This window comes from Cloeon dipterum, chromosome X (genome assembly GCF_949628265.1).
Source record: "Cloeon dipterum chromosome X, ieCloDipt1.1, whole genome shotgun sequence".
Taxonomy (NCBI): domain Eukaryota; kingdom Metazoa; phylum Arthropoda; class Insecta; order Ephemeroptera; family Baetidae; genus Cloeon; species Cloeon dipterum.
In genome coordinates, this window is record NC_088790.1 from 17,570,234 (window position 1) to 18,142,113 (window position 571,880).

The 571,880-nt window shown below is 40.2% G+C and overlaps 28 protein-coding genes and 3 long non-coding RNA genes across 106 annotated transcripts; 15 read left to right on the forward strand and 16 right to left on the reverse strand.

The window, feature by feature from the left end:
• Nucleotides 1-8,440: 8,440 nt before the first annotated feature.
• On the forward strand, nt 8,441-10,378 carry LOC135945355 (zinc finger protein 433-like). The gene is made up of 2 exons (XM_065492986.1): nt 8,441-8,841; nt 9,078-10,378. The coding sequence occupies exons 1-2, from the start codon at nt 8,727-8,729 to the stop codon at nt 10,376-10,378; spliced, it is 1,416 nt and encodes a 471-aa protein (XP_065349058.1). The 5' UTR covers nt 8,441-8,726.
• Nucleotides 10,379-19,851: 9,473 nt separating this feature from the next.
• LOC135947526 (dopamine receptor 1-like) lies at nt 19,852-74,794 on the forward strand. 2 transcript variants are annotated; one of them, XM_065496467.1, is made up of 9 exons: nt 19,852-19,931; nt 20,256-20,306; nt 32,609-32,675; nt 63,168-63,242; nt 70,129-70,254; nt 70,481-70,779; nt 70,919-71,158; nt 71,489-71,731; nt 72,709-74,794. In XM_065496467.1, exons 5-9 carry the CDS (start codon nt 70,143-70,145, stop codon nt 73,078-73,080), a joined length of 1,266 nt encoding a protein of 421 aa, XP_065352539.1. In that variant the 5' UTR covers nt 19,852-19,931; nt 20,256-20,306; nt 32,609-32,675; nt 63,168-63,242; nt 70,129-70,142; the 3' UTR covers nt 73,081-74,794. The 2 variants fall into 2 exon arrangements, with proteins under 2 accessions (XP_065352539.1, XP_065352540.1); XM_065496468.1 differs by lacking the exon at nt 32,609-32,675 and having other exon boundaries at nt 19,865-19,931.
• LOC135945870 (WD repeat domain phosphoinositide-interacting protein 2-like) lies at nt 52,251-54,666 on the reverse strand. The gene is made up of 6 exons (XM_065493793.1): nt 54,480-54,666; nt 54,108-54,190; nt 53,868-54,040; nt 53,298-53,474; nt 52,667-52,941; nt 52,251-52,414 (listed from the first exon to the last, which is right to left on the reverse strand). Exons 1-6 carry the CDS (start codon nt 54,545-54,547, stop codon nt 52,273-52,275), a joined length of 918 nt encoding a protein of 305 aa, XP_065349865.1. The 5' UTR covers nt 54,548-54,666; the 3' UTR covers nt 52,251-52,272.
• On the reverse strand, nt 55,812-57,023 carry LOC135947256 (uncharacterized). Its single transcript, XR_010575611.1, has 3 exons — nt 56,916-57,023; nt 56,286-56,421; nt 55,812-56,221 (listed from the first exon to the last, which is right to left on the reverse strand). It is a non-coding gene; the product is annotated as an uncharacterized LOC135947256 (long non-coding RNA).
• Nucleotides 74,795-74,829: 35 nt separating the features above from the next.
• On the reverse strand, nt 74,830-79,636 carry LOC135947524 (TBC1 domain family member 14-like). Its single transcript, XM_065496465.1, has 11 exons — nt 79,394-79,636; nt 78,826-79,134; nt 78,119-78,396; nt 77,899-78,001; nt 77,660-77,846; nt 77,403-77,520; nt 77,216-77,347; nt 77,028-77,163; nt 76,665-76,825; nt 76,353-76,606; nt 74,830-75,590 (listed from the first exon to the last, which is right to left on the reverse strand). Exons 1-11 carry the CDS (start codon nt 79,523-79,525, stop codon nt 75,394-75,396), a joined length of 2,007 nt encoding a protein of 668 aa, XP_065352537.1. The 5' UTR covers nt 79,526-79,636; the 3' UTR covers nt 74,830-75,393.
• Nucleotides 79,637-81,202: 1,566 nt separating this feature from the next.
• On the forward strand, nt 81,203-84,972 carry LOC135947525 (nuclear receptor coactivator 5-like). Its single transcript, XM_065496466.1, has 8 exons — nt 81,203-81,351; nt 81,450-81,594; nt 81,657-81,764; nt 82,506-82,719; nt 82,860-83,033; nt 83,091-83,290; nt 83,450-83,734; nt 84,340-84,972. The coding sequence occupies exons 2-8, from the start codon at nt 81,471-81,473 to the stop codon at nt 84,585-84,587; spliced, it is 1,353 nt and encodes a 450-aa protein (XP_065352538.1). The 5' UTR covers nt 81,203-81,351; nt 81,450-81,470; the 3' UTR covers nt 84,588-84,972.
• A 966-nt stretch (nt 84,973-85,938) lies between these two features.
• Nucleotides 85,939-92,037, forward strand: Taf3 (TBP-associated factor 3). Of its 4 annotated transcripts, none has more exons than XM_065496461.1 (13): nt 85,939-86,126; nt 86,446-86,854; nt 87,048-87,195; nt 87,255-87,552; nt 87,755-88,105; nt 88,843-89,328; nt 89,381-89,545; nt 89,774-89,809; nt 90,167-90,270; nt 90,460-90,625; nt 91,009-91,077; nt 91,195-91,295; nt 91,427-92,037. In XM_065496461.1, exons 1-13 carry the CDS (start codon nt 86,124-86,126, stop codon nt 91,548-91,550), a joined length of 2,460 nt encoding a protein of 819 aa, XP_065352533.1. In that variant the 5' UTR covers nt 85,939-86,123; the 3' UTR covers nt 91,551-92,037. The 4 variants fall into 4 exon arrangements, with proteins under 4 accessions (XP_065352533.1, XP_065352534.1, XP_065352536.1 ...); XM_065496462.1 differs by having other exon boundaries at nt 88,843-89,319; XM_065496464.1 differs by lacking the exon at nt 91,009-91,077.
• An 824-nt stretch (nt 92,038-92,861) lies between these two features.
• Nucleotides 92,862-104,999, forward strand: Liprin-alpha (liprin-alpha). 10 transcript variants are annotated; one of them, XM_065492225.1, is made up of 21 exons: nt 92,862-93,381; nt 94,777-94,878; nt 94,944-95,183; nt 95,243-95,344; nt 95,538-95,603; nt 95,834-96,001; nt 96,354-96,473; nt 96,530-96,667; nt 97,268-97,424; nt 97,481-97,715; nt 97,961-98,090; nt 98,145-98,359; nt 98,581-98,779; nt 99,264-99,353; nt 100,418-100,710; nt 101,059-101,322; nt 101,404-101,610; nt 101,863-102,126; nt 102,233-102,389; nt 102,452-102,568; nt 103,018-104,999. In XM_065492225.1, the coding sequence occupies exons 1-21, from the start codon at nt 93,124-93,126 to the stop codon at nt 103,108-103,110; spliced, it is 3,615 nt and encodes a 1,204-aa protein (XP_065348297.1). In that variant the 5' UTR covers nt 92,862-93,123; the 3' UTR covers nt 103,111-104,999. The 10 variants fall into 10 exon arrangements, with proteins under 10 accessions (XP_065348297.1, XP_065348299.1, XP_065348298.1 ...); XM_065492227.1 differs by having other exon boundaries at nt 100,436-100,710; XM_065492226.1 differs by having other exon boundaries at nt 96,530-96,655.
• A 395-nt stretch (nt 105,000-105,394) lies between these two features.
• Acsl (Acyl-CoA synthetase long-chain) lies at nt 105,395-112,985 on the reverse strand. Its single transcript, XM_065493347.1, has 9 exons — nt 112,811-112,985; nt 110,978-111,155; nt 110,188-110,403; nt 109,546-109,723; nt 108,904-109,235; nt 107,805-108,107; nt 106,786-107,323; nt 106,118-106,393; nt 105,395-106,008 (listed from the first exon to the last, which is right to left on the reverse strand). The coding sequence occupies exons 2-9, from the start codon at nt 111,110-111,112 to the stop codon at nt 105,854-105,856; spliced, it is 2,133 nt and encodes a 710-aa protein (XP_065349419.1). The 5' UTR covers nt 111,113-111,155; nt 112,811-112,985; the 3' UTR covers nt 105,395-105,853.
• A 603-nt stretch (nt 112,986-113,588) lies between these two features.
• On the reverse strand, nt 113,589-118,511 carry Sap130 (Sin3A-associated protein 130). 2 transcript variants are annotated; one of them, XM_065494366.1, is made up of 13 exons: nt 118,317-118,510; nt 118,172-118,253; nt 117,983-118,114; nt 117,825-117,927; nt 116,928-117,276; nt 116,094-116,298; nt 115,673-115,838; nt 115,468-115,620; nt 114,821-114,951; nt 114,450-114,573; nt 114,124-114,394; nt 113,951-114,058; nt 113,589-113,863 (listed from the first exon to the last, which is right to left on the reverse strand). In XM_065494366.1, the coding sequence occupies exons 1-13, from the start codon at nt 118,422-118,424 to the stop codon at nt 113,717-113,719; spliced, it is 2,079 nt and encodes a 692-aa protein (XP_065350438.1). In that variant the 5' UTR covers nt 118,425-118,510; the 3' UTR covers nt 113,589-113,716. The 2 variants fall into 2 exon arrangements, with proteins under 2 accessions (XP_065350438.1, XP_065350437.1); XM_065494365.1 differs by having other exon boundaries at nt 117,983-118,253; nt 118,317-118,511.
• A 1,682-nt stretch (nt 118,512-120,193) lies between these two features.
• Nucleotides 120,194-124,919, forward strand: LOC135946619 (glucose dehydrogenase [FAD, quinone]-like). Its single transcript, XM_065494911.1, has 3 exons — nt 120,194-120,770; nt 121,620-122,239; nt 123,459-124,919. Exons 1-3 carry the CDS (start codon nt 120,759-120,761, stop codon nt 124,693-124,695), a joined length of 1,869 nt encoding a protein of 622 aa, XP_065350983.1. The 5' UTR covers nt 120,194-120,758; the 3' UTR covers nt 124,696-124,919.
• Nucleotides 124,920-126,837: 1,918 nt separating this feature from the next.
• FoxP (forkhead box P) lies at nt 126,838-341,900 on the forward strand. 24 transcript variants are annotated; one of them, XM_065495758.1, is made up of 20 exons: nt 126,838-127,040; nt 153,353-153,455; nt 181,473-181,512; nt 243,442-243,503; nt 273,070-273,112; nt 292,623-292,730; nt 304,479-304,592; nt 328,870-329,256; nt 330,799-331,054; nt 332,170-332,410; nt 332,669-332,852; nt 332,969-333,263; nt 333,631-333,675; nt 333,768-333,844; nt 333,900-334,001; nt 335,787-335,962; nt 337,961-338,036; nt 338,095-338,118; nt 338,175-338,275; nt 339,077-341,900. In XM_065495758.1, the coding sequence occupies exons 5-20, from the start codon at nt 273,083-273,085 to the stop codon at nt 339,393-339,395; spliced, it is 2,535 nt and encodes an 844-aa protein (XP_065351830.1). In that variant the 5' UTR covers nt 126,838-127,040; nt 153,353-153,455; nt 181,473-181,512; nt 243,442-243,503; nt 273,070-273,082; the 3' UTR covers nt 339,396-341,900. The 24 variants fall into 24 exon arrangements, 22 of the variants coding, with proteins under 22 accessions (XP_065351830.1, XP_065351846.1, XP_065351831.1 ...); XM_065495774.1 differs by lacking the exon at nt 273,070-273,112; XM_065495759.1 differs by lacking the exons at nt 126,838-127,040; nt 153,353-153,455 and adding an exon at nt 155,364-155,558.
• Nucleotides 184,853-187,366, reverse strand: LOC135946589 (tubulin beta chain-like). The gene is made up of 5 exons (XM_065494873.1): nt 187,124-187,366; nt 186,438-186,773; nt 185,838-186,174; nt 185,265-185,625; nt 184,853-185,210 (listed from the first exon to the last, which is right to left on the reverse strand). The coding sequence occupies exons 1-5, from the start codon at nt 187,181-187,183 to the stop codon at nt 184,961-184,963; spliced, it is 1,344 nt and encodes a 447-aa protein (XP_065350945.1). The 5' UTR covers nt 187,184-187,366; the 3' UTR covers nt 184,853-184,960.
• On the reverse strand, nt 215,949-217,375 carry LOC135946217 (uncharacterized). 2 transcript variants are annotated; one of them, XM_065494343.1, is made up of 8 exons: nt 217,307-217,375; nt 216,844-216,868; nt 216,731-216,781; nt 216,581-216,682; nt 216,447-216,524; nt 216,348-216,383; nt 216,246-216,293; nt 215,949-216,194 (listed from the first exon to the last, which is right to left on the reverse strand). In XM_065494343.1, exons 1-8 carry the CDS (start codon nt 217,346-217,348, stop codon nt 216,148-216,150), a joined length of 429 nt encoding a protein of 142 aa, XP_065350415.1. In that variant the 5' UTR covers nt 217,349-217,375; the 3' UTR covers nt 215,949-216,147. The 2 variants fall into 2 exon arrangements, with proteins under 2 accessions (XP_065350415.1, XP_065350414.1); XM_065494342.1 differs by having other exon boundaries at nt 216,348-216,392.
• Nucleotides 218,518-220,011, reverse strand: LOC135946413 (uncharacterized). Its single transcript, XM_065494622.1, has 8 exons — nt 219,906-220,011; nt 219,402-219,426; nt 219,301-219,351; nt 219,151-219,252; nt 219,017-219,094; nt 218,920-218,964; nt 218,818-218,865; nt 218,518-218,766 (listed from the first exon to the last, which is right to left on the reverse strand). The coding sequence occupies exons 1-8, from the start codon at nt 219,951-219,953 to the stop codon at nt 218,720-218,722; spliced, it is 444 nt and encodes a 147-aa protein (XP_065350694.1). The 5' UTR covers nt 219,954-220,011; the 3' UTR covers nt 218,518-218,719.
• Nucleotides 220,502-221,695, reverse strand: LOC135946630 (uncharacterized). Its single transcript, XM_065494932.1, has 5 exons — nt 221,628-221,695; nt 221,054-221,075; nt 220,949-220,996; nt 220,753-220,896; nt 220,502-220,691 (listed from the first exon to the last, which is right to left on the reverse strand). The coding sequence occupies exons 1-5, from the start codon at nt 221,673-221,675 to the stop codon at nt 220,651-220,653; spliced, it is 303 nt and encodes a 100-aa protein (XP_065351004.1). The 5' UTR covers nt 221,676-221,695; the 3' UTR covers nt 220,502-220,650.
• LOC135945356 (biotinidase-like) lies at nt 228,535-230,781 on the forward strand. Its single transcript, XM_065492989.1, has 8 exons — nt 228,535-228,651; nt 228,705-228,836; nt 228,898-229,053; nt 229,108-229,271; nt 229,331-229,542; nt 229,841-230,229; nt 230,284-230,552; nt 230,616-230,781. Exons 1-8 carry the CDS (start codon nt 228,535-228,537, stop codon nt 230,779-230,781), a joined length of 1,605 nt encoding a protein of 534 aa, XP_065349061.1.
• An 87-nt stretch (nt 341,901-341,987) lies between the features above and the next one.
• Nucleotides 341,988-347,093, reverse strand: Cndp2 (Cytosolic non-specific dipeptidase 2). The gene is made up of 11 exons (XM_065495780.1): nt 346,963-347,093; nt 346,839-346,900; nt 344,938-345,112; nt 344,557-344,676; nt 344,342-344,497; nt 343,921-344,150; nt 343,591-343,789; nt 342,899-343,120; nt 342,398-342,547; nt 342,238-342,339; nt 341,988-342,179 (listed from the first exon to the last, which is right to left on the reverse strand). Exons 2-11 carry the CDS (start codon nt 346,871-346,873, stop codon nt 342,129-342,131), a joined length of 1,440 nt encoding a protein of 479 aa, XP_065351852.1. The 5' UTR covers nt 346,874-346,900; nt 346,963-347,093; the 3' UTR covers nt 341,988-342,128.
• A 32,421-nt stretch (nt 347,094-379,514) lies between these two features.
• On the reverse strand, nt 379,515-386,323 carry SH3PX1 (sorting nexin 33-like protein SH3PX1). Its single transcript, XM_065492472.1, has 11 exons — nt 386,275-386,323; nt 385,821-385,979; nt 385,078-385,360; nt 384,891-385,021; nt 384,089-384,214; nt 383,918-384,032; nt 382,173-382,407; nt 381,931-382,112; nt 381,712-381,872; nt 380,614-380,802; nt 379,515-380,555 (listed from the first exon to the last, which is right to left on the reverse strand). The coding sequence occupies exons 1-11, from the start codon at nt 386,284-386,286 to the stop codon at nt 380,511-380,513; spliced, it is 1,638 nt and encodes a 545-aa protein (XP_065348544.1). The 5' UTR covers nt 386,287-386,323; the 3' UTR covers nt 379,515-380,510.
• Nucleotides 386,324-387,300: 977 nt separating this feature from the next.
• LOC135945068 (facilitated trehalose transporter Tret1-2 homolog) lies at nt 387,301-403,478 on the reverse strand. Of its 3 annotated transcripts, none has more exons than XM_065492471.1 (7): nt 403,421-403,478; nt 390,032-390,221; nt 389,807-389,942; nt 389,521-389,744; nt 388,703-389,170; nt 388,227-388,480; nt 387,301-388,121 (listed from the first exon to the last, which is right to left on the reverse strand). In XM_065492471.1, the coding sequence occupies exons 3-7, from the start codon at nt 389,895-389,897 to the stop codon at nt 387,773-387,775; spliced, it is 1,386 nt and encodes a 461-aa protein (XP_065348543.1). In that variant the 5' UTR covers nt 389,898-389,942; nt 390,032-390,221; nt 403,421-403,478; the 3' UTR covers nt 387,301-387,772. The 3 variants fall into 3 exon arrangements, with proteins under 3 accessions (XP_065348543.1, XP_065348540.1, XP_065348542.1); XM_065492468.1 differs by lacking the exon at nt 403,421-403,478 and adding an exon at nt 398,851-398,996; XM_065492470.1 differs by lacking the exon at nt 403,421-403,478 and adding an exon at nt 391,438-391,663.
• Nucleotides 403,479-405,152: 1,674 nt separating this feature from the next.
• On the forward strand, nt 405,153-414,529 carry Sesn (Sestrin). Of its 3 annotated transcripts, none has more exons than XM_065494277.1 (7): nt 405,153-405,487; nt 409,199-409,740; nt 410,098-410,291; nt 410,490-410,752; nt 411,485-411,675; nt 411,735-411,879; nt 413,337-414,529. In XM_065494277.1, exons 2-7 carry the CDS (start codon nt 409,358-409,360, stop codon nt 413,421-413,423), a joined length of 1,263 nt encoding a protein of 420 aa, XP_065350349.1. In that variant the 5' UTR covers nt 405,153-405,487; nt 409,199-409,357; the 3' UTR covers nt 413,424-414,529. The 3 variants fall into 3 exon arrangements, with proteins under 3 accessions (XP_065350349.1, XP_065350350.1, XP_065350351.1); XM_065494278.1 differs by having other exon boundaries at nt 405,154-405,487; nt 410,098-410,270; XM_065494279.1 differs by having other exon boundaries at nt 405,154-405,487; nt 409,434-409,740.
• Nucleotides 414,530-414,595: 66 nt separating this feature from the next.
• Nucleotides 414,596-452,416, reverse strand: LOC135946185 (ecdysone-inducible protein E75-like). 7 transcript variants are annotated; one of them, XM_065494269.1, is made up of 8 exons: nt 452,222-452,416; nt 450,172-450,477; nt 427,748-427,836; nt 421,786-421,930; nt 420,116-420,354; nt 418,402-418,620; nt 417,732-418,286; nt 414,596-417,609 (listed from the first exon to the last, which is right to left on the reverse strand). In XM_065494269.1, the coding sequence occupies exons 2-8, from the start codon at nt 450,347-450,349 to the stop codon at nt 416,950-416,952; spliced, it is 2,085 nt and encodes a 694-aa protein (XP_065350341.1). In that variant the 5' UTR covers nt 450,350-450,477; nt 452,222-452,416; the 3' UTR covers nt 414,596-416,949. The 7 variants fall into 7 exon arrangements, with proteins under 7 accessions (XP_065350341.1, XP_065350342.1, XP_065350346.1 ...); XM_065494270.1 differs by lacking the exons at nt 450,172-450,477; nt 452,222-452,416 and adding an exon at nt 432,481-432,780; XM_065494274.1 differs by lacking the exons at nt 450,172-450,477; nt 452,222-452,416 and adding an exon at nt 428,928-428,952.
• Nucleotides 452,417-452,574: 158 nt separating this feature from the next.
• On the forward strand, nt 452,575-458,445 carry LOC135946187 (uncharacterized). 2 transcript variants are annotated; one of them, XM_065494280.1, is made up of 4 exons: nt 452,575-452,667; nt 456,524-456,780; nt 456,838-457,021; nt 457,200-458,445. In XM_065494280.1, the coding sequence occupies exons 1-4, from the start codon at nt 452,603-452,605 to the stop codon at nt 457,297-457,299; spliced, it is 606 nt and encodes a 201-aa protein (XP_065350352.1). In that variant the 5' UTR covers nt 452,575-452,602; the 3' UTR covers nt 457,300-458,445. The 2 variants fall into 2 exon arrangements, 1 of the variants encoding a protein (XP_065350352.1); XR_010575496.1 differs by lacking the exon at nt 452,575-452,667 and adding an exon at nt 455,300-455,703 and having other exon boundaries at nt 457,200-458,432.
• An 885-nt stretch (nt 458,446-459,330) lies between these two features.
• On the forward strand, nt 459,331-462,406 carry LOC135946350 (B-cell receptor-associated protein 31). The gene is made up of 6 exons (XM_065494561.1): nt 459,331-459,402; nt 460,032-460,135; nt 460,209-460,309; nt 460,557-460,701; nt 460,759-460,928; nt 461,964-462,406. The coding sequence occupies exons 2-6, from the start codon at nt 460,044-460,046 to the stop codon at nt 462,104-462,106; spliced, it is 651 nt and encodes a 216-aa protein (XP_065350633.1). The 5' UTR covers nt 459,331-459,402; nt 460,032-460,043; the 3' UTR covers nt 462,107-462,406.
• A 159-nt stretch (nt 462,407-462,565) lies between these two features.
• LOC135946351 (uncharacterized) lies at nt 462,566-462,763 on the forward strand. The gene is made up of 2 exons (XR_010575510.1): nt 462,566-462,613; nt 462,672-462,763. It is a non-coding gene; the product is annotated as an uncharacterized LOC135946351 (long non-coding RNA).
• Nucleotides 462,764-463,103: 340 nt separating this feature from the next.
• LOC135946349 (dynein regulatory complex protein 11) lies at nt 463,104-467,385 on the forward strand. Its single transcript, XM_065494559.1, has 10 exons — nt 463,104-463,231; nt 463,473-463,736; nt 464,198-464,397; nt 464,795-465,078; nt 465,131-465,279; nt 465,333-465,642; nt 466,004-466,203; nt 466,259-466,456; nt 466,874-467,056; nt 467,116-467,385. Exons 1-10 carry the CDS (start codon nt 463,223-463,225, stop codon nt 467,332-467,334), a joined length of 2,016 nt encoding a protein of 671 aa, XP_065350631.1. The 5' UTR covers nt 463,104-463,222; the 3' UTR covers nt 467,335-467,385.
• Nucleotides 467,386-467,652: 267 nt separating this feature from the next.
• On the reverse strand, nt 467,653-474,626 carry LOC135946571 (muscle M-line assembly protein unc-89-like). Of its 3 annotated transcripts, none has more exons than XM_065494848.1 (9): nt 474,505-474,626; nt 472,458-472,630; nt 472,213-472,401; nt 471,764-472,159; nt 471,145-471,601; nt 470,699-471,082; nt 470,094-470,435; nt 468,359-468,727; nt 467,653-467,961 (listed from the first exon to the last, which is right to left on the reverse strand). In XM_065494848.1, the coding sequence occupies exons 1-9, from the start codon at nt 474,508-474,510 to the stop codon at nt 467,824-467,826; spliced, it is 2,454 nt and encodes an 817-aa protein (XP_065350920.1). In that variant the 5' UTR covers nt 474,511-474,626; the 3' UTR covers nt 467,653-467,823. The 3 variants fall into 3 exon arrangements, with proteins under 3 accessions (XP_065350920.1, XP_065350921.1, XP_065350919.1); XM_065494849.1 differs by having other exon boundaries at nt 467,653-467,954; nt 472,213-472,407; XM_065494847.1 differs by having other exon boundaries at nt 472,213-472,407.
• Nucleotides 474,627-476,311: 1,685 nt separating this feature from the next.
• On the reverse strand, nt 476,312-482,023 carry LOC135946428 (nonsense-mediated mRNA decay factor SMG8). Its single transcript, XM_065494635.1, has 15 exons — nt 481,865-482,023; nt 481,490-481,649; nt 481,315-481,431; nt 481,109-481,260; nt 480,839-481,054; nt 480,606-480,772; nt 479,614-479,714; nt 479,333-479,560; nt 479,078-479,283; nt 478,207-478,493; nt 478,040-478,147; nt 477,381-477,734; nt 476,864-477,047; nt 476,632-476,811; nt 476,312-476,431 (listed from the first exon to the last, which is right to left on the reverse strand). The coding sequence occupies exons 1-15, from the start codon at nt 481,903-481,905 to the stop codon at nt 476,314-476,316; spliced, it is 2,619 nt and encodes an 872-aa protein (XP_065350707.1). The 5' UTR covers nt 481,906-482,023; the 3' UTR covers nt 476,312-476,313.
• Nucleotides 482,024-482,307: 284 nt separating this feature from the next.
• On the forward strand, nt 482,308-483,069 carry LOC135945527 (uncharacterized). The gene is made up of 2 exons (XR_010575434.1): nt 482,308-482,482; nt 482,629-483,069. It is a non-coding gene; the product is annotated as an uncharacterized LOC135945527 (long non-coding RNA).
• Nucleotides 483,070-485,061: 1,992 nt separating this feature from the next.
• LOC135946802 (uncharacterized) lies at nt 485,062-542,137 on the forward strand. Of its 16 annotated transcripts, none has more exons than XM_065495178.1 (30): nt 485,062-485,481; nt 508,275-508,488; nt 518,335-518,417; nt 521,151-521,548; nt 522,110-522,447; nt 522,848-523,057; nt 525,321-525,421; nt 525,797-526,021; nt 526,374-526,605; nt 530,507-530,697; nt 530,917-531,032; nt 532,434-532,599; nt 532,954-533,106; nt 533,308-533,578; nt 533,630-533,844; nt 533,900-534,127; nt 534,185-534,309; nt 534,363-534,603; nt 534,667-534,825; nt 535,047-535,271; nt 535,398-535,595; nt 535,816-536,019; nt 536,301-536,446; nt 536,497-536,616; nt 536,724-536,977; nt 537,265-537,428; nt 537,848-539,210; nt 539,886-539,982; nt 540,312-540,436; nt 540,704-542,137. In XM_065495178.1, the coding sequence occupies exons 1-30, from the start codon at nt 485,253-485,255 to the stop codon at nt 540,999-541,001; spliced, it is 7,089 nt and encodes a 2,362-aa protein (XP_065351250.1). In that variant the 5' UTR covers nt 485,062-485,252; the 3' UTR covers nt 541,002-542,137. The 16 variants fall into 16 exon arrangements, with proteins under 16 accessions (XP_065351250.1, XP_065351253.1, XP_065351251.1 ...); XM_065495181.1 differs by having other exon boundaries at nt 540,720-542,137; XM_065495179.1 differs by having other exon boundaries at nt 539,886-539,976.
• A 57-nt stretch (nt 542,138-542,194) lies between these two features.
• On the reverse strand, nt 542,195-568,263 carry LOC135946804 (serine-rich adhesin for platelets-like). 10 transcript variants are annotated; one of them, XM_065495196.1, is made up of 23 exons: nt 567,493-568,263; nt 564,006-564,558; nt 563,498-563,561; nt 562,480-563,434; nt 561,175-561,289; nt 561,052-561,124; nt 559,635-560,903; nt 559,284-559,410; nt 558,390-558,859; nt 558,116-558,203; nt 557,860-558,064; nt 557,636-557,799; nt 557,024-557,250; nt 556,251-556,399; nt 555,891-556,059; nt 555,027-555,241; nt 549,856-550,063; nt 547,638-548,091; nt 543,990-544,237; nt 543,276-543,366; nt 543,066-543,191; nt 542,899-543,007; nt 542,195-542,842 (listed from the first exon to the last, which is right to left on the reverse strand). In XM_065495196.1, exons 1-23 carry the CDS (start codon nt 568,028-568,030, stop codon nt 542,710-542,712), a joined length of 6,750 nt encoding a protein of 2,249 aa, XP_065351268.1. In that variant the 5' UTR covers nt 568,031-568,263; the 3' UTR covers nt 542,195-542,709. The 10 variants fall into 10 exon arrangements, with proteins under 10 accessions (XP_065351268.1, XP_065351271.1, XP_065351270.1 ...); XM_065495199.1 differs by having other exon boundaries at nt 556,251-556,381; nt 559,635-560,906; XM_065495198.1 differs by having other exon boundaries at nt 549,868-550,063; nt 559,635-560,906; nt 567,493-568,262.
• Between the last annotated feature and the right edge of the window lie 3,617 nt (nt 568,264-571,880).

Sequence of the window (571,880 nt, forward strand, 5' to 3'; positions counted from 1 at the left end):
TGTTCAGAATAACCTGAACTTAAAATAAAATCATTCCTCTCGCGACTCTTACGCCACCTTGTCGCTTTTTTATTGTACCCGGATCAGTTGCTTGGTTCAGTCATTTTGCTGCTAGGGTGCAGCAGTAGCGAGGCTCACTGTGTCGCTTTTGATAGCACATCCATGAAAGCAAAAGGGTTGGGGTTGGGAGAAGGGCTAGTGGGCTATCATTTTGCGGGAAGCGGGAATGTGTTAGTGTGCTCTCATTAAAGTATAATAAAATATGGCTATAGCACTACAAACAAGAGACTTCGCTCAAAGACCGTGTTAAACTTTTCAAACTTTTCACATATACTGTTTGGTACTTTATTAATTTCAATCCATTTACTAAAGCAGCCATACTGCCTGACTCTAAAAAATATAACGAATAAATATTTATTAATAGTTATTCTATTACTGATATAGCAGTTGTGTTATCTGTCATTATGTATGTTTAATTTTTAATTAAAATTTCGATACCTTGTTTATTTTTTGTCACTCGTCTTCTTATAAGATAACTAAGATAATTGTTTTCGTACTTTTTTCCAATCATGGCTGGATTTTATTTTTTCAGTGACAAAATATGCGCCTGCATCAGTATGGCCATGTTGGTGGCACATGATCCTCCCGCCTACAAGATGTGGATAGGAATTTTTCAAAATAGCCAAAACAAATGTATATCACTTACAGCAAAAAGAAGTTGGTAGTTAACAGGAAACAGACCCCACGCTGTAAACTGTGGAGGTTTTCTCGAGTAGACTTCATTCGCAAAACTCACAGCCTAAAACATTATCATGAAAACAAGAGCGCAAGGGTGTAAAAAATCAGCCATAATAATTGAATGAAATGATGAATAAAATGAAAAATTACTCCATCAGGGAAATTTAATGATGTAATATAATAAATCCCTCGCAAGTGCCAGCATCCAAATTGTATTTTTATACGAACAATTACTCTGCTGATTTGAAAACCAAAATTGAGCCGGCTAAATGTAAACCATTGCAAAAAAGAATTCACACGCCCTCGTACTGCGCACAGCATGCTGTTCCAGGCAGTCAGGATTCATTAGCAGTATTTTTGCTTTATGCCAATAAAACTTAAGGGGCCAATACGAGAACCCTGCCATTTTTTTAACAGCATTTCCTTATTTTTCAAACCGCGTGCAGAGTATAGAAGCCAGCCATAATTAAAGTCATATATATATTAAATTATTTGGGATATGATGGGTAGAATGATGTGATAGAGAGATATCTACTCACAAGCTTCCTTATATTTGATTCATGAGGTAATGAATTTGCAATTTTGCTCAGCAATGGACCTGTCTTGTTCACCTGAAATCAAATTTAAATATTTGGAAACCAAAATATTTTCAAAGACAAGGTGTAAATTATTGAAAAGAGTAAAGTTAAGAGCCTGCAAATTTAATCTCACCTCTATTTCAAGGTCACTGCTCAGTTTAACAATATATAAAATAATGAAGAGGTTTAAATAGGTCCAACACAAATTGTTATATATGTAGCTTGTCTGCTCTGATGAGCAGGCCTTCAAAAAATAGCAGGTGATCAACCTTTCCGTGATTCCGCACGCGACCGTCATGAAATAAAGCGCATAGTCGAGTATCAAGATTAATGCCAGAAACCCAAACAAGCGATGAAATTCTTCCCATAGTTCGTGCAAATTTTCCAAGTAGATGTTAAGGTGGCGCAGCGTTTTTATGTTCATTCTCTTAACACACAGTTTCTCGTTTATTTCCTTATAAAGATCAGCGAACAAAGTGACGAAAAAGCAGATCTGGAAGAAGAACGAGGAGACAAAAAACGAGACTGCCGTGTACGAAATTATCAAGGAAAATTCGCCCCAGTAGGTGTAAGTCTCCGTCCAGACGAGCACGGCGAAGTAAACGCTGGCCGCGAAGATGAAATTCCGGTCCGAGTTTTCTGGCGACTGGAGCTTCCGTCGCAGCTCGGCTAGCTGGTTGAGGAGAGCGGCCACCCTGGGTGTCGACCTGACGACGAAGTGCAACAGCAGTGGCACCATCACCTGGTACAGCACCTTTGTGAGCCAGCTGACCAGGTGCCTGGGCAGAAATCCGTTGCGAGACCTCAGCAGATCAAAATAAATGCGATGCACGTAGGGCCAGTTGCAGCACGCGAAGAAGGTGGCAATCAGGACGCGCGTCTGCACCCTGCACTCGCTGAATTGGCCGATCCGCAGGCCCACGACTAGCAAGCTGCCGGTGCACTTGAGCAGCAGCACACAGCGCAGCAGATGCATCACCGCCCGGGGAGAGACGCTTAAACAATTTTCAAGAGTGTCCTTTCAAGAGTGCCGCCGTTGCCGCACCAAACAAAGTGTAGGAGGTGTCGTGCGAGTGACAGCTTAATTAATCTTGGGGAGAGCCAACACGATCGAAGTCGCTTTTTGTTGAGCAACTGTGACACTTGTTACAGCCGAAACCGCGGGCCAAGTTAATGCTAAAACTTTTCTGGTGTGCTGCCTGAACTCGGTTGATGTTATAATATATTATTAAATTAATAGCCATATTTTGAGGAACGCGGCGGGGGTTAAATTCTACAGTCAACCAGGTCAAGTTTTTCAGTTTATGCTATTTCTGGCAGAACAGAAGGGACAACCTTTTTATTTTGTTAGAGGTTTACAGGTCTCCGATATATGTAAATGGAAGCATTTTTTATTTACTTTTAAGTCAATATTAATTCCGACGCAGAATTGGTCATTCAAATTATTGGCAATAATAATGTGTTTAAGGCGCCTGGCTAAACATTAAATAATATGTCGAATAAGTCGGGCTGGGTCAAAAAAGAGATAAAGCCAACCGTTGCCGACCGCGACGCTAAAACAAAACGACACTAAAAAATCATGCAGAGTATAATGTATAATATATGAATACAAGGCTACATAAATTACTTCAACCGGAATGCCAAAGCAAAAGTTTACTTCGCCACATCAATTTTGAATGTTCGGTTAATATTTTTATGCGTGTTATGATGATGTCAATGCGTAGCGAGCAGAAACATCAGAGAAATGAAACATAAACATTGTGTGGGAATTGCTGTGCGCGCGGATAGAAGAGAAATATTGTACTGAAATTAATGACTGTGCGCCCTAGGCGGCTAGTGATGCGACGAGCGCCTGCTGCTGAAGAAAACAGCGGATTTAGCATGGAATAAAAAGGACTATCAGCAGAATAACGCTTTTGGTGGTTGGCACATTTCAATTGTGTTAAGAAACGTATGTGTTGTGAAACACTAATGCAATGAGGTAGCTTTGTTATAAGCGTGGTGGTGTCATTCGGAGAAGGGGGAGAGGATAAATAAGGGTACGCGGAGGAATTCGGGGCTTGAGTTGGTTTAGGCCGTTTAGGGGAGTCGAGTTTTAGGAGTGGAGCTGTGCGGTGCAAGTGGCATGCAGTGCACGAGACAGTTGATGAATTGGATTTTCAGGGTTACGAAGCGAGGACATACATCGTGCGAGAGGGGAAGGGGAACGGGATTAGTATTCTATCTTTTCCTTCGAGCTACCTGCATCCACGGCCGTAATTTACAAGAAGGAATTTTATAGGTCAGTTTTATGTCGTGTGTTTAATTGTTTGCCTTTTCCCGATTCCACGATTAGTAGGGCCCTTTGGAAAATTCGAGTTCAAGGCAGAAAGGGCTTATGTTTCTGGGTGGTTAGTTAAGAAATTGGGCGAAGTAGAGATCATCCACCACCAAGCTAGGAGCCACATGGAAGTTGCAGCAGCGTGGGAACACACCGGAGAGAACCACCGTCTCACAGTGCAGGTAAATGCAGCTGTTGAGCCAAACTCAACTAAATCCTCTACTACTTTAAATCCAGCGGTTTGGGCACTAAATTTTCGAAATAAGTCCAAAGCATAATGCGAGCTAATTGTAAGCAAAAAAATTATTCTTTCGATGAATAGTCTTGACCGAAAACTAAACGGCGTATACTTCCCAATTTTTAAGTGAATGAGCAGCGCTCCAGAGTATTTAAAATTCGGCAGCAGCAGATGCGAATGCATGGCTTAGCCTCTGCTTTCTAATGCACAACTGGCTAGTAACCAAGTTACTTCAAGTGATGCCAAGTATTTTTGGAATAATCATTAGAGTAGAAAATCGATTTATCATTAGCAAAATAGGCTAAAACCCCTTTTATTTTCCTTGTAAAATAATCAATACGTGAGAGTTCATTTTCTTCCAAGTTGTTTGGAATAACTAGAAAAATGGGGGTTTTTTAACCTCTGCTCAGCACATCCCGTGGGTTAGAAGCTCCCCCAATTACACTGCTGAGCGAATAACATGGGGCTCGAGTGGCCGCAGAGGAGCTTGGGCCCAATGTGGCAATCTTTTCGCCTTCTCACCGATGTCTTTAATTGAAAGGCCAGACATTATTTACATATCCCTGATATCCCTAAAGCCACTGGAAAGTAGGGAGTCGGCGCCGGTGCGCCTCCCAGCGCGTTGAGCTATTTGAGTATTTCAATTCACTTAACAGTATTAGATCCCCCAACTGCTCAAATACAATCTCACATTGCTCTCCAATAATGCCTTAGCAATGCGACCCAACGGCATGATTGAATTTTTTTCATGGGCGCAAGAATGCGGTATTCGGCAGAAGTTAATTGTGAGGTAAGGCCCCACATGGAGCTAGTTCATCCCCAAATAGAAAGTTTGTGTTAGTTGTCGCGCATACATGCAGGATCTCTTTCATAGAGGCCTAGCGCTCAACAATGCACGCAAACACAATTGCACTGCTTCTAAAAAAAATGGAACCGCCTGACACGCTGAAATTAAAGCAGTGGGAATTTTACACGCTTTATATTTGTTTTGCAGCCTTGAATAGAAGACACATACTGTGAGGGTACAAGAATTATCTTTGGACCGGGGGGCTCATTGTCAGAAAGCAGCCTAGTTGGAGGTTGGAGGCGTTACTGCGGCCATTCCAAACTGGCAGATGTGGATCAGCAAGCACAAGGGCCAGTATTGAGAGACACCTCGAACTAGATGTCACGAATAGTAGCAGAAGGCGCGGGCACCGATTCATCACAAAGCACCTCAGCAATTCTCAATGAACCGTAAGTACAAAGCAGTGAATTACTCGCAAACCGAAATAAGAAATAAAAGAATCGGGAAATTCATGAACAATTACTATTTATACATAATTCCTTTATCTGTATAATGTGAATCATATATGGTCAATTATTATCAGGTGTTTTATAGAGTTGAAATAATGCTAGTTTTCAGTTTTTGGTATCGCGGTTTGATCATTTGCTGACCATTTAGGGCATAAAAACACCGCCGTACTCGGCGCGTTCATTCTAACGCAGTTAACTGGTAGGGTAAATTTTTATTTATTATTTTGTTGATATTATACATCTCTTACAAATTTACTAGAAGGTATAATCAGTGGGTGTTATTGTTGTTTAATATTTTTTTACGCTTCACGAGATCATTGAAACGTTAGTTAAATTTTTGTTATTCATCAATTTATTTTTACTGTCTTGGAAATAATTAATTTTGACACGAGTGTTGCCTCACTCGGGTCTTGGTGAGCGAGACACACACACAAGTTTTTAGTTAAAACTGGGGTTATCTGGAAGGGCTGGCAAACACGAGAGAAATTCAGCAACTCACCGTTAGTATTATAGGCTTGCGCGGAGCTGGGCGCTGGGTTTCCCACTCGTTGGCTCTCCTGCAGCTCCTCCGCAGAGAAACTATCGCGAGCCATCTTCTCGCTTCCACAGGAGGGTTTACCCCTGGCAATTTCGCTTGGACCGAGCTTGTGGATCGTCTCAAGCTTTTTTTAAAATTTCCTCAATATTTCTCTCAGTTCAGATAAGTCTCAGCACGAAATTGCGCCTGTGTGTTATGTTTAAGCGTGACAATTTTTTTTAAATTGAGAGCAAGTAAACTTGCTGTCGGTATAAATTATCGGGATTTGGGATTGGCTACTTAACGTTTAGTGTATAGAAGTCAAAACAGAAAAGCCCATTTGGTTTGGCTCTTTTGCATACATTCTTACACGCTCCTTAAAAGAAAATTGCCGGTATGCAATGCACTAGGCTTAAGTGTTGTCCCGTGTTTTCTATTTTCAGATGCACATAGCAAAGCTCTTTTTGTCTCGTTTAGGCCAGCTGTTATAATTTATCTGAGTTTTGAATGTTGGTTCACACGTAAAATTTTATGATTGAAATATAATGAAAAAAATTCGTGTCATTTTCTGATTTTACGTGTGATTGTGAACCAATGAGATGTGAAGAAATTTAGTCAGTTGTGAAGTAATATTATAATTTGAATGTTAAAAAGTCAAGCGTTTAAGTGAGGTCTCAAGCGAAGCGAGATACAAAAATGTGTGCCGTCAACAGGATTTATGTGCAACGCGCGAGAAGCATTGGATTCGTTTAGTGCGTGCTCAAATAACACCCGAGGCGAAACTAGGGAGCAACGAGCGTGGGGCGCGTCGGTGGGACTCAGAGAGAGACGCCGACTCAGCGTAAGGCGAAGAACGCGCATTTGGTGTCAGCGTCAGCATATGGAGAGTGTTATAATTATGATGCATTGAAAATCTGAAAAATGGTGCTGAGTTAGGCGTGGTGATTGCTCGGAAGTGAGAGAGGGGTCAGCGGGAGAGATTCGGGGAATATTTTTGCTGGGGTTAAGTGGAGCATAAAGAAGTGGCGAACGAACTGGTCCGAGTGTCTAATCTCTCTCTCTCTCTCTCTCTCTCTCTCTCTCTCTCTCTCTCTCTCTCTCTCTCTCTCTCTCTCCCGCACCCTTGGTTTCCCAAGCGATCGTCATACCACCCTTGCTGTGTACTATGCTGAAACGATCATTTAGAAGTCAGTTTTATTTCATTCCCTTGGTCTGGATGACACTTTACCCGTAGATGAAATTAAGGAAGGCATTGAGTATTTTATTTAGCGCTAGTTCTCAGGCAGAGACAAGTCTCGAGTCGCAGGAGGATTTGGGAGTAGTATGGACTACAGAGGCTAAGCGCGGAGCCAACGAGCAACGAGGGGTTTCATGTCCCGCCGAAACGCCGAGACCACCGCAGAAGTAGCGGCAGCACCTTATCGTTAGAGTACTTGTGGTACCTCAGACAGCCGATCTCTGCGACGTCCGCACGAGGAAACCGTTCTTATGGTCGTGCACTCTTGCAGCTTTTTTTTTGCTCTTTTTATCCCTGTCCGAGGACCGGGATGCATAATAGTGTGGGGTCAACGAGCCGTGACAGAAATGCGTCTGTTGTTGAAATCGTCTTTTATTTAGAGTTCAAGATCAGGAATCAAGACTAGGACAGTAGTGGTGAGAATAAGGCGCCACACTACTCCCCCTTTTTAAGATGGAGTCTTATGAAAATTAAAAACAATCGTTCGGTGAAAGATTTTAGTGGTCGATGCGTCCAGACGGTGGTCAATTCTTTATAGCTGTTTATTTTTCACAATTTGTCAGTACATTCATGTTATCAGAGGTCAGTTTACAAATAGGAAAAAAGCATGTTAGAAAGGGCGACACTTCTGGAAAACAAGTTTCTAAGACTTTGTCCAGGAGGACATAGCCGAAGTGAGCCCAGACTAGTGAGCCAATGCAAACTTTGGTTTGCAAATAAAGGATAGTGTATCTGGCAACCAGTCGTCTGCACAGACTACAACTGTAGGAAGGGAAGTGAGCAACCACCGGCGTTGGACTCTTGAGTCGGAACGTTACTCGTTGTAAAGATGGGACTGGGGGGCCTGCTTTTGGACCGCGCGCTCAGCCCTCGGCATCTCCGGGAGTTTCAGAACTTCATCGCGGTCGTCTTGAGTCTGAGTTAGTTACTTGAGATATCCAAATGGACGACATCTGACTCTCGGACGGGTTCCGTACTTGGAACGCCATAGGGCAATCATTAATTGTTGACTGGTTGTCGAACGGAAATTATTCTCGCGGCATGCACAGCATGTGCAGGCGACGATCACATACAATTGCTTTTTACATATTAAACTCAAATACCGACATCTGGGAATTTGTTAAAAGATTTTGACTTAGAATCAATCATAAATACTTGTTAAAGAGTTTAGCAATTCAACCACGTATTTCGAGAATAAACTGTCACTAGACTACAACAACTCAAAGTTTACCACTGTTTGTTCTTCTTAACAATCGCAGGAATTCATTTTCTGCTGAAATTGGAGTCTCGTATATTTGACATATCTTAGTAAATATTTGAGGCTCGGCTGGCATCTCAAAATTTCCGTTTATTTTTGTTCTTCGACTTTCTCGCGCGGGCTGCTGACCACTCGCGGGTCACGAAGGCAGATCACCACTTGTGGGGTCGAGGAGCCGTGACAGAAATGCTTATTTTGTAGGAACCGTCTTTTATTTAGGGTTCAAGATCAGGAATCAAGACTAGGACAGTAGTGGCGAGAAGGCGCCACAATAGATGCCACTTTCACATTAGTTGACTTGTATGTTTGAATGTGATATCAACACTTTTAAATCAACTTAAATTAAGGTGTGGTTACTGATCAACTTCACAACATTAAACCGTAAAATTAGTTAAATCAAAATAAAATGCATATGATTAGAGCGATTTTGCGCAGTGTGGTGTAAGAAAATTAGGGCTCATAGCCTCGGGAAATTGCTGAGTACAAGTCAAAAATGTTTTCATAATGCTATTTATCTATAATTGTAAAAATATTAAAAATATTTATGTACTATTTTCTATTTGATTTCAGATCTGGTTTAAATGAACGCTGCAAAGTCAAGATGGATCTTTCTTTGACTTTCCATGGAAATGAGAAGTCAGGCCCATCCCTTTTACAGGGTCAGTAATAATGTTTCATTTTTCTGGAATCATATATATCTACAGCGGCAAAATTCTAACAAAAAAGGATTTAAGACTTAAAAGAGTAAAAGAAACTAATTAATCTCAAAACTTTAACAAAATGGGTTGGCAGCTCTTTGAATTTAAGATTTCAACTAACAGGTTCAATTTTTCACAAGTTCCATGGGCAAAAGATAAGCATAATTATAGTGTGCATTGTCATTTTGTATTTCCAGAATCCTCTGTTTGCGATGACAGTGCAACACCAAACAGCGGCTCAAAACACCAAATGAGATCTTCATTACCTGCCCAACTTACGGAACTTGGAAATTGCTTGGACCCCGAAGGGCGCTACAAATGCCAGTTCTGCCTGAAACGGTTCAGTCAGGATAAATTGAGGACTTTTATGCATCATATGAGAAACTACCGATGCAAGCAATGCAAAAAGCAATTTAACTGCTGGTCAAAACTAATGTTACATAGGAATTCAACCAACTGCGACTCTAAGAAATTTGTTCAAGAACACGACAACGATGCTGGATGCTCGGAAATAGTCGAGGGGAAGAGCTTCACTGACATTTTGAGTGCCCAAAAGTATGAGTGCAAGCAGTGTAACAATTTGTTCAATAGCGCCAGGGGTTTGAACTTACATGTCGCTTTAACTCATAAGGCTATCGTCAAGCGGAGTCGAGAAAAAAAGTGCACGAAATGCAAAATTGTTTTCAACTCAGAACATCAAGTAAAGAAACATAAGTGTAAGAGTAAGAAGCAATGGGAAAAATGCAAGTTTTGTTCAATGATGTTTTTTTCGAGTGAAAATCACCTTAAAATGGCTCGGTACCGAAAATGCCCTTCATGCTATCAGTTATTCGTTTGTCGCGGTGTGTGCCAAGCTCATATGAAGAGTTGCAGCCCAGAAAAACAAAATAAGGCAACGGAAGAGCCATCACCGGCCGAATTTCAAGAGCCATCACCGGCCGAATTTCAAGAGCCAGCATTGTCCACTCAATGGAAATGCGTCCACTGCGAGACACTCTGCCCGTCCGAAGAGATGCTGCGCAACCACTCGCGTCCCACCAATTGTCCAAGGTGCGGCTTCGTGCAGGCGTGCAGCAAGATGCTGGCGAATCACCTCGACTGCTGTCGCTTCGAGCGTGGCGCAGCTCCGGCGGCGATGCTCATATGCCCCCTGTGCTACAGTGGCTTCGAGGACGCCACCCGCTTGGGGATGCACGTCCTCGGCTGCTCTCCCACCCAATCGCCGAGTTTGAAGTTTCCCTGCACCTTCTGCACCAAGGTTTGCCACACGGAAAGCAAACTGCAGTCGCACGAGCATCGCCGCCACGCGAACCAAATCGCTCAGGCCCAGCTTATCAACGACTTGACCCAGGAGAACCAGAAGATGAAAGCTCTCACAGCCGATTTCGTTAAGAATAGGGTTGTCAAAAAGGAGCCGGTTGAGTATATCACGCTTGATGACTCAGACGATGAGGATAGTTTTGCAGCCAGGATCAAAAGAGAAAGCGATAGCTTATAATTGATGTACTCTAATTAGCTTATGATATAATCAAACCTTATATAAATAAAATTTTGTATACATTCTAGTTTGCATTTTTTAATCTGATTTAACCAAAATAATCTGTTTAATTTTATATACGCCTGATTTTATATCGAGTTGATTTATCAATAATTTTCAAACTGCCTTTCTAAATAAAAAACAAATTAATTAAAAAGAATATATTTTTAACAAACAGATGGTATAAATTTTTATGACCCTAGCTGAATGATATCTACCTCTATATATATTAAACCAATAAACTAAACTCACTATTTGAAACACGTATTCCCTCGTCTTTTTCAAGAAAACATAATACGTGGGCGTCTTTTTTCCTGCGTGGTTTGACAGGAATTTCGTTTCGGTTTTGTCTACAGCCATTTAAAAATAAATTTAAAGTAAGACAATTTATTGCCGCAGCGAGGTTTGAAGCCACCCGGCTGCCTCCGCGAGAGAACGAACGAACATGTGCCCGAACTTCCAGTCTGAGGAGTATGGAAAATGGTCCGCGGGCTATTTATTAATTGGTTCAGTGAAATTTGATTTCTTCTGTGTAGAAGCCCTAGCAGTTACTCCCCCCCCCCCACACACACTCTTCAATTACTGGCTCGTTAACACCTCAAGGGAGGCTGCACGAGAAATACGAAAAGAATTTAACAGTTATAGACACCAGCCACGTCAGGGTTCTACTAACTATTTGTGTTTATTTAATAACCATTACGGGAATGACCAACATCAGTGACAAGTTTGTAACAAATCTAACAACATTGTGTCGCGTTTGCCATCACTGTTTAATAGTTATTGTCAATGTGATTATATTTTTCGGACTACGCACACCTTCCTTTTAAAATATCTGGAGTCCAAACAATCTGTAAACATTATTTGTGTGAATCCCTTACTTTATACCAGCAGTGGAATTTTCCAAACGCTCTATTTCCAAGAATATTTCACATTCCACATTAAGTAATCCCTCAGCGTACAAAAATGGATAACAATGGAACCTGCACAAATAAGTCATATCCTCAGGGACGAAATGTCTTTCATAGGCCGCGCGGTCAAAATTTTAAACACAATAGCACCGCTTCTATGAAAAATGGAACCACCTGACAAGCTAAAATTAAAGCAGTAGGAATTTTAGACCCTTTAATATTTGTTTTGCAGCCTTGAATAGACGACAAACATACTGTGAGGGTATAAGCGTCTTTTGACCGAGGGGCTCATTGTCAGAAAGCATAATAGTTGGAGGTTGGAGGTTGGAGGCGTTACTGCGGCTATTCGAAAGAGGTAGATGTGGATCAGAAAGCAAAATAGTCAGTATTGAGAGACACCTCGAACTAGATGTCGCGGAGTGTAGCAGAAGGCGCGGGCATCGCTGAAAAGCAAAATGCGGACTTCACCGATTCATCACACAGAATCTCAACAAGTATCAATAAGTCGTAAGTAAAGCAGAGAATTACTCGCAAATCGAATCAAAAATAAGAGAGCTCTGTAAATTAATGAACGTGTATTTATAATTTCTTGTTCCGTAACTCATAAATCAAAATTAGATTGTGAAGAATCGGGAAATCCGTGAACACTTATTTGTTTTTTTAATTGAAGTGCAGCCAATTCAGCGATATGTTTTCTTGTGTGCACCTATCAAGTACATTACGAAAAAATCAAATATAAAAATAACAGAGAGACCACAACACTGCATATTTATACTTTTCAATTTTAAAATGTGCTGATTTGCTTTTAAAACTTTTCCGCATGAATTTCAATAGGTTCAGCCTTAAAATTAAATAATTATTTCACACATGGAAAGACAAAAAATTATAGGAGAGTAGAGAAACGGGATGCTGGTTGCTGATTGAAACGCTCCACACCACGGACACCCCCGCACATTGATGAAGCCGGAATCGGGATTGCCATCTAGCGTGCGCAGACTGAGCTATTACAGACACTTTCCTTAATTTTAAAACAGGTATATTCTTTAAAACATTTACTGCTGATCTAAAACTATCAGCATGGGTGAAAATTACAACGATTAAATTTGCTTTTCCTCGTTTTTCTTAAAATCTGTATTCAGCAAACAAAAATATTTTAGCCTGGAGTTGAAAGCTAATGCCATTACCAAATTTTCAACAGCAATAATTGTTTGTTTTAATTCAAACGGTATTATGTAATTAAAATATTATATAGCCCTTTATTGATATTAATGAGCTGATCTATCAGAGTGTAACATCCCGCTTGAGTTAGACCTGTTTCTTCGCTCTACCAGGAGATGGCGGAGAGACACTGTCCGTACAAAAGCATCGTCGGTCAATGCTGAGAGACACAGGCAAGAAGGAGCATCAATCTATCTCAAAATAATGAAATAAAAAAACGCTTTGTTGATATCTTAAAATAACCGAGAAACAGAAATGAACATTATTTTTCTCATTGTACACAGATTCAGATCAAAATATGACAGCATTTTTGCAAATTCGGACACATGAAATTATAAACTTGACGCGATATATTTTTGAAATAATAAAGATCATGGGGATTTTATTGGCGTGGGAGTAACGCAACAGTTGTGGCATTGACGTCAAGCCGGTTGCGTCTCTGTGCAATGACAGAAATCCAATTAATTTATTTGATGTGTGACATACTACATTTTAGCAACACAGATTTATTTGGGTCCAGTCCATTATGATAAGTTAAATTGGTTGTTTGCAGAGCAGACGACTATATCCGCCCTAATATAGATGTATATATCATTTATCATGAGGGTTTTAAATGGGGAAAATAGCTTCGTGACCGGGAGCAATTATACAAGCTTGCATGATGTGTAAATCTGTCCAAAAATGTATGTGTAATTTATGTTGTTTTATTACTAGAAACAGTAAAAAGATTATCACAGCAAGCACTGAAAATAAATTTTTAATTGATCAAATCTTCGGTCGTTTTACACTGCACTTGACATTTTCTGCTATGAGGAATGCCTCATAAGTCAAAGGACATAAAAAGTCGCAAATTGCCTCTGCAAATTGTAAAAGAGAAGGAATTGAGTATAAAAAGATTGTAATATTCTGTAACAATTGCTGCAAATAAATTACGCTATAAAAATCATTTTGCGATATTTGCTTGTAAGACTAGATTGTACATTAATGTTATTATTATCTCAGCTGGCATCTTTTAGTTCCAGCTTCATGTAATCATTCGTTTCATTTCACAAAGTTGTCTTTAACATAAAAAATTTTCTGTTTTGTAAAGACAAACGTTTTCATTTAGATGTTTCTGCTAATTGTGTTTGCCAATTCTGCGATGAAGTCTGTATAGACATGTATCATTTCCTCGATTGTAAAAATAATACAACTATATATACTGTATGGAGAGTCAAGATTGCTAGAATTTAATCGGGAGCTGAGAGCAATGTAAATTGTCACGAGACTCGGGACTAGTCTCTCTACATTTGTTCCAATCTTGCAAAACAATGAAGATACAATGGGTCGTGGCTTAAAAATAGAGATTTTGTGCATCTTTTATTGTTCACTCTTATGGCTGTGTCTTCCGGGTGCGTCGGAAGCCAGGCCAGGACAAAAGCGACCCTTGTCCTGCAGTACAGAATAATACTTCTCTCTTTTGTCTTTCTGCTTAGCTTTTTTTCCTTTTTGCGCGAACAAACAGCAAAGTTTCCACTGGCCCTTGAATTCAGTATTCATTCGTACTCTCACAAATGGAGCTTGTAAAAAATTGAGAATCTGTAAAAGTATAATTTTATTTAATTAAACTGATAAAATTTATGCGTTCATTTCAATGCATATTAATGCTGTATTATACTTTATAAAACAGGCGCATTTTATCTCGTTTATATACGCAACGTAGAACGAATTCACAGCTGGAATGATGGTAAAACAGAGGGTGCAAATAACTTTCTGGCTGCATTCCCGCGAAGATGCCAATCCATGGCATGGAATACCTAACATTTATACTCGTGGAATTTTCCATTTCGAGGCTCATAATGATATTGACGAAATGAAATGGAAATCGTGCAAACTATTGCGTTGTATAAACTTGCCCATAATAATTGTACTTACGAGTATTTGAAATATTTTGCAGATAATTGGAGCTTTCACTGGTCAATAATTGGGTGTTTGAAACACTCCCTTGTGACTTTCTAAATGAGCTTTTATTTCATTTAGTGAGCAATTTATTGCATCAATTTAAGACTTATTCGGGGCAATATGGCCGAGTAAATGTTGTTTTGAGGTTTTTCGGCAAACCACATACATCTAAATATTTCAGCGTGGGGTAATGAATTCCTCCGCACATCGCAGTCTCCAGCAGCACGAGCTCTTCTCAATTTTCGCCAGCAGCACCCGTGATCGATGTTGTGCGCATTATTTCCTCGATTCAGGGGCGTCAACGAAAAGGCCACAGATCCATCAAATTTGGTTGACGTACGCGGCCTCGCATCCGCAGTGAAAATAGTCAGGGCAAGAGGCGAATGTATTATGTGGCGACCATTATAAACGCGCGAATCGATTTTCTTTTGTCAAAACCTCGCCTCAATTATGGTGACTCTCATTGTTTGTTTACTCTCGTTGCACAGCATTCCGTTTAGTGTGCCCAAAAATTAAAATAAACGCCAAAACGCGAAAAACACACACGCTGGACGCTTTTCATGTTTTAATAATTGGTTGAATTTACAGAATGAGCGATGTATATTTTGGGTTCATGACAGAAAAATCAAACATATACTATTATTGATGCTTTAATATTTTTTGGTTCAGACCAAGACAATCTTCTCAATCTGTGTCCTTCTTGCAGTGGGAGGAGGAAAATATGAAATAAACTTGGTTCGCAATCTATTATTGTTTTAATATAGCAAACCCCCTAATTCATTTTCCATATCTTAAAACAGCTTTAAATATAGTTAACTACTTATTCAAGGATTCAACATCGAACTTGACTTTAATACGTTTATTTCCATCTTTTTGTGTGCACCTTCCCTTCTGTTAAACCACCCAAACGAATAAAATGATTTTTTCCTGAACGCCCAAAGTAGATTAAAAATTTAATATTAACTAACCTTTGGCTAATATTGATTTCACTTGTGCAATGTTCTGTAATTGAAACATAAACCAAGAACAAACTCAAATTAATAAAATTGCTCCGTGGAAAGTGGTTCGCTTTTTACAGATTTTTTTATTAAGTTCCTCGTAAAAGTAAGAAAGTTTTTCAGCTCATACTATAATGGTGAAATGAATCAATTAGGTCAGATCATGAAGTAGTGGAAGCAAAACCACTTTGGGAAAAACTCAAAATTTAATCGCGTTTAATCACCTATCGAACGTAATTGATATTTATGATATTCAGCTTGTGCCCATAGGAGAGGAAAATGAAATCGTTCCTGAAAAGCATGATACATCATGCGCGCACATTGATATCAATCAAATGATTTTTTCAAGCGCTCTAAATTCATATGAATGGAAGCTTACGTGCAATACTGAGTATGAAAGAGCGATGAATAAATGAGAGCTGTGTTCACTCATTTTTTAATGAAAATCAACAAAGAAGTTGTATAACTCATTAAATCGTTTATTAAATTTCAGTTTTTTTAACCTACACAAGCGACCTATTTTCATCTAAAATTGATCTGATACACAAATAAAAATCTAAATGATCCTTGCTGTCTATAATTCGTTGAAAATTATTCTTCTATTCTCCCTGGCATATTTCCGATCCAAATGGTTCCCGAATCGTAAGGGGCTACTCCAGTTGATAACTCTCATGTAAAAAAATTCTGCTGAGGGCAGAAAAATGGAAATTAATTCAATGAAACGTGCATTTTAATTTTTGGTATATGTATGTATATGATAGTGAAAGCAAATGCCAGATGCACCCGGGATCGGGTTTCCCACTGAAATTAAATTAAGCGTGAGCAGGAAGTTTAGTTGAACAGAAAAATAGCAGCTCCACCATACATGGAGGCAGCTGCTTTCATCTAACTTAACAAAAATTCTTAATATTTTGCTATTTATTATAGTTAAAATTTATGCCTGTATAGATAACTAATGATGAAATGGCAGCCTCTGCTGCTCAACTTCCGTTCGAAATCTAATTGAGAGGGTTCATAATTGAATTCTAAAGAGATTAGTTAGCAGAACCACTTGGCATTCTACCACGTATGCCATCGAAATTTTCAATAGCCTCACATTCCAGCTAACAATAAACTCTTTTTGCCCGCTGGAGCTCGCCAGTCGGCTGCTCGCCCGACCTATCTGCTGGATCATGGAAAATAGAACTTTATTATGGTATGGTGCGTTGCGTTGTTCTGTTCCAAATATATTTAAAGGTTTCCCAAAATGAAAACAAGCTCGATTGTTTAAAAAATCCATTGTTTTTCTTTTATAGATCCAAACTTTTTCCAAAAGCTATAAAAGTCGGGAAAAATGCTTTTAGATTTTCACATGAATAAGACAGAGAATGTCATTTTCATTGAAGCAAATCCCTGCTCATCATTGAAGCCAACACATCTAAACGGATAAACAGAATAATCTATCGTGCGACGACTGCAGTTGCAAAGTATAAATAGAGCACGCAAAACGTGTTTTGCACTTACATATAGGCACACGCAAAGAGATTAACTTAATTAGATTATTAATTAATCCACACTGATCTCCTTTTCAATTTATTATTGGTTTCTAGACGCTGAATACAAAAAGAGCTTTAATAAATTTATAACTCTTAATAAAAGCGTTTTGAAAATAGTATATAGCTGGTAAACTTTCTTTTATGCATTTTGAATTTTGTATTGCAGTAACTGAATTATATTGCATTCCAAACAGTACTTTCTCATCCTTGATAATAAATTTTTATTGAGATCCTTACAGCCTCTATATAACTAATGTCATGATTTTGGAAGTACGAGAGTTTGATTTCACTCGCTTCCTGCTGATGTATATATATCGTAGCTCATCAAATTCATAAGAGCAATGGCGTGGAGCAAACATATTTAGATTCATACGAGTGCTTAAGAGAGCACTAAAATGTTTTATTGGCACGAAACTTTTGCTGTCAAAATGAGCAATTTCAAATTTTAAGACCTATATATACCTATGAATAAAATGATTTGTACTGCCAGCACTAAAACCTTGAATAATTTTTTACTTCAGCTTTTCCAGAGCAAAATTGAACAAATGGGTATTCTGAGAGATATGATACTCATTGTGAAATGCACATGCCACTAACTGTATTTAATAACTTATCTTAGCAAATAAACTTTTAACTGTTGAATAGTTGATAAGCGATACCTTTATTACAACTCACAACAACTATACATCACATTTCTTCAACATAACTTTATGAGGAAAACCACCAAGAAATGGCATAAAACATAGAGTGTGGGTGAGTTGCATACACACATTTGCGCTGCCACCAGTTTGCCAACTACTTGCAGGTACGCTTTTTGCTTGGTCAAAGCCAGCAGAATTTGAATTTCAAATCGCAAGAGGCTTTTCCTCGCAGCAAGGAGCAAAAGTTGCTGTGCGGAGTGGGTAACAAAGTTTTGCGTCAGTTGTGTTCGGGGCGAAATTTTAAGCTCCGAGTTCTTCTGATCGATTCCCACGTACCATTAGAACTTTTGATTTCCTTCTGAGGATTATTTCACGTCACACGCGAGCAGACAGAGAAATTTCAGAACGGCGTAGAGTGTGACTAATATGCTAAATTGAATCTAGCTGCGTGTAGCTCGCAATGAAGCTTCTTGAGATTTAATTAAGACACGAACAGTGATTGATGCACACATTTCTCAACGTTAGCTGGTTTCAAACTACAAAATTTCTCATCTCATTCATTTGATTTAGGATTGCTCATTTATTTTGGATTTATTCTTATTTTTAAATTATCACTGCAACATCTTAATGTATCATGTTTCAAGGTTAAATTATGTTTGGCATACTATATCAAGACAAAAGTTAAGGTAAAGAGCACGAACATATTGTTGATGTTAACCAACTTGTTTCCTAATTAATATTATCGATTTTAACCCATTTAAATTAATTTCTGGTTAATGCCCATAATATTTTAGTAAAAACAAGATCTTGAATTTTTTACCAGATAATAACTATGGTGAAATACAACTGTCAGGGTAGGTTTACCCTGACGGTAGCTATCGAACAATTTTACTGTAACAGAAAACTGAATGTATCGAAGTGGTGGCGCTCAGGGTGCAAGAGGGGGAGGAGAGTGAACAGTCGAGGAGAGACTGCGGAAGAGACAAGATTCGAAGATGGACCAGCGGCGCAAGCAGTCGAGCCATCTCTCTCCCATCTCGCAGCCCTGAGCAGCCGACATGTAGCAGCACCCGAATAAACATTAGAAAGGTAATATCAAGCTGTTTCCCTGCTCGCTCCCCTTGCCCAAAAAGAAGCATAATAAATGGACAAGCAGTAACCATAGTTTAGGAGTCCTATAGCCAGAACGAATTAGTACACGGGGGAGTCTCGCCCCCGTTTCTAGGGCTGGCCGAGGGCTCCGCGAGCTTGCCTCTCGCGCGCGGTGCAGCCGCGCGTTTCCCTGACAACTAAGAGAGTTTAACAATGATCAGCGAAAGTAAATCTGGTTTAACTGAAAAATCTGCTTTAATTTTGTCTCTAATTCCACAAAGCTCGTTTATATTACTCTCAATTTGTTGTAATGCGCACTTTTGCTAATTGGATTGAAAATGTAGAGCAGTCATCAAACACTGCTTCAAAGATTCGTAGAAAAACAACCATGATACTGTAGCCTTGAACAACCATTCGGCTCTCCGTGCAGTTTGTTTTTAATTAATGACCTCTGTTAAGCCGGCAATGTTTGTCTAATAGCTAAATGATCAGAGGCCTCTGATTGCACTGCTGCAAGTTGCTAACGAACACCGGAATACATTCGAATTGCGGAAGGGAATCATTTATCAACTCGTTAAAATGCCAAAGGCTTTAATTTTTTCTGCTTGAAATTGCAGATTTAGTCTGCACAGGGAAGGTTGACGCTCTCGCTATTTCAACAGAAGTCTTGATTGAAAACGACAGGAATAGGTTATAATCAAGAAGGAAACCTAATGCTATAAAAAAATCAATTGAATTTTACCCTCCAGTAAATTACCATGTTGCAAAAACTTAGGAATATAACAGTGGAAGCTGCAATGCACAACTTATTTATTTTTACAGTCAATATTTTAGGACCGGCTTATCAGAACGAGAGATTTTAGAGACAGTTACCAGCTTAACTCATGACTAATAAAATCTGCGAGTACTTGGTAAGAGGAAAACGTACAATTGCCACATAGCTTTGAGGATGAGACGTGCCAAGCGTGAAATGAAGCTGCTGTCCGTTGGCCTGAAAGACGTTTGGTGTGTGGCACGCGTGCCAGCTTGCTCACCGTTTGCGCGCACGGACGGGAGAGTGAGAGTGCGCGGCCCTCGCTGCTCTCTCAGTCAGCAGCCCCTCTTGATTCGTTCGCTCTCTGCTCTGGCAGTCGTCGCCTCTCGTCCTGCTGGAGCACACTTGCATTGCTGCACCTCGGCCAGTGAGTTCTCCTTTCATCCCTTCATCAATTCAATCGATTTTTTTTCTTTGATCCAAAAGGCAGCGAATTCTCTCGAGACCTCATAACGAAAAATCATGCTGTTAAATTATAAAGTGACAACGTATAAATAACAGTGTTTCGTCACATAAAAAGGTAGTAATTTGAGACAAATATCTCCTCCATGCCACAAGTTTCTGACTCATTTTTGTCCTTCTATATATTAAAATAGTTAAAAAAATATATCTTCAATGTTTTATTTAAAAAAATTATGCTCTAAGTATGGAAGAAAGATCTGTTGATGTTTCCTTTGTGTTTTTGTTTCAGAGTTATCGCATTTATAGTCTCGCTGAAAGTGTTTCTTCTGCATCCTCGGAGGTAGGCAACTTTTACCCTTCTCTTGCGAGTGTTATAGCTTCTGTCGCCTCAGGAAACAGGCTCCCGCGCGTCTTATTGGCTCGTCACTCCAGCAAAAATATGTTATAATCGAGTTTGCCGTGGCGAATTCGCGAAAATTGAATTTGCCTTCGTTGACGTCGCCGTACTCAGCGTTAGCAAATAAGAACTCGAGAGACACGATTCTCACGCGTTCATTTATTCACGTTGGATTCTCGCTCGACGACACCTTGATTTTTCTACATTTATTTAAGGAAACGCGTCTGCAAACAATAGGGATGTGCTGAAAACTGAAGTGCTTTTCAACTGGAATCGTTTGCTTTCAACCGCCATTTTATTCCCTTTTACGTTCACTCTATTCGCACTGTGCAGTTAAATAATCATATAAAATGAGAGATTTTCAATCGTCCTCTGGGTTGGTAGTTTGATTTCGAACTCAACTTTACCGGTGATTTGCATTTGCATAGACTCGTCCGGCTCTTTACTTGTGTGTTCCTGTGTATGCTCGGCTGACCGACAAAGTGCTCCCTCTCGCGCGTTCTGTATCTCATCGCTGAATAATTTTCACGCCAGCTGAGATCTGAGAGGACCAAACTCAACCGTTGGGAGCGACGGCGAGAATTGAGTGAGAGAAGCTTTTTTTCCGCTTTGTCGCTTGCGCTCAGCGACCAAAGGCGATTATTGCGATTTGCATTTTACCTATACTACTGCTATAAAAATTAGACTGTAATTAGAGTCAAAGGTAAAAAATTGAGATTTTGCGGATCGCACTATAATAATCAGAACAGGTTTTTTACGATGCGAAATGATTTGATAGCGTGATTTAGGGCGACAAATTGAAAGGATTAGCAGCAAAAATGAACTTAAATTTGATTGCATTTTTTATCGTTTTGTTGTCAGACAAACCCCTTAAAAAACATGTTCTATACAAATCTGCTCGACTTTGAAACTCGTTTTTTTATATAAAACAATATTTCACTCATTACATTTTTAGCTTGGCTAAGCGATATATTTCTGTTGTTTATTTATCCGTATTCAGCTTTCTCACAACTCCCATATTTGCTTTTTCATGCTCTGTGTATTTTTTATCGCATGACTATTGGCAAGAATAAATATTGGTCTATGGACGGCCACAATTTCGTATCCTGCGTAAATAGTTCCAATACCGGTGCAAAAGTCAGCTTTGCAGCGATATTTTGGCCGGCCAACACACGGTTTCGCGTGACATTCCAGAGGCCGACTGTTGCGTTTGGTGTGTCGTGTTGTTGCTTCCGAGTGGCCGAAAACGAGCCACTCGACTCTCCATGGCTAATCCGCTGAATGGGCGTTTCGGTGGAGGAAATCCCTGAAGGACGGCGGAAAAGGCTTGTTTCTCGTTTCGACAGCCAAATACGACGGCTTAATACGACAGCAAACTGACGCGGGATCAAAGTTTGTTTTCCCTAAACGAGTATCATATGAAATTTTTAATGTCACAATTTTTCTTGGAAAAAAATGAACAGATCAAAAGCAAATCGTAGAACTATTAAATAATACAACCTCATTTCAGCTAACGGTGTGAAAACTGATTGTGAGTTGCAATAGATAAACACTTAACGTTTGATTTTTTTCAATCCTGCATCATTTGTCTTTGGCAAGCGTTGAGTGCAGAGTAAAAAAGCAGCACTTTCTAGCTTTAAATCTTGGTTTCCAGTCCATAAAACCTAAAATGAGCAGAGGAGCAAGTAAGGTCGCAGTTTAATTAAAGTAGATTGCATGCGCGTGACCTCAAGTGCATACTTTCCACAATCTTCCGCAGTATGACACATACTCTCGTTGGTGATAAACGGAAGTGTTTTTATTGATCGTTTGCACACGTGTAACAGCTTCATCAAAAAAGCATTGAACTTTTTGTCGTTGATGTTGTCTCAGTTCTTGATCTCACTTGCCGCAATTAGCACTAAAAGCTTCGCTTTGAGGAAATGACGGAGCATTAAGCGCGAGGCCATGGGAAAGTGCTACGTCCAGTTCGATGGAAAAGCTGATCTTTTGTGGCACTTGTGCATTCTTAGCAGCCACTAGCGCAGTTTCGTTCGCCTCATCTCCTTTTGCTCACAGATCATCTCTGCGCCTTTTTGAAATGGAATCAGGAAAAGGAATTAAAGAGGAGAAGAGGTTTAGCGAAGCCTTTCCAATGCTAATTGTTCGTGCGTTCAGTTCGGTGAACAAAGGCGGCGGACCACTGACAATCCTCATTATTTTCTGACGGTCGCAGAAAAGGAGGGGCTCAGCCTCCCTTGGAACAGATGCAAAAACGTGACATTTGACGTGCCGGAAATTCTCTACTCTTTTTTTTTGTATCTTGCGATTGAAACTGAGTTGCATTACAAATACTTAGGAAAGGGATATTTTACTTCCAGGTTCCAGGCCATTCTTAATTGACTCTTTCTTCGGAAACCAGGAAACCAGAATTTTCGACGTTTCTGTCTAATTGGTTATAGTCTTGAACCTATGAAAGTGGATTGATTTAAAATTAACGAGGCATTTGTACACAAGAAATTTTTTAATCAAGATACTCATGGACCAGGAAAATTTTTTTATCAAAGAATAATGATGTTTTCAATGCCCGCATTGCATGAATTAAATCATTTTTATTCAAAAAATTATTCATTTGGTTTAAGTTAAAATCAGTTAAATGTTTACCTCTTCTCAATTTTAGCATTGTTAATTTTAAAAATTGAGGCCTACCTAAAAGCGTCTTTCTTAAATATTCCCTTTCGGGCAGAAAATTGAAATGACAAAATTCGAGGTTTAAATGATTCCTGATCCACATTGAAGCTGTCAATTTGAACGCGTACTCAGTAGCTCATTTTGAATGCGATTCCATGGTGAATATTTCCCTAGGGGTCCGTATGAAATGCTCGCCTTGAACGGAGATGAATGAATTTGCACGCTCCTAATGCTAATTTCTTGTTCGTTCCCTGCTCATTCCTAAGGGACCTGCTGCCGACAAGACTAAGAGAGGAGGCAAACAAAAATTATATCCAACGCCCAAGCCAGCTCAATATTATTTCTCACCCGGGCCGCATAAAGAAACAAAAAAGCCCGCATAAGGTTTTAAATTAATGAAAATGGCTAGCCAAAACTCCCCGCAGAATTCCAGTTTCCTAAAGTAATAAATTTTGCTCGTAAAAAGCTCAAAAACGTAGGAGTTGAAAGGCAAGCAGCAAAAATTTTATGTGAAACAACATGTGGCTGCAATCCCGGCCTCTTCAAAAAGCTCGCATCACCGCGTTTGCACACCAAAAAGTGCGCACTTTAACTCTCTCGCAGCTTAAATATAGCCCTTGCCGAGCGGCACCAAATGAAATAGTGTTGCAGGCTGGGGCGGTCGAAATCCAATCTTTCTGTCGCCATCATACATACACTCTCAGCGAATTTTTTTTCGTGCGTCCACACAACCTTCAAAGTGCTTCAACTGCTCAAAACGAAAGCCAGGAGAAAAAGGGGAAAGGACACTCGACCGCTCTGGTAACACGGCCCGAAAGGCATGAAAGCACTCAGAGCATCGAATTTCCAAATCGACACTCTGAGATTATATAACGATCGAATTATAAAACAATATTCCCAAGTGTAAAAATGATGATAGTAAAAATTCTCGCGCGGAATGCAATAAAATGTTTTCTGTTTTTACAAATGGAAGAATGGAACAACAAGAGGTTTTACGAATAAGAGCTCTTAAAGGGGGTGCTCCACTCTCCCACAGGGACCGTTTTATTACTGGTCGTAAATGCCGCTCTGCACTCATACCTGACAACAGGAGAAAGACGCGAGAAAGCTGAAAACGCAAACTTTGCGTTTTAAGGCTGCGAGAAAAGTTCAAAACAGCCTATTAATTTCTACCTAGGCCCATTTCAAACAGAAGGTCATAAATAATGGCTGGGACTTGATGTCCCACAACGCACACACCTGCGCTCATGCCTTTTCTCAGGAGCAAAATATGCAACCGGGTGGCCATGCTCGTTCAACCGGTTGCCTACCACGGTTTTGCCTGTTTGCACAGAGCAGCAAATTCATGTTTGCCTTGGGAGTTTTCATGCAGTTTGTGTATTTGGAACTCCCACAAGCATAAAATATGTATTTATGAATAGTTCACCAGGCATATTCCAAATTATGTAACGTTAGATACTTATTATACTAACTTATATTTTCAACGAAATGAATTATATTTTCAACTGATTGTTTGAAGAGTGATTTTTAAGGTATTTAAGGATACAAAAGGATTCAGAAAAGATTTCCAGATTTTTCTTCACCAAAAATACAGTGTTGTAAAATTGAAAATCAGCGAACAAGTTGAGATAGTTTTCTGCTTGACTTACAAAAGAGAGCGATGGCGCAGACAGTCTTTGACTTAATGAAAAGCAGTAGATTCAAATTAAAAGCTCAGATAGCCAATTAAAGTAAGCATTACACAAGCAGATCGGTTTCTGCAAGAAACACAGCTAAGCAAGTAGCAAACATTCAGCTTGAATTGCCTTTCTAGTCGTAATTAATTGTCTCTCCAATATGTTTGAAGACGAACTTTCCTTGTTATCTATTAATGAAAATCGACAGCAACTTTTGTGTAAGCCAGACAAGACTTTCCCATTCGTTTCATTCGAATTTAAAAGGGTGTGCACGGCTGTCTGTCTGTCTGTCTTGAGAGCACTTTATGCGGAATTCTCGGCGTCCTCTCAAACTCGATTTGCTGCCGAAAAGCAGGGCAAGTTTTGGCAAGAAAGAGTGTTTCCTTTATCCTCGTCTTGGCAACCAATGTTTCACTTTATTTTCCTCTCCGCTCGGCGCCTGGATTGTTTGCATGACAAAATGGAATAACACGCGAATTCTCGCCTTTTTCCCTTCGCCCGAGGCAGCAGGTGCAGCGTGTCGCGATTCCAGGACACGTCGGTCAGCGAATTTCATTGTTGGCGGCCTTTTTGTGCTCGATTTACCGCCGTCACAATATGTGCTGCCAGGCCGAGCACGCGTTTGATTACTTTTCCCAACAATAAGTCAAAGGGTGGCAAAAAGTAGTAAATTCCACCCTTTTTTTCTTCCTTCTTCTTTCTTCTGCGGCAAAGTGTCAGATCGGATGAAATGTGAGATTCGCACCGCTTGATTTACCAAACTTTCCTGATGAAGCAGCGAAAATGTTGACAGGGAAAAATGCAAAAGTTGTTTTGCGGCTTACAAACTTCTCTTCTGTGTTCTGTGTGATTTCTTGCCTGATGAAATTTTTTAGACAAAAGATAACCGATAACTTTGCTGGAATCTCCTCGGACACGCAACTGCCGATATTGGTAGCGATATATTGGTCATCGTTATGAAATTCCAGCCGGCGCTGTTCAGTCCAGCGGATGCGTCACATCTAATAATAAACGACGTTGCCAGCTAATCGGGGAACGACGGTCGTGGTCGGCAACGTCACTTCTCGTCACACATAGCGGATGGAAAGAGTTTGCTTAGCGGCCTGGCAAAGGGTCCCGCTTGTCAGTCAGCGAAATTTGATACACACACCCACATACAGCTCGCGGATGGGCAAACGGCGCTGCTCTTTATCTGTCTAGACGCGGCCCGTCGCATCAGCTGAGGCGTGACGAGAATTGCGAGCGACCACCACCACGTTCGACCTGACAATAAATTTCGGCAACGACGTGCTTCTCTAATGTTCTCTCGGCCAACTTGGGCCTGCGATTATCTCGAATGATGCGCCATTTCTTTTGCAAGGAAATACAACTTAAAAATTATTGGCAAATGAAATTGGAGAATGCCTTCTCTTCTAACGCTTTACGATGCATCTGGCCGAAAATGGTCTCAAAATGAATTTTAGATAGTTTTGAGGCCTATCTTTAGACTGTTCTAGAGCGAGGATTTAAAGTCGATTTAGATGGTTTTACACAGCTTTTTGCGCATTGTTTTAAATGTAATTAAAATATAATCGATGCTATGAATGGCATTTTTCACCATATTTGTAAGAGGTTTTATTTTCTTGAAGAAGTTTAAGTTAAAAATTTGTCTGGCTGTGTAAAATTCACTGCACGTTCTTTATAATGTTTGGTACATCAATGAACGATTTTAAATATTTCCATTTGGGTACATTATTAAAAATATGCATTTTTCAATCTTTGAATTGTTAAATTAATAGTTGAATGTGAAATCTCCGTATCGTTCTATATGTTCTAGAAATAATATCACAAAGTTGTTTGTTAAAATATGCACAATGTTTTGTTAGAGTTTCAAACCACTTCCCTAAATTGATCACCAGAAGGCAAATTTCGCTCCCCGAAGAGCATCTTCTTTGAAGGCTGTATATAGAGCTCAGAAATCATTTCAGCTACATAATTATTTATGTGCGTAGCAAAACCACAACATTGGATCCGTGTTTTTGCTTGATGTTTACCCAGAACCGTCGAGAGGTAAAAGTTTTCTCCGCTCGCAAAACAGAAGATTAAATTCACCGAGGAGCACCATACCACCCTTGCTGTTTGGTCAGGCCCTTAAAATTTTCCTCCTTCAAGGTGTGCTCATTTATGTAACCAATTAGCATTCTGCAGGGTCTCATTTAATTTCAATTCAACGCTTGGCACATACTAGAGATTGCGTGGGAAGTGCAGAGTTTCAATGAAAATAACATAAAACTCATATCCATTTTGGTCCATTAGCCGGAATTCGCTCTCTCCTCCGAGTGGAACAAGCTGTGAGGCGTGAGACTGACTCAATTAGACCTAATTAGTCCCCTTTGCGCGCGTGCGGGTGAAATGCAGAGTAGGATTTTGTCAACGCTTTGCCGAGTGCGAGACACAAAAAGCAGCTAGGCTGCTCACCTTAATCTCATCCATACTAATTGTGTCAGTGCACTGACGTTGAAAAGTCGGCACACCTTGGTTTAAAAAAGAAAAAGCGTTGGCGGAAGCTTAGCGGATTCTCTCTCTGTGAAAAGTTGCTTTGTCTTCACTCTGAGGAATTAAAATGAAAAACTTTTATGCAATTTCCAGCGGAATCTGCAGACAGTGTTTCGACTATCATGCTGCGGATTAATCTGACGTTGACAGTGACGAGGAAATTAAATGCAGAGAAGGAGCAGTGCTCCGGCCCGCTCGGGCCTTTGCTGACACGATGTATGCCACTCGCACAACCACAGCTTTCCACTCAAAGAACCGATCCTGCACTTAATTAATTAGCAGAATCTTTGCAGGCAGGCAACGGCAGTTCCTTCACAGAGATTTCCATACAACATAATTTCTAAAAGCTTTTTTTCTAAATTCATGTCAAAATTATGTATACATTGCTTCTAATACTCTTTCAAAAAATTTCAACTGGGTTGTCATTAATATTTCCATATTATTTGATTCCCTTTCGTGATTCACTTGTTAATTTCTGTGGGTTTTCAGCATCCCTTTTTTGGCTGTGCGCTTTATTATTTCCCGAAAGAGAGAAACAATTGCATATCAAACTCCACGCATTCGGAATGTATTTATTTTCCTCTGTTTCTGCGCTTTATAAATAAACGCCGATGCTGATACAAATTGCAATCCTACGGCGTTGCCAATAATAAATTTTCCACTCACGCATTGGTTGACAAAACACAATCGAAAGCGAATTCCACGAACAGTTGCAGCGGTGCCCTGCAGACTCGTTATTTTTTTTCTCAATCAGCCAAAACCAAAGGCTCCTCTGTTTGTTCGTTTTCTTGTGGAAAGCGCGAACAAAGGCTTTGGATAAAGCGATTTTTCGCTTCGCTTGTTTTTTAGCCTGAGAGTTGCCTTAGGCAGAATCAAAGACGAATTAATTAATTAGAAAGTTTCTATCATCGTGTTCTCTTTTACTTTAGCCCTTCTGTTGACCCTTGCCTCTGAAAATCTCTTTGATGCCTTAGCAGCCATCCAAATAAATGCACATCACTACGAAAACTCCCATAAGCTGCATGGTCAGCAAAAGCGGATGGCAAATACAATTTTGGAATTAACGTTATCCAGCAGATTTCGGCCACCACAAAAGCACGCATTCACTGTCAGGCAACTCGGTCAGGAAGACGGGATGTTATTTTGCTTGAAAGGATGTTGTTGCGTGGTGAAAATTCAACGCTTAATTTCCTTTCTCGCTCGTGACCTGTTTTCGCTCGCAACTTATTGAATCCTCTTGATGGCACTTCATCTCCTCTCTCTCTCTCTCTCTTCATGATTCGCTGGATGGAGAAGCACCGGAAAATAATATCTTCTTCGGTTGTTATTAGAAGCATTTCCCAGTGGAGCGGTTGAGCAGCAGAAACAGAAAATATTGTCCACGCGCGCACAACAGTGGGAAGATTCAAGTTTTATGAGTTGAGCGCCTCCCCAGGGGCTCAAAGGGCAGCTAGCATGCGTCTGGACCGCAAAAAGCGGAAAACGTCAAATGTGGGCTGCCTCGATAGCACAACAGCAGGGGAAACTTTTCTAGTGGCACGCGATACCATCTCCAAAAAGCACTCTATGCAACTTTTTGGTGTCTCTGGGTTTGCTCTCTGTTTAGGCGGAAAAAGCGTATGTCTTCTTCTTATTTGCAGCCCGTTTATGTTGTATTGTTTATTTTTTGTTTGAACTCGATTGTACGTTTCTTGAGAAACATCAAGATATGAAAATAGCCGATTCCGACCTACAAGTTGAACGTATAGAAATCACTCACAATAAAAGAAGGGTCACAAAACTTAAGACATAAAGCCGCAAAATCTGCTCCCGAGGAGGAGGATAAGGAGGAGGAATCAGGTCAAGTAACTTTTTAGATGTGCAGACAACTTTTAGGTCAGTATAATCCGAACACCCTAAACGCCGCAGAACAATGAGCCACTTCACAGTATAGGAGGAATGAATGGGATTCGAAAATTAGTCAATGAGTGCTGGGATGGTTAGAAATGTCGGAGCGCAGGCTCGAAATCCCCGTCTGCCCAATTAAGCCTCATTTTTCACGCACCCTCGTGCTTTCCGCTTGTACGTTGGTCTCGTCCTGCCCGTCGTTTTTCTTCATCACCGTTGGTCCGGGTCTCTCTCGCACCCACTCGCTCATCTCTGGCTGATGATGTTATTAATCACACGAGTGCATGGAGAGAGCGGCCGAGAATTCAATTTCTACGCCGCTTCCTCTCACTGCCTAATTTGCAAATTGCAATCAGCGCCGACAACCCACACCTCGCGCGCTCAAACTTGTTTGCCCCGCCGCGACCCCTTTCGTCAACAGATGCAAATCGACCATCGACCCTTCATGGCAGGCTAATCCTCCCTGTGCGACCTGCGTTGTTTTTCCCCACTCCGTTGGAAATATTTGCACGTTATTCATTGTCTAGTCTGTACGGCTGAGTGAGTGAGGTAAAGGGTGCATCCGAAACTCTTCCAAATTACAAAAAAATATGATACTGATCCTTTCATGAAATTTTTTCTTGCAGTTAGAAAACCTTTTTTCATTTTAATTTTACGATTTTCCCCTTATTTAGTCATATTTTTAATGTTCAGGACTATAATGATAACTTTTAAATTGTATTCGCACATTTTAAATAACTTTCTTACACTTTTTTAATTTACAAAACGCAATAAATATCAATTTTTCAATAGCTTGTATATTTCATGGTAATTGAGCAAGCATTACAGTTAGCTCGTGTCTCTTGAGACTGGTGAGAGCTCGAGCAAACTTACTACTTGTCCGCTCGCGAAGAGAAACAACCTCTAGAGAAAGCCGCCAACGTTCTACCACGGCAGCTGTTGAGACTAATAGCAAAATACACGCCAGGCACTCTTCACTTGACACATTGAACAATCTGAGAGAGCTTAAAGAGACAGTACAAACTGCCTCACAATCAGATTCCTTTTTGTTCCTCCGACCATTAAAATTGTGTCACATTTTAATGAATAAAACAAGTTTCATAATGTGCTGCAGAGCTTGACCAATCGAATATGCTGTTGGAAATGTATTTAATGAATTGTGTCTGTACATGCCAGTGGATTAATGAACTGTATTGCTCGAATTGAAACGTGTTTGTATTGCTTGGTTAATGCTGCGAGTAAATTACTAGAGGGAAAACAGTTAACGTGCTGAACCATAACAAACCGTTTTTTGTTCAGCCTCTGTTGTAAAAACAAACAATCAAATCTATTAAACAGTATTTAGCTGGAGGTTAGTTAATAAATGAAAACATGAAGCATTCTGCCTATGTTTTCGAAGTGTTATGATTGGATTGAATTCAATTACGAAAAACCTGGAATGGCTCTATTAATTTGAGTTGGAAAATGCAGTTGACGAATTTCGCTCGAGAGAGCTCTGTAGACAAATGTCCTGCCGCTGGTGTAATTGGGCCATTTGAGCTTGTAAAAACCTCTTCCTGCTCCTCTAACTAAAAGCTTTTTACTCGACTGCCTGCCAGAGTAATTTGGCGCACGCATGCATTCAGCCAGCCAGCAGACACAACAGCAACGACTGATTATCATGGGCTTTTCTTCTGGACGAGCGGGCTTTCTCTCTCGACAAAGTTAAATTGCGGCTAATTTTTTATTGTTCCCTGCGTGCGCATCGAAACGAGCAAATTTGGCTTTTGAAGTCCATTACACGGAAACGGTGTATTCCTTTCTCACTATACTGTATGGCTGTTATTTAAACTGCAAACAGTGAGCGAAATTGATTATTCTTTTGATTAGGCGTTGGGGCCAAATTAACTAAAGCCTGTACTACAAAGAGCTTTAAAGATTTTTGCTGGCACCATCGACTCATATTTTACGATTTAATAAAAATTCATAATAGTTTTAGAGCGAATAATTTTGATCAGCTTAAAGGCTTCTTGAAATTGAGAAAAAAGCCCTTTAAGCTTTAATGTTATTTTACCTTAAAAGACGCAAATTTTCAGTTTATTTTTTTCCATACCAAAATTACTAAACTTTTTCCTTTAATTTTTGAGTTGGATGTTTTCCTATTTACTCGTTTTGCTAATCAGCATCGAAATTTGCTTGCCAACCTGTACCAACTCGCATACTTTGAAATTTAAGAGACGGAATAGTTAAACAGACCTAAAATTTGCCACACTGAACAAGATTGTAGCGTGTTAGTGGTGCAAACTTTGCTTCTAGATTTTAATCCTCTCTACTGTGTCGTCGCGTCGACTCGTGCCAAGGGACGCGTGCATAGCATGTGTGCAAACATTCCGCGGGAGCGAGATAAATGCAAACATCACGTCGTGGGTTAGTTTGAGTGCGAGGGTGTTTACGCCGCGGAATCCGCAGTTGGGTGGTTGAAAGCGGCTTTGGCTCTTAATGCACGTAGAATGAGCTCGTTTTCCGCAAACCAAAATGCTTTCAACCTGTATGCAAGGTGCCTCAGAAGCAGGGCATGTCGGGACTCAGCGTCGATTCAGTTTTCCTGGATTTATCGCATCTGTTGCGAAGCGTGACCATGATAATAGGACATGACATCAGCGCTAAACTCTTGCTTTCCATCCAGAATTGTTGTTAGGGGCTTTATCGGTTGTTTCTCCGCTGTTTCTCCTCATCACTACTGTTTGGTTAAACTTTTAAAATAAAAATATATCAAATTTTTTATGTGAGATCGAATGATTACATAAGATCATCGAATTTTAAAAATCTTACAAAAATATTTACCTCCCTTGAAATTTAAAACATAAAATTTAAAATTAAACTCAAAAATTCGAAATAGATCGTACTATAAGGGAATCTTCATAGCAATCTCAACCTCCGTGAACCTAAAAAATTAAGGCACAATTAAAATATCAAATTCATTTCCAACAAAATAAATAAATAAATAAATGCCCTCCCTAAAGTTTAATTCAATTTCTTAAGTACTGGAGAAATTCTTTTTATCTGCTTTCCGCGCCCTTGAAAAAGAGGTGCGCGACTGTCTGAGCACAGCAAAGTTCAACTGTCATTGAAATGATTATCCAAAACAACAGTTTGGATAAATGTGGAAGGCCTACTTCCTCTCTATTTTAACTTAGAAAGTTGAAACATATGAGACTAAAATATTATTTCTGCAGATAGGAATTTAATTGATATTTGAGTTAAGCAGCACTCACTCATCGTAGAAATGAATTAATGCATGGCAACGAGCGCGTACAACACGAGCAAACTCTTGTTTAAACAAGTATTACCAGCCAATGCAAACTCTATACGTATGGGTCCCTTGTTTCCCCGTCAACAACGCGTGCAAGCACGTGGTGAACAAACAGACCGACGCGCAAATCAAATTTTCTGCCCGACGGGCGAGCATTAATTTTGCCCTTTGTGAATTTGTTTTAGGCAAGTCAGTCCAGTCCACCGGCCGACCGACCGAAAATTTGCACGTTTCGCTGCTCGCACACAGCAGGTGAGTCTCGATTGGTTTTTGGAAACGTGCGCTGGAAAATAATCGCGTTTCAAGGCATTTTCATCCGTTGCTCCCCGGTTCAATGCAATTTCATGTTCAACCAATTCACAAATGATAATTGAATTTTCATTTATTAAGCCCGGCTTCATTATCAATTCTACCTGCTGTATTTCCCAAATTAATGCTCCCATCCCGTTGCGAATTAAACAGTCTATAGCGTTCATTGTCAGTGATTATACATATATAATGCAAACAAGCGACTCTCTGATGTAAATTTAGAATCAGCTGGTTAATTTTCTACACAAATCAAAAGCTATAATGAGAGAAATAATTGTAGAAGAAACTTGCATTTAAATTTTCTGCCATCAGCAACCATCACTTTTAAGTATGAGTTGATCACTAAAATTTTTTAGGAGCCACTGATTTGGCAATATGCGATTATCGTTCCCTCCTGGGTGTATTTCCTCTCGTTTAATTAACCTGAAAATGAAACTCTTTATGCTGTCATTTCTATCGGAAGCTGAAATCGCGCCTTTTCTTAGCACCGCTTTTCATTCCCCGCAAGCTATCCTCCCTTGAGGCCTGAAGTTCGTTTCCAGCCTTCGTTGCTGTGAGATGCAAAAATTACCGACATTCTGCAGATGACTCCCTCCCTATTGACAGACTCTAATTAAACTTTGAACTCTTGACGCTCGCTATGCAGCTCGTAACTCCGGGGAGGTTCCTCTCTCGAACATAGAGCACGGCTTAACAACTTTTCATTCTTCATACGCTTTTTGCGCTTTTTCTTTCAGACTTATTATGTTCCCTGTCTCTTCTCCGTAAATATATACGTTCTTTGATAAAAACGAAGTGTAGTTTCTGGATAATTTTATAATGTTCTTTACTCTCTTAATTATACGTGTTTTTTTTAAATAAGCACAATGTGTTTTTTTCCTGAAACGTAGTTAAAATTTAAAAATAAATCTTTCTTCACGTATGACCACAGAATTGAGCACATTCTATTGAATAAATCAAACTCAGTTTGAGACCTCAAAAAACGTTCAATCAAATAAAAATCTAAATGTCCACTGTGGATTGTAACAACTTTGCCCCCCTGCCCTTTTTAGCAATTAAATTTCATTTTTCATCTCCGCCATCACTGCCAATCTAATCGATCTGCATGTTTGTTGAACGTGACGTAACATACATCACGACACAAACATGCCAACCACCTTCCAGGTCGATTTTGGCGGCGTTTTGTTTTTCGTGTCGCATCACTCGCGGAAATTATCGATCAGTGTGACGCAGAGGAGCAAGCCTTTCCTTTTCCCTTATTTTCATTTAATATACTTCGCAGGTGCTGTGCACGCGACGCAGGATATATTAAAAAGTGCTGACACAAGCTCAAATTAATGAAAAATATCATAATAAATTCATGGGGGTGTTTCCCATGTAAAGGTGAGAGAACATCATGCAGAGCAGATTCACCATTAAAATTTTAATTCTTTTCTCACTAAAGAATTCATGGAAAATTCGATTAATTCTCAATTTTCATCTCATCCTTTGGCGACTTTTTTGGCTTCTTTCCTGGATTTTGACATTGATTAGGGACATTATTGTGTTCGTTCCGCAGCAGGATTTGACGACACAAGCGATTTGGGCACGCTCAAACGGGCACTGACGTCGCTCTTTTTCTGTTCCCCTTCAAAGGGTGCGTTGCTCGACGGAGTAATTCAGTCAGTCCGTTCCGGTGCATTGCGCTCGAGCAAACTGAATATTGAATAACGGTCGCCTATGATACTTTAATTTAATCATTCCGCTCCGCAGAACAAAGGATTATCTGAAAAGGCCTCGCAGGCGAAATGAGAGCAGCTTGAATTTTGGGATGATCAGGTTAAAGGTTTTCCTTATGGTGTAATACAATTATTCATTTATATTTCCCGAACGATTTGAATAATTGTTTTACCTTTCATCAATGGTTAATTAAAGGGGGTTCCAAATAAAAAACAATTTGATGTATTTTTATGTATTAACCACCACAAATCATCATCTATGGTTCAAAACCTAGAAAACAATTGAAAGACTTCCACTCCTTTTAATTTTTTCTCTTTTTTAAATATTGGAAGAATTTAAAGGGATGCGGAACTAACAAAAGTAGCCATTTTACCAAAAAAATATTTCAGTTATTATTTAACCCTTGTATTAGTTAGCATTAGTGTTGTTATCTGGTTCAGACACGTTTCATAAACAACAGGACGTGGTCTGTTTTAGAGTGTTCTGTTTGGGAGCGCGTTATGTGTGGGATGTGTTTATTTCATTATTTTGCCCATTTGCGTGGAGGGAAGATAACACGCCGTGCGTAAATAATGCGAGGCTTTTCCGACGCGCGGCTGAAATACTGCTGTGTAGATATAATATTTGGTGAAACAACGCGCCGCAATTTTTAAGCTTAGCCCTCATATCAAAAGTTATTTTTCAAAATACGCCATAAATGCTTAAGCACCGATTTTTCGCCTGATAGGAATTCGGTAAAGCAATGAAAACTCGGGCGTAAGTACAACTTCCTGATGGCGGAAAGGTGCACGAGCAGAGCATGCACATAAATATGCGGTAGAAGGGAAGTGCACACCCCATATAGCTCTTATTTTATAACACAATATCAAGTCGCCTGTGTATCAATAACGATAAATGTAAAAAAGAAACACGCTTGCTTGCTTTTACCGCACTTGCATATGGCGTGGAACACGCAAAATGTCTGTGTCACAAGGCGCCTTTTGTGTTTCAGGTTCAATATTGGCCAACACACAACAGGTTGAGTGGAAATATAATTCAATTGCGAATGCCCGACACAATAGCAAATGAATAAAACCAAGGAAATGGGGAAATTGCACGATGGTAAAAGTTGTATTGAAAATTGACAGGGAAATATGGGGAAAAAGGTTATAACATATACATTTGAAAATACACATTTTCAGTGCGGAATTTTAATTGTAAGACTCTGTAAACGTAATTCTTATTTGAATTAGTTTTAAATTCATTGTGACGTGTTCTGAATGGTAAATTTATTTATTCCACGACGAAAGGACAAATTTTAATGGAATTGAATATTCTGAGTATTTGTTTAGATCTGAAATTACTACGACGCAGTTAGTTGCAGCGAGATTCAGACGAGTGATTTCAACTCAATTACTCAGGCTCAACTAATTCAGACACCCTGATCATGGCAGACAGAATGAGCGAGGAAGCTTGGTAAACTGTCAGGAACAAGTCATGAATTAGCAAAATTTCCATCAGCGTGATTGGCCTCGTGAATGCACGGCTGAGCTTTGTTTACATTGAAGCGACGTCAATTAGTCTGAGTTTGAGGCTTATGAACTTGATCTGGATGTTCAGTATTGAATTACATTCATTAAATTGCTATGAAAAACCGTATGCCTTCAGTACACAATACACATCTCCTCAAACTGTAAATTTTGTATGTTAAGAAACGAGTCTGCGCCTTCAACTGCATCCCAAAATTAGAGGTGTTAAAATTAAAAAAGGTGTTAAATTCATTCCATTGATTAACCTTGCAAAATTGTGCGGATTAATTTTTCACATTTATGTTCGACTCCTAAATATTTTTGCCCGTCTGTAAGGGTTCCTCATATTTTACTTGTTTATCCCAAGCAAAATTTTGTCTTAACTGTCCCATACTCTGGGAATGGATTTTGCTGCGTAAATTTCGCGCAGTCTGCACTTCTGCAGCTTTGATTCTGGTCGCTTCGTCGTGTTTTCCGAGGCAGTTAATTAATGGAGTTATTCGCGCGTGGCCCATTCGTGTCTGTGCCAGTGTATGTTTGGCCCTTTTTGGCCTCACTTAATCGTGTGTGCAGTCGGCAGCTGGGCTGAAAGGAAATCACTTGATTAATCATTCAAGCTGATTACTTTTGTCTCTTCTTTCGTGGCCAAAAATTGATTCCTTCCCTCCCTCCTCCAAAGAAAATTAATTTTCCTCCATTCCAGGCATTCCAGCAAGTCCCGAACGGGAAAGAAATCGATCGGTTTCACAACAAAGGAATCTGCTCACAATGGCTTGCCTTCAATTCACTCATGTTATATAGGTAAACATATTTTTCAAACTCCAACACGGAGCATATCATTAAAGCCTTGAGATCGTTATTATTATCGTGACATGACTCGGCCTTATTGGTCCCAACATGTGTCTGCAGATCGAAGGCGCGGCGCGCGGCCGCCGGCCGCTACCCAAGAACCACACCTTTATATTTATAAAATTGGCCTTTCTTTATTTTGCCTCAAACGTTCAAGCGAGCACTGTTTAACGTAAAGTAACTTTCACGCCCCAAAATGTATTTTTCCAATCACTGATTGGCACGTGACACCCATCGCCAGGCGTGCCCCCCTAAATTGCTGTATACACAGAATTTCCCCGAGAGCAGATCCCGGTGCGCCCTTCGGCTCTCTACACCAAGTAGACCTTTCATTCGCAACGGTTAACTATATGTAAATCTCATTAGGTACATTTTCGGTGTGAAACGTGGGCCCATTGTATAAAAAATGCCAAATAATATCATACTCAATGTTAATGATAGACGAAAACTACATGTCGTCCTGGCCCCGGTAAAATTGCGCAACTTTCAACAACCAAACGCGAATTTCATTGCTACAAGAAAAGGTCAACAATCAATTCGACAATGAATTTGGGTGTTTGTTGAAAGTTGCGCAACAACAGTCCTGAATATTTGCGTAGATTTGTAATGACAATGCATGATGTCGATTTGTTGGGCAGGTCGCGGGTGCATGGAATGCGACTTCTGGCCCCCTTTGTAAGTGTAACAGTGCTTCCAAGTCATGTGCTATCGCCTGTGGAACAACTTGTCGCCGAATCTGTGTATGAACGAGAACTCATTCAAACAAAATGTTAGCCAAATATTTTTTGCTGAATACTGAACTGATTGACTGATTTCCCCCTGTTTTCAAAACAAAACAAAAATGTTTTGAATCTAAATCCTCATGAAAGGAATAAATATTTCAGATTTAATTTTGACGTCAGTTTTCAAGTACTTCGAATAATATATCCGAGAAGCGCTGCTTATATTTTTGATTCAAATTGGGACAAAAATTTACTCTTGGAACCGTATCAATTGATCAAGTTTGTTATTTCTTGCTGGTTTTAATCGCCACCCCCGACCCCGACAGCATTGGATTGAATTTTTTGCTCGACATTTGCTTCTCTAATCAGATTTAGACTGTGCAAAAACGCTTGCTCAGCATCGACTCTCTCGACGCACTTAAGGTCTTCTCAGGACGACTCCTTTGGCCTCGCATTAATTTCTTGCCTACGCATTCCTCTTGCCGGCACAAAGGCAACAAACGGAAAGCCGCAGCTAAAGACAAGGGGAGGACGGAAGAGGGCGACGAGATTAAACTCTCGTTGCGGAACTCGAGACTGCAAGGAAAATTAGCCCCGATTAGTGGAGCGCACGAATTCCATTGTGGCCCAAGATGAGAATTTCGCTTCCACAAAGGTCAACGACGGGATGGGCTTTAAAATGATTAAGATTGCTAAGTTTCCTTCAAACGCCCATTAGTGCGGGACTGGAATCGGACACTTTCAGCCCTTCAGTTGATTTTCAAATGGTCCATCACAATTGCAAGAGCTCAAAAGGGATGTTGAAATGTACAATATTATTTTTTTGCTGTAAATTCTCATAATCATTCTTCAATATTTTTAATACATTTAAATTTCATTAAATGTAATTTTTCCATGTGTACACATATAGTTGTACGCCGTTGGCGTTTAATAAATAAATATATTTTATTAAATATAAAATAATACATAGATGAGAAGAAGCAACAAAGCCAGCGTAATAACGACGGTTTTACAGACTGAATCAAAGGCATTGAGCAAAATGTGCATTGCAACAGTCAAATTTTTAAAAATTGCAAAAATTGCTAGACATGAGTTCAAAATGATCTCAGGGTTATAACTTGAAAATAACCACAAAATTAAAATAATTATTTGTTTTAGTTAAAAATCTATATCAAGATTAGGAAAATTGAATAGGAAAAAAATCAATGTTGAAATTTGCAGAGTGCTGTATCCAGTTGATTAATTTCTAAATGAAATATTCACGTTCTTGATTGGTGGAATGATAATTAATGGGTCTTTCTTTGGAGAAAATTGGGTTCGGCATTTTCCGTGAAAAAAATAAGCACTTACTTTGACAACAAGTGGTACAAAAAGTGCAAACTCATTCTGTGGTGACTGGAGGGCCACGTGAATTGCCCCATTGACACAACTCTGCCGCCATTTTTCGCACGAGCGACAGGTGCGAAAATCATTAGCGAGGCATGGGTGCTGACTGCTGGCTTTTTTAATTGGGTCGCGCGTTGCGGTCTGCTGCCCCAGTAAAATCGAGTGGGCATTAAAATGTCGGTGGCAGCTCGGAAAATAGCAATGGAATCACGACTTGTGGAGAGCAATCTCATCATTCATCAAAACAAGCGACGAGAGGGCAAAAAAGATTCTGGCCCAGCGGAGCAGCTGCTCGTTTGTTTGCATCATTTCATCAAAAAGCAGTCGGATGCTAAAATATATATTGCTTGTTCCCGACTGATCGAAACAAACAAACCTTTGTTGATTTGAAAGCAGCACTCACAGTCGTCTCTCTGACCTCTCAGACGAAAAAGCATATGGGACATAGTGAGCAGCATTTTTGCTTACATAATCCTTTTTTATTTGGAAATGAAGAGAATAAGAGACTTGAAAAACAGATTGTTATGATTGATATGTTTGCAATCCAAATCGTATCATAACATTATGTAAATCCAACTGGTCCAGCTTGCAATTTTCTTCCATTGTGGTAGGAAAGCTATTCATGTTTTTAAAACCTTGCCTTGCTATTGCTACATCGTCGTACTCGTACTTGAACCATTTTTACGACTTATTATTGTTGATCAGTAATCACTCATTTTTATGATAATGTTGGATTAGAAAAGACATGTAGTTTTTTAACCTCTGCTCATAGTGCTCATAGCGTTCATAGCGTGGGCTTAGATTAGCTCACTGGGTCCCAGATCAGATAACATAGGTCCCGAGAGTACCTTGGGCCTAATATGACCTTCTATTCGCCTCCTTGCACCAAGGTCTTTGATTGAAAAGCTCGACCGTTTTCCAAAAACCTGCTGGAAAGGCGTGAAAAGCGAGTCGGCACCAGTGCACCTCCTAGCCCATTGAGCTATTTGTGCATTTCGAATCACTAAATTATCCACCGCTTTTTGTCCTCTCTGATATTGAGCAGCCAGTAATTAAACCCGTAATTTTTAGTTCCATAACAATAAATCTAGTGCATCCTGATTGGTAAACACAGATCGACTCCATTATCGAGGATTCTTATTGATTGTTGAACAATGTGCTCTGTAGGTAACTGTTTGTAATGCTTGGTGTGAGGATGGAGACAGATATAGAGTGTACCAAAAGCTGCATATCTCCATTGAAAAAAGAATAAACGATTGGCTTTGATTCTTGAGTTTTGCTGTAAGAGACGCATGAGGATAATCTGTGCCTGGCTGAGACCTCGATAAACGAACAAAATAATTACAGATATTTACTGCCAAGAGCATTACCCTCTTTTTATCAATAGCAACATTTTAATTTACTATTTGTGGACAGAAATACCAAAGACCCAGTCTATAGCATGTTTACCGCATGTCATTTTACTGTTTGACGTTGTGCAGTGGCAGCTTCTGCATTATCTCTTTAAAAACAGGTCAGGCTATAATTTTATTCCAATTAAAAAAGATACTCATACTATACTAAGGGATGCTACTCAATGCAATAATTTTATTATTGCGTATAGTTTCTCATAATATTTTCATTGAAAATACATAAGAAGTTTGTTAACATAAAGATTATAAATAGACGCTTGATTTGTGATGCATTTTATGAAACTCAAGCAATGTTAAATGGGAACTGGAGGGTGCCTAATTTTGAGGATAGACATATATTTACTCGATTTGCATGCCATGGACATCACTATTTGTTCTGTTCAACTCAGATGTACCATTATGAACCCCAGGAGATTTGTAAATGTAGATTTTGTGGAGCACAGTGTGAAAAATATCATATTTTGAAATGTTTAGTAAAAGAATTAGTTTAAGAGAAGCAGCAAAGACTTGTAAGAATTGATTGTATACTGTAGGATTCGTGTCGCACGCATATATGCGTTTAATAATAAATTCATTCATTGGAAATACATATATGCAACTCCAATTGATAAATCGGGAATAAAGCCGAACAGAACATTTCACGCAGGCGGCGAACAAAGTTCTTTTGGCGTTGGTGCGGGCGGGTGAAGCAGTGGTGCGCGTCGGCTGATTCCACTCGCAACACGATATTCCACGCGCTATCTTTGTGCCCGTTCAGCCTGGTGTGCGTGTGTTTGTTGCCTTTCCTCCCCTGCGCGCACGTTTAATATTCAGGGGCGGCACACGTGGCTGAACCTGCGAGATAATGAATTACTTAGGCCCTCTCCCGCCGGCCGTAAATAATGATTGCGCCCAATATTTTAGCCAAAGTGCCCGCTCGCACGTGTAATAACATGCATGCCGCCCGCCGCTTATTAAACCGAGAGCAGCTGCAAAAAAGAGCACGGCTAATCCGCTCTCGTGAACTCGCTCTTCTCTCTGATTTTGTGTTTGTTTTTCGCCAGACGAACTCTCTTTATCCTCTTCCACGAGTAGAGAGCGACGGGTTCATCAAAATTGTGTTTGACTTTCAGGCAAACGGGTTTAGCGTTTCAATTTGCAGTGGATTACAGCTATGCTTGCGTTGTTTTCTGTCACAACTTGTGTTGGCGCTTTGTCATTACTTTTGAACAGGCTACTAGCACTGAAAAATTGTTTGAAACTAGGCAAGTTAAGGGTGTTATCCCTTTTCCAAAGCAATTTCCGATCCATTTTTAGATTTATAAGCGAATGCGCCAAAAACCACTTTAATCCCTCATACGATTCATGTTACCCGAAAAGGTCGTCCATAAACTTGGCAATCTAAGTTAGATTTTTGGAAACGTTATTGTCATCACTGGCCATTTGCTGAGTTTTTATGACACAACTTTTGCAATGATATCGGTTTCACTCGTTTTAGCTCTTTCCGCCTGTTGATGTGTATACTGTATCCGGAAATTAGTTAAGCTTATTACGGCAATTTTGGGAAAATTACACATCAATCGTTCATCTTTCATTTCAGACAGGATCAATATTTTGGCGTGTAAGGGTTCTCAACCGTTTCTGATAAAAGAATTTACGGGAAAGTTGCGCATAAATGGGAAATGCGTGTTTTCCGTATTTTCAAAAAGGAGAAGCAGCTCGTTCGAGCTGCCACTAAAAAAACTCTGCTTTTGTGCACATACGAGACGGGGCTCCGTGGTAAAATAAAAAATAGTCGATTTCGCGCAGCACTTTGCTAGCTCCGCAAACCCTTTCATTTCTAAAGAGGGGGCGGTGAAAGTGCATACATATAAAAATGATGAAAGGCTATACCGCTGTTGCTTTTTATTGTTATATGCATTTGCCAATATAAGCCCTCACTTGGCAGACGCCACATTTCTTTCCAAAACATGCTCTTCAGCCGGCGAAACTCTAGCCACGTTTTTTTTCACACCCCTCGTGTCTTGGCCGTCGACGCGAGTTTGTGTCACGTTTGTAATAAATAGGAGCAAATATATTCCGAGAGCAGCGCAAGTAAGGAGAAAATTTATCTCGCTCTCTTCTGCCAGCAAATGCAAATTTCACACTCACTCGCAGAGAGGCAACACTCGTTTGAAGAACTGCCGGAATTAATGTGTGAATACTTTTGCGTCTTGCTGTCGCAACTTTTTGAGCGTTTGCGGTCGTTGGGGCGACAAGCTCGTTCTCTCCACCCGGAAGGGTTGTTTGCCCGCCTAATTAGGACTGCAACACCTGGCTTGGCAGGAGCAGCCGCCGTGAATCGCAAGAGGGTTGCGCGTGATGCGGCACCTGCTGCGTGCAGTTCAACAGATTGCCTGCCGTGAGCATGGCCTAGATGAATTTTGCATGCCTGCTCACTGATGAAAATTAGGCTGAGTTTCTGAGAGTAGTCAGTGTTTCTCTAATTGGACTGCCAGATTGCTCTTAATTAATTTCAAGTTTTCTATATGAATTTAAATAAACAAACCCCTTATAGCGTGCAAAGAGAGCGTTTAATAGGCTGGTTATTACATTAAATGATTTTAGCGTTTCCGAGCAATTGATAATTTTACTACCAAGGGTTGATACCGCTTGACTGGAAAAGAGCACTTATTTTGTGCAGATACTGGGGGATTTTTTTATATTATTATACCTTATGACACATATAGGAAATACCTTTTCCCCCTATTTTAATTAGCAAACACTTCTCACTTCAACAAATCAAAAATTTATCTTGTGAAAATTTTGCCACTTTCTCCAAAAAACTTTTTCTAAATTTTCTAATGTCACCAGGAAATGTGACTGAATTGATAAAAAAGCAATCTGCATTCGATTCGTCACTTGTCCCGCAGAGTTTGCCCGACTTTTGGAGATGACATTTGCATCTGCTGACGCGAAGTATGCGCACGAAAGTGGCAGATTCCTATCAATAATTGATTCCGTGCCCAAGTCGCAGCTCTTACCGACGACGCAATCGTTACTTGACGTGTGTTTGGCATAAAAAAGCGCAATAGGAGTGCTGGAGGGATTTGTATTTTTCATTAACGATGAAAAAGCCGTGAGAGTTTCCATTTATTACAAAACGCAATAGCAAAAAATTTTACTTAGGATATCTAAAAAAATGCCAGCGTCTCGACATGAACATTTTAAAATCACATCCCATCATATCGTCTCACACTTCGCATGCGTTGCAAAACCGACTGCGACAGGTGTCACCTCTCACCTGTTCGCACGACAGTTTCTGCGAAATAGCAATTTGCATTTCGGTACTCACGTGCTGCTTCTTTCCACGCAGTATCCATCATAAAAGCGACGTCAATCATCGCAGTCATTAATTTGTGCTGATCAAAAAGCGAGGTGCTCGTTAACTTTGTGCGCACTTTCATTGGATTGCTAAGCTCCAAAGGAGTGCAATTTCATGAGAGCAAGCTTGCCTGTATTCATGAGCTTAATTGGAAATTGCGTCTCACACAAGGCATTCGTAAGAGCTCATAAATGCCGTTTGCTTTTTGCACGCTCGCACACGCATTCCTTGGAAATGGTATACGGCACACTTTTCTGAATTCAATTTTCCCGCAATCAACTACACATTAACCACTAGTTGTAACTGATCAGCGTTAATGGTAATGGGTAATGATTGCCACACACCAATTAACTACCGTTGACACAGGCGTTCGCGATCTGCTCGATGTTTGCTCGGTCATTAAAGTTGGAAACCAGGTCAATCATGATAACTTCGAGCTGACATCATCAGAGCCATCGAAGCGTTCGCAAAAATCTGCAAACAACAATATCGCATTTTTCGTCCCCATCGGCATCAGCTGTGATGCTGTAGCGAGATCTTCTCGTTAATGGCAAGTTGCGAGAACGTCTCTCTCCAAATGAGCGAGAAGCGCGGCGCTATTAAATGGGTGAGGATTAAATTGGCACCGTTTTTTCTGCTGGGAAACGTGATTCGGCGTTTGATTGCTCCGTTCTCCTAGTGTTTCTTTGAGAAATGTTTTCCCAGCGCGAGGAAGGAGCAAAAAGGTATTAAAGTCTTAACCCGAGGTATTTGCTCAGCAATCGTGATCAATCGATTTTTCAAGGGAAAAAATTGCGTTGCGTGAAACAATCCCTCTCCAACTGGAGATGAATGAAAATAGTGTAAGATTTTAAATAATTCAAATTCACTACACTAAAAAATTAGATGATGCATTTTTTATCTGCACAAAAATAGGATTGGAAGCAGTTACCTATTTGTTATTTGTTGCAAAATTTGAAAGTCGATAACATTCACAAGGACGTGTAAAAATGTGTGTCAGGAGCGAGTCTAGTGCCGTCACTCTGCATGCAAATTTAATCCTCTGCTAAAGGCTTTTAAAGTTGAATAACATATTTTGGGGCAACATGAACGGGAAAATCCGAGCACCGAAAACCATCAAGCTTTTAGACAGGAAAATACGTTGTTTAAGGCCAGAATTGAGGGCACCCCTGTTCTTCTCACGGGTTACGGTGAGGGAAATTTTTCACCGTGAGCTGGCGGGGAGTTAGCAATCAAGTAAGCTGGGTTTCCTTCATGTCCGCTACGAAAGTAAGCTGCTTTTCATTCCACCGCCAGCCGCGTATTGTCAGACCAGCTTCGAAAAAACGAATCCTGCATTATTCATCAGCTAATCTTTTACTGCCGCTCTAAATGATATTTCTTTCTTCTTTCTGCGAAAACATAACCGTTGCGCAGCTTCATAAATTTTTATGCCGCGCTCTGACTGTGACAAGATAGCATTGGGACTTGGGCTCGACCAACCCATAAATTATTTATCCCTAGCATGCATTCTGCAAGAGCTCAATCTGCCTCAAGGAAATTAAAACTTTGCTCTGACAATGAGCCAACAAGAAAAGTAATTAAATTCACAAGTGCTAATGCCTTAATTAATATTATTACACTCTTTTCATTTGTAAACGAAGTTAAATCGTCGACTAACACTACTTTGCCAATTCCTAAACATTTTTCTAGAATGCAATTTGATTATGTTTCTGCATAATTTATTTCTTTAGGAAAACTTTACAGAGACAACTGCTTTAAAAAATCATTATAAATTTATGATAAATGAATTTTACACATTGTCCAGATATGCAAAGTCAAGATAGAAAAAAATGAGACTCATTCCACGAAGTGGAATGAGAGTGGACGTGCCGACCTTTCTCGTATTTAAAATTTCTCGCTCGAGAAGAAGAATAGTTAACGAGTTGTTAAATTTTTCGATTCAAAATTTTCCTGCTAACTCTCCTTGTTGAGTAGGCAAGAAGGGTGCAATTTTAATTTATGCCACCAAGCCACTGGAGAAAAATGAACAAACCCTGTGAGTTCTCTCTTTTCCTCTTTTCCTCCTCCACTCTCATTCTGCCGGGCGCGTGAATTATGAATAACGCAATTTCCCAGCACAGTGCCAGTAGAAGCCGAGCGAGAAATTTAAACGTTGGCGTGTCACATGCGCTGGCTGAAAAAATTTTGTTTGCTCTGCTCCACTGCACGCAGCGGCTGGCAATTTGACGATTTTTTCATGCCTCCGGGAGTACGCAAGAGCACAGCTGCTGATGATCGCTGTTTAATTGCAATTCGACCGGAAAGTTAAAACCCCATCCTGTGCTTAACGCGCATCAATTTTTCCCACCCACCATTGCGGTGTTTGAATGTTATGGAAATAAAGGTAGTTCCAACTGTTGAATCGAGGTCGCGAGAGCCCCTATGAAAAATGCTTGGCAGATTTAATTAATTTTTGCACGGAAGAATTCTAGTCGCACTGAGATAAGAGAAGAAAAACGGTGCGAATCATTCTGCGCTACTCGGTATACTATTTAATTTAGATTGCAATCTTCCTCTTCTGCTTGTGCAAGCGCAATTGCAATTTAATCTCACTTTCGAAGCAGCACTTTTCCACGAAAAGGGATTTCGAAATGCGTAGGGAGGTAGAGTGACAATCTGATTTATTTTCCCCGCCACTGACATGAATGGAGCAACATCTTAGCTTTCCTCGTATATACGCACGCGAGATCTGGAGTGAATTTTTAGCACAATTGGCGCGTAAAAATGACTCGAGAAATTGGAAATTGGCTCTGGCACTCTGCGATCCATTCAGGCAAACGGCTTTTCAATGCAGAGGCAAAGAAAACAGAGTGCGAGTGAAAGGAACACACGCGTTCACACCGACCACAAGCCTAACCCCGAGGACCTTTCGGTTCAAACTCGTGTCGCTGGGGACTAATGGAAAAGCAATCAAACCTCGCGGCGCAACGTTTCTTCTCCGCTTGTTTTCATAGGACAGAACGCCGTGTTTGTTTGTTCTACGAAGTAAGGGGAAACTTTTTGCAAATCGTCCTGTTAGCCAAGCCAGGCAAGTTTGGCGAGCTCATTTTGTTCAAAATTATTGAAATATGCTGGGTACTGATCTGATCTCTCATTTAAATAACCAATTTTCTAAAAAAAAGAATCCAGAAATTTCATGCTTAATTTTTGTTGGTTTGAACGTGTTGAGCTTTATGCTACTGTTTGAGTTTTATGTAATCAATAATTAGCTCTCGTTGGCTTGGTGCTGGTTCAGTCAATTATTAATCAATTTTAGAGCCCGAGAGATGTTAATAAATAAATGAACTTGTGAGGTAATTATTCCACCGCCACTTGGGGCTTGCTCGTGCTTGCACAATAGCAATAATGGTTTCTTCTTGACTGCGATATTACGTCTTGTTGGCGCACTTAAAACAAACGAGCGTGCGCCACAGTAGTTGATATAACACGATTCTCCTCCCTCTGCAGCGAGAATTCCTCTGCGGGCATGATATTCGGCGGATGTAATCGCGAAAACAAAGCTGTACGTTGAGGCCAAGCCGCTAATAATAAATGTTCTGGGTGCGCAATAGAGTGCGAGAATGTGCAGGAGGTGCGGGAGCTGCTTCGCAGATAATAAACGAGCGTGCCCCTTGTCTTGTGGGAAAATAATTTCCCGTAGCTCAGCAGCCTCAGCTGGGAGCCCCACAAGCACAAGCACTCGTGCAGTTATGAGAAAAAGTCGGTATTCCTAAAACTCGATACACGACGGATGTAATTAATACGGTGAAACTTTCCTGGCGAGAACTATGCATGCCCTTTCCCATTCTAGGAAAAACGCGAGTTGCGGAGGCCGGTATGTGCTTTGTTTTCGATGCACGGCCTTTCTCCTGTTTTCTAGTCTGCTTGTTTAGCCATTTTCTTGCAGCACGTTAATTAAGGAGCAGGATTACCGCCTTAACACATTGTTTACTGATGAAAATCCAAACACATCCGCAAGAGTCAACAAAGGCATATTGTTCTCTGTAGACGCATCGACTTTTTCGAGGGATTTCGTTAATATTTTTGCTTTTTTTCAACGGAAAATCCTCATGATTGCTTTGCAAATTCAAATTTCTTTACTCAAACCAGTTCACTCCAGCAAACCATTCCATTTGCACATTAAATATACCCTTTTAGTAATTTTTCATAATTATTTAATTCAACTCAACCAGTTTTGGCAAATCCAGTCCACCCTATGTTATAAAAAAATACAAAGTTTAGTTCAATATCGCCGAAATCAACGAAAATTAAAGAGGAATGATACTGGAAAAGCCTGTAAATTACTTGTTGCCAATGCATAAACTCATCCCTTAGGATTCAGTTCAAGCCTAAATTGACCTAGGAAGCACTGTAATTTTTCGAGAAAATTGGCTGGAAAGTTACCGTGCTTTTCAAATGGCAATGGCTGTCTCCTTACTTGAAATCCGATTTAATTTCAAAACCAATAGTTTCCCCAATAAGTGGCATACACCGTTGGACAGATCTCGACTAGAGGAATCGAAATATGCCAAGAAAATATGTTCGAGCACTGTAAATTTTGGAGAAAATTGGCAAAATTTGAATTTTTGTTGTAGGAAGGTCATTTTTTTATTATTGCAAATTGTTGAACAAATTGTTTATCGATCAATTGTTTAAGGCATCCAACAATTTAAATAATTTTCAATTGTTGCCCAGTATCATTCCACTTTAAGTAGTCTTGTTACTCATTTACCTTTAAAGAATACAAACCACGATGAAAATTTGTTATCAGTGAGTATTTTTTATTTCATTGTTTACCCTGAACAATGGATATGTTGGAATAGGAGTGAAACTTTGGAATTAAAACCTGTTTTCCTAGGCTTCAAATGTGAATGAAAGGTCAAGCTTAGTTCTCACAACTACATTTAAAAAAAACGAAAATGTTTTTTAAATGGAATAAAGTGAAGGTATGGTTTTTTAAATCTTATTACCTTGCCATAAAATAGTTTGTAAATTAACTTTGGTCATTGAAATGATTGGAAATTAGGAAGTCTAGAAATAAGTTGTTCAAACAATTCCAAACATTAGTCTATTTCAACGCAATCGCTAATTTCGTTCTTTAAAATAAATCTTTGTAAAGACTTTTGATCATGTGTTTTTAACATAACATGTTTGCCCAAGCGAGAATAAATATAAGCATATAAGAAATTACAATGCGTGATATTTGGGAGCCACGCATGAAAAAGGGCGTCAGGGCGTAGACACTGGAATCAGTTCTGGGATACAAATTATTACATAGCAGGAATGAAATCATGATTTTAATTTCCATGATAAAATTTTCCTGACGTCATAAAAATGAAAAACAGTTAAGACAAAACCATTTCATAAAAAAATTCTTAATCTTTTCTAATAGTTTATTTTATAATTATTTATTAGGCACTAATTTAAACAAAAGAAAAACTAAATTTAAAATTTCACAAAAATAGGGATAAGAGATGACCATTTCTTGAAGAGTATAAGAAGCACAGCAATTTCTATAGATAAAAACACACTAGGTACAAAGTTTAGCCAATGCGTTTCGCAATTGATAGATATATGCTCTATGAATCGGATGCTTGCTAGAGCGTAGGAGTGATCTCGATGCGCAAACGCCATTTGCAAACCGTCAGCAGTTTTTGCGGCCGAAAGCTACGCTCGGTCGGTCTGATGGCCATGCCATTGCAATGCAAAATGCAAATTGACGGTGGCCGGCCAGGCCAGGGGTAAAACAAACAAACTCGTCAAGTTGCCGGTGAACCAGTCGTGAAAGCCGGATTTTCATATGAGGTGCGCGCACGGAATTGCGACTTTGGCACGCTCACTCGCAGGCTAACGGGCCATATGAATCAATACTCGATTATTCGGCCAGGCAAGACCGTGCTTTGATCATCCCGCCGCTGATTATGCGCCAGAAAAACAGCTTACACGCACTAGATTAAATAGAAACCAGAACCGACATCAAACGAAGAAATAAATTCCACTCTGACGCTATATCAAATCTCAGTGTGAATTTCTCCTGTTTTCGAAAGCTGACGAGAATCTTGTTTTCCTAGTGAGTTGTTTTCTTGTAAGCTTTCCTTTGTTTGAGTTATGCAACCCGCCTGTGCGACATGATGCGCGCTTTGCATACACAAGCCGTGCCTGGAGCAGGTATTACATCAAGCAATGAGTAAATAATATCCGCGAGTAAACCTTGTTTTGACGTTGTGTCTAAAATAAGCAAATATTTTTGTGTGCTCAAATATAAAAATGTATACGCTTGCTGTTGTTTTACGACATCATTATTTTTACTTGACTTGAGCAGGCAAACTGGCAATCTTCCTTTAAACTCCGTCGCTGCCAAGAAATCGTAACAAGGAACCAAATTTGCCAGCAAATTGAATAAAGCATTTTCATAACCGATTTTATACGAGCAAGAGGAATCAAATATGTAGGGTGCAAAATGGAAATTTTCAGCAAAAAGCAGGATATTATTCAGAATTAATTCAACCACGCCGCCATTTCTGCCGGCGTACGTACGTACATCGCCGGTCGCATTATGCAAATCAAAAGGTGCGCACAAAAAGCCGCAGAATCGAGTTACGCGCGAGTGCTCCCTTGATTTTGTGTTTCAATGAAATGTTCCATTTACTTTCTCCCTTTGCTAACGTGCAACAGACGTGTCAATTAGTTTTAATTAGCTCTCAAGTGGTGTAGATCAGAAGGAAAAATACGTTGTTGTTCATGCAGTTGGAAAACATAACTTAACGGTAGCTTCATTAATTAGCCAAACAACTTGGCTGCATACAAACTTGAATTTTTTCCATGAGCAGAGGGAATAAGCGTAATATTCATTTCGCTTTTCAAAGAGTTTTCTTTCATATCCAGTTCCATTTGGCCTTGAATAATGCGATGAAAAAAGGTCTGATCGGCGGCACAGGCTGGAGAGGCGGATTCAATTTCGCCGAGCAAACAGCTTGCTGAGCAGGCGTGGATTGCGAGAGAGCAGAAAGAATTAATAGAGGCTCAGGCTTGCTTCGGGGTCTGTGTTTAGATTTCGGGGCTCATCCGCCTCCCGCTGCTGATTCTGATGAGGCAGACGATGTTTGGACGAGGCGTTTGCTTCCTTTGCCGTGTTTATCTACATCCGCCAGACCGGAGATATGCCAGGTGCGTCGTCGACGGCGGTGGCGGCAGCGCATTAACCAAAAAGTGGCGTGTCTCTCGCTCTGCTAGAGTTCAAATGATAATGACTAGAGATGGAAAGGGGCTGGAAGCTGCATGGCAGCCCACTTTCTTTGCGCCGCCTTCGATCGGTTTTTTTTCAGCTGTCAGATGATAAGCGTTCCAATTTAGTCATGTCCACGGAGACATTTTTGCACTCCCGTAAAGGGGAAAAGGAAGATCGATTCGTCTGATTTCCGTGCCTCATTTTATCAAATAGGGGCGTCCAATTAGTGGAATTGGATGTCACGGGGCTAATCAGGGCTAGATTTATTAGCGACGGCTCCTATCGAAATGGTATCGACCTTGTCAGCAAGAGTTAATTTTTAGATTGAAGGGCAAAGCTTTCCGATAGGAATTGATTAATAATGGCTCGATAATAGCTACACACAATATTATGGCTGTGGTAAATTGGATTGGAAAAGACCATAAATCATTATTCAGGCCAGGATCAGGACCAGAACAAAGTCTTGATAGTTATCAAACTTCCCTGAACTTTGCTCTACGCTTGAGCCCCATAAAGAAAATATTAATTAATTTTTTTTAAGATTCTCTTCCGTATATTTGCTGGTTTTACTATGTTGGTTTCAACAGTTCTTGCCTTCTGGCTAAAGGATAACACTTTTAAGATTATGCATTTTGAATGAAGTGGTTAGAGCGACGCAAATATAAATTACCTTTACTGTCTTAATTAAAACTCAGAATTTTTTCAAGCTTTCGTACTTTATTTAAACGTTTGTTACAACCTTTTTCGTTGTCATAGTACATATATCGTGTTCTGCTACCACCACCATGGTGTTCTATTGAGATGATATATTTTCCGAAAGATCACACCAATCTTAAGATGATTCAACAATGTCTTCCTCCCAACGCTAAAGCGAATAAATAAGATAGTTTTTGTTTTAAACATCCTACCAATGCACTTTTCATTGTTTTACTTACAATTGTGGACAGGAGCTTGCATTCACCGCCAGCAGTAGGGTCGATTTCGTAAATGAATATATCCCCCTTGTCGGTTGCGACGAACAACTTGTATAGAACAGTCTTCAAGCCGCTCGTTTCATTTTCCACCGTAATACTGTGTAAAAAATATATATGTGCTTGGTTAATTGATAATTATTTAGTCTGCGTAGAAGTTGCCAAGCAAACAATGATATAATACATCATGAAATGAATCTTGTCATTTTTAATCACAAATAAACTAGAAAACTAGTTTAAAAACTAAAGTTGCAGGCAATTGGATTAATCTTTTCCGCACCTACGAAAAATACAAATTTAAATCTTTACATTCTGTCAGTTCACGCAACATGTGTCAAAATTTTTCTCCCCTTCAATAGAAATATAAAGGGTAAATGGGTTTTACCATTTTATGCAGCAAGTAGTGCGGTCACATTTGGTGAGGAGGCGAGCCATCGCGAATGACCGATCTTCAGGGTAGAAACTGGGTAGAAAACTCGAAGCCCAGGAGAGCCAGCCAACTTCTGCGTTAGTCTCTGAGTCTCTACAAGGAAAAAATCAATTAATTTGATAGAACACGGCAAGCTAATGGTTTTCATTTTTTGTCATATCTTGAATTTTAACCAAATACGAAGTATAGCGCTCAATATAACACCATTTTGAAAGACTTTTTGGTTTAAAATAAATTGGAATAACATGAAAATAAAACTCGAGGGTGTGTGCGGCTGAGTTTTGAGACGAAGCAAAACGCCTTTCAAATTCAAACAGTGTAGCTGTCGCTAAACATCCCACTCACCCTCCTGACGGATGTGGTTGCAATTGGAACACGTGCACTGTTTCAGTGTTGCTAGAGCAGCAGAGGAACTTGTTGTCCTGACTGAATGATAGGCTGTAAACGCTGGCGCATCTCATCGCTCCACGTCTGAATTGCCAGAGCATCTCTCCACTGTTGGTTTCATACACCCAGATGAGTGTGCCTTTCTCTGAGGCTGTTGCCAAATAATCGCCCTTAGAACTGAACTCAATGACGACCAAGGGCCCATCAGGGACTGATATCTTTCTATTGACTGTCTGAAAAAAATATTTTTTGATAATTTAGAATATTGTTCTAAAATATCACCAAATTAATGATGAACTTTTTTGAAAACCGAAGGCTCGAGCTACGCTTCTTTTTACGTCCTGTGTTATGAGATATAATGTTTTTCACCTATCATTCTTGCTTACATTGCATTTGGTGTCTTAATGGTGTATTTTGAGTTAGTCATGAAAATGAATTTTAACTTAATTGAATTTGATTCGTTTTCCTGGTGGATTACAAAAGTGCAATTTTACAGCTTCCGCTCGTAACACTTTCGTATCACAATAGTTTATAACCAATAGCAAATTCATAGTCAACGAAAATATGAAAATCAACTAACGATTATTACCTGCTCATCTATATCAAACAGGTGCAGTTCTCCATAGGACGAGCTGGGATAGGCTAAGTATTTGCCCAAGGCGCACACTCCGTTGTAGTTTTGCCAAAGGTCGGTAATTTTATATTGCTTTCGCAGATTCTCCATTGGTTGTATCACTATTGATTCCTCAAGACAAATTACCATGATCTGCAATCAAAAAGAGTTAAACAAAAGCCATATCAAAATCTAACTTGCATATTTTCATTTAAACATAAAGTAAATAAGCTGAATCAAAAGTAGCACTGGTTTGTATTGCTATCCCGGCTAGTCTTTCTCCCGCCACATTTTAGGGGTTAGATAATATATTACACGAAAATAATTTTACTGTCTTGGCAAGAGTCAGCTGGTGGATCTCCGCCAATATTATCTTGTTTTTTTCTTCGGGTAAACTTTAACTAATAAAGCTTCAATTTAACACCCTGCTAATTATATTATGCTTTTTTGATTTGATGTTTGTCTTAACCTATTATGAATAGTAAAGATACTTCAACAATAACGAAAAATTATTACAGTGAATATGAAACTGATCAGAATTCTTACCTTGCTGTTGAGCTTAACATCTAGAACTACGGTTTCAAATTCAAATGAGTATAATGGCTCATCCTCTCTTGTGATTTCGAAGAGGTCGACTTGTTTTGGGTTTGAGACCCGGACAATTGCTAGCAGATTGCTAGTATTGAGACGCTCCAGACACACAGCATCGGTACAGCTTGCTAAAATCAAACGTTATCATCCATTCTAACTTCAAAGTACCACGCCTGATTATCAATAATTACATACCGTTTTCATAAATAAGTTTTACGTTATTAATTCCCAACACATTATACACCTTGGAAGCTTTGTCGGAAGACACAGCAAGAGTTCTGAAATAGATCAGAAGTTAATAAGTCTAAAAATAGAACAATGGATGTAATATGCGAGTCTTTAAAATCAGATTAGGTTAAAAAAAGAGTGATGTAATCTTCAGACGACTGAGTCTGTTTGATGAACTTTAAAAAATGCTTTAGGTTACAATTACCATCCACATTAAGCATAACTTAAATAGTAACGAACGGTATCATTTGAATTTTGCCCATACTTCTGTAATTATTCTCTTTAGTTGAGATGAGAGAATATTTAAAACAGCGCAAAACTCGATATTTCAATATTTACCTTGAACCCCCGCTAAATCGGACAAAGGCCAAATTGTTGGGACGTTTTGTGGAGTTAAAATAAGTCATCTTATCAGCTTCAAATAAAGCTTTTCTCCTGTTACCTCGCACTATATATAGCAAGCGTCTCGAATCAATGTGTTCAAAAGGACTACTACTGTCAAATAAATCGTGTTATGTCTTATCAAGTTTAAAGCAGCACTGAAAAACACAAAACATAGATGACGTTACATAAATTGGTAGTTCCAGAATAATAACAGAGGAAACCTTACTGTTTTTAACTATCACCAGGTGCTATTCCAAAATATTTTTGCCAGAACACGCATATCATGTGATGACTCTTCATTTTCAAAACAAGTGATCTGCATAATATCGAAATACTGAAAATATCATGGCAGGCGTCGACAATATTTTACATTCAGCGTCGCTCTTGCTTATTGTTAATACAAACATTTCCCTGGGGTGTACTTGTACATGCAGCGAGGGAGTGAATGGGAGAAAATATAGTAGTTCAACCCTTTCACTATGCACGTTTATGGAAGCAGCAAGGGCAGAAAAAGGTCTTGCTCACCGAAGGGAAGGCCTTTCTTGCGAAGCAGAACTCAGGCCTCTTGCAAAATTTACTTTAGATGAAAACCTCTAATATGCGGCTCTTCACGTGAAATGAGACATTTATTTCGTCTGACTTTCCAAGTTTGCACTACTTTTCCTCTTTGCATAGGATGGATAAAAGCTGCTAATAATCCGTAGCAGAAAGTTGCCTTTGAAATTACGCCCTGTTATTGCGCCGCGGTGAGTAATTAAAAAACAAGTCTGCCGTCACAGTGAGGAGCGTGGTGCGTTGCTTTTCTTGTAGGAAATTTCCATCTTGTCGCCTCAGCTTTTGCGGCGCGTCACTCCTGCTTTTATTCCGCTGGCGCAATTTCTATGCAAATCCCCGGCACAGGACCCGGCTACTTTTTGACTCTCGCTCCAGCCGAGAGCTGTTCAAGCCGAAACAAGTGTGTCGAAAATGGGCTCAGAGTAAGGGATAAGTCGATTTGAAACCGTTTCGTCCGGAATTCCATCAACCGACGTTTTGAGAGGAGATGAAAACAACCCACCAAAGTAATCCATCCGCTTTAAGCTCGACGTAAAGAGTAGCCAACTGGCAACACGCGAAACAGTCGCAATTCCTCGTCGCATTATTAATGAAGAGCAGCTCCATTCATAAATTTCAATCTTTCGCTCTTTATTTTTTCAACATGCCTCTAGATGGACTTTTGGACCATAAATTACGCCCCAGTCTTAAAATTTTCATGTAACGTATGTCTTGTGCGCAGAATAAAAAATTAATGCAATTTTGCAATAAAAAGTTTATTTTCTCACTTCACTTGGAAGTGTCTGCCTGGTTCAGCGGATTTCCCCAAGCAGAAGTGGCAATCAAGGCAAACATGCAAATTACCACCAACCTGCTGAAGCTGAAAAGCCTTTCCTCGCCTCATTTGCCACCTTTGTCCTCATTTTCCGGCTGCGAAATTCTCTTTCTCTCACTCAGCGGAAAGGTAGCTTGCACATTCCCCCAAATGAATGTGGATACTCTCGGTCTATTGGAAGCAGCAGGTCATCCCTCTTTAAAAACAGGCAGAGATTTTATTCTGAAAATGGAAATTTTTTAAATTTTTAGATATTTGGTTATTCACTGCGGGCTTGGTCCCACACAGCCACCATCCACTAGGAGCCGCGACTGATATGAATTTCATCCTAAAATGCATTTTTTATTGTTTTAACCTCTGCTGAGCACATCCTGTGGGCTATATGAGCTCACCGGGTTCCAAGAACACCACCGAGCGGAAAACATGGAGCCCCAGTGACCGCAGTGGAGCTTGGGCCTAATGTGGCCATCTTTTCACCTTCGCACCGAGGTCTTTGATTAACACGACAGACATTTGTCCCTAACGCCGCTGGAAAGGTGCGAAAATCAGCAAGTGGCGAGTCGGCGCCAGCGCGCCTCCCAGCCTGCTGAGCTATTTGAGCATTTGGGGTCACTAAATTAAACACCTTTTACCATCTCTGACATTGGGCAGTCAGTATTAGATCCCTGAACTCCACAAATATCTCCCATTGAATTTGTCCAGCATTGTGTGAATGTAAAATTAATGTAACAAGAAGTATTATATTGCAAAAGAAATTGTTCGAAAAAAACCAACCAGGGAGTCGATGGTTTCAACTTGTCATTAATAATGTTAAAAATGTAGAGCTATTTTTCCAATGAAATCAATAGTAATCATAATATATTTCAAAATGAAAAATACCTCAAAATACAGTGTACAATTTTTTTAATAAATAACAGAAAATTTGATACTTTGCCAGCCCACATGTCTTGCAGTATAAGAAATCCCAGTTAATTTGCTAACGTTGTGAAATCCTAGACTTTAGAGAACCGTGCAAGACTTACGGGGCAGCTTGCGGAGCAATAAAAAAGACATTGCAGTCCACAAAGAGAGATAGCGGTGCTGAAAACGCGTGCTCCATTCCATATCTGGTGTTGATGAAACGACTTCCACCGTCGGCAATTTAGAATGACGCGCTGGCAATTTTTCAGCTGCATCCATCGCTGGCTGCGAGCAGCAAGCCGCGAGCTCTAATTTAGGCAGTGATTAAACGACTTCCTTCCTCTCGTCTGCGCTCGCAGCCGGACACGCAATTTGGCGAAATTGCGCTTGGCGCGCGCGTCTCTACTGCGATCGACGGCGCTGCGAGGTTATCGAGCTCTCGCCGCGCTTAACCGGCCGTAGCGGGGGATGGCAGAGGCAGTTTGCCGTCAGGAGCGACCCTATTCCCAGCACGTGCACACGCAAAAACCGGCGCCTAATTTGACAAAATGGGCCTTTAGCAGCGCGATCGTGATGATCATCTCCGTGTGAGCAGAACAAATAGCCCCGCACTTGGTGCTCTGTCTTTCATGACCTCTCTGTTGAAATTGATTTTCAAGACTGACGGTGGAACCAATAAACGTCGAGCTGACGATTCTCAGAATTACATCGAAAACGCCTTTTGATCTTTTCAAATAATGTTTGTCATAGCCATATGGCGAAAATAAATCATATATTTATTTTAATAAAATCAGAAATGTCCCTGTTTTGAACCAAAAATAAGGCAATTCTGGAGTACGGAAAATAATTTGGTAAACTTTGGGTCTTGAAACATTGCATTTTCGTGAGAAAATATAGTTATAAGTTTTAAGTTATTTTAAACAAAACAAAATTTTAGTGCCAGATTGCCAAAAATTGGTTGTTCTAAAATTCTGTGAAATGACTTTTAAGCAGTGAAAATAATTAGCCTTAATTACCTCAAAGTATACAGCTAGATGCCAAATAATGGTTTGAATTTATTTCGTTCTCAATAGAGACACTCTACTTGTATGTATTGTATTATATTTACTATACACAAAATTATTCTTTTTGCTGAATCTTTCTTCTTATGTATAGTTGTCACAGTGGCGAAAAAATCAACTTTTTTTCTATAAACGGCTATTTTAGGTTTTAGGAAGTAAATATAAATGCGATTAAATGCTTAAATATATGTAACAATAATTTTCAACTTTTTGGCATAAAAAACCAATTCCTTTAATAAAGTCTCGCGCGAATTTCTATCCCATCTTGGCTGCAACGAACACTTTCCCTAGCAACCTTTGTCAATTATACTCGCTAGACTAATTTGGGGGGGGGGCGCAGTGTTCCATGAACCGAGTGCTCTCAACATTCAGCATTACAATTTCTAGCAAGAGACAAGAAACAATTTACGTACAGTTCTTATTGGAGAAGATTCTACCGTCTTTGTAAGCAGAGCAGAGTTTGAGCGTCGGAGTACGAATTCCATCTTTGATCAGCCATTCTGTTTGATGATTCAGGCGCGCAGAGTGCAAATTATTTGTTGAGCCACCCCATATTCCACCCGCTAACACCAATTGTCAGCAATTTCGCCCAGTCGAGACGCGTGTGCGAGCGCAGCAGCTTTTGACTGGGCTCCTTTCGTGCGGAACTGCTTGCCGTCTTTGTTTTGTTTCAATAGCTTCGTATTCGTGAGACTTACCATAATTTCCATTTTCGCTGGAAGGCAAGAGGAAAACGAATTGCTTCTGCATCTCTGCAAATTAAAATCAATCCACACGAGTCAGGAGCAAACAAATATTATACATGCGGGATTAGATCTTTTTGCTGAGGTCGATTTTAGCTCCCACGGGCGCGGCGAAGGAGCTCTTTAATTAAGTCATAATGGAACACGACTCTGCCTTTTACGACCAAGCAAAATCTCATCCCCCGTATCGTTGGCCAAATCCCGTCGGGGGGTGATGAGCGCTTTTCATCGCCTGCAGAAAGTGAATTAGTGACGGTATCTCCAGACAGCCATTTTTATTTCTGCTACTAAACAAGCTCTAAATTTTAAATTGTTGCTGATTTCAAATAGCCAGCCGTCTTTTTTAAATGAAATGTGCATCACCGTGAGATGTTTTCTCTTGTGTAAATTTTGTTGCGAAGAGTAAAACTGGTGAGGAATTAACAAAATTTATCCTTGCGTGGCTGTGCACTCTCTCTTTGTTTACTGAGTTGCCTCAAAAGGGGCTTGTTTAATTAAGTTCTGTGTGCACATGTGCGTTCGCGCTCCAGCACACATGAAATCTGCAGAGCTCTGGCCCGCGCACGCTGGCCAATGACCGCGATTATGGGTTAACCACATTCAGGAGCAGCCTAGTAACTAACAAACAATTCTGTTCTCTGGCCCACTACAAGATCTTAATTACGACTTTAAGAATTAATCAGCATGTGATGACATACTAGCTCATTAAACTAATTATTGGCTTAAAAATTTATTCGTAATTTGCGTAATTTTGCGTATTCCATAGTAAAATCATTAAAATATCTTGACAAAAAAGCTCTCATTGGAAAGCTCCATAAATTTCATCTAAATGCTTTGAGCTTTGACATTGTACGACCCATCATATTTAATAATTATTGAGATTTTAAACGTATTAAAAATGTGCAAAAGTTAGCAAAACCCCTTGTTATTCAAAGCTCAAATTTGCTGTCCAAACTATTTAAAAAATGTGATAATTAAGCACAAGTCCTAGAACCGATTATTATTTATTTTGTAACTGGACTGCTCATTTTGTGGTAAATTAATTCAAGAGCACGTACATTTATTTACATTTTACGCATTCATCAAGTTGCTCTTCCTATTCAGAACGGAAAGTAATTTTCTGATGAAGGCTTGGAATGAGCTGTGTTTCACTGAGAGCGACTGTGAGCGAACATGATATTATAGAACACCAGCAGCTCTGTTTGGATTTTACGTTTGAGCAGCTTACAACTAGTGGCGTAGTTGCATTTGCTGTAGGAAAAGTGGGTTTGCATTAATGTGTATGGGATTCAAGTTGCAAGTGTTGTGGCGGTTCATCCCCGATGCGATTAATTAATCCAACGCAAGCCGCTCAGCGATAATGAATGGTCGCTCACTGTAGTGGTATTATCGTTGATATAGACACGTGCGCACTTAAAAGCCGGCATTTTGCTGCGCAAATTTGAAATTCGAGCAAATTCGAGTTTGCATACGAGGATTAATGTAGTGTTCAGAATTTGATACTTTCCGCCTGTGGGGTAAACAGACCCTGCCATAATTAATGCTCATATCATCCTGGAAAATAAAACAAAGTGTCGGATTTTAAATTAAAGTATATCATTGTTTCTAAATAAGACAGTCTTCCTACACATGTTAAAGAGAAATGAAAACCATATATACATCAGGATATATTCCAAATCAACAACACTACGTACTATTTTTAACAGTGCGCATACTTTAAATTTATTACGATTCAAAAAAGTTAAGTAACATGAAAAACTATGAATTTGGGTCTTGGTCTGACGCAAACTGAAATAATCTAGGGATGGGAAAAATATTTTTTAATGGTATGTACATTTTTATAACAAAAAATTTCTGACTTTTGAAGATGAAGATTATACTGGGAAATAAATTTCCTTCAGGAACGGTGATAAAAAATTATATATAAAAACTAATGTAGCCTTCATGAAAACCTCCCGTCCATAATCCTGATATACTAATTCAACACTCTATCTTCATAGATGCACTTGAGCCGTGTTTGCAACTTTATTAAAGTAATATTTTTCTCGTTTATGAAAGAGACACTGACAAAACACACACTTCACTGAACTTTACCTGAATGCACGGCTTTGTAGTTTTCTTGTTGCTTCCAAGTTGCGGATGCGGGTGAATGAAAGCATCCAAAGTTTTCTCCTTCTCTAAAGGTGCGGGTCCTTTAATCCAACGACGAATGCGTCAAAGAGTGTTAGTGCCCCGCCGTCCGTCTATTCTTTGCAGACTTGAACTTCAAATAAGCTTAGTTCGGGCTTATGTACTTATCTAGACTCTTAAATAGAGAGAAAACCGGATTCGCTACGAAACACTGATATTTTTAATTTCAATCCCCAATTTAGCGGGCAACCATTAGAAAGTTTTTTGTATCTAGAAAAATAGCAAAAATTGGGATTACTTGATTAAGGAGCAAAATTGTAATTGATAAATTTTGTGTAAAACATTTTAAATAAGTTAATAGCGCACAAAGCAAGTCACCATTTTTTTATTTTATCTCGTTTTACTTTCGATAATCGCTGACACATTTGACCCTTGGCATCATTGAGCGACGTGACTCCCAAACGAAATAGCGACGAAGTCAAAGTTATTTCCTGTGCAGTAAAAAGTCCTATTGCATCAAGCCTACTCGCCTCGCTGAATGTGATCTATTTTAAGAAACGCAGAGTAGATCAATGATTTCGCCCGGCGTTGGACCTTATCTCTAAATGGAAAAAGGCTTATGTGCCGCAGGTAATCCTTCCGTTAGCTCTATACTGTTGCCGGGATTGAAATTGCGTTTGTTTTCTGCAAAAAATTCGGCAGAGCCACTGCCGCATCGTGCGTGTCGCAATTTCAAGCAGATTATCCCTGGATTAACAGAGCCAATCACGATTCCCCGCCGGAATTATGTGAAACGATCGCCGTGGTGGGATAAAAGCTGATTGAATGCTATTCTATAAGAGCGAGCAGGAAGTAAGAAATCACATTTAGTTATGCGAGAATTTGAAGTTGTTTTTGTAGAAATGCAAAGTGACCGCGAACTGGGACATTATAACAAAATTAAATTTCATTTTTAAAATTTGGCGAGTCGTCTGACCTATCTGCACAGTGCTCAATGCAAATTTCCCGTGCATATCATTACAACAATGCACACATTTCATTGCTTGCAAGTGCATAGACTATGGAGATTGCATTGATTATTGCACCAGTTCTCCAGTCGACTCGAATAATTGTTTTGGACTGAAAACACCACGGAGAAGATGAGACGTCCCTTTGTTTCGCCCTCGCCCGCTGCCTCGGTATATGCAACCAGGTCAAACAGATGAGCAGCTATAGCAGGCTTCTGCTCGGCTGCATTCCGCTCGGCTCAGGGCCCACAACAACACACTGAAATCGATTTCCTTCATCAACTCGCTTTTTATTCCTTTTTGGTCTCTGCATTCCATGCTTAACAAATCAAGCTGATCCTAGCCAGTCCGTTAACTCTTCTGCCAACAAGCAAATTATACGCTTCGCGAGGCTTGCAATTCGGAGAAAAAATAAACAATCAAGTATTTGAAACTCAATGAAAAAGAAACAAATTTGATTGAAAAATCTATTATTCATTTAATTTTAGTTACGATAAGGTACGATGTTAGGAGGAATTATTTCGAAAAAGTTTGAGAATTTCATTTTCACCTTTTATTTGCCTCTTACGGACGAAAAGCAGGTAGGGCCTATTTTCGCTTTACTGATTTCCACCGCTCATCTTTGGCGGGCGAAACGTTCCGCCCAAGAGCACTTCGTGACAAGCGGCAAGGGTCCTCAAGTGCGGGGGAAAACTTTGAAACTGCCATCCGCGTGGGAGAAACAATAACCATTTGTTTTTTCCTAATGACGACGCAATTACATGCGCGTAAAACGCTCGTGATGGCTGCAACGCTGAATCAAAGCAGCGTTTCTGCGTTCTACTGGAAATTGCACACCTGAGAACAATTGAGTACTTGAGAACGCAGTTATCAAGGCGCAGATTAACGTTCAGCTCAATTTCTAGGCATTAGACGAAGAGTTGTCTTGTGCTACAACTCGTCTCATATTATTTAAACAAGTTGGAAAATGTTTAACACATTTAAATTTCTAAGAAGGAAAAATGCTTTACAGTACAATTTTTAACTAGAAAAAGTTTAAAAATGTACATTGAATTTTTATCATCGAATCTTTTTGCGTGGGCAATTTAAATAGTGAAAAATTAGGCATTCCCATCCACATGCTATAGGTAAAATCACCCAAGCAGAAAACCTTTGAATAAAGTTTCTCTGCTAAATCGTACTTAATTTTTTTACACAAGGCTGTTCAGATTCAATACCTCATCGTTTACATCTGATTCATTTAACGAGGAAACTATTTTTAGAAATAGAGTGAAGACGCAAAGGCTAAATTTAATGTGTCTCATTTGATTTTAACATCACTAACCAATCTAATTTTCCAAGAAGAGAAGATGTTGTGTAGGCAAATTTCTACTGAAAAATCACACAAATTTTGCTTAACATGACGTTTTCAATTTGAATTTGCTTTGTTTCAGCATTTACAAACAAATTGAAGGAGCTCAGCGCGGATATGTGTCGGTGTCCTGCGGCGTCGCTTTGAAAGTTCAAAGGTGAGTGAGGTACATCTCGCTCTTGTCAGCTCTATCTAAGACTTGTTGGTTTGACTCCAATTTTCTCGCGCCGCCTGCTCTTCTCCACTCTCGCTTTCCCAACAATCGAGTTTGCCGCCTTGAATTCGATTTGCCGCTGGTGGCGAGACCATTTTTTTGGAGCAATTTCGCTCTTTTCCGTGTAAGTGACGCTTAATGCGAACCTTAAACCTCTTTGTAAAATTAAAATATTGTGTTGCAATTTCAGTGCAGAGTGGAAATAGTTGAGTGCTAAAAAGAAAAAAGGAATACAGAACAAACTTTTGCTTCCATATTGAAATTAAGGTGCTCTCGAGAAACTATGTTAAACCAGTCTACCGAAAGCGAATCAATCATTCTTTTTTTTATGTCAAGTGTCAGCCCAAGAGTCAAAAAGCTGGGAAACGCTCGTCATTACAAGTTTTCTCGGCGGAAACTTTCATATCGCAGCAAGCGGTGGGAGTTCGAAGAAAACGGGGAGCAGGTGTATCCAGGATAAATTGATTTCTGATGTCGCCCAAATAGTCGAGATGCGAAATGGGGGTGACGAACAAGGTGGTTATGCAAGTTGATCCGACGTGGGGCAAAAGCTATTTACCGCCCGGCGCGCGAGATGGCTGCCTAAGAGGATTGCTCGTAATAGCAAGAAAATCGCTAGAGAAATTGAACTGCGTCTCCCCTCTTTGCATAATGGAGGAAATAGATTTTTTCCTGCTTCAAACTAATTGTGAAAGAAAGCGTCTATTGCGCACTACTTCAACATTGTTGCAGGAAGCTGCATGAAGTTAAATTATTATAAGCATACATGAAAGCAAGCTGAAGCTTAAAAATTGTTTTGCAAGGATGATTGCTTCCATGGCAACACGGCAGGCAAAACTGATGTAGCCGCAAGAAAATCCTGCTTACAAACTTGCCAAAACTTACTTGCCGGTTCTGTTGAATTGATTCGATGGAGGGTATCAACGTGAACCCACAGTTAAATCTTAATATTTATTAATTAGAATCACAAACAAAATGCGGAAACTAATATAATAGGGAATCTCAGAAAAAAACTTTACTTAGAGAAAACTTAAAATTTCCCTAACAACCAATTAAAATGGTGACAAAGTGTGATTAAAAAAATTAAATTTTAATAAATAGTGCTCTCTTCTTTGTTTAAACACACTTTGAAAGTAAATCCATCCATTTGCTTAAGGATAAAAATACTCGTATATTCTATTAAAATCGATCAAAGCAATGAATATCGTGCTCCTCAAGTGATTTTTTATCGTGGCAGTGCTAAATTTCCCTCTCAAAAGGAGTTGGGCGACTCTCAAGTGCACCGAGCGAAAGGAGACAAATTTTTCACCGTAGCAACGGTCGCAATTGCTTGGGCGTGGATTGCAAAATCCAAGGGAATCCAATCTGTCGCTACGTGAGGCCGGTCACTCTTGATCCAGAGGCAAACTCGATTTTTGCCGCCCCGAGTGCTTTCAATTTCCCCTGTGGAGCAAATGCAACCGAGCCTGCTGGCGATCTGCTGACCACGCCACATTTCTTCAAAGGCGGGCAACCCTCCAGGAAAAAATGGAGCGATCTCTCACTGTCCAGCTTTCTACTTCGGGTTCCAGTGCCGACGAACAGGAATATGCCGACCTGGACATTTTCCATACTGCATCCATTTTTCTGTCGCGTCGCAATCACATCTCCTCTTTTCTCGGATTACGAGCTATAGTCATTGAGCCGGACAAATCGAGCTGAATCCAAGCTTTCTCGACTACTGTGCTTATAATTTACGAGTTTTTGGTATGAATTATTATCTGCCTACAGGAATTACATCAAATACTTCAATAAATACCTGGGATGTAGCAGGAATAAAGGGCTTTACAGTAATAAAAAGCTTCATGTTAGGGCATTGCTTAGGGACTCAAAGTTATCATAATAATTATCAAGCCCTATTCTATTGTTAATGGTTAACGCACTTTTAATTATAATCCGTCCCCAAAATAGTTAGGTCTATGATTGGCCACTTTTTTGACATACAGTCAACCCAGCATAATCCCTTTTTGGGGCTTACTAGTTATAGTTAATCAATCGTTTCTCATGTTTAATGCTACAGTTAAGTTTTATCACTTCACTCTGCTATTAAGGAGCATTTTGAAAATCCCTTATCTTGAGAGCAAAAATGAGGATATATATATTATTATTGCTGCTGCTGCTATAAAAGCAACGGCCTTATTTCAAGCAATTAAAACCACGCCACCCGATCGTAACTTTCTCGAAGTAGCGAAAATAAAACACCATATATATAAGAAAATCGTTTGGTTTCTGCCGTCGAGCATGCTTTGTAAAGAGAGTAATAAAAAGGCGGTTAGCGGAGCCGCTGGCGTGATGTTGAGCATTTCCCAACTAAAGCAAACCACACTGACTGATATAAGAGTTTTTGCACCAAAATGCCACGGCTCTAGTATCAAGACGAGTGAGAAAAAGCGCTTTCGGTCTGCTCAGCCGGAAAACGACTGTGTGCGTGCCAATGCCGAGATATGCAACCGGTTGGGCCGACGTGTTGTGCCGGCTGCATAGCTCCGCCGCTGGCAGGGGCTCTATCATTTCTCTCCCTCCCCTCGCGGCTGGAATGTCGCGGCAGTTGCCGACTGCCGACGCTCGACAGACGACGCAAAATGAGGATGAGAGGGAAAATCATCGTTTCGTCGTTAGGCGCCCGCCCGCCCGCAGGTGGCCTCCAAATGGTGCAAAAAGTTGATCCGCTCGCTCGTAGCTCACAACGTCAACACGCGTGCGACTGTCTTTTTTGGCTCGTTTTTGATGAAAAAGGGTTCATCTCATTTCTTGCCGCGAGTCCCCTCAAAATTGATTCACAAAAGAGATCTCTATTTACAGTTGGATGTCACTCTCAGAAAGCAATTTTCTTGAAATAATCCTCCTCAATAAAAATTCCAGGGTAGGGGTAGTACCAAGATGCCCCTAACCTGAGAATAGCTGGCCTTTAAGGTGATCAAACAATGTTACAGTAGCATAATTTGTAAATTTATTTGTTAGTATGAATAGTTAAAAATATTTATTAAACCAATTTTTTCATTTGTAAATTTAATATAAATTTTAGAACGTTCTAGGAACCAGTAGCTTTTTTAAATATCAAATAAATCATGTAACTTCTAGAAACGATTTAAAATGATTGGAAGTTGCAAAAACGGTTTGCATAGTGTTGACTTAAATTAAGAACGATTATTCAGGTTCACAGCGACATTATTTGCATTCGCTGTTTGCCTGATGAAAAGCAAACAAAGAGCCAGATAAGAGGAATCGATTATTTTGCCATTGCCAGTCGATATCCAGCAAAATAAACAGTTTTTCGAGAGTGGAGTACTCAAAGGTGTTGCCTCAGGCGGCGAGTGTGTGTCTTCAGCTGCGTGTTTCGCACCTTTGCGCTCGCCACCACTGCGGGCCTTGTTTGCATTGCTCCAGAAACGCAAGCCCACGTACAACCTCAACGGCTCCTTTCAACTTTCCTCAAGGCGAGCACACGCTTCAGGTGCGAAAAAAGAAAAGCGCCCACTTTAGATTCCATGGCACACTGGCGGAACGTGTCTCCGATTGTGATTTCCCTGGCATTGTTGCAGTCCTTTTTAAAAACACCGCCCAGTCCACCGATTCGATATTGCGAGTCTCAATGCGATCGTAAGAACTCGCTCATTCTCCCTCCGGCCTGGTGATTACTTTCTGCCGACGAGCAATAAAACTTGTTTATTCCGCGCGAAGCAATCGTAAAAAAGTCACATTCGTGCACGCTGCAATTGAAAGATGGGCGTGCTGTCGGGAAAACAGATGAGGGAACTTCCATTATCAGCCTGTGAGATGCTGCTTTTTGCTTCGTTCAAATTACTTAGATTCTATTTTCGTTTGGAGTCTACAGAAAATTTTACCAAACTCAATTAGGGTCTTTTCAAATATAAGAGTAATTTTATTTATTTACTCTTTGAGTCAAATATGATTATTTTATTCTTTTCTGCCTCGTATCCATTTCGTCTCCGGCAAATAATTTATGAGTAAATAAGAGTTGGCAGCATCAATTTTGCTCAGCCCGACACACATTCATCCTGTCTGCTTTTATGGTACTGCGCTGCTCTCAAGCCGTTCGGTCTTCCTCTCGGCGTTTACGCGAAACGAGATGGGATGGATGGATGGATTGCTGCTTGAGAGAGCGAGAGTCTCGTCCTGAAAGCGGTCGCGCACGAAATCCCCCAAAGACCCACGTGGACATAGACTCGCGTTCGTTTGACATGGGGAAAAAGCAATTTGCGTCTCAAAATTCGCTCGTTCGTTTTCATTCGCACTTTCCCCCAAATATAAATCGGTTGGGCACAACAATATAACACCCAATTTATTGTGTGCACGGGAAGAAAAGCAGCTCGTTTGATCGTCCATTGGTGAATATACGCCTTTCAAATTTCCCGCTATTTTTTTCTACTACAGTGGGATTTTGAATAAAAGTTTCCGAACGAATTCAAAGTGATCGCTTTTGAAAGGGCTCGTTTTTTTCAAATGAAACTCATTTGCCGATCTGTCAGCATATATGGGCGCAATAGAGAAAAAGCAGGAAAGCCTGCGTCCTCCCATAACGCTCATAATGCCTGGGCCCGAGGCTTTGATGCCAAAGTCTACCTTGATTGATGGCATTGGACGCCAACAGCTAATCCTCTGTGTCCTCTTTTTTGCCACCAACAGACCGATTTTGATCAATTTTCCAGGAATATGGACAATATTATTCAGTGATATGTTATTGGATAATGGTCTGATCCGAAAATCGAAATGAAAGTAAGCCTTCTCTACATGTTAACATCCGCTTAGAAACTAAACCCTAGCATTTTTTTAATATGGAATAGCATTACAATAATAAATGGAGAGCATAAGCATGCCTATAAGTAATTATTTTATTTGTTGAATTAATTGTGGATTTTATTGAGGTTTAGCTAAAGGGAGGGATTTTACAATAAAAAATGGCTTTAGGAAATAATATATCGAATCTAAAGAGCCTTCTTGTTATTTTTTTTTTATTTTTTTTTTATTTTTTTTGTAATTTGTCATTCACTTCAAATTCTTTTTAACGCTATACGTGATAAAGGTCTGGCCGCATCCGCCGCGGTCACCGCCCGGTGCCTCGCTTTACGCCAGCTCGCAGCCGACCATCAATCAACGGCCCAAATTATAGGAAATTTAAATAATGTTGTTGTTTATGACTAAGGCTTAATTGGATTCATTTATAGAAGTAAAAAAGCTTTGAATTGTACCTGTCATTTTAACTTTTACCAAAAAAATCTAACTCAGCGTTAGCAAAAAATTCTCAAAGTTCCGATTTGTGTCACTTAATTTGCTGCTTTATTCATCTACCATGGAAAATTATAATTGAAAACTGCAAAGCAAACCCAACTGATGTTTTTGGGGCAACGGTAAACTTTTATGGAAATAAATTGCCTTAGCTGAATGCGCATATAGCAAAGCAAACCACGCAAAAAATCAGACTCGTGTAGCAGGGAGAAGGGGAGCGATTGATTTTCAATGCATAGAACGAGGGTGAAAAACGACTGCGGTTCTGTGTGAAAGGTTTTTTGTCACTGCCGGTCGTCCCTTTTCTACTCTCTGTCCAGTTTCTTATTCAGGAAATAAATGTACGAAAAACGTGAAGGAAACTGAGAGTTGTCCTTGATTTATTTGCTGGATGCATGTCTCCAGCTGAGCAGGGAAAAAATCAGAGAATGCATTTATTTATTACAACCTATCGCGTTCAAAATTTGCTTAGTTTTGTGAGCTCAACATGAAATGAAATATGTTTAATGAATCACCAGTGGATTTTAAATATGATTTGTAAAACGTGTGGGAACTGCATCAAAAAATCCAAGCCATTAAGGGACCTCTCATCTTTATTTCACGTTTTCAGGAAACTATGGCAGCAGGCAGTAACGATAAACCGAGAGTACGTTTCGCTCTCTCTTCGAACATCTCAATTTTATGGATAGCGGAAAAATTTAACGAATCACATTGGCGTCGTCGTTTGCAGGGCTGATTTTTGATCTCGAATTTCAGGCTTGCTGATAAGGGTGCTCGTTAGTAATGTGTATCGTGTGGCAGTAAAACGCTGCGCGAGTCGTTACAGTTGGGCAAATTGCTGCGCGGCCGTAAACCACAGCAGTACCGCATCCCCTTTAACTGAGCTGGTGACCCGGCTGTTGTTTATTATTACGATTTCTTCCACACTCCTAGTCGGTTGGTGGGGCCGCTTTTATTATTTATATATACAGCGCGCACAGGGCCGAGTGCAAACGGTATTCCGAAGCAGGCGATCGATCGCCGAGAATCAGACTTTTAATTACGGCCGAAGCGAAGCATAATAATTACATGAAGCCGGGTGTCATTAATCAAATTCGTGGGCACGTCTCGTCAATTGAGCCATGCAGACTTGAAAGGCGGTCCAACTCTTCTTGCATGTTGTGTATCGATCGATCCATCCGTTTTATCGCGGCTGCTGCAGCTGGAGCCAAAGTTCCGACTATAATTAGCCCCTGAGCGAGATTGTATTAATCGTGTCACTCCACTTGCCAATTAAAGGGTCGCAGCATTTCCCCACGGTGACAGAGTTGAGCTTCTCACGGTGAAAAAATTTGTTGGAAATTCTATCGTGAATCAGGGGTAATTTAACTATAGCTTTTTAGAGAGCCATGTCAACCCAAGCATTCCAATTAAAAATTTAAAAAGTGTGTACAAACAATTAATGCTGAAATAATGAAAATTTTGATGAGATCCCAAGATGAAACTTTTGGGGGTACTTATTGCTTGCGGCTTTTTAAAATATTAACGTGTGCATATGTTTAAGGAAAGAGTGATTTGATGGAAGGCGAAGGCGCCAGTAGCAACAACAATACAACGCTCACGGACGGCAGCGAAACGGCACAGGACCCCGATGCCGACCCCTTCTCACTGCTGTTCCTCATTTTCATCGGTGAGTTAATGAACATTCTGCCAGGGAAACGAATTTTTCATCTCGTTTGAGAGAGAAAGTGAAACAAATTTGATGATTTAACAGCACGACAATTTTCACCACCGATTTAATTTTATGGAGCCCTTAAAAAAGCATTAAATTTTATCATTCCTGTTAAAAAGGCCTGGGTTCAGGCAAAAGCATTTTCAGGAAATTTACTGTCAGTTTTCTATGGTTTTGCTCACAGGCACTTTGATAGTTCTGCTGATCACCCTTTCGATCGCGGGCAATGCACTCGTGTGCGCGGCTATCTTCACTGACCGCGGCCTACGCAAGATTGGCAACCTTTTCCTCGCTTCGTTGGCCATCGCCGATGCTTTCGTGGCCGCCCTCGTGATGACATTCGCCGGGGTAAACGACCTGCTTGGCTACTGGCCCTTCGGCGCCCAGTTCTGCGACACGTGGGTCGCCTTTGACGTCATGTGCTCGACGGCGTCCATCCTAAACCTGTGCGCCATCTCCCTCGATCGCTACATTCATATTAAGGTTGGCCCCATTTCAATCAAAGTGTTAAAATTACTTGATGCATTTATATAAATAGATTACTCAAGTGGAAAAGCCTCTTTCAATGAGAAAATGAAAAATATATATTCACATTTTTTTCTCACTTATTTCTCGCCCACAGGATCCACTGCGTTACGGCCGATGGGTGACCAGGCGGGTGGTGTGTGCATTGATCGCCGGCGTGTGGCTATTGGCCGCCCTTATCAGCTTTGTGCCCATCTCGTTCAACCTGCACAGGCCACCGCTCAGCGAGCTTGCTCCCGTCACCGCCGGCGGCCTTCCAACGTGCGCCCTCGACCTCACACCGACCTACGCCATTGTCTCGTCGTGCATCAGCTTCATTGTCCCGTGCGTTGTCATGGTACGTTTCAAACACATGTTGCCTGAGTTATCTTTACAATTCAATTTTCTCCGAAATTATTTTAAGTGATTAAAAAAAAATCTTTGAGAGTCTGCTGTATCCATTAAAATAATTAGTGGTAATATGTAATTTATGCCAATGAAGACAACTCAAGGTTGTCATAATTTCCAATTGAAATTAGATGCAGCTTCTTCGGTTAATAGCGTATTTTTCTACATTTCTAATTAACAGCCTTCGCTATACACTGAGGAAGCCGCTTCTAATTTTAACTGTAAAAATCATTTTAATTTTATACTTCAGCTGCAATAATATTTTGTTGGCATCCTCCAGGTTGGGATCTACTGTCGGCTGTATTTGTATGCGCAACGCCACGTCAAGAGCATCAGAGCGGTGACGAGACCGATGCATGTGAACGGCGCCGCGGTTCCAACGCCGTGCCACGTGTCTGACCACAAGGCGGCTATCACGGTCGGCGTCATCATGGGCGTCTTCCTTGTCTGCTGGGTTCCTTTCTTCGTGGTCAACATCGTGGCCGCTTTCTGCAAAACCTGCATTCCTGACATTGCTTTTAAGGTACTAGCTCTGTTCCTCATTTGGTGTAATTATTTCTTTCAATATAGAGCAGAAGTATAGCTTTTTTGTTAGGCACAAAATTTTACCCTTTGTATATTCCTTTCATTTGTCAGATGAACGTTTGATGTTTAACAAAAGCAAATAACTAAGAAATTTGGAAACGTGCTTCTACAAATTGTGCTAGTGCGAGTTGCGTTGGTTGCTGCGAGTGATTGAGATATTGGACGTGGTTCAATTAGAGCAAAGTGCATAGAAGCTCCACGCGGGCAGAAGGAATTGCAATCTTGTTACTGTCAAGTGCAACAGTGTCATGGTAACAAATAAACGCTATTTTGCACTTTCTCGATTGAACAAATTCCTAGCTAAGCTAGGCTCTTTGTAAATTATGTGCTGGGGAAGGTGAAACTTTTGCGCTCATGGAACTCACTTAGGAACTAATTTAGGTCGTTCATAGTTACTCTATAGAGTTAAAACTTATAAACTTTGGTTTTAAGTTCGTATCGAGGATGCATGTATATTGTAGCAATAAATATATCTGCTCTCAAGAAAATTGGTATTCGATCTTTGGACAAAAATGATGCCTTATTTGAATTGATCTATATTAATATTATTTTTGCTTTTAAAAATAAAAGACTTCATAAAAACGAGCAACCCGATGACGGGTGCTGCAATTACATATCAACAGTTTGCACTTCATTCTACCGTTTTGGGAACGTCAAATGAGCACGAACCAATCATGTCAAATATTATAATAACTATTTTATTGTGATGTATGGTTTTTATCCTATATTATATTCAGAGAGTTTAGATTTAGACATATAGGAAAAACATGTTTAGCACTCTACATTTTGAAAAAAGGGAATTATTCTTCATCCCAATGAGCTAATTAATGAACAGCCAAACTACAAATGATTCGTCATTTTGCTTTATGCCATCTAAAGTCGGCTTTTAATAACCATATTTTTGTATGCGTGTAGGTGCTTACCTGGCTGGGCTACTCAAACAGCGCATTCAACCCTGTCATCTACTCAATCTTCAACACCGAGTTTCGCGACGCCTTCCGCCGCATCCTAGTCTCGCACGCGGGTCCGCTGTGCTGCTGCTGCTGCAACCAATACGAGGCCGTGGGCGGTCGTCGACTCGGCGCCGCCAGCGGTGCCGCTTCTCGCCGGTCCGATGGCACCACGCCGCGTGGTCCACCGAGTGGCGGTGCCGTCGAGCATACCACCTTTGAGCCGGTGCCACAATCGGCAAGCAAATCGCCGATTGCCGCCCCCGCATGCCGCGTTACTCGAGTCAATTCGTCCGAGCTGGCCAGCCTCGACGACCAAAAGCCGGTAGACATTTGACCTCAGACTGTCGTCAACGACGACCAAGAACTGTGCACTACAAAGGTGTAAATCGGACTACTATATTATTATATGTCTCTTGGTCGTTTTACTCAAATTACTTAATTTGTGTTCCAAAGATTTCTTCTGGCCGCTTCTGGCAGTCAATGAGGTGAAACACTTTCTTTTGCACACATGTTGAGGGAGGATTGTATTTTCTTGAGGGAAATATTGCTCATCCATTGCATTTTCGCTATTTTTATTTTTCAGCATATTTTTAATAGGTTTAAGTAACACGAGATCTGGAGCTAGCCAGCAGAGAAAATACCTCCCTAAATTATGTGAACTAAAATATTAAGAAACAATTAAAAAATCTAGAATTGATCTCTTTAGCTCTTTTTCAAGAAACTGCAGGCTAGTCAACGAGCGAGCTAGCTTTATTCTTTTCATAAAGGGGTGGGGAAATCTCTCACATTTATTTATTTCTTGCAAAGATAAATAATTTTTTATGAATTATAACTTTCATATTTTTTTAAGAAAAAAAAACTAATATAATATTTTCGTCATTGATTTTCTTGCATGTAGGCGCACAATATTTATTAATCATCTGCTCAAATTATTTGTCTGCGGTTGATTTTCGAATGCTTATATATTAATTTACTACAATCATGCAAATCAGCCAGATGGAAGTGTACAAATCTCCAGAAGTTTGGAGAGATGGCGGAATCATTTTATAATTAAAACAAAACTGGGAAATCGGGCAGGAATGAAAAATTTAAAGCCCTTTGAATATAATATTCTTTGGAAGTGTGTGTGATGAAAAATGAAAATTTTACTCCACAGTGACTGTAATAAATTATAAATTCTGACAGACAAAATTGACGTCTATTTCCCAAAATTGATGTAATGATCTTTGTTGACTGATTGTTCCTCTGGTTTTCTCCATGATAAATGTGATAATATAATAGATATCTAGTCCACGACTATCTTACTCCATTTTAAATGTGCCAAATTTTTATGCTAGTCTATCAGAGAAAAAAATATATATTTTGCCCTGAAAAAGAGATGTTTAAACACACATTTGATGTTCAAAAGAAAAAAGGCACCTGTCTGTTCATATCATGCAAATAACCATGCAGGGTATTAGAAAATGCGGTTATTTGGATAAAAAAATATATTGATTTGACAGCCAAAAGATGTTTCTTTGTGGATTGTCAAAGGAAATGAAGGGGAAACGAAAACTACTTAATGTTTCAGTGTTATAAAATAAATAGATATGAAAGGAAACTTGTTGCATTCCTTGCGTGAATGAGAGTTAAGAGGTGAAAAGTAGTATTCATGTTCAAAAACATTTGTTAGATGAATATTGATGTTAAAGAATGGAAAATTCTTGGGTGTCGTTGTAGTTGTTAAAATGAGATATAAATTTCAATGTAGTTCCTTTTTCTTCAAAGCGATTTCAGCCAAAGTGTCAAACCAACCAGGATATTATTGATATATTGGATCTTATGAGTAACATAGTAGCGAGGGTAATAGGCAGGTATGGAAGTCGCTGAGAATATAGTAAATTATTAAGTGCAATGTGAACCGGAGACTGGATTGCTCAAGAGAGTTTTACTTGACCAAACGTTGAGAAAAATGTATCAAGTCATTTTAAAACACGATGGTTGTAGAAATGCGAGTGTATATAGGAAGATAATAATAAATGCAAATAATTTTCTTTTTCGGAATTGTGTCTTGTGTCTTTCAATGAATGAAACATTATACAAGTAATATATATATGCTGAGATTCCTTTTAAAAATATAATATTTATTTTGAGATTGCTAGAAATATCTTGTTGTGACACTAAATTATGCGAAAACAGTAGAAATAAGTTATACAAAGAGAGACATTCTTGGCACCATTGCCACGTCATAGAAATTTCAACAATTTAAAATTAACGGGACGATTCAGACGATTTATTTTAAATCTGATTTAAATGAGTGGCTGTTAATATCAAATTCTTAAAACAGATATATAAAAATTGGTAGATTTCAGATCTTTAACATTACTTTTAAAAAATAACTTCACATATATGTAAATATCACAATTTTAGAATCTCTCATTCCTTCTCCGCATTTTTCCATTCACCAGAACAGTCAAGCTAGTGACTAGTTGCTACGCATATTTTCTCTAGAACAATGAGTAACGGAAAACCACTAAATTTCAAACAGGATGTTCAACACTAAAATGTATCCAAAATGTGATAATTTCTCACACTGCAACTGGTTTTCTGCTACTCCTTCTTATTTCCTCTCCATAGTCTTAAAAATGTGAAAAGCGAAAAAGTCAGATCACTGATTTGCATTATTTGTGCATTTGTGGTTGGCCAGCACACAGTCAAAATTGAGTTTGCCGACGGTCGTGTGGATTGCATCGATGGAGCGGAAGAGTGCCTCGACATCAATATCTTTGGGCAATTTGGTAAGAAATTGCAACAACTGCTCAAATTCCATTTTCTTCAAGGTTTCCTGGTATAAATGAAGTACTCCTACAAACAGAATTAAATCCTTTTACATTTTTAAGAAGATCAGGGTTCACAAAAACCAGCATTTTTCTTCAAAATCAGCAAAAATTTTTTTTAGATATTTAGCGCATTTTCCTAAACACATGAATATGTTAAATTGATCAGAATTAAATGACCAAAAATTGTAGCTAAAATATCAATTCTTTGACTGAGTTCACAAAACTATAGATGTTAAATATATACTATAGTAAAGTTCAAACTTCCTGTCTTACATGACGCAATATGTGAGAAGTCAAATAAAAACAAATGCTGTAAATCCAAAATTGGAGGGATTTTCCCGCTGTTTGTTTTGCAGAAACATCTTGCTGCAATTTTACGCATTGCAAAATTGGCTAACCCTAACTAACACTTAGTTGAATGGCCCACAAACAAATTTCTAGCCCTCAAGCAAATATAGTACAAGTGGTAGACATAATGATGCTCTATGTAAGATTTCAAAGTCACAAAAATGTACAGTAGAAAGCAGCTTGTTTGAGTGCTCTTATTAATTTATATATTTTAAGTTTTAATTTATTTCAAAACAAAGAATTGACACACTAACAGCAAGATTTCATAAGAATTAGAATTTTCGGACTCTATAATCTCACATGTTTGTTTATTATCACTTTGGCTTATACATGATAGCTCCATGAAAAATCAACAAAAACAAAAGCATTTCATTCAAAGACTTTCTAGGATTCTATTAAAAAAAAAAAAAAAAAAAAAAAATGGAAATTTAAGTCTTACCAAGGGCTGTTCTGAGGAGAAACTCTTCTCCATCGCGAAAATACAGGTCCCACACCCTGCAGGCAATGTCATAGTGCAGCGCATTCGAGAACATGGTGTAAATCCATTGGACAAAATACATGTCTGGCGCCAGTTGCTCTTCAGCAAAGTGCTTGCTGAGTTGAGGCATATTTTCGGTCAAGAGGTCGTTGTATGTATTGTAATAGGCTTTCATGGCCGCCTCGTTCATGCCAAAGAAGGCTTGCTGGCATGGCCTAAGAGCAGATTAGGAGTCATCCTTACGCAATTGGAATGAGAGGTGACAAATTGTACCTATTGAGGATGTTAGCAAAGCAGACAAACGCTTCTGCAGGATCAAGGTTGAGAATAAGGACGGCTGCAATGAAGGACATGCCTTGCATGTAGCCCAGGTCAGGCTCATAGCACACATAAGCAGCGAGAACGTTCAGTAAAGAGTCGTAGTTTGGTCCACCCTGACGTAAACAAATTTGTAAAACGTTTAAATCATTTTTGTCATATTATGAAAGTTAAATTAATATTTTAGTTGCACAAAAGGATAATTCCACCTCATCAAAGATTTGACGCATTCAGTATAAATATAAGTTCTATTTTTAGTTACTTTTCTTTTTCCTCTTTTTCAAAGTAGCAGGAAAATCATGTCTTTAAAACACAAACCTCTTTAAATATGCTGAGATAAGGAAATGTGCGTGAAATGTCAAGCTTGATTTGTTTAATTGCTGCATCCATTAGACAAGGGACTAAATTGCCATCTTGGCTGCTCATTTTTTCCGTTAGAAGTCTTTCTTGGACTCTGCAAACGAGGGATCCTTAGATAATATTTCACTTGGAATTTTAATAATTACCTTGAATGGTAGGTGTAGTAATCCTGTGGTGTCAAGTTTAGTTTGTTAGTAACAGCAAGCTGCCACACATTGCATCTGACGCAGGATGGAATGCCATGCCACCACAAGTCCCTCACCTTTTTTGAGTTTTTGCTATCCGTGAAAAAAATTTATAATTTGATTTTGTAGAATTCAATGTGTTACTTACACAGACTCCCACTTAGGAAGAATATCTGTTTTCCAGATTGATGTCGCTTTAGCCACGCTGTCCTCTGCTTTGAGCTGCTCTTGAATTTGTTTCTTCTTTAATTTTGCCTCTTTCAACTCTGTAAACAGAATTAATTTGATTCCAAACTCAAATTAGACCAATTTGTATCTTAAATAATCATTCCATTCTTCACATTAACTTATAGATATAGAAACAAGTAGTAATGTGATTGAACTACAATAATAATGAAAAAGCACCTTTCTTTTTAGCGGCCTCCAAAATCTGTTGGTATTGCTGTCGATGCCTCTCCTCCTCCTCTGGACTTTTGGCTGGTAGATTTGATGGTCTTGCCTCCAGGATCAACGATCCACTGCTTGCTTCCCTGCCAGAGAAAACTAAACTGCTGTTGCTACTGCTGCCACTCATAGAATTCATTGAGCAAGCCTTTCACAAAGTGCATTAGCCACTGAAACTCTCTACTTCTTTTTATAACCACCTCGTCCAAACTAAGTCCACTGGAGACTCTGTTGCTACTTTTTTTGCCAAACAATTTCCAGTCTCCTGATTCCTTGCTGCTTGACTTCCAACTGAAAATACTCCTGCAAACCATGAGAACATATTTATTCTTCAATCTTTTTGAAAAAGTGTATATAGAAAAAATTACCACAGTTTACTGCAACAGAAAATAACATAATTTTAATGTAAATTCAACGTACTTGGAAAATAAGTTCGAAAATGCGCTCGTCTGTTTGTTTTTAGCCAAATCGTTGGTGGCGGTAGTGGTTATGTACTGATTTGGAAGAAAGGCATCTCTGAGGGAGGCTGTGCTGCAAGCATCTTCATCAAATGATGGATTTAAGGTGATTTCACGGCTGATGTTAGATAACGATGAGAAAGAGTCGCTAGTGCTGAGCAAACAATCTTTTTCTTCTTTTTGGTGCTCCTCTTCCATCTTTGGAATCTTTTTTAAATCTTCCTGTTCACTCTGTTCCACCTGAAAAATATTTATGTTCATTTTCTTCATCAGTTTTTTCATGGATATTTATTTGAATTTTCATCAACAAACATAACGGTAATATATAAGCAGTTTTATATGCCTAAAAGGCTTGAGCTTTAATTAGTTTAAATTTCTTATAAGACCCCACCAAATTTTGTATGTGATGGAGATAACTGGATCTGTTGTTCCACTTTAAATAAGCCTGATAACACATCATAATGCCAGCGCTCATTCATCTCGCAGAGCGCCTTCTTACCATCATAATTCAATATTAAAAAAGCTAGGGCCATTTTTTGGAAGATTTAAACATTTATGTAACCGCAACACAACACGTCTCAAACATTAAATAGAATGTCCAGATAGAGAATAATCCGAATATGCAATAGCTAGCTACTTGTTCTGAGCCAAGAACTGAATGATTATCACCTTTGGAAGGACATGCAGTTGTTTGGTGACAGGGCTGTATGCGAGGGGCATTGCCTTCAGAAGCTGATCAAGAGGGATAGTCGCCCTAACGCGGTTGTTTGGGCTTCCATTTACTACGCCGTCCTTTTTATTCTCAGGCCATGTACGGAACCACTCTTCTTTGCTTGGATCATCAATCGTCGTTTTGAGTTCGTTTGAGGGTTGCAACTCTTTCTGCAGACCTAGTGCGTCCATCTTTGGTAGACTGCGCGAGTTTTGACGCCGATGCGTCTTCTTAAATACCAATGAGGACGAGTCATCCTCAGCGTCCTAAAACGGTAAACATCACAATATGATATGAGCTGATTAAGACAAGTAAATTTTGTCTTGGTATGTATGTGTAAAGTATGTCAACTTGTATGTATCTTCATAAGGAATTAATAAATTATCATACATATGTATATGATACAAACATCAGCTTGGCCTTTTAGTTTAAATCATATGAACTGACATTTTACTAATAAAAAATTTCCAAATTGCCTGCTTTTGAAAAATGCGTTTGAGATTTAAATTCTGTTATTGTATGTACATTGTTTATTGTGATCTTCATGACAAGCCCCAAGTCCTCGTCATCGTCTTCAGCCGGCTCCACCTCCTGCACTTTGTTGGCGACATCGCCATCACCTGCCTTGGCTCTACTCCTTGACCGTAGTTTAAACATTCAGCTAAAAATCAAACCGAATCGGTCTCACAGAGCCCTGAAAAACGGGTCAAATTACTTGCACCAACTCATCGACAAAAACAAAATAAAAGAAATTAAAGATGGCGTCACAATACATACCATCTGGTTTGTTTTCTTAATGATACAGCACAGCAGCCAGCATGATAGGAACGTTATTAAATTTTAGTCATGTTCTTGTATACTTTCCAAAATCACGGATCTTATTATGTTAAAGGAATAAACTCGCATTTTTATTTAATTTTATTAAATTTAACAATCTTAATGCACCAGTTGTTATTTTTTCATTTTAAAAATCATAATTTTTATTGTATTAGGTTACCTGCTTTGTTAAAGCATAGCAAAATCGCAAAATCAACTACATAGCGGATTGGATCTGATTCGTCGCAGGCAAAAGAAGGGCGAAAGGGGCGAAAGCTTGTGTTACCACGCCCACTAATCTCATACAGTACAACAATAGTGATGGGAATCTTTGAGAAAGTACCTATCGAGAACCGATAGGTAGTTTTTTTTCACTACCGAAAAAATATCGATAGGTTAACCGAAAAACTATCGATAGTCAATTAATCGATAGTTTTTAAAAAACCTTTAAAAATGCGTGTTTTTAATCCCGGAAGTAAAAAAACCGGTTAAATTTGGGCGCACCGGTTTCAGCTGGTAAAATGGGCGCGCCAGTTGCAGCTGTTTAAATGGGTGTGCCGGTTGCAGCTGGTAAAATGGGCGTGCCGGCTGCAGCTGGTAAAATGGGCGTGCCGGTTGCAGTAAATTTAAAGTTCGCGCCTAAAATTGTGGAAAACTGTTTATTTCATTTATTTATTAAAGGTGGCAGCACTCGAGCACTCATGATTGCTCCCTCTACCCTTATTTAGAAAATAAACAAAACAACTATGACGTCATGCCATTTCTTTTGTCTTATTAATGATGACTTTTAATTGATCAATTACTTTCAATTTGTAATTATAGAGATAAATTGCTCAACAGGAAACTCATATAACAATATTAATTTATAGTATGTATAATTGATCAGGATTTTAAGTGCATGCAATTAGCCGCCTTTCCAGAGTTGGTGTGACTTGTTTACCGCATTAGTGTCAACCACCTGTCTCGGCTGTCTCTAGCTGTGTTGTGATTGAGTTTATTATTGCTTGATTTGTTATTATTTATTTTGTTACTGTTGTGTTTGTTTTAAGTATGTGCAATGTGGGAGTGACGAGTGAGCGAACGACAGCTGTTAAAATGGGCGCGCCGGTTCCAGCTGTTGAAATGGGCGCGCCGGTAGCAGCTGGTAATATGGGCGGGCCAGTTCCAGCTGTTAAAATGGGCGGGCCAGTTCCAGCTGTTAAAATGGGTGGGCCAGTTCCAGCTGATAAAATGGGCGGGCCAGTTCCTCCTGTTAAAATGGGCGCGGCGGTTCCAGCTGATAAAATGGGCGCGCTGGTTGCAGCTGTTAAAATGGGTGTGGCGGCTCAAAAATCATGAGATATTTTTTCCGATAGGTTTTGACCAAAAATATCTAAAATCGATAGGTGATTGAGAAAAAATACCTATCGAAATATCGATATTTTCACCGAAAAATATCGATAGTTCAAACTATCGATAGGAAAATTCCCATCACTATACAACAACATACATAGTTCTTCATCATCTGCACTCGTGCTCTCGCTCACCGCTCACTCTTTTTCTGGCACCTGGTACAAACCAAAACAACTCTCTTATCAACATTGCGAAATAGCAAATCTATAAAAAAACAAAACTATTTCCATTAAAATAAAAAAAAACCGATCGAGTTGTTGAGGCACACCGATTAAGTAATTTCCCTTTATTTTCATAAACAATATATTAAGCGTTAAATATATGTATGTTCTTCAAAATCATAATATAAATTATTATATGTATGTGTATGTAGGTAGATTTTTAGAGTCGAAGCATGTTTTACGATCCTTCAACAACGTCGCATCGAATCTGCATTAAAAACCTTGCACCTGGTGCCAACACATACCAATTAAAAGAAGATCTAACCGCTCATTTTGAGAAGTATGGAAAAATACTCGGTACGGATTTCTTTTGAAATTTTTTCGCACATTTAATTTGATTAACTTTCGTTAATTTGTAGGTGTTATGTGCCAACCATCCTACACATTAATTCAATATGAGAAGGAAGAAGCTGCATCATGCGCTGTTCAGATGGAAAACAACACAACTTTTCAAGACAGAATCATAAGTATCTATATATATCATGTGTTTACTTTTCGAATTTATTCATTTCATTTTTATTAGATCTCGCCTAATTAAGCTGATGCCAGCACAGGAAATTGATTATTTAGTTTTGGCTTAATTATTGGGAACATTTTCAACATCTTCTGAATTCTTAGAATATTATTGAAAATCAAACATCCAGAATTACAATAAAATGTGATAAAATGCATCAGTTTAATTATAAATGACTTCTCAACAAATCAAAGATCATGTTGGTTAGTTCAATGCCACATTCATTCTTAACGAAGTGACTTGTACATAACAATCAGATCTGTTGGTACAACCATCCAAATTCCAATCCGCGTCTGCTCAACACCAGAATCAGAGTAGTCGTTGATTAGGTGAGCTGCACAGCCATTCTGCCAGGTTCAAAAATTGGTTATGATTGACAATCATTTATAATGGTTCAAATCCGCAAAATATAATGCGCGACCCTTCTCGTCTTGGCCCATCATGGCCAAGCCACCTTTGGCAGACGAGATAATGCTGCACTCGGCCAGCTACGCTCTCCTTATGCCGAGCTGAGCATAAAGCCCCTGCCGGCTTACAAAACTCTCAAAAATTCACATATGCACAGACACAAATATTACACCATCATTCAGATATATGGCGGAAACGATATATGTCTCAAATAAATTCATTGAGTATTCCAAATACACGTTATAATCTTGTCAAGGCTGTTATTACACAACTCATTTCTTTCCAGGGGTTATACCTGCGAGACCACCACCACCTCATATTGAGGAACAGCAGAGAGACAGGTCTCCTGTGATCAGAAACCGTTCGCCAGTCAGAAGGGGAAGATCACCTCCGCGTGGTAGATCGCCTCCAAGAGGCAGATCACCCTCCAGAGGACGATCACCTCCCCGTGGAAGGTCTCCTCCTAAGAGAGGACGCTCACCGCCTCAAAACAACTGGAGGTGCATATTTATTTTAACCAGTTCTATTTCAAAACATGAAATCAGAACTCTCAGAATCTGAATTTGTTAGTATTAGCACAAAACCTTCTGAGAATTTATATCTACAAAAACAAGAACTTAAAACATTTGTTTGGTCACAGGCCACAGCGCTTCCATGACGATTATCCAGACCCGTACTTCAAGTCTCCGAGATATGGTTCAGGGCCTCCTGACCCTCCGATGGATCCATTGCCCGCAGTGCAACCGCCCAAAGCTTCCATTGCTGCCGAGAGAACCAATGATGTAGAAATCCTGGTATTTGACCAAGAACAAACGTCAGTTTGCCCATTTACTTTTTGTTGTCATAAGTCCTAACAATATTGAATCTGTAGAAAATATGGTGAGTTGATTGAGCGGAGACTGAAGAACATTGGTTTGTCTGCCGACATCTTGTTTCCTAATCCAGCCATTCCGAAGGGTCGGTTGCTAGCAAATATCGCTTCAAAGGGCACACTGTACGCCATCACTGTGCAGGAAATAAACCAAGTCAAAGACAGCTTCACTGTACACATCCTACAAGGCGACTCTGAAGGCAAGTAGTGTACAATTTGATTCATGAATGATCTTTGTGGTGAACGTCTGAAGTGATTTATTTTTTGTGTGTGAAATGTGCTATCATAGGAAACACAGAAGGTATTTCTTGAAAGCTTTCAAGGGCGCTCGGTAACCGTTTTATTCTTGTGCTTTGCAGAACACAAGAACATCCCGTTTGACCAGGGAATCAAGCTAATCACCATCAACTTTGACAAGTATATCCAGAGCGGAGGAAACAGAACAGCGCCTGCTGTTGTGCCCATGTCTGGAGGCAACAGTTCCAGTATTCATCCTGAGGCAATACAGACAATGATCAACCTCTTGCTGCAGAAAAGGCCACTCACCGTAATACAGTACGACGCCATCGTCAAGTACCTCGACAATTTGAAAAATAAGCAAGCCAAACTTGAACTTGGGGATGCACTGGATGTTACTTATGATCGTAAGTTTCTATGAAACCACTAGAATTCACTTCAGTAATTACACATACTAAAAACAGTGGGGTGAAGGGTTCACAAATTTTTAATCGGCAATGTTTTTTGCGAATTTTCCTCGTTTTTTTTTTTTTTTCAAAATTGTCCGCCAAAAAGATCATCTTTTGCTCAAAAAAATAGTAAGACAATAGCATTGAATTCTAATAAATGTATTTGTTGTAAAATCAGTATGGCACTTAAATTGATTTCTTTAATTTAGATTAGCATCGCGTTTGGTTTTTACGATAACAGGCGGGTTTTTGTGAACCCTGGGATAAAATCGATAAAATGCTAATAAAATCAGTTCAATTTTATCAATTTTACCTTTTCATGTTCTACTAGAACATTGAAATGATGATGATGAATTAAAGTAGCCTCTTTGCGAGGTTCAAATTTTTAATTGTATGGTTGATTTCTCTCACTTAGTGTGAGCAAGCAGGTTTCATTTTTGTATATTTCCTTAAATATTTAAAGAATATATAGAAACGCAAAAAAGCATTGAACGAATACAAATTTTGCAATGTGCTAAGAGAAGGGATTCACGTCTAATATTAAAAATATTCAACATTTTTAGTTGGAAAGAAGGAAGAAACAGGTGACACAGAGAATCTTCTCAAGAGCCGTATTATGAGCATCATGGACAAAACTATAAACAAGCCAGCAGCTCAAAGTCCCCTGGCCCCCACCCCACTGCCACAGCCAGTCCTCCTACAATCAGCAGCTGACTTAGCTGCGACGGCCAAACCAATGTTGCAGGACCCAAACATACAGAGGGCTTTGGACACTCTCCTTAGTGGCGGAAGTTTGAACTTTTTTAAATAATAGTGGCTGACACTGTGCTCAAATTTATCAAACCATCAGACAGTAAATGTCTAACACTTTTGTTGTAAGTGCGCTCTGTTGTGTGTACTCTCCTTCTGCGTTGAAAAAGAGTCCAGAGTGGATACTTGACATTTAAAAAAATTTCCTTTCATTTCTTTGATGCGAATCTATACTTTCTCATTCATTATAAGTATAAGTACCATATTAATAAATATTAAAATATTTCACTTTGCAAGAGCGATGTTTGACTAGTGGCGAAGATTCTCGACATGTGCTTGACATTACTTTAACTGGAAAATCAATTTCAGAAATTTTTAGTTTTTTTTTGTGAACCCCGGGATAAAATCGTTAAAATGCTAATAAGTTCAGTTAAATTTTATCTTTATTTATTTCTTTCTTCAATTTTATGCTTCTCTTTCCACGTCACAAAATTTGTAATTTGTTCAATGCTTTATTTGTGTTTTCATTATTTTAATATTTCATGAACAAAACCGAACAAAACGAAGGATTATCACACTGAGTGAGAAATAAGCTATAAAATAAAATTTTGAACTTCTCAGATATAATGTTTGTCAAAATGGCCATTTACTTTATATATAGCCTTTAATGTAGATATTAACATTTTTTGGTAATTTAATTCCAATTAGTTTGTAAAATGATAAAAACAAGTTATTTTGGTGGATATTGGAATTATAACCAAATTTATTATATTTCACCATATAGAAAGCCGAGAGCTTTAAAGGACAGTTAACGAAAATATATAGAGAGCTGCATTCGGTCTAAGTGATATGCTGCTATTTAGAAATTGGAACTCAAGAGTGTCAGAACTTCATTTTTTTAATTTACCTTTTTTTAAACTTAATTCAACCAATTAAATGTGAATCTAGTGCAAGCAATTTTCGCAATCAGAGGCCTAGATTTAAAACTGAAAGGTCCCATTGGAGGCCAATAAGGCCTAAACAATAACACAAATGATTCTATAAATTTCTTTTTAAAGCTTCTAGGTTCTGTTCTTATGACTTCTGTAATAGATTTCATATTAAATAATAATCCCCCTTAGATTAAGCACTTTAAATATGTATTAATTTTAATTTCTAGCGTACAATTTCGAGCTACTACTAAACCAAAAAGTACATAGTGTCTGATAAAATGAGTTAGAGTAGAGTGGCTACTGCGGCTGCCGGCTACTCTACTCTGCTAGGCGTGGAACCGCGAAAGCGCGTAAGGTCCCCATTCCCTCTCCTTACGTTTCCTTAACAACCCAGTTGAACGCTTGATGGCGCCACCGGCTCCACCGTTCCTAACAGAGAATAAACTGGAATAAACCCAGCCACATAACATCAACAACACAAAAGTAGATCGCAGATCACGCACAACATGGCGAAGATCAGCCTCTCCCTGTGATGTGAAGATCTGTTAGAATGATTTTTCCGATTTTTCACAAACATTGGACTGTTTCTAAATTGGATTAAATTAAAAATGCATTCAGAAGTATCTCACTTCTTGTATTTAAAACGTGTATCGCTTTAACTTGATATGGTAAGAAAAGCACATTCAGTTAAACGAGTTTAACGTTCATTTTTTCATTTCGGTGAAATAAAATTTTGATTCACTGGATTCACCATTCAAAACATTTCGTTCAATGACTGAAAGTAAGAAAGCAGTAAAAAGCGCAAAATTTATGTTAAAGCGGTTTAAGCATCAATTCTTAACTCTTCGTTACTCGATTCTAATCTTTCTTTAAAACTTTAAGACCAATATTATGGTAAATTTAAAAAATAACCAAATAACCTTTCGCGAAATTTAAATTTCTTGTTATAAAGCTCAATTTTAATGTGTACGTATATATGTATTTCAGAAAATGGATGAATACACCCGTAAAATTCTTGTACGCGTTGTGGGACAAGTATGCAGCCAACTAGGATGGCACTCAATCCACCAAACGCCGCTGGACATAATGGTGGATCTGCTGCACCGGCAATTGCAGCAGATCTGCGTGCAGACCCACCGTTACTCTGAACAATTTAACCAGTCACAACCGAATCTGGATCATCTAGGCTTGGCCATGCAGGATCTTGGCATTCGTCTGTCCGAGTTGGAGGACTTTGTGCGGAACGTGGAGAGTAGCCCGCTGCCAAACCAAGTGCCAAAGTATCCGCTCCCTAAGGAGAGCCACCTCAACTTCTTAAAGCCTGGCAGCAATGAAGTTGTGCATCGACCAGTGCATGTCCACGAGCATCTACCACCCATGCACCCTGACCTGGAGGGTGAGCGTACTTTCAGAACTAACCGATTATTGTGTAAATCTCACAACAAGTCATAAAACCCCCCAAATTTTAAGCTATCGATATTTTAATTGGGATTTTTAGAATTAATGCTAGCAGAGTTGTTGTTTATAATACGCAAGGATATATTCAAACATCTTAGGAATTTCAAAGCAATAATAATTTTGTCTAGCAGAAAACAACCAGGCTGTGGCTTTGACTGGAGATGCGTCTGCAGCTGGCGATGCAAACAATGGGGCTCCCTCATCTCCTTCCAACCCTAACTCTCCTGCCTTCAAAAGGCCAACTGACCTGCTAGAGACCCCTGCTATGAAGAGAGTCAGGTGCTTAGTCTGAGTCATGTATCTCTCCTACAGCAAACTGAAAATGATTTCCTCTTCAGGATGGCCATGGAGGAGGAAGGTGGCCGAACTCTTCGGGAGATTAGCAGCGTCATTATGACAACCTCTGGGTTCCTTTCACCTGCCATTGAAGGCAAGCTACCCGAATCAAAGCCACCATCAATACCTAGCGAGTTCTTGGACCAGCCAAAGCCCGTTCCGCCTCCTGTGGTGCCTGCCACGTCTTCATCAAAGGATAAAAAGAAGCTTGCTGCAAACAAAACTCCACCGATTGCTGCAAAGAAAAAGGATACGGCATCCAAAAGGAAGCTAGAAACACCTAAACCGCCTATACCCAAGGTTCACTTCTATTCAACTCTAATAGTGTCATAATGCATGACTTGGAAAACAATCAAAATTAGGCTTTTTTCAACTTGTGTTTCTTGAGCATAAAATAAAATATCAATCATTTCAGATTTGGATTAGATCACAATGCATAGTAAATCATATTAACCTTCACCAAGAAAGCTATTTGAGCCCTCACATATTTGTTTTGTAATAGGTGGAGAAAAAAGAGGAACATCTGCCTCCTCCTCCTAAAAAGAAGAAGCAGGTTCCGCCGACCATGAAGGAGTTGGATAAGCTGAAGGCGCTTAAGCAGATTACAGTGCGGAAGCTTCCTCCAGCGCCAATGCCCATGGAAAAACTTCCCGTTGATCCTGACAAGCAGAAACTCAACATCTTCAAAAAGATTCCCAAGGTGAAAGAGGATATGCTCAAGAGCTCAAGGGAGAGCTCACCCAACCTTACCATCACAGAGGTGCCTCAGCCTCCCCCTCAACCCAGACATGAAGAGGCACGGCGGTTAGCCAACATTGACAGCGTCATTGACTCAGTGATCTCAGAGCCAAAGGTATGGTGAACGATGATTTAAAAAAACTATTATAATCCTGTGGATTAGGTATTATTTGCCCTGTTCTGAGCATACCATTCCATGTTCTAGGTACTTAAATGAGTCTATCTGATTTTAATTTTAATTTTTCAATATTAACTCAAAACATTCTCAAGCTTTTCATGGAATATTGATTTATTTTATCAGCATTTCTGATGATTAGTCCTCATCAGAACTAATAATCAGCAAGTTTTATGAAAAGATCACAGTCATCTCTGAATGTGAATCAAAATCTTTTAGATTCCACGTTTTTTGGCTCCAGATATTTCTCCTTGGACATTGCTTTTGTTTATTGTTAAAATTGTAGCCTAAGATTTTTGTAAGCATCTCTAAAGAGTTTAATTTGGAATTTCAACTGAAGAGCACTTTACATTTTTAAATAACGCTGTAAATTATCATTAATGACAAACTAGAGCCATATTGGTGTTCATTGACAACTTTTACTTGTTTTATAAATCAAGTCATAAAACAGGTTGCTAACTGCAATTAACGCTTGTGTAAAATTTCGTTCATTGAAGATTTTTCTCCCATCCATCAAGTCTGTGTGAAATACTGTATATCCCACCACCCATATTTTATAAAACGAGGCCAAATTATTTTTCACAAGGTCTGTGACATATAAATTAATCTGGTTTTATTTTTAAACACGGGATGGGCTGACAATCAACCTTTTATCCTAAATTCTTCTATGGTTTCAGATTGAGATGATAGTGGAAGAGGAGGTAATCTTTTCTGATACATTCTCCCCACCGAGCACCCCATCAGCTCCAAAAACGCCTGAAATCCTGTCTAAGGCTGACCGCTTGGCGGAGAAGCGGCGGAAGCGGGAGAAGCAGAAGCAAAAGAGCAAAGCGACACCGATTATGGTTGAGGATCCCTTGGACGATGACATCATTGAGGAGCCAATTGAGCGGCCCAGAACGCCCCAAGCGCTCATTCCGCCCTCAGTCTTCCCATTCATGTCTCGCTTCCCTGCACCAGGGTTGATTCCACCTCCCCCTATGACGTCGCCCTTGCTCGCGGGGCTCCCTTTCCCTGGCAAGGAGGGACCGCCGGTGCACCCTGCGATGCCGAACTTGCCACTGCCGCCGCCCATGTTTATGCAGCAGAAGAATGAGTTGGATATCCTTGAGCCCTCCACCTCAGCAGTGACGGAGGAGGTTGTGGAAGTTGAGGTTGAGAAAGTATGCTTGCTAAATATGCTCGATAAATGCGATATTAACTCCTGTTGTGCAGGTAAAGGAGCATAAAAAGGAGAAGAAGGAGGAAAAGAAGGTAAAAAAGAAGAAGGACAAAAAGGATAAAAACAAGAGCAAAGAGAAGGGCGAGAAAAAGAGGGAGGAGAAAAAGGAAAAGATTAAGGAGAAGAAGGACAAGAAAGAGAAGAAGAAAGATCGCGAGGTAAGGCGGTTGCTGGCCGTCTGTTGATCTTGCATATTGCTTGAAAATTGGGACACTTCAGAAATCATACAACCCTAGTCATAACTTGCCTCATACCAAACTTTTTTAAAGAGAACTTAAAAGAACTAGTCATTTATTAAAGTGTACTATAGCTAACTCCTTCAAATTATATGATTGTATTAACCTATTTTGAATATTACGTCAAATAAACAAATATCATTTTTCTAGAAAATAGTGCTCAAAATTTCGAAGCTAAAGCAAAAAGTAAGCATAAGTCTTAAATGTTTGATTTACTATGCACTGGTCAATCACAAATTAGGAGCTACCAAACAATGTTTTGTGTAGCCGATTTCCACACAGGCTCACTCATCACTACTTGTTGTGAAATGTGCTTTGGTCTCTCGGCTCAGGTACTAAGTACAGGATCTTACTACAAAATTTTGTGTGCAGTGGTAGACTTAGCTGAGATCTGTATTTTGTAAATTCTATTATCGCTCACCATCACACTTCCCATCTTCATCTCTTCAATCTCACTGTTTTAACATGGAGTTTTGCATTTAAAATTTTAGAAGTAGTGACAATATTGGCATAAACTATAATTAATTTGAGATATCTTTCCAGAGGGACGAAAGAGCAGAGACTAGCTCACCAGCTGTTCCTAAAATTACACTCAAATTTGGGCCACCGTCGCCTAGACCACCAACGCCAGATGCTCCGCGGAAATTGTGAGTTGCATTTTTTTTCTGCTATTACAAGAGGTCTCGGTCAGCCAATTTTGGGGTCTGTGGTGAATGAACAATCACATCAGCAGTAGGAAATTTAAATTATAAATGTAGCTCTGGCTGAGACCTTTAGCAATTTAATGTTCTCATCGTATGTAAAAGCATATACTATGAATTTTTAACATTTTTCAGGGTAATTAAGCCGGTTGTGGAGCCAGAGCCAGAAAATCCGCCTGAGCTGGCTAAATTCGCTGCACTAATAACGCGACCGCCAAAGCCCAAGATCAAAGAGCCAGAGCCAGTGAAGAGGCCGGCGCCAGTAGCACCTGTGGCGGCCGAGACGGTCGCCTTCTATCACGTAAGTTATCCTCTCATCAGATCAGACTACTCGCATTATCTCAAAAGCGCTGGCTAATTTTTTAAAAGCGGCCCGTGCCCTATGTAGATAGAACAATTTCATTTCCTCTGACTGAGCTCTCGAATTGTGATGGTTTCCCTCACGCCACTCTTTCTGTTTGCACTTCTCGACTTCTCATAACTAGCGCATGGCCTAGGTCTCAGATCTCTTTGCATTTCTACAGAGATATCACTACTGGCTCTGACAATGAATTCAGTAGCCTAATTTCTGCTTTCTACTTTTCCTGTTTTTGCCGTTTTATTTTTGCACTCAATCACGTTTTACACTGCATGGCTTAAATCCTGAATTGAGTTTTGAAAACGCGTCTTTGCCCTGGAACCTAGCATGACGGCGGCCAGAAAAAGTCAAGCGCGAGCAAGTCATCTTCGGGCGACATATCGAAGTTTCTCATGGTGAGTCTCGAAACATTCGAGAGCTCTCAGAGTCTCATCTTCATCGCCGCGCTATACGCTGTTTCTCGTTTATATTAAGCTCATTGAGTTTTTATTAATCATCACCCACACTTTTAGGATGCTACAGGGAACAAAGTGTGGATATGTCCTGCGTGCGTAGGTCCTGATGATGGCACTCCAATGATAGGATGCGATGGCTGTGACGCTTGGTACCACTGGTAAGCACTGTATTTTGTATGGCTTAGATTTAAGTTTTCTGCCAATTAATTCCATGGCAATCACATTGTGTTAAGTGTAGATCGTGATCTTAATATTTTGCTTCTCTCTATTAATGCAACGTTCTTGGCAGGGCATGCGTGGGAATTCAGGTTCCGCCTGATGAGGATGTTGACTGGTACTGTCAGAAGTGCATTGCCAGGAAGATGAGTAGTATGTCTGATAAGAAAAAGAAGAAAAACAAGAAAAAGGCGTAAAATGTTTGAAAACGTCGCTTGGTGTGTATATTTTCATGATTTGACAGTATACTCAATGTTATCAGCAGAAATGTTTCCTCACTGTGTTTGATTGTTATTGCAATTTTAAACTTTTGACTTTTTGATTATCGATATACCAATAGTTGGACTCGCTTTTAAAATGTTCACGAATCATTTTAAAGTATTTAGTTCTCGCAGCCAGAAAAATGCCATCACCATCGGTTCCAGTGCTAAATTTTGCTATGCGATAAAATTGTATGGCTAGTATGCTCGTAGTCGAAGGGTCTGGTTTCCTTTTATATCCGGTTCGACAATGTTTTGTTGGCTAGTAATGGTTGTTGCAGGCGTGGAAATAACTGTTCAATAGAACTCCTTTCTCTGACAATTACAAAAATTTATAACTTATAAGTTTCTATGACCTTCAGCATCTGAAAAATGATTTTAAATGTTTACAATAAATTGCAATTTGTCACATTCCCAAATGAAACTGTTTTTGTTCACTATCCTCAGTAGGGGTTCCAGCTAGTTACCAGATCAGTAAACTGTAAGATCCCCTATTCGTCCCAAATCGCTCAATTCAAATTGGATATTTATGTCATTCCTGTGTTAAATTTTGACCCATAGATAAATTTCGAGAACCAAAAGCCCTGATTAATCCAGGCAAAACCCGGAGTTTGGCAGCCCTACTCCTTAGTGTTTCTTTAGGTTTAAAACAATTTAACATGGACCGATCGTAATAACATGCAATAATAGCACGTACATATAAATCAGCCTGAAATATCAACCTAATAAAATTAGTTCATGGGGAAGAGTCCAACTCTTTTGAAACCAACTTTTCCTCCTTTCCTAAATAAATGCATTTTTGTCTTTGATTACTCAGAATTTTAAATCAATATAATTAAATTAATTAATTATTATACTGAATTTACAATTAAAATTCCCGTGTTACACACACACCTACCTTGGTGGTAAAAAATTAAATTTCTTTACAAGCTGTATAAAGTTTTTAGAATAATATAGAGCCGCAGCCGCACCACTCAAAAGTGACATAAATTCTCCATCTAAAAATGCGTTTTGGAATTTCCGATAATGAAATAATGGGCTACTGTTTCAACCTGTTTTATTTTGTAATATAATAGACTAATCCAAAAACCTGATATATATATTTCAAAAATGGTTAGTATTACACTTTTTGCTTCCAAAATCAGTGAAATCTGTAACAAAACGATCGAGGGTTGCTGTGTGAGTGAATTTCGCGCTGCCAGCGCTGGCGTAGCAAGGGCGGGTCACGTGACCGATAAGCATGACGTCACTGGAGTGCGATCGCAGTATGGCCGCCGGGGCCTGGAGGAGGATCAGACTGTCGGCGAGTCGGCACTGGAAAAGCTGAGGGAGAGATTGTCGAGAAGGGCCGGACGGTTGGGCCGGCCGTAGCGATGACGGCGGCCGAGGCGCCAACCGGGTCGAGTTGGCCGAACGCACGGGCTGTGAGCAGGGCAGCGTGAGACCGACCCGCGAGTGACAGGAACGAGAACTTGTGCGAAGCGCGAGAGCGTCCGGGCGCTCGGACAAGATGTGGAACATGATGTGCGACGTGATGCCGACCATCTCGGAGGACACGATCAGCCAGCGGGGTGGGGGCCAGTTCGGCGGGGCCGCCGAGGACCCCAACTTCGAGCAGCTGATGGTGTCGATGCTGGACGAGCGCGACAAGCTGATGGACAGTCTGCGCGAGACGCAGGAGCGGCTCGCGGACAACGAGGGCAAGCTGCACGAGACAGAGAAAGAGAGAGACTCTCTGCAGCGGCAGATCGCGGCCAACCTGCCCCAGGTAAGACTCCCTGGCCGCCCCCGGGCCGCCCCCGAGAGGCAGCTGCCGGCCCCCGCCCACCCCGACCAAATATCGATCGGCCGCCATCTTCGACCCGCGGCCGCCGCCGACGGCCTCCGTCGCCCTGCCCGTGCTCACCTGTGGGGGCCGCGGCCTCCTCCAACGGCCGGTCCCCCACAAGGAGGCACCGGTGCCCCCTGAGGGCCCAAATCCCGCTAAATCTGCTCGTTTGGGAGCCAACTCCTATAACCCTTTCATGTCAAAATTAGTCCTTCAGTTTCCTGACAATGAATTGATTTCATCATTCTCCAGTTAATTATCGGTCCCAGTCGGCGTTTCATAACTGGATTGTGATTATTGGTTCGAAAACAGTGAAACACCATTAACATTTTTCTTCACACTGCATTTATCTGAGTTTAAATTATCATTGAGAGTAGCAGCGTAGGCCAATTGAATTTTTGCCAACAGGTTCTGACGTTTGTTACTTTTTATGAATGAAACTCGAGGCTTTTGGCCTGTTTGTCTGAAGGCACTAAATGATAAAAGTAGCAAAGATAACAGGATCCGTGAGAAAAAGTGTAATTGAAGACAATAGGCCTTTAAAATTGAAAGACTCGATGCAGTGCATTAATTTAGCATTTAAGATTTTTAAACAATACATCCTGCCTATTCCTTTTGATAAGTGATTTAAAGAAAGAATGACGTTGAGAGGGCGGATGTGCCTTGGCGTCTGCCGCTCCAAAAATGGCAACAATCGAGATAGCGACGATTCCGGACGATTCGCAGAAACGTACTTCTTCTTGCCATTCATATCAATAGCCTTTCTAAATCAGCTGATTGCGAGACGCTGTCAGTTCTGGTGTCAAAGTAATATTATATATTAGGTATGTATTATTTTTATTGACAACGAGGATGAAGCCTGGTTTTAATTATAATATATTCAACATGAAAACAACCTCGAGTGGTCGCATTTTTCAAATATGTATTATAGATTTATCGATTGCACTTAAAAAAATCGCACGGGCAACAAACGTCATAAACCTGACGCTGAAAATAACGGTTTTATTTTTTTCTAAAAATTCCGTAATTTGCGAAAGAAGTATTTAAGGTTTTGCTGTTTGAATTCTAAAATGCAGAAACTATTCTATATTTCCTATCTACCATAAAAACGACGTGATGTAAATAAAATATTAAGCGCATTTGTGATAGTTTTCTGATTTTTTTTAATGATAGAGAGGCTTCAGGCTTAAGCCACAGCATGAAACGAGTCATAACATCGCGAACTAATATAATAAAATGTAATGATCCTATCAGGGTGAGCATGTTCCCCCGCTCTGTTTGAAACGTTTTTTAATTTTAATTCAAATGCTGACGCGTGGTTCTGTCAATATCTAGGAATTCGCCACGCTGACCAAAGAACTGAACCAATCGAGGGAGCGACTTTTGGAGAAGGAGGAGGAAATATCTGAACTGAAGGCTGAGCGCAACAACACTAGGGTAAGATACTACAATTTCACCATTATTATGCCTCCCTAAACCTATTGTATGTGTGTGCGGTACAGCTGCTATTGGAGCACCTGGAATGTCTGGTGTCAAGACACGAGCGCTCCCTCAGGATGACCGTGGTGAAGCGGCAGGCGGCGTCGCAGTCCGGCGTCTCAAGCGAGGTGGAGGTGCTCAAGGCGCTCAAGTCACTTTTTGAGCACCACAAAGCACTTGATGAGAAGGTCAGGGAGCGGCTCAGGGTCGCCTTGGAACGCGTCAACACCCTTGAGGAGGAACTCAATGCTACCAAAGATGAGGTGAGAGGTTTCTTATTTGGAAAATTTTTGTCTCTAAAAACATTATCTGATTTTAACAGCTGCAACAGTACAAGTCTGGCGAGGTGACAAGGATGGAAAATGGTCACGAGCCCAGCAAAGAGCAAAACGCTCAGCAGCTGTCGGCAACGGTCGCGTCCAAAGTGAGTGGGCGTCCTCTGCCAAAAATTAGAATTGAAATTGCTGTACTGTATTCTGGCATGTTACTTAATTTGCCTGATAACAAATCATGTACAAAACAAACCGCTATTGATTTTGTGATTTTTTTTTAACTTGTCTCGTCATTGTGTTGTTGATTTTGATTTTATTTGGTTTGTTCTCTTTTCTGTGTCCAAGCAGCAACTGCCAAATGGCTCTGATACCGACGCTGTAGTTGACCTCCCAAGTTTAGTTGGTGACCAGGTGAGACGCCTCTTTGCTGCTGCCATTTCTGCGAGCTCCAGATTTTACCATCATCAAATCTTGACCGCGTATTACGAACTATTTTGATGGCAAAATCTGTGAACTCTGCTTTTCGCCAATCTTCTTTGTTTCGCTTCTCCAGCCCATACTCGTCAATATGCACGCACTCATATTGCACACCAATGTGATCGTTTGCCATGCTAACATAGCCATTCCTGACCATTTTACAGAGCGCTGAACTAACCGCTGCGCAGCGAAGAGTGGCTGAGCTGACGTCACGGGTTGCAGAACTCGAGGAGACGCTTTCCAAAGCACAGAAAGAGGTCATCAAGCTGCAGGACCAGAGCGCCAAGCTGCAGCAAGACCTCATGGAAAATGTGGCGCAGAAAGAGGACCAGGTTAGACTGGTTTAATATTCTTATTACAGGGAAATGCTTTCTGGCGTTTCTTTTTAAAGTAATGATATATGCAACAGGTAAAGAGAGGACAAGATTTTAGATTAAAATATTTTTTATTACGGATCAGCAGGGTAACTTTATTCCATGTATCCACACATCCAAAGAGAAACTACAAAATAACAAAAAGGTCAATTGGAAACAAGGAAAATCATCCATTTCATTGTTAAGTCCAAAGACCTGAATTATCTCGCAATCAGTTACACAATTAAACTAGCCATTGCTATTATTTGGCTAATTTTGAATGTGAAATAAAATAATTACATTAAATAATTTTATTATTGTTCGCTCACAGGAGGAGAGAATAGCGACTTTGGAGAAGCGGTACTTGCATGCCCAACGTGAGTCCACTTCGCTGCACGACTTGAACAGTAAGCTCGAACAGGAGCTGAAGCACAAGGAAGCCCAGCTAAAGGTGTGTTAACTTATTTTCACATTTTTCAGCACTATTTTTACTTTTGTTTCTCGCAGCTGCAAGATGAGAAGTGCCAGGCAATCCAGGAGAAGCTTGAACTGTCTGAACAGAAGCTAGCGCAATACGCAAAGCTGCCTGAGATGGAAGAGGAGCTGAAGCAACGCATGGAAGCCCTTACTCAGGTAAGGGCTCAGGTAGGCACCTCATCGAAACGGTCGTCCGTGCTGCACACTGCCTGCCTGAGAATTGAAATCGACTTTCCTTTGGTTTTACTTGAATCTCTTTGCACACCAACTAACGAAAAGTCTCAGCAAATGGATGAACTTTCAAATCTATCTTTTAGTCTGCATGAAATGCAAACACAAAGTCGATTTAAAGCAGATAGGAACTAATCTCATTTGGAAATTTGCACTTGAGAATTAACTTTCTTGAAATCATTAAAACTCTTTCTGCGCATTTAATTTTACTGTGCTCGCAAAAGCACGTTTACATAGCACAGTCTAGGATGTTGCTTTGGTATTTTGTTGTTGGTAGACTTAGCTTACTGTATAAAAAGTTGTGAATAAAAAAGATTCTTTCAAAATTTAAGTTTTGCCAGTTTGTTGTTCCTAGCTGCCTTAACTCAAAAAATTAATGTTGTGGACAATAATCAAAAGTTTGTTCAGTGGCATGAAGTAATAATTGTTTCGGCCAGCTCAAAGTCATCCAAGTGCTAAAACCGATTTGGATGCTCACTGACACAAATAAACCCGCTCTCCCACTCTAATTAACACTGCGAAACTCTTCAAATTCAGGCTCAGGAGAGACACGGCTCTGCTGAAGACCGAATTCAAAGGCTGGAGAACAATCTTGAAGAGAAGAATGCGGAGCACATAAGAGTGTCGCAGCGGCTTAAAATGAACGAGGAACACAACGCAAGACTATCTGCCACAGTAGACAAACTACTCTCAGGTAATTTTAGCTTTAATTAATCAAAATTCAGTTACATCAAACTAAAAAATTTGCAGAGAGCAATGAGCGTCTTCAGGTGCACCTGCAGGAGCGGATGCATGCCCTGGAGGAGAAAAATGCGTTGGCGCAGGAACTTGAACAGACTCGCAAGTTTTTGGAGGACACGCAATGCGAGAAAGGAGAAATAATGAAGGAGCTGGGCAAAACGCGACTCGAGTGTGAGAATGCTAAGCGCCAGATCATTCAACAGGAGATCGCTTTCAATATCCAGCAGACTGATGCCCTAACTAGGTATGATTAGATAAATTTAACTTTCTTAATGCACCAAACACATTGATATTTTTTTGTGGTTCGAATAAGAAACTATATTGTTGATACACTGAAGAACAAACCTAAAGACATATATAGTTAAATAATATTCTTTGAAATTTTAATCATACAAAACTTTTCAAGGTTAGCAATTTTCTTTGGTGCTCAATTTGCAGTTTTTCTTTTGGATCACTTAAAATTTGTTTCATCTTGATTAATTTTTGCAGGAGTCTGTCTCCATCAACCGGAGAACCCAGCTTTGTCCGCAGCTCAAGCCACTCTAGTTTTGACGCACACTCACTGCCGCGAAGAGCACAAAAGGGACGTCTCTCTGCCTTGGACGACGACCCAACCAAAGTAAGCTTTGTAACAGACCCAATTGTAAATATCTACATTGTGAACCTGAAACAGGTCCGCACCCTAGCCGAGCAAGAGTGGGAAAAGCTGCAGCAAGCGCATGTTTTGGCAAACGTGCAGCAGGCGTTTGATGTCAGCGACGCTGAGGCGGATGACTCGGAGAGTCTTTTCTCTGCCGCGGACATGTTGTCCCCATCTGGACACACGGATGCGCAAACCTTAGCTATGATGCTGCAGGAACAGCTCGACGCCATCAACAATGAAATCAGGTGAGTTTTTTTTCTTGAAATCGGACAATCTCGGTATTAAAAAAATTGCCAAATCTTTTTTCTCGGCTTTAAATTTGATTAAAAGGACATAGGTGAATCTTCATCTGTTTGAATCTTGTAAATGAATTTAGTCTGCTAATTATTTTTTTGCAACAATTCTGTTAATAAAAGAATATGACGCAGCCTTCTAATCCAAATTGGTTTTTCTGCTTGGCTATCAGGCTAATACAGGAAGAGAAGCAGAGCACTGAGGCACGAGCAGAGGAGCTGGAGTCGCGAGTAGGCAGCCTTGAGCACATGAACCTGCTAGTGCGCGGTCGCAGCTTTGAGCGGCCATCGGCATCTCCTCCTCAGTCGGGGCGCTCAACCCCTCGCTCGCATCACTCTCCCCAACGAGATTACTTGCACAAGTATCATACGGTAAGAATCACAAACCACAAATGCGCCTCTCTTGCGTCTAACATATTTTTTATCTTAGCATTCTAAGAATTTGTTAGTAGTTGTGTCGGCAGCATTGAGCTGTTGTTTTCAATATTTCGTGGTAGGCTGAGAATATAATTTTTATTATTAATGTTAGTGGCAGTTTTTTGTTTAGAAAAGTTTACATCGACTCATATGAAAACTTCGCTGATGAAATTATTGCGATTGCCGGATATTTAGTAATATTAATCTTGATGATTTATAAATTTTTAATTACTAACGAAATTTTTTCCAAGAACACAATGTTATGTTTCCTTGAAGTCTCACAAAATCATAACAATAAAAATTGCTACCTGAAAGCTAGAAATTTGCTTTTGGAAAAGCGTTAGTTTCGATCCGCAAGCCACATTTCCTCCTCTTAAGTCCCAATTCACACACTTGACCCCCTGCGGCAAGCGGAGTGCTGAGGCGGAGAGTGTTTCAGGCGCCAGCCGCCATGTCACCCGCGCACTCACACCAGTACGCGGCCACCATCAGTCCTGGCCAAATGTCGGAATCGTTGCCCGCGAGTCAGGTGAGACGGCGCACACTCGCTGTAGTCGCTCGCTCTCGCCTACACGCTTCTTTTGCTGGCTCAACCCTTGTACCAACCCCCTGACACCTTTGTGCTCTTCCTTGTAAACTATGGCTCATAAAATTTTGTACACACATACACACAATGAAAATAACACCCCATCAAAAGTCAGTAGGGTAGGAATTGCTGGTAGGACCCTAGTGGTTAGATCATAGAACGTCACACAAATTTTGAAAATTACTTACTGTGACACAGAGTCAGATTTTACCCTTGTTCTAGTGTTTGATGCTTGCAGCCTCCGTTTATGGCACCAATAATAAATTTTTCAATGGTTTCTGAATTTACTAATTCATTTTTCAAAGATGCTCAATTTTTCCACTTTTTTATCAACATGCTGTCATTTGAGGTCTGCTCTCACCACTGACTAGGGCGAAGAATGTATGAATCGATGGTGGAAATAGGTTATAGCCTTCCAATGAATGAAAATTAAACTAAAGTGACTCTCTTGTTATGGATGTTTCTATTAGTAGGACAAACACTGATTGCAAAGGACTAGAGGTCCAATCCGTTATCGTGCCAGTTATGATTTTATTTGGTCTAGTTGCACTTTTTTAAACGGTATTGTGAACTTTTACTCTTATAATGTTATTGGCTACCCAATCTGTAAAATACGCGTGTAGGCAGTTAGTTAATTAGAATCGGTTTACAAAGATTGCTTCAAGATAAAAAAATTCTTCAACTCAATTCAACTGTACAAACTGTAGATTAGCAATAAAAAATTATGCAATGCACTAAAAACAGCAGTTTTCAAACTGCATAATTTTTAAGACGTTTCTCCCTATTTAACCAAGTGGGCTGTGAGTGACTTAAAGTTCCATGTAAAAAATTCAAACAATGTTCTTTTCACTGTAATTCTTTCACCCCTGTGTAAAACTGTCCACTTGCAACGTGCAAAGCTATGATTTCCTTCTCTTTGATTTGCCGCCGTAGCTTATTGTCGCTGGTCCAGCTGAAGCGTCGGCTGGGCCAGCCAATTTAGCGGTAATTCGCCACGCCTGAAGTAGTGGGGCTCTCAGTTACAGTTGTCGGGTGCCGGGGAGCTTTCCAAGGAGGACATGCGCTCGCTCAAGGACAACTCGCCACCGATGATGGGTGCCGGCGCCATGACCTTGCCTGCCGGCGCCAGCTCCAACTCGCTCGCGGGCCTCTCATCCATCGGTGGCTCTTCCCTGGTCGGTGCCCCGCCCTATGGTGGCCTTGGGCCCAACGCGGCCCGCTCCCTGCGCCTCGAAAGGGTGGCTCAGGCCCTCGCACATAGCACTGAAGAACTCAGAAGGTCCGAACACTTGCTGATGTCGTAAGATTCCAAAATCCATACCATCTCTCAATGTTGTATAAGAACAATAATTAGAAATTAATTCGTCGTTTATTTAAATTAAAAAATTATCAGCTGTATGTTTTACATACAAGCACAATCTCCTTTATGGAGAGTGATAAAATTCCAGATGCAAACCAACTTTTCATTTCATATTGAATTTTTTAACTCATTGGCATGTTAATTTTTTTTCTCACATTTAAGATCCATAGCATGATTTTATTTTGAAACAAAGCTTGAAAGTATCATTTCTAATTTGGTGCCTCTTCTAAAAGGAGCAATAACGGAAACAACCACTTGAGTTAATGAAAATTTTATCTGCTATAACAGTCAAGACTCGCTGCACAAGAGCAACGTTCCGCCGAAGAAGTCAAAGGGGATCAAGTCGTCGCTGGGACGGTTCTTCAGCAAGAAAGACAAGGGGAAGCCGCCGTCGAACAGCAAAGACTCGCCCATGATGACCTCATCGACCGACGGCATGCCCACCTCGCACAGTCTCTACGCGGACAGCGACATCATGTGCTCGAGCGACACCCTATCGCTAGCGGGTGGCTTAGGCCAGAAGGGAGACTTTGATCGTAGAAAGAAGAAAAAGTAAGATCCATTGTTTGATTTATTTATTTCATAATATTTACCATTAAGCATTTTTTCTAACCGGGTTCTTTGGTGTTACAGTAATTTCTCAAGACACGAATTGCTAGCGGAGGCGATGAAGGCAGGCACTCCGTTTGCATTATGGAATGGGCCGACGATTGTTGCGTGGCTTGAGCTTTGGGTTGGCATGCCAGCTTGGTATGTGGCCGCCTGCCGCGCCAACGTCAAGTCTGGTGCTATCATGAGTGCCCTCAGCGATACAGAAATCCAGCGGGAAATCGGAATCAGGTAAACATAATATATCTAAAAATTTTGTACTCAACCAAAGCCGATTCCTTAGAATATATTCATGATTGATGTCAGATATTTAAAAATATTAATTATATTTCCATTCTATGAACAACATGTTAAAAATCTTCATAGATTTGATAGAGACATTTCACATTTGAACATTAAAACTTAAATTATCTATAGATATACAAGCTATGTAATAAATATATTCATACTTGTGTGATGTCTTTCTAATTTCGCTTTTTTTAGCAACCCATTGCATCGACTGAAACTCCGGTTAGCTATCCAGGAAATGGTTTCGCTGACAAGTCCGTCGGCCCCCAAGACTTCGCGCACCACGCTTGCGTTTGGCGACATGAACCACGAGTGGATCGGCAATGCGTGGTTGCCTTCCCTCGGCCTGCCGCAGTATCGCACCACCTTTATGGAGTGCCTAGTCGACGCTCGCATGCTCGACCACCTCAACAAGAAGGACCTCAGGGGACAACTCAAAATGGTCGACAGCTTCCATAGGTATGCTTTTTATCACAAAATAATTCTAACAAATCAATAAAGAACAAATAAAATGGTTTTTAAAAATACAAGTTATCTTTAATTTGGGTGCAATACTTTTTTACAGAACGAGCCTTCAGTTTGGAATTTCGTGTCTAAAACGGCTGAACTATGATAGAAGGCAGCTGGAAGAGCGGCGGAAATCGTGCGAGAATGAACTCGCCGACGTACTAGTCTGGTCCAATGAGCGTGTCATTAAATGGGTCACTAGCATGGGACTAAAAGTGAGTCTTACACCTTATCTTTTAATTGCATTTCACACGTAATTTCAATTTTTTTCCATCAGGAGTATGCTAATAATCTGGTCGAGTCTGGCGTGCATGGTGCATTGATCGCTTTGGACGACGCCTTTGACGCCATCAGCCTTGCACTGGCACTAAAAATTCCGACACAAAACACTCAGGTAAATTTCAAAGTTTCATAATTGTGATCATCACCTCAACATTTATTCATGAGAAATTTTAATAGAGTTACTTCAACTTTTTCTGCATTGCTAAAAAAGCGTTTCTGATTATAATATATTTCAAACAAGATAAAGTAGAATGTACGTAATAGCTCTATGTTTGAATTATAAACCTATCACGGAAATTTTTCCGGCTGTCTCTATTGCCTTTATTACAATTGATTGTAACAAACCATTGGGACTGTCTAAAGATGGACAAGAAAATAGTCAATTAGAAGGTAAAGAAAGTCAAAGAAGGGTATTCATGAATAAATTCTGAATGAAATCATGATCATCCTGTTTTCGAAAATGAAATCGTGTTGGGGGACGGAAAGAAAAAAATTGATGATTAGAGGAAACCAAAATATGGATCACCAAATTTTGATAAATCCGTATTTTTTTCTTTGCAGGCGCGTCAGATCCTCGAGATCGAGTTTAACAACCTGTTGGCGGCGGCGACGGACCGTCAGGTGCTGCCCGAGTCAGAAATGCCCAAGTCCTGACAGCTGGGGCCGCGCAATCCGGACGCCTCACCGTCAGACTAGCTCAAACCACCACCACCAGCCCTCACGCAAACGATGGACACACACTCACTTATAAGCCCACCCCACCCACCCACCCCACAGCATAACCGCGACGGCGGTACATGAGCTCGCGCCGTCACAGCCCGCGCGTAGATGTTGTTTCTCTCTCTCTCGCTTCCAATCCGAGCAGTCAGTAGGTTAACCAACCAAGGATAAGCGTAGAGACGTAATTCCCATGAAGCTGTGAAGGGAGTTTGATGGCAAATCATTGTTGTGTTGAAAATTTTTATTTTCTGGACATTCTCACGGGTTTGTTGTTTGGCGTTTGAGTCAATTTTGTACATACACTTTGTCACTCTCGCAAACACGTTATTTTATCTTGCTTGGTGCCCCTCGAATCATTATCATCGACTAGCGCGTTTTTACGTGAAAACATTTCAGCCACTTCCCCACCCGCCCACCGATTCGGTTTCTTTCTGACTTGCAATTTTTGTGTGAAAATTTTAAGTTTAACCCGACTGAATGGTTTTGAGCCGGTTTTCATCTTGGCCTTGCTTATAGGAGGAGGGTTGGAGGTGGCTCGGAACGCATTTTTCTTTAATTCGATTTAGAACCAGCATTGGTGCTAGTCACGTAATTATTCTTTTGGTGAAATTTCCCCCACTAAGCGCGTTAATTTTCACCTCCTGCGTTGACGACCCGTGTGTTAAAAATGGAGAAATAATCACGCAAGCGAAACTGCCAGTATATATTGAGATATGAAGTTCATTTTTGTAACTGTTCAGTGTGCCATACGCGAGCAAATTAACGCGCGAGGAAAACACCCTCCACTACAGATTACACACCCACACTCACACACATGCATATATCGATGTTGATATGAAGAAAAACAGGGCTAAATGTTTTAGATTCAGCAGCAGCAGCAGGAAAAACAAAACGAGGCGGAAACGCGCAAAATGGAAACTAAACTCTTAATGAAAAATATCCCAAAAGTTAACAGAAACGTAAAAGGATAAATTAAACGCAAAAGCAAGCAAAATACTCCGCTCTTTCTATCTCTTGATTAACCGAGCATTCGTGGAAAGACAGCAGCAAAACCGGCGGCTTTTCTTCTCGATAGGAATTTTCTCAAGAGGCCACCGCGCCATATCACTCCTCTCGATTTTTCCGAGGGGACATAACAATGGTTTGAACGCGTGCCTCCGCCCCCTAAAATCGCTTTTTCCGACCGACATTCCTTCAGCATTCACAACACGCACTTTCCACTTATTTTCGCAAAGATAGGCCCAATGAGAGGTACTTATTTATTAACTGATTTTGTTGCAAATCAAAACGATTTTTGTCGACGTAAGTTATATTTCATTTGCATGTATAGCAACTAGTCCACCATTAAGTTTGACGGAACCGACGGCAAGTGGAAATTTCTGTATTGATTTAATTACGCTTGTCAATCGCAGTACAACATTATTATTGTATTATTACGCCCTTTGGAGGTGCAGCTATTTTGGATTTTACTTTCCACGCAGCCACCCACACTCTCATACACTCAAACGACACAGGCAGTTACAGCAAGAATCACAACCAAAGCATTTTTTTGTTTAATTTAAATTGAGTCATTGTGTCGGCAGGAAGATTTCATTTCTTTCTGGTCAGACACGAGAGCGTTTTGTGTTGAAAACTGCAGCGAAATTTCAACAGAAACACTATTACTTGAGACATCATGGAGGAAGACAAAAATGAAGATATAATAATAAAACTATACATACTGAAAAATAAAACAGAAAATTATGCGATTACTGTAATCTTTGTACAATGTATCATAGTTGAATCTCATATCTTACAATAAAAAATACTAATCTATCAATAAATGTTGTTTTGATGTATTTTCCTGTTACTGTTAAAGTTAAGGATATTATTTACTATATTTTTAAAAAACCAATCGCTCAAGTATATTTTTGTACATTGACGCTTTCCCAGTGAGATCTGATGTTCACATCTGTGCAAACTTCTCGATTTTGATTTAATTTGTAATATTTTGTTATGGATGTAGGTCGGTATGGGGCAGGTGCTCTGCTGGCCCGTAACAATAAATAAGGTAAAATTCCAGCCTTTCAATTAGACCATGCGATTAAGCTTCTCTTTTGCCTACATGTCAATAAGCTTTGTGCAAGAACTTGACAGAGGAAGTGAAATATCCTAATTTGTTTCAGATCCTTAAATTAATCATTGAAATTATGTTCATATCAGAAATTAAAATCGAAAATTCAGGATTCAATGTTTTTATTTTCCTTCATTCATATGGATTCAGAACTTGAATGTTCTCAATGAAAAAATTTGTTTTACATTGCGGTGCAACAAATTATGCGATGAGACAGTGAAGATTTTAACAATATAAGAAGAATACCCAACGCAGACTTCCATGCAAAGACCCATTTTCGCTCCCAATTAAAAAATACAGCCTATGAGATTATACGCCCTTGAGACATGAGAAAATGAGAAATGAGTAAAAATATCTACAAAACTATATACAACACAAATATCAGTGTAATATCAGGCTATTGCAACGAAGAATCAATAATATTCTTCAAAATACACCAGAGATTTAACGCCTGAAGGCGACAAACTATATTTAACCTCACAATATAAACAATAGCAGTCCTTTCAAGAAAAATAAATTACTAAGGCGTACGAAAAGGAGTATTGTGATCAATCAGTGTTTCGGTCACGAGGCGTACATTCGGTTAATTTCGTGTTGGTACCTCTCCTGAATGTCTTTCCTCTTGAGCTTGAAGGCGGCTGTGACCAGACCCATGTCTGGTGACCAGACCTCTGTGCACAACTTGACAGCAGCCGGAATTTCAAATCGAGCCAGTTTGCCTGGAAACGAAAAGTGACTTAGTTGAGCACCGATATTATAATTTTGTGTAGAATGGCAGGGATTTCATAATTTTTTTTTAAATTGATAATTATTTAATTCTGGACTTACTCTTCTTGCCATGTTCTTCGAGTTCCTTGAGAACTGCCTGCTCAACTTGCGGATCTTGACACAGCAATTCAAAGTCGATATCGTTCTTGCCAAGTCTGCTAGCTAAGCCAGCCAAGTGACCAGGGTTGGGCACAACCAGAGCTACCGTGAAGTGCTTCGTTGGGTCGCCGTAAACGCAAACATTCTCGACTAGGGGACAAGTCTTCAGTTGAGCTTCGACCTTGCCAAGGGACACGTACTCGCCGGCTTGCAGCTTGACCAAGTCCTTCTTGCGATCTGAAAATTGAAAACGGCACTATATAGATTTGCGCTAATGAAAAGGTGTCCCACATCAAAATGTTTTATTTTTAAATAGTGATGATGCTCTCAAAAGTGATATGAATTCGATTAATTCATGTCACATATTTTAATGATAATCGTAACTAATAGAATTTTCCGAGAGGTCAGTGAAATGAATTCAGGTCATTTCAACGTGATTTAAAAGTTTCTTTTAAAGAATGCAAATTTATGAATTGTTATTTCAGTCTGATAAAATAAATTAATCGTTAAATATTTCCAATAAATCAAATTGATAAAATTCCACATCTGATTCAACATATGACTATCACGTTAAATAATCTTGATTTTCAAAATGTCGTGGGCCAAAGAAATTAAATTGCAAGGCTTACCAATAATCTTAATGGAGCCATCTCCGTGGATTTCGCCAATATCCCCAGTCTTGAACCACCTACGTCCGGTCTCATCAAAGAATTCCTCCTTGGTCTTCTCAGGGTTTTTGTAGTAGCCAGGTGAGACGTTGGTGCCGCCGACGCAGATCTCGCCACGAGGGTGTGGCCGGTCTGTGACGCGGTAGTGGCCCTCCTCCCAGTTGACTAGGCGAATGTCCACGTTGGTGGCGGGGGCGCCCACCCTGCCGAGGGAGTCGTCGTGCATGTCCATGACGGTGGCGGCCGAGCAAGTTTCGGTCAGGCCGTAACCCTGGATCACCTGAACGCACAGGCACATCTTGATCAGCTCGTGCGTCTCGGGAGAGAGGGGCGCGCCGCCGGACATGATCATACGCACGCGGCCACCCATCAGTTGTCGCGCGGCACCGAACACCACTCGGTTGAGCAGCGGCGTCGAGAAACCACGCTTGTTCCACTTGAGCTTGTACTGGTAGGCGAAGTCGAACAGCGCCCGCTTAAGCCACGATCCCTTCGAAACCTGGGAAAAATGAGTAAGATGTTAATCAAAGTTTTACCGATAAATTTTTTTAAAGGTAAAAAGGATTTTAAGTTAAAGTGAAAGCGGTTTTTGTTATTGTTTGACAGTATCAAATCTTCGCTTTTGAATTAATTAATGCTGATTTAATCTAAGAGAATATTTTAGCTAAAAATTATGTTTTAGTTGAGCTTAAATTCCAAGTATAGAAATAAATGGGACAGAAACTCAATTGGAAGAAGTTTTTAGCATGCTCAACAGGCTAAACAGTAAAATTAATCTACAGTTAGAATAATAATTTTTTTACAATGCTGTTTTGACAGTGTAAGAATAATAAATGTTAAAAAATCTTTATGTTCATGAAATAAGACTCCAGGCAGATGAAGAGAGTAGAGAAATAAAAATAAAGTTTCATCGTTTTGAGAGAATGTCCAGATTTTCAATTCTTTATATATAAAGAACCTTATCAAAAAATAAAATATACCTTCTCATTGATGCCCTTGAAGATGCGGTCAAGAATTAGCGGCACAGCTGTGAGACACGTGGGATGAAGAACAGAGACGTCGCCCTTGGTGCCACGCTTAATCTTGCTGGACGAGTCAACCATGGTGAGTGGTGTGCTGTAGCCGATGGGTACGCCCATCAGCAGACACACAGACTCAGCGAGCAGCTCAAATACATGCGCTAGCGGCAGGTAGCCCATGAAGACGTCATCGTGGTAGATGCAGATGGCGTCCGAGAAGGCCTTTACTGTGGTCAGCATGTTCCTATGTGTCAGCAACACACCCTGTTCCAACAGAAGTAACATATATTAGTGACAAAAGTAACATACCTAACCCACCAGGGGAGCTCATATGCATTAAATGTTAAGTTGTATACTTTATGTCCATATCAAGAGTGTTGGAAATGAAAATCTAGATCGCACAAAATTTCATTTGTTTAAGGTGATTTACATAAAAAATAATTTGATTTGTTCAATATAAAAGTGGTAAAATAACCACTATTTAAAAGCGGATTAAAATAATCTAAACAAATCTCTCAAAATTGGTCGGTTTTGAGAGTAAACCAATTTAACGAAATACACCATTCTCATATTAATTAAAATTATTTATGGATCATTCAAATGATAACGATGACAGACCATCATTTGAACTTTGAGCTGAAGACAAAAAAATATTAAAGGCCAAGTATATTCCAGAACACGTTATTTAAAAGCAGTTTATAGAGGAAACAGCCAGAGCCTAAAATTTTAGTAGAGGAAATTTCTAGACGATAAATACTTTATGATGAGTTAGTTTTCTTCCAAACTAGAATTTCGAATTTATTTTTGTCGAAACACCTTGCTAGCAAATTTCTTAGTTAATGAACCAAAATAACTTCAAAATGTACAATCTTAATTTATAATTGACATAAATGAACTCCTAAATTTAATCAACAAGCGATAAATTGCAGTTAGCATTTTGATTGGAGCAAAGAGGTCAAAGAGGGCAATGTGGTATAGCAAAGTGCATTTCATTCTGATTAGTATCGGCTGACTTTGATATGGGCAAAGTCTTTTAAAGTCAGCAAAAAGCACAACGCACCTTTGGAACGCCAGTAGACCCGGACGTGTACATAATGATGGCAATGTCGTCTGGGCTGGGGGAGCACGAGGGTCCGTTGGGTCCAAGTTCCTCGCCACGCTGCACAACTTTATTGAAGGGAATCACGTCAACGTTTGCAGCAGGTGAAGGGGCTGGGGTCTTGACCCCCAACTGGTCCTGCATGTAGATGATGCGCTTGATGCGTGGACAAGACTGAATGATGGCCTTGAATTTTGGCAGGAGATCCTGCGTCGTGACCACAATTGTAGCTTCGGTTTCGTTGATGCCGTGCGCGATCGCGTCATCGCCCAGAGTAGCATAAAGTGTGACGACTGAAACAAGTTTTTGGGCATTTGTAAATTGATGTCGATTTGTAAAGCAAACTATTTGAACAAACGAGCTCAAGTAAATTAATGTAACCTTGATGTGCTGGAAACACCTAAGAGAAAATGTACAGTTGTGGAAGAATTTCCAAATAGGTGTTGAGATTTGAAGAAATATTATTAGCAATTTATAGACTAGTTGTTCATTTATTTATTTATGTTGAGAGTTTAATTTAAGTGACTGAAGACACTTAATTCATCTTCATTATGAAAAATCATGATATCAAACACTGGCCTGTGAAACCAAAGCATTACTCACCAGGGATGTTTTGTTTGAAGCAGCCGTGAGCAGCGATCATCCATTCTGCGCGGGTTTCTGCAAAAATGACGATATTTTGCTTGGGTTCGTGTCCAAGAGCGCGGAGCCCGCGTCCAAAGTTAGCTGCCTGCTCTTCTACTTGCGTTGCGGTCAGCCATCTGTACTCGCCAAGTACATACTGCGAATTTGATCAATAGGTGTGCGTGTCAAAGTGAGCAATGAACAATTGGAAAAATTACTCTGCGATTGATTTGCTGGGAAAATGCGTCGGAGGTTTGAAACAAAGGCGAAAAGAATTGACCCTCGACGCCATTGATGCAAAAGCAATGATATCATAGCCAATCAAAGTTAAATGCGCCTCTACGCTCTACGATTACTTTCTCCTTTCTATTAGGGGCGAATTTGTTCAAGTCGTTAGCATTCAAGCAGTGTTCTGGAATTTTCCGGACTGACGCGAGTGAACAATGCATTAGCGCGTGTACGTAATATTCTAGGGCAACGAGCAGCTCGCAATCACCAATGCCAACTGCTAGAGGCTTTTTGAAAGGCCAGATAATTATTTTCGGCGCCCCGCTAATGAGCAACCTGGTGTCTGATTAGCGCTGCCAAATGGAACAAATTATGCTAAAGAAGGCGACTTACCTTCTTGAAAACGCGGCCGTTCGACTGGACTTCGTCTTCCTCGGCAAGAATGTCCCTGGTGCCGAGACACTTTTTGTGGGTGTACCGCTGTGCAGTGTAGTTAAGCAGCTTCTCCATCGTGTCGACATTGTTACGCACCAGCTCAACGTGCAGTTCTTTCGGCTCGGAAACAGACCTGAAGGTCAAAGTGTCATCGTTCTTTTGCACTGGCTTGGCCTAAAACACACATACAAGAGATTAGAGGCGTTAAAGCAGGTTACAAAAGCCTGTTGCTGACATTGAAACAATTGGATTATGAGTTGCTGGCAGTTTTCTCGCCGCAAAGACCAACAATTTTGTTGTTATATTGCCGTTCAGGTACATTTAATGGGCACATTAACAGCGTCGCGGAATTTCAAATAAACTCAAAGTCGTTCTGGCAGAGATATTGCAAATCCAATTTTAACGACGCATTTTTTCCTAAAAGTGACGCGTCCAAACTCGACGCGCAGTTTGCACACTTGGCACAACCTCAGCACACTGCTTTAGATGTATGCATTCACCAAATTCTCAAAATACTTCTTTATGCAACCAGATTCCTTGGATTTCGCGAAAATAATTTACCACAAACGAAACGCTGTCTATGATTATAACAAAAAAAAGGCATATCATATAATTTACTACCCATAATTCGGTTTGTGGCATAAGACGCAACCACAATATTTTAAGCAAAAAAAGGTGGAAAACAATACAATTCCAACAACCAGTGATGCCGTTGAGCAAAAAGACGAGTAATTTGTTCTGTTCTCACCTTGATCCGGTTGGAGAGCTGCTTTTGGCGCCACGGCTGCTGCAGCACCAGGTACAGCGGGTATGTGAGGATGTCACACACCAAAGAGAGGCACTTGAAGGTAACGACGGCTCCGCAGAGTAGGACGCTCTCCATCCTCCTGATGGAGATTTCAGATTCTTTGTCGTTTAAGCAAGATCTGGGAAAAACAAAGAGAACAATATTTTAATCGCAACTCGTTAAGAGCGGCGTGATATAACTTTGTAATGGATCGTTTTAGCTTTATTTCGCGCTTTTCTAAGTAATGTTCGCGATTTCTAGCTTGAAATTTGCCTATTTAAAATATTTACTGTATGGATATAGACCCTAGCAAGAATATATATTATCTTGCTTATAACAGCGAATAATAGAATTATTTCGTCCTGGTCCTGTTGAACGTTGCGCAATTCTGCCGGGACCAGGAAATTTTCCTCATTTAATGACGGGGTATCTTGCAAGTTTTTGACAAAATCAATAAATATGCAATAGTTACGTAATTTTAACACTTAAGCTGCAAGATATATAAATCAAGAAGTTTCGAAACTTTTGTTTACTGCAACTATAGCATGCTCTTCCTTAATATTTTTGATTTGTATTGGAAAAAGCGGGATTTCACCAGCAAGTTAAAGGTAAATAGTCTTCACACGAAGTTATTCACGTCATTAAATAGTAGCTGAATGAATTTCAATGAGCCAGGTGATAATTCTGTGTGATAATTCTGGAAAAGAAACAACTTATCACAAAGCTCCATTCAACAAGAGAATTTAAGGATAAATCCAGACTCTCTAAAAATCCCTTTTAAGCTTTCTGTTAAAACTGCGGTTCTTGCGAAAGGAAATTTTAACAGTACTTTTAGGCAAGTGATTGCAGTACATAAACGCAAGGATTTCTCAAGTTAATTGCTCGACGCGGCACCAAAACTGGCTAGCAACTTTCGCTCGACTTGCTCCGCCGAAGGCAAAAGGAGTGTCGAGCATTTTTTCCGCGCATCATTCATAACAGAGCGACTTTATTGTTTTCTGTCGTGCATAAGACAAAACGCTCGTTGGCGCGTGCAAACGCGTCCAAGAACAGGAAGAGCGCTATTTCAAGAGGCGTGCTACCGAATTAGCCTTATGACGTCCGATCGAAGAAGTGTAACTTTATTTGCGCAAGTTGAAACGGTTTACCCACTTGGCGTGATCCGTTCATTGCGACGACTAATCATAATAATAAATACATCGAGGTGTCTGTGCGCGACTCTCGTTATTTTCGGCCCGTTTGTGGGTCACACGGACAATTCGATCGGCGAAAGAAGGGAGATCACGAGAGAGCACCGCCGGCTTTTGAGTTCGCTCACGGGCCGCGTGCCAGAAATTCCAAGGACACGCCCCGTTTTTGTCACGAGGCCTTCTCCAGCCCCCAGAATTGCAGATTTAGTAGCGAATCTTGGCAATTTGTCCGAGTTGGACAGACTCTCTAATTAACATCAGCCGAGACACCCGGCCCAAATTCAATTATAAACAATAAACACGGCACGGCAGCTCAATGTTTTATAATTTGTTGTTAATACATTATATTCATTTAGAAGAACAGAAACATACATAAATAATGTAATTAAGCACACCTTAAGTTGTTAAGCTTTGATATATCTAAGATGCTGAAAGGTTTTAACTGAGGAAATGCCACGCAAAAAGGACGTCCAATTCAGGGGCCGACACTACCGCAATAATATTTTGATGCTCTCACGCGACGGGTCAGGTTAGCCTTGGCCCGGGCTAATGCAAGGTCCTCTAGTGGGCCCGCTTTATTCTGGACTTAAAAATTAAGTGTTACCTAAATCTCGGTAGGAGAGTGATTGACACGGTGTGTTGACGGACTCGAAGAGGGCAAGTTCGGGAGCGCTGGTACTCTCGCCGACACTGACAAAAGAAAATCCAGATGAATCGTCCAAGTGTTGCGGCTACGACGGAGCTGCTGTGCTGTTCGAGAAAGACCCTCGTCCGATTTAGAACCAATAGGCGCGGAGGGGCTCGGCCAATCAGCGCGCATCAGTCGGTGGCGTGATCCTATGCTTACGTCACACAGATGGGTGGAGGGGGAGGAAGACGGGCCCTTGATTGGTTGGCAGCAGTCGCACCACAGCACTATGTAAACGGTTTTCCCTTTTATCGATCTAGCAAGAGTTCACCGGTTCTTGTCAATGTCCTGCTTGGTGGGGTGTTTAAAACAGAGTTTAGAGAGTGACTCGTTTTTGTTTGCTCTCACTGCAGTTGATACTTGCATGGTTGCTAAGGTTACTGCATAATTATTCATCTCCTTTGCTTTTCCCTACTAAAGTCGATCTACGCAAAATTGAATCTAGATGCCAGCGGGAAATTTAAAAATTGGGTAACCGGTTCCCTTTGCATATGATCAACACCTTTCTTGAGATATTATGCCACGTTATTTGGCTAGGGATCACAACAGCGTCCATTGACTGAGATATGAGACCTGTCTTCCACCTTTCCATTGACGTGTCTCGATGAAAATCCCTTCTTTTTTTACCTACTAACGTGATAACCAGGTCTCTACATCCATGCATGCATTTCTTAACCAAAATAACAACAACGTGTTTAGTTCAGGACTTATGAATTTATACTGCACAAGAATCCAATAAACATTAATGAACAATCTGAGTGAAAAATTAATATTTGACACATTTTTCACACGTGAACAAAAAAAATAAGCTGCTGCATTCAGTCAGTTTTTTATTTTCTTGGCTTGGCGTTTGTTCGCGTTTTTCGTGATAATATCTAGCACAGGTGAGCTGTGATCGAGCAGCTTGAGCAGTTGGCTGCGACTATCTTCTAGCTGGCCACGTACAACCTTGCTGCGCTGCATGTTTGTCTGAAATAGCCACAGATTAATAAATATTCAAAATTAATCACGTGGTTGACCATGATATTCCAATGAAAGTTGATTTTAGACCCATACCTTGATCATTTCAGAGGTTCTACCCGTGTCCACTGATGACACGGAGCTGCTCTCCACAGCATCCAGCATGCTGCTGAGTCTTCCCAAGATTTCAGATTCTCTCTCGCTCTGTTGAAATCAAGTAATTAATGTTTCCTTGTTACTCATCACTAGTGTAATCATTCAATTATTACCATGATTTCCATCTGTGTGCTAAGATGATACAGCTTCCAGCCACGTGCTTTCTCGGTGACTCCGCGCTGACTAGACAGCTCACCCACAGTTGGCCGGCGCTCCTCACGCACTCTGACGTCTGTAGGCCGATGGAAATGATTGTGGCATAACTTTGTGTTGGTCCTGTAGTTTGGAAGCAAAATCGCGCTACGCCGTCTCACACCGATCGCCTTGGGCTTCTTTTCCTCGCGCTCCTCAGGGGAAACAACCTCTTGAAGTTCATTGCCAGTTCTACAATCATTTACAAGAAGTGACGAAGATATTCCTGAAAAAAAATAATACATACAGTTGCTGTTTTCTTGGCTTCTTCCTGGGAGACACAGGCTCAGGGGCATCTGGGGTGTCCAATATCTCTGTTTTTACGCTTGCCATATTATTTTCAATATCGAGCAGACCTGGGCTGGATGTTGCTGTAAAAATGAATAGAATGCTATGTGGGAAATGTTGATAAGAATTCAAGGAATTTAAGTATTGGTACGCGAATCACGCTGATATAACACAGCGCAGAGTAAAAAAGGCTGTCTAGGGTTTGATGTTGAATAAGAGTTAATATAAAAGTACATTCTCTTCAGTAAAGATGGGGAAACTGGGGCAATTTCTTATGTCTCAATTCTCTCAAGTGTCATGAGTGAGGTAAGAAATTGAAATTGTATTAACCTGAAATAGTTGATGATCCGCCAGAAGAATTATCTTTTCCATCATCCGACTCTGGTTTGCTGTGGTGAGGAGGGGATGCAGGTGGCGAATTGAGAGCTTGAACTGCGCTCTTCAAATTTTTCACAGGAGATCTGAAATTAAATGATCATTCATACAGATAGGAACTTAAACTCAGAGACTGCTCAGAACCTAAGCATCAATTTATTGAGCACATGAGAATCATTCAAGGGGTATTTAACTGATTTGCAACACGTTTTTTTAATCATTTGGGCATGCTGATGATTTCTAGTTGTGTATGCCTACATTTGATTCACTAGCATTACCATATTTATAGAGATCTCGTCCATCAGGATTTAGAATTAATGCAAACGTTTTCAAGTTTCAGACTCGTTCCTATGCGGCGTTCTTGAGTCAAATCACAGATCAAATGACAGATGTGTGGGGTTTCAATAAAGACATCTCGTGGGGATGGGCTTTTCCCTTGTGTCATGCGTTGTCACATGTTAGTTGTTTGTGATGTAATTACGCGCACATGATTCCTTGCTGACAGTGCTGACTGTGGCTCAAGCAGGGGTGCCTTACTCACTTTGCTTAATGACAATGTAAGGGGCATTGTCATTCCACAAATTCAAATGATCATCACTCACCCTTCGTGATCCCGTTTTCTAAGTATGCTAGGACGTGGCGAGGCACAAAGTTTGGTAGGGGAGCCCAGTGGAGTGGTTGCTCCACTTTCTTCTGAGGGCTCATCCTGAATCTCGGCCTTGACAGGCGCACACACTTCAGTCAACATAGGGGCTCTAAGACAAAAATTGAGTAATAGAAAAAGCTGGCAAAACAGTCACGACTCACGAAGGCACAGTTTTCTTTTCCTCAAACTTAATGGGCAATGCAGTGGTTGTAGTCACTGGTGTCATTACAATCCGACTCGCCTGGCCTGGGGTAACAAGTTGCTGTCCTGGTTCGTAGAAATAGCTGGCCGGCAGTGTGTAGTTTGGTCCAGTTGTAGTTCGCTCTCCTGGTGCCCAGAACATAAATCAAAGTTGCGATTGGATATTTTGATAGCACTTGACATTATTTTTGTGACAAATTAAAAAGAAACAAGCCAAAGGATTTCTCATACTATTAAGAAAAATTATATCTTGATCTCAGAATGCAAAATAAAAGTGCGAGTCTCATTCTCTCTTCCTGAGATATGGGCCCTAAGAAAATTAATGAAAATTATGGGAAAAGTTAAGCATTATAAATTATACATTAAAAAATGCTAACTTACCGGTTATTGTGTTGTGAATAAGCAGACTTCCTGATGAGATTACTGTAGCGGGGGCAGTGTTGGGTAAAGTGGAGTCAGCTGGGCCTAATACCTTGACCTGAGTGGGCGTTGGAGTGAAGGTATTGATGGGAGTTCGAGCCGCTCCAGTGGCACCTTTGATGTTTGTTAAATGAGCAATTTGGATGGCAGGTCCTGTTGTTGGCCCCTAGGGAAGAATAATTTTTTTAATTCTACCATAGCTGCATTGATGCCAATATTTAATGAAGAGAGTAACTTTTAATGGCAACATACGGTGATAGATTATTATCTATAGAAGACAATGTAAATTAAATCTGATTAAGGGCTTATATCAGTAAATAATTAAAATACATCACTAGCCTGTTCATTAGAGTTCATTATCAGAAGTCTTAGTTTTTATATATAAAAACTCTCTTTAATAGTGGATATATAAAAACCAAGATGTTTTGTTTAATTTTCTAAACCAATTGGGAAAATAATTTTTTAAGCATTTTTAAAACATCAGTTTAAAATTACTGCTAAATTTTCTTTACTCCTGCTTTAATTGATATTATAAATTTCTTTTGTCACAGAAACCATCACTGTAACGAAAGAAAAAAAGCAAGTAGTTGTGTTACTGTTCATTTCAGTGGTTTAGTACAGGAATATTATGAAGCTTAATTTATTTATTTAAAATTATATCTACACTTGCTTTCAATTTTTAGTCAACAGTGTCTTGAGATAAAAAATTTTGCAACTTAATTTTTGCCAACAAAATCTAGAGTAAAGGTTCTGGCTCATCGCTTGCTAATGGAACTCCTATGCCAATCTTATTACCTTTGGAAGTGAAGTGGCAACAACCGTTTTTGCCGAAGTCACCACAACTGGTGCCATGTGAGCAACCTCTGTGGCTTTGGTGAGGGGCAGAGTGCCTGCCGTCACACCAGTTATCGCTGTGGGACGCGCTTTTGTCTTGTCTACCTGTGTGAGTGTACGGATTGTCGACAGGTCCTGCTTGGCCAGGGTTGCTACCAGTGGCCGGCTACCAGTTGGTCTGATTGCCGCCTGGCCAAGGGGGTAAGTGGTGATGCGCGCTTGTTGTGCGATTGGCGTACCACTTGGGCCTTTGCTGATCCAGTTGGTTCCCGCAGTCACCTGAACTCCTGATGGAGCTCTAACTCTGGCACTGCAACGATATTGAAATGGAAAATGAAACGTTTAAAGAAAGTAAAAAAAGATAAATTGGTGCCCAATACCATTAGGCATAAAAATTCATTTAGTTGCAAATAAAAATGCAGGTACTATTTTTAGCAATACCTTGCTTAGAAACAATTTGTTCCAAGAAATTTTTATTGATTTGTCTGATGATTTACCCAGTATCTTAAATTCAGGTGTTAAAGAAATAGTAGCACTACTTGGATGAAGTCTAATATTGTTCACAAAACAGCTCTTTTGCTCAGAATTTGAAAAATAATTTAGCAACTTGATTTCTTGTGTGATTTAATTACGTCACGAAAATATGGAACTAAGACCAAATAATGAAAAATTCTTGAAGCAGAAGTTTCTCTCCAATCTTTGATAGAAAAACTTCATGCTTCAGTGTCAAAATAAAAATAACTTTTAGATTGAAACCCCGTTGTTTTGTGCGCGGATTAGAGCATGAATGAGTTCCAAATATACATATATTATATCACTGACTCAAAACTATTTTGTTCTTATACATATATAGCTTACGGTTGGGTGGGGATAGCCGTTGCAGTAATCAGCGGTCCTGGAGTAAATCCCGTCACGATAGGACCGGTCACAACACTGCGACTTGAAGGAGCAACCGTTACCGCTGCGGAAAAAAATAATTTCATAGCACCGACAACCTTAATTTTTAATACTCGCACCTTTCGAGATGTGAAAGCTGGTGACAGAGGCAGTGGCCACAGGTCGAATGAGTCCTGGGCTATGTCCTGAGCCAATAAGAGTTAATGTGGTGGCTGCAGGGTGAGGGTGCGTGACAATGCGAGCCGTAGGAACTGAAAAACTCGGGCTTGTTAGCTCGGCTTTCTTCAACGCGCTTTCTAAAAACCCACTTGTCTTGCCAGGTTGCACGCCACCTGAGGCCAAGCCAGGGGCGGCGGCCACGAGTTTGGTTTGGCCGGCAGGCCTGACGCACTGAAAATAAGATTTGCGCTGTTGAAATTATATGGTTCAAAACATTGGTGATTTGGTCCTCACGCTGACAGACGATGCTGGCGTCGTCTCTAGCGGCTTTGGGGCCACTTTAGTCTCTTCAGGCCTCGCTGCTACTGCCGGCGGCACATTTGGCTTCACCGGAGTCGCCATAACCCTGTCTGATGATTTTCCACAAAAATATTCCAGTCTGCTATGCCAGACTAGGCGTCTAATTTTGAAAGTTTCCCTAATATCGACTCTAGCCAGAGCCAACTATGATGTTGTATGTATCTGATGTATCAACACAACATTTAGAGCAGAAACAGGGAAGGGGCGGTGGTGGGATGGGCGGCAGCAAAATGTGCTGCTTGCGCCACACAGTCCCTGTGCACCATTCCTATGGAGCAGCTGTGAGCAAGATAAGAAGTAGTACAGAACGGTAGGAGAGGAGCAGGCACTGGTAGCACGCACGTTGGTCACGGTTTCGCTCTCTTTCCATTTCCACACACTTTTTGGGAGGAAGGGGAGGACACACAGTACCCCCACCCCACTTCAATATTGGTGTAGCAGAGACTGAGGCGCTCCCAATGAGTTTTTACAGTACTTCTCAGCTTGCTTAAGCCGCTCCATAGAAGTGAACAGTGGCTGGCGCCACATGTGGTGAAAATGTGAGGTTTTTGTGCTAATGCTCGTTACGTTTTGATGCGTTCTGGCGGGAAGTTAAAGCATGTTTGTAGTTTTCTTACTGTATGATATGTATAATACTATAAAAGCTATAAGAGACACGGTGCTCAATGCACTACATGCTTAAAGGCTTGAATCCCCACTTTGTTATTATTGTTGTTTATTCTTGCCAAAGTCATAACATAAGACACAAAATATAAAAATTACAGCAAGAAATTGCATGCATTGAGCTTTGCATAATGTTACTCTCGATTAATTTTACTTGCCAGACTTGTCAGTGGGTTCAATAATCTCATCTCCCGACCCCATCAATTTACCGCAAGATGATGCGCATAACCATAATAATAATATCGTGTACGGTAATCACATGGGTCAAGGGTGGTGGCTACACATTCGTTTCACATCAGGTGTTTCCGTATACTGATTGTGAGCAGCGTGCACCTCTTGGGAGAGGTGGGGGTAAATCTCTGGGTTTCATTTCATAACATTGGCTATCTGGCACCCCTATATTATACCGATATACCTACACTTAACACCAAAAAATTTTAAGAAAACTGTTAGTTGCACACAGTGATAAAATATAAATATGATATAGAAAAAAAATCTAAAAAAATCGATAATTTCGTGTACTAGTATTTTTTTATACTTCAAGCTATTCACAACAATCTTTTAAATTTATGATTTTAATTTGTGTGGAGCACTAGACTTCGGTTGTTATCCTGTCATCCTGTCATCCTTCTAAAAGCCCTTAAATCCCCACTTCTGCAAATATTAACTTAAGGTCAAGATCACCAAAAACAAGTTTCTGCGAACAAAAATCACGACTACTCTCCTGAGCGCCGACCATCTGGCTTCCTATTTAAAAAATGTCTGCTTGAATATGATAATAAAATACACGATTAGTTTGGCGTGGTTAATAGCACCAATTTTCCTGCTTCCCACTTATCTTGCCCATATTTTTTTCGACTTGACAGTGATTGACTCGCTCACGAATTCTATACCTGAAACGAAACAAAATCTGTGACTTAAAATAAATTTTCAAACCACGTAAAAGCAAAGGCTGTATTAGATGCAATGCTGTTCATGTGCAAACTTTGATAATATAAATCATAATTTATTAATTGTATTTTAGTGCTGTAACAATAAATTAAACAACGAATAATCGTTTAAGGGCCCTGTAATTACAGCAGTCAAGAAGCATGAAAAATATAATTTTAATTCAAGAAATATCATGGTAATTTTTTTAAACTGAGTTTTCTCCTGCTTGCCAAGAAGTGATTCCTTGAAATCGTAAGCGTTCACCGCATCGTGCATTTAATCAGTGGTATCATTAATGCATCATTAAAATACTAGCATGCAGGACTCATCGCCTCGCCTTAAGTGTCAAGCGTTCAAGGGGAGGCAACGCACCTGCACAAGGTCACTGAAAGCGAGTTTATTGTTTCTGCCTATAAATAATACGCTAAGGGACGACAAAATATTCCAAGGAGAGTGATGTGTGACAGTGAAAACTATGAAGATTGTTTATTTTGTTTTTTATATACCCAGAGTTAAGCTTGTACATTTTTTTTGCAATCACACAATAATTGATTTTAATATTTCTCCTGACATCTCACTCAAAGAAAGCCACTAAATATAGCATTATACTTTACCTTGAATCAACGTCTTCTCGTTAGCTCTGCAGGCGAGGTGTCTGAAGTGGGGACTCCTCCCATCTAGCAGCAATTTGCTCGCGAAAATGATTTAGTAATATAACTGAGGAGAGCCGCAACTGTTGGGTGCTCGCGTTGACTCAACGGTGAAGCAACTCAAGCAAAAGAGATGGGTCAAAAGGTAATTCAATTTTTTAAATTTCTTTGCAAAAGTTAAATAATTAAAAATAACCAAAAGGGAAATATTTGTAAATATTACTTCTTAGAACTATAACTTATAATGATGTATCACAACTTAGTATACTGTTTCAATATTAAGATTATAACCTACAAAATTTAATTTAAAAATTGAAAATAAAACAAGCGGGGATATTTGATGAAAACTTTTTTAAAAAATAAGGATAATAACGAATTAGTTCTGCGTGAAATATGCAATGGATGGTGGGTGGTTATTAATGCATTTTGGAAATGTAAGAATTAAATTTCTCGTTCTCGCAATATACAAACTGTGCGGCTCGCTGTTTCAGCCCTACAAAAAGGTAACGGCTGTTGTTGAAGTTTTTAGGTCTGAAACATCCAATTATTTATACAGTACAAGAACGTGTATTTTATTTTTTAAATTTCACTCATAGCCTCCCATCCTTAGTCAATTCCATGCGCAGAGTATAGAGCTGTTTTTATTTATTTTTTATTAAAATAATTTTCAAAAGCGGAAAAATGATACACTCAATATTTGAAATTTTGACAGTAAAGTGGTTTCAATGCCAAATTTCATGAACATTTTAAATAAATAGAGCCAGCCAGTTGACATTGCTAAAAGGCATTTCCCTCAGTGTCAAGGCATTGGGAGATATTTGATATTTTGGGGATTTGTGACTGCGGCTGCCCAATGTCAGAGATGGCAAAATGTGGTTAATTGAGTAACTTGGAATGCTAAAAAAATTGCTCAATATGCTTGCCACTCTCTGGTTTTTAAGGTTCGAGAAAAAACCCTTTGCGATTGTTAATTTTTTTATTTTTAACATTTCAGACGAACCTTCCCTTATTGGGAGTGTTGATTTTATTCTGCTTCATTCACTTTTGCTGCGGCCTCAACTTCGGCCTATTTTCCTCCACCCTGACGCGGTACCAGCGGCTTCTGCAAAATCCTGAGGGGCTGTCATACGATATGCCCACTAACTTGCTCAGCGCCGAGTACGACTTCATCGTGATCGGTGCCGGTGCCGCCGGCGCGGTGGTTGCGAACCGGCTCACTGAGGTGCCGGGTTGGAAGGTGCTTCTGCTCGAGGCGGGCAAGGACGAGATCTTGCTCACCGACATGCCCGTCTTTGCTGCCCACTTTCAGCTGACGGACTTCAACTGGGGCTACAGGGCGCAGCCACAGGACGGGGCGTGCTTGGGGCTGAAGGACAAACGGTGCCCGTGGCCCCGCGGCAAAGGCATGGGAGGCTCCAGCATTCTTAACTACATGATATACACGAGAGGCCACCGAGGTGATTACGATGGATGGGAACAGATGGGCAACCCTGGATGGGGCTGGAAGGACGTCTTCAAGTATTTCCTCAAGTCGGAAAATGCCAAGGATGACCTCGTGGACTCGCAGTTTCATTCTACTGGCGGCTATATGGACGTTGAACGCGTCAGACACAGGTGAGGAACACATATTTTGAGGGTCATTTATTTTTGTTTTGTTTTCAATATTTCTTGAAATTGATTATGAAAACTGTAAAAGTGGCTTATTTTTTATTTTAACATAACTAGAGAACTTGAAACATCTCTAAACGCAACCAATTACACGTATATGTGCTCCTCAAATAAATTTAACTGTGCATTTTCAAAGAAAACGATAATTAAATATTCCCTCGAGAGGAAAATATTCAGTTTTTATGTAGATAAAAATGTTCTTGACACATTCCTACATGAAATGACTTTATTTTGTTTTTTTCGTTATGCGCATAAGCAGCATAAAACTTGACGTTAAAACTTTAATAGAAAGGAATGCTTGAAAAAGCTTTACAAGAACAAAAAAATTCTGTATAATTCTGTTATCCAAGACATTTTGTGGACGCAATTTAAAAGAAAAATAAAAGTTGTAATTATTTTTATCTCTCTCAATGTCAAGTCGATAATATTCTCGACTGCTTTTAAATTATATTTTTATTTTATGTGCGGCACTCAGCTTCGGTTTTAATATACTTAAAAAATATTCTTTCCTGCGAAGGTGAACTAATTATATAGGCTTGTGTTGACTCAGGGTCAAGATAACAGAACAAGTTTTTTTTCGAGAAAAAAATTCTGAATCCTGACAACTGGTTCCCCATTTCCTATTAGATAGTGACTATGCGGCCTTAAATCAAGACCACTAGTCTAGCCAAATGAATTTTAATTACTTGCGGCAGTTCCATAATATGAAAAATTAGTTTGGTGTGGTGATTTCATTATTTTTGCAGTGAAAATTCACGCTGAGTACAATCTATTTGATAGAAATCCATAATTCTCTTATGCGTAATGTGTTTCGAACTGCATAATAGCTTAAATCTTGAGTAAAAATTGAATAAATGCTTTTATAGTCGTAGGTAAATTAGAATACAAAAGCTGAAAAATTTGGCTTGATGATGCCACGATCTTGAATTGGCATCATGCTGACCTAAAATTATTGCAAATGTTAATTGATATATTTAAAAATTATTTTAAATGTGAAATCATAAATTACGCGCAAGCACGTAGGTAATTTAATTTAACCAAATGAGTGTTCAAAAGGTGCAACAATAAATCTTATAGAGTTATTCTTACACAGTTCAATTTTAATTCGCGAGTTACATTTTTGTAGCAAAAACCGAAAAGCCTAATTGAAAGCATATTATTTCAGAACACCCCTGGTTGACGCGTTCATGGACAGTGCTGCTGAGTTGGGCTACAATTCGGTGGACTACAACTCGGGAGACCTGCTCGGGTTTTCGCGCCTACAAGTAAATCAACGCCGCGGAATGCGGTGCAGCGCCAACAAGGCTTTCATCCGTCCCATCCGTCACCGCAGCAACCTGCACGTCGCTAAAGAGGCCTTCGTGAGCCGAATCCTGATCGACCCGAACACCAAGAGAGCGATGGGCGTCGAATTCCTCAGAAATAATCGCTGGTACTCGGTCAGAGCACGCAAGGAAATTATTCTCTCCGCAGGTGCCGTTAATTCTGCCAAAATCCTAATGCTGTCGGGAGTTGGTCCCAGGGTGCACCTCGAGTCCCTCGGCATCCCTGTGCTTGTTGACGCGCCTGGAGTTGGGCAGAATCTGCAGGACCACGCTTCCACCTGTGCAGCCCTTTACACTGTAAACGACACGGTGTCCCTAAAAGAGGAACGGATTGCTCAGGTAGGCCCATTCCTCGACTGGGTTACCAACGGCAACGGTCCCATCACCATTGCTGGCGGAGTCGAGGCATTGGGCTACATAAGGACGCCCAACGCCGTCACCGCGCCGGACTATCCTGACATTGAACTGATGTTCATCTCGTCGTCATTAAACGCGGACCCTGGCACCGTTGTCAGACAGGGACTAGGCGTCACCGATGACATTTTCAACAGCGTTTACAAACCGATTCTCAACAGGGACGCGTGGACCATCTGGCCCATGCAGATGAAGCCGAACAGCAGAGGTTATGTCAAGCTGAAAAGCCGGAATCCCCTCTCCTGGCCCTTGATGTACGCCAACTACTTCGAAGATCCTCAGGACTTGGAGATTATTGTGCACGGCATTAAATTCGCCATAGAAATGAGCAAAACACAGGCTTTCCAAAAATTCAACAGCACTTTGCACCCGATCCCAGTCCCAGGTTGCGCGAATCACGAGTTTGGAAGCGACGACTATTGGCGGTGTGCCGTGCGCCACCTGACCACCACGCTGAATCACCAATGTGGCACTGCAAAAATGGGGCCGTCTACCGACCCTGACGCAGTTGTCGACGCAGAACTCAGGGTCTACGGAGTCAAAGGGCTGAGGGTGGCGGATGCTTCTATTATACCCAGAATCACGGCAGCGCACACAAACGCTGTTTGCAATATGATTGGGGAAAAGGTGGCTGACATGATAAAAAGTGCTTATGGAAAATGAGTATTAAATACTCATTTTTGAGACTGAACTTAAAAGTTTGGTTTAATGTCCGCTATTCAGAGTTTACAATTAAAATAGCTGGCTCCTCGTGATATTTTACGCCCTTACTGCTTTGAGCAAGATATTATATCGATTTGTTGATTGTCAAAAAGTCACTTATAATTTATTCAGCTAGAATTATTTTGAGGGTTAATAAAGATCATCTTTTAAGATATTGTGTCATATATTGTGTATATATACTATATGTCTTCCACAGTTATTTCCGCTCACCCCATTAATACAAAATCACTGAAAGCTGTCCTCACTTAACTTAATTCGCACAGGGTTCAGCCGTTTGTAACTTATTATAGATTAGTTTTGTGTATTTTTTTAGGTGCACGAAATATTTATAAGTTTCTCGTGTCAAAAGAAGCAAAATTTACAGAAATTTCTTGCAAAACTGTCTTGTCTGCGGCGTGAATTACTGTTGGCGCCTGAGGGACCGGAAGTATATAATAAGAGATAATTTTTCTTTTAAAAATTCATTCATTTTTAGCAGTCAATAATCGATACTTAAATTTCTTGAGCGCAACAAGGAAACGTGTTGTGGTTTCTCAGATGCTCTACAGTAAAAAATTACAATTTGTTCAATATGGCAACATTTCAACTGTAAATTTACACAATTTATTCTTCCATTAAGTGCATAATGATTAATGATTTGAAATAAAAAAATCCAACTGCATACTTTGCAAGATATCACATAGCAAAGCTTTTGTCGACATGTTATACTTATTATTGAGATACGAGAAATAAGCAACAATGCACAAAGTGGTAACGCAATTCAGAACTACTGACGCAAGAAGCAACCCTTTGGCCTCACTGCTCCTTCAAGAATATAATAATAATGTTAAACACGCAATATGGGGGTGCATTGTGCTGAGAGGGAAGGAATGGCCAGCGCTTATCTTCTCCTTTCAGACCGAGACCCATGCTTGAGTGCACATTTTATTGTGTTTGTTGGCGCCGACAATAAGTTTCGGCTGGCCTGTGCAAGGGATAGGGTCGGCACATTAATTATAATTGCACAAGCAAGGCTTCCAATGCAATAACATCTCTCTCGCATTCATTGAATATTTAAATGAGAGCACCTCTCCGACGCCGTCTGACATCGAATAATGGGGGCCGTGTGTTTTGTGCGACATTGTGTGTTGATATGCGCTCTCCAACCCTTTCACGTCGCGTTCGACGCTCACGAGTCATCATTTGCGATTGCAATTAATCCGCCAACACTGCCTCTTGATTGGATTTTTATTTTTAATGAACAGGTGGGTACTTGCCTCGATGGTATGTATGAAATCAACAAGTTTACCCGCCCGTCGCGAAACTGTCGTTAAACACAAGCAGCTTTTTGATCCCTTTCACGAGAAATAATGATTAAATGACATGAGGTGAACGTGTTTTAATAAATCTGTTGCGCACACTAATGAACCCATTCCACCGATCTCTGCATATCATCATTTTCCACACCCTAACGCACAATTATAATTATTATCGATTAATCAGCATTGGAAAATACGGAAAATACAGACGCAAATGGATGAAATTGGGATACAAATGTAAAAATTTCATTCCGAATTAAATTTGATAGTTTATTTTTAGTACTTTCATCCTATAAATCGAGATAATGAGACTGGCCGGCAATTAATAAATACATTTATAGGAGAGATTATAGATTATATTGGGTATTCCATCTTAATTATTGAATTTCAAGGAATGCCAGAAGAATAAAATAAAAAAATTTAGATATTATTGAATAAAACTGACCTCTTGTGCTGATAAAGTCAATTTTAATAAGTTAATGTGTCTTTTATTCTACTATTCCAATACGCGAGGTGTGCAAAGATTTTTGCAATCAATTAAGTCTTTAATAGAACTGTCAGTAAGTAAAATAAATAAGTTAAAATTTGAAATTTACACGCAGACAATTTAAAGGTGGGACTGAAACATGTGCGCCAAAGAACGAATGCTTACTAATAGTGCGGTGCTCGAGCACCAAGATGGCACTAGAATCCACTCTGCAGGCACTGGAGGCACCGGCTTCTATAATAAGACTGCGCTGCACAGAAGAAAAGAAAGCCGAGAAGAAGCGTCCAGATATTAAAAGTATTTTGCCGAGAATATTTAATGCAAGGGTTGTTTGCCGCCAGCCGGATGAGACAGTGCTGTTGCTGTGTTGTTAGTTGACCGCTCGGAATTCGCAGTGGTCCCAATGTTCCAATGGGTGTTCAGCATTTACTGGACTTGAGCGCCTCCTACTGAAACCTCAACCAGAAACGTGGATTACGCAACTAGAAGAAAATCGCAAGGTTCGTAGCTCACAACATTGTTAGGAACTCTTCTCACTTTTTCCCTGCCCCATTAAAAACCCAATAATGAATCAAATTTCAAATAAAATTTTGCATCCAATCCTACAAGTTAGATTGACTAAATGACATGAATTGAGGTATTTTAATATATTTTTGGTATTTTTGATACCATAATGATTAAATGAAGAGGAATTTTTGTTTGAAACTGAAGGTAAAGTGTGATTGGAGTCTAATTTTGTCACGTCAAATTTCAGATTTAAAAACATTAAATTAAAAATTAAATACTGTCCGACAGCTAAAAATGCGCTACATGTATTGAAAAGGGCTTCCTATCATTTTTATCGAATGAGATTTAACTCATTTAAACTTTTCAATAAATGAAAAAAAATTGCAAGCATTACCAGGCAAAAATTCCTACCGTAGTGCATATTAATTGTGAGTTATAACTTGTCCATTTGCTTGTTTAGTTTCTTTAGGAGCCTCTACCATATTTTTCAGGCGGGATAATAATTATGGACTTTATTTCACAGCTGCACGTTCAAATACTAACTTTCAAATCTAAATATTATAACAAAAATGCGTACTTGCATAATTAATTGTAAGCTGTAGCTTAATAGGTAGGGTGTATTTTTCCTTTAAATTCATTCTTCGCAAACAGATTAAAAAAATCGCGAAATTTGCACTTTTGCTATAAATACATATAACATTTTTTACGATGAATAAGTTGCAAATTGAATCAATAAATAATACAAAAGGCAATATGTTATTCACATTTTAATCCCAATTTATATTTTGGAAATGCCAAACCACCAATTTTCCCCTTGGCGGAAAGGCAAGTGCCGTCTCGTTTTAATAAATGTATATTTAGTCGGCAAAGTGCTTGTTAGTATTTACTTAGCACTCGAGTGATGTGCCGGTCTTATAGCGAGCGTGTGTGCATGCGGCTGGCTATATTGTAGCCGGCGCAAAAGCAGCGTCTAGTGTATAAACATTTAATTTCCATTTTAGAGAAGTCCATCAATAAGTAAACAAAAAGCACCGACCGACCGACCAGCGAGCACTCTCGGCTCCTGTCTGCTTCTCTTTGCTTGGAAATTATTATTTTATGTAAATTCAGACGCCGACGGATTGCTTGGGAGCTGTTTTGTGCGCAAATAACTCGCCAAGCGAAATTTGATTTGTCGAGTGTGGCAAACAAATGTGAAGCGGCGTTGGCGGGCCGAATAACCGGTTGGTAGAAACAAATTTTCGCTCATAAGAATCAATTTACACTGCACCGTTAAGTTGCTGCCAGCTTATAGGTTGGACTGAATATGGAGAGAAACAGATCAAAAAGTGATTGTTTTTTATTAGTTGAAACGGTAGTCAGAAGTAATATTTTTTTACTCGGCTAAATTTTAAACCTCGGTCTCTTAATAAATGGAGAAGAATTAATTTAAATTAAATCACAAACATGCAGCTTGATCTTTTTTCAAAGCCCTTCTGTCTTGACTCTAACTATTTCAATTAACAAATTTTGATTTACATGCATTTGTTAATTGCTTAGACAAATTTGTTTAGCTACCAGAATTAGGTACCTCTTTATTAAATATATTGTTTGCTTGAAAGACGGTCAGGTAAATGGAACAAAATTGCAGAAATATGACGCAGTATGTAGTTAGTAATAATCAAAATGTATTTTGTGTATTTTGCCATATTATATTCATTACTCGTCTTCAAGTTTTATTTCTGAAGGAGGACATAAAATATACAATTGAAATATATAATAGATAGAAAAATAATTTCTGAAATAAAGAATACTTTTGGCAACGATAAACCAATTTTAAATTTTAAAATCAGTTTGATTTTTGTGTATTCAACGACATTGATAAAAGTACAGCGCATTCAAAAAGTTGCAAGCAAATTTTGCAATCACGAATAGCGCAGAGTCCTAATTGGAATGGCAGGTCCGATCTTTCGAACTGACGAAAAGGAACGCGGATTGTCGCGAAATAAATTATTTTGGCCGCTTATCGCCATCCGCAGAGCCAAGTGGCTGTCGTTTGTCCCGGCACAGCAAAACTGCCATCAGTCCCGCGTGTCTCTCTCTCTGCCACGGGGAAAGGACGCCAGCTCGGAATTATTTACTATGTTTAATCTTGCAGGCGGGGCGGTGTAAGGGAGCGCAAGTGTCATCGCCACTCTCATTTCTGCTGCTGCCTTAATACCCATACTGTCACGGGAAATGGTTGACTGAATCCATTTTACCTTTGCATAAAAGGGAAGTAATTTACGGAGAAAAAATTGTTTCATTAAAAGCCTGGAATGCGTCCAATCGAAAACATAATATTTATGTTATTTTTAATTAATTCAATCAAAATTAATGAGACACGTCTTTCAACAAGCAATTCAAACAACACGTGTTGAATAATTTATGTGTCAGCTCCATTTTCACACACACCATGCTCGCTTACGCTTACTTAGCGAGGATTTGCGCGAAAGGGATGCTGCGTGTGTATCAGCAGATCGGCGCCACGTTTGTCAAGGATGCTGCTGACGAGAGCTAGGTGCGAGTCGGGGTATTTGTGCGATAAGGGGCTTCGAAGGAACAAAATAACACGCGACGCGTGTACAGAATTAGTTACTCTCATCAAGGGGAGTTTTAATGTGCAATTTAATAGGATTACGCGATTCCAAACGCTTTGAGTGTAAATCACTGAACGGAGTGCTGAAACTTTTGCATGGAAACAAATATAAGAAAAGAACAAACAGGAAATAATTGATTCGACGTGCTCAAGGAGTCAAATTGATATTATTTAGTGAAAAGCTTACATTGAAAATTTTGAAGCGCGAAAATCTGGGAATAAAAACAAAATGTAAACGCGGTTTTTCCGTTTGGACACACACACAGTTCATGGTATTCCGGTAAAAATCAAGGCCACGGCTTCGTCAGCATGTCAGCCCTCCTCCCATTACTATTTTTCACCCCTTAAACTCGTACTCCTTCATTTGACTCAAAGTCTACTTTAGTAAAACGCGTAAAAACGTTTAAAAAATTTACTGGTTATTTATTTGAGCTATAGGCAGCCTTAAAGTGTTTTTGGAAATTACTGGAATGTGAAACGTGATCTTTGCATGGTTTGTAATCATCTTCATCAACGAATCATCAGACTGAAAAATTCTTTACCTGCGTAATTCTCTCCAAAGTCATTCGCAAGGAGCGCAGCAGAAAAATCTCAAGTTAGTACATAATAAAATAATATACCCACGGTCATTCCTCGTCGTCTCTCCGCCAAGAAGGATGGGTGTATTTATATTTATCGATTACGCTTGGGAGGAGATGGAGTTGTCAGATGTTGTTTGCATTTTAAGCTTCGGCCCGAGAAGTGTGTGTACTTGTGCGTATTTACATAAATAGCTGCGGCAGCGGCAGTTGGCGGAAAACAAGTTTCTCTGGGTAAATCGAATCGTCAAAAGTTGCCAGCGCAATTTATGGAGTCGCCGGACGAAATCGTCCGATTGTTATCTGCGGCGAGAGAAATTCGTCCGATTGCGCGTTCGCTATACACTCGTAGAAAATTAACAAAATTTATGACGCAGCCCCGGTTGACACTTGAAAAGGCTCTTATCTTTGCTCGCAAATCCGGCTGCGATTTGCGAAATAATTATCAAAATTTGGCCAGCAGATTTTTCACATTTCTGCTTTTATGACGCACGTTGAGCAAAGCTGGTTTTGTGTGTATGCTGTTTATTTGTGAAGCCGCCGGTTTTTATGAGCCGCGCGTCTTGGGAATGAGAGGAATTTGCCTTGATTATTTAGAATTAAATGCGAGTCCAGAAAGCATTTTGCATCAAGGATGAAAATTCCACGTTGATATTTTGGGTATAATTGACAAGAGTTCTTGGACGAAATTTTTAATCATGCTTACAGGCGTTGCAAATTAATATCTCAAAGCAAGTGTACTCTTTTTTTCAGTCAGACGCGTTTTCATTTTAAGTATCACTTCTGATGAATAAAAGAGTGGCAAAGAAAGCTGCTGCGGCGTCGCGTGTGTTTTGAAAGGCGGTTTTGCTCACCACCCTTGTCTGCGTGCGATATTTATCAAGGACGGCTGACGAGACACACTCAAAGGGAAAACATGCACAGATATACTGATGCGTATACCCCCCAATTTTATGGATTGACTGCGAAAGCGGCGGAAAAACAAAAAAGAAAGCGGAGGGCAGACGCAACTGCTTTCTTCTCGAGCGGCATTTTTAATGGCGAGACAATCGATCATATAAATAAAGCAAACACCATCGTCAGAGGGAGATCAAAAAACATCAGCCGACGCCACAGCACGGACTGACAGTTGGATTCAGTTGAAACTTGAAAAGAATTGCCTTTTTTTTAAATTTTAAAGAAAAGAAAAAAAAATTGCCTCGCATTTAATTTATATTTTAAGAAAATTGAAATTTCCAAAATGGATTGAAAATGAAGATTAATTTTTTTAATCCCTCTGGTACATACACAAATTTTCAGATCTTTGTCAACTCACTAATATACTGTGCAAAATTTTGAAATTGTTAATTTTTTATTTATAATATTGCTCTAGATTTTTTAGCTTTGTGTACAGTCCAATGATCAATCACACAAATTGTTCCTTACAAAACTCTTGAGAAGATGGTACAGTCCGACCCTAACACACAGGGAAAATAATAACAAGGCAACGGCGCATAATGAGACGTGCCATTAAAATATTTATATTGGCCGCGTCACCAGGAAGAAATTCGCGCGGCTCTGTTTTCCTTTCCCGTCGTCTACGCTGCTTTTATTTTTCGTTATTTGCTCTCCGTCTCGGAACGAGCGTTGTGTGCGTAAAAAGAAAATAATGCCGTTTGAGGCCGCGCTTCGCGACCGGGCATAAAATTTTCATACAAATTCGCGTGTATTTTTCCAGCACTGCTGCTGGCTGCCTCGGAATTGCCGCTAAATGAGTAAACGAGCGGCATGCAAATGGTGCTGTTTGATTTTACGAGAGTGCACGCGTGCCCGCGCCTGCAATTTGCATCTCGTTGCTGATGTTATTTATTTTGTTGCGAATTAAGCAACTCAACGCCGGGAAGCATCTAATTTGGTTATCCTTGACGAACGTCGTTTCGACGAATGGGGTCGAATTTGTGAACGCTGGGAAAGGACAGCGAACTTTTTTTGAATTTTATTTGAGATTTTCTAGAATTTCTGCCCCAAAAATACAGCATGATACATACGCTAACGTTTTAATTTTCAGCTCAAACGCAAGTATTTTCATAAGGTGGCTATTTTTTTAAAAAAATATTAATATAAACATTTTGCTATTATCTAAAAAATCAAATTAAATTTTTGAATGGAGAGGAAAGGGATATAAGGAAGTAAAAGAAAATTTTCCCGAAGATGAAGTTTATGGCAAAATAAGTTGATGGATGTTTGGAGAGTTTTCTTCTAGTTTTTATACATTTCTGGTGAGAAGTAATTATTGCTACAAATAGTATATGACTAATTAAGTTCACTCTTTTGGCTTCAGTTGTTTCACTATAAAAAGAATATTATATAAATTTGGCCATTGGCAATAATCAACCATTCCTCTCGTCGTTTACTTAGTATTTAACTTAGATTTTTCATATCTAAACAGAAGTAATATTTACCTACTGGCCACGTCCTCTGCAAGTTAGCTGTTAAATATGGCCGAATTGTTGAAAACTTTGCATTCAACCACGACATGGCAGCCATGTAAGTTATTAAGCTCAAGCGAACTCAAAATAGTTGCGTATTTTCTTTGTCGGAAGTTTCCGCTTCTTGGTTACTTCCCTCGCGCATTTCAAGGTATAACATGGACCTCTCCCGCGGGACCGCTGCAACGCAAATTCCTGCCACCCCCCAGCCGAAGAAGCACACGCTTCAATGGGTTAAATTATCCCCAAACACGCCGTAAAACAGTCTTAACAATAAGACAACAATGCCCTCCGCGCGTGTATGTACACACACATAAGTTGTGCGACGACTGACTCGCGCTGTGTATGTACAATCCTTTCGAGCCAGAGCACACACAGCACACACACGCGGATTTATGGCGAATGTAAACTGTAATATAATTAAATTGCCGGTACGCAGAACACACAATGCCGCCGCGGCGAGCAGGTTCTCTCAGGAACATGCACTTTCAGACGCACAACGGCCAAATAATAACTAAACGATCTCTACCCTAAAATCCGCGTCCTGATTATGCGGATACGATAACAAGTCACGATTTCAGTGGATATGCTCAAAAATTACAATCCACGTGTTACAACAAAAATAAATATTTTCTATCAGTACATTTGCATTCATGATTATTTTATATACGATATAAATCGAGTATTTCAAAATCCGCATCAGTTGTGAAGCATAGGATATAGTTTCATATCTATCTAATAATCTTATGTAGTTTTGCATTTATAAGGAATGTACATTGATACCTGGCAACAGTAATAATAATTATTTGTACTGAGGCTTCAGCACCCCTAAGTGGGCTATTGAGTTTATTACTGGAACAAACTCTTCAATGTGCAATAAGCTATAAAAATAAAAATTTGCCGAAAATTCACAGTGCTTGAAAATTTTTATCAGCTCTTGAAAAAAATCTATGCAACGGATATATGATAAAATTAGATTTAGAGGTAGTGGAAGACATAACTCACAAACTTTGCATCTAGTTTTTTCGAAATTTTAACAGTTATACGTAAATTAATTTTAGCTATAATGTAATCCTCATAGATCTGTACATGCAATTAAACCAGTATTGTTTTTTAGTTTTCACTTTAAGATTTTTCTTTAAGGAGACATAGAAAGGAAACTATGCAGGAAAGTCAATAAAAGAGGTGAAGACATTATGCTCCTATTTTTAATCATGCCGTAGAGGACTTTATGATCCATACTCAATTTTGTCCCAAATTTTGGTGTTGTGATAGTTAAATTGAAAAAATAACTTTTTTCATCATAAATCATAAGCGTGTAAAATATTTAAGACCAAAGGAATATATGCATCATTTTACAGTAAATTTAACTTTTTGGTTTTTCGTTCGCGTCAATTTGGTCTATTATACAAAATGCTATGAATTCTAGCAGTGAAAATATTGTCTCATGCTGGCTTCTTTATTCCAATATCGAATATCTGCTTCCTCGAGGTCGTCCCCAAAAGTTCAGCTATAAACAATTTTTCGCCCTTGGCATGCGTGAATTGCTCTCTCTCTGCAAATAAATTTTCGCCGCAATATCTAATTTTGGATGTTTACACATTCGCACTCCAAGAGCCAGGCGAGGCAAGCGCGAAGAAGTTTTTTGAGATCAACAGTTTGTTTATCTTCCACTCTCTCTTGTGGCTGTGACCGCCGAGTCTTGGCGCATTCCGCAACTGTCACCGCGCGTCCACTCGCGGGGCAAGCGAGCAGCGTGTCTTTATATAAAGTGGAGAACGAGACATTGATATTTTCGGTGCCACTTGCTCGTCGGATGTGTAATTAGAGTGGCGAGCAAGAAGAAAGATCAAGCGCGGTGACACCTTCCTCTCGCTTACCCCTTCGGGCCCACGCGTGCTGCTTTTGATTTATGGTGGACGCGGCCAACGCGAGTGCGGGCTACTCGGTCCTCATCTTTCTTCCTTTCGTTTCAACGCCTGCTGCTTTGATTGGGGGAACAGCGGAGCCGCCAGGTGAAACTCAACGCTCATTTGACTTTTTCAGTCATGGTTGAAGATACATAAAAACTGTAAATTATATTTATTTACAAAATTAGTTGAAAAATTATAATTTAAAGATAACCACTTTCCTGATATGATTATAAGAAGCCCAAGAATGGCTTACAACGGATGCAAGCTGCTGAGTCAAGAGAAAACAAATAAGACCAAAAGGCTAAAATTTAAATTTACCAAACATGACGAATGATTTTAATTTTTTGACTTGGTTAGCTCTGCTGCACTCTTGGATTTAGAGATAAATTTTTAAGAGCAGTGTCTATGAAATAATAGCTTAATTTCGGTTTGAGGCAGGATCATTTTTACAAAATGAAGATTGAGAGCAAAAGTGAACAAGACAATTTTGTTCTCCTGCAGATAAAAAAACGAATGATCTCTCTTAGGCTTAAACGGTTTCAAAATTAAAATTTTTATTATTCCTATCATTTCTAATTAGCTCTACTGAAAATTAAGCAGACGAAGCAGTTTGAAAAATCCTATACCAGATTTTTACCAGTTGTAATTAAAGGAGATGATGCAACAACTCAAATTTCAGCAATTTACAATATTGTGGTGTTCAGTAAATATTTTTTTACGTCTCTTTCAATTTCTTTCACTTTCTTTCACATGACACATCAGCAGCTCGTCACAAATGGAGTTGAAGCCAAAACAATGACTTTCAGTTTTCCACCGCTATTCCATAACACATAGAAAAGCAACTCAAAAACCGAAATGTTATTGCGCTCAAGGGGATGATGCTTTACATTTGGAACAACAAACTATTTCTGCGCACTCAAACCAACCCTTTGTTCACTTACTTGCGTGTTGTTTGGTTGCAACTAACGTTAATTAAGAAAACGCTGGCGGCTGTTAGTTTCTTGGCAGCTAGTTGCCGTTATTTAATTGAGCCCCCGCGCAACTGCTCGTGAGCTATACTGACACGTCAGCAGCAAGCAATTAGCAATATCTGCACGCATGATTACCATTCTAGTTTGTGTCTTGGAAGCGATCTCAGAAAGCAAATTTTGGATGCCTCAATTTAATAATATGTTCTCTCACGAATTAACTATATCCTCTTTTTTTGTAAGAGCTGCGTGAGACATTAATCTGTTGGCGTTGAAAATTCGCACGTTCTATTTCTAGCTCACTTGAAAATAAACCACGCGTGCTCCATTCATAACTCTACCTTACAAATTCGTCACATTTTTGCCGCGTGCTGTTTAGAAAGAGCGTCGGCGGAGAGAAGAAAGGTGTGTGTGTCTTCTTAAGCAGCAAACAATATTATCGATTTGGATATAAATAAGTGGAACGCGCGCGCGGGGGTGAAAATTATGCATTGAGGTGTGTGCATGCGTGCCTGTCAATTATTTATCCTCTTCGTGTTAGTGCAGAGGCGAATATTATTGCGCGATCCGGCTGTTTTGATAAAGGTGAATTTGTTGCTAAAATTGTTTGTTGCGTGCTCGAAGGCTGTGATCAGCACGAGCTGTAATTAAGCAGCAAGCTCAGCGGTAGAAGGTGTATTTGCGGCCGGCGCATGTTGTGTGATATTTTATTTAGAACAGCCCCGCCGCCCGGAATACGCTTGGCCCCAAGAAAAGGGTTGCTTCGCCTGCTTGTTATTCAAATGCGATTGCCGGGGCAGTGTGGAAAGTAAATAAAATCAATGTAACTATGAACGTAGATCATTAAGCAATTAAATGATATTGAAATATTAATTCAATCCGATTGCTAAAAGACATTTTATTTAATTTAAGAATGGTACTTTTGATTATTTTTAAAAATGGAGGAAGGAAATTAATTAAAAATTTCATTTCGGCAGTTGAATACCGAGCATAATTCTGCTGATATTGGTAATTTGATATAAATTTAAAAAAAGAATTATCAGGAAAAGTTTATCAGTGACATAAATTAATTTCAAATTTTGCTCACATCTTGGATTAAATTTTATTATTAAAAAATGTAATCACTTTTTAACCCGTCATCCAGTAGAGGTATATAGCAGTAGCGAAATTAATTTTTTTCATTAAAGATGATCATATCCAAAGGTTAAATTAACTGTTTATGTATTCATAACTGTTAATCAAGTACTGAAATTTAGATTGCTTGTCACGTCCCCTCAAAAAACCTCCTCTTCGCACCTTTTGGCAAAGCAACTGGGAAGACCATCAACCTTAATTCAACCCACTACAACAGTTCCATCCAAAAAAATTCAATGCATAGATTGGTTCAACGATTTCACCAAAATAAATAACTCTTTTACACAGACAAAATCACTCGTCACTGCCCTTATTTTTCGGTTACTGTGTTGTGTTTTCTTGCGAGAGCTGCTCGCGTGATCACCACTGAAAATAATAAAATACGCCGTCCATCAGGCCTCTCTCTCCCTCTCATTTGGAGATATACGTATACATAATAAATGAATAAGAAATAAGCAAGCGCGAGAGTCGCATTCAACAATAACAAATTGGAGCGCGAGGAAATAACAAAACAGGAGTGCTGCTTTTAACTCGGTCTGGCCACTCCAGCGGCGAATACATAATATTTCGCTCTCTCGCTCCTCTTTTTCTGATTGACGCCACACCTTCAACTTTTTTTGTTGAGATAAGCTCTTTTTCGTGACTGGGAGCTGCTTGCGACTAAATAATAATTTCAATCCTGTAAATAACCACGCGCGTCCAACTCGGAGGGAAATTTATTGCCACATCATGCTAATTTGTGTGTTTGCTTTTTATGCCTCGTTTTCCACTGAAGGAAAATCATTTGAGCCGGTCAGATAAGCAAATATTATATGTTGAGAATAGTACCTAAGCGTGCTCTCTTAAATAATAAATATTTTCAAACATCCCGTTCAATCATTCATTGTCAGGTTAATTTTTAAATCCTACAAGGATCAAATGCAAATAAGAATTTCACGAGCGCCTGCACTGCGAGAAAAATATGTATTTCACGCCGAATTTTCTCATGTAGCAGCTATTTTCAATCCCGAAAAGGCGATAGCATTTTTACGAGCTGCTCTAAAAAGCATGGATCCGAAGTATGTTAATTTCGCTGCGTTCGCTCGGCAGCATAGCATACTGTGCTTATTTATCAATTTATCTCAGGCTGCGAAGCAATAAAGTCCCAACATGTTTACTCTTTTTCGTCTCATCTATTAAGCCGAGCTCCGAGAAAAGCAGCTGATTAAGCAGTTACTACCACACTTGATTAAATTTTTCGGCGCTGCCCGTGCGTAATTTGAATAAAACTGCTATCTGACTGCCAAACTGTATTATTACGGCCGCTCTCCATATCTTAATTTGCCGCCGCTTTTGCCTGCCAACACCGACTGACGGGAAAGGAGGCAAAGAAAACGACAGTCTCGCTTGCTGAGTCGCTGCCCGCGAGAGCTGCCGTTTTTATGCTTCGGATGATCGCTTTTTGTTTATCGCGCAGCATAATTAGACCTTCGAAAATATGTATACTCCGAGCAGTGAGTTGCATGCAAACGGCGTCTGAGCTTAAAGGAGAGTTTTGGTAATTTATCTGTAGTCGAACATGACATCAAATGAAAAAAACTTCAGACATGGGGAAAACGAAATGGAATTCTAAAATAATAAAAAACATGTTTCTTCATAAAGTTTCAATATTTTTTTATTAGGTTGTATATAGAGCGAAACAATTTCAAATTTATTGTATTGCTAGTTAAGCGTAGTTAAGCAGATGATCAAGTAAATAGTTTGATCACTTCAAGAAAAAAGATAAAACAACCGCGAGAAGATTTCTTATTAAAAACCAAAACTAAATTGATTTGTATCTGAAATTGTGAAGTTCTGAATTCCACTTTATTTTATTTCTAAATACAATATTTCAAATTTGTTGAATTTCTCAAATATTTGAAGTACCTGACCATTACTTCTCCTTTTGTAACGAAACAAAATTTAAGATACCGAGAAAGAACTCAGTGATCCCCAAAATTTGTAAAAGACACAAATTGTGTAGCCAGAAAACCCTTGAAATTTTTCAGCCCATAATGTCTAGCTAACGAAATCAAATATTTTCTTCTTTCCTTTTAAAACTAATTTGCATCAGGATGATATTTCCAGCTTAACAATCGAAGTAGTAGTGAAGAAGAAGAAAATAAAATTGCTTATGTGGTTATGAGCAATTCAGTTGGTCATTTAGCCGCGTGCCCACTCGCTAACCGCGGTATTTTCCGTAATTAATTACCAAACACGAGAAACAACATCTTCTCTCGGTGTAAAAGGGGGAAAGAAGTGGTGCCAATATATCATGCGAGCGCAGATAGCAGATTCCGAGGGTGTGGCCGCCGTCGTCTGACTCGCATGCTTGTTTGTTGCTTGCCCCAGTATTGGTGAGTGTTATTGTTGTTGCGTGAGTGACTCGCCGCGGCTGCCTGCTTATCTCTTAACCGGCACATCTTATATTTCTTTCGCCGAACACGGATTGCAGTATATAAACCGCACACACGCGTTTATCCGTATACATATGCAATTATTTATTGTGAGCACACGGCGTGTCGAGTTTGTTACACTCGCAAAGCTCACGCAGATTGCCATCGCGTATGAGAACACGAGGATGGCGGGGTGAAAATTTCTCAGGACGAAATATTTGACCATTCTTGGTCAATTTAAATGTTTCAAGGGCAGATTGTCATGGACTGATATCTCTTGATTTTTTGCCCATTCCTGCTATCGAGAAGTCTCAAATTAGCATATTTATTAAAAAAGATTAGGCATCTAAAAGTAACAGAAACAAGAAACAAATAACGGATATTTTATTCCATGGTTTCAAGAAGCAAATCATTGATTACTAATGTTTTCCTTCATATTGCTTTGATAAGGCGTAATTATTGGTATTAAATAAAATTAATTAAAAAATATACATCAAGGCAATCCTGGTGTATTCTTGCACGCGGTCGATAATTTTTTGGGTCAGACCAAGAAAGAGTTTTGTCAGTCTGTGCCCTTACAGAAGGCACTGCTCAATTTGTTTTTTAATCATATCAATGCGTATAATGCATATATTATATGAAAAAGCAATTCAATTTTATTTGTCTCTGAGCATGGAAGTACATGTGTAATGCTATTCAGATTTCAAATCTAACTGCGGCCTATTTTTAATCAAGACTATTATTTCAGAAAAAAATGAACATGCGATTTTAATTTTACTTGCGATAAGTTTTTAGTAAAATTTGTGGTCATGGGACTTTAGTGTAAAGTTTCCATAGAATTTATAAATTGTTGATTAAATTGGCCTCACTGTCAGTATATTGCTGCAGAGTACTGAATTCATTTAGCAGTATAAGTACTGTCGATGGAACGTCTTTAGGGGCTAAAAAGCTGCTTTTCCTTACAAGAAAAATACAATTTTATACTTGCTTTCCGCTTCTCTCACGTCCATAATTTGAAATTTTAGAATGACGATTTTATCGACGCTGTACACATCTCCATTATTGATCGAAAAAAGCGAAACTGTTGGTTAAAAATTCTAGTGTTGGAAATCTGCTGTAGAGTTCACATAAATCAGACTTGAAGTAGATTTCAAGGTGCGTTCTTCGGGAAACATTTCGCCTACTTATCCACATTAATGTCCAGATTAGTTTCGTTTTACACGTGCAATAAATATCAATTTTATTTACACTGCGTGCGCTCGAGTGTTGACAGCAGGAGGCGACCGGGTTGTCACTGCTCCGCTGAATGAATCTAATTTAATAATGAAACGCTGCAACAAACGCGTCGTAAGGCTGATACTATTCTATACACTCACACAGGGCCGAGCGCGTGTTGTTTTTCCCCTCTTCGAAAAACAAGGCAGCGATGAGAGCAATTTGGCTGGCGAGGGCCGTTTTGATTAAAATGTTTCAGCCCGTCCTGGAGGATGTGGGGCAAGTTAGATGGAAAAGTAAGAGCGTGCGTATCACGGCTTTTGCTTTCCGCTCGCACATATCGCGTCGAGCGTGAATTATTGTCTGGACCTCCTGCGCCCGATTACCGTAAAAAGGGGCAAGACTGCTTTATGCTAACTTAATTCATTGAAAACCAAACGAGTTTTATTCTGCACACCTGATCTTTCATTCAGGTTATATTTTATATACTGCAATCACATCTATTGATCAACTTCATTAAAGTTTTATTGAAATTTGTGAAAAATGCTGGGCTCCGAATTAATGTACAAAAATGCGGTAAAATATAAAGTGTTAATCTTTTGTTGTTGCTCTATTTATTTTATTTTCCCGAAGAAACAATAAAAAGTGAAATTTTATGTTCTAAATTATTTAAAAATGTAATTCAATTAAATTTTTTCAAGTAGCAAAAATGTGTCAAAATTGATCAATTATTGATTTAGTGTTGCTAATGCATATTGCGTTTAATGAACCATTTATAAACTAAAAAAAATTTATATTTTTATTTCTTTCAAAATAAGACAAGTCTTATTCTTGTGATTTATGAATGCAGCAATACGCGACAAGAAAATATAAAGATTAATGATGGCATTCATTTTCCGAGCATTATGATAAAGGTTTAATCAGGGTTTGGTTAGCTGCTATGAAAAAATGTTAAGTTTATTTTTACTCCAATTTCCGTAGCAACTAAATCTTTCAGCTTTAACAGAAAATTTAATGACGCCCCAATCATTAAAAGGTTGTTTTAAAGGATAAAGTTGAATTCTTACCCCGTTTCGACTACCACACGAAATTCTTTTCCGAAATTGGCTATGAAACCTACCCGTGGCTACGGCGCTCACCCCTTTTTGCGGGTTGGAAAACGAATGCATGTAAAGTAATATGAATATTGTCATTAATTTTATTGCTCCGCATGCCAAAGTTGTTGCGCGAAAATTTACGCCTTGTGTCAAACAGAGAGCAGCCACGGCGACGACGAGGGTGTTAGGAAAGGGTGCGCAATTTATTGGCACGCAGAAAAAGGGACGAAATTTACACCTCATAGATTCGCGCGTACACGAAAAGAGGAGCGCAGGAAAAAAACAAATTTACAGTCAGGGGAAAATAATCGAAATATATGAATTCTGGCTGTTTGTACGATGAAACATTTCTCTGCTGCGAGACAAAAAAAAGAATTTCAGGATTTTTTCTGTTATTTTGTTTTTGGCTGCGTAAAATCTAAAACACTTTGCGGTAGATAAGGTAAACGTTTTAATGGCGATAATTTTAGTTGATGTTTTTGAAGTCTTGATTTTCGATTTTTGCATTTCAACGAAATTTAATAGAAAATCATGCAGCGTGATATTATTTGTTTTACCAGCAGGCTCAGTTTATTTACTTGATATGCTTCTGCATTTATATGTACGCATGTAGCTTTGTGTCTACGCCTTCTCATGCAGCAGACAGTTGATCCAAACAATATTATTATTCAGCAAATACGAATAATTAAACAAATATCAGAGAGGAGAGCGAGAGAGAGAGAGAGAGAGAGAGAGAGAGAGAGAGAGAGAGAGAGAGAGAGAGAGAGAAACTCGTAGCTGGCTCTCGCTAACTAATCTAATATGGAGTGCAGTATATAGCTTTTAGCATAAACAAACGGCGTGAAGTGTGCTTCTGTATAACACACATTACGCGAATTGAAAACTTTTCGCTCGTGTGCGTTTTTTGTTTCTGAAGCACCAACATTTCAATTGCCTCCATTTCAGACATATTGCTAACTGATTTTTTTCTCTCATAACTTTTGCAAAGAATATAATTCAATCTCCAAACAGTGTTATCCACACAGAAATTCACACCGTCAATCAGGTTTTGTCTTGTTATGCAACTCAATTAGCCAAATTAGCCCCCTTGCTGGCGAGTTGATTAAGACAGCTGTTATGATGCAGGAGTAAGCAAACAAGGCTGCAGCTCATCGTGGATGAGTGAGTATGCATCCCGCAGCACTCCCCTCGCTCTTCACCTGCGCGATGACTGGCTCATTTTCGAGCTGACAGAGATGAGATGTTCTTTCCCTCCCGCTCTAGTCCATATTTTTGATCTGGGAAAAATGATTTAATTAACACTTCCAGCATGCATGATCGTGTGTGATATTGAAATGGAAAAAGCAATTGAAAACAGAAAAATAATTACTATATTAGGCGTTATTTACATTTCAATTTCAAAGCAAGAGCACTTTAAAAATACAACTCAATTTTTTAATAACTGTTTCAGCGAGTGGAACATAATCATCTTATTAATTATGAAGATAATTATTATTTTATTTGAATCATGAATAACCTGCTAAAACCATGTTAAATCACTTTAAAAATGATAGTGTGCAGATGAGGATTAACAAATGAACTTAATATTATTGCTCCTTTGAAGTGACGTTTTAAAAGGACAAAAAACTAGCGGTTAATGGCACACAACCATAATTACAGGTCGCTACCTGAGGGCACATTGCGTTCGTAGGTGTTTTCTTTTCGCTTTTCAGATTATTTATCCACCAGGCGTCGCACTCAGAATTTATTATTATTGTTTGTTGGCTCGCCGGCTGAGATCTATCATTATTATTGCTGCTGCTTTTCTTTAGGCTGGATGCAGCGCGATCGGAATTATATTATTATTACGCGCGCGAGAGTCAGTATCTTTTTGAGTTATGACGCCAATAAAACTTCGCGGGACCGTGTTATTATTGTAACAGCAGCTACTTTTTCACGAGATAAAGACAGAAAGAGAGAGAAGAGTAATGCAGATGCAAAAATCCGCTCGATACAAACACACACTACGCGGGATAAAAGAGAGATAATGCTGTTGAAGGGCGTTATTGCCGGCTGAACTTGCTTACTTGAGCAGAGCAGCATCGAAAAAAATAACAATACGTGCGCACAGCGGGAATGGAGAGCGTATTATACACTTCTCGAATTTATCGCATCTGCTGCGGATCGCGCTGCGAAATTTATGCCGATTTTGAACCGCGCTCCGCTCTCACGGGGAATTTATTAAGTCAATCAAACGATTTAAAAAGCTCTTCGAATTGAAATGCAATTAAAAACACCGGCTTCCACGTGGCTTCTTGAAATTAAATGCTCGTAAATAAAACTAACATAATAAAATAGACTAAAAAATCAACAGTTAAAGACTTAACCTAGATCTAGCTCTGCTACAGCGCTTTTCTAGGAGCAAAATTAATGAATAAAGTAGTAATTAAATAATATAAATTTTACTTGATGGTTTCATAAGATGAGTGGGAATTTAAGTTGGAGTTTTGGCGAAAAAATTAGCTCGGTCCTTTAAACAAAATTAAATGGGGATTCTATTGCTGAAAAAAATACTTACATGAATACAAAATGTAGTGAAAAAGATTTTAAAAATTCCCAAGTTGGATGTGGAAATTTCCCTGTTGTTTGTACGACCAGGACGAGAAATATGAAAATTGAGCAAGGAGAACTTTCATCTTGAAAATGTTTTCCAATTTACAAATATTTTTCATACTTAATTGACCAAGGCAAATTTTCATTAGCTCCCACACGAACAGATAAAATTGGAAAGTTAACATCAATTTGTCTTATTGGTATTAAATTTGAAAATATAAATAGAACCAATTCAAACTTTATGTTTTTCATAAAGTTGTAAAGTGTCACGTTCTCATTTTGAAAAGGTGTTCTGTTAGAAAATGAATTATAATTGATTCAACTTGAACTCGTTAAAATTTGAACCGACCTTGTTTTTAGTTTCAATCAAATCAAGTCGTTTCATAGTAGAATTTCGGAAATGAAATCACCTGAATTCCACCTCTCAATTATGAGGCCCAAAATGCGAGTGAATCTGGAATTTACCCGTAGGAGACAGAGATAATTGCACAAGAATGAAAGCAATTAACATAAACTTGGCAGAAGACAAAACGCGGACGCCTTTCTCTGAGTCTGAGGCTGGCTGCGTGCCGGCATGTTAGTTTTGCCTGGTGTTTCGCTCATTGTTTGGAGGATTGTTTCAGCTCTCGAGCAAATTTAATTTCGTCTAATAATTTATTATCGCGCAGTGGCTGGCGCGCGCTTCGCCAGCTCTCTATGTTTAGATATGGGCTTTAACAACAAGCTTCGGCGGCGGAGACGCACAAAAGAATGGATGGCTGGCAACTTAAAGGAGCGCGCAGGCATTGTTTCAGCGCCCCGAGAATGTGTGTTTGCGGTTTCGCAGACGAGCCGAACACATTAACACGTTATTACCGGCAACTTGCATTATTTCAGCACAGAGACTTACTCGCTCGCCCAGGCACAGATGGCTGCATGGAATGATATTTTCCTCCCAAAAGGCACAAACACCCGCCGACCCCGGTGAACTCGCAGCAACTTCCCTACCACCTACCATGCTCTCTTCTCCGCAAGCGAAGTTTTGTTTTCGAAATGTGCGAAAGAATTGCCTACAGAACTTTGCTTTTATTTTACGCGATCCTTTTTACATATAATATAGAATTCTTAAAAACAAATTTATGTTAATTTTATAGCGAACCAAATAAAAATAGAAAAAAATAGTTTGTGTCTTGGGTAATATCTTGATCAAATTTTTGGAGTAAAAATAATAAATTTTCTACTAAAAATTTTAAATTAAGTTTTTTGTCTCTCCAAGCATACAAATATTGATAGTGCTATATATCATTTGCAAGCCCTACAATATGGTTGAAAAATAATTTAGAAATGATTTGCCAAAATAAACCACAAAGTTAATACGATAAATATTCTAACCTAACTCCAACGAAAATGCTAGAAAATATTCAATGGGGCACATTGAGGTGAAGATTTTTTCTATTTCGTTTTCCCTGGCTTTCCCCAGCCAGACACAAAGACTCTTAAAAAAGCTATTCCGCTGGTATCGGCCCATAAAAGCCTGGTGAAATCACCCCTTTATCATTTGGCTTTCGTTCGCATTTATTGATCAATACCAACAATAAAAGATTTTCTTCCACTGCGTTGGCAGTCCGGTTTATGATTTACAATACACTCAAGAGAGCGACACTTTAAAACTTTTTGAAAACGCGTCGCTGCTCTATTTCACGGAACAGGCAAAAAGGAACAAGTCAGCGACTTTTATTGCTCCCCTTTGAGCAAAAGTAACGTTCATTTCCGATCAATGTTGCTGCAAATTGTCCTTATTTATAATGGCGAGGGAGCGAGCGAGAGCGGCGGAAGGAGCTCTTTCTCTCCTGCTATTATTTGATTTTGAGATACGTGATGGTAAATATAATAAAGGGCACTGGAAATTTATACAGGCTTACGGGGCGATATTCGAGCCGAGCCGCCAAATCCCAATAACAGATTCCGCAGCTCTTCTCAGACAAATCTCCTCTCGGCCATCGCTAATGCCGATTTGTGTTCCTTTTGCGACAAAAGTAAATCGCGCGCACACTCTATGTCGAGTAACATGAATTCGCTGGAATTCTCCACTTCAAACGTTCTTGGAATTCATCATAACTGGTTGAATTTGCATTTGAATTTGAAAAATTTGTGCATGTTAACAAATACTTTATGGTTGCTAAAATAATAACGTAACGTAATCAAAATTCTTCTCTCTGGCATGTAGAAAAATGTGATAAGCATGCAGTGTTAGTTCGTTTCCTCGGTTTGAATCTGATTCCAAGCGCCGTTAACTTTCATTATTTCCGCTGATGAGATTTTCGTGTTTGCCGCTCATCAACGTGAAAACTCAATAATTAACGCCGAATTTTTATCTCCTTCCACATCACTAAGCCGGCATAAAAAGTACGTGCTTGTTGCGAGATGATACAAATTTCTTTCTCGCGACAGAATCGCGTTATTAATCACTCGTTCGCCTTGCATTTAAAACTGCTGATTGGAATCTGCCGCGAGATTCAATTAACGTCGACGTGGAAACAAGAAGTCGGTCTTTTACCGATTAATGACAGGGAGGAGGACAAAATAAAGCGCGCCCTTTCATCATCAGCGTCATCACTGATTGGAATAAATTTAGGGAAAATATACACGCCAACGGAGACGCAACAACAGCCCCTGTCGAGGGTGGAAATGACATACTGCTGGAGGGAGAATATTTCTCGAGAAATTCATTAGTGATGCTTTTGACGAATCGATTGATTAATTAATAAATACACGCCATAAAGTGATTTAAAACAAAAGGACATTCGGTTTTCCTAATAATTGCTTCCGTAAACATTTTTGATTGTTTTCTTGAGTGGAGAATGATCTAAATAACTATCTTTTGTTCTGGAAATATTTGGAAAACATACCAGTATTTGATTCGTGACACTAATTGCAGTCTGATTTCATTTGTTGTAGAACAAAGGAAAGTATTATCCATTTCCCGAGAGGCTCACAAAAGAATTTGCGCTGCAAATGAGCATCCAACAAATTCCAAGCTGAACACTTTAAGCACTACAACTGCACTTGAAGCCGCCACTTTATCATTCCAATTTTCATGAAACCGAGTACAAATAACTGCTGCAGCGCGCAAGGAGGAAAAAATGCGAAATTGTTGGCAATAAATCTCTCGCACTGACCGTCAAGCTAAATGACACCAGATTAAGGCGAGTGAAAAACAAAAAGATGCCTCTGCGCGCGTTTTTTACCAGCCAGCAGGTAGAGCCAGTCTAAAAGGAATTCCACTTGTCAAAAGCAGAGTATGGCCCTGCCGGCTGTTTATCTTTTTGTCTGCAAATATTTTCGTTCCACATGATAATGGGATAAACAAAAATTAAGGCGGAATGCCACCGCCGCTCGGAATAAAAGCAGCAGCATTTTTATCCATAATATTATGTAAGTGCGCGGCGCAAAGAAATAAAAGCAAGGGAGCTGCTGCTGTTGCTCATCAAGGCCAAATGGGATAAAACGAAATACGTGTAGTCGATTCGCAGTATGTGGGTTGTGCAGATAAAAAGGAGCACTCATTTTTTCTTATCCGCGCAGAGCGCGAGATGCTGAAAGCGCCGTCATCTTCGCGACTCGTCCGCGTATTTGCTTAGCATCCGCAATTTGCATGATTAGCCCATTGTCGCTTTTTAACGCCTTAAGTCTTCTTGTACTGAAATGAACTTTACAAATTAAGAAAAACTCAAGGCAAATATTGCCCATGGTGAATAGAATGGGTGATTTTGCCCTTAAATTGTCTTCTCCACAAATCGAGATTTTTTTTCTTGTAAACGAGCTTAAGAATTAAAAAACTTAAAGCTGGAAGGTAGAACAAAATATTTTAGAGACCAAAATTTAAAATGGAAAAAATTTAACCAGATACTCTTTGTTGTAGTTAAGTTGTAAAAAGGCAAATACTCAGGTTCAATGTCAAAAAGGCCAATTTATGGATAATATGGATTTAAAGTCAGGTTTCCTGTTTCCATCTTTACAGCTATAATTTAATTGGTGCATCTTGTGTTGTAATTTTGACAAAGAAAATAAAGCTCCTTTGAATAATGACAAAAGAGTTTTCCTGAAAATTTATATTTATAATAAATTTAAATAAATATACATAATGATAAAATTCGAAATTACAAAAGATACATAAAAACAGTATAAATAGTTTATCATGGAGACAAAACAACCGTCTAAAAGTCACAGCCATGTGTAAGATGAAGTAATATTTCTGCCAGTATAGCTTGTGGGCTAAATTTAAAATAGTTGTGAATAATATAAAATAACATCTTTCAGTATTCCGAAATAGTGTTTTTATTATCAATGCCTTTCAGGAAAAGTTGATTTAACGAATTTTTCAACATTTCCTCAACTGACTACTCAACCCCTAACTTTCCCCCAGAACTTTGTATTTGTAAAATTGCCTCTCGTGGCTGGAAACGGGTAGCCCCGCAGAACCACTAGCTTTACAGAAATTATATTTCAATTATTATTAGGTATAAATATATTATATCTGATTTTTTACTGGTTGCAAATCGGTGACGACGTTTCCCATTATCAGTTTTTACAGCCATCTCTTATGTGTATTCTCTTGGCGCAGTTTCTTTCCAAACCCCTTTCGAAAAACAATAAGGCTGTGGGTGGTGAAGCACCCCCAATGAAAGGATTAGGGCGTTAAATTAGGGAGTGCGCGCCGGCGGTCGACCGTTATTACGCCTCTAATCACATTAACCGAGCCGCATTAAAAAGTGAGAATGACAAAGAAGACGCCGCGTGTGCGGAGGAAAAGCTTTTTGGCTTTGCGAGAGAGCGGCGCGGATCAAAGATTAATTAAAGAGGACGGCGGGCAGGCACATCATCCTTATAAAGCAGGCGTCGTGTTTAAAAGCGTCAATAAAGTTTGCGACTTTATAATAATGCAAAACCATGCCTGCACGCCGATGGCTTTCGGGAGGTAGGTGTGAATTAGTTCGAGCAGCGGCGAAAGCGGTTCAAACCTTATTTGTCAATAATTGCCACCAGTTTCATTAGGCTGTATTCAAATTAAATATTTTATTCAAATTGTCCGCCGATTAGCATTTCAATGTGTGCCGAAAGTCGATAATTTTTATTGCAGTAGCCTAATAGAGCTTAAATAAAAAGCGGCTACTGCACCCCAGTTTTTTTAAAAATAGTCCCAGAATATGGTAATAAACTCGTCATGAGTGACCGAAAAACTGTATCACAGCAAGATGCATGAAGAATTCTGATTCTACTCAACGACTATTCACATGCAAATCTCACAATACTGTGTTCCATATTGACTCAAAAGTCCAATTATGACCCCATATTTAAATTTCATTTGAAATATATTTTAAAAGAAGTTACAGCATTTGTGTGTCGAGATAGGCAGCAATGAATTGAAACATAAATCATTTCCTTCTTCGTTGTGAACACGCACGCTTTAAATTTGATAACGAGGCGGCGAGTTGACGAATTTAAATTGTTTTCTGCTGATAAAAGCAGACATAAATCAATTCTCCAAATTGCTGACACAATTTATTGTCCACTCTCGTGGACACTGCGAAGCATGTTGAATTACGTTCAAAATTGTTCTTTTATCCCGCGGAATGGTTTAGAAAAATGAGTTTGTTACAAAAAAGAGTAGCTTCAACTAAAATCCTGTGTTAAACTGATCATATTTTTAGTATTACTGACTCATATCAAAGTCTTATTGCTAGTTCTCGTATCCTTTTTACAAAAATTAATTGAAACTTGTGAAACATGCTCGAGTTTTTTTAGGTCAGCTGTCAGATGAAATGTACATCCCCTTGCTCTGCCACTTGATTCGCACCGCTGCCGTCCATAAAAATAAAAACACGGCCTCATTTTTGGCAGAAAGTGGCAAAAGTTTTGAAAACAAGCCGGGGAGAAAAGGAGCCACCGCCGTCGTCGTCGGCGTTCATTTTTACTACCGAATGAACAAAAGATGAGAGAATGCAGGCTGCTAGGGAAGGAAGGAGCAGAAGCAGAAAAGCATACATAAAAATAATAATTTCAGCTGCCGCCGCGCGCTATTCGTCTCTTCTCTCTCTATATATTTTATTTCGCGCGCGCCGGCTCCTTATTTTTCTGCTCCTTTTCGCTAAAGGGCAATATATACGCACGGTCAGTTGGCGTAATAATACCTCGGCCCCACTATATCACGTGCATGCATACATACATCTCGCCAGCTAGCTACAATAGGGGAAATATTATATTATGTATGATGATGTGATGAGGAATAGCTAGCTGCAGCGGAGGGAAATATTTTCCTTTCCTTCGCCCGCGCCTGTGTGTTTTGTGTGCTTTTCCTCTTTTCCCGGCCTCTCGGCTTGGGCCATAAAACAAATTGGAAAAGTTGCTTATGAGATGGAATAATTAATGAAAGCGGACGCGAGAGCTTGACAAACAAACAACAATCATCGTTCTTGTATCCTGGAGCAAAATTTGTGTCTCATTTAATTCCTGAAAATTTTCCCCACTAAAAAACCATGGCTTTTAATTTATTTGATATCTAAAATTTTAAATAAATAAGGGTGATTTGAGGGGGGTGTAACCAAACGTAAAATATTTCAATCAATCCAATATCATCAATTGATTTCAGTCAAGTGCATTCAATAAAAAAGTTAGCCAAATGTTACTGAACTGATGGACTGATTTTACTTTCCCTCTGTTATCAAAACAAAAAAATGCTTTGTTATGTATTTCTGTTGTGTTCTGGATGTGGATGTATGGGGCACAGTTGCCCTGCTGATCTACAATAAATAATTTCTGAATCTAAACGCTAAGTAAAAATATGTGAAATTAAAGTGCAGTTTGCATTTTTGCAATGGTTGAAAGTTTTACAATTAAGATTAATAATGATGCAGTCACATATAAGAATTTTTACTTCTTTGCCAAGTGTCAATTTATCTCGGGAGTACGGCGTGATTGAATATCTATGAAAAGTAACGATTGCAACATTCTTTTGCATCCAGGAGTCTGGTTGTTCATCAATGCCAAGATCATTCATTTCAATCATGATTCCTTGCCTCCACTCGGTTGTGTTTGTTTCGGCAAAGCGAACTGATTGGTGAGGCCGCCAAATATAGTCCGAAAGCATTATGCAAAACGGGCACGTCCGCGCGCGGTCTGAATTTTCGAGTGAGGTGGAGCAACAGCAGCGAGTACATGCGAATGCATATGGCGAGAGTATTTAGAGAGGAGGCTGAATGCGGTGGTGGTGTTATTGATACCTCCTGCGTTTATTACACTTAAAGCAACAATGATTTGCAACATCCTGCGTCCATTCATTCGTTCATTCGTCTGCTGCTACATTTAAATAATGCTCATTATTTATTACACAGCAGCGGCAGCGTCGTCGGCATTATTATGCGTGATTATTGTTATGCCATCCGCGCAAGCAAGCAAGGGCGGCTTCGCTTGCTGATTATTTTTATTTTTATTATTATTGTGAGCAGAGAGTGCAGACTGCGGGTCTCTGCGCTGATTGTGCTGCGGTGACAAATGTTGTGTGTGTATTATGTACCGTCGGCACTTGAGATAGTATCTCGCTCGGCAGAAAAGATGATTTATTGAGCTACTCGCTGAATATTTTATCTTCTGCGCTGCCAATTTATTTGAAAGCTGCAAAATAATCGTTTGCTTTAATGGTAGTTAAGTCAGTTTCTCACCCAGGAATTGAAATGAGTTTAAAATTTTCTTACGCCCACATTAAGTAAAATTATTGAAGAAATTTTTCAATTCTCACAAACTAAATATTTTTCTGATATTTAATCAAACCGACGAGTGATTGAAAGTTACTTTTTAACAAGTAGTGCTTTAATATATAAATTCACATGAAACAGCTCTTTAGCACTTGTAGTAACAATGGTCGACTACGTCATTCAAAATATACCGACTGTCGCATGATGATTCATAGCTGGTCGTCTAATAAATATGATAGGCCAATATCAAATTTATATAAGCTTTAAGCAAATCAATAACAATTTTAAGACATCAACAAGTTGTTCCAATAAAAAATATTAAGTTTTTTATCAAATATGAAAGAAAATGGATGGAGCAACTTATGTACATTTGATAATCTAGATTCTCATTCTTTGACAATTTTTGCGAATATTTTGAGTTTATCGTGCTAACTTTGGTTATAATTTATTTTTTCCACGTTCAAATAAAATCGCACTGTTAATAATAAAGAGATAAAATTCGTACAGTGTAATATCTCGGCTTCGCACCTTTCTTTTCTGATAGCTGCTCTATTTCTCAACTTGAAGTTAAGGAAAAATCATAAAATTGCTGACAAACGAGGCATTAAGACCGCGTTTGAAGCCTTTATTGGCTCACATTCCCCGCAATGGTCAACAAGTACGTAATTCAGTCCTCCCTCGACTTTCCGCGACGGGACTCGATAAAACCGATTTGGAATTGCAGCCGCCGTGCGATTTGAAATACTCGCTCGACATTGTCGAGACTTTCACCGCAGCCAGAAGTCGAGTGGCGTGTCAGTCAAAGAGCGCGATAAATAAATACAAAAGCGCGGCGCGTGTATGACGGCAGCGGCATAAATAAATTCGGGCGCAGCTCCTTGGCGTCTAAAAGCAGTTCATAAAACGAAATTATGAGCTGCGCGCAGATGCAAAAACAACTTTTCAGAACCAGTGTCACTCACTTATTGCTGGGCGAAAATGTTGTTGTTGCTAGACATTTATGCGACTCACACAATATTTTATTTTATTGGTTATGCCCAATTCTTCTCTGAGTAAAAGGTGCGGCTGAGTGAGAAGAGTGAGTACTTTGAAACAAACAAGACTACTTCTTTCGCAAATGTGGGCACGCGTAGAAAAATCGGTAAATTGCTGATAACTCTGGTGCAACTACAGGATCCAAATAAAAAGAGATCTACAATTATTTTTAGAAACATAACGACACAATAATTAATATCTGACTGTAGGAAATAATCATTTTAAAAAAATATCTAGGGTAAAAAACCTATAAGGGCGTAAAGTTTCAATTTCATCATTGCAAGTGACGGCCAAAAAATAGTTACCCAATGCCATATGTATATGAATCTGCCGGAAATATTAAAAGGGATTATATCATAATATCATATTATCAATTAAAAATAAAAGTTAGTTTAGAATAAAATAATCATGTAGGACAGACGTGACTGAAATTATATTTTTTGTTGATCGTTGCTTATCAGATTTAAAAACTTGAATGATAAACTCCACCCATTGCTCGGTTCCTCGACTGCTGCTGAAATTTACGTCTCTCTTCTCGTTTTAGGACTCGCATTATGCAAAGGAGCAGTCAATTGCTAATTGCGGAGGCGGCCGCCAAGTACTTTATTAGTCGCAGCTGTTGAGTTCCAGGCGGGTTGCAGAAAAAGGTGAGACGCAAAAGTTTCATTTTGAATTTTAGGGGTGGTCGGTATCTTTTTGCGTCAGTTCGCCAATTCGAATCACGTTCTTTGCAAAAATGGTCGAACGCGCTTGTTTGTGTGTGTCTTTCTGCTCGGCGAAATGACAGACAGACGGACGTTGAGTGACGCGCTGACTCGATTCTTGATGTCTCAATTGTGTTTTCTCAGCAAGCAGACGTTGTCGAGGTCGGTCATTAGACTTCGCCACTCGCACCATCGATTCACCTCTTTGAAAATCGGAAAGCAGTGATACTAGCTGAGGGCAGTGCAAAACGCAGAAATCAAGTGGCAAAATAAGTGGTTCTAATTTTTTTAAAAAAAATTAGTGCATGTAATTAAAGTTGTATATAAGTAATATTAAAAGCTGGACATTTGTAGTAACAGCTGGTCGCTATATATTTTTGGTAAATTTAATGCTGCTGAATATGGCAGACTTTTTAAACATAAATTTGAACGAACTTTTAGATAAATAATACGAAAAAACAAAATTGCTTAGCATATCCTGGAAACATGCATCTCAACAAATTTAAATCAGATTAAAAAATTAAATAAATCGATCAACTCACATGTACAAATTATTTACTACTTACAAACATATCAGCTTGGCTTAATTTTTGTTAAATGTTTTGTAGCTTTTCATGAAATGCTCTCCTCTTTAACACTCCCCAACGGAACATTATTCAGTGGCTGCTGCTTCACTCGTTGATAAGCGTATTTGAGAATTTTAAGTACATCATATTTCTTGGCCCCTGAGTTCAGTTGATATGCAATATGCTATGTGTGTGCACATTTACGTGGAAGAGACGAGCATTGAGAGGCCGCGTCAGCATTATCTTCAAGGAACATCGTTCAGTTTCGCTGATTGAAGGAGATGCTCCGCCGCGGCGCGCAGCCACAGCAGCAGTCAACAACAAACAACGCGCGACGGCGGGCGGCGGGTGCGGCTGCTTATTCTGCAGCCTCTTTCATTATCTATCTCGTCATTATGCGCAAATCAACACTCGCCCGCTCACTCTCAGACAGACAGTGGCACTCCACTCGCTAAAAGGCCAATTACTCTTGGCCTGACGGGCTTCCGTTTGCTCAAGAACGCTCCGAATGAGTTGCATATTTGATTTTTGACCGCGCACAGATTTGTTACCTCAAACGTGTGACACAATACGTCACACAACTTTGTTTTATTTGAGTTTTGATACAGCCTCAGTAGTTGGTAATGCTTACTTAATTTAGATTATCTGGCTTTTCCAAATATCCTGTTGACTGAAGCGTTGCAAAATAAAATATTTAAAAATGCTTCCGTGTTCATGCGAATATTTTAACTTGAACCTGAATGCGGCGTTTCTCACAGTTGGAAAAATGCAGCGTCGAGGCGGCGGAGAAATTCCGAATCACGCAGGAGATCGGTTAGGATGCGAAATTGCAACAAGCAAAACCAGCCGCTGCTAATTTATGCAGAAATAATTTTCTGCGCGCAACGAGTCGGTACTTTCCCAGCGCAAAAGAGCGTTTTATTGCACACGGAGATGGACGGATCTCGTGTGGAGTGCGAGCCGAATTGAAGGCGTGCGTGCCAAAAAGCAAGTGATTCACCCGGCCGAGCGAAAAAAGTGGCCGCGCCGCGTTTGATTCAATATTATAAAACCACGCCCCGCGTACTTTAGATTCTCTCCCGACTCTCGCATCTTTTATTATAAATATTAAACAGCGGATTGAGTAGTGAGAGAGCCTCTCTCTCTCTCTCTCTCTCTCTCTCTCTCTCTCTCTCTTTCTCCGTCTCTCCCGTGGCCCAAGTATAGTGTGTGTGTGTGTGTAGTAGTTTTTATTTTATCCGTTTGCTCTCTGCTCAGGTGGTTTTTAACTCGGCTCTCCAGTCATAGCAAGTGCCGCCGCTCGCGCCGGACACTGCCGAGGACAGGTTCCTGCTTTGTTCTGTTCGCGCGACGATATTATTTCTCTGCTCGCTTACATTCAATTTCGCGGCCCCGTTTTTGGTTCTTTGTGCACGTTTGTTTTGTTGGTGCCCCTGCTGACCTTTGGAGGCCGTTGCCGTTCCCGCCACGGGTAACTGGGGTGAGTCACCCTCTCATTTTTTCCTTCCAGTCTCGTTGAGAGCTAATTCATAGAACAATTAATTTTGATAATTGTCATAATTATAATTTTAGTTATTTTATTTGCCAATCTTGAGTTGGGTTGTATACTCGCCAATAAAATAGATTAATTATTCTAACAAAATGCGTTTTTCCTTAACAAGGGAAAAAATTAAACATCGAAGGCAAGGTATCGACAGTTAGCTTAATTCATGAAAGTAGTGAACTCTTCAATATTAATATTATATTCTGAAGTCCTTAATAGTTTTGAGGAAAAGATGTCGCTTTGCTGCTAATTCTTTCCGGCAATTGCTGACATGTAATTAACTACTTTAAGTTATTAAACCGATCGCTTTTAAAAATTTAATAGACATCGCGTTAAAGATAATCTTAAAATTTAACCTCACAGATTTGTTACGCCAGACTTAATCAAAACATGCCGCGCTAACTTGTTCAGAATATGATTTTTTATCTTATGTCAGATTTAGTTTGACTAATTAGATTATTTATTTACAAAGCAATATCAACTTTCAAGCAGTTAGACTCATCTTTCTAACAATGGTTTTTTTTTTGCTAAATTGAATCTCTTTGGACGGATTTTCTGTACGCCTGGCCATGCCGCAGCACGGATTCCCAAGTTACTCTTGAGTCATTAACCACGGCAAGAGAACAGTGCACGCCACCAGCTAAAACGCGGCAGCCACGCGAAAATTTATTTTCCGCAGATTCGTCCAAATGAGAGCAATCTGCGAGAGGGAGCCACCGAATCAAGCGCACGCGGGGGATGATTATTATTTTTTATTATGGTAACAAGAGCGAAAGAAAGAGCGCGAGAGAGAGAGAGAGAGAGAGAGAGAGAGAGAGAGAGAAGGAAAAAATAAACGTTATTGCTGTTGAGAGGCAGGCAAAGTGGAGTGGAAAAAAGAGCGGGCATAAAATAATTTATTTTTCTTTGTTATGGTAAAGAAAAAATCCTTAATTGCTTCTTTCCCTGCTCTGCTTCTTGAAAACCTCTTTCTTTCGCTGTCTTTGCAGGCCGCGCGCGTTTAATATAAAAATAATGCCTCCGACGACGACGCAGCTTTTCGCGCTCCAACGAGCGCCGAGAAATAATAATAATGAATATGAGTTGCCTTTCTGCACCCCGCCGCCAAGCTTTCCCTTTATTATGTGCCAAACAATTTAAGAAACACGCCCGAGAGTGGATTGTTAATGTTGCCAAAGCATCCCCTGTTGAAGGGTTGAAGGGAGGAAAAGGGTTGCCGGGCCATTAATGAAACATGCTGGATTAAGCAGTGCTTTTCCAATTTGCACTCTTTTTTCCGAATCAAGTAAACAGAGATTTGAAAAAAGTTCACAAGCATGACAAACTTAAAAAAATTTTATTTTCCCTTTCGGGAAAGAAATGGAACATTCTGAAATATATATCTAGAAAAAACGATGGTCCTCAATTTGTTTAACATAATTTAAATCGAAATTTTTCGACAAATTTATATCCATTTTGTGAACTACAAACTAAAAATCATATTATAATAAAACGTATGGTGTTGAAGCTTCCACCTTAATTCAAATACGAACGCAGGTCGGGATTCAACATTATTTAATTTTTAACTAACTATTACAGCTGTAAACATTTTTACGCTCTGGGAAAAACGTGAGAGTTCAAATCAATCAACCGTGTAAGTCAACTTTCTGATGCGGCAAATTGAATAATAAGAGAAATTTTTCTTAGTAAAATATCCGATCATTATTTAAATGCTCTGATTATTTGTGACTGTTTCAATTTTGTGCAATGTGCGCCCTCAGCTCTCGTTTCCATTCCGAGGAGAACTGCTTGACTTGATTTATTTCCGCGTCTTATTGACTTGGACTCTCCTTTCCGCGGGATAACGACTCGCGCGCGGTGTATTTAAATTGGAAACAGCAGAGCAATTTCAAAATCGTCTCTTTTGCCATGAAAATGGACGACCGCAACTCTTTTCTTCTCGGCTTGATTTATTATTCGCCTCGACGACTGAGTACATTATTTTAAACCCTATTAAAACACCAAGATGCATTAATGTAATTCGCGAATGTACTCCCCGTTGGCAAAAGGCGCTTACAGAGAGGTCGCAGAACAATAAAATTATTTAGTCTGAGCAGAGGCAGCTGAAAAAATGGCTTTTCCTGCTTTTTTCTGCCCCTTGCTCTAAAGAGGATAGTCTGATGGCGTGTCTAGACTGTTTTGTTGTTGGCCCTTGCGCTCTGCTGTTTTATTTTGTTTCCCCCTTTAGGACAGAGCAAAAGCTTTGGAGGCACAACAAAAATAACAACAAGTGGCTGCTGCCCCAACCAGACGCAACAAACGACGAATAGACTAAACAAGAAAAAAATCTGTTCTTGGCAGGAAGTAAAAAAATCAAAACTTTTGTGAAAGAAATAATCAATGAATGAATGCATTTTTGGTAAAAATTCATATTATCCAAATTTCAAATAATATGTCCATCATTAGGATTGTTTTAAGTATACATTAATGAATTATTTATTGGACACTAAAAGTGAACGGTTTGATAAGCTTTTACTGTGCAGGCTAGAAATAAAAATTCGTAAAATGCAGTCAAATCGTTCATTTAATTCAATTATTATTGTTCAAACTTTATTAAAGGTTATGACATTTTTTATTGAACATAAAGGAGGTCCAGTAGTGTCATGTTCTATAACTGCTCTGATATATTCAATTGAAGTTTGATATAAAATTAAAATGAAAGTATATTAATCAGTGTCTTAAATCTTCAAAAGCTGGGAACGTCGTCAGCTCTGACTATTAAAAATGGCAAAGTACAAGTTATACTCTGACCACTCGTCTGCAACTCACTAAGCCGAATTTCTCGGCAAACGTGACGTTTTAATGAGAAAGAGGGCTGGATTAGTTGAGAAAGAAGGCAAACAAAATAAAGTCGCCTGCCTGTCGACCCGACTGAGGGATAGCTCATTTTTCGAAGGCATACACATAAATTGTTGCAAGAGCACAACTCGCTCGCTCTCTTCATGTTGCAAAGAAAAGTAGACGCAAAAAATGTATCATATTTGCCAAGGGATAAAAACTGGTTTGCCTGCAAAATAAAAGGCCGCACCTGGTTATGCTGGGCTCTCTTTCTCCGGCGCGCTGAATTGTCCCTTCGAGCGAGTGTGTGTTTCTCTATCCGACCGATATTACATAAAAGTTTCGGCCTGCTGTTGGTCTGCTGCAGCTTATCGCAGAGGAGCCATCGTGAATCTAGAAATTGAGGGAATGATGGCTTAATCACCAGGAAGAGCATGGATTGCCACGCTGAGGTGAACTTAATTCGTTGCATTTTAAGACTTCGCAATTTTACTCTGCAAATTGTTAAATAGCTAACCCTCACGAGTTTTCATTTTGGGATAAAAGTAGTTTATTGCATGGTTTTTATGTGAAATGTCTTTGAAATAATCGCTTTTAAAACATTCTCTTTGCGCTGATGATTTTTACTGCCGTCGAGAAAATGATTACTCCTCTTCATGCGGTGTTAATTCGCGCAGATTTAGTTGGCAACTTTTATTACTGTTGTGTCAGTAAATTGTTGCCGAGCAATTTTTAATACATGTTTTTATTATGGAGGCGCACGTCTTTTAAAACTGTACACGCGGTTGAAAGTGAGCACATTGGAGCTAGGGGCAGACCGAAAACTAGCGGCGAGAGGGACGAGACGCGGCGGCATTCCTCGTGCCAAGTGGTGTGTCCAAAAACAAGTGCTGCTTTTTCTGCACGCAACAAAATGAATGCACGAAAAAAGTTGTCGTTCCAACTGCAAATGAGAACCCCAAAGTCGTTTAGATTTGTCACAACGCGTACTGTGTGACGTGGACGCGTACTTTGTCCAAATGGAATTTGTTTGAAATAGTTGTTTTGGAATTTGTCAGGAATTTGTTCTAAATTGGACTTTGCCGGAAAGTAAAAATCTCTGGAATATCCCGAAATCAAAATTAGATTAAGAGGATATTTTTATTTCGGCCTAAATTTGAAGAAGGATCGAATAAGCTACATTGTTGGCTTCATCATTTGATCTTTTGTAAAATCCTTACCATGCAATTGTAAAAAATAGTTGCAAGAAATTCCCAAAACAAATATGATCTGTTTGAAAATTTACATCACTTGACAGTGATTTCGTTGCTCATCTCATTTCAGTTTGAATTTTCGATATCCATCTAACCGAATTTGGCGTCAGTTCGACATTTGGCTCGATATAAATCACAATTTTAAGTGAAAGACAAAAATTGACAAATAGATCGGACTGCTTAACATAGATTTCGAACGTATTTGAAAACAACTCTTCCACTCCTTAACATAGAGGCATCACTTTTTTATTGTTCTTAAATTTGGCAGTTCCAGGCGTGTTCTCTTAAAATTAAATCAAAATCTTGAAAATCAAGAAAAAGTTGATTAAAATCACGTGGGCCAAATTATGAAAAAGCCTTTTCGAAAATTCACACTTTCAGACAGTGTTTCCGCTTGTTTCACGAGCGCAACTTGAATCCATCACGGCCTTCAGCTCCGCACCCCAACCCGTCGGCGGGGAACAACAACAAGAGACGCGCAGACAGGCTGGATTAAAGGTGGATAATAAATTTCGCGTCATGTCTCGCCGCCCGCTCTCGCAGGGCATCAGTCCAAATTGCCGCGTAATGCCGAAACCACCCCTAAAGTAGTGGCGGGTTGCTGCTGACTCGCGCAAACAAACAAACATCAACACACAAGAAAGGGCGCAGGAAATAAACAGCCCTTGCAGTGGGATAAAAAATTGCGGAGAGAGTGAAGCGGCGATGTAAACAAACGAGGCGGCAGCCCCCGACGCCGCCCCGTGCAGACTGCAACAACAACATCGGCATGCTTCCGGTTGGTGGTGGACAAATCGTACTTTCGGAACTTGGTGGTTTTGCAGACAGAAATTCACACTGTTCAGGACGAAACTTTCTAATGAGAATTTTAAGTCGATTTTGCAAACGGATAATGACTTAGCATTCTGGGTCGTATTTATATGCTAAAGGAACTGTCGAAATCTCACCAAGAATAATAATTTCGGATTTAAATAGGATATTTCAATATTCATCGTTCAAAAGAAGAATTTTTTATTAATTTAATAATTTTTGCATATTTTAATTGTGTTTTTTAATAAAATAGTTAAACTACCCAATAAAATGATATGAGATTGGCAATCTCAAAGATGCATCATTTTACTGTCAGTGCAGTTGTTATTTTTCTTTGAACACATTTTTAAGCTATGCAACCCAACTTCTATAAAAAATATTTCGTTAAAATTTAACATTTTTAAGAGAATTTGTGTTTTGAGAATCATAAACCTATTAAATATCAGCTTTGAAAAGAGTGTAAATCTGCATCAACTTTATTGAACAATTTTTTTTCTGTCGAAATATATTTGGACCACGACTACAATGAAAATGATTCAATAGTATAGCGAAAGCTGCTGTATGATCTTTAATAATTGCGATTTTCATGCTAACAGGCCGGTTGATGTCGAAAAAGAGGCAAACTGGTGCAAAATGCTGCACAAATTACAAGTCGGGGGCAGAGCGCGCAATATTCGCTACCTGCGCCCGAGGCCGATCAATAAATCTCATTGCCCGATAATTACGCGCGCCGATAAATTGCCGCGAAATGCGGTAATGAGGCCAAGTAGCCTCTCTTAACTGATCTCCATTGTTGTCGGAAAACACAGCCGCGACTGCCGTTTCCCCCGAAAATACGCACATAAATGTTCTCGTTTGCCTGATTAATCGCTTACCAGCAATATGGGTTGCAAACGCCGCCGGCTTGAAACGTACAACACAATACAGCGTGCCTCTGCAAAAACGCGCGCAGATACCAATTTAAGTACCGGGCGATGTTTCGTTGCAGCCTCAATATTTTGGGCAATTTCATCCATTTCTTTTTCCTCGTAGAGCTGATTGATCGACTCAGATTGTGGTTTACAACTGCTGTAACTAATTGCAAAATTTTTGATTTGGCACGAGCAAGAACAAAATTTAGAGAATAGAACGGTGCATGTTAAGAAATGAAAGCTGGTTTTTGACACCAAAAATTTAATATTTAATGTTGTAAGTTTTAGCATTCGCAGCATTTCTAAATTGTTCCGTTGTGCATCATCATTCCCGCACAAATAAGTAGGTGTCTGACACACGCTACTCCTATATGAACAGCATGCCCCATTGTTATATAAACGAGATTTAACAGCACAAAACAAAATCGGTTTGTTTTGCGGTGAACCGCATTCATTTCACAGCCGCCTACAAAAAGGGGCTAACCAACCCTTTTTCCCGTGGTGCCGCGCGTGATAAAACCACGCGCGCATTGTTTTTGCCACTTTTTGCCGCGCGACATTTATCACGTTATACTTGGCTTGCGAGGGCGACCATCACCGGTTTGTTGGTTCGTCTCTGGTAGGGCGCGGCAAAACATTATATCATCAGGCTCTGGATATGTAATCTAGAGCATTGCTCCCGACACAAATATTCCTTGTGTCTTCAATTAGCTCCCAAAAACGAATTTAACTGTTTGTATCATGTTGATGATAAAATTATTTTTTTTAAAAGCTTTGTTTTAAATTCAATTCAAATCACCACTTTTTGCTATAGCCATTAGTGCTCGAAGCCGCCAAAGGATGGCGCCACCATACTCTTCCGATTTTAAGGAATTCCCGTCGTGATGTAAGACTCAGTCCTGCTGCTATGCATTCAGCCTGCAACATTGTTTCTTTTGTGCTGGAAACCAGTTTTTTAATCTTTACCGACGTTTCGACAGCGATTGGCTGGATTAATTTTTGTTTCCAGCTGCACATAAAAAATAAATCAATTTAAGAGCAGAATGCAAAGCAGCAGGATTGAGTCTGAAATCGCAATGGGGCTTTAAACACTAAAGGCTTTCACATTTGGGGAATTTTTGTTTCACAACTGCTTGATACGGGAAGAATTTTGTTATTTAAAAAGGAATTTAATGCAAAACATTTCATCAGCCTTTAGAATCAAATTGCAGTTTTTCTCTATTTTGTCAGCTGCTACAGAGAAAAGTCCAAATCATTTTTAAAAATCTTCGAGTTTTGTTTGGCGGATTTGGAATTTAAAAAATGATAGTCATGTGTTCTAAGAGAAAATCTTAAAAATTTTCAGAAAATGGGCAAATATTAATATTTTTGTTAAATATAAAGTTTGATCGCATAAATTGACGGACCACAAACGGATTCATAACGTGAGCTTATGCGTCACATCGCGACAGCCTACAGGAATTAATTTATTTTTGAGTAAAATAAAGGGGTATCGCCGTGAAACCTATAAACTCGTTTTTTGCAACCTGGATTAGCCTTTTATGACTGCTCGTTTTGAAATAAAAAAAAAATTGTCGAAACCGATGGTAAAAAATAACACTTAATTATTTGGAAATTTAATTATATTTGTATGCCTCTTCGACTTGGAACATGGTTTACGTAACAATTTATCTTGCCGTCTCATAAATTCATGGTTAGAAACTGCAACGGAAAGATGGAAAGTATGAAAGCCGATGGAGCTAAAACTTCGCAATCTTGCACGGGCCGAAATCGGCCAATAAAATTTGCATGACGCGTATGTTTCCTTCTTCTTTCGCAATATATTTGAGGCGAAAGCACAGGGTGGATAATGAATGGGTCGCGGGGGTGGCGGCGGCGGCAGCAATTTCAATATTGCTCGAGACGGGGGCTGAAATCCGAGCGCATAAAGAAGAGATGCCGTCGCCACCCAACTGCCATAATACGGTATTGAAAAATTCTGCGGCGTAACATATTGAAGACCATTAAGCTCGAGTGGAGCGGGCTGGCGAGAGGAGCGAACGACATCCTCACTCGCGGAAATCGACATATTTTCCCCGATGTACACCTCTATTTCCTTTATAAATAAGCCGGCGACGCCGGTGGAGCACAATCCGCGCCGCTCTTCGGCTGTTGCGCCGAGGCGGAGGTGGCAGCGCCGGGAAGAGGAGTTCTGCCATGAGCTGATGCCCGGATTTTTCCCCAGCCATAAACATCGACGGGAAACGCAGGTGAAAAGCAATTTTCTGCGTGAGCCGTTCGCCCGACTGCCTTGTGTTTTTATAAGCGATCGAGTGCTCTTTTCGACGGAAAAATCAGATTTGCGCCGACCGACTTGATGCCAAAACCATCCTAAGCTCGCAGACAAGCTTTCAGCCTGCTCAAAATGCGTGGCGCCTTGAGCGAGTTATGCCTTTTAATCTGGTTGATTTCCACTGAACACTGCTAATTTGAGGAACTAAATCCTTACTTCCTTTCTGGAGAAGAATGTTGCTGCATAGGTTTTACTTAAAGCACTTGTAACAATTTTCATTAGCTGATACCTTAATTCATTATAGGCACGCACAGTGGAATAATTTTAAAATCTATATGAATCAATAGATATTGGAGAAGGTACAAAATTACATTTTTAAATTTATTTTAGGGAATATCGATAAATTTAAACCTTTTTAAAAAAAGGTGGTGTATTTTGAATTTAAGATCACGGTTTGACGTCATTTCAGCCTTACATAAAAGGTTTAGCAACTCATCAGAAGTATGATCCCTGAACATGTTAATTCCTTTAAAAAGGAAACCGCATTTTGCCTTTTCTCTCAACTTTTTTTTCTGAAGCGAGGGGTGGAAACTTCGTGTTTGTTCGTTTGCAGGCTTAAGCCCCGCGGAAAGTGAAAATTCACGGGTCGAGCAAGCGACGTAACGAAGTTTCCAAAGTGCAATATAAAACAGCTGGAGGAAATTCGCGCGCGAAAAAAGGCTCAACAAAACAAAAAGGCGCGAGGTTTTCATTAAACAGACAGCCGGCGGGCATTAGTTATTCATAATTTATATTAGAATGACGTAATTTGTTTTCCTTTGAGCTGAGGGCGCGCGCGTAAAAGGTGTTCTTTTAAAAACTGCCCCTCCGCCCCGGCGGCTATTGTTCAAGGAGGAGCAGAGCGAGAGCAGAGCATCTTGGCTGCTTTTTCGAGAAATAAATTGAAAATAAAACTGAGAATTCCGCATTAATTCCAGGCCGTTTGCTCCTTGCCTGCTTATTACGCCCGCTAAATAATAAATTACTCGCCCTTTGCGGTAAAACGCGCGCGCCGCGTTCTCGTGTTGTTTCCACAGAGAGGAAAACTTTTGCGCAGACCCGCCGGAGAGAAAGAGAGAGAGAGAGAGAGAGAACACACTCTAGCTTCTGGATCGAAAAATAATGCCCGCGTGCGCGCTTTATAAAGCAACTTTTGCTTTCTTGCTGCTTATCTCTGCTTACACGGTAGAAAGGTTAAAGTCATAAGTAGTTAAAATAACATTTTATTGCTTTTTTCGCCTGCGCTGCTCCCTCCGTTTTCCTCATTTCGCGCGCGGCGCACCCGACCGCAAACAAAACAGCTCTCACAGCCCTGCCGGAGCGAGCGAGCGCGCGCGTGCAAGACAATTACAAACGACCAGACGATATCTCCGCCCCGGTGTTTAGCGACTTTCTGTAAATGGAGCAAACGGACGGAATATTCATGCATATAAAGGGCTGTTACAACTTATTGTTGGCACGGTCCGCCTCCGTTTTGTAACTCCACTGCGCCGAAAGGAAAATTCAGTTTTTCAGAATGCAATATCGACAAAAATAAAAGACAGAAAACTTAAATTAGATAAAAATATGGGATTGTGGCTTTAAAAAAGGTAATATTGCTTTTGACCAGCTTGTGTAAAATATTATTAATTTCGTCAATAACAATACAATGTGTCAATAAAACCTTTTATAAATTTAGTACCGAACCCTTTATCTCATTTAGTCTTAATTTGTAATCTTTAAGTTTATCCCTTCGATTTTTGAGGACATTTTCAAAGATGTTGTCGGTCCGTTGATCATGCAGTTTAGAGGACATTTTTTATTTTATAAACTATTGACGCGGTAGAGTTCTTTATTGAAAATGAAAAGCATTAATCGTTAGCATTATACAACACCATCACCCTAGATCAGCTTGTCAGTACTTTCATCCGAGTAAACTGTTGCAGTTAAATTCCGTTTTATAATAGTCCATTTAAAGTCAAGAATCCCGTCTTTAAATCGGAAAAATCTTGAACTGCTCAACAATCAATGACGTGTCAGTTAATATCTTGATTTAAATGTGCATATTAATATTTTTGCAATGGTAATTAAAGGTGCTGATTTAATTATTTTTAATCAAAGAATCTACAAGTATTTCACAATACAAAAATTGTTAGGGTAAATTTTAAAATGTCACCATCTGATGCAAATAATCTTTTTTACTAAGCATTACATGTTTTTATATTCGGGAATTTATCTTTATATCGACTCAAGGTGCACAGGTGCAGTACTCAATTCCAAATGAGACTCGTCTGGCAGTAAAATAACCGAGGCGTTTGTCATCCTGCCACAATAGCAGTTTATCGAATTGTTTGAGGCTCCTCTGAGCAAGCCAGCCAACGCATTCAACATACACGGTGAGGGAAAATTGCACATTAACAACGCAATAAACGGCATGGTGCAGGGAACAGCACACACGCCGACTGAAACAACAATAAAAGTGGCACGTTGGGAAGAATGACGCGAAATGTTATAATTCAAATTAAAATGCACGCGCGGCTGCAGGCGGACTAAGTCGCGCATGTATAAGAATAACACCTTGGGGAAGTGCTCTTTAATTTCGCAGGAAATTGGTAGGAATCAAGCCGGCTGCTGTGTGTATGCGCACTGCTAGCAGCAGCAATTAAGCGAACACACACGGCATGTTTATCGTTCGTGAAAATGGATATATATTTTGCGCAAGATGAGTCTCTCGTTAATTGTGAGGCGAAGAGTGCGCTTTAATGAGAGCGAAATGCGTGCGTGAGCGAAAATTCGCGAGAGGCCTTTAGGGTGCCGGGGAATTAAATCGAAGGGAAGTGGATTTTTACTACAGAATTGAAAAAATAAAAATGATTTTAAGGAAGTGATAAAAAAATAGTCTTATAATCAGAAGAAACTAAATGCAGCTTCCTTGGTGAGCAGGACTTTTCTGTAGGAATATGCACAAATAAACAGCTTGCTTCACACCGAGGAAGCTGCATTTTATATCTTCACACAAATATGACAACCTTGCGTGCTCCTGCCTTCATTGGCTTCTACTTAAGAATATTCATATACCTTATTTAGGATGTCAATGATCCACACTAAATACGAATTATTCTCTTTTCGCCAGAGCTTTCCAAGCAACGCAGAAATATTTCATATTATATCTGCTATGTACTCGCACTCGCACATAAACGTAATTCTTAATTTTGTGCAGCATTAAAGCAAAATTATTTGCACACGATCTCACCACGATGCACAACAGAAGAGAATCAAATAATGCCCATGCAGCACTTGCGTATTTTTTTTAAGATTTTCATTATTTCCTTCGTAACAATGCTCATTGTTTAAGCAATATTCGCGCAGCCGGCCGCGTGTATTTATAGTGAAATGGTTTAATTGTTATTCGCGTCCTCATTTGCGAGAAAACAATGAAGGCACAGCGAGAGAGACTCTTTTGCGTATGTTGATCCGCTTAATATCTCTTCTTATAGTTGCATTTGTATAAATTTAACACCTTCCAGGAACCTGATTTGAATGCAGTAATCCAGCATGTGTACGTACAATCTTGTCGGTAAAGTAGTGAAGAAAATGCGAAATGCACCTGCGCTCTTGCTGTATGCGCAGCGATAAGGAAATCAAGGTACAAGCGACCGCTGTCAAAGATTAAGAGCCTTGGCAAAGAGAACTGGAATTAAAAATCGATTTTTAAGCTTCCCAACAAATAATTTACTAAATTTTGCAAAAATCAATCTATAAATTTGGTTGATAAGATTTCCAAAGAACATCTAGGGAAAAGCTGATAAAAACCGTCTTTACTCTTAACGCTCTGATTATGGATTAAGCTCTGCTGCTGTACAAACTGGACATGGAAATAATTTATTTGATGGACTGAAAAACTAAACCGGTTCAGCCAATCGCAGTGAACCGCAGTAAAAATGAAAACTAATTCGTATCTAATATCTAGAGCGATTGCATTTGGATTAAATCAGATTCAATCAGGACAGGTTGGTTACAGCTCAAACACGTATCAAACTGTTTATGTTTAATGGTGTCTCTCTATCAGCGGATTCAAACATGATCAAATTACCAAATCAGAGATTATTTTGTGCAAAAAAGAAAATTTCGCGGTTAAAAGCATTAATTTTTTACTGCATAACTGTCCGTTTTAAGTCAAAGCACAGTAATTTTGCCTTAATAGAAAATCATTTACAAATTTTCTGCTCTATTATGAACAATTAACTACTCATGTTGTTAATCCATCATTGAGATAAAGATCATCTTTGTGTCTGTGTGCGTTGTATTGAACAAGACACTTAAAATTTGATTCACCCACTCGGTGCGCATCAAGAGCAGAGTTGACGCTTGTAAAAGTGAGCCAAATAAGCATAAATCAAGTTAATATCAGCGAGCGGCTGCGGCTGCTCGTGCTCGGGTAAATAACACGCACTTTGCCGCACATTTTCTGTCGGCCAGAAATGCTTTTTACTCTCCACCCACGGGCTCAGTGGCAGGCCGAAAAGGTTAAAGTCCTGCCTGGTGTGATGGCCGCGCGGCAAAAAATCATTAATGTGTGTGATTTTGTTGGGCTGGTCGGTCGCTTGTGGAGAAAACGAAAAAAGACGAGAGCCCTCATGACGATGATTCCAGCCGATGATGTGCTCAAGCATGAAGCTAACAGAGAAGAAGTGTCACCGCGTGTTTATATTTGTCTCGGCAACATTTTCACCTCCTTCTTGATAAATTTCGCTCCTCTCGCCGTCCACGCGCAACGCAAAAGCAGGTTTGTAGGCGGACGCAGATTTTCGCTTCCATCTAAAAAAAGACGCTCATATTAGCTATTGAAGTGGAGTTCCTAGCTTGAAAGTGCTATGTTTTAATTAGAGGGGGAGGCGCTTTTCCTATCGGCTATTTATTGCTTGGAGTATTTTTAGTCGATTTTTAATCTCTTTGAGAATGTATTTGTGGCAATCAGGAAGATATATAGTAAAAATACACAGGAAATTGTGTGAAAAATACAGTCAATCTTATTAATCTGTCTTGAAAATATCTTTTTTGCATTACAATTTACTCTTCTTAATTAGGAGCGATTTTAAGGTAGATTGATAGAGCAACAATCGTGAAATTATTAGAGTTAGTGGCGGTTTAGTAATAATTTGTTCTACCAATGTGCAATAATCAAAAGCAGAAGAGCCTTGTTAGTTGCTACAGTTAATATTAAAATATTGCCAATTATCAAAAAATAAATACAGCACCACCCATACCTTGGGAGATTTCGATTCCTCTCGATGAGATCTGTCCAACGGTGTTTGGAACGTGTTGGAAAATCTTTGTTCTGAAATTTAAAATATAAGGCCAGTCAATCACTATTTCCGAAAAGCAGCCTAATTTTGCAGGCACTTTTCTAAAATTCAATTTTGGTTTAAATTAAATCTATAACAGGGATTTTAGCAGCGGGGGCCAGATGTGCGATAAACTTGGTTCCTACTGCGCAGATCCAAGATAGCGTCTGAATGTGGGAAACAAAAAGCTCTCTTTAGATTGCCGCACGAGTGTCAAGAATTTGTTTTTACGATCTACAAGACACAAATTAGTACAAGTAATGCATATTATGACATATCACAATATTGTCGAAAGCTTGTTTCTTTTCGGGAATTTTCACGTGACCGTTTTTTCGCGCCATACTCCACCAGACGCCATGTCTGCGCGTCGCACGAATCTGGCTCCCGCTGAATTTTAGTTTAAATGCATTGGCCACAAGGATTTTCCAGAGTTTTTCAGTATCAATCCTTTTTAAATTGAAAAATAAATGTTTAAAATGCTAGCTTAAGAACAGCAATCACTCACTTAAATAATGAATCGCATGATTATTTAATAAAAAACATTTAAAAATTAGTTTTATCAACTTTGTAGGTCTATTCATTGCTATCCCTAAGCACAAAAGTTCAAACTATAATGGTTACAATTTGATGTGGACCTATCCGGCTCATCAAAATCGTCCATTATACCACAAAAAGATCAGTGCTAATGATAAACCTCTTATGGATATCACCTTAATTGAGTCAGCTGATTTTGTGCGGAGCATGTTACTTTTCAGGCTGTGTGTTCGGTAACAGGTGTAATTCACCTGAAAAACACACAAAGACACGCAGCAGGCTGGGCGTGGCGCGATTTGCATAAAATTCGCAGGCATGAGTGTGCGCCCGCAAGAGAATGAAATGAAATGCAAGACGAGCTGGCTGCCGGTGTGTAATTCGCGGCGAGCACCACCCTTTGGCATAATAAAGTAAAGTAACGAATCAATTAATGAGAGGCAAAAAGCGGCGATATCATCTGGCTGGACCGGCATCTCGCTGCCCTACCACACGCAAACACGCCTGCCGGAGACACTTCTCCTTGTTCCTTTTATTTATTCTTTATGGGCAGAGTGAGAGGTGCGTCCACTTTAGCATGCATGCTGAGGGGTGTGTGTTTTCTTGGAAAAAAATGCGTGAATATATACGAGAACGTTTCAAACGTGTCACTTGTGCCAAAACTTTATGGCACATTTATGCAAAATAAGAGTTGAATCCACCACTACATTGATTGGTATTAAGGGAACAGAAATAATAAGATCTTTGGGTACACAAAACATGATGTTGCCTGCTATTCAGACAGACATATATAGCCATATAAAATCTTGACCAAATAGATTGTTTGACTGATATCTATGCTTGGTCAAATTTAAAAGCTACACCTCTCTGCCATTTAAATATATAAAAAATGGACCAAAATAGCCAGTCTTAGGATATTGAATGTAAGTGAAACTTGGAGGTCTACAAACACTGGATGACCAATTAAATTAAATTTCATTATTCTCAGATTATTAGGCAGTTTGGTTTTGGTCCTTCTAGTTTTCTGGGGGAAGTTAAGATGAGACTAAAACTGCATGTGGTTAATTGGAAATTTGACGCTTAAAATACAAGATTAGGTTGTCACAATACTTTTAAAAAATAAAAAAGGCATACTACCCCTTTTCTTATTATAAATATTTAAAAATCTAATCCAGCAAAATGCATTTCCAAATTAAATTTCTTTCCTATTATTTTGCGCCATACCAATGGTATAAATATGAGACAGAAATTAATTAATTTTCATTTTTAATTTAAAAAACTATTCATCACCTGGACCTAAGTTCTACCACTATTAGGCATCAGCAGGAAATATATGTTGCGCTTGACGAGACGAGTTTTTGTTCTATGACCAACCCAAATGAATTATTTAGAAAAAAAATCCTTAACCTTTCCTGTGTAAAAAATTTTCCCGTTAATGACGTCAATATATGGTAAAGTAGGTTTTCCCCTGGAGTGCTGTTGTCATTTAACCAAAACTCTATAATATGTGAATTTCAATCAATTTAGACCTATATCTAGATAAATACTGTGCAGCCAAAAATAATTTTTAATTTTCTCTTTTTATCAATAAAAAAATTGAAAAGATTTCAAAATTTTAGTCTGGAATATTCTGTCCAGAAAACTTGCTCTCCGCTCTAGAGCTGATGCTTTTTGGGTAATATCTCCGCTGAGTTGCTGGACCACAGCATCTGAGCCGCTTGAGGCAAATCCATTTTTATCGACAATAAAATCGGCAAAAATTCTGGGCAGCGAATGCGCGTGCATGATCTGACCGCTTTTATTGCCGCTGCTTTATTATTTGCTGTTTTTATTTAGATATTAGACGCAAAATCGCGCGCGAGACTATGATGCCCGCCCGGCACCGCCTTGGCTCGGAGGCAAACACAAGGCTCGCGATATTATTTTCGTCCGACGAGATACATACACACACACACACACACACACACACACACACACACACACACACACACACACACACACACACACAGGGTCTGCATGTTTGATTATTTTTATTATTGCATTCCCGCTTATTTATTACTCATTTGCCCGGCCATTATAGTTGCCTCTCCATTTGACGCTAACAAGTAGCATAAATAATTTAAAACCTCTGAGGAAGAAATTACTCTCCTCCGCATTAGCGGCCACTTTTTCTCGCAAGGAATTTTTCCACCCGACCGACATGCTGCACTGCTGCATTTATTTATCATTGCATTGAAATGTAAATCACGTTCATCTGATAATCGCCGACTGCCTTCTGATAAAGCAAATGTACCGACACATGTACCGCGAGACTCGGCGGCGAAGTGTGCGTTTTTGTCTCGGCTCTCGGGGAAAAGACACAAGCTGCTGTTAGTAAATCGATGTTGAGTAATTTATTCGACTCTAATGGACGCGACCCGTGATTTATTTTTCAATTTGAGCGGTGCGGGGACAAAACGATCGCAGCGGTAACTGTAGCTCGACGCGCATTAATCACGAAATGGAACTGCATTTGTCAAATTTCATTTATTTACTCTCCTGACTATATGAGTTGCGCGCGGCTAATGAACGCAGTTCTTGTTCGTGTAATTATCCAATGAATTTTCCTAAGAAAGAAACTTAGCTGGTAATATAACGGAACTGTTTCAAATCAATTAAATCACGCTTAGATTGTGCATTTGCTTAATGAAGAAAGACGGAAGTCGCAAAATACTTTATTTATTTATTCAATAAAATGTTTAGAATTCAGATTATTGCGTTTGGAAAATTTTGAGACAATTATGACAACCAATTCAGTGAGACGTATAATCCTGTTTCCGAAGAGCAGCAACAATAATGATGCGTCAAATTTTGCCGATAACCATCACTAACGTTTTTTATAGGTCTGTGATTTTAAGAGTTGTTGATAAAAAAAAACCCAGCAAAAATTCCTTTGACAGTTTTTTAGCACATTTTTAAATTGTTTGTAGAACAAAAATTTTAGAATGCTATATGGCATTCTTTTGTCTTTAGTTTCAGTTTCATGAAGAAACCTCTTTGAAGCAGACAAAAATATTTTGCAAAAACTGAAGCAAGAATTTAATCGAAATTATTTTTTCAAGTAAGTGTTAATTAAATTATAAACAGTTTAACGAAACCAAATTTTTATTTGATATGTTATCATTCAATAGAGGCGATTTTGGAAGTCTTAGAAAGGGTTTATTCTACATTATTTTGGGCATGATCCCTTGATAATGTACAAAATAGAACCAAACGTGTAAAACTCCGAACCCTAACTATTTTCAGTGAAGTTGGTAGCTAGTTAAAAAGAAAATGTGAGAGAACGATATCTTGTTGCCACAGCATGTCGTGTTGCAAACTGTCATGGATTCCGCGAGGACAAACACACTTGCTAATTAGAATAATTTGGACGGATCTTGTCGAAATTCTTCATTATGACGCGAGTGCGAAATTGTTATTAAAAAAATTTGAGCATGAAGTGCCATCAACATATTTGCAGACGCAGGAAAGTGGAGCGCGGCTGCCTTTGAAAAGCAGCGCGTGCATTGCGCAAACGAGTCCAATTAAAATAATCCAAATTTGATCCGCGCGGCGGTCATCGAGCGGCGGCGTGTACACAAATAGTCTCATGTAAAACAAGCACCGTGAGAATGACATCAGAAGCCGCGGCGAGAATTCCAGACGATTTCGCGCGGCCCCTTGAAAAAGTATAATATTCGTATGTCAAATGCCCGTTCTCGTTGAATGTTGTTATTGCAGCATTAAAATCAAGAAAGAGCAACAGCCGCTTATTCTAGCGTACATATTTGTCCTGCGGGCACGCCGAAATACTTTGAATTGCGTGCTGTTTGTTTAATAATAAAATAAAAATTTCGCCGGCGTAATCAAGATGAAAAAAGCAGCAGTTTTTCCTCTCTCTCTCTCTCTCTCTCTCTCTCTCTCTCTCTCCATCTCTGGCCCCAGTGTGTTGTAATAATTTCTGCTTGTTGTCGAGCCACAAGAGATGCGTGCAAAAATCAAGTCGGCCCGGTGAAAATATTTCCGTCTGACTCGCACACTAACCAAATGAAACTATTTCCCTGCTTTGCTCAGGTGGTTAACGAGAAGCTGGCAGAACAATGCTATAAATTATGTGTTATTGCGCTCTGAAATTTCTGTTTAATTCTGAAAAATTTCTTGCCTTGCCGACTTGATTAACGATTTCACCATTAAAATCCTAGAAATGTTTTGGAAGAATCTAGAAAAACCAGACGTGCAAACACTGCTACTATATTTGGTATTTCTTTGTAGAAATCTTTTCAAGGGATGTTTCATGTCTCAAATATTCAATATTGCTCCTGTATTTACTAACAATAAGGGCCATTGATTGAAGTCACTCACTGAAATTCCTCCACGCAATTTTAGATTTTGTTTGATATTTTCTTTATTTAATTGATTTTTACGTAGCTTTTGACGTATCGTTTCTTCAATAATCGTTCGTAAACTGTATAATTTTCAAAGTTAAGATCCTCTCATAAGACTCACGGATTGAGCACAAAGATTTTAATTCGTAGATGTCATCATTATTTTTAATCGATGTTTTTCTTGGTAAATTTAAAACATGGTCTGCCTCTTAAAGTTTGTTTTATTAATTATTCACAAATTTTAGGGTACTTGGCTTTTTAATCTTTCAAATGTGCACATTGATCGAGTTATTCTTTTTTCAATTGGAATTCGATCTCTGCGAAATTAAACTTGGTCGTATTCTCGACTTGACAGATTTTATTGCTCTGTTTAATTTATTACTTACTTGATGTGAGTACATAAAAATTTCCTGAAAACTATCTTATCACGGACCACGCGCGGCTGGACTGAAAAGATACGTGAAAGTGATTATGTGCAGGAGTAAAAATAGCGTACATAGACACACGCGTGCGGCGAGAAGCGCTGTATTTGTGATATATTTTTCATATATCACCGAAAGCGCCCGTTTCTTCTCCTCTGACTCTCTTACTGGTTTGGGTCACGCAAGCTATATTTTTATTTTCAGTATTGTGTGCTGGCATTTATTGCAACTTTTATTGGCTTTTCCTTCTGTAAACGGAGCATCTCGGGGAATCAGTTAGATTGCGTTGTAGATGGCGTCTTTCTATACGCTGTTTACCTATTGGAGCCTTCTCATAATTAATAACAATATCAGGATAAGTTTTCTTATTTAATTTAATTAAAACTCTTCTCTATTTAAAATTAATTTTTGTGTTTTAAATAACATCAATTAATGGAGCAGATTTTCAAATGTTTGGTATAAGGCAGTAATGTATGGAATTTTGCTCAGTCCCTGAAATTTATGCTTTAATTTTGCTATGTTGTATGAAACAGAAAAATATTTGTTGAATAGCATTAAAATGATAAAGTTCTTAAAAATGAAGAATTTTAAATACAGGAATGCTCGTAGTAAAATATGTGGTTTTTAAGTTTTGTTTAGCAGGTTAGGCTGGAGGAATAAACGATTTACAAATTTTCTTTTTGAATTTGATGTCCAGGATTTTTCAAACGTATGGATTATCCATTTTCGAATAATTTAAAATATTACAAAAAAGCAGAAATTATTGATTAGTTTGAAATAAATGACAAATAATCCAGTTCATTGAAAAGCCTAAAATTTCAAGTATCTTTTCACTCCTCATTAACAGCTGAAAATTATTTTCGTTTATGGAATCCGAGATGGAAGTTTTGCGGAGCCAGCTTGGCATTCCTCAAAATCACGCACTAAATTCCGTTTTTTTTTGCACCGAGGACCACGAGAAGCCGAGAAGCCGCCGTCTCTGACGGTCCGCCAGTCTTTTTCTCTCCCGCGAATAAATAACACACGCAGCTCACTCAGACGGCCGTAAAAAAAGTTCCTGCGATGTGTGTGTGTACGAACATGTACAGTACAACAAACACATCCCGCGGCTCCGACAATGCGGCCGGTAATCTTATTGTCTCTGGCGTCGTGTTGGTGGAACATGCTTGCTTGCTTGCGCGGTGATTTTTGGCAGGTGTATAAACAGGTGGCGTTCTCTCGTCCAATCTAATTGTCAGCAGACGCACCGGCCACTTATACCATCCTCTTTTCGCAGAACAAAAGAAGCAGTGAAGGGATTTGAGCCGAGGCATAAAGTTAAATTAAATCCCTTTGAGATCCATTATCACGAAACTTCTAATCTCATTTTTTGCCTCGCATTACAATTTACTTTTAGAAATATGTAATTTTAATTCAACTGTTGATTTGGTGCCAATGAATGCTGATGCACGCAAGGTTGTCCTAATTTGTTAAAAAAACAGCTTCCTTCGCATGATTTTGTAAATTTAATCTTTTTACTGCTCTTGGGTCGTTTGTTTAAGAAATTAAGATCATTGAAATATATTTTTGTCTATAGAAATCAAGTGCAGCTAGCTTCCTTGGTGTGTAGCGAGCTATTTCTGTAGAAAATATTCGCGTGCCACAATAGAACAGTAGTTGGTGCTTGGCTCACAATTAATTTAATCGCACTATCAACGGCCAGTTGATTGGAACATGATGACAGGAATAAAATTTAAAACACGAAAACATGGTCACGCTTTGCAAATTTTGGAGAAAGAGACAAAATTTGGATTTCTATTGTTGGCTGGTCTCTTTTGATTATTAAAAATAAAACTGGCTGTAAACGATTTTTGACCTGATTTTGAACCTTCTCGTTGCGATCTATCCAACTGTGTGTGAATTATTTAGTAAATTAGAGACACAGAGCTCACCTATTACATAGCATGCAATCTTTGCAGCTGATTTTCTCGCAAATTTTAACAGCAACAATTTTCAAAGAGTATTTCTAGTAAAGAATATTTCACAATTATTCTGCGCAGCTTTACTTCAAGCGTCCAAGACCGAGAGCATATTTAGCAGGCAACAATACTCTGCATTGTTGGCGTTGGGCGGCAGCGTGCGTTCCACGAGGTACCAGCTGCTGTTGTTGTTGTGTACGCCGCCGCCGCTGCGTCGTCGGCCTACGTTGCCATTGACGGCGCAGCATTTCGCGAATCAATATTTCATTCATGTTTAGCGCATACACACTACAGGTAAACAAGCAGCAAGCAACACAACACGGCGCACAGCAGCCAGAGCCGAGCGGGGCCTCGGAGAGAGCGGAGCTGCTTCTCACGCGCCGCTCTCGCCCGCGCTGACGACCCTCGACTCGCGTAAAAGCGGCGCAGGCAAAAGAGGATGTCCAAAATTGATCTTTAAAATATTTTAGTTTAAATTCTGATTAAATGCGACTTTTGATAGTTGAGCCCCAATTAGGTTTTGACTTCTGCGCCATAACTTTGATTTGAAAATTTATTCATCCTCCTTCGTGTTTCTATGTATTTATTTTAAAAACTTTAAATTGCATTGTGATCAAGCTTACTTGAAAAAGATATAGATAAATAACCAAACAAAACTCCCAACATTTTTCTACGCACACAATAAAATCATGATTTGCATGTATAAATAAGTGGATTTGAAAGCGCGTGTTGGTGCTGAACAAACGCAGCCTCGGACCTTGGAGTGGATCTCGCTCTGCTTTAATTACACGCAGCCGATTTCCAAAAAGCAGATCCTCTCTCACACACTCTCTCTCACTCATTTACTTAACTAGATCTGCCGGCGCGCGTTCATACATAAATATTTCGGCCTCACATGGTTGGAGCTGCTGGGGTGGAGGGCTGATATATTGCACAGACTCACCTCTCATCCCTTTCTCAACGCCACCGACACGGGGGCTGTTTATGAAATGACGTGTGCGCTCGTGGGGGTGGCTGCACGCGGATAAAAATGTTTGATACCGCTTTAATGACGTTTTTAGCTCTCGACGCCGAAAGTTTGATTAATTTGCTTGAGGACGTTGAACTCGGCTTTGCTTGATGCTATCGATCACTCCAACTTCCATATCATTTCACATAGATGCAAACATATTGGCAGGGATGCGACTCCCGGATTTTTTAAAGATAAAATTATAACAGAATGAAAATAATTTTTTGTGGAAATCTAGAAATTATAAATTTGAATTGGCTCAAAGGATGATGTTTTTTTAATTTAAATGATTAAGAAATTTGTCATTAAAACAATTTTTTTTGTTAAAGCGATTAAAAAATTAAAACGAAATATTAACTAATAAATGTATGATCAAACTAGTCCTCAATTTAGCTGTCTCGCCGACATAACAAAAAAAAAACTAAGAATTTCTTGGCTTGCAGCTAATTGAATTTTTGATTAGGTTTTCATTGTTGCTAACGCTCGCTCTGTTAATAAGGATTATTTACTCGGCTGTGCCGTCCCCTTTATTGATACTCTGGCGGCGATAAAGCTGCTACGCACAAGCAATTATTTTGTCTCCAACTGCACACAATTCTGTACCTGGCTCCCTTTTTCGAGTGGCCGGCAAAATAATCGGCTGGTAATTAAAGCGGCGAATATTAATTATGTCAAAACGTAAAGGACCAAATGAAGCGGCTTAAAACTGGCCCTTCTTTCTCGGCTTTGCCGAAACAATAATAATAACAAAAGTAAAGGACGGTACGAGGGTGTTTCCCTATATGTATTCGCGCACCCACCATACCGCCGCGCGTATATAAACACACACTCGCTCTCAGAATTGATAATTAATTTAATTTGCTGCTTGTTTGTATTTAAATGCCGTGTGTGCACGTTCGCAAAGATAATAAGCCTCACAGGCTTTCCTTTTCTGCGCCTTTGTTCCTCTCTCCACTGATTCGTAAATGAAAATAACATTTAACGTTGTGTGGCTACAGCAGAACTCTTTCATTTCGGCATTTCACCAGAGTTGCTGCAAATCCACCCGCGGATATAGAAACGGATCCGCTTGAAATGCTAATTAAATATAAGAGAGCCTGTTATGTTTCATTTCAACAATTATCAATAATCGGGAAATCGTTTAGGTGGTCCATTGTATGATTGGTTTTATTTTGTATTTCTATGGAGGAAAACGAATTCCAGCCTGCGGAAAGGTGAAGAAATTCATCAGAATTGTTTTATTCTCGCTTAAATTTCCTTCCCCCTGTCACTTTATTTATCAGATTATAGGGTAAAGAAGGGAAGGAAAATAATACAGGCCCGCCACCCCCTCCTTCCTTTGTGCGTTATTGGCGGAGATTTAGATCGGCTGCAGGAGAAAACAATTTCCGATTTAATCACAATAAAGCGAAGTTGGCTCCGCAGTGTTGATGTTTATTCGATTCGACCGTGGCGGAGTCTGATTCAGGGAGAAAAAAATACAATCAAGCCAGGCAGTCGTTAGCGAAAGCAGTTTCGACGGGTGAATGTTAAAATCGCAGTTTAATTCATCCTGATATTCGTCGAATGCGGACGCGGAGGAAAGGGAATTTTTATCTTTTGCCAAAACAAGTGGAGATGGGACAGATTGATAGGGGCAATAAGACGACACTGCTTTACTGCTCGCTGCCTTTTTGTTCTGTTTGACAAACAACTTACTTACTTTTAATACCGGAGACCTTTTACCGAAATAAGCTCGCATACACAGCCCTTGCTTGCTTCCTTTATGTGTTGCGCGCCCCTTTGGCCCCGCCGCCACTGCCCCAATCATCTTAAAAGTTATAATAATATGATCTCCTTTTGTCCTCCTCTCGATCGTCTCCGGTTTTGTATCCCAGGAGGCAATATCGCGCCGACAGCAAAAGGACCCCAGCACAAAATAAAAATGTATCAGACGCGGTGCCAAAACACACAGTCCAAGAGGCGAAGGTCAACCGACAGATTTATTATTTGATTTGAGATGCTGCTGCTTATCCCGGGACCTCTTGCTCGCCAATCGACTTCGCTCGTGGGGGAGTCTGCAGCGTTTCCAGCTTTGTTTCTCACTGTTTACAGCCGCACTCGGGTAAAAACTGTGCCTTCAATATCGGGATAAGCACTTGAAAACTTTATTGGACCAGAAGCACTTTGTGTTCATTTCATTTGCTTCGGGGATTGTTTGCTGAAGACAATCGCGGTCAAAAGAAGAATTAAATAAACAGAAATCGAAAAAATTGAAATACTTTTTTAATGCCCTAATTACTTTCTGAACTTCAAGGGTTGAATACAGTCTGAGCATAGAGGATCTGGAATGGCTCCGGTGTAGCAATTCAAATTCAACCTTCAAATTTTTAATTATTCTTGAATGAAAGTGAAATCTATTATAGAAATGACTTTATTCAGCGCGGATAGATTAAGGATGGGCAGTAACTAGAGGAAATTGTAAGAAATAAGTTATGTCTTGCACGGTCTGGTGCTGAAATTTGCCGTTTGCCGTTTCCTCATTTCTCATCAACAGTTGCAAAACAAAAATTCGACACCGCAGCAACATGAAATTTTAAATCTTCGCTTTCATTGCTAATGATTAAGTCCCGTGCACTCGTTTGAAGATGTTTCATTGAGAGATATAGAAATAACAATTCTTTGTTTGGTTCCATGATATTAATGATCAGATTTATAAAAATGAAGAAGCTATTTAGATCAGCGAGTCGTTATCAATCCCCTTTTTTCAAATTTTACATCTGGAATTTATAAATAAAAAATTATCTATATGCGTTTAGAAATGAACGAAGTGAGCAATTTTTCATCCAGAGTAAAAATGATCTGATTTAGGACCAGGAATTGAAATCGACATTTGAATGTATGCTGGTGATTCTGTTCTTGCAGGATGTAATTGCAATTAAAAGCGACTTTTTTACGATGAAAATGTCTCATTCATGAGCTGCAAAAGCTCGGAGGTTGTGTAGTGCAATCGAAGTCGGGCAGGTTGTGCGCGCATTAATAAAATAACGACGACTCCGCCTTATTTACCGGCCGACTATATTTGAATAAAAAGCTCCGATGTAGGTACTGCTTGTTGTTGTCCCCGAACAAAATGCCACACAGCTCCGCGATACTGCCGCTTCTTTTTTGCAGGCAGTAATAATGCTAAATAGATGCACATAATTGCTCTGCTCGTCGTTTGAATTGGAAAAGCAGTTTTTCAATCTGCTCCGCTGTGGCACACACACAAAAAGACCAAGCAAGAGTCGATTCCAGCAGCCAGCGGAGAAAAAAGAGCACAGCAGCTTTCTCATGCACTGACGGCCAATTTATTCATTGCTTTTTATTATTCCCCCGTCTCTCTCTTTCTCTGTGTGTGTATTCGTGACAACTCCCATACGCCGTGCGGTAAAAAGACAGGCGAAAACACACAAACAGACCTACCTGCCTGCTCTGCTTGCTTACTCTTGACCGGATTATAATTTATTTACCACCGCACCCGCCGCTGATTCCTGCGAAAACAGCCGACACACGTTTTTATTAACTTGCTTTTGCGTAATCGCCTCACTCGCGTCCATTCAGTCACTCTTGTACTCGTATGACCGGAAAAAACTGATTAATCTATGCCAGTGCAGAGCTGTGATAAATCTTGTTAAATTAATTTATTAAATTTATTTCGGAACAATCTCTTGTGTGACCCCTTTTTTTGGTTGACGCTGCAAAGGAGTGATTTTTATAGGCAATTTGTCATTGTAAGGCTTAAATTAAAGGATATGGCTGAGCGATTCTCTTCATTTTAATTTTGTCAATTAAAAATTCTAGAACTAGACTAAATTTAAATTTATGTATTTGAAATTTTTCTAATTTGAAGCACAAGCTATTGCCTCGTTATCAATTTGTTGATTGAGAATTATATTTTGTTATAGTTGCTTTAAAAAAATATTTACCGTAAATATCTTAAGACTTCTTGTGTAAAAATAATCTGCTTTAAACACGAAATTATCAACATATTGAAATGACATGGTACTACAAAATTCACCGCAGGAGAGAAGAAGAAAAAGTTTGCATCTTAATTCTAAAAAATGTCTTGCTCGTGTTTTAGGCCTGTGAATCGGACCGCGGAAAATCCTGCAGCAAACAAGGTAGGGAGCGAAACTTTTTCTTTTATTCTTTCCCGTGGGCCGGCGTCGGCGGAAGCCTATTTACAAAACACTCGGCTGCAAGGAGGGAGCATTTTCGTCGCGTATGCCGAAAACTTGGCCAGCCCCGTAATAACAATAAAAAGCACTAGCCGCGGCTCTAATGCCAAAAGAGCAGAAACTTTGCCGAGAGTGTGTACGTCGCCAGGCGCTTTTTGTTTGGCAAATACCTGCACTGCATTTCTAATGGAGTGAGTGCGCCCGGCCGGATTTCAGCGCGAGGGCCCTCTTTAGGTGAGATGGATGCTGCACTCGTTCGTTCGTTCGTTCCTTCTTTGTGCTCCGCTGCTATTGATTCGCGCCGGCAGAAGCAACACCTCGCCAGCCGACGCGCGCTTCAAGTACCGCTCCCAGCATGCACACGTGATTTTGCCTGAGTCGGGGAAATTTCGGGCATCGATCGGCCCAAATCTCAAGAGCTATGTTAAAGAGAACGCTGCCGTTTGAGCACGTTTTACCTTAAAAATGGCGTTACAGTCCACACGTCTTGATTAACACAATGCATATTTAATTTTGTTAAGCAATGCAGTAAAATAACTTAAATTAAAAACAAAATTACCGTAGTTAATATGTCATAAATATTTTCATATAAATAATATTTTTAACAGGATACTTAATTATTAACTCTTGTAATGTAAAAATTGTACCCTCAGATATAAATAAGGGTTTCATAGAATTCACTAAAGCCCATTATAATGCAGATGGCGTTATAAACTTTGCTGCAGAATTTTAAAATAAAATTTTAATAAGCAACTTGGACATTTTCTTAGGGAGACAAATTATTTAATTTTTATTTAGGACATTAGTGGATCTCCACGACTATCATGTATTAAGAGTCAAGTTTGAGTTCATTAAATTTTGGTTTTATCATCCCGTAATCGCAGCTTGGCCATTAACGACTTGTCGGCACCCGTAAATCGTGCGCGCTGGCTGTAACTTGGAATAACAAATCGAGAAACCACGAAAACGAATTAAAACGGGCTGTCGTCACTTCTGGGCGTGTACGTTTATTCAGCGAAGGCAGAGAGAAAGGAGCGTTTCCCCGCTGCTTATCAGCGCCAATAAAATAGGGTAAATATAGGAAATTATTTCTGGCAATAAACCGGGTTTTATTGCGATAAAAGAACGCATGCATGACCGGCGATGCTTGCCCGCTCTCTCATTAATTCACTAATAAAAAATTAGGTATTCTAATAAATACACAAGAAAATAATAACGCCACCGCCGTGTGTGTGACTCGCGTGTTTTTATTATTAATATATAATTATGACGAAAGGGATTAATACGCCCCCTGGACTTATCTTATCTGCGCCGAGAGTATTAAAAAGCAATGAATACATTATTCCGTACACATCAGCGCCGGCCAGGCAGAAAACACTCGCTCTTTTTTCTATTTGGCCGGGCCGAACCAACCTGTATGCTAATTAGCCGGCATCCGAACGAATGGAGTCATTTAACTGTTGTATTGCCTTTATCAGCCGCGGCGCGCATTTATTTCCCTTTACCTGCTGCTGATAGACAGGTCGCCTATTTTCGGAGCAAATAGGCAGCCTGCGTGACGCGGCGGACCGACGGGTTGCATAGTCTCGAACACTCGCGTATTTTCTAGGACTGCGGGACCGTGCCATGATGTGAGCTGTCGAAGGCGTGATGAATGGCCGATCGATTTGGCCGTCTGCGATATGAATTCGGTTTATTAAACGAGCCAGTAGAGTGCTTCTTGCATTTTGTATATTTTTTCTACTAAGAAAGATTAGGAATAAACGAATCACTTTTTATTTGAATTTGTTTCAGTTTTACGTAAATAATTTGTATGTCAAGATGCGGGCGCATAGCAATGATAACAGTCTGATTTCTCGGTTTTCCACTTGCTTTGTAGTCATTTCTCATCTTAATTCAAATGTATCACTATTTCTCGTATCATTGCTTTACTTGTAACTTGGAGGAGAATAAGAACAATGAGAACAATAAATAAATAATGAGAGAGGTAATATTTGAAGCTGTCTTGTCAATATTATAAGAAAAATTTCAAATCGTGGAAAAATACATTTTGAAAATTACATTTCTCTGGAAATCTTGATAGCTAAAGTTCAATGCAACGCTATGACTCGATTTTATGCCTTAGCGGTTAGTAGGGGAGGTTTGATATTTTTCCCCTGGCATGCAATGAAAAATTTTAACAATATAATCAAACTTAAAAGAATGTGAAAAAATTATCTGTCCATTAATTTAAATCGTTTGAATTATAGCTGATACAGCACAATTAATTTTATAATCAAGATTGTAAAAATAGTATCTTTAGAATTGATGTGCTTTACATGCTTACGAGTTAAATTTTTTAGAAGTAATGTGTTTTGTAAAAGAAATTAATTTGCCAGTGATTTCCTCCATTAAATCATTCCATTGAAAAACGGTATTGACGTAAAATTTAAATAAGCCCCCAATTAAATACTATTTGCAATGGGATCCACAGATTAAGGCTGCGAGGACCAGTGAAATTTACTGCTCAAGCATCAATTTGCATGCGGATCTCTCTCTCTCTCTCTCTCTCTCTCTCTCTCTTTCGTGCAGATCAAGAGGAACAACAAAGGGGCCAAGGGGCGACGCCGGCGGCCGCATCTCTCTTCTCTCTCTCGCAGGGTCCAGAGAGATGAGGCGAGCGCGGCGTGCACCCCGGCGCTGCGAAGGGGTTGATGTGTGTGGTGCTCCCACCCCGTTCGCCAGCCACCCACCGGGCTAGCCAAGCAAGCCACCCACCCGGCCACCCACCAACAGCCACCCCCACCTTTGGAAAGGCGGTGCCGGCGCGAGCGCCAATCGCGTCCCAAGGAGCCGACCTCTCCATTGGATGCTGCGAGCCGCCTGCTGATATTTATAATGCAACACTGATGAATGATTTTTCGCCGCCGCCGCTACACCACTCGCCCAACTCACGCTGCAAGAGTGCCCTGGTTGCCTGTTTTGCAAACTGCTGCCTCGGCGGAAGGAAGCAGCACCAGCGCGGATCGCTTTTTAATTTGGCCTGTCCAAATTGCTTTCGCTCCGCAATCCGGCTGACGGCCTGCATCCGTCGATTTGCCAGCGCATGTTGGTGACTGTCTACAAAAGGCGGATATTTCTATTTGCTAGGATCTACAAACATTCATAGGTCAATTATTGCAGCAGCATCAAAATATAAATAAAAATAATCGTTGATCTTATTTAAGTTTTATTTTCTGATTAAAGGGACCTTAATCCTCGTTGCTTTTAAATCTTCCTCCTTGAAGAGTGTCGAAATTTTAACCAATTTTAGTTATTTATGACTTTAATTCATTTCACACTGGCAAGCAAAATATAGTAAAAAAACGTTATGGTTCAATGCTGTCATTTAAAAGACAGTTTTACATTCAACTCATTCTATTGTCTCCTCCTCCACAATTCCGTTGTCAACACAGTCATCAAAGTCCATTTCCCCTCTTTGCTGGTACTCGGACACCAGGTCTTGGACATTTTTGGCTGCCTCCACAAACTCCTGCACGTCCATGCCCTCCCCGGTGAACCAGTGCAGGTAGGCCTTTTTGGCGAACATCGCCTCAAACTGTTGCAGCAGGCGCCGAAAAACCTCCGCCACGGCCGAGTTGTTTCCGATCACAGTGGCAGATCTGCGAATTCAATTTTCCATCAATCTAATCCAAATATATTTTCAAGAAGCAAACCTTGCATGGCCAATCGGTGGTATGGAACACGAGGAAATGGTCACGTTGTTTGGCACCCACGGGACAAAGGCGGCGCTGTTCTTCAACTGCATGGACGAAAATTCCGTCTCGACCTCATGCATGGAGAAGTCGCCCCTGATCATGGCCGCCATCGTTAGGTAGCGACCGTGGTTTGGATCGCAGTCGACCAGAAAGTTGCGGCCCACGGTCAGCTGGTGCATCAGCTCACGCACTGAGCACCGCGACCTGAACTCTTCTTCCTCTGCACGGATCAGCGGTGCAAAGCCGGACACGTAAAAGTGCAAGCGTGGAAACGGCACTAGATTAATGGCAAGTTTCCGCAAGTCTGAATTCAGCTGGCCTGAAATTAAAAACAATTATTTTTTGTTGGAGAGTGAATTTACGAAGCTTATAATTTGAATTTGTAAATGTTTTATTATTCAAACTTTTATTTAAAGTGAATTGCGGTCAAAGGAAACGTGACCACAATCTCGCTTATTTATATTTTCAAACAGCCGGGAGAGTGGTTTGAAAATAATAAAATATATAAGAATTACGCGCATATTATCTAACCTGGAAATCTGAGCGATGCGGTGATTCCAGCCATCGTTTGAGCTACAAGGCCGTTGAGGTCCGCGTAAGAGGGGTTGATTCTGTCGTACGTGCGGTGGCAGATGTTGTAAAGAGCGTCATTGTCAACCAAAAAGGTGCCGTCCGAGTTCTCGATCAGCTCGGACAGGGTGAATATAGCGTTATATGGCTCGACCACGATGTCGGACACTTTAGCCGATGGAGAAACGGAGAAACTGTTGAAGATTCGGTCAGGGTATTCTTCCTTCAGCTTCGAGATCAACAGGGTGCCTAAGCCAGAGCCGGTGCCACCGCCCAACGAGTGCACCAACTGGAAACCCTGATTGAACAGATTCGAAATTTGTTTTCTAAATCAAATTAGCAGAAAGAAAAAATTGGTTTAACCACAAATCCATAAATAATATAGAAAACAACTCCGGCGAAAAATGTTTAAACTCACAGACAATGAGCTCAGGTGCCCTCAAAATCAAAATTTTGTAATTCATTCATATTAAAAAAGGCGCATGAAGAGCATTAAATTCAATCCATATCCCTTGCTTATTAGAATAGTAATTCACATGAAAACAGTTGAACGAAACAAACCTGCAACACATCGCAGTCATCAGCCTCGTGCCTGGCAGCATCGAGCACGCTTTCGACGAGTTCAGCGCCCTCGGTGTAGTGCCCCCTGGCCCAGTTGTTGCCGGCACCGCTCTGCCCATTGACGATGTTAGCCGGCTGGAAGAGCTGTCCTGCCGCCCCCGACCGCACCGCCTCCACCACCCCCGGCTCCAGGTCGACCAGGATGGCTCGCGCGATGTGCCGCTCCACGTCAGGCGCCAACCTGAACACGGAGGCACCGTTGCCCAGTTGCTCCACGCTACCCACTTGCTTGCCGTGAAGGTCGATGCCATGTTCGGCGGCAATCTGCTTCCAGTACTGAGAGCACAAATTTGTCTGTTCTTAGACTACTAGATTGTAAAATTGTTTTATAGGTTTTGACATTTTAAGAGTCTTATGGGACTAAACAGCTGCTGTCCATACTGTAACATTCAGCACAATTTTAATCTTAAATTTTTCACTTTTAGCCGCTCTGGTTAAGACCTTCAGGGAGCAGAGTCATTAGGTTAATTTTCTTCGTTAAATTTAATTCCTTGTAAATTGTTACATTTTGTTAACAGTTAGCTCCTGTTAGAATTGCACGTTTGATCACATAATATGGATTAACTACGCAGCTAAAAATTAAAAAAATAAAAATGTTTGAATTGTAGTATAAGATTTGATTTTACCTCGGCGCCAATAGAGTTGCCGCACTGGCCAGCCATAATTTGCACGATGCCACGCTTCATCTCCGTTTCGTACGTCGTCAGAAGGCAAACTGGCGTCTTCGAAAAAAGCCACTGCCAAAATATGTTTTGGGAGGGCACATGTTGCAAAATAAATATTGGTTTCTTGGCAGCGAAATGCAGTACATTATTTGCACATTTCTGCGGCTCAAGAGAGGGTGCGACTTTTCAAAAATAGTTTTAGCGCATTCGTGAGATCGCCTTGGCATTTTTAATATCTCCGGATTAGGCAGCAGAAAACAGTTTTTAAAACCCTCTCTTTGGACGCTGTTCTTTTCATTTGTAGCGAAACATGCACAGTAAAAATTGACTGAAGTTTTGAAGAGAATCCCAAATACTTGAAGAAGAAAATAAATTCAAATTTTCACTATCATGGAAGTACTTCTATCTAAGAATGCCACTGGACCAAAGTGCCTGGTGAATCTTTTCCTCCGTTTCGGCGAAAGCCATCAGAGGCAATTTTTCACGGAGAGAGAGCCGTGCAAAAGCCCTCGTGTAATTTGTTTAAAAATAACCACGCGTATGCCGAGCTGCTTTATCTTCCTTTTGGAGTGTGTTTTTTTCTTTTTCCCCGGTGTAGAGGGGAATTATCCATCTGATAGCCGCAGATTTGTCCTCTTTTAAGCCAGTGGCGCGTTCGATCTTGGAATAATATCGACTTCGGCGGTGTTATCCCGCTCTGTCGTTATTTTTCTTAGCTCTGCTGCAGAAAGAAGGGAGCTCCGCAGGGGATGTGTGTGTAAATTATTGTTGAGATAGAGAAAAGCTGAGCGGCAGTTTATTCCGGAGCGAAGGTGTGTGACACTTGATATTCGTTCTGAAAAAAGAAATGCTTGCAAATGAGACGTGCAGGCGCGGTGCGTGCTTGCAGCCTCATGAATCAAGCGGAACAGGCCAAATCTGTTCCGCGCTTGCCCAAGGGAGCAGGAATTTCTCGAGCTAAATAGGCTCAAGTGAAAAAGGCAAAGAAGCGCGCTGCTCAGAATACCTTTGAATCGGGAAAATGAGAGCATATTTGGATGCAAAAGCCTCAGGATTAAATTGGAAGAAATTTTCTTAATGACTATAAAGGTGATGAATGTTTTTCTGTTTAATATACATATTATCCTCTTTATATATATTGCGATGTGAAATTTTTACCATTTTTAATTTGTCTTTATGAATTTAGTGTGGGTACAAAAATCAACAGCTTAAACAGAGCTACAAGAGAGCAGATGGTTTCCTTGCTGAAAATTCATCTATGTGTGGAAGGTGCTCTAATTCGGTGCGAGATATTCTCTTTAGTCCGTCGCAAGTGCTTTTTCTCCCTTTTGTAAAACGTACTTGGTCTTATTTGGAAATCGATATTAGTAATATGGTGCGAGAGAGAGAGAGAGAGAGAGACCTCGGCGGATGGAGAGTCGAGGGGGCTGCGCGCCGCGGAAGAGGGTGCAGCGCGAGAGGGCTGAATCCTTTATCATCAGCTGACATTCGCTCAATTCCGGCACCTACTCACTCACTTATCGCACTGCTGGCCGACTTTAATATAAAAATTCATATTTTAAGCTTTCATTGATTGCATTGTTAGCTTCTTTTAAAAGAAGTGAAAAACCATCAATTTAAAAGCAAATTTACACTATCAATGGATTTGTTATATATACAAATATTTCCTAGAAAACCTTTTTATAAATTAAGTTTTGGCTAATACAGTTTACTTAAGTTACAACCTGAAAAATCACAATTTTGATGAGTAAAATGTTGATTTAAATATAAAACTTCTCATGGCTATGTCTTAGATTCTAGTTTGTTTATTTTTATGGGTGAGCAAAGCAACTAATTGGACTTGGAAGCACTGCTTCGTCACTGAGACACTTACAGAAGCGCCAGGAGTCAGGAGTCGCATCCGATGGGCTGGTCTGGACTATCTATTTTAAGCCAGAATTTTCTATAAATCTCCCTGATAAAAATGCAAGTTTCATATCTGTAATTCCTGCATTTCCTGGTGGTTCGGTACTATGATATTTAATTTAACAGCGGTTTAACATAAATTTCGAACGGACTGGAGGAATTGCGAGTGCAGAGACCCAAACAAGGGGTGGAAGGCAGCATGCAGCATCCAGCGCGGCCCACCTGCTTCTCGGCGCGGGCAATCGGCTTAAGCACCTTTTCCCGTGCATAATTTGGACTGAGGCAACGTCGGCGGAGGGGTGGTTTGGGGCCACTTTATCAACAAAACATGCCCAATAGACTACACAATTAACCCCTTTTGTCCCCTCGGTCGCGATTGCGCTGCGAGATTAAATGGAAGAGCAGAGAGAGAGGAGCCGGCGACTATTGAATTAGCCGCGCCGCGCTCTTGTAAGGAGAGTAAGGTACGTTTGCATAGTAATGGAGGCGGCTCGAAGGAACGGCGCGGCTACACGAAAGGGGTACGCACGGGTCATCTCGAGCCTCGATTCATCTCCCAGCGAATTTATATCTATCTCTGTGCGCGCGCGTGTGTGCAGCAGCAGCTTTGTCCGCCGCCGCCGCCGCACACATACACTCACAAGAGAGTAAGAAAACCAATTAACCAAGTACACATATTGTGTGTACGACATTGGCAAGTGGCCAGATTGTCTGGCTGTAAAAGAGGAAGAGGGAGCCCGGGCCCCGTCTCTGTGAGTGCATAGAAATCGAGCACCTTTTGTTTTTGTGCACTCGCTTCTCTTGTGGACCAACGACTGGCATTTTCTAATTTGCGTCAAAATTGAGAGAAATTGGAGAGTTATAAATTTATGAGGTTTAAAATATAAAAAATTCAATTTTTGCTCTTAAAAAACTTGAAATGAAGAACATTCGAATATATTATTTTTTTCATTTAATTAAAAGTATTTAATGCAGATGATCAAAATTTATGTGTATTTTTTAAAGTTGCACATTTAGGTTGCGTATTTGTCTTAATAAGTTAATTTTTAAAATATTTAATGAGCTTGCTAATCGTTGGAGGTCAGAATGTATTTTTAAAGAATGATATGATTTTAGAATTTTGTGTTTTTTAGAGATGATACTATATTGCAATTAACAAAAGCTGTATAATGCAGTAAAATGCATTAAATAAAACAAACCAACGAAATTACATAAATTCAAATATTTTTTGTCCTATACATTATAATAAAAATGGTCACCGCATTCCTCCCCTGTGTTCTGTACAAAATATTAGCAATCAACTGTGATTGCAGATTCAAATCGAACTTAGTTGCTGCAGAGGTTGTTTCGATCGACGCAAAACTTTTCGTTGCTAATATCAAACTAACGCTCTAATTGCGTGCAATTAGTGTTTCGCTCGTTGCTCCGCGGAAACGGACACACATTCGGCCAATTGGAGACATCTGCTGGTCGGCCGTGCAAGACGGTCATCAAATCTGCTCCCGCTCGCTATCTGCAAGGCCGCGCCGTTAAAAGTCACCCTCCTGCCGCTGCAGCTGCGTCCAAAGAGCCACAAGTCGCCGCGCGCGAGCTGCAAAGGCAGCAAGCAGCACATTAAAGGCCGGCTAAAGACATTTGAATTGTCTCCCGCCTGAATGACCACCGGGCCGGGCTATCTCCTCTTCAAGAGGATTTCGCCTTGTCCGCCGCCCCTGCTGCTCCTGACGTATAAAGCAAGTTGTAATTGCCAGCATTCAAGCGGGCATGTGTGGCTTGGGAGTCTCGCCATTCAATATTTTATGGCGGAAATTCACACAGAAGAAAATGAAAATATCATAACTATTCTTAATCATTCATAATGTCAAGCTGCAAAATACCTAATTAAAGAATGCGTAAACCATGCTTAATTTTCATCTATTTAATGATGAAAAATGAAAAACATTCTTCTTCTTGAGCCGAAGATAATTATCAATAGACTGGTCTTGATGAGTTATTACATGCATTTGTTGCTGGTGCTATTTTCGATTGTTTCTTGCAAAAGGGCGTTGTCTGTTTTCACGTTGCTTGATACCAATCTGCCGCTCGAAATGGCGCGCTTAAGAGAGTGCGGGAGAGAGAAAAAGGTGTTTCATTTCCGTTTCCGCACCATTAAGTGAAATAAAAGTAAAAGGCGCCGCAACTGACACTGTTCCTCACTTTTTGCCACTCCGTTCGGAAAAGCTGGACATTTCCTTCCTTCATCTCGGGTCTAAAAACAAAAAATCCAGATTTTCGATGTTTTTTTCTATATTTTTCAGAGTAAAATCCAATAAATTTTAGCACCAGATATTGCCACCCCAACCTGAATGAATTTGCATCAAACTTGAACTTGATTTTTATCATCAATTAAGGAATAAGTTTAGAGACATTTCAAAGGAGAAATTTCTCATTTCCGGCAGCAAAGACGAAGCACACTCTCCGCAGGCGAGATCTTGACTAATGGTGGTGGCCGTGTTTATGCTCCTTGATCCCAAGAGCAAACCCGCCCCGAAGGGGTGCGTAAACACCCTTTGCCCGATAAGACGAAACTACTCCTCCTGCTTGTTGTGGCTGCCAACACAAGCACAATCAATCCCTGCCCGGCCGATATAGCTGCACATACGAGAATGTGTTTGTTAAGCCGCAAACACGGCTGGAGCGGAATTTTCGTCAAGGATTATAGCGACTTTGGGATTAAAATCAAGCTCGAGGAAAAAATTATTTTTGCAAACCTTAATATTGGTGCAACACACCCCAGATTGGTAGAAATAACTATCTCAAGTTTTGGTCCAGCCTCTTTTCGGGTTTTACCAAAAGCTAATTTCTCTCTCTTAAGACGACAGGAGAGCAGCTTTTGTGCGGCGGTAACAGGAATCTCTTGCTCTCACTCTCACCTTTTAGAGGTCGCAGCTGAGCAGTATCGATTGGTGTGGGTGATCAGTCAAAGCTGCAACACCGAAGAATGAATTCGCACGTGGAGGAAATTTTTTCTACTGTAATTGAAAGATCCATCGAGTCTGACACCATCTAGAGAGCAAGCAAACGATATGAAAAATCTCATTTTGCACAGTATTCGGTCGAATGCTCTTCTGATAGAAACACAAAGTATGTGCGATGTAGTTGTCTGCGAGATTCTTGCTAAAGAAGCGTGAAAAATTCGTGGTGACATTAATTTTTGCTGAAAGCGAAGCGCCTTTTCACCGCCTCTTGCTATCCACGTGCGCTCGCGATTAGATCAAAAGTCTACAAAGTTTCAGGGGAATAGGGATATAACATACAAAGTATTTAACTTAAAGCGTTCTACTGAAACGTATTGGCATCGCTCAAAATTCTCTGTTGAAATGATGTAGAATGATTTATGATGTTAAGACTTCAATGAAGAGAAAGAAAACAAATGTTTGCTATTGAACAATATCTTCGTAATCTGTCTAATTTGGTCAAACCACTAACAAACTTGTTGGAATTTTTTTGATCTGAAAATAGGAAGTTTTCGTCTGGATCGATGTTGATTTCAAAAGTTTAAATTAACTTCTCAAGTCTGAAGGGATATAAATCATTACAGAAAAAGTTTCAAATATTGGCAGCTAGTTAAAATAAATTTATTCCGGTAATCTCATTTATTTTTTTGCTTTTTTACCAACTCTGCGGATTAAAAAAATGATTGTTTTAATAGACCAAAAATAGAAAAATTATAATTTGAAAGTACTGATGGTGTTGATTAAATCCAACATTTTATTTTTTCAGTTATTTTCTCAGAAAAGTACTGAGCAATGAGCAGAGAAGAGATATTTTGCCGGCAAAAAGAAAACAGCGTTGGGACGAATGCCCACACCTGTTCCAGCTTGTTTCGGTCAGCACTTTTGCTGTTCCACAGAGAACAAAGCGCCGTGTCGCTCTTGGGACAAAGGCACCTCTAACATATGTACGCACGCGAAAGAGAGAAAGACTGGCGCTCGCCATATGAACACATGCGCACACTTTTAAGCCGCTTTTAAGTGCCTATTGTTTTCTTGCATCAGGTCAAATCACCCTTTTCCCGCTTTTTTAAAACACACCGGTTATTTTTTCATTCGAGTTATAAAGCGAGAGAGCGGAAAGAGCGCCGGGGATTAACTGCCGCGCGTGCTGGAACTTTTCAGCCTGTTAAAAAGCGTTTTGGAAAAAGCAGAAATAATAAATGCTGCCGAGTCGAGAGCAGCGGAGAGAATGCTAACGTTCTCTGCCTTAATTATACGCCGACTGCGTCACTGAGCCGAATGAAAAAGTATATTACGCGAATCATTGTTATGTGTACGATCGAGCCGAGCAACAATAAACGCTATTATAACCGTTGTGGATTTTAAATACCACTTTTCAAATCGCGTTCTTTTCTGAAGTACCGGTACTGATGCTAAAGAACATTAATTAAATTTTAACTCAGATTTGAGCAGGAAAAATTGCTATTTAAAGCGTATAGGCTAAGTAATTTATTCTTAGGAAATTTAAGTAAGAAATAGTTTAACTCTCTTTTGGTAACTGTTTGGACAGATATTGATACAAAAAGGGGCAAAATTGTATATTAATTGTAGTGTGCAGTTTCTTATTTACTTTTGATAAAAAATAAATATCAGCATCCATTTTTGATCGAGTAAATCCTAGACTCTTGTGAGCATAACATTCAAACCATAAAGATAACTATTCAAATATTGTTTGATAATTACGATAATTATAAAAAATACTCCGACATTTTCTTAAATTATCGTATCTTTTATCTGGGGTATAAAATCGAAGTTTGTAAAAAATGATACTAAATGTATTCCTTTATTTTAAACTTAAATATTGTATCTATTAACCTATTATACTAGCGATCTGGAACTAAATTAAACTAAAAATTTTCTCTCTTAAGACAAGAAATTATTTCAAAAATATAAACGAGCAAGTCCTGACAATTTTACTCTTTTCCAAACCAACGGTTCAGTATAAGGGAGGAAGCACGTCACCAATTTGACACGCATAAAATAAAAGCAATAGCAGCGAAAGGAGCCGCAACTTGTCAAATATTTTGTCGCGCGCACAAATTTCGCCCCCGGAGGCATCGGCACGAACGCCGGCTGCTCCGCCGCCAACCGCACACACACTCACCAATAATATTGAAATACATAAGAGAGGGCGAGAGCGCGCGGAAATATTGGAAATTAAAATTTTAGATAGCAAATATTTTTAACTTATTCAGCAGCCCTGCCGGCGAAATGCGGAAAGACGACGCTGCTGTTTGGTTTGGTGGTGGCTCCGAAAATTTAATTTCCCCCTCGCTTGTTCGCTGCCTGCCTGCGCCGCACAGGATGGAAAAGTTGCAGCACAAATTGGCTGCCAATAATATTATTTCATTCTCGTGTGCGTCGAGCGGGAGAAAAAAAACCGAGTACACCGACGCGGAATTGCCGCTAATTTCTCTACAATATCACATTAAGTACCCGCGCAGGGGCATTTTCCCTTGCACCCCCGCGACGAAATTTTTTTCTCGGCACGCGAAATCGATTCCATCGGCTGCTGCGGCGAATTATTCGCTGGCACCTTTGTTCACGCGCACTTTGTCAGGCAAATTAAAGGCGACGCGAGGGAGACAAATCGAATTAGCCGCTGCCAGATGGAGCCGCTTTTCTTTTTATTTACCTAAAACCAGCAGACCAAACATTTCAATATTTATTGCAAACGTTCGTCAATTCAAGCCTCTAAACCACTTTTCGGAAAGCAAATTTCCAAAAAACTTGAGTGTGTATTATTTTTTTTAATAATAGTTTAGTTATTTGTTTGTAAATTGTCTAAGGAAGAAAATAAGGCTATATTACATATGAAAATTTCGTTGCCTAAAAAGATTTGGAAAAATGCACGTTGTGGAGGATCTTTCTGAGAGTGGAACAAAGTTTACATCTAACTCAATTATTGAATTTCAAAATGCTATGCTAATTTGGTCACGAAAATCAAATATACAAAATTACCTCAATTTTTTAATTGCTCAGATAAAAGTTGATTTCTGTTAATATCAAGTTTCCGCGCAATTTAGATTTTTTACTTTTGGGAATGTAGCTTTATTGTTTTTAACCCGATTAAACATATATTTTATTTCTGTAAACTCAATAATTTATTCCTGACGATATTATGCCTTTTCCCGGCTTTCTAAACATACTTCTCAATTTCTCTTATCAGCACTGTTGAATGCAGCTTGTGAGAGTTATTAGAACGGGAAATTCGGTGCTGCATTTTTCGGGCGACAGATTCAATTCAAGCAGCAGCAGCACAGGCCGATCAGCCAACTAATCGTTATTCTTTTGCATGAGCTGCCGCCTGAAGAGCACGAAAGCGTCGCCTTTTCTCTTTTCCTCTCGGGTGATAGGTGCAAATTGAAAAATGAAGCCAAGTGTGAGAGAGACTCAAGCGCGAGCTCAAGGAATTTGCCTTGATTTTCTTCGCAAAACGCTACATCACTCGATTTCAATAGAGAACATTTTCTTTAGTTACAGTAGTTACATAAGAAATGCACAAAACATTTTCAAAGATGTTTAGATGAAACTTAATTACTGACGTGAAAAGTTAGAAATTACTTTTCTACGGCAAAGTAGAATTTAGTTTATTTCTTTTACAAGAAAGAAAATCGATTATTTTCCAACATATCTATAAATCATGTGAATCAATTAGTTAATAGGCTTACACAGGAAATATTTTATTTCTTTTCCTCGTTGTCAGAAAAGCGAGTAATTTTCCTCTGAGATAATTAGCGCCAAATTCCGCAAATTATTCCACGTGAAAGCGCCGGCGACGCCGACTCTTTCCCTCGCTCCGACGTTTCATCGCGTATAGCGGAGTGCCATATGTGAGTGTCACATCCCTTGAGATGCGCAAAGCCAATCTGTCATTATTATTTATAACCCGGGCCGCGGGGTGCGAAACAAGCAAGCAACCCCTTTTGCACGTGCCTCTGCTCCTGTGCGAAAGGGCAAAACAAATCAATCAATTTCTCTGTCTCTCGCTTTCAGCGGGAAAAAGATGAATTGCGTAAAGAAGAGAGACACACACATCAAAAAATGCGCCACGCGTAAAAAAATTCACCCACACTCTAAATGATAAATATGGGGAAATTATAAAAAAGCGGCTGGGAAAATGATGAAGCCGCCGTCGTCGGTGAAAAATCGTTTCGGAAGCAACTGCCGTTTTTTTCCAGCGTGGATGTAACAATTTTCAAGAATAAATGCGACACGAGCCGACCATTTCTGTCACGGTGACAAAATTTTTTCCCTGTCGATGAAACTCTTTGAAATATTCATAACAAAACCCGTTGGTTATTTAGATTTAGATAATTTTATCTGATTTATGAATAGGGCTGTGAATTTTCGTCGTTTTCATTGTTTTTAGACTGTTTATTTAATGAAAAATAATTGGTAACATATCTGATGTTTTATGCTGTCATGTCAACCTTAAGCAAAGAATGCCAGGTAAAATTGATTGAAAATTTGTTTTAGCCGGTTGAGATGAATTTAGACTTTTTTGATCAGTTCATCTCTTTTGAGATGGGCGACCCCTGATAGCGAACAAGTCGCGAAAAATCCGTGTCCCAATAACATCGTAAACAAATAACATGGGCGCACGGGCCTCATTGAAAGAAGACCATTCCAGAAAAGGACCAACTCTTGTTACTGCCCCCGCACCAGGGTCTTTTATTGAAACGCTAGACATTCGTCCCGTGAAATTAATTCACGCAAGCTGGAAAGGTGCAGAATATTTTTGAACCTTATTTTCGAGATTTATAAATTATGCCATGTTTAAAATGTGGCATTCTTTAAATATAAGTGACATTATGAGATGCTTTTTGTCCTAATTGTATAGGAAGTGATGTAATTTTTAATACGATGTCGGCAAGTCAAATCACGGTAAATAATTTCTTGAGTAACGCCAGACTTGCAACAAAATCTCATTTACATTCAATCCACAGAGAGATAAATCTCGAGTTATAACGAGAGCCAGCATCGTCAATTCATAAATATTAATGCAAAATTTAGCTTACATATCCTGAGCTAGTTAGTTAGAGTCGGTTATGTTTGTTTACGGTTTGGCTCAGAGCGCTTCACGTGTGGGTTCGGCGAAATAATTAATCGCACTAATTAAATCTGCATGCAATACAATTCAACGGACAAGGCCGTCTGCCGCAAATTGAATCGATAAATCGGCAAGAGTGCTGAGAAAAAGGCGTTGCTGCTTATGCGCGCCCGAGTGAGACATCAAAAAAGCGGCGACACGACCCGAAACATCTATTATGTGCACTCGTCGCTTAAAAGCAGCAGTAGCATTCTGCACTGCTTAATTCTTCTTCTGTCGGTGCACGCTGAGGGAAATAATGCGCGTTAATACACTCGGCTCGCTTAAGTGTGTAGTGTGTGTGCAGCGGATTTTAATTAAGTCGTCCTCGCCCGTTCTCTCTCTCTCTCTCTCTCGCTCTCCAGCATGCACTTATTCGCCGTTCATTAATATGCAAGAAGCGGAGCTGCTGCTGTTCTGCCGCTGCTGTGGGAGGTAATGCCGGCAACAATAAATTCAGCCAGGGTGGCCAGCGCAATAATAACATCGGTGAACGCCCAGCAGCAGCAGCCTCCGAACCTGCATCCCTAATGAACACACTCAAGAGGCTTTCTCTCTCTCTCGCACACACTGATCTGCATCGCTAAACATCATCACGAGAGCCAAACAAGACGCTGATATTTATTCGCGTCCGTTTAGTACCGCGCGCGCTCTGGGTAATTGAATCATAAATTTTCATCCGCGGGAGGTACTCGATGATGCCGTCGCGCGGAATAATTTTTCTTTCAATTCTAGTAAATCGCCACTGCTCATTGTGTTGAATATGAGTTATGCTTGGTTTATCTTTGAATGCAATGCTTTAATACAGTATGAAAAACTGACTTCAAGTTTTGAGTCAAAGTCAAAACCCACGCAAAATTTAACTTCATACAGTGGGACAGTGGTTTTTGCTTTATTAATTAAGCTCCTTTTACGGCATGTACTCTGGCAAATATTATTAAATTAAAACCATGACAACTCTGTTTCATGAAAGAAACTGTTTATTGATTTTTTCTAATGCTATCACAATACATTCAATGAATGAATTATTCCGATTATTCTTAATTTTATTATTACCTAAGCTTCATATAAAATTGTCAGGCAACCTACTTTTTCCTTAAATTCACAAACTCCAGTTCAGATCAGACATTTAAGTGCCCCCAAACTGCAATATTGTTTATATCAATATTTTTATCGAAATAAAAATTTACGAATAGATTGTAAGCTTTGCGCCGATTTATTAAAGATAGATAACCACTTTCAATTAGGTACCTAGATAACTCAGATACCTATCTGTTTATCAGGGTGGTTTACTGGAGAATAATCAATATCTGGATGGTACCAAAATTTCCTATTGAAAACAAAACTCTCGCTTTCCATTTCGAGAATCGATTTCTTCCCCGAAATATATATCAATCACAGAAGTGAGTGGACAAGCGCATTCCTTGTCGTGGTATATCGTATTATTTATTGGGCAAGTTTCGCCAAGAGATAACTGGCTCGATCGGGTCTGTCTCGTATCCGGACGGGGGTGGGGGATATTTTATTGTGGTGGACGAGGCAGCAGCAGTAGCATTTATTTTTTTCCTGAGGATCGCGGCGCTCAGGCGGCATTATGGCGAAAACAATTCCAATATATAAAATTTATTGCTTCCAGCAAATTGCTTTTTGGTAAACACAGACACGGCGATGTGCACGGGATAAAAGGAAAGTAGTGTTTATTCCTATCTCAGCAGCAGCAGCAGCTTCCAAGATGCTTGGTCAGCAGTCAAAAGAGAAACAAACAAGATCGGCAGCTGCAGAGAGAGTGCTGCATGGTATCTCACATGCCGAGCGAGAGTAATACAAAAAAACGAACACATACGTTGAAGATTGTGACCCTACTTAAGTGAATTAAAAATATGGAGACCATTAAATAGCTATTTGATTGCAAATTGCAAATTGCAAAAATCATATATAGCACAGCTTGGTCACAAACAATTTTCAAAATGAACATAAGATTTTGCCTTAAAAATTTTCTCTTCATATTGTATTTCGTGAAATAATATTTTCAAAATACATTTTATATTTAGGATCAAAATAAAATATAAATCTTGCTTTCTCCAAAAAATTCATGGGGTCTACCAAAACTTCATACATCCCTAGTAAATATTGAAAAATTCCTGCAAGCCACTCAATAGAAAGTTAATCTAATTTAATTCCTCTGAAGTAGCAGAGAATTTATCCTGTATACAAAAAAATAAACCTAATGAGTTATTGCTCGAATAATCTCAATTATGCACGGAGCAGTATCAGCTTTTAAAATTCCTGGCCGTCACAGCAGTAATAATTACCACACATGCAGCAAGCGACACAAACAAAAGCGATTCCGACTCCATTAGCAGCGGCCGAGATAAGAAAATTTCCTCTCCACATCCTCTTTTCTTGACCCTTTTCGCCCAGCAGCAATGAATTATTATTTGTCCGCGCGGTGTGGCCAGAGCCCGAGATAGCAGGAAAGAAATAATAAAAATAATAACACATTTCAAAGTTTTATTTATATAGGAAAGTAATGTGGGAGCGAGGGGCCAACGCCGAAAGAAAGAAATAGAAACACCCCGGCGACGAGGCGGAAAGTAGGCGAGCGTAGTTTTTATTTGGCCGCTAAACTGAGGCAAAACACGCATTCGTTTTCTATCCAGGGCTAATGGGTAGTGGAATCTAGAAGAATGACATTGGACACACTCAAAAAAAGAAAAGGCTGAGAGTGAAGTGAACATTTATAATTTTAAAAAACTGCTGGTTTCTGAATTTTAGATATTAACTTTTGAAAATCCTAGTCAAACCATGCCAATAATCGTTTTGAATTAATTTTTTTAAATGTCATTTTTAGTCTTAATTTTTGAACCAACGGAGAAAAACTGCAACCCAATTTTTTTTGTAATAATCGGGGCTGTGTTTCAAATACGCGGCCCGCATCTCCTGTGCTGGCTTTCTTGCCTGCGACGAGATATATATGCGGCAGCTTTATGAACGCTCGCCGCCTTTGTTTGCGTGATAACTGCCCATACAAATAAAATAATTTTAAGAACCACACACAAAACTAATTTCTAACACCACAAGCCGCAGCGACAAATCGCCGTGTGCTCTCGCTTTTTGTTATATTTATTGCTTCTGATATTGCCCGAACGCAAACACCGCTCGCACGCCGTGCTCTGTAATTTTCCTGCAAATGGGAAAACTTTCAAACACTTCTGTTTCTCGTTATTAGTTTATCGCATTACGCAGAAAATTGCAAGGCGTGGCAAGGTGAATGGTTTAAATAAATTTTGGCCCCGTTCAAATCATTGAATTGAATTTATATTGCTTTCTGATAATATCTAAGTCGTACACCGATGGTGCCCAATAAATAAATAAAAAATAAATCTATACATACATCAACATAAAAATGATGTAAATTAAAATTTCTTGTTTTAGAAAATTTGGCCCCTGGCGTCAGTTTAAAAGTGGCGAGATATCTTTTGATGGCTTTATAAGTACTATTTGATTCCCACCAGATAAACATTGACCAATAGTCAGTATCTTCTATGAGACATAGAAAAATTTCCATTCAAATGTAGGGTTATCCTTATTGGCCCGGAACTCAACAATTAAATTTATCTTCATTGGCCGGGATCTCAATAATAATGTTAAATGTTAAATTTTGATTTGAAATAAATACGAAACACTCTGCGACTGAGGTACAAGAGTTGAAGAACAGTGCACAACACGGATCAAGCAAAAGCCGGAGACACGCAGCCTTCCTTTCTCAACAAACACCAATTATTTAGAAGGCCTACTCTTATAATCCTGCTGACTCCCATACAAATATCAATAGATTTATTGCAAGTGTCAAGTATAAATTTCATATAGCATAATAATCTAACTTTGAACAAAAAATGGTTTAATTTTAATATTTCAAAAATAAATTGTTTTCTTACTGTGTAAATATAAAAAACTTTTTTATTTGAAACTTGCTTGCATTAGGTTAAAGAAATTTACAGTTTATTGTAGTCTGATTTTTCCAGCTAAATGTCGATAGAAAAGTTTTTCCAGCATCCGCCAGCTTTAATCCTGAAGAGCGTTGTGCTATCAAAACAATTAAAAGAGCGCGGGCGTATCGAACAAACAGGCCTGCTTAATAAAACGGGGCAGCATTGTGTAATCTTAAATACCGGAACCGGGACTGCTGCTCTGTCTGTTTATGAGAGTTGGAAAAGTTTGTTTTATCGATCGACGCGCGTTTTTCGGCCACATTTGCAGCCTTCCGCGCGCTCTTCACTCTGTATTTTCCCTTCGATACGCGCGCATTTGATCATTTAACGGACGGCCCCTCTCTCCGCAACACACACATAAAACTCATTCCAATACTGATTAAAAGTTGCCCAAGAAAAACAAACAAGAGGAATTAAAGGCTTATTATAAAAAGCAGGAGAGCGAGCGAAGGGACTTAACATGCGCGCTCCAGACTTGTTGGCGCGCGGACCCTTTGATTTTGTATCAAGCCAGCAATTTTCATCGCCCACACACATAAGTGAGCACAAACAATTTTCTCGCGACCAAGAGGGGACCAAATTAAAAGAAACTGCCGAATTTTTCAGTCAAGCGGAAAAAAGGGAAAAAGTGGCTCAAATTTGTTTGCACTTCTGCTTGTGGGGAAATAAATGCAGAGGAATTCATCAAACGCGATCAAAATTTCTACTTTATTTACAAACGAATTGGAAGTATAGAAGAAATATCAGCCAAAAATGAAATTTATATTTCTGGACACATCCCTGTAGAGTTCCTTTTTGCAAACCTTGTCTAGTCAATTGAAGTTTTTCCGTGTCAATGTGCCCAGGAAATATTTGATGAAATAAGGAAACTGCACATTTATAAATGTTTTAAATTGTACTTTATGAAAAATTTGGCGGTGAAAATGTCATATATATTGTACGTCTTCCATAAATATTCTTGAATAACTTAAGAGCCAAGATTTGATTCTTCTGCTCGCTTACAAATATAAAAACGAAGAATAAAATTATGGAGGGAGGGGGAGAAAGAATATAAATTTATCAGTAAAAAATTGATTGTATTCATTTTTTGTTGTATTTTAAACTTAATTTAAAATCTGATGTAATTACAGCGATTTTTTCATCTGGGACTTGCTCTATATCCAAGTATATAAAAACGATTGCTTCTGCATTTTAGGAAAAGAGATAGGCCTTATATTACCTTACATTGAGTCAGAATTGCCAATCTTCTCATGCTGTGTGTCTTCTCCAGAGAGAAGCAGCGTGCGTGCGTGCATTAATTATTGATAGCGCTCTGCTGATGAATTATAAGGAGCTTGCTGACTTAAAATCCCAATTCTGAATGCTACGAAGACGCGAACACACACGCGTGTATAAGTAGCAAGTTGTCATGCAGCAGAGTTACAAGCCCCAGAAGGAAAGAAGATGAGCCTTTCCTCTTGCGCGCGCGGAGCAGCCAACTTTTCCTTAATTTGCTAAACACGTCACTTGAATAATACAAAAGCAGGCAGCGTTGTCGTCTCTGTTCTCTTCCTTCTCGCCGGGCGCGTGTGAGAGTTCGTTCCTTAGCTGCTCGCGGATAGGTGAGTCTGAGATGTCGCCGAGAAACAAACGCCGCGCTGCTGTTTGACATCTTATTTTGCGTTATAATATCGTCAGATGATGCGCCGAGCAGTAATCTTCTTTAGTCAATCAAGCCGCAGCCGCGTAAATTAATCATCCCTGCGCGCATCTGGCAGTATTAATAACAAAGTTTCCCACTAACGAACTAAATAACTCGGCGGGCGAATGAAATATTTCGCTCAAGTGATGAGAGGACGATTTTGCATAGTGGCAGTGGAGCCGAGATTTTCTTTCTAGAAAGTTTTAAGAGCAAGAATACAATATCATATAATTATGAAGTTTGTGATCTTCAAGATAAAATTTATGGCACGTGAGAATCATAATTGGAATATATTTTAAATCAGATAATACCATTTTTTAAACATAATTACAATTTTATGCGGTTTGCTGATAAATACTTGTTTGTGCAATGCCTAGAGGCTAATAGCTCCCAAGAATCATTTTTTAATTTCCCATTTTTCAAAATATGTTGGACTCTTTATAATTGAGTGGAAACTTCCCTTCCCTCTTTAATTTCTCTATTTTAAAAATTCTAGTTTTTTTAAAAAAAAATTCCCATCTGTTTCTACCAGTGGAACGACAATAAACAATAAAATCAATTTCTTCTGACAACTATTTCACAAGTGTTAAAAAATCCTCGATGGATGATTTTAGGTGTCTAGTTATTAAAAATGGAATTCAGGTATAGGACAAAATAAATGGCCACGTAAGGGAATATTGAAGCAAAGTAATGGCTGGTGGTATAGAATCCACGATCCTGATTGTAGCGATTGTTTCTGTTCGCTGCAGCCGTCGTTGCGATGCGAAAATCGAAGGCCATTATTCAGCGTCGCATTCTCGCCGCTTTTTTCCAATTTCCAAAGCAGTCTCGCAGGTGTCATCGGCGCTTTTATTAAACACACCACGAGAGAGAGAGGCGTGTGTTATTCAGGGGGAATTTTTCACCCGCCCCACTTTCAATCAGTATAACGGGCAATTTGTCACTTATTATACAGAGCAAAAAGCGAGCGAGGGAGCTGCTGGGGTGAAGGGTTGCGGCGTAAATCCCTTATTTTGCCTGCGTGCACCGCACTCTCCGAGCTATTTAAATTCAATAAGGCCCTGGCTGCCGCGTGCAAAAATAGCTGTGGCACGTTTTATTAGGGCACATTCCAAAGATTGTCCGGCCCGGACGTACTACGGCCTCGCCAAATTTGTTATTTCTCGCCTCAGGCCTTTGTCAGAGCCTAGGTACACATCCCACTTCGTGTATTGGAACCCGTCCTGACGCAGCTGGCCAAAGATTGAAAGCGTGCATGCATAATTTTTTTGGGAGGGTGGCTCTCATCAGTTTTTTCTGCTTAATTTGCGAATTCCAGATTCATATATCAAGAGCATTAAAACGAGTAAAATATAATTTTGTTTCAGAGAAGGATTTGCAAAGATATTGAAACTCTAAACACATTTATCATTTCGATCTACTAATTGTAAGAAATTAGTTTTATGCTATCCTTTAATCTTCAAACAAAGAAATATTACGTTAAAAAGCATGTGTAAAAAATTGGCTTTAAAAATCGCATGAAAATATAAGCAAAAAAGGTGAGCAAATTATATTTGTTGATGCTTTTATCCTCATTCGAGTGCACAACAAAAACCAACTTGATATTTCAACTACTTTAAACGAGACGTATATTTTAATATCTTTTTAAGGAGGAAACCACCAAAATTATCGCATTGGCTGGAGTGTGTTTCAAACTTTGCGTATGAATACAGCGCTCACTCCGCTTCAAAGAACAGATTCAATGTGGCTTTTTATATAATTGTTTTAGAAACAAGATATTGTACACAATTACGCTTTGTTGGGAGTTACGTCGTTTTGCAAGAAAAATGCTTTTCTGTCCGCCCCCTTTTTTCTTCTCGTTTGTGCGTGTTGACATTTCGGCCAATGTGTACATGACAGTTTTGAAAAGGGTTTCTCGCGCGCGCAGTTTACATCTTTTCACAGCAGCAGCCAGTGAAATCCTCCTCGTGCTCCATTCCTTTTCTCCACTCGTCCGGGCGCGCACAATGGACACGCAGCACTGAGTAGCGGCAAAAAGAGAAAACGGCGCAGCGAGGAGAGGGATAAATTATTTTGTCATGTGTTTCAACAAGATAACCCTTCTTTTCCGAAATGCTTTTTAAAACGGTCAGCAGAGGCAGAATAATAAATATTACGCAATCTGATGAGCACGATAACATCCGAGGCCGAAAAAGCAGCCAACGGAAAAGATAGCGCCAACGCGGAAAGGAAAAAGGATAAAGCGGCGGTGGAGTGTGCCCTGTGCCGTTCGTATGAGAGTGTGTGTGTGTGCATAAACATATATCAGAAGGGCAAAAAATGAGTTTTTCTTGCTGCTCTCCGATGCGGCAGCGGTGGCGGCGTGTGTTTTTCGGGGCGAACAACATCTAATTTAATTAATTCGTCTCTCCACTGCTGGAAATTATGATGTTCTTGCGCCAACTTTTTCGTATTTCCGCACGGAAAACAAGCCCATTAACGAAATTGAATGCGTGTGTGCGAGTTAAATTTTACTCCGCACTCTAGTGTTTTAATTAAAATATCACCCAAACTACACACATATCAACTTATATACACAGAAGAAAAATCCTATAATTTTAATGAGAGCAAAAAACTACAACAAAAACCTCCAGTGGAGTTTAATTTTTTTAATAATCCACTTATAGCTCGTGGAGGTATAAATTTATTTCACACAAAGTTTTTAAAATTTAATTTTGATAGTTTGTACTATCGAACAAAAATATGGATGTACTTAAGTCTTTCCCTTCTATTTATATTTTTTTACACACATTAAGAGACGTTAGATGCCAGAAAGTTAAGGGTAGAAAAATGTACGCATAAATGGTCGGTACATCCTAATTTATGGAGTAAACTATATTTCGTAAAATAATTAGCACACATTATACCGTTCAATTATGTTTATCAAGTGAAGAGCTCGATTTTGATTGTGAAGCAAAAAACAAGTGCAAAATGTGCCACAGCAGCCGCTTTGATATGCTCTCAATTATGCAGATGCTTGACTGAGTTACCCACATCTTGGTCCTGCCATCGGCCGCAGTGAGGGAAAAATAATGTATCATCATTTCGTTGTCGAATAGCGCTGAGCGAGCGCTAATTTCGAGTATCCGACTCGCTCTCTCTCTCTCTCTCTCTCTCTCTCTCTCTCTCTCTCTCTCTCTCTCTCTCTCTCTCTCTCTCTCTCTCTCTCTTGCCTGCGTGTGTGTACAACATTTTTTGCCAGCACGTCGGCACTCAAATTTCGCCGTTGCTTTGTGCTGTCTGGCACATTTTTTTAATGAGTCGAGTCAGTTGTGCACGTGTGTATTCAATATTTCACGCTTGGAGCCACACATCATCAGCACATTTCAGGCGTGTACTAATTAATGCGGAAAATTGAGTTGGAGGGGAATAATCGGCGCAAAGTGCGAAGGATAGCTTCTATTTCATATTTTTTACTGTCTATAGTAGTTCAATTTTATAATAAAATGCTAGAGAAAGAATGCTTGCACATTGCCTAAGTGTAAAATTCTAATTGTTTTCCAATATTAATTTAAAATACAATTAAAATTAAATCATTTATGTACAATTTTGCAGATGTTGGTCATTGTATATTAGTAACAAGTTTTTAAACTTATTTTTTAAAACTATTGTACATTTCTTAAAAATTTCTTAAACTATTTAACAAACAGGTCGAAAAACTAGAGCTAAATAATAATTAAATCCCCATCTAAAACCTCTCTTCTATTTTAAGCATTAACTAATTTTTAGTGTTTTTTATCAAACGTAATAGCAAGTTAATAAAACATCCATTATTTAAATTTACTTTGACTCAAATTCAGCAACAAAATCCACGAGATGCTGCAACCCCCTGATCGATTGACGTTTCAGCCCAATTGGGACCACCCCTCGCAGCCCCCGGACGTAATGAAGCTGGGGCTGTTGGAAGGCCGGCCGAGTGAAACACGTCCGTCTCGTCGGAGGTGGATATGCAACCCGCTAGGCAGGCGCGCTCAACAAATTGCCTAGCGCGCGCCTTTTTATTAGCCGTCGACGCGCACTGTCGTCGTGTTTGAGAATTTTATTTCATTATCGCGCGCGCCTTTGGCATGATTAGCGCGCGCGGGGCTAATCACCCCTCCCGACAAGCAACCCGCACACATGCAAAACGCGCGTGTGTGCGTGAAAATGAAACCACCCGAGCAGCGTTTTCCTGCCACCGTATGTGTGTGTGACTTGGTTGGGATGAGATTTCCAGCACTCGCTCACAGCTCGCAGTAAATACGATTTTAAAATTTTTCCTACCTGTAGAAAAATTTATCATCCTCAATGCAATATTTATTTTGCTATTGACGCAATTGGATTAAATTTTAAACAACACCCTGATTTATTAAATTAAATTTATCCTCTAAATATGTTGTTTTGGTTTATTATATTAAATTGCTAAAATATTGGTGGGCTGTTCAAATATGATTCGCTACATGCACTAAATAATTACAAACATTCGTAATTAAATTTCGAGGTTGTGGAAAAGTTTCACGAGCAATTTTTCTAAAACTGATATGAAAGATTGTTGTTTTATACCAAATAATTATTTTCCGCTATTCTATTTCTTTCTATTTTAAATTTTTAGGTGCCATTTTCATAAATATTTAAATGTAGAAAAGCTTGCAACTCGGTTGTGAATCCCACCCCTTGCGGTGGGTGGGTGGTTGTCGCTGTGAGGGCGAGAGAGACGTCCTGCCATTTATCTTGGGGTGTGCCGTGGTACACAGAAAAGGAAACGACATATCATAAATTAAGGCGCGTATCAAGCCCTAATAGAATGTAGTCGGGCCGAAATTGCGTTACTCTGGCCCCCCACCACGCGTTGCTCCCGCGCCCCTAATTTTGGCCGCAGGAGGAATTTTTGGCGAACGAGATTTCGCGCACTCAAAGAGCTAATGCATAAGTAATTCGGTCTGTTTTGTCGGCTTTTGCATGGAAAAAAGCAGGTGTTTAGGGGGATGGAGGGCGAGGGGTGGGTTTTGCATGCGCGCTCGGAGATAATCTACGGCGGCAGCCACTTTTTATTTTAGAATGCGCGTGTGTAACAACTTTTTAACCTGGAAAAAATTCATCATTCTTTTGTTGCTGCCGCAGCCGGAGAGGAAAGAAAGGAAAAGTAACTTTTTACGCGGCGCGCGTAAATATTTTTATAAAAGGAAGTTTTTGTAAAGAGCTCTCCGCGCGCGCACCGGGTTTTATCTTGTGAGAAAAAAGAGAAAAGTTGGGAAAGCGCTCTGCCTGCTCTCTGCACCCATGCGTGCATAACATTTGCACCCCCCAAAATAACATCATAATCAGACCTCCACCGGCAGGAAGTGTAGTACATATTTCTCGAATTATGCACCGCCAACTCGTCCCAATTCTTTTGTTCATCACGCCACGAAACGGATTCAACGATATTGTCCTTTTTTGTTTGAATTTTTTTAAGAAACTGCTTAAAATGAGGGAAAGATGTAAATTTAGTGCAGGTGCTTCCTTCAAATATTTTTCCCGCATAAAAGGAACATACGACAAGTTGGATTTCATAATGAGGACATCAATTAATGATAATATTAAATAATCAATTAAAATAATTTAGCAACGTGAAATGATCGAAAGTAGATTGACCAAAAAACTATTAAGCTTGCAATTTTTCTTTTGCTTTTATTTGACTCTCCTCGTCCCGATTTATCCAATGGTGTACGGCTTGAGGAAAATTCTATCAAATGTAAAAATACGTAGGCAAATTCTCTAACATGATTTAAAATCTTAAATCTTCCAACTCTTAGATTCACAATTAAAAATCCTTTAAATAGTATCCCTTTGGCTCTTTTTGTCTATTTGCCCTTAAAATTTCCATAGGTTTGAAAAAAATCATATTTCTGCTGAGCTCTGCTCGCAGTACTTGCCGGGAAACACATTTTTTCAGATGCAGAATATTACAGATACTCGGCCGGTGATTTTTCCCTGGTGGCTCTCGGGATTCCGCTCGCTTTGGCGGAGATTTCGCTTGCGCCCATTGTTTTGTTCCACTTACTTGATTCCCGACAACAGCTGCCGCATTAAAAGCGGCGGTCCAGCCGGCTTATCTTCCATTTTTAATCCCGACACCTCGGCTTCCTTTTGCCGCGCGCTGTGAAACAGTTTTTTAATAGCGCTCTCCTCTTAACTACACACGTAATAAAGGGGGTGTTGAAAACAGGCAGCGCGTAAACGCGCTCTCTCGCGCTCGATGCTTTTGTATTTATTCTGCGGGTACGTAAACGCTTTTTCGCATTTGACGCCGGTCTGTAATTTAGCTGTAATTCACGGCGAAAAAGGAGAGAAAAGCCCGCGGCCTTAAACGACCCGGCGGTCCACTTTTTTCCAGCGAGGGTTGCGCTTTCCCCGATACACCCGCATAACATTAAAGCGCGCGCGGCCTGATTTGATCGTCAGCCCTCGCTTAAATAAAAACAAGCGAGATTTCGCTCGCTCGCCGCCTTTCTCGCCCGCTCTCTCGGGTGGGTGCGTGCGTGTGCTGCACTCAGAACACCGCCGAAGCTGCGGCAGCCACTTTACTCCCGATTTATTGATCTCGCGGCAGCACCTCGCCGCCTCATAGGAAGAGCTGAGGCCGGTGCACCATCAACGCCAGCACCGGAATCCCCCAAAGCGGGCCCACTGCATAACATATCACAAAGCAGGAGACAATTCCTTTTAGTCAACCTCTGTTTCGGACGAATTCCTTTCAGAAAATTCCGTCCACCCAAAAATATGGACGGGATGACATCAATTTTTCTATTAGATCTGTATCTAATCCAGAATCTCTGAAAGCAACAAGGCTCTGCCCTGGCAATCCATGGTGCTTTACAACATTTTTTGTAACATATTCAAAATCAGGATCTGGACTGGAGTCACATCCTTCTCAGACAAACTTGTGTTTTTTCTTTGCGTTCCGCGGCTAATCTAGAGCTTTCCAGCCGGCCAGGAAGCGCAAATAGCATAATCCGACCTTCCATCAACTTGATAGCCGCTGCAACAATGTCACGAGTACGCGAAAGCCGCAGCATTTTGCGAAATTACCCGCGAGTATTATTTGTGAGCAAGAAGGCGTGCAGCTCGTCGTCGTTTCTCGTCGGCATTTCATGTGGTTCTTGCGGTTCCAGACCGCACGGCGGATTTAATATTTATCAGGCCAAAAGGCCAGTCTCAATCTGCGTGCTGTACATTAATATTAATCACCGGCACTCGGCGCCGGGCACGGTTGGATCAACAAAAGGAGATTAATGCTGGCCGCCGGAGTCACCGTCATTATGCAATAATGAGCAAACCACCTCGCTCTGCTCCTCTCCCCAGATTTCGCTCTGTATTGTTTTATTTCAATTAGCGAGGCGCAAAATATGTATCTCGGTTGCAGGCTGAGATACGAGAGGAGCAGAGAAACGCTCCCAGCGGACCTTTGTGGCTTGCACGCGGGACCCACACGCACTTTGAGCCCTTCGTCGCTCGTCCGCGGTCACGCACACATAGAAATACACACGCATTGTCGTTTGCACCGCAGCTTATCTCTTCGTCTTTGCGAAATTGCGCAGAATCTAGATGATAACTGTCTGTAGACCGAATTGATTGAGGGGGCAATACCGAGTTTAACGTAATTATTAGTTTTAATGTATTGGTGTTCAATAAAGTTCATAAATATTATTTAGTTTTGAAAATGGGAAAATTTCCGAAAGCAGATATAGTAAAATAATTAAAACTGTCACATAATGATATTTTATTCAATGGCTTGAACAAGTTTTATTTATTAAAATCTGTAAATGACTCACAGTAACACAAGTATCATTTGGTTGAGTTTAAAAATTGCTATACAGGGAATTTAAATAAAAATAGGGACACCATGCACACTCCAGACGTTTATGTAACTATAGAATTTTATCACATTAAAAAGTTTTTTATTTAAATTTGGGGTTTTGTGAGACGCGTTTTCGTATAAAATGAGGCTCAAAAGGTGGCACAAAAACATTATTTTGCCGGAAAGCAGTCAATAGAGGGTGTAATGTATTCAGGCAGGGCTGAGAGTGACTGGTGGCGAGAGCGTGCGAGATAAGCTGCGTCGTTATTCAAATTGTTTTCGAGAAACAAACAGCCGACACAGGCGTTTCATTCCGAATCCACCATGCACGGTTGGATTTAAGTTCATTTCTCGCGTTTACCTACAGTCAGCGTGGGGCGCGCGCGTTTTATTAGTATTTTACTTTTTCGTGTGATAAGGCCAAGGTGTCTATTAAAGCTTGATGATTCTTTTGCATGTTTGTGCCGTGTGCTCGTTCCGAATGGCCAACGCGAGAGCAGGAAGGCGTCTTTAAATGAATAGCAGTCTGCCGACGTTAAATTAGGAAGTTTTCTTGTTAGTGGAGGAAGTCGTTTTTTAAATGCGCCGATCAATCACGCACCAAGTGTGCTCTGAATTCCAACCAGCCGGACTATGTTTTCTGACTTTTAAATGGTATTCCCGCTCTTATCTTGATATCCATAATACTGTATATTTTTAGAAACGACTACTCTACAGCTTTCTGATGCACTAAAATATCTCTAAGGTGCCAATCCTTAACCTAAACAACTACGGATTTCTAAAAACCTAGGAGGGATTATTTTCAATCTTTAGAAAACAATTTCAACCAAGGTTGGATGCGTTCAATGATATCAACGAGGATGAAGTCTTGTTATTCATTGTCCTCTCTAGAGTGAATATTTTAATCAGATATGAGTTAAAATTTGAATGAAAGTATTAAAGCCTTGCTGGACATTTTGAAGCATTGTTTATAAAATCCCACGAACATAACGACGTTAATTCTAACATTAATCAGTTTTCTTTCTCTCTTTGTTTCAGGTAAGAACCAGCTGCATCTTACTTCCGCGAATTCCTTACAGCGCTTATAGCAAAGGTAAGCCACGTTCCCCGTTCTGATTGTCTCGCTTGCCACCGAATCGCTTGACTGGCCGTGGTTGCTCTTGGCAGCGGTCCAGAATACGTATAGAAACGAGCGCAAAAAGTGCTCTCTCACTCAACCAAATTCGAGCCAGTACACACACTCACTCTCTCTCGCGCGCGCGCCTATTTAAATAATGCGATATGGGGGCTGGGCGCAACCCTTTTTCTTCTGCTCGCACGTTCACCGTTTTGTGCACCGAACGTAATCGGCGGAATTGTGCTCTCTGTATGTTTTGCAGAGCAAAATACAGCAGCAGTAACGGCGGCGGCAGGCGCATAGGGGTTTGCCAAAGCTTACATCCGCGGTATTTTCTCTGTGCGCGCGCCATCATCCCCTTTGCATGACAAATGACTGGCCGCTTTCCTCTATCTCGTAAATATAGATGGAGGAGCAGCCGGTCGATCGCGCTTTTGCACACACATACACACACGCACGCACACTCGCCCGTCGATGCGTAAATGAAAGCAAGAGAGAGCCGGTCAGTCGCCGGAAACCACCCCGAGTGGATCGAATCGGTCAGAGAAATTTCTGTATTTGCTGGCTGCTTCTGTTACATTGTATTATTATGCAAGAAATAAAAATAGGATTTGTCGCGGCACCCGACGTGGAAATTGAAAGGAGAAGGGAAATTATTACATAATTTGTTTACGCGGAAAGCTGGGAAGTGGGTAAAAATTTACAAACCAATTCAATAATTTATATATTAATTACCGAGACTTTTATCTTCATAAAGCCTGCTGTTTTATTTCAAATAAAAAATTAAAAATTTCCTGTGTGGTGTGTGGTCCCAATCCATTCCATGCTAAATGTTTTGTTTCAATGATCCGAAATATTTACAAGTGTGATTTGAAATTCAACTGTTTATTCAATCATCATTTATATGTTTTTATGATGCTTTACTCAAAATGCCAAGCATAAAAAGTCGGAAAAAATAATTGAGACCAACTGTAATATTTTTGTTCAAGTTACGATATTTATATTCAATTAGGCCCAGAAGATACTACTGAACTTTTGACAGACATTTTACCTTGGGGAATTGGAGCAACAACTAGATTCCTTTTTTGGAATATGTATTGAAAGAGTACCCTGAAAGTCCGTAAAAGCGCCAGCTGACAATTTATGGAGATTTGCTGTCTTTCAAAGAATTAAAAAAAACTCTTAGGGCTTAAAATAGTATTTTTGGTTGATAAGTGCTTTAAAAATTAGATTTAAATTAAATTTAAAAAATCTCCCTGTACATTTTATTCAAAACTCAAAAGTGCAAGTTAAATTGGATAAAATACTCGGAGCTTGTATTTAGGGGTTGAAAAAAGATAAATGATTATGTAACAGATTTGAATTAAGAGAAAGAAAATAAAAATCAATTTAACATCCAGGACCTCAACAAAAATTGATGAAACACTGTTATTCTTTTTACGTGATGCCGAAGTTGTGAATGAACGAGACACACACGTCTGGTCCATGAATGGACGTGCGCGTGTGTGTGCTTGTTTAGGGGTGGGCGCGCTTGTTTTTGCCGGGGGTGGTGCTCAATGGTGCTCATCCCTGGCGGTGCCGCGCGGCAGCTGGCATGCGGCGCGCGTGTTGTGTGCTGTGTTGTTGTTTCGACCTGCCCCAACGCGTGTTGCGCTCGGCCGCGCGGTGCTGTTTGTGCGCAGGCAGGGTGTGTGTTGCCGGTTGCCTGCCTGCCTGCCTGCCTCCCGCTCAATGGGGGCTGTTGTGAGAATGTGTGTGCGTATACAACCGGCACAACAGTAAACTCGACGCTTCCTTCCTTCCTCCCTCCCTGCCCGCCTGCTCTCGCAACAAGCTGCGTCTGCCAGACACGTCTGCCGCTCCCATGGGATCTCTTATCCGACTTACGAAATTATCTGGTGGAATGCCGAATTCTAATTAGATTAACCATGTAAAATTTGGAATTTTATAATGAGGAGAACTTTATACGACGAAAAGACCATGCACCTTAGTGTACACAAAAACTCAATATGTTTTTGCTAGGTGACACGCAATTTTGCGAATATTTCTGAAAGCATTGCTATGCCACACTAAACCGTCAATACGTTTGTTTTGACAAAACTAAAATATACAATTCACAAATTTTATTTTAGAGATTTGACTAAATATTTATTTTAGAGTTTCAGTTTATTAAAATCTGCATCCTTTAATCGAAAACGAACTGAAAATATTGCAGAAAGCCCAAAAATTTGTTTATTCTTCGACAAACACTATGTGGGGTGTGTTTTGTGCAGGGAAAAATTGATGAACCCTGCCAGAAACGCTTATTAAATACGAAATATTCAGTTGGAAAATTCATATGGCATCAAAGAGAAACTTTTCTCCACAAAATTAATTTATTTTAAATGCAATGGTGGTTGATTAAAGCATCTGTAAAGCGACCAGCCTAAAACTCTGATATAATTCGTATCGAATAATTTAACATTAGAATTTAAAAGTTAAATATGTTTAAACCATTTAAAATTTGAACTTAACTAACCAATCAATCAAGGTTTCCATTATTCTAGACATAACATGATATGAGTTTGTGGAAAAAAATTACAAAATAATGAAAAGGTCGTCTGCTTGAAAACATTAAAAATATTAAGACGTTTTAATCTAATAGATTCTATCAACTACAATGAAGGGATTATCATATTTACTTTCATTAATATTAATCAGTGAACAAGCAGCATTATTTCTAAACCATCTCCAATTTCATGCATACATATTTGACAATGTTAGTGAGAGCAATTTTTGTGTATTTTCTTGCTCTCTCCACAACCCACTCGTTTCGCTGATGCCGACATCTATTTTGGATGCATTAGTCTTGTAAACAAGCGCGTTTCGACCGCTTTTTTCGAGTATGTTTATCAAGAAACAAAATACCTGTTTACTTAAATGCGGTCCGCGCGTAATGGATTTCTGATGCTGCAGCTTCCTCGATTCTGACAGTGAGTTTGTTTAGCGATGGAAACTCTTTTTTCGTACAACACAAGCTTGTGAAAACCCATTAATTCTGCGCCTTGCTTTTCAAATCCTGTGTATTATGCCGTTCAAGAGCGGGGTTCAATATATGATTTGATGCTGGAGGTGAGACAGGATCTATATTTATTTTTAAATCCAAAGAATGAAATATGTCAGAAATAAATTTGGTAAAGACTGTTTGGACTTAAAAATGATGTTTCACTTTCTTTTAGAGGCTTTATTGATTTGAACAACACTGGATTTAATTTAATTTTAGGAAAGATTTGAATTAAATCCTCACCCTTCCCGCTTTCAGAGTAGAAGCCATTTATTTGTTGATGTTTTTTAACTCTGCTAGTACATATTGTGTATAACTTAATTTTTTGTTTCAATTAATGCCTTTTTTGCAGAAAAATTAAAATATAAATACACTCTTTCAAAGAGACTGATAAATGCAGCTAATGGCTATTTTCGAGGCTGCAGCTCTAAAATTCCTGTGCAAACTAAACGTGCTCTTTGCGCAAACAAACTTTTAATTATCAGCAGCGCGAATCGTCATTCCCCGGCTGCAAGATGGACGTGTTTTTAATTAATCCAGAAGCCTGTGTGGCTCTGTTTTGTCCCGAAATTAATTTCACGCGCAAAGAGATCGCGCGCTTGTTTTAGTTTGCTCTTGCGGCCCCGGCAGATTGACAATTTGACAGGACACGGCCCTCTCGTTCTTGTTGTTCAGCCGCCGCTGCTGCTGTGTATATTTTACAGGCAAGAAGGGGTTTTTGATAAACTGCCTGCCATTCAGTCATTTTCCCTGCGCGCGTCCGGGGAGTGCCTGTTTTGATTGTTTTTGGCCCGCCACGCGTTGACAGCCGACGAACCCTCAAATTGAGTTTGCGGATCAACCTGAGCGAGCCACCGAGATTTATTAGCCACATGCGACGAGTTGACGGCTGAGAATCGAATTTCAAATTTCCGAAATTAAAAAAGAAACTTTGCTCTTCTTTTCATTTATGGTCATAGTTCCTTTTTTATCTGATCTTTTCATCATTTAATAAGTTAATTTTAAATGAAAATTGTGTGCTTTCATTTTAGGTCACTAGGAAGAAAAGTATGATATTAAAATTCCAAATAATATATTTTTTCAAGCATGTTTAAGAATTTATATACTGATTAAGGTTTAAAGTATTCATTTGCCCCATATCCAAGTAGAGGAACAATCAAGATTGACATATTCATTTTTACATTTTACAATTTTTTATTCCAATTTTTTAGAAATCCTTGCAGCACTTCAAGAAAACTTAAATCAACTAGCTTCTTCAAAGCTTATTCCGGATTCTTTCCCGTGCCTTGTACTTCAACGCCTCCGCCTCCTGCAGCTCGTAGATTACAAAATATATTTTTTAATTTTTAAAATTCATTACTAGACTGTCTGCCAGTTCCACCTCCTTCAACGCCTCCACCGCCTTGAGCTTATATATTTGTTAAATTTCAAATTTGAATTAAAAAATGCAAAATAAGCTTACCTTCAAAGCTACCAGTGCCTCCAGTGCCAACTACACCTTTCAAAGCTACAATATATTTCTATGCTAGACAGTTTACAGCATAAAGTTAATATGCTATACCTGCTTTTTCTGTGCCAGGGATTCCTCCACTGCGTTTTAATAGTTGCTTTTTATCGGTTGGGTTTAATTTAGAACCACCTGAAAAGCAAAAACAACATGCTCCCTATACCTAAAACTCTAGATGATCAACAAACCTTTTTTGACCTTTGATTTCCTCTTTTTTGGATTCTCTTTAACAAATGGATTTTTGGTAGTGCAACCTTCATCCGTTGCGGGGTCACACTTTATTTCCCTTTCTAGAATGGGGGGCTAACTTAAAAAAGTTTAGGAAATATATTTTTTACTTTGACGCTCCTCGGATATTTCCACATTTAAATCATCATAACCATCGAGTTCTTCGAACATAGGGCATATGATTTGTAATTAAGAATACTATTGACTGACTATTTGTGCTCACCATTAATGGAGGCTGCTTGAGAAATCTGCAGAGTGAAGAAATCATTGAGTCTTATCAATTTTTGGATATTAAAAGTGCTACAAAAACACGTTTCCCAATTGTGCATATTACTTAAGTTTGATTTCGTGGTTGTTTTTTTAAAACCTAAAATCGTTCAAGGATCTATTCCAGCTAGGAAATGTTTTTTACAGAACTTGACATAATATTGCTCAAAAGCTGGTGTGAAAATTTCAGTAGTACGTGAACTCAGATTAAAAAAGATGTAAGTAAAATAAATATATATTTTCGGAGGGTAGTGAGTTGACCCTCGTTGTTCAAATAATCTTGGAAGTTAAATTTCGACTCAAATTTAATTTAAGCTCCCAAAATTTATCCTCAAGCGAAAACATTTTCCAGAAAACATGATATGAAAAAATTCAAGTCATTGCCAAATTTATTCAAATTCACAGATTCAAAGTCTCACCGCTAAAACCAGCAAACTGACGGACAACAACACCTGCAGCATGATAATGATGACGTCTGAATGCAGCTGGAAAGGATCACTTGCCTTTTATAGGCAGTACCTACGTGTATATTTTACAGGAAGTTGAGAGTCCTTGTTGCATTTTCCCAGCGCTTCCAAAACAAATAATATATTTTGCTGAAACCTGTCACCGCGCAAACTAATGAGCGTTTCGCAACTTTTAAGTGCACCAATGCCCGTCACGTAGTGGCTTAGAATGTAGTTTGATGAAATTCCCGCAACGACGGGTGTCAGGGTAACTTTTATGATTATAGCGTATTACCTTCACTAACCCTGTAGCCTGCACAACAACGGTCATGTCACCTCTCGCACTCCAGCCAGGAGACTTTTGCGAAAGAATAATCTTGAAGCCTCAGTTGACACACTTATATTCACTGTCGATTTTTTTTTTTTTATTAGAAATACAGATATTTGATGAATTTATTGTTGATTGTATCATTATCATGTGTCTTGATATTCCAATCCCGATTCCAGGTAGTTTTTTGATAGTGCATCCTTCATTATTTGCAGGGTCACTCTTAATTTACTTTTCTGGAAATAAGGGGTGCAGTGAAGAATTTGAGAAAAATTTAAAAATACTTTTACGCTTCTCAAAGACTTCACATTTGCAAAAAAATCTTTAAACTCATTAAATTTTTGCATTTAAATTAAATATATATGCATGTTCACCAACGGGAGCTGCTTCAAAAGCTCAAAGGGTGAACATATCTTCAATAAAACATGTGCATATTTTACAGGCAAGAAGGGGTTTTTGATAAACTGCCTGCCATTTAGTCATTTTCCCTGCGTGCGTCCTGGGAGTACCTGTTTTGATTGTTTTTGGCCAGCAACGCGTTGACAGCCGACGAGCCCTCAAATTGAGATTGCGGATCAACCTGAGATTTATTAGCAATATGCGATGAGTTAACGGCTGAGAATCGAATTTCAAATTTCCGAAATTAAAAAAATAAACTTTGCTCTTGTTTTCGTGTGTGGTCATAGTTCCTTTTTTTATCTCATCTGTTCATCATTTAATAAATTAATTTTAGCTGAAATTTGTGTGCTTTCATTTTAGTTTGAACACTTTTATGAACAAATTAAAAATTATATTAAACTGATTTATAATTTTTGAACATTGAAATTATCAGGTCAAGAGGAGAAAAAATATGAAATTAGAATTCCAAATAATTTTTTTATTTCAAGCATGTTTAAGAATTTCAATTCTGATTAAGATTTAAAGTATTCATTTGCCATATATTCAAGTAGTGAAACAATTAAGGTGGACACATTTGTTTTTCATCTACAATTTTTTTTAAATTCTGATTTTTTAGAAATCCTTGCAGACTTTCTGTAAACGACCAGCTGTTTCAAAGTTTATGCCAGTTTGCTTCCTGTACCTCCTACTTCAACGCCTCCGCCTCCTGCAGCTCGTGGATTACAATATCAATTTTTTAATATTTAAAATTCATTACTAGACTTTCTGCCAGTTCCACCTCCGTGAACACCTCCACCGTTTTGAGCTTATATATTTGTATAATTTCAAATTTGTATTAGAAAATGGAAAATAAGCTTACCTTCAAAGCTACCAGTGCCTCCAGTTCCAACTCCACCTTTCAAAGCTACAATACTTATACACTAGACAGTGTATAGCATAAAGTTAATATGCTATACCTGTTTTTCCTGTGCCAGAGATTCCTCCACCGCTTTTTAACTGTTGCTTTTTATCATTTGGGTTTAATTTAGAACCACCTGAAAAGCAAAAACAACTTTCTTCTTATTGCTTAAGCTCTAAATCATCAACAAACCTTTTTTAACCTTTGATTTCCTCTTTTTTGGATTCTCTTTAACAAATGGATTTTTGGTAGTGCAACCTTCATCCGTTGCGGGGTCACATTTTATTTCCCTTTCTAGAATGGGGGGCTAACTTAAAAAAGTTTAGGAAATATATTTTTTACTTTGACGCTCCTCGGATATTTCCACATTTGCATCATCATAATCATCGAGTTCTTTTAATATAAGGAATTGAAATTTAATACTATTGATTATTTCTGCTTACCATTAATGGGGGCTACTTCAGAAATCTGCAGGGTGAAGAAATCATTGAGCCGTATAATTTTTTTTTAATATTAAAAGTGCTACAAATATACGTATATATATTGTATATTACTTAATTTTTATTTCGTGATTAGTTTTTTAACCTAAAATCGTTCAAAGTTTTATTTCAACTAGAAAATCTTTGTTAGAGAGTTTGACATAATATAGCTCAAAAGCTAGTGTGAAAATTTCAGGAGTGAGCTAGCATTAAATAAAAAGATAATGACATAATGAGTAAAATAAATATATGTTTTCGGTAGGTAATGAGTTGACCCTCGTTATTCGAATAATCTTGGATGTTAAATTTCGACCCAAATATAATTAGAGCTCCTAAAATTTACCCTCAAGCTCATTAACTCATTAACTGACCTTCTTTTTTGACCTTAAAATATTTTCCAGAAAACAAGATATGAAAAAATTCAAATCCTTGCCAAAATTATTCAAATTCACAGAGTCAAAGTCTCACCGCTAAAACCAGCAAACTGACGGACAACAACACCTGCAGCATGATCATGATGACGTCTGAATGCAGCTGGGAAAGATCACTTGTCTTTTATAGGCAGTATCTACGTGTATATTTTACAGGAAGTTGAGAGTCCTTTTTGCAGTTTCCCATCGCTTCTGAAACAAATCATAAATTTTGTTGAAACCTGTCACCACGCAAACTAATGAGCGTTTCGCAACTTTTAAGTGCACCTATGCCCGTCACGTGGTGGCTTAGAATATAGTTTGATAAAATCCCCGCAGCGACGGATGTCAGGGTAACTTTTATGATTATGGCGTATTACCTTCACTAACCCTGTAGCCATGCACAACAACGGTCATGTCACCTCTTGCTCTCGAGACAGGAGATTTTTGCGTGAAAATTTTACTGTTTCACTAGGCTTTGAATCAAATCATTAATTTCATATGGCACATTGAAACCGGAATAAGCAGTCTTAATTTGCGTTTCAAAACTTGAATCAAATTATAATTCTATAGGGTTTAAAAAGAAAATATTCCAATTTTAATGTATACAATTTGGAATTATTTCGATTAAAATTCAAAACACTCACAGAAACATAGATTAAAAGCAGTTTTATTCATTTCACAGTTATAAAAATTTAATACTAAGTACATAATATAATTTGTGTTAAATGTCCCAGTTTAAAAGTAATCTATGCGTCTACATCATCTGCAACTGGCTATTTCCTGCATCCACTGCATCCACATTATTTCTGCTTATTATCACCTGTCCTTTGTTTGCGGCCACCTGGAAAGTAAAATACCAAAAAAGTCATGACTAACTAAAATTCTTCAACTCGTTAGCGGACCTTCTTGTTTGACCTTAGAATTCTTCTTCATTGGTCTTCCTTGGCCATCAGGCGCTGGAACTCGTTTTTTGGGGTCTTCCTTACCAGCTGGTTTTTCAGAAGTGCATCCTTCATCCGTTGAAGGTTTGCATGTAACTTCCCTTTCTGGAAGTGTGAGGAGCTTAGAAGTATTTGAGATTAATAATATTTAATTTACTTTGACGGTCCTCAAATACTTCTACATTTCCATCAGAATCATTCCGTTCTTATAATCATAGTAGTTTTAATTAAGTTTGGCTCTTTTGAATTTCTGTTTACTCACCTATGGGAGCTGCGCCAGAGGTCTGCACAGAGTGAAAAAAACCAGTTCAAGTCAGTTAGTCTTTGGACATCAAAAGTGTTATCATGGCAAAATTAGGCAATACAAATTTAATTTATATAAAATGCAATTTTGACTGCTGAACACTTTTTAATTTTGCAACCTTTATTTCATGAAACGTTCAGAAGTCTCCTATAAAATTTATAATATTTGTTTAGAATAGTGGAGATGAAATTTACAGAAGCCATAAATTAAAACAATTGGTTAAATAGCATCATATCGGACATGTGCCTCGACTCCAAAAATGTCGCTTTTCTGGGGAAACAATTGCTATATGTACTGTCAGTAAAATTTAGAACTGAAGTTTGGAAACGTTTCATCATGAGAAATTTAACCTATTAGCTATAGCATTTAACCATACACGCTTGATAGTGTTGCGAACCAAAAACGTGAAACCCTCTCCGCCAATGTTCCAGGGTCTTAGAATAAACTGAAGACGTAATTTTGAATGGTACTTTAAAGTGCGAGGAAATGGCTTCAGGAGCTTTGAAGTTTTAGCGAAATTTGGAGACCTCACCGCTAAAATCAGTAAGCTGACAGTCAACAGCACCTGCATCCCTGTCATGTTGGTGTTTGAATGTCGTTGGAAGGAATCCCTGGTCTTTAATAGGCAAAACTACGTGCTGTTCCAGGAAGGTGAATGAACCTGTGTTCCTGTTTCCCAACGCTTTTCTGCAATCATATATTTTTGCAGACACCTGTCACCGGAAAACTAGACTAGATGTGCGCATCACTATTTCACAATCTATTGCGTACAAAAATTAAATGCGCAATGTCCTTTATTAACCTTTAAATGAAAAGAGACATCATTCGAATTGTCTTATTAAACTTCATCTAAAAGTCATTTCGTTATGAAATTTGAAATAAATTTTTAATTGATGTAAATTCAACACAGCAGATTTTATCCACGTATAGTGAGTATGATTAAGTAATGATAAATCATTTCAGTTTTGTGCACTAGGTTCTTTAGAAAAAAATCTGCCCTGGACCGGCAGTTAAATGTCACAAAAATGACACGTGGCCACCCTCGGCTTGCGTCTGACAGACAGCTGGATTCAATGAACCGACACAATTTTGACAACTTAAAATAAATATTAAAAATGTGCCTTAATTGATATTTTTAATCTGCACGACGAGGGCTGGACGGGAATTGAAGCGCGTAGGGGCTGTTTTCCAGGGGGCGGCTGAATTGAATGTGACGATGGACCGCGAATGGAACTTAATCATAACTCTTGTGCTGGCGGAATTTTTTTCCACCCACGCCGTCCTCATCTGTATTCTGGGCGTCGGTATGTCATGTTGTCAATAAAGAATGTGCGCCGCCATTGCAGCGGCGGAGAGCGATATTATTATTTCCATACATACACTGCGGCTGTGTGCAACTCTCGGCGTGTGTGTGTGTACACGAGAGCCAGCCCGAGTGATGAGACGGATTTTAATTGGGAAAACTCATTTGGACCTTTTTGTGCGCCACACAGCTCGACACAAAGAGATTAATATTTTTGCACGCCGCGTGTCCTTTTGCCTCTGTGAGCTTCATCATATTCCGGTTAGTCGCGACCGATGATGTGTACACCGGCTGCGATTTAGTATAAAAAAGGTATTAGCAACGGTGCGTGGGAACAGCAACACTCAATCGCGAAATATCTGGCGTGATATGACGCATTGAACATGTAAACTAAAGAATATTAAAACAATTTCTTCTCGGTTTAATTTTAAACAGTAGTAAGTAATCGCACTTTAATTATCCTTTGTATTCTGTGCATCAATGAAAAACTGCTTAAATGTTTTATTAGATTTTAATTTTATAGCACATTTATATCATTGATCGTTTGTGAACAAATTTTTTACTCAAAATACTGCCAAAAAATCCTTATAGAAATTAATGATTGCAAAATGAGTAATCCAATCTAAAAGAATCCCCATGTAAGCCTCGAATAATACTCCCCATCTGTTGGAAAAATAATCATTATTGCTGCTGCATTCAAGCGCAATATACAGTGGGAAGGCGCACGCAGAAAAATAATAAGTGCCTGTGCCGGCCAAGCAGCGGAAAATCTCTTTTACGAATATATTAGTTTCCCGATATAAAAATCCGCAGTTGCGATTACTTAGGCGGTGGTAGGAGGAAAATATATATTTTTTTCGAAGGGCCTGGGTAAATACGCACGAGGCGTGTAATACTCTGGAGATTATTATTTGGCGGTTTCCGCTCCCCCGCCGCACTAATCCCGCACATTAATGGCCTGCGATGCTTCTTTAAGCTGACCACTTAAAATTATTGCCGCCCACTGTAATGCAACAAAAATAGAGCCACGAGCCAGTTGCGTTTCCAAATGCATAAAATGGAAAAAATCTTTTAGATTTATTTTCATACAGGTCTTAATTTTTTTATCAGTGACAATTCGAAACCTGTTGGAAAATATTGAAGTCATTGTTTCTCGTGCAATTAATATTTCCAATTTTGTGCAGTTTTTTTCTAAATAACAAATAATTTAAAAATTTATGTAGCTTGGATTTTGTGAATAATTTCAAGACTTCATTTTCATGCGAGCAATAAGTACATCCATCAAACATAGTTCCACATTCTCTTTCATCGATGCGAAATAAATTCATAATTAAATTTTCCTGATTTCTTTCAGTTATCTTTTATCTTGAATCTCTTGATGCGGCGTGAAAGTGCAAAAATCTGGTTCGTTGAGGTGGTTGGTGCGCTGCTGCTCCGGGTCGGAAGCTGCTCGATGATCGTCTCTCGTGTGACTTGATAGCCATTTAGGGAGAGACGACGGCGCGAGTCTTATTAACACTCGAATGGACCTGAATGTGTCTTTAAAAAGGTATAATGGCAGCAGGCGGCGGGGTGGCGCAGAGAGAAAGAAAGACGAGGGCATCTGCTCTGCGGCGAGATGGAAATGGCTTAATAGCTCATTATGCGAAAAATTTGGGGAAGCCAAACGCGCCACCGCCGCCGCCACCGCTGTCTCGAGATCATTGATCAGGAAGCTGGAAAAGTGTCAGAGGCTAATCGATATCAAAGATAAACGGAGGAAACAGTTCGGAAGAGATAAAAACCTCACTTTTGAGATAATGTCTTCCGCTTATTTTTCTCTCTAATTTGTCTTTCAAACGGTTAATTTTTTTCATTTTTAGAGAGCACAACAAACAGACTTTTTACATATAAAAACATGATGCGAGCTGCACAGAGCGAGCGTCGCTCCTCTGCTTGACAACAACGCAAAAATGTCCCACGAGAGAATTGTTTTCAGAACAATGCAAATATTGTTCTTCAACAGAGCGGCGCAGTCATTGCGTCGGTGCTCTTGGAGAGTTCACAAAAACTTCTTGCTTCATTTCTTTTGACATTTTTTCAGCAAAATAAAAAGTATAAAAAGTGTCTAAAATAATAATGTTTTCATTTATAGGTCAATTTAAATTAATTCAAGGAAAAACTAGCAAATATAAAGTTTCAAAAATTTTAAAAACTAATTTATTTAAGGACAATGACGACGTTAGTATCCAAGCTATACACGTATACTGTTGTTAACGTTGAATAAGACGAGTAAAAAGAAATTCTATGCTACGCAATTATATAAAAATATAAACGTATACTTTTGCTTCAAATCCAGTCTCCGTAAAATCCATAAAAAGCTTTGCAAAACATTTCGACCTTTTTTGTTGTTCAATTACAATTCTTACAAAATATTCATTAATAATGGCAACCAGCCCGTTATCGCAAAATGATTTTGTTTAAAAATTTCAGCAATATAAACTTGCAAAATCTGAAAATCAATTTGATACAAAATTAGAATAAATTTAAAAATGACGATCAGATCAATAGAATGATTGCAAAGTTTGCTAATTTCCCAATTTGAACTCGTTATAACTTGGAACTTGGTCAGTGAGCAAGAATCAACAAATAACCGTGACTCATAATGCACAAAGATGACGCTTTTATTCATTGCCGTTTCTGTGCTCTCGCCGGCGGCTATTTTATTTGCATGTCCATCTGGCAGCAGAAAAAGACGAGTTGTCGTCGTCTCGTGTACAAAAAGAGCGAGTTACCCCAGCGAGCCATCGGAGCCACCCCCGCCGCGCCTCTCGCACATCTCTGTTCCTTTCTCTCCGCGCCTGATATCTGTACATTACACCGAGGCGGGTGGGCGGACGCGTCTTCTTTTCATTACGTCTGATGGCCGCTGGCTGTTTTTCTTGTTTTAAAACAAACTGCTGGGAAAATAGCTGGAGAGCTGTCTGCTGCCGCTGCGAGGAGCAGAGAAAAATGCAAAGTCGTCGGCTGGATGCCACACTGTCCCTTTTCTTTTCTCTATTCTTCTTATTGTTTTAATATCGCGGCTGCGGATATGGCGCTTTTGCTTAGCTTTGAAATGTTGTTCGCAACGGCTGCGTCACAAATTTCAATCCTTATCGCGTTGAAGATTTTGAGCGTAAATAATGTTGTATCACCATTTCTTGCATAATGGGAAAATGGATAGTAAATTAATAAGAAAAATTTTTTTCTCTAATTATGAATCTGTCAGTTTTAAGCAGTCGAGCCAAAATATTTGAAACGACGCATTATCTCTTGGTGTAGCAACACCCGGTGACGAATTCTCAGCAATGCAAGCGAAGATTAAGTTACGAAAAATAATAGAATTTAAAGCAGTATAGTATAGTTGCTCTTAAAAAGTGATACATCGATCGATGCAGTTGTGTTGAATTTGAGTATTGCAGCACTGTGCTTGACTCATGATTGTAAACAACATTATAAATTTTTAAGTAAATTATTTAATTATTTGTCTAGATATGGCAAATTATTGGGCAGAGTTGCCCTGCAGAGCCATAATGACGATTAATTGGAAAACAAATTAAAAGGCTTCCAGTAAGGTTTCAAAAGTAAAAAACCGCAGGAAACAAATTGTTTGTATTCAATTTTCAGGGCAGTATTGAGTTATGAATAAGACAAGATGTGAAAGGGCAAACAAGCCAAAATCTTTCACATGCCGATGGATTAGTCACGTGATGGTAATGTTTGCGTAGGGCAGGTTCGGACTGATAGCATGAAATTGGGTTGCACGAGAAATTGATTGCTTTTATCTGACTCGGGTATTTGTATTTCGGACTCATTACACGACTTTTATCTTAATGAAATGCGCGTGATTATTTTTCTCATTTCCCTATACACAGAGCCATGCAGCAAATTATACAGTTTTGACAAACAGATCATGAAAACGACATTTTCACTACTTTTCGGTCTCGTAAAGTAAACTAGCCGCGGACAAGATACAATCTAGCAGGTGCACACTCATTACAATAAGTATTAAAACGCGAGCACGATCTCTCACGAAAATTGGACTCTGCTAATAATACGCGGCGGCGGCGGCAGCGGCGGCGGTTCACCCTTTCCCTCCCTCCCTGTCTCTCTCCCTTTTGCTGATAAGATATTGCTCGCGGTTGTGTATGCATGAGCAGAGCATACATACCAAATTAGAGCGCACCGAGTTTGCTTGCGTGCCAAACTATTGTTTTTCTTTTAATGGGCAATATAAATATGAAATATGCATCGCGCTGAAATATGCATGAGAGTATCTGCTCTGTTTGGCCATCACTGTGTCATAACTTGACCACCGCAGACCTCATAAATTGGCTCCTACGACAAAACAGGGGCACGCCTGCCGCGCATTCTTTCTCTTTTTTATACTTCTTTCACTCTAGGATCATTTTCAAGAAGTAATTTAGCCGAAATTGTCAACCACATGCATACTGATAGAAATTTCAGTTTACTCAATGATATACCGAAAGGAAAAATCCACTGCTGACTTATTTTATTTCATTCTTGCAAGATGCGTACAAGTTTTATTTACGATTTTTTAAAATGTGTACACAATATACGGATGTACAGTAGATTTTTATCTTTTGATTGCGCGAAAATGTTTAAAAAAATAAAATTATTTTTGTATCGTTTTTAAGAGGGCTAAAATTGTATTCTGACTTTTTTCTCAGAGTATTTTTAATTGCGCCGTTTATTACCATTTTTGGAATTTCTACATTACCTCTTGTTCTACTCACGCCCCTATTCCCGTCATGCCTCTCTGCGTGTTTGTGCAATTGTCACGCCGTTTGCAATAATTTGTCTATACCTCTCTAAGACAGAAGCCAAACACCGATCACGAAACGACAATCATAATGCTATAGCGTAGCAAACATTGGCTGATCTACGGGTGTGTGTCAATATTTCATTGTTGCGTATACGGTTTAATTATTATTTGCCAGCGCGACGTTTCAAAACATTCGTTGTGGAGGCGGTCGAGCAATTATTCATGACACGATCATGTCGGACAGTATGATGGCCCTCCACCGCATGTAATTGCCATCAACATGCCATGATGGCGGTGCATTCATTGAATAAACACTACTCGACCAACGAGCTGTACTTTTATTCCATGCGGTTTTATAATATTGATCCAAATCTACAGTGTATCAGTGGTGTTTAGTTTAATAGGATTTTATATAAATTGCTAAATTAATCGATTTTAAAATGAAAACCTTTTCTTGCAGCTTTTTGTGTTTATTTGGGCATGTGGGCAACGTTACATGCATCAATGATACACAGGTTGCATTAAACTATTTTATTCAGACAACATGATTTCATCCCTACTTTAGTGCATTTTTGTAAATATATCCTTAGTTATTAATAAAAATATTGACTACAAGTACCACAGCACCCTGTTTTTCTATGGAAATCAAATTCAGCTTCCACGGTTTAAAGCAAGATCTTTATTTTCCCATATTTATACAGAAATTTCCTGCTCAACTATATTAAGCTTCTTCATGTATGCAGTACTATGTATTTCATGAGCTTCCTGCCACTGGCTGAAGTTAACAAATATACAAGGGCTTGTGTGAATTTAAGAAATTTTCAGTTGAGCACCTATAGCTGTAAAAACAGATATTTTACCTTGCTTAAACTCCTTAAACACAAAAATTGACAAAAGTTAATCGATTTTTCAACGTTATTGGTTTATAAAAAATATATTCAATATTTTATAATGTTGAATGAAATATATTTTTTCAAAGCTAAGATAAATTTTAAGTCGGGATACTCAATTGATAAAATTAGCCCTGGATTTCACTTCGAACCTATAACCTTTTAATATTTCATGCCATCTCATTCTGATTAGCGAAACTCGTGACAACAATTGACGCACCAAACATAAATTTTCTGCCATCTCACAGATGATTCATCTTGATGTTTGATTGAGGAATGAGATTATAGTATCGTCATTGTAGAGAAAAGTTATTCAACGGTACTTGACTAGCGCAGAATGAAGATTACGATAACAGCGTCAGAGGGTTGATAAAGATTTCGTATAATAAGCAGTGTTTCTAGCTTTTGGTTATCAAAAACAGGGCAGTTTTCCAACACAATGATATCCTCAACCGCAACTTCCCGCGCATGCTTATGTTTTCTTGTTGGCTTTGGTCTCAGTTCTGCAGTTGTCTTTGAGAGCCGTAATATTTCTCCGAAGCAGTCGTCAAAACTGGTTTGTACCCTTCCATTTTCTAATATATTAAATTTCATTAAGAGATTTTGCAGAAAAGCGAATATGATATACATTTTTACTTATACACTGCTAAAGGATGGGACTATGAAACCATAGATGAATCAATCTTAGAGATTAATCTCGATTACTTGGAAGAAAATGGGTACAAGCCTGACAACTCATCGGTAACTTCCAAATCCATTCATTATTGCGAATTTCATATTTGATTCGCTATTTACTTACTAGGCTAGGGACACCATATTTTTATATCCCGACTTTGCTTTTACCACGACTGAGGTCATCAACAATAGGAGTTTGGCTGCGTTGCTGTCGCAAAGAGTTCCCGCCGTTGGCAATGAAACTGTTCCTTGCATCATTGCCAGTTCTGACCCAAAGGATTTGGTAAGTTTAAATAATATCGGCTGACGCTTTTTAACCAGTATTTCATACCACCAGGTTGTAAAAAGGCTTTCCTGTTTAGCAAGGAGCAAGTACATTTACCTTGTGGCGGGTTTATTAGAGGGTGTGCCATGTTCCGAAGGCGAACCATGCAGAGATGATGGACTCAAGATTTACAGCACAGCCGTCGTGTTCGACAAACAGGGCTTTTTAATCGCAAAGTACGAACGCAAAGTCCAAATATTCTGTTATTTTCTATGAATTCCGCAAATGGTTTCAGGTATCGAAAGTACAACTTGATTTATGAGGAAGCTTTCGATAAACCGTCAACTCTGGAGCCTGCCACGTTTAAAACTGAAAGCGGCATAACACAGGGGATTTTCATGAGCAATGATTTGCTTTTTGCAGAACCAACCAGAATTTATCTTGCGAATGGTGTGCGCCGTTTTGTTAACCTTGGAGCAATGGTTAATACCATGCCGTTTGGATTTTGTAAGTTATTTGTAACCAAATTATATTATATTAATTTTCCCGGTACCATTCATAGTCCTAAATATTTATTCAAATATATAATTTAATGATGACATTATGCAGAAAGGAAAATCACTTTTGATTTAATTTATTTTAACAATATTACACAAATGTGCAATATAATTTCATACAAAAAGCAGCTATTTTAAATTAATTTAATTTTTACTTTTCAATAACTAGCGCGATTTTTCAAAAAGTAGTGAATCAAACTGAAATTCTGTTGAAATTTGGAAAGTAAAATTTAATTAATATTTTACAGGCCTAACAGTACAATGGGGTTGGCATTTCGCAAATTTGGACAAAGAAATCACGTTAGTTTCCGCCAACTACTTTAACTCGATGATTGGCTATACAGGAAAAGGTATTATAAGTTCGTCAGGGGGTTATAGTATGAGCTACAGCTATGGCGCTGGTCATCTCGACATCTCGCGAGCCTTTGTGGGTCAATATGGAAAAGCCGTCCAAGAGGAGTCCAAAGCTGAACCTCCAATCATTTCTGAAGAAACCGACTTTACGAATTACACCTCTGTGCCAGTTCCACACAGTAGTGTGGTCGTCAATGAGGTTTCGGTGTGTCACGGCGAGAACGGATTTTGCTGCACCCTCACTTACAGAATGATTAGAAGCGCGGACGAAATGTTTTACCAGGTAACTTCTTCACTATCAGCTATTTTTTTCGGAGTTTGACACAATAATTTTTAGTTAGTTGCCTTTGATGGAAACAGAACAGCTCGAGATGGCTCACTTCTGTTCCCAGAACAAATCTGCGGTCTGGTGGCATGCTCCTCCACGGACAAAATGTCTTGCAGTGCCTCTTTGGACGCGACGAATTACACCGAAGAGGTCAGCTTTTCAGTGCTCGCACTTAAAGGCAGTTTCTCATCAGACAAAGTCATGCCTATCACATTGGAGGGCAGTAGTTATTTTCCAATGACCTATATAAACATGACTGTGCTTCCAAAAGGAAACAGGTTTGGAGAAAAATTTAATTTTGTCTTCACTATGCATGAGTAAAAAATATTATTTTAATGCAGGTACGAAGTGAATATGGTCTCAGACGGAGGAATGCAACAAATGAAAACGTTTGCGATATCATCAACTGACTTCACTGCGAAAAGTGGTGCAAATCTTTCTTCTACATCCGTGATTTTTGCTGTGATACCGCTTTCACTTTACGTTTTATCTTCATTGCTCTTATAAAAGCAAACTTATTGTAACAGTATGCATGTATTCTTTGGTTGACCTTTTTTTCTTGAGATATACTTGAAGAAATCATTTAAGAGTTCTATTGGAAAAATTAAAAATAAATCATGAATAAACATTGGAAAAATTAATAGTTATCAATATAACCCAATGCGTATACCCTACTTTTTCAAATGGCACTATCGTTGAAGCTTCTTGATGTCACAGCTAGAGTTAAAATGTCAATACCGAATCTTAAAACTGTTGCCTACACGTACTCACGGTTGATTCACATTATGTTATGTATATGCGCTTAACCATTGTTTTGGCAGATAGATATTATTCCTGCCATGTCATTGATAAAAAATATTATTGGTGCACCTGGCGTAAATTAAGAAGTGCCTTCAAGCCGATATCGCGACAGCAGGTTGATAAAGCATTTATTTTGTATGAAACGGTGAGACACAAGACTTAGCTAACAAGAACGGTATGGTCAGTTTTTACAACACAATATGGCACCCATAATAGCATCCCTCTACGTATGCCTATATATTTTGGACAAGCTTGTCAGGATCGTTAAAGCTGGTATATACTAACAAGCAAGTTCTAGAGCTTTAGTTGCTTTAATATGGAAATTCTCGCAGCTTAATGGATATATTAAACATCTGTACGCACATAGCAAAAGGGCAGGATCATGAAACAATAAGTGACACGATCATAGATTTATATATCGATTTCTTGGAATGCTATGGTGTACCAGAAACTCATCAGTTATGTAATTACACACTTTCGTTTTTTAAAAAAAAATATACATACGGTGGCACTAGGGACACACTCCATATGTGTCATGATTTTTCTTTCCCCACGACGTAAGTAACGAACAACATGAGCTTGACTCTTGACTGCATTGCTGTCTCAAATAGTTCCCCGCAGTGAGGAATGAAACGGTGCCTTGCATTAATGCTAGTACTGATCTGGTATGCTCAAGTCACTTCTTACGAATTTTTTCTATTCAACTGCAGGTGGATGAAAGGCTTTCTTGTTTCGGAAAGAGCTCATAAGTTTACCTGGTGGCCGGTTTATTAGAAGCTGAGCCATGGTCTGAAGGCGAACCCTCCAGAAATGATGTTCTCGATGTTTACTGCACAGCCGTCATGCTGGACAAACAAGGCCTTTTAAATGCGACGTAAAGAGCATACTGATTTTTTATTTCTCATATTTTTTTCGAATTAAGATATCGTAAGTACAACTACAGCCTTTGATGAACCGTATCACACGTAGAATTTCATTTCGATTAATACTTTATCCTTTCTTCCCTAAAGTAACGATTTCTCATCGAAATTATCAAATAAATTAAATATTTTAACAATTCAGTGAGAAACGCGTTTCATTATTACGTTTTTGCATGTTAAAAATGAGGTATGCATTTCAAATAATTCACTAACATTTTTAGCACGAAACGTAAATCTAAATTAAAATTTATTCCTAAATATACATTCATAAAGATCTATAGACCGTGAAATTGACGCCATCTGCTGACTTCAATCCCTTCTCTCGTTTACCTGAAGGAAAGCTAAACAAAGAAAAAATAGTCGGCAACTCGTCCAAGGTTGGCTGTGCATAAATTCATCACGACGAGAGATATTAAATTTTATAAGAAAATAGAGGCGAATATACGTGTGAAACGCTTTTTCGTTGTAATGTGTCATTTAAGATATTATTGACAGCACGGTCGAGCGACGTACACAACCAGTTTGAGGCCGGTTTTTCAAGCCGCCGCCGCACAAGATGTGACTGTGTGTTTCGCGTACGATTTTTTCCCGTTCACTTGACGAGGCTGATACTTTGTTGCGTGATTGCAGTGTATACACACATACAATGTAGCAAAATATGAAATGGGTAACATGATGCCTCCATATTGGGTTTCACAACCACTGACTGACGGCATCAAAACCAGTCAACTAACGCCAGCAAAACAACCAAAACAAGTAAGGAAATCTGCTCGGTACACGAGAGGCAGGCATGGGTCGCATGCATCTCATTTAACGCTCTTGTGTGTGTGCTTCTTGCCTGATGAGACAAACTCGGCAGATTTATTTTTTCCATCCTCCGCTGATTGGCTCACCTCATGCAGAAGTGAACGCGAAAAATAACGAGTAGACTCTTATTCACACTGAAGTTTTCCCGGCCAATGTCGGCTCAGATAGCGTTTCGCTGCGATTGTGCGCACACAATTCAATGAGCGCCAGCAACATTGCTGACTGCAGTTGCTTACCACCTTACAAGATGCTGTTAAATAAATCATCTTCGGATCAATAAAGGCGTGGCAGAGATAAAAAAGAAAAATGAGAACACACTTACGTGGTTAAATCAAAGCTATTTTTGATAAATTAAAAAATAAACAAGTGATTATAAAAAATGCAGACACTGGTTTAAATGGTTTTTTATTTAGATCCAATCATATCTCTACAATAGATTAGTTATTTGTTGACTGCGATATCAAAGCTTGGCATTCCTTATTTATCTAGATAATGTGTCAAGTTGTTGATAAAATATCAATCTCATATCTGCACTCATGATTTCAACAAAGTTATCAAGTTCCTTTCATTTTGCAAATTTTGGACCACATAATATGCCTTAGAGAAATAAAAGTGAAGGTGTGCGCGAGCACCCACCCACACACAAAGACCATCGGCGTTAAGAGAGTAATAGTCGAGGGTCAAGGTTACTACCGCTCTACTGTATGATTTGATGATGATAGAGAATGAATGAGCCGTCGCCGGGTGCCGCCGACGAGAGAAAAAGAGAGCATCCCGACCTACTCCTATCTCCTACCTCACTCTCGCGCCTCACTTTTCGTCCGTCTCGTCCCTCTCTTCCACTTTTATTTGAGACTGTGCTCACTTCCACATCTAATAGCTTCATTGCACTAGTGATTTCAAACTCTCACCAACAACTGTGGATTTGAAGTTGTCTCCAGAAAATCAGGTCTGTTTGATCCACAGATCTCTTTTGGTAAAGACAGTTTTTATATAGAATTTTTCGAATGCTATTAAAGGTCAAAAGAAGACAATTTTTGAACTAAACAAAACTCCCAGATCCATAAATTAGTCATAAAAGTAAACAACGATAAAGTTGACATTTCAAATGAAAAACCAAAAAGTTGTGATTGAAATAATGGACTGTAATTACGTAATGTGCACCACAATGAGCTTTATATTCAAAGCCTAAACATTTGATAACATTTTTTAATATTTCAGTTCATGGACAATTTATTTGTACAATGAAATCAAAACAACAGATTAAATAGTCTCTAAATAACATGGGATGCCATCAATACTAACTTGAAACAATTTAGAGTTAAAATTTTTCTGGAAATTGTAAAGTTAAAAGAGGGAATTAACCTTTATAGATGTCTATACAATTGGAGAAACAGCAGAGCATCCTAGTCTAATTTGCTCTATAATTAATAAAAGTTAAAAAAATCTTTTAAATCGTTCAGTAGGAAATAATGCACATTGTGAGTTAGACGACACAAATTCATGATGTCACCGCTTCCTAATAAATTCCGAACACGTGCACGACGTGTGCTTCTTAAATTTGCGCCCGCTAGTCACCTTAATTTGCATGTCGCGGTAAACAAGTCGTAAATAATAAACAAGCCCACAATTGTGGCTAATTATCGTCTGCGCGCTGGCGCGCGCACAAAGTGTAACAAATAAAGTGCTATTTATTCAGCATTTATGCTGCTCGTGCCTACAGACATTGTGTGATATTTGTTGTTCGGACTGCCTCTCTCTCTCTCTGTCTTATCAGAATATATGTTGCTTGCTTGTTTTTAGTCTATATAGCAACGCATTTTCTGTCAACAAGAGAGTTGCTACTCGATTCAAATTAGCGCTAATGAATGGCGCGGCCCTTAAATGGAAGGTCATTTGCGCCGCTTTCTTGTTTGCCTTTTGCTTTTGTTTTTCTATTGTGGCACGGCTCTGTGCGTACTTCTCTGTAAACACTCTACTGCCCAAGTAGAGGACTTTCGTGACACAAGGAAAGTGCAGTAAAATCGATCCCACAAGCTTTCCTGCTGAGTTTCATTTTTCTAAATATGTTAACTAGAATGCAACCCCAAGCTAAAAAAGTTAAAATAAACTTTCACAAAAAATTTCATAAGATAACAAAAATAATCTGTTGAATTTGTCACCTCACGTTAGATAACAATTATTTGCTAAAATAATATTTTTACATTATATCATGGGGATTTTTTACGGTCCAATAAATTTAAAAAAAACATAATGATTCTGTAGTCACTAATAGGAATCAGGTGGCGACTGTTAAAATCCTATAAATCTAACACCCGATTGAAAATAAAAATTTAATCACGTCCTTGTTATGTCTAAAAATCAATAAGGATAAAACATCAAGAAATGAGTCTAAACATTATTATAATTAATTTTTTCATGCCACAAATTAATCAGGATGAAAAGATATGCGCATTTTATTTATTTAATCAATTTTATTTTGAAGTCATCAACTACCTCATTGCGCTGTTTTTAAATCAAATTTATTTGGCTCTTACCTTTGACATTAAAAATATTAATGCTGTTCCATTCTGCAAGTCATAATTTATTGCACATTCGTAAGGGGACAAGTCACATGGTGTTCTCGGGCAGCGCAATCTCGCAAATTATTCACACTCTTTTGCCACGCATTAAGCGTTCATCTTTTGTGTGCGTAAGCTCCTCTTTGCTCTCCTGTGCTGTGTTCACGGGGTGCGCAGGGAAAGGACCAGAGAATTATTACAGGGAGGCTGCCGCTGATACTTTATGAGCGTCGCGATAATCTTATCTGCCGCGGCGGAGGCATTATTATTGCATGCCAGCATTTTTCAGGCACAAAGCGTGCGCGCTCGGCGGCTGCCACCGTGTTGTTTTAAGGACATATCTCACGTATTCATTCATTAGAACGCGCCATGGCAGCAAAATAAAATAAATGTTTCCCCGAAGGAGCTGCGGAATAAAGAAAATGAGCTGGCACATAGAGGCACGCGGGGGCACATGCAAATTACTTCTTTTTATTCTCGGCCGTGTTTATTTATCATTAGAATCGGATCTCCTGCTTTGAGGGAAAACTGCAACAGCTTTCGGCTCAACTTCCTCGAGAAAGATTACCGACTATTTTTCTTTTTCCAATGTAAAACCAAGGTTAAAATTTTTATTCTATTCAAATTTCCTCGAATTTGTTGGTAAAATAGCTCATTTTATGTGACAGCACGGATTTTAATTTTATATATTATTTTTATTTTTTGCTTTAATTTGTCTCTGGAGCGTTTTTTAAATTAAATTAAAACTTCCTTTTGGTTTCTTTTACAATCAGAAAATCACTCATTATCGAGGGGTTTTTGCTATTTGAGTTATTAGATTAGATTTAAATTGATCTAAATAATTTTCGTGACGCACAGAATAGACTAATAATATGTAAATAAGATGCAAACTCAAAATATTCATTATTATGTTTTATGTTATTATTATTTTATTTTTTCTAAGAATGACTTATTAAAATCATACTTGGCCAATGTTTCAGAGAATGGATCTTTTCGTTCGACTGGTCAGCTAATTAAAAAATATCTAAAATTACTATATTTTTATCGCTTTTAATTGTACAGATTAACATTTTATCGTTTTTATCTCCTCCTCTTTTGATATTTCATGCTTAATTGATTTAGATTTTAGTTTGTAAATTTATTACAAAAATCGGAACACATTGACTGCATTTAATTTTAGACAGCAGGCTTTTCACTTCCCTTTCCCCTCTTAAAAAGGTCGTTATCGTCTATGGTGGGCAGAATAATGCACTTGAGCGTCAAGTCTTCGGCAGCGGTTTCGGAAATAATTTATGCTGGGAGGTAGGGACATTAGCACTCGCGACTGCCGCGAAACGTGACTCGACCTCCACCGTGTTTGCTGATTGTTGATGTAATTCAAAGCAAAACAATGACATCAGCATCGACAGCTAGCCGCGCTACGGGACATAAAGAAAATTACGCACGCACTTGTAAAGAAAATAAAGAGAGAGAAAAAATAGCATATTCCTCGCCGCCTCTCATTACTTTAAATATAAATAAAGCACAGCAGCTCATTTTAATAATAATAATAAAAAGGCTGGAGAGGAGTGTAAACAGGATGTTTGTCAGTGCAAGAGTTGACTTGTTTACTATTTATCGCAGCGGTGGCGGCATAGGCGCGCATTATGTATGTGTGTGCCTACTCTATATACTGTACACATCTCTCTCACACACACTCAATTTTACATAGCCGACTGTTGTTGTGTGGCTGGCTGGCTGGCGCAGGCAGACAAATAACCAACACAACACATTAAAGATAGCAAGCAAGTCGCGATGTGAACTGTGCAGTGTTGTCTCTCCGCGCGCACAATGCTTGTGGTTCGTTTTTTTCCGCAGCTCGCAGGCCGGTGACTTGAAAGTGAGTGTGATTTCGGCACTTTTGCAACGAATCTGCGAATGGATACACGATCACAAGGTAAACCCATCCTGCTGTAGGCTCAAATCAGCGCTGTCGCTAACTGTATAATAATCTATTCGCATTTAATGATAAGAACCAGTTGCAGTTGCAGACGTGGACTGACGTACATATTTTTCCGCTTTGAGCGTATTTTCCTTATCAGGATTAAATACATACACATTTGAAAATGACAAATCAGTTTTTGGCACTGCTTTGTAATATGCAGGATGAAAATTAAGTGGAAACATTGTATTTAAATAACAAGTATAGTTATAGTTGAAGATATCCTTAAGATACTCTAAGAAATGGTTGGGGGCACAGTGGGTTTATAAAATAAGCTGGGCATGCATTTTTATATAAATATTAAAAACATTCAACAGTAATTAAATATAAAAATACTAAATATTTGAAAATAAATTAAATATCAAAAACAATTTTCAATTTTAGTTTTTGTGTTTGGGTTAAAATTTAATAAGATTTTATTTGTTTTTAAATCTAGGCCTTTGTATGTTTACCTTTTAGCTTTTTGCACAAAAACTTTGACCTATCTCCACAACTAAAATAGCATATAAAATTGCATTTAGTGAAGAGATAGAATCTCGAAATAGAGATCTAATTTTGAGACAAAATTGATATGAAATGGAAAATTATTTTATCTGATAAAAAACTCATTTCAAATGTTATTTTCAAATTTTTATTGGATATTTTCAAATATTTTATTACGTAGTCATTTGTCTGTGATGTCTCTGGTTTCCTCTTAAGGGTTGTTTTTTGGGTATATTGATAAAATAGCTCCAACTTTTTTACCGTAATTTTATTATTAAATTATTATGGGTTCCCCTCTGAAAGTTGATGAGAGCGTATAGCAACATTTCGGACGCTTTTCACTGCCATTATTTCCATCATTGCTGCATTTCATGCATCCTCTGTTTCAGTTATAAAGTATTCTGACCTCAATTCTGTCACAAAAGCTCAATTCGCACGCAGCCGGAAAGCGATTCTGCTGCTGCCTAGGCAAAAAGCGTTTCATCTGCTCTTTGTGCGCGCGGCGAGCAATGCGAGAGGGTTGCATTTGCGTGGCGTGCCTCGTGCTCACTCAAGAGTAATTGCCGCTGTTTAATGAATTATTTCAAGCTCTCAATCAAAGTCAAGATTAAGAAATGATTCATGCTCCGGCTCTGTGTGTGTGTTTGTCTGTCTGTCGGCGTGTGTACATGCTGGCTGCGAAACTAACTTGCAACAAGGGTCGAGAATGCGTCTCAAGGAACGCTTCTTGCGGTCGTCTTTCCATCTTGAGCCGACTCGAGGAAATTGCTGTGAAACGGGTCCGCACAAATTTTCACATAGCAATTCGAAGTGCATTTAGAATTAAATTTGACTCTTGCATTGTTCTAGCTCTTTAGTTCTAATCAAATTTAAATCTTTAAATTTTTGATACAAATAATTGCAGCACAAACCAGTGCAAAACCTGGCAAACGGTCAAAATTACAATATTAATTTCAATTTAACATAAAGAGAGCTGTTACTATCGTAATTTCATCTTGAAATAAAAATATAGATCCTTTATTTGAAACTGCCTACTGAAGTCAAGTTTTATTTACTATTTTTATCCGTTAAGCTAGTTTAAATTTAAAATGGTTGATTTATTTTTTTAAAAAATCGTTTTCGCAGTTCCAACTTTACGTTGATCCACTTCTGTCTTCGGCTATTTGTTGAAACATTGGCAGGCAAACCAAGAGAGTCAGAATGGTGTTTGGAACTTCAGTTTGGCGCTTGTTTTGCGACGAAACAGAGACGCATCGAGCTGTCAGACCGAGCTCCAGGGAAGGAGAGAGGTGTCGCTCTAATCCCGCGCTTGAATGATTAATTTAGTTGTCTGCTGCGAATTAAGCTGAAGCCCACACGTAATACTCGAGTGAAGTGACGAAACGCAGCTTTGATGGATTGCCACAACTTCGATTTTGAGTTGGCCACCCCTGTTTGATGCAATTGACTCTATTCCACTTTGAAATTTTGCCAGCTTTGGTGTTAATAGGACATAAAAATTATGAAGGCACTAGAAAAATTGACACAATCCTTTTTATTATTAAAAATATCTCTCCAATTGCACTTCAATTTAATTGTGATAAATATAAATAAGACATTTCATTATAAATATTTATTCACCGGAGAAGGTGACAAGTGATAAAGATTTTCTTGGAATTTTAAAAAAAGTTAAAAATGAAAAAATGTTTTAAATTGGTACTTTCAAATTGTTATTCTTGATTGGGCAGCTGGAGCAGTCTTCAGTGAGGTCCACGGAAGTTTTCTGCATGGATTTTTCATGATATTAGCTTCAAATAATAGGATGTAATTTTGTCCTTGATTTTTTGGAAGAGGGAGTTTGATCGCAGGGAGGGCGAGTGGTGTCGTTTGTCAAATTTTCATCTATTTTCATCCTTTTTGACCGTGCTTAAAATAAGTCCTGTGAACCATTCTCACTGACTAATGATTCAAAATAACCTGTAGCAGATGCTGTAGCATGAATTTTGTTTTATAGAAGATAAAAGTACTATTATGCTGATCCGAGAGAATTGAGGGCTCAAAACAGTCGCTAACCCAGATACAAGAACGTGCATTCAAGATAATTTTTCTTTTTAATTTTTTTCTGCTCTTAGCTGGTCATCCTTAGTAAAATTAACATTTTTTGTAATTTAATATTTTTGAAGTTTTAAAATCACTCCACTTTGCAATCATCTATGTTTTTTTTTCTTGAAGGTTTTTTTAATCACTTGAGCAGACAGTGTGTTTGTATGTTTATTGTACATAAAACCACATCCACAGCCGTTTGTTATTAGATATTCTCACGCAATACGTTGAGTGGAAAACAAAAATATTATCCCGCAATTTATGAATAAAAACGATGCGTAAGAAAATAACCGAGAGCTGCACTTTGTAAGCGGCGACTCTACTGAGATAAACAACAGCAATCATTATTGCGCTCGGAAACAGCGCTGTCGGCGATGAATGGAGGCGCTTGTGCTTTGTGTTTATGAAAAGCACACTCGGTAAATTAAAAAAACCACCAAGCAAGTGGATTCGAGCAGAGACAAAAGCCAACGAGTCGCATGGGAAGAATGAACTCCGCCGACTTGTATTCAAAGAAACACACCTTTGGTCTCGCGATTTTTGTTTTTCTTTCGAGAGTGCTTCTGAAATAAATACAGCTCACTCAGATTCCAGCCGCCCGAGAGGGAAGGAATTACGTTGAGTGGTCCAAAAGAAGGGGCGAAAGTCTGTCATGTTGGATTATGCTGGTTCTACAGGTGCCTTAATTTTGAATTTTGCTCTCAGGTATAAAATATAAAGGTGTCGGGTTCTCGAAAATAAGACAGCAAATTCTTTCGACCGTTTAAAATATATTTTCATTTAACTCATCATTAATTCTCCAAATTTCACCAGCAATTTTGAGCAGATTGTGGATTTCATTTTTTAAAAATTAACAGGAATTCAATATATCATATAATCACATTTACTTTAGTGAAAAATTAAATATTTATCTTTGATTTTGCTATAAAGATAATTCTCTAATTACATGGGGAATTTAAAAAAAATCTTACATTTTCGGATTAAAATTTTTGCACTTGTCTTTGAAATCGCTCCAATAAAAATTTCAATTCAATGTCTTGGTCAGGTATAAATAACGTGACGAGGATTCGTTGTTGAAGAGGAATATTTTTATCCCTTTTTCTATCGTGGAAATAATACCTCCCAGACGAGAGAAGCGCCACTGCTTTAGTCGCTTGCTCTTCAAGACACAAAAAGTGTATAAAGCAGCACACACGCACACACATATCCTGACACAGTCGCTTCTTTTTGCAACCATGTGAGTGCATGTCACGCTGGAAGTGACACCCAAGAGCGTGCGACGCACATAATAAATAACACACAACCGACTTTCTGGTGCAGCCCCTCAGATAAAGAGCTCGCCTCTTGTACACGCTGAGACAAAAAGGGTGCTTTTGCTCCACTCTCGCGCGCGAGGCTCGAGTATGTATATGCATGCATATACACATAGGGATGAATAACACACACATGCGAGCGCGACTGCGAATGCATCTTGTTTTACTAAAAAGCAGAGTGTGAATTCGCCAGCCATTGTCATTGGCAAGAACTTTGAGAGATGACACAATTTATATTGCACTTCTGCAGACGATGGCACTCGAGCAAAAAGGGCTTGATGAAGGGCATCAATTTGATATGATTATGCTTGCTATACGTATACCATACATTTTTTGTCACTATGTTATCTTATTGATTAAAAATCATAATTTGTGCTGAAAATATTACACGAGCCTATTTTTATTTATAAATTATTTTTTCGAAATATATAGTAAAATTACCCGTCAAATTAAGTGTGCAGAGGAGGTGAAAATAGAAAATATGGATACTGAAAGAGTATGAAAATAAAAATATGACAAGATATTTTTCCCTACCTGAATTTTTTTCTGAAAATTTGACTATGCGGCTATGACTGCAGCAGTCGTTTTCGCGAAACGCAGCATATGACACGCAGAGCAAAGCTGTGCTAATCCGGCACGCAATTCCACTGGGTCCATTTATTCCACTCAACGGAGAGCGAGTGGAGGGCCATTGCTGGACATCGCTGCTGCCGCCGCTCCGTAAATAGCAGCTCACAATTTTATTAATTAGCCCAATGTGAGAGGGGTGGCTTCACAATTATATTTCGTTTACGACAAGCTGCAGCGTCTTGAGAACCGAGTAAATCGCTTCTGCAGAGGGATTTGTTGCTCGGCACGCGCTCCCCCTCGGCGCACACGTTAATGAGCCGGACCTGACCGAAATTGCGAATTAAAGCGTCCGCTTTTTGACCCAGCAAATTGTAATCCCGAAACTATGCGTGCAATACGTTGCTCCCTCTCTGTTATTGTGCGAGCGGAATGCTTAACTCTCTGCTAACACCTTGGGCGCGTGTGCTTTGCAATATTGCTAAGGAGGCAGCAGCCGTTTGTGTATGCAAACAATATCTCGCTCCTTGGGAGAGAGAACCGCCGACGCCGACGCCGCTGCACCTTCCAATAAATATCAAAGTTATATTGCCCGCCTTCCGAGTTATGCGCCCGTTCGATAATGGAATTAGACTCTGCTGCTCGACTGTTATTTCTTGCCGGCATTATTCACGGCGTAATCGCTGTTTGCCATTGTCCGGAGACCTTCAAGATATTGCTCATATCGCCTCCAATATGCATTATTTACTGTCCCTGCACCCGCGCCTTGCCCACGAGAAAAGGGGATTCAAGCGTCAGTGCTATATTGGAATGCTAAATTGGGTCATTCCTTTCAATGCCGTGCTCGATATTGGCGATTGAGATGTGAAAAATTCATACCTGTAAACGCATTATGCATCCGGACGTTTTTTAAGTTTCATCATCGTCGAGAGCCTGCACAAACGTGCTTTGCCAAAGAGTATTAATTTCAGACTTCATAATCAGAATTATCGTATTAAGAATTTGTTGTCTAATTTTGCGTATGCGTTTCATAAAACCATGTTTTTTCTTAAAAAAATCGCGACATGTAGAACTGAAATATAACAAATCTAAAGGTTTTTTCTTGTACAATAGATAGTTCAAAGTGATGAAGGAAAATTAGCTGATCGATGTAAAAAAGTTGAGTTGAACAAAGGCAATTATTTGATTGTTTTTACTTCATTTTCTTGGCTCGATATTGGATCACGGAATCAAAGTGACTATTTGAGCTATTGTGTCGTGGGGAAAAAACTTTTTAATGGTCCCATAATGGCCGGAAAAGTCTCAATGTCGCACGTAAAATTTTTGTAAATATTAAGAGGGAGGCTGCGATTTATATCATGATAGCTAATTGCTATATATTATTAATATTAAATAAACTAAATGCGTTATGTTCTTACAAATACTCAAAATTGGGCTTGCTGCATGCTTTGTTTACAATGCTAAAAGACTCCGCAAAAATTAAAGGTTTAGAGAACATTGCATGAATATTTTGTCCAGGCGGGATGCAATTATTCTGACCAAAGAAATGAATAGCCTCCTTTGAAATAAGCAAACCCTCTTTGCTCCATTTTCACCGTCAGTTTTTAATTACTCTGCGTATTCCGCTTTTGATGCCCACACGCATGTTTCAGATGGCGAGCGCACAATGACACGGCAAACAACTTTGCTCGCAGCATCCGAATGAGAGTTTCTGGTGAGTACCCGCACAACTTTTCTTCTCGGCGGCGCAATCAGAGCGGTCCGCGTCTGCAAAACAAGCCGGGAGCGAAGTGCATGATGTCGCGGCGGCGGCGGAGGAGGAAAAAACCGGGCATTGTCCTGTCGGGCCGGACAAGCAGAGGGAAGAAAGAGAACGTCCCAAACGGTGTAGCCTGTCCCCCTACTTATTTGTCATGCCTTTATTTTCTTCTTGCACATTAAAGGCGCAGTTGTCGACCTGCTGGGCCGCCAAGAGCCGGGCTCGCTGCTGGACAGAAAAGGGCGGAGTGACAAAAGGGCTATACAAGCCAACAGGGCGGGCTCGCGCATGCCTCGGCGCCGGGCCGCCGCAGCTGTGCCAGCCTCGCAAATAAAACACGACACACTCGCGAGACGAGCCTGCGAAAATAACAGCAACCATGCAAAAGAGCGAAACGCGCGAAAAGCGGCTCCTTTCGCTGCGGGTCACACCGCTGGTCTTTTTAAAGGGCGAGCGCGTGCAGCCCCCGACGCCGTGTGAGTCGCGGGCATGAATGGCCACTTGAAGCGAGCCGCCGATTGATTTTCCACTCGTGTGCAGCTGATGAAAGCGAGTGGCCCGAAAAACTTTCGCAAACTTCTCTGGCTTGCGTCTTCTTCCCCGTTCTGACCTCTATTCCCTCTGTCTGACGCTCCTGCTTATTTGCCACTATCGCTCTGTTGCCCACCCGCAATTCGCTTCTCGGAGGCGAGAACCAAGAAAAATTAATTTCGCTCGGACTACTGGGGCGTCATATACCCTGCACAGCAACAAAAAATCTTATTCTTTCCTATCATACAAGGTCTTAAAATTAGTTTCGTTGAGCGTGAAATCATCCACATAGGTGTTTATGCGTAGTCGATCTACCTAATTTTAAAATGTGCCGTCTATATTTACAATTAATGTGTATATTGTTGCGATATTTTTTATCTTTACATACATTATATACTTGAATTATTGCTCATTATTTGTTGTAAAAAATGGTACTGTTCTTTTGAAAGAATTTGCAAAATTGAAAGATAAATAACAAATTGCCCAATGACTGTAGCCAAACTGTTAAAGAAAAAATAAGACAGCAAGAAATTGAAAATGTTAAAGAAATTTCAACATTGATTAAGAATAGTTAGCATATTGAAATTAAATGGGATACAAAGTGGAAGGATCCCAAGAAGATATTTTTGAATGCTTAAGTTAGGGTTTACGAGGTCGATGGTTTAAAATCTGAATTCATTAGAAAAGATGCGCCGGTCCCTTGACAATTCGGCCAACTTGGAAGAGATTTTTAATACGATAAACCCTCTAAACGCATCGAGCAGCAAACTCATTTTTCCGCATCCTGCTCTTCTTCTTGTGTCCGAGAGAAAGAGCGAGCGAGCGAGTGAGACTCCCGGCAACTCTTGCAAATGTAATCTCCATAAATTCCGAGGCGCGCATTTCAGCGCCAGCGGCACATCAAAACCCGCTCTCTCGCTCGAGTTTGTCTATTTCGGCACGCCAGCAGGGCTCATTGTTATTAACTACCACACTGTAGTTATTTCATCCTTTACAAAGCGCAATTTGCATTTCATGGCAACTTAACGATCTTAATTAGCAGCAAGCAAGAGGTGAAGGAAGCCAAGTGCGCTGGATTGTAGTGTGTCTACGCACATTATCCTTTCTTCGAGAAACGCCTCCCGTCTTGCTAGCAGCTTTATGCCGCCGGCGGAATCGAATATCGAAGCAACGCACGTCAGCAGCACTCTTCTCATTTCATACGACACACAACACAAGTCAGATTGAAGGATTAGTTCAATTAAGATAAAAGCCGATGTTAATTAAGTTAGAAATCGAAGTGCGTAAAATAATGTTTTATTCATCTAGTTCTCTATTTAAAATATTGTGTTTCAAACGTAAGATAGAAAACGCGTAGTTAAGACATTTAATTTTTTAAATTAAGAGGAGTAAAAAAAGGTAAAGAATGTATTTTTTAATGTTAAAATCAACCAAAAATTATCATAGCTGATTTCTATGAACCATAGGGGCTCAAATTAAATTCAACCTTTCAAAAATGCAATTCGCAGTGCTCCCAAATCCGAATGAACTCGTCATTGCGTCATTTTTGTCTGATAATGTTTCAATTTGTTCCTGTAAACCTAATTCAAATAAATATATATTTCTTGTCATTAACTTTTAAAGTCTCATTTGAATATAAAGAGCATTTCATTATTGTGTTCCTCTGTCGAGAGTCTCTTAAAAATAATTTCCAACAACTGTGAGTGTACATCAGGCAATTAAGTCTGAGCTAATGGCAAAAGCATCTTATTCCTTGTGTCGCAGCTCTCAAATTCGGCTGCCTACATAATTCAGCTCGACTCTCCAACGGTGGCGGCTAATGTTGCGTTCAAGAAAAGCGGCAGCAGGGTGGATAAAAAGGGTTGAAGAAGAAGAAGGTGCGCACACACAAGGGGTGTCACTCTCGCTCTCCACCCTCGAAAGTGTACAGACCGCAATCTTTTATACGAGAAGCGCTGCAGACGAGCCCCTGGAGAATAGTCAGTCGCCTTCTCTCGCTTTGAATTGATCGCCTTTAACGCTATTAGAAGAAATTATGGAGTCGAGCACCGCTGACTCTGAGAGTGAAATTATGGATTCGCCGCGACTCGCTCAGCACTGCGTGTCCTAACCCTTTGTCTCAGTGCGACGGCTATGCGAGTTGGGTTTCACAGCTGCCAATTATTGATTGAATCTCGCTTATTGTAAATCCACTTCTTTTTGGTGTGTCCAAGACCTTAAAATATCAAAATCTACATGAGATTTTATATTTCAAATGCACTCGAAATTGAAGAAGGTGGAGTACTGAGATTTATATTGATTGAATTACGTAAAAACACTAGAATTTCTAAATTTAAGAATCATTAAGGGGGCTAAATGAAGGGTTGCCGATTTTAATTTGTTTTTATGTTCACAGATTAAAAAGGGGAATGGTGGGGGAAGGTAAAATAAATAATTTAGAGACAGGGCACTAGCCAAGTTGTAAAATTTTCAAATTTACAACGATGGGTAAGAGTTAGCTCATTGCTGTCAATTTGAATATATTCGAGAAAAATTTAAGATAATTCCAAATGTGCAACATAGCCGGCTTCACACTTCATACGTCCAATTTGTTTAGGCCATCTTCATTTCGTTCATCCTTGCGGCAAATCTCCCTCAACATTTCTCTTTATCCTCCTTACCTTATATATTTTTCCTAATATTTTAAAGAATTTAGAATAGGCTAGCGTGGATGATTTCTTTAAAATCTTCGTTTTAAAATAATTTTGTTGTTGTTTATTCTTGCCAAAGTCATACAGATAAAACAAATATAAAAATTACAGCAAGAAATGGCATGCAATGCTGGCGATAAGCTGGCATTCACTTTATTTAAACTCACTGAGAACTAATTAATTAAGATTTTCCAACAAGTTCGTTTCACAACAATCACAACACATATGTGTGTGACCGTTGTATTTATTTATTACATTTTAAATGTTTTAGTCCGAGGGAATTGTGACACATAAAAAGCTAAAATTTTAATTGCTTCATAAATATTCTTCAATTTGATTAGGTATACCTGTAAACCTTTTTTGTCATGAGTGCGTTAATGCATTTTGAGGGCAGGTTGGCTGATGTGCCCTCTTTGCACTTTCCGGCGCTGATCTCGGCTCTCCCCCAGCATCCAGCGGCAAGAATTTTTTCACTTGAATGCTCCCACGCGCTTTATAATAATGCGCGAGTTGCTTGCTGTGTGTGTGCGAGTGTGCGGGAGGAGTATCGAAAAAGCAGCTCCTCACATTTTCCGCCGCGCCTTACGCCGGCAGCAACCTCCGCGCGTAATGTTATATCATTGCACCAAAAGGGGAAAGACGCGTATAATGCCGAAATTTATTGTTTTAATTTATTTTTATGGGGGGTGACTTTAAAAATTCTTATGGTCCACTTAGCTCTCTCCTGCTTATTCTTACTTTTTAATGCGCCTCTTCGGAGTGCCGGCCATTAGAATTATTATTTTGGCGTCTGCTTGCAAAAAGCGGCCCATAAATTTCACCGCACAGGCCCCCCTATTATGGTTTTAATAAGTTCATAAATTGTTATGACCACAACAAAAAGATCAAAAAGGAGCAGAATCGCTTGTTCGCGTGCTTTTCCCGAAAGGTCAGCGGGATATTTATTAAAATTTTACGGCCGCCGCTCGAAGCAAGGAATTTTAATTGGTGCGTTTAATTATTTTGAGATATATCGGCGACGCGAAATTGCAAATTGTATGCGAATTTGCATTGAAAAGGAGGGCCAGCGCATTCTTGCACGCAGATTTCCGAAAAGAGACAGATGGATGCTTACATACCTACGCTGTCCGCATTGCATTGCTGCCAGGCGGGATGCATAAATTAAAGCTTTAAACAAGAAAAGAAACAAACTCGAGTTGTTTATCCAAACTTGAGCTAAATCAATAGAATCTCGAAAGTTATTTTATTTGTTTTGATATGATCAGATCATGATCTAATGAATATGATGTAATAAAAAACAAGACTTGAATATTTTTTATCGTTATAATCTGTCTAATATCGTGAATCTCTTTATTTGATTTATTTACCAACATTTTTAAACGTTCCACTAAAATATTATGCAGTTGTTGGACAGTTACCATTATGTTTCCGAAAGAAAATAAAATAGTATAATTTTTCTCTCTTTCAACGAAATTTTAAAATTTCAGTCCTTTCCTTCCACTTATAAATAAATTCTAGCTCTCTAGATTAATCAGCGTGAATCACTCAAGGTCTGCTGAAATTAGAGGCAAAAAGCGTACTAATTAAAATCCAGTGATTAATCTGCGGCGGCAACATAATCTACCGAAACACAAATAATAATCCGTCGCGGCGTGAAAAATGGCCAAGTGGCGAATCTTACACGCTCGCTGATTAATTCGCTCTCCTCCCGAAATAATCCTAAGAGCCTGAAATATTTTCCAAATAAAGAGCGTGAGGCATCATCTGCCTGCCGACCAGCACGCCCGCACCCCTTTTTTGCTGCCACCGCCACGCGCTGATACAAACATCGGAGGGCGCGAATAAAAATGGCACACGTTTTTCCATGATGGATTTGCAGAGGAATTAGTCGCCTGGGACTTCTCGACGCGCGCGATATTTCGTATGTAAAACGCGCACCACCGCCCGACCACTTCATCTTATATGGGGCTGCAAAATAACGGGTTTGTCTGAATTGGCGCAGAAAATGGCTCTGCACGCCGATCTGGCTGTAAAATTTTATACTCATAACATCGTGGGGAAAATTGAGAGTGCAGGTGAGTGTGAACCGTGTCTAAAGAGGATATGGCCACCGGAAATTTTTGAAATTCAAAAATAAAGATCGAAAACAGGTTAACTAAAAGTGGAAGATTGCAGCTTTTATTTTCTTTTGCTTGATTTTTCATGGCTTACATAATATAGAAAAATTATCAGATGTGAAACTGTAACACGCACATAAAAATGAAGCGATTTTCAGACCTCCAATATTTAACTTTCCATTTAAATTTTTCATGATAATAAAATATGATGTGAATTGGGACCAGCTTTAATATTTTTCGGCTTAACATGCAATAGCTTTCTTTTCGAAGGTATGCAGCCAGTGCAACACCAATGCAGACAGTTCCATATAGTTCCAGTGTCACAAATTACGCTCTTTTAGTCATAAAATATGGGCCGCTGCATGAGACAAATTGTGTGTACAGCCATAAATACTTCGGCAGGATGAAAGCATCTTGGTGTCACTCAAAATTCTGTACACTTTTTATCCGTGTCGAGTGCTTTCGCTGTCAAGACCTCGCGCTCTCATTCAGTCTCACCCTTGAGGAAAAAGAAGAGCCGCAATAAAAGTGGCGAAATTAATGGCTTCTCACACCGCATCCCTGCACACTTCCCCGCGCGCGCCTGGGGCTGCAGCATTGTTTGATAATTTTTTCTCAATATTAATCGTGTGTCAATCATTTTCTAATATGCCGCAAGAAGAAAACTCGTGCGCGCCCCTCCTCGTACAGATCTTTCATTCTCATATTGCATTATAAACTCGGAGCTCTCTTTAAATTTGATACGCCTCAAGAAATTTATATAAAAAAGTTGCCGCCGGGGGTGCGTGGGGGTGGATTTGCAGCCGAAACTTTCTTTTACCGAGCGGCGGTGGTGGCGCCGCTGCCTCGCTAGATATAAATATTTCTTCATAAATTTCGCAGCTAGAGAAACTGTTACTCTCGGGCACACGCACCTTTTTATTGTTGGCGATAAATATCCCGGCTTTTAAATGGTGTTTTCTTGTACACACTCGGAAGAAAAGTCGCTGGGGCCGAGTTATGGCCGCGGACCACTGGTCACAGCTGAACAGAGAAAACGGCGATGATTTACCTCACGCCGAGGAAATTTCTATATATTTTTCGACTGCCAGCGAGAAATTGGCTCGTTTTAACCATTTCTCAGCAACACAGTAAAAAATGAGTTTTGGGTAACAACAATGCATGGGCTCAAATTTAATTTCTGTAAATTATTTCGCATGTTGGATGTAGTGAGAAATTTCCAAATTAGGCTTAGGCGATGCGAGAAAAAGAGCAAAATGGTTAATTGGAAGAAAAGTCAGAAAGTGGAGGAACAATAGCCCATCAACTGCGCGCGGACCTCATTTGTCGCTGAGAGAAAAACGGCTGCTGTATTTCCCTCTCATTTGCTTGATGACGATAAACTTTTTTTCCCCCGGCCGAATATTGAATATTCATGATAAATTTGCCTCTTTCAACAGCCACCCGTTTTAATATAAACAAAAAGAAAAAGTCGCAGGCAGCGGAAAGCGGAAAGCTCTTTGCTGCAGGAATTCGGTCCGAACGAAGAGGAGAGAAAGAAAAGAGAGCGATTAATTCCATCTATACACACGAGCGCGGCGCAGAGACAGTCAAAAAGCAAGCACACCCCCTAAAATTATTGATTAAAACACACTGCGTTTAATTAGCTAAAAACGACGAGCGCGGCAGAGAAGAGGGAGAGCAGAAGCTATACAGCACAAAAATAACAATAATTGTGTGAGCTGCACTTTTCTTCAGCCCTTGCCAAGAAGAAGGGCTGATGAAAACGGTCGTTAATTGCATTCGCAGCCATTCTTTTGTGTTTCGATCACTTTAAGTATTCACTCTCTCGACGCTGCAAGAATTGAGTGGAAAAATTATGAAACTCACAAATTCATTGATTGTCTCAAAGAAAATGTCCTACATTATGTGTGTTCATAGTTCATATACATGGTCAGTGAAATAACTGATACAAATTAGGTCTGGTTTAATGGATGTCACAATTTTAAAGACCAAGTTGTGGATTTTAATTACTAATAGTTCTTGGGCCCTTTTATAATTTGCTTATTATTTTTGGTATCAATGAGTAATTGACCTAGGTCAACGGCAAAAGGACAATATCATTTATGTTATATTCCAGTCAACCTTACTCAGACAAAAGTTAAAAATTTCCTTCTAGCTTTGTAGGTCTACGCATTCTACGAATTGGGATTATTATATTGCAACAGGAATTTAATATTTTTTTCTTGCAAATCGCTCGACACAGAGGTGTGGCGCTCATATATATATTTCACGCCACCCGCCGAAAGGGGTGAATATCAATTACTTTGCCGGCGCAAAGATGTGCCACAAAACACACTTTGCCGGAAAGCAACTCCGGTAATTTAATTCTTTGTCGTCCCGACGCGCGCGCGTGTTGCACAAAAGACGGCTCTTCTTCGCTTGAGCTGAAGTTTATGCCAGCTGCGACGCGCGGATGAAAATATATTTTAATATAAAATGAGTCTCTCTCGCAGGCAAATACGATTATTTTGCGGTGTCACTCTCGTCTCATCGTCTGATTCAAGAAGTCGTAATAATCGGAATAAGGACGTGAAATATTAATTAAGAAGAAATGAGAGACAGAGCTGACTCGGATGACGGCGCATTGTTGCAGCAGGCGAATAAAGAAGCTCTGTTTTCTGCTGATAACACGTTAGCTGAAATGGAAAATCGTGACAAAAGAAGAAACACATCATAACGAGTTTCACGCTTAAAAGCAGAATAAACTTCCTTTGGATAAAGTGAGCTAATCATTGTTATCCATGTTGTTAATTAATTTTTAAGCATGCTGAAACGTCATTAATTATATTTATTTTGAATTTAATTTTACTTCAGTTTAAAAATATTTAATTACAGGCCTCTAGTAAAGAGATTTATATTACTCTAGCGATGAACGCTGTATAGCTAAAATGAATTTGCAATGATTCTTAGTTGTAATTAACACATTTGAAAGTTTGACTTTTAGCACGATTCAACTTAGTCATGGAACAGAATTAAATTGTGTTTAAATTTTACTGCAGGATTGTGAATTATATGCATCTACGAAATTTAAGGAGTACAAAATACTTAATTTAAACAGATTATCCTAATAGCTTCGATTTTTGCCAAAATTTTACAAAACGAATATCTTTGAACGGCATCAGTTGGTCGAGCATTACACAGCAGGACCAAATCACATCATCTATATTTATAAAGTTTGTTTGTGCTGCTTTGGAGAGCGAGCAGGCGAGAGAACTCGCCGCGCGAGTTTTCATTATTTTGTGAGTAAACACCAGCGAGCTCTAGCTTACTCAAAGTTTCTTGGAAATAACATCACGATGGTTTTCTGTCCACACCCAAACCATAAACACCATCAACAATGTTGAGACTTGTGTCTGGCAGCCCCTGCGTGCACTTGTGTCAGCCTAAAGGCCGCAGACCTTGAGCCAAAGAAATCTGTTCTCTTTCATGAGTAATTGAATGTTGGCATGTTACATTTCTTAACTATTCTTGTGTAGTGCATAAGTTTAAAAAAATAAATTGGACGCCTTTGAAGTTAAAGTACCAGGTTTTTGGACTTAAAGAATTTAAATTCTAACACTCTGGACTTACCCGTATAGGTGGCACTTGACTAAATTATTGTTGCATTTAAAACATTTATGCCAAGTATGTCATCAGTGATTTTTATGAAGCATGACTGCCTTTAAAATTTCCAAAAAGGTCTTGGTCAAATGTTAACTGAATTCCGAAAATGGATGTTCAAAATAACTGGACTGGATTATCTAACCTAAAATGAATGAGTTTTGCAACTACTCCGCAGGTGATTTGTTCTGCTGTATAGGAACGCACACAAATATTAAATTTCCAACGGCTCTAAAGGAAACATAGCCTGCGGGCTGATTACAGGAAAGGCGCGCGGAATGATTGTAGAACTGAAATGAAAAAGCTATTGGAAGTGCAAATAATGATATGTATATCCACTTTCTGTTCTCGTGCTCGCGTTTGTGTTTGCACATTGTTCCGCCGCCACGGGAAAATTGCTGTCAATGAAAATGCTCGAACAGCGGCTGCGGATTTTTGTGATGTGCAAAACAATATGATGAGTTGCAGACCAGCGGATGAAATAATAAATTTCTCCGCTGCTGCCGATGGCTCCGGGCTTGAAAGCACACACACACACACACAGCTCAGAGAATGGAAGAGTTTACAATCAAACACATGCGGAGCTAAAGCAAGCCAGACACACTCGCACGCTTTATTCGCAAAGGCTGAAGGGCGAAACAGCGTCTGCAATATATATGCATAATTGTTTAGGGTGGAAACGCCGAGAAATTGATGTTTTCACAACGAAAGAGGCGGAGATTGATATTCAGTTTGAGGGGAAAGAAATGTATTGCACTGGATAGAAATATTTCCTCACATATTAAGTATTCATCGAGAGCAAGAGGGAATGCTTAAGACCTTTTATAATTATTAAAAATAAAAATCTGTTTTGTACAGATACTTTAATAAAATAATGTAGCTTATACTTTCTTTGCTAATTTGGCTAATTTGAAAAAAACATTGTAGAGTCTATCAATTTTGCCCAATCAGAATAGAAAAAAACTCTGATCTTGTAATCAAATCTTCACAGCACGTGTCATAAATTTTGCAAATTTCTGTTGATGTCGGCGATATTTGATTTCCATTTGCACAAGGGTCAGCACGTGTAAGAGCGTATCATTGAAGCTAAGCGGCGCTCGAGATGTTTTTCATTTCAGAGGCGCTGTTTTCTATTCAAAAAGTGCTACTGAGTCGCCGCCTGAAATAACAGAACACACTCCCATATTCCACTTCGTCAGCAAATTACTCGACAATAACAAAAATATTAACAAAGTGCCGCTTTTATTTTATGCGGCGTCTTTATTATGAGAGGAAAATTAGCATCTCGTGTGTCGGCGAGTTGGATCATGGTTATGGCGCCTTGTGCTCTAGAGTTTCGTCTCAAATATATGGGATCTATCTCTCTTTTTTCGAAAACTGCAGCAGTTTTTCCCTAATCCTACATTAAAATAATTATAGTATTAAGTAAGCATGCATATAAAACAAATTTCATTGCTTTTAAACGACTTTCCGTCTTAAACCAAAATAATTATGATGATAAGTATGTTCGTGTATGGTTGAGATTTCAGTTTTTTTTATCTATAGTAGTTTAATCATTTCGCAACGCATCTTCTTCTTGTTTTAAATCTAAATAAAACAAATAATTTATTGTCATAGGAAACCTAGTCAAAGATACTCTGAAAACAATTCACAATTTACATTTATGCAATCTTTTATAGTCTCGAGCACCAACTAATATATTCCAAAAGGTTTTTCAAACCACTCGTGTATAAATTTAATAAAAGGAAAAATTTAATGAAATATTATTAGGACATACTAATTATTGTTCTTGTATGATAATTACAATACCTACATTATAAGAAAAATCTGAAAAATTTTGTTGAAACAGAATTAAAGTTGCAAAATAATTTCATGGCAATATGCATAATTATATATGGCTTATAGAATAAATCTGAATTCCAATCGCCTTAGCAATTTATATTTTACTTTATTCATCCGCTGAAAATTTCCCTCATCCTATGTAATGAAGTCAAAAAGTTATACTGCTGCTTATCGCGAGAATTACGAGATATGCGAATGAGAGGTGCATCCAAATGAGTGCATCTCACCCCCAAATAATAATAAAATACACACGCGCAGGAGCGCTGCGAGAGAGCGCTTGTCATATAAAAATAAAAGGCTGATTTATTTTTCTATTTTCCTCCTCCCTGCTTCTTCTCATCTTAATAATTCTGGTCGTTCTTTTCGGATCGTTATTCATACACGCGCTACTTTTTGGGATGCTGCGAAAGAGAGAGCAGGGCTAGGTGTTATCTTTCCGCTCAGTGCATCTGATGAGAGCAAAAAAGAATAGCTTCCCCGCGAGTCAACGCGCTAGCAGGATTTTATAATTTATCCTGTGCGTTTTTGTGTACAATCAGCTTTTGAAATTATTTCCAGACTGAGCGTGAAAGTCGACTTTCCCTTTTAATTTTGAAGGACTCGAAAAGGTGTGTAGAATTATTTTGTCAATTAAAAAAGTGTTCAAAATTACACCACGGAATTGCGCCTATTTCAATAAAAATATCATTTTAAAATTACAATCTACCTAATACATTTTAGGCATAAAAGAAGTAGTTGAAATTTGTATAGAAAAGAGCCATTTTTTTCTTACAAAATTAATAATATTGCAGTTTATTTTTTTTTATTCTTTTGCATTTTTGGTTAATACTTCCTCGCACAAATAATGCACTAACCCGGGATAAAAAGATTTCCTGACTTCTCAAGACAGAGACAAAAGTTTTCTTTATGCATTTACTCTCAGTTTCCTAAATTCCTTTCACTTTGGGCAATTAATTAATTATGCGCGCGAAGCACGATAGAAGAAGCCAGGAAAAACCGCACCCTCATTCCGGCAATAAAATATATCAGACCCTTGCTATGGCTCAAATCAAAAATATCCCCACGCGCGTGCATTTATAAGAAAAAGGCGAGATTTATTTCAGATGCAGCCGCGAAGAACACAAAGAGAGAGAGCGAAGGCCCTTTCAAAGCCGTTCCTTTATTATTTCTCTAAGATATTCATTCATTCGGTCGCTCGCTCATCCATTCTCTCGCCCTGTCTTTTTTAATTTCGTCCCCCGGACTCCTCTCTCTTATAGATTTATACACACACATATATTGAACTGCGCGACGAGCTAGCAGGGCTGTTTCACCACCACCACCAGTGCAAGCAACCCTCTCTCTCTTTCTCTCGCTCGCTTCTTTATGAAGTTCTTCGCTTCGTCCGTCGCCGAGATTAACTTTCTTTCGGTCGTTCGCATGGCGCGTGGTCATTTCTCATTTATCCGCACTCCACACCTCGCGCGTCCTATTTTTGTTCGCAGGCAATGTACTTAATCAAATGTTGCGCGCTCTTTTCCCTGGGGAGAGCGACACTGCCTTGCAACAATTGCGTATAATGCCCACAAAGCAGAGCTCTTGATAATGCAAGGTGTTTTACTATCCCTCAACCTGGTTTAGATTTTCTGCAAACAGAATCCGGATATTCTTTTGAATGATTTACAGATGTAAAAATTAAACTGTTTGGAATGATGGAAAATAATTTTACATTATTAACTGATGAAAATACCAATTATTAAAAAAAATCGAGGGTTTCCTCATTAAAATAGTGCCCATTGAGCAAGGGTAATGTATCTGATCGTTTTTGCAGTATTCTGCTAGCATTGTATGCCATTTCTTGCTGTAATTTTTGTATTTTTTGTGTCTTATGTTATGACTTTGGCAAGAATAAACAATAATAAATAAACAATAATAAAATTTATCTTAAATATGATTTGGAGTTTCAAGGAAAGTTCATTTCTAATCAATGCCTCTGATATCAACCACGTTATATATAGATAAAAACGTTTACTTCCTGCTTGAAAGTGCTACATAGAATATAGCATACTATTTTCACAGATGTAACAACAGGAAATCTCAAGCCTTAGTGGATATCAGCGCAAAGGAATTTTTTAGACAGATGAAGTCAACAATATTAGCAAAGGAAAGTTGCGAGTTGTTTCACTGTTTCAGCAAAATCAAGTGACAAGAATATTATTACTATGTGCATTGGTTTCAATATATTTTAATTGGTTAACAATTTTTGTTTGTTTGTGTTTGTAATTATCATCTTCTTGACTTGTAATTTTAAATAGTTTAATGTTGGAATTGATAAATACCACAGTGAAATATTTCGATTGAATAAAATTTGTGACACAAATAAAGTGTAATCTACATGTTAAAAACCAGAAGAGATTGAGGGTAAAAAATCTGCAACAAACAGCCCACACAATTTTGTTCACATTATTTATTTAAAAAAATATAATTCAAATATTTGATTCACCGGTTATTTCTGAAGATTGCGCATCATAGCCACAATTTCCATTTCCACTCCCGAGTTTCAGCATTTTATTTTCCATATACGCACACCAAAAGGAGCGATCGCGTCCACTATCAACGCAGAGGAAGAGAGAGCGAGAGAGAGAGAGAGAAAAAAAAAGAGAGAGAGAGAGCCAGGAGGGGCTTGCTTGCTTGTGTGGTGTATCTGCAAAGTGCGCGGCTCGTACACACAGCACGGCAGCGGCGGCGGCGGCGGTGGCACACTAGCACAGCGCCGAAGCTCGGCCGAGAATTCTCGACCCTTAACGATACTAAAACATCAGCAGGGGTAATCAAGGGCGGGGTAGGCGGCAGGGAGGGACTACTTTCCGCGTGTAGCCAGCGCGCGCGAGCCTGCGAGCAAAGCAGTATGTACACACTCCATCACCAGCATTCATCAGCAACATAACACAGCACACAACAAGCAGCCGCTCCGCAGCTCGCTCTCGCCAGCCAGCCAGCCATCCAGCCAGTCAGCCAGCCACCCTTGTTCTTGGGCACTCGTAACCCCCGAGGCGGCAAGCAGCTCCCCGCGCCTGAGAGGACACCTAACATGCTCGAGCCCCGCTGGAGACCAGTCCAGGTAGGACCCGACCTTCTTCGTCTCGGACACCTGAGGGCGGTTGGGGCGGGGGTGGGGGGCGCCACGCTCTGGGGGCCGCGGGGGTGGCGGAGGGTGGGCGGGGGTCACCACCCCACCCCCCGCGATGAGCACCGCTGCTGACGTCAGCCCATCTCGCGGTGTCCAGACGCCTTTTTTGCTCCACGGCCCGGATTAATATTCCACCCCCTGATAAAAGCCACCGATGCTTCTTATATGGTGCTGAGACTCGGACACCTTTCAAGCGGGAACAGGGTTCGATTTCAATTTTAAAAATTCAGGGATATTTTTATATTCTTATTTATTTTTGACCGGGAAAATATGAGTTTGTTTCCCATGCCCGTCATAATTTTTTAAAAAATACTTGACTCATTAAAATCGTGAATCCCTAAACTTTTTATCTCTTTCAGAAGACTACCGCTTATTTCCGCAAAAAAATCAGGACTCGTTAGTTTAGTTCGCATAGACCAGGATTTTTTGTTCGACTTGGGGACTACCGTAATTTTATTTGAAGATGTCGGGAATAAAATCAAATAAAAAATTATTCGAAACTGACTCGAAACAGTGCTTGCCGTGTTACAAAACCACACCTGGGTATATGGATTTTCCACGGGCGATTAAATTTGCAAAGCAGCCGGCAGGCGCGTCACTCTCTTGTCAGCAGCGAGGTATGCGAGCTGGCAGTTTGTTGTTGTTTGTTTAGCGGACCGGCTGGCTTGTTTACGTGTTTTGCTGTTTATTTGCTCAGCGGTGTGCGCCGACAATAGCAGCAGAGTCCGCCGCTCGGCTCTGCTCACGCGAGCAGCAGTCGACGGCGAGAACGCGGGGGTTGCTGCCGTGCTGCATTCCCGGGCGGCGACGCGCTCGCGACTGACTCTGTTTACGTCCACGTGCTTTTGATACACAGCACAACAGCCAGAAACACAACACGGCAGGGGAAATACGCGGCCCGAGTGCGCCCCAAACAGCCGGCACACTCCCCCGCCACGCGCTCTCGCTCTCGCACCCGAGACTCTCCCGTCGTCTCTGCTCCCGATTTTCCCGACTCCCGCGGCAAGGGAAAGCTGAGTTTTTCAGGACTTTGTAAGTAGCTTCAGTCACACTTAATTAAAGTTGAATTAAGTTTATAAAAACCTTTAATGTTGTAATAGGTTTATAATGTCCCTGAAATTCTTATTGAACTCTGCTGAATAGCAATACAATTTCATTCAAAGAAATTTACACCGGCTCGTTCTTGGCATTACATATACGTGGAAAAGATATCATTTCCGTTTTCCAGCTATAGGCCCCTCGCGTCAGCCAGTGTGTCGTGAACTTGACAATCAGTACAAAAAACATTAAAGGTGCGATAAGGAAGCGACTCATTCACCTTTTCGTTTCCGTTTTGCACCAAAATAGCTTGGTTGTCGTTTCCTTTGTTTTCCACAATGTTATCAAAATGATTCCTTATAAAAAAAACCTTGAAGGTGACAATTAACAGCCATATTCTCATTATTTTAAATTTTATTTTAACTCTTCTTTCGTGCTATTACGAAAATCGATTACGCATGCAGACACCTATAGTAACTTTTCCTTTCGTCTCTAAAGATCGCGCATTTTAAGTTTGCAAGGCAGCAGCCGCTCGTGTGAAATTCCACCCGTTTGAGACAGATGTTCCTTCTTTAAGGACGCGCGTTTTCCTCCGAAAAGCCGCTCTAGCTGCGGCAATGCAAATTCCGCGCGGAAATAATCCTAATCTATTTGCTCCTGATTACTTATCCTCTCCCTCTGTCTCCTGTAATTTATGCAACACACGTAAATAGCAGTGTGTGTGTGCTCATACGTGTACGTTGTAAGGAGGAAGAAGCTAAGACGTGATTAATCGGTTTTCTCCGAGATTCTCAGCCGCCGGACTCGCTCTTATTGTTTGCACCGTCACCCCTTGTGTTGTGTTTTCGTAATTAATATTTGGCTTTAAACCATCTTCGCCCCTTAAACATTCAAATCCTCTGCTGACTTTTACCGTGGCATTTTTGGTAAATTCCGCCATTAGCGGTCAATGCAGCGCAGCGCAGTCAGATCAGCAGCGATTAATTAAAAATGAGCCTGCGTCCAACGCTGCTTCATTGTTCGCCGCGTTTTTGCAATATTTCTCCCGTGCCTTTTCATCCGCTCTAATTAGAAAAGCGTTTTGTATTTTGTGTGTTTTATCATCGTCCGCGCGCGTGGCGCGTGATTGACAGTTATTATTTTAAACGCGCGGTATGTATATACATATATGTGTGCACGCATTGGTGCCGAGTTACGTACACCAAATCATCAAATTGATGCGTCGACCGACTGGCATTTGATTATGCGCGTTTCATTCTCTCCTTTTGTTTCACTACATATGTGTTTGCTAAAAAAAAACTATCCAATTACCATCTGGTTTTGCGTTCGTGCGAGTCGAATATATAACTTTGGAGGCAGCGGCAAAAGTGGAGGCGCTTTTGACGCGGAGAACAGCTTCGTCCACCGTCAAGTGGGGCGCGTCTTGCTGCCTGAGCGAAGCAACAACGACACTGAATCGAATCAGCACCATCAGCCGGTGCCAGTTGCTCGGATATATATTATTTTTTAATGATAATTTTATAGAAACCAGTTTGAAAAAGGTCTTAGTATACAGCAGGATTTTTTCTATCCACTGATATATCAGCCCTTTTAAAAATTACGAAAAAGAACAAACAAGGCAACTTGTCGATAATTTTAATAGTCCTTTCGGCAAAGGCTCATGTTCAATTAATATTTTGGTGTAAAAATTGTCTTGCCTTAAAAACTTGACCATATACAAACAATTCAAAACTTTGTCTTATAAAAATTTTCATTTTTTTATTAAAAAACATAATTTGAAAATCATGTTCAATGGAGAAGATGAAAATATTTTTTTTTCGCAAAGCGCAATATTAATTGTAGATTATTTTTGCTGGGATAACAATATTTTTCTTGAAGCGAATCAAATTTCGCTTGCAAATATGTTAAACTTCTCCTCTGATTTCTGCACACCTCATCGACAAGCGCAGAATACGAAATTTGGTTTCTCCGCGTCCTCTTGCAGAGACTTTTGCGAGTTAGGCGACGAAAAATATTAAAATGTAAACAGAATTTCCTCCTTATTTCCCTAAACACGGCGTCGTGTAACACGGAATTGCCAGCGCGCCGCGTGTGCGAAATACGCGAGTTGAGATGAGAGATGGCAGGAAAACACAGCGGGGGGATGGAAACGTATGGCTCGCAGCCTTTGGTTTGATAAGGTGACGACGAAGTATAAGATTTGAATTGGAAAATCAGCCACCGCGAGAGAGAAAGAAAAAGAAAACGCGCAGAGTTCATAACGAAGATTATACAGCGGAGTTGCGTCGAGGGCTGCTCTGATTTTGTTCTTTTTGCCTGCATATGTGTGTGTGTGCAAGCGACGAAATTGGAAATTTTGATGCATAACTTATTTTGCGCCGTGTTTGCTTTTATTGTAAGAATTACTTGAAATTCAATAACCCCGGACGAGAACCAGAATTTTGAGGATTCGGTCTGTGAAATTATTTGTGTTTAATTAAATTTTTCCTCTGCGACGAATAATAATATTTGCGTTCATTGCTCCAAGGTTTCGGTGCTAATACGAACTAACATATGCGTATTATTGTTTTATAACGCAGATTCGGCAAAGGTCCGTTTTCGACAAAAACATACATACGTGCGCAGGTGGTGTGTGTCTTTGTGTATGTTAAAACGATGAATTCGGGTATAGAGGTCGTGCTCCCTCGTTGCAAAATAAGCAAATGTGGGCGCAAGCTGGAAGACGAGCTGGCTTAAATTAATTGGAAAAGTACCTCTGCGTGTTGAAAACTCGAGTTTTCTTTACAGAATAAATAAACATTGATTGTGAGAAAAGTGCATGATGACCATATATAAACAATATTATTTTGTAGAATGAGCTGGAGTCTTAAAAATTTTTAGTGCTGAAAAATAATGTTGGGTTTATTTAATCCATTTTTAGAATCTCAGATTGAATAGATTTTGCGTAGAATTTGATTTATTTAGCAGTCGACGTTTGGCATCCTAAACTGTTAAAACATACAATTATTCTTTTCATGAAATTCCCACCAAATGAAACCATTCTCTTCATTGCAGAAAATGCACAAATTGCGCAGGTTTGCATTTTTGCGGAACAATTATTTTCCATTTTGGAGGATAAATGAATTCCGCCGGTTCATTTGTGGCCCAAGCGTCGCCACTTCACCCGGACAGTCGTCAATAATTGCTGCGAAAAAGTATAATAACAGCAGCAGTGGCAGCAGCCTTTCTCGTAATTACTACAAAAAATCTCCAGAGTGCATTCCTGCCCCGCCGGCGCTATTCTGCCCATTGAAAATAATAACTCGCAGATTTTTTAAGAGACCACTTAAAACTTTTTGCCGTCGCAAAATCACTCATTCATCCGCGAACGGCAAAAGTGCGCGCGTGGCGCACTCTCCTTAATCTTAATTATGATCTTTTATATGAATTTGCTTCGAAAGAAATATTATAAAGAAAAAGCGCTGAGAGGGCGAGAGAAGAAATAAAGAAAGAAAGGTTCGAGTTCTTTCATTTTCCACCTGACCTGCTCTGGTTATTTTCAGCAGTTAATCTTTTCGGGTTGTGATTTTGGAGTTGGCGAAAGGGGTGAGACACGCCGGAAAATAAATTTCTGATTAAGAAAAGCAACCCCTTGAAGAAATTGGAAAGAGGGCTGGGGATGCATAAACTGCAATATGTTTGCGCATGCAAACTCTGATAACACGCTTGTTCCGCTGAGCGAGCGAAAATCGATAACAAACAAATCCTATAAAATACATATATTCGTTACTTTATAGCACTTTTTATTCGCTCTTCCGAGAGTGGCGAGAATTAACCACAAATTCAAGAGCTCCGTTCATTTGGAGGCGGAAAGTGCAGGTTCACCCCCGGCGTGCGTGGAGAGGGAAGAAAAGGCACCCCCGTCTGAAGCACGCAAACACTATTTCCTGTTGTCTTGTTGTCTGACAGATGAGCTTGTTTTGTTACTGTGAAAAAGCAGCTGACAGCGTCTGCTGAAAAATCTGTTCTCGCAGATGGTTGGGGTCAAAGGTGAATCCGCAACTTCCGTGACTCAGAAGAGGGAATTATTACAAAATCGTGGGTAAAAATATGCCCCGTCGAATCAGCTCACAGAAGCATTTTTTTAACTTCATTATAATCTTTATACCCTATTTTTACTTCCTTCTCTCTTAAATAAAATAAAACAATATTTGTAAAAAAAGTTAAAATATGTCACATCCTATAGTCAAATCATTATTGATGAGAGTATTAAAAATCATACATATAATAATAGGGTTTGAGTTTTGTGTTGTAGGCATATATCGAGTTTAAAAAAATTTTCAACTATAATATTCAATGGGTTGAACGGGTTGAATTGAATAAATGAATAATTAAAAATTGCAATGCCTCAACTCTTTGAATTAGGCGATATATGAGGTGGCAAATTTTAAATATTGAAACCAGGATTACTATACCTTATGCCTTTTATTTTTATTCAATTTTGCTACTCGCCCTGCTTTTTCAAGTAGTCTTTCCCAATGATTAAATTATTTAAAATGTATTTGTAACTATTTATTCCATTTAAGGTTTTGTTGCCTTGATGACAGTTTGCAAGAAGGGCAAGATGTTGGTCTCGGCAACATTTGCCGGCTCTGTATATGGCGATCCCCTTCTTAAATAGCCACTCGAGCTTAAGCACTCGAAATAAGAGCCCATCAAGCAAGCAAGAGCCAAAGAGAGACACGACTCCGGGGGTTGGCGGTGAATTCAGTAAACATTGGGCAAAATCGGAGCTCTCGGCGTCTCGTATATTCACGCACAAAACACACGCGCGCTGCTCTCGGATGCTCCGGCGGAGCACTTTCGAAAATAAACTCGGACAGGGGAAATGTCATATCGGCGCGCGGAAAACACGACGCAGCTGCAAATAATTCACATTGAATTATTTTGAATTGATGAAACAATTACTCGAGTGGTGGCGTGAAAAATTCTGCTGTCGCCGCTCGGTAAATATTAGTCCCGGCGCGGTGCCATTTTTGCCGTCGAAAAGTGGTCATTCGAGATGTCCGCTCGGGGACAAATAAACTTTCGAGCGAAGGAAGGAATTCTCAGATAAACTTATGCGTGTTGTGCGCGGCGGCTGGAAATAGGCTCCGCGTGTAAATACATGTCAGGCCGACTTGCGAAATTGACCAAATCTATTTACCGGCGTAAACATGTTCCAATCAACGCCGAAGTTTTCGCTCAGCTGCTTTTATTTCGATTTTCCCTCGGCTCTCCGCGCCGACCAACTTCATGCTCTCGCCCCCTGGAAGCGGCCAAAATTTATTTCCGTTGTTGCCGCGAATTACTCGTGCAATATATCTCACCGCCCCCGTGTGAGCGCAACTTTTCGTTTGCCGGCTAATGAGATAATTCTCTTTCCACTCATTAGCTTGTTTACGCCGTTACTCTCCCGCTTTTGTGTACAGCGCCGAGATGAAAACAACAAGACTGCCGCTTGTTTACCGTGCTGTTTACAACGGCCGGCGTCGCCCTGCCACTGAAGTGCGTATATTTATTGTTGTGCTTTGCAGAGAGGGTTAAAAAGCAAAGGCAGTGTGTGAGCCTTATTTTTAATACCGTCTCTTCATCGGGTTTTGTACTTTAATTTTCAAGTGAACCATATGTGGGTTAAGAAGAGGAGAGATAACTCTGTTCATTCTCTTTTCAAGGGTTTGCTAAATTCTAAAATTTTAACTTTTATTACTTTGGAAGACATTCAAAATATGTTTTACTATTTCATCAGGGGTGAAAAAAAAATTAAAAATTCTTATCTTTGAACAAAACATATTGCCAGCCACTGATAAAAAAATGTATGAAGCATCAGAAAATAAAACTGACTTTTCAAATTAAAATTTACAATTAATTTTTTATATACCATAATATATAGGCATTGGAAAATCCACGGTAAATGGGGAAAGTAATTTATCTTTTATTTAATTTCCATTTTGAAATTATTTTCCACAACCCGTCGTTCGCATGTGTCTCGAGTCGTCGTCATAGCTCTTCTCTCTCGCAGTTGCCCTCTGCCGCGCGGATAAAACGAGATTGTTTTTATTTACGCCCTATATTTCAGCGTCGTCGCTATTTTTCTCTTTAGGCCAAACGTAAACAAAACAGCCTCCTCTCATTCCTGCAGCCGCTCTCACACCCAAAGTTGCTCTCTGTAAACTTTTCCCTTTGATGCTTCTCTCTCGCGAGAAAGAAGAAGTGTTTGTGCAGAATTTTGGTCCGCGCACATGCACACGTACATCTCGCTGCGCTGCTTTCTCGCAAAACGCTCTATTTTTTCCCCGCCGACTCAAAGGCGGTGAAAAGAAACAGGATGAAATATTTGTTAGTCTTAAATTGCATACGCCACGTACCAACGTATTCAAGCACCTGTTTATTATTTCTCAAATTTACACACACGCCAGACAGTTTCTTCACGAATTAGGTTTTTGGTGCGAATAATTAATTATATGGAATTAGCAAGTCATTTATGGTATTTCATAAGCTGTCTACAACTACTACTAAATAATACAACTACCTTATTTCAAGCTGCTAAATATAAGAAATTGCAGTTAAATAATATCGTTATATAATGTACTCTGTGTTGTACACCGTTGGTGTCTAATATAATATAATAAATAATAATAAGCTGTCTACAATCAGAAAAAAAAATTTGTTGACTGTTTTTCACATGCCCAAGACACAAAATCAGTACAATAAAATTATTAAATAATTCATGATTTGAAAATAAATTATCAACATGGTCAATTGAAATCTCTTATCTTTGCACACGAAAAGGAAGGAAAAAGATTATTAATGATTTTTAATGAAAATGAATAAAAGAGCTGCATATATTCATTAAATTATGTTTCTAATCTCTGATGTGTTTTCAATTTGTGATTTGGGTGTCTACATCAAATCATGCACACTTCAATATAATAATAAATGTAAGCAATTTACTCTAAATTAAATTGTTGCTAAATTAAAATTGAGAGTAAATATAACCAACACATGGTTATTTCTGGAAAATTTATCTTTGAAGCTATTTAGATCAGCTAGATTTAAAAAAATAAATCGATTTTCATTTCTTGTGGCACAAACGGTCCAATTCATTGAGACCGTGCAATCAGCAATTATAATTTTGATCAGGTTGGCTCAATTCGTGCCGACCGCTGTCGAAAAATCAGTTTTGGGAATAAAGTATCCCCAGACGCGAGTTGCAGCAGCCGGCTGGTCATTATATGCGTGCGTGCGCGGTGGGTGGCATTCGCAAGTAGTATCTGCTCTCGTTCGCTGGCTGGCTCACTCGATTATGCCGTTTCACTTGGTTTTCGGGGGATATGCCGAGTGGCTGGCCGAAAGTGAAAGCAAGCACAGCTACCTGATTTCCCGGGGGTACACTCTCTTTGACCTAACATCACGACTATTTCGCGCCTCATTTTTCCGCACACAACACGAGTGTAAACTGGCGGAAAAGCGGTCGAGATGTGCGCACGCGGTGTTTTAATTTTCTAATAAAAAGGAATTGCCTGGCAACGCGTGTATAAACGCGGAACAAGCCGTTGTTGTGCGCGGAAACGAACGCGAGCATTTTTATTTTTATATGCTTACCGCGGAGCAGCCTTGTTTATCAGTGTGTATGACAATGTGCCGCGGCTCGGCGCAAAAAACTGACAACGGGGAGAGTGGTTCCGCTCAAAATGAATAAAAAGGTAGTTAGCGGCGACACTTGATTTCTTCAAAAAAAAAAAAAAAAAACCTTTTAAAATATGATTTTCCAAGAGGTCTTTGCTAATATCTTTAATTGCCTTTTTTAACATTGAATTCCCTCATAGCTAAATTTAAATCGTATTCAAGAATGCTTTTTCTCAGTCAATAGAGAGATTTCAAATAAAAACTTTAGATTTTATACGCTGAAATTAGAAAATAAGTCCGGTCCATTTTTTAAAATAAAAATTATTATATTATATGAATCACACAGAGTGATGTAATAAAACCGCCGGAAATAAACATAATTGAGATCTGATCGCGTATGATAAGTTTATTTGCATTTTGATTCTAGTACATACCGATCTCAATTACCATCTCGGTTGATTATTCAGAATTATGAAGTCATTATTATGTGCGGTTTTACAGTATTTTCACTATTCACCCCTTTCGATTCCGCAAACGACCCCCTTTCACGAAACCAAACCGTGACGATTGCATGCACACTCGCAAAAAAATGTTGCCAAGCAACACGCACACACGCACTGTGAGCGAACGATTGCGAGCCAGCGCATACACACGCACAAAATAATCTTGTTGAGTTAGCACTTTTGTTTGTTATTTTATTTATGGCAGATGCTGCTGCCGCTGCTGGTTGTGTGTATGTAGAGAAAAGCGAGCGGACCCAGAGAGAATGTTTACACGATTTTTCAGCAAAAAATAAAATGTCTGATGCTATTTTTTGTGTTGTTGATGCCTCGGCCGCCCGACCGACCAGCTCACTCACTCACTCGCCGCTCTGTAGCTTGCTTGCTTGCTTTCTCTGCCGATGTTTGTGAAATGCCCCCGTGTGTGCCTATCGACGCACTTCCACCAGCACTTTTCGATTTGCATATGCTAAGCCGTCTTCTAATGTACTGAGCATGAAAGCCCCCGAGTGGCTCAAAAACGGCGATCCGCGTGCATTAAACGTAACGAGTCGAGAACAGGGGGCTGGGATTTGATCGACTGTGTATGCGTAAAAAGCGATTGAATTCTCTGTAAATAAAAATAAACATTGTTGTCCACGTTCTTCAAGGATTTAAATTTTTACAACTTGCTTATAGAACTGATCAAATTAAACAAAATCGATTCTGTTTGGTTGGTAACAAAATGGTGGTACCCAGCGACAGCAAATAGGGCTGCGCGTGGGCCAGTTTTACCAACAGAATAAATGTTAATTATTTCAAAGCTAACGTAATCACACACACACATACAAATAATTTTCTATTATTATCTAGGCCAAGAACTCGAGGCAATTTAAATAGTAATGTCTTGACTCTAACGTTAGTTGAACGACTAGAACAGTAGTTTCCAGTGCAAAAAGGTGTAGATGCGTTGGTGGTGGGGCTCCTTCCTTTTCTCAACTGCGAAAAAGGGCGGTCAACAAATAAATCAGCGCGCGTGCGAGTGACCACACACGCGCGGTTTGGTATCATCTTCACGGACCATTAGCTCCGACGCGATGACCATTTGGCCGGTACATTATTGTGCGGCATCATGCAAGGAACACAATAATAAACGCGCGCCGCACAATACGCGCGAGAAGAAGTGACCGTCAACCCCTTGCTCTGAGATAAATGTCGACGGGCTCGTCGCTTCTGGTCGGGGCGAATTTATCACTTTATACTTTCGCGTCCACCGCTGCCGCCTGCAAATAACAATTGCGGGCTGTTGACATTCTGGATGCTTTTGCGAGCGGCAAAAAGCATCGGCGGGAATAAATAGATTGCTTCGGTTTATAGCTCGGGCCGGACGTTTTCGGGAACAAATCGGCTGCGGTTAGCAAACAACGCAGACAATTGGCACTTCCATTAGATAGACTCGCAGGCCGTTTGTTTCTGACCAACATAGAATCGACTTCACAATCCGGGAAAAGCACTTTCATTTTTACTCAGATTATATGAGGAAATGTATCGAACGGTTTTTTAGAATTAATTTTCAATTGAATATAAACAAATCAATAAAAAAAAAATCATGCTAAATGTTTAAGATCTTGGACATGTCCTTGGTCTGCAGTAAATGGGGAAATTTCATGTATAATTAATATCTGCAGATACAGACAACTGCTGATCTCCGGTGTGATGTCAAAATATTGCTTCACTTTTTTAATTAGTGAAAATAAACCAGCTGCGAATATAAACGGTTTCATCCGATTATTCAAAATTAAATCAACAAAACATGCAACACATCAATTTTGATCCAATTTCCCCCATGAATAAATATTTGCGCTATATGCCATACCTGTTCCGCATTAATATCAGAATCAGTCATCGAAACAATCGCCAATAGAAAATTAATGGCAAACGTCGGTTGCGGGAAACACGACGTGCATGAAATAAAACGAGTGCACGAAACGAACAATTGCCGTTCTGCTGTTGATTCAGCGAATAAAAATGCTTGCTTGCTTGCCGTGTATAAAAATTTGCGGCTGAGTAAATATGCGCTTTTTCACATTTATTCCCATAGGAGACAACATCGCAGTACAGTCTCGTCTGTATGGAAAAGCTTTTGTTTTTGCGCATCGCGATTTTGCAGGCTGCGTGCAATACCCAAGGGGTGTTTATTGTGGGTGCAATTAGGATAATCAAGCCGGCCACTTTTCGATCTAAATAATAAGCCAACAAAACCAACGCGCGAAGGCAAATTAGCTGATTAGGTGCGCAAATCCATATACGTATGCAGGTAGATAATTCGAAAAGAATTTTTGGTAAGAGGTTTTTTTAGCGATGCAGAAGGGTTGTTTTGTAATTACTTTCGAGTCTTTCGCGCAGCATTCTGGATTAAAAAAAAGAAGCGCTTCACCCCGGCTGATGTTTACTTTTATTCGCAGACAAAAAATAGAGTGCAATTTCAAAATGAATTAAAAGCGTTGCGACGCAAATAGCGAGAGAAGAAAGAGTTAGAAGGCCGCCCCCGCCGCCGCCGCCACCCCCACTTAACTCATCTCGCAGTAAAACGCGCCCGGCCGGCTCTCAAACACCCCCAGCAACCCCTTCGGCCCTTCTGAATAATGTCTTGAAGTATAAGAGTAACCTAATAAATCCTTTAGTGCCACGCGTTGCTCTTCTTACTACCATTAAAGAGGGGTGCTGAAAGGGGTTAACAAGTACACTGCCGAGGTTGCACAGACCTTATCACCAAATTCGTTTTCACAAATCGATTTCTTAGCTGTGAATTATCCATCACAGGGTGGATTTCAAAATGCAAACTTCATAAATAAGTTTTACTTTATTATTTGCAACTAGTGACAATTATTTTTCTATAAAAATTGCATTTTCAGTGAAAATCAAGCCATAGAATTTCTTCAAATTTACATTCCAAAAGAGAACACGTTTATATCAAAACTGGTATATTGTGAATAATGATGTGAAAACGAATTTTGGACTGCACAGCTGCAATTGTGAAAATAGGTGGAATAACAAGGAAAATTTTATGACAGGGAAAAGACGAAATAATAGAGCTGCTGGTTGACTTCATTTTATGGCGCACTGACGTGTTGTCTCACCCTATTTCGCCTGAAAACTTGATAAAAAAACGGACTAGTATAGAAGGACTCGTCTGCAAAGAAACGTGTTTAGATCCTTGCCGGTGCGGATTTCGTTTGAAGTGCGGCAAAAATCCCGGGAAAATCCGTCGCGAGTGACCACACATAAGGGTCGGGGAAAAAGGGAGAGTTGGACAATTTACAGAGGGATGACAGCTCGGATTGTTGAATAAACCAATTTGCGTGTGCGTCGACACCCGCGCTGTATTGGGAGTGATTTGCGTCGATTCATGCCGGATCAAAAGTGATGAGAAATCGACTCGACTGGCCGAGCACGGATTTCTTACTTATTTCACGCATGCCGGCCGTAATTGAGTGGTCGGCACTTTATTTCGTCCGACTGTCACCAGCAAGACGAGAGGGAATTTATGGAAATTTCTGTTTTGTATTTGCATAGTGGATTGAAAGCCGTCGGCCCATCGCATGAAGAGAATACCAATATGTCCCATGAAAATAGAATATTTTGGTTCTGCCTATTTGATTAGTTTTTTTTTATCAGGCAGCTTCTGGCTTCAAACTTTGTGCTCGCAAAAAAATTATCGTATTGATAAATTTTATCTAAATTTACATATTGTTTTAATCCGTGAGACTTTTCGTGGTAAATCAACAGCTTTTGGATCAGTTTTGATATCTTGAAACTTGATAGTAAATTGATTTTTGGTCCAATTCGAAGGGGTACCACAAAAACAAAATTTCCTGTCAGATTTTAAAAGTAATTATAACCATTTGACGTTTACACATACATTCTTATTTTTGAATATTGATTATTATTTAAGGGATACATCGTATAATTTAAACTGGCCCAAGAAACAAATTATTTTGATGAATTTCCTCGATTCCCTTGCAGCAACCCCTTGAGTCTCAGCCTGTACGGCCTATACTCAAAAGGAAATGTTAGGTAGCGAGTAGATCTTATGGTGTCATACAAGGGCAGAAATTGAGCAATAGCGGGTCGGAAATGGACCACCGAGAAACCAGTTTGCCGACCAGCACATCATTTGTTTAAGAAACGAGCTCGCTGCTTTCTCGGACAGCGCAGCGGAATGAACGGAAATGAGAGTCGCGACGGCTTCAAAGCTGCTCATTATTCATGGCGGGTGCGTCGAAGAAATTGCCCCACGCGTCGTGTCTTGGACACTCTCGCAACTCCATCCAAGAAGTCGGGTCTGTGGTCCCAAGCGTGAAATCGAGATGACACACCGCGCGAAATTCAATCCGGAGAGCGAGCTGTTTTGATCTATTGTTGCACTTTACAGCCGCCTCGCTCGTATGTAAAAAGCGGGAGGGGGTGGGACGGGGTGGGAGATGGCAATCCGAATGTTTGCATTCGAAATCGCACGCATTTATCACCGCCGCCGCCACTGCGGAATCAATTCGATATTTACGCGGCATAAAATAATGTTATGGCTTATGGCACGAGAAGCTCAATGGCTGGAGAAGCATTCGAAGAAGAGAGACGCAAAGGGAGGTCTTGTACCAAATGGCCGAACAGAGTGGAATAATTTTCATCTGGTCCAACGCTGTAATTTAATAGGTAGTTTAGAAAATCATTTCTGTTTATTTTATTATTTTGAAAACAAGTCATCACATATCAAGTTTAAAATAAAGTAATTTTCATCATAGGAGAACTATGCACATGTAGAATTAGTGAACAACTTGCTGAAACTCACGATTGAATATAATATTAGCAAAATTTATCACTAATCTAACTAACAGACACTTAACATGAGTCTTTAATAACTAATTGTTTAGTTTGTGGTGTAAAAATAACTCTCAGACTTTCTTGCACTCTTTGTGCCTCTCTTCCGCCTGAAGCAAATAGAGTTACTGCCTAGAAAATCTATCAGAAGTGTGTTTGCGATGGTCGAGACTTAAGATACATATATAGACAGCGTGCGATCCGGCAAGTGCGAGAATTTCACGATAGTAAAATATAGGTGCACAATTGTGCTGACTATGGCGATATTTTCCTAAGAAAAAAGAATGCCTGCGCGAGCGTTATTGCAATGTATAAAATACAATTTTAAAAGGGATAAAAAATAAAACGATTCTCAATCCCCTATTTGCTGAGATGATATAACAATCGCAAATTTATGTTGTGTAAAATTTGCTGCCGGAGCAGCAAACAGAGACACATGGAGAGAAGAGCAGAGAGAGAGGAACGATCCGCCCGCGGGCCGCTGCTGCTGATGGTGCCTGCATGTTTTATATCATTGCTTTGAAAGGATTTGCTTTTTATAGATCCGCGGAATGGATTTGCGGCGCTTTGACTCCGCAGACAAATAAATTGTTTCGAAAATAACGTCACAATTGTGGGAAGAGCGGAAATAAACAGTGAAACTGAATTTTCCAAGCAAAAGATATAACAATAGCTCCAGTCCAAATTGCTATCAGAACTCGATTCTGTTTTTTATCAACTGTTGTTTATTTTGATGAGACAATTTTTCCATGTGCATCTCTATATTTAGAGATTTTCAGAGTTTTTGCTTTGAGATTTGAGCATAGTTACAATTTACCCCATGCGCATTAATGTATAGCTGAAGAGCGGAAACTCTGAAGAGAGTGTGTCCCCACCGCCAAAGGGCTAAGCGTAGAAACTTTTAATTCACACAGCAGCGAATGTCTGCGTGACACGCGGAATATGACACACACAGAAGCACTCGTTTTACACGAGCGGTTGCGGCGAATAACTTTTTATTGTCAATTATGATAATTTCACTTTGCTCCGGCGCTGCCTCTTAATTAGCCTCGGCAGTTATTATTATTATTTTAGCGAGATAACGCGCCGTGTGTGTATGCGCGGCCGTAAAATCCAAGAGGCGCCGCATTTATTGTTATTGCGGTTATCATTAGGCCGCGCTGCCGAGCGGGAAAAACCGAAATCTCGCCGCCGCTGCCGAATTTCAAAGTGGTTTGTTTGAATCTTTCCTAGCAGCCGCGTGTTGTAATTCCAAGTCGCGGCTCTCACTTCCCTTTTATCTGCAGCCTTGTTTGTGTTATTTAAAAGGGAAATTATTCTTTTCGTCAGAGGAACCAGCCGCAGCAGCTTTTTGTTTATCAATGTCAGTCCGTTCTGCCTCTCATGTTGAGAGGCGGAACAAACCCTTCTCATTCCGAGGAAAAATTGAAAGAGACATATGCAATGGAAGTTCTGTATGTTCCTAATTCCAATGTTGATATGTTTCAGGTGAGTGTCCTAAATGAACCACATGAAATTTGAGGGATTTAAGGTAGGTAAGCACAAATCTGTGTAAAAATTGATGTTTTTAGGACTCTCATTTTTTTAATATTTGATACGCCAATTGTGCAGGGGAAGCAGGGGAATCCTAATCCTCCGTTAAGATATTTTTCCAATAGTTTCACATTCGAAATATTATTGTGATTTTAAATATAATTCCCTTGGTCAAATTTAAATTTTCTAATTAGGGATAAAAGTTTATTGACGATTCAGAGAAAGCAACGTCTATTTTTACTCGGTCAAAAAGCATCCCTTTTTTCAAGCGCATTATTATATTTCGACTCCCCCGCACGCCGAATGCACCCTCTTTCTCTTTCTGGCGCTGGCCCGGTTCAAAACTAAACAAATGAGTCATTATTGTTTGTCGAACGCATGCATCTTTTTCCCCGCGCCGCATCCTCTTGTTTCAGAAACGTGTATATGTTATTATTGTTTGGATGCCGCTGACTCACCCCCTTCCCTTGCATTACGCTGCACCCTCGGATCTTTTTTAATATATATAGGGCCGCGCGGGCGTACGCGGGTGCGACTTATTTACAAAAGTCGCAGCGAAAAAACAGAAGAGCTAGTGCGCCGTGGAAACAGAACAGAAAAAAGAATAAGCAAGGTTTCCAGTCTTATTGAGTAAACATCGGCGGTCTGCATCTCTCGGGGGTGCAAATAAGGGAGGGAGCATAGCACACAGTATGGGAGATAACGCGTTTAATGCTTTGCAGAGTGAAAATTTTTGAGCTGCAGTTGGAGACGAGGAAACGCGCAAAATGCATCCCTCACCCACCCTTTGTTGCAAAGTCGACGTTAAATAATTTAAAAACTGAAAACAAGAGGGTTTCGTCTCAAAAGACACAAAAGGTGAAATCTCTGTTCAAAAATTCTCACCAGGGGAGAAATGAAACGCGTGTTTTAATTTAAATTCTGAAAATTAGTATTTACAAGCAATTAACTTTAAGGGTTTGGAAAATAATTGCAATCTGACAGCCCAATAATTTCGAAAGGGTTGAGCGAGCGTAAGACCACCCCTCCATCTGAGGAGCTCCCTTGGTGCGATTGTGAAGGAGCACGTCGTTCTAATTCCTGCACTCAGCACATTACACGCCGCCTTTACAGCAAGTTAGTTAATTTAAGAGAACGCCTCTCCGAAGACCAATAAAGTGTCAACCTAATCCTCTGCAGAGTTGCTTTGTTTTTATGTGTTGTATTTGGCGGTGGCAGCGGCGGAGGTGAGCGGTGGAGGGCGCGATAATAAAAGAAGATGACGCCAGCGACACTTAACGCCGCGCGCACATTGTAAGGAGAGCGTGGCACGCTCGCGCCGAACGCTATGTGTGTAATGAAAATTTATCGTAATGCTTTTTATATCCGCAATTGGGCCGTAAAATATTATTCACAAATTGTGCGTGCGCGCGGTGCCAAATCGCTTTTTGATACCCGGGAACTAATTAAAAAAGCCCCGCGGTGCTTAATTGCGGAGTAAAATTCAGCCCCTTGAGAAAAATGTGTGACAACAGCTTTTGACTTAAAAGGTGTGACCATAAAATTGCAGAATCGTGCGTAAGCGTCGCCGAAATTTTTGTTTTTAAAATGATTTACAAAAAAGGAAATAAATTAATCTAATACAATTCTTGAAAAATCGATGCTTGGTGAACTGTTATGATATACTCAAGCACTTTAAAGGCTCCTTTATTAAAATAAAGTGATTCAGATCTATCGAACGTGCTGCTTGAAAATTTTTAATCCCAGTCATGTGCTTGCTGGACTTTAATACTCGATGTGATTTTCCCCTCTCCAATGATATGTGCTTTGTAAATGAGCGGATTGAGTGGGAGGAGAGGCGGCGTTTTCAATTCCGCCAGAGCGAAGATGCGAAGTGGGCAGACACGATCCTTTCTGGCTGCTCCTGCAGTGCCACCTGCACCTGTGGTCACTCGTCAGATTGCGTCTCTCTGCCGCTGAAACTAATCACCCACTTCGATAATAAAATGCAAAACAAGCCGAACGCGCAACGAGTGCGCATGCATTATTTAAATTAAATAAATTCAGATGGAGCGGCGTCCACCGGCGCTGCTCGGACGCCAAGATCGCTGCATAAATTACAGGGGCGGGCAGCTGCGATTATTATTTCAGCGGAGTGAGCTGCCGGCTCTCACGCAGTTTTAATCCTCCCCTTGCTCGCTCTCTCTTTCTCTCTCTCTCGCTCTCTCTGATGTTTACTGTTTGTCCCCTGCACGCAGCAGCGGCGTCTGCTGTTGTTCCACAATAACTCAAATGACAACTGCACGCGAGTATGAAAATTTTTCCGATTCAGTTGCGTCGTCGGCAGTTGATGCTCTGAATAAATAAGTGAAAAAGAGCGCAAAAATGTGGCGCGGCGCGGAGAAAATGAAGTAAATGCATGAATGCCCTTAAGGGTTTTTGCCTGCTGCTGGACGCGACGCTGATTTCATGCGCGAAAATAAAAATATTTTGTTTGCCACTGTCAGAATTTCCATTTCGTTATTGTCCATCGTAGAATCAGTCTCCTCATTTGTAAAATTTGATTTTAGCAGCTGCTTGTTTAGAGTTTCTCTGTGCTTTCGTGATTTTTCCACGCCTGATTAAAATCTGCATTAACTGGAAATATTATTTCACTTAACTATCAATACATGGAAAAAATCAAAAGTTGATATTTGGACAGCATACGCGCAATTTTCTAGCAAAATCAACTCTTTCTGTTTTCGTTTTGTTGCTATGAAACCCTTTCATTTTAATTAAAAAGTTAGAAGATAATTTTTTTACAGTGATAAGTGAAGTCACATGGCCCCTTTGCAAAAAATATAACTCACTCAGGTGTGAATCTAATAAACGCGCGGCAGTCCAACAATGCAGGACGCTTCCATTTGAATATGAAGAGCTGCTTTACTTTTCACAATCGTTTTGCTCCGCGTTTAGAATGTGAAAAGCACCCTTTACCGGGCGGCGGGATATAGTGTTGTACAAGGTGGGCACAACAAAGGCCCGCGTTTATTGAATGCATAAAAGAAGCAATAGTGTGTGTTTCATAGTAGAAGGGGAGGAGTTTGAGTTACTTTGTCTATTTTCAGGCCTCCAAGCTGGTAAGACTGGCAAAGAGGTTCCCAGTGCTCGTGTTGACGTTGTGTGCTTTGGGTGCTCATTTCTACCTTGCTTCGCATTTTTGTGTTCTTTGGCGGACAAATCGTCTCGTGTGCATGGAGTCGGTACGTCAATTTAAGTTTTTTTCTTGACAGGCTATCAGATTTTCATCCCTAATTACTTTTGAGGGTTGTTTTCAATACGGCTCTATGTGCAGTTATCAGAAGTTTCACCAGGCAGTCTTTTATATAAATAAAACAGTTCAAAATATAAGTTTTTTCGCACAATTTTTAAGAATATTTTAAAGCAGTTTGTCAAGTCGCCAGACAATTAAAATGACATTAAATTATTTTTCGTTCTTTCCCATAGTGATATTTTTTCTTGGCTTAAACAACATGTACAAAAAATACTGCTATCTATGTGAAACAAAGGAAAACAACAAGGGTACAATGGAGATAAGTGGGTTTGATGTAGCCGTAGACTTTCTTGTTAGCACAAGAGAAAGAAAGTGGAGGTGTATGGCGAGCGTTGGCTTCTGACAATATAAATACTAGCTTTTAATTTCCTCCTCTGCGCCTGTACACGCAGCAGCAACAAATAAAGCAAAGGCAGTTGGCTGCTGCCAACACGATTTTCATTTACTGGCGTGTTTACTGATTAAATAATTTATTATTTAAAACACCGCCAAGGAATCCAAAGGGGAGCACAGCCTTCGCGGAAAAAGCGGCGAGAGGAACTGAGAGGAGGAAAAAAACAGAGAGCGCTTGCTGTTGTTTCAGAAAGGAAGAGGCATCTTTTTCTTGTTTTGGCAACATGATGAACCACGAAAATGATATTATATCGTCGCTCGCTATTTATCTTGCCGCAGCTTGGAAAATATTTTGGCTCCGCTCCTCTCCTTCTCGCCCTGATAATAAAGTAGTCGTGGATGCCGCAAAAACACACAGCACGCAAAGATGGGCCTTCTATGGAGAAAGAGCGAGAGAGAGAGAGAGAGAGAGAGAGAGAGAGAGAGAGAGAGAGAGAGAGAGAGAGAGAGAGAGAGAGAGAGAGAGAGAACAACAAAACCGGCAGCAGCTTCCCTTATAGACACCAGGATGATGAAGAGTGCGCGTCTCGCTTATTTTGCCTGCTTGACGCAAGAAACATGAGACACTTGTTTGAGGCTGCACGCAGGCCTCTTGATTTCGGGCCTTGAGAGCAATAAAACCATTTTATGGCGCATCAGGGCGAAAAACGGAACGGTGACACAGAGAAAATGATGGAGAATGGCGTGGACTATAATTTAAGCTATGAATTTTACCTGTGGAAAAACAATTTGCAATTTGGAAGTTTAAAAAAAAATGTCAATTGTGATGGAATTTTGCTGCATTTACCCCATTTGCGACACGCGTTTTAAACAAAAATATAACATTTTCCATTCAGTGATTAACTGCGCGAAGTTTCTTTGCAAATAGCTTTAGTTCAACTTCATTTATACATTTTTAAATGAAATTTAGTCCCAAAAATAGCAAATGATTGAAATCAAAGTCGTTACAATTAGTAACGGATTTAACCACAAATCCAATTTTGTAACGTATCTAAACCGGAAATATTATTTTAGAACACTATTTCCCACATCCTGTAATGTAAACATAATTGCAGCCAATATCTTATGTTAAAAACCGAGATACATGCTTTAAATTTTGTTCCAAATTGTGTTTATCAGCAACACTCACCACAATTGATCACACCAAGCAATTATATTTTATTACATTTTTTACGGATGTGGAACTACTTCCACTTTGATTTTTTTTTTACTTTCAAGAAATACCCGCTAAGCAAAGTACGTATATGCATAAATATTTAGTATTCCAGCGAGAGAGACAAATTTGATAAGCTTGCAGGCATGCCTGCCATTTATTTCCCATGATACTATTGTTTGGCGGCGAAACTACACTTTCTGGCACAAAACACAATAACTCATGACAGTTGCACCCACACGAACACGTTTATATGAATGTACGTAGTTAACACGTCGGGAGAGAGAGAGACACAGAGCGTGTTTTTTATTATATTGGTCGCGCACTCGGTTTATAATCTTTACGAGCGCGAAAATTATACAAAAAAGTCAGCAAGGAGGAAAACAGCATCAGCAGACAATAAAACAAACGGCAATAGGAAATATCGTGTCATCTCTCATACACTGGCTGTTTTATTTTTGTGTGTGTGCGAGCACACACACAAAAAAGCACCAACTCGCTCTCTCGCCATCGTTATTTTGCATCTCTGCGCCCGCCCCGCGCAAATCTGCAGCTTTTCCGCTGGAAAGTTCGAAATATTAATCTGCGCGCTTACGTAGAGACGTGCACGCTTATATTTTATTTTTTTTATTGGGGGCTTTTTACACACTCGGCACGCTCCGCTAAATGAGTTAGTCAATTTCTCTAGACGCGAAATCCGCGTGTAAATCCTGATCACCCCGAAACACGCGCGTTGTATTTTTTAATGCGTCGAGAGTGAGGAGAAAGGGTGAGTCTGGCTGCAAAAATGATACTCGGGCCCTTTGTATGGAAACCGAGAGCGGCAATATGGATTTCTCAACCCCATTACACGCACAATAAACATGGCTAAATTGCATCATGGCGTGGTTAAACTGTGCATTTTGCTATTGTTTAGCTGTAATCGAGTTTTGTTAAAATAAAACGCACGTTTTACGCACAAAAAAGTGGAGATAAAAATATACTTAAAGTTTTAAGAAGTCTGCACTTTCTTAATACTAGACGGCTCCTATCATAAGCGCCACCGTCAATATTTATGAGGCCAAAACTTTAACGCAGTGGCGCATTAAGTTCATATTTGGCAAATCAAACAATTAGTAAGCACAAACATTTTAAGCAATACAAACACACGGAGCAGATAGGCAGTTTCCGAACATTGAGATAAGATAAACAGTTTGTATATCAATGCATCCCGTACGTGAGTGATCTGCTCAAATTGGACATTTGTATAAAAGCTTATTTTCATTTAATCGTATTAGACATCACGTATAGAGCCTCGATTCCTCCCGCTGGATGCCGTTTTCTATTTGGAAATCTGTGCATCCTGTAAATAAAAAATAAACATTGCGTTCGTCTCAACGCCTATTTTGTTGCTGGCCCAGCTGAGAAAATATTACACCAAGGTTATGGCAGTGCGCGTCCAAATAGCTCGAATACACACACTCTGTGTACAGCACAACACAGCAGACGTTTAATGCTCTTCTACCTTGCTCAAAAAACCCACCGAACCCCTCCCATTCGAAAAATACATATGCTCGAAGATAAACATTGGCGAGGTAAAAAAATTCCTGGAAGCGTAAATAAAACAGCTTCTCTTGCGCTCTCTGTAAATAAAACGTCATCGTATTTGTGTCGCGCCGGTCAAAATGCAATACAAATAATGCGCGCTTGTGTGCGCCTCTCGGTACACGGGAAACAAAAATCCTATGGCGCTGAACGCAGCGTTAGAGTGCAAGCTGAAGGTGTGTTGACATAAATTATTTGTGTCAATTTAAGAAAACCGATTTTAAATTGAACAAATACATTGTTATATTCCCAAACCATATTATGCAAAAGAACTGTTGAGATTAATATTTTATCAAACTTGGAAGAAAGGCCAATTGAAGCAACCGTAAAAATTTGCATTCATTCCTCATCACATTTTTCCGTCTGAGAAAATTGAACGCAGACAATAATATTCCTGCCCTCCTTACTTCGCTAACAGGCGGTGACTAAATTTCACTAGAGTGGCAATGTTCACTCAATTGTGCTCGGCGTGGTTAGCGTCAAATTTGTTTCAGATGACGGCGGTGCTCTCCCCTAATTTTCCTCAGGGACAACGCGCGGCACCATCAAATTAAAAAAGCAGCGAAAAAAGACCAAAGAAAAATAAAAACTTTCCTGCCGCTTCTTAAAACTCGATTACACTCGGGCCCTGCTCTGCTTTTTAACAGTCTCTCTATTTCGGAATTAATTTACATAATAATAACAATAACAGCGCGACACACTCTTTTTATTATTTCGAGTAGGGAGCATCACGGTCTGCGTGAATTTCTAAACAGCCGAGTCGAGCGAATTTCCAACTAGGCAATCATGCGGGATTAAGACGTTATGGGAGCAGCGACTTTTGCACCATCGCTTTTTGCCCTGTACTCTTTTGAACCGCTCGGACCAATTAATTTTAAACCTTTGGCTGCATAGTTGCCGGTTTTGTTTATCTGTCGGGCGGTGGTTTGATTTGAAGAGGAGGGCCGGCTGGAAGTAGATGCATCCCGCGCGCTTATCAAAATACAGGAAATGACAAATGCACAAAATTGTTGACAGAGGTATCGAACTCGCGCACAACAAATACCTGATAACCGTGGGTAAACAGCTGAAAAAGTCAAACGCTCGCAACCAGAATTAGGCAATGCGACAAGTATATATAGTGCTAAAGATAATTCACAACGTTTCGTTCAAAAAATTGTATTTTTTAAGCTCGAGTTGTAGAATATTTTATTCATTCTAGACCGTTTAGAGGATTTCATGAGCATCAAAATTAGTCGGAATTAGATATGGCAGTCTTTTTGGCTGATGGCGGCGCAGAAGAGCGGAATTAGTTCTAATGCCGGCCATAAGTTGAGCCCTTTTTGTGCAAAAACAATAAAGTCCAGTTAACCTGGTGGCCGGAGCAGCAAAACACATAATGCCGCACACTCGGCGCCAGGCACTAATAAACTTATGCCTTTTTAATTTATCCAACAGCAGCAGTTTTATAATCTGACTTGCTCTTTCCAATTAATATGCATGCAAATAGTGTGGTTTCCAGATTGTACATTCGAGCCAATAAATACGCCGGCCGAGTTCATTTCGGCGCGGCAAGAACCGTGCAGATAAAATTTTATTTCCACACCGCATCGCAGCCAAATCGCTGCAGAAGAGAGCGAAAAAACGGCCGGCCCGTGGTTTTCCTTCCGCCTATTTTTGATTATATTACACGTTCAGTAATACGCAATAATAATTATTTTTAAACAAATCGTGGTTGAAAGTGAGATATAGGCGTGCGCAATATCAATGCGTTTTGTGGTGCGTGGCCGCAGCTGCTTTCGAAAATATTCCCTCTCGCCGCTGTTTTTCAAAAACATCATGCTGTGCAGACTGGAAATTGAAACAGCAAAACTAAATCATCCATAGACAGCAAGTAAATTAAACATCTGTGTATATAAAAAGGATGTCACGTTTTATTGATTCGTGACCTACATTTGAAAATTTATTTTTCAATGAAAAAAATGTGTGCAAGTAAAATCTATTTTATTTTTTGTCAAATATATTTGCCATTATAAATCCGACCCATAAATGATAGTAGAGTTGGGGAAATATTTTTTCCAACCGAAGAACCAGAGCACTTAAACACCCCTCCTTAATCAGGATTCGCGTCCGGTTTGGCGCTGCGGATTAAAAATACGAACGCTTCCAAAATCGAGCGGAGCAGTGTCCCTTATTGTTATTGATACTGCATGGTGGCGTAGCAGCGAGTTTGTGCCGAGATAAATGCACTTATAAGCTCAGAGATGAGGCTTTAGAGAAAATATCGGAGTGAGAGAGAGAGGCGTATTAGAATATAATGCTGGCTGCCGTCGAGTAATGTGTGCGCTGCTTTTTGTTTTTAATTGGATTATAGAGCAGCAGCAGCGGCAGCGGAGGCACAAAAAGGAAGGGTTGTGCGCGCCGATCGACTTGCTTTATGATTAAAGATGGCTCCTGCATCCGACCGAATATCTGTATTATTCTATACTTTCTGAAAATATATTGGCTGCGCGCACAACAACGCGTTTTGGCCGGTCCCGTGAAGGGTTGCTTATTGCTGGATTTATTTCCAGAGGTGGAGCTGCCAAGAGTCGAGTGGCCAACGAATAAACAGAGCGGTGGGAATATCGTAAAAATTTGCTGCGTGTGACAGAAATATATTTTTAGTTCAAATCATTTTGAAAAAACGTCAAGGGGGTTGAATTTGAATCACAAGTTAAAAACTTCCTTTTTGCGGTCAACTTATCGTTCTAAATTCATTAATAAAATTGCTTACAATTAGTTTCATGTAATATTGTGATTTGGTGAAAAATGTGACAAAATGTTATGTTAATTGAAATCTCATATTTTGTCAATTTTACATGATGTGCTTTCTGCTGTTAAAAATATTTATGAATTTTGCAAAGACTTGGCGAATGACAGCAGAGATATGCGATCTAGTCCCTCTCTCGTGCGGCATGATATCATCTCGTTGAAACAAGGCGCGGCGGCGGTAGCGGCGGCGTGTGGAGCGGAGACCATTAACGCGCGAGCAAAGTTTCAAAGATTCCTCATCGGCGCGAGGGAAGTTTGGGTTAATAGCCCATCGCGAAAGTAAAACCCCCGGCGGGCCTGTTCGCGGAGTGTACACGCGCGTGTTTCTCTCTCGGCGAACAAAAGCTGGTTATTATTATTGCGCTCTCTCGCTCGCTCTCAGACGTTGCATCCGAGATTAGCGAGAGAGCGGCCGACCCCCTTGCAGGAATTAAAATTCTTGTCTCAACCCGCTCTCTTTTGACGGCAATAAGCCGTGCCTAATTTCTTTATTGTTGTTTTAATTGGCGCCATTACCAAACTCACTCTGCGCCAAATCACAGATAAGCGTCGCGGCTTTTTTAGGGGTGAGTTTGGGAACTGTTGCAATCGACGAAATAGAAATTTTTATTTTAATTGCAATTGTTAGAAGCAAAATCAGTTTTAATCAAGCTCGTCTATTTAAGTTAACTGTGAGAATTTTTAACCGAGCTGAATGATTTCATGTTAGATCAGAAGTTTCAAAACAAATTAAAAAAATCACGTCCCTTTTTCTTTGAACCGTAAAAATTCTGTACAACGTCATTAGGTTAGTCTGGGTGAACGAAACGATTTTTTTCTCTTGCGCAAATTTTATGTCGCATTCCATTGAAAATAAACGAACACGTGCCCCGTCTGTGTCTGTGCAGAATCGTGCCAATTGGCTTTCGGGTTTCGTCAGTCGGTCTCGCAAAAACAAGGCGTTTCCAACGACTCCGTCATCGCCGCCAGAGTGAATCCATCTCTGTGAATTAGTTTTGTCTGTATATGTTTGCCTGTTTACTTTATTTCCTCGGCGTCTGTTGGCTGCGTTTGTGTACTGTTTTTTTCCTCTGCTGCCCTCCCTCGGCTCCCTCCCGCGACCCACACACGAACTGAATATGTACACAGGACGCCGCGGAATGAGAGAGAGAGATGGATGCATTCCCCTCAACTTGGTTGTATACACAAAATATGATGATGATGCACGCACGAGAAGGAAAGAAAATCTCAGTCGGTGACACGGTTTTGTCACGCTCGCAAATCACTCGCCCACCGAGTCAAAAATAAAAATCGACAATTGTGCAGATTTTCTGGTGGCCGCGCGGTGTTGTTTTTCATCTAGACAGGATGTGATTGTTTCTGTTGCGTGCGCGGGTAATCAGAAATTGCATTGCATGGGCAATATTGCTCACGAAGAAAGTGTGTGCAAGTGAACCGGAGATGTGCTTAGTTTGTTGGATCGCCAATTAGACAGTCCGCGAGGAGGTAAGAAAGAGTGCTCTGTACTTGACATGCCCGTAGCGCAATAATTTTTGGCGTGTTTATTAAAAAGGCTAATATCACGCGTCAAATTCTTCGAACTCGCACATTTAACTGGGACGTCATGCTATTCTTGCTGGTGTTTGAAAGATAAATATTGATTAGTTGTGAAACGTTAAGGTATGCAGCAGTTTTTTACGCAGGGGTTGATTGTTTTTTGCTACTAAAAATTTGATCCATTAAAAATTTTAAATATTTCACTTTGATGATTCTTCAGGGGAAGGAGATGCATATGAATGAAAATTTGTGTAATCCATACTTCTGATAACGGGAGTCTTTTCAGATAACCAAAACTTTCATGCGATAGGTAATTGCAATCTTTATTTTCTTGATATCAGGATGTTCCAATTTTAATTTTACAGGTCAGAAAGGCTTGTACTTAATTCAGTAATAAACAGCTACACATATTATTGAGTTTTTCTAGATGAAATATATATAGAAAAATTCGAAGATAAGAAAAAATTCATATGAATCTGTTTTCTTAATTTAAGTTTCTAAATGACTAGTACAAGTATATAGTAGCAATTCATTAATCTCAGTATATTTACGACCCTCTTCGCCGCATTAATTAATCAGTTTTCCTACTTCAAATATCGAAATAAATCTCCGAAAAATAGAAAAGGGACCACTGATTAGATTCTGGCCAGTTCAAACCACGTATTATTATTTGTATTTGAACGTTCGCCTTCGCCTCCAAATTCTGCGGAAGCAGTCGAAAATCTGAGCCCGCAAAGACGCGGCGTCTATTACCACGTTTCGGCGCATTAATCACGCTGACAGGCGTAAACGTGTTCATTCTCTCATTTGCGACAGAGAAAGAGAGAAATTACACACACTGCACGCACGCATCTCCACCGGTATGCAAATTCGGCGAATTCCCCTCTGCGTATGTGGGAGAGCGAAATTCGTACACAGCAGCGCGTGCGGCATTCATTTCGCTGCTGCTGAGGCAGCACGCGCTCGACGGAGGTGCAGGCAAAAGTAATAAAGCATCTCGCAGCAAGCAGTAAAATTGTACCAGGTGTCACTTCTTCCAACTTATTTGGCTATGAAAATACACAGGCGTGTGTGTGTGTGTGTTCCTGCCGCGTCGCATTCACCCGCCTGCTTCTCTGCTACACGTATAAATAACTTTTGATTAAAGCTAAGGCGAAGTTTGACGCTGCGACGCGACTCTGATCGCACGTTTTCACCGCGCGCAAGGGGTGAGAACTGTGTATTCTGTGCAGCCAAGATTCCGTTTTGGGATTTGACTTATAGGAGGCCAATTTGTAAACGTTTCAATCGCTTGTTAAGAAATTTTTCTATTTAAAATGACATGTTGATTAATTTTTTTTCTTTTTTAAGGTTGTTTTGAAATAAAATGAACTAAACCAGCAAGAGGATTAATGTCAAACGACCTCTTTTTGGATTTGAGCCTCTCTATGTTGATTAAAATTTATGTTATTCATCCTTCTTTAATAAGTAATTGACTGGTATTCTGTTAAAAGAGCCAAGACAATCATATTGGCAGCGCAAATAGTCAGATTAATCGGGAATTCGTTATGAATATTCAAATAACCCACGCCTGCAAATATGACGTATAATCAATTTGGTTCGTCACTGGTTGTAATATTTCTAAATTTCTAATTTGCATTGAAAAACCTCAAATTCGTCTTTGAATGGAAAGTTACACGAATTTTTCCCCTATAGTGCTATTTAATTGAAAGGCCTTGAATATTGAATTCTTCTATTTGTCCAACTTGCGTTGCAAGTTTGTTAAAAAAATGAGGACCACGCACCATTTCATTTTTTTTCAAACCAATAGCCTTGTTCTTGTTACCGATTCTCATGAATTTCGTATGTGAATTTGAAAATGTGACAATGAGAGGCACTCATTTGAAGCCTTCTTGCCTTGAACAGCACTGCGTGCGTCAGCGCGGTGTCGTGTGTAATCACACGCATTCCAGCATCGTCGTCAAGTTGCGAATTAGTGCGAGCGTGGAATAAAAATTCTAGCGCCGGCTGACTGAGCACTCGATTCGCATTAATTACGCCGGGCGGAGGTATGCAGGGTGTGTGTTGGAAATTGCACTCGCCTAGGGGGCGGAAGGCAAATAAACAAGCGGCCAAATGATCCACCCGGCTTCATTTAGCGCGAAACTCGCGCGCACGACGACACCTTAAGATATGAGCTGCCTGTGTGTATCTTCTCGATATTGCACCGCATTCCCGGCTTAACCCCGGCAATGTTCGTCTCTCTGCAATATGATGGCTCCTTAAGGATTACTCTCTGCACGCTCATATGTCGCCCGGTAAATATATTTATACGCCTGTCGGGCTCGGGCGCATATTGCCGTTGCGAAATTGCAAATAAAACACGTGAGAATGGCGGTGCCAAAGTAAGGAAGGATTGCAGTCGTTAGTCTTTTCTGATGTTTGAGACAAGTAATGAAACTGAAAATTTAATTCTTGTTACCTTATTTCAACGTGCTTCTCTTGGTACTTTTTCAGTAATTTACACCCCAAAATTTTGATTTTTTTGTTTCAAAGTACTACAAAAAACTTACGAATGAACAGAACTAATGATTTTTGGAAACTCAATAATGCGTGTGTACTACAGAATCGTGTTTGGTATATTCAATGAAGTTACAGAATATAGGCTAGAAATCTTGAAAATAAAAACAATTTACGAGGAATATTCAATGACGTTTTCACTTGCAAAATTTAATATTTTAAGCTACATAGTACATTAACGCTTATTTGATTGTTACGCATGTATTCTCCGCAACCTGAACCATGATAAAATTTTCCATTTTTTTAACCAAATTATCTGATGGACTAAAATTGTTTGGCTGCATTATTTTCTTTGAATTCTTTTCAGTAATTTGATATCTGATTCGTTAAACTAAATTAAATTTTGAAAAATTCGGGAAATTTTTATTAAAAAGCTTCATGCTTGTACGTCAACTTTCATCTTATTTGGATTTGATCTAGGTGGAATTCAGCCCTTCGATACGAAGCAGCAGTCAAGCAATTTGCCTTTTGCCATCCCAAGAGTTTTCTCCTCTCGGAAAAATTCATTTGTTAGTGCAATTGTCATTTGCTCGACTGCTGCTGCCTCGTCATCAAGAGTCGGCTTTCCTTTTTTTTCTCGCCACCCTCTCTTCTTTTATTTTTATCTCGGCTGTCATTTGGAAAACACAATTAAGAAGTAAGCAATTTGTAGCATCACAGCAGTGAATAAATCCCTTATCGTCTGCTGTGCTCCGTCTCTCTTTTACTTTCAGATTCGCCACCGCTAATTCGCTTTAGTGGTTGGGGGATTGGTTTATACTTTTTCCCGCTTCTTTCTCCTTGACGAGAAGGGCTTGTTTCTCTACTTGATTGCATCTCCCCGCGTGCTGCGTTGCACCGTTTTTTGCCCGCTTTTCTCACACCCTAGCTCGCGCCGGAAGATGCTCCCGCTCACGAAATAATGCTGACACAAGACGTTCGACTTCCATAAACACGTACTATGGTGACAACGACCGACTTATTTGAAAAATTTCTACCCAGAACCTCGTCATCCTTTTTACATCTGACATCTGTGATAAACATACTGATACTGATTGATATGCATATTTATAAAAATATTTCATTGGTTGATATTTACATTTTGTTACATTCAAATTTTTCTGTGTAAACAGTTGGCGTTAAATTCGTGCTTTCAATTATATATTTTCATCTCTTTCCATCGACCTGTAAATGAAATGGGGTATCGCTGTTAACTCCATGGAAAAATCTGAGAGAGAGCGAGGGCGGATTTTCCGACCCTCTCGTAACGAAAATGACACTGAAAATAATACAATTTCATCCTTGCCCGGCTCACGAATTCAAAATCAGCAGCGACGCTGGCACCCACTGCCCGTGGAATATTAAATTATTAATGTTTTCATAAGCACGAACAACAAAACGCGCGCGGACCGGCTTTACTCAAGTGTACGTAAAACATCCAGCAGCTGCAAAAAAATTTTCCCTTAGCGCGTTTTCCGTCGTATTGCCACTATATTTACAGAACACGTCCACACGAACGGAAGAAGGCGGGCAGGCAAATTTATCGTATGCACAACGACGGACACGGGCTTATTCAAGTGAAAACTGAAATCAAGCGCCGCTGGAGTGGACAGCGAGAGTTGGTCGCTTGCTCGGCACGATGGATTCGGAATACAAATAGCATGAGAGCGAGCTAGCAAATAGAGGAGAGAAACGCGTCAGATGCCACTGAATATATTAGAACTTGTCAATAAAAAAAAAAATTGAGCTGCAGACCGTTTGATCGTGAGCGAGGTAGAGAGCTACCGGAAAATGGCGTTCCTAATTCAAGGATTGCTCTGTCAAAGAAATGCTTCGTGCTTTACCGAGTTTAAAATGCTTCGGGTTCAGATGTATGCCACCTGCAGCGTACATGAGTCAGGCCGGTTGCATACTCAATTCCAGAATGTATGTTTGTGCCATCACTATAGTTCAAAAATTTTTGGGAGTAATCGTTGGGACGAAACTTTAATGAAAATATTTTACAAAATATTTATAATTGACCTGAAGTTAAGTTTATCCATTTTCTATTGACCTGCTGAACAAAAATCCAAGTTCTTGAAAACTTTCATAATGGATTCAGCCCAACTTTGACCGGAACTCACGCTGATAAGTGCCGAAGCAACCCCTTTTTGCCTGAAGTTCCTGTGGCCGTGCAGAAACGAAACTCTTCCCTCCACCGAACGGCCAACTACTTCCTTCCGTCCAAAATCGAACTACTGGCGCACACACGCGCGTGCCTTGCCACGAATTATTATCCTTGGCGGCTGCTTTCGCTCTGACTCACCCAAGAAGATATTGTTTATCTGCACTCACCACAAAAATCTCCAGTTTCGCTATTAAATTCCTGCCCGAGGAGGCCGAGAGTGAGTGGTTAGTGCAGGGGTTATGATGAGATGGTGTTTTAGCTTACGTAAATAAACATCCATCTGGCTCAACGACTTAAAACCATCAACAATGCCCAAGATTTCCGAGAGCGCGACGAGAAGGCGCTCCCCGCATTATCCACGCTCGCACATGCACGTATTTTTTATTCTCGTCGCGAGCGCAATATTACCACCGGTGATAAATTCGACGTAATTTTTCAGACTTTTTAAAATTCAGCGCCGCGTTTTTCGCCGCGTATTTACCTTAAAAATCAGCCGCACCCTGCTGCCGCGCGGCAATAATAAATACACGCGGGGGAGACGATCTTTCTTTTACATATGTATATAGCCAGGCTTCCGTGTCTCATCAGAGCACAATGGCATCATGTTCTGATTTCCAACACGTCAACTCGAATGCCGCGACTTCATCAAGTTGACTAAATTGTATTATGTATATTTTAAGTCAGGGGCTGGAGGCAGAAAGGCGGAGAGAAGAATCTTCTTACTCCGCGAGAGAAAGACGGATTTGCCATCCAACCGCGCAATTTAATTCTCCCAAATAAAGCTGCTGCTGTTGCTTAGAGAGTGGAGCAAGGGAAGGCACAAATGAGACCAACATTTTTCAGATTTTGACAGGGAGGAAATTCGTAATTTAACTGTCTCTTAGATGAAATATACTAAAATAAATCGTGTTTTTTCCAGAGATTTTAAATATTTTTCATATTGGAGGTTTTTAATGCCGGACTGGGTGTAATTCTAGGATTCCATTTTTGTTTTTGAACTTGAAAATATAAAGAATTTACTGTTGGTTTTTTTTTTAAATTTTTTACTGTGCGGCCAAGAATGAAAGACTGTTTGTAATAGAGATAAATTGCACCAAAAAAGCAAACCATTCCATTTCTTCCCAATCAAATAACTCGGAAAAGAGAGTTAAAGCGTTAAATATTAAATATTTAGGCCGTTCAAAATAAATATTTCGGAAAGATATTTCTTGCGACTTCAACAAAAGGGCAGATTGCCTTTCCATCCCAAAAGTTAGCTGCCATCCCTTCCAGAACCTTGACAGGCTGAATTTTCTGGCGTTGGCTTGCTAATAAACGACATTTTCTCCCTCTCTGCGCTGTTTTCGCGTCTCTTGTTTAAGACGGATTACCCGGCGCCGACAAATTTCAAGACAAACGAACTCTAAAAGAATAATAATTTGTCGCCGCGGCTGCGGGAACACAAAAGGTGTCTGTGGATATACAAATTTATTAAAATGCGTCGCGAAAGGGTTGCGTGCGGCGGAGCGGACGTAAATACACAGGAAAAAGGTCTCGTCTGCCCGGAGATGTGGAAATTAAAAGGCGAAATAAAATGCCAAACCGCATACGAAAGTTCATTTGCCTTATTTGTATTGGGCACGGTAGAAATGTCACGGCGCTTGTAATTACCAAAATTGGCCGTCGCCACGGACGCTCGCTCGCGTATTTATTATTCCTTTGCACACTCGGCTGGCGGGAGAGAGCGAGCTAGAACCCTTTCGCTGTCGCAACCCCCGAAATTTATTTGGCCAGAAACATTATCCACCGCGGGCCACGCGCCCTCTAATTGAATCGGTCTACATACGCAATGAAAGCGAGCGGGCGACCGGCTTGAATTTGGAAAACGGAATTGACAGCTTGAATAAATTATCAACGATTGGGGAAAGAGTGGAAATTTTAAAATGTTGGTCGCAAATTGACTGACTGAGGGTGTAATAAACCTTTCAAAAGCTTGATCCTTTAATTTAGAAATAGTGTTTATTTTTAACTGTCATGAAAGCTACTGCCTGCATATGTAAAATTCTGTAAAAAAACTTACTTCCCTATTTAAGAGAAGATAGAGTTTCGATGTTTGACTTTTACAGTTATTTTTTTGACCTTAAACTTACTCAGGCTTTACTGCTTTTACAGATTTTACTGTCTAAAAATGTAGACATCCTCGCTCTAAACAACGTTCTGAGCATGATGTTAAATTTATTCCAGCTTTTAGTCCTAGCTCACGAAACCATCACAGATCCCAAGCCACGAATTTGCTTTTCGTCAGCCATCAAATTAGGCAAAGTTAAGCCGCCGTTTGTTTCTATTGTGTCCCGCCACTTTGGCTTCTTGTTTGCGTCGGCCTTGAGTCGCTCCTCAAGCTCAGCTCCGCTGTTTTATAGCGTGCAAATTATTGATTGTATTTAATAATGTCTCTCGTGCTGTAGGCACGGGTAGTTAAGAGGAAGGAACACGGGGTTTGTTTAGATGGAGGGCGGCTGGGTTGTATAATAATAAAGCTTATACACAAGCGAGCAAAGAAAAACAACATCAGCGCGGCGGCGGCGGCAGCAGCAGCAGATTTCAATCTCGCGTTCGTGAGAATTAGGCATTAAAGCAGCGGAATAAGGCTGGGAGATGTACATATAATTTTCCTCCTGCCTAACTATATACACCAAAAGTAAATGAGAACGCTAGCTGTGCAGCTCGGCTGTTGTTTCATTTGTTGTGTTTTTCCGTCAATCAGATTAGTCGAACCTTCGGAGAAAACGTCAGAAAGGCGCCGAATTTGATGATTAAACTGTGAATAATTGCTACCTACGTGTGTTGTTGGTTGTTATTTTGTGTACGAGAATGCACACGAGTTGCTTGACATGAAACGTGCGATATCGGTTGAAGTTAATCGGCACAGTGCATGAAAATTGATTTATATCACAGTAAGCAAACGTTTAGAAATAAGAAATGGAGGAAAAAGGATTCGATGAGTCACGAGATTAAACTGCTTTTTTGGGGTGCAAAAGCAACTGAAAAAGCTTACATAGAGGAAGTTTGCATATTGATCTACACGTTAAAAACAACTCAATTTTATTCAGCAAAACAAATGCAATTATTATTTATCATATTAAGATCGTCTTCATTTCATAATTTGTGTAATTAAATAATATCTCCCCGAGGACTGGGACGACATGCAAGTGATTGTAGCTTTGGCGCATCTGTTCTCCCGTGATTAATAGTTGCATGGCATTAGGGGCTGTCATTAACCGAAACAGCACACTCATTAAGGAGCGATCGCCGAGGAAAGAGTTGGAGGAAGTGCTCGCCCGCATCGTCTCGGGGGTGAGACGACCATCTGCCACTGGCTCACCTTGCGCACAAGCGGCGATTAAGCTCTCTGATGTGTTTACGCCGCTGCGTGTTTAATTGCACTTGGCGCTTATCGCTCCGAATGCGCCTCGCCAACCGCGTTCGGCAATTTGGCGCGCGCTGATGATGATGATGACTTGGGTACTTTGCTTCTTCCCCATGCACTTGAGTTTAAAATCCGAAATAAAGTGTATGACTTTAAATTATCCCTGTAGTCTCCATTGAGTTGATTTTTATTATTTAAAAATTTCGATCAATGGTACGTTAAAGAGGAATGAGACTACGAAACCCAGCTATTGCACTAAACAATCCTTAAGGAATTCGACCTAAGAAGTACCTGGAACTACCTAAACTTTTTAATTTGTAAAAGTGACCGCCAAAGTTCTTACTTTCAAATTTCGAGCTCTACCTCTCTTCCAGCTTAATTTATTTCATATTCAGGACCCCTCAATCATATAAGGCGTATTATACAACACGAGATTTGAATTGAATTATGCCATAAAAAATAGTCAAGCTGGCTGTAGAGAAACTAACAAAATCTGAATATGTATTTGTCGCCATGACTTTGTAGAGTTGAATTGTTAAAATCAATAAATTCAAATTACTGATAACTGTAGCGGACAGTGCATATAACATTTTCAATAGTTGCCCTTTTAATCAATCGATTCTGATGGGAAATTTCTTTGTTGCAGGGAAATTGTTTAGGCGAAGGACCTCTCGAAGTCAGCCCTTGGACGAAAAGTCAGTTTTCAACTCAACCTCTTGCCTGGCCGCCCATTCTTCGTGAGGGCAGGAGACGCGTAAGTACAAAAACAATGATAAAATCCATGTCTTTTTTCATAAACTTAGTTTGATACATTTTGGTGATTAAATAAATTCATTCATTAACAATTCATCGAATAGAATATAAAATTTACAAGAAATTTTTTGCCGGAACCTGTTAGAAACTGCGTGTTTAATGAAAATATAAATCGACTCGTGCAATTACCCTGTACTCTATCCATTCTCGTAGTTGTGCAGATTCGCAACATGATAAGCAACATCCAAACCTCGCTCGGCCTGAATAATTTGCGTCGCGGAAGCGTTTAATGTGCTCTGTTTACTAAATGCTGCCGCTGTGTGTGTAATCATAACCGCGTGCCGGCCGCTCTGCACACAATAAGCGGCCATAAGTGCCGGACTGAGGCAATTACAGCGTCGTTTTTGTCGCTCGGCCGTTGCCTGTCCAGCAACAATTTATGCGTGTTTGTTTTTACTAGCCGCAACTAATTGGGTTTAATTAATTTGTAAACACAACACAAGTGGAGGATGGCAGAGAATACTCATGAGGCTGGAACACTGTGTGTATTACCAAGAAATAGAAATTGTATAGTGTGCGTTTTCACAGGGAGAACCTTTCTTAAATTTCGTAGTAGTGTCAGGTCATCAGTAAAACAGATCAATATTTTTGTAGCAACTTAAATGTTCTAAAAAATTAATATTTTAAAAACTCATTCCGCAAACTCAACAATTTTGCTTGGGGCAAAATGTTCTCTGATCTTATAATTTATACTTATAATTTAGCACTTTCTTTTCAAATCTAATCTTTATTTTAAACTATATTATTAATTTTCAACTCAAGTTTATCACTAGTTGACAAAAGCATAGCATGAAAAGCGAATAAAATCTAAATAAACTTTTATGTTTAAAAAGCAGCAGCAATCGCGTCCCACTCTCGGAAAAGAACTGCGTAGGCGTCACCTGTCGGCCCCGCGCTGTTATCTCGCTGGCACTTCCGCTCTTTCTAATTAGCGCGGCCACCTCCGCCTAAAAAATGAGTGAAAATTAAAAATGCTCGTCGCAAGATTGATGAGGCAGCGGCGGCGAAAAGCAAACCTCCTTTTCTACCCTCAGCCACCCTCTTTTTTCTATTAAAAAACTGGCAATGCTAATTTCCGCCCCCGGCAATTGCACAACAAGAGAACGGAGCGCGCGAGAGAGCGAAAATGACGATTTTTAACGCGAACGCGCGGCGAGCAGCAGTAAAAATACCGAAGCGTTTACTCATTCATTTCCCCACTGCAAAAGAGGAAGGGTTGAGAAAGCGAGTGTGTTTGCACGTAGATAATGAGCAGAAAGAAGCACACAGGAGATGATCTCTGCCGGCTGTATACACAGCACAGTATAGCTGGGGATAACCCCTTCTTTTCTTCTTTTCCGCGCAGGCGGAAAAAGTCAAATTCCTGCCGGGCAGATTATATTTACGACGAAGAGAGCACAGCGCCTCGCGCGCAGCCCAAGGGACGTGAAAAAAGGTTGATTTACCACGAATGTGAAGTAGTTTTTTATTTGCTTTTGTGGCTTTCGTTTAACTTATTCCTTGTAAAAAAAGTAACAAAACGTTAATTCCCTCACATAAATTTTTATTGATATTATAATGTACTCCTGAGTTTCTACGGACAAAAGTTTTAGACTCAAATATAACGTAAATTTAAAGTGATTTGTCTTTGATCACAAAATCAACCTTTTAATCAAATTAGTCTGCTTTTAAATTGATTTAGGCAACAAAATAGTCATTTAAAACTCAATGCATTTTTGTGACAAATTTTAAAATTTTTTTTTTTTCAAAACAAAATAGTGTAACCTGCATTTTGATGTAATATTTACCGTCTTATATAAGGTATAGTGAATAAAACTTAACTTTTTTTTAATAACTGCCAAATGATAAAAAGTTGGTATTCAATAATTTGTGCGAACGTAATAATGCTGTTTTATACATATTTTTCTATTTCCGCTATTGGCTGAATTGGTGTTTTTTGTCCATGTTACAACTTTCACGGCCCCAGTGGAGAGGAGGCATCGCTCGGTTTGATAATAAAACAGCAGAGCAGCATTTCGTGACTTGAAAGAGCGGCTGAATTAAAAAATAAAACGCGCGCGCGGAAGGGTTAGCGGCAGAAAAATTGGCCCTTAATGCAGTCGGTGCCGCTTGAATTTTTAATTTGCACAGCCAGTGAGACGCCCTTCTCGCTCTAATGGGCGTCATAAGTTATGCTTATTGTTGAGCTTCGCCGACATGCCAGTTGCATACACATTAAGGAGCTTTTATTCGGCCGTGTCTTCTCCGCATTTTTACGGCTGGTATCAAAAGGATGGAAAAATACAGTCAAACCTGTTTGTACAAAAACGAGCTGTATGTGTGTAAAATATTTAAAAGCCACTTTTCTTCCTGCCACGCCGCAGACGCCACCCATTTTTTGTTTATCTTCGATGCCGGAGCAACGAGCGGACACGCCCAAAGAAACACAAAAGAAACGGAATTAATCTTCCTGAATCATATTATTTTACGCGGCTGGCGAATGCAGAGCGGCACACAAAACACTGCCTTCGTCTTTCCTGTTACACAATGCACACACACGCCGCGCGCGCGGACTTTCTTCCCAGTCGCGTGACCGCCTTTATTATTTGCCGGCAGATCCATTCGCCGTTGATAACAATTACAAGAAAGTGCATGCAGTTACACGCCAGCGCCATTAAGTGTGTGTTTGCCGCTAATTTATCGTAATTTGGTGAGCTAATTCCGGCCGCCATGCGATTGGAAAGTGAATACACTTGAAGTAACACGAGGCACACGCACGCGCCATTGACTTATTCATTTTTGCCTTTTTGTAATTTCTTAGACGGTCAGAAAATGGAAATAACCGAAGAAATCGCATGTTATCCAAGCTTTTGACGAATCGCAGTAACCGATCATGGGAGTGCTTAAAAGAGTTAATTCAAAACAGAAGGATTGACCCCTTTTTTATTTTAAGCATATCATCCCCTTTTAAGTTGTAGCTCATTGCCACTCAACATTATTGTCCTTTCTTGGGTACGGCTGTCTTGCTGAATCATACAAGATTGCATATTTTATTTAAATGAAAGAATTAATTAAATTTGCGAATTGAAATAAATTAGAGAATTTAACATAAATAATGTAAATATTAATTTAATATCTACCTCAAGCACTTACACCATTTAGAAAACATTAGATTGATGCGAACAAAATTGCCTTTGGAAACAAAATGCAGCGAAATGAGTAAAAAATGGCCCTCAAGATTCAGGCGTAAGCTAGGTAGGTCGGTGATACTGTTATTACACGACATTTTTCACAAATAACTCTTGTCTCGGGGCGGGGCTGCCGGCACTCACTCACTACACACGAGAGTGGGAGCAGGAAAAGGAAGTTAAAAAACCGTAAAGCTAAGAAAGGACGTGACTGGAATACGCGTGCAATATACGACGCGCTGCAAACAGTATAAAAATGGACGAAAACGCGGCTCTCTTCCTTTGAGGCAGGAAATAAGGAGCAGCGTGGCGGCGGCATCCACCTGATTCGACGAGATGAAAATTCATCACCACCGCAACATGAATACATAGCAGCAATTTAATTGCCTCTGATACCCTCGGCCCCCATTTTTTGCCCGTCTGTGAAGGGAATTCTTAATTACGAGCTATTCTCATGGGCTTTTCTTAAAAATTAAACCTGATTGCAGCACGGTGCTTGTGTTTTAAGCGCCGCGTGCATAAAAATGGCTTGGCAAGCGTCTGAATATACAAGGCCGAGAAGAGCTCGAAGCCGCAACCTGCGCGCAAATATCACTCGCTTTTTGAATCAAATTTCCAGATAAATTCGATGCTTCTTTAAATATTGAAATTACGGCTCAAAATTGATTCGACGCTCTCTATGCTTTCGGCGACTCTCTGATTCCTATGCGCGATATTTATATATTGTGATACTTATCTCGGAGTATTACGAATCAGGTAGCTGCTGCTGCTGCTGCTGTTTGCTCGGAAAGATTGTGTTGACTCGCACAGTACATATACTCCGAGAGAGAGGGTACATAATGCGGTTGTTCGGGGAGGACATTGTCGCCGCGACGCTTCTTACTTTACCCCCAAGGGAGAAAAAGCAAGTCTCTACTGAAAGTGGAAACGGATCAAGCGCACACAGCTCTACAGAAAATGAAGCGAATATCGGATTTGAACAATGTTAAATCAATCAATATTATGAAAAATACCGTTACAAGATTTTAATATTTTGACAAAATGAGGTGCAACTTAATGTTTATAGCCAATTTAAGAAATAATAAAGTGTCCTAAAAGATTTCAAACGGAAATAATATGCGCAAAATATTATTTAAAAAAGAATTTAAATCTTTCAAAAACACAAATTTGACTTGCTAAGTATTAATAATCAGAACTTCATTTTTTCATGAAAAGACGCAGTCAAATGTGTTTTGCAAAAACTTTAATGATTGTTGTTTACAGGAAAAATTAACTAGTCAAGCATTAAGATCAGGAAAATATGACACTCCAGCTCTTCGAATAAAGATAATCATGAGCTTTTTTGTTGTTTAGTAAAACTTAACAGGGATGATAAGAGAACACTAACGTGCAACTCATATTATGACAGGGGTGAGGTCACTGAGGATAATAACAAATCATAAAACAATAATTCACATACACTATCTAGTTAATAAAAAACCTTCATTGAAAAAAGGATGCAATTTTTATTTTAATGTTTTACAAAAAAAAAACCGAGCGCTTTGCAACAGTGCTCTCTCCCTCTTCTAAATACCTTAATCAAGTGTAAAGAAATCCTTAAAAAATCCTCTCTTTGGATTGTATCTCGCCGAGGGCTGTCACTCAAAGGAATCTCTCTGGAAGAGCAGGTGGCAAAACCAACATGCAAATAGAGGACCGAGTCGAGAAAGTATAGCAAGCAAATTTCCCGCGGCCAAATTGGCGGCAAGCATAGCACACACGCTCGCTTTGCCGAATAATTTCCTTGGAACAATGCTTGCGAGTGGAGCAGGGTTTGCACAAAAACACACACGCACGCATGGGACATGTGGGATGGGACTCAAAAGCAGCACGACGTCTGCCTTCGGGCGCCGGTTTGACAAAAGATGTTACATGCGCCGTGTATGTGTGTGTTTTGATGTTTTAAAAGCGGCGTGCTGACGAGCGCAAGAGTGTGTTTGTAGTCGTTTGTATCACTTTGGGGTTTGGCAAAAATAACATTTAAAAGGCCGACCGTCTGTCTGTAAGTGACAAAATTGAGTTGTGACTGCGAGGCACGTCAAAGGGTGCTCTCGCGCGCGCACTGGAATTTGAAAAAGCCTCATTTCTGTATTTTAATATCTGCAGCACCGTCCCTGCAGGCTGTGTTGCTGCTGATTTGATATAGAGCAAATGATGTGACGGAAATTCGGAGGGATCTCTTTTTAAAACAATTTTGAACATTTTGTGAATCTCAAAATCCTTCATATTTTCGGCAAGGACAAGATACAACTCCAAAACCCGGTTGAATCCTTGTAACCAATTCATTAAAAACTCAATTCAAATTAAAAAATAGCTCACAATTGTTTTAGGAAAGTGTGGCTGCAAAGTTTGCATATTTTTTTCAATGGTACAGCACAAAGAGCTTCTCCGAAACAAGGCATAATATATTGTTCTAATGGTTTAAAACAATCAACTTGAATAACCGCTTCCTAACCAAACAAACCAAATCTATCAATTAATTTAACATTTATTCCGCTACAGAAAGCAAATAATGGCATTCATAAATATTGTAATTTTTCAAAGCAATGGGGTGGAAAATAGGTCACACTGCAAATTCGAGGATGCGCCGTAAAATCTATCAAAACAAATTTGTTGCCAGTGTAGGAAAATGGGCGTCTGAATTTTCTGCAGCGTCATTGCGTCAAAAATTTCGCAATAAAGACGAGCGCCCCGCTGCGAATTGGGCAGGCAAGCGCGGCAGCGATCGATTTTATCACCAGATGATCCATTTCTTTCTCTCGCTCCTCGGCTGCGCGCACCCGTTCGCAGGGCAATCGGAAAAGCAGGCAAACTAACCGACTGCTAAGGTCATTGCCATCCATCTAGCGATGCGAATTTCGCACCCCCAGAAGAAGAAGCCTCTGCAGAGCCCGGCCGCCCGGCAATTTTTCATCCCGCTTTCCTCCGCTCGCAGGGCAAGAAAATGCTGCCTCTCCACTCACTCTAGCTGCTTGTGTGTGTGTGTGTGTGTTGTATACAGCTAGCGAGCTGCTGCTGTGTATTGGGCGTGGTTGATACGACCCAACCAGGTACGCTATCTTGTTGGGCTGCGACACGCCCCTATTTATATAAAAAATCGGTCCGTCGAAAGACACGCCCTGTTTTGTGTACCACCTGCATCGGGGCAACATCTCTGCCGCTCTCCGAGTTGGAGAACCCCGCTCCTCGCGCTCTATCTCGCTCTGGAGACTCGTTAATTGATGCATGCGCGCGCGAGAGAGAGCTAGAGGACGAGCGCGCCGATTGCGATTCGTGAGAGGCATTATTTGCTTGCATCGTTAGCGTAATTGCAATTGCACTCTGCATTTGCAATCGCAATTGCAATTTTCCCTTGTCCATGCTAGCTTTTGTGCGCAAGCACTGTTTGTGGAGAAAATTGTAATTGAAACGGATTGATTTTGTTAAATAGGCAGGCGCTTTGATTGACGCAGGGAGTCTGTAAATTCGTTTCCTCTCCACTGTCAACATTAGTATTTTATGTGAGCTGCAGCGGTTGTCGATTTATGGGTTCCAGTACTCTTCATAACGTTTCGAAGGACAATTACGCTGATCATAATTCAAACTCGTGACACAGGGTTCAATTTGCTCTGAAATTAATGCTCATCGTAAATATTCAAATTTTTGTATCAACCTGCTGCAACGAGATTCATCGGTAACATAATCATAAAAATATATTTTGGTCAATCCAGAAAAATGGTTAAAATCTTCGTTGAAAATGAGTTAATTTATAATTATTTTAAATATGTAAATTTTATTTAAGTAAGTTTTTTAGTAGGACTATGAATTTGTATTTTCCCTTTAAGATTTGAAATATATGTCGGTTGTAAACTTTAAAATTGAATACATTTTTTCGGTTCACTTAAATTTTAAACCTTATTCTCGTAGATCTTTGCTCTACCCAGGGTGAAATTTATACGTAAATAGAAGGTTAGATGGCGGAGCTGCAAAACGAAATCGATACCAAGACGAGCACATTCAGATGAGCAGTCTCTCTCTCTCTCTCTCTCTCTCGCTCTCTCTCGCCGAAGACAGTCTTGTGTGTTTCTCTCAGGCTCCACTCACTCTGAAGGAAGCACACACATGCATTCGTGATGAGTATTATCGTGCCGTGGAGTATCCTTTAATCTTCTACATACAAATGAAGAGCGAGCGGTGCATCATCAATCGAAAATTGCTCGCTCTGCGACTGATAAGCAAACGAGCCGCCGCTTATATTTCCGTCTTTGTGTTCCAAATCTCCCAATTTGCATCGAGCCGCCGTGGATCGGCTTCCTCTTCGCGTAGGTGCTTCTCAAAGCGATTCTTGTTACGTTTCAGAAAATTTAAATAATGGAAAACGCACTTTCAAGTACATTTTTGTACAGGATATTTAAAAAGAAATACGAGCTAATCGTCTTCTTAAAGAAACTATCAAAATTTGTTTGTCTTAGTAATTCAACTACATTTTAAATATAAAAATTGTAAACAGCCTTCTTAAATGACTTTGAGCCGTCTGGAAAAGAGTTTTTAAAATTCAAAATGGTTTTCCAATCGGTCCCCTCGCAGTCGCCTGGGAATAAAATGCGAGAAGCCCGACAAAGGCAGAAAATTCTAATAAAACGATCAAGCAGCAATTTTCCCCTCGCCGCCTTGAGGATCAGAAGCAGCCGACTGATTGCTTCCTCGCATTTCGCCCTTCTTATTGTGCGTAATCTGCTTATTTAAAAGGTGTCAATAATAATGCAGAGCAGTTTAAGGGCCGCGGCTTTCCTCTCGACGAGAGAGACACTCGACTCCTCCTCTGCCGCCACCGCCGCCGCTTTTTTCCGCTACGACGGTATTCAAATTATCATTTATTTACCCGGCTGCAGCTTTTTTCGTCTCGCGGCCCGTTTTATCTCGAGTAATTTATACAATAAAAGAGAGCACATCTATCTATCCATCTCCCGCGCGTCTCTCTCAAATAAAGAATGCATACATAAAAGAGTCATTATTGCGGCCGCTTTTTTCTCTCTGTTCTTCTCTAAAGGGATTTCTCCGCCGCGAGTCGTTATTTGTTCCCTGAAAATCCCTCCGCACGCCAGGAGAGTGTAAGACATTTTATCTAATTACGATTCCAACGGCCGCTTGTCGCGCGTCTTCTCAATCAAGAATCGGAAGGAAGCGCGAGACGTGCTCTCCGAAGCGATTTTTCACAACAGGATTAACGGAAGCGGCGAGCTGCGTGCTCGGGATTAAACTGAAGCGTCCAAATTTAAGAAGGAAAGCGCCAATTCATCTCTTGGGATTAATTTAGAAGCATCCACAATCTAAAGCTGCCACGAGAATGTAAATCTCCGCCACTTAAAAGCATTAAAATCGATTTTTTACATTAGTTATTTTTTCAAAGATGGGGTGAAATTAAAAATATTCTTTATGATTGGGCTGGTTTGGAATTATTTGAACTGGAAAATCTCCCAATTAGAAACAGAGTTTGCTGAATATCCAATGAAGTGGTCAAAACTGTCAGTCTGTGCCGGCTCTCTCTCATCGCACCGACTTAAATAAAGTATGAGATGGGCAAAACAGCCGGCATGACTCAGCAGTTATCCGTCCGCAAAGTTCACACGGCGCCATATGGAGAGCGGTGCATCTATCTCTCTTTCTCGAAAAATAGACACGTTCACCATCGTCCACAGCTCTTTCCAAGTCTATTCATTTGCTTCGGCTAATGGAGCGTAGGAGTGCAAATGGATCCATTTTTCACCAGCATCATGATTTTCAGAAAAAAATGTACATATCTGTAGAAATGAGAGGACAAACAATTTCTAGATTTAACTGAAAAAGGTCGTTTGGGATGAATTTATTTCTACTGATTTTACAACGGCGCTACTCTCACAAGCAAAATATCAGATATGGAAGGCTAATAAGTCGAGAAATTGTAATATAAATTAAATATCCCACTTTCTCGTATCGTACAGCGGTTGTTTCGGACCCGTTAGGCCTCGTCAGCATATTGCTTTACCTCCAAAACAACAGGAATTTTTCGACGTGTTAGCCTTCCACACCTGGTTTTTTGCTTTTAGGAGTGGCTATTGTAAAATCAGTAGAATTATAAGATAAACTGTGTTTTTAACATATACTGTTTAATTTTTTGTCATAGAGCTAAAATATTGGATGGTTTTCGTACATTTCACATCAACTTTCTGGCAACACTTAAAAAATGAGAACATACTGGAAATTTCAGTTGATTTGAAGTGAATCGAGTCAATCGGTTGATTTCTTTTCTCTGCTCGCAGGGGAGAAATAATTCTTACCTCCCCCACCCGCTGATTTTGTCTTCCTGCTTTTTTACATTTTATTGCATTTCATGATGATGGTCTGTGAATAATCAAGGCAGGCATCGGGAGGAAAAAGCAAGCAGGCAAACTTGAAATCAAAAAGGGGGTGGGCGGGCATATTTTACTCAAGCGAAAGACAAAAGAGGAGTGCGGCAAGAAAAATAAAGCAGCGCGAGGAATTTGTTTGAGCAAAAGAATGAGAGAGGAGGAAAAGAAAGAAGGGACGCCGAGAGAGCAAAAGAAAGAAAGAGAGGAGCCTCCAATTATCACGAGCCGTCAAACAGATGAACTTTGACGATTTTGTGCTTCTCCTTTTCTTGTGTTGGTAAATTGTGTGCCCAAGTCGTGGAATGAAAGAGAGTAAAGTCGGTTGACAGTCGAATTAGACATTGCTACAATTCTTTTTGGTTTGCTCAGAAACATTTCTTTCCAAATTTTTTATCAGCCGACATTCCTTTTGGTGTCATTAATACAATTGAAAGGTTTGTCAATCGATTTAATAAGCAGTATTTTTCTTTTGAATGTGCACACTATAATTTATGAAGGATAAAATTATTTACCGCGAAACTTGGCATGTGAGCTATTTTTGCTCCAACATAAATTAATTAACCTAACCAAATTTTCTTTGAGATAAGTTAATTAATTGATTCAATGGAATCAGTAACAATTTTTGGGATTTGATTAGTGTATGACAATTTTATGTACATATATTTTAAGTTTCTATCAACAATCTCCGCAATGTGTCTTTACGTTTATTAGTCCTCTCCGGTCTTCTCCCCAAGTCAATCGCGCGTTTGTTGCCAAACAACGGCTTTGCGAGAGGTCAAGCGGGGACAGCAGCCGGAAATAATCACGCCCTTGTCGTGAAACAAAGACGTGCTTGCTGTTTAAGATTAAGTGGCGTCGGCAAAGCGGCCGACGCAGCTCTCGCAGGGGGTTGAGAGAGAATAAGGAGATGTGATCGGAACAAAAAAGCAAGCAGGACATCGCTGATCGAGTGAACGAGCAAAGCTGCGCAATCTGCGGAGTAAAATAGCCTTTTCAGAGGGAGGAGGGAAGGTGTCACTTAATTCTCGCCCCTGTCCAGTGGCTACTCTTGCTTTGCTTTCTTTCGCTCCTTCTTTCATTCCTTCCTTTCCCGCGCCTGATAACATCCGGTTTCGTCGACGTTATTAGTCACAGGCTCTTTTTAAGATTAAACTCACTTAGCTGGCGTCGAGCTACGCATGATTAGCCAGCCACCAGGCAGCGTTCAGGATTTCTCCTTTTTTTCGCACCCCCTATAAATAAAAAGCAAAAAAAGCGGTGGACAAAGGCGCAGATAAAAAGCAGCCGGGGCAGTTATAAATGGCGCCGCATCTTTTTAAACAAATCCATCGGGTGGCCGGAGCACACCACCCCCCGAGTGATTGGTAACTTTCGCCACCCCCGCGTGCTGCGACCCCTCATCGCTCCGTCCGTCCACGTGCGCAGCGCACACAAAAGCCGCTGTTTGATTGGGATGATAATTTATTAAAAGTTTTTATTTTCGGCAAACACGGCTCGCTGCGCGACCAGCGCAAATAACGATCTTTTCAGCCTCACTTTTCCAGGTCAATATTATTTTTACGCGATCGAAACGACTCTTTTGTTTTGCCTGCCTGAATAATTGGCTCCAATGAATGGTCTTTCAATCGTTTTTGTTTGTCGGCCGCATGCAGTGTTTTAATTTGTTTTTGTTGGTTTTTATCGTATGATGCGCGTGGTAAAACAAGAGCGACAGGTTCGGCATATGTCAACTGGCCGCAATAACAAGTCGAAAAAGTCTCTTTCAATGGAGCAGCCGATCAAACATGCATTTACACACTCATGCCTTTTATGAGTTAACAAATTGAATTAATTTGTTCCTTTTTTTAAAATGCTGAGTTTAAATTAATTTAACATTTCCGTGAGTTAGGTTAATTTAAGAAAGTATTATATCTAAGGATTTCAAATGAAAACATTGTTAAAAATTTTGAGCTACATTCCACTTTCAAATTTCGTTTGATTTTATTGGCACTATATGCCCATTCCCGTTTTTATCTCTTTTAAAATAACGTCAAGAAAATAAAAATTGTAGGAAAACATGCAGTTGTGGAAAACCTATGAAAACTTAAATTGACAAGAATGCGCAATTTGCTTCAGGAGGATGGAATAATGGATCATGACAACGATGGTGCAATCAATTTGTCTACCTCTCAGAGACCATCAGCGTGCACAACCCCGAACGGCTCCCCCGACTTCGACGACGCTGACCAGGTAGGAATTATCCCCCCTCTTGATTTCGTTTAGGAAAAACGCAACCGGCGCGGCTGGAACACCAAGCCGGTTGCATACGCTGCCGATTTGCATTGTTTAAATTCAGAGAGGGAGGAAAAATGTTCGATTGGACGCGAAATGAAGCTCGACAGAAGACACCTCCCTTTCATTTCGCTTAATTGAAAGCAGAGCCAGATGTTGAGCAGATAAAAAGAAGAAATTGAGAAACTCTCCTGATGATGATTGTTCCTATTTTGTTGTTGGCGAAAGTTTCGGCAAATAAAAAATTCTGCCGCCCGAGGGTGCCGCGCGCTGCTTTTCCCGTACCGTGCAGCTGCGTGTATTAACTTTTGAGACTTTTCATTATTAGTGATAGATGATCCCGAACGGAGAACTCGTTCCTTCGCTCACACTCCACCACTCAACGGCGCGGGCGAGGGAAATTAAGATATGCTCGTTTGCCCGCCCTTTCGTTATAATTAGAAATGAAGCTAATTTTTCATCTTTCGCCCGATGTTTTTTTCATAAAACTTCTTCTGCTGCTGCTCCGTCTTTTCACTCCGCCCGCCTTCTTTTTTAATATTAATTAGAGGGTGACAAATGCCAGGTGCTGAAGAAGTCGTAAGAAAATTATTTGACGCGCGCGAGAAGGGCCTTGAATTAAAAAAAGAAAGAAGGAAAGGCGAGAATGAGAGAGAGAGAGAGAGAGAGAGAGAGAGAGAGAGAGAGAGAGAGAGAGAGAGAGAGAGAGAACGACGGCACGAGACTCACTAACTGGCATAATTTATTTGATATCAAACACCCTTCCCAGCCAATTTGTCCAGCGCCTCGTAAAGTCATTACTTTATAAGCCATGAATTTGCCTTCGCACCTCCCAATTTTTGTCTCCACTCTGAAAAGGAGCCAGATGTTGGTGTTTATGGGGTTAAGTTCCCCTTGCGCCTTGCACTGTAATGACATGCAACCAGCGGGGCGGGCACACGTTCCTCCAGGGCTCTTTAACAGCGCGTAAATAGGTAACACGCCGAAATAATGTATTCAGTAAAAACAACAACACACTGAATTATTCATATCGGATACCTTCTCTCGGTATTTCCTATCCGTATAATGTGTTGTAAATAAAAAGGATCAAAACTTTATAATTTTTTTTATTCCACAGTTAAAAACTCCGGTGTAATATAAAAGGTCATTTAAAAGCCACATGTAGTTTCAAACCTCTCATTTATTATTTTTCATTGCCCCTTTTTTTCAAAAAATGCTGATTTAATCACAAATAAGAGAAAAAAATTGTTTTGGACCAAACTTATAGTTCAGTTATTCCGCCGGATTTAGATTTATGCTGCACTGGACAGTATGATATTCAAAAAGGCACTTTCCCTGCTCGACGGCCGGCTGGTTCCAGTCCGAGGAAAATAAAAACAGCAAACAAATCTTCGCCTGGAGGGAGAAGCGAGGCTATAGCATCCTTTCTCGCTATTTACTTCACGTCCACGGCGGCAAAACATATCATGCCGCCGTCGGAGATGAGAGTCAAACCGCCTCTGAGGTGGTGGACAAACAAAAACACGCCGCACGCACACAAGCACGCACGAGGGGCAAAAACAACACAACGCTCTTAAAAACACATCTCGAGAGCGAAATTCTCTGTCGGGAGAGAAAGCAAGCGCGCTGGCCCAGTTATTGTTTGCTGTCGCCACCATCAACAAAAATTGTTTCCAATTTTCTTTGTTTATGCAAGAGCTTTTGCGCTCTCCTTCATCACACACGCATACACTCGCGCGTCAGCGTCAGCGAGCCCGTCGTCGCGGAAATTTCGCTGACTTTGAGGTCTAGATTTGGTGGAAGTTTCGAAGCCGGTGATTTTTTTACAGAACGGGCATTACCTTTATTCGAATGATTTGATGGATTCGAAGAAAACGCGTTGATATCGTCTGAAGGAAAATTATCCTGAGAGCCGATCTTTAATGGCCGTGAAATGCGCGACAAACAGGCCCGACGACGCTCGCCAGCTTTTGTTGATGATGATGTGTCGCGCGCGCGGTAAGCAAACTGGCAAAAGAGGGGGCCGAAATTGAATTTGGGACTCTCCTGGCCGCTGCTGTGGCTGTTTAGATTCCCGCCACTGCTGCTTGGTTGTTTAGTTTAGCGGAACAAAGAAAACAGCCATGTGTTTATTTTGGCTGAAATAGCAGCAGCGGCACCAGAGAGAGAGAGAGAGAGCGAGCGACTCTCTCGATGGATGATGCTGCTGCTGTTGTTGTTGAAGAGTGTGTGCTCCTATAAATGCCGCCGCAGCCAGAGAAAACGATGCATGCATCTCGGTAAACCAAAACACCACACATGCCCCGTTCGAGCGAGCGCCAACCCAAGTATGCAAATTAATGTTTCGTTCCGTTGCTTCCGCATGCAGATACGTGTTGTGTGTACAAGCACAGCTCCAAATATTGAGTCCCCACTCGAGATAATTACGTTGAGGTATTTTTTATTTCTGTTGCCAATTTTTGAAATTTTTTATATGATACGAAACAGAGAAACGATTATCTCAATTTATATTTTTCCTGCACAAATTTAACTCCCTTTTAAAATTCTGATAAGCGTTGATTAACTCTAATGAAATACTTGATGACTGCTAGCGATGCAAATTTTGGCTAAATTAGACGTGCTATTGCTAAAAAAATATGTATATATCAAGAATTACAAAAGTCTCTTTTAGTAAAAATATCTCTCCATGATCCATGCCTGATTCATGTTTTCCATGGTGATAAAGTAATTTAAAATCGAGATACCCTGGTCTCGGTCTGCTGAGACAATTATAAATAACATACACAGAGGCGGAGGAGGTCAAATAATGCGAGCTGACAAATTCAAATCCATGATGCAAGCTTTTGCGGGCAGTAAAGCGCAGAGTAGTTTATCATATTTTATTATTATTTACAGTCGGAAGCTAGACCCAACCGTTCGCGTAGCGACGAGTGGAGAATTGAGGCGGAAATTTTGTTTTTGTTTATTCAGCGGTGGGAATTGTATTTATGCGTGCGTGTGTGAGGGCTTTATTAAATTTCGAGGGCTTCGCCCGCAGTCGAAAGGGTGCGAGCGGTTGGTTATCCCGCTTAAAGTGGGAGCTGTCAAGCTGATTGCAGAATTTCGGATTTTGAGCTGCCATCTCGGGCGAAACACACGAAGACCGATCGAAAACATCTCGCTTCTGTCCTCTTTTCATTTTTTATTTAGTGCCTGACTGTCTCAGATTAAAAAACGTCTGCGCCATTTGTCTCATTGTTTATGGGAGAAATTTTAAATGAAAAACTTTCCTTGCAGCAGCAGCACAGATTAATGGTTCTAAATACTTTTTTCCGCCGACGGAGCAGGCTTTCTCTCTCTTGTGAAAAGAAAGCTCCAAGTTTAATCCATCACCCCGTAAGCGGCAGTGGCGGGCGAAAGGGGAATTTTTTAAATGCAACCATGACCACAATTGATGAAGAAAGAGCAAAAAAGAGGAGAGGGGGCGGCCACGGCTCGGAATGAAAGGAGAGGAAAAAATCCGAAGCATATTAATTGGAATTTTTGATTTAGCAAGGAGAGCGAGCGAAATTATTAATTAGCAATTAGTGTTGCTCGATTTTGTTCCTTCTTCTCGCGCTCCCCTTGCGAAATTAGCATTTTTCAGCGCGAGCCAACATTCACATAAATAAAACACGGCGCTTAATTAATGTTACATGCTGGCAAAACAGCGCTCAAAGTTGCCGTGCTTTGTGTTGGAAAAGCAAAAGCCCCGCGCTGCCTGCTTGCCTTTCCTCCTCTCTGCAGAGCAACACAAAACAAAGAAAAAGTTTTTTATTGCCGCTGCTTTTATATTTATTCAGAGCTTAAACTCTTGCAATCAAGCAGCAGCGAAAGAGTTCACGGCAAAGAGCCTATTTTAATTAGTTCTCTCTCTTTTCAACTCCGCCGCCGCCGCCGTTGGAATGTTTACACGGCATGATTTCTTCTACGTCTGCCGCTGCTGCTGCTTCTTTTTTATTTTTTAAATACTACCGCTCGTCGGCAATAATCACCGGAGCGAAAGGGCGAAATTCCGAGAGGGTGGAATTCCGTCGAGCATTATATTGTGTACGCGCCGCCCTTTCTTTATTTCTCAGCGGCGCTCTCGCAACTTTCTGAGCTCATAATGCTATTAACGCGAGGATCGGACTCCGCCCCGACGTCGGAATTAAAGCGCGCGGACCGTATTTATAATTATCATCTCGCTAGATTAGCATCTCGGCAGGGAGAGAATGCTTTTCGCGGATTTGGCCCGGATTATTCGCCACTTGGCCAGACTTAATTACAGAGCTGTCGAGGGGAGACCAGAATTTCTAATTTGTTATATATAAGGTATAAGTTATGTGTATTGTTGCTGGAGAAGAAAAGTTGTATGATAGCTAAACGAAAAGGTCGTAATGAACATATTTCCTCGCCGGGATATTTTGAGCTTGTATTTGAAGTATATCTTTGAGCGCATTTCTATGAAATAATCTCTCTCGCAGCTGCGAGGTTAATCCGTTTATCGGCGATTCTGTTGTCATTTTCCGCCCGGTGCGTTTGCAAAAGTCGGCTGAAATCCAGTGCTGAGGCCAAGTTGATTGCGCCTCTATTTTGTTGTGAATCCAGCAGCTCGCCCTTTTGGTATTTAATCAAAGCAGCGTAAAAATTCTAATTTGCCGAGCACAATGGCCGCTGATCGGCGCGCGGATCAGCCGGCAGCCATTCAATTTAAGTTTTTATCTCCTGACTTCGGCGCCTCGCCGTTATTATATCTGGCAAAACAATGCCTCCCCGGCGCAGGCGGCGGCAGCCGGCCCGTTTAATTGCCTTTACACTTGTCTGCACGTCTCCCTCCGAAAAAATAATAATTCCGCCGGAGAGCGAGTGAGAGAGCTACCCACCGAGTCAGCGCAACACAATAAAAATTTTAAAAGGTGCGCCCAATCAGCCGAGTGCCATAAATACCCTCTCGCTCGTTTCCATTTTTTATTTTCCTGCAGCGCGTCGGCCGTCTGAAACTTTTATTTTGCATTTTCTATTCTGCTCCCTTCTACTTTATTTCCTCCACCCGAGGACGTATTTTCTTAAGCGACCCTCCGCCGATGGTAATCAAGTAAGCAGAAAGAAATCAAATCGCAAAAGTTTCCCCAGACTGCTTTTTTATTCACGCACCTTTCTAATGTATTCCCGGTTTACTCATTAACATTCGAGCGGTATTTATTCTGACTGCCACATTATTTGAATGATAAACGCCAGTTCCAACTTTCAAGAGAGCCGCCGGAACGAAAACAAAGGCGGAATTTCCTCCTCTACAGACATGGAAAAAGTACTATTTTCACAAAACACTCCGCGCACTGACGGCATAATGAAATCCCGTGCATTGTAATGAGTCCGAAAGTTTTGCAGTTAATGTGAGTTGTGACTGGTTGTGGAGTTTTTTCATCAGCTCCTCTCCATTAATCAGTCAATGTCACAGAAATGGTCAAATTTCATTTTTCTTAAGCAATAGGTATTTCTTTGTCAACTCATGCTCGCGTTGAACCAAAAACTCCACAAATTATAAATTCATATAGATGAATGAATTTAACTCGTGTGAAATTTAATAATAAATAAGCTTGAAAACAGTTCAACAAAACGTTAGAAAAAACATTCATTTTTGTAATCTTTTATCTATTCAGTTAATCGTGTGGCCCCATATCTATTAAATAAGTTTCAATTCCTTGAAATCCGATTCAATCAGGCTCTTGTCCCTCTCAGAGTGGGGCAGACGTCGACGGATATAATTAATACACAAGCGAGGTAAATAGATAGCCGGCGGGGGGCCATCGTGCTGAAAAGCCGGCTGACGTTGAGAAATAAGAATCTTGATTTTTCGCGCCGAATGAAAAGAATGTCTTTTTGGTCAGCGGCGGGCGTCATCAATCCGACTGCCTTTTGCGGCCAGATAATGGCCGACGGCCGATATTTTTATTTTAGCAGAGGCGAGCGAATGAGCGAGCTAGCAAAGCGACAGAAATCCTGATGAATTGAGACAACGCGCGCTTGTTTTTCACCGGCGGCGGTGTCGGCGTGAAATATGCGAAGATAAAACGCACAACACCCCCTGTCGTCGCCCCACCGCGAGTGCAAGGGGGAGATTCCTGCTGCCGCCCGTCCGCCGGCTTTTTTAAAGCCAAGAGTGACTGATTTCTTGCCGTCGAGTGTCAGAGTTCGGGGCCGCTCATGAATTTTTCACGGATTTGCACTGAGAAAGCAACGCAACCCGGAACCCTGTGTTTGGACATTCATGGAATTCATTCTTTTGGAAATCCTCCTATGTCTCTCTTTGCTCCAGACACGTTGACTCACTCAGTCAATGAATTCAAATTTCTATATAAAATATATTTTAGGATCAAAGGATAGGAATCATTCCATTTACTTATTAAATTAACTAAGAATTTGCAATGCATTTAAAAAGTTGTAAATCAAATAGCAAAATGCTAATGTCTTATGTTTTAAACAGCCTGCTCCGATTCTCATTTAAATAAAATTAAACTTGCACTTTCTCTCCAAAGAAAAGTTTTAAAATGTGTGCTAAGATAAAAAGTAAAATCATGCAATTTTCGTATTTTCCCAATGTATGAAAATAAAGAACGCTTTATTATTTTCCAGTTATTTGAACATTTGATAAACAAACAACATTTTTTCAATCTCTTCACTGCTTGGTCTCTGATTCGACTCATCCAACACGAAAGAGAAAAAACCTTGTCTGTTGGAATTGGATAGACCACCCGCATGCAGCGCCTGTCGAGCGAATTGCCTAACCACGACACTAGCAGGCGCTCTCTCTAGCTTGTCACCCCGACGTGCGCTCTCTCGCTCTTTTGCTCGAGCTGGCAAAGCACAAAAGACTCGGTGCAAAAAAGGCTGCAGCGCAGCCAGGCCGAATTTAAATCTGCATCGCTGTACACTTTTTGCGGTTCTAAACAATTTAGAACATTGTCGGGGGCAGCGGGCGAGCGGTTTTCGGCGGCGAAATAAGGGTGGGTCAATCGGCGGCACATAAAAGAGAGCCATTAGACGGGCGGGTGGGCGGCAAGCCGGGCGGGCGGGCGACTGGCCATTTGGCAAGAGTTTTCCTCCTGAGTCAGCACATCTCGCGCTGGCTGTCGGTAAGGGCGCGCAGGCGGCGAGGGTCACAAGGGAACCGGCCAACCCTGCCGCTCGCCTAAACACATTCAGCCGACTTGCGGCCGTGTCAACAGTCGCACTAATGAAGACTTTCCTTTTTATGACACATGCATTTTTAACGAGAGCCGCTTGTTGGCGCCTGCTGATGCCCGCAACTTTGCAGACTTGCACCTTTCGAGGCCGAGAGAATGGTAATTTCTCACCCTGGTGGCTGGCTGTCAATCAGATTGCCCACGAAATGTGTGCCATGGGGTGCATGGGGTGAAATTTCTACCAGTTTACGATTTATTAATATTTGAATCAAAAAGAAAGAGGCCAACAGATTTATTACTGCGTTGGAGTGGATTCCCAGGAAAATCTGTGAAGATGAACCTTTAGCTCCTTCTCATCCCTTTCGCTTCCCGCGTCAAATCCGAGTTGCTGAATCCATTATTTCTCACCCCCAGCGAAACCGCGAACGAGTGCCTGCTGCTCCCTAGCTAAAAATCCCGCCGTTTCCTCATTAAGTAAATAATTAATTACTTGCCGGGCGTGCGACTAACTCGGCTAATACGCACTGCTCTCACTCTCACCGTTTCCATTTATAATTTTAGTCACGTTGCTATTTATCCTGCGAGACGCAATAAATCTGCTCGCTCGCCAGGATCGAATAATAATTACAACTCGCCGCCTAATCCGGTTAAGACAAGAATTAATGAGACCAAACTCGCGGGAGAATAAAATTTACACAGGCGCGCGGCGTGGCGCGGCTTGTAATTATTTTTCCTTGAGAAAACAACGTCAAGATAAATTGCTCGCTCCGCTTTCGGAGGCTGGCTTTGCGCGCGTGAAGACAAAAAGAAGTGGAAAAAAGTGTTCTCTCACCGGTCGGTCAACCCCTCTGTGGATTCCCGTTCCTTTTTCTCCGTGTAGCTTCTTAATGTGGGGCGGCTGCATTTTTTATTTCATATCCGCCCGCTTATTATTCTCTCCGCCAGCGCTAAATAAACAGCCTTTTTAATTGGAGTATCATTGTTTTACATTCAGAGAAGAAAAAACACGGGCGGCCTTTCATGAATTCCGCTGTGTGTTGTGTTATTATGTTTTTTTAATGCTCTCTCCACGGACTGGCGAGAGAGAGAGAGAGAGAGAGAGAGAGAGAGAGAGAGAGAGAGAGAGAGAGAGAGAGAGAGAGAGAGCGCGCGGAGGAAGAAAATTGCTTCAAGTCCCTAAAGTTATTATCAGCCAGGATATATACACTGGATTAAAGTTCGACCGGATGAAAAATGAGACGAGAGCTTTCTGCGGATGGGAACAATAAAATGTATACAAATATTTGTCTTCCGCGTGTATTATTTATGTGCCTCGCGATGATTGCATGCAGATTTCTGCGCCGCCAGAGGATCCGCTGGGGTTTCCGACGCGAGATACGTATTTTGTGTTGGCAAACAATCATTTTATGCCTCAATTCAGCGGGCCAGCCATGGGAAAGAGGTTCCGGCCAAACTTGGCACGCATAAAATCGCGACGGACGGCCGTAAAGTCGGCCGGGAAAACACATAAATTGATAATAAAATCACCGCGATTTATGAATTGCCGCGGTCGGGAGACGGCTCTGTGAACTTGACTGAAGGAAATCGAAATAGTGGCAAAAATAAAATTGAAACGCGACCAGAAGATCGTAAATTGTAAGTTTACTCTTAACCACTTATTTCTTCCAGTGATCTTATGAAATCTTTTCCTCTAATCGGTGGCTGTATAGCTAAACAGAAGCAGTATAACAGTAAACACCGTTGCGCGCGGTTCAGCCCCTGTCAGTGAGGGCGCGGGTGGCGGGAAGAAAAATGGATGTGTAGATTGATATCTGGAGAATTGGTTTCGCCTCAACTTTTGACACCGCGCGCCCTCGTACGCACTCATATACACAAAGCACATGCTGCTCCCTCGCCTCTTGTTATCATCGCAAGTACAAACATGCATGCATTAATAATAATGGCTGCGGTGAACGAGCAGTTGATCGCGATAACCGGGAAAATCGCCCTGGCAGCTCGAAAGAGAGAGAGAGAGAGAGAGAGAGAGAGAGAGAGAGAGAGAGAGAGAAAGAAAAAAGGATAAATCTATGATCGTCTAATGTTGTGCTATTTTACGGCTACACAACATATATCTATAGACGTATAAGAAAATGAAAATTTATAAACGTCTTATTGGAACCTGAAAATTGAACGATTTCGCTAAAGCATTTCGTTTTAATCTCCACTTTAAATTTGAAAAATTATAAAATCATTTCGTCTGAAAATTTTTAAATTTAAAATTACAAATCTATATTAAAAGAGACCAAATTTTCACGGCTTCCAAATCATGGTTGGGTGTGCATTTGCTTATATTTTGGCCAGCTTTGCATTTGGCAGCCCAATTCTCGAGGGTTGACGCCGGTGCCGCCACCAGCCTCTCGTCGGCCGCCCCTTTATTCTCAAAGTATGATCAATACAAGCAGCTCAGGCTGCCTCTCCGACCCGCTTGCTTGCTGGCTCTCTCTCTCTTTCTCTATCTCTCTCTGTTTCTCGGCGCGCGCCAGCTATATGTGTGTGTGTGTCCATTTGCGTCAGTCAATATTTATTGCTGCATTATCTCTCCCCGTGCAAGGAAAATGCACGGGCCTGGAAAAAGAATTCGAATCTCCGGCTGCCTGCACTCTCTTTGACGGCACACCTTTTTATTTCTGCCTTTCGAGTGGCGGTCGTCAGTGTGTCATTCCTCCGCGACAGCCTCGATGCCATTAAGCCGAGATTTCAAGTAGAACCACGCTGCTCCATCTCCGCGTTTTTGCGCTCTGTAGTCAGCAGTTTTGTGATCGCAGGGAATTGCCACATTTTTTGCTACAACATAGCATAGTAGAACTGCAACACTGGAGTTAAACGCAATTCATTATTTTTTGTGGTTAAAAAAATTCGATCGTCTCTATTTTTCGGAATTTAATTCCCGAAATTACTTAATTGATTGTTAAACATGGGCTGATACCCACGCCTCCAAGAGGTGTTTAACCAATCATACGATTGCACCGGGCTGTGCAAATTAAAAAAAACACCCTCGGAGGAAAGCTCGACGTCTGAATCGCGACACGGGGGAGGAGCTGGCTGCTTGGGCGTAGTTGTTGTTTAGGCTGGTGCTCACGGTTGTTGTTGTTTAGGAGCTGTTTACCAGCCCGTCGCGGCCGTGAGCACCGGATGGGGATGCTGGGTGGACCAGGCCTCCGATTGGCTGGCGGGCACGCGGGCGCGTTCGCCGCTGAGCACCGGCACGTGGCTTGTTGTGTTGTTGTGCGGCTGTTTATGGAGGCTGCGTGTTGTCTGGCAGGGCGGTGGTGGGAGCCGGCTCGGCTGATTCACCCGTCTGTCTGCTCCCCCTCCCAACCCTAAACACTACGTCACGGGAGAACACAACCTGTTTTGCAGTTTCATTCATGAAAACGCTCCATTGCCCCACTCAGCACCGGCCGACGCCTGTTTCGATTTACAAATTCCACGGCGTGACTTTGAAAGTAAAATTGAGTTGTGTAATTGAGTAAATTACTGTATCAACTATTTAATTCAAATATGAATTTCTTGATTTAACAAGATTATTGGTTAAAATCGATCATTTTATATTGTATTTTTTCATTTGTTTTCTTTGGTTGATTTAAATTTTTCGAATTTTGTTCTGAACCTTATTGTTATTTTTATACACCATGAATAATGCACATTTCAGTCTGAACTTATAGATTATATTGAAAATATATTTCCCGAATATTTAATTTCAAATAAATCAACTAATGTCCAACCAATCAGGCTGAACTCTAGCAAACCTTTTCAACATGAAACAGTTGGCTGCATTTTTTTCAATCTTCTAAATTAGTCCAGGTTCATCAAACTCTATTTTCATTCGACGCTTGGAACATTCACTTTAATTCGGGGGTTAATCTGTTCGTGTGGGCCGATCCAACTCTGTGCATGTAGTTTTTAGGTCCAATTAATTAGTCAAATAGCAAGAGAGAGAGAGAGTGCGATTGTGTGTGTGTGCTTGTCGGCAAACCCCTTTCGCAGGCACCCTCCTCATTTTCTTTCTAATTAAGGCAGTAGCCGTTCCATAATATCTCTCCGCCCACGGAGCCAGCCAGGCTGGTGCAGATAACAGTAGACGCGCAGACACACACACCCATACAATAAGAGCAGCAAGCAAGCAAGCAGTAGCAGTTCGGCTTTTATACACATTTAGCGTCATCAAGTTTTGTGTAGCCGTCACTCCTGCGCTATTATGCCGCCGCTGCTATAGCATCTTAATTATACTGAAACGTGTTGGCGAAACTTTGCCTTCTTAGCTCACTCTCTCTCTCTCTCCTTAACTCAGTGCCAGCCAGACGTAATGGCAAGTTGGCTCTCGTCGGGCACGGTCGGTCGGGTTGGCCCTCGACTCCTTAGCGCGGAATCTGTGCACAGGCCGATTTGCATAGCGCCCACGCGAGTCCGCACAGCAGGTGCGTGCGTGGCTGGCTGATGGAATTGCAGGCAATTAATGCTGAGTGCGCCCGAGTAATTGCTGATTGTGGCCTTCGCAGTCAGGGCGCCGAAGTTGGATCGCTTTGAGGTGCAACATTTTTTAAGTTTCGCTACATAAGATGGAAGTTGTTATGATTTTTCACTATATGTTGACATGATTTCAGACTTTTCTCCTGTTCTCAATATAAAAATGTTTATTATTTTTTCCAAAAAGGAACTCATTAAAATTACCTCTACTCACTTATTTAAAAAGCTCACTAAATTAGAAAAAAGCAAAACATAAAAGTATATTACCATAAACCGTTATAAATTTAGAAGATAAAGCTTTACTTATTTATTTCACCTCGATTCTTTTTAACCATGATTTAGAGATGTGGAATGCAATAAATTTTGTTTGTAATGAAGATTAACTTTGTTTTCAATACCACTTTTTATCTCTTCTTTAATGAGTGAAACCAAAAAGAGAATTATTTGAAATCATAAGAGTCAAGCCAATTCTAAAGTAATATCAGCTGGTTTCTCTTTCTTCTCATAAACATTCGAAAATGCATTCAAAGATATTCTTCAGTCTGCAAGTCGTCCAGAAGTGGAAAATGAGATTATAATTTCAACTAAATAACAGTAAATTCCATCTAATTAAGTACTGTTTCGTGCCGACTATATGTACAGTACTTACAGTCCTATACAAGCCATTTCATGTGTTATTATTTATCACACTTCTTGCAAAATTTGTAATCAAACTCCCACTGACAATGAGGTTAACTTTTTTGCCATTTTGTTGGGACAGATTATTGAGTAAAAAGTTATTGTTGGAATTAAATTATTGGCGATTTCCGACAATCTAATGCCAACATGCGTTTTAGAGTGCCGTTAGAAGATCACCTCAGTGGGTCTTTAAAAAAATCATTTCCTCATAGCTCTTGGAGTTTTGACGCTCAGGAATACAAGAATTATTCCACATTTCAACCCAATCGAAGCGGATTTGGCCTCATTACTCAAATAAAATTGTTCTGTCAAGCAGCAACCAGGAAATAAAATAAAACTGGCGGCATTTGGAGCGGCTACTTTTCCATATATTTCTCTCTCTAGCGTGTGTTGGCCTGTGCTGAATTGCAGTTGGCGGCAGTCCGTGAATGTGTTCTCCCTGCGCGCCCGTAATATCCATTTCGGATCGCCCTGCATTTATTTAAAGGCAACATCTGCGAGTATTATTTATACAAAGCGCAGCTATCGGGTGGTGTGTGCGCCGGACAGCTATCATTTGTTATTTTCTCAAGTTGAAGTCGTCCGGCAGCAGCGTCGTTTTTACGGCCCCTGGACCCGGCCGCCACCGCTTTGCTGCCCCCGCGCCCTGTTTGCATATATGGCGCGGGCAGTAGAGACGGGGTGCATTAGAAAAACAAATCACCAGGCATAAATAATAGGGCGAATTTAATAATGCAGCCGACGGCCCTTTATGCTTGACATGCATGCGACACATTTTATGGCGGCCAAATTGTTTTTGCCACGCGCGCAAGGCGGCAAAAAGGATCTTTCGGCCATACTGGTCTGCTCGAACTCCAAATTTTCGTAATCCATTGGTGAAAATTTTAACATATTGGTGAGCTATCATGCTAAAAAAACATTATTTGTCGAATATTTTTAACTCGTGCATCAGTAAATGAAATTCATGAAAATTAATCAATAGATATTTGTCAACTTCAACTTAAATCAGGCATCTTCATTTTCCAAAATTTGACAGATAAATCACTTCAATCAGAAATCTTAAAATATTATTACATGCTTTTTAGAGCTCATTATGCATATAAAATATTTTAATCTAAAAGATATTGAGCAACAAAATTGTAAATTCCAACAAACTCAAAATTTTTATAAAGCAAAAGGATTTTTTTTCCGTTTTGCTTCGGATGTAAAGAAACCCTTTTAGCCTTGTTTTTTTAAAGGTAATTCAAATGTTAAATTGTTAAATTCCTGGTGATGAAAGAGGAAAATACTAATGGAAAATGTGAACACTTTGCCAAGATATAAAAATTGTCACAGAGCTTTTTACCATGCAAAATTTCTGCTCGTTGATGTGCACTCTTGTTTGGAAAATATTTCTCAGGCAGGTCTGTGCGGTGAACCGCTGTGCGCCGCCATAAATCAGTCTGCCACATGCTGGTTATATGCTGCTCGAGGCTTTTGCCGGGGTCGTGTTCCTTCTCGTGTGCGGGGCGGGCGCAAGAAACACACGTCAGAGTGCAACATTTGGCCCGGGGCCACATTAAAATAAATGCAATAATAAGATTCAAGCGGCACGCTCTCGGTGGCGCGCAGATCGAGTGTAAAACAGCAGCAGCTTTATTTTTGATGGCACATCGGGGACGCATTACTTCAAGATTTGGTCATTACGCTTTGGCAACGCTCCCCTGTGGAAACGCGCTCTAAATTGAGTTTACATCATTTTCTGCTGTGAGTGGAAGGAGGGGATTATAAACGCTTATCAAGCCGAAACCTGCAGTCCGCCCGCCGCCCGCCCGCGCCCCCGAACCGCTTTTTTCCAGCACTTAGCACCTCGAGTAATTTCCAATGCGGGCCGTGTGTGTATTTTTTATCCGCCGCCGGCAGCCAGGGGCAGGTGGAAAATGCCGTACTTGTTACTCGAAAAATAAATAGGTCTGCTCGCTCTCTGGCAATCCTCTGAAGGGCTTTTTGCGAGCGGCGATAAAACATTTCAGCTTTGGAATGCCAAGTGCAGCTCCAAAAGAGCCGCCGCCCTATATTGAATTCTGAATGAGCTCGCCTCTATACTGTCGAATAGATTATTTTAGCCAGCTCGCATTCCGGTTTAATACCTGGAGCAAAATTTAAATTAAAAGAAGTTGGAAAATAGGATGGAGCGTCGTAATTACTTTACATTTAGTCTCCATTTGTTGTTGTGTTATATTTATTGTATTAATAAAATCGATGTAGTATTTCTATGGCTGTGCGTTATAGGTTATTTATGTTAATAGTTGACTTTTTAGTTTATTTTTACCCCTCAATATAGTTTGTTTTAGTTGATTTTTCGTTAAATGGTCAGCAAAAATTCTAACTTTAATAGTGAAAGAGCCAAAATTAATAAAAATCACTTCATAAAGTCTTTTTATCCTTATTTTTTTAAATTTTTGACTGCAATTGTTTGAAATTCCATAGGCAGCTTTTAACCTTTATTTTATTACGCTGCCTTGGAAACTAAATAAATTTTATCTCGCACAGCAAATTAAATTTTATCTTCTGTCTGTTGTGGCTCTTTGCCAATTTATGACTTTCTTAATTTTGCCGGGACACAAAGTTTCGCAGAGAAAATAATTTGGGGGTGCAGTGCTGATTTGCGGGCACGTTCGTGCAAAAGTTGTGCGCGCCTCGCTGATGAGTTCAAAAATGCATCAGGCGTGCTCGCAATCCATAAATGTACAGCCGCGAACAGCACCGGAGGGAGCAACTAACCGGTCGGCGCCGCTGCGACGCGCAGTGTACACAAAAAGAAAGGAAAGGGTTAAGTTAATGACGATTCGCGAGAAAAGCAGAGCGAGCTGCTGCAAGAGTCATTACCAATTCCGCTCACAAAGCTTAATTAGTTTAATTGACTTCTTCATTGATGTTGTACAAGCAAGCAGGAAATAAAGACGCTCGACGCGCGGCACGTTAATATTGCCTGCTTCAAAAGAAAGTTTGTTGAAGCAGCCAACGCGGCCGGGGATGTATAATTTAAAATTGTACACACTCTCACATATTCGCCGGGAGAGTTGGAAGTAATTTACAGCTTCTCGATTCATCAGTTTCTTTGCTTGTTTTCTTCCCCGACGCCCTTTTCTGGGGCGGTGACGCAGGCACAGACGACAAATAATAATCCCCCGCGATGAAAGGGTCCAATTCAATGGGAGAAAAGCTGCTGCGATTTATGAGTTGTGTGTGTGTGCGAGCTAGAGAGAGCGGAAAGGTCGCCCACGCCTTATTTCATTGACAATAAGTCGAATTTAATGGCAGCGGAATGAGCAGGTTCGAAAATCTGAAAGGAGAAGGCGTTTCTTTTCTGCAAATTTAATGCATTTTGAAAGGATTGAGAAATTTCTTAGCGAAAGGGTTTACAGAAAATTGAAATGAATGGTAGAGGTCTTAAAATGCTGCACTTGTTGTATCAGCTTGGAAATTATTGAAATTCTGCTGTTAGAATCCATCCTAATTGCCGGAGCTAATGAATCGCAATCGGTTTCCACACCATTTGCCAAATTTAAAGGCCGAATTGCAAATTAAGAAATAAATTTGGATGCCTCCCAGCCGGGCGATAAAAGGCATAAAAGTGAAGCCACCCCTCGTTTAGAGGTGGAAAAATTGGCAACAAACTGTGACAAAGTGGCCCCAAACTGGCTGGCTATCGCTTGCCCGCCCCTCTCACCCCTCGGACGCCACTGCTGGCGAACTTTCAGCACGAGGGTCACTCAAAGAGGGTGCGATAATGGACCTAAATATGGACAAAACTGCCTCATATATTTTCTCCTTAGGCGGGTGAGCTAAAAAATAACACATACACACACGGCAGGGAATCGAGGGCGGCGGCCGGCGCATCGATAATTCATCGCCAACGCAATATTGGCAGCGTTTCGTGTGCATTCCTCCCGATGGAATACATCAACGCATATTTCTCTTTTGGCCGGATTGAGTAGACTGGATCAGAATAATTTTTACTGCAGGGAGTGAATCTATTTATTTGGATAGTGTTTTCTAGCCAATTGAAAAAATTTTAACTCTGAAATTTAAATATATTAACGTTTTGAATGGTCAGAAACTTATTGAATTTAGCTATCGGGTGTTGGCTACAAATAATTTTCTACTCTTAGTCATTTTTGTTTTAGATTTTAAAATTAATTGATTTGGTCGGTAGAGCTAGTTTTGATTTCTAATTTTAAATATCTCTCAAAACCGGATACAAATTTTCGTAGAGTGTTCATGCACATGTTTCTGGCTCTTTTAACGCGGAGAAGCCAAAATTTCGAGAATTAAGACGGTATAAATTCAAGATTACGCGCAATTAAGTCAGCAGCCCTCGGCCGCAGTCTGAGCCGGCCATAAATCTGCGGTGGTCGCCTCCTCATCTGTCCGTGTACACACAACATCCCCTGCTGGTCGGCCGGGTCTCATCCCTCCTTATGGTAATTAAAAGCAGGCGGTTCCTTGGGAGTTAATCTTTCATCAAGGGTCGCCGCGCCGTGTTTTTTGGCCTGGTCAAGTTTGGCGAGGCCAGAAGTTGTCACACCGCAACCGACTAATTACTTCCACCAGGCCACGGCTTATTAAATCTGCCGGCCGACCCCTAAGCAAAGCATAAACAGCTTGATGCTGGAATGATAACAAGCGCCCCCTGGGGAAGGAAGACGCTGTTGCCCGCTTAAGAAAATCACTTTGCAATTATGGCCGTCGGTAAATGTCCACTACACGGATGGGAAGCTATGATGGATGCCAATTTAATTGACTTTATAAGACAAGAAGTTTGAAAGAGATCTTTATTTTAATCTTTCAACAATTTTTTCCTTAATGCTCTGTAAAAAATTGCGAAAGTTCAATCCCCAATTATTATTTGTAAAGCAAAAGTTTTCGCAATTATTGTGAAAAACGAAGTAGTAGTTGCTGGGTACTGGCTTGATTTACAATTGAACAAAATGCACACAAGTGCAATAAAAATCGACTAGCGTCAGCAGCCGGCGTAAATCAAAAGTCCGTTTGCTGCTCCCGCGCCCGACACACAAAGAGCGTGTGTTTGCCGGCCGCCCGCTCTCTCGCTTCAGGGAGAAACTTATTCTTCCGCGCAACGAGATCGGTATTTGATTAATAATTCAGCCCGTGTAGCGACACACACACGGGCTCGCAATGTGCAAACCAAGTTTTACTTCTTCGGCTCCATACATGCAACCAACTGCCGCCGCCGGCGACTTGGCAAGAAATGCATGCTTGCTTGCAAACTAGAACTTCTTGTGTTTAAGTTGGGGCAACACAAGGAGATTATTGTTGCCGTCGTTACCTTTGTCTTGCCTTATTATTTCATGGCTCACCTCAGGTGTAATATTCACTCGCCAGGAGCTTTTGTTGGAAGTGGAAGCAGGCAGCACAGCTCGGGGCAGTCAGGGTTTGGGCTCAAAAAGTAAAATTTATCAAAGAAAGTAAAACAAGACTGCTGATTTTTCTAATAACCTAAAACGTCAAAAACTCAAAATTAACTCCTGCAAATGTTCAGCCTGCACTACTTCTAGAGTTTCTTGGTACTCTATCTTTTTTATGGCATAAATAAAGGAAAGCATTTGTCTCTGAATTTCAAATTCATAGTCTTTTGCAAATTTATTCCTGCGCAGAGTAGTCGGCAGTTTTCTTTCCGCGGTGAGGTCTAATCCACGTAAAATAACAACAAAAGCAGCTCTAGTTTCCAGGAGGTGCTGCATAAATGGAAATAAAAAATTACCATACGAGAGAGCGTTGAAGATGCGGAACGTAAAAAACAGCGGCAGTCGTTTTTCGCCGAGCAAAATGAAATTTTTATAGCTTTATTATGCACTAGCCTTAGGAGGTGTATGTTTTGCGAAGAAAATTCTGAAAAAGACAGACAGGCTGAATCTCTAATTCATAATTGACGCTAGGAAACGGACAGAACGTTGGAGTTGTTCTTGTTTTTATCAATTGAAGCGAGTTCTTTTTGAAAAATATTAACGAGAGTCGAACCACTCATTTTATTTCAATTGAGGTGTTTATTTTTTAGATACTTCGGATAAGAAGTAAATTGGAAACTTTTAAAAATCATGACTAACGAGGAAACCCTCGGTTTGGAGCACAACACGATTTCATCATTTGGCCCGCGTTTTAAAATGCATCAAGGGCCACTCACCAAGCGGGGGCTGCGCAGCTTTTGTTTCCTCGTTAATAGCGAGCTGCACCGGTGCTGCTCTGCATGCAGAAGACGCGCGCTCGTCTTGCAGTGCACGTCGAGAGCGAGTTGTGTTTCGGCCATCGAAAAGAAAGCAGCCGCGGCAACATTATCCCTTTATCACATATTTCATATTCAAAGGAGGGGCGACGCTGTTTTGGCGGCGAACAGCGGCAATATTATTTCCATATTTTTCACATAATGCGCCTCGGCTCTCTATGCATGCTTTTTTATTTCGCATATGACACGATCGTAATGCATTTTAACGTCTTCTTATATCATCCAGCGGTGAACACACGCGCGCTCGGGCACAATACGATGGCGTAATAATGCGCCCTTCTTAAGGCAGTAAATATTTGCATGATGCGATGTGTTGTGCATAGAAATGCCCACCTCGAGCTCATTCCGCAATATCGCCATGTTTATCATTTTTGCGGGACGTGCGGCTCGAGAGGGCCATTCGACCTGCTGCTGCTGATGCCGGAATCTGCGCAATTTCGGCTCGAGCGCCGCCGTAAAAAGCAGCGAGATGCTCGAGAGGGCGCTTGCGGGCCGTTATTCAGTCGCAAGAGGACAGGAAATTATCGTTAAAGTAGCTTATTTATTTTGTAGGTGGTTTCCGACAGTGGTGTAATTTAGAAATATGCACTTTTAGTACGCGAATGCAATAAATTTTCATCCATTAAGTATTTTGTAATGCGAATTTAATATTTAGAAATTCTAGGAATGGTTTTAAAGGTTTAGTAATCGTAATTACAGTTGTATAAATTATTGAAATCAGTCACAAAGTTTGCAACGGCTTTGGCAGTTGCGTCATCCACTCACAGCTTCCCTTTGAAACATTATTTTTCAGCACTGTGTTTTAATTAAGGACTTTTTGCTCTCGTTCGTCATTTCTTAAGTGGAAGTGCGCGAAAAAAGGAGGGGCGGATTAAGAGGGTGCCGGCAGGAGAGATTTATTTTTTATTAAAAAGTTCGGGATCGGAATGAATTTTAATAAGTCAATGTAACACCTTTCTCTCCTTCTTGGTCGGCCGCAGCCAGCCAGCCAGCACGCCGACTTTTAAATATTAAAAATCTTAAGCTTTTAATTTCGCAGCCGAAACTTTTTATCGGGCAAGAAGCAAAGTTTCGAGCGCATGGCGGAAAAAGAATTTATCAGAGCAACTTTCGCGCGGCAAACTTTGCCAGCTGCCAAGATTGCATTCGTGAAATTATACATTCGATTCGGACTGAAAACAAAAATTTATCCCTGGAGGAGGCGCAAGGGTTGCCGCCCGAAGGGGATGTTTTATGAAATATTCAACCCCTGAGCGCCGCGGCCGCCGCGATTTCATTATATATTATCCGTCCCGCCCGCCTCGCCCGCCTAACAATGGAATGCGCTTTGTGCTGATGATGAAATAAGAAGTGCAACAATGATGCTGATGCGGATGAAAAGGAAAATACAATATTTATTATTCGGCTGCCCCGCTTGCCCTCGCCTTTGAATTCTCTCTGTTTATCGACTGGCTTAACTTTTGTAATAAACTCGGGATTATGGATGTATGACAACCCGTGTGCCCTCCGACAAGCTACAATGGCGGCATTCTCCTCGTTTCTTTTCTTTTTTTGCATAAAAATTTTCCTCCTTGATCATTATACTGCGGACTAAAAGTAAGAATTACGTAAAACTAAATTAGAACGATAATTCTAAACTCTTTAGCCTTGAGGAGTCAAAATCGTCGTGATTCCTTATCTTGTTTCTTATTTTCGTCGGCAGTCAAGTGAATTAAATCCGATGCGCGCGATATAAATCTTGCTTATCTCTGGGCGAAATAAATTCTCCCTCTTCTCTCGTGTTTATTCGCGCGCCCGCTCCGACGCAAAAAAGGAGCGAAAAACAGGCGGAGAGCTCTTTTGAAATATTTTATACACTCGAAACATGACAGAAGCAGCTTACGCGCCGAGAGAGTCGGGGGCAAAAATATAAATGCAAATTAACCTGCTGCTCCTTATTTTTTCCTGCTCTTCTCTCTCTCTCCGGCGCGCCGGCGTGCTGTTTTTACAATTAGGGAAAAACAATCAAGATTTGCAGCGGCTCAGCCGGTGAATTATTATATTGTGCGCGCTCACGTAATGGATTTCCCTTGTGAAACGTCGGATTTGCGCGTGGATTCCGTCTAAAGATAAAAGCACTGCTTTTGCATGCCCCGCGATGATTTAAAGAATCACAGAAAAGCTTGTTTGGCAACAAAAATATGAACTCGGCCACACCCAAAGGATCAAAATGATAAATTAAAATATCAGTGTCAAAAGGAAATTTTAAATTTTTTTAACTTATTTTACAATTGTCTTTATTGAAGTAAAGCTCGTATAGGAACGAAATGCAATACACTTGACAGAATTTGCTCATTTCAAGCCCATATTCGCTCTTTAGATTTTCTTCGGAGGGTTAAATTTATCTGCTATAGTGGTTAAATTTTAAAAAATTAAGTGAACTTTGTTGTATTCCTCTCGCTCAAGTAAAGTGTGAACTTCTGGGAAAATTTCAGAGCAGCGTTTTTTCCGTTTTCAAGAATTCAACTTTGAAACTTGAGAAATGCAATAATATTGTGACTGCCAAATTCTTACGGTCAGAAATGCAAAAACTGGACACTGTTCGATTTGTCTCGACCATCCCTCCTGGGGCGTTGAGGGGTTTTGGGATTACTCGCTCACCATCCTTGACCAGACATCCATTTCTTTTTTTATTTTGCTGTAACAGTTTTTAAATCTATTTTAAATATGAAATCTGTAGGAAATGTTTGCTAAAATGTGTTCTAAAAAGTCCCACACCGTTTCAAATCCCAGTTTTACACGAGTTGCCGCAGATTTACCACACATATTCCTCCTACGGCGGGTCGTTATTGGAGCCGCCGCCGACTTCATGCTCAAAAGTTAAGTGTGCTCAAACAAAATCCGCGAGCCAACGTGTGTTTACCTAGTGTGCTGCAACAAAACACGGGCGCAGAGCTGCGCTCATTGAAAATGCTCTCGCTTCGCCCGCGCGAATAATGCCGTATAATAGCATCTTTGCTTCTTTATTATTACAACACACGCGGGCGTACGCACGCACGAACACACAACAGCAGCTTCGGATAAATGTGTGTACACACATGCCATTGTGGGTGGTGCTTTCAGCGCTCACTGCTTGCTTTGCATGCCGACTACAAACATCATCACCGCGCGCGCTCACGTCTTTATTATCGCGGTAATAATAAAATATTGCATAATTCACCCGGGCAGCAAAGCCGCTTCTAATTGATACTGAATAATGAATACTTAAGTGTATGTATACCCCTCGTGTGCATTGTGAAGAGTTTCCTGGAAAGCGATTGCGTATTCGCTCTCTTCCAATATGGAAATTATCCTCTGATATAGATGAAACTAGGCAATCTTATCTGATATTTATTAGTCAGTCCATGAAGTGAGGAGGAAATTAAATTAAGCCATTTATATTTCCGCTTAATTATCAATCACAAACTCGCACTAGCTCTACGCCTTTCCAATTAGAGCTAATTCCTGGAAATCACACATTTATGCTGATTATTTAAAATTAATTTCCAAAACTAAATAGGACTTCGTATTGGAAAAATTCGAAAAGACGAAACTGGCCCGGAGGAAATAAAATATTAAAGAAATGAAAATTTGAATTTGACAGATTTCAAATGATCCAAATCATAAAATGTGAACGATTTCGAAAGCTACGTACTGCTTTATAAGTGGCAAAAAAGCCATTGATATTGGAATCGAGTGGCCGTGCATGTGAATATTCATACGGAAGATATTACGCAGCGCCAGTCATGCACCTGAGGTCGAGAATGGCTGAGAGCGAGCGAATTTCGCAGTCGGACGGCCACCGGAGGGGAGTTATGGTGTTGAATATTATGCGACAGCTTGCGCTTGAGTCAGCAGCAACGGCGTTTTCCATCGCCTCCGCAGATGCCATTATCGGCGGGTTGGTGAGTGTGTGTGTGTGTGTGTGTGTGTGTGTGTGGCTGCCGAGAATAATAGCGGAAAATATTGCGATGGCGCAAAACGAAAAGGCATCGAATAAATAAAAAAGAAGGCAGGCAAGGCGAGTGTGTTATTTTTAAAGGGCCCATCACAGTCTGGGCCGGCAGGCCGGCGACCGAGTCAGCACAATCGCGTCCAGCGCGCCGGCGAGACAGATGTTGGCAATGGGCGGAATTCATATTCGCACTAAAATACACCGCCGAGCCGAATATACAATATAATCGCGTCCATTCAGCGGAATCGGACAGGAGACGGGAAATAGCACGGAGACGGAGAAAGAGAGAGAGGAAAAAAGCGAAACGTATAATATAATAATCCCGGCGGCAAGAGAGACTAAGTGAGTGTGGTGTGAAATATCGACGGAACGGACAATAAAAACAGCCTCCTCTCTGCTGCTGCTTTTTTATGTTTCGTCTGTCCCCTCGGGCGGCTTCTTCTCATCTGCTGCGGCGGCTTTTTATCGAGCGATTGATTCCGGTGGCGAGAGTTGCTTAATATGCAAGAATACACCCCGTTCGCTTTTGCGTTTTCCGCTAATGAACCCCGCAGCCGCCGTTCGAGCCTCCTAAATGAACCGAGACTTTGTTCCCCTCGCGTTTCATGCTTCACTTTTTTTCTACGGTTTAATTGTAAACATCGGTGGAAAACTGCAATCAAGCAAAAATAAAAAAAGAAGATAAAATACCCGTCGTATTTCATCACTACTTGATTTTTCGATTTAAATTTCACAGATAATCCTTTCCACTAAACAAATCATAAATATTTTAAAATATTATTACTCTAATTGGGAAATGATTTTTAGGAAAATTCAAATTAATCAATTAATAAATTGCTCTTTCAACAACGATGAATATTGATTTTATTCGATGCAAACGTTTCATGCCGCTCTCAGAAGAAAAAATCCGAGTCGTTTAGAAAATAATTCCGTTCTATCGATTTAATGTTGAATCATCAGCGGCAATAAAATTCCCTGCTCGTCTGCTGACCGTAAGCGGCTTACAAAATTGCAAACAAGAAAGCATCAGCAGCAAACAAAATAGCAGTCGGCCGATGCCACTTGAAAGCTGTTTGCTCTGCGTCTTGCGGCGGCCCTCGAATCCGTTGACAACAATCGCCACTGCAAAGTCTAAACTGACCTTTTGCGGAGCAAGGCAGAAAGTTAGAAAGAGCGCACTCGCGCCTGTCGCTTCTTTGCCAAGCAATATTCGCCGGATATTATGTTGCCACGCAAGCCAGACGACGACTTTTATCGAAGAGCAAATGCCCAAGCCGATGTTATTTGTTCTGACTCGGTGGCATTTGTGCTGCAAAAGCTGGACTTTGAGAGCATTGAACGATTTCTGTGCATCTGATTTGAAAACAAATCGTATCCTTGAAAATCTTAGGGAATGACTGGTATTCTTTGATTTTTTGCACTCGACTGAATCATCAACTGTGTAAACAAACGCCAAGCATTGCAGATCTTACATAGCTCTTGAGCATTTTGCTTTGTGGTGTATGTAGCGTTCATTTTGTTCACTTGACTTTTTTTATTTATCATAACAAAATCATGTTAATTCCAAATTTACCTAGGTGTTGACAAAGAAAAATTCTTGATTTGCAGGCGTCATCTCTAGCAAAGGCGTTAAAGGCTCAGCAACAGAGCGGCAGCCAGCCGCAGCAGTCTCAGCCGCAAGCCGCAACGCCAGCGCCGGCAGCCCAGGCGCCGAGCACGCCAAACCCGCAGCAGGCAGCGTCAGGCAACTCGCCGGTGCCCGGAGGCGGCGGCAGCGATTCCCACAAGGGCAAAGTGGCGGCCCCAGTCACTCCTGAGAGCAATGGCAAGTCGCCGCCACCCCTCCTCGCCAGCCACCAGCAGCCGCAGACTCTCCAGCAAATGATGTCTCCAGGCCTCCAGCAGATGCAGCAGGTGCTGCAGCAGCACATCCTCAACCCAGCCCAGCTGCAGTCGCTGCAGCAAGCCATCCTCCTCTCCCAGGGACAGCAGCAGGTCAGTTGGAATTTAAAATAATAATAATAATAATAATTCCAGTTCCATCTTAAGAATTTTTTAACGTCGTTCTAAATCAGTCCAGGCATGATTCTATAAATTCCCGCTCAAACGGGTAAAATTGTTACATTAGCTTCAATTGGCTTCATTTTAAAATAGAAAATAATTAACTTTTACCCTTTTTTTCTTTTGGTGCTACCAGTGGCATATTCATAACATACGGTGGAATAGATTCGCCGAAACTGGTCAAGTTAATTTAATAAAAATTTTAAATTGAGGAAGATGAAGTCTTGCTATTCGTTTTTGTGTCAAGAACAGAAAATATGTGTATCGTAAAAGTAGGTTAATGAATCTTCTGATGCATCTAATTTTTTTTACATCTTTTAAAATGACTATTGTTGAGTGAGTTCCTGACGACTGCTGCAAAATATTTTGCTTTATAAATAAAAAGACATGATTTTTCCTTTTCATTGAACAAGTTTCAAGTTTAGCTCCCTTAGAAATTTATATTTTTAGGCAGGAAGTAATTTATAATGTAATGTGAAGAAGTTACAATGGCTAACAATAAGAGACAGAGGAATGAGTCAAATGAGCAACTGCTGGAAATAATGTTTTATGCAACGTGCTCGTCACGTCTGTCGAGCGGAATGCCTGCTCGGGGAAGCGGCAGGCGCTGTCGCACCTTGCTATTTATGTGCGTCCCTCTCCGCCGCCTTTATACATCTTGATTTTTATAGTCCGTTATTTAAAGTTGTGGATTTTGTGCGCTTTTAGCCGCCCCCGCGATTGAGCCGTACGTGAGCCCAGTGGAGCGGAAATCACTCAGCCGAACGCACAACTGCTATTTATACGGCACTCGGGATTGATGACGGGAAATTTGCCGGCCCTCAGAGCGGTCAATCGGCGAGTACTTTCTCGTGTTTAGCGGAAAAAAGGCAGTTGGCCGTGTACAGTGTAGTGCCGACGCTTTTATCACGCGCGCGGGCCAGAGGTATTTGAATAAATGTGATTGTGCTCGCGTTATTTATGCACAAACCATTGGCTTTGGCCGGCGAGGCGCAGTGAACGTTTTTCAATAAGATTGTACACGACTTGTTAAATGTGGCGTGAACGCGAGATTTTCGCTGAGAGGAAATACGCAGGCGGGCGGCGAAATTCGAAACGAGAGTAAATAAGGGAACAAACGGCCAAAGTTTTGCCCGCGAGCAGCAAAGTTGGTCTCAATTCAGCAGGAAATGCGGAGCGAATCGTAAAATTCTGTATGCGTTGTAGTTCTTTTGAACAAATATTGGAACCTGCGCGCTCGTTTCGTCCCTCGTGCTATTCAGTTTGATTTGAATGCAGCATTGATATGCGAGAAATCACAAACAGCCAGCATGCGAGCGAGCAGATCGATGAGCTCTTTTTATTTATTTTAATTTTATCCCATACCCTAAATATATGATCTTACCCAAATCGAAAGATCGAAGGAAAATAGATAGAAGTAATATATTTTAATTTATGCGAGTTAATTAGAGCATACTTTCAATTATACTGTTACAGCAGCAGCAGTTTGCAGAACTGGGCCGCAAGCAGCTGGAACAGGTGCTGCAGCAGCTCCAGGAGCAGTTGCAAATGAACCTGATCCAGCAGTCGCACCTGCTGCAGAGCGGTGACAAGAAGAAAGCGTCGGTGCCGTTGCAGCAGCTTTCCATGCAGCAACAGCAGCTCATGCAGCAAATGCGCATTGTCCAGCACCAGTTCCTCGTGCAGCAGGGTCTGCCCATGATGGTCGCCCAAGGCGCCGGCGATGTTCTCGGTGAGTTGTTTTCAAATTTATTAAATTTCAATCGGGTGTTACTTCCTCCTTTCTCAAGAAAAAATACTTTTAAGAGCGAGAATTTTCGAAAATTCGGCTCAATTAAATCTAGAAAGGAAGAGAATTTCATTTCTTCATATTTGGAACGACTTCCATCCTGTCTCTTCCTCTCTACTCCCACAACGGCGATCGTGGTTCAGAAATGGAAATGCACCAGTCCGTGAAGCAGTGGCAAATTCTCTGTTTACAACTCTTAAATTGCTTTCCTCCCGAAGCGGGAGCCATTTTCCACCCTTCCACCATCGAAGCCAAAGATTGCCGTCGCTGTGTTGAAAGGCGTGAGATTGTACAGAGTAGACGTATTGTTATTAAGCATGGCCGCGGGCGAGTTCGATTTTCTTTATTAATTAAAATTCGAATGAGAGGAAGACGAGAAGAAGACAATCATCAAGAAAATTTACAAGACAAACAACTCTCTGGCACCCCATTAATACGAAAACCCGCCCGCCGGGCTGCTGCCAGCCAGCCAACCCTTTTTTGGCCAAATTACAGAGAATAAACAATCGCGATGATGAAAAATATTAATCAAACTTGGCCGCTGTGTTGCTGAAAATTGCCGTTTTCCATTAGCGACGGCCCGCGCCCTTTCTGAAAGGGTTTAAGTAAAATAATAACAAAACAAAGATCAGCAAAGATGTCAGAAAGAAAACAGAGCGCGGGCTGTTGCTTTAATGCAGTAAACATTTGAGACTATTTTTTATATCAATACTTGGTAAATAAAATCGTAGGTTTAGGTTAAAATTTGCACATAGAAAATGTATTTTGTAAAAGCAATTTCCTCACTCGCCTACGATGTCCAACAAAACAAATATCAGCCACCCTCAAACGCGAAACTCTCCCCTTTCCACCCTCGTTGTGCAAAGGGTTGCTTTCGCCGCGGCTTGTGTTGCAATCAGCGCCCGCCATTATTGATGCAAACATCTGCAGGCGATGGTCAAGCTCAAGCTAACGAGAACGGGAGAGAGAGAGAGAGAGATTTTCCTGTGAGCATGTCGATAATTGGCTGGCTCGATTAATTAACCCGGCTAATGAGCCAATTTCTTCCTTGCCTTCAGGTCTGTCCCCCGAAGGACCCTGGAAAGATGCGCCAAGCAGCAAGAGTCCCGACCACGAGCCCAAGAACTCGCCCCTCAACGGCCTCCTGGGGCACCGCGGCGGACCTCGCGAGGGCATGAATGGAATCACCCCTGAGGCGGCTGCCGCCTCCACCCTCGAAAAGCACCCCCTTTACGGCCACGGAGTGTGCAAGTGGCCCGGATGCGAGGCTGTTTGTGACGATGCTGATGCGTTTTTCAAGTGAGTTTGAATGTATTTTACTTTTGAATCTAGTTAAGTTAAACCATTTTGGATTTAAATTAATGAAAAATAAGTTGATCAGATCTTAAACTGGAGCTGCGCGGCATTTGGTCATCTTAGTTTTAGATTTGTAACGTTATAAGTTTGAGAATAATATATTTTACTTCAATCTTAACAAGATATGCAAGCTGGTGTCACACACAAACCAAATGAATTAATTGCAAGTTTTTTTTTAATCTTTAGTTTTTCTTTTTTCAGTCACCTCAACACGGAGCACAGTTTGGATGACAGATCGACCGCTCAAGCTCGCGTACAGATGCAGGTCGTGTCTCAGCTGGAGTTGCAACTGCAAAAAGAACGAGACAGAATGCAAGCGATGATGCAGCATTTGCATATGACCAAGCAGCAGATGGCTAACGAAGCAAAGAATGAAATGCCAAGGGTAAGAATTGAAGATTTTCAACCTCAACATAGTTGTTGTAGCTTATTAGTGTCTCGACCTCACTCAAATTAAAAATAAATCTTTCACGGCGTATTTTTGCAATCTGCTTTTTTAAGAGACCGTGGAAGAAGACGCCCAAAAGCGTGGGTTGGCCACCACTGATTCACGTCCCGTTACAGAACCCGTCTCCGGCCGCCCTGGCCAAGCTGCACCTCTCATCGAACGTGGGCGCAACGAACCTGTCGCAGCCCCAAGTGCCCCAGCAGCCCGTCTCCGCCGCCCCTCCCATGCTGCCGATGGTGTCGGCGACGCGCTCGCCCATGCTGCACCCGCCGACGCCCACCATGGGCGCCCCCATCCGCCGCAGAATCAGTGATAAGACGTCCTTGTCCCTGGCTGGCGGTGAGTCACGTACGAAACCTTTCATTCCCATTTTTCCCTTTGAGTGTAGGCTTAATATTATGATATTGAGTTTGACTTATCTCGCGTTTTGGAGCTTGAGTGCAGATTAAGCAAGTATTTTTCATTTAATTTTTTTTTAATAGTTTGAGCTTCCAATATTTTTTGATTGCGTTGAATTTTGGTTGACCAAAATATGCAAAAATCCTCCTTCTCATCCATTATACGAAAGGTGCAACTATCTCAACATGTTTTATTTAATCATTTGATTTTTTTGGAAACATTTTGATCATTTCATTTTACATATTGATTAATTTTTTCTTTTAAAATGGATTAATCTGAAGTTAAAACTGTGTCTTTTTTAATGCTGCCCAATTAGGGCTACCGTACATGCTGGAAAGGGCAGGTCTTGATGTACAACAAGGTAAACAGTTAGGGTTTAACGATTTACGCATTTTATAACCATTTTGAGCTTAATTTATAATAATATAGTCTCTATTTTTATAAATTTTATAGAAATACAACGGAACAGAGACTTTTACAAAAATGCAGATGTTAGACCTCCTTTCACTTACGCGTCGCTCATCAGACAGGTAGGGAATATTAATTTGATTTGAAGTGGGAATTGCATATTTTCTCTGTATCTAGTCAATCATCGAATCTCCAGACAAACAGTTGACGCTGAACGAAATCTACAACTGGTTCCAAAACACCTTCTGTTACTTCAGGCGAAACGCTGCCACCTGGAAGGTACAGTACATATTCGATCCCTTTTTCGTCCTTTTGATCAATCACATTATCTCACTTTTGAACAAGTTGGCGTTTATCTAAAGAAGAAATTCTCTTTTGATCTAGCCATTTGCAGGACGCAGTTCTCACTTTTTCACAACTGTTCAGCAATTATATCTCTGCGGTTTTCATTGCGTGTACTTGGTTTAACAAACTCACTCTTAGGCTTTTCTCACGTCTGGTAGAACGCCTACTGTTGATATCTTAGACTAAAATTAAGTAACAAGATCGATCTTTTAATTTTGTTTTATTGCAAAAGTAGGTAACAGAGTTTTAGTTCAATTGCTTCTAGCATTTAGCTCAATGTGCAAGGCTTTTAGAGACAAAAAGGTGTGCAAACAGCTAGTAAAACCCAGCAGCTTATTATTTTGCATGGTACGAGGACCAAACTCTCTGTAGGTCTGAGAGATCTCAACGCACGAGTTACAAATAGCCAACACTCAGTTTTTTTTCCTAAATTTAGAATACATTGTGCTGTTTGTACAAAAGTTTTTGCATGTCACATGTTTGCTGTTCAGTCTCTTAATGTTAGTCAGAGCTAAAGATTTCAGGGTCCCAACTAGGCTGGATTTACACATAATTCAATCTCCCAAAGTCAGTTGACCTAGTAATAATACATTGATTGCCCCCAAACAAACTTGACTTTTGATTTTTGCATTGTGCTTCAGTGTTTTTATTTTTGTATATTATTTTTTTGTATAGAACGCAGTTCGCCACAACCTCTCTCTCCACAAATGTTTTATGAGGGTGGAAAACGTCAAAGGTGCCGTTTGGACCGTCGACGAGGTGGAGTTTTACAAGCGCCGGCCCCAAAGGTGCGCCACAGGGTATGTCTAACCACCAATGCCAAATCACACACACCTCGCTATCACGAGTGTGTTGTTGATTGCGAGAGTTTTGCAAGCAAATACGCGGCGGCAACTTATCTTTCAATTTTCTCCACAAAATGAATAAGTTGCGCCACCTCTAGCTCCTTTTTACCAAAATTAAAAAGGCAAACATGATTTTGGATTTGAGCTCTTTTCCAATTTCTCTTTCTCTCTTTTTAAATATTTTTACATATTATATATCATACACGATTTTGAACCTTTTATACATGTCTTTTATATACTCTTTGTGTGTGTATACCAGTGTGTTGTGACAGTTTTGTATACCATATTTTACCGTCGACACTATTATACTCTACTTTTGACCACTTTTACCACACGTCTATATCTACACTACTTTTGGCTTTTTGTGTGTGCATCATTTTTACAAACTATACTATACTAACTGCATGCGTTTTACTTACTCTCGGTTGCGGCGAAAGCGACGAGCTTTGCGGCTAACCCACTGCTTTGTACTCGAACAAAAAAAGAACTCGCAGAGCAGCAGCCACGCAGGTTAGGTAGGGCCGATCGAGCGAAACGAACCGAACGGGGCACTCAGGCAGGTACCCACGAGAGTCAAATCCCAAAATATGTATTGCTGCTCAAAGAAAAAGGAAAGCTAGAGGCCTATTTGTCAGTTCTCACACACGAGATAATATCGAGTGCGGGGCACGCACACGAACCGCCGACGGACGAGACACACCACCCCCCAGCCACCCCCCGAGCACGAATATCTATTCTTAGGTACTTTTGTAGGGATCGCTTTCGGCTAGCTGAGCGAGGCTTTTGGGAAGAGATCGAAAGCGCACTAAAAACAAAACACCTCTCTGCTGTTTTTCTACTTTTTCTCTATTTTCTTGGTGGTGTGTGTATACAGAACGCGATTCGCACCAATCTCTCACTGCACAAGTGTTTTGTGCGTTATGAGGATGACTTCGGTTCCTTCTGGATGGTGGATGACGCCGAATTTGTCAAACGACGCCATCTCTCCCGTGGTCGACCCCGGAAATATGACCCCACCCCATCACCCACTCCACCCCACCTCTCCGCACAGTAAGCAAGCACCAACAATCTCTTTTTAGATCGAAAACTGGAAATATATATACATATATATTCAATTATCATTTTATACCCGAAGGAACGACAAACGCTCTCTCTATATTCCGCATACGTTTTTTCTGTTGAAGTTACAGTTTCATGAGACATGCGATCAGTTTTTCGTTTCTTGCTCGAACCACGTTTATTATTTCAAGCTCTGCTGCTTCAAAAGTACGCTAGAGTATGTGTTTCTACCCCCCTTCAATTGCCCCCAATGTATAGTACGAGTTTCGAAGTTCTGCTCACCGACCGGAATTTCCAAGCTCTTCCTCATTTTCCCTTTATTTCGTTCAACGTGGACAAACTTAAATGAACGATATAGTTGCATGACTCTTAAACTGATATAAATATACAAAACTGTTTTCATATATCCAAAAGAAAAGAGATGGCCGTGCTTTGAATTAGAGTTGCACTTGATGTCGAAAGGACCCCGTTTTAATGTTGCATCCATGGTTATTTTTCGTTTCCAAAACCCCGCTCTGACCTCACTTGAACTCTATGATACTGTTAGTGGTGCGCTGAAACAAACAGAGTGTACTCGCTCTGCTGCTTTCTTTGTAGAAATCGATGTTTAGTGGGTGATGCGATGGAAAATATCAGAAGCAGCATCTCCGTCGTGTACATATATCAGACTAACAAATGTGAAAATGCGACGGTTTGAAAACTGCCAAAATTCTTTTTACAACAAATCGGATAACAGCTTTTCAAATCGATCCAAGCGCTGCTTCAAACTGCCTAATTTTTGCACATCCTGCGTGTATGAATGTTTGGAGACCAACCTTGTTTTTTGTTTCGTTTCTGTCTTTCTATCTCGATTTATTTTCACCTTTCTTGCTCTAATTTTTCAAAAAGGAGCTTCTCTTATTATCCCCCAACAGCAGATATTAGATACCATATTATATGAGACGTTCTAGACTTAGAAAACGAGTAATTTGAGTTTATATTTTGTGTCTGGTTATTGTCATGGAGAAAAAGCGATGCGAAAACCAAAATAGAATGTTTAGAAAAAGCTTAGATTTAGATTCGTTGTTGCATCGTGCGATTTTTAAAAGAGCGACTAATCTTAAGGCGAGCAGAATATTTATCATTTAGAAGAAATAAGCACATTTTCCTCTTTCTCTGGTTTTTCTTTTTGGTTTTGCGTGCGAATTCCAAACTGTTTACGGGACTGTTTCACATATATATTATATTGAAATGATTTCATCTTCACATTTAGGGCCTAGGTCTAAAAAGCAAACAGAAAACACACACTAAAAAGCGAAAGCATATTCCAAACCGCCCCCCGCCTCAAAAAGATACAAGCAAAAACGAGGAATAAGTATTAAAACTAATGGAGAAATTAATATGAAATTTTTCCATTAAACATGTTTTTGCATATTTTTAATCTCTTTTTATTAAAGTAGAAATTTGCATTGCGTACGGATGGTCTTCACCCATGAAAGGCCGCATCCGCGCCGTGCGAATTCATGCGGGAGCAACAAAATGTGTCTCAGCTGGTCATTTCCACCACTCTTTTTCACATTTTTACGATTTTTGCCTGAAAGTCAGTCGGACCTGAAGCCGTGAATCCGCTCTGCGGATTTCGTCGGCGCGTCCAGGTGCGTCCAGTTGCCAAAGGTAATTGGACCAACTGAGAACATTCTGCCAGCTCCTTTTTCAAATTCTCTCTATTACATCCTCCTTTTATAAACGCGCGGAGTGGCACGACGAGTATTTCCCCAGAAATACCGCTTGCTGCGCTCCGCGCTCGAATTACACTCTTACACGCTCGTGAGAATTCGAAATTCGCGAGTCGCGGTAAGTTACGGCACAGTTAGGCTAGATTTTTACCTTTTCTACTTTTTCTCTCTTTCTCTACTTCTCAATTTTTTAACATCTCGATGTGCTTATTAGCTAGTTTCGAAACACACAGCACGTTGACTTACGATTTCTAATCGCTTTCGCCTTCCACAGGGGAGTGCAGTCGAAAAGCCCCACCATGACGCAGAGTCCGACCCTCTACGGCGACGCGTTGAATGCCAGTTTGCAGGTTGGTATTACACACTTTCACTTGTGCATTCAAATTTTCATTCTGTGCTCTTTTTAAGTTTTACCATGAGAATTACTCCGAGGTATTTATTGCAAAAATTGTGCTGCTGAAAATGTTTGACCGGATTTTCCTCTTCAGGCTGCACTGGCAGATAGCAACCATCCTTTCCTGAGCAGTGGGATGAACAGGGCGTCGACCTCCAGTCCGGATAAGGGACCATCTCCGCCAGCGGAACTGAGGTGAGCTGGATTTTTTGTTTTCTTTCCAGCAAATATTTATTAGAAAAGATTTTGTCATTTGAGGTAAGGTCTGCTAAAAATCATAGTTTGTTTTAAACGTTCAGTTAAACTCGTGATTGAGAATTCATCAAATATTCAAGGTAAATTGAAATGTAAGATTTAATGTGGGCTTTAGATCAGAGGTTTTATTAAAATATTTGCCCTGGGTAGATGGCTTACTTGAAACAAATAATATATCAAATAAACCGAATGAAATTTTTCATAGATGGTATTTAAACATTGACTTGATCTAGTATATTATTTTCCTAAACTCAGTAGATTGCAACCGTCATCAAATCATCACGTATTTTTGTAAATTCTGATTTAAAAAACCGGCTCTTTATCCAAAATGTGGATAAACAACCATTTTATTTGGATAAAATATTAATTTCCCCTTGCACTGTCAATAGACCAATGTTGGGAAGAAAGAAATGAAAGTTCAATTGAATGCTGATTTTTTAAAATTGTCCAATTAATACAAAAAATATATATCTGGAAATGATTGACAGCCAGACAAATAATTTTTTTTCCAAAAAATTGAATTAAACACTTGAGTCTTAATAGCTGATAAATATTTTGAAATGATCAATTCTGCTTTGAATGAATTTCAGTTATTTTTAGCATTAAAAATACAATATTTCTCTATTTAATTTTTCTAGAGTGATTATAAAAGCAAAGAATTAAAAATTGATTGAAAAACGATTAGTTTTGTTTTAATATTTTTCAGTTGCAATGAAAATAAAATTTATTTACTATGCACAGGGGAAGCATGGATAGCGTGCATATCAAGCAGGAGCCGCCGCATCTGCTGGGCAGTCAGTTGCTCAGCGAGAACGGCATGCTGGGCCCCGGGGGCGCGGGACTCGCGCACCTGGTCAAACACGAGCTGATGGAGCACGGCGGCCACCCAGGCGGCCACCACCACATGGAGGATAGTGGCGACGAAATGGATCAGGACGAGGACTACAAAGACGAGGACCACAAGCCGTCCGGCCTCGGCGTGTCCGACGAAGAGGAGGAGAACGTGGCGCAGGACTTGTCCATGGCCCAGGAGGCCGAAGAGCACAGCAACCAGGGCTGAGGGCTGACGTCAGCTGCCCCCTCAGGATGTTGCGCTCATGCATATCTCTCGCAGGAAAAAATCATCTATGCATTTTTGATGTAAAACCACCGTTCGGTTCTCGCGCTTGAGTCAAAGTGAGTGGACACACCTAGCTCTGTGAGACTCTTTTTAATCCCCTAATGATGTCAAGTGTGCGCAAATTTAGATTTTACGCCAGGACGTGTTAGGGCTTGCCATTGACGGAGTTTGTCTGTTTGTTGTTGATTTAATTTTTCAAGCTGTTGGCTATCAAAAATTTATTACTTGGTTCAGGGACGCTGTTCTCTTCATAAATTATAAAGAATTGGAAGTCATTTATTCAATGGTTGTCCAATTTATATTTTAATGGCACTGTGGGTCAAAACATTTTTGCTCCTGCCATTAAAGGTATAGTTTTTATACAACAAAATCAATTTTGTTAGGTTCTCCGATTTGAACACACAAAACTGAAATTACCGCTTTTATTAGGTGCAGCTTTAAAGCATCTATATGAAGAAAAATATTTTTTCTACTTGCTGATTAATGTCAAATTTTTTAATTTTGCATCCCATCTCAGAAAGTCCAGTCAGGCAACAAACGCCCGCACACTTCCTGGCTCTCTCGCGTCTCTCCTCACCGATTTTCAAAGCATTCGTCATATCTTCCTGTTACATTATAAGCGTCTGAATTGCCAATTACAACGAGATCAGAAGTGCATGAATGTGTGGTGGACGAGTTGAGTGCGAGCCGCTGTCACGCGGACGGACTACAATTATCTCTAAATTTAGTAGTTGTTGTTGGGGCAGCCCCAGAATCAAATGGCACACACAAATAAAACAGGGGGCTGCCCGCATCTGTTGGTGTTGCCGTTGGACTGTGCGTTGATTGTGACGAAAATGGTGCAAATTCTGACACGCGCGCGCAACTCATTTTTGTATAAAGGTAGAAATTAATGTGGATATATACTGTAAGCAAAAATAGAGGTTCATCTGGGTGTGTACAGTTACATCATAGTCGCCAATATTTAATTAAATGTGCATTTAAAAAGAGAGGCGGAATGAAAGAGGAAGCACGAATTTACGGTCCTAGTCGACTTTTAGTTGGATTCTTTGGCTAAGGAGACTCTCTGACAGTACGAAATTCTCTTAAGCATTTAAACAAAAAGGAAAATCGGAACATTTTTAAGTTGTGCTCGATCATTCCTGAATTTTAACTTGATCGAAAATCGCCCGGCGATTTCTGTTTGCCAATTTGTGATACATTACGTTTCGTGAGAATGATTGTTGAATTTATGAATTCATTTTGTTCCTGCTGCTTTTTGAGACATTCCTTTCGTTTTTACATCTCGGAGCAAAAAAACGGCAATAAGGAAAACGTTTGAGTTGTGATTAACTGTACCGAGAGTGGAAACTTGATGGTGGCAAAAGCAGATAATATTAATGTAGATCTTCAATAAATCGTAGCGCTAAGGGAAAATGTGGATCTTTGTATAAAACACACACACACTATCAGTCCGAAATTCTATATAAACCAATCCGCGCGGTTATGAATGCAAGATGTATAAATACCGACGAAGCAAATCACACAAACACATTTGTGTAGGCGCTGACTACCAGGTCAGGCGCGTTAGAAAAAGTGTAATAACTATATATGATTCTTGTACAAGAGCAGATTTTAATTAAATTATTATTACCTTTATCACGTGAGAGATTAAGCTTGGCGGTGAACAAAAAGTTAACGCGAAAATTCTGTAATTGCCACGGTGCGAAATGAGTTTTTCGCTGCAAAAAATCAAAATCAAATGTTGGTATGTCTCCAATTTTCACTGGTGGCGCAATTTCAACCAGTTTTCAGTAAACGATTTTCTTCACCGGCAAGTGGAAATAAAAATCTTTATCATGGAGAATAAGAGATGAGCAAGCAAGCAATCCTGTGTAAATACCTCAGTGTCATCAACAAAAAGCAGATCGGGGAGTTAAACAAGCTTGATGGCACGATTTCTCTTGTTACATACAATATTACTGATCATTATTAATTGCCGATTATCGTTCATTACGGAAATAGAGCCGTGCACAACACACAATCAATCTCTCCTGATGACCTCTCAGAGACAAGCAATAATTAAGTATTACATTACACTTACGTAACTCTCATTGTCGCCATACTATGCTTATTCAATTTTCTATGTATGAGTTTCGCACAAAAGATAATTCTTGTTACAAATGAATATCGCACACAGGAGCATTTCTGCGGTTGCTTAATTTTTTGTTGATTTTATTGATTGTTTTTTCTGTGTAAATTCATTAGACTGAAAGTAATAATTATTGTGTAACGAACGCGACACATGTAAGGTTATTATTTTATTGCAAGTCACTCTCACTGAACTCTTTCTGTAATGGAGGATATGTGCGTGTTAAGAAATTAAATGTTGATTAAAAACAAGATGGAAATTTGAAGTTGTTACTTTGAAAAAGTAATAAATAAATTTCTGTGTACCAAACGAAAGGTAAACGTGTTTAAATCCATCGCATCAACCAAAACTCAAGCATCGTCTCATCGGCTAGAAGTTTGCAAGAAATTAAATTATCAAAATTTTAATTTAGATACTTTATTGCAAAGATTAGCACTTTAGATAGCAAATAATCAAGATTGTACTGTAGTATAAAAATACGATTTCAAAGATTTCAATGCGTTTTAGAAAAGCATAAGGGTTTACGTGATTTCCACCTTGGATTATCCACTCAGTTTAGAGAGCTCGTACATGTAGGCGCCAAGAAGCTTAGTCTGAAAAAGGCGTATCAATTAGATATAATGCATTTAATAGCTGGGCCAAGGAACTCACTCCTTCGATATAATTGCGGATGTCAATTTTCTCGTTCTGCGAGTGAGCTCCATCATCAGCTGCACCCATAGGCAGCAGGATCACATTTTTTCCAGTCGCCTCCTGCAAATGCATACACGTAAAATTGGAAAATAAAATCTCACAGACTCAGATTTCAAACCTGGAGAGTCAGGGTGACGGGAATTGAGCCGCCCTCTCTGGTCAGGTCAGGTTCAACGCCATACACCAATTTGGTCGCATTCCTGCCGGCGATGTAGTTAGGGTGATTTGGGTCTGCGGTCCAGGGGCGGCCGCCATGGCCCATCTCCACCTGAATTAAAATTTGTTTTGTTAAAAAATATAAAGAGCTGAAGAAATAAAAATATTTGGCAAGCTACTGCAATTTTTATAACCACAGCAGAAAAGGGGTTCGATTATAATATTTATTTTCTTTCTTTTGCTCTTTTCTTACTTAAGTTGTGGAAATTAAATTTTAATGCGCTCTGGCGAGGTGACTCCATTTAAACTTGACAAAAATAATTATAAGTGATAAATTTCAATTTAATCTGAAGAAATCAAGAAAGTTAAATAGAGTCCATTACCGATGGTTTTCAACATTTCACTCCATAGCGATCGCGCTTCTTCGATTAGCATAAGAAGATTTTGACTGTAAAATCTGTACCTTCATGGTGTTGGAGGAGCCCCTCTCAGCCCACTTTGCGTTCAGATAAGAAACAACCAGTTTCTCCAGCTTCTCAGGTGTTTGGTCGGGTACAATCCTGACAGAGAATTTGCCAATGATCTTGGCAGGGATGACAGTCTTGGAGCCGGGCTCACTGAAAGCTCCCTGAATGCCGTGGAGGGAGAGAGATGGGAACCGCCACCTGTGCATCAGCAGCTTGATCTGCATAAAAAACAAATACGTCAGTATAACTGTATCAAAAAAAAACACTTTTTCACTGAAAGTTTGCAGCAAAAAATCGTATTTAAATCATTGTACGGTACACATTTTTAACATTTAAAAATCTCAAGATTTTTTTTAATGAAATATAAATTTCTTTTAACAATATTTTTGTTATTTTTATCCTTGATATATCATAGCAAAAATGCAATTCTTTGATAATAATAGGAATTAACTTAACAGAAATTCAAAACATTATTTCCCTTAATAATTTTTGCTTGTTTTCTAGTGTTATTGTGTTCAGAAGGTAGTATTAAAGAGGTTGATAGTGTCAAGAGCCCTTATAGCGGACCAAATTACAAAGGCCCTGATAAGATAATGCATACTAATTATGGAAAATTGAAGAGGTGAGCAAACAAGTGAGCAAACTGATGAACTCTTTTTCTCATAGGAAAGGCAATAAATTTATCAACCTTGTCCTCGTTTCTGAGCAACTTGTTGGTGCCGACGTCACTCCTGTACTCGCTAACATCAAAATCGATTTCCTTGTAGATCTCTAATTCAGCAGGTGTGACAGGGGCCACGTCGTCCATAATTCCAGGCACCAGAATATTTCCATCCTTATCAAGCAAGGTGTTCATCAAGTAAATAAGATCAGCCATTCCCTCATTGCTAAAGTAAAAAAGTACAACAAAATCTATGAGTTTAATTTTGCTAACAATGAAAAATATAAATTTTTCTAAATTTTACGGGAAACGTGGAAGAGTCCAAAAAAAGAACTGAAAAGTAAATCATCTACATACACAGTTCCACCAAAAACTCCACTGTGCAAGTCCTTTGCAGCACAGCAAATTTCCAAGTGGAAATAGCAGATTCCTCGGAGACCATACGTGATGCAAGGTTTGTTCTTGCCGAGCCAGTAGTTGTCAGAGATGCACACAAAGTCGATGTCATTCAAAAACTTGTTCTTCTCAGCGTACAAGAGGTCATCAAGACCCTCGCTTCCACTCTCCTCCATGCCTTCAAAAACAAACTGGAAGAAGCAAAGTTAGTTTCATTAACACCAAAAAAGAACTGAACTCCAAAGGAACTTAGATAGTCCACCAGGATAAAAAGAATTATTTTAAATTGGCCTAGAAAAAAGCATAAGCAATTTTTGAAGCCAATATCCATTTAAAAGGACAAAAAAGCTAACTTATAATATTCAATCAAAGCAAAAATTACCTTCAGATTGACTGGGAGGTCAATGCCCAGCGCCTGGTAGCCCTCGATAGCATGCAGCCAGCCGAGAACGGGCGCCTTGTCGTCAGTAGAGCCTCGTCCGTACAGCTTGCCATCCTTCTCAGTAAGAACAAAAGGGTCGGTGTCCCAGCCATCCTCCTGTTTCAATTGATAAATTCATTTGATAAATCAGGGAGTATTAATCAAGACGACCGCACCTTCAGGGCAGGCTGAACGTCCAAGTGGCCGTAGACGCACAGTTTCTTCTTGGCAGGATCATTTCCAAGTTCTCCAAGGAGGACAGGTGGCAGCTTCAGTTTGGTTCCATCAGGCATGACCTGGGAAATGATATGTGTGAGATTAAGGAATTAAATTGATATTGAAATAGTTATGTGGAGAAAAATTAATACTGTCCATTTTTATCAAGACAGTTAAAATGGCATAAAAACAAGAAATTCATAGTTTTCAAAATATTTTAAAAATCGAAAGTGTCCAATTTTCAATTAAATTGTTCAAATATCAGTTCTTAATCATGGGAAATTTTAATATAATTTATAGACCATGAGAATAAAAATGGATGTTGTATCAAAATTACCCACCTGTTCACCGACATCCCTGAGGGTAGCGGTGGCGCCCAGAGCTTCCAGCTTGGTCTTGGCCCACTCCATCATCTTGAAAATTTCACCCCGAGTGTCAGCCCAGGCCGAAACACTCTTGATGGCCACCGCATCGCTCAAGGTCTGAATGTATTTAGCTTTGTTCGCATCGATGTGCCTAGAACATGAGTTTCAAATCAATCTAAAGTCATAATTATTATTACTTTCTGATAAAATTTACTACAAGTTAGCATTATAATCAGAAACGACAAAACATAATTTTTCCCTTCATCCGCACTGATAAGCTTTTGCTTTTATAATACAAATAATTACTTTGTCACTGCTACACTGTAAAAATATTTCTTAATAATGAATCTCTTGATGGTTTAATTTATTCCGATAGTTCATTTTAGATCTAAAAAGGTGCAACCACAATTTTAACGAATCCCCTGAGTGCAGGGCTGGGCATGGGAATAATTCGGTTTTTTGCATTATCCGGTTTCTTGCGGTTATTTCAGACTAGTTTCCATGGCTGGGTATCTCCCGAGGAGATTCCCAAACAGTTTTGTGCGGTTTTTTGCACCTTATGGTTATATTCGGGTTTTTGGTTTTAGTTGACTCATGGGGTTTTTTTATTTTTTTTTAGATTTTTAATGTAATTTTTCATGAGCACGAAAAATGCGGGAGAAACTAGCTGCGACCCCCCCCCCCCAAAAAAAAACGGGTCTGCAAAAAACCGCCTAATACCCATGCCTAGCCCTCTGCTAGTTTCTCCCGGATTTTTGCAAACAAATTTTTAGCTCTTTTTTCAAAATTTTAAGGCAAAATAAAAATAAATATATAAATTTAAATTTCGTTATAATTTTTTTACGAAAAGATTTTTAAAAATGCTTACAATGAACCCAGATTTTCAGATAACATTTATAATGAATTTTATTGGTTAAACTGGTCAATTTCGACTTTATTATATTAAGTGCACTGCAAGTTTGGGAAGCTCCCCGGGATATTTCCAGGCCTTCCTGAGAGTGCTTATGTACTAATTGTAAAACCTTTCATTTGTAATGAAAGAAATAAAGTTGATATGGTTGATACAATTAATGCTTTAATATCGTAAGGAATGGAATGCGTGCGTTGATTGCAGGTGTCCATAAATTATTTCCAGGAAAATAAATTAGGTAGGAGAGTTAAAGAAGCCATTAGCCGACAATTTTGTGTTTCTTTAACGCGAGCTTGAATTTTTTGTGTAGGGAGGCACAAAAAGTAACGTTTTTTGTTTCAATAAAATGGATAACACGTTGAATTTTTGGTGGGTTTTAAGGGAAGCGGTGAGTTGGAAAAATCTGGGAAATCTTGCTTAATTACGTGTTTTTTCCTTTCGCTTCAGTAGAAATAATATTATTTGAAAATTTCCCTTAATATCTACCAATAAAATTATTGTTTCGAAATTTTTACCTGAGGAAGACATTAATGTTTTCAGCCAGAAAATGAAACCATCTAAATTGGTTTGTGACACGTGAACGACAAAATCTGAGCTTGTTAAAATCCCAATTTTACCTTAACTTTCTAATTTTTGCGAGTCATTGTTAGTAATTTGGCATCAATTATTGAATCTATACTTGATTTTAAGTATATCTGTAAATTAATATCTATAAAATAATAAGCTGAGAATTCCAATTTAAAAAATAAATTTAATAATCATTTAATGCAACGTAAAGATGTAGATCAAAATTTCGTTTAAAAAAATAATATTAACATGGCAATTTAAAATTTGGCGAGCAATTCAACTTGGAAGCTTGTTGCCAAGTCCCAACTACACACTGCCAACCGGTTCCGGCCTATGGTGAAGAGATCAAAATGATTCCTCTCATCAAGAAGGTACATTTTATGACAAAAGTGCTCCTTACTGAAACAGCCGCTGCATCGGCTCCGGGGTGGCCATGGCTCAAGTTGAAGAGAAAGAGTTCGGCTGTCAGCAGACGAGAGGACGAACGATAAATGAATCAGAAACTCGTGATAGTGTAATTTTACTAGGAGGCGTTAGTGCGGGACGTGACTTGGATTGCTAACCCTGCCAGCTGGTCGATCAAGGGGCAAGGGGGCGTCACCACCTTAAGTGAGACTTTTCTAGTGTCGCCTCGGTTACGAGATTCTCATTTTCATTGAAGATCGCAGCGCTATTCGTCGAAGAGCCAATGAGCTCTCCTGTTATGCTCCGGCCTTATGTCACTCTCAAAAATCTGATTGGTTGATTGAAGATGTGACACTGGTGGTGCACTCTTGTATCAAGTTTTATGATTAGGGTGACAATCAACGAATGGAACGAATGATCAATGAATGTAACCGGTAGGACCAAGGCTAAGCCACTGGCACCGCGAGCAAAGTACTTGAAAAGGCCTCCAGATGGCCTTAGTGTTAGGTCTAACCAAAGTCTAAGTCTGAACGCGGGCGACTTGGTGTGCTATTGCTATACGCTCAACGCAGGCAACAATATAATATTGTACACTTCTGTAAAACGATTTTTATAGTAACTAACTGTTTTTTATTCAGTTCTACTTTAAAAACAACCATAGAGGTAATGAAAAAATGATAAAAATGCAGGAAAATTAGAGTTTATTCAAACAAAGGCCTACAGATCCATTTTTCATTTTAGTACTTTTCATGCTTTTTAGGCAACCAGACACATTTTGCGATAAAATTAAAATTAACACAAGTAATGGAAATAAAAATATACGTATGAAAGTAAATTTAGAAACGTCACGATGTAGTTAAATGTTTGGGAATGCATATTAGCGAATTATTCAATTATTCTTCCTGTTATTAGTGCAACCCTTTCAACTGTTGTAAAAGTTATAATATATTCACATCTGATTAACAGGCACAACTGTAGTTAATATCTTATTTATCGTCTTTTTATAGCTTGTATTAAAAAATCATCATCATTTCATCAAGGCTCGTACGAAATTATTACAAAATCAACCTTAAAAACGAAACAGGTGACGCTTTGTGATATAGTAAACATTTTTAATGTTACAGTAATTTTATAGTTTAAAAAGCTCTATTTTTAAACTTTTCCTTAAAAATCTCTCGTAAAATGGCTTCAAGAGCTTATCAATTTAATGTTATCAACGTATATATGTAATCTAAGTCTCATTGACTAGTGAGCCAAAGCAAAGAGTAGAGGAAATATGGTTTCAGTCATGTAAGATCAGCTGATAACGAATTTGAGAAGCAATATTTTAAATAATTTTCAAAATCAAAGTTTCTTTACTTTTTAAAATAAATTATTGTTCGTTATTATACTATCACAATTTTCAATTTATATCGGCACCAATTGTGAATCAAAGACAAAACGTGCGTTTCGCATAAATATATCAAGAATTCCCTAAAACGTTTCAAAAAGTTGCGGGTCATATTTTTATTTGTATATAATATTATATTAAATTCCTGTTCTGGCCATAAATTAATGTGGAATTACGCCCATACTTAGCGTTTTTAGATCAAATTTAGATGTATCGCAGTAAATAAAACGTACAAATCTTAAAAAAAATTTAATTTCTTTCCACAAGCAATCACGCGTATATGCGGCATTTAGTATTTAGAAAGTCTATTTTTACACACAACCAACAACAAATTTTCTGCAACACGACCACTTTAATTTGTATATCAATTGAATTGGTCAAAAATAATTTAAGGCAGATTTTGCCAACGAGAGCTGCTTCAGAGATTTTTTAAAATTAACATAATAAGACTTTGCTACACCAAGTTAAGTAATTTGGGCAACTGTAAAAAAAGACTAATATTGGTAAAATATTGCGTACTCAAATTATTGAGTGATTGTATGGACAGAGGCAGATAAACACGAGAGTGAGTAAGAGAGAGGCGGCGTGTGTTTCCAGTCATGGGATGCAATGAATGCCGCACAATCAGTCGGCTCAAATCCTGGCACGCCAGCTCGCAGCAGGTAAGAGCCGCCGCCAGGTTGCCTCTTTCTCGCAGTTGTTGGCCAGCAGTCGGCGTGCCCGGCGTCGACCGACGCTTCGAAAGGTAAATCACGATCTTTTTCTGCTTAAATTCCACCCCTTCGAGTGAGTGCCGATCGTTCGGCGGGCAGCGACGGGTGCAAGGCGCGCCGAAGCGTTCGCCACCGCCGCCATGTTGCTTTTTCGCGCTTATTTTTCGGTTCCGGTCTACCGGGAAGGATGACGTGATGATTCTGCCGCCTTTCCTTTTGTGCGCTGTCAGAACGCTATTTTTGGCGTTGCTTTCATATCTGATTTTGGTAATTATTGTGCGTATGAGTTTTGTTTCATATCACAGCTTTTTTCGCTCCGGAGACTCCCGTGATATCAACATCTGCGCTTTTACCTTTTACCCTGCCAGGACGATTAAGTTTTTTCCTGAATTTGTTGAAGCGAGGTTAGCTTTGATTTTATCTTTAAATTAGAAGATTTATTATGGTTTACTCTAATTGTTAAAAAAACTGTTACATTTTAGGTTTAAAACTGTTACACAATTTAGCGAAAATAAGGTGTCACGATAATAGCACATTTCAATGCTGAAACATGAGAAAATTTGAAGGAAACCACCAAACAATCATTCCTTATCAAGAATGTCGGCACAAATTTCACACAGTCATTTTTATTGTATTGATTTTTAAACGTGATTCTGAATTTTGACGTAAATTTTGTTAAAATAAAAAATCCTTCTAAAAAACAGCCAGTTGAAAATTACAACAAGCAATAATGTACATTACAACAACTTCGGTTGGATTTTGAATCACATTTAATAATAATTGTGGCTGTACCTGGGCAGCAGACAAGTCTGCCCAGTTTTTTTGCACGAAGTACCTCACTCTCCATAGCGGCGCAATCCGCCGCGCTTCCAGAAGCAGCTGGTTGCATTTTTCGTTTTTAAAATTTCTTTTGGGATCGCGCAGCATCAGTGGCAAAGAGACAGGATTTTGAAGGCGACGCGAGACGAACGAGCATCAAATGTCTGAAAGTGGTCGTCAGAGACGCACACAGCGCGCCACAAGAAAGCGATTTTTAATCATTTTTCTGAACATGCACCGGCGGCAAAAAGCGGTTCTGGAAGAAAAGTCGTCGCGCATTGCGGAGCAGGATCGGGGATTTGCGGCCAACATCGATTTCCGCCTCTGCATTTTTAATTGGGATCACGTGTGACTCAGGCTGCGGGAAAGAAAAGAAAAACAAAGCCGCGGTGAAAACATGCTCAATCGCCTTTTTAACACTTTTCCGCCTCCACAAACAGATAAGTATATATAAGGTTAAGAAAACACTTGTGTGTCAAGTTTGCTCTTAGGTGAGTCAAAAGGTAAACAGTGTTTTATTCCATGCTGCACACGCGGGTTTATGTGCCAGAAACGACGTAGAATTCCTTCCTTAGGAGTTGGGCTGCAGCATTTTTATGGCACTTTAATTCAGTTTAAGAAGCTCATGTCTATTGTGACTGCACGTGCTGATGGATTCGGCATTATTATAGTCGCTGAACTCTTTTATTCCAAATGGTTGGCTAGACGACAGGAATTAATTCGAGCTTTTAAATGGTGCGTACATAGAAGTTTTATCCAACATGAGAAAAATCAGGCGCCGCGAGTGATAAATCTGTCTGCGGCTCTTGAACGCACCGAATTTGTGTTTATCACACCTCGGCGCAAGCCCATTATTCGTCTGGCCGGGCTCTCAGCGTGCGTCAACTTAACGCGGACCACCTTTGCTTAGGTCGTGTGCTCGCTGGCCTTTGCTTTTTTACAACGGACCTACCGAGCGAGCGGGCGGCTAAATGCTAATGCTGGCTGAGTGTTTACAAAAAAGAAGCCTTATATGATACTCCTGTTGTCGAAACAACAACAGCTGCGAGCATATAGGTAATGCGTAATATCTGGTTCACAGGTCCCTATCGTGTTGATTCTGATGTAAATATTTTATTTTCTTAAAACTCCATATATTTCATAAGAATAAATAATTGTCGATAGTAATTGTTGGGATTGAGACACAGCCCACGAAATAAACGTATATATTTTTTATTTTTCTTTGCTCAGAATGAATCAAAGAAAATTATAACATAATTTGATTTCAAATAATTTAATTTTTTCCTGTCTTTGCAAGCAAACCAGCATCATGAAATAGGACGGTTACGGACACGCCGCGAAGACTAGTTCTTATATAAGATATTAAAATTGAACCCAGCGAGGATGGAGTCCATATTTTATTCCCATAGAAAAATCCGCATGCAGATTTTAAATTTTTGACAGCTTTTCTGAGCCTGTGAGAGAGTTCTTTTGCTCGGCATTTTGCGCGAGATCCAATCGATCTTGACACGACTGCCGTCAGTGAGTTATTATATCTGAACAAAAAACGGATTCTCTATATATTCTAGCTCCGCAACCGACCGCTTGTACAACTTGTATTCGCTTCTTTTCTCTGCGCCTCTCGTAATAATGTTACAGCAGCGAAACACATTGTGCGAAATAATTCAGGCAGCTCCCGAGGAGGTTCTTGGCTGTCTTGGCAGACGTATTATTTAATATCAAAAGAGCTTGAAGCACCAATATCGCTGCCGCCGCCGCCGCCGTTGGCTGCTGCGATGAAACAAACTGCCTCTCTTTTTATTACAAGCTGCACACACATACACCGTGCAGCGGCGTTTTGTGATTCTGTGATCGATTATATTGAGAAATAATATGTGTACGTCCTGTATTTGCCGCATTCCCGCTGCTTTTGTTTCAAAACACGCGCTTCGTTGCCACTGATGCGAGCAGAATTTCACCTGCTTTTGTGCAGTTCAAGACGCGAACATGCGGCAAAGGCCGATCAGATTAGGAAAACAGAGCACGTGGAGAGAAATTTTGTACTTCCAGGATTGGAACAAACTTTGTGACTTCGAAAAGTTACGCGTCGGGAAAGCAAAGATTTCACCTAGAAAAATCTAAAAAGGATAAAGCAAGTGTTTTTATTTTAATTTAAAATTGAAAATAGTATTGAGATAAAGTTCCCAACAGACCTCACTGTTCCTTGCAATCCTCTTAGGACCGATTAAACCTTACAGAAAGTCAAACTTGTAAAAAGGAAAATTTAAGGCGAACTAGTAAAAACAGTCAGAAGATATATCCATGTCAAGAAAATAAATTCATTAGCTCCATTAAGATGGAATCTACTATAAGGATTAGTTTTCAAACGCGTTAAACTGAAAGCAATTTCTCGAGAGCAAAGTAAAGTGGTGTTAAATTTCTTGGTTTGGTTGGTTCTGAATGAAATGGAATTTTCATCAGAATCAAAATTTAACAACATTGAATATTTAGGGGTAGTAACCAGATGATTTTTGCATTTATAAGAGGTGTGAGAAAATAGAGAGAAACGAATTATTTTATTTTAAAACATGTATGAAAGTTTGGTTGGAATTTGCACTGCAGATTGTTCCTTTGTTTTATAGCCTATGTCAAAATAATGCATTACACGGATCGATTGTTTTTATCGCAGTTTATCATAGCTTTTGACGCAAGGGAAAGTGAAAAACCGAGTGCGACATGACGAACATGTGGGCGCAATCGTTTCCGCGTCAAATTAACTTTTTAGAGCAACACCCTCTTTCGCAGTCGCACATATATTATACAATTCCTGATAAATCACAAAGCGCAGTTTTGATATGCGGGTATCTATTTTCCCCATAACATGCAGGTCTTGGATTCACCTGAAAATTTCAATAACACGCAGCACGCCACAGTAATTTTAATTCGCGTAGGCCCCGGCCGACTCTCGAATTGCGTGTGCGCAGAAAAAATCAATTGTGCGTTCCAGCTGAAAATTAGATAAAAGCATATGGCGTGAGGTGGCCTGTTCCCCTAATTTTCTTTGTTTGACGATGAAAATGATGATGACTATGAGGATAGTGAGTAATGAATGGAGCGCGTGTTGAAACTGCAGCAGATTGTCGGCCTGTTTTTATATGTAATGCACACACACCACTAGCGCAAGGCATGCCACGTCGATTGAATTAATTTATGGACTATAGAGGTTGGGCCGACTGCAACCTTTTAGCCAACAGTCCCATCACCTGGCCTCGTCCAGAATACAAATTAAACTCAGGGCAGCCAACTGCAGGAGAATAAATATTTCCATAATATTTTTATTGGGTACTATAAACTAGCACACTGAAGAATGTTCATCTTTTATATGATAAAGACCTCTGCTTGAAAATTTTACAATTCTTGGATCTCTTAAAGGAACAACATTTCTTTATTCCAAATTAAAAGCTGGATTAAAATTATAGCTCGATGATCAAAAAATTGTTTGGATGAATCAATAATTGTATATTTCATCTGCTTGTTGATTTTTTTGAAACTAATTTTAAATTTAGATTATTAAAAGTACTTGATTTGCCAGTAATGTTATCCCTATTAGCTGTAAAAATCCTGTAATGAAAAATGAATGAAATTTCAATTTTAGATCTGTTTCTTTATTTAACTTATTTTTTGAAATGATAGTCGAGCGCCCCGCTCAAAGTACTAGTCCATTAGACAAAAGTCACATGTACATATATATATATTACTATTTAAATTGTTCGCCCAACGCTGATGGCATAATAAGAGAAATTGGTGCACGCCTTGCGTCACTCTGGTGCCTGGCACTCATTGTTGTGCGCCTTTTCAGTCGGTCGCGGGACACCAAGTAAGATGAAAAATGTTCCCATGTGCGCACACTTTTGTACACCAGCGAGTCAGTCTATCAAAGCGAGTGAGTCGAGGGTTTTCGAACGGCAGGATGAGCTACTAGGAAAATAACCTTCTGCTCGCGTAAGCCACCTGCCTTAATTTCGGGCACATGCTGGTTTTCAGCTGACTTCTTTCGTAACCCTCCTGAATGCCATATGAGATCGATAAAAATAAAAAAGCGACGGCTGCTTTCCAATCGGTTTCCGTTTTTTTTCTACCCAAAGGCTGAAAAGCAAGTCAAGCGAGCAAGCTCCCGCAGTCCAATTACTGTTGAAAATTTACACGAAAAGTGTGGTGGAACACGGCGTTGTTGAGAAGAGAATTGGAAATTGCTGCGTAGGAGGATCTCTTTAGAATTGGGTCAAAATGGTCAGTATTTCCCACACAATTTCAATCGTATATCGCCGGGCGTGGATCTCTACTCTCCAAAGACAAAAAATGATTAGACGCCGCGTAGACACGAAAAACGAAAGAGCCGAGCATTCCAAAGCTCACACACCACATTTTTTGGTTATGCGCCTCAAGCGCAAATCTTGACCACGCAGAATAAATCGCTTCGGCTAGAAATATCGCACGAAAAAGCAGATTAACGGACGCGCGGCCCTGAAAATGCCGCAGAAAAGGGACAGAAATTTCGTGCGTTCTCGACGCGCTCATTAAATTTCTTGTGGGCGAGAGAGCGCTCCGCGAACCGCGAGAATCCTAGAGATGATCGCGCTCGATGCCTGAGTTCGTTTTATTGTTTTCGTGTTGTGATCTCGGGCCCGTTTCGATTCGGCAGCCGCCACGGCAGGTACCTCACTATCTCGCTCCGGGCTGTGGAATCTGAACCACCAGGCCGTGGTAGAAGTAAATCATGGAAACAGGGCGATGCTGCTGTCTTTCCTCGAAGCGGCACTGCGCTGGAATGACAGCTGAACAAATATAGAATTAATAATCAAACGAGGCTGCTTCAAATGAACATAAAAATTATAAACAACGTGCCTTCAACTTTCAACCCGAGAGATTTTATTAAGTCAAATTAATTATAATAAAAAATTGTCAGCGTGGCAGTTTGTACCAATGATGCTGCCAAGTTTTCTGTTTTAGCCACCACTGCAGATTGAAGCTAGCGTTCGCATTTGGTTGCTTATTTCTATGTATATAACCAAATAAATGTAGAAAAACTTAATTTTTTTACTACTACACTTAAATTAACTTCAAAAGTTTTTTATTTTTTTGTTGTTTCAAATCAATTTTTAAAACAAAATTAGATATCAACATTTTTTAACAATATTTAACGAGAAAAATTGTAAATTAAAATAAAATTGAACTAAAAATTATATTGGTCTACAGTGTACCACAGAGTGAATCACGTTACAGATAGATAATTTTTAATTTCCTTTATTTGTATACTAAATTATTGTATAAAGTCTAGTGAGTTTTGCACTAATGGAGATTTTAGCAAACATGAATAAAAGCAAAGGAATAGAAGAAAATGAATGGGGTGAGTTAATTGATAAAATATATGTATTATAATACCCCCAGAAATGGGAGTGAAATCTTACGTTCTTATTATATTGCCGGTTAAAAATAAAACATTAATCTAGCTTGAAACCACCGTTCTTCTCATCCGGCAGAAATTTTTAACATTTTTAAATTTCTGCTTTTGCAAAATTGCACGAATTCCTATGAGACTTCTTTATCTTATCACTTTCGCGAGTAAGGCCTGGAGGGCGTGTTCTTAAATATGGTTGGATCGTGTAGATGGCGTCCGTAAAAAACGGTATCAAATTTTTGCAATTCCATTATTTAAGATTACTCTTGATCTTGATAGCTACAAATCAGACACTCGTACAGTACTGAAAACAAAGAGAAAATGTCAGAAATTTCATACTTGTGGCACGACGGGGCCTTAATTCTCGCGGTGCGGAGCATGCAAGCACGACTAAATTCCACCCGCGGCGGAGATTTGTATAAAAGTGAACATGCATGCACGTTGAATATCATCTCCACCGCCGCGTCTCTCGTATATAATAATCATAATGATACTCGCGCGCGGAGGAGAGGGAGAGAAACGTGAAAGAATCGAGTGCTCGAGAGGCGAGCGTGGTCTGAAAAAAGCCGATGATGAAGGCCCTCTGCTTGGACTGCCGATGAGGAGTGCTTGCGCCTGGCTAGGAGATCGCCATGCCTTAATTCCCGCCGAGCTTATTTCTCATCATCGTGCTTGAATGCAGCGTGACAAAAGTCTAGTGTGTGTAACAAAACCCTGAGTTCGGGACGGTGGAGAAAATCAACCAAAAAAATAGAGCCATGCGAGGCGAAATGCAGGAATCCCTGCCCGATTTTACAACATACAAACGTCCCTGCTGGACAGGAAAATTGGGCCTGGATCTCTTGAAACTCTCACACGATTATTTGAGAGACACGAGTTTGTTTATTTTGTGCACGTCTCTGCGATTTTAAAGCAAATAAATATCTGGAATAAAGCTGTATGAGAACGCCTTGAGCACGTGCCCATATTTATGACTTTGATGGTTGCTCTAAAACAAAGTTCATGCTGAATTTTTATTTGATTTAAAAATCGGCCTCTGCTACCTGTTTCATTAATTTTTTTAGCAATACAAGTTTATCTGAGAAAGTGCAGTTATGAACTATTTCCATTTTTTAAGCTTCGCATAGACCTACTAACAATAAGGGGGCAAAAATCGAAGTCATCTGTACCCACATATCACAGTTATATTCTATTAAGAAAAATATGAAAATTAATTTGTAAAAATACACCTACAAGAAAAAGACATTAAAGATTAAAAAATTAAAAAAATTAAAGTTTAGCAAAATTTGTTGTACTAAAAATTTCAAATACACGAACTGATTTTAATTTATATTCATTAATTTATACAAACTTATCAGTCAGCATAAAAATAACTATGACTTGTAATATTAATTAGCATTAATACTGTTATAAAGAAACATTACTTTTAAATTTATTATTTTTTAAATATTGAAGAGCAGTTACAATTTCAGCATCAGCAATTTAATTTCCCTTGATTGAAGATCATGTGCACTCGTCAATTATACATGGCAATTAGGTGTAATTACAGCTTTAACTCGATTATTAAGAATGAAAGTGATCAGCGTCCATAAACGTAAAACTGGCAACGCGCGCGCATAAAACTATCATTCAACACGCTTATATATTCTGTCTTTCATACTCAGCGAGCAGCTCGGCGCGAGCACTTCACAATTTGCACCTGTGCTGCTTCCAGCCGTCGTAATTTCCTCTTTTTTATCTTCAGTCACCTGCTATCATAATTATAACGAAGGCAGACAGGATCTGCGTGTGCATGTTGCTTTTATAGCGTTTATTTGTACTTCGTACGCAGAATGCGCGCTTGTTGAGCAGGTCGATCTCGGTCAGATGTTCTGGCAAGGTGGCTTTTTCTCCTACAGAGAAATGACAAACGAATTATTGTGTCTCCTCGGCTTGAGAATTTAATTCCTTGAATTAACTTCTAACAGATTTAATATGTTTAAACTTAAGTCCCGTAGTTTTTAATTTGTAATTTTAACAATAGCAGTTAATGAAATCTCTCATTCAGCTGCATAAAAATGAAACGAGCTCACTTCCACCCTTTATTAAGCGGCCATTTTACGCATAAATTAAATTCATTGTTAACGTTTACTACTTCCTTCTGACCTTTTAATCCACGCGGCTAATTACGCGCCACCAATTCGAATTAATTTATTTTGAGCGGCCCGAAATCAGATAAATCTAAAAGCTGCGCATGAACCAACAAATCCGGCGCGGTGATAATTTCGCGCATTTTCATAAATAATTAAGCAGGAAGCTCGCCGTTTCAAGCCGTTCACATGAATTAAAAAGGAAATTTTACTTTTATCACTCGTCCAGTTTCCTGTGCAATCTTCCACACAAAACATAATGTATTCTTCTGAGCTGCTTGCTGCGCGGTGCCTCCGGAAAGGTTCGCTTCTCGGTGCCAACGCACGCGATTTTCGCGCGGCGCAGCCAATTTGATATTTTACAGCCGCAATCCGCGAAACGAGACAAAAGGAATGCGCTGAGATATGAATACGGGAGCCTAAAATAATTTAGAAAAACTCGAGGGGATCCTCGTTAGAGACAAACAACTGCTCCGCTTCATTCTATGTGGCGCCATGGCATCCTGGATGTGGCTGGAAGGGATGGATTTTTTTGTCCAGGAAAAGGGAAATTGGCCTTTTAGTCGACCACACCTTAGGATCTATTGCAAAGAATGGATATCCTCAATATAAAAAATATATTGGTGCCAGGAAGAGACAGTAACATAAGAAAATCGATTTAAATTTCACGCTTGTAAAATCCTTAATAGAGAAATCTTTGGGAAATCAGGCGAGAGTGAAATATTGAATTGGTTAAAAAGTGTCGTATAGTAATAAAGACAATATGTATAATGCTCTTCGTAGTTAACTATTCTTAATTTCTATCAATTTTTATTATGTATTATGTTCGTTTGTTGGCAGTGTGAGAAATCAGTCCGTGTTGAGATGAATGTGAGCAACAAATATTGGGTAAGTTTTTTAAATATCAATTTTGAGACACGCACTTTCAAAAAATGCTTCCAAAGAAACAATACCATCTCGACCAAATCAAACTTAATTAAATTATTCAAACACTACTTAGCAATCAACATTGAAATACATTTACAGGAAATAAACAAAAAAGATACGTCAAATGCATTTTTGATAATAAGTTTTTCTGACTTGGACAGCCTTTTTTAAGATTTCAAATCAAAATTTCAACAGTTAGAATAATTAGTCTGTTTTTAACTGTAATTTCCCCAAAACCACTACTTGAACAGCTTATTTTTTCATAGCTGCAATAACTTTATTTTGTAACTCATAATTCTTTCCTATTTTAATTAATAACCAAAATGAAAACAAGAGTCAAACGCTATACACACTTCAAAGGCGAAAACGTCTTGTGATCCACTATTGTCAATTGAGTGCCAATAAAATATGGTTGTTGTACAGGCGAAAAAGAGGAGCTATAGTAAGTAGAACAGAAACTTTTGTCTAATTCTTCGGAGAGTTGTCTTTAATGCAGAACAATTCTTGGAACGACATCGATTTCTCCTCACAATTTGCATTTGAATTCACCAGATCCCCCTGTGGCTAAAACCGCACGTCCAAACATTTCTGGCCGCGAGGCCGCCGTTCTCATCATATATATGCGGTCGCTTCAAGCAATTTGGTATAATTTCACAAAGAGAGACAGCGCAGAGATGTGCATTGCGTGCGGCACAATCATGGCAGTTCCGGTTTCAGCCCTCATGCGTGGTAACTTCCGTTTTGACTCGAACTCTGCCGGGCAGTTGGACGATTGGTTTGCTCCGGCTCTCGGCTGAGTTCACGCACCACCGCGATAATTTATGCTTTTCGGGCAGCGATGCGTTTCATTGAGCGAACGAGAGTGATAAAGCGCTTTCCCACGCGGCGACACAGCAAACGAAATGAAAATGTTATTCAAGTCTCATTTGATGTGTCCACTGCGCGGCCGCCGCGGCAATCGCGCTTTCGGAATGAAAGCACTGAATCATGCGAGCTGATGACACTCTGCTATAAATCATTGGGCCAAAACCCGATTTTGCCGCATTGCCGTCGGTCAATCAGCCTGTAGCCTCTTGAAAACATCACCGAGAGGTTGCCAGCAGTTCTCTTCATTCATGGAATTTTATTAGAACTTGACTGAAATATCATTTTTAATCTATGATTGATCTATACCTTATTTGAACTCAGCTATATTAGCCCACAGGAAAACAGATGGAACCTTTTCTAAATTATTATGTTATAAGTTAGAATATACTTTAGAATATTTCCATGGGTCCAAATGAAGCAAAATGCATATTTTTGCCGTCTGATACCCCTGAGGCATATTATTTATAAAAAAATTGTCTTGCTACACATGAAATGGATGTTTAAAAACAATAAATTTAAAATCATATACAAGGAAATTCTAAAAAAATCAAAGTATTACAAAAAGTAGCTATCCGATTCGATAGCTCCATACTGTCGTGATGTGAACAAATATCAGTGATCATAGTACAAGTCAGGTCAAACTATTCTAGAGCAATTATAATGGACTAGTAATGAGGTAATTGAGATAGTCCTGGCACAAATTGATAATATAAGATTTTTCCTTCAAAGCCGACACACTACTGGTAAGTTTTTTGTCATAAATATCTACTGATAAAACATCATACGTGACTGACTAAAATCCGTATTTAAAATTTTGATTTTTAACAGCTATTTTAAGGGATTTGACCCCCTCAGAACTCCATATCTCGCTAACTTCATCTAACAAAAAAATTTCACCTTCTGATCTTACTCACATCATTGTAAAGATCACGAAACCATTGAGATCGCTAGTTACCAAAACATATATGTAAGCATAAGAGTTTCCATGTTGTAGATAAAGCAAGTTCTCATACAAGAATTCCAGTGTCCCAGCTATTTAGTGCAATTTTTCCTAATCTGAGAATTTAAACACAGATTTCCTACGTTTTTCTTGATTACTCCATTCGTCAAATCGCGAGCTGGGACCAGAATCTGCTCCTTTGATGAAACATTGCAATTAGAGTAGCAATTATAGTCGTTGGGTGCATATTTTAACCAGTTAATTCCGGCCTAATTAATGGATAATTAACAGCAACTCGAGTGAAGCCGCCTCAAAATTGCACATGCTACGACTTTGCTTCAGCCACAACTAATGAACGAACGACGCAACTGCCGGGCGAAAATTTTAACGACAACACGCGCGTGCAAAAGAAAATGTATATCTGGAAGCTTAGTAAAATCTTTTCACACCACATTTCTCGCTAGCTGCACGTCTATTTCTTTTTGTCCTCTCCTCGCAGCTCGGCCGAGATGTTATTCTCTTGTAGCATCACGAATTTGTTCTGTAAATTACAAACTCGTGCATCATTGACGACAATTGTGCATGCTCCGGGTTGATACCGTTACTGAACCGAAGGCACACCACCGAGCGCGCAGCCGATTCACAACAGACACTGATTTTGTTCCTTCTGCCCGGTCCACATCTCATTCGACGCGGACAAGCGAAGAGCCGCGCGTTAGTGCCCATTGCAGGTGTCAAAAGGGCAAATTTCAAGTCACCGGACGGACCATTTGTCATGCGTGAAAAATGATTGAAATCTTAACTCTACTTTTTTACAAAGTTGAGAAAGGTCTAAATTTGATTGAAGTTCAAAAGCCAACTCTAGACAAATTTGAGCTAATCTTTTGAAAATTAATTTTGTAAAAAAACATGTTACAGAAAATTTTCTAAATTTAAGTCACTTCCGGTTTTGGCTATTACTTTAATTCAAAATTAAAATTACAGGTAATTGGAAGAATTGAAATAAATATTTAACGTTTTGTAATTTTCTTTTAAACTTTGCAAAAAAATAACTGCTGTTCAAATAATTTAATCTTTAATTTGAAACACGTTCATTTCCAATTAAGTTTGTGCAAGAAGAACAAGGCTCAACACGATGCATCAAGATGCTCTCCATACGCGTAACATTGAGAAGAAAAGCGAACGAGAGAAGTAGAACGGTATTGCGATTTGTTTCGTGGAGCTGATGTAAAATCGATTCTCGTGCACCTGCCGAATGGAAAAGACGCGTTCACAGTGTCATGCAAAGGCCTTGAACTTGGTATATGGAAGCCACGATGAAAAAAAATATATAAACGGGATCAAGCAGGAGTCAATTAATCCACGCTGAGCTGAAATAAATTTTAGCTCACATCTCAAAGCTGAATAATGTTAATTTAAATTTTGTATTTCTCATGAAAAATGATTCCATAAAGTCAAAATGCTTGGATTTCATAATCAGCAGATTTTAATGGAAACAGGGTAAGTGCTACATTTTCATGACAATTTTGTTAATTAATCAAAAATGTTCTTTATTCCTTACAACCATAAAATTTTAATGAAAATATTTTACGATATGCTTTCATAGTACTGCAGAAAATAAAATATTTCCTTTTATTTGTTGACCTGCTTGGAAATTTTCTCTACGAAAGTGTAATCAAAGAATTTTGAATGCCCGCCCGACAATTCATTTTCGGTACGTTTAAAGTCCCAATCGACTTTTCCGACCAAGTGGAAGCTGCTGCCGCGGCGGGGATGCGAACCACCCTTGCGGAGAGGGTGCCCGTATCGACCCGGCTGCAGCACTCAAAAGGGGCGAAGGGCGGTGCTTGGGGCCGCATTTATCTCGGGCGCGCATTGGCTCCGCACGGGCACCGAGCAGCGATTTCGCGATATCTCGGGCCAACCAGCAGGGATGGATGCTGCACCAGCGTCTCGACTGGACCACTGCGGCCTGCGAAAACTGCCAATGATTAGGTTTTAAACACCAAATCGAGCAATCGTGTGGAAATTTGGATGCCTGGGGCTGAATGTTGTTCATAATTTATTTTAAACTTGCTTATTTCAATTAATTTTAATTATTATTGGATTTTTTATTTTAAAAGCACATGTGTACGGGACGACATGTACGTTATTTTTTTGAACACTTCTTCAGACTTTATGCACAGTAAAAAGCAAGAGGAACCAATTGAGATTTTCCAATATTCCTCTAAATTTAAAGCGTTTTAATTTTTGCGGCTGATTTGGATTCTTTTTTATGTGCTCCATTGTATACTGTAAATATTGGGGTTCAAATGAAAAAGAATGGTAAAAATCGTGAGCATTTTATTGATTTTATGCCATCTGTAGCGGACAATTATAAAAAAAAATCTGCTCCAGATTACTTGTTTACTTATGACTGTGATTAAGCTTCTGTCGCTAAATTAGCCTTTAATTCTGGTAATCCTCGTTATTTTTGTTGAATCACAGCAGCTGCCGGATTACATAGGCAACCAGCATGGAAGGCAAGCAGTGCGGATTGCCTCCCGTGTCCCGTGCACAAGTCAGCAGTGCACTTTACATCTCACCCGCCTACTTAAGCACGTTAAAATACACACCAGGGAGCGCGAGTGTATTGATTACAGGAACTGTATCCAGTTACAGAAAACACCCATTCGCTTAGCTGGCTGGTGCAACAAAATAATAACGCGTGTTATTTCTTTCTCCATTTCCACTGGCTGCTCGTGAGAATCGTACGTAGCGCGGATAATTCGTGAAAAACGAGGCTAGCTGGCATGGCCGGGTATCATTTTTCATTTTCCTCTCTTAAATAATGTGCTCTCTCGGCTCTGGCTGATGATGCGGTAAAAGAGCGGCGAATAACGAAGCAGTTTTGGTGCAAGAGGCATGCGGCACGCGCTCGAACGCGGCGGGGCCTCCTTTAATTTATGCGCTCTTTTGGCCAGCTAACGCGCAAGCCGGATTATATATAAGCAGCACGAGCGAATGAATGTGTGGACGGAAAATAAAAACAACGCATCACCAGCTACCGCGCTGAAAGGTTAAGCGATGGCACAGCGGAGTGTACATATTATTCGCAAGTGGCCCAACGCACTGCGTGAAAGTTATTACAAACTAACAATGACCACGGTACATTTGAAATTAATATTCATGTTTGGTTCTATGAAATATTTAGAGCTGTAAGCTACAAACGGGTTTGAGGCCATCAAATGGATCTTTATTAATATGAAAAAAGAGGCCTTTAACTAGAAATGTTTCTAGCTCTCTACAACAAACAGTTTTTTTGCCATTTCGGATGATTTTGAATTAGTTCTGGATTTAAAATTCAGAAGAAGTGTTCGAAACTACCAAGAGATGGTGCCAGTGGTTATTTTCAATTTTAATGCGAATTAAGACTCAATCCTGCTGCAGTGCATTCTGCTTTTGAAATCATATCTTTTGATGTGCTGAAATAAAAAACCAGTCCTGCCAATCGCCGTTGCAACGTTATCGAAAATTTTTATAGTAAAAAATTGTGTATTTTTACATTTCTACGGCAGTTACCTTAACCAATTTCGGATTTCAGCACATCAAAATAAGTCATTTTATTTGCTGAATGCACATCAGCACGATTGAGTGCTTTAAAATCGGAAGTTACCGGTGGTTCCATCTCTAAGGTGAATTAATGGTGAATTAACCTCATTTTTTTACTTCTTGCAAAGAAAACTTATTTTTATAACCTGATTTGTTGTTGTTGTAAAATAACGTCTGTGACTGGTGTGTGCAAAAAGAGACAGTTAGTTAACGGTCGTTTCGAATTTTAGTCAAAAACGCTAACCGAAAATCAACTTTGTCAGGCTATATAGTTTTGACTTTTATCCAACATTTAGCGGCGCACTTTGAACAAAGAGTAAAAGCAGTGAGTCTTCCCTGGGCTGGAATTTTTAATGAGTTAAACCGATGACAGTATTTTTCCACCGCGGTCCAAATATTTTTCAGAAAATTTCGGTCAGCATTGCTGTATTTTTAATATAAAAATTGGCGATAATCAAATTAAATAATTTACGTATTCTTAGCTGGACGTTCCAAAAAGAGAAACTACTATATTTTATGGGTTTCCACCATTTTCTCATTTTTAAGAGAATCGTTTACATTTGCTTCGAGAAGATATGAATTTGATAAGTTTGTACGAAAGGATATATAATATATTGAATGGCTTGCTTAATAATCTAGATAGATTTGGACGACGTTCAGTTGGATTAACTTAATATTATATTGACTTTTAGATTTGCATGATTCGTGATCATTTGATGTTCCTACAAGAATTTGAAGAAAAGGCAGAGGTTCATTGGTAGTCAAACTTGCAAAGTCATATAATTTTTTCATGCGATGCATTGGTAACTCTTGAGAAATATAAATTTAAACTTTCAAGATCAAGGAAAAAAGGATTTTATTTTGCAAGCGCACCTGCCTCTTAGGTGTGAATAAGGCAACCGCGGTTTCCCTTGGCAGACCTAATGAAAATTGAATTGCGCCGTTTTTCCATTTCTCTCGCGGCCATTCATGCCAAACCGACGTCGACGGGCCGTTTCCTCCTGGCAAACACACTTTCGCAATGGCGGCCGCCCCCGGCTCGAGAGTGGCGTGAGAATCAATGGTGGCCATTCCTAATTGAAAAATCAATTCCACACTGAGTGCTGCTACTGCTTGGCAGATTAATAATGCAGGTTCTCCAGCTAGCTGCCGCTGACAATCAGTCAGTCAATCCAGCGCCGCCAGGCGTCCCACCGAAAATATACATTATGCATAACTTTCGGCCGCTGTGCACATTTGTTCACTGCTGCTAGTTTCATGTAAAAGGCGATATATGGCACGCAGATCGGCCAGATAAAAGTAATGCATTTCGTGATACTGTGGAAAAGCTCACCATATGTGTTGGTTTGATCGTCATGATGGACTTTTCTTGCCAGTGTGCCGTGCACGAAATAATGCTCTTTCCACTCTGTACGTGCGTTTTTAGCGGTGGAAAAAACTGCAGACAGCTGTGAAATTGCGAAATGCGGGAGAGACAGACTGAAACCGCAGAGTCTGTAATTCTCTTGATTTTGTTTTCCCAGTTTGACACCCCATATGGCTCTATTTTTGCAAAATTCGCGTGTTTTATTTTGCCAGGGAAAGCTGGATATGAGAGCTAAATGAAATTTTTAAATAGACTCTCATAGGTCTTTAAAGCTTTATTAAAAGATTTCTTTTAATAAGCTTAAGTTCTTTTAAAAAATTTAACTTTTTATGGTGTAATAGAGTGAATTATAAATTCGGAATTACCATTATTTTAGCAATGAATTAATTTTAATTGAGTTTGGTTACATTCAATCCACTTACCACCATTTTTTTGCCTTTTCTGGATATCTAGATATTTATATCAATTTAATTATTATCAAGATTTTTGCTAAAAGAATCAAATGCCTCTGCTTTCTTTAAATTATTTACAACAATTTTCACTGCACTGTCAGTTTCAAATTTATCGAAACCAAGATTAGGATGATAAACCCTTTTATTAAATGAGTTGCTGAGGAGTATCAAGATCGATTTTCGCTTTCAATTTAACTCACAGTTCTCTTTTTGCTGTGCCTTGTTCTTTACAAGTCGGCTATTTATACACGCGGCTCTCGCATTTCTAAAACAGTAAAGCATGCGGCTGAGATAATGGTTCGCAACAAAAGCAGCTTTAGAAACCAGGCACGCTTTTACGGCCGCGTATAAATCTTGCGCTGCTTTTCTATGTAAAAGCCTCCGAAATACGCCGTTTTCTGCGCACACGGCAGCTAAGTACCGACATTTCGTATACGAAAAATAATAACTCCAGCAGAGCCAAATCGGAACCAGAAGAATAAAACATACACAACACAATACACAATTTATAAAGAGTCGTCGGCTTCTCATTTCCCTTCTGGCAAGAGAGGTGTGTTGCGCTCCGCAGGAAAGAAAGAAAAAGATGATTTCATACCGCAAAAGCCTAAATAACAATAACAAAACGGTGGAAAAGACGGAGAAAAAGAAAATAATGATAGCTGCGCGAGAGTACTAAGCTCTTTCTTTCGCCGAGGTTCCCTAGGCAGCTCTTTCCACAAGAAGCTGCTGCCTTTTGCATTCGTGCTTCACCGAGAGGGTAATGAACTAACTGGACTCTCCAGCGATCGAGAGAGCATTTTGCGCCACACGGCATCTCTCTCATTCTCTGCTCTCCTCTTCTAGGTTTTGTAGAGAAAAATCCGAACTCCATATTCCTCTGCTGGCGTCGTGTGCTGCTTGCAATCTTTTTGCGCTGCCCGGTATAATATGCAAGATAGAGGGAGCTTTATTAAATTGCGGATGTTCGCCAGAGCTGCTGCGATCAAATTTCACAAAGCTTTTCGTCGAGAGTGGCAACGGTCCTCAAGCCTGCATTGGCGCGTGTTACTCCTTATACGGAAATTTTATGATTATCGGCAAAATGGGAGCAAGGTGATGATCTCATTTCAGTTTTTCCGATAACGATTCCTTTGTAAAATTTAATTATATTAGCAAATTCTTGATTTTAATTTGAGAATACTGTTGAAAAATCGAAGGAAAAATACAATTGTTTTTGGTTGAAAACGGAATCCTTGAGTCACACAGTGTACAAAACAAATAATATGATCGCTGTATGATAATCTGACTGTTTCTAGATAACATGGTTTGATTGCACACTCATTAACCCCCTTCTAGCGAGTTGTTGATGAATGCTTATGAATTTTTAATATCTTTGTAATTATCTGGTCGGTTTTGTGTAGCTTTACTAATACTTTGTTCGCGCCTTTGTTTTAGGAACTTGTTTATTGGGTTCTTAACATCTTCTGGGAGATGTCCTGCTTACAGCGGCCATCAAAATATTGCGTAAAAATGACTTTGAAACGTTAGAATGATCTATAAAAAGAAATGCTTTCAATTTTCATCGAAACGAAAATTCGAATCAAGCCACACAATTCCACATAATTTCCATTTCAAAGGGATATTGATGACAAATATTTCACCGGGAGCAGTAAAAATTGTGCCTGACGTGCCTCATCGGGGAATTTCGATTGGCTCCGGCGAGTTTCCGCATTTTCCAATCTTATCGGCCCGTGTACCGACGGTGGAAATAAATATCTCGCTGCAGAGTATGCAAATGGTTGCTCCATGCGCCTGCCGCCTCGCCAATCGATCAAATCCACGTTTTATACCGGCCGGTAGAGAAACGAACGACTCGCACCCACGAAATCGAAGCCACGAGATAAAGCAGTCGGATATAATTTGGTCATACGCGGCGATTGGCCGTTGTTCTCTCACGCTCTCTCTCGCACTCGCAGTCGATTTCCACCCGCAGATAATACAAGGGGAGCGAACGTGCATTATTAATTTGCACTGCATTGGGTGGAACACACGAATCGGACGCGGAGGTGCGGGTCGCGCGCGCCAGCAACGGCAACACCGGTCGCGGGCAGGTGAGAATTTTCCATATTGTTTGGCCCAAGCAACGTGTTCACGTGTGCGAGTGTGTAGTACGGGCCATGCATGCGTGTTTATCGCGGCGACGGCGAAAGGGCTGATAGTGCCCTCAGTTTCGCTTCCGAGCCGTCATTATCGGCCGACCGACGCTGGCGACGAGGCAATTAGTCGCTTATTTTCGTCGCTGCACTCGCCACGATTGCACCGGCTCGAGTAAGGCACACGCTGTACATTTTCGCCAGCCACCTTCGCCGCCTCCACGTTCTAGGAATCGCACGGTGAGCACACATTTCACATTCAAAATGTTACGGTTCAAAGGGTTGAATTCGTATTTTAAAAATTTTCAAGCATTTTTTCAAAATTTTCATACAAGCAAAATTTGCAACATGCAGAATTATTTTTTTATATACGTTTAAACATCATAAACAATTTAGAATGGGAAAGCTTTCAAACTGTTTGTGACGTGGCACAATATTTATTTGGATGTTTGCAAATTTAAAATTTATTCACTGCTCCATATTAGTGAAAATAGAATTTTCCATTTTAAAATGATGCGTTTCCCTTTAAAGCCGATATTCCGTTGTAAATATTATTTATCTTCAAACCGAAATATTTTTCGCCTGTGCCAACGGCAGAAGCGCCGTTTTTTCGCCAACAACCAAACAGCCGTGTTAAATGTCGGTCTTTGCCTTTTGCTGCCGCCGCTGCTGTTGCTGCTGATGGAAGCGATTGTGCAGTTGTTGGTCGCGTCGGTTCGTTCGTTCGCTCGTCGGCGTGTCTGTTTTTCAACAATATGTTACGTAGCAGCACAGCAGTCGCACCGACTGACTAGGTGGCACATTTCGTCCTTATTTGATGCGCTGGCGTTTCGCTTTCGAATCGGCCGCCGCCATATCAGCAGCTCCGCGCTGCCCTGCGGACAGTGGAAATTTCGCCGATAGTTGGGTAAGCCACACTTTTGGACTTCGCTCCAGGCTTTTCGGGTTTTGTACAGTTCTGAATTTTGACAGGTGAAAAGCAGACCTTTCGGTTGGTTTTTCACGGGTCGCATATATAAATGTTTTTGCTAAATCGCGCAATATTTGCGCCTCTCTTTCAACAAAAGCCTTATTGGTTAACTGCTATCGGATAATTGGCCCTTTGGAACGTGACGAAAATTCCCCCGCGGCTGCCGACGTGAACAACGCCTCATTTCAATAACCTACCCCGCACTGCTGCTGCTGCTATTTGTAGAAACTTATAAATTCAAAGCGGCGGCCGGTGCGAAGGATAATAATGAAATATTACTGCGCCTGCTGCCGCCGCGCTCGCGAACACACATTAAAGACCAGGTGCAGGCGGCGCAAGGTGCAATCAACAGCCAGAACAGCAATGTTGGCGGCGCAGTCACCCGGCCAGAAAAATCAATCCCGGGAAATGGCATGAAACATTGCGGCGATCCATGGTTGAGCACGGTGAATTCAAATTTAAATCGAACGTAAAATAACAATGAATGTCTTCTTTTCATTAACAATAAGGATTCGGAAGATAAATACCGTTCTAAATTAAAACTTCTTTCGGCGTATCAGATTTTCATTACAAATAAAACATGTTGCATGCTCAATTTAGGAGGAGAATCTATTGCCTTTACCGTTCGTTTTTAACTTCGTAATGACGTGGCTTCCAAAAACCGACGTGCACCATTTTCACAAAAATCAACTCTCGGTTTCGATTCGCGTATTTTTGTCCAACCAGTGAATCTAAGCTTAGATTCCCACCTGACCACGACGCAGTCATATATATGCATACAAATTCCACTGCGTTCGATTGTGCAAAAAACGGACCGCGGCTGTCACTTCCTGTCCTCCTCGAATCGCTCCTCTCAGCGTTGCCATTCAATTTGTGGTCCATGCCTCAGAACAATGGCTCGTCGAATTTTACGCAAAAGACTCGCCGACCGTAGCTTCGTCCATCCATTCGCATTTCACGTCAAATAAAGCTATTGCTGCTGCAGCGAGACGGACACCGACCCGCGTGCGTATTCCTCTGCCAAGGCCACTCGGGCCTCGTTTCTGGTTCATTGCTGCACCTGAAAACCAATCAATATTATTGGCACTTGAGTTTTTCTTAGGGCATTAAAATCAGAACTGCAACTAATGCTTAATGCGGTTTTATTTTAAAAATTTTGAGTCATCAGTTAAAGAAATTTACCAATTATGGAGCTACTTGTACATCCTAATCAAAATTTATTGTGAATCAAGTAGTCAGATTTTCAATATTTTTAAACGTTTTCAACATATAATGGGAGTAACCGTTTTAAAATCTAGCTTACAACATTTTTTCAGTGAATTGTTTCAAGCGCCAGCAAATTAGCCATTATACAGGTTGCATGATGAAATATAAAGAAATATGCCCAGGAAGATTATGCGTGCGACTTGCCGGTATACGCAGCTACTACTGAAATTTTAGTGAATGTGCAATTTTTTGCAATTTAACCTTGACACTTTCGAAACTTTGTTATATCACGAGCTAAACTAAGCTTTTGCAATCTGAGAAAGTCGAGGGGCGTGTGAAATGAAAAGAAATTGGCCTAACTACCCAACCCCGATTAATTTTATTTTATTCGCCACTTTAGGACTTCATTCCAGCTTGATTTTCACACTTATCTCAGCCATTAATTGTAGATTATTCTCCCATGGAGCTTCATAAATATCAGAAAAGTTCCAACTCACACGAGCCGAAAATCGAAATAAATAATTCCGCATTGTGTTCGGCGCCTTAATTAATTACCACCTGCTCAGGGGGCTGAATAACAAACAAAAATAGAATAATGATTATTTTCCCGGCGAAAAAAGCTGCTGCTGCTTTTCTTTCTCATGTGCATCCAAGCAGATCCCCGTCCGTTTTCTCAGAGTGAGCAAAGCCATCGAAGCAAGCTATCTTTGCATCGCGCGCCTTCACTTTTCTTCTCCAGCTCTTCTTCTGCTTCTTCCTGTTCAGCCTTTTTCCCCACTATGCACACACACACACGTATAGTGTTTTTTTTCTTCCACCTAACTTCCCTCCAACCAAACGAACCGAGCAGGAGAGTCAATTTTTTATATAATTCTTCCTTCTCGGCTTCTTGCACATTAACTCGCTCTCTGCCTGCGTCCCCCACTCCTCGCTCACCTGTTTCCACCTGGAGAAGAGCGAGCGACTCACTCTCCAACTGTCGGAGAAGAGTTTCTCGTCAGTCACAACGCCAGCGGATCGAGTGACGTGCACATCGGACCTTCGGAGGCCTCGCGGAGACTCCAACGCCCGGATTTCCGTCCGCGATTCGAACGCGAGGCTCTCGCCTGAAATGGCACTGGAAGAATTCACGGGTTTCTCCACACAGACCCGTGGTTCTCTCGTGCCATACCAGGAGACCGGCCCTTTTCCCCAAATTGCCAGTGACTTTCACGCTTGCAATAGTGAGATGCAGTTTCCGAAGACCTTTTCAGTGCGCGTCGCGTGTGCCTTGTTTTTAAGCAGTGCCGCGTTTCAGTCCATACAAACACACCAGCTGCTGCTGTTTCCTTTTGACTTTTTTGTCGTCTCGGCGTCGGCCTCGCTTCAATTTCGCTAATTTGCCCGCCGCGGTTGCTCTCCGGCCGGTCGTTTCTGCTGACCGACGCTTTCTTTCGCGCGGCTGGAATTTTTGTTTGTGCAATCCGACGCTGGCAAAAAGTCAGCCTGTCGTTTTTTTTCTATACCGGCGTGACTCACATTAGATGGAGTTTTCTGTTATTGTTACTTTTGAGCTTATTTTTATTTTGTAAACGCGACCCAAGCGTTTGCAACAGGTTCCTCTTGCGGAACGCGTTGACAAAAATTTGGGTCTTGCGTCTTTCGATTGCGTTTATTTTGTTTGATTTGGTTTTGAAATTTTGTAATTGCTTACTTTAATTGTTTTTCTTACCTCTAGCTCTCTTGCATTCCTCTGACCTGTCTCTCCTTCCACGCTAAATTAACACCACTCATGCTTCGCAACGGTTCAGGATAATTATCAAAATTAATGCACGTGGGAAAAATTCCGGCTATTTTCCGACGGAGTCGCCTCAGGTTTCCCAAACTCACAATGGAGCAACACACACACATACACGAACCCCAATTAACTAATCCGGCGGTTGTAAGCTATGCCCTAAAATTTAATTGCACCTGGAAAAAGAAAATACCGAAAACGAGCGGATCTCTTTTCATTTGGAATCTTCAGTAAAGTTACTTCTTTAAACAAATGCAATTTCCCCGCAAGGTGAAACATGAACCACAGCAATTTTCCATCCGTTGAGAATTATACACACGTAAAAACGTCCGCACTCGGGAGAAACAATATAATAAAAATGACGGCGAGTCTCTCTGGCTCGGCCGCCGTGATGATTACACAGTAAATTATTATTATACGAAATTGTTGTTGTGTGCCGCCGCCATTCTTTTCAGAATTGATAACTCTGCGGCCGGCGCGGCTGCTGAGCGCGGAAAAGGAAATTTCCGGTTTCCACTCAGCTGCCCTCATGGCGGCGTACATCCTCCTTAATTTGTTCTCCTTCACGTGTTTCTTCCCTTTGGTAATTTTCTAATCGCACCGAGATCTGAGAAAAAAATAACAACGCTAGGAGGAGCACACCGTTTCGCGAGACACTTGTTCTGCCTGACGAAAATCACGCTGCGGAAAGCGGACGCATTTTTTTTACTGCCTCTGACTCTCCTCCCTCTTTGCCTCTCGTTCGTTGGCATGGAAATCACGATCGAAATTACACTCGCCGCATATCCTTTTTTGTGCTTTTTACGCTACTCGTCTCTGCTTCTTTCTGGCAATTTTCTGCTTCAATTAACCGCAGGAATTGAATGTAAAGTGAACACGTCAGAATTTTCAGATTCACAACGGCGCCAACAGCAGATGATTAAATGATGAATTGGAAAATAAATAAAGATTTCTAAACCCCTATAGCTGTATAAGGAACTCAGCAAAAGCTATGAAAATATTTCTCAAGGATTTCTTAGAAAACCCGTAAAAATAAATTGACGCTCTAGATTTTGGACACAGATATTTAAACTATGCGAATCGTCAGTGCTCGGATGTTCTTTTACTTTAAATGAAAATTAACCTAGGCAACCAGAGTAGTGCAAGTGCTGAGCGGGTTGTCTAAATTGAACAGTGCACCACTGATAGTTATTCGATCATTACCGAAAAAGGCCAAGAAGGTGGTAAACCAATAGAAAACGAAATAATCCTCAATTTGAAGTGATGATTATTTTAAAAACAAATAAATCCAAAGCTTTTAACCTTTTTCAGGCAGCTTGTTCAAAAGGTTCGATTTATTCGGCACTTAACAATTTGTAATAAAAGGCGCTGCGATAAAATAAAACCACAAAGACCAGTAGCGACGCAGCAAGCCGGTATTATACTACGTTTATTCCAGCTTTACATAACAAGCTTATCTGACTGGTTAAATCTCCTACGCCGGCAGTCCTACCGCGGTGTCACAACTCTATTTTTTATCCCATCGGATGACAAGGCAATAAAATTAACGCGCTCTCCGAACCATCGGCGACACTCTTTTTCCTCTCCATTCATACATACATATTATATACGTGTCTTACGTTTGGGAAGGCGCAGAAGCGCGAGCTTTTTCATTCCCATCCGCTTTAATACATAATTCAGCGGCCAAATATTTTTTCTGTTCTGCGTGTGTGAGAATTTTCGCGTGTCAAACGTAGGAAAAGAGAGGCAATGCTCCCCGTTGGAAATAATATTTTATTCTCGGTCTGGCGCTGCCGTTTCCTCTCTGCCGTATTTGATTATACGGCACCGCGCCGAGTGTGTGTGTGTCTATACGCTAGTCAGGTCGAAGTGTGTGTGAGAAAGATTCCAACCTTTGCGAGTTCGTTAATAAAGGCAGATAGCGCAGCGCAGATTATCTGCCGAGAGTGCTGTGTGTGTGACTTCCTATTGTTCCAAACGAGTGCAATGAAATTGTCGGGGAGCTCTCGGTGAAAATTCCCTGGAATTCGTCTGATACATTTCTGCAATAAAATTACTTTAATGGCCTCTCAGCGTGGCAAATAAACTTCAAAATGAGCTTTAAAACGCTTCTTCTTATTTTCCTAAGGTTTATTAGAAAAATAATTTTTTAAATTTTGCCGAGTGGTTTAAAATTGACTTGTTCGCAAATAATTAAACTCTCTAATGCACATAATGGAACAATTATGTGTAATTTGTTTTCAACTTATTTTATTTCAATAATTCGTTATGAAAGCGCAGACAAAAAAGAAATAATGTGATTCATTGAATTATCTTTTCCACAATGAAATAGGGAGCACAAACTATCTATCTCTGAGAAAAGCTGCATACAAAAACAGCCTCGATCTTTATTGAATCTTTGCTTCAAGTTTTCTTTGTAAAGACCATTTTAATTTTTTTTAATAGTTTTTAGTTAATTTCTTAAATTACCTATCCAAATAAATCATATTGACATCATTTTTTAACCACTTTATCGCTTCCTTTTTTTGCTAAAAAATTTCTTGAAAATTCCTAACTTATTGTAACTCAACAAAACGATAACAAACAAAAATAACACGAGAGAAAGCCAAAGTTGGGGCATATAAGTAATTTCCTTCTGGCTAAATTTATACATTTATGAAATATTCAGGTCATTAACTTGAGCACAGAAATTCACACGCGCGGTTTGCCATATCGATTTTACAAGCTTTTATTGCCCTCCGCTCTGACATCAAGCCTGCCTGTCCCTTTGGCTGCTCGTACTTCTCTAGCCCAATAACTTTCGAGACGCAAGAACCGAGAGGCACAAGAAAAATATCACTCGGCGAGATATACTCGTATCTAGTTTTCTGCATCTTCCGCGCCGGAGAGAGGTCAACACGAATCAGCGACCCGTGAGAGAGCAGACGCAAATAATTTAATTTGTATGTGTGTACGTCTATCCGCGCCTCGTCAGCCGGGAATTGGAGCGCGCGTTTTGTTTTAGCTTCGCGTGCTTTCTGAACGAATAATGAGATAAATTAAATTATCACGCCCGTGGAGCTTCTCGAATGTCTTTGTGGGGAGAGGGAGAGATTAGATGTTATTGGAAACCGTAAAATAATTATGAAAAAAAAATCTCGGAGTGAACCTTACGCGCCGGTTAATCACCGCCCAAGGTCGATTTTTGAACCTCACCTTTCGCCAGTTTTGCCGATTTTCGTGGTAGCGCTTTTTTCGCGGAATTACTTAAGGTATCATTAAACCACGATTCGACACAAGTGGATTGAAACGATTTGAAAAAGTAAAACGGAGATTTATGTCTGGTCGGGAATTAATAAAAAGCTTGGCATGCGACAGGAGAGAAAATGAATTATTATTTTGTTCTTTTCTAAAACAGAAAGGTGGAAACACGCCTTGAAAGCCGCAAGCTTATTAAGAGCCAAGGCGGACTGTTTTCAATATGTTTATAATTCGCCCACACTGACACATCGCGCTGGAAGAACATGACTCACAAATAAGCCGACTCCAATTTCAATTTTTCAAAATGACAAATTTATTTAGAATACGTGATAACTAGAATGTGAAAAATGAACCCACAATTTTTATATAGCGAATGTGTCCAATTTACGATTGAAATGAAAAATTGAGTTGGACAGTTTTATACCAGTTTAAGTCTGAAAAATTTTTTGTTGGCATTTAAAAAATGGAAAACTATATATATATGCTTATCTTTTTAGAACGTGAATCTAAATAGCCTAATTTTGTTTGTAAAATTATAAAAAAGGGCCTGGTTACTTTTCCATTTGGTAGGGCTGCGTGCTTCGTTGAAATAAATATTTGTCAATGCGCACTGGTGCACGAATCCTGAATTTCTTGGACTATCAACCTTGAAATTTCGTAGCATTCTGAAATTCTTTACTGGAAACATCGAATAATTAAGAAAAGTCAAAATACAAGGAATTTCAAATACTAAAAATAAAAAAACTCGTTTTATTACTTGAATTTTTTAGTTATCATTCTGAGACTGGCTGTGGGAGTGGAGGAAAAAAGACAAAGTCGGCCCTTTTGAACGCGCACACTCAATTTGCAGACAATAAAATGAAAACGCCATCGCATCCAGCTTTTTATCTGCTGGATTTCCATTTCCTGCCTCGATCGCTTTGCGCCGTTGGCTGCGTCTCGGCGGCGAAAAGGTCATTTTGTGTTAGCAGCGCTTCCTCCTCGATGCGCGAGAGCTTTCCAGCCAAGTGCCCCAGAAAATGGGCCGCTTTCGTGATTTTCCGAGCCGATAGGCCGGTGCATCGTAGCTTCTGAGTGTGTGCACGCGATAAAGGCGAGCAGCGACGCCTCACGAGCACTGTGCAATTAATTTGGCACATGTCACACCAAAAATACGCGCTTGCCTCAGCTCAGGCGACGAAAGGAAGTTGCGGAATAATTGAATGCACTGAACTTTGCCGAGCAAATAATAATGAGCTGCCGCGGGAGACGGACGCACGGCGGACGGACGGGCGACTTTTTATATCAGCCGTGCGCCGCGCGTCGTGGATTATACACGTACATTATGTAGTGGGTGCCCCTTCCCTTACACGTACATGAACGTCGGAAAGGTCATGAAATTAAGGAGCATGACGCCTAGAGCTAGCCAAGTGTGCAGCTTAAAATTATAGAGCCACCGGAGTGAAGCACACAGCTAATTTCACAAGTTTTAGATGCTTCAGATGAATTAAAAGTGGATTGAATTAAATTCAGATTATTTTGGTGCTTGAAATTATTGATAATTATCTTTAGAACATAAAATGAGTTCCTTTAAAACTTATAAATGCAGAGAAACACGCCGTAAAAATTAATTGGTTTTAATTTGAAAATTTTATTTTAACCTTCAGTTATTTTAATTTAAAAATTGAATGCCGTGAAACAAACTTGCTTCCTTCTTCCTTGATCAAAGTCCATCCTGATGAGTTTTGACTAAAGATTTATATTGCAAGTATATTTTCACCGAGGAGATTCCCGTCAAAATTAACTTTATAATAGAAATCAAAATACTGTTCGGAAGGGAGTGTAGAAAATTAATCGAAGCGAGCGTGACGAGAGCTTTGAATGGCATATAAAGTAGTTCTGTTTGTCATGCGGGTTGCCTGATGCGAAAAAATCGGCTCCTGCAAATTGCAAATCAATGTTCGCGGGGGGTGTGATTACTCCAGGGGCGGACCTGCGCGCGGCCGAAAGCCATTTGTGCTGGTTGAAACTCTGGCGTAGGTGTGGGTGCATTAAAAACAGTGGTGCGAGAGAGAGAGAGAGAGAGAGAGAGAGAGAGAGAGAGAGAGAGAGAGAGACTTGTACGAAGGAAGGCAGTTGGTTCGTTGGTCTGTCGGTTCTTCGCCCGGCATGAATCACTTTGGCCATTTATATTTGTGTGTGTGCTTTGGAGGGAGCCGCTCGATATTCACGAGAGCGAGCGCTGCCTTTGCTCACCCCCGCCCTCCCTCCGGCACCCCTGCCCACCCCGCGGCCTCCCACCTGCATTATACAAAACCTTTTCCTTCCTCCGGTGGACTCGCCTAGCTGCTTTTTTGGACACGCGGCCAAGAAAATATCGATTCGAGCGTTTTCGTCGGCAGCAGCCAGAGGTGCCGGTGCACCACGCCTTTTCGGGCCGCTCGCCAATTTCTCGCCGGCTTTGGCCAAACGCACCTGCGGAACGGGCCTTTGCGTATACGCACATTCGTATATTATGTATGCTCGCCCGTGCACAGGAATGTATTCGTTCGATTGGCTTCGGAAACCGGCGACTCTCTCTCTCTCTCTCTTTCTCTCCGATGGGGTGCGATTCGGAGAACGAAGAGGACGGCAGGAAGTTCACCGCTGCTCGGCTTTTCCGGAGTTGAAATTTCTACTCCGCGGATTTTAAATGCGGAGTGGCAGCTTTCACTTTATCGAACCAAACCAATATTTTAAAATTTATTCAAGTTATTTTGTTTTCTGCAGTTTTAACTGTTTAGTAATTTTTATTCTTGCTAAATTAAATATTCAAAAAAGGCACCACCAAAATTGAAGAAACGCTTTGCAAGCAGTTGGAAACCTTAGTCTTGAAATGCAAAATTATAATATTTCCCCTTAAATTTCTTTAAAACTTTTAAGTTTAAAGAAAATAATGTTTTGTTGCAGATCGGTTTTCTCAGATTTTGAAGCAGTTCTCAGGGGAATGCGGAAAGAAGAATCTTTGTATTAGTGGATCAAAGGCAATTTTGAAAAGAGGTAACTCACCCTCTCTTAACCCAGCATATCATGAAGATTATTAATTTAAGATTATAAGTTAATGGCTTTTATTTAGAATCAAAACGATTTATGCATCTCGTAGGTCCAAATCCATACATCATTCTCTGAATAATGCATTTAATTCCAACTCGTCTCTCAGCGTGATTTACGGCCCTACTTCCCAAGAGGGTTCCTAAATGTCAAATTTCCCCTTTGTGCATCTGTTTAAAACAGAGCAAAATACCACTGGATCATGCCTTTTTTAAACTCGGATTCAGGAAATATATGCACCACCTAGTCGAACATCGAAAAGTCGACACCCGTGACATAATTCCGACATCTCTTGTGTTGACAGCAGCCTTTTGTCTCGCTCCTCTCCAATCATCCCTCGACGGGGTGCGCACGGTGGTAAAAAAATCCACCCCCGACCGACTACAGCAGCCGGTGTATAATTTGCTTTATTGCACGTGAAAATATGGTGGCTGCTCGTTCGCCCACTCGCCCCACATCCAATAAAAAGGGGAACAGTGACTTTTATTCTAATAGGGGTGGAAGAAAGACAGGTATGAGGTCACCCCTCACAGCGGCGGGCGCTAGTTGGTTGGGGTCGCCACCGGCACCAGTTAATTTCCAGAGCGGCTCTGCAATGCGCCAAACCCTCCGGCCTCAGCAGACACACTCGGATTCTTCCTTCGGGCCCGAGAGTGACCCGTGTGTCTGTGCCGCTGCCGCTGCTGCACACTTTTCAGCCGAAGAAGCAGAAGAATCGACGGACGAGCAGCTCGGCCGTTCCGCTTCGCAGGACCACTCGTGCTGCGTCACGAATTTTTCGGTCGCGCGGGCCCACCTTTCCTTTTCCACCACCGGCCGCAACGGAGGAGTCGACCATTTGTGAGAAGTGTGCTTGCTGCCTGCTCTCTTTTCGGTACAATTATTTCATTTCGAACTTTCGTGCCAGGTAATTTTAATACTCACACACACACACACACACACCGGCGGCCAGTCAAGCTCGACAGATATTTGGGAATGTTTTTTATGCATATACGTAGAATTTAATTGGCGCTCTCTATTAGTTGCGAAATTCCAGAGATTCAGCAGGGTAGGGAAAAAATATTTACGGCACAGGCGCCAAGTTTTTTTAAACAATAATTTGTAGCAACCAACAAACACACTCAAGCTTTTAGCTAGAATTCGAAAGCAACTTGCACCCCCTCGCGTAATCAACGCTCTCGATCGACAAAAGTGCACCCGATAAAATAGTACATTTTATCTTTGGAAAAAGGGTGCCTTACATGGGCAGCGGCTGCACGCAATGCCGAATCACCCCGCTTCTAGAAAATCCATGTATATCGACCTGCACCCTTGGCCCGTGCGCGAATTGAAATTAAAGCCCGGGGCAAAAACCTTGGATTTAATTGCCCCCTTGCATATTAAGGGCACGCATCGGCGATTTTAAGATCGCGTTTCACCTGCTGGTTGCGGTGCTGCTTTTGAAACAACGCGATTTGCTCAATTTGCCATCTTGTGTTGCAGAGGATCCGCCGCCGCCGCAGAGGCACTAATGACTGCAGTCGGAGCCGAACAAGAGACCCGAGTCGCTTCCTTAGCCTTGGCACTGGAAGAATTCACAGATTGACTTTCAAGTCGTGGGTTCTCTTTTGCCAAATTTAATGGAGTTGACCAAACAACAGAGCTGCGTGTCGTGTTCAAAATATTATGCTTTATTTCTTTCCGATTATTCACATGTACATATGTAAATGAGATGTTATAAACAAATACTTGTAACTTAAACGTAATATGTATATTGCTGTAGTCATAAGTGCGAGTGGAATATAGCAGAGAAGGGAAAACGGAATGGATTAAAAGTTGAGATAGCACTGAAGGAATTTAGAGTCAACCTTAAAACTAAACTCAAATTTCGATAAGTCTTCAGAAGCTGCTCGATAATTGCATAGGACTAGACAAAAGTGCACAATATCCGCTTCTCAAACAGGCGATACAGTAGAAAAGATTTTCTGTGATAAGCTCTTTAGGAAAAATAGACATTTCAGGTAATCGTTAGTTCACAACAATTATGTGAGTACACACTGATTTGAAAGCACATTTGAGTCACTATAATCTCAAACATTTTTGTGCGAGTCTACCTGTTTATGGCACTTCCCTGATGAGTTTCAGTGGTTTTACAAACATGAGGGCAAGATTGGTGACTACATGTCGGGAAAGTTCTTCAAAAGATGTATTTTCAGATCAATTGGTCAATAAAAGTGATACATTCAATCCACGTTTCTGTTGTTATCAATGCATTTCCCAAATGAATCATTCAAAAACATTTAATCAAAATGCAGAATGATATTGTTGACAACTCAATAAGCAAGACATAATAACGTCTTTGTCAAGGAAAGACTAAAATGCCATGAAAAGTTTTGCACCTAAATTGGTAATTTTGCGCGTTAAATTAGTCAATGTCTTGATATTGGTTTGGTGACATTAAAATTTCAAACAAAAATTCTATCAATGTAACGTGGTGAGTTTATGTAGCATTGGGTAGATTATTGTGAGGCCTAACTATTTAATAAAAGCATAATCATAGCGAATCGGGCAACATACTTCCTTAAATCTGAAACAATGGAAGCTTCTGGCGATTGCTTTGAATAAACTCATGACTCCAGAGTCTGATTGATTGAGCAGCAGTCCACTTATTGGTCGAACATCTGCAGGGCTTTCCGCAGCTCCAGTGTCGCCTGTGATCAGCAATATAAGCTTACCAATTCCAGCAAACAATAGTCAAGATAGGCTTACATTTTGGTATAGGTTGATTTGTTCATTCAAGAAAGTTTTCATTGCAGTCTTGAAGTCCTCTTCCCTTTGAGAGTGGAAATTACTTATTTCTGCCAGCAGCGAATAGGACATGACGTCCGTTCGTCGCTTCATGTCTGGCAAAGCCATTTGCTGCGACTTCTCCATTTCTTTGTGTTTGTTAACAGCATCCTGCGCATAATTATTCATTAGAGGGGTTCTGATTATATTTCTCAGTGATTAAGATAGTAGATTTTTCCAATAAACCCGGGGCAAAATTATCAGAGATATAAATTTGAAATATTTATGCCCATTTTAAAAATGTATGTCCTAGCATTCCTTCATATATTGTTTTAAATTATTAGTTTATTCTGGCTCAATATTTAGTTATATATGATTTGAAAATGAAAAAATTGCAAAATGATAGCACAAAATCAAATTAGAGTAAATAATGACGGTTGCTGGCAGTACCGAGCATCACCAAATATTTTTTCCCTCCCAAAACACAGAAAATCCATATTTCCGTTTGGTTTAAGGTTGATTTTAGCAACAAATTCAAATGAAGGAAACATTAAAAAGATATCACTTAAGATGTTTAAAATTTTCCTAACAGGTTGCAAAACCTATTTCTTGGGAATGGCTTTGGACATTTGAAAACGCTTGTAAAGTCAGACTAAATCTTTTGAGATTGCAGTAAAAATGTGCAAATTGTCTGCTCAAGTAGACTGATGTCATTTTTACCTATAAAATATAATTTACATTTTGAAAAAATTGATGGAACAACGTTTGAGAGAAGATTGGTAATTGATCACTAAAATCTAACTGAAAATAATGAAATGGCGAATAATGGATATATATTATGTACCTTTGTCTGACCTAAGATTCACTTATTTAAAAAATAACTAGTAAAAATTTTCTCAGATCAAAACCAAACATTACCTAACTTTGTAAAACCACACCAAACAATATTTTTTGGTCAGATGAGACTAGAGACAATAACAAAATTTTCGTTAAAAGTCAAAACGTTGCCCAACTTTTGAAGGAAAAGCATTTAAACCTCGATGAAAAAAACATGATAATATATATCCTTCTTGATTGTACCTTGTGGACTTGCAAAATGTCTGGAAACGAGGCAAGCATGCCCTTGTAGATGTGCATTTGGTCTGCGAGCGGCTCCCAGTCCATCTTTGGGTGCTCTTCAAACATTTTCCCTATGTTGTTATACGCCTCGCCAGTTCGTTTGATTGCCGTTGTGAGATTCACTGCATCGGGAAATGCGGCGTAATTTTAGCCTTGCAAATGAATAAAAAACGCTACTACCAGAAGAATTGTCCAGGTCAAATGAAGTACCAAGCATCTGGAAAGTCAGGCCAATCTTCTGGTACTCTCTTTTGTACTGAGTCTGACATTTCTTGGTCTGGTCCTGAGCCAGAGCCATCACATTTTTTACAGAGTTGTCCATGCTGGTAACAAACCTATGCGCATTCTCTGTGTGCCTCTCGCTGGATGGAAATAAATGGTTTCAGATATAAAATCCAACTATTTACACAGAACACACTCACAGGTCAAAAGGGTCGATGACCTTGTCTGGCACCTGAAGACACGCAAAGTAGTTTGCTCCAACGAGCGCATCTTTTTCGGCTTTTCGCTTGCCCGCCTTCCACATTTTTTCGTCAGTGCACTCAATGAAGTGCTTCCAGACTGCACTCTGAGACAAGACGGGATGGCGACACACGCAGTCAACAAAGAGTTGCAATTGCAGTCGTCGGTGCTCTATAAACTGCTCCTCGTATCTGCCTACAGATCAATAGTTTTTCTACAAATCCATCTATCCAGTGAATCATAAAACAATCAATCTTTACTTAGCACGTTTTTCCAAATTTGTATTATAATTTGAGATTGCTATAAGTGTCACCTTATAAAAGGAGGCCGCCAAGTTAAGGTATTTTTTTATGATTGGCTTGAAAATTGAATTATATTTTCGCATATTAATAATATTTCACAACTATTTTTGAGCAATCATCTCTTAATAATTATGAAATATAACGACTAGCTCAATGGTACATATTTTTAGAAACTAAATTAATTATTCAAGGACATTGTTGACTAGGTCTTACAAAAAAGACACTGTAGAAACTCAAAGTTTTGACAAATAAGACCCTCATGATATTAGCCAGATTCCCTTTTTATATTGGACGTTTTAAGCATATGATTGAGCTTCGAAAAATTGCTTTTATAGTGGAAATGTAATAACTAACTGTCTTCATCCTCGTTGAGATTCAGAGTTATTTAATCAAACTCAACCAGATCGATGATATTTTTACTTCTTGATTTGAATGGCAGTGTTTCTTATTTTGGTAAGACCGGGTAAGATGAAAATGTTATTTCTGGTCAGTTTTGATAAGTGGATGAGTCGTCATTTTTGACACTGAAAATGTTCAGATTAAGGGTGTGCCTGGACCGAATTAATTTTTAAAGCTAGCTAATTGTGAGCAAAAACTGCATTACATTTTGAAAGCTGATTGAATGTCCCATATTTTAGGTGAACCCAACTTTATTGCAATATTTCTAGGATAATTACCAATAAAAAATGAGTGACTTAAAATCGTACTGAAAATTAAGCAAGGTGACTCTTTAGTCAGCTCAGAAAATTTGAGTCATTTGTCTTGGGCCATTCATGAGCCATTTGTGATTATCCCAATCCAAATATATAACCAAAGACTTCAAGGGATTTAAAGTAGAGGTCTTAGCCAGCCACGCCAGCTGCCGGTGACAAAGGGTCAAAAATTAAAAAGTGCAGGAGAAAAAATCTCTTAAGCATTATTTAACTTCATGTTTAAAATATTGTAAGCCGCGCCAGCCACCAGTGAAAATGGCTAGCCGCCAGGCAAAAAAATCGGCTAAGCCGGTACCACCAGCCGCCGCCTTAAATCTTGCAGCTGAAACCTCTAATTTAAAGATGATAAATTGACCAATTCAACTTATCACTGAGAGCTTTAATACTGGAAATTATCGACTTAATACAATATCTATTTTAAATCCTGAAAGGGTTTTCCTTTTATAGCTCCACAACTACTACATTGTCAAATCCAAGAATTTCACAAGAAGATCTAGGTTTACGTTAATAAAAAGTATAGAATTCAGCGAGTTTGCTACAACTTGTCATAAAAATTCGCACTTACGCATGCTCTTTGATGGATTAAAAAATAGTTAATATAAAAAGGATATTTCAAAATTCACTTTCTGTAGAATTGATTAGCCTATTAAGGTGGCACTTTTTTACTTACAAAAAATACTGCTAGTTTACCTGATATTTGCTTGTCGGGCAATGGAGGAATAGGAATTAGACAGAACTTCTCTTCTAACCTCTCATGCAGCCAGTCAAAATGCTTATATCTGCGAGATACTTGAATTCCGTTGTACTGCAAAGATGCCACATTCTCTTTTAAACTGATTCAAAACCTGCAAGACTACTCACCGAAGGTGTCAGTTTATAGGCAATGTAGCTTTTAAGTCCTCTCATTTTAGATTCCTTTTTAGGAGATGCAACTTCAACATTGTATCCTTTATGTTGATCATTCCACAAGATCATTGTTCCAGAATCCTGCCAATTCCACACACATTTCAAACAATTGTCTCTTAAACGCTACATACATAGCGTATCTATGAATTTCCTTTAAAGAATAAAAATTTCGCAGCATGATGCACAAGTTTCTACTGTTTAGGCATATTTTTTATTTATCCCTTTTATAGAAGGGAGCTTTTGAAGAAGTTTGATCATACTCAAAACCGTACTGCATCAAAATAAACCAGAATACTAATCTAATGTAGCATGCACTAATATAACCAACAATCTATAGCTAAATAGTGGTATCAAATACTACAAATTGAGTGATAACTCCACTAGCCCTACTTATAAATCAAAATATTTTCAAGAGACTTGAAATTTTTCCTAATCATCCACAAATTGTTTGTGCCGCGGAAAAAGTCTCCAACGTGTCACTATGCAGAAAAATTCCGCCAGACTTTATTGCCAACGGTAAAATTGTCGGAATTCATTAATAAGGCAAAACTCGATTCTGACCAGTCACGTGTACAGGGTGACGTCAGCTTCAATTTGAGCCACATGACGTAAAACAGTGAATTCCAACACTTATACCTTTGACCATAAAGTCCGGCAGACTTTTCTAATAGCGACACGCTGGAGATTAGACTTTTTCTGCAGCACGAACGAAATCAAAAAGTTAAAATGAATGTGCTCATAGATTGATTGCACTAACCATAATGTACACCTTCTCGGCTTCAGACACGCTAACTTTGGCCGTTCCTAGAATGTAGCTTTCACCACCAGATTTGACAAAGGCGGAAAATCTGTTGAAATTTTTCTTTGCCTGCGGTGCTCTGTCTCCAGCTAAAACGGGGAAGCTCCAATTTTTGGTTCTTTAGCTACTTTTTTGCGACTACTACCATTTGTGCTGATGACGCTGTGCGTATCGAAGCCTCTGTGGATGTCTAAAGCCGGCTGCCTGAACTCCAAGGGGGTGGAGGGGGCGTTTGCAGGGGGCTGCTGGCCTGTTTCAGAGTCGTCGTCCCAGTCGTCATCCCAAAAATCATCCTGTTGGTTTTGCTGCTGGTTTGCGTTGGAGTTAGAGTTTTCTGCAGACCACGGATCCTCTCCAGGAGGCTCTTCATAGTATGTCGAGGGTAGCTGCGGTGGCGGAATAGTGGGCGGGCCCGCCGACTCGATTTTCTACAAGAATAATCAAAGAGGAAAAATGTTAAATTGACAACAGGGCTTCAATTTACAATTTTTATTTTTGTCGTAAGGTCAGTAAACTTTATAATAATTTGTATTTTAACTGTTAATTAATCTGGATATTTGTTAGTTTGAGAATGGTTGACTTAGGCAATCAACTGCTGTCCGCAAATGACCAAAAGAAAACAGTGGGGCCTATAAACCATATGTATGTATATTACAAAATGAACCATGTGAGGCCTTCCAAATCAAAAGGAGTACTATTGTTTGATCATAGTGGTGCTGTGACAAATTACTAGACTTTTCCTGAAACACTCAACTAAAACCAGAAAAATGTGACTATATATTCTAAAATAACTTTATTTTTACTCTCAATATTATGGTAGTATCATACATAGTCTAAATAGTTAATAACACCATTTAAAATGTAATTATTTATTAAATAGAAACTTACTTCAACATAGTTCTCTGGAAAGAGGCCGACCTGGCCTTTTGAGTTCTCTCCTTCGTACCAACCGGCACCGACATCCCTGATGAAAGTGAGAATTTCGCCAGCTTTGATTGACAACTCAACCGAGTTGACTTCGCCTGAGAAGTCATACAGCGCTTTAACCTGAAAAACGAGAACCATTGAAATCGAATTTTGAGACGTCATTGTCTCAGATCTAAATCGACTTCTATCAAGTCGCGTGACGCATAATTTCCTGTTTAATTTCGGATTTCGCGTCATGTTATTATCGCCGAGCTGGCTAATCAGTGGAGGGCGGAACTTGCTGGAAATACAGCGAAACTAGCTCGATAATATGTCATTCGCAACAGTCATCAACTCAAACTCAAGCTGAAAGAGCTGACAATCACATTAACACGTTGGGACGGACAAAAAACACGGGAAACGGCGAAATACTCACTTTTGTCGTCATGATTAACACTTGTAGGAAGCAACAAACTGCTGCTGCTGCTCGCTGCTGATCCGAATCCTACGCGAGACAAGACAAACTGGCGATGACTACTGACAGGTGCGCGCGACCAAGTGCGCAATTTTTGAACCTCGAATGGCGCGAAAGCCACGAGAATTGGGACGTTAACCAGTGTTGAGAAAATTAGACTTTTTAAATCCTTTAACGGTGATAACTCTTTTCGGCCAGCGAGCCTTTTTATTCAGGGTCGCTGGGCTATGGAACAGTTTGCCTCAGCCCCTTCAAGACCGGCAATATGAACATTTCCCATCGGAGCTAAAAGATTATTTGTGGCAGGAGTTGTAACGTGTTTGTGAGTTCGTTTTAGCATATTCTTGTTTTTTCTTGCCATGTCATATACATAAAATACAAATAATATCAAATATCAAATTAACATAGGCTGTGTACGACTCGACGATTCTTTGATTGCCGACATTTCAGTGACCTGATCAATTTTTACATGGTGTGCCTTTTTACTCTTTTTGTATGTTAAAAGAAATTTGAGAGGAATAAACAATTTATTAATTAAAAGAGAAACTTGCTGCTTTTTTAGTTATGTATTCCAACTTCACTTGCAAATTGCCAAATTTGTTGCGATAACGGTAATGATGCAAAAACGTGGACTCTGCGACCACGCTTTCAGAAAATTTCGAAAACTTTAAATAATGATTCAATTTTGTTTATTCCTTTATTTCACTAAAAACAAGTCTGCAGCACTTAAATCACATTTATACTGTATGCTTTCCGCAATTTAGAGATTTAGAGATTTAGTAACTTCCAACAAGTTATTTCCTATGTCTAAAGAGTTTAGAAAAATGACTACAACTGACTCACAATCAGATTCAGTTGAAATTTCCGAGCTTTCTTAATACGTATTTCTCAGCAAAATGCAAAGTTGACCTTATTAACCTTTACCATGAAGTTATCTAAGATTTTGAACTGATCCAGGAGTGAAAATAATTAAAACAACGGTATAACTACGTAATAAATAATACTCCACAGTTTTATTTGAAGGGTGAATGTTCCCACAGCATATAAAGACAAAAATATAGCTTCCATACTCTTGAAAATTTCCACTGAAACACACAATTTTTCATTCGTGTTCATCTATTAGAAGACATCTTTTCTACATTGTAAAAAAGGCCTTGGCAAATCACATAAATGGCACAGTGATCATCAGTCAAAGTAGCTCGAGCACAACAAAATTTTCCAGTCAAGTATTTGCGTCTGCTCTACACGACCTTCCGTATTTATAAAAAAGATTCTCTAGCTATACACTTATACATACAAGCGAATCGGAGTAAGAGTCGCTTTCAAGAAGTATTCACACGTTTCACTAACATTTTTATTGCGCACAACACTCGACACATTGTGCGGCAGAGATCTCATTTCCATATGCTCCCTAACATAAAATTAGCTCGGAAATACTGGTTGGTCCCGTGTGTGGTGACTACACTGGCTGCGAGATGACGATGGGCCTCTTCTTTGGCGTATCCAGGGTGTCCCTTCTGCCAGCAAAGTAGTCTTCAATCTCTTCCAGGGACTTGCCCTTGGTTTCAGGCAGGAAGAAGTAGAAGAAGACGGTGCCAAGGGTGGAAATAATCCCGTAGATCCAAAAGGCGCCGTGCACTCCGGCGGTCAGTTGGAGGAAGGGGAACGTTTTCACCACGGTGAAGACGAACATGTGAGCGGCGCAGGTGGTCAGTCCGCCCAGCAGGCCACGCACCCTGGATGGGTAGACTTCGCCAATCATCACCCAGGGCACTACCAGGTAGCCGATTGTCGACACTGCGGTGAAACTGCAAAATTCACAAATATTTTTTAGTTTATTCCCTTAATTAAATCAGATTTAAAATTTCAACTCTTTTTTCCAATAAAAAAATTGTAATCAAAGAAATTATCACCTGAAGATGCAAAGGACGGGAATCCAAGAGGGTGGAGGAGCTAAGCCAGCCTCCTTGGCCTCCTTTGCCAGGTACATGTAAGTGCCAAGTCCAAGCATTGTCACACCGCAACCAATGGATGAGATGAAGGTCAGAGGGCGTCGGCCGCATCTTCTCAACAAGCCACAGGCCAACATCGTAAAAAGCAGTCGAACCACTCCCAAGGCAACGGTGGCGAGGTAGTCGTCAATCCCTTCTGCAGATTCTCTGAACACCTGAAATATTAAAATTTTGGTCAGTTAAATGTTAATTTTATTTTCAGGATCAACTTTTATATAGCACTGAAAAAAACCTATGCAACTTTCAATTAATCGTAATTTTGCAGTGCCGTGTATTTTATTTATTTTTGCTTAAGTTGAGACATTAGGCACAAGCCTTTTTGGTTTGGTTAATTTTCATCTCAATCATTTGTCAGGATTAATAAATTTTTTACCAACCTCAACAGCATAAAAAGTGATTGAGTTGACGCCCGAGAACTGGTAGATGAGGAAGTAGATGACCAGGATGGAGAACGGCTTCAGGGCTGCCGGCTCAAACAGGCTCTTGATTATCGAGTGCTGCTTGGGCGGAGGGGCGGTCGGACCAGCGGAACTCTTCAAATTGGCGATGTTTGCCCGGAAAGCCTCCAGGTCAGCCAATTCTCGTTCAACGTCGCAGGTGTCGGCGCGGAGTCTGTGCAGCGCTTTTCGTGCCTTGTCCTTTTTGCCCTGAGTGAGTAGCCACGCCGGGGTCTCAGGCAGTAGCAGGGCGGTCAGTAGGAAGGCGGCCAGCGGAAGGGCTGCGCTCAGGCCGGCCAGCACAGGCCACTCAGTGGCCGCTCCTCCTCCGTATTCAATCAGCACTCCCAGGGAGACGGCCACGGAGGCCAGGGCGGCGAGGGTGCCTCGTAGGTGAGGCTGAGAAACCTAAAGAAATTTAAACGTGTTACTTTTAGGCCTGAGTTTTATACAATATTTTTTGAATGAATCCTATTTATATTTATTTTTGGTTCTTTGATGAGTGGCTTAAAATTCAAGATTATAATGCTGTTGCCAAAAGGAATAATTAGCATTATCAAAATAGTCTTTTGGAAACATTTGACGGAAATTAGTAAAATCAAATAAAGATTTAAAAAGAAATAAATTAAATTAGGATTAAAAAAATCTGAATTTCAACATTTTCACAAATTATTTATTTCAAGTTATGTTCGTTTTATGTGTTTTTCGTTCCTTGCATTTTTACGGTCAATAAAATGTAAAAAGAAAATTAGGATTACCTCTCCAGTGTAAACCCTGGCTGGAGCTCCAACCAAACCGGAGCCGAGGCCGACCAGCAGCCTCCCAGCGTAAATCTGTGGCACTCCTCCGGCCGTGGCAATCAGAAGCCATCCTGCGACCAAAGGCACTTCCAGCAACAGAAGGGTCGTCCTTCGGCCAAGCAGATCCATCAAGTAACCTCCGAGGATGCAACCCAAGGGCGTAGACAGGGAAGAGAGACTGGCTGCAGAGGGTGGCAGGCAGGAAATTAGTATTTTTATTAGCTTTGCGAGTGATAGCCCTTACCAATCCATGAGGCCTGATCAGAGTCGATTTTGATTGTCGAATTGGCAGACATGAGCTGAGGAATAGCCACAGCGGAGAAGCCAAAGACCATGCCAGTGTTGACAGGGCCCAAATTTGCAATCAGGGCTATGAGTACCTGAAAATATAAAATTAATTTTTAAAATTATGTTTTTTTTTCAATACAATTAAGCCAGCAAATTTTTTTATTTTATCAGAATAACCTACCTGTCTCAGGGCACTGCCCCTTCGAGGTCGTCTGGGGGGCTCTTCATTGGGGAGGGGGGCCTTGCATAGGTCAGTTTTGCTTGGGACCAAGGTCAAAGACTGAAATCCTAGCGGGGATTTTGGCGTCTCTGAAACGATTTTGCTGTTGCTCAGAGGCTTCTCCACCAGCGAGCGCGTCTCCTGCTCGTCCCTGAAACAAAGCCGTAATCCCGCCATCAATTAACGTGTTTTCAGAAAGACACTTAGCTGCATAACTTGTAATCGCTAATCGCGAAAAAAACAGCGGTGCTTTTGCATCACCTGTGCATGTTATGTCCTCAGTGTTAGGAAATGATTGCTTAACTCTTGTTTTTTCCATAGCGAATCCTGACAAATGCAAAATGCACTTTCAGAAAGCGAGAGTGCATTTATGGGGATTTTTTAGGATTTTGCGCAGTAAGCAGTTATCAAACAACAATGTTATAAAATCTGCTTTCAACACGAAATTTATTGAACTTCACAATAGGCTCTGCGTCTTGTCAATATTTTACACGTGAGTTTAATTTTGAATAATGCGCAGATGAACGCTGCACATTAAATTTGACGGGACGCGACCAGCCTTGCTCTGCAATTTTCCGAACGGTCGACTTGTTGAACGCCGTCTGAAAATAATCCTTGGCACCGTTTGCCATCAACATCACTCGGCGAGCATTTCATTAACATTTCGTTTGTCCACGCGTCCAGCTTGCTTGGCGCCAAGTGCGTTTGTCGTTTCTGTTTTCCTTCAACTCAGACTCACTCTAAAGCAAGTAACCACGGAGGATCTCTTATTTTAGCTAAATATCCCCTGCTCATTTCAAAACGGCCGTCCCGGTATTTACCACTACTTGCAAATAAATAATACAGTTCAGTGCGCGCACACACACATGGTGACCTTTGTTGAAGCTTGTTCAGCTGGGTGAGCGAGCTCGAATATAGACTTTCATTTTTTCTCAGAATTATAGGGGCAGTGAAAATGAGGTAGCATGCACCACGAGTTGCATAAGCAAAACTAATCAATACCAGAGGAAGAGTCTATAATATTGAGGCTAAAATGAGGAAAGTGCTCCCCGCCGGGACGTTATCTGTTTTGTTAGACCAAGATAGAGGAGTTCCTGTCGGTTTGTGCCCTTATGATAATTGCTGTGCAAAAAAAGATCATAAAGATCCCAATAAATGTTCAGCTTTCACCTCTGAACGGTCAGTTCATGGCTTGAAAATGGTTTAATTCCGCAATGATATTGTACTGCGAGAAAAAACTTTCCACTGCAGCTTTCTCGTCGCGAACAGTTCCCCTTGACCGTGTGCACGAAGCCGCACAAAACGATCGAGACGAATTGACATTCTCATTACCGCGACTTACACTCAGAAAAACAAGAAGTACTCACAGCATTTTGGTGATTTCGGCGCTGAAAGACGTTTCAAGTAGCGAGAGAAAGAGAGGCTGGTAGTGTCAGCTAAGGAGCAGCTCGACCGGTTGCATACCCTTCGTCCTGCTACCCTCGAAGTGCATTCGCGAGTGCGGCTGCGACTATTTGCGTGTGCATCGAGCTAAGTGCGGCGAGCGCGCGCAGCCGGCCGATTGCGCGAATCTAGTAATGTGGAAAACTTTGCCAACTTGGGCTTTTATAGTGGGCAGGCAGGCAAGCGGTGTGCGGCTCGAAAAGACTGTTCTCTTGCTCTCCCACTTCTCTCTTTCTCGTCTCTACTCTCTGGCTAAAACCATATGAGCTCAACGTTTTCCCGTAACTTAACTCGGCATTTTGCATGACAACAAGGGATGTACAGCTGTTGAGCTTTTGGGACAAAAACCACAATCGCTAATTTTTAAGTAGCATAACCAATGCAAAAATTTATTTTTAAAATTAACAAAAGTTCTGTTGGTGAAGGCTTAAATAGTTAATTTAGAGGATTTAATTTTCACCTTTTAGAGTGTGCAATTAATTAAAAACACTTGCTCGACAAACTATTTATATTTTAATAATTTTCTAATTATTAAAATTCACGTACAATTTTGCATATTATATTGCATTGAAAAAATGTTCAATGAAACTATTATGTGGTTTAAGAAACAGTTCATTGGCATTAAAACCAGAGTGACTAAGACAGATCATGCAATTTATCGAAAGAGTGCCTGCTGGTTGATTATGTGACCTCATTAATACGGATAACATATTTACAAAGAATTTTGTTGGTTTGACAGTTAGAGCTTAACTTTAGATAGACTTCGGAAAAATTACTTTTGCGTTAGTTATTTAATGCATCATTTGCACGTTCACGGTTTTATTAAATTAAAATCAGTGATTCAAAATTGTGATCCAGTTGAAACTAGAATTTACCGCACACTTCCAGATTCAATTTGGCTTCTGTCCAGTTTTAAATCTTATCATGTTATGAGGCGAAATGTAGAACTTTGATATTTGTCTAAAAATGACGATAGTGTTCGATAATACCGTAGCGAATTTAGGAAACTAAATGAAACACATTTAGTTTAAATTTCGTGATATGTTTTAAAATAACTCATAAAAATAAATTAAAATCAAAGAAATGATTTTAAATCATCCTGTCAAATAATATCTTGCATTTATCTGGTCTTTAAAAAACAGATCATATATCCGGAAACAATTTTAATATCAGGGAGTAACTAAATTTAAAAATACTTAAGAATCTTAACGAGGTCCTTGTTTTTATGTTGAACTGAAATCTTGGTAGAGGCCGAAACTTTTTGAGCGTAATAAAGACCTTAAGCTTATCCGGCATTTTAATTCAACATGTAAATTTAAAAGATTTGTAGGATTTCTCGAGGTGGTACATGTACAAATTAACCAAATAAAATTAAGTTACAACTCATGAACAACTGCAACAGCTATAAGGCTTGCTAAAAATACAATTCACGAATTTCATTTAATAGCCACAATAACAACCTGCATGTAATATTAAATCTCGATAATTTATAGCCAGACATGCTATGTTATCAAATATACGGTAAGATATATATTATGTTTGTGACTAGGCATTTTTTACGTTGGCGGTTTAATAGAAAGCCCTGCCTGGAGGATGTTTTTATTGTTCGACGCAAAGGAGGTCGTAAAAAACTGACCCGGGCAAAATTTTGCGTTTTACTTTCGGAACTGCGCATTTAGGATTGTAAGTCAGCCTCCTGCAGATTTTTCTCGAAAGGGGAGAGACCCGCCGTGTGGGTATAGAGGATCGGATTTCGAACCTAACCTTTTGTCTCAAACAAGCTTCACAACGGCGAAGGGCTTTTGTTTATAGAAAAAGCAAACACTAAGAGAAGATTGGCAAACAATAGCACAGCATAATCACTGCAGCTATTTCATTAAAATCTTTTGCGAGAGCAAATTAATTAATACAAAAATATTTAAAAAAAAAGGATTACGTAACAAATCCGAGCCACAGTTAAAGGGGATCATATCCTTGTATGATCTAAAATGGGCGGTATAGTTTTTTCATTAGCGCAAATTATTCATGAGCAATTTTAAATGCAAATATTCCGATAAGCTGTCTGTTGAGGCGCGGATCGTTAGCAGGCGGCTGCTCTCTGCTCTGACTCATTGGAAGGATGGATTTCCTCACTGCCAGCCGCAAATAATTATCCGCGGTCAGACCCTTCTTAAACAAACTCGATTATCGCTCATGACATGAGCAGGCAAATTTTCATTTTCCAGCAATCTTTCCAATGCTCACCCGAGTTAATTATAACTTTGCAATTAAAGGTTTTGACCTATTAACGTTGGTACAAGTAAGCGGTATTTGAGCCACTGATAATGCCTTCCAAGAAATGTAAAAAAGCTAAATAAAAAATCGGCATTGAGCCCAGCATTAAGGATAATGATAAAAATTTAGCTAATTAGAGCAATGAAACCTTCATACCGATACTGTTAATTAGATCCATTACCTTATTTTACAATAGTTGAAGAGTTTAAATTATGTTTGCACTGCGCGTAGATTGAAATACAAGCTAAGTAATTAAGTTTGTGTTGATAAAAATTTTGCTATGTGGAACACAGGGAAAAATAAATTATTGCCCACAAACATCATGGTTGATTGTTTTTAAGACTCGCGGAAGTATATTTTTGTTAGATTAGCTTAGCACACAAGACGCCGCCGGTTGTGGTAGAGGGAGACAGAGAATTAGGACAGAGGTTTTAGACTTTGCATTGAGTATAACTCATGTATTAGCAAAAGTATCAACCTTTTCACTGATTCTAAATGTTGAAAGCATCGGAGAATAATGTAATTTTGTTCTGCTAGCTCTCACTGTCATTATAATGATAAAAACATATTTTCCTAAATATGTAGTATTTTAGCTGAAGGTGCTATAGCTTGACCATTATATCCGTTTAACAGAAGAAGCTTTATAACTCCACAAATCCTGTGAGTTAACCTTGACAGTGAGAGGAGTGCCTATTTCCCACATCCTACTATGTTTTGAAAAAAATTCACCAACATGAGTCACAAAAGGGAGGCACCCATCTCGAAAGAAGGGATCCAATTAAAAATATTTGAATTTCGATGTCAACGAGATATTTGCTTGATTAGTTTTTGTCTTCTAAAATCAAAAGCGCAAATATTAAATCCTCTGAGAAGCCATCTGGCTCTAGCAACAGGGCCGTTGTTTGCGTATGAACACTTGTAATAATTTCCACATGCCCCCATTGAGCATGGAGAGAGCAAAGCGATTGTTAATTCATTACAATAACAGAGAGCAAAACCAGTCTTCATAGTTGTCAGTGAGTAAGGTGTTGTTGTCACGCATAAAACGAGCAGTGTAATGAGATAGTGTCTCGCTCTTGCATGTAAAAATAATAACAAATAAGAACGAAAAATATGAGCGAAGAACGCGTTTTGATGGAAATTTTTGTTTGCAGCTAAGCCGAGAGCTGCTATGAAGATTACGAAGTGTGATAAGGGGAACCTTGTTTTTCCACCTGCACGATTTGCAGAGATAAATCTCTGGCAATGTGAGTAAACTCCTTGTTTTCGCCTTATTCATACTTCCAGGTGAGGAGGAGAGATCTAATCGAATCAACCACATCAGAAATTTTCCGTTCAGTAATTAAACCCGCCCTTCGTCATGATTCCTCCGGTTGCAAAATTCGAAGGACATGTTTGAAAGTCATTTGCCGATAGCCAATCGTTAACTGATAAAAATTTAAGTGAAAATATTTAGGGCAAAAATAAAATCTGTTTTGTTGAGAACAACAGCGGCGCTGATCAAAATAGACACTAGTGTAATGCGGAGATGGCTTTTCAAACAACGTCTTTCCCATGATTTCAGCATGGCTAAAAATAAATAAATGAATTCATAATGCTGGCAGCTTGATCACCATTTAGAATTCTTTCTTATTTGCAGTTAAATTAAAAACAAAATCGATATTAATTAATTGCAAATTTTCCTAGCAAGGAAAAACACGTGAGTTAAAAGCAACACTCGAATATCAAACAGAGAAAAATAAACAAATAGTGGGATGTCACGCCCTTGCTAAAGTGAGAAAGAAAAACACGTGACTTCTTTTTAATTAATCTGACGCAAGCAAAGCAAGTACCAAAGTGACAAATGAACCACAGGGAATTTTTTAATTGATCATCTAATTTGAACCAAGCGTTTCGCAACTTGGCTAAAAAACGGCTCGGAAACCGAAGAAGGAAACGTCAAGGCGAACCAAGCTCTATTCTTCTATCGCAATTTGCGATGCTCGCGCGCGGAAATCGCGTTTTCTGTGTACTAAACGTGGAGAGAGCCGCGCAGACAATGTTCACGTGACGGAGAGATGGACGAGACGTGATTACCACATGTTCCTCTATAAAATTTTAAACTCTCCTCCGCGCTGCGAGCCAATAATAAGTACGCGCGAGTGTGTGTTTTCGCCAAACCTGTTCCCTCTTCTCCAACAATTATCAATCCCACTGGTCTTTCTCGAGCACAGAAAGATAAATATAACCCGGCGGCCGAATGCGTCTTGCCGTCGGCACAGAAAATACAAAATTGACCTTTCGAGCCCTGCTTACCAGACATTAAATGTTCTCGCCGCGTGCGCAATCAGCTCCTTCCTGTCGTAAAAATTTGTCGAGTTTCAAGATTTTTTTGTCACCTAGCAACGTAATGTGGACACACGTGGTAAAGCAATTAAGCTCCAGAAGTGTACTTCATTTTTTTCGTTTTGGCTTAGAGGCAGGAAAGGTCTAAAAGCGGTTGAGCACTTTTATAATGATTTCTGCAGAAAAGATATTACGTAACATATTTTGAAGCACATCTGTTTTTGCCAAACTTATAAATTAAAATGACGCACGCCTGGAAAATCCCAAACATCAAATTCGTGGTAAAATTAACATTTATTCTGAATGATTCCTTAAAAGAAAAACAGTCAATGCCGTAGAACCTTGACCTGTTATTTTAAGAAATAAATGTGCACATTTATGTTTTGCCAAAACAAGGAACATGACTTTGCAAATTTACTTCGCTCACACAGTTCTTATTGATTAAAATGCATAGAAACAATACAATTTGAATTTTCCAGAAGTTGCATGTTTTTAATTTGCCTCTCTTTGATAGCTTAATCTAAGAAATTTTTTATTAGTCAATTAGGGCAAGCGAAATTCTATTTTGCAAAATCGCACGACTTCGATTTTGCACTAGCTTAATCCGCATCAATCTTAATTTGTTGACCTACATATGAATAAAAATAAACAAGAAGCGCGTGGCAATGACCGCTCTCCCCACATCAAATGCACTCTTAGCGCAATTAGGTGCAAGGAAACGAGTGCAACGGTCAATTAATTATAATTGCATGCGTGCTAGGACGGCGAAAGTATGCACTAATCGCGCTCTTCGCAGTTTATTGTTTTCGTTTTCAACTTGTGCACATGCAGCTGCTAGCAGAAACCGTGACATTGGCAAACGGACCGCGGACGAGCAAGAGAGTTGTGACCTTCGCATTTCACACTCTACTAGCTGCATGCATGCCGAGCGTATATTATCATAAATGCAACCATGCGCGTTGCCAATCGACAAAGGATTGCGTTCAGAGTGTGCCGACGCTAGGATAACCACCTTTAGGTGTGTCGCACTTTAAAATGATGAGGGGCTGAGACACATTATATGTGGGAGTTTTTGCTCTCTGAAAAAAATTAACATAATGGTGACTCAATTGCTGCCAACAAATATCTGTTAAAATTACAGCTATATGGGATGCATTTTTCTTCGAAGGGTGTATCGACATGGACGCATTAGAGCGGAAAACCACACTGGTCGGACTTGCGCTGACAACAAAAGCCATCCGCAAATGCAGCAATCAGAACAAAGAATCACGAAGAATAAGGCGTTTTTTTTTCAATAAACTGCCCAGTCCAAAACGAAATCACTGCCTGTACCACGACAGAGTTTCCATTTTGTAGAAAACGTTTGTTTTAAAATTTTAGCAATTTATTGGATGTTTATTCTCACACTATGTCATAAATACATTAATTTATTTTTGCTGTGCAACCCTTCTGACAACCATGTGAACAAATAAACGATGTAAAAAACATTACTTTTACTCTAATAAAATCCATTTTTTTTATAAATCTGCGCGTGATGTGAAACTGATTTTTTCTGTTTTTATTTGTGCTTGGATGAGGGGAAGACAAAAGTTCCAATCCATATAGTTAATATTTTTTAAATTGAATGTAGCAAAAAACTATAAAAGATTGTCTTGACCTACCTCGAAAAGAAAGCATTCTCTGTTACGGTTAAAACTAGTTTAAACCAAGTTCTCAGAATATCGAGTACTTTATAACTCCTTGCAACTAATTAAAAGCAATCTTCTTTGACGCACAAACAACACGGATATTAAAAAATGAGTTTGAATGAGAGCAGGGTATAATGATCCGCACTTATGCATGCAACACTGTTAGCGCTTGGAGCGAGCGAAATCGACTCGAGGCGCCGCGCAGTCTGCACAGCCTCGACTTTTTCATTCGTCTTGTGAGCCGGTTGCCACTGCTTTGAACTCACGCGGTCACAGGTCACTTATACGCTCTGATGGTTTTGTTTGCAGTTATGACGCAGATTTTAGTGAAATTTGAGCTAATTGTTTTTTTAGTTGCTTAGCGGGCTTCATCATTTAAAAACAACACGGATTTCTTCAAAGTGCGTGAATAAAAAATTAACACACCTTATATTGCGAAGCTTTTTAAAGACAAGAATTCTTGTCATTTGATACTGCTGTTTTGTCTGTTCATTATACTTGATGATTATGCGGTTGTTGACCACATACAGAAATAGTAAAAAAACAGGAAGTGAAATTTCGCGACAGAAAGAAAGGCCTGAATTTTAAATTTAAAGTTCCGAGTTCCTGAGGTTGTTTACGATTTTTCGTACGGAGCAATTTGTTGCGACGAGACTGTTAATAGTAATGGAAATTATTTCTGACTCAGTGTGCGATTCGATATAATTTTTCTTATTTCATCCGGTGCTATCAAAACCAAATAAGACTCACTTTTTTGGCACCTCTGGCGATTGCGGTGGATTTAACACCTTCGGCGTCTGCTCATCGGCCATTCTAATAAGCGCGTCAGGATCGAGGACGGCCAAACTGACGAGTTTCGCCCCAGTGGGGTGTTCGGAGACCGTCTCCGACATCGCGCACCTGATTTTAAATGAGATCTAACAACCCGAATGCTCTAGAGTCACTGAGGTTACTAAAGATCTTCATCTGAGGTGAATGATGTCTATTTATACGAGACTCACGCTCAGCCATCCCCGTCGCTAATATCGACAAATTAAGTATATGTCCTACCTTGGTGGTGGAGGGCCGAGCATTTTGCTAACAAACGGTGCGATTTGAAGAATTAGGCCAGGCCGGTGTTTCCATGAGCCGGTTGAGACTGGAAGAGTCCAAGCTCGGCGCTAAGCTTGCCTGTGTGGTGGTCGAGGCTGCCGACCAGTTTCCCTTTTCAGTTGATTGCGGTTACAACTGAACTACGCACTGTTTTATGTTGCCGTTTTTATGGCTTTACTTTCAACGGGAGTCAGCTAGCTCTTTTATCAAATGAACAAAGCAGCACAATCATAGATTAACTATTCAAATATAAGTGATTAGAGTAGTGGCAAATTTAGTTATAATTTTAATTTTGAGTTTGTGTTTGGGTTGTTCGCTAACACTAAAAATAATGCCTTTTTTATCCTAAATGTGATTTTGCTGTATTGTTCCGATATTATAAATTCATTTACTTGTTTTGGAGAAACAAACTGAATGAGTTGTTAAATTTTGCTAGAGAGAAGATAGATCCAAATTTGATTTAAAACAACTTAATTTGAGAGAAGCAGTGAAAATTTATAAAAATTGATTAACCTTTTGATGTAGTGTTGCATGCATATTTTGCGTTTAATAAACCAATTAATAATAATAATTTAAAACAGCTGGCGTTTTTTACTGGCAATAAATACTTAAATAAAATAATGTTGTACCTATTTAGGCCTACAATCTTCAATATTAAGTTATTCAAAAGCTAGTAAATTTCTAGCTGTTTAAACTACCCGCAAATACGTAGCAAATTTTTAAAAAGATATGGTGAAAATATAAGATCAGCGTGTACATTGTCATTTTGCTACTCCAAAATGCTTGAAATGGTCGCACAAAATGTTCGTATGACATCTATCGAGCCTTGACACTGTTCAGAAGCATGCTTCCAGCCTCTTCTTCGGGCAAGAAAACGTCTAAATTTGGAAGCCCATTGCGATGAGAAAAAGAGACAGCACTTTCAAATCCCTTTAATTATAACATTTCTTTATTAATTTTATCTTTACAGCGATCATATCTTATATAAAAAATTATCACCAAAATGTATATATACATGTATAGCTTTATAACTTAAACTAAGATACAATCAGCCAAGAGAAAAATTTTAATGTTATAAATAAATAGATATAATTTGGAAAAGGACAAAGGTTTTGGATGAAAATTTAGCATTTTTAAGTGCGCAAAGCACAATAAATCCTCGTCGGCTACCTAAGTTCCCCACTTGACCGGCGCGTGAAGGCCAATCAAGCATTCTTATGTAACTGCATCATCTCTTAGTCCCAATGTCGATCACAGGTGATTATAGTTGAAAAAACAACGATAAAAATTATAATCAGTGGAGAGGGTAGGGTGCAATTATTATTGATCGATCATCCGGCTGAGGCACATTGAATCTGTTTTGCCTGCTTTCCTCTTCAGGCCGGTTCGATCCAGCTTTAATATCTTATCAGGGACCCCTTCAAAACAATGATCTAATTGGAGTATTATTTCAGGTCTGTCTGCTGACGTTGGTATGAAATCAGAAAAAGAAAGCTTTTATCGTAACATCCACGAGTCGTTGTGGCATTAAACACCGAGGAAAATGACAGATTATAGCGGTTGCGATTGAAGGATGGGTTCATCGACAATTAGAAATCACGCACTAGAATGCACCCAACAACTTGACTGTCAAGTGTAGTGTGCTCTCATATATCAGACAAAAACATATATTTTTTTATCATGGCTTACTATTTTTTCTCTGCAAACTTGGCCAACAAAAGAGATAAACAAAACTCGCTGATTCGAAGTATATTTAAAAAACGTATTTAGTACAAAACTGATACTCTTTTAATTTGATTTAAGTCAAATTTTTCCAATTCTTCCGTAGAAATTAAGAAAACTGAAGGTATAAAATATTGTAAGCTAAATTTAATTTATAATCCATTAGAGCATTTTCGCCTTTAATTTGATTTTTCCTGTTATTAAAATTAAATAGTTAATTCCTCTTGTCAAATCCAGTTAAAAGCTCAAGTTATCACTCATCACGGTGGCATGCAGCGTCAAGTTTTTTTCTGGAATCGATAATGATTTAATTGTACTTTGACAAATACTTGAAACGCTACTTCACAGTTCTCTATATGTATAAAGTCTCTTTGCTCTCCACTCTCCACTGATTTGATAAAAAGCGCAACGACCAATCGACGATCGACGATCGAAGGCCACTTGAGCTAGGCACCGTCAAGGACCACGCTGCTCAGAATTGGCAAATCTTCAAATGGACAAAAAGTGCAAATTTAATGTCAGCACGAAAAAAGGCATTGTTGGTGGGCTCAGCGACGTGGCTGTTCCTTTTTGGCATCTAACTATAATTATTTCAGAGCTCTCTCAAGGATGAGCAAATTTCGGAAATTTATAATTACGAAAAAATGCTTCACGGTGCAGAAACATATCAAATTTGCTTGTTGTTGACAGCAACACGTTCAAAGGCTACGTTTCATTTCACAAGTCGAATTCCCGGCTGCTGACTTTTCCTTTTTGAACTCGGTGCCAAGCGCGCGTGGGGCAAACAACAAGCACACTTTTCAACCGAGCAACTATAACCACACGCCGCTCGCACGTGCTTATCGCCCGACATGGGCTGTCGGCCAAAAACGCGGGAGTGGTCCTTTACAGCAATGACCTCAGAGGCTGTGAATAATGCAAATAATTCACTCTTGAGCTAGAAATCTGAATTCTCACCCCTTCAGATGAAACTGATGACCCATTCAGCAGAATCAATAGCTGTGCTATAATTTTTTTCTCTGATGCCAATAAAAATTTATTGACTTTATTTGGAAAAATTCAGAGAAAATCTTTAAGTGTATCCGCAGCTGTTATTAAGTGGAATTAGACTTCATTTTTCAATTAAATATGTGAGGCATCAGTAATTTGAAGGAAAGGATTCCACTAAAAAAACAGTTTTTCAATTTCACAGAGAAACAAGCGTTAGTTATGCAACCTGCGTGACACCAGTGTTAAAGCGTTGCATATAGCTGTGAAAATTCGTGGAATTTCAAAGAATATAAATTATGCCTGATAATGGACTTGTTGGCTAGGTTATAACGATTCAATAATTATTGTCCATTTTGTTTGGGTTAGTAATGCTCCCCGATGGCAAGGTTCAACTTTTTTTCGTTATAGGTCAGCAGAAAATAATCTAAATGATTTTTTTTATAGTAAAAGTCCCTGCTGATAATAGAAAATTGTTGTTTGAAGCGAAAAATCTAAAAAAGTACACTTTTAATGATTCCTAAAACATAAGACTTGGGTAACAGGAAGATATCGATAAAAGTAAATCTAAATCTGGAAAGGAAAAGGTCTGATAGGAATTATTGTGAGTGTGACGAGTATACTAAAGTGTCTCAACAAGTGACCTTTTTGATAGGCAAGCAACTCGGTCCCAAAACCTGACCAAAATTATTAATAAGATTGTAACCATTTCATGATGTCATTTAAATAGGCCTACTTTATAAAATTGCAACACAAACAAAAAATTAAAATAGACGTTCAGATCTTTTCAAAAGTCAATAATGACTATTATTTTCGAAGCTATTCTCCAAAATGTCATTATATTGTATGACGAAATATTTCCATCAAGTTTCAGGGACCGCTCTTGCTCAAAACTTGTTTTATACACTTTGTTGTGTACACACATCTTACGTCAGCTTAAAGTTGATCATATTGCCTGAGTGTGTATGCAACCGGCAACGCTGATCCTCATACCGTCAGCCACTAGGTGGCAGTCAAATCCCGCAGATAGAGCAGAACAAAAAATTAGCACAGTTAGACAGTTAGTCGATTCAAACCTGCATGCATCTTGAATCAATATTAGCCTCATCATTCAAATAATAATAGATCACTTATTGGGGGTGCAAAAAAATTTGTTCCAACTTATTCACATTTATTTAAAATTAAATATTCTGCGTGTTAACAAAACAATAAATTTCTTTTCCTTTTTCTTGATTCTCCTCTTTATTGTAGGCAACACAGTTTTTTTCTTTAGATGCGACTAAAGCACCAGCTGATAATTCTTCGGAATGGTCTAGACTTGAAATGTTTTTCTCAAAAAAATGTTTTATATAATATATTAAAAAAATGAGGCTAGAAGTGACTGTAAATTTTATTGTTCTCATCAGCATATTGTACATAATTATAGATTCTCAGTAAATGCCACTCCTCCAATATAAATTCGAATAATTATTTAAATATATTAACAGAACTAATTTTTAATGGCGGAAATTACACAGAAAGTTAGGTATTATTTGGATGTAACCGAGAAAAACTGAGTGAGAAAACTGATTCTTACAGCATACCTATAGCACACATTAACTAAATCACAGCTCAAGGCACTATTGGTAGTACACAAATACGGTATAATCATTGCTTCGATTCACTTCCGTAAAACGCAGAAAGTACGAAGTAAACAACAGAGTGTGTGCAATATAATTCGCATAATAATGTGCGCAGCAGTAAGAGAATCGCAACAACATTTACACGTGGTTTGATTTTAAGGCCATTCATAGAGATATTGCTTAATGTTCTTACTCACACTATTCTCTTTGCATAAACACTAGCCGATTCAATGATTCCGCCACTTCAACATCCGCGATCCGCGATTTGCAAAATTTCGCGTCAAGTGCGAGAGCTTTCGGAGAATTTCATGATAACCGGTTTTTCCAGGTTAAAAAGTACATAGTGAAGAAAATATAAATTCTATATCAATACAAAGAATTTTACTCGGCAACTAAATTTTGTAGAAACAGGCAGATTGTAACATAAAACTAACAATTTTTTTGTGGTCTGAACAAAGAGCGAAAACCTTTGTATTAAAAACTAGGGTTGGCAATATCAATATCGATATATCAAAAAAATTTGATATATCAAATATCATATCAGTTATCATGGCTGATATTTGATATATCATATCAGGCTGATATTGATATCTAAGTCGGATATCAAGGTTGATATTAGTTGACATTTTTGACCGACAGATGGCATTTTTCATGCCGGTTTTCGCATAAAAGTTTAGGATCAAACTGTACTTTCCGTCCCCAAACATGGGCGTAACCGATATTGTAATTTTCGCAATGCACAAAGGCGCGAAAAATGTCTCAGCTGATCGATCACAGATGATCTCTCATTGTCAGCTGTGGTCAGCTTATAGTAGCTTTTGTGTTGAATGAAAATTAAATTAAATTGTTTGTAAACAATGGTCAGCAACGTCAGGTAGGTCAGGTTAAACCCTGACAGCAATAAAGGCCCCCCACGCCAGCTGATCGGTCACAGATGACCTCTGTCAGCTGGCAGTTACCACATTTACTTGTTGAATTAAAATGATATGTAACAAATTGTTTGTAAACAATGAATTTTGATTTGAATGGTGAATAATTAAGAACTTATTGTAACTAATTCAATCAAAATGTGTACAAATAACGCAAATAATATTGCGAAAATTGCTCTGATGATGGCATAGCCTCAAATTAAAAATTGAAATACTTAATACAAAACAGCTGCTACGATTTAAAGTAATTTCATTCTGATTTCTCTTATGTGTATCTATTAAACTCAATTATTTATTACCAGATGAAGGTTGAAAAGCACATATGATGTGGAGAAAAACACCCCAATATTTTAATTTGAAGATAAATTGACGCTCTCACATTATCAGCTGATATTGTAAACATCAAACTTAAAAATTAATTTTAAAATGGCACAATTAAATTATAATATTTTATTTATTACCTAATGATAGCTATTAATTAATTAATTAGACACCCATGTGGCGGGTAGGGGGGAAGGGAAAGCAGCCAGATGCAAATTTTGGCGCCATATGGTGGGATCCGACACACCCCCTTCTCAAACATCTGTTTTAAAGGCGCGCAACATTTAAATTATTTGAATACTCATCACATATGCCTGTGGAAAACCGCCATTTTTCAAATGTTTTCTTATCTAACCGATATTTATGAAAAAACCGGTGTAAAATGCTTAAAAAATCGGTTTTTAAGCCTTAAAAATAGCCATAACCGGTTTCGGTTCATCCGGCAGCCATTTTTTGATCATCTGGAAATATCATCGTTGATATATCAAATTCTGATATTTTTTCGCTGATATATCAGTGATATTGATATTTCAAATATCATATCAAATATCGATAATTGATATTGTTTTTTTCACAAAGTCACAACCCTAATAAAAACCGATTTCACAAATTTCTAACCGGTTTTTTGTTGCTGCCACCAGCTGCGATAGCTCTTTGGCGCGACCTCTTTGGCTTGCCCATAAATTTAGAGAAGTGAAGGAGGAGCTTAACACTGACACTGTTCGCTCGGTAACTCGGCTCGGTTGGAAACAGGCACAGACTGAAGAGGCAGCGGAGAGCGAAATTGAAGAAGAGACGGACAAAATCGGTGGACGAAATTGCCGACGCTGTTAAAATTCGACCTGGTAGCGAAACACGAGTGCCAGAGTTCGATCGCCGACCGTGCTTTTCGAAAGGAGTGCATTAATTTTGTTCGTTCGGCAAGAGTGCGGAAGAATGTCGAGGCCGCAGTAGGCCCTAAAACTCGCACCCCCCGTGTCACAGTTCGGATGCCAGCACAGTTTTTTCACTGAGGTTCGTATGTGAACGTGCATGCCCGCTGTCTTATTTCATCATTCTCTCGTTAAGTGGAAATTAGGGCCGTCGGCCAGTCGTTAATTCCTTGAGCAAACATTTTCATTGAGAGTATGTAAACAGAAATATTTAATAAGCGCGCCCTGTTGATTTTGGGAATTATTTATTACTCGTTTCCTAAAAGGACCGTGAAAAACGAGAGCCTTGGTGTCTGTTTCGGTTGCATCATATGTTCGTGCTCAAGGTCTGTCTAGGTTGTGCATGTATGTAACAGAGTATGTATCGTGCGTATTGTTTGCCGGGGTGGGGGGCAATTAGAAGCTCACATACGGGCATTCTTTCCTCGCCCGAGCACAATTATGTATTGCAACAATCATTGTTGTTGCCGCCTTCCTTGTTGCCAGTGGTTAATTAGCAACCTGCGGACTTCTGACTCACGACACCTCTTGTTTCACTTGAATTCGTGTTGTTCGAATTTCAAGCACCGCAATTACACCCAAAAATGATTGACATATTAAGGAGCCTGCTTCACCCGACGTATCAGTGAAGTTTGTAACCTAGAATTATGTAAAATAATGAAACTAACTTAATTTGCGTGTCAATGTTATTGCTGTCTCTACCAGTCTTAAGTGAAACAAAGGCCCTGCGCGCGGCCAGACGGCATTCCAGCTTTTTTTTCAGGCTGCACAAACACGCTTAGAGGCGATTTGTTGTTTGCCTAGGTTTTTAGACCGTCAAAGTAGAAAACGTATAGGTTTCATTTCACACGGAACTCCATTGAGAATCTCATAAAATCATGGCCTCTCAGGTACTCCGCCCTGAAGGTCGCATCGGGTTTTTAGCACGCTCTAAAGGACGCCGTGTTTGGTGTCAATTCACAGGTTTTGGCTAAAATTCACGAGTGAATTTCAATTTAGGAAGTGAGCTTGGTAGTTAACAGTGTTGAGGAATTCATTCTAAGTTCATTAGTTTCTAAACGTTCGGAAAACGGGAGAAATCCTTGGCACAGAAAGAGATTTTATTTCACTCTTGTAAATATGGTTTTAGTGTGTTGGCGAGAAAAAAATAGCTTTTTAACTAAACTAAGGAAATGTTTTCTTTTGGAAATGAAATCGATATCTTATTTTGCCGTGAATGTAGACAACGCTTAATTTAAATTCTGAAACTTAAAGTGGAAACCTTTTCACAAATATGATGCAATCTCGCCACCAAATTTCTCTCCGCTCGTGAGCACATCCTCTATTTTATTACCCAGTTTGTTCTGCTTGGGCAGAGATGTAGTAAAACCAAAGCACCAAAAAATACGTTCTATGGAAATCTTCTTGGAACAATTTGTTGTTTACTGCTCCTAGCACTATCCATGAATGACAAATTGGTTTGTACAATACTGACAATGAGGGATTTTTAATGAGCTGTCGTCTGTTAGAAGTTTAAGGTTCGCATTTGGCTTGATTTAGATGGTGGTCGCGGTTCGCGGTTGTTTCTCATAATCAGGAAAGTGGCCTATTGCTGTATCAAATTATTATATTTAATTAAGAGGTCTCAGCCAGCCGCGCCAGCCGTCAGCTGCCGTGAATCTGGCTGAGCTGCGCCAGCCGTGCCATTCGCCGGTGAAAAGGGTCTAAAATTAAAAAGTGCTGGAGATCAATTTCTTTTGGCTCTTTGGGCCGTTGAACCCTATAAAACTTCACGTTTAAAATATTTTTAGCCGCACCAGCCACCGACTTCAGTCTCGCGGCTGAGACCTCTATATTTGTCATTTTTATTACATGTGTCATTTGAGAAGGGCAGTGGTTGGAGGATATAGCATTGCGTTACTGATAATTTCATTTCCACGTCCGCTTCCTCGGTTAAAATCACCAGCAAAAGTTTTCCCAAAGGGCATTTTCTTTCAGTCGTTAAAATGAAGAAATATTTTATTCATAATAATTCAATTGAAGAAATTTTATCAATCGGAGGTTAGTAATAACAGCATTAAATATGCTATAAAATTTAATGGGAGCTAATAGTATGTTCGTCTGTTCACACTTCGATTTATAAATAAAACTAGATCCGAGAGTGCTTATCTAAATTTCAAAGTCCGATACGGATAATTTAAATCTAAATGCAGTGGCTTCGTCGGAAAATGATAATCCGAGTGTTGCTGTGTGTAATACACATCTAATTCTCACAATTAGCACCTGCAGCACTTTGGAGTGAGTCAGTGTTTGATGAGCAAACACACAGGATGAATTTGCATCACTGACTCGGAAGTGGCTTTGCCTTCTCTCGCGTGATTCTCCGCAATAATGGAAACGCCCTTAATGTGACTGATTTACAACCACTACCGAACGCCAGCTGCAATTTTGCACGATTACTGGAATAGCTAGGGAAGACCACTTCCGTCTGGGATAGGCCTATAATTTTAATTGTATTTTCCTCTTTCAAATTTCGTAGAAGTTCGTTTATTGCAAAATTCTGGTGACACAATCAGCGGAAGTGCCTCCCAAGGGTAGTGATCTAATAAATATTTCGATGAAGGATCTCAATAAATATATTCCACGCAAGCATGGTCGCTGCTAGTGCTAGGATCGTTTGGGTGGGAAAAAAATGCACATCTTTGGTCACATCTTTTCACCTTGATTTTTATTTGATTCGCGACTTAAATTTGACCTTGAGTAATGGCAAACAAGCTGACCGGGACTGGATCAGTTGACTCTTCCTCTCAATACCAGACACCACATTGGTTTTCTGACTGGGAGTTTCACCGCAATCACTAGTGGATTAGTCACTTGGAGAAATAATGTTTGCATGCAATGAAACACAATTGCTCATTTTGAGTCAATGCGTCGTTTCCAAGGCAACTGAAAGATAAGCGCAATTATAATGCTCTCTGATTTGATTGTTGGAGAGCCCGATTAAACTCAAAATCAAGGGCTCAACTTCTACAAGTGTTTGCTTTAGTAGAGGACAGAACAGGGTACTAAGGGCGTGTCTTTAATTTTTCATTTCTAGTGTATATTTCAAGTCATTTTTCATTTCCCAAATGCCCAAATTTATCACCTCCCAACAAAAACAACAACAAGGAAACAATATTGATGCTACGATTTAGTCGGTTAGGTTATTGAATTTGCATAAACTTGGTCAATTATGCTAGCTAAGATTACGATATAAGAAGAATAATAAGAAGAATTTTCCGCAAATGGATTTATCAAAAATATCATAACAAGAAAAACTATATTTTAATATCATTATTATTATTTTTTAAAGATCAAATTGCATTATGTTTTTGACTAGCATGAAAAATTTGAAATCTATTCAGTTTAAGAAAATGTTTATTTCTTTGCTCTAAATTTGAATTTTAAAAGAGTTACGCAGCCTGGAACATTGAACAAACCATCATGGCAAAATTGTAATTTAGACAGGATTAACTTCCTATCATTCGTTTCATAAAATATGTTCCAATCTTACTCAAATTAGACAAAAGCAGTATTTTCAACCAATTTCTACATATTGTTAATTTTTTCAAGCCTCCATAAATCGCTGAAATTGTCGGATCGCAATATTTCTCTTGAAATTTGTTCAAATCATGACAGGCTTCATCAAACCACAATAAAATGAAGTCTAGTTCCATTTCAAAACGTAGAATACAAACAGTTTCCTAGAGACAATTATTGTCCCCTGCTTATTTCCTTCGCTTTATAGTTTAGAACCTTTTTTTTCTATCTACAGGTTGCGTTGCTTTCTCTACGATCTACGGACTCAGTTTGACTCTTTAGTCTCTGCCCACAACCCACCTGAACCAATAGGCTCGCACGATCCATTGTTGACGCTCTGAATATCTGAATAAATCTGCTGAAGTATTCAAACTTGGCCAAACACTCTTGAGAAATGTTTACTTCAGACCTCACAAAGCTGTCAGTTGTCAGTCGTGCCTTATCTCAGTGCGGCCACTTCATGCTTACAGAAGGATATAACCCGTGGGATTCCAAGCTGGAGCGCATCAAGAACACGATGGGTGACCACCCAGATTACCTGAAGCTCTTCCTCAGCACGCACAACTTCATCTTGCGCGGCGATGGCGCCCTGCCCTGGGACTACCGCCACTATATCGCCATCATGGCGGCGGCGCGCCACCAGTGCGACTACCTTGTGGACATCCAAAAGGAGATGTTCCTCGAGCATGGCGGCGACCCAGCTTGGCTCCAAGGCCTGGACTGTGTGCCAGACAAGCTCAGGAGCCTCAACGAAATCAACAAAATCTTGGCACACAGGTCACAAAATTTTGCCTCTCTTCAGGGTTGCAATAAGCAGGCATTAAATGCAGAGAACTTTGAACTTATCTTGTTATTTAAAAATTTTCTGTTCAGGGTTTTTCCAAAAAATTAAAATCTGAATAAAATAGGGGCAGTTAAGAAAATTTTTAACGATGGTTTTTTTAAGCCAGTTAAAATAAGAAAATCTTCAAAACACTAAGTTTTGCTCTTTACTATGCAAAGTAGAAATTAAAAAAATGATATCCTAATTATTTCTTGGCAAGGAATTTTTTAATTTAACTTATTTTCACCAGCAAGGTGGTGTGAAATACTGCATGTTTAAAATTTCTGACCGCATTCTTACTTGACCCACAGGCCCTGGTTGCTTTGTAAAAGTCACATCATACGCCTCACCAAGGAAAGCAACTGGTCACTGGCAGAGTTAGTCCACGCGATTGTGATTCTCGCTCACTTCCACTCTCTCGCCAGCTTCGTTTTTGGGTGTGGAATCAATGACCAAGATGACCCAGACGCACCAGTTAACAACAGTAAGAAAAACCTAATTTTAGGTTCGTCTGAAATTTAGTTACGCGTTTAAATTTGAATATTACAAAGCTGATGAAATTAGAGAGGATTTTTATTTACGGATTTTGAGTTAAATTAAAAATATCAGTCTACTTTAACTTCAAATAGCACTTTCGCTTGACATGAAATATGAATACCATCAACTACTTGTACGTCATTGGCTAAAAATTCGTATTTTTCAGGTAATGTTGAACCTGAAGTGCGCGTCGATCAGCTGATGGAGCGGATGAGGACGCTTTCGCAACGGGAGGAGGAATTCTCAGTGGAGGAGCAAACACAGCGCTTTCTTCGCGTTGATCATCGAGATCAAACAATCGATATTGAAAATTCGCGTGTTTTAAAACAAACAAGCGGCCTCGGTCACTTCATTGAAGACACAGAATTCACTTACCAAGACTTTCAGAGAAGGGGGGAGACAGGTGATTTTCCTACCTTTCGGGTGCAGGTTAGTCTCTCATTTAATGATTAAAATATTTTAATTTACCTTATCTAAATATGGCTCTTATTGGTAAACGTTTACAAGAGTTGTTGCAATCGGTAATTTTAAAGCGTGAAAATACCTTTTTGTTAATTCAGCCTTATTTCAGGGCTTATTTTATATGTTCATAGTCCTATAAAAAGTAGGGTGCATTGCATACCTGGGTTTTCAAAATCAGGTCAAACCACGAGAAATACATAATAGCTTGAGGAACTAAAATAAACCCGTAATAAGAAGAATGGATCTACTCGGAGCTAATTTGGGATAGCTAATAGTTTATTATTTAATAAATTCTAGTCAGGCACTCCTAAACATGTAGATGTGGAAATAAGAATGGAAGAATACCTTTTTTGAATTAGTGTGATATATGAACAAAAACGTTTTTTCTTTTGTTGTGGCGGTCATTTACTGGTTAGGACTTTGCACTTATTATTTTCATTCTGAAAACATGCGCCTTGACTAAACAAGGAATGCAATGTATGCTCACCACTCACCAAGCAAATAGTCTGTGTAAATATTATTAATTAGAGTCAAAGTTTGCTTTGATGTTGATAAAAATGTAAGGGTTGCATGGCTTGATTTCTAGGGAAAGTTATTAATTGAAAATCTTACATCATTACAAGTGGTTTTGACATTGAAACAAATTTCTGCAATAAAAAAATCATACCCCTTTAACTATCTAATCTCTTATCTCTACAGGATTATTCGTGGGAGGATCATGGCTATTCTCTAGTCAACCGCCTGTACAACGATGTTGGCAACTTGCTAGATGCCAAGTTTAAAAAGGCCTACAACATGACCTACTACACGATGGGTGGAAACAAGGATGTCGACACATCCCGCTTCCGCAGGGCTATTTGGAATTACATTCATTGTGTGTTCGGCATAAGGTTCGCTCTTATTGTTGTAAAAATTCGAGAACTCGCGTTCTAACTTTAATTCTGCTCAGACACGATGATTACGACTACGGCGAAGTGAACCAGCTGCTGGAGCGGTCCCTCAAGGCGTACATCAAATCGACCTGCTGCTACCCCGAGAGAGTTGCGACCAGAGACTTTGCCCAGGTCCTTGCAGAGTTCGAACACAGTGAAAAGGTAAGCCTTTGATTCTGTTTCGCTAGGTTATTTCGTAGGAAAACAGATTTCTTAAACTATTCTTAAAACAAACCTGTTATTTCTTTGCTACAAATGCTTGAAATTGGACAATAATTGTAAATTATTTCAAAAACCCTGATTGTTCAAAGTTTCATTAATCATGTTAATCCCTACTACTCAAGGCATTATCTCTTTTTGCTGGATTAGTAAGTCAAGGCTAATCTAATTAATCGTTAGAAAAATCCTTCCCAAAAGCTTTCAAAATTCCTTTCAAAAGACTTCTGAAAATGGGATCAATTTAATCAAGGTTTTAGAGAAAACTACAAAGCGAGTGATAGAAAGTGTTGGTTAGTCAGCTCATAGCAGCCATAATAAGTTTTGGCAGTGTTGAATTTTTTTCTCGAATCATACGAATCCACAACACTAAGACAATGGTTTAAATGGTTCGCTACAATTTCAAGTTAAAAGATTTTTTATTTATGTTGAATCATTAAAAATATTAACTGCTTGATAAACATTTTAAATTTTTAAAAATTTTCTTATAAGTGAACTTTTTACTGTTGGGACTGTCAGTGATTTAGCTTCATACGAAATTCAGTTGGATAAATAAATTCAGTATTTCACGGGGTGGAGTTCAGATACGCAAATTAATACTGCTGATAATGGTTTTTACAGAAGACTGCTAACCAAAAGTCATCGTTCTAGCAGTCAAATTTTTCCATGATTTTGCACAAGACAGAAAAAGATTTCATAAAATGGAATATTAAATTGCATTCCCTTTTTTTATTGATTTGGCGTTTATACCGTTTGAAGCATGTTATTAATAGTTTTATAGCTATGTTCAAGGCGCATTACGCTGAGTTAGTGTCCTCACTAAGTGTCATCGAATGAAATCTCATTTTCATCATACTCTAGACAGTATATGATGTGAGAAAGAACGCAAAGTTAATTCTCCACATTAAAATTGATCAATAGTTGCCTCTTTGATCGCTTTGTCACAAAGCAATGTCTTGACTTTTCTGTCTCTGGATATTCATGTTTTTTCAATGTTCGTGGAAAGCTAATAGTGAGTTGCATGCGTAAGCGGTGTAACTTTTCGGATGACCAAAAAATATTTTGCTATACTTATATTTAAATAATGCATATTACATACGAAGTGCATATTAAATGCCTTTACAATCAATCCTGTGAGTGAAGCTAACGCTAGTTTTCTCATCAATCAACACTAATCACTGCTATTGCCACAAGGCAGCGATTTTCACTCTCGTGCAATAAATTTAGGTCTTCTCTCTGAGACTCTTCATATTTAATGGATCCTGTTCAATTTGATGAGATTTCGGGACAAACCAAAGTATTGATTTTTCTCCCTAATCTTGCTAAAAGCGACAAGTTTTTGCACACTGACTTGTTTAAAATTGAATTCAATCATGCTAATTTTGCGTTAAATCGTTTCGCAGGTGCACATCAATCTTATGGTGCAGGAAGCACGGATGCAAGCGGAGCTGCTGTACGCGTTGAGAGTGGTCATGAATCACATGAAATAGAGCTTGCTGAGGACGCCAACAAACTACTGCTGTCTGATTCCGCATGCAACGAATCCCCCCACCCCCATGGTGCACCAATTCCGAAAGGAAAGTTGCAGTTTTATAAAAATTGGCGTTCTGAATGCACATCAGATGTGAACGATCAACGCGAGCTCTATTTTGAGATGCGACCTCCTCCCACCCCCGCGCGTTATATTATACCCTTACTATATAAAGTAGTTATGTTAATTAAAACAATTATAATCTGCAGAAATATGCGATGTATTGTGTAACTATGTGATCAAAATGTAAGGCACGCTGTCGCCGCTTGAACAGACGAGGGGCTCGACCGCGCTGTTCTTGTTCCACCGTCAAAATGCTCGAGTCCCTATGGTTTGTCTATTCAACCGAATACAAGACTTGCCTCAAAAGTCGACTGCACTTGTGAACAACTTGGCACAAGATTTTTCCTAAGTTTTGCTAACTTTTTTAAACGCCGTCCAGTTTGTCGTCTGCCCCACGGAACTGCTTGTTTGGCGGCCAACTGGATCGTTTTATTTCGGCAATCTAAAGTCAGCCACTGCCTGCCAGTAAACGCTTTTTAATATTTTATTTCCCAAATTTTTGTAATTTTTTAGAGCCTTTGTTAAAATTTCCATTCGTTCGTTTTTCAAGTGGCGCTGCGGCTCAAATTAAGCCGAAGGAGCTTGCCAAGTTCTCTCTCCTTGTTTAAAGACTGATGCTAGAGCGGGGGAATTCCTTCAATACCGAGAAGCGTGTACCCGAATGGAATATTTTGGTCTTAAGGTTATGATTTTATCAGCTTCTCATTTTGCTGGAAATTCATGTTATCTGAACTGCACATGTTAATTACGGTGCCGAAGCAAGCACATTCTTATTATTGAATTGCCAGTTACTTTTGAGGGTGCCAATCAAAACTGCTCTCAAACTGTTCAAGATATTTAGTGATTATTCAACTGTTGTCTGATAGCAAGATACTGTTGTTATTATGTAAGCACACACTGATTCTCTACTCAGTCGGAACAGAGTTTCAAAAGTTCATATTTTGCGAATCAGAGCTACTCTATTCATCACCGATAATAAAAACAGATGAATATCCAATTTAACCTGTCTAGTTTTCTTTTTGCTACGACCTTTATTTCGTGGGATTTTTCAGGATTAAAAGAACGGCATTTAATTTAAAATTACCATATTTTATTGACCACAATAAACAGTCATTATACCAACTTAAAATTATTACATTATTATTTTTTCACATTTTCTATTTATTATAAAAAGAAAACAATGAAACAGTTCATACTTCTGCAGCAATTTTCACTCACAATTATTCCCCTAAAAACCATTTATTGTAGCTTACAATCGAGCACAAGTTTTTCATTCATTGCCTGGTTCGTACACAAAAAAGCAGCAGTCACTCTCATCAAAAATTTTTCACTTTTACGAGATGATTTTCCAAGTAGGTGGGATAAGAAAATAATCCAAAGCATTTTCCGTCAATTAGAATTGCAGACTAACAAAAATATACTCTGTGTGTTTCGCATAAAATTCTCGTCATCATCATTATATTTTTCCTTTTCAAGTTCTCTTAAAATGTACCAACAACACAAATTAGAAAGGACAAAAGAAATCAACTTGAAGAGGATGTGGCGCGCGCGTCAAGTCATCGATTAAAAAGCAAGTTGCGAATTAGGAAACAGAACCAACGTATACAGAAATTCTAATTTCCCGGGAAAATACTGCACATGAAAATTGGTCCTGACACAAGAAGTGTGAAGCAAGGTTCCGCGAACGTGCCATTGCCTTCGGGGGAGAAGTGAGTGAGGGAAATGTAATTTTTTGTACTTTACAAGTGTGATTCGATTTCGGAAAACTGGCCCGGTTTGGATGAGTTTCGCGTTTTTCACAAAGTAGCGCCGGCACGTTCGCGGAGTGAGACCGCCTGTCCAGGTGTGTGTATGTGTGAGTGTTTGGTTGGTTGGTTCACATTGAGAGTAGTCGCCTAGCTTAATTAATTAATGAATTAATTACTTTTAAGAGTTATACAGCATAGAGGAAGTTGTATATAAAAATTCGTATCTCGCTGTTGTGAATGCAATCGAAAGTAACGAGAGAATAATTTCGATTTTTATGCGGGTGTGGTGTACGAAATTGTTTGAGGAAACGAACGAAAATAATCATCAACAACGGCTGCTAACCAATCGCGGAAAAATATTAAATAATAATCAACGATTATCACAAACAATTAATTAATCAACTAAATAACCAGTTTTCGCGGATCGCCAAATTTCAAAATAACGCGTCTTACGAATTTAATTCTGCATTATATTCTCGCCGAGATGTTTTTTGATGTTACACATTAATTACCTAGTTTTAGTTATGAATTAGTTAATTACTGCTTTAACTACTAAACGCTACACAGACTTTTCATTTTTGTGAAGAAGTTTATAAAAAATGTCGTCATGCATCACCCGAAATCGCACTGCGGGCGCAGTCAGAATGATCAGAAAATCTTTTGCTAATAAATTAATCATTGACTCGTCTATAAAACGTTCGGGACACTGCATTTTGAGAGAGATAGAGAGAGGGAGAGAGAAAAATCTTCCGGGTTTTGTATGTACATGGAATTGTTTGTTTCGTACTGCCAAAAGTTTTGCCTATGGGTGTTTAAGTGTGTGATTCGAATCTACAGCACAAAATGTGTATGTTTAAATGTGTGTATGTGTGAGTTAGAGTGTGTATGTGTTACAATCTTCTTCATCATCATGTATCAATTATTAAGTTTTAAAACCAAAAATTGACGATTTGGTTTTTAGTCGTGTGTGTTTTACGATTACATTAATTTATAATAAAAAAAAGTTTGCAGCCGAGTTTTTCAAACTCGCGTTGGGGAAAATACATCATCAGACATATCGCATGCCACGGATATTACATTATGATAATTATTACGTACCATATTTACAGCATTGCACTAATTGTATCAAATTTAGAGTCCGTTTAATTAATTTTACTTGGATTTTCTCTCGCGTCAGAAACTGATATATTTATATTATACTGAGTGTTGGATCGAATTTCAGCGTTGATGTACAAAGTATGATATAAGAGCAATAATAATATTACACGACACAGTAGTAATAATAATAATAATGAGACGAGACAGGTGCTGATAGGCTTTGACGAAAAATAACTCTTTGCTGAATTTGTACATGTACACTAGTCAAATCATCGCGCAATCAATCAACATAATTATAACACATTACAATTATTACAACAGCAGTGCGGCGGCGTGCGGGCACGCGCTCGCAGGTTCTTAACTCATACGTAATTAATTTAAAAAGTCAGTATTTGGTCTTAGGAAGTGAAAATTGCACTCTTCGTCATCTGGCACATAAAAAATAATCATCGTAGAGACAAAAATAAAATATTATCGAGGAAAAAAATTCAAACAAAAAGTGTGATATCAGAAGAAGTTGTTTTAATAAGTCCGAAAGCAACTTTCAACTCTGCCACAGAGTTCGTGTAAACGCGCTTACATCTTGATGGAGAGGTTGAGCGGTTGCGACTCAGTCGGGGCCACCGCCTTGCTGCTCATGATGACAGACGTCTGGCCGCCGGCCTGGGACGGCCACGTGGATGCCGCGGCCGTCGCCGGCGCCTGTTCGTGCAGGATGTAGTTCTGGATCACCTCTGCCTGCTTCATTTGCTCGGCGGTGAGCTTTGGCGACTCGGCCAGAGATCGGGCCAGCATGCTGTGCGTAGCACTTAGGCTGGCCGCCTTGTAGCTCGATGGACTGGACGCGGCCGTCGGCTGCTGCGATGGGCAGCCCGACGACGTGGCACCGGCCGCCGCAGCAGCCGCCGCCTCCTCGCCTGGAATGGGTCTGCGGAACTTTTTGTGCGGCTTGTAGGCCGCCTCCATGAGCGAGTTGGTGTCGTAGAGGGGCGGCGCCTGCAGCACCCTCTTCAGCACCGGCATGTCCTCGGGGAAGGCCGTCGTTGGCGGCTCCTCGGTCACGTCCACGCATGAGCGCGGCGAGCTGCACACTGAGGTCTCGGAGAACTTGTCCAGCTTTTCAGTGCCAGACTCGATTCCAGAATCGGACGGTGGCGACTCAGGGATCTTGCGCGCGTACTTGGTGTTTGGCTCGTACATGCTGGCTGTTGAGCCACGTCGCTTCAGACTGCAAATCTACCGAGCAAAAATTAAGAGGACCGGTTAGCCAACTGCACTCGTAGAAGTAATGAATTTATAGCTATTATTTTTTATTCCTTAAGAAAAAAACAAGCGATTGGTAGTTTGTGGATAATTACCTTATTCTCGCAAGACTCATCAGTCGACGGGGGAGATCCTTCCATTTTGTACGGACACGAGGAAGAGGAGGAGGACTGCTGGTACTCGGAGTACGGACTCATCTCCTCGGACTCGACGCTGCTACTGCTGCTCGAGGTCTCCTGACTAGCCCAGTTGCTGCTGCTGTTCTCCTGCTGCTGCTCGGTCATCTTGAAGGCGAGCAGCTTCTCAGAGTGCAGTGTGTTGAGGGTGCGCAGGTCGGGTACCTTGGCGAACAGCTGCTCGAGCACGGCAGGTGCGTTATCGCCGTGCGTCTCAGTGACCAGTCGCTGCAGGGCGGTCTTCAGCCGCCTGTGCATCTTCTCCACGAACTCGACGTTGCGCAGGCCGGGCCTGTCGGGTGCGATCACCACCACCGAGCAGAAGAGCCCGACCTCGGCGTCGCTCAGTCCCAGTCCATTCAGCCGCTCGGCAAAGTCAAACATTGAGTCGACGAGGAAGCGCGCGTTCGACGCAGATAGACGCGCCGAGTCGCGCGACAACACCTGGCCGTTCAGGCAAACTAACCGTCCGGTCTGGGGACAGAAAGAGAGAAGCACACGGTTAAATTTCCGCTTTCTACATTTATATTTTCTGACTTTGAAATTCCAGGTTAAATCTAAATGATTTTTTAACTTTTTCGAGCCTCACCTGAGCGTCAAACATGGCTGCCAGGCGCAGGAGCAGCACCTCAAAGACTCCAGCCTTGAGCAAAGTCACTTGGTCTGCCTGTGCAAGCAGCGAGAATCCGGGCAGGCGTTTTGCAAACTGGACCACGCCACGGATAGCCGGCGAGAAGCGGGCCGAGAAGTCTTGTAGGGCCTCCTGCGCACCGTTCAGGGGGACGGCATTGGGGTTGAGAGGGCATGCCTGTAACAAACACGAGACGCATGATGCACAAGTCTCATCCAGCGTGTGGTGACGCGTTTCACGTGCCGCTTATCACCCCAGTCTGCACATTTTAATGCAAACAAAAGAGGCAAACGTGATAAGAGAGAGAGAGAGAAAGAGAGAAAGAGAGGCGGCGACCTTGGCTCAAGGTTAATTTTTCATTATTGTATATTTGTTATGGCAACAGTTTCCGTAGGCAGCGCTCGCTCGTCGCAAGGACAAATCCTGCATCGATCGAGGGTGCGAACGCGGCGGCCCTGGACGGTGGATAGACTTTATTCTTTTCGATTCGCCCCACAGGTTCCCGTCGGCCGGTGTGCGGCGGGCGGGCGGGCGGGCGGGCGGGCGGGTGGGCAGGCGGGCGGCAGACGCAACAAGCGCGCGAAGCCCAAAAGTGGTGAGATCGATAGGGGCGAGGAGGAGGCTACGTGCTGAGTGTCCCGCCCGACACGGCTCGACTCTGGCGAATCCACGCGCGGTGCAATGTGAGTCACGTGTTTTTCGCCATCGGCTTGTGACCTTGGCGCCGCGGCGGCCTTGACTCGCGCGCCGCGCACTGAGTCGATAAAAGCAAAGCAAGCAGAGCTCGCACCCCGGCTCCAACCCGCAGGCCCCGCCCTCCGGCCGATGACGCACAACGCCCGAGCAGCAAGGTCCCGGGGCCTTCACGTCGGGGGTTCACGAGGGGATGGCCGCGAAATAGGACCGTCTAACGCACTTTTCGCCGTCGCGCATCACTTTTTAATGATATACTGATGATAATGGAGTCGACGGCGGCAGCGGCGGCGAAGAAGGCGACTCAAGGTTCTCGCTGACATCACACAATGCGCGTGGCCTTGGCTGTGAAAAATGAGGAAGAGCAGAGGTCGCGGCAGGGTTGTCCGCCAGACGGACGAGTAACGGCCGAGAGTAGACTAATTGGGCCGCCCGCCAACCGGAATTGTTTGCAAAAATTCGCTCGCCGCTGTAGCAACCGTCCTCGCGACCGTGAGCACTTGCAAATTTATTTACACACATAGTAGCAGCTCGCACAAAGGTCGCGGAGCGTTCAAAAGCCAATTAGAACAAATAGAACACGGTGCAGTCGAGTGTGTGGTACTTTTATTGTGTTGCGCTAGATAAAGATCCGCGCCAAGGAGAAAGGGTCACGATCTTGTAGGAGTGAGCTTTATTATTCAGCAACTACGCCAGCCAGACGAGCTCTCTCGTAGAGGACGCGGCGTAATACTAATTGCATCCGCGCGCGCGGGTGCATTCGCCGAGGGGTGGAAATTCCGCTCCCAGGAGTGGCGAGCAAGGTGAAAACAGAGGGCACCGCGCAAAACGTCAAAGGTCAGAGATCGAACGGAGCGGCAGCACCGGCCGAGAAATCGACCAGGAAACCGAAGGGGAAAAAAGAGTCGCCAAAATAAGCCGCGAGCCAAGGTTGCCCCGGTCGAGGGACGAATCAAACAACGCCGAAATAGACACTTACCAAGGTCGTGGGTGCGCAGAAGCTAGGATTTTCACGAGCGTTCTGCAGGAAGGGCCGGATTTTGTCCTGCGTGAAGTCGCACGTTTCGATGTGAGCACGGATGACGGTGGTCATGAGACGTCCTTCGTCCTCGAGCTCTGCGGCCACGGCCCTTTCGTGCGACCTCGAACTCGAACTCTGCTGCATGGCGGCCAAGATGCGGGCCTTCTCGCGCTTGGGCACGCGCCCAAATCTCACGGCTGAAACATACAAGATCGAGAGATGAGACGAGTTATCGCATGCACAGCCTTGCTGCATATATGCATTTTGATGCGAATTTCGATCAACCCGAATAGGAACAGCAAAAGTCGGGAGAAAGTAAACACACGCGCACAACGAGGTTAAAAGCGGTGAAAGTATTCAAAGAGCCGACCCTAGCCACCTCGCTCAGTACACGCTGCTCCACTGAAACACTTTTTCCTTATAACTTTCGCTGAAAGTTCAAAGACTCCTCACGGCCTGACAAAGCATTGCAAATCCGCAAGATCCACCAATTTTTTTTAAATAATTTTTAATTTCTAAATAGTTTAAAGTGAATAGATTTCACTTGAGGTTGACTCTTTTTGCAAAAATTAAAAATCGGGCTTAATCCCTGTAATGAATTACCAATCCTTGATATTAATTACTAAATGAGTTTGCAAGTTTGGAAAAAAGTTTCTATATTGTACTCACGAGCATTGTGGTAGGAATATCTTCCGGACAAAATGCCCTTCAGAATAGGTAACTTGTTTTCCGTGTCCATTGCGGGTAAAGTCGGAGAGGAAAACGAAATGAGGAACTGCGATATCCAAATTAAGGTATGGCCAGGCTGGTAACTACGAATTCACTGATCACAGGCGAGTCTAGTGCGGCATTATCACCACCGACCGATTGAAATAGCTGCGCGGCGCGAGGTTAAATGCCGTTCTCCGCGTCCGCACCGTCGGAGAGAGCACACTCGAATGTGGAAAATAGCGCGCCTGAGCCGTGAGCTACCAACCTACCGCCAGCCAGCCAGCGAGAGGCAGCGGGCGGAGGCGAAAATCACTTTCTTTCTCCGCCGTTCGCATACAATTTCTCTAGTTCGTGTGCACGAGAAATCGCAATTTGATACGAGATGAAAATGAAATCGCGCGCGCCTCTGATCCCATTCCGCACCACAGCCATTTTATTGCCATTTTCACTTTTAACGTATACGCACGCCGACCGAAATAAAAAAATTAGCATTTTCCCCGTCAAGTTTGCCGCGTTTGTGGTTTTGAGGCAACCGCGCCCGAAATAGATTATTTTGCCTCCGGTCACTTTTATCGGGTGATTCGAAAACACGTCATTCTAGCCACTTCCTGCCCCTTTGGGTTGGTAGCCCTCGCTCGTCCGCTAATCTCGCTCTAACGTCATAGCGCACCAGAATTTGCCCTTGACCTTCAAGCCGAGTGCGAGCTATTTCAGTCGGCGTCGACCCAGCCATCTTCGCTCCGACAAATGGCCGCTAAAATCTATAACTCGCTGCTTCCTCCTCTGCAGCACCGCACCACCCGATTGAAAACCTCGGTTGCGTAATATTGGCGCGAGTGACGTGTGCGAGCGAGATTAACTCGTCCTTTGCCAATGTGAAGCACTGAACAAAGCAGCAAAGAGAAGGACAAACTCACCGTCACGGCTCATGCCGACCGCGATGCACTTCTTGAGCCGGCAGTACTGGCAACGGTTCCTGTTTATCCGCAGGATCGAGCATTGCTGGTTTTTAGTGCACGGCCTGTACTGGATTTTCTGCTGGATGCTACGCCTGAAGAAGCCCTGTAACACAAAACGCAAAATTTAAGTCGAGTGTCGGACATAAGCTGAAAATTTTTACAACAAAGAATTATATTAAAGGGATATTCCCCCAAAATTTCGATTTGCCGAAAACACGAGACAGCAACAACGCCTAGTAGCCTTCGAGTGTGGTTGATTTCCAACCAGAAGCCCCTAATGCCAGTGATGTAACGAAACCTGTCAGAGGCTGAAACTAGCACACCTCTCCCAAAAATAGCCAAGCAGTGCGCGCAAAACGTCAGTTTCAAAATTATTTTGCACAACATAAGTGACCTATCTCTACAAACAGCGCATTAGTGCAGCCTTGCCGTTCCACGCCCGCCGTTCTGCTGAATGCAGTTTCTCAACTGCGGAGTTAATCGATCGAAAAGTGTCTGGCTGCATAGCGTAGTACATAATGTGCTTCACAGCGACGGTTGCATACGCTAGGGAGTAGGTGGGTGGGTGGGTGGGGTGGATGAACCGATTCAACCGATGCAGATCCAAACAAAGGCGGCGCCGGCGGGTGCCACCGGCGCCGACGAGGAGTCGTAATGAGCTCTCGATCCCATTTTCCTCTACGGTACTAATTTGCTTTTAATTGCGAGCAAGAGTTCAAAGCAGGTCAGCCGGGCGGGGAATGAATGCACTTCTGGCGAGTGCAGCCAACGCTCGTCTGCGTCGCCGCTGCATGTTGGATAGGTCAGAAACAACGGTCTAGCGGGCCGACGTGCAAGCTCGACGTGAGCTGTGCTGGGAAGCGGGATTTCGAATGAGTTCACTGGGTTTGTTGAACTCGCGCCTCTGTTTTGCTTTCGGTCCGTCGCCGCACCGCGCTACTGGAGAAAAATGGTCTGAGACCGAAGGTATTTTTAAAGTGCTCCGATTTTATCATCGACAGTTTGATCAGTTGTTAGGACGGGAATTTTATGATTTTACTTGGTTAACAAGGTACATGATTTTTGAATTTAGGTCGCAGATATATGTATAATAAAAAAAATATATTGTGTGTGGCCCAGTTCTTTCGCTGAATTGATTTGTTATAAATTAACGAAAATTTACTGCAAAATTCCGATTATCCTGGTTTGCTAGTTGTTATTATATTTTGCATCGTGAGCTTTGATGGGAATATACAGCGATTAATTTGAGAAAAGTAGAAAATGCATTTTTATGAAAGAATAGAGCAAACTAAATATGTATATAATCAAATAGACTAAAAATGGTTTATACCCAAAGGTCTCCAGGTTCGGTGTCGCACATGACTTCCAATTGTGGTTCCTCTTCCTCCACTTTTCCATCTTTCTCTAACTGATTTTCCGCGAAGGTCTGCTGCTGTGGCACTAAAAGAGCCATGGTTCGCTTGTTTAACTCGTCGTTCTGAACACTGAACCGAATTCGGGACACTAAACTCTGAACACGGACAGCCCAACTGGTGAGCAAGTGAATCCGCCACAAACTCGAATTGATAACTAACTAAGCGTAAGGCCTACGCGGTGTGTTCAGTAGTGAAAAAGCGGGCATGGGGGATTCACAAAGGGTCGACAGCGCCACGGCGCGTTCACTGGCCGCGAACTGTACTACGCGACTGACCCAGTTATGGGTTGTTGCACCAACACAGCGCGACCAACCAACCCAGCTTGGCCGCTTAACACACGGCAGAATGGCTTTATGCATTAGTGTGTGTGTTATTATTACGAGAAGGAGAGAGACGCGCGGCTCTAGAAAAGTAAAAAACGCTCCGCCTTCTCGTCATTTTTAAAATGCTTTTTCTCCGTGTGTTGCCGCGGCCAATCGCGTCACTCGGCCATACAGAAACGAAAAGGTTGCGTCAGGGAAATGGGTCGTAAAAGAGCGCGGGTTATCGAACCCGCGACTTTTTTCCCCAGCACTCCACCTTCGCTTCCGAGAAGAAGGGTCCACAAATTCGAGTTTTTTCGCCTGGTTATTGCTCTCTGACGCAGAGAAGAGGTTACTCAGTCAGCCAGCAGCTGACGAGTAGGCGGTTGAACTTTCAAGGAAATTCAATCCAGGTTGTTTGCTTCGATTATCAAGGAAAACACAGTCTGTGTTTTATACCTGCGACTTGAAGATATTATCTCGTTACAGAAATATATTCCGCTCGAGCAGACCAGTAAGACGAATGAACCATTAATTTGTAGCTTCCTGATTTGTTTATTACTTTTGCCATTCAACAAATAGTGCAGTTCTCATTGAGTAATGCTTAGAAATTTGCGTTTGCATTTCCTGCTTTATTCAGTGTCGAAATAAAATATCTGCAGAAAAATATTTATACAAATATGGGATGAATGTTGTGATTCCCTTTTGCTGCGTTAATCAAAACAACCAGAAGTGGAAAAGAGCGCAACTTATGCATTATTAGACAGCCTATTAAGGCTGGTAGGAATGAATGCTCATTTGCAAAGCAAAACAAGGTCTGATTCAGCGGAGTTTACAAACACCTCGATCAGACCTCCTAAATGCAACTGGTGCAGGTCGTCGAGTTGCTTGTGCAACTCTTCTACGCATCCAGCAGTAGAAGACCCAGATTTTTTTCGGCTAAACTGCGCACATCGAAAAGTGAGCGTCGGCCCGCAGCAAGCAAAACAAACAGCAATCACGCAATACCCCGTGTGCGAAAAGAAATGCTTTCTTTCTCTGCTTCGTTCTTTCCGCTCGTTTGCAGGAAGCTCAAGTGGTGCATGAAGCGGCCACCGATCTAGAGTGACACAACGGCCAAAATCCATCTCTTTTTTCGAGTATACTCTCACTCACTGGAGTAGCAGGTTATTGACCCACGCTCCACATTGCGGGCGGAGGAGTTTGCGTCAGACGTGACGTCACGCAGCGACGGCCGGGTCATCGGCCCTCTTCCTTAAGAACAAGGATAATTTCAGCGCAGAACGCGGGCTAAGTGAGCGACCCATACTCATCTCCTCTCCTTCGCTGACTCAACGGGGCAACTGACCTCGAAGTGAATGTTCGAATTTCGTCGAAAAGGGATTGCGAATTGCGAGAGGATCTCTCTTCAAAAGAGAACTAAGATTTTTTTAAATATTATTTTTCCTGTAAGATCAGGACTGTGGCAACCTACTTGTAGCCCTGCAAGTGCAACAACCTGCGCGCGATTGAAAGGAGCAGACTGGAAATGGAGCAACTTGCCGTTTATTTATTTCTAACACTAATAGAGCAAAGCAGCACTGTACTCTGCACAAAGAGTCAGAGCCAGACAGTTGATTTATATTCCTCGCACTCGAACCGTACACCAGAAGCAACAAATAATAATGTGATTAAACAAACAGTGAGCAGTAGAAAACTTAGTCCACGCTAGGTTTCTTGATATCTCTAACAATAAGCTGAGTGGAAATTTCCAAATGGAAAACTCGGTCCACGTGATTTAATGAAAATCCGGTTTAAATCCAGGCCGCGAACCACGTTTCGATAAAAGCATTTCCATAATGATTTAGGAAAGATTTGGCCACTCACATGTACCACCTCATGGTTGAGGTTTCGTCAAGAGTGCAAAAGCCTTTCGAGTGAGTATGCACACAATTACAAATTCAGGAAGCGCAAGCACACAATAGCGGCGGCGGCGGCGGGAGGTGATTACACAACGTGTATATTAAAGAAAAGCGCATTTCATGCTGAAGTCACACCGATCTCTAACTGCAAACATTTTTTGCGCCGTGTTTAGACGGCCGTTTAGTGCGAGAGCGCGACAATAAACAAATCAGCGGGTCCTCGACCTCTGGAAATCGAGAGCATTCAACCCTCCCAGCTCGGCGCCCGGCCACTCTGCGCATCCATGAATCGCGCCCCGGCAGCATGAATGCGGAGGCGGTGGCAGTGCGAGTGAAGCAGCGAGTATTTGTAGCGAGGTGAACGACCCCCGCGCGCAACTGGGTCACCCGGGGATGTTTCCGTCGGCCGAACCACCCCTGCGTTTCGTGGCACGTAGGCAACCAGGGCTGCTTCTCGACGGTCCGTATGCGCGCGGCCATTTTCTGGGGGCCAAACTTGCGGCTCTGGATTGATTATTTCCCCGCCGACAAGAGATCAAAATAACGAAAATCAGGGGGTTTGAGGAAACCCTCCGGGTACATGAATTTGTTAACTTTGCACTCTACTTCGAGTTAAGAAGTTTACTATGCGTGTTGCTCAATTCAACCTGCACTCAATCAATTATTTGTACTGTCGATGATTTTTTTTTTTGAAGTGACAAAATAAATATCTTCAGCATTATTGCAAAATTTAAGTTCTATTTCAGTTGCATCGAATCTACTGTAAATAAAATATTCTAATTGAGGTTGGTGAACTTTGATTCAATTTTTCTGCTCACGTCGTATTTATGTTGTGTGTTGTAAAACAGAGTTGACACGATTTTTAAATAGGCGCACTTTCCGTTGCAATGCAATGCGACTGAGAATTCCCTAACAAGACAATGTACGAAATAAATAATATCGATCACTGGGCCGCGTTATGTGATTCATCCGGCTACGCAAGATTGAAAAAAACCTGGTGAGTCATGTAACTCTACAGAAACAAGTGCGTAATCGAATACTGGTACGACGGAATTTCCGCTTACGGCTTTTTGGTCGAATGGGGAAGATGGCCAAGATAAAAAATGCTAATGGCCAGCTGCGTGGGCTTTCCGAGAAGGTGAGGCAGACGCAGAAACTCTATCAAAATCTGTAGCAGAAGGTCTTGTTCGAGAACACTAACGGTACACGCCGGCTGCCGAGCGCGATCACGGTCGTCGCGTCTGTATCGTTGTTTATTTATTTATTTTCTAGAAGAGTCGTGCAATAGGTAACTGAGAAAAGTCGCAGATGAAAATAACTTCCAGGACAAGGCATTCATTATCAGAGATTGCCTCAAGATTGATTGAGAGTGTATCTCGATTAATTCGCTTCCAGGCGGCAGTTAGTCGACCTTGCCAGAGAATTAGCATCCCGCGGGCGGTTCTCATTAAAACTGGACTTGGTCGGAGAAGAATGGCGATTAAAAGCGAAAATCAATTCAATTTGACTTCCATAAAAGAGTACTATTTTTCAAGACTCATTTCAAGATAGTCACCACCATGCCTTGAAATTAGTGGTCATAGTGTGTGATTGGATTTTAATATTAGGCTTTATCTTTTTGAATTTTTCGGATTTTTATTTTAATGGTGGACCAAACAGCAAACACGAAAATAAAATCAAAATTGTTCAACGCTGCGACTCGAGTCGGCGGTGGCGGGTCAACTCTCTCGGATGAATGCTAATTACACCGGATCCAGTGCACAGGTTCACTGACACACGGCGCGCGTGAAATTAGCAAGCACTTTTGATGATAACGCGCGCGCGAGTGAGTACTATTAGGAGGGGGACCGTGCATGCATGTTCTCCGCGAGCAGCAGCTTTTTCCGTGCGAACAATATACAATGTAATAATAACGTGACTTCCAAAGGAAAGACGGAGATGGATGTTAGTCGGTGCGCAAGCGGTCAGTGACTCGTTCATGTGCTAGTGCACGGCAGCGGCAGGCAGCGCCACACAGAGTCGGTGACTGAAACTAGACGGCAATGTACTGACGTGAACCCGCCAACGAAACGAAGAAGAGTGGAGTGGAGGCACCGGCTCGCTCGCCTGCTGCTTATCATCATACAACTCAAATTATCTGCCTGCGTTTTGCTGCTCTATGGTAGAGGAGAGGCGGCAGGGTGTTTGAACCTTCGCGGTTATCCTTCAACTCGGCGGATGCCCTTGTTAAAATTTTGGGCGTGCTCTTGATTCGGCATTGAGGGGAGCTAATGAAAGGCGCAGTTTCCCCAAATTTTCTTACCTTGCATCCTTCGCACGAGTGTACTCCGTAGTGGAAGCCGGACGCTTTGTCTCCACAAACTCTGCATAATACTGTGGTTCCGTCGAATTCTGAAACAAAATCAGAAAAGACGTTTAAAATTTGCGAGCAAAATTAAAATATTATTTAGCTTAAACCCTTTCAGACAACGTTGGTAATTTTTGTGTGACCATGTGAGTGGAGAACGCACGAAAGAAAATTAAACACCTAATATAATCCGTGATAAATTCGAATCAGCGAAGATTCCCTTACCGATATTCAGCTGGTCCGCCGATTCGAATGTTGTGTCACCGGTGACAATCATCGCGGCAGAAAACAATTAAAAAGAGCGTTCAAAGGGCCGCGTGCCGGCGAACGAAAACAAAATCACTTTCACTAGCGCCGTTCCGCCTTCGGACACAAATTCTGCCAATTTCGGACGGTAAATAAAGCACCGTCTATAGAAGCACAACACACAACTCTCGCATGTTTATGTCCAACTATGGTTTGAAACTGAAAGTAAAAATGACAGAAGACGGCAGGCAGCGAAAACGCGCCGTCCGTCGTCGTGTATAACATTGAGAGTGAGAAAGCCAATAGGCCGGGGTCGGTGCTGGCCGTGGGCCAATCACGGCGGCCGTACCTGAGCCGGCGAACGCAACATGGCCCGCTATTCGCCGGCGCGTTGGCAGAGTGGGGCTGCCCGCCAGGGGAATTATTTTTCTCTCTATAGGTCATTGGACTTGGTCGGAACCTTGAAACTGAGTTTACTAGGGGTCACCAGAACAACTTGCTCGCGCTGCACCACCATTAGTGCGATAATTCGCTGAGCACAGTCATAGCCGCAGCTGCGATAATTAGCACTGGCTGGCAGGCTGGCTGCAGCCACCCGTGCTGGTAAATGCGTCGTTTTGGGCAGAGGCGCGGGCGCGACTTTCACTACAAACGACCAAAACTGGCCTTGAACTTTTTGGAGCTGGCGTCCGTCCGCCCGAGCACCGGATTTGCTTTGGAGATCGCGACGCTTCGATTGGAGCTCGGCTAAAAGTATTAATGTTTGCGTCTTGCCATAGTTTTCATTGCCAGATGCACCAATTTCTAGATTTATACTTCGAAGCTCTAGAAGAGCGGCATTTAAATATAAAGAAACCCTCGATGTGCGACCAAAATGCATTTCACTCACCAGTTTGCATGGTGCAGCGAAGTTTTGAACGAGAAATCACGAAAGTCTGGGGTGCCGCTGGGTGAGAGAGAGAAAGAGAGGTGGTTGCTTGCCGGAGCCGGGGTCACGAGACTCTGGCCGCCTCAAAGGGGTTGAACGGCAGCCAGCAAGTGGCTTGTTTTCCCGCGCAACGCATGCGCCCCGATTTCACGTGCATATTACACGTGAACAAGTCGGCTGAATGCACTTCAAATGTGCCAATAATGTTTTTGTAAAACACGTTTTCCATTATTTGTATCGTCAGCTGACACACGAGCGAGTAAGGCTGACTGTCACCGCAACAACAACACCCCTAGTCACATTCCACCCCCGGAAACGTGACTCATATGATAAGGGTTGCCGAGCGGAAGTAAACCCTTTCTTGAATTTTCCACCGTTTTTCGCGGATTGCAGCGAGAGCCTCGCATCAGCATTTTTTCTGCCGTGGTATGGTCTGTGGTGTGGGTCTGGTGATTTTTGCACGGCAGAGTCGGCTCGGGCTGAACGCTGGCGCCCTCTCACTGACGAGACACGCACTCACTCGACGCTTGCCAAGGTTCACTGACCCAGTGCGTCTAAGTAGGGCAAGAGACCTTGTCACTTTTTTCAGCCTCTGAATAGAGGTAAAAGTGAATTGGCCCAAAAAGAAATTACCGTGAGCACGCGTACGCTGACGAAGAAAGTGGAAAGATTCACTTTCTTATGGCCAGTGGACCTAGACAGGTTATCAGGTTAAGTAACGTAAGGATTTGTACCCAGTGGATGGTGGAAGGACTTTTTCATACAAATGTGCAATTTTTAGATTAGGAATGCAGCCTTCGGTAGGATTTTTTATTAGCAGATAATTTAATCTCAACGATCAAGGCAGAATTCAATAATAGACCTTCAGATGGCATTATTTTACAACAAAAGAAATACCGCTCCGTTATCACCAAACTTTTGCGCACTTACGACATCATTACTAAAATCTAGAGATTAAGCCAAATTGTTTTCAACGCGCGCTAATTTCCCAGCTACGATAACAGGCAGGTTGGCAAAATCACTATCGGACATTCGCCCCGCTGTAAAGCGAATTCGACGTTTTTTCATATTTTTCGACAAGAGCGATTGTTTGCACTCGCACACCGCGGCCGCGGCGGCGGCGGTGGCGGCGCACTTGCACAGAACCCTCCTTCTCCTACTCCCATTATATCTCGCTGGCTGGGTCCTCAACCTAAATCGCGGTCAGAGACCTTCCATGCAACCAGCTCCACTTGCTCAAGTGAGCCAAGCGAGCGCCACGCCAGACGAGTGCGGTCGCAGGCTCAACTGCGAATTCTGCCTGTCGCTGGCAAAATTAGAGCCTGAGACGAGTGCATACTTTACAATTACTATTTTAATAGGTTAATCCAGGAAAATTATCTGCGTTTAATTTATAAAATCAATGTTATTTTTTTTCATGTGAAATTTCAAGTTTAATAAACTGCAATGTAATTATTATTTTATCAAGAGAAGATTGATGTAGCAAAATTTTATACAATTTTATATTAAAGCATCAAGGGCAGTATAATTAACGAAATTTGAATAAATTGAAAGTCAACAGAGGAAGAGTTACACTCCTTTCCAGTTGATTTAAATTTAAAATTTAGTATGTGATCAAGGTTCGTGAAATTTTGGCATTTCTGAAGCAATTTCCATCGGAATTCCCAGTTTCCTTTCCTTAAGATATTTCATAACTTTCTTCTCGAATCGAAAGTAAACGAGCAACGTGACTCGACTAGCTTTGTACGAATCAAGACCGTCCGCCGAGCACATCTGCCGAGCCGGTTGCATAATTGGCCAAGTCAGCAGGCGCCCGTACGAAAAGCGTCCGGTAGCGGTGGTGGCGTCCGATTGCTCCACCACCGCGGCGACCTGATAGTGCGTGATAAGGCCTCGAGCTACGCACGTACGAAAAAGGCCGAACGACCTCGTTAGCGGCGGGTTCATTGGCATCTGGCGCGATCTAGGTCAGACACTAATCTCCCTCTCCCTTCGAGTGGCAGCGAGCGAGCGATTCGCAACCGCCGCTGAGCTGCTGCAACCACCCAAGTTCATTGACACCGGTTGGGAAATTCGGCTGACGCAAAGACAGATTATGCCACTTTGGCGGATTTGATAAGGGCGAGAATGAAGGATGGGCGCTCGATTGCCTCCCATCTGAGTGAGTGACCCACAAATTTGCAGCTTTTTATCAGCAATGATTGCACCTTTGGACAGAATTTCGAGATATCGCTACCCTCGGTCATTCACCTCCAACCCAAAAAATTGGATGATTCACATGTTCAGCAGATTTTTTCCAGGCGTTTCTATAATGAGTTACTTATTAAAAACTTTTCAAGTGCAGCAAGGTGCAAAAGGCTTGCTCCTAATCTGAGGAGGATGAAAGTGAATCTGGACTGGATAATAATTTCCCTCTCGTTCGCAGATGATGCTCCGGTGAAAAAACAGTTGAGGCGAGGGAGAAAGTTGCAATCACGACATCAAAGAAAGTGTAATTTTGCGGACAAGAGCAAGTAAGACCCGTTTTGCTTCTAATTTATCGACGCATTTCGAGCTTGCTCGCGTGACGGACTTTAAACGGCATTCTTTGAGAAACAAAAGCTTGTTTACTTTGGCCACCTCGGAACTGGAGCATCCCGAAAAGTGCATTCGGAATGCACGGCGGCGCGGCCGGCGCAGGGGACGGCCGTTTATTTCTAGCGCGTATTGGCCTAGTTGCAATTTTCCCCTGTAACTAAAACCTCTTATCAAACACAGGGTGGAGAGCACGTGCTGAGGTCGCAAGGGATGCAACCCCAGGAAGGGATACAGACATCGAAATCATTTTATAATAATCAAATTTATATAAGACTTGACATATTATGTTATGTTCCCCTTTCCTGTTAGAAATTAAATCCATTTGCCTTGAGTCCTCCTTAAGCCCGAACACGAAAGTCAAATCTTAAAATTGACAATTTGGCTGAAAATCAGCCAATAGTGGAAAGCCTTTTGACAACGGAGCGATAACGTCATTCAGCCAAACGCACATATTGTGCGCACACATTTATTAATCGTACAAGGATAGCCGAGTCGTCGTCGGTCGGGAGCAACGAACTAATCTCTCTCGCTTGCCGAGTGACCTAGTTAAGTGCGCCTATGCTTTCCATTAGCGATATTTCTGAGCGGCCTAACGCCGAGGCTAGCGCGGTAGGTGAATACCCTAGCGACCCACATTCGCGCGCTCGCCATGAAAACTTTCAATTTTAAACGGCGGCCGCTCAACTTTCTATGCTATAGTGTGAGCAACGGGTTGAATCACTCGCTGGCCAATTTAAAAGGCCGCCAAATTCAAAAGTGCATCGAGGGTGGAAACGAAAACTGCACGCGGGGGTTGGACATGCTGATGAGGGATAAAAATTGACAAAAACAAAAAATATTTAAATTTGAAAGACGGAAAAATGTCATCAGAGGGTAGCAAGTCCACAAAATTTAAACGAATTATGACACTGGTTGAAAAACAAAAGCTGATTTTTACCTGCCAAAACGCGTCCTAACAAGTGATCGCTGCTGTCCTTTGACAAACATTCGTCAAAATCCACAGTGGCGATGGCCTCAGTGTTCCTCCTTTCGGTGACAGTCATTTTTAACAAATTGTCAAAAATATTCGGCCGTCAGGAAATCCAAACACGGTTCACTAAAGTCACCACTTTAGCACGGGTCCATTTAAAAAGCTCCAAAACAACGAACGAACTGCAGTACGATGCCGAAGCTGCGAGCGAGCAGCGGCCAATATTTACGGTGGAAAGTGTTGTCGGGCAATAACACAAGGAGCCGAGTGAGCAGAACGCGCCGAGCGGCGGGCATCAGAGGGAGGGGCGCAATCGCGGGCGGGAAGGCTCCGTCCGCTGCATGCACTACTCTCAATTTTGAATGCCATGCCTCACCACCAGTGAACTTCAGTTTTGCATTTCAGGCTGCTGATTGTGAGAACGATGAACCCACGAGATTAAATTAAAATGTAACTTTTTTAATATTAAATAATCGTAGCAGAATGATTTGAATTTGTTAAGGAATGTGTTTCAATTAAATTAAATAGCTGTACAATTTCCATATATTTAAAACTGGGCTAATCAGAAGAATTCATTTCTCACATTTTAGAGCATCTGATTTTAATGGACGTGTGACAGATTTTTGCGGAGAATGCCTTTCAAATTATGCATGAAATTAATAATAAAGAATTCAACTGTTTATGGGGATTTCCAAAAGAGCAGCACTGCTGCGCAAAAATTGTCTTGTAAATTTTCAATATAATGCCTTTGAACGTGGGACAGGAGAATATTTTCAGTGCGATTTTTTAGGATAAATTTTATTATTTAGTTAAAACAAGCAAAAATTGGAAATGCGCAGTGACCTCACACATGTGAGATGCAGAACTCGCAATAAAAGCACCTTATGCAAAATTATAATTCTCACATTTCACACATTTGGTGTTAAACGGCTAAGAGCAAAGCACGTTTAGCCCGCAACGGGATTCATTCCACGCACGATTCCACTCACTTTCGTCTGGATTTCTTTTCGCCAGCTACATAATAAAATTCAATTTTCCTTTCGCAGAGCAGTGAGAGTGAGTCAATGCCCTCGGTTCGCAAAGTGGAGCGCCGCGCTCATAACAAGCGCGTTAGATATTTTCTCCTGACAAGTTGCATAAGCAGAATCGGAGACTCTGCGTCAGGCTAGCGCCGTGCCCGAGAAAAAAACGTACGCGGCACCTCGATTTCTCAACTCCCACCCTTCGAAAGGGCAACAAACTCCAACGTCGCGGTGCAGCAGGCGAAGAAGAAAGTGAAATTGCAACCGATGCCAATGAACTGCATTTCTCCTGCTTTGATACAAGCGAATTCATTTGGATTGAGTACAGACGAGCAAACAACGAAAGTTTTCCCTCTCACAATTGCGATGCCAGAGTTGTGGATACATACTTTCAATTTTCACGCCGCAAACAACGAGTTGTTGTTTTTGTCTTGATACGAAATTGAGAGCGATGGCAGGTTCTTCCTGCTTTAACACAAAGCCCGACGAGATTCCAATCCGAAACATCATTCACCTTAATTTCTCTGCCCTCGGGATTCGAGCAAGAAAAATGCATTTTAATTTCCTCGCCTGATAGCATAAAATAAGCCCGTTTGCGAGACACAGAAAGGTAATTTATATTTAGAAAATAAATAATGAAAAAATAATTTGCAACTACAAATTTAGAATCGCTCATTTTTCCTCCTATTTTGGTATACAGAAATCATGTCGACCTGATTCCCGTACGCTTGGTAAGCAACCTCCCCCGCGACCCTTAAGCAACGCTCCATCAAATTCCACAAAAATAGGCAGCTGCGCGCTCTAGGGATAAACAACAATTGTTTTCATAACGAAAATGCACTGGGGCGGGTTGTTTGTTGGGAGTGCGTCCGCCGCCGAAGAGAGTTCATTGCCCGGCACGCGGTATCTAGGTCAGCTAAACCAAGCTCTGGCGACATACTAAAGAGAGAGGAGCTGCGTTGTGTGTGTAGTTAGTTCGTTAAGTTGGTTGCCTTTGCGTTGCGAGCGAGCAGTGAGAGTGAACGACCCGAATCTGGGTCGCCAGCGGCTAATATGGAACAATATTTTATTTTTTGAGCACACACAATGCCAGAGTTGAGACGCATCATGGTGGAGAAACATAATCACAATACAACTGAAGCCACTTAAAATGTTCTTATCAGCAACTGTGCTTTTTATCGCCAAATATATTTTATCCGCCAGATCCTGTTTTTGAAACTAGATTCTTAAGGAACGGACCTTTTTTTATGAAAATTCGAATTGACAATCAATTTTAATTTATTTCACTGAATCATAGACATGCATGCTAATTTTGAATGACGATGTTGGCAACTATCCTCGTTATTGCTGATTCGACTTAGCAAAATTTCTGTGTTAAAATTTGCAGCGAGTGCGGCACATGAAATTCAGTTGTAATGAACTTTCCATGGGAAATAGCCGAGTCAAGTGCACGGACCAAGTTTGCTTGGTGTGATTTATTTATCATTTCCTCTTGCATTTCATTCATTTTTCATAAGCCTCACGCCTGTGGTTGTTTTTTGATTAAACCAGTGCATTATTCATAAATTTAGTCCGTGGCAATGACGAAAATGAGTTCCAGCTTCTCCTGACTCACCAACACCAAACTATCGAATACAAATTCTGCGCATAAGCATTAGTCATTGTTGCATTCGGATGGCAATTTTTGTCAACAATTTTTTATCTATTCTGTTCTCGAGAGGCACGTGCCGGCTGCTAAATTGGTTGTTTTTTAGACTGGGCTCTCAAGGGCAAAGGCCTGACCCATTTTCGTCGCCAACACCCCGACAAATTCGGCTGGCGGAATTGGGAGCGGGGTTGGATTTCAAGGCTTTTCCAGCAGCGCGCGCGGCCTCCAGCGCGCAGAGGTCTTTGTCCTGAAAATGGGTGAGAGCAGGCCCATGGCTGAATTATCATTATTGCTCGATACACGCAGGCTGACACGGCCTTGGTTCATATTAGAGAGCTCAAGCAGCCAGCGAGAGTGCCTACAAGTGAGAGTGAGCCGGAGCTATTGACCCTCATGTAGGTCACGCGCCTGTGTAAAACGCTCCGAATACAGCGGGGTCCGACCCACTTCCTTCTCCTATCACGGTGCACTTTCCTGCTCTTATCAAACACCTTTTCTACATTTGCTTTGTTAGGATGCATGTTAGAGATGCCGCGTCTCAAGAAAGAATCACTCTCTCCGTATCGTTGCTGGGAGATAGAAAGAAAGTGAATCTAAAACCGAAAGTAATGCGCCACTTTCCGCCTCCTGCACAATGAGACGATTGTTTGAGATTATATGAGAGAGTGTTCGCTATCGGTTTTTCGAATGATGCACGAAAATGCACATTTTGCATTGTTGCAAATGGAATAAGGAAGGGTTTAAAGTTCTGATTTTGTAATGCATTTCTCTCTGCATACAGCAGGCATAAAAATTAGTGCTGATTAAGAATTAATGTGATACATATTTTTCAGCTTCGCTTTCAATTGTTGGTAACAGCCCCTCAGAATAAGTATTTTAGTTTGCACTTCCACTCAAATGTCGTCATCCCACATGCTTCCTGCATAAAAGATGATTCGTACTTTATGTTTAAATTGCAAATCCGACGCATCATTGGCTAATGAACGATCCGCGAGCTGTTGCTCAACCACGTTCGTTCTCTTTCATTCATTCGAATCTGCGCGTGCGAAATGGTCGCCAGAGAAGTTCGCGCTCAACCCCATTCATCCGACGGATGCTACTATTTAAATTTCCAGTCTAAAGGATTTGTCGCTAGACATTCAAGGATCCAGATCCTGCTCGCAATGACCAAATTGTGTCAGAGTGTTGAATGACGCCATCAAAGAACACGGCACATATTATTGCACACCAGCAGCAGCGCGAGCGAGTAAGCGAGCTCGGTCGGAGTGAACGAACTGAATTGGGAACACGGCTCCATGCACTAGGAATGCACGTAACTTTCGTTATTGGATTGGAGCAGCAAAGCGGTTCAGCGGCGGCACAATCGTTTCCAACACAACAGCCTTCAACTACTTGCACTGAAGCTCTTTCTTTGTCACTCGTGCGTGATTGTAAATAAAAGCGCACTTTATTTGCATTTGAGAAAAATCGAGCTTGAAGTAAACCATTGAGCAACTAAACAGGCCTTTGCTGATTGAAAATTAAGTGCAGATGTGTTTTGTTTAATAAGTGAGTGTTTCAGTCTGACCCATGAAATTAGACGCATTTTTATTGAGCAAAACACTATCACTTTGTTAGGGGTTTACCTGACGATATTACGATCAATCGTCAGGTAAAACCCTGACACATTTTTACCAATATTCGGCTGCGCAGATAAATAAGAGCCAAGATTTAAATCTAATTTGAATCAAGGAGCACACCATGATAGTCATATAAGCTCTCCTGGATATGGAATATTTCCAATATGCCGCCACTCAGGCATCGAGTTCAACCCTCTCATCCCAGAAGCTCACAAGAGGCAATCAACCCATTTTCCTCAAACAGCAAATCTCCGCCTCATAACGCGCAGAGTGAGTGCACAATGCAAATTTTCCAGTTAGAACGCACTCAGCCATTACGGTGCGACAGGTTGCATAACACACCCGCCTCCGCGCGATTTTCTGCGAGAGCATACAAATGACGTCTTGCGTGCTGAAAAAGTGGCGATAAAAAGGCAGCGCCACGATTGGCTGCGACGAGTCATCTTGCAAGAGTTGTTGGGCTTTGTGTGTCGTGCCCCATATGAGGGACGTTCACCCGCGTCCTGCATTTGCTCCGCTGGTGACGTAAGCGCCCCCCATTTCAGCATGCCCACCAATGCACTGCGAAAACTTTCCGAGCGCGAATTTCCCCCCGTTCGGAAAAATTGTTCCAGTGAGCTAATACACTCCTGCCTGCCCGCGACGATGATTATCATTGGTGGCAAGGTGGGGTGAGCGGCCGAGGGGGAGGGAGGGGGAACGCGCTTGGTTCGGAGCACTGGCCTACTCTCAGGTCACCGCTCCGTGCACAAAGGAAAATTGTGTTATTGTCCGCGGTGTTGCGAGCGCACTATGCTCATGTTCCAGTACTTCTCTATTCAATTAGCGCCGCTTTTCAAGAGTGGCGTTTTATCTACACCCCTGAGTCGGCACTTAACCTAATAGTCGAGGGGCGTAGAGCAATAGAGCGGTAGCCACGTTGTAACATGTTGATCGAGCAACAAGACGATCCAATTTTAGAAAATAATATAGCTGAAAATGAACATGTAACATTTTAAAAATGTTAACATTATTTGGTGATTTATAGTTATTGGTGTGAGTAAGCACTAATAGCTGCTGCCTTATAAAATTATTCGCATCAATTAGAACAAACGCCTGTACAATGTGGGGGCTCCCAATTGGCTTTTAAGAATTCACTCGTCAGTCATGGCTTAGCACACATAACGCCTATGACTAACCAACTATACTCTCACTTTTTTCGACGAAAACGAATCTCACACGGCACACGGCAGCACTCTCTACTGAGCGCCTACCTGTCGGCGTGAGGGAGAAGGGAGCAGCAACCTACTCAAAGGTCGTTCACTCGCTGCCACCGCCGAATTTTTCGCGCTGCTATTTTCGTCCATTTAAAAAGGGAAACTCGTTTGTTTCCACGCGCACCCAAGACACGCACGCGGCAGAAAAAGTAATATGAATTAATGTTCATCTTCCAATATTATGGTTTCAATGTGAGACAAACAGCGTAAAGAATGGTAATTTGACTTGATTCGCATTGAAATACAATAATTTGCAAACAAAATCAAAATAATATTTGGATGCTGGTTGTTTTCCCTTTCATCATTATTGATTTAACTTTTAAAATATAGCTTTGGATTTTAATCACAGATTTCTATGAGAAAACGGGCCCTTACGCGGGCATAGTTTCTCGCAATAGCACTAGCACAATCATCCGCACAAGAGGAACAGGATATTAACAATTAGAAGTTAACCCTTCGAGCTATGGATGAAAATAGATAATCTTCATTTCATCGCGCCTCGATCTCATATTTTTTGTTTCGTGTAAATTGCGTAAATTGCATAACATTAAAACATGTAATAAGCGCTGCCCTGTGCAGTCGAGAAAAACCGGCTGATAATTCTGCGAATTGGCTGAACTTGTCAAGTTTGTAAAAAGTTATTTATTTTGTAAATAAGCAAATTTTGAATTCGTTTGTTGCCACTGACTTGTCTATATCGCGTGGGCTTTTATCAATTTTCCAGCGTGGCGAACAGAAAATCGCTGCCTTAATTGAGGGCCAGTGCTCCATCTCGTGGTTCACGTGTTCGCCGCAGCCGCGCTACTTTCCGCTCGCGACTCGACGAGGTTCAAAGCTCTCTCCATAGAGTTCATTCGCATCGGCCTGCGCTGGCCGTTTTGAAATTCCGCGGCACGGCAGCTCTGCAGCCCGGCGGTGCAATGCACTTGCTTCACTTATTCGTCTGTAATTAATTTTGCACACACACTCAGCCGGCTGGAGCAAGCGAGCGAGCGAGCGAGTGTTTTGTTTGTGATTCGTGCGAGTCACGCCAAGGGGGACAATGCTTGCAGCCAGGGTTCGCGGAATGAAACTTTTTTGCGAAAGGAGATCGAATTTATAACACACTTGCGGAAGGTTTTGCAATAGCTTGTGCAACTCCTTGGGTGCATGATTCGATTTACGCGCTGATGCAATTGATATATGTAAGAGAAAAGCTGCAATCAAGGAGGATAACAAGGTCTGTGCGAAAATTAGTTACAGATTCCGCGAAAAGATCGCCAATGCACGTGATGAAAGCATATTGATGAAATGCATTATTCGTTTCATATTAGCATTGGTTTTACAAAGCAACAAAGCCAGTTTGTTCTCTCACAAAGAAAAACCAAATTACTGTGAATTTTAAAAGCTTTTACAATGGCCGCAAATAAAAGCAAAAATAGCAGCAAATAAAAGTTGACTAAATCAAATTTATGACTTTTCATAAAACATAAAAATCAAATGTTCATCAAGTTTAAAGAAACGGCTCTTTGCGATTTTAAAAAGCTTTTAAGTGAAAGAAATAGACTTTTAAGCAGAGATTTCGTTTGCATCGCATAATAAAAAAACGCCTCGATGCATTCAGAATTTTATCCACGTGCCTACAGTTTCCTTAGAGATTGCAAAAAAGCGTCTGGGCCCCACTTTCTGCGAAAAAGGAGATCCTCCACCACCAGACACCTTTGAGAGGCGGTTCCCGGGTTGAATTTCGTGGCAATTACCCCGGCAGTCAGTCTGGAGTCTGGAGCACGTTAATGGGGGGTGCACCGGGAGGAAAGGTAAGAGCGAAAGCGGGGGTGCGTCAAGCCCAGTCAGCGCCAACTCAGTCAGTCAGGGGGTGCGAAAGGGAGCTAAAATATAGGGTGGAAAGACCGAAATGTACCCCAATGGTTTATAAATATAGAAGCCTACATGCTTCTTTTGGTATCACTTGTTCCCGGTGAAAAGTCGGGGGAAAGCGTCGGGCGTTGCGCGGGTTGCCATAGTGACAGGCGCTTGGCTGGCATTCCGGCAAGGGTGCGCCCGCTGCCGCCGCGTGTCCAAAAACTGGGGGGTTGCCACGGCAACCAACGCCATGGGAAGGGTCGGGAGAACACAGACGCTTTCGTTCCTAGTGGGGTTGCATTAAAAATAAAGCAACGTGTGCACCGCGCCCGCCGCCGCCACCGTCGGAGTGAAGAGGGCGGCGGCCGGCAATATGGGGAACGCATTTGGAACTCATGTTCAAGGGCGCACGCTTATTACCAAAACTAGGCCCGAAATAGTACATTTATTTGTTTGGTACCAAGAGAGGGAAGCCAGACTATTTTGGTACCGACATCTTGCATCTCTGTAGTCCACAAGAGAGGGAAAAATGTTTTTTGGAGAATATATTTTCAATTGAATTGTGTCAGTGGCACAGTGAGTTTTGTTAAATTATCAGCGTTATTGAAAAAAAATCTACCCCGTATTTCTTGCAAGGAAATCACAGCACACGCACACTTGCTGACAAATTTACACGCCCGCTTTGCTTTCAACCTTCACCGCCAAGGTGCCGTGACCCTCAAAATTTTCAAGAACGATTGCGAGCAAGTGCAATGACGCCAGTCGACCAGTTCAGTCGAGCGTGTGATTTCATTTTATCAGTAGTAAAAGTGAGAACGAAGCAGGCAGGACACGCACGCAGGCCGAAACTCGCTATAATATTTTGTCATAGTTTTGTTTTACGTTTGAAAGGCTGGCGGGTATTTTCGGACCATGATAATCCGACAGTCAGTTTTTAGAGTTCAAGCAAAATTCGTGATGAAAAATAAAGTTTCAAGTTGGTTAAAGAAATAAATAAAAGTGTTTACTGACAATACCATTTTCCTCCATTCATAGTAGCAACGTTTGGATTAAATTGAAAAATATTAGTTTCACGACATTAGCTTAAATGATGCGACGTTGGCCCAATGATCAAGTAAGTCTGATACATAGCTTCTAGTTAATAAAATTCCCACGACTGACAGATCGAGACGAACGATCACAGAGCGAATATTTTTATTTCGCGGCGCACGACTCGGGGCAAAATGGCCAGACTCGACGGAGCGAGCCTTTGTCGACGGTCGTAGTGCTTTTGACCTGACATTCGAAGGTACACAGCCCGGAAGCTTCACATCAGCACACAGTGAGCTGCAGGAAAACCAGCCTCACACATTCAGACTGGCTCTGCTTTTTACAACTCCTGCGCGCGCTCTCGGGGAAAAAGGCGACGTCACAAGGTGAACGTCTGGTCAGCTCCGAACATTCAACTTTCGCTGCTCGCACAGGCATTGCAATAAAAATGAGTTTCGAGCGCGCAGCCAACTGCGACTGCCTCTCGCTGCAGTTTGACTCGCTTTTTCTCACTGGGTTTCTCTTGTCTTGTTTTGCTTGTTACTTAATTGTGGTGTCGGTCGGTCGGAGCTTCTTCTCGCGCGAGCCTAATGAGTAACTTGATTAATTACGCGGAAATTCGGCGGTTTGGAGTGAGACATTATTATTTCAGGTTGGAGAGGAAAATTATATTCTCTGAATCAGTGGACAATATGGTTCTTGAAATTTAAAAATAATATTTTAATTCAAGGAAGCTACTATGAGGTAGATTTTAAATCAATCTCACTTTGAAGGTATGATGCTAAACAAAAGCAACATGACGTTTTGGCTCAATTACAAGCTGATGAAATGATGCGAGGCAGACATTTTTTCTTCCCGTCGTCTGCATTCTTCGCCCAAGGCAGGTTAATCATCTTCCAATAATAACAAACCCGAGAAATGACCGTCACGCGGAGGTGGAGCAAGGACTCTGCTCGAATTGTGGAGCAGGGATGTTCGAGTGCGTCTCAACGCCGCATCCTTATCAGCGAGCGCGAAAAGATGTCAAGGAAGAGAACGCGGAATTAGCACAAATTGACATTGATTCGGACGCCGACGCACCAACAGTTTAGTGTGGCGGTCGTTTTTAGCTACGACGAGACCTTGCATCAAACCTAGGAAGTAGCGCTCAAGTGCGGCACAAATACAAATTCGCAATTTGGGTCACGGTCCTTTTTCGTGTTAATCTATTAAGGAACGGGTAAATAAGATTAGCTAGGTGATGCTCACTCGCGGAATTAGGCCGCTTTTCGTCACTGATTCTTTTTGGGTTGAATCAGCATACACAACACTATTGAGATTTTGGCTTCGAGGCCACTAATTCTTTATTCAAAGATTGGACCAAGAAGATCTTTAATATTATGCAATTTATTCTCGATTCAACGAAGTTGGAGTCAATAAGTATTTTATTTTAAAACCAAACAACGAAATACTCTAAGTAATTTTGAAATAGTAGAATTGGTGAGTCAGAAAGGCGTTGGCTTATATATTTTAACACTGATACTATCACGCTTGCTAATCGTTTTGTTTTTCTCTGCCAAGGTCACTGCTGCCGTCGTTTCTTCACCCCAATTTCCCTGCTGACGGATAATTAGGTGGCCAGCTGAATAATTCTGCCATTTTTGCATCCGCAACATCTGCGCCATTAATATCGTGCTGGGAGGCCAAAAAATAGACAAAACACGAAACTCGCGTGCAGGAGGCAGTCCGGCATAAAAATCAAACGCCTTTCCGCTCTGCTGCTCTTGACTTTTGGTTTGGGAACTTTCGGCTAGGGAAGGGTTCAAGGTTTCGCGAAAAGGATGATTGTGCTGGGCGACCTTCAAGCGCCATTTCCGCAGTAAAATAGAGCTGACGAGTGTGGGCGAGCGATCGCGTTTGGGTGGAAACGACCAATTTCGGACAGATTGGCATCTTAAAATTTCCTTGCTTCCGGTCCAAATAAAAATTATTTTGGCTGGTGGTAGCGCTTTTTGTGATGAAATGTATCAAAGCTCAATTTTATATTTTTCCCCTTCAAATTCACATTAATACATTGTGATGTCAAACTTATAAAAAGCAATTTATAAAATGTGAAGAAAGAAATAGAACATGTTTCATTAAGAGGAGAAAACAAAGTTCTTTGATGTGGTGAAAGATTTTGTATGGCCTCAAAAGTATGCATAAGTCCAAAATTGTCCGCCTCCACAATCTATATTATATAGTAAGCGCACATTGGGCACGCGGAGCTTTTACTTTTTTCAAGGCCTGCCGTCTTTTGAGCTAAAGATTTATCGGCCCGTATGATAATTATTTCTTTTGGTTTTATTCGCTGTCGGAGCGAGCAGATCAGATCCTTGACCCTCGAGAAGAGCCTCCCTTGGCAGGCGGGAAGACCAATCGCACGCAGCCCGCTGTCGCGTCTCCACGCCTCGTAACCTTGGCCTAGACCCGAATATTAACGACCAAAACTCGGCACCCGAATTTCGCGAGCTCCTCTTGCCAGGGGAAATTCGCACTCACAGGAAATTGACGCCGTTTATTCTGCGCACCTCTTCGATTAGCTATTTCGCACAGATCTCGGAGTGCGTAACTCGATTTCCATTCCTTTTTCCGCTCATTTTCAAATAAAAAACTTTTCAGCAAGCGACTGTATGTTTCCAAATTTTATTATTAATATTACAATTTTTTTTCATAAATAAGAGCTGCAAGAGTTATTTTGTCAACATATTTGTTCAGGGAAACATATTAATTAGATTAGGTGCCTTTAGAAACAAGTTAAAAGCACTTAAGTCCTTTAATTGCAGATGTTTATTCTATACACTATTAATTTTTGCCTTTTAAGAGTGTTTATGGTTTATTTGGCAGGTTTTTCGTGTCTGCGAATTAAAAATAGGCTGGTTTGGTTGGATATCAAAAAGATTACTTTTGAATTAAAAACTAACATAAAAAATAAACAAAGATTTTGCGCGAAATCTAATTAATGTGAATCGGAATTTTTAATTAGGAAAAGTCTAAGCCTAAGTTTGCGACAAAATCATCCTGAGCACATTCACTCATTCCTCGCACGTGCTCTCAAAATCCAAGCGAGTGAGGCCACGCGATTTCATTACTCGTGCCCCCTCGTCGCGACTGCCTTTGCTTTTTACGCGGCGCACAGGGACGTACTTGCTCACAAAAGTGCTCTGTACTCTAATACTTTGCGATACTCGCTTTTCATCCCCGAGAAAGGAAAAGCTCATGATGTGTGTGTGTGTGCACGCGTGTTCGCTGAGGGAAGGAGTGGGTTGCTGGGTGAGTGGGTGGGTGGGGTACGATACGCAATTATTTCAGCGAAGGGATGCAACGGGGGAGAGGATGAGTTCATCCATGCAACCCTCTGGCGTGCGTACAGTCAGTGTACTGTATGTGTTGGCATTATTTTCCCTCCGCGCCGGCACATCGCGGGGGACACAGGTGCATACATAATTGTGTCATGTGCAGCATCCACCCCTCTCCGGATCCAAAGGGGTTGTGTACGGCGAGTTGCTGGGGTCGCAGGACGAGGGAGCTAATAAATTTTTGCTAGAAACGCACAACAGTATTGAGTGTATCTATCTGGAAATTAGTTTCGACGCATTACAGTCCCTTGGTGATTTTAGCTCATCTATGTGTGAATTTAATTCTAAAGCTGGCAATAGTCTTTGATGTTTTGGGAAAATAATTGATGTTTTTCATTTTTAAAAGCCTGAGAGTTTCGTCAGAGATTGTATTATCTTTTTAACGTGTTTACTTTCCGGATTTCAGATTTTTTGCTCAAAACTGCGAATGATGGTTTTATTACGCTATGCGTTATATTTGACATTGAAAGTGTCACTAAATCGGAGCGTCATTATCTGCACAAAGACACTAACATTTGTCAAGGCGCACTCTGCGTTTGCTATCTCCACAGTGCCAGCCATGAAACTTTGCAGCTCTCTGTGTTTATCTCGCCAATTGGTCGGCGGCGGAACCTTGATTTTACGCCAAAATTTGGCCATCTGCTGATAGTGACGAGCATTGTTGCAAAGGTTGCTGGGCAGCTCTGTGTAGGGCACCGGCTGCGCGTCGCTCTGTGTACAATAAAAGCCGCGTACTTTCAAGTACAAGGGCGCGTGAAGTGCCTCGCGCGAGAACGCATTCTATTTCGAGAGTTGCGCTCATCCGGCGGCTTGGCGGATCTGCCACTTAGGCTGATGCGAATTTCGCAAAAAGCGCTTAACTTGTGCAAGCTGGAAACTTTTATCTCCCCGACCGGCTGCCCCACATAAACAGTTTTGCAAATATCAAACAGCAATACTGTGGCATTCAGCTAATTAAATACTTTTTTTATGATCAATAAGACGCAGCCCGTTCGAAAGGGTGGCAACAACTGCAACAAAGGCATCAAAGGCGTCGCTGCAGTGCGGCCGTTGCACCAAAATCGACCCATTGGTCTCGAAACTTGGACCGAGGGGGAGGAAAATCCATCCCCGGGGCTTCTTTTCCGCACCCCAGCCAGAATGCAGCTCGCGAGAGCCGCGTGGAAATTCGGGCTGCAGCAGCGCGGGCAGGGGCTGCGTTTCTTGCGTGTGTGCACTTGGGTCGATAGCGCGGGGCAGGTACGTGTATAAATGCACACTTAGAGCCAGAAACAATTTCGGCGGGGTGCATTTCCGAGTGCGCGCGCACCGGCGGATGCACCGTCCGCGTCTTCCCTCGCGGGGTGCAGCGAGGCCCGTCGAGGGGAAGCGCGAGGGCGTGGGCGTTGCAGAGCGGGGCGGCGGCCGACCGGCGGCGAGACATGCAGACGGGTCGATATTGCAGGCCCCCCTGCATGCACTGGAGAGCGGGAGAGAAAAGAAAGAAAAAAAGAAAGGAGCGAGAGAGAGAGAGAAGCCATCCTCGAACACCCCAGACGGATTATGCCAATTTTTTTATCCCGTCCGGCCGCGCTCTTAATGAATGAAGAGCACCTTGAGCGGCGGTTTGTATGTAGGTGAGTAAGTGTGAGCGCGGCCTTGCCGGTGGTGCGCCGGCAAAGAGCATCTCCGTCCCCGATAATGATGATAAAGCAGCGCGATCGCGCTGAGGATGAGACAAAGCGTCTGGCCGAGGTCGGCTGGCCGGCCGGCCTCCGCTCGCTGCCACGGCCATTGTCAAGCGCATTGCTCGAGGTGCGTCCGTGAAAATGATCTCCGGCTTTGAAAATTCGCAGCAATGACGTTGCCTATCGGAAATCGGTGGAGGCCGTTCTGGCAAAATATCAAGTAGCCTTGCAAAATTGTCCTAATGTTGGCGATGTAGGTGGAACACGTCTATCTGATGAAGTCTCGTTAAGCCACCACAAAATTTATCAACTGCCTAATTATTTTACCTTCAGAGCAAGAAAAAAAGACGACTGTTATGCAGGCAAGTCGCAGGAGACCATCAATCACGTTTTTCCTCGATGTAGGAAAATAAAATTCGCGATGTCGTGGGCAGGCAGAGGCCGTGAAATAGGTAGGCTCAAGTGGCTGATAAGGCACGAAAATTTGACCGTGATGGGGCCCTCGAGGCGCACCGCACGCCAACGGCAAAGCAAAAATTAGCTTGACAACAAACAGCCGCGTGCAAACCACCGGCAGGAGACTCTTTTTGCAAGGCCCACTTTTGCATCATCAGCAGTAAGCGTTGGAAAGCGCATTTATTTATGATATGGGCCAACTTGGTAAATTTCGGTTTCTACTGGGACAAACTAAAATATAAGATGCATATATGCAGATTGTTGATAATTGTTATCTATCTCTCTTCCTTGAGGTCTGATTTAGCAAAATTCCGTCTTGCAGCTTGTTAGAGGGGTGGGGTGCGCTTTTCGCGTGCAGACCGACTGCAGCTTGGTGGCCGGTCCGCGAGCGGCGGCGGCGGTGGCTGCGGAACGAGGTCACGCCATTGACCCTGGTGGCTGCCTCAATGCACCACCGTGTTCTCCACAGTGTCTGGCGCGCATGTCCGCCCGTGTGCACCGCCGCACACAAACAACACACCCCGCGCTGGACCGAAACCCGGGCGGGCGGGCGTGCCAGCCAGCAACTGGGTCAGGAAAAGCCGGCCGGCGAAAAACCGGGCTGCGATGCCAACCCGCGAAAGCAACTTTTACCCTCCGGTAGGGTGGGACTTCTCTCCCTCCCCCACCCGCCCACCGCCAGACCGACCCACTTGCTTTGGCCGGGTGCACCGGCTCCAATTACTAGATATTTATATGCAAAAAAGATGTCTGGTGCAGCGCGCTCAAATTGAGTGCGCTGCTCTGGCTGTCTGGGTCAGTCAGTATTTGCGCAGCGCCAGAGCAGACATCTGACACAGACTGAGGTCACAGGGTGAACTGCAACACCCCACTATGCATCCAGGCACTCACTCATAATCTACGATCTAGGTCTCAAGATCTCGCCACTCCAAAGAACACACAATGCCCTGTTCACTTGCTAACCATGAGTTTCCAATGCTTCTACAGGCCAAAAAATGCAAATAAAAAGGATAAGACAAGTCTTTTATTTCTCTAACGTGAAAATGTTTATTTGCGATTTTTTTGGAAAGTCATAACAGAAAAATATACACACTTATAACCCTCCAAAGGCACTTTTTATTTTCAAAAGCGATTCACGAGGCCTTGAGCCGTGTCGGCGCTAGAAAATTTCGCGGAATTATGGCAATTATAGTCAAGCAGGAAAACGTTTTTTCTTCGCATTTTCCATGGAGATAGCACGTGCAGCTCCACGCTTGAGAAATGCAAAATGCGGCTGCTCTTTAAAATTATAATTTTCACGACTACAATAACAATCATACGTCAGAGTAAAATTTATCATAAAAACAACCTCCACGATGCAGGTTACTTGCATTCATTTGGTATTTGGTGGCCATAATCCATTCCGATCCCAAATTACAGCGGAAAGCACATGGTGCGGACCCGATTAGCGCCTCCCACTCCCTGTCGGCGTTCGCACCTGGCTATGTAACCCCTTCAGTGCAATATTGCTGCTGCACTCTTGTTCAACAAATATACGCGCGGTAATATTAGAATAATATATGCACATGGTAAATGAACAGGGGCCGGATAGGAACTGGATAACAGTGTCAAGGTTAGGCGCATTTTTATTCTCGTTATTACTCACGCGCGCGCCGTTGTTACCCATCGCTTGATACAGAAAGCGACCCTGGAAACGCTTTTTTCTCTCTCTTCGACCAGCGACAACTTCCTTCCGCCCCCTGCCAGTGTAATAATATCGCAGCTAGCTACAATTCAACATTTTGGGATGTGGTCTGACCGTGGTACGTGGATTCCATAAATTCGGTGCTGTCAGATAAAAAGTCGACCATTAATGATGACCACTCCTGCATTTATGTGCCAGCAGTGAGCACACAAATTATTAACTAAAAATGGTGTTGCGGCGAAACACGCGCGAGTTGATTGTGATTCAGTGTGTTTCCGAGGGGCGTTATATAGAATTGATTGTGAGTGTACAAAATCGCCATACTTGGCTCAAAAAGTTAAATCGATCCTTTACCTTAGGGTCTTAAATGACTTGAGATTAAGTTTCTGGCGACAACGACGACTGGTTTTTGTTGAGAACCTTTTTAGTTGCTACTTCTTTAGGTTTTTTATATCTTTGAACTGACCTTCCCTTAACAAAAGCTTGCATTGAATTTTGTCTATTGCCATTTTCTGGATTTTCTTCTTAGTGAAAAATAGCTAAATCTGGAATACTTTGAATTAAAAGGGAAATTTTGTCAAAAAAGAGAGATAGAACAAGGAGAGCATGTTATTTCACAAGAAATTTTGTTGACAATACGATCCATTCTCGTTTCTTGTTGAAACATGCCAGATCTATTCAATGGTAGGAGGGTTGTGATTATAGATCAAAAGACTTTAAGATAGCTCTGTAATATTCCATTTTTCCCAAGAAGCTTAGAGAAAAAATATAAAAACAGGAATTATTGAACGCCTCAAGATTGCCCACGGCCGTTTGCCAGACCACATGCGGGGAAGGAAAATTGTGCTGACGGTGGAGCAGTGAGTGACCTTTGTCACCTGACACGCCACATCCTGAGGTTGTTTACCTGCTCCCCCGCACACATGACCCATAAGTGGAGCAGGCACAAAAACGCTCTCCCTTTCAGCCAAACTCAACGGCCCTATTATTATTAGTTTCACTTTCACTGCCGTCGGTTTCCTTTTTTCTACAACCCGCGTCCGCCCCTCTCACATAATATTTTTCAAGGTTACTGCCTCTTCTTCTTTCACGGCCTGCCTGCCACCATGGAGGTTGCTCGCTCGCGGCACAGCCTCGCCGCCACTGCTGCCGCTGCTGCTGGTTTATTATTTTTCTTTCGAGAATAGGGTCATTGAACCACAGGCTCCTTATTTCAGAAGAGGTCCTTTCAAAGCGACCGAAAATTCTTAAATTCTTTCCGCGGGCGAATTCTCCCTTGGCTTGGTCAACGTTCCTTCACGCCTATCCGACATGTTTGACGTGTTTACTCAGTTTCCTCGCTGCTCCTCTTCCTGCCTCAAGTCCACGACCTTGACTTCCAATCCCTTCGCGGCTTTATCTCGAATTAGAAGCCACCAGGGTCACGTGATGTCAATTAAACCATCCGTCCACATTATTCGAGGGCAAATGGAACTAAGACGCAAGTGAGAGCAATAATGCGTGGACGTTTCTTTGGTATTTTGGTTTCTTTTCAAACTCCAATCGCTTGAGGTGATAAGCAGTAAATAATTTGGGGCCTTCACAGATAAGGATCAAAAACTTTCGGTTTTAGAGGTGAACTGATTTATATGATATTGCTCTGTCAAGATCGAGAGAAGACGCATTTTGCTTGATGTAATACAAATCTAGTCCAGAAATAAAGAAGATTTAATTCAATCTGGTCTATTCTCAGCCAACGCAGATTCGCCATTAAAAACCAGTTTTCGCTTTCGTAATATAAATCAAGGCAAGCTCCTTTTTTACTTGCCAAAATCTATCCAGCATGGTAAGCAAATATAATTTGTTATGAGCTGTACGCAAGACCTGAGTTTGAATATAATTATGTCCCTAGAGCCAAATATGTATAATGCTATGTTAATGCTGTTTCAAGATTTTTTAAGTATTGTCGCTTCACATAAAAGACGCGAGAAAATATTTCAAACTTAGTTCAATGCAAAAAAAAAGTGAACTGGAGTCAACCAATTATATAAACTGCCGGAGACGCGGTTTTGTACTCACCGAGATCAGGAATGGAGCTAGTGGCCTCTTCAAGAACTGGTCCACCGATGGGCGGAGGCGCTTCCTCGTCGTTCTGACCGGGCTCGTTCTTGATGGCCGAAAGTTTGGGTGCTCGGGAGGTTGGGGCGGGTGGAGGCAACATCGTAGAACTGGTGACTATTTGCTGGGTCAGCACCATAATACGGCGGCCAGCAGACAATTGCTGCTGCAGCAGGAGTGCGTTGGCAATCGTGGGTCGCGGGCAAATGCTCTCCGCGCGACGACGATTCTCACTTTTAAGTGTGATAAGAGTTTTGTTTGAAGGTCCTGAAATCAGATTGTAAAAAGGTCAGAAGCATGACTAAATAGATAAATGTTTAAGACTTGTAACTTGTAATTCCAGAATTACGTTCGTTTTAATATGGTGGTTGCTTCTATCGAATGCTTTTTTATATTGAATTTCTCCTGTATATTAATGTAATACATTTTTTGGTGAAATATATACCTAAAACAACCAGCTCTGCAGTCTGCATAATATATTTTGTATAAAAGGAAATCAACATTAAAACGGGATGAAAATATTTACATTGAAAAATTTATGATTGATAATTAGAATAATTGAAATATTTTTTTAAATAACACTAACCAATTTTATCTTAAAAAAAACAAATAATGGGTCTTGATAATATTAAATATTCAAGAGACTAGTTAATTATTTTCAATTCAGCTATTTAATCATCTTAAGGCGGCAAGACTGATAATCACTCTCGTAACACATCACATCATTTATATACTTTCTATATTACATGCAGCTGCGGAGCGATTCTTTCTCCACGGCTTCAGAGAGGTGATGCAACTGCCGATTGTATATTCCGCTCTAAAAATCTGCGCGGAGTCACCTTGTCAGTGGTTCGATTAACGCCGGCAGTGAAAAAGAAAATCGGAAATGGAACCGTATATTAAAACGTATAAACAGACCCTATTATCAAACACACAAACAGCTAATGACACGAAGAATGGAAATTATCTGTTAGAGCCGCGGCGTTCAATTCTTGACACACAGAAGTGGAAAGAAATGCTACTGATAAGGGGCCCTTGCCAGCACGTTATGAAAATAGAGGTCAACAAACGCAGTGCAGGACAAGCAAGGTCATCATTGAGACGCACGCAACTTGTACATACTGCCGTCAAGATGTGGATCAAAATTCGCAAGTGAAACTGGAGTATCAGATGAGGACCCGAATGCAACAAAGTTTTAGCAAAAAAATTAAAACGAGAACCAAAACAGGTCTGCTGCATATCCTCGGGAGAGCAAGCGTTACTTCCGAGCTCAGATTGCAGATTATCTGACTCACTTGGAAACCCGAAACGTGGAGTTATGAGAATTATACTCTGGCGTATTGCGAGGCTTATGTCACTCGCACCGCTTGCACCGAGCAATCAATGCATATCGACTCATATAGGGAAATATTTTTGCCGAGTAGTTTATATCGCGAGAAAAGTGTGTAAGTGGTAATTTGCGAGTTAAAAGCGAGAAGGATAGTGTGTTTCGCCGAAATATAAATAATTGCAGGCGTCAAGTTGAACGAGCAAAGCAAAGTACGTGCTGTGTGCTCGAGCAGCACTTAAAATTCAGAGAGGGAAACCGGCTGGCTCTTTCCAAGCTGACCTCCACTCTCGGCGAAAAAGGTTTTTCCGGCTGTGCGAAAATTTATAATGCGGGCCCGCACCTAGGCTACGTAAACAAAGTCAAGGCCGCACAGGGTTAATTCGAGCAATTTTCCGTGAGTCGCGCGAGCTGAAACGTCGGGAGGAAGGATCGACGGCTGCAGCACCTCAAGGTCAACCGAAAAATAATCTCCAGATAGAAACTCTCTCACACAAACGAATTCGCGAATGTGATCCGCGCCGAGGTCAGCCGGCTGAGGCGGAAGGCGAGTCCGAAACAAGAGGAGTCGCTCGCGCGCGATTCACTTTCACTCTCACTCTTTCCGCCGAGAGTGACAAACGGTGGACCAAAACAAACACGCGTGTATGAGGCCGGCGGGAAGCAACGTCGGCCGAAACTCACCCAGGGCGACGAATTCGGCGGCCAATCACATCGTCCGCAACGCTGGTCGGGCCTGTATGTCCGCTGACCAAGGGTGGCAAGGAGTCCGGCGCTTAAGTATCCGCACGCAGCTGCCCCGACTTAGCTGTACACACCTTTAGGCGGGCGGCCCGAGTTTGGTTTTCCGAAAGCAAACGCTGTTGTGAGCAGGCGGGCGGACGGGCAGGCGGGCGGCTGGCGGAGGGACCCCCTCCGACCGTCTCGTGGCTGTTCGGCGCGCCAGCTCGTGCGTGGTCGTGACTTTAACCTTGTCCTTGAACGAGAGCACCGACCGAACTGCTGCAGCAGCAGCAGCCCGGCACTGCGATCAGTGCGATCAACGAGCTAACTAGAGCTGGACAAATGGCCGCCTGGCTTGTCTCCTCGTGGTCAGTTGGCGGCCGATTTCACCCTGTGCCGAATCAAGGGTTGGCCGCCGATTTCTCGACTAGGGGGTGGCGCCCTTGAATCCCCCTCTTCCCCGGCGGCTGTCACACCCCTTGCAGCTCCCTCGGCCATGCTCGGGAGCAGCGGGGGAGGGGGGGGGGGTTGAACGCGATTTGGCGCGCGCCGTTTGCGCTACCGCTCGGCTCGCGAATTTTCGCTTTTCGCACACACACATACTCACCGCTCTTGCCCCACTCTCCTGGTTTTTGTACGCGAAAATACTGCTTTATGGGCGCCGATTGATTTTCTGCGTGGACTATTTATATAGTGAGTCGTGTATATGGAAGTTTGCATTGTTACGTGGTCGAAAATATACCAGGGTTGTTTTGTGCGGGATTTCCCGAGTGATGTTTCTACTGTGGTATAACATGTGGGCAAATACACTCCTTTTTTGGTGGCTTAGCGAATTTTATGCAGCTATGTCCGCTCAGCGCGGATCACGTCAGACGACAGAAATACCTGAATGACAAGAATTTTTATTTTTTATTTTGCTTGTGTTCTGTTCACCTTAATTTTTATTTTTATTACTATACTAAATTTGAGGAAACATAATATTCTTGAATGAGACTAAAAATTCGAAGGTTTTTAATCAGGCTTTTTTTGTTCCGCCTCATATTATTATTTTTTCCTTTAAATTTTAATTGCTCAGGTGGTGAGTTCCACAAAGATTTCAAAGCATGGCTGCATAAAAAACGAACCGGCAAAAATAACACTGCGCGTCCACTTATTTGCTTCTCTTGTGTGATGGAAAACTATATATTATATATTTAATATGGCTTCTTGCTTCTTGCCACAGCCTCTGACAATGAGTTTACCTAACACATGCTCATGGAGTAAATAATCCGCGGATTTTTCTTTGCATATAACGCAGTAACAATGTTATACATCACTTCAGCTTATAATTCAACCTTCTCGCCGCTAATCTCAAGACCTTGGCCTTGTAAGATAAAAAAATTATATCTATAGCATTATTTTATCTGCAGGACAAACGAAACAAACCCAAGTGAAATTCGCGGCAAAGAAATATAGATAATTTCCTCTCAATGACTTCTTTAAACGGTCTGAAAGATGGTATTAATGGAGATTATATGAATGTCACTGAAACATTAACTATTAAACGCGCACCCTTTTTGCTTTTTATCAACAAATAATCATCCACGTGTGATCTTCAATATAAAAGACCATGCAAGTCAGGTACATTTTAAACCGAGCGTAAATTTCCACTTCAAAAAACAAAAAAAATTATGCAGCCTCTCATATTTTTTAATTTCACATACGTTCCAAGGTTAGGTGAGAGGTTTTAGTTGCCAAAATATGGAGGCATTAAATGTTGAAAATTCCGGAAGTTTTGGCACTTTTTAATAGATATTATTTTTTAAAAAAAAAATCACGATACCTTATAAGTTCTAAAATAGCTACATACTTGCGATTTGTACTAAAAAATGTCATCTACGACTTTGCAATTGTATCAAGGTTATAGGTCTAATTTTTATGCATGTTTCAAATAATATTTAATTTCCTCAAAGGCTAACGTTAGAATTTTACGAAAAATGCACATTTTTAAAACTTTTTATTTTCTTCTCAAAATTCGAATTTTGTGTAAAATCCTGGTAGATTTTTTACGAGAAATTCGGCGTGGCAGGCCCGAAATCGACGCTTTTGCTACAAAACTGTCGCATTATTTTCAACATTATTTATTTTTCGAAGGAAAAACGTCAGCTTTTCAATAATTGTTTTGTTGTAACATTTTTTATCTTATTCAATGAGGACACACTACATTCCTCGTTTACTTAAAAACTCCATTTATTTTCATCCAACAAGTTTTTGTGTCACAATAATGCTCTACATTGCATGGAAAAACATTAAATATTTGCATTCGAAAATACTAGTCCAACAAAAATTTATTCCTATAGAAAATCAATCTAATCCTATCTCATCCAATTCAAATTTGCGGGGTGTCTATGATTTTCATTGATTTGAACGTCTTAACGCGATTCTTAGTGGGAATTTCAACTTAATTAATTTATTTCGTTTGATGACCCAGACACGATTGAAAGTAGTTAAGCAAAAACAGTTCGTCTATATTTCACATAGTTGCTGTTTTTCACGGCCAGTGAAGCAGCATCCCCTGCAAATTGCTATTGTGGTGATTTCGTTGGTTAGGCACTGCTGACGAAATGCCTCCCGAGTATTATATCACTGAAAAACGTACAAGGTCGTTTTCCTATTCAAATTTCACTTTTATAGACACCCGGGCGTACCCTTAGGCATTTTAAATATGGAATAGTGACCCATGCATCTATCTTTTCCATAATAAATATTTCAAATTCGCAAAAACTTTTAGATTGGCTCTGATATGCAACCAAATGTTCTAATACAAATACTGAATGAATTATTCCGCCTCAATAAAAACATGATATTCCTCCACGTCAGCATACAATTTAAACTCTTTATTATTAACAAAATCCTCCTCGACCCTTTAAAATGTTAACTCAAATTAAAACATTTTTTTATTTCCGCCAAGTTTGATAAGTAAACATATTTTATTCAGATATTTCAATGTAAACTTCGATAATTCTAAGCGCGAAATTGCATGTGTATTATTTAAACAGACTATAAAAGCTCATCCGCTCTTTATTTTTCTTTACAAAAGAGTGTCAAATCCAAGGGGGGTAGCAGCAACGGCTGCGAGCCGCCTGACAGGCAGACGGGTGCACAGACAGTCAGTCGAGGCATAAGCACCAAAAGCAGGGCAGTGCGAGGGTGGGTGCATGTGCACCGGCGGCGGCTCCAGTCAGCTTCTCTTCGCCTGCTGTTTCGCGGTGTATGCAACCCACAGAATAGATGGCGCAGTCGTGCAGACTTGTGCTGTGGTGTGTGTTGGCGTGCTGCTGCGTTCTTCATGGGTGCGTTTTTCGGCTCCTCCTTTCGACTCGCACGATTCTCACGAGAAACAGAGAGGCGTGCAGGAGGAAAGGAATTTCATTGTTATTGTTGCTGCTGTCAACCAAGTTGATGTGAGTTTTTCAATTCAGTGCTTGAAAAATTTAGCTTTTTGATCAATGTTTTACTCTGGAAAACGCGGAAAAGTGTAGATTAAGCCTGTGATATTTTTATTCATAGCATTTTTCAATCAGCTTTGGTGCGCTATCCATATATGGGGGAATATGTGTAAGGTTTAGTTGCCAAATCAGAAAGGTGTTTCGACGCGACATGACGCCCAGATTTTCGTATTTTTTTATCTTGGGATTATTGTCTTGCAAAATATTATATAATTATCTTTTTTTAATTCCGAGTCTTGCAGTTATATAGCCTTTTGTGTTGGATGGATTGTCAGCATAAAATTTAGGATATAACAACTTTTAGCGCCCATTATTTTATTATCTAGGTGCACCTAAATTTGATTCGAATATGATAAAAAGGATAAAAACTATGGAGCCTTAATTTTATTCGTACCTAAAATTTAATAATAAAATTATCATTTAAAGATAACAATTTTTTTTAGCAATATTTCTGGATTTTACGAAAATCGCAAAATTTTGTGTGTCTGCAACGTTTAGTCGTTTTTTAGGTTCGAAAAGGGCCGCCCTACTTAAATCTTCAATATGTTAAAATTCGCGAAATTTTCAACACCTCTTTCCTACTATTCTAATCTTTTCACCACTTTTCGCAAACTTGCGCAAATACTCATAATCTTACTAACTAGATAAATTTAAAACGGTTTCGGACACATCTAAAAGCTTATTTTTTTAGTATTGGTGCTTTCTTCAATTATTCTGGCCCTGATTTGGACCAAAAAATGCACATATTATTTTAAATTGTCCTGCTTTGTCTTAGAATGGAGGAAGCTGATTTGATCGCCAAATTTGAGCCTGGAATAGAAAACCAAAGCGAATCCCCACGGCCTTCCACCCCTGTGCGCCCTTCGTCTCCTGCCAACGAGCAACCTTCCGACGAATCCTCCCGACGTCATGATTCTTCTGTCGAAATTCCGCACAAAAAAGATGATGATGAAGAAGAACATAAGGACGGAGCGAAAAAAGACTCGAACGAAAAAAGGACCAACACCTACATTGGATGGACATCATCCCCAAGTATATATTATTATTAATTAAATTTGAGACCATGGTTTTATCAGTTCAAACTTTCAGACCGATCAAGCCCTTTTCCAATCAGCAAGGACACTAAGGACAGCAAGAAACGTCGTGATAGCGGCAGCTCTTCGGATGGTGAAAAAGATGGTAGAAACATGAGCAGACCCCATAGGACAATTTGTGCTCTCAAAATCAGCAATGAAACTATAGGAAGAATTTTACTAATTTTCCTCGTCGTAGTGTAAGTATGCGAATTATGCCTTCAAAATGCGTTTATCAAAATCAATAAAATTATATGCCATTCTGTTTTGAAGCTATGTTAATAATGAAAATATTTGATAATTAGGTTGTTTTATATTTACAATTCTTTGCACTGTATACATGCAATTTATCTTAAGTATACCATATTTTCATTCCAGATTTATTGTCTTCTGTTATTCCATTCTGGCGGATTGGAGTAGCTACAAATGTGCAGTCTCAGAAAAAAAGGGAAACACCAAGAAAAGATATCCTTTATAGACAGATGTCTTAAGTTCGCGATGTTCTTAATAACTTCATTGAACTGTTGGGTTTATTATATTGTGCAGCTTAAGATCCTTTTTATGCTCAGAAGTTAGAAATCTGAATGCTTTTAATGCTTACTAAATTCAAAAAGGCATTTCTTGTCCAAAGACAACTGAATGAAATCAAAGCTAATTTAAGTAAAATTCAAGATAAACCGTCTAAACATTTGGCTATCAGGAAAGCGCAAACATTATAAATTTAGTTTGATATACTGCCTATTATGTCACAAACGTACCTGTCAGTCTTGTGAATATTTTTTTCCATCCACATTTACCATTTTTAATGTGCTGAAAGCTTTAAACTACATGTTATGGATTAGAAGACTGACATTTTATCAATATGTTACAATGATAAAAATGTCAATAATTGTAATGGTAACTACTTGCTTTATTACAATTTTTAAGGTATAATATAAGGCCTCAACCTATGACTTCTTTGTGAGATCTTTTTACTGAACATTTGTATAGAAATATTACTCTATAATTTACTCAAATCAACTTGATTCTCTTGATGTGTTGACTACATCGTGCTTAAAACTTAAACATTTTTAACTGTGATTTTTTCACTCCAAGAACTTTTAAGAAATGTAAGCTTACCAAAGTGTCTTCATATTTTCCTTTGATCTTAAGTAACATAATGGTATTTTCCTAACTAATATAACATTTCAATGATAGAAAATAGTGTGACTATCGTCTTAAATTAAAACATTATCAATACTGACGAATGAATAAATAAATGTAAAACATGTATTTCACTATCGTCATTGTGCTAATAAAATGGTCGGTACTATAATTATTACCTATAAAATATGTTCAAAAAACGGCGATGTTGTAATAACCAGTGAAACAGAAAAATACTCAAGATACTTTATTTACAAGAAAATATTAACCAAAGGGACATAATCTGGACTTCTCATGATATCCTATGACAATTTCTTCGATTTCGCAGTGCTCAGCATGAAAACAAGGTCATTTCATTTTTAGTTTTCACTTGTCAGCTCTTAATGATTTTAGCTGAGAAATGTTTATATTTTTAATTTCTGTATTATTTTGAATTATAAAATGATGAACAATTAATAATTAAATATACATATATGATTCTGAAACATGCCTGGCGCTAAAAAAATTTTGTGCTGCCAGTTATAAATTTCCCTCATAGATATTTGACACTCTCAGGAGTGTCAAAGCAATGTGAGGTATTTGAGCAGTTCGGAGATCTAATACTGGCTACCCAATGTCAGAGATGGCAAAAAGTGGTTAGTTTAGTGACTCGAATTGCTCAAATTGCTCGACGGGCTGGGAGGCGCACCGGCGCCGACTCGCTACTTGCTGGTTTGCACCTTTCCAGCATGCGTGATTTGGCTTCACGGGACGAATGTCTAGCGTTTCAATGCAGTCCTCGGTGCAGAGGCAAGTGGCCCTTCGGTTGGCTGGGTCCCTGTGCGGCCTGGTGCGCCCATGTTATCCGTTCGCGGTGTTATTGGGACCCGGGTTTCAGCATTCGTGCTAGTGCAGTGCGCGCCCTTCCCGGTCCTCGGACGGACAAGGATAAAAAGAGCAAAAAAAAAAAAAAAAAAAAAAAGATATTGATAATACAGGGAGCTGGTAAGTGGTGAGGAGATTTCATCAGAATATAAGTTATTTATGGCAGGCTCACCATTTTCGCCCGACTCACACTTCTCGCTAGGATAGGGATTAACATTGAATCTTCCCATCAGAGCGATAAGTGTGAGTGAGCGGAAAGTGTGAGTCCCCCATATGTGTCCATGTCCAATAGAGAAATGTATTTAACAATTTCCCCAATTCTAAGTTGTGTTATGTGTATATTCAATTTTTTACAATGTGGTACAATGCACCTAAAAATTGGTAAAATAAAATACAAAGAAGGTATTATTAGAACTCAAATGTTATTATGATAGGTGTTTTGGGTTTCCAGACCAATGCTATTAAATTTAAGAAACATTTCGCGCGGTTTATTTTGACAGGAAAAGTGAAATAAGCGCCTCTAGCGGACACCGCTCTATTCAAAGTAGACATTTACTAAACACGAAAACGAAAAGTAAGTACTGAGTCATACTTCAACAATCTTTGATTGCTTCAGCTCAATGTTTTCGATGTTAATTGATGTGACATCGGTATTCTGACGTATTTCCTATTCCGTACAAGTCATCGAATCGATCGACCAACCGCTAAACTAATCGTGTATGTTAGTTATGACCAGACTTAAATCGCGCTATATCACGGCACTCTGTGCAACCTAGCTCTTTGCCTGGTACAGTACACACAGCGATTTCCAACTGGACGCACTCTTATTTTAGCTTGCGGACCGAATACTTAAAAATAACTTTTGGTGTCGCCCGATTTCTTGAATTTTCTTTCCAGTTTAGGTATTCAATTTTGATCTTTATTTCTAGACGTTTTGGTTTATTGCAAATTTTGTCTTTGACTTCTAGAAAGAAGGCGTATCCTCTCCTACCTTGTGTTCAATTCCCAAAATAGATTTGCTGATATTTCTCATTTTTGTGCTATGTGGTTTAAATTTACCTGATCAAAAAGGACACGTTGGCCGTAAAATTTTCTTGCTCCAAAACTTAATAGTCATCCAAATTCGTATTAAATATATATTTTAATTTGATTAACTACATATTTTTAATGCTTATAAATATAATTATATTTTTTTAGAACCAGAGAACATCAAACATGAGTCTTCAGTGGGCTCTGATCGCAGGCTTCCTTTACCTGGAAATTGCCGTTGTTTTACTTCTGGTCCTTCCCTTGATTTCAGCGCGAAGGTATGTATCACATTTTAAGATGAACTATTAAAACATTTTGCTAACAAATTGCAATCTGATGCAATCCTTGCAGATGGCAGTCGTTCTTCAAATCAAGGTTCCTCCAGACCCTCAGCAGCCAAGCACAACTCTACTTCCTCATCCTGCTTGCCATTCTTATTCTCTTCTTTTTGGGTATGAGGAATTCTGCAAGTTTATTTTCTTTATAAACTGAAGCACTTTCTGCGTGCACTGCACACAATCATGAAATAACTGATTGTGAGTGAATACTTGGGATATAACAATTAGATTATAAATAGGAATACTATTCATTTGTCTTTTGTGTCTTCAAATTTTGGAAAAAATAACGCTAGTTTTCCACATTACGGAACTCGAAAAATAAAACTGTTAATCATATGAAATTACCTTATTTACCCTGCAGATGCTATCCGTGAGATGAGGAAGTACTCAGACAAGGAACACACTGCAGACCACCAGCACCTGGACGCAGAAATGCAATCGACGATGCGCCTCTTCCGCGCCCAGCGCAACTTCTACATCTCTGGCTTTGCCCTGTTCCTCAGTCTGTAAGCACATGCTGCAAAATTAACTCTTCATGCGAGTGTAAAACGATCCTCTTTCAGGGTAATTCGTCGCCTTGTGACTCTCATCTCAACCCAAGCCACTCTGGAAGCTTGCAGCGAGGCATCGATGAAGCAGGCGCAGTCTGCCACCCAGGCGGCCAGACAGATGATGACATCACCCAAGGAGGAACTCCAGGAGCTCAACAACGAGATCAACGAACTCAAAAAAGGTATAGTAGGGATGTCTTATAAACATGATTAAATTCTGGTAATTTTCTTGAGAAGAAAAATAATAATATTATTTAGCCTTTGTGAGTTGGACTTAATGATTACTCCATTAAAAGCAATACTGTTACATCGACATATTTTTAGAAACAATCACAATATATATTTAACTGCGTATTTGGAGATGTTATTAAATGAAAAATATTATTTTTTTGTATTTTAGAGATGACAATATTATGTTACTTAATGTGCTTATATTTCGTTCTGGAACTTTTTTCCGAACAATTTGTGTGTTAATCTGACACACCATCTGTAAAGATGTAAATGAATTGCATATAGATGGAGCTGGATTTATATTCACCTGTTGCGAAAGCCCTTTAGCGTTCAAAGCTGCCAATAGATGACTCCAGTGGTTACTTTCGATTTTAAGGAACTACTGCTGTAATTTCTGACTTGATCCTGAATTCATCTCTTAAAATGATTTCTTATGATTTGTTTAAAACAAAAATCTCCGTAGAAACGTCATCAAAGATTTTTTTATTGAAAATTTGTTTTGGCTGGACCAATTTTCCACAAAAATCATTTGGAAGGCTGAATGCACAGCAACAGGATTGCGTGTGAAATCGCAGTGGAAGCAACTTAAAATCGAAATTAACCACTGGCGTCATCTATTGACGGCTCTGAACACTAAGGGCTTTCGAAAGAACTGGCGAATTTAGTTGTCTAAAAAATTATTCATTGTTGCAAAAACTTACAAAGCCACATTAAGACCAGCTAAAAGCTATGCATTTAATGGGCTATTTATAGTGCAGGCCATAATATTTCCAGTCCTAATCATATTTAGTGCAGCTTGCTCAGCAGTGTATTTCTATAAATGTGAAGAAGTAAACAGCTTGCATTTAATTTATTTTATGGCAGTGTTTTTAATTCAAAATTTTCCAAGATTAAGTTATAATGTTTTTCTTTTGATTCTATTTCTTATGAAAATAAACGGTCAAGTCATTACTTGATTTAACTTATTTAATTATTCTATTCTACAGAATTGGCAAAGGAAAAGTTGGACAAGGAAGCAGTTTTGCGTCAAAGCGAAAATCTGTCGGAAGAGTATGACCGCGTGTCCAAACTGAACAGCGAATTGGAGAGGAAACTGGCTGCAAGTGAGCCGTCTAAGAAAGATGACTGAACAAGAACCGACTGAAATTTGCAACGTTCTCCTTCAATCACGTAATCTGAGTGTTACCAAGCCCATAACATATTAATATCTGGTAACCGTTAAGCAAACTGGCCAAATTTGTCTGTGGAGTAAGCCTTGAAGAGGAATATTGTAATATTATAAGTTATTGTTTTGCCCTTACCAGTAGTTCAATTTGATTGCTGTTCTGGTTTTTTTTCCAATTTTTTCTAATTTGTTTACTGTTGTTTTCCTGGCACCTCTACGTTATGTAATCTGCTTTTTCATAAAAATAAATAAAATGGTTAATTATTTTTGAAACTCATTTACGCATCCTTAACTTTAAGTTTTGATTAATCTAATACCCTAATACCAAATTGACTGTTATTAAAAGGGGAGAGGGACTGACTTTCACTCAGTAAGTTGATTGCCATGGCAACTGGGACGCTTCAGACTGACAAGTTTGTATCGTAAACCTTTCAAAAGAAAGCACTTAAACGTTGGAAATATGTCTCATCAGTAAGTTTATTTCATTTGGTTTTATATAAATGAGAAATTACTGACAAGGCATTGACAGGTACTATCAAAGGATCTGGGGAGAGGCGGTCAATGTCTTGAACACAGCTACTAGCCTAGACGCAATTTTGCAGTCAGCTAAGCCTGAAAGGGTGTTGTTGAACTCACAGTTAAGTAGCTGCATTTATTACATCCCTCGTCGTTCCAGGACAAAAAACTTAGTCACACCATTGTATCCGGTTTGTACGCCAAGTACACTTTGGTAGTAAAAAAGCTGGACGTTTGCTATGACCAAATAGTGCAACCGCAAAAACGCATCTTGGTGCGTAAGCTACTCGACGCCAGCATCGGTCGATTGATTGAGATTAAGGTAAAAAATTGCGTGTGTCCCTTGAAGGTGCTCTTCACCTTTGATATTCTTAATTCAGCACGAAATGGTCAACCTAGACCTTTCAGAGTACAGCAACATGGGCAACGCGATTACCGAGCTTCAGGTGCCGCCGATGGACGTCGAGGAAGTGGTTCCAAAGTACTACAAGGCTGAAAGAGCGAAGGAAATCGCTGCCAGGAAAGCACATTTGGATTCAATTCTGAAAAAGTTGGGAATTTTCGATGAAGCAAGTATAAAGAAATCCTGAAAATATATATACTTCAATTTATCTAATTGATTCTCAAGAATATTATTATATTGATAATAATTGCTCCCTAAAATAATTTTGTGAGCTATAGCTAAATGATTTCCATATTTTCTGATTAGTCAATATTTTTTTATAAACAAAAGAGTTTAAATTAATCGTTCTACTGCTGCATATCAGTAAATAGGCATTTAAATAATTTTGAAATTTTGTATTATGTTTTAAAGAAACACAAAGTTCTGGTTTTAACGGAGGATGAGGCTGTGCGTTTGATCCAGACGCACGAGCGGGCAAGACAGGGCCGACTACGAGCAAAATTGATGCGCGAGTTGACGGGCATTAAGAATAAAATGAGACCACCAGTTGCTGTCAATGAGAAGATTAAAACACCTGAAGAAGCCGCCCTGGTTTTCCAAAAGGTTTGGCGTGGTCTGCAGTCCCGTAGAGCAACCAAGCAAAGGAAGATCGCGGAAATGATTCTCATTGGAATGGTCAGTATCAGAAAGAACGAGGGTTTCAATTATCAATGTAGGAAAATAATTCAAATAGAAATCATAGTGTATTGTAAATTTTATACAATGAATTTTTTCCTAAAACACTCAGGGAAAGCTTGAGGAAAATGATTTAACATGTTTTTCAAACCCAGATGTAATACATAGAGCGTATTGCGAATTTATGAAAAATGCAACACACAATGAGACCCCGATTCTTTTATTTTTCATTGACTCTTTCCCTAAGATAGCGGAGTGAATGTTACTTTAATTCTTAGAATGGGAAAAAACTTTGTTGAATTTATGATAAAATTTCCTTGTAATAGAAACCAGTGCTGGAATTTTGTTGTTGGTCTCTTCTCGTTTTGAATTAATTTTTCCCGAGAAAAAATATCATTCTCATCTTCAGTTTTAATTTTTTTAATATCAATTTGAAAAAAAAAACTATTTTTTATTCGCAGGAGGAGTCACCGACTGTGGAAGAGCGGCAACGACGACGAGCGCGCGAAGTGGAGGAATTGCGTCGGCAGTCGCAGGTGGTGTACAGAGAACGCTTTGAGAAGGCTATGGTCGAAGAGAGGCTGCGTGCCGAGCAGTTGCACACCATCAGCCTCACGAAGCGGATCACCACCGAAATACGCACTTGGTTCATGGAGTACAAGTATGCACGGGCTTATCAACGCCTGCAAATAATCAAAGTAGGCAACCTGCTTGACTCGACTGTTCAGCAGGTTGCCTAACCGCATTCTCGATAGGGATGCGTGTTTTAAAATGAAATTTTAATTTTTACAATGTGCTGGAGCCATGAGGCTCAGTAACTGAAAATCATTGAAGAAAATATGATCATTCTAAATTAATAATATATTATTACATTCTCCTTAAATTACTTTTTTGAACAATTTTTTGCGTGCACACTTTCCCAGGTGATACTATAATGAACACTATTCATGCTTCCGGTAGTTAATTCATGCTTTTAGCTTGTAAGACCTATTATTGCTGTGACTACTCATTAATCTATAGAGTTATCTTAAAAATAAAGTAGCATTTATTTCCCGCAGGAATGGTACAGGCAAGTTTCCGGACCTGCCGACCGAGGAGATGGGTGGTTCAGTGATTTTGTTCGGCGGCGGTGATGGAATAGAGCAGGGAGTGGCTGAGAGCGAGGCCAGCAAGTCAACAGTAGCATCCAATCGCGATGGCAAGGGCAAAAAGGACAAGGGCAAGAAGTCCAAAGAGAAAGAAAGTAAGAAATCGAAGGACGCGCTTGATGATGACCCTGGCTTCAAAATGCAGCCCTCCGCTTTCCTGCCCACGATCCTGTCGGACAACTCTGAGTTCGATGGTAGGGTTAAGGATTGCAAATGATAAGCTGTTTTGATGAGGGTTATTTCCAGAGGAGTGGAGGAGCAAGAATGAAACAGATAATCCTTTGCAGCATCACTACGCAGACATGATTGAGAAAGAAAAGCTGGAGGAAGTTGAGAGGGAAATCAGAAAAGTGATTGATGAAGCCTTGAGAGCCGAGCTGGAGCTTCTGAAAGCTGTATTATCGAATCGAAGTTGCTTTTGTGACTAGATCTCATAGACATTTTGCAGGCACTGGACCGCGACAGAGCGAAACGTGGAAAGAAAGTGAAGAAAAGTGGTAAAAAGAAGGGTCGAAAGGGCGGAAAAAAGGGCAAGAAAAAACGCGAAAAGGACCTGACGCCCGACCGAACCTTAGACTCGTTGTTTGAAGAGCTGGTCACTCAGGGCATCATCAAGTACTATCCCGAGACGCCACTCTCCTCTTTCTTCGGCGATCCCTCGCTCATCATGCACGAGCAAAAGGCGCAGGGCAAGGAGCCCATTCCTGCACTCGGCGACGTACGCAGGCTCATCAACGAATACTGTATTTTGCCTATGGGTATATATAAAAGATTTTTGCTTAAATACGTATGTCACAATACGATTATTTGTGAGGTCTAATAAGAAAAACAAATTCGTAACAGTTCAGTATTTTATTACTAATTGAATAAAAAATTGATGGAAAATATTTAATTTACCTATGTGTTGTTGAAACAGCTGATTCAGACAGGTTTTAAAGTTTTAACTCGAGATGTTAAACATATTTTTATGATAATGCCAGCATATTATTGAAACTGATTGCCGGAAAAGTACTTTTACCCTTTGACACTTTTCACTATAACAACACATTTAAGTTTTTATGAGAAAAATAGCTTGGAAAAAAATAATTTTTGTTCATCTTGACAAAAAATTATTTTCAGGCTCTAAGGAAATTCACCAGTCAGCTCCTCTGGTACGATCCGTCCTCTTGACCGGTCCAGCAGGTTGCGGAAAAGATCTATTAGTTCACGCAATCTGCTCTGAGCTAGGAGCGGTTTTATTTGACTTGACTCCCGCAAACGTAGCCGGCAAGTACCCTGGAAAAGCGGGACTTACAATGCTTGTCCATCTCATCAATAAGGTAATAACGATTAATAATTATGAAGAATTAACAAGAAATCCAAAATATTGGTCAGGTTTCTCGTTTGGTTCAGCCATCAGTGTTGTACATGGACACAGCAGAAAAACCTTTCTTGAAAAAAGTGCCAAAGCAAGACAAAAGCGATCCGAAGCGGCTTAAGAAAGATTTGCCAAAGATCGTCAAAGGTATCAGCTCAGACGATCAGGTCATTCTAGTTGGCTGCTCCAATAATCCTTGGGAATGTGATCAAAAGGTAATGGGTAACAAAAATTAATCAAATGCCGGAGTTTCTCTATGTGTGCATGAACGTAACCTGAAAGTAAAGAAAGTCTAAATTTGGCATTTTCTTCCCATCTCCGATTTATATTTTTGCCGCTATTAAGCTCTTAGAGAGCTGAATGAAATATACAATGTTATAGACCGAGAGATAGCAAAAAGTATTGAGTAAAAATAAATAATTGACTGTTTACTATATCTAAAGCCACTCCCTCCGTCGGAAATTTTGCCAAGATTTTTCAACCTATATACTTAAAATAATATTTTGGGCAAATTTTTGGTAAAATGAGGGCATGCGAAATCAGTTTTGTAAATATTAATTAATAAAATAATAGTGTAATTTTTAGGCTCGCAGACTATTTGCATCTCTGAAAATATTACTCTTGCTATATAGGCACTCACTCAAACCTACAACAAAATCATCGTGCTGCCCAAGCCAGACTACGCTTCATTGTCGGCGATGTGGCGGTATCGTTTGATGCAGTATCCGGCCGTCAGCAGGCAGTTCAACACTGGGGTAATGGCCAAGCTCTGCGATGGCTATGCAATGGGAACGGTTGTAAAGGTCATCGACGAGGTATGTGTGCAAAATTATAGGATGAAATGCATCTAAAAAAAATCGCTTTCCACGCGCAGGTGTTGAAGTGTAAGCGGATTTTGCAGCTGAAGACGCAACCGCTTACGCACGTTGAGTTTATAAACTGTCTGGCTAAGTATGATCCGATATTCAGGGAAGAGGAAGAGTGCTACGCGCAGTGGTACGCAAAAACACCTCTAGGAAAAAAGAAGATCAGGGCACTTGAGTTGGAGGAAGAAATGAAAGCGGAGAAGGAAAAACGCAAGAAAAAGAAATAAAATGTTGTAGAAAATAAAATTAAGAGGTTTTTATATAGTGGACCATCAAACAAAACCTTTATGCATGTACTGGTTTGCTGTGTTTGAAATATAAATCGTTATCAAATGCTTCATTTGAATGTGATTAGGAAAATTTATATTTTTATTCGTATCGGATCCACATTCATCCTTCAATTATTTGCAACATTTTCTTCAGTTAGTTCAACTTTTTGGAATAGCCTGGTAATGGATTTTTTTGCATCACGGCATAATAGCGAATATTTATGCCTCAATAGTTTTAGTTAATCATACATCATGGGAAAAATAAAATAAGAAAAGTAGAAGTTAAACTGCTTGTTGCAGTTGATTTATTAATTAGTTAAACAACAGCATGAGGAGATCACTTAATAACAATTGTTACTGACTACACGGATCATAGACAACAGCAGGGACTTGAATTTGCTTCTTACGATGAGGTTAGTTTGTGCGCTGCACTTCCAAAGCAGAAATTCAGCCTGCTTGGACCGCACGGTCGAATTCTGCTTCAAAGTCGGACTTGGTCAGCATATACTCCGGCAGCGACATTCCAAGGCGTTTGTTGTACTTTACCCGCGTCTCGGCACTGAATGCTCCTTCTTCGTCTGCAACCTGAACAGTATCAAATGCCATCTATTTTTTTCCAACCAAGTACACAGTGATTTGCCGAACATGACACAATCTGTAAAATTATTATGTGCACTCTGACGATGCCTTATAGGCGCTTTGTTTTAGTCGTATTTGCTTTATTAGGTCGTATTCCAGGCAATTTTTAGGAGCATTTCTCACTAAGTATTATCTATTAAATATGAAAATAATTCACCTTTTCCATAAATCAATAAAATAAGTATTGTCGAAAAAAATCTGTTAATGTGCCAAACAAATCAGGACTCTTTTTAATTAATATCTGTGTGTGAGACATACAAATTTGGTGCCAGTAAACTCTAGCAAAGTTTTAGATTTATTGTTTATCCTTTGCTTTTGTTAAATTTTCGAATTTGGTTCCCACCTCAAATTCCTTGGGTGTGGGTGGTGGCGGCGGTTCCACCTTTTCAGCACTTTGCTCGTGCTGCTCGGTTGCCGCCTTCTTGGGCTCTGCGGCCGCCCTCCTGGGCTCCTGCTTCGGCCGCCTTCTGCGACGCTGCTTCCCCTCATCAGCGTTCTCTTCCACGGTCGCCTTCTTCGGCTGACGCCTCCTTCGCCGCGACTCATCCTTGTCCACGGCCACCCTCGTCTCGGCCGTGGTGCTCGTGGCAGCGGCTACTGGCCGCCCTTTACGCGTGCGAGACTCAGTCGTCGTCACGGCGGAAATGTGGTGTTTTCGGTTGCTGGCGGGCCGACGCCGCTGCTGCCTTTCCTGGCTCGGCACAGGGGCTTCCTGCACAAGGGGTACAGCGTGATCACCCGTTTTTCATGCAAATATTTCTACTTGTTGCAAATTTACAAATAAACAATTAAAACTTTTTATGAACATGGGGCAGAGATACGCGAGATTGCGTCTTTTTAATTTATCTTATGACGATATCATGATTTCTGCCCAAACTTCAAGCAAACAATCAATATTTTAACTTAGCCCAAACTGCTTTTTATAATATTCGACGCATAAATGAACAATGTTTTTCACGTGTTGAGATTGAGTGAAGGTTTTGTCTAATTAAGCATTAATTTAAACTGATAAATGCAGTAAAAAGGGGAAAACTATTGCACACTTAAAACAAAGGACCAGCAAGCTATACTTTGCGTTGCAGAAGATAATAAATATTCACAGTGAGATGTATGTGTTCAACAACATGTGTGGTTTATTTAATATATTTTGTGGTTTAACATAAGTGCACAAACAAATATAACAGTTGCATATTGTAACAATTAACCATATTGTATAAGTATTTACACAAAGAACAAAATATTAACAACATATTTAACAAATTGTAATATTAAATGTATTACATTAGAGTTACGATCTACATTAGAACGGTATATCTGTAAATTAAATGCGATAGAAAAGGTTTGACCTTTGATCGTCATTTTGAAGAGTAAGTTATTTTATCGAAAAAATGAGATCCATGCAACTGTTAATTGAACCGCATGCGCATTTCAAACTCACCAATCACCATACGAAGAATATTTCATGCAAACTCATTCAGAAAAGTTTAGGAAATCGATAATTGACGCCAGTTAATTTTCTTAAAAAGGTCATAGCTTGAAGAGAAATGTTACCAATCACCAATTGTTAGAAGAATATTAATGTCGAGAAAAGATTTGATTCCTCTATGCTGGGTAAATAAAATTATTAGGGCTGTGAAATTTAAGCGATAGACTTTTTCTGCGCTTCCAATTGTTATGAGAAGAGCAATTGAACACGATTCATTTCATTTGGCTAAGGAAACGCCAAAAACATGAATTAAGGGGTTTTCCAGCAAAGCTTCTTTATTAAACAAATTTTCAGTTTTGTTGGTGTACCACGCCAAAATAGATTCTTTGCTGACATTTGCAAAAGTCGATTTGACATAAATCGCTAGGAGAAACTTTTAAAATGAAAAAGAATGTTTGACGGGAAAATTATTTAAATTTTACAGCCCTAAATAGCGTTAAATAGTATTAACTGAAAATAATTAAGTTGTTTAAACTCTCACGATATAGTTTTATTAAATACTGTGAGATAATCCAGAATCTCTTGTCACACATTCATACAGATTAACAGACACGCTTCTTTTGCTCGAGTACCCGTGTGCGCCTTACTGTACCTGCTTCTGGTCGACAGCGACCGATTCTTCATTTTTCGGCTCGGCAGGCTGCGGCTGCTGCTGCTGCTTCCTGCCCTTCTTGCCTGGCTTCTGCACGTTCTCCTTGCGGTCAGAGTAGGCAGTCTGGTATGCCGCCGGCTGGCTGCTGGCCACGTACATGCACTCCTCCTGCTTGGTGCCGGCCGCGTCGATGCAGTCCCAGCAGACCATCTTTTCGCGCTGCACCTGCGTGCAGTTGGTCCTGTCAGCTTGCAGGAACTGGCCCATCGCCTTCCTCAGCTCCTCGCTCGGCTGTGCGACGAACGTTTCTGGCAGGTCGGCGGTGGTGGAATATTCGCTCACCTGAAATCAAACATTTTTTGTTTTTGCTTCAAACATATCAACATCAATAAATATGATTATTGTAAGGAACAATTTCTTTAATATTTGTGCCCATCTGGTTTAACAAAACCTTAAAGAGAAGAATTTATTAAAATTCCACGAGTGGATAGTTTCCTTGCTCTTTTTTAAAATCAAAATTTGAAAAATGTATACCTTTTTATTTTTAATTGTTGAATTTTCCTATCATGTATGCATTTTTCACGAGGAGTTGATTTTACACTTACCTCTGTTACCTGTGGTGCGTGTTTGCCCTTCTTTCCATTAGCCTTCTTTTTCTTGCCTTTTGGCGCTTCAACCGTCTGTTCCTTTGGTGCATTTCCCTCGGCAGGCTTGTCTTCTTCATCTCCGTAACTTGATGATTGGTAGTAGGTCTTCAGGGGGTCATCTACGGTCTTAGAGTAGGTGAACTCGGTGGGAGAATAGTACTCGTAAGCTGGCTGGTGGATTGCCTTTGGCTCCGTCTTTGACTCGGTCTTATACTCGTAGGAGACAGGTTTGTCGGTAGTTTCGTACGAGTACAGCTTGGTAGGATGCTTCTTCTTGGTTGAATAAACATAGTCGTTCGGCGTGGACGCGTAATCTGTCTTCTTCTGGCTAGGTGAGGCTTCCTATAAAAGAAAATAAAAACGTTTAAGTCATGATAAACAATTTAAAAATTCGCAATGCGCACCTTGGTTTCGTAGTAATAATTTACTGGGGGATCGGTGGTGTAGGACGAATAAGTTTTGGTCGGCTCCTTCTTCGAGCTCTTGAAATGGTACTCGGTGGGTTTCCCTGAGTACTCGTCTGATCCTTCTTCCCCGCTTCCCTCTTCTGAGGATCCCTTCCTGGAGTCGTAGCTGTGCTCAGAGGGATGCCCCTTGTAACCGTCCTCAGATGAGCCTTCTTCTTCCGAAGAACCCTTTTTACCTTGGGAGGATTCCTTTTCTCCATAGCTCGAGTAGCGATGCTCAGTCGGCTTTCCTACATATTCAACGCCTTCAGTAGGCTTTGCCGTTTTCTTATTGTCATCATCAGGAGATTGCTTAATGGCTTTCAGATAAGACGGAGAGGGCTGATAGTGATCGCTGCTGGGGTGGTTCTTTGGGATGCGAGACTTGTCGTAACTGGAATCAGGCACCTCGTACCTACGAATAATTTTAATTAGCGTTTTGCAATAATTCGGTTCCCTTCAACCCACATTTTGAATGAAATAATTACACCTTGAATGGCAATAATTTTTGTCACCTTAAGTATAAATAGTAAGATGATGAACCAAATAATCTAATTAAATAAAGTTCGGATCTAACCTGTAGTTGGTGTTGGAGCTGGAAAAATCGGGTCCGTCATACACATACTTTCCAATGGACTCGGCAGCCTTCAGGTACTCACTGCTAGGGCTGTAGAAGCTCTCTTTGATCTGCCTTTCGATTTTAGATTCTTCTGGCTCTTCACCTTCCTCATCCCATTCAGGGCCGAACGTGTGGAACTTAGGCTTTTCATTGCTGCTTGACGCTTTCTCGTGAGAGATGAAGAAAGCCTTGTTCTTGGGGTCGGTGCCGTAGGAGCATTTCTGGTAAAAGCCTCCTTTCTTCAAGTCCTCGCACTTGAAACACGTCATGGTTTTTTTGTCCGACGCGGCCCGTCTGAAGCGGCCTTTGTACACGTCATCAGCGGTCACTGGCTTCGTGTCGACTTTGACACATCTAAAAATTTACGGTCCAGCAAGAGAGCAATTTAATTCATGTACAAATTCTACCTGATTTGCTCCTCGGATTCATCCACCTGCTCATCACTCTTCTCGACATCCTCAGTCGCGGCGAAAATAGGCTTCACCTCGGGTATGGGTTTCGCATTTGAGTGATACTGCGTTTTTCCACCAACCTTAGCTTTATTTTTCTTGCCATCCTCGTCGCGTGCGAAGTGGAAGTCGTCCGTCACCTCGTCCCTGAAACTTCAAGCATTAGAATTGAGCGCAGTTCACAATGAGAATGTATCGTCTACCTTTTCGGTTCACTAGCGGACTTGAAGAACTCGAACTCCTCCGGTCGTGGAGGCTCGAGCTGCAAGTCGCTGTTCTTGTAGCGCTCGTAGTTGTCGGCATTTTGCCGCGGGTACTGCCTTAGCGTGCTGACCGTTGTCACGGCCACCAAGGCCACCAGAGCGGCCGAGAAAAACTGCAACATTAGCCACAACGAAATGGTTTAGAAATTAAAAATAATCAATTATATAAATACATTTTATTGCTGTTTAGTTCAAAGTAGAGAGGGTTGAATTATTTTTTTAAATAACCTTTTCGTTCAAAATTATTGGGAAAAATCTACCTTTCATTTCTTTTTTACTAGGTGTCCATGACATAAAAACCTATTTGAAAGTTAGTCAATGAAAACTCTATTGCAGGAAGATTAAATAAACGATTAGCTTCATTGCTTTAAAAGTGAAAAAACGGAGCTGCAGTTTTCATGAAGCGGTGTTGTAGTTCAGTAACCTAAATGATTGTGATTTGGAACAAAGAGACAATCCGATTTATTTTTTGCAATCCATTCATTTGTGTCGCCGGTGCATTTTGCGACCGCAACAAGCTTGCGCGCATAAAGCTGCAGCCACGCTTCAGGCTCCATTGCGCACTGCTGCTGTACTTTCACTGTGAACTGCCTATCTCAAAGAGCGTTTGGAAGTTTTTGTTTCTGATTTTGCCAGACGTGTTGAGCCACTTACTTGCGAATTTAATGATCCCGATTTTCATTGCATTTGGAACATGAAGGAACAAAATAAAATTGCACAGTGGGCTTACGCAACGAATCTGTACATAGCGGGTTGCATAGTTTCATACTTTGCAGGCGCTGACGCGATAATGAAATTTTATGGCTTCATCTTTCAGAATGTGATTGCATGGGATGAATGTTACGAGATGCACTTTTTGTCACATTGAATGAAAATTTTTCTTAATTTTTAGATTACCAATTTTACAGGAGAAAAATAAAGCCGTTTGTGACTTTCACATTTAATACTATAAAGGAAACATTAGATTGCTAGATGATATTTTTAAAACAAAAAATATCAGTCATTATCATGAAGCTACAATATTTAATGAAAGTTGGGACCACATTACTTTCAACTTCTCTAATTGCAGCTCGAAATACACGGATGGAAAATTTTGCACGAATTAAATGGAATGTATGACCCTAATAATTTGTTGAATTATGTTTGTACTGAAAGATTTGCTTCTCTTTTTTAATTTCACATTTAGACCACCAAGTGTTCAATTAGATTTTAAAGTCATGGTTAGGGTTATGATTTTAAGACGATCGAGTATATATTTTTTCTACGCGTCCTTTATACATTTTGACATTAAACGAGCACGAATAATGAATTTTGAAGAATTTTTAGCCACATTTAAAACAATCTAAATCCGTCTCTTAAGACCAAAACCATCTGAAGTCATCAAAAACCATCTAAAACCGTTTTTTGATCAAAAATTATGCCTTAAAAGTTAATCACTATTTAACCATCATCACATCGTCAAATTTCCCCAAATTATTTCAAGCGCATCAACTTTTACGTTGAACCATTTATAAAATTCGGAAGTATGGCAAAAGAGAAAGTCAAAATCACAAATGGATGATAACTTTTTGGGAAAAGCAATGGAAAATTGTACCTGAAGTTCTGCAATGTGTAAGTTTTAAAAAGATTTCCACAAGGTTTGTGATCGGCGGTGATAAAAACTGACAAAATGATAATATTTTATAGATTTCTTTAAACTATTCTGCAAAGCAAAAAATACCATTTGACGAATTTAATAATAAAAAAATCTCAGGAAAAATTACCTTCAAAATGGAAAGCTTACTAAAAATGTCCGACTAAGATAGTGAAGAATTTTTGACGCTCAATACAATAAAAAATTTCATTTTAAGTTTTACAATTAAATAATTAGAGAATATGAAAGTGTCTAAAGGTAAAATAAAATCATTTGCTAAAAAAGAAGAAACTTTCTAACATACTGGGGATTATTAAAACGAGTAATATTAAAAAATGGATATATGCTACTTACTCTCATTTTTGCTGGCTGATATCAAGTCCTTGCCAAAGATCGGAGGTGTGTGTGTGTTGATAGTCCTCCTGCTCAGAGGCAGGTATCGCCAGAATATTGAGCGCCGAAATGAACCGCGTCCTCAGGTCGCGCAAATATTTTATACTGGCCGTCACTCTCCCACCTAGTCTACTCCCGTCGAAGGAAGAGACCTACAAATCTGTCGCCGGGACGCATGGCTTGGCGCGGAAAGAGCACAGATCGCTCGACAAGTAATGCTGAGCTGATCGCTCGGCCGGATTTCAAGCTTTCCTGCCGCACAGCCGGTTGTGTCACTCGGCGACGAGACCTCTTCACAATGAATTAATCGCGCCACATTTTATCCGTTCATGATTTCATTTTTATTGAAGTATCGTCTCCATTAAAATCTTCATATTTTCATCATTTTGGTTTAGGGGGACACTGGGCTCCTTTCCAGATGTGGTTATCTATGTTTTTCCCTATTCAAGATGATGAGTGCGATTTATTTAGATGAATGATAATAACTAACAGCAGGTGAATGGCGCTGGTGTATAATGGATTAGATACCAGTATGAATTAAGTATAATATAGACAAGTGTTTAGCAAAAATAATTATTGGCAACGGTGTCTGATGCTATATCATCAGCCTGTGTTTTTAAGTAAAGACGCCACGGCATTACTTAAAGTTTGGCAAAACTACTGTGAGTGCAATAGAATCGCAGACGATTTAAATTTAATTCCGTGAAAAGGTTGCACTGTTATTGAACTTATTCTGTGACTTCAGTGTAAATTAAAAAAAATCGTATTTAATTGAGGTGAATCAAATATCCTGATATGCGGTAAATAACCTCTAAGCGTCGTCACCACCTCATTAATGTAACGCTTTCTCGCTGCTAATCGCATCGACTTGCACCTTCCGCGAGGCACCAAAAAAAGGAACGATGAGGAAGTCGCACCTTTTCAACTGTCACAAAGATGCTTGTTGATGTCTAAAGTTGCGTAACCATTCAAAAGGAGAAGACTGCGTTTTCGACTTACTCGCTTCATTGGTTACAGGTAAATATAAAAAAATAAGCATTTTTATTTAATTGTGCAACTAGTTTGATAGCATAGTTCTTTTAATCCTACATACAAAATGTTTAAGAACAATCAAAATAGCACACTACAACACTTAATGTATTTTGATTACATATAATTTTTTTAGCTCTTTATTAATCGAGTTTTCACAGGTTCCTTGTTATTAAGGGATCACCCAACTCACAGAAGAGTTAAACCAATCAAAAAACAGCTCCGTTTTGTCAAGACATGGAATATATTTTGTAATTCGAAAAATAAAGGGGCTTGTAAGTTGACAAGGCAAACAAATGGCTTCTATTTATATCAGCAGGAGGTGTTAAGTTCAGTAAACTCTGCCCTGGCCGGCAAAAAAGTGTGACTTTCGCGCTCCACTCTGTGTTTGCCATCTCCACTCACTCAGGACGCACGCTGAACTGCGCTGAACCCAATGAGACATTTTGCACAGCTAGAAGTTGCATCAAACAAAAACTTTCGATTTCTATGAACACTGTCATTACGTAAACAATCGAAAATGCTACTATTGTTTGGCCACGCTGCGCGGTTCCTGCATGTACTGGCCAGCACAACATTATTTTTTCCCTTCTTGAAAAGGAAAAGTTACAGCATGCTTTTAACTCACTACTCCTATCCGAAATATTCAATTTATGAGGTTTAAAAGAATACCAGGAATTTGTATAGTTCATACAATTTTAATTTCAGTTTTTGTTTTAACAGAAACAACTTGCCTTGAAATTAAAACGTTGATGCCTCTGGGATGATGCTGTAGCAGCCAGCCAGCAATCGGCCGTAGTTCAGAGGAACGGTTTCCTTTGGCATACGATACAAATTTTGCTCGGCCATGTAAACAAATCTGAAAAAAGAAAAAAACAGACGATTTGGTATTAATGATAGTTAACCATGGTATCCATTGTGCCATAATTGAACATGATTATTATTTAGTCTTCTAAAATAAGTGGGTATTTTGGGAACTTTGATAAAATTGAAATTAGAAGAGGCACAATGTAAATTAACGGTGAGCGGAAAACAAAATTAAGAAAATCTGACACTTACGGAAGTCTGAGAATCCAATAAGCACTCTGCGTGAGTACAAGTGGCTCGTTGAGTCCAGAGACGAAAACTGGGCAGGGATCTGGTGCCGGCTGAACTTTCGGATTTAGTGTAACGTAAACAGGCGCTTTTGGGGTAACCACGTGGATTCGCATTAGCTGGGCGAGCAATGGCTTGGAGTTTCTGCAAAATTATGATGTGTACTAGCTTGCTCAATGTGCTCATAAATACCCACTTGTTACAGGGGCAGAGGCAGTAAAGCGGCATATCATTCGAGACGATTTTGGCCCCAGTTTCCTTCACAATGCCAGCGCCAGACGCTTTCAACATCTTGTCGGGGCTGGAGAGCATGAATCGGTGGCCTCTTGGGCACTCATACTCCACACCAATGAAAATTTTCAAAGCAAACTCGATATGATCTGGAAAATTATTTAAACTTTTCAAACAGGGTTGGTTTATCCTAACACCCAGTTTTTATTTATGTTACTACGCTATATACACGAAATCAATGAGCAAGAATTGCGATAAAAGTTTTGCTTTTACCAAGCAATGAGTTGATAAGCAACGAATTAGACACAATCTTTCTTTCTCGAAATTTTCCCAACTATATTTTTTTTTTAGAATTACTACCAACAAACTGATATATTTCTAAGTAATGAAATGATTTAAATTGATTTTTTTAAATAATCATAAATATTAAGCACTACACTCTTCAGACATTACTGTTAAGAAAAAAGAAATAAAATTTTTACCTTTCCCAACCTTTGTCTTCCGCTTGTTAACATTGCCACCAAACTTCCTTTGCTGGTTGGGCGATACAGGTATGTTTACCCCACCAGCTCCAATCGAAGTCCACTTTGCCTCGCACTTTTTGCCCATCTCGGACGGCTCAAATCGGACAGTCACGTCCCAGGGCAAGAGATACGCTGAGCCTGGAAGGAACCCAGCCTGATCCGTGAGGCCATGGTTGTGCGAGTAAACTGAAGAGGGACCCAGACAAACCAGGGACCATGACGGAAACTGCGGAAGCAGGCCTGCTGGCGACGCAGTGTGTAGCATTCCAGGCAAGTACTCGGTTGTGGACGCTTGCCGTAGCAATCCTTTTTCTGAGTAAAATGGAAAAATGACGCTTAATATTGGAATTAGGATAATGGGTCAAATGGTTGCCGACGTAAATTCTGGGTTGGTCATCAAAACACCCAGTTCGCGCTTCGTCTTAAGGTTTAGATAAATGAATGCCAATTTCACGTAATTTGCCATTCCTAAAAAATTAAGTTACATATAACAGCAAAGTGCCAGAACAAATATTCCTATAAGTCATTTTCGTTAATTTGAGGAATATTTGTTTCAATTAATCATCTAAAATGTCTAGAATTTATTTTCCATTGGCAAAATTCAAGTAATTTGTTACCTTTCCCAGGATCCAAGCAGAGGTCATCCATTTGGAGGAGGAGACTCTGGTCTGAGAATCCATCTCTCTGTTTGAAGCGAGTTGCATCCTCCATTTCTGACAGGGTTCCTAATGAAAATTAAATCGGTCATCTTCCATCTCCCTGGCAAAATTCAAATATGGCAAACCTCCCAAGCTGAGTTTCTGCTCTTGCACTGCTCGGAAGCTGTCCTTTCTTGGCTGCTCATCAACAGCCACTCTGGCGGCCTTGAAGTCATCTATGCTTGGCTCAAAAACTGGGAATGTCAATGAGTGGAGGCTACTGCAGCAGTCAACTGCAAGAGCAGCGTAAAATTCGCAGTTGGCTATTCGAAGGACGAACGGATCCTCTCGTGGGCCTTGTTTGCGGCCGCAGTTGCAGGTGGACACATATCTAACGCCACTCGAGTGCGGCATAGTTGAAAGGGGGTCACTCCTGCAAATTGTTTATAATATGCGTTATTTGAGAGTACAATTTTGCGGGTCTGTTTAGTAGAATGGCAAATATCAAATGATTTCGTCTATATACAAAAACTAAATGCGGAGAAAATTGGTTCTGGTTCTCTGACAACTTAATGATTAGTATTCAAAATAGTCAATTCCAATTTTTTTCTTTTCAATACAAATACAGTTTTTAGCGACTCGGAAGGAAACCCCGCGATCTCTCTAACCCAAACATATTTGTTGCATCAAACGTGTAAAGTTTTGTGATACAAACATGAACCACCAATCAAAATTGTCCTCTCTGGTATTTTTTTCGAGTTAGACAAGACTAATCGCTATGTGAGTTGTTTTTTACTTTCTGAAAAACCACCCAATTTTTACGCTCAGTTAACTTTTGGCCAATTAAAAAGAATACGAAAACTGAAAATTCCTCTAAAAATATTAATACATTTTAAAAGCTCATAAAATTGGCTAGAATTTTATTAATAAATATTCTCATAGACCCCCAAAACAAGGATATCGACTTAAAACACGACCTAAATAATACCCAAAAGATATTAAGAAGGTTAATCATACTTAGAGAGAGCAGTTTCACATGGTTCCTCCCCTTCAACGTTAAGATGTAGTGGCTGTGTGCAAGGGTTTCCAGACAAGCTGAGCACTTCGCACATTTGTCGGCCATCATGCCAGTGTTCATCGCACATTTGCTTCAAGTCAGCTATGTACTTGGAGCACGACGGGCCTCGAGCATGTTGCAGAAAAACAGAGTTTGCAAACGCCAGCTGTAAAATGCGTTTAGAATTGAGAAAGGAAAATGTTTGCACAACAAACCCGTCCTTCATGGTAGGCTTTGGTGTAGTGCGTGGGCAGTCCCTCTTGGTATGCAGCGAAAGCCATCGGTAAAACCTTTTTGCACCTAGCCTCACTGAACCGAATCGACACGTTGAATGAGCTGGACAACAAGCTGAGCACCTGTCTTTGCTTCGAGTTAGTCTCTTCGCCCAACAGAACTTTATAAATTGCAGAAGAAGCTTCTGCCCACACCGACAGTGGTGGGATCTAAAAAATCATTAATTGATCATTGCGACCCATTCAATTGAATAACCGCAAACCTCAAAATGTGCTGTGTTTGTGTGTCTGCCGAGAGAGTCGTCAAAGCCTTTGCCAAAAGCTGTGTTCACATGCTCAAGCAGAAACTCTTTGAAGCGGTGAACTGAAATTAAAAAATTTGTCAGACCTAACAACATAAATTGATGCAGATTTAATGGCATACATGATACTTCGGGATAAGATACGGGCAAGAAGGGATTTTAAGTATATCATGGATTGAATTCTTCTGTAAAAGGCGGATTTAAAAGCAAGTTCTTTGATTTGAGTTGTTTATTCTACAAAATTAATTGTTTTAATATGTTTTTCGAGATGTAAATGTGAAATTACAAGTGGTCTGGAATACCTGTAACAGGTAAAATTGAATAAAAAAATTTATTAATTTGCATGAAGTGTGAAATTCAAAATTTATTAACAAGCAAGTTTACGTTTTTTATACTCCTGCTATTGAACCTTTCAATGATTTTAAAATACTATTCTGTAATGATCACATTTTTTTCTTTCAGGCAGTTTCAGAATTGGAATCGTTAATATCAACTAGTGCATTCGCTGGCCGGTCGCGGCTTTGATCTCATGCAAAAGTATGCTTGAGGCAATTTCGCAGCAAAGCTTGACATTTAATTCATTATAACATGGATCGTTTTTAATAAATTGAACCTGACAGCATTGTAACCAACACTCTGCAGCAACAAACAAAGAGAAATAGAACTTGACAGCTCTTCTCATATAAGGCAACCATGCACAAAGCCAGTCAAAACCACTCATGCATTTATATCAAGATAATTAAATTTCATCTCTTCTTTCGAGAAATTGTGTAATTGTCAAAGATTGCCAATTGCAAAGAAAAGTTCATTAGATAATTTTAGCCACCTCACCAGAAATTTTGGAGAACACTTTCTCGATAATTAGATTTTAAGGATTCATTTTTTTGGGCCGGTGCTCTCAAAAAGCTTGACCCTATAGTTAACCCCGCGGTTGAGTACTTAACATAAATCACCATTTCTTGGAAGCAAGTCACTGTTGTCAGTCTTTTCTGCACAATCTCCCAAGCAAAACCTTAGCGCTCGATTAACAGCCTGCTGAGTTTTGTCCAAAACATTGAGATCCTGGTCCTCAATGAACACAAATTCCTGGTTTGGTGGAATTGCAAAGAGCGACAGTGTCCTGCACATTAGAAACAGGGCTCATATTATAGTAAATTCATTGTTCTAAATTACTTCAGAAACCCACGTTGAGTTTGTGATGATTCTGCAACGCCTAAGTTGTCTGTATATTTGGTCTTCCATGGAGTGTTCGAGTTTCTTCAGATCTTTATTTGCATCCAGTTGATTGGACTGGAAGTAAAACAGAAGTCTGGGGGTGCACATACGTTGCTGGGCAGTCCAATCAGCGCTCACTCCCGGCATCTTGTGCAGTTGGTCGGCTATCAACGGGTGTGCTTTTTGTCTGATCATAAAATGCAACTATTCAGATGTGCATATAAAATCAGCATTTTTGTACCTTATTTGGTCCAGGGTTCTAAACAACTGCAAATACTGAGTTTCAAATCTGGGTGACGGTGACGAAAGGATGACGATGTGTGAAATGGTCAGCAGGAATAGCATCGCTTTCGCTTGCTGCGCCCGACACTCCGATAACAACTCTTGAAACGACTGTCAATGGAATCAATATTAAATCAAAACAAATTGACTTATTTGAAATACTACCTTGGAGTCGTCATCTTCCTGCTCAACGATTTCTGCAAAGTGACTTGAGTCGAATGGGCTTCTCAAGTGAAGAAACATTATTTTGTTTGCTTTATCATGATAGCCTTCAATCAAGACCTACGATAATAAAAATGCTTTTTTCAAAAGAGCTGGGAAATTTTAAATCAAAACAAACCAAGGATTTGGAAGGAACCTTGGGTGGCCTGCTCGTGGTGAAAACTTGCCTATCACAAGTTTCATCGGCTGGGCCACCTTTGCTGCCAAAAGAGCGAAAATCTGATTTGCCCACAATCGATACAACCACGGTCTTTTCATTTTCGGATTCTAAGGTCTCCCTGTGAAGTACATGAAATAACACATTATTCTGTGGACACATTACGTGCAAAACAATTTGCAATACAAATTTAAGAAAGCTACTTCAACGATTGACAATGATAGAGTATGATATATATGTAATAAACAATAATAAAATTAAAATGAATAATTATATTATTTAATTCTTGTATGATATGTATGTATCTACATATCTATGCACAACTCATGAACTCACTTTACTGAATCTTCTAGTGGAAATGTAAATTTCAAGATCATGTCGATTGCCTGTTATTCTTTTCCTTCATACAAAAACATTTGTGCTGCTGGCCTCTGTCTCTTCTCTAGTCTTTTTGTTTGGTTTGGGAACTTGCGGCTCGCATGGGCTATGGGCTCGAACTCTACTATATCAGCTGCAGTTGTTGCAGTCAGCTGCGGTCAGCTGGGTAGTGTACAGCTTACAGTAAAAGACGGCAAACCCAAACAGTGAGTAAGGAAAGGAGTTTAAGATAAACACTTCTAAAATGTCGTTTCGACAAAATTTTGATTTAATTTAAATTGGAAATTAAGAAATCTTAAATATTTTAGTAATTTTTTACTTATTTTAACAGGAACGTCTGTTCTCATATGAAAGTCCTGATTGTTAACGCATTGGCTTCTTGTCTATTTCCCCCACTTGTTATCGCTTTACCACACCCTCTCTATTCGGGAGATTGACAAAACAATAATATCAATTATATCTTGTTCATGAAGACCGTGGTTTTGCTGATTAAATTAAAATGAGATAAAGTAACGCAAAAGAAACAACACAAAACATATCTTTCTCATTCGCAACATTTCAACTTTGGCTGTAAAGGTACCTATACGATTTCAAAATTTCAAATATTAATATTTGTAAAACAAGGAAAGAAAAGCATTAATTAAGACGCACAATATTTTACCAGAATGTTTTAAAATCTAAAAAATTCTGTTTTGGACTATAAAGTGTAATTTCTGTTTCAGGATGGCTGATACAGGCAAACTGAACCCTGACCCTTCAACCTGGGAGGGTTGGTTCTACTCGATAGTACTGATGGCTGCCAAAGATCCTTGGGGATTTCTCTACTATGTGTTTCTTGGTCTGTCTCCAATTTTCATGATCTCTCTTTACCTCACATGGAAGCTGACGAAAGAGTTGGAGGCAAAAGAAAAAGACAAAAAGAGGAAAGCTAGAAGGGACGCAAACCACGCTAAAGCCAGAAAGTCGCACAAGTCTGACTGAGAATGACGAGATAGTCACCATACACAAACGAAGCAAGAATCGAGTTTACAATACTTTCTTTCGCAGTTTTGTAATTGAATGCTTCGCAGTGATTTTTATATTTACATTCTGAAAATTTTAATAATGTTCATTCCGGTTTGTAAATGTACAATAAAATGACTTTTTTCAGATGCATTCCTTGACATTAAAATGTTTGATTTCATAATATTTGTCCTTATTAATAATAGGCGTCTGTTTCATGTTGAAATCCCGTTGGCTCGCATTAATAAGGCATTCTTATAGTTTCAAAGTAGTATTTGAGCAGTTTGGGGATGTAATACTGGCTGCCCAATGTCAGTGAGGCGCACCTGCGCCAACTCGCCACTTGCTGGTTTGCGCACCTTTCCAGCTACTTTAGGGACAAATGTCTGGCGTTTCAATGAAATACCTCGCTGCAGGGAGGCGAAAAGATGGCCACATTGGGCCCAAGCTCTGCAGCCACGGGCCCCATGTTTAAGCTCGGTGGTGTTATTGGCACCCATTGAGCTCATAGCCCACAGGATGTGCTGAGCAGAGGTAAAAAATGTAGCCATTCTACATTTTATTGCGTAATTTTTCGTCATTTTTTAATTTGTAATGGCCAAGTAAACAATTATGTATTTATTTCATCATGACAATATCCCCAGGGTGAAACAACAATAGGCAGCTCGCAGATAGGCATTTAAAATATTTTATTATTTTTCACGTGTATGATTTGAATGCACTGAAAATAGGGTTTGAGATACATTAAAATTGTTATAAAACATTTATCATTATAAAAAATATTTCCACATATGAACCAGTGATTGAGTGGACTATGCTGTCACAAAAGCCTGAAATTTGCCACAACTAGAAAAATTGTCGTTGATGTAATTAACTTGGATTAAAATTCCGATTATCGAAACGTTGAAATCATAATTAAAGTAACAAATGTTTTAATTGAGTGTTCACCACGCATAATTATATAGTACTGTTGTTTCTATATGTTAATTACACTAGAATAATTATGGAAACTGATCTTTTAATTACAGTGTAGCATTGTCAATTGAATTAATATAATTTAATTTTTGCTTAGACATTCGGCCCATGCAACAGTGCTTGCGAATCATGTTTTGACTTGCACGGGAGTGCGAGCAGTCAATTTTAATTGACTAAAAATTAAAACCGCGTGGCAGGCTTGTCTTAATGTCATTTGTCTGCTAGCGAAAGAGGTCTCCTTTATGGTTTCATGGTTTGCCACAAGATTGCGTCGAAGCAGGAACTCTAGGTCTATTCTAGAAAGAGTTATATTATATATTAATAATAAAATTAATGCTTGTATGAATGATTCAAAATATTACAGTGAGAGAATATCAACAATTAAAACGACAAGAACGAACGGCATAAATAGAATTATAAAAATTAAATATCTTTTAGACTATGGTAAAATTATTGACTTAATTGATCTGGGATTTTTTTATAATTTTATGTTGCTTTAATTTGTACTCAATCAATACCAGAAGGAAAAATGGTTATGCGGTCAATATTAGTTGTGTTGATTGCAAAATCTCAAGTTTCTCAATTGTTTTGTTCAATTATTTCTTTTGTCGGTAATTAAAAAAAAACTAATATTCATTCTATTTTGCGAGTTGATTTAAAAAATGAGCAAATTTGCCAAATTTTTATATTTATTGAGCTTAGTCAGGTTTTAATTTAAAAATTCTGAGCGTAGTAAAACGTTGTTGAACTTTTTGTTAGATTATTTCCATGCGTACTCTAACCATTTTTTGTTTTTAGATAAAAAAAACAGCTGAAACTAACTCAAAAAATATTTTGAAGGAAAATCGCAAAAATTGCAACACTTTGAACCCTTAAAACATCGTCAAAAAAGGAAAACCGTCTTAAATTCCTAACCCGACAGATGAGCTTGAGTGGGGTCAATTTATTGCAGGCCTGCTGTCTACATCCCCACATCTCTTCCCAATAGGCATCACCTTGACCGCACAGCATTGTATCGTCGTCGGGCAGAATAGAGAAATAAATTTCTGCGTGCGGGGCGCGTGTGTGCTGGTCGGGGGTTGGCGGGTGGCGGTGGCGGCGCGTTGTTGCACCTCTCAGAGGGGTTGGGGGAGGGGCGGCCCGCCGCCGCCGGTGTGGCCGGCCACTCTGGTGCTGCACACCATCGGTGTCGGTCGGCGTAGAAAAGTGTCGGCGCCCCGCGGCATGGCCCGTCGAGTGTGGGACCTCGGTCTGTTCTGCTGTCTGTTCCCGTTGCCCAGCGAGCAACGTTCCGCGTGAGAGTCCCGCACACTCGTTGTGTCCACGAGAACACTTTCGCCCGCGCCCCACTGACTTTGGCCTTTCCGCGATGCTGCTCGGGGCAGTGTCGCTGCTGCTGGTAGGCCCCGTGCTCGTCGCCGCGGCCCCCGCCGCCCCGTGGCCCACCAAGGAGCCCCTGACCGCCGTGCCCGACGACGTGTGCCGCGAGGACAAGGACAATTCCGTCGGCGCCGGCCCCGCGACCGCCCTCAGGCTCGCTCTTAACCACCCGCTGTTCGACTGGAAAAAAGGCTTAGTCGCCGGTATCACATATCAAGGTGAGTCTGCCTTTTTAGTATTAACTGCTACACTTTGTTTTCAAATGAAACAAAATCATGTGTCAGAAACAGACTCGATAAGCCTCATAAAGCAAACTGAAACTCACAATAAACTCAGATATCATTTTGACAGTTGAATTTCGTGCGTTCAAGCAAGAAATAGCTTTATTGCAAATTTCCAGCAAGCAATTCAATTAGGATAAAAGCTTGATTGTTTTAATTTAAATATTAATCTGGTATTCAAAGAATAAAAGTTATTCTGCATTGCAACGGGGAGATTTACGCTTTTATTTTTCTATACCGTGTAAAATGTTCTTAAAACCTCAGCACAACTCACCTTCAAGACTATGCAAATATACTTAATTTCTAGTACAATTTTTGGCAAATCAATCGATCAATTTGTTTATTTTGGGGGTTAATTTTGATAATAGTTATTGCAGAGTCTCGCAAATGGATAAGAATTTATTGCTGTTTGATCAGCCTTGTTAAGACAATTATATGTCTTTGCTGTAAGAGTTTGCAAGAAAAACTCTAAACAAATCATTAATCATAGAAACCAAAATTGTACAACAGAGGACAAAGAAATACTGAAATAGCGCAAAAGCCGACATTAATACAAGTGCTATAAGTCTTGTTCTTTTGCACCTTTTTTTTATAAAAAAATGCTTGTGTTCTCTTTGAAAAATGAAACGCCCCACTTGATTTCCTCGAAATCCACCGTGGATCAACAAAAGCAGTGCAACGTCTCAAAAGGAAGTCGTTTGGGCATTACTCATCTCAACATTGAAGGATGTGAATCGTGGAAAAAAGCAGCGTGATATATACCACTGTCAAAGTTCGCCGAGGAGCGACGAAATTTCAAAGGTCATTTGAGACTAGCGCGTCTGAGAGGCTGCTGCCCATTTTATTCTCGCAGCTGAAAAAGGTCAGTAGGCACACGCGGAGCTGCTGCGAACAGTCTTTATATAAAAAACTCAATTTCGCTGATTGGTCCTGGAATTTAGTAAAAAAGTCAAATTATTACATACATTAAAAATTGAGAACATAGAATAATTGCAAAGTCTTTTAAGAAATGGCGTTGTATAGATCCACCTCTACATCTGGGAACAAATAATATCCTTTAAGTCCGTGGCTCTACAAAACTTAGATGGATAAAATATGAAAATCTCTTTCAGCAGAGTTTGTTTGTTTGGGATAATCTAGAATTAATGTTCACTAAGATTTTCATTTGAAAAAGTTGTTTCATATCCGACAAAAAGTTTCGGAATAGACAAAGAAGCTTAAGAGCTGCATTAAGATAGTAAAGAACGAGAATTAGTTGCTCTTTTCAACAATATAATTTTCAGGCCAAACACATTTGCACTTGAATCTTATTTTCTCAACGACACTGAGTTTTTCATCAGAGTTGTTGCGAGCATTCTCGCCTCGAAAGACTAACAAAATTTAATAATGCTATCAAGTATGAGTTAAAATCCTCCTTTGAGGATAAGAGGTAGCAGTGTTTCATCACATTTGTCTACATGCGTTGGGAAAACGCGTTGTGCTCTTGGCACCTGTTACTGATGAAAAATTGAAAAGTCTGCTAACAACCTTGTTAAGCACGCGCGCGCACCACTTTTCACTGCCGCCCACTGCAAATTTTCCATTTACACGCGGAGCTAAAAATAGCCACACACTTTTGAAATTTGGTGTGCGCTCGTTGCCTTCCGCCGCCAGCTTTTCACATCACGCTTCTTTGTCGCGATGCGTAGTCGTGATAATTGTCATAGCGACGTACACCGAAATATTAGGAAAAAGCCGCAGCGTTTTATAGGTTTTGGAGATATGCGCTGCACAATCACTAAGAAAATTTATTTCAACTAAAAAATGAATTCTAGGCTACATTCCTATCAAATTATTAAAACTTGTGACTAATTGATCGATTATTCACACATTATTTTACGAAACTATTTCAGAGAGATATTTAGATATGAAAAAATTCCAAAATATTATCCTATATCAACTTAAATTTTTCGTATTTTGACAGTCTCGGAAGTTTTACTGTAACTGCGAGTGCAAAATATTTTGATTTGTTTTCTATGTATCGTTAGTTGAAATTATTATTTTTAATATCCTAAAATAATTAGAGATATATTAAGGAAATCTGTGATGACCATCACTATAAATTTTGTGTCGATTTGGTCTTTATTTTGGCCATCTTTGCCCCACAATTTGCCACATCCATACATATAGTGGCAAACTCGAAAGCAAATGAAAAATAACAATAAAAATTTTAAAATATCTTCAGCATAGTGGGAGTGGTGAGTTTCGACTTCTTTAAGGCTTGCTCTCAAATTTAGCGAGAGAGGGAGGTGCGGGTAGGAGCCATCGTCACTTGAACTAATTCGGCCTAACACGATTTGCGGATTCAATTAGCAAGTGGCGGCGGCAGTGCGTGCTTCGCGTTGTTTTGCTTCTCGCGCGCGCTCGCTCACTAACTTATGTAACGCGAGATTCCCTCCAGAGAAGGCCGCACATTTGCTAGCTGTTCCTTGTGCGCCGCACGCACTTCACAAATGGAGCAACATGCAAATTCAGGCGAAATTTGCGTCTTAATTGCTTAGAGAACACATTGGACGACCTAAAAAAACTAAATAGGCTTACAGTGTTGCTTTTCACTGCTTTGTTTTCACCGCACAAAATAAATTTGACAATATTCAGTTTAGCATTCCGGATAGATAAGAAAATAAGTTTTGAGAGGACAGTAAGCTGAAATGGGTCTCATCTCAATTTGTGAAATGACAGTAGACGTAAAAAAAGGTGTAGACAGTTTCCCCTTTTTTGCCTTTAATTACTGAAGACACTCAATGAGAAAATGCCCATTCCTTTCAATTTCAAGAAAATACCTAATGAAATCGACAAGTTCGACAACAGGTTTTTACTTATTAAATGAAACATCTCTCTTAAATATTTCATTGATTTATCACCTGAAGGTATTATTGGTCGTTTGCGATGAAATTTGCCCCAGTGAAAATACCACAATAATTTCAAAGTATGCAACCCGCTGAGCAAGGCCCCGAAGCGGGTTGCATAGTGTTGCTCGATGCAGGCGCTCAACATTCCGTGAAACAAAAAGCTTTTCCTTTCTCTTTCCACCAAATACCGAGGAAATTCCAGACCCGTCGGCGTGCTTTTCGCTTTTTCTGTTGTAGCAGCAGCAAAGGCAAGACATTATAAGAGGTAGAGCATCATCATTTACTAACGTGTTCCCACAAATGTGGAGCAGAGAGGAGAACGTTGTTGAGTAATCCAGCAGCAACTAAGCCGCCGGCATTCGCAGCGGCACACTGAATTAACTAGCTGCGCAAACCAGCGGGAACGAGGAGGCAGCTAACAGCTAACTTTCTCGAGAATTAACAAATAAATAAGATATTTAAATCACTTTATCCCTGCCTGCGTTTTGGGCACTGAACCTGAGCTTGTTTACTCCCAGAAGATTTGCTTTGTTAAATTCAAGAATTTTGAGATTTTTTCAAAATTAGGTGGCATTCATCACCAGCAGAGAAAATATTTAGAAAATGGATTGTACCACAAACTGCATCATTCCTTCACCGCGTTGGCAATTTTTCCCAACACCAACGTTCCTGTTATTTCCTCATGGAATCGCAGTCCCTCTTACAAGCCTTGAACACATGCCGAAACCTTTTAAAAATGTATCCTAGCTTGCCGAGAATAGCAACGGTCGTCACAACAAGCTCGCAGTATTATTATTTCACGGCCGGTGTGTCGCCCCCAGTCTGTTGGCAAACCGCATATCAAGCAAGTTGACAACCCCAGCGTCTGGCTGCGCGTCTACATCAGCATTGTTTCCGCTTAGTCTTGTACGCGGTGCCCATAGAGGCGGGTGGGTAATTTACCTTCCATGTATGACGACGCCCGTCGCTAAAAGGAAAAGTAAATTCCCCTGGAAATCAGTGTGACCTAGCCGTTTGCTTCTTGCAGCTTTGGCTGCTGTTTTAGAGTAAATTTAGACCCGCCGGCTGACTGGTAATCAGGGAAACGCAGCAGTACACGAAACCAATTTTCAGTGTGGGTTTTAAGTCTTCCTGTTGATCTTTTGCAAAACTTTTGAATTAACCCAACTTCCGAACAATAAATCCAATTAAGCAGGTACAGACTTTTGAAAATTACAATAACTAAAACTTATTGTTACACCCGACTGCCTAGACTGAAACAAGAAAGAAAATTTAATCACCATTTTTCTGTTAGAAAAACTCATTTTCCTTCCACACATTTGAACGAGGTTAGGTAAAGCCATTATCCGTATCTTTGGCCTGCTCTCGTGCCTCAGTTGTTTAATAATGCACCAGCCCGAAAGGTGCAATTCTACAACCGAAACGGAGCATGCTCCCGTGCTGCTAATTAAATAAACAGAACGCACATGCGAGCAAATTCCAGCTCAAGTCCCCCGAAACATTTTCAATTTCAGAGCTCATTGTCAGCAACAAGTTGGGTCGTTCGCACGTTCAGAGCGCACTTTTTGCTGCGAAATAATTCATTTGAATTAGTGCGCCCGTCTGGCTGGATGAGTGAGCTCGACCCTGCTTCACTGGGGCAAAGGGCAAAGGTCAAGTTTTGAGTGCAAGTAGTGCGGTAGTCGTCGGCATCTACCGCTGGATTCACTCCCTCCGGAATTCGAACCCACGACTTGAGACTCACTGCTTTATCTTTATATAAAGATCAATACGATACAGGTGTAAGAAGGACGAGCCTAAATTTCGTGACGGTGGTTTCATATCAAGGAAATTCATTAGATTCAATACATTAGATCATTTTAAAGATTTTTGAACAAATTATTAAAAATGCGTCTTATTGTTAGAATCGTAAAAATCAGAAAGATAATCTTTATATTGACACTCAGACATAAAATTTGCTCCTACTAAATTTGTACACAAAATTTCTCTCGCATTTTTTCATTAAAAAAACTAAATCATGATTATAATTAACTCTTGATCTTTTAATAAAAAAGTGCAGCAAAGTTTTTAACCTTTTTTGTATAATAACTTGATCAAAGCTAACACAAAAAAATTGTTCAAGGGCAGAAAAACGATCAGTTGTATACTTTCTACGAAAATTTGCAACGGCAGATAATTAAGCAACGTGACGTGTTCACAATTTGATCGAAATTTGGCCTCGAAGGCAAATTCAGTTTGTGGGGATTGCCGATTTCATGCACACTGCCGCTACTGGGTCGCTTAATGAGCTGCTGGGCTAATCACCGAGCGGACGACGAGGGACGCGAGATGGGTATCGACCTGTCTTCAGCAACTTCGGTCCTCTGTGTTGACTTTGCAAAGAGTGAGCACCTGCTGGCGCGTGTTTGCACCTGTGTCGTCCGGTCGGTCCCAACACTTTTGCTCGCAGCGACACACACGTCCATTTGTTTATCTTGCAAATTGGATTTCACCGTGTGAATGACTCTTTAATTCGAAACGCTGCCTCTCCAAAATATAAGCTTCTTGGATTTACGCAACTTCACGACAGTAATATGTATAGATAAAAAATGTTGCAGCATGCAAGCGAACATGAAAAAATACTTTTTTCCCCTTAAGATATATGCAAACGTAAGGGTGCCATACATTGTCCTAAAATACAATGGCCTAAATTGAAGATCGTACAATGTCCTAACGTACTAGTCTTAAATACATTTTCTAAAAATAATGTACCAAATTGAGTCCGCCGATATTGTTCTACAAAAAATTGCCCTGATCCCGGAAACAGATTTTGTCCTAATATAACATTTCATCAGATATTTATTAAATTAAAAAGACTTGGCGTCATATTCAAATCGTTTAATTTGAAAGAAAGTATTAAATAAGACTGATTTTATTAATTTGATACATATCAGAAACCACGTGCTGCTCTGCCATTTTCATTGATCTCAATGCAGATCTTAGTTTGGGAATCTTAGTATGGGGTTCTACGTGGCTCTACAAGGTATTCCAAGAAATTGAGGAATTTGTCGCTGCCACATAGGATTGCCAAGGGTTCTTTCGTTTAAGCACGTTGTTCTTCAACGAGAGAACAACTAAAGTACTTATCAGTGCAACCACAAATCAATAGCCTTGTATAGTGTGTTTCCGTTACTACATCTGCATTTCTCCTAAAGTTAGCCAGACTTTTTAAATCGATTTTTCCTGGAAGTCGATGAGCACTGGCGGCCTAGAAACCCTGGGGCCCTGCTTTCATTTTCATGTGACGATTTTTCGCTGAGACCCGTTGAAAGTGAAACAAAAGTCGGTCTGATTTCTGCATCAAAGGCTCCGTGCTGATTGAATCAGCGTGCTCCTCGCGACATTTTTTGTTTCTGTGTGCCTGCAGGCGGTGACATGCTTCCGCTCGAAAAACGCATAAGTATATACACACACGTGAATAATGCTGCGCGCAGTGCAATGGGCACGCTTTTCAGTCGGCTGAGCAGCATTTCATACATAGTGAATTAGCATGCCGTGGGCCAAAAGGCACATTGAGAGCTGCATTCAAAAGGGTCCGCGCCCGACTGACGTCACCACCACGTTTGATCGCGCGTCAAGTGGCGCCGTTTCACATGTGCAATTGGCGCCGACCCTGACCCGCCTGCCCGGCTCCAGGCTCTCTAACTGTGTACACAGCCACTAATAATTCAGCCACTTATGTATGGTGACTAATTATTTCATGTGCGGATCAATTACCTCTCATAATGTTCATCCGAGCCAATTTTGATACTGCTGTCGCAATATACCGCGGCAAATTGACACTTTTGCCTCTATTTATCCTTCGCTGCTACTGTTTCAACTTGATGGTATAATTAAATTTTGCTATCGAGTTTGGATGAACCGTTTGTTCATTAATTTCATTACATAAAAAATGATTGAGTTGTTTGACAATAGTTGAAAGAAAAATAAACTAAAAAGTGAAGTTTAATTGTATGGGAAGGCAAAAAATTATAATTTTTCTCACCGTCCAATCGTCATAGGACCAGTAATTCAACACCAACTTTGCAATTCTAAATCATTTGAACCATGCTTAATATCTTCTAAAAAAGGGAAACTGCAAGACCCGCGTCCAATATATAACTGAATTTTTTTTATGCCGATTACGATTACCAAAGGTTGACTCTTCGTGGACATTTTATAAAAATATAAATTTTTGGTTGGTTTCCCAGAAGAGATATATATTTTTTTCTTTTGATAGTGTGATTAAGAGGATAACAAAATATTTTATTTTCCTTCAGGGTAAACACCCAGTTTAGAAAATAGTACGTTGCACTTTTTAAATTGTATCAATTTTTTTGGAAAAACAAATTGGTCGAAAATAAATCATAATTAAGGTCCAGAATATTAATGCGAGTTCACACGGTTAATTATTTATTAAAATGAAACCTATAGTGGTTTCTTTGTTCTCTATGAATATGTTAAACCGATTATTCCTGCTGTCCTGTCTAGAACATGAGAAAATGGTAGTCAAGCTGAGTCAGTGTACATTGCACTTTGCTATTCCTTCCTGAGTAAATTTTCATCGACAACGGCGTAATTTTACCTAGCATTGGAGAAGACAAAGTGCACTTAACTCCCAGCCAATTTCCTATGAACTCGAACGACACGTTTTACAACATAAACGGCAGCAAAGCCTTGGCGCAGGTGCATGGAAAGTTGCGTATTGTGCTGTAAAATGAATAATATGCGTCTACGAGAAACAAATTGCAGCAGAAGGGCCGCGACCTAATTGCTTCCCATCTATTTTCTACCACTCTGCCTTTACGGGGACGGAGAAAATTGGCGCATGATTTGCCACGTTTCGCGCCCATTTGCATGCACAACAGGCGATGCGACGTGATTTTCTCGCTCGACGGTTAATTTTTGCCGCAGCTGCTTGATGCAAGGACGAAAAATAAGAGGCGACGCTGAGGAGCAGCGCAGCAGGTTGGGAAATGCACTCTGAATTCTTGAGAGCTTGCTACCTCTCTTTATGTGCTCTAATGGTTAATGGAGGTTGAAAATTTTCTAGTTGCATCCAATCTTTTGCAGTTGAGCAAAATTCATCCTGAATTTAATGGCGTTTATCTTGCAAAACTTAAACCTATTTCTTTGTTTCTATTTTTCGTAAATAATTTGTTGCTGCTGGTAAATTTATTCTTAAGCTCAGTTATTCATGGAATGTGAATTGTAGACTTTGTGTGACAAAATAGTTGGTTTTAGACGGCCTCTTGATGTCATCGGTATCTGATTTCGACAGTTGTAGGCCGTTTTTATACAGTCATCGTTTTTATTCCAAATTTAGTATTTTCCTTTTATTGGCACTTCCAGTAAATATCTTAATTTTCTTGAAGATTACCTCACCAGAGGAATTTTTAAGTTTTTTAAATAATTAATACAAAAATGCCCACGTGAAGGAAAAGTAAATAGAATAAATAAAATTATTGAAACAAAAACAAACATAATTTTCTTTCATTTAATTCACCAGTTGTTGCGAAAGCCCTTCAAGTCCGAGGCTGCCAACAGATGGCGCCACCATATATGTAATGATTTAGGACTCAATCTTGTTGCTGTGCATTCAACCCTGAAAACGATTTTTTTGAAATAAAAAATGTCTCCCGACGTTTCTACGGTGGTTGGTGGGGCTGATTTTTGTTATCAGCTCATCAAACGAAATCATTGAAAGAGCAGAGCGCACAGTAGCAGAATTGAGTCTTAAATCGCAGTGGAAATTATCACCCCTGACTTGCAGTGTTAAAATAGAAAGAAACCGCTGTCGCCATCAAACTATTGGCTGCTTCAACTAATAAGGGGCTTACACAACTGGTGAATTGCTTGAGAAGAAAGAGATGCTGCGGGGAATTTTTACCCATATTTCTTCCTCAACGCCCTTATTTCACCACACACGTTGAAACGCATGATACGCATTCCCAACAATAAGCGAATGATGAGATGTGGAGAAAAAATGATACCAAGCAATTCTGCAAAATCATGTATGTCACCGCAGTCTCGCTGAGTCGTTTGTTTCTGCATGCGTGCGCTTCTTACTTTTCCCTCGTTTGTGTGGGGTTTCATTTACAGAGCTTTTCCTTGTGCACGCGTTCTCATTACTGCACTTGGCTTGATTACGCACGTCAAAAATAGCATGCGCGCCTGAGTAGGTTTCTATATACGTTGCAGCAAGCTTTTCAGAAAAGAAATAAATGAGGAAATGAGCTTGCGAAATGAGATCCGGAAAATCCAGTTATGAATCATATTTATACATTGTTTATTTGAAATAAACTAGCCTTTATGAGAATTCCTCCGGAGAAGATTCAATTAGTGTCTGACAAATTGGCTCTCAGACGGTCATTCCAAAAATAGAAACAGGATCCCTTGGGAAAAGGTTTTGGCTAGTGTCCAAAAGAGTGTGTGTGTTCACCACAAGGTTTTATCTCGAAATATAAGGAAATTTCAAAACTTTTTTTCTGGAATGAAGGAGACAAGCCACGCGTTGAATGTCAAATTGCGTGACGAAAGAAAAAAGTTGTAAGGAGCGAAAGGAGCCAATTTAATTTCAGTCTTTGAAAGCGTGTTGGCTGCAACCTGTGGCTAAGGCTAAGCGTGCCAGTTTCGAGGCGGAGCTGTAAAAATCAATATCACAGGACGTCGGGTGCACGCGCGCGTTCTGCACGGAACGAAAAGCGAGTTCAGCCCGGCTCTGGATGGTTCGCCTGCGGCCCAATGCGCCTGGGATTCGGACGGATGAGCCTGCACACGCGGTTGCAAATCAATCACGCTGCAAAAAAGTAAAGCACCGCAAAAAGCCAGTAGGGAAGCTAGGTAACACCGGCCTTTTAGCTAATATGCACCTGTTGAGGCCGCTATACTATTGCATTGCTGTTTCCTAAATGACGCAGTATATTCTCTATCTATATTATTATATTTATTTCACTGATATCAACATCACAAAAATAAAGTGAAAAAGGCACATGTACAAAGCGATCATGTCGCTGAAACGTCGGCAAAAAAAGATGGTCGATGAGTAGACAAAGCCTATACTAAAACACATTCACAGCACGCTAAAATTTTGGCCACAATTTAACCTTGAGATCTGATGGAAAATATTCATAATGTTGGTCTTGGAGAAAGGTTACTTTTTTGGAGGAAATTGTCAGTAAATTTTAAATTTCTGACCCCTGCGAGCTTTACTCAAAATAATTTCTAGGGTTAACGACGCATGAAACATCTTTGGTTTGGCACTTGGGATTTTACAGATCATTTTCATTATTTTTCTGCCTTGAGTTTTCCTTTTTAAATAATACGCACTCTGTAGAAAAGTTATCGAGAATGAAAATTCAGCCTGACGCAATTGCAATTGCAACCAATTATGCAAACGTGTATATCAACATTCACCAACGATCTGGAGTGAACATTTGCTGCACATTAAGTGAATTGGAGCAACCTAATTATACTCATGGTTGAATATGCCGTGAGCACGCCATGGAGCAAACTTTAGAAATGTAACGTTTGAGACCGATTAATTAACTAATGCATCGAGGCGCGACACTGGTATTATTTACAATCACGAGCCACTTTTTACCTCACAAGGAGAAAAAACAAGCAGACCAAAATTTTAAAATCTTGAACGAGTTCTTTTACTCATTTTTTGCTCTACATTTCTTTACTATTCAAACGGCGCACAGCTTTCTTTTTGTGTCATCTCATGCTCCATTGAATTTCGAGTTTTGTTTCAATGAACACGCTACACGTAGCTAGTTAGAAAGATCTTTACAAATCAGTTGAAAAATAGGTCACTTGATCGTTGAATAGATAAAAGAAAAAACGCTTTGAATAAAGTCTTCATGGAAACGAAAACATTTTCACTCGCAAAATTAGTATTAACAAAACTAACGAATTCCAGTGACGAAATTTCCCTTCCTGAAAATATCGATGAACATTCAACATGAATGGTGTTTTATTTTTATTTTATATATAAACGTTAAAAGCAACGATGAAAAGAACTTCTTGCTCCGTATCAAATGATTGCAGTAATTGAGCAGTTTTATGCTACATATATACAAAATGCGCATTAAGTTGAAAAACTCCTCGTGACGCTTGTAGTCTTTTGTACTAATGTGCAAAGTAGAGTTGATTACTCAAGAGAAACACAAATTTCTTCCGCTACTTCTTTGCTCGCCGCAACGAAAACGTCGTGCAAGCAATAGCTATGACCCAGTTAGCGCGGAGCACTACCCACGAGAGTTTGCTAATTGCAGAACTGCCTTCTGAGTTGGCCTGCCGACGCGCACCTTTTGTTATCCGTTCCCTCGTTCTCCCGCCATCAAGATAGCTATTATTTGCCACTCTGAAAGCTAAGGTGGTAATTGTAGCGAATGTTTTTCCTGCTGACATGAACATAATATGCATCTACGACAGCAACAACTCTACTGCGTGTTGAAACAACTGTGGGCGCTGGAAGCCAGGAGTGATTAATGTCGAAGGCTTGAATAAGCGCAGCATTATTTTTACTTTCTCCACACCCCTTTCATTTGCTTAATTTTGAGCTTCTTTTTTCATGGTTTAATTTCACATTTATCTTTTCAACAGTTTCAATACTTTTTAACTAATTGTAAATAAGTTAAGCGATGCTTCTCTTGTCAATAATGTGAATGAATTTTTTAAATAAACTGGAAAATGATAGAATTAGTATTTTTTAAGTTTAGGGAGCCATATAGATGGCAGCGCATATCCACCTATATTCCAATAAACCAAAAAGATTACTGTAAAAAAATCGGATGTGCTAACATTTGATGCCAAAAAGAAATTAAAAAATTAAATTAACGAAATGCAGGATTTTATTGTCAAAAGGCGATTCTCAACAACTTTGAGACAATTTTAGATGGTTTTATTAGAAAAAATGATATTAGATGGTTTTAAGTGTGGCTCAGTCTTAAAAATTCACGATTGGTGTTCATTTGATGTCAGGACGCTAAAGGGCCGCTCAGAAAAAATATTTTTTGGTCGTCTTGAAATCCCAACACTACTCACATGTTGTGTTAGTTTCTGTTTATCGAAAGAATGAAGTCGAAAGTGCAGATTGCCGAGCATGAAAGTTATTGAAAAGTTATTATTATAAGAGTTGGAGTTGACGTTTTGATCTAGTGTTAATTCCTTCTACAATAAGTGAGTGACATTTTAGAATTATGTTTAAACTTATAAATATGCAAACTTGTGTGCATTATCACAAACCGTCAAAGAGAAAACGATTTTTATCGTTCGATACACATAAAAAATAAAAAGGGGCTTTCAATTATTTTCCCAGCGGTTGGAACGACACAACAAAGTAGTATGCGTGAATATGTGTGTTAGAAAGCTCTTGCTGGTGTATTCAATGCTAAACAGAATGAATTGAACGCCCCTATGGATACAAAAGCATTCGTTTGTGATAGGAAACCTTTGTTTCCACCTGTACGGAGCTGCTAACAGTGGAAAAATGTCTGTACTATACAATAGCACTACTTTATGTGGAGTGACAGACATAAATGCAATAAAATAGAGGTTTGAACACGAGAACTTACTCTCTTGCTTTCAAAAGCATTGTTATATTTAATGTACATGTTGTGACCATGAATAAAAAAATAAGTAATAAATGTGACGTAACAATACAATATCTGCTTCACTTGTGTTAATTCCGTTTAGTCAAATATTTTTTTAATTAAATTTAGATGTTTTTGCTAAAGTAAACAAAATACAAAAGTGAAAAATGTCACTTATGAAGAAAATGTCCGAGTAAATCAATATTCCAACATATGCTCCTCCAAAGGATCGAGAGTCGATTTTACCATTTTCATATAGTACAAAATACAGGGAAAAACTTTTTGCAATTGGAATCACAAAGTTTCAAAGTAGAAAACTCAAGAGTCTCTCCGAGCAAAATTTCCAACTCATTGTCAGTGAAATATAGCGTTGCAAATTTTGCGAGTTAGAAGTTTGAAACTGTATCAGCTTGCATGTCAACTCTTGGTTAAAACAACGACAATTTCGGGGCGCAGTCTCCTTCAATGTGAGTTGAATACGATATTTATTTATTTGAGCCCTGAAAGTCGCGAAAATTGTGCCGCTAAAAAGTTTGCTGCGCATATAATATAGCAAGAGTAGTTAAAAAGTTTCAGGCTGCAGGAAAAACGCAATGAATCTCTCGAGGAAAAAGTTAGAAAGGTACATGGAGTTGGCTGGAATACAATTTTAGGTGGCATTAGCAGCACTCTTGACTATGCCACGGAGAAACTTGACACAGCCCAGAGATGTTGACTAGATCTCCAAATCACTTGTATTTCGTGTCATGGATGTGTGTAGAGTAGACTCAGACTTGAAATAGGGTCCCATGCTATAAGACAATTCATTTCCTATACTGACTGCCGAAAATATTTCTACCATTGGCTTGGAACTTAAGTTCTGATTTCCTTTAACAGAGGCAAACGTTGTTGCAAGGAATTCACGTTCGTGACTCAATTGATGTAGAAATGAATTGCACACGCTACCTTAACTTTTGTTCAAATGAGCTGAAAAGCACTTGCTTTTGTGATAAATCCGTACTGTGCGCACACTGCCTTGCCGAGAGAAACATAAAACCAAGCGTGCAGGCGATCGATATCGTACTTGTAGTATTTTACATACATATATGCTCAAAAAGCGCACTTGCACGCGCCTCGGTTGATTCTCTGCTCTTTTGTCCCCGCGGCGGGCGCAACGAAAGACGAAGTTTTGCACCTCGGCGCGCGGACGTTGAAATTTTGATATGTAAATGGAAGGAACGCCCCAACTGTGATTTTTTTTCTGCGCCTACGAGCGAAAAGATTTTTTTAAATATGGGCATCTGCTTGGATGTGCTCCGGACGACGATGTTTTTTTTTAACAAAAATCTTACATTTTACAGCGTATCCCACGCAGAAGTACAACATTTTCAGGTACAATATAAACGTGTGACGTGAGACGACACAAAAGAATAAATGAATAAAAATGTATTTTCAAATTTTAAATATAAATTATTTAAAGATAATAATTACCTTAATTGAGACAAAATTGATCTCATCAACATAGAATGCAAAATAACTACAATGGCATGAAGTATTAAGGAAATAAGGGAAATAGCCAGTAGTAGTAAAGGGCTGATTGAATAACATCTGGTCTACATAACGAAGACAGATAGCTTTGGCATCAAAGCATATTGCATATTGTGTTGTGCAACTGGAGGGCTTCCACCAACCCATCTGCACCGAGCCGGCCAAATTATCGTTCTATCAGCAGCCAGGGACATAAACACTAGGACACCACCGCCATGCGACCTCTTCAAGTTGGCGCTCCAGCCATTGCTGCACCATAAATTGGCTGGCTTGATTCAAAAGAGTTGGTGGCAGTTGCACAACACAGCTGAAGTGTCGAACAAATTATGATTTTTTATAGGTTTGATGCATATTGATTTTAAGGACGAATAAATGAGGAGTTTCTGAAACGAAAGCAGCAACCGAATCAAGCAAATATGTGCCAAGTGCCTTCTGTTGTGCAACTTGAAGGCAGCCACCAAGTCCTCGTAGTCATCCAAGGGCTTGCGTTTTGGCTGCTGCTGGTCATCGCCGTTGTTACGCACTGTCACGGACTCTTCTCTGCAGTCTTGCAACACCATTTCTTATGGAAAATGAGTCATTAATATATGTTAGATTTTTTTTTTATTCTCTGAATACCGAATTCAACCTATTGTTAAGGTTTTATTTGTGCTGTATTTTTATGTGAAAAGGTTAATAAAAATCAAACATATCGTACACATTGGGAATAACTGAAAAAAGGCCGCTTCTTTGAATTCGTCGATTTAATTCTCGACTATAGTTTCGACGTCAACCAGTACGTCCTAATCATGAGCAAACAATTAAAATCAATACAATATATTACGTCACATCTCAAATTACAATAAATTCCGACATAAAAATTTCAAAACAATTAGCAAATATCACCCCCCCCCCCCCTATTCATGAGGCAGTTGAGGCTAGCTTATCGTACTTAGTCTGTAGAGACACGACAAGTAAATTATGGGAATTTAATCTGGACAGTTTCTCCTTGAAGCTGTCAGTTTTTAGTTTCCTGACCAGTTTAAGCTTTCATCTGAAGTCCTAATTCACGAGGGATGCCAACATGCCTGAGAATTGTTGTTATATTTGTCGTCCTCTGACATGTACGCGTCTCTCATAGATCAGGGCTTTCAAAATCTGTCTTCTCTGACGAGGAAAATGCTCATCGCACTGTGTGTTCGTTCAAAATTTCCAGTCAAACCAAGTAAAATTATTTATAAATAGGCACTTGAAACAGGTTTTGTTTTTATTGAAATTCTGGAACATTAACTTGACACATAAAAATGAAGCCAGCAACAGTGGCACTATTTTCCATTGGATATATTTTAGCATTTTTATACATGACGCTCGATGCATGATGCTGAAGTGACATACAAGCACGCGGCAGAGGTGGCAGGAGAAACGTTCCACGCAATCGGCCTTTGCCTTTGCCATGAATAAAACAGCGGCCACGGCGGGGCTTCGCTGATAATTCTATTTGCACTCTTGCCAGCCATCCACCTCGACACATTCGTCACAAAGCTTTGTTATTTTATTGATTCTCTTGCATGCATAGCCGGCGAGCGGCCAGCCCGACTATCTGTCCGTGTGTATATTTCCGCGTACCCAACGATAATACTTGCCTCGCTGTCGGAAAGAAAAGAAAAATACGCCGTTGGACAATCTGATGGACCCGCACAAAAGAAGAATATGGCGACCGAACCAAATGGCCGAGTTTTGCAGTGCGGTGTTGGTGTGTTTCCAAACGGAAGGCCGGTGAATGAATGTTGTTCCAATAGAGAATTTTTCCCCGAGAGCAACATGAAAATCGATCTTTCACAATTTTGTTTTGTTCAGCTTGTTTGCATAGCAAGTTTTGATTATTTTGAAGAAGTAATCGCTTTCTAAAAGTTGGCCAATCAGGTTGAGTGCGCATAATTTGGATTGATGGCCAAGTTTGCCGGGCACATTTTGTTTGCAACGGCCACAGCACTCAACTTCGACAATTTTCACGTCCGAGGCGCTTGTGCGTCAGCGTACTCGTTTAGTTTTGCTACCCGCCCGCCGGCTGCCATTAAAATTTCATAAATTCGCCCAAGGTGGAGGGCGGGAGAGAAAAAGAGGGCATTATGTTTCACTGGCGGATGCGTGTACAACACACACTGACTCCTCTTTATCAGTGGACGTCTTGTTGGTCCCGTCGAAAATGAGTCGCAATCGATTCGCCCGCCTTCTCGTCCTGGCAGCCGTAAAAACTGGCAGAGGCTCTCGTTAGGAGCAGCTACTGCGGACCTCCGTCATTTATCTGTAATTGCAAAATAATTGCATCCCTCCAGCGCCTCCCCTATACGCGCCTTCATCAGTTTAATTGAAACCCGACTCCTTTATAAGGAAAAGATTTTTGGGCTTCTTCTTGAATTGTTATCGCAATTACAGATGATTAAAAATATCAGATCTTAAAATAGTTTTATTTCGATAGAAATGGTTGGAGCACATATAACTTAAATATGTAATTTAAATTTTACTTGCAATTAATATTTCCGTACTGACTTTGATGAAAAAAACAACATTTAAAAAAACAGAAATTAACTCAAAAAATGTGCTGAATTTGATTGCTATGGATTCAAACACAGAACCTCAATTAAAGAAATCAAGATTTCTGCGGTCGTAGAGATGGAGACTCGCTTTATTTTTGCAATCCGTTCTCTGCGCGACCGCTCTATCATTTGCACAGCCTAGTATGGTTCGGCGTTGGGGAAGGGTAGAAGAGATAATTGGCTCTGTGCTGGCAGATGAGACGGGAAAACCTCTCCTACTCGTTTTTGTTTTTGTGTGTTATTACTGCTCATCAACAGCGACCTTTTTTCTTCCGCGCTTGATTGGTTAATTTATAGATTGAGCATATCTTTCATTTTTATTTCAATCTCTATACATTTTTTACTGGCAAACTTTTTTAATGAAAGAAAAAACAAAATAGAGTAATTGATCATTTTTATTTGGGATGATTTTTTTGGATTTATCATTCAGCCAGACAAAATTTACGAGAAAACATTTATTTGGTGAATGGTGAGCGAGAATCGAGAAGTGCCGTTTGGCGCCAGAGAGAAAATAAAATTTCCATGGCCGACAGCCCCGCTAACGATGGCGATTAAGCCCGAAAGACTGTTTACAGGCGGCAATTTGACTTTTACGAGCTCGTTGTCTGGCTGCCTGCAAAACCGACAAACCTCCAAGCTGGTTGCACAATCCGATACGAAATGGTAATTTGCCTAATCATTTGCTTCCAAAAGAGAGCAAAAAATTCTAAGAGAAAATCGAACCAGAGTGTTTACCTCTGGCCCAAATTAGGTCAGCTCTGAATTAATCTCATGTGTAATTATCACTCGCTTCAAAGCCCTCCGTCCAGCACGAGTTGCAATTCCGTTTGAGTCAAAGTGCTGGCGAACAAATCAAAGGATTTCTATCCGTGGTAGCGTTTCTCTCTAATACTCACCGACGAATGCTTTGATGTGTTTTGCTGGCATTGGAAAAATACGTAAGCAGGAAATCTGCTCAAGAGACGAGGTTACAAAGGAGATTTTCTGTTTGCATCGAGCGCAGGAAATAGTCAAGCGATAGGCTGTCACGACCAATACCAACTTCACTATTTATTTGCGTATAAGCTCGTTAACCCTTCCCCGCATGGTGGAAAAACGAACTTCTTTATATATTTCTCCACGAACTCGTTGTGTGATCGCTAAGCGCGATTCATTAGTGCGGCGGCAGCCAGCAGCGAGTCCTATCAAATTGCGGATGCATCTTTACGAACGCGATCGTCCCCGTTCCGCCAAAGACATTTTCGCAATATCTCGCAGGCATTCGCCGTCGCGTCGGTACGTCCGTTTGCACGTCGTTAGCAGGCATGACGTTAGCGGTGCCGATTGCATTATTTAAGCCCGCCAGTACATAATGTACACTCGCATCAATCGATAATTCAGGTTATTCTCTCAGCATCATCATTATTTGCCAACTAACTCTCATTTATGTTTTATTCATTTATGATTAAATCTTAGCAATACTTTATTTTAAGATCTACAAGCATTTTTTCTCAACTGTTCCTTATAAACGTCTGAAGTTTAAAATGTGAGGGTTACAAAATATTATAACGAGACATAATAGTTCTTTTATTAAATATCAATTAACATAATTTAATTCTTAATACTCTTGCAATTTTACTGTGGCGTCAAATTATATTAAAAGAAAGAAACAACCAATGAATATAATAAAAATATCCTAATATGGATTTTCTTTTGGATATTAAAGTGTATTATGCATGGATATGCAACCAGTTGATCAAGCGCGAAACAACAGTTGCATACATTTTCATGTCCAAAAAGTAGCATGTGTTCGAGCACAATAGATACAGTATATCTTCCGTCTATGTCTTTTGGAAATTATACCCGGTGGGAGGGAAGCGTGTTGATTTTCCAAGAATATAGAGGCTCCGCTCTGCACTCAAGAGATTGAATCGGTCTGACATGTGAATATGAATGTACAAACACTGGCGAAAGAGAAGCTTCCGCGAAACGTATGCAGAGAGAGGGGAGAGAGAAAGAGAGAGAGAGAGAGAGAGAGAGAGAGAGAGAGAGACGCCTTTTCTCCTGTGCGCCTATTTCTACCCAGATGAGCGCGGCTGATTTTCACAACGCGCGGCCTAATTAGCTGACTGCTTCTTCTCTGGAAAAATAAAAAGAAAAAATGTGGCAGTCCGCCGGCGGCGTATTTTTCCAGCGCGCACAATATGCACACACACGAAGCTGCTTTCCGCTACACGACACGACACTGCCGGCATGAAACTATACGCAACCCGTAATGGGAACCAGCTGCACTCTACAACTTGCAAAATGTTACGCCACTAACGAGCAATTTTGATATAACAATGTATCTGAAAATTTTACGGCGCATGACAATAGCGAGAGATTGACAATTTCATGACAATAGAAGGTGCACAGGTTAAACTGCTAGTTATAAACAGGTTATTCATTGTTAGTTTGTTTTCCCCATTCATCTCGATGGTGTTGTAATTGGAATGTGCTTTCCCTCTCTGCAACGCGATACTACTTTTTTATTTTTTAGAAAAATCATGATTTATAGGGAACAATCCTTTATGAAACGAACATGCAAAATCATTTCTCTTTAGAGCAAACGATGATTTGCGTGGATGACACCATGTAGTAAGTGTTGCACTTGTGTGTAAGGATGGCACTGTGAATAGGGATGCTGGAAACAATTTTATTCCAGACATCCAGACGAGGTCATTGCGCGTGCGAGGTGGCTCGCCGTTAGAATTTCTTTATAGTCCAGTCGATCATTATCTTCTCCATTGTAAATATTCTACCCCAGACGTTTTCTGAATGAAGGAAATTGTGATATTTGTATCAAGAGGAGCTCTCGATTCTCGCTTCAAACTATCACACTTGCTTTCAGGATAAATCTTTTCCTAGACAACCAGGTCGAGAGGGGTGAACGTTATTTCACCAGAGTGTGCTTTGCATTGTCTGCGGCTCCTATTACAAGAGGTGTTCAATCGTCTAGACATCTTGACGAATATTTCCTTACGCCAAAGTACGATTTGGTTGATTGAAAGTCAGTGGCGTTGAGTTTCCGAAGAAGATCAAATTTCAATGAGAGATGATGGTCTTGATTGTTTGAGACTTGAAATGAATAATATTGTTAGTAATGATGTGATCAAAGAGTGAAGTAGATCCCTTATAAATTTATAGATACGATGAGCCAGGGATGCATCTAATGAAACACAGTAAAGATGTTGATATTTTTGTTTTTTTTTCTCATCTTAAGTCTTTGCACTAAAGTAATGATGAGGAATAGGCAAAATACCGTGTTGTCATCACATTGCGCTGGGATGAATAATTAAAACCCATCAGAATTAATAAATTGAATGCGATTTTCAAAATCCCAGAGAAAAACAGAAAGTTATATTCCATCATTTCCTTCAAACTGCTTTTAAAATTAAAGACTAGTTTACTTGCCATCCTGCATATTATTTTTATATGAAGTGTATTAAAAAAAATCGAGTTTACAGAGAGACAATTTTCACCTGCCTCCTAGTTTGACATGTATCATGTAAACAAAATCTAAAAAAGCATTATTATTATTCAAGCAGCTCAATGCATTGCAAATTGACAATCCATATGGATCAAAGCAGTTGGTAAAGAACATACGTTGACGTGTGTTGCTTTATTCAAGGTTGACGCATGTACGTGTTACCATTTTTCAAACGAGATTGCCATGCCTAGCAGCAACGAACTAAAAAGAAACGAGCTAACACGGTCTTGATAGAAGAGACGCTTCATTTGTATACAAAGACGTGCTTTTGCGTGATGAGATAAAGATTTATTTGCTTGTCCACTGTGCCTGTTTCCATTATGAATCCAGGCTCAAAGACGAGCAGCACAGAGAAGGTTATTTCTGGAGTTGGGATCCATTTAGCAACTCGCTTTTTGATCTTGTTTCGGAATAGAGATGAAAAACGTCCTTTGAAAAGAGTAGCTTTTTAACGAGACGTGGAGTAGCTTCTTTATCTTTTAGCTAATTAGAGAAACGACGGTGGACTCAGGGTAGTAGATTCGTTACAGAGATTGAATTATCTGGGTCTTTTAAGTTAATTAGTAACCGACGTTATACAATACGATGACTGCTCCTAAAAACCTCTTTCCTGCAAAAAATATCTCCTAAATTTGATAATTCAGAATGAATCTAGACTTTTGTACCATTTAATTATAGTGAAGTCGTCATTTTTACCTTTCCGCGGTCACTATTACGTCAATGCACAATTTTGATAGTGTAAGAAAAATATTTTTTAATGCTCATTAAATTTACGGATCTGAGAGTTGTCGACTTGTCAGATTTCAAAAGCATCTTCCACAAATCTTAATTTTCACGGTAAGAGGTATGTCAGGGAGTAACCTTGTCAGGTGAAACCCAAACAAATACAAAACATGTTCTAAATACTTAGAGTTATAGGAAAGGGAACTTTCGTATTTCATCACTGCGAAAATTCGTTCTTATCTCTTCTCTCTAGGAAAAGTTTAAAAAATCTAATCTTAAAAATTATTTTCTTTAAGAAAAGAAAATTTGAGAAGAGTAATGGCCTCGTTTTATGTAACGATGGCCAACGAGATGAAGATGAGAGAAACAGATTTTATCAAAACAGCAGCTCTCACTTCTAAATCCAGCAAGTTTAATTGAGTTCTTAAAATTAATTTGTTCTAGCACTCTCATATCTCATTTTCTTAATCTCGAGCTGCCAACCAATTCAACTTTTTCGTGCGTTCTCGCAAAGTAATTAACCACAAAGAAAACTGCTGTGAGAAGAACCCGAGATCCACATCTCACAATGCTCCGATACCAAAACTCGCGAGGCGCAAAAAATCTCACAGCTGTCAAATGAAGTCGTTGAAAAGGAGCTGGTGCGCGCTTTAGAAAAAAAGAGCACGGCTTTACAACCGAGTCGGGATGAATTTAAAAGAGGAAAGGGGAAACAGATTCTGATTACAACAAATCAATAATATTTCAATATAAGTGCGATGCGTAGAAAGAGGCACCTGAAGGTGGAGTGCGATTATGCTATGGAAGTGACACGGAAAAGGCTTTTAATTTATTTATTGGGATCATTCCTGGAAACAACCACCCATCATTGTTGATGAAAGGAAGAAAAACGTCGATCGGTCTCTCAAGAAATTGGATTCAATCTTTAATTCAATCGTTGGCGTGGAACAATTTTGTCAATAGTGTGGATTACGAATGCAAATGAGCGGCCAACAGACGGTGGCTTTGAAAATTGATGCCCTTCCCGCACCTACGCCCCACGTGGGTGGGTTGCAAACGAGCACCGCTAGGCCACTTAGCTATTCACTCACGTGAGCGTGTCTCACGTGGCACATATATGTGCTATGGGGGGAAACGCCCCGTTGGCTGCTCTCGCTAGTTCGAAATCGATGGAGATGGCTCGCCGGCACGCGACTTTTCACTGTCGGGTCGGGGAAAAAGTAGCGAAATTTCTGCAATAGCATTTTTCCACTCGAAAATACCGGCGGTCTCTCTCGACTCAGCCAGTAAAAGCTTTTGATTCCGCGGGCAAAGTTTGTTATATCGGCCAGAGTGGTTGGTTGTCTTTCTCTTTACCTTTGACTCACTGTACGTGTCTCGCTTTTCGACTCTCCCGACCTCCTAGACGCGTGCCACTTCGTGAGTCTTCTCGAGTAGCGACCAATTCAATCCGCAAATATGAAGACGGATAATTTGAGGATGGATAATTGCGAATCTCCTTGAAAATATTATATTTCTAGATGTATGTATTTAGCGTTTATGGTTGTAACAGTTGACCATTTTATGATGATGAATAAGTTTGTAAAACTCAAATCCAAATTATTAAAAGCTAAAAGTAGATTAGGCGGGTTTTAATCGTTTCAACCGAAGCATGTAGATTGGCACATTTGAAATAATGTGAAGTATCACGAGGGAATTTGAACTTAAGCAAACTTGTTTGTCTCTCTTGGAGGAAGGGAATATAATTGTATCTTTAATAGAGATCGAGTAAATACATAAATACAAATTTAAATTATTGCTTATACAGTGAATACTTATGCGGATTAATTTTTCTCTTCTGATGACCTTGTTCGAATATTCTAATCCCCTTGATTTAATTTGTTTGCAGTGCATGTGGAACTTCAGAAAAGGACGGATAGGCCGTTGATGCTGCTGCTTCAGCTCTCAGATGGATCACTGGCTTCTTTTGAAACGAAACAGGACAAACTTTGGCCGGCCTGTGGTGACGGGGTTTTGGTCAATGTGCCCCCTGACGCTCAGCACATCCGCGTCGCGTTTACCTTTTCGCAAGCACCTCCCACTGCCAAGAATGTCACATTTAGGTGAGTTAATTAAAACGTGTTTATCAAGGCATCGATGATATTTTCTTGATTTACAATAAAAAATATCTAATTAATAAGCGAGAGAAAAGTTGATCTCAGCTCCGAAAGCATGTATAGTGACATTTTATAATAAATATGTGGAATTTCTTTTTAATCTAAATGTTTGACAATTTTTTTCTTAAAGTAATACTCTCAATTAATTTAGTTGAAGCACTGCCTGTGACCGTTTTGTATTTTTTTTTATTAATATGTGATAAATCCCACTTCTCATTTCTTTGACGGTAAAATTGCTCCTCTATAGCTCCTCTTTAAAAATTTATAGATATAATATTTTGAGTGCAATAACAACAGAAACTCTTGTCATCGCAACATATTAAACTGTCAGCAACAAGTATAAAATTTAGTATAGCAAACATATTGTAGACTGCTACTGCAGTCTGCTTCTGCTTATCTTTTGTCTGCGCGTGACTCTTGCCTGCTTTCTCCATCTTTTTCATCTCTTGGTAAAAATTTTGCCAGCGCGGGCGAGGAGATAAGCCGTCGGCCTCTTCGTCGTCGCCGTCGCCGCGTCTGCCGGCAGCAAAGTGGAAAATTTTGAATGGCCACGCGGGATCTCTTCTTTCTCTGCCACTCGAACGAGCATGCTATCTTTCTCCCTGCGTCTGCTTTTTCGAGCGCCGAATTTGCACCAACAACATTTTGCTTCGGCGCCCACGATGCAAAGAGCTCGCAAAATTCTCGTTGATAATGCGTCGGAAAGAACACTCGCACGCACACATCTATCAACGTCGTCGTTTTCTCCCCAACCGACGCCGCAAGACAAACGAGTCCACTAGTCAGCGCACTCTGTTTCTGCAATCGGCAAAAAACAATTTGCGAAAGCTCTCTGTCGCAAGAAAAATGGCAACAATATTTATACAGTACTCACAAAATTAATATTATTTGTGCTTGAACTTGCGATGCCAAATCAAATATTTGCTATAAATGTTTCCTGAATTTTTATTTGGTTTTCTTCAGTTAGTTGTTTAGTAGCTTAATCAAACTTATGACCATGAGCTCATTTTTAGACTTGAAATGAGATAAGAAAATTAGTTTTTAAGTATTATTACGATTACACCGATTTTGGAGTTGTTGACTTGTCCATGCAAAAAAATGTTTTGAAATTTTGAGGTTGTTATTTATAGTTTTTATAAAAATATTGAACGAAAAGTGAAAAAGGATTTTCTAGGAATGATCCGTTATAATAATTAATTATAATCCCAATTTAAAACTAGCTAAGTGACCTTTTAGCTCTCCTCGAGCATAACAATTGTTTTCTTGGCATCTAGAATTCCTCTATCTTTCATCAGATCCCGCAAGACAAAACAAGAACAAAACATCGTTCCCAACCCGTTTTAGTTTAGACATTCTGACCTTCCTGCAAAACCGGGGTTTTCATTTGGCCTTTGATGCTTTGGCATTTCACGAAGGAAATGGGATGAAAAGATCCTCCATTTCTCCTTCTTCTGTAATTATTTGGGGCTTGGAATTAGTACAGTGGATACTCGTGAACGTGCGTTGCGTGAATTTACTCCGCAGCTGGCGAAAAATGTACGCTTGAGCGAGTCGGAGAGGAGAGCGATCCGAGCGTGAAAGTGGACGGTCCGAATTCCCTGCGCTCATCCGCTTTGCAGCACAGCGTCCGTCCGCTCCTTTTTCGTCTGCCAGAAGCGTGCTCGCAGATTTTGACCTTGACTTTTTTGAGACTTCGGCATCCCGCAGCTACTCCTAATTTCTGTTTTCTAAGTAAACAAACAACCGAAAATCACTCTCTTCATGTTTATTTTGGCAGCGATAAAGAAACTCGTTCTCGCTTTGTGCAAACACTTTATTTCATGCTGCTGAAAAATGACGGAAGCGGGGGTGGTTTTTGTTTTCGCCGTCTCCGTTGTGCGCGCCGAGGCTAACAGCCACATCGATTGCAGCGGCGTCACTTCTGAGTGATGGAACGGCGCGCCAACCACCGCCGCGGAACGCCATAAACACTCATCTTTTTGTTGTTCCAGCAGCAAGCCACGATAAAGCCTTGGCTCAGGATGTTATGTTATATCGCTTCCGTGGCAGTTTTTAAATAATTTTAATCCAAAAAAGTAAGGAATGGGTTTCACAGTTTCACTGCGTAAGCCTTTTCCTGGCGAGTGTTTTTAAAAAAATTCTTTTGATTGTATTCTAAACTATTTTGATTATTATTGACAACTTTTTATAACTTGCGGTTTTAACTTTTATAATTTGATAAATATTTTTTTTAAATTAAACAACTCTCTTTTCTAAAAACGTAATAGAAGAAACGGCAAAGAGTGGTGATTGCTTTTTAAGTGAAGCATATATTTCATCACCTTAATTCGTTTTTTGTTTTATTTTTAATTCGAAAAGAATGGGAGGTGAATTTAAATATATAAAAATTACCTCAATAAAGGTTTCATCTCTGGTAAATAATGTTTTGGATTGTAACATAAATTAAAATATATAAATTAATTTAAACACAAAGAGAACTTGCTGAGGAAATACAACAGTATACCTCAAAGGAATTATTATCAAATATTTATTTCCATTCTGGAGAAAGCAACAGCCTAATTTTAATGTGCTTAAGCTTTTGTAACGAACTATCCTCAATATTTCATGCGATAAGGAGCCATTTATATAATTTTCTCTGCTTCTCTCGTTCGTAATTGATGTTTCCCTTTCCACTTTGGCTCCGTTGTTCACAGCCCCAGGGAGGCACACCACTGCTTTCTTTCCGCGTGCACATCCACCTCGCGCTGCATGCTGGATTCCCGCATGGTTGGATTGCGTGTGACAGGTCAAAGAGCTTTCTCCTCCAGGGAAAGAAAGAGTTTCGATTGAAATGTCTCGCACGCGACACGAACGGATTCATGTTGCCAGCCCTCCAGGCTTATCGCGAGTTTCCACACAAAGGGAACGGAATTCGGGATTTTGAGATAATCTGATCTAAGTCCGGAACTGTTTCGTGTTTTGCAGTTTCACCTGAATTCTTTTTATTAATTTAATGATTTAAAGTGATCGCTTTGTAATCAATTTTTTCTTCTTAAATTTAAAGATGTTCATTGCATTGTGGAATTCACATAGCATTGCAAATGCTTTGAAACTCACTTATTCTTTAATTATTTTTCTGCTTGATTCTGAATTCTAGCAGGAATGCATGCCTCAAGATTATTACTAAAATATTTTATAGGAAGTGTATGTAGATAGAAATTCCGCATTAAAAAAGAAAATTACTGGAGCATAAGCAATGCAGCGTGCCCAAGAAAACTAGATGTGCTTTCTTCTTGCACGAGGAAATTTAATAAGGCGAACAAAAGACGAGGGAAACTTCTTTATGCTAGACTGGCCCTTGGGGAAACAAATAAATTCGTGTCAGTAATTGCATTTGGAAATTTTGCTGGTGTAAAACGCGGCCAGATTTTTCCCGGTTCTGCGTGAGATAAAAAGCACGAAAAGTATAACGCAGAGCCCGCTCAAAAGAGTCTCTTTGTATTCGTTTTGGCAAAGGCACTTTGGATAATTAGAATTCGGGATTCAATTTTTTCGTCCAATTCAGTCACTCAACGCAAATTATTGACATATCTGGAAGGAAACTTTTGGGGAGAAAAATACACAAAAGCAATTGAGTTCTGTTCTGAGAATCGAGAATTGATCAAATCAAATTGTTTCAAACGGTGATTTACAAAATGAGATAAATATCAACATCTAAGAAATATCCATTAACTTAACAGCACACTCGAATGAATCTAATTTCCTTCGAGGCCGGATGTTATGACGAACAATCAAACCACACAGGGAAAGGAAGGCAAGCACACTTCCCGAAGTGAAATTATTTGCTTATGAATATTTCGATGGAGAAATCTCAGGCGGGTAGAGCGGAAGTGTGAAGTCGCTTCTCTCGGAATTATGACAGGGTAACAGCCGGAATACCCTCTAGAACTTCGCGGAGCAAGAAAGTGGTGTGATGCATATCAGTGTCGGGAGGGAAAAGGAATTAGATAGCATTGATGTTTGGCACAAATATGTAGTCAGTTAGTATGATGAAATATAGCAAAAGGAGGTGAGAAATCACGGAATTCGATCAAAAAGAAATATCATAAAAATGGCTTTTTATATAATATGGTGTCAAAAAGAGATATTTGCAAGGCTCTTAGGACATTAAATCCTTTGACTGGGCAACTGTATTATCCTTAACTGAGGTTCACCTTTTCTATATTTTTGTGATATTAAGTGCAGAATTTTACGCCTTGTGTCAGTTAAAAATATATAGAAGTCGTTGATTTCATGTTCCCAATTCTGTTAAAAACATAATAAATAATTTCCTCATAATTATTTTTTTAGTTAAATTGTACAAATTGTTCATGCTAAATTGATGAAAAAAAATAACGTATTTCCGTTGCATTTTAAATGCTAGCGTAATTTTTAAGTAAATTCCAATTTTTGCGTCAGACAAAAAGCGACTATCAAATTTGACTCGCAAATCGGTACAACGCCACTTTGTTAGCATTTTACAATGAATAACTATTTAAACATTGAATTGCTAATTAATGAACAATGCGACTATAGTAAACCACGCTAATTGAAAAACTAATAAATTATAAATCATTTTACAGAAAGTACCATCCCGGTTTGAAAGCGTTGTTTCAAAGCTCTACCACACAATGCAATTATAAAACTGGAAATACAATTTACAAGTTTAATGTCAATTTATTCCAACATCCGATTTGATTATTAATCAACTCATTGAAAATTAAAGGTCTATTTCGGCCTTAAAAGATCAAAGGTCAATAACATACAAATCATATCGTATTATATGCTTCGAAGAGAAAGTAAAACGATAATGCGGCGCCTAAGATGAAGAAATCTCCCACGTTGAGAGAAAGGGAGCAGGAAAGGGGAAGAATAAAATACATAACACGATCTCGGAGCAATATCATTTCATGGAATATCCCTGGAAGTGAGATACATATATATAGGTATTTCTCTTTTCTGTCACCTTCTGTGATGAAATATAAAGCGGCACAAGAGAAACAAAGAAGGTTGTTGCATAATTCTAAGGATTCTCTGCGTTTGCAGAAAGACAGCGATTTGATTGATATCAACTGAACGCTTTCACTTCAATTGTGCTACGCACATAAATTCATTTCATTGTTTGTGGTTTCTGCAGCGAAAATTCTAATTTGTCCCAAAGTATAGAACAACTGGCAAATTTACCATTGAAGATATTGGTAGATGAAATTGAAAATAAGACGAACGCGTGAACAAATTTCCTTCAAAAATACTTTCGTTGAAATTATAATCATTTGAATCAATAATTGTTTGTGTTACATTTATTGTATTAACAAAAGCGGTTTTCGTATTTTTCAAGCAACTCATTAGAAAGATTGATTTTTTAGTTGTTAATCAACATACTAACGATTTGATAACAACAAAAGTAAGCAACTAAGGTTGAAGAAAGAAAAGAATTGAGTAGTTGAGAGCAGGTGGCAAAATGGACACAGAATTTCTTTTCTGTGCGTTCTCCCGATATTTACGTGTTTCTGATCTCTGATCCGTCGCCGCTCTTTCTGTCAAACTGCCGCATGCGGTGGAGGGAAAAGCAATAAGGTCCGATCAAAAGCGGAGCGAAAAAGAAGAATGACGAGAGAGCAGCAGCAGCAGCGTAAGACTAATCCGCCGTCTGAGACGTGTCGAGAGATAAAAATTGCGAGCGAACGACTCCGTTTAAGAAGTGAGGTGGCGATCGAGCGGAAGAGCAGAAAAGTGCCTTCGCAGTCGCACCAGAGCAAGAATAGGAAAAATAGAATCTCGTCAACGCGATAACGTTTTTTGCTCCGTAAAGAAAATAGATGATGGTGGTCTAGCTTTAGCTCTCTTCTTAGAAACGAACAAAAAACTTCATTGTGTGCTTCATGCTAAGCAAACAGGACGAAAATGCAATTAGCAAAATAGAGCTTGCCACGGGAATCCATGCATGTCTGCAATCTGCTGAGCACACACAGGAAGGTTTACCATATTCACCAGATCCGTGCAATTGCGCGATAATTTATTCAGGCGGCTGTAATTGCCTGCTCACGTTCCCGTTTCAAAACAAAAAACAGCGGCCCCAATGATTACTTTGTGTCCGTGCGAAAATATCAGCAACGGCAACAAACAAACCTCGTTTGCAATTTTCCCAGACGTCTCTCGTTGCTATTTGAACTGCAACTACGTGGCAGCAGGCTGAGCGCGTAATTGCGGACTTGACGAGGGCACTGGGCAGCGCGACAATTTAAGCCCGCAAACTGCGCCGCGTATTCAACTGCTTGTTTTGTTCAGAATTGCCTCAATAACGAGCAGGTGCAAAGGGACTGCGTGTGCTTTGAGATAATGCAACCAGCAGCAAAGGTGACAGGAAAAGTCCAATGTTCAATTGAGTTGGCAGAAAGCTCTTTATTCAGGCAGCATAATTATGCTTGATTGCAATAATAACGGAGAGCGATTCAATGTATAATTAATAAGTAAATTATTTATTTTATTACGGAACGATTTTATTTAATCTTAAGCAGGTTCTAAAATGCATGACATTTTTATTTATATTTTTAACTTTCCCTTAGTTCTAATAAATAGAAACAATGCTAACCCAAAAAATAAATTTTAACAATTGCAGCATCGCCTTTTGGAAGTGGGAGTTAAATAAAAGGATCTCCATCCTTTTTAGTTCATTTTTGACAGTGCTGTGTCGTAACGGCAATAAAACGGTTTGTTGACAAAAGATGCAACAATGCAAAGCCGGAATTTCTTATATGAATCATCCCTAAAGAAAGCATGTTTTGATTTGCGAAATTCTTGTACAAAACTAAAAACGGTTACTATCCAAATCAGACTAACCAATTATTAATGCACCTTTAAAAAATAGATAAATCGACTGAATGACCTAGAAAAAAACCCAAATCCCCTGTTCGTGATATAGGGTGTATCAGTGGAATTATTCAACAGATAAAAGTTGGTCACAGGTTAAGCCAAAGCAAACAGCGGAGCGTACCGTGAACTGCTGGCCCGTCGCCACACTCCGCTTTAGGGCGTCAATCGAACTCGAAACAACGATTAGCTGCCGCGGTCGCAAAACGACGCGCAGCCAAACACGGTTAAAAAAAATTAATGCTCCTTGGTCGTGTCGCGCGTTTATAATGCAGTGGGCCAAAAGGGCAGCCGCGCGCCGCGGGACCAATTCGCCCATTCGGAGCAACGAACTCGCCACACTATCGATTATCGCGCGCTGCACTTTTCCAGACGTGAAATTGGACGGACTAGAGCACAGGGCAGCACAGAGACAGCTGCGACTCCGTGCGATCACAATACACGTATGTTTTAGTCTCTGATCGACAGCCCAGTGAAATTACAAGTATTTTTTTTTATTTCACAACGAGTTTAGTCATTTTTGCAAGCTATATTTTTGCTAATTGTAAGTCTCAAGGAAATTGCCATTGAATTGAAGATATTTATAAGATACGGAAATATTTTTGTGAGCAAAGATCATTTATTAATTGATTTTTAAATGATCAATTAATAATAATTAAAAACAACTTGGTTTCGTGTTTGTAAAATGTGAAGAGTGCACCAACACAAATTAATTTGCAATAATTGTACTTTAACTGACTAAATTGAAATTATCCATGCTGAAACATTTCTAGTTTTGGTAAAACAATCACATCAACTCTTTTATCTCTAAGAATGAAGCAATAATTAGTTTTAAATATGAATATGGGAACCATATTAAAAAATTTACAAAATGTGAAGCATTTTTCCTTTTTATGTAAAGAGACCACTGATCAATATTTTATATACGAGCAAGAAGCATTTCTTCAAATTCCTCACAGGGAAATTAAGGTTAAATTGAAGTTATTGACGTGGAAATTCTCATTGAAAGGAGGAGACATATTGAAAACTAATAATGCGTAAAGACTGCACCATAAAAGCGTCATCAGCGAGAAAGTGGCATACTAATTAATGTCCCAAAGCAGTGGCACCGAGAAGAGACTCGGTTGGAAAATTTCCATGTCAATGCTTTTCCAAAATGCTTGCAAGTCGTACTCTTCCAACTGGAAAACCGAGTTCTTATTCTAATTATTGTAACTCCCAAGCCCAAGCACCGAGCTTGAATATGAATTTTTGCGATGATTTCAAAGTTGGCGGGCATGAGTAAGGACGAACGGCAGTTTCACCGCTGCAGGTGCTCAGGTGTTTTGCGACTTAATCGCATTACAGCCACTGGCGCCCGAGGCAAGCAAAGTTTGGCTGCTAAAGCAAGAGACCCAATTTTCTGCGTGATAAATATGCGGCGGCTGGCTTTTCAATAAGCCTCACTCACTCACCAGAGCGCTCAGCCTAGTTGCCTGAAAACACCCTCTCAGCTCCGAGTATTGCAAATTTCTCCAACTTGAAATTTTTTATGAAAACTTCTCAGTATAACAAATTTAGTTTCCGAGAATCTATTTTCGAAAGTTCACTAACATCTATCTTGGTTTCATTTCCCTTTTTGTGTGCATTTCTTCCGCATTTTGCTGATTGTAATAAACGTTTAATTTTCATTTCAAAAAATTTAGATCACTGAATTTTTACCTCCATTGGACAACATTAAAAATTAAGATTGTAACTCAATGAATTGTGAAGTGAAATATAATAGTAAAATTGACAAATTAAGTTCGTTCAGCGGTGGTCAAATGATGAATTTCGTGAAAATGACAAAGATTTAAATTTAAGACTTGATTTCTTTGATGATTTATTCAATGTCGTGATTCCACACCGCAGCCGTGAAATCCGCTTATAAACAGGCCTCGCCCATTATTCACCTTCAATGCATATAATTTTACCACTTAATCATACCATAAAATAAAATTATTTCGAACTCCTATATGTTGAGTCGCGGAGTGAATAAGCGGCAACATTCATTTAACTGTCACTTATTAGTTTTCCTTTTTTATACACTCATCGAATTAGTGTGGCCAAATTTATTTTCAACAGCGGATGATTGCAGGTGAAGCACCGGGGGGGGGGGGGGGGGGGTCGAAAAAGCTGCTGTCGAATCATGAGAAATAGTTTATCGTCCAATTTCCATTGCCCACTTCCCATACTGATTTTAAATTACATTTAAATATGGATCTATACATTTTATAATTTTTGGTCAATTAAACACACTCAACTCAGCATAGTTGCTGACAATTTTATGAAATTAATTTTCTTATCTTGATTTATTTACGTCACTCGAGGTTTGCTTCAAAGTGATAAGAAAATAATTCTCATTCGATATATGAGAAAAAAATGCGCTTCAATGAGATCTCTTTCCTTTTATGTATTTCTTTGACTTTGCATGCATGCTCCTATTTCCCCCGGCTAATTGAGTTCCAAGTTTTCAGAAGCCGTGCTATTTTCATTTGAAGCGATCTCCCGCTGGAAATGAGAGGAAAAGAGCCTTGGATCTGATTCTAATCAAACGTTGCCGCATAGAAAAATCATGAAAGCGCAGAGAGCGTTCTGATTTTGCTCGTGCCGTGCGCACAATTGCACTTTGGTTTCTCCTTGAGCGTGTGCCAACTCGCACTGGCCGTACTCCCTTTGCTAAAAGTTGCCCTCGTTCCGCGATGAGCCATTGAAAATAGGGTCGTGTGCGCTGGCAGTCTGACAGAATAGCAAATAGTCTGCCATGAAACGGAGAAAACAGCCAACAAAGGTGCGGTCGGGATCATGTGTACAATGAAATGTATAATTTATGAATAGGAGAACAATAATATTTTTTTATAACATCCGTGCCGTGTCTGTTCCCAGGGCGAGTCTTTTTGAAGCCAAGTCGCCGCTGGACCGGAGGCATTTGATCGCCGCAGCCAGAGTTGAAAATCTCCTTATACCAGGTAAATAAACTAATTGCAAGGATGTCAATAATAAAAGAAATGTGTCAGTTTCTATTTGTATTTTTGTGTACATGAACCGCTATTTTTATTGTGATTCAATGGTGGTGTCACCGTCTTTTTGCAAATGTTGTATTTTGCAAACATTAAGTATTTTGTCATACATAAAATTATTATTCAGTCAATATAACACAAATGACCAAAAACGTCAGATCTCTAGCTAAAATTATCCGCAAAGACAAAGGAGTCAAAATTCTGAATAGTTTAAAGAGTTGAGAAAAGTTGATCCGTAATCAAGCTATGTTTTAGTTTCGGTTAAAGACATCTCCCACTTCTGAATTATTATCAAAAATTTAGAATTAGAAAATCATCAAATTGATAAAAAATGTATCTGATCTGCTCGCTTAGTTCAGAATACTGATTCCGCTAATAGCCATGAATGAATCTTTTTTGTTGCTAAGATATTGCTGCAATAGTAACCTGGAATAGCAGAGTCATTTAGACAAAATCAAAACTGTTAAACTTAAGGTGTGTTACACTAAATCAACTTTATGACCTTTTTATCTATACTCTATATACAGTATCATTTGAATTTTTTTATGTAAGATGATGTTTTACAAATGAATTTTAATTCATTCCTGTTATTGTGCAAAAATGGGAAAAATTTACTATTTGAAATGCGCAACCAAAATTAGGTTCAAAGTGGGCTAGCAGAGAATCTTTGCCCCAAAACTATTAGCATATATCCAAAAACAAAAAGATAATATAAATGAAAGCATCAAAACGCTAATCTTCCTTTCTGCTTCCAAATGATTATATTTTTTTCGTACTTTCCTTTGAATCTGGGATATATTGGGGTTCAGTTACCTTGGCTGATCCGCAGTAAAATCAAGTTTTAAATCTAAAATTAGCTAAGCCGATTGCAATATATTTTTTTTAACCAATTTTCTGAGCTTGAGGAGTTTTTCAGTGATTTATTTCAATCAAAAGGATAATTTTTTCGCAGCAATTGAATCTGAAAATTTTGTGGAAATGCCAAAAATTTGAAATAGTGGCTTTACCTGTCAGTTGTCTAAGCTCTAGCTGTTAACGCAAATGAAAATAATATTTTCTGCAGATTAGCCATTATTGACGGTACACAACTTAACTTATGAAAGTTCTAATTTATATTAAACTTAAAGAGTAGATTTTAATTGCAGAGCAGTTATTTGCAATAACCGTAACAAGGAACTTTGTTGAATATTAGTGTCGAGGACGATCGGAGAAAGTGAGTTAGTTGCACCTTTATGATATAGGTTAAACAAAGTTGGATGATTACAAACATTACTTCTTGTATCCGAAGTGAAACGGAGCGCAATGTGTTGTGGCGGCTGCGTGCAAATAAAGCGCCTTGTTGCGCACACAGCAGCGAGATGAATTCCCGGGCGGAGAATTTATCAGAGGCGCAGGCAGCGCGGCTGCGAGAAAGTAAGAGCAGGATTAAGCGTTGTTTATTCGCCCCCAAAGGGCACACAGGCTCCCCGGGCCAGGCCAATTCCGCCCCGCAAAAAATTCACCACGCTCGGGTTTTTTGCAATTTCAAAGCCCAATTTTATCGCGTGAAGCGTGAATTGAAGATGAGTTTTTGCGCTGGAGGCGAATATTGTGTATTTGCTGCTTGGATCTGCGCCAGCGAAGAATATAAATATTTGACTGCTGCGAAGGCACTGAATATGGGTTCTCATTTTGGTTTTGTTCTCTGATGAAAGATTGGGACGATTATTATAGCATGAATGCATAAAATTGGAACAGAATAGTCCTGATAAAAAGGGATCAGAAAATGGCCATGGATTATATGAGGATGATAAAGTCGGAAACTACATGTTTTCAGAACAAATCAAAACTTCTTGCTGTTTCCTACAATAACTTCGAAAGAAAACATTTTGTTAGTGAGACAGTATATTTTTTTAAATCTTGTTTATTTGAAAATACCTTCTAATTTTTCTATATGCATAAATATGTGGTATTACGAGGTAAGGTTAAAAATAAAAACACTTTAGTAACTTTTTGTTATTAGGAGCAACTTTCTCCTTCTCCTTGTTTTCAACTTACAACTACAAAATACATAATTCAAGAAGCGAAACTTCATCCATTTAATGTGCAAAATTTCTCCATTTTTCCTAATTTTGCATGGTATACGGTTGTATAAATAGCGCATAACCTCTCCAACTTGTACTTTTTGTATTTGACTTGAACTGAACTCTTTGGTAGGGTGCCAATTAACTTTGGTCCGAGTTGCTTCTGTCTGCTGGTAGTAAAGCCCTTCAGTGTTATGCCTTTGCAACCCCACTTGACTGGCTAATTGTGTTTTTAATTCATCAGCGGCAGGAATTCTACGTTTCCAAAGATGAAATGTTAATTTTCCCCTTTGTAATGAAAGACGAGGAGGCACTCCGCCAGTGCTGCTCGTAAAAGCTGCTTTGTCGGGCGAGAAGGGACCCTTTGAGAACTTTCTGATGCTGTAGCGCTTGAGTATCTAAATAAAAAATTTCATAAATATATTATAGAAAATTTGCTTTGAAATATGTGATTTTTATTTGACTAGAAGAGTGTGCAGGCACTTGATTGCTAAGAAAAGAACTCTGAATGTATATCAAATCCTAGAGCTGCAATTTAAAAAGAAATGCCAAAGATTTTGTTATTGTAATGCTGTTAAAATTCTTAAAGATTTGACAAAATCGAATTATGAATTCAAAGGTTGTGCCCTGACCTCCCTGACTGACCACGGCAACATGAGTTGGACAGCGTTGGAAGGGGCGTCTGCCCTGCACTATGACTGCCACTTTACCATTCCAAAACCACCCTTGCGCAGGGGTTTGGTGGTGACGCTGAAACGCCTCAACATCGCCGGAGCCCCCGGAAACTGCCAAGACGGCTACCTTCAGGTCGGCGACGGGCACACTCTGTGCGGCAAGTTGGAAGAGTTAAGAGGCACGAGCATCTACCTGCCAGAGCCTGAAGGCGCTGGCCTCGAGATCAGGGTGCACGCTGCCACCCAGCGAGGCCATCCGGTGCAATTCGAGTTCAGTTTCAGGGCTGTTGATGCTTGCTACAACCTGACACTTACCAAGCAAAACTCCACCTTTGTCTCTCAGGTAAGTAGTTTTATCAAACGTCTATGCTATACATTTTTCTCAAAAGAATAATATGAAATGGTTTTTTTTTTCAAATTAAACAACTCATAAAGACAGAAAATATAATTTTTCTCTTACCCGTTCACATAATTTAAATGATTCATTATAGAAGAAGCTATTTACCTACTTTACCTTTTTTATTTAAAAATTTATTCAGTGCATGAAATAAACAAAACAAATGAATTTGGTTCAAGTTAAATATTCAAACAATCAAGGACAAAATTTTAAGTGTGCAAAAATCACGTCAAGGTAAAAGATCCTATAAAATATAAAATGAGTTTGTTGAAAAAACATCCTCTCATGATATTTTTTACTATTTTAAATTCCTTAACCCTTAAAATATAATTCAACTGTCAGAGAACAGTTAATTCAACAAATAACTCTAAACCTTTATCATTTTTATTGAGCTGTTAATATCTACAAGGGATTAAAAGCACTCAGCTCAAAATGCAGGATCCGATATTGGAAAATATCCTATTCTATGATATAACACACTGCATCACATTTCTACCTGCCGTTCAGGTCACTGCTGACCTGAGCTGCTCGGTCAGGTTACACGTGGCCTACGGCTACAGGGTGGCCCTGAGTCTGGAGCTGCGTCCAGCGGAGCACAACGACGTCTTGGAGTCAAGCGAGGGTGACATCTGGGACGAGGTTGTGCTCGACGACGAGTACAACAATGAAGAGGAGATTTTGTGTCCGGGACTGCAGATTCGTGTCTCCGGCCCAGACGGCGAGTACTGGTCCCAGTGCGCCTCGCAGGTGGGCCCGGTCGTCCGTCTCATCGGCCGCTCGAACCAGCTCCAAGTGAGCGTCACTACGGTCAGCTCTCTGGACACCATCGCCCAGCTGCACCTCAGGTAAAGCGAACGTGAAGAGCAATTTGTAACAAATGAACTTTTTGACATTTTCCACGCGCTCGATTTGAATAAACCGAATGAAAATGAATATTTAGCAAAGAGGTAATGGAGTGTGTGAATGCTCAATCAATCAACAGGTTTCCGTTAGGACGCAGTCATGTATTTTCAATAATGATGACGCTGATGCTCACTCAACTGCAAATCGGAAATGTACAGTAAAGTAGTAGAGGCTGCAAAAGCAAAATTTACCAATCACTGCAGCTGGAGAGACAGACACTGATTGCAGGGCAAATCTATATTTATTTTCACAAATGGAACGTTCCACTCTCAATGCAAATCAATCGAGAACGAACACGAATCACTAAAAAATAAATAAAGCACGATAAACTTTGTGCTACAGATACTTTTCCATCGCACGCCCGGAGCTAACCGACGACTGTCCCGGCTACGGATGGGTCGGGTTGTCTGAGTCAAGCTGCGCTTTACCGCTGATGGACAGGGCTCTTCCGTGGGCCCAGGCCGCAAAGGAATGCACCAGAAAGGGAGCCCACCTGGTCAGCGTCAACTCGGCCCAGGTGCAGGCAAACTTAGACAACATTTTGAAACTAAGGTAAGGAAACTTTGTATTAAATGCATGTGTAACAGAATAAAAATATCGTCTCGCCATGTCCTTGTTCAATTTCTTTGATTTTGTAATCAAAAACAGATTTTTATGCCTCGTTTGGCCTATAAATTTTATGCTGCAGAGATGATTTCAAGAAAATTTGTCTTTGTAATTTTTATTCAGTGTTGAACTGTGAAGTCAGTTGGCAACTTTTTTGTTAATATTTGGGATATAACATTTTTAAAATGCTCAGGAAAATTTTGGGGTCATTAAAAATTCCTAATTTTTTGTCAGGAACAACAGAAATCTGCTAGTGAACCTAAAAGCTCTTTTTGAGGCTAAAACTATGTAAATGAAATGCATCCTACTGAAAATGAATTTTATTCGTCTACATTTCCCTAATGTTATATTAAAAAAATAATGTATTCTTCCCTGCCAGTTATTTCGGTTGATGCCGCCATTACCTTGAGCAGATTCGCTCAGGTTTTCATAGAGGAGAGATTATCCAAAATCGATTTGGTCGTCGAGGAAAACAGGCGCTTATGCATATTATCGCGCACATAGAGGCACCTCCGGCGCCTTTCAATTCCACGCCCTAGTGGATAATGCAGCTATTTATTCATCCTAGAAGCTACTTCGTGGTCCACGCATTCGTCGGAAAGAAACGAACGCGAACCGCTCAAATAATAAATAAGCGACAGACAGGGGCGAGTATAGCCAGCTGCATAATTCATGTGCGCGGCGTGCGCTTGCTTTGGCGGCTCGGTGATTAATGCTTACGCGGTTACCAACGGCCCGTGAAAGACGTTTTCTTGGCAGGATACGTGCGTGCCAAATTAATTTTAATCACGAGAGCAAAGGCCATCGCAACGGTGAAAGCAGAACGTAAATTAAAAGTAGTACTCCTTATGTGAAATCCTTAATTTAGATCTTAAGCAATCGAAATTGCTATTCATCTTAATTGTTCAAGTGTCTTGTTCAGTGGCTTTTTAATTTATATCAGTCTAAAACTTTTTGCCACGTGCGTCTAAGAGGCTTAAATTGATTTTCTGTCAGTAAATTTATGAACTTTTTAATGGTTTGTAAGTTGAAAACCTGAAAAATATTTATTTAAAAGTGATTATTGAAAATTTTCCATACTAAACGTCGAAAAAGTGCTTTATATTATTGAATTGATCCGATCAGTTCAGCTTGAATTGATTGACAATTTCACAGAGCGCTGGCAGGAACGAAACATGGAAAAATACTTAAGGCTAGAATTATTAATGAAACCATCGCGTTCAGCCACACCCATTTGGTTTTTATTGCTTTTTCGTGTTTCCTGGCACAGATATTTACATTTAAGTGCGGCAGAGTCTATCGATTTCCGATTTCAAGCTTGATGACCATTAGTTGACGTGGAAAACGGAGGACAAACCGTTAAAAATCTTCAACATCCTCTACAAACATCAATAAGGATTTGACCCTCTTTGCGCGTGCTTGAAATTTAGTGCGAAGATAAAACAACTATCCTACAACAAAGCAAAATTAAATATCTACGACTCTTTTTAATTAATTCTGCAGATATGATTCTTCAGGCATAAAATCGTTGAAACCGATGGAGGGTATGGATGTGGTAGAGATTTAGCCTCTATAACCTCAATAATACTTAACGTGCGAAAAATCCACCCCGTTAGCAATGTTAATGCGAAGCAAAATTGCATTTCACTGTCGGCGCCATTCTTCTCCCGCCGTCGCCACAGATTTTTCTGACTGAGCGCCACAAATCTAATTTGAAAGGGGCCGCCGCCGGGTTTCCCTTGAGCGCAAAGGGGTCAGCAAAAGAGCGAGAGACGAAAAAAGCTCCACCCTGCGCTCTCTTCTTTCATCTGGCAGACGCGTACGTGGAACAAATCCAAACACGCAGATTAACCCTTTTCCGGTCCATCGCCGATTTTTATCGCCGGCCAGACGCGAAATTTATATTAAATTTCATCTTTGTCGACCTTTTCGGTCTTCACATAGCATGCGCTTATTGATCAAAGTTTTGCGTTGAGGCAAAGCTGCTCCTGATATCCGATGATGAAATTATAATTTCAATTTTCTAAAGGTAATATGGAAATACTTGAATAACATTATCTTTGAAATGATTTATGAGCATTCTGTCTGATTAAATCATGTTTCCTATCAAAGATTCGCCATTATCTTTTGAAATAGATCTGATTAATAAATCAAGTTCGGAGAAAAATTCAATGATTGAGTGGTTTTCATTTTGTTTGTGTACTTGTAGCCCTGGCTTTTCTGACGAAGGTGCCTTCTGGCTTGGAGCCTCAGACAGAATCCGCGAGGGAAGCTTCCGCTGGACTGATGGGCAGCCACTCTCCTATTTCAGTGAGTTTCTTTGCATGAATACCTCCGGCTCGCTAATTTAAATATTTTCCGGCGTAATCTGAGGTTCATTTTTTTCATTTACCTTGCCTCAATAAAAATTGTTTATTCAATGCGAGTAAAGGGCACGCCAATTAAAAATGTATTGTTGATCCCCACGTGTGTTTAAAAAAAAAGATTTTAGAGACGAAGCAATTCTCAGGAGAGTCCTACAACAGGCAACACTGGAAATTGCTTTCGTGCGAAATCTCGCCGAGAACAAAGGCTGGAAAATAATTATATGCTCGCCTTTTTCCGCTCGTTCTAACGCGTGCCTGTTTGTGTTTTGCCTTTTTTTAATCCTGACACTTCAAAGCCGCTGCTTGTGCTTTGTATCAGACTGGTTTCCTGGTTGGCCTGAATTCGCGCAGTACAACAAGCAGCCGTCGGACGACGGGCTCAGCGAGCAGGACTGCATCGAAATGCGCCGTTCTTTTCTGGTGCCCTCTTCTACCCTGCCAGGGTCAGTAAGCCCCACCCTGAGGATGACTCCCACCCTCATGTGGAACGACCGCGACTGTGGTGCTTCCAACCTTTTCGTCTGTGAAATTCAAAAGACTGGTGGTAGGTGTCAGATAAATTGGGGGAAAATTTAAATTAAACATTAAATCAAATAACAATAATAGTTTGATTTACACATATCTAATATAGTCACAGATCTGTATATCTATATTCATAGCAAGCATAATTTTCATTTGAACCATTGCCAATCAGAAAGTAACCCCGTTAAATTTTTTAAATAAACATAGTTTTATTAAAGCCTTAAATGCCCAGTGCATTCCGAAGAAAGGCTTGTAAATCATAAATTACAAATTATGAATATGTTTCTAATGTAAAGTGATTAAGAATAAAATTTTACTTTGATTTACACTTACATTTCGTGCGCTAAATTGAATTAATCTTCCATTATTTACAGTTGCAGAGTCGTCAGAATCTAAGACTCCGGCAACGCCCAGGCGGGAAGAATCCTGCAACCGAAACATCACCCTAGGTAGGGACCTTGGCTTGAGCCCGTCAGCTGTGGTAACCAGCCCTGGCTTCCCCCACTCATACCCTGACAACGCGCGCTGCCTCACCAGGGTGTTCGCACCTCCAGGGCACCACGTGGTTATCGATTTTGAGGAGCTAGTACTGGAGAAAGAACCAATGTAAGTGGACCATTTTCTAAATTTAATCTCAATATCCGTCAACATGATTTATTTCAGTCCATTCTGCAGTTAAAATATTAATTTTGTGCGACTTGAACAACGTCGCAGTGAAAAGGCTGTTGTGTAACCCGATCTCCTTTTCCTCTCGTGTTTCTCAAGCATCTTGATTGCTGCTGCCAGCGTCTAGAGTGAATTTCGCCCCCTTTGTGAGCCGATAGCATCAGCAAATGCAGGGTGCAGGCCGAGCAGTAGATAGGCGAAAGTGGGTTGCACTGGTGGCAGCAACAGGTCATTATTTGCTTTCTTCCGTGCCGTGGGCGAATCAATATGGGCGTCACCGAGTTGACCAAACTCAAGTGAACTTTCCTTTCGCGCACAACAAAAACAACCCCTTCGGCTAACTTAACGAGACTAACATTTTATCGGGTATTTCATACAGCTGTATTGTTGGTGGTGATTGTTTCGTTTTTAAATGCGTTCATTTTTCTTTCCAATGTTAACATAATATCAAATTTATGTTTTAGAACTAGATAGATTAAATCTTGTGACCCGTGCAAGAGGTCGTATTTTGATATTATCTGCTCAAAAGGGGCAATTTATTTTATGGTGTTCCCGTTTTTAAAACTAATTTTACATGCCTTAAAGAACTTCCAAATATTTAGTTTCATCATCCTTTCATGTGAATATTTTGACTGAAATATTCAGAATGACTAATTTATATGCAAAAAGTTGAAGGTTTCCGTTCATAGTTAAATTAATAGCTCTTGTTTGCTGCCTGCTGCTTTACTTCCCCATAGTTCCTTTATTGCATGATTGGCCTTGGTTGCTATAGAAGAGTCATTTAATATTATTACAACTTCATTTATTGCCGCAAATTATCCAAGAGCAATAATACCTTCATTTAGTTTAATATGTATATAGAGCGAGATAGCCGCAGACATTCCATCCGGATGTCATTTTCAATTAAGCTTGCGCTCTGTGATTTACGACCCCAGGTTGGCAATTTCTGCTTCTACTCGCAAGAGCGGGGCGCAGTAATTATGATAAAACAGATTTCATCCTCAACAGTGTAGTTATACGGCTTCAGTTTTTAAATAGACTCTTATTATCTAAAAATGAAATAAAAAATCTCTACGCTAACGAAGAGATGTGTTTTTAAAAGGTTACAGTATGGAAAACTCTTCTAATAAAATTCTCATTAATGCAAATGGATTCTATTATATTATGGCTAGAATTTTATTAAAAGGGAACTAAATATAAGTTGTCATTTCTCCTTCTCTCTGCCTAAAAACTCTTTGACACGTCCATTGAATAAGAGCATTCTAAGCCTGCACCGCCTGCACATGCAAATTTCAATGCCGACGAGTGAGCCTGTATAATGCTCAAATAGATGGAGGCAAAGTTTTCCGTATTACACATTAGCTGCTTCTCTGTTAAAACAATGGATGAAAGCCTCTCAACACACTATTTATTTTTCTCCATTCAAAATGCTAATGGGAAAAGAGAGCTGAGGCGCATTTGCACAATTTGCAGTTTGATGTTGTATGGGGAAAATCTGCCTCGCGCTCGCTCGCTGGATGGGCAAACAGTTTGAAAGGAAGTCGCGCCTGCGGGATCCCCTCCATTGCTCGGCGGAAAGTGCAAAGTTTGCCGTTTCTGTTGGTTTTATACGCACTGTTTGCACAGGCGAAGCAACACAGAGGAGTGGATGTTCGGAAAGCCTTTTCAACTGCATATTGATGACCAATGTTATTCCCGCCTGAGCAAATTTTTAACATGAAGAGTTTCCTCAATAAAAACGTTTTGCGAAATGAATGAATAGCTCTGTAGATAGCAATAAATAATAATGAAAAAAAACACTATCTTAAAAATAGTGTCTTCGGCTAAAACCAACATTATAGGACACCCAAATTGACCGTTGTGGACCAAAACAAAATTATATGCAGATCAATTTCGATAATTTGGTTTAAAATGTGACTCTAGTTTTCGCTCTATAAAAATAAAATGATTCCATTCCCTTACAAAAATGCATTCCACAATAGCTAGCTGTATTTTCATTGCTATAAATATTAAATTTCCTCGTTAATAATTCAAATTTGTTTGTCTCTGATAACGAATATTTTTAGCCGGAAAAACTAACAGCCACTAATTTAGCAAAAAATTTATTTTCAGATAAAATGAGAGCACATGATCATAGATCTGTTTTTAGATTTTGTAGTTTTGCAACCGCGGACGTCACTATGTAAAGTTGATCTATGGCAAGCTAATGCATACGACCGCAGCTCGACACGTTTGCTAATTGATGAGGTGGAGCTGGGCGAGAGTTTTGCAACTCATTAGGGAATACGGTGCGTGACGAGGATTGTTTGCGCTTGACACCAACATCACGCTGACAGTGCAATCGGTGATTTCCGATTTGAAACGTGCACGATTATTGGCAGGATTTTCAAATGAGATGGAGCTATTTTCATTTGATTCGTAATTAATGGTGTTTTGATGAACACAAATGAAATAATTTAACTTGATAAGCATCCTACGTCAAGAAATTTTCCTGAGATGAAAGTCTTGTTTGGAAAATAATTATATTTTCCAATTATTAACCTTAAAAACGAATAATTTCTTGTTAAAATATTGGAGGAACCCTGATTCCGACAGAAGCATCACCTGCGTCAGTAATTTATTCCCACTGCATCAAGATAAACTAAAACTTCGAAAAGCCAGCGAGACACCGCAACTGTTGTTGAATTGTAGTTGTTGTTTGTGTTTGTGCAGTTTGACCCGTAAAATCGGCGGTGGCAAACTTGTTGCGCTCTCAGCGGGATGCTGGACGGGCGTAAAAATCGATTACTCTGGGGACGGGAGACGAGGCACAGTGTAGCGTGCGCAAATGTGGGCCACACGATAACGGTGTTGCTAAAGCCGTGCTTGTGCATAAAAGTGCATGCACTGCAAACACAACACACGAGGTGCACGCTCTAATGGCCGCATGCAAATCTCCCATTGCTTATCTTCCGTGGTGCGAGAAAATCACGTTTTGCGCTAGAAAAGCCTGCTCCAACCTTTCAATGACAGCAGCTAAATTGCGAGCAGCAATTTGATTCGCTTGTCTGCTACAGATTTTTCAGCATATACACCGTTGGAAATTGGACGTCGGAGTTGTATACGCCCAATGAGATTAAAACTGTTTCCCATTTATCGCTTGCTGTATTGTGCACTTCAGAGAGTGAATGCTGATGGTGACGCAAATGAAATGACTGCTATCCCTGCTTCCGCATGGCAGGAAAAAAATCTGACTGACATGTTGTCATTATCCAATGTGATAATTAATTCTAAAATCACAAATTTCATTCATAACAATGGGCTTAAATTCTCACTGTCAGAATATAAAGCTACGAAAAATTGAAACTTTATCTTTTATTACAATTATATCAAATTGCATTAAGCGTATTGATATGCTTCTATAAGAATAAAATTAATTTTATCCACCAGAACACCTCCAATATTAGATTTAAAGGCAACAAAAAAAATTTGACTCCTCTTTGAAACCCAAAAGGTTACTTTAGAGTCAAATATTTATTATAATGCTTGAAAAAAAGGATTCAAATACTTATATAAGATAATTTCAATATCTTGGTGGATCCAGAAAAAGCTAAAGTTTATGTAGAAACATAAAACCGTCTAATCTGCTTGAAATGGTCTATTTTCATTTCTCCTCTTATAGTCTCAGACCAAATCAAAAGTAAATCGAAATCGTTCTAAATAATTGTATTAATTCTATAATGAAATTAATTTAATTTAAAATGAAAGTATTTTCCCATTAAAGCTGGATTCACTCTCTGGGATGTTTCTTCGTGTCTATTTCGTTTGCAATATACTGTAAAAGAATCACATTTGCTGGCAGGTGCAGTTACGACTACTTGGAAATCTCTGAACCAGACGCAGACGTGCCTGCTCGACGTCTGTGTCACGATTGGAGCGGCAAGCTCAAGCTTTTGCGGCACATAAGCAAAGGGTCAGAGCTGCAGCTGCTCTTTTCCTCTGATTACTCGCATCGCTTCGGAGGATTCAAGGCCCGCGTTTTCATGGAGAATGGTGAGTTCTGTTTTTGCAATATGCAGATGTAGTAAAATATCATCCTGGGAATATTTTATCATGAGAACTTATGAGATTTCCCCATTTTACAGAGCAAACAAAATAACTATTGTTTTTGCTACATTCCTACTATAAACCCTTGACACATTAAAACATAATGTGCGCTAACGCCACAAAGCCCCCCTTTGGTCAAAAACCTTTCCTGTGTACGTGTTGCAGACAAGTTTGAGTGTGCAGAGAGCCGAGAGATTAAGTACAACAGCTCGTGCTACCTGTTCATCGGATTCCCGGAGGTAACGTGGACCACAGCAAGACAAGTCTGCCGTGGCATCAATGTGAGTAAACTTCAAAGGAATCTGGATTACTGCTCAATTTGCCGAATCGGATCCAATTTTATTTCCTCTTGATTAAAAAAGTGCTCCATTGGAGAAATGGCTAGCAGCTTTTATTCCAAAGGGGAAATCTGCCTCGGAGGAATTCTAAATAAACGGCCGCAGTTGGCTTGTTTCCACGCTCGCCATTGATCAGCAGCCGCCTTTCATTCCTCCTCGGTGGTTCGGCGGGCTGCAAATTTGCACAAAGGACGAGATTGTAATTAGCAGATCCTGCCGATGAGATGTATATGCGGGCAGCCATCGACCGGATTCTTTTGATTGCAATCGATTTCAAAACCGTTTTCAGCGGTGAGAAAATGTGTAATTTCCCTAAATGGCATCGCAGGCGCCCGCTTGGACGCGATTAATTGGAATTGTGTGCGCAGCTGGGGTGCCCTATTTTTCACGGGCACGCGATGTAATTAAATGCGAGTGGTCCGCTCCGAGCTTTTTCACTCTGATGGATTAGCCAGCAATTCCATTTGCGCAAGTCCAACCTTTTATGAGGCAAAAATTACAAGCACAATTAAAATTACCACTTAAACAGGAACTTTTGACAAAATTTTCTACAAAACAAATAATTTATTGCTGGTTATTTGTTTTAATGTGTTTCACGCAAAATTTCTTTGTTACACGAACTTCTTACCTATTTTCTGCGCAACAAATTTTGTAATTATTCGTTTTAGCTTTTACTTATTATTGATTTTCTTTCAAGAAAGCAATAAAACTTCACCATTAAAAGTCAATCAATCATCTTCGTGACATTTTCTTGCAAAGAACGAGTATGCTCGCGACTGAACTTTGGTGCATGGATAATTACTCAAAACCAAGAAGGTGCCTAGACTTTAGGGTTGGGAAAGTTTAAATCTAATATATTAAGTAGAAACTGTTTTGTATTGAACAGATTAAACAGCTGAAATAAACCCTTGGTGAGTGTTTTACCACTATTAATTCCCGAGAATATTTCACCTCTGTGCGGTCGTGGTACTTATACTGAGTTTCAAAGCCGTTAACAAAACAATCAAGCTTCATAGACTGTATGAAATGAAAAGCAATTTAACGGCCTTTCTCATTATTTCTGTAAAAAAAGAATAGGGAATTTTAATTGAAATTCCGCCAGAGAACAAAAGCCTTGGGCAGAACAAAGAGGCGAGCAGGAAGGAAGGAATCGAAAGTTTGCCCTTACGCGCATCTTTTGTCTCTCAGGTTTCTATTCATTAATTGTTTCATCAGCCGAAAACTCCACACAGGAGCGCGTTCATGAAAGAGATAATTAAAATTCTCCTTCCTTCTCTCTCCACGGTGGGATTAATTTGAGGAAATTTTCGAGCCGCAAATAATTACATAATGCGTTTTTTGCAGGCTGAGCTAGCTAGCGTGCACGACAACGACGAACAATCTTTCCTCACGACAGCGTTGCGAAATTCAGAGCAATACTCAGCAAACTCTGTCTTTTGGCTCGGCGGCCGCTTAGAGGCAAACTCGACACAGCTGACTTGGTCTGACCAGAGTTTGGCCTCTTTCACGGGTATGACTTGAAAATGTAACCTTCCTTTTTTATGTATCTGATTATTTAAAAAAAACATAATAAAGAAGATATAGTTTCAGCTGAGAACTGGCAATGATATGCATTTCTCACTTTTCCTTTTGCCTAATTCACTTTTTATCATTTTTTATTTTATCTCCTTTGATGTTTTATGTTTCTTCTTATCATGTCAAAGTACAAATATTTTACAAAATAGCAATTAAATTATTTTATGTGATCATTTGTTGCTCACAACTTTTGCTAATAATTCCTCATCGACTGGTATTGCTTAGGTCAATTAATTAGAAGTTTGCTTTCACGTGAGTTATTGCATGTGACATTTAATTTTGTCATTAGCTTGGCCTGCGGGCGTGCAGGCGAGCAGGGAGGACCGTTGTCTCGCGGTCGGATGGCAGACCGCACCCACAGTCGGATTATCCAGTGGCCTCTACTGGCAAGCACAAAGGTGTTCGCTTGTCGGCGGATTTGTCTGCCAACGCAGAATTCAAGGTAAGCAGCTTTTTAACAACAAGGCAGAGATAAATGTTTCCAAGTTTCTCTCTCTAAACACTACATGGCTAAAATATTATTAATTTAATTTTCGTTGGGATTATGTATTTATGAACAATCCTGTGAATTAGATAAAATTTATTTATTTTTATCTTCTTCAAATTTTTCTATTAATTTACAATTTTGTTGCCTCATAATCAGATCTACCAGGCGCTCTGAGCACCAACAAAACGGTCGAGGGAACTTCTGGATTGCTGCAATCTCCAAATTTTCCTCAAGCCTATCCGGCCAACGTAGATTATTGGGTCAAAATCACTGCGCCAGCAAACTCAAGGCTTATTGTCTCATTCAAGAAGATTGATTTGGAGCCTCAGTCCGAGTGCCTGTATGATTTCATCGCGATGTGGAACTACGATGAGACCGAGCCAGCCGAAACTGTCTGTGGCACAAAAACAGAAGAAGAGCTCAAATTGTTAGTAGTTATATTCTCATCAATGAAAAAAATGAACTAAAAATTGTTCAGGTTTCGGTTCGTTTCGACAAGCAACCAGGTCTTGGTTCACTTCCGTTCGGACTTTTCAATCTCAGGGTCAGGATTTGAGCTAGAATGGAAGGCCGTCCCCTTGTTAGGCTGCCCAGAGCAGACCCTAATGGCCAATGAGGGCAAATTTAAATCACCAAACTTCCCCGACTTCCTGCTCACCAATTTAGATTGCACAATCAATATTTTAGCGCCAGGTTGCTCCCTTGTGGTGGAAGAAATAAGCAGACAATAAAATTTCAACATTTTCAGAGAGAAAACGAGTTTGGTTCCACTTTGAAGAGTTTCACGTTGATCCGGAGTTCAGCAACGTGGAAATCTCGCTAGGCAACGGAGCCAACTTTCAGCCGTTTCAGCTCAAGGCCGTAGCAAGTGACGGCACATATCTGTCCGAGGGCGAGTCCCTGCAAATCAGGCTGAGAACCTCGGCCTCTGAAGCTGTGATGAAAAGTCGCGGGTTCAAAGCTGTCTATTGGGCGGGTAAGCGGATAGAATTCACAGGCAGGAGATATTTGTTTTGATTTGAAAACTTTTCAGTGGACCAAGTAGATGAGGAACAGTCAATATACATAGCCCCAAACCAAACGGCACTTCTGTTGCCCCTGAATTGGCCAGAGATGTCACCAGAATCTGAAGGGAACTTTCGATTTGCTCAAAAACTGGTGAAATATTAAAATAAATAATTCCAGATCGATATTAAGTAATCGTGTATTAGATCGCCCCAATGGGCTACACAATCAGACTGACGCTGTTTGGCCTGCAAGTGGCGCCAAAGGAAAGCGCCGAGTCTTGCTTGGAGGTGCAAGACTTTTACTCGGAGGCCAACGGCACTAGCTGGTCTCTTTGTCGTTTTGACAACGCCAGCACCCCAGTCACACTGACTTCGTACCTGAATATGCTGCTCATCACGCAGGGAGGCGGAGATCTCCTCAACGCCACGGTTTCAGTGGACAACGGTGGGAGTCATCACTGTTGAAAAATGCAGTTATTATTAACTAAAACAATTATTTCAATTCCAGATTCTGGATTAAAACAGAAACTACTGCTGCCGTCCTTAGGCTCAGGAATAGACTCTTGCACGCCTGACCCGTGCCAAAACGGCGGCCATTGCATCGCAGCCAACAACAACAAGCACAAAAATCGGCCTAATGTGTGCCGGTGTCCAGGACATTTTACAGGTTGAAGAAAACATTATGCAATGCATGATAATTTTACGATAGCTGGGATCATTTCAATCAAACAATTTTTTGGTTAAAAATAAAACGGAGCTATGTGATGGGATATTAATTAAAATATAAAGATCTATTTATGATTCAGTTTAAATAAAATTGAATATCTTTTACATCGATTTAATTTATAATTTTTCTACGCACGTGACATTATAAATTCTTATATCCAGGTCCGTTTTGCGCACTGACATTGTGTGACCTCTCGCCGTGCATGTTCGGCACGTGCGAACTGATTACGGGCAGCTTCAAGTGCAACTGCCAACCGGGCTACCGCGGCACAAACTGCGAACAAAAGCACCGGCCCTGTCTAGACAACCCATGCGAGGGGAGGGGGGACTGCTCTGAGCGTCCCGGAGGGGAAGGTTTCCTGTGCAGATGCCACGCTTGGTGGGAAGGTGAGTTTGTGTCAATCGTCTCATCAACGCCTGCAAACGCTGTTGGTGGGCATCCCGCTCGTCGAATGTGCGAAGCCGGTTGCATACACATTTCTAGATCTGATCGATGTGCGTGTGTGTTTTCAGGATCGCGATGTGAGCGTCGCATGATCAAAATTCCGTTCAAACCGCTGTCGGAGCGGATGCTGCAGGAGCCCTTTTGGTTAGGGTTGATCACTGTCATGATAGTGTTAGTTTGCATTGGCCTTGTGTGGTGTGCTAAACGACATTTCCCTGAGAAATTAGAGAAGTTGTTAGCGGAAGAGGCAGATCGTTCTAGACCTAGTAAGAACAACAATTTTTTACTCTATCTACTTCACTTTCTTGAATGCCACTTTTCTCTCTTAATCTTCAGTAGACAAAGAGTAGTTAGAGCTCTGCTAGTAACCTCTCTTTCTTTCCGTCTTTCTACTTTTGGGTGAAATTTGCTTTTCAAGCAGAATTCATCTCGTTGTTGGTAACTCGCTTTGGTTGATATTTACGCCGCTTTCGTATGCAAAACTAGGCTATGCCTTGTCTTCATCGGCGTCACTGTCCGCCCCTGGCGGCGCCGGTGGCATGGGCGTCGCCTGCAGCCCAGTCGGGGCGCCAAGGAACTCTCTGCTCGGCCGACTGGGCATCAGAAAGCCCTCGCTTCTCAGCCTAGCGCCATCCAGTCCCAAGGATGGCTCCGCCCCACGCACTTTCAGTCTAGATGACCTGCTCAGACGTAAGTATCGTGCTTTTGAAAATGCGGCGAGGACACTGGGTTGAATGTTAGAATTTAATAAAAATAAATCATGCCGTGTCATTTTGTATCGACTCGCTTTACACGGAAAAGGCTATGGTCACGCTTGAATTTTTGCTTTCGGCTATTTTAGAATTGTATAGGATGATAATTAGCATTGAAAGCTGCATTTGTCACGGAATATAGATTAAATTATTGAAAGTACGATTCCTTAGAAAATTGTTACCTTTGGTGTATCTTGTATTGATTTTCAATACCATCAGGAACCCCAAGTCCAAGAAAGAAACGAACCAATTCGACCCCAACGAGAAAGCCGCTTGACAAGAAAAAAATTCTGCAGCAACTGGTCACGCCAACTGGCGGAGGCAGCACCATGTCAGTTAACTCGGCCGTTGAAGTCTCTAGAAAGGTGAAATCTCTGTTTTAAAATTAAATTTTTATTGCTTTGTTTATCTGCAGGTGAGTCTAGGTGAACTCATCCAGATGAGTGACAAAAATAGGCGGACCAAAAGTGAAGAAGGACCTTCCCCTGCAGAAGCCGAAACCTCCCTTGATGCAGACCCTAAATTGGAAAAGAAGGTTTGCCAATAATTTGAATATTTTTTCAGAGAAGCTCATATTTATTAAATAAGAATGAAAAATTTCGTTGATCCATTTGTTAATAAAAACGATTATTACATTTCCAGGTGACATTTGCCCGTCTTCTGGACAAAGTGTCAGCTGAAATGAGTTCTGGATCAGGCTCCGGTTCTCCTCCGTGTGGCAAAAAGCTGCACGCTCAAGGAGCAGTGTCTCAACCAGACAGTGGCAGTGAGGACGTGTCCACGACCTTCTCAGGGTCTGACCCAACACTACCCTGCACCAGTCGTCGCTTGCTACCAACGAAGAACACTCGTCTCTCTCGCATGTCCAGTGCAGACTCTATTCTTGCCATGTTCAGGTGAGAGGCACAACATTGCTGTCCACTGCCACGTGTGTCTAACCAAAACGTGTTCCTCTCAAATTCTCGCGCACTTCTAGAAGGTAGCCCAGATCGCGACGAAAATGAGCAAGGTCACTTGCTACTTCTCTGATTCTTTTGATTGAGAATATTTTTTCATCTCTATATCCCTCTCTTTGCTCTCGCACTTGATTGGTCGATTCTCCTTCCATCTGCACTGCATTTCCTCTCCCTTGTATTGCGCTTAACAAAAATTGCGGATTTTGAACTAAATAATTTTCTTGCAGGACCACGTTCAACGCCAGATCATCGCAGCCATCAACACCGTCCAGCCCGCAGGATGTCAGCGCCGACGAATCGTCACCCGGTCCAACGCCTGCGTCGTCGAGCGCCCCTGACTCGCCCATGTCCATTCATCTCTCGACCATTGAAGTTCCAGTCATTAGCTCAGGTATGTGAAAACCAGTTAAATTAATCTGCTAAGCCTAAATTTTAATGAATTTAAAAATACCTCTGCGAGAAAAAAGGATGATCCTTAAATTCACATTTCCTTTTTTTATAAATTTTGATTAGATCTGTTTGAAATTCTGCTATTGATTTTGAGGTTAGAGTTGAGCAACTGGTTCATTTTTTTTTCAAAAATTGCATATCAAGCATATCAATTAAATTTTTGTAGGAAAAGCATGTTCCTTTATTTCTAAACATTGATGCCAGTTGGCTGAGAGCTGTGCTATGCACATTTTCTTTTATTAATTTTGATGTAAAATTTTTTTGCTACGCTAATTTATATAAAAAAAACATGGCAAAAAATCCACTAATATTGTATATTTGGTGTAATTATTTTGATTCGATTTCTCATTGTACTTACAGGTGGGAACAGTTCATCCCTGCAGCATCCACCGACCATCCTACTTGAAATTCCCACCATCGAGTACGGGAAATGCTTGTCGCCGATCAAAGAGGTGCCAACCCCGATCCCGTCGCCAGCGCCAACTCCCTTGCTCGCACCCCGGCGCAACAACAGCAAAGAGCGCGTTGATGAGGACGAGGCCCTGCGCATCGAAGTGCTAAACCCCAGTCCAGTCACTTCGCCATCGTCCACAACGTCCAAATCCCTACCGATGACCACCTATCCGGCCCTCCTTTCGCCCAGCAGTGCCAAACTGCCGAAGAACAAACCCCCTACCAGTTTGCAGATCCCCACCATCTGTTTCCCAGACGACGACTCGCCGGTCAATCCCGTCGTCATCCCGATTCTTACCGTGCAGACGCCGTCGCCACCAGCACCAATGCCAACGGGGTCCCCGCCCCCGCACAGCAAACGCGGCCTCTCCTCCAAAAAGCTCCTGCGTGACCTGATGGCCGACAAACCTGGTTCTCTGGAGCTGCCGGGCGCCCCTCCCGTCATCACCATCACCAACACCCTGAGCGAGATAGAGAGCGACATTGACACGCCGGCCGTGGGCGCCAAGGCAGCCGTTCAGGGGCCAATGTGCTTCCTCAGCCCGTTCGCCATCAAGGGCGCGGACCACCGCACCGCCAGCGAGTCCAACCTGAGCTCGTCAGGGTACAGCTCGATGGCGAGTCCGGGACCGTCACGCTGCGGCTCCAGCAACCCCCTGTGCCCCTCCGAGCCAGAGGAAATCCTCACCCCTGCGGAACGGGGCCGAGAGGGGCCTGCGCCACCTCCGAGGAAGCCGTCCCCCCTGCTGCGGACCCCGGCCATCCAGCCACCGGAAGCTCAAGAGGCTTGCCCTGAATCCAACGATGAGGGCTTCGGCACCGACCACCTGGAAGAATGCAAACTTAAGCTGCCGTCCATTGTGGTTGAGACTGCCGAAGGCGGTGCACTCCTAAGCCCCGTCAGCTCGCGCAGCGAGAGTCCCCTGAGCGACAGAGTGACAGGCATGGACCGATTCTCGCCCCTGTTTTACCACAAATCAGAGCTTCCGTACACGGACTCGGACGGCCTGTACGACTGTCCGAGTTCGGAGGTGGCCAGCGGCAAGCAGAAGATTGGCGGCAGCCAAAAGAAGAAGGTGCGTCGGCCGAGCTCGGCGTCCCTGGTTTCCGCCAGGGGCGGCTCGACGCTGGGCGGTTTGCTGGAAGTGCCGTCGGCCAAGGAGCCGTCCTTCTCCTTACAAAGGTGCCACAGAAAAAGTCCTAAACGCCGCGCAGCGCGTATTGCACCTCCTAGTAGCTCCTCCTCCTCAGAAAGTTTGAATTCGTTCAGGTGAGATTAGCGGTGCGCCCTTTGTTGTTTCTGGCTTGTACCTATAACTAACTTTAAACACCTTTTATAATATACTGTTGATAAAGTTGTACATTTCCATTTTTACCATATACAATATTTTAGCACTTATATTTTTAGCATATTTTCATGGCCCTGATTTTCGCTGTTGAAAATAAAGTTCAACATTCAAAATTTATTCTTGTTGGGACTTGCAATCCAGGTGAGCAAGAATATAATTTTATTTTTGAAGTTTTGAGTACAAAAGTGATTTTTGTATGTCTCTCAATCCAAAATAGATAGTTTATTTTTTAATCATTTAATTTACACACATTTTTAAGCATTTCTTACAATTGAGTTGAAAGATCACTAAACGTGTTTCACGCAAAAACTGGGGCCTACAATATATATAATCCACCCTTCTGCTCTTTTTATCTTCCTCTATTGGACCCAAAAGCCAGCACCAACAAATGTACATGTCAGTGCACGTGAACCCATAGAAAATAAAACTGCTTTGAAACTCAAATACAAACCAAAAGCGGTTGTCTGCACGAGCCCTTTTAGGAATGTGATCTCCCTAATAGTGAAGTTCTGCTTTGGGTGTGCTTCTCGCTTTGAACGTTTATAGCGCTCTGGTGTCGCGATAGTATAGTGGAGGAAACGTGTTTTAAATCGCAGGGGCAACAGAAGCAGTCCAGCTAAAAGAGCCAAAGACGCCACCAGCCCGAGCAAGGTGTCCAAGGCAGTCGCTGAAAAAGCTGCTGCCGAGGTGCGGGTAACTATTGAATTCATTCGTTTGAAACACCGTTTTCAATTATTTTATTCTTGTCCAGAAGTGTTCGGTTCTTGAAGGAGCTCAGTTGTGGTTCACGAAGATTGAATTGATTACTGAAATTTGATGATTAAGTAATATTTTCGAGTTTTTCTTAACATGTAATGTAGAACTAAATGCTAATTTTGATATTCACAACTAAACTGTGTAGTATTATAGAGGCTTCAACCTGAGTATCATGTATAAATTGATTATCACGCCCTGCTGCATTTACTCGCGCTTTCGCTTATGGTTGAATATGACTCAATTATTTCACGTTAAAATTTGTACAGGAATCATCTTCCAAAGATGACCAGACGGGTGACAACAATAAACTTTGGAACGGTCCTCCGTCAACGTCGGTGACGCGGGTGGCGAGGAAAATATCAAGACTGAAAACAATTAGCCATCAAATAAGGTGAAATTATGATCCGTATTGCCAAATTTCCAACCCTTACAAAAATTAGGTCCAAACTTTTCTCGTGAGAAAAAAATCAATTCTCATTTAAGTTTTTAACTGCACTGCTAATTCATAAGAAAAAATCAGTTTGGGAATGATCAGTTTGCAACCCATATTCGGTAAAAAAATATGTAGCACCCCCGCACCTTTTAGAAACCCCACGAGCACCACGTGTTTGTATGTGAGGAAACTAAAGGAGCGATTGTCGGTCATTAACGGCGACAGTCTTTCCTCCGCTCAGGTTCCTGCGGCGACTGGAGCTGAGCATACGCCGGCGCGACGACCCGCAGCAGCAGACCCCGACGGACAACAGCGTGGACACCGAGCTGTCCTCTTCCGCGTCCAGTCCGACCCTGCCGACTGCGCCGGCCGCCTCCATATTGCGCATGAAAGCGCGCGCGCTCGCCCGCCGGCAGATCCCCACGCGGATCCACTCGCGCTGCGAACTTGCCACCTTCCTGCTCGGCGGCCAAACCCACCAGGACTCGGACTGAGCGACACTGAAAACGAATGTTTGGTCTAAAGGTTTTATTTCCGTGTTCACTTTGATATTTACCACTTCACCATGCTCTTGGGTGGTTTTTACTCTAAATAGATCCGGCGGGCAGAGGAGGGGAACTTTTCATGAAGTATGTTGTTTAAATTTAATGCATTTTGTTTTTCACAATTAAATGTCGAAGACTTTTTATCCGAAAAGATCGCAAAACCTAATGCCACCAACCTCAAATAAATAAGCTTTTCCTGTTGCAACATCTGTGAGGCATAAAGATTTTCCACTTTTATGGTGAGTCAATTTCTGCTGCTCTTAATTTTTATGGGAGATTATCCATTCCAATATTCAACTTTTTTACTACATAAACCCAAACGTTTTTATATTAAACTTTTTAAATTATTAATGGTTTTGAATTTCATCTCGATCACAAATGTTCTTTTTACGATGATGGCATGGAAGATGTGGATTATATGTACATATTAATTATGGATATCAATGCTTGAAATTAGTTTATGGTGTACAAATATAGTCTTGATGATGACAGAAGAGCTCAAAAAATGCTCATAACAAGACAGGACACTGTGGAAATTAGTTAAAAACTGGAAGAGGATTGATATTTTTGTAAACAAATATGAATGGAATTATATTGTACTCTGATCAAAACGAACGCAGATATTTTAAGCAAGTTTGACTGCGCTGAGGCTTATTGTTCTATTTTTTCTGGAAAGAGATAGAGACAAGATGTTTGTGTTATGATTTTGCTCACAAAATTGTACGAGTGATATCATTAAATTGTCTCTAGAGCTAATTAATAAGAAAATACTCGAACGACTGCGCATACCCTGCAATAAAATCTCATGATTATTCTGATGCTGGGAACAAAATAAATGGGAATCAAGCAAAGCAATTTTAAAAGCAGATGGGAAATTCTAAAGGAAACCTTGATGGAGAAACGTTGCTATTTTACACAGTGTTGACTTCACTTTTGAAATTTTGAGACGGCATTTTCTAACCGACAAAAACCATTCTGCGCCAAGTGTAACTCTGAAGTGCTCTGAATAATGTGTAAAATTGATGTTTTTCGAGAATCTACTTGTTCCATGAAAGTTGTTTGCGACTTTAATTTTCTGTGTCATAATAATAATAAATTTGTTTGGCAAAGCGTTCGTACTATATTTTCATCTTTTTGAATATTTTGGTTAGAGAAAAAACTGAAAAGTCAATTTTATTATTGCATATATTTGACTCTTAAGCATTTTATTTCCTCACAGTGTACATCTTGAACAAAATTTTCAATATATATATTTTTTAACCATCAGCATAATATAGTTAATTGATAATACATGGTAACAAACTGCTGATTGCAACAACGTGAGACAGGTGTATGGACGTTACAATATTATATTATTGGATTTTTCATCATATATCATCGTCGAGATCGAGCAGCAAAGAGGAAATAACAGCTATTACTAACTTTTTGTTTTCACAGAAAACCTTTTGAAAGGATGCGAGATGAGAAATAGGAAACACTGTAATTTAGATTATTATTTTCATTCCTTACATACGGAATGAGAGTGGAGTGTGTTTTATTGTCAACACGATGGTAAAGGACGTAGGAATTCCTTGGAAAGAATAAAAGACGATATTTTTTGCACCATTTCATTCAAAACACACTGTGGCGGGTTTGTGGGAAAAATTTTGTGCAAAATTTAAAAAAGCTCCGACAGACAGGGGAAAATTACATGCTTGTACTGGATAAGTTGTCATAGGACGAGGAATTGCTGCAGGGCTCATGGTTGCTCAGCACCACGTCTGGATACCGATGGACAGGACCAGAGGCCGCAACGTGCTTTGGCACTAGATCATTGTGACTGCAATCGCAAATTTCGATTCATTTGAGCACGTTCGAGCAAGGGAAAAGACTCACCTTCTAATTACAAGCTCGATGTCTCCAACAGATTGCGACAGGATGGACTGAACCTCTTCAAAAGTCTTGTCTGTAAGGCTGATCCCATTCCACTCCAAAATTTGGTCATCTAAAATCGAAAAGATAAATAAATAATAAAAGCCGAAACAGCCCGGCTCAAAGCTGACTTTCATCAATGTCGCCGAAAGTTTCCACAACACCCCTCGGGTAAATTTTAGTAACAAACGCCCCTAGTTGACCACCCGAGTTGGGAATTTCTTTGCCACCAGTAACTTTCATGCCAAGCCCATTGCCTGAAATTGAGAAGAGATTATGAAATATTCCACGCATAAATTTTTATTATAAGAGGCTCTTGAGCAACAGTGGAAAATTCTCACCACCAACAGTTCTGTCCTCGGGATCACGTGTTAGGAAAAGGTGTTTCACAGGAAAGTTGTATTTCTTCTGTGGGTGCTGTAGATCGGATGCCTGCAAGAACGCGCAACGAGGCAATTTTCAGATGGCAAAATTCGTAGTTAAAATACTTAACAAAACAGCCAAAAACATCATGCCATGCTTGCAAGACTTAATTCGTCAAAATAAGTTGCTAAACTACAAAAACAAATAAATCTATAGCTTACTGGAAGAGCTGCACACCTACTTTTAATACTGTGATAGTTTTAAATTACTAAATGAAACCTTGCATTAGGAAAATCAGTGCAAAATTCAGAACGGTAGATGCTAAAAAACTATTTTCTAATTAATTTCCTAAATTCATAAAAAAAGCAAAAATCCCATTCACCTCTTCAATATCAATTTAATTGATAAGCATTCTACTGTCTTCTTAGGAAACTAGAAGTGTTCATTGTTTGAAATAAACATAAAAATCTCCAATTAACTCTAGAGATTGAGCAACTAAACTCCGACCGCGTCGAAACTAGCAAAACCGTATTAAATATCTCTGGATAGCAGATGAGAGTAAAGTGGAACCACACTGAAAATGAGACTGCCTTAAGAGCAACAACGAAATCAGAACCAACTCGAGTAAGAATAAACACACTGAGAAAGAACACCTCGGGTTTGATTAATCAAAAGTGAGCTTACGTTCTTACTTGCGATTTCTTTGGCTGTTTTGCGCCTTCGCCGCTCGACGTCCTCTGCTGTTGCACGGAGGGGCTGCCACCGCTCGGCCGGTAGGTGCCGCCGCCTCCACCGCCGCCGCCGCCCCCGTCGTGGCTCTGACTGCTCTTGAGGGGCTTGCGCGAGCTGCCGCCCAGGGTGCCGTAGTTGTCAGGGTAGGAGCGGCGCTGCTCGTCGGATCCGCGGTGGTGTTGCTTCGTTTCCGCGTACCGCGGCTTGCCTGCGGAACGCCTTCGATCAGCAAACGAGATCTCGATCAAACGCGCGGGGGCTGGGATACTGCTACAGCAGGGCCAAATTTACGGGCTCTACGCGCACTTCCAGAGTCGCAGCTTTTATTATTATTATTTTTTTTTTGTTCAGAGAGGCAAGAGGGACAGTGAAAATTAATTTACAACAAAAGCTACAAGAGAATCAACCTGGTCGTTTGCCAGACGGGGAGAAAAGGCTAGCGGCGTGTTTTTCAAATTAAATACTCGGCGCTGATGAGAGAGAATAATCAAAATAATCGGGGTTAAAGAGAGTAACGAGAAGAATTGAAGTAAAAAGAGACTTGTTTCATATGAAGTGTCGTTTCAGTCACTAAACGTACAAGAAGCAAGCACAGAGACATGCAAGTGGTCATGCGACAGAGTCCAAGCTTTCTATATTATCCTTAATGGGTCTGTAAATGCGTTGTTGCGCCTGGCGGTGAAGTCAGTTTTCTAGAAACTAATGGAGTCGGAAGCCTCCAGCCTGCCTATTTCGCCAAAGAGTGCTTAGCAGTCCTTCTGTTTATCAAGGTCATTCAGGCTCTACCATGCACTGCTCATTATTTCAAGTCGGAGATAAAGCGCTAAAATATTAATTAATATATAATATGCGAGCGGAATAAAAATGTGACTGATCCAATCTCAAAATTACGCTACTGAGGATTTAGTGCTGAGGCAATCAAAATAACAGATAGTAAATGTTCGTCAAATTTTAATCATTTGTCAATTTGGCTCCAATCCACCGCGCGAGTGAGTGAAAAATATAGTGTAAGATGCATCAGCCGATTGTGACGACTGCGTTAGCCCTTTCCATGTGCTTTGCAGGCAGATGGAAAAGGCTGAGCAGCACGGACACCGATTTTTGTTCTTTTGAAAAATGATAGAATCATAATTATAATATATATGCTATCAGATGTAAATGATGCCAAAAAATATATTCGACTACAATCTGAGAAAAGTATATAAATAGAGAAAATTTGATTGCAAAAGTATATAATGTTACTTACATTAGACAAATAATTCCAATTGGAGTGGTCGCGCAGGTGATTTCCTCTACAATTTTAACTCAAGAAAGTAGCAAAATTGACGCTGAAATTTGTAGTTTGATTCGTGTGTGACCTTTTCCTATCGAAATTTCTAGTGAGAAATACTACCAGTCTACTATTATAATTTTGAATTTGCGTGAAGTGTCGAAAAAACAGAACTGTCGCTAAATTATTAGGCTTTCTCCAACGTCTTCTGCTTTGGAAGTGAGAGACTGAATGGATATAATTCTCCTTTTTTATTTTCAGTATCATAAGGTAGTGTGTTACATCATGCAATCGAGTTTCATATTTAGCTAGATTCCACGGTTAGCATCTGCGCTTGCTGTAGAGAGAAGAGTGTCAAATGTAGTCTAACAAGAAACAAATACATCAGAGTTTTGTAGTTTCCTATGCATGTTGTCGAGTTTGACTTTTTTTAGTTTTGTGGTAGGTATGATTCGCGTACTTGCCTTTTTCTTCGCGAATCATGTTTTTTATCGTTTATAATATAGAAAGCAGTGAGACACATGCAGGAGGGGAGTGCACCAGTTACTTAATAATATATAAATCAACTCTCCAATCGTGTGTCAACTGTGAGTAAATAAAAAAATACCAACTGTGAGAAGAAAGGAGTAAATTGTGCCTTTGATGAGTGTTTCGTTACACGTTAATGGTTAATATAGTAGTAATAATAATAACTGAGAAGCAATGAGTAAGGGACTGTAAAAATGTTACACCACGAAACTGAAGAGATCGATTGAACACACAGCAAATAAACAGTCGGGGCAACATACAGAGTGAAAGTGTAGAAACAGACAGAGACTTAAGGCGGTCAAGGTGTGGAACAGACAATGGGTGTACGTGTACTATCGGGAAAATCAAATCAATTAAGGCACAATAAAATTGAAGTCAATATGATCTGGAAAACAAACGATAAAAAGTTTGACACGAAACCAAAATATCGAGTTTGTACAGGGCTACAAATCGAATCTTTGGATATATTTTGTTCGTTTGGATTTAAAAATAACTTGTGTATGTACAAAATTCGGGTTGGAAGAAATTCATTCCAAAATATCGAGTATAATTATAGTCATTCCTGGAAATTGGTTCCACTTAAACAATTCAAGAAAAAGCGAGATAAAAACAATCTTATCGCTTTTTTCAACGCTAACAATCAATAGTTATATTATTTTCGTCGCTATATTTATTAAATACGCATTGATTAAATCCATTGCGATTAGTTATCGTATCACAGGTAAATATGTATAAATTTCTGATGTATCTGAACAGGCAGTTATACTTTCATGTGTGTATGTGAGTGAGTGTGTTAGATATTTCTTCTTCAGCAATCGTTACACAACATATCTTTTAATAATTAACGTTTTCGGCATCACAACTAGAGCAATTTTTCATATCCTGCCCAATAACTTGAATTATTTTGCCATTACGCAGTTGATTTTTTTGCGAGTGATGTTAGCTATGCTACAGTTATAAATGATCGCGAGTTGAAATTGCGTTCTCTTGGCGGCTGCTTTGCGCCTCGAACTTTTCTTATGACACTGGTCCATCGATCAATTGTATTTTAAATATAGAAAAAACAGCTCGGGTCAATATACATAAATATCATGTCTGTGTGTAACAATGACATACAACATTAGTAAGTTTTTCCGTATGCAAAAGAGAAAGGAGATAGTAAAGAACACACCAAGGAGTAAACAACGGTTTTTAAATTCCATTGAGAGCACCAGCGAGATTAGAGTTTAATTGTATGACTATAGATTCTGTTACTTTTGATGATAGAGATAGATGAGAGCAATTATTTTTTTTCAGCATATATTCACTTTAACGAATTCACAGCTATGTAGGTTTCTTGAAACTGTTTTAGCTATTCAATAATAGGTTGGAGATCTCAAAAGGTATACGCTGCGCTACTACCGTTTCTTATTTTGTGGCTTTGGTAATTATTGGTTTTTCTCGAAATCGTCCATCATTAAACTCGATAATAGCGGCTCTTATCAGTGATTTATTAATAACCACTCAATGATTAAAACCAAAAGTTTGAGGTGGTTCAAGGCTCATCAAGTGATATGACACGAGTTTTGGGAACCGAATTCAGGACTCGGTTAAATCTGTGAATTTTAAAGCCAAAAAAAAACTCCCAACCAGATTGTCCTTTATCGCAATCAAATAATCGAACAATTCAAAACAAAACCCACACGTAACGAAAAACAAATCTAAATTCAACCGAGTCCGATATTTTCATGCAGGTTTTGATGAGCCTCGAGGGTCGGCCGTTCGGCACATGAATATTACTTGGCGTACATCCTGTTGGCTGCATACTTGCCTTTTTGGGGCATCGACAGCACCGACTCGGTTATGGGCGAGCTGCCCAGGTCCTCGAGCAGTTTTCGCGAGCGCGTCGGCATGTCGGGCAGCAGCGGCATGGCGGTCGGCGTACTGAACTCGGTCACGCTCTCGGACAGCGGCGAAAAGTCAGACAAGCGTTCGTAGATGTTGGTCGTGTAGTCGTCGGTGCGGAACGTGCTGGCGATGCGCTCGATGCTGCGGTCCTCCTCGGTGCCGGGCTGCGGCCGCGCCCCGTAAAGCCCAAGGGCCTCGTCCCGCAGCACCTGGTCCACCGAGCGCAGCACGCTGGTGCCGTCGTACGCGCCGCCGCCCCACTCGGTGCTCGGCGTGAAGCCCAACTCAGCTGACTCGCGTAGCCGCGCCAACCGCAACAGCTCCTCGTGCAGACGCGCGTTCTCCTCGATCTGCTGCCGCCTTCGTGCGATCTCCACCTGCAGACAGCATCAATTAGGACGCATTGGATGTTGACGGTTGGTATTACGGCCATAAGACAAGACGGGACTTTTGTTTTGAACCTATTGAAAAGTGATATGAGTTTGGTGACGTTTTCAAATTTTATTTTGGAGCATTCTTAAAGATCTGGTCGATATAATTTTCCTGCCATACGAACGTTACTGTTACCAGAGTATGCACAACTCGTGCAATTTTATTAAAATTTCTTGTATGACGATCTAAAGCAGTATTGAATGAATGTCTATATTTATGTGGGAAATTAAGCTTTTTAGCCAAAGTTTGATAATGACTTTATTAAGTTTATATAGAGTGGCATTCATTTATCGTCTTATATTTTCATATCTCTTTTTTTTTGCTCTTTTTATCCTTGTCCGTCCGAGGACCGGGAAGGGCGCGCACTACACTAGCACGAATGCTGAAACCCGGGTCCCAATAACACCGCGAACGGATAACATGGGCGCACCAGGCCGCACAGGGACCCAGCCCACTGAAGGGCCACTTGCCTCTGCACCGAGGACTGCATTGAAACGCTAGACATTTGTCCCGTGAAGCCAAATCACGCATGCTGGGAAGGTGCAAACCAGCAAGTAGCGAGTCGGCGCCGGTGCACCTTCCAGCCCGTTGAGCAATTTGAGCATTTCGAGTCACTAAACTAACCACTTTTTGCCATCTCTGACATTGGGTAGCCAGTATTAGATCTCCGAACTGCTCAAATACCTCACATTGCTTTGACACTCCTGAGAGTGCCTTAACAATGCGAGCCAACGGGCTGGTCTCTTAATAAGAAAAAAGATTTAATCCAATCTTCAGGTCAACCTTAAACTTTCTACCACAAAATACCAAGCAAAAATTTTTGTTGCAATTGTGTTATTTTGATTTGAGCAACATTTTTAATTATAATTTTTTACAACCTCATGTTGTATACACAGGAGTAGGTATAAATTCATTGTTAAGGGGTTTAATAAATGTTTGCTCTGCTGAGAATCCAGTCCTGACGAAAAACGATACCAAAATTTCGATCTTTGTTTCCATTCCTCTTATTCCTTGTAATTTTGTAAAAACACAATTGGAATAAATGATCAAAGGAACCGTTTAAAACCAATATTGCTGGAAAAAATGTATTTCAAATATTAATTTCAAATCCTTTCCGCATTTAATCATACAAAACCAAAATATAGCAGTACTTATATTTCAAACAACTAAAATGAAATATTACAATAACAAATCAAAACTCTTTTTCTTACTAAGTAAAGAGATAAGAACTTATTAGTTAATCAAGTGGCACAGCTCAGAGCTCAGTGCCAGTTGCCATTATATTATCTTAACAAAATTTGTTTCTGAATGTCAATTCTTGGTAGTGTTGCTTACACAATTCCCTCTCAATTCTTTCTTACAACAATGAAACACACTCCAAAGTAAATTTTTCAACGTCTTTAAAGGCAAAAAGAGTGTCACTTTCAACTGGGAATTAAAATTGTGAAGAATTTTATCTACAAAATACAATACTCTTCTGAGCATGCGCGGAAGTATAGAGACTACAGGGTGCAGTGATCGCATGCGTAGAGTGGTACTCGTATTTATTCCAATATCAGAGTTCCACTATAAAAGTGTCAATTTTATCAGTTTTTGAATTCAATTAGAACGTGCAAAAATTATGGCCGTAATACCAGAGTAAAAGGAAATGCACATCTGCAAGTGAGTTAATGATTACACCTAGATTATGGTAATATAATGTGTATTACGCGGAAGGGCACCTTGATCTTGTGCTTCTTATGCTCACGGTCATCTTCCTCGTCGCTACCGTAGGGCGACGGGTGCCACGAGCGCGACTTGCGCGAGCGCGACGGCGGCGCCGACATGCCGCGCCCCCGCCACGAGTCATCGATGGTGTTGCGCCACGTGCCGGACTCGCCGTCGGCGCTAGAGCGGCGCACCGCCTGGCTGGACCACCTGCAACACGCCGCCGTTAGCACTGGCCAAAGGTACGCTTCGGCAGACACACAAGCGGGCCGAGGGGAGGGTGTACACGCCCTGCGAACGCTGCTCTGGTGCCAAATTTACGGGATAGCACGCAGGCGCCGTTTGAAGCTGAGATTGACTCCAGGTATAAAGGGTGAAGCGCGGTAAGCGGGGAATCAAGCAGAATACCTCGGAAAATATACTTGAAGAAACGCGGTGTTCCAGTTATTACATAAATCCTAAATTAGAGTTTGAACAATTTATTACACCTGAATTTAAATTTAAATTTTCTACATACTTCCCAAGCAATCTAAACCATATTTTAGTTAGAGGAATAGGGGAAAGCATTATTTAAATAAGAATTTAAAATCAGACAAAACTTGCCAATTCGAGGAAGTCCATTTAATTGAAATGATTTAAATTTTAAGTTAGTATATTTTAGCACGTTTTCGAAAATTCAAATCGATTTACTAGCAAGCACTGACAAAACATCCCAATACACGTCTCATTCTAATATAAGTTTAATTTCAATATCCTTGAATTTTTACTTTTCTCATAAATATTATTTCCCTATTTTGGGGATTAGACCTCTGTGATTAAAAATCACACTCAAGTTTTCTGGAATTTTAGACAGTTCAAAATGCAAAATGGTGTTAGGTGTTGTCGAAGAACAAAAGTGGATTTCTTTACGAAAATTTAAAAGATTATTTTTTTATAATTCAAACTAATTAAATCCTCACTGTTGAGAACTAAAAGATACATTATTGGCAAAATAATATAATGCCTGGAAAATAAAATTTTTGGTATCAGAGACATCGTGACTTATAAATTCTAAATTCCCGTTTATAAATGTGTGGGATTTGTAAGCCATTTTTTAATGAAAAAACTAAATTAAGAAACAAAATTTGGCTTGATATGTGCACAGCAATGTTGGCGAGCCATGATGTCTATTCAAACTAACGATTCAAACATTATTTCTATTTAAGAAATCCCGTGATGAAAATATACGAGATAATTTTTTTTGGGTAATTTGCATCAATTGTAAGGAATCGAACTAAAAATTACCATAAAATGTCAAGATATCATCGATACACTACCAAGTACCAAAATAAAATGAGCATCATTTGAAAAAGGAAACCATTTTTCATATTAAATAATAACTCTTGAGGGGCGGCATCATGTCGTTTGGAACAACGTAAGGTAAGGTATGCGACCGTTTGCTCCGGCGTGCGGCGCGGGAAATCTACATTCGATTCTCGCGACAAGAAGGGGACCGAATATACATGCGGGGTTGACTGGTCCTTGAGTGTGACCAATAAAAACCACAGTCAAAGCACGAAACTTTCCCTGCATTTAAATAAAACATGAGGACGTGAGGAAAATCAGCGCAGGGACAATCAATATCGGAGCAATGTAAGTCTGGAGCGTGTCAAGTGAGTGTTTTGTCGCGATAATTTCAAGAGAGCAGCCGTCGATCGACCTGGCGGCGGCTCATGCGCACGGAACAAGTCGCACAACACACACGGCCGACCGGCAAAAAGCGAGCGGCAGTAGCTGTAACAAGGTCACCGAATGAGCTTCTCGGAAATGAAAATGCGTCCAAGTGTCGTATTTGAATCGTAGATAATCGCTCGTTTATTCGTCTCATTTGGATTATTTACAGAGTTACATCGACTAAAAACAAGTCAACAACCGGCGGTTAACAAAGATTTACCTTCGAACAACAATATCGTCGTAGATTTTTATTATTACATCATGGGAATGTGGTTGTGCAAGTTTTGCGTAGATACTTTAGTACACAGAGCTCAGTGCTTTTCTTCGTTAGAGATTGATTGATTGGAGTTAGTTACATTCGTCGTTATCGCGTATGATATTGATATAAGTTCAAAGTTATTACAATGCACGCTACAAGTGATATTAAGTGTTTGTGATTAGACAGGGCGGAAAAATAGCAATTTTCCCGGAGCTATTCTCTTGTAATCACCACTCTGCTTTTCAAAAGTGTTTGAGCGATTGTACACACAGTTAATACCGATAAATTGGAAAAATATTAAAAATTATAGGAGGATTTTATTAACATTCCAAGTGCAAAGGAAAATAATCCAAATACCGAAAATGCAACAAATCCGCACTTAATAACAAGTCACGAACGCCGAACCAATGATGCATTTAAAGCAACAGTAAGAATTTCCCGTCCGCCCTGTTTCTTAGTTGCGAATTTGTGACCTCTGTTAGTTGGAGATGTTCCTGAAATCGTCCCTACAGCACTTTTCGAGTTGGTTCTTATTATTTGTGTCACTGGCGAGCTCTCTGAGCAATGAGCTGATCGACCGAACCTGCAGCTCATATATAACGCAAACGCTCGAGTCAGCACTAGTTAAATTTTTCACTTTTCCAGTCTCGAAACGCGCGTCGAGCTCGATTTCTAGGGGGACTGCCGTCATTGATAAGTAATGGGTCGAGTCGGTCGAATGTTTGGCGAGTTAAGTGATCGTTGTCAAAGTTTGAGTTATAGAGGGTAGTAAGCTGCGTTGTTGTATACTGAATACTTTCCGAGTACGATTCAAGAGAGTGTCAAAGGGTGTATAAGTATTGTCACACTGGGCAGATACAGAGTATTAATTTTGTTGATAGCGGAAGGTGCGACGTTAAGCGGCACCACTCGCCACCGTCGGTTTGGTACATAGAGAGCGAAACATTTTTTCTAGTTTTCGGGTCAGAAAGCGAGCAGAAGGTATAAATTTTGATCCATTAGGGCCGTCGATCCAGAATTTCAGTAGGGATCAGTGAAATGATGAGACCTGCAAAGAGAACACAGTATTAATTACAGCCCCGCTTGCGAATCCAGCCTGCACGGTTAACGACTAGGTACACAATTAAATAGTAGTTTTGAAAGTTGAATGAGAGACGCATTAATGATTTGCAATAATGTTTTAATCAGCAGTCGAACAGTGGTCAAATCGATTTCTGCTCGTTCTTTCGTTTGTCGGACGACCAAGAGTGTGGGAAATTCGTGTCGAAGACCTTCTGCTAGTGATGCTCCAGAGCACTCGCCTTTAACTTTTCTCGGCAGTCCTCGTAATATCGATCAAGTGCTAATGCATGCAGACTACGTTAAAAGAGCATGCGGAGTCTTGTGACGCGGAAAAATGGAAAAAACGCGAAGAAAAGCTTTATTTCCAGCATAGGATTTGAACCAAAGCCATCACTACACTTAGGCTCTTGCAGCCGCAAGAAGCAAAATTGGCAGGGAAGGGCAAGAAGTACCGGTACTTTAAAAGTACCCGAATGAAAGTACTCGGTACTACCAGCACTTTCGGTATTTTTGAAATGTCTGCCCTTCCCTGAAACCTGCCACCCACCCCTCCTATATTTTTTTATGTAAAACACTTTGCTCTCGTGCATGCTCAACTCGGGGAACGGTTCTCGCGTGGTTTTCTTCTCCCCGTTCAACTCGTGCACACACATGAAATCATTATTTAAAGCCAAACAAGCAGGGCGTGTCTGTTGATAGTGCGGGCAGTAGAGAATTTGCATTCAAGTCACAATTATGAGTGTTTTCTGATTCAAAACAATGAGCCTTTGGATTACCCAAAATATCGGGGACCGAATTGAAATAACAAGGGTCTGTCGTGTTCATAAGCTGTGCGTTCAGTCGAATTTGCATTATTTTGTGGAAGTAATTGAATTGATATTTGTGCGTACTGTAATGAGCGAGGCTATAGGTTTCCCAATAAAATAACTAAAATTACATTCTACTCTCTTTTCCAATCCACCCAACAATGAATTCACCGAAATGCTAGCAATTTTTAACAACTCTTAATTATTAATTTTTATAAACTCTTGCCAATAAATTATTTTGTTAATTTTTCAGAGGTTTGAATGAGCTGTAAAAAGCTTGTAAGAGGACATAAATTTTAGCAAAATCTGATAGATTTTTTTTTATCAGTTTGCAAGCAGAATACAAGATAATATTGTAAGCTAAAGCTACGATTAAAATTTCCTCATCTTTGAGAAAATGTTAAGATAATACTTTGAACTGGTTAAGAAATGTGAACCATATAAACCCCTATTTTTAATTTTAAAAGTGAACTGGTTGATCGATATCTTATCATTTTAATTAAATATTTTTAAATAAAAAACTGTCCTGCGTGTAATAAAGAAACAAAAGAAAAAAATTAATCAATCAACAGAAAAGAATTATCATTAGGAAAATGCATCGATCATAACGTGACCTCATTCAAGCATGGGAATCGATACAAATTGACTACTGCGAGTGTTTCCATGAGCTTCCGGTGCGAGAAAAAGAGAGAGAGATCGAAAGGTAATAGAGTGTGACTGAAGATGCAACGATCGTTTTTACCTTGTAGTACTTGGAAGGGTGTAGTCCACGGCGGTAGGAAGGTCCTTTGCTTTGGTATCTTGTCTCGAGTTCGCTTCGAAAAAGTTCATTCCAGTCTCTATATGCCAATCAATGACAATGAATGAGCTGAGTGGTGTTTTATGTGACCCGGTAATTAGAGTAAGAGAGACAAACTGCGGGCTAACTTGCAATAAACGAACGAACGAACGCATGCACAAAGTAAAGGTCCACTTTTTGGGTTGGACGACACGGGAACATCGGCGGCACTTTGCACTCTCCTCGTTTTGCACCAAAAGAGAGCAGCAGCTTTTGCGTGCGTGCGCGTCTGCGGCCGAAAGAGATACTCGAGATTTGCGTGTGAAAATCATATACGTGAGTAAGAACGAAAAAGAGCGAGTTCTACAGACGCTACGGTTATCTACGAAGAGATGAAAGGTGTCAGGGCGGGAACTGTGGCTGAAGCAGGAATTGCCGAGATAAAATTGTACACGTGACCATTTTCCGCTACTTGGAATCATCGACAATAGCGGCTTCTTGGGATAGTCGTTCTGCAACCCCCCAAGGGTCCGAGGATGAGAAAAAGCGGCCTACCTGCTGTTGGTGAGGTATTGGTTCCACAGGTCGTCCTCGTCGAGTACGCTGTTGATGGCTGTCTCGCGGAGGGCACCGCCGGCGGCCGCGTACGACGTAGCCAGGTACGACTGCGAGGGGTCGCCCCACTCGGCCCGCCGCAGCGGGTCGTCCAGCGACTCGAGCTCGTACGATCGGTACGCCGGACGCAGCGACGACAGTCCGCCCAGGTAGTCCTGCAAAAAGCACAGGTCACTACCTCCGAGCCGCACCCACTCCTCGGCGTCGGTGGGTAAGAACATTGTCCAGAAAACACCACTTTGGAAGGCGCGAAGTCGGCCAGCGCGAGTTCACTGGCCGATTTCTAACCCGCTTTCGAAAGTGGCGACGCATTAGTGTGGTGAATCAATATTTTTTGGTGCACGAATCGAGGTAGAGCGGAAAATTTCAACGCATTTTGAAATTTTAATCAAGTTGTACAGGATGAGTAAAGATGTAGGTGAGAAATAATTTACTTTTTAACTTAATGTTTCATTGGATATTATTAGTTTTCAATAAAGTAATGTGCATATATTAAAAAATATTTAAATGAGACCTGCGTTTTAAAACGAAGAGTGGTAAAAGTGTGAATAGATAAAATATGCGCAAGCCATGCAAGATCCAAAATATGCAATGTGCAGAACAAAGCTGTCAAGCAAGTTGCCTAAATACAACACCTATTTTATCTACTGTTTTAGCTTGAATTTTATGAATAACATACAAGGTATTTTCCAAGTGCCAACTTAAAATAGGGGAGGTAGAAAAATATTGAAAACTTCTTGCTCTGATAGTTTTAGCAAATTTGGCGTCACTTTCCGCGCTTTGATTCGTGTTCGTTTGACTCACCCTCTCGTATTTGCTTTCAAGATCGCCGTCTTTGGAGATGGACGAGTACATGGGATAAATTTTTGGGTCGGAGAGTTGTCTGCGCTGTCCGATGAGACCGCCGCGCATTATTTTATTTCGTACACTGCTTGATAACATTGGAGAACTTAGTTTTTTCTCCATTTCAAATCTGTTCCAAAACGGAAATTTCAGCTCGTGAGAACACAACCAAAAATCAAAGCCGAATGAAGGTTTAGAGGAGCAGTAATTTTTTTTAGTTGCCTGACTGTTTCTGGGGGACGGGGTCAATATGTTGAGGCAAGAACTGATTGAGAGGGCTCGGCATTTGGTATGTGAGCGTATTAGAGGAAAGTGGCTTGCCTTTTCAGCGGGTCCATGGAGGCGACGAACTTCTCCCGCTCCCAACGGAGGCGGGCCTCTTTTTCCGAGAGGTAGCGTCGCCGGTCGGCTGTCGCCGACTTGATCTCCTCGCGTAGCTGCTCCTTCAGACTCTGCAAGTACGTGGGCAACTGAAACAATACGCCCGGCAAAACACTCAAAAAACACAAACCAACACACCACCGCGTCTCCGCGCCTTATATTGCACTTAAGGAACGCGGACTGCGGCAATCGGGCAGGCTTAAACTAACTCCCCTCAACGCAGAATGGACAAAAATAAAATTTTCTAAAATCTAACCACTACACGGTAGGAGGAAATAATAATTATAGTTTTTAGCATACTGTATATATAGTCAATTTAAATACTTAAAAAAATTTGTAAAGCATTATTAAGAAAATCCCAATACTAAATCATGCGAGACATCAAAGTAATCTACAAATACAAATATGTTTCATAGTAATAACAGACTGAAATGAAGAAGCCGATGGTTTTTATAATAAATTTGATTCAACTCATTAAAATTTAAATTCCCAACAATAACAATCTTGGTTAATTCATAAATTATACAGAAGTACTTGAAAAGTTGAAACACACAAAAAATACCATTTTTATCTACTCATCCTAACAATACTCTTTCATTTTTCCATTTAGAAATTTTAGAACAAAATATGTCCAATTTATTTACACAAAGAGATTCTCGCATCAAATAAGCGTTCACCACCGAGATTCCACATCAAGAGCCGAAAAGTAATACCTTATTGCTGCTGTACTTGGCGGCATCCGAGGCGTACGATGAACCACCCGCCGAGGGGCCAAGCAAATGGCGCAAATTGGGTGGCAAGACAGACGCAATATCCGCCAGACTGGACGAGGTGCGCGACGACGCGTAAAGCGACGGCATAGCCGACGTGGTTGTTGTCAGGTCGGCCGAGCCGAGCCCAGTGGCACTCCGCAGACCTGTGCTCGACACCACACTCGAGACTGAGAACAAAAATGAAGACATAAACAGTTTAAAATGCCATGCAAATTACTGGGCAAATCAATAAAATAATCAAATGGTGCACTACACAGAGTGGAGTTAAACGCAAACATTAGGCGAAAAACGATCATCTGCGATTTCAAAGTATTGGAGGAACAAAGGAATACAAATGATTATTTTTGCAATATGTAAAAATCCAACAAAATTATAAAACAGCTACTTGTCTCGGTCATGACAATAGCCTGTAGTATTCTGGTTTGAACTTATATATTGCGGTGAGTGTTGCAGCTCTATTAATTTTTACGCATTTAAAATAATTTACCATTTTGTTAATGCTAATACCAGACAAAAGTAAAAATTATATTTTAAATTATGGGTAGCACTCACCTCCAAGGAGACCAAGGGCTGACCCAGGACGATTGTCCAGGTCATGGCCCATTGTGAGACTTCTTAAATTGGTCTCACTGGCACTTGGCCGGCCCATGCCAGACAGCCCAGTCGAAAAGTTGGTCGTCGTTCGTTCCATGGAGTGTCGCAAAGGTGAGTACGATCTATTCAAAATCACAAGCATGGTCAGCTCCCTATTAAAAGCAACTGCGAATTTTGCGTACCTGAACCTGTCTTGCAAGGGCTGAGACTTGCTGCGCTCCCGTTTTTTGGTTGAATTGAGCCTGGCGCTTTCCAGTGGGTCCAGAGGTGTTGGCGGTAACTTCCGTCGAAGTCTTAGCGACTTCTGCGAGTCTGTCTCGCTAAGAGTGTCCGATGAGTCGCCGGCGTCGCGAGTACCTCGAGATCCCGTCAACATGAAAGCCAATGCTGAATTATCAGTTTAGCATTGAAAAGGCTAGGTATAAAACAAAAACTCACGGTCTGAGTGCAAAATGGAGGAAGTGACACCAGCCAGACTGGAGCTCATTATTGGCTGACCCAACGAGTTGGCGTCTTTGCGTCCCATCTGAAGCAATAATAGTTTTTTTTCAAATTTAATTGAATTTAAGTTTTTAAGTAGTAAAAGTGGTAAAATTGATATTTTAATCAGAAAAACCTTATTTGGACCGTGCGATTTTCAAAGAAACAAATATGAAGATCCTTAGGAGTTAGAAAATAGCGGAGATTATACAATTTGTTAAAAAACCCTAACCACTTTGGCTCTCATTTGCTGCAGCTGTGAAGTTTCCGAGTGTGGCAAGCTTCTCCTGATCTTCTTGAGATGCTGCGCTTGGTGCTGCAGCTGCATCTGTTGCTGGTACATCTGCTGCTGCTGCGGCGTGAGGTGCTGGCAGGAGGTGAGCACCAGGGTGGTCTGCGGAGTGCCCTGGAGCACGGTGACCGGTAGTCCAGCGATGGTGGAGGATGCTAATTGGTTCTGATAAGCCGAGGATGTGGGCTGCGATGAGAGCAGCTGGCTGGCGGCCGAGGCAGACGTCGAGTGCATATGCGGCTGGCCGTAGCTGACCTGCGGCTGGGACACCACTGAGTAACTGGCGCTGCTCATCGGCAGTTGCTGGTGCTGCTGATGCTGGGACAGCGAGTGCGGAAGCATGCCATGCTGACCCAGCATCATCGACTTGTCCTCCGAAGGAGATGGGCGAGGCGAAGTGCTGCCCAAACCTTCACAACCAGAGGCCAATACTTAATTATATCAATTATATGAAGAAGAAAAAATGAGTTTTAGGGAAGCAGCAGCATCAAAATGGGAAACCTTAGCTTGAATAATTTACGAAACTGATTAAAAATTTATTCAAACATCTTGAGTGTTTAATAATTTTGATTTCACGTTTGCTTTTTCATGTTTTAATTCAATCCTAGTTTTCTACTACAAGACATATATTAAAACATTTTCAACTATGCATTCGCAGTAAGAGCGATTAATTGAAATAATAGATATCAACAATTATTAAAGCTTGATGTATATATGTGGCTTCAATTTAAAACTTTGTATTTTTGAGAAAAAATATTTTGAGTTTTCAGAATTCATTTGATGTTCACAAAGTGAAAGGGGTTATACATGAAAGCGATCAATAATTCAACATACCTAATGCCCGACTGAAATCAGCCAGCATGCCTGAAATGGTACCAGTCTTTCCATCGTGACCTTGCTGCTGTTGCTGTTGGTGCTGCTGCTGCTGTTGTTGGTGCTGTTTGTGTGCACTGTCGCCATCCTGCAATTTACAAGCGCAGATTGTGAGATACAAGTCGCAGCACCCATTCAGCTATGAAACCCATTCTCGCGCCCCTACTATGATATGCACGTTGTTAGCAATAAAATCGTGTTTGAGCAAATAACGCTCTTACAGGAGAGCAAATAGTGTGGTGTATTGCGTGTTCTCGCCTCTAATGCTACGATCCGACGTGCTCAACAAACTGTGTGTTAAAAATAACTAACCATGAAGTCCATTAGCTTGAGGCCGCGCTTGTTCTGCTGGAACTGCATGTTTTGGCCCATCATCTGTTGCTGGTTGTTCATTTGGAAGCCGCCCTGGCCCATTTGCTGCTGGTAATTATTTTGACCAAGTTGCTGTGCCATCAACATGTCTTGCTGGTTCTGCTGCTGGTACTGGTTTTGCAAGCCCAAGTCCATATTGTTTGAGCTCTGGAAAGGCTGCTGCTGCTGTTGCTGCTGTCCCAGCATGTTTTGTTGACCGTACTGGTTACTCTGTTGCTGGTTGTACAGGCTATTTGGCTGCAGCATGCTATTCTGCTGGTTGTATTGCATGTCAGACAAGTTCGTTCCTTGTAGTCCAGTCTGCAAGCTGTTCTGCATGCTCTGCAGCCCACCTTGCAAACTGTTTTGCATATTGCTTTGCATTCCGGTCTGCATATTCTGTTGCATCGCGCTCTGGTGCCCACTGTTCTGCATTCCACTCTGAAGTCCGCTATTTTGCATGTTGGACTGAAGCCCGCTATTTTGCATTGCAGACTGCAAAGTACTTTGCAGGCTGGGGCTCTGGTATCCGCTGCTCTGTTGCAGTCCTGATTGAAGACTATTTTGCAGGGTGTTTTGAAGACCACTCTGTAAACTGTTTTGAAGACTGCTCTGCAAATTGCTTTGAAGTCCACTCTGCAAATTGCTTTGAAGTCCACTCTGAAGATTGCTTTGAAGTCCACTTTGTAAATTGCTTTGAAGCCCAGACTGAAGTCCACTTTGGAGTCCAGAGTTTTGGATTTGATTATTTTGCAACTGTTGGTTCTGCATTTGCGTCCCCTGCTGAAGTCCGCTATTGAGCATTGAGCCTTGCTGCATACTTTGCATATTATTTTGCTGTTGCTGCTGCTGTTGGTTAAGACTCATCTGCTGCAAGCTGTTGGTGAGCCCACTCACTCCAGACTGCAAACTAGGCTGTGTAGTTTGCAGGGGGCTTCCAAACTGGCTGTTAATTTGCTGCTGCTGCTGGGTGAGCGAATTGGACAGCGCAGTGCTCATCGCCAGAATGTCCTGCTGCTGCTGGTTGAGCATCATTGCTTCTTGTTGCTGGTGCTGTTGCTTATCTTGCAGCAGTTGCAACTGATTTTGTATTGTTTCCTGTTGCTCCTGCTGCATTTGCTGCTGGTTGCGGTGCAAAAAGCTGCCTTTCAAGTTTTTCAGTGGATCGCTCAAAAGAGGGTTCGTTATGCCATCTGGACCTTTACTGCTACCAATATCTATGCTACTGTCCTTCTGAAATTAAAAAAAATATATAACAATACAATATTTATCATTTTATATATGAATGATTTATTTTATTAAATAAAAATCCGTATTGCATAGTTTTCATTTGATTTAACGAAAAATTCAAGTCCATATTGCAAAATTTAATATTGACCTGCATGCCGCGTAACCGGCTGGAACCAAGACCAAATTCCATCATCGATTTTGGACTACCACTTTGGCCCAACCTGTAAATTTACGTTCAACCTTGATACTTATTTAGAGCTTGAAACCAAACCTGTAAGGGCTTCCAGATAATAGCCCTGTATCACCGACAAAAGACTCGTCTCTGGAAGCGGCCGGCCGGCCAGTGATGTCCATGTAATTGCTTCTTGTAAGTCCCATAGTTGCATCTATAACAAAATTAGCCAGAGGCTCGAATAAGTAAATGTGACTCTACAAAATTTCAAAGTAAAAGTTCTTCGTCTAACCAAAATTTACACAGACATTAATTCAATTGTCACAATTAAAGAACATCTAATGACAGAAACATGTTTTAAATTCCATTTTTAGTTACAGAGTAATTCTTTTTTTAGAAAGAGTTACATTTGAGAATGCAAAAACTAAATCGTCGTATACAGAGCACACGCGAACACGGAGCCCAGCTAGACACGACAAAACTGCTCTAAAAGGCTCCGTGCACGAGAAATAAAATGATATCAATCATTAGATAGTGTAATACTACTACTTGGAGATAGAGAGTGTGTAACGAACTTGTCAATATTTGAGTCACCTCTCTACTCCAGCAGGTTAATACTGGGTATATTACACACCGATTAAAGCAGCTGCAGTAATACAAAACTACAGTACAAAAATGCACACCAATCTACTAAAAATAGAGGCTACAAATGCAAACTACAGAAACTAAAATGGTCAAAACGGGGACTTTTTGATAGAAAATACGAGAAGAATAATTTTGGTCAAGCCTTTTGATATATATATAATGTAGTAATAATTGTTGTATGATCGAAATGTCACAAACTGCGTGACATAAAAAGCGGTGGAAATGAAGTCAATTGCTTACGCTATATAATCAGTCTTAGATATATGTATATAAGTTTCTTATGGGTTGGTGAGAAAAGATAAATGTAGTTGTAGATAATAATAACGATAAGAGAGAGAAAGAGAGAGGCGCACGGGCCAAACTAGGTGGCCCGCTAGCTTGCAAATGCTTGCCAGCTGTTGTATTACTTAAATTATCGATTGAAAGCAACACATGCACAAAATTATATTCCAGATTGCAAGAAGCCTGTCTGCAAACTGTAATGATTTCATCAACGTATGCGAGAGTGAGAATCGATCGAGCGATATGAGAGAGATAAAATGGCGCAAAATCAGCGTGTGTGAGATTGCATCAATATATAAAGAGTCCGTGTTTGTCTCATCCTTGCGCGCGGCTGAAATTGAAGAAATTATTACAATTTACATTCAGTCAGTCAGATAGATAGACAGAGCGAGAAATAGTGGGGTAAGCAACTTGTCGAGTTTTTAAGGTGGTATACGTGTCTTTTGGTGTAATCTCGGGAGGTGGATTTGAACTGACCTCCTCGGTGCCTAAGACTGGTCACGCCGTCGCTGCCAATTGGGCTCGTGATCTCTTCTTCTTCCTCGGGAATTGTGTACACTTCTCCTGGACTGTGGTCCAGGATTGGCGGCAGAGTAGTGGGCGCCGCGCTGCTCGGTGGCGACTGCGCCGCCACCTCCAACGTGACCGCCGGTTCAGAACTACTGCTGCTGCAATCAGCCTTAACACTAGTCACACTAGTCACTGAGTCCGTGTAAGACGCGAAAGTCGCCGTCGTCGTGGTCACGGTCGCAAGCGTCGTCGTCGCTGTAGATGCCAGAGACTTGGTCAACGCCTCTCGCTCCTCCTGCTGACTGCTGAGCAGATTCTTTGTCTCCTCGATGAGCCTGCTGGCGCGCCAAGAGTTGTACTTGACCGGGTCCTCGAACTTTGTCAGGTCCGACTCGTTTGCGAAAATGCTGTTCTTCACACTACTGCTGCTACTGCTAAACGTGTACTTGGGCGTTTTGGTCGGCGAGGGTGGCGTCGGCGGCGGAGACACCGACGGCTTCCACGAGATCGGCTTGAACACCGGCGGGGCGGAGGTCATCGAGCTAGTGCTGCTTTTGCTGATTGTGCTGGTCGTCGTCGAATTGCTTGGCAGTGCATCAGTCGTTGACGACAACAGGAACGACGGAGTTGAAAAGCTGGTGCTTGCTGCAGTTGCAGCGGCGGTGAGGGTGCTGATCGTAGAAGTGAAGGAGGAGAGCGGAGGATCGGGAGTAGAAGTAGAAGAAGAAGCGGCCGGAGTCGACCTCAATAGATACTCACGCTCAAGGCGGTCCTCCAGGGAGCCTCGGGCCGTCGTCGTGGTCACCGTGGTCGTTGCATTGCTCGTCGTCGCGCTGCTTAAAGCTGGCAGCTGACTTTTTTGCTGCTGAGACGCGGCGGCGGCGGCGCTGCTACTCGATGATGACGACGACTCTTCCCAGCCCTGAAGCACATCACAAACAGGCCCTTCAGCCGAGCGTTGGCGGGCGTCGTCGCAACTACTTACTTGTCTCTGCTGCGCTTGCTGAAAGGCCGGCCTGGACAGGTGTGTGTCGTGGTAATCCATGTCCCTGTAATCGAACACCATTCGACGGTTAACGTGGGCCCAAAGGCACGTGCACGCGACCGGACTAAGAAGGGTACGGGACGCGGGTTCTTGTGCCTGGGAGTGGTGGAGGTGCTGGATTGGTGCGGTCACAGAGTGAGAGGACATAAAATTGAGTGCGTGTGTGCGAGTTGCAGACGTAGAGCAACGTGTGGCCTATCCGTCAAGTGGAAAGTGTAAATGTGCGCAAAATTAGGAGTAAAACGTAACCTGTTACAGTTCTGTGGGTGTAATAGGATAAAGGAAAATGCAGGGTTTGATTAGACAAGGATCGAATATTCATTTCTCATTAAAGTAGGGGCTACAGTCAACAAGGACAGCTAAGACGAAGTTTTTAGAAGCTGTTGGCCTGAGAGTTACAACACAGACACATGACATCTCAACATCTAGAGGTACAAACACGACTTACTTTTTTAGCTGCTGGTTCATCAGTTCGGCATGCCTCTGCTGCTGCTCATGTTGCTGCTGCTGTTGTTGTTCCTGCTGCAGCATTTGCTGCTGCTCTTGTTGCTGCTTCTGCTGTTGATGCTGAAATCGTTGTTCTTGCTGTTGTTGAATACGTTGCTGGTCCAGACGCTGATTTTCCTGCTGCAGACGTTGTTGCTCCTGCTGCATTTTCTGTTGCATCTGCTGCTGCTGCTGCTGTTGGTTCTGTTGGGGTAACATATTTTGATTTTGCTGCTGATGCTGCATTCTCTGCTGCTGCTGCTGCTGCTGCTGCTGCTGTTGTTGTTGCTGCTGCTGCTGCAAGCGTTGCTGCTGCTGCTGTTGTTGTTGTTGTTGTTGTTGCTGATGTTGTTGTATTTGTTGCTGTTGCGGACTGTGTGTAGGAGAAGGTTCGGGTTTGTCCATTTCCTTGGCTTTGGCCATGACGCTCTCAATCATGGCGCGCTCTTCGGCGCTTAAGTGGCTCAGGTCGACCGCAGGCACATCCTCACCAGCCGCAGGGGCCGGAGGGGCCGCTGAAAAAGAGCAAATGAGCAACCTTGGTGCGCCATCGCCAGAATTGAATGCCGGAGTGTGAGTACAAAAAGTGCTTGGCTGAAATTTTAAAATTATATTATGCTCATTACTGATTAATCTCGAGTAAGTGGCGCCATTTTACATCGGCTGGACAGCGCATGCTTTTCTCTCATTTTACGTCCGCTCTTCCTTGCAAAGAAGGCTCTCTAGGAAAAATAAGCTAATCTCTGCCACAGAAGTTGTTAAATGTATGCAAGATCGAGCCATGCCAGTCAGCCAAGAGGGCGGCCACTTCAGTCGCTCCCGCGTGTCTGTGTACGAGCTATTTCTGGCCCCATTGAACCGCCCGCCGCCTTTGCCGCCGCCGGCAAGCAAGCTCTGCCTTTTCCAACGCACTCGTACCAGAAAATTTCCGATTAGTCAATACACAGCACGCAACGCGACACACGAAAAAGGCAACAACCGGACTCGTATGAATATTTTGTACTCTCGCGAACTCAATTATAAAAATATAGTTACGTGCGTACAATCACAATCCGATTACGTAGATATATAAATACAATTATTGACTAAGGAAAGCAGCTAATTTCAATAAATATAAATAGGATAATTAAAGAAATGGATTTTACGTGGAAAAATATAAATAGTTTGTTGGTTACGGAGTTGAAACAGTTACTGTAAGCAAAGTTACTACACTAAATTTCAAATTGGTATCAATTTATAAAAAAGGAGACTGAACATCCTTTTTACCTTTTGTAAAATATGTTTTTTTTTTCTTTTCAAGAATCTGTGTTCAAGAGTGAGCAGGCTCATTCGGCTTGTTAGAAAAGTAGCAAACTTCTTGTGCCTTTTCCACTTGGTTAGCTCCACGACTACGGAGCAAAAAGGAGAAACTACAGCCCTATACGCTCCCTTTTCGCGCGGGACGAATATCAAGTTCATAAATCTTCATTAGACAATTTCAATTACTGCTGCCGGGGCAGGGGGAGAGCGCCTGCTCTTTTGGCCGGCGGGCCACCCGCACGACACATGTGTGCGGCAGAACGCCTAACCCGCAACGCACCGCTCGCTTGCTACGTGCTGTCAATTTCGTGACCACATCAGTGGCGTTTTGTAATTAAATCTTCAAACCGCTTTTACTAACATTTTATTTAGACGTTCTAAGAGACCGACGAATGAATAAATTTTTTACATCAAACATACAATATCTCAACAGCTTGATATTTTAGAGGCATTAAACTGATCAAATCTACTTCAATAGGGATTTTTCAAACAGTGTTTTCATCCGCCTGTTTATTTTTCCCGTCTTTGTGAGCCCGAAGTAGAGAAGGGTTAAGGTGCTAGATAAAGATTTGCTTCCTTTGTCAGCAGCGGCGGCGGCGGCGGCAGCGGCCCCTTCTCGTTCACAAAGCAGTCTGAACAATGCGGCAATGAATTATTTACCGCCGTTCTCTTAGCTAAAAAAGCAACCCTATCGAGACGGACGCTGACTGACATGCTTGCGCCATTCTATTTAGCTGCAATTCAAGGAATTTGTTAATTAAACGTTCTCTTGATCGAGACGAAAGATCAAATTATCGGGCGTAAATTTTATCGGCTTGAGGATTTTTCGCTTTTTATTTTTAAGATATCTTGACTCTTTTTTGTCAGTCCCCGTCATGCAAGGATCCAACCTACGAAACATAAGAGGACTATCCAAGAGTGTTCTGTGTGTATGTGGTGCATAAAAACTTGTCAAATAAATCAACACACGTCTGACTTGGACTGAGAGACACATTCATGTGTGGAAGAGGAAAATAACCAGCAGTCTCGTCCAAAAAGAAAAAAACACGATATCTCTACAAACTATTGAAGCAACACCGATTATCTGCTCTCTGTTTACACATCCAAACAGCTATAGAATATATTTCACAACGAGATTTCTCCTCTAAAATTTCCGTACGTCTGCTCCTATGAAAGGGACATTCAATGTAAATATTCATCCAGGAACAAAAACACCAACAAAACGAGAAGGTATATATATAGATATATTGATCGCCGCTCTCGTGGACCGATCTTGTAAATATAATTTATTTTTCCGCTCTATGTATAAGGCTGAAAATCAAGGAAGGTTGAGTTTCGTGATTCGGCTTTATGGGGGCGCTTTATGACACTTATTCCTGCAGCCTTCGGCTCGGAAGGGCACTTAATGGGCCCAGATGCAAATGAGTGAGTTCTGATCAATGGACTTTCGTCAACCAAACTACGATTTGCATGCTAAAGAGTTAAGAAATAGCTTTCGCTTTTGGTCATAACGTGATTTGATATACTTGAATCGAGTTTACAATACTCTGAACTACGGTTAAGTGGATGCAAATGTTTCGCGTTTCTGCTAGTTAATTAAATAGGTACAAGTCTAAAATGATTATGGCGTCGCAAGCTCCTCCATAGTAAGCGCATAATATAATTTTCAAATTTCCTAGCTAGCGGCTCTAACCACCCGGCTCTGGCCCTAGAGCACGAATTGAGTTTCCTTTGTTACAGGCACAACAGGCCTAGAATTTGCATTTTAATGGCACGTTATGTTTATCTCTGCTAATTAGTGCAAATGAGGACAAGAATTCCCTTTGAATGTTTGATAGAAATTTATGTTACAGTTTGATTTTTATGTTCTCCAATCTCTTCGGGCAATGAGACCGAGCTCTAGATGTGACTATTTCCTCTTGGAGTCGTTAAAATAAAATCCTCCAAGTGGCCCAGACATAAAAGATCCCCTGACCCGATTCTACCACAAAAAAAAATGGCGAAACTCAATATAGGTCCCGTGGGAGCCGATTGGGAGAAGCCGCCGTCCTAGCAAACAAGAACAACAACAAAAACAACAGCAACCAACGACGAGTACAGTAATATGAGAAGATAGGGAGAAATGGACGTGAAATGCGACACACACTCACCCATGGGCTGTTGCTGCATCATCGGCGGGCGCATTTGCTGTTGTTGCATCATTGGGTCGAATTGCTGCTGCTGCTGCTGCTGCTGAGGACCCTGGTGCCCAGTCTGGGGTCCCATTCCCATGCCTCCGCGGCCCATTTGCGGTCGAGGAGGTCCCATCATGCGCTGGCCGGGGCCGGGAGGGCCGTTCATGCGAGGCGGTCCCATTTGTGGACCCCGGGGGCCCATGGGGCCCATCGGCCCCATCGTTCGCTGGCCCATAGGCTGTCCCATGGGTTGGCCCATCGACTGTCCCATCGGCTGGCCCATGGGCCGCGGAGGTCCGCGGGGTCCTCCCATCATGGGCATGCCCTGGGGACGGGGTCCCCCCATGCCACCGCCGGGGCCCATCATCCGCTGGCCCATCGGCTGCTGCTGGGAGCCCATGGGCCCACCGAACATGCCTCCCTGCTGCTGCTGCTGCTGTTGTTGCTGCTGCTGCTGCTGCTCCTCCTCGGTGCCGATGAGGTTGTTCAACATTTTGCTCGCGAAACTGAACATGGTGGCTGCTGTTTCTGCTCTGGCCGCCTGCGGGAGTCAGAAAGGGGCCTCCGCTGGGGCCCCTGCGATCATGAGAGCCGCCTACGCCCCATGGACACTGCTCGGCGGCTGCTGGCTCGGCGAAAATGGAGGCAAAGTGGCCGACGGGTGCAGTGGGTGCGCTCCACTCGGCACCAGCGCGATCAATATGGGTGACCTCACACCGACACCCGCCTGCCGCCCGCTCGGCTCGATATAGCAACCCCTGCTGCCAGTGGCGCCGCCGCCAACACGACTCAAGCTCCCTGCCGTGGCCGACCCACGCACCGACTCTTTTTCCGACACATGTTTTTCCTCTGTAAAAAATAATGATTAAATTTGCTCAGTTTCCAGACACAGGAGTTTTAATATTTTAAAATTTTCTGACATTATAGGTCTTAATTAGCTATTAAAAAATTACATTTTAGCCATTTAAATGCCATAATTTTTGTCTGTTTTGCGACTTACAAATATTGACCACATTTAGTGCTGCTTTGTGACGATAAATCGGATGAAAAAACAATACGAACAAAAGCCAAAACCTTTTTTAAATACAAAACAATCACTTTCAAATTTAATCACAAATTTTAGCAACAATTTAAATATTAATTTGCCTAATATATACATGCTTATAGCTTTGACGCTATTTAACAATTTAACGTTTTTGTGGAAACCGGTGCTGGCTTGCGGACGGTTGGCCGACCGAAAAGCGACGGCCAAGGTAAAATAAAGCCACAAGCGTGCGCTCGACCCACGCGAAAAACGGGCGTAATTGAAAAACTTTTAGTCTAACTATAGCAGCGTAACATGCTGAGCGCAAATAACAGAATGCATTGCAGAATTACAATTGAAAAGGCGTTAAAATTTTCAACTGTTGGTGCGCTCAATATCAACTCCAGTTAGGCAGCAATATTGACTGAATATGTACTAGATGACGTCAGGAGAATGTTAAGAATTTATGGCAACGGACATGCACATTAGCAACCTTTTGAAATTGAAAAGTTTCGTCTAAACTATCTTGCACGAAATTCAGAATGTTAAATTATATGCAAGTATTTTAGATTCTAATTTGAAAAATAATTAAAACTAAAAAGGGGTTGTTTTTTTCCTGAGTTGAAGTATAGCCTTTAATAATAGAGTAAAAACCGGCGTATAGTAAGAGAGCAAAATAATTTTTCTCCAGAGACTTTACGTAAAATGTAAAGCAAAAAGGTTGAATATTCATTGAGAAAATCACTTTGGCGTTCAATTCCGTGCCTCCTACACGCTGTTCGGGAGCGGGTGAAAAAAGATGGGTAAACATTCGCGCGCTTTCAGGCCTCGTTTGCTGCTCTAATGCCGTGTAATTGCTGCACGCTCTCAACTCTTTTCCCATTTTGTCGGCGATAAATCCACGCTTTTACTGCAGCAAACACGTCTGCTGTGTTTTCTTCTCTGCCATTTAATTGGAACCGCAGCGTGATTGATACAATGAAAAAAAGCACGTTCCTTTTATGTTACTCTAAAATAGAATGATGCTACAAAATGCTACGATTGAGAAAGGTCAAACAAGGTGGCATTATTAATAGCACTGCATGCTTGGGCTTTATATGGTGATAGTGGCCATGGCCAGATAATTACAATCCACTCATCAAGCATCAATGAATGAACAATTATACAAATCTATAACAACTTAAAAAAATATATGCTATATTATGTTTTGAGTAAAAATGAGTGGCTTAAAAATGGTTATTTGAAAGGTTTAAAATAAAATATTTATGTTTATATATGGGTATTATTTTTTCTGTTCAAATAGCACTTTGTATGGGTTTGCGGCAGTATGTCATAAAATCATCACGATTGAATTGCCTTTATTGATGTACACGGATTTTTCCTTCAAGAATTAGCGTGATGAACCTGAATTTCCCGATAGCATGACACCCAGGATGGATTGTGAAACTGCATTTTTTAACTGTGTGGTTCTATCGCAGGGAGTTCAATTGGCGGGGCGTCACTTGTTTCTCATTCAAATTTTGTCCTGAAATAATTTTGCAGTCGTTTCCGACGAACAGCGATTTGAAATTTTTAACAGCTGTTATGTGTAGCGCAATGGGGAACTTTTTATATTGATGAGGAACAAGGGGCCGAAATAATGGCTGTCCTTGTCCAGTACAAATCAAGTGAAGTACTTGTTTTATTCAAAATTTCACTTTTAGCTCGAGTTTCCACTCTCACAGGTTTTTTAGGAGATAGCGCATGGCTGCAAATTTCAAGTAGTGTTGTGTCAAGCAAATCGGATGAAGGCGTTTTAGGCTGCATTTTATCTAGTGGTACTTCCTAGTGCTCTTACATTATATATATTTAATGTGCTCCTCTTACGCCCGCTTGCGCGTCTCGGAGTTTCTAGATGCTGTGCAAATACGCGCCGATAGAGCAGACGAGTGACGGGCGGCGTGTTGGGGCAAAAAGGGCCGGCAACTCTGGTAATGGGCGCTGCGCCATTAGGGACGCTTGCTCACTTCTCGCGCTGTGCTCTGCTGCCGGAGAACATCAAGTCTGGAGCACATGACAAACACGCGCGGGGTGCGTGAATCTCGGCAGCATTGCCTGATGTTTCGCGCTAAAAGGGGTTAAGGGAGTTATGAAAGAATCTACCAGGCTGTCGGGGTCATTGAACGCACTATGTAAAAAATGGGGTCAGCTGACTAGTTAGCATTGCGTTCTAGACACATTAATTTGTTTTGAATGTATTTCAATAAATTAACAATGCATTCACAGCGGGGTGGGAGCTCTTGATGTAAGTCTAATTTATAGCAAAAGATATTTGCATATGAAAGAAAGGCATTTATTTCAAGAAAAGTAAAAGAATAAATCTTGACAAATGGTTTGACTTCAGGTCACACGAACGAAGGCTGTAAAATTTCTGGTCTACTGAGAGGCCGGTAATTTTTATGAATCAATAATTCTGAATTCTTACCTTAAATATCGAACATATATCACAACCTAAACATGCAGTGAAAGATGTAAGTTTTGCATGCCACCAGCACGAAACACAGCTCGGCAGCACAGTTTCCATCACGATGCGGGCTAGCGGCATCTTTCGGAGACCGCGGCGCGCTGTCAAAAAGACCACAATGCGAAATTAAATTCCAACAGACAAAGCAAGTCTCGTTGTAGCTCATAGAGTAGTTGCACCGTTATTCATCAACATTTTTTTATAACATGATTAAGACAAAACCTGAAAGATTTTGCGTAATTCCCTCTAATATAGCGTATGTAATTACTGTTCATTTGAGAACGAATGGGTGATTAATGTATTGACGATTACAGGGCCCACGACTAAATCACAAATTGCGCAAATTGATGTGAACGTTTCCTGGGTGCGCAGATGGTCGTGATAATTGACGCACGCAGTTTAATTTGAGGACGGCGCCGCTTTGACGTAAATCACAAACCCACACACGTACACACATCATTTATGCAGCAGATATGTAAGCACAACATAGAAACTTGATAAACTCGCTATTTTTATTTTTGATGGCGTGGATAATTAGAGACAAAATTATGATGTGGACATGATTTTAAAGCGAATAACATGATAGTGCATATATGCTGGTTCACAGTCCAATTTTCGACTGGTGCACTAAGGGGATTACTTTGCCGTTCGTATTTGCTTGGTAAATATTAGATTTAATCCTTTAAATTTTTATAGCTGGGTCATCCGAAATAATCTCCTGTTAGTAACTTAACAATAAATTTTGTTTATTTAAAATAATGGCAAATTGCAAAAAAAAGTAAATGTTTAAAATATTTCATTAATTTTCCATTTTAGTTCTATCTTTCCTATTTTCCC

Coding starts and splice junctions, on each gene's coding strand:
- LOC135946804 (XM_065495195.1), bottom strand. CDS start 568,030: ATGTTCAGTTTCGCGAGCAAAATGTTGAACAACCTCATCGGCACCGAG. Junction 558,065..558,115: donor CTCCATTTTGCACTCAGACC/GTGAGTTTTTGT, acceptor CTGATAATTCAG/CATTGGCTTTCATGTTGACG. Junction 548,092..549,855: donor AGATCAAGGTGCCCTTCCGC/GTAATACACATT, acceptor TGCTGTCTGCAG/GTGGAGATCGCACGAAGGCG.
- LOC135946630 (XM_065494932.1), bottom strand. CDS start 221,675: ATGACAGGGATGCAGGTGCTGTTGACTGTCAGCTTACTGATTTTAGCG. Junction 221,076..221,627: donor TCAGCTTACTGATTTTAGCG/GTGAGGTCTCCA, acceptor CACTCTGTGCAG/ACCTCTGGCGCAGCTCCCAT. Junction 220,897..220,948: donor AGTATTTGAGGACCGTCAAA/GTAAATTAAATA, acceptor TCACACTTCCAG/AAAGGGAAGTTACATGCAAA.
- Liprin-alpha (XM_065492222.1), top strand. CDS start 93,124: ATGTGGAACATGATGTGCGACGTGATGCCGACCATCTCGGAGGACACG. Junction 95,184..95,242: donor TCAATGCTACCAAAGATGAG/GTGAGAGGTTTC, acceptor TGATTTTAACAG/CTGCAACAGTACAAGTCTGG. Junction 99,354..100,429: donor AATCGTTGCCCGCGAGTCAG/GTGAGACGGCGC, acceptor TGGGGCTCTCAG/TTACAGTTGTCGGGTGCCGG.
- LOC135946571 (XM_065494847.1), bottom strand. Junction 472,408..472,457: donor TCCGCTAGTGAACCGAAAAG/GTAGACGATACA, acceptor TAATGCTTGAAG/TTTCAGGGACGAGGTGACGG. Junction 472,160..472,212: donor GAATCCGAGGAGCAAATCAG/GTAGAATTTGTA, acceptor GTAAATTTTTAG/ATGTGTCAAAGTCGACACGA.
- LOC135946349 (XM_065494559.1), top strand. Junction 465,643..466,003: donor ATACTGTATTTTGCCTATGG/GTATATATAAAA, acceptor AATTATTTTCAG/GCTCTAAGGAAATTCACCAG. Junction 466,457..466,873: donor CTTGGGAATGTGATCAAAAG/GTAATGGGTAAC, acceptor CTTGCTATATAG/GCACTCACTCAAACCTACAA.
- LOC135947525 (XM_065496466.1), top strand. CDS start 81,471: ATGTTTTACGATCCTTCAACAACGTCGCATCGAATCTGCATTAAAAAC. Junction 83,034..83,090: donor GTATTTGACCAAGAACAAAC/GTCAGTTTGCCC, acceptor TTGAATCTGTAG/AAAATATGGTGAGTTGATTG. Junction 83,291..83,449: donor CCTACAAGGCGACTCTGAAG/GCAAGTAGTGTA, acceptor TGTGCTTTGCAG/AACACAAGAACATCCCGTTT.
- Taf3 (XM_065496461.1), top strand. Junction 87,553..87,754: donor CTAAACCGCCTATACCCAAG/GTTCACTTCTAT, acceptor GTTTTGTAATAG/GTGGAGAAAAAAGAGGAACA. Junction 89,810..90,166: donor TTTCGAAGCTAAAGCAAAAA/GTAAGCATAAGT, acceptor ATATCTTTCCAG/AGGGACGAAAGAGCAGAGAC.
- FoxP (XM_065495758.1), top strand. CDS start 273,083: ATGAACCACATGAAATTTGAGGGATTTAAG. Junction 332,411..332,668: donor GATGCTGATGCGTTTTTCAA/GTGAGTTTGAAT, acceptor TTCTTTTTTCAG/TCACCTCAACACGGAGCACA. Junction 333,845..333,899: donor ACGCGTCGCTCATCAGACAG/GTAGGGAATATT, acceptor CTCTGTATCTAG/TCAATCATCGAATCTCCAGA.
- Acsl (XM_065493347.1), bottom strand. CDS start 111,112: ATGGAGAGCGTCCTACTCTGCGGAGCCGTCGTTACCTTCAAGTGCCTC. Junction 109,236..109,545: donor CTTCAAACAAAACATCCCTG/GTGAGTAATGCT, acceptor AACTTGTTTCAG/TCGTCACACTTTATGCTACT. Junction 106,394..106,785: donor TGGCTCCATTAAGATTATTG/GTAAGCCTTGCA, acceptor TTCAATTTTCAG/ATCGCAAGAAGGACTTGGTC.
- LOC135945355 (XM_065492986.1), top strand. CDS start 8,727: ATGTACTATTTTCTATTTGATTTCAGATCTGGTTTAAATGAACGCTGC. Junction 8,842..9,077: donor AGGCCCATCCCTTTTACAGG/GTCAGTAATAAT, acceptor TTGTATTTCCAG/AATCCTCTGTTTGCGATGAC.
- Sap130 (XM_065494365.1), bottom strand. CDS start 118,424: ATGGCGACTCCGGTGAAGCCAAATGTGCCGCCGGCAGTAGCAGCGAGG. Junction 115,839..116,093: donor TATTCACAACACAATAACCG/GTAAGTTAGCAT, acceptor TCTGGGCACCAG/GAGAGCGAACTACAACTGGA. Junction 114,574..114,820: donor CGGATCATCAACTATTTCAG/GTTAATACAATT, acceptor TCATTTTTACAG/CAACATCCAGCCCAGGTCTG.
- Sesn (XM_065494277.1), top strand. CDS start 409,358: ATGTTTACTTCAGACCTCACAAAGCTGTCAGTTGTCAGTCGTGCCTTA. Junction 410,292..410,489: donor TAAGAAAAACCTAATTTTAG/GTTCGTCTGAAA, acceptor CGTATTTTTCAG/GTAATGTTGAACCTGAAGTG. Junction 411,676..411,734: donor CATTGTGTGTTCGGCATAAG/GTTCGCTCTTAT, acceptor AATTCTGCTCAG/ACACGATGATTACGACTACG.
- LOC135946589 (XM_065494873.1), bottom strand. CDS start 187,183: ATGAAGCGTGGCATCGTGCAAATTATGGCTGGCCAGTGCGGCAACTCT. Junction 186,774..187,123: donor GCAACTCTATTGGCGCCGAG/GTAAAATCAAAT, acceptor TTGTGCTCTCAG/TACTGGAAGCAGATTGCCGC. Junction 185,211..185,264: donor CCACCGATTGGCCATGCAAG/GTTTGCTTCTTG, acceptor TTGAATTCGCAG/ATCTGCCACTGTGATCGGAA.
- LOC135946350 (XM_065494561.1), top strand. CDS start 460,044: ATGAGTCTTCAGTGGGCTCTGATCGCAGGCTTCCTTTACCTGGAAATT. Junction 460,136..460,208: donor CCCTTGATTTCAGCGCGAAG/GTATGTATCACA, acceptor CAATCCTTGCAG/ATGGCAGTCGTTCTTCAAAT. Junction 460,702..460,758: donor TTTGCCCTGTTCCTCAGTCT/GTAAGCACATGC, acceptor ATCCTCTTTCAG/GGTAATTCGTCGCCTTGTGA.
- LOC135946217 (XM_065494342.1), bottom strand. CDS start 217,348: ATGCTGCAGGTGTTGTTGTCCGTCAGTTTGCTGGTTTTAGCG. Junction 216,782..216,843: donor TCAAGCAGCCTCCATTAATG/GTGAGCACAAAT, acceptor CTATGTTCGAAG/AACTCGATGGTTATGATGAT. Junction 216,393..216,446: donor CCCTGGCACAGAAAAAGCAG/GTATAGCATATT, acceptor AATATATTGTAG/CTTTGAAAGGTGTAGTTGGC.
- LOC135945356 (XM_065492989.1), top strand. CDS start 228,535: ATGATATCCTCAACCGCAACTTCCCGCGCATGCTTATGTTTTCTTGTT. Junction 228,837..228,897: donor ACAAGCCTGACAACTCATCG/GTAACTTCCAAA, acceptor TTTACTTACTAG/GCTAGGGACACCATATTTTT. Junction 230,553..230,615: donor GTGCTTCCAAAAGGAAACAG/GTTTGGAGAAAA, acceptor ATTTTAATGCAG/GTACGAAGTGAATATGGTCT.
- LOC135945870 (XM_065493793.1), bottom strand. CDS start 54,547: ATGACTTATTTTAACTCCACAAAACGTCCCAACAATTTGGCCTTTGTC. Junction 54,041..54,107: donor AAAACTTATTTATGAAAACG/GTATGTAATTAT, acceptor GTTTGATTTTAG/CAAGCTGTACCGATGCTGTG. Junction 52,942..53,297: donor TGTTTGATATAGATGAGCAG/GTAATAATCGTT, acceptor TATTTTTTTCAG/ACAGTCAATAGAAAGATATC.
- LOC135946185 (XM_065494269.1), bottom strand. CDS start 450,349: ATGGTGCTGACCCAGCAAATAGTCACCAGTTCTACGATGTTGCCTCCA. Junction 427,837..450,171: donor TAGCTCCATTCCTGATCTCG/GTGAGTACAAAA, acceptor ATTTTGTTTCAG/AATTCGACGGAACCACAGTA. Junction 417,610..417,731: donor ATGAGTCTTGCGAGAATAAG/GTAATTATCCAC, acceptor TTTGCTCGGTAG/ATTTGCAGTCTGAAGCGACG.
- SH3PX1 (XM_065492472.1), bottom strand. Junction 382,113..382,172: donor GTCATCGACCCTTTTGACCT/GTGAGTGTGTTC, acceptor ATTTCCATCCAG/CGAGAGGCACACAGAGAATG. Junction 381,873..381,930: donor TGACCTGGACAATTCTTCTG/GTAGTAGCGTTT, acceptor TTCCCGATGCAG/TGAATCTCACAACGGCAATC.
- LOC135947526 (XM_065496467.1), top strand. CDS start 70,143: ATGGAAGGCGAAGGCGCCAGTAGCAACAACAATACAACGCTCACGGAC. Junction 70,255..70,480: donor GCTGTTCCTCATTTTCATCG/GTGAGTTAATGA, acceptor TTTTGCTCACAG/GCACTTTGATAGTTCTGCTG. Junction 71,732..72,708: donor TTCCTGACATTGCTTTTAAG/GTACTAGCTCTG, acceptor GTATGCGTGTAG/GTGCTTACCTGGCTGGGCTA.
- LOC135945068 (XM_065492468.1), bottom strand. CDS start 398,873: ATGCTCGGCCCTCCACCACCAAG. Junction 389,943..390,031: donor GGGGCAGTGCCCTGAGACAG/GTAGGTTATTCT, acceptor TTATATTTTCAG/GTACTCATAGCCCTGATTGC. Junction 389,745..389,806: donor TGATCAGGCCTCATGGATTG/GTAAGGGCTATC, acceptor CACCCTCTGCAG/CCAGTCTCTCTTCCCTGTCT.
- LOC135946413 (XM_065494622.1), bottom strand. CDS start 219,953: ATGATCATGCTGCAGGTGTTGTTGTCCGTCAGTTTGCTGGTTTTAGCG. Junction 219,352..219,401: donor TGAAGTAGCCCCCATTAATG/GTAAGCAGAAAT, acceptor TTATATTAAAAG/AACTCGATGATTATGATGAT. Junction 218,866..218,919: donor AGGCACTGGTAGCTTTGAAG/GTAAGCTTATTT, acceptor CAAATATATAAG/CTCAAAACGGTGGAGGTGTT.
- LOC135946802 (XM_065495178.1), top strand. CDS start 485,253: ATGCTGCTCGGGGCAGTGTCGCTGCTGCTGGTAGGCCCCGTGCTCGTC. Junction 485,482..508,274: donor CGCCGGTATCACATATCAAG/GTGAGTCTGCCT, acceptor ATTTGTTTGCAG/TGCATGTGGAACTTCAGAAA. Junction 537,429..537,847: donor AGTTCCAGTCATTAGCTCAG/GTATGTGAAAAC, acceptor TTGTACTTACAG/GTGGGAACAGTTCATCCCTG.
- Cndp2 (XM_065495780.1), bottom strand. CDS start 346,873: ATGGCCACCCCGGAGCCGATGCAGCGGCTGTTTCA. Junction 344,151..344,341: donor ACCTCCCAGTCAATCTGAAG/GTAATTTTTGCT, acceptor TGCTTCTTCCAG/TTTGTTTTTGAAGGCATGGA. Junction 343,790..343,920: donor GGAGTTTTTGGTGGAACTGT/GTATGTAGATGA, acceptor TTTTTACTTTAG/CAATGAGGGAATGGCTGATC.
- LOC135946428 (XM_065494635.1), bottom strand. CDS start 481,905: ATGATCTTGAAATTTACATTTCCACTAGAAGATTCAGTAAA. Junction 481,055..481,108: donor AGAACCCTGGACCAAATAAG/GTACAAAAATGC, acceptor TTTTATGATCAG/ACAAAAAGCACACCCGTTGA. Junction 478,494..479,077: donor TGTGAAACTGCTCTCTCTAA/GTATGATTAACC, acceptor AACAATTTGCAG/GAGTGACCCCCTTTCAACTA.
- LOC135947524 (XM_065496465.1), bottom strand. CDS start 79,525: ATGTTTAAACTACGGTCAAGGAGTAGAGCCAAGGCAGGTGATGGCGAT. Junction 79,135..79,393: donor TGAAGATCACAATAAACAAT/GTACATACAATA, acceptor TTACCGTTTTAG/GACGCTGAGGATGACTCGTC. Junction 77,521..77,659: donor GGAGGCCGCTAAAAAGAAAG/GTGCTTTTTCAT, acceptor TTCTGTTTACAG/AGTTGAAAGAGGCAAAATTA.
- LOC135946187 (XM_065494280.1), top strand. CDS start 452,603: ATGGCCGCCTGGCTTGTCTCCTCGTGGTCAGTTGGCGGCCGATTTCAC. Junction 452,668..456,523: donor CACCCTGTGCCGAATCAAGG/GTTGGCCGCCGA, acceptor GCTTTGTCTTAG/AATGGAGGAAGCTGATTTGA. Junction 457,022..457,199: donor CTAATTTTCCTCGTCGTAGT/GTAAGTATGCGA, acceptor TTTTCATTCCAG/ATTTATTGTCTTCTGTTATT.
- LOC135946619 (XM_065494911.1), top strand. Junction 122,240..123,458: donor GTTGAACGCGTCAGACACAG/GTGAGGAACACA, acceptor ATATTATTTCAG/AACACCCCTGGTTGACGCGT.